This window comes from Carettochelys insculpta, chromosome 2 (assembly GCF_033958435.1).
Source record: "Carettochelys insculpta isolate YL-2023 chromosome 2, ASM3395843v1, whole genome shotgun sequence".
Classification (NCBI taxonomy): domain Eukaryota; kingdom Metazoa; phylum Chordata; order Testudines; family Carettochelyidae; genus Carettochelys; species Carettochelys insculpta.
The window spans coordinates 62,388,204-62,964,919 of record NC_134138.1 but is presented as its reverse complement, the minus strand read 5'-3'; the positions used below and the strand labels follow the sequence as shown (position 1 = coordinate 62,964,919).

The window sequence follows — 576,716 nt, the reverse complement described above, 5'->3', positions numbered from 1 at the left end:
ACATCATCTTCCCACATTGCATTTTCCTCATTCTCCTCCCATGCTAAGCAAAGATCCGAAAGGAGGGAATCCACACAGATGACAAAAATGTTTAAAGAACTGTCTTTCTTCTGTAGCTGAATTCTCAACTGGCCATCCACTGACTGTCCCTGCTCCTGTTGTTGCATCTGATCCCTGAAAATAATACAGGGGCCCTGACTGTATTTTCAAAGTTAGAAGAAAGAGGATAGAAAAGTCTAGGAAAAAAGATTTTTGATTTTACTGAAAATAATACAGGGCCTGGGTTTGTCTGTTTATTTGGTGTTTGGAGTGCTGAGCTGCCTGTTTGTTTGTTTGAAAGGCCATGTGCTCAGGCTGGCCATGTGCTCAGGCTGCGTGCCGATTGGCTGAGTGGTAGTCAGAGGGAGGGGCTCTCTCAGGTAGCCAGAGCTCTAAAGCCCTGCTGGCAAGCGACCATGGAGCATGCGAACAGGGTGGTTGCTAACATCTGGGAGTTTTGAGAGGGAGCTTAGAGGGAGCTAGTTACTTCTTCAGGTGTAAGAGGCAGCATCATCCCTAACTGCTGGCTGGAGCTGAGGGACCCGCTGCAGCATGAGGAGCAAGGGGGGTGAGATCGAGGGATGTCAGTGGTGGGCAAGTGGTTTGGGGGCGTCTGGTACAGCTGCGAGGATAGCAGCACCCACGGAGGCTGCTTGCGCCGTGCTGGATCAGATTGCATGGCTTCCAGGCCCAGTCCTGCGCTCCCTGCATGCACGCACCGCACCAGATCTGTGGGGCTCCAGGGACAGCCATAGCCAGATGAAGAGTTGGTAGCTTTGGCTGGGACCCAGGGTGCGGCTGGGCTGTGAGATCAGCGCCTTCCTGGAGGATGTGGGGCTGCAGAAGCGTGTGGCCGGGTGCGGAGAGGGCAAGGGAAGGGGGACCTGGGGGCAACGAGAACTGATAGGGGGCAGTGTGGTGCAGTCGGGAGACATGGGAGTGGATGGGGGAAAAGGGGACAGGGAGGGGGAATCTGGGGGGTGATGGCAGCTGATGAGAAGAGGAGGGTCCTGGGGAGGCGAGGTGGTCATCACGGGGAGCTCTGGGGACACGTGGCGCCAGGGAGGTGCAAGAGGTAGTGGGACCGTACCCACATTCTCCATGCCCCACTGCCTTGTGGGTTATCCTGGAAAGGAGCAAGGCTAAGGGAGTAAACCCTGACAGAAAATCCGGAGGGGAGTCCTAAGGCGGTTCTGTGCCAACTTCTGGCATTGACCTGTCAACTCCTGCAGCTGAGCTGGTACCAGACGTAGAGGTTATCCTCTCCTTTGGACTATATCAGTAAAGCTGAGAGGGGGACACTGGCATCTGAGCAGCCCAGGGTCCCAATAATCGCCCAAGCTTGTGCCTGGAGAGGCACTCCAGCATCACTAACAGCGTTGAACCAACACGGGAGGTAACAGATACCGGATATAAGCTCTTGCTCGATTGGCGTAGAGAACGAGCACCAGGGGTTGCCTCCGACGGTGGGAGAGATTGTCGCATCTCACTGGACAGTCACCGCCCGCCTCTAGCTGGGCAGCCCCCAGCCAATAAGGTACTGTCCCACCACAGTTCACCTGCCTCACTGGGTGCATGAGGTTTAAGGTTTCCAAACCTGACAAGTGACCTGAAAGCTGAGCACCAGGCAAACCAATAAGAAGAAAATCAACAAGAAAAGGAAACCATCAAAGTTTTAAGCTTGCTCGCTGGAATGTGCGGACCATGCTGACTGGTTTGACTGAAGATCTTCAGGACATCAGCGACACCCGAAAGACCTCTGTCATCAATGAGGAACTGAAGAGGCTCCAAGTTGACATTGCTGCTCTGCAAGAGACACGTCTCGCAGATTCGGGATCTCTAAAGGAAAAGGACTACACCTTTTTCTGGCAGGGAAAAGCCCAAGAAGAAGCCAGGGAGCATGGTGTTGTCTTCGCCATAAGAAACACCCTTCTACAAATGGTGGAATTAGTCATGGGTGGATCAGAAAGACTCCTTCAGGTCATACTTCAAACTCGCGCCGGTCCTGTCCACCTGATCAGCGCTTACGCCCCAACCCTGTACGCTGCACCGGAAGTAAAAGACAAGTTTTCTGACGTGCTTAGTGCTGCCATAGCGAAAATACCTGCTCGCGAACACCTGTACATTCTGGGTGACTTCAATGCGAGAGTTGGAGCCGATGGTGACTCGTGGCCTTCCTGCTTAGGCCACTTTGGTGTGGGAAAAATGAATGAAAATGGTCAGCGTCTTCTCGAACTTTGCACGTACCGCAGTCTGTGCATCACAAACACATTTTTCCAAACCAAGCCACAGCACAGAGTGTCATGGAGACACCCACGCTCAAAACTCTGGCATCAACTAGACGTGGTCATCACTAGACATGATAACCTCAAAAACGTCCTTCTGACACGCAGCTATCATAGTGCTGACTGCGATACAGATCACTCGTTAGTTTGCTCCTAACTCAAGGTGATTCCCAAGAAGCTGCACCGCTCTAAACCAACTGGAAGGCCCTGCATCGATGCCAGAAAGACAGCTAACTCAGAGAGAGGTGAAAAGTTCAGAGCAACCCTCGAGGAGAATCTGCGCAGCAACCCTGGGGGTGCCGATGTGACATCCAGATGGCAGCATCTGAGGGATACAATGTACAACACTGTCTTGTCGGTGTTTGGAAGAAGAGCTAGAAACACAAATGACCGGTTTGAAGCTAACTCCGATGAGATGATGCCAGCCATCAAAAAAAAGCACGCTGTGCTCCTGGAGTACAAACGTTCGCCAAGCCAGAATGCCCTGCAAGTGCTCAGAGCAGCCAGAAAAACAGTACAGCAGATGGCCAGGCACTGTGCCAACAACTACTGGCTCGAGCTATGCAGCAGCATCCAGACCAGTGCTGACTTTGGTAACCTCAGGGGAATGTATGAGAGCATCAAGAAGGCATTAGGACCCACCCAGAACAAGATGGCACCTCTGAAATCCAAATCTGGTGAAGTCATCACTGCCAAGCCAAACAGATGGAGCGCTGGGTCAAGTACTACTCCGAGCTGTACTCATGCGAGAACATTGTGGTCGACTCAGCCCTCGATGCCGTCAAACTTCTACCAGTAATGGACAAACTGGACCAGGAACCAACTGTGGATGAACTGAAGAAAGCCATCGACAACATTGCAGTACAAAAGGCCCCGGGCCAGGATGGTATACCACCAGAGGTAATCAAATGTGCCACAGACACTCTCCTGCAACCCCTACATGAGCTACTGTGCCTGTGCTGGAGAGAGGGAGAGGTTCCACAGGATATGCGCGACCCTAACATCATAACCTTGAATAAGAACAAAGGAGACAGAAGTGACTGCAACAATTACCATGGAATCTCCCTCCTAAGCATCACTGGTAAACTGTTCACTCGCGTCATCCTCGGGAAACTCCAGAAGATTGCTGAGAGGTTGTATCCTGAATCACAGTGCGGATTCCATGCAGAGAGATCTACCATTGACATGGTCTTCTCTCTGAGACAAATGCAGAAGAAATGCAGGGAGCAGAGGAAGCCTTCATCGACCTGACCAAGGCCTTCGACTTAGTCAGCAGGAATGGACTGTTCAAACTGTTCCACAAGATAGGATGTCCACCATGGTTACTCAAGATGATTCAGTCTTTCCACGAAGACATGAGAGGAACCGTCCAATACGATGGCACACTATCGGATGCTTTCAGCATCAGGAGCGGCGTCAAACAAGGATGCGTGCTTGCTCCGACATTGTTCGGGATCTTCTTCACACTCCTCCTTAAACACGCCTTTGGATCTTCAACAAAGGGCATCTTTTTGCACACAAGATCTGATGGGAAACTGTTTAATCTTGCAAGACTGAAAGCTAAATCTAAGGTGCGGGAAGTCCTCAGAGATATGCTGTTTGCAGATGACGCTGCTGTCGTGTCACATGCAGAAGACCAGCTTCAGAAGCTTCTGAGTCGGTTCTCCAAAGCATGCAAGGACTTTGGGCTCTCCATCAGTCTAAAGAAGACAAACTACTTGCTCAGGATGTTGCTGTTTCTCCATCAATCAGCATTGATAACTATACGTTAGAGGTCGTCCACGAGTTCGTTTACCTCGGGTCCAGCATCACTGACACCCTGTCCTTGGAGACTGAGCTAAATAGGAGGATCAGTAAAGCAGCCACAACTCTGTCCAGACTCAGTGAGAGAGTGTGGAATAACAACAAGCTGTACACTCACACCAAAATGGAAGTCTACAGAGCCTGCATCCTCAGCACCCTCCTTTACGGCAGCGCGACTTGGACCCTGTACGCCCGCCAGGAAAAGAGGCTGAACGTCTTCCACTTGCGCTGCCTCAGGCGCATCTTTGGAATATCGTGGAAGGACAGTGTCCAACACTACTGTCCTTGAGCAAGCTGGAATCCCAACTATGCACACCCTCCTCAGGCAGCGGTGGCTCTGCTGGCTTGGCCACGTCCACAGGATGAATGATGGAAGGATCCCAAAAGACATCCTGTATGGCGAGCTAGCCTCTGGCAAAAGACCTCCCGGACTCCCCCAGCTGCGCTACAAAGATGTTTGTAAGAGAGACCTCAGGGAAGTAGACATCCAGGCAGACAGCTGGGAGGAGCTGGCAGATGATCGCAGCAGATGGAGGCAGGAACTATACAAGGGCCTTCAGAAGGGTGAGTTGAGGATCAGACAGCTAGCAAAGGAGAAGCGAGCCCACAGAAAACACAGCAAGGACCTGCCAGACACCCATTACATATGCAACAGATGCAGCAAGGACTGTCACTCTCGTGTGGGTCTTCACAGTCACAGCCGACGCTGCAAATGAGGATGCCAAACGGAACTACAAATGGCGTGTTCCATAGTCTACGTAGACTGAAGGATGCTACTAATACAGGGACCTCAAAAAGCTGGAAGAAAGAAAGATAGGAAAGTTTTCCAGAAAAGAATTGCTGAAGGGAGAGTCTTTGGCTTTCAGGTGCACTATAAGGCTTCTGTGCATAGGCTGTGTTCTCAACTGGCCATCCACTGAGCGTCCCAGCTCCCATCATTGCATGTGATCCCTGAAAATAATACAGGGGCCTGGACTGTATTCTAAAGTTAGAAGAAAGAGGATAGAAAAGTCTAGGCAAAAAGATTTTTTGACTTTTGCCTTCACTACACAGACGTTGCCAACACAGGGGATGGCAGTGAAATATCATACACTGAACTTATAATGCAAACAGGAATCTCACCTAACCCTCCCCTCCTCGTGTTTCTGAAGGGATCAAAGCATGAAAGCAGATAGGTATTAGCAAAAAGATTTTAGAACCAAAATATCAAACCAGCAGGTATCTGCAATGGACAACAAGCTCCCAAAAATATTTTTAGTGGGGTGTGGGGGGTGCTGTGGTGTGCGGCTGCAGGGCCGCTTGGAATGCTGAAGAAGCTGAAGTAGTTCCCTCAACTATCTTAGCCACTGGGGAAAGACTTCCCCACAGCAGCTGCAAGTCCCAGTGGTCCCATGCTATGGGAGTGGGAGTATTCAGTGGGGAGCCAGTTGAGGTGGTGTTCCCTGAATTTCTTATCCGCTGGGGGGAGACTTTCCCCCAGTGGCTGTAAGTCTCCCGAATATCTTTCCCACCCTTGGAGCCCTACATGCGCCCAATCTATGGCATGATGTTGCCTGGCAGCCTGGTCATCACCGAAGGGCAGGCATGTCCTTTTATTGGGTGGGGGAGCTACCCACTTGATGTGGCTGAGCACTGGAAAGACCCAGACTGCATGGTGCCCTGTGGGGGAGGGAAGTGGGTTTGCACACAAATGTGAGACAAAGTTTCTCAGTATCTTATGCAAGCATGACCCCCACAACAGCCTTGTTGCCACGTGGTGCGGCAGGGCAGCAGCTGGCACCGGGCGCAGGAAAAAAAAAAACAAATATAGAGACAGAACCATGAACTCCCTGCAGTGGTTACCTGTAACGGGCAGATGCGCTCACAGCGCTAATAGGAAAGAAAGACATTTCTCAGGCTCTCATACAAACATGAGCCCACAGCCACAGGCTTGCTGGTCCCGCTTTGAAATTCACAGTTTTCCTGGTACCTAATTAACTGGAGAGCTGCGGCCCGAGCGTAGCAATGAGAGGGGTGTTGTGAGTTACGTATGGGACACCTCTTCAGGCTAATAAATTTGATTTTAAGACATGGCTCTTCCACACTGGCCTTTAATCAATCGTCTGAATTCAAGCTTGATGCTATACCCAGCAGGTAACTGCAATATTGTAATCTCGATATTAGTGCTCCCTAAATTGAGCTAATGGTATTTACAGTTAAGACACTCACGTGGTAATATTGAGCCAACTCCCTTAAATTCTCATAGCGTAGATGCAGCCATAGACACTTACAGAGTTAAGTCTGCATAAGATGCTTTATGTCAACCTAACTCTGGAATGCAGACCAGCCCTATGGCAAAGTTCTGCTTGCCTTCAAATGGAGGGAGACTGAACATGGTTTGTTGGTGTGTCTTTGCTGGCATAACCCAGCACAACTCCTCATGCCGGGTCCTAGAAACAGCAAGGCAGCAGGGAGAAGAGATTACAGTGGTGCAAAGGATGAAAGCATTGAGACTGTATCAGACGTGTTATCCCTGTGTTTTCCTGTGCTCTCACTTTCTCAGAAGCTGCTAATAGAAGGGAAAGAGCCCAAAATACTTAAATCAGCTAGAGCTCATCACTTCCAGCGATTTTGCAGCTGAGCGCTCCAGCAGCTCTGAAAGCTCTACCAGAAAATTCAGTGGTGTTTCTAACCAATAGCTCTGTGTCAAAACCTGAGGTAAGAGATGTGAGCCTTATTCCAGAGATAGGCAATGGCTCCCGGAGTGCAGGAGGCAGAAGTGCCTCATAACTGTTGCTAGCTGGAGGGGGACGTAAAAGGGGGGGGGGGGTCATCCCATGCATCACATCTGGATCTAGAACAGAGGTTTTCAAACTGTGTGGAGTGCCCCTCTAGCGGGGCTTGAAAGACTGTTCAGAAAAGCAAGCAGCAAAACCAGGTAGTGTGGGGTGGTAATGCCAGCTGTTTGGTGTGGCCCTGCTTGGGGACAGACTACCACCTCCACCTCCCGACTCACCTTGGAAACCGTTGTTAATTGGAGGCAGGGTGAACCCTGCTGCCACACTAGGTGGACGGTTTCCTCTGGGCAGAGCCCTGCTACAGGCGGGGGAGAGTGGCCTGTGCCCTGGGAACAGGCATGGGATGTTCGCTCCAGGGCAGTCTGCAAAGCAGGCAGCCTAAGGTTTTTGACCCTCCTGATTTCTCCAGGCGTCTCCCAGAATCAAGCTTGATCTCCCTGGAGCCACTGCAGCCAATGTGGGAGATTTTAGCTCGCTAAGAGTTAGCTGCCAAACTCCCTCCTACAACCCTGCATTCCCTCCTGCCCCAGTCCAGAGCCCCAAACCCACACCCAAACTCCCTCCAAGAGCCACACGCTCTCCTGCACCCCATGCTCCTGCCTCAAGCCCCGACCCTGCACCAAATTCCATCCCGGAACCTGAACCCTGCACCCCTCCTGTGCCCCAACCCCCTGCCAGAACGTGCAGTCCTTTCCCCTTCCAACACCTCAACTCCCTGCTCCAGCCCAGGGCCTGCACTCACTGTCCCCCTCATCCCTTCCTGCACCCGAAGCCTTTGCCTTAGCCCAGAACTTGCACCCCTGAACCTGAACTCTGCATTCCTTCCAGTATCCAAACCTCCAGCCAGAGACTGCGCCTCTCATCTCCTCCTGCAGCCAACTCCCCACTACAGCCCACACCTATCACCCCTTCCTGTACCCTACCCCTGTCCAGCCCAGAACGCACACACAAGATCCCTCCAAGAGCCTGAATCCCCCACGCTCTCCTGCACCTCAACCCTCTGCCTTGCTGTGGAGAAAGTGAATGAGGGAGGGAGGGACGCAAGGAAGGGGATGTAATGAGTCCTGTTCTCTGAATATACATCTCAACTGCTTCTGTTCTGATGGAGCTATAAAGAATCCTACATTAAGTTCACAAAACACAGTCAAAGACTCCTTCCTGCTATCTGCTTTGTATTCAGATTAGGGCGACCATATCTCCCTGTCCCAAATAGGGGAAAGGAAGATATGGGGGGATGGGTTGCTCCTCCCAGCTCCACCAAGCCCCAGGAGCCCAGGAAGGAGGCAGCAGCCACCAGCATCCTCTGGGAGCCCCAGTGGCAGCCCCCAGTGCTCCCCATGGAAGCTGCTGGCGCTCCCTGGGCCCTGGGGACGTGGCAGCCACCCACACTCCCCTGGCTTCCCCGAGGCTTGGGGAAGTGACCTAGTGCTCTCCAGCCAGCAGCTGCTAGTGGAAAAGGTCAGCAGGGCAGGGCCCAAATCATCATCATCATCATCATCATCAGTAACCGTGGGCTCAGCGCCCATCGGTGTCTGATGCCTCTCTCACTATTTCCTTCCATCTTTCCCTATCCAGTGCAGAGAGGCTTAGTTTCTGTAGACTAGCTCCACACCAATCTACTACATCATCTACCCATTCTCTGTGGGGTCTGCCTCTCCTATTCGAACCATCCATTATGCCGAGAGATGAGTTTCACTCAGAATGACCTTGTTGATGAAAACAATAAGGAAAGGGTCAGTTATTCCAAGCTGGTACCATATGCCATTTGTGCATTTCCCTCCCAACCCCCCTTTCATTTGGGTTACATTTAATAGTGTGTTACCTCATTTTAGCATATTTTATATCATTGTTTAGTGCCAAGAATGACATCAGCTGCCATTAAAAGTGTTTCACGTTCTCATTGTAGACATTAATATTGCCGAGTTCCAGACATAAACTCAATGACTTCCAAAGACATTTTCAGTTCATATGCTTTCTCCTAAACTTCCCACCCGACCCCTATAGTAAAGAATATTTAATTAATCTCCAGGGAGAGCAGTAGATTGCAGTCAAGATCAGTAATGAGTTTCTGATTTCCATCAGAATGCACTTTGTCCCCATTTGGGCAGTTCTATTAAAGCATGAACTACTCTGCTCAGGGACCACTTTGAGGTGGTGTGACAGGGCAGCTGGTATTGCATAGTTATCAGTCTGCCTGTCACGTGGCATGGCCCCTTCAGTGCCTGATAAACAGAGACCCAAGTGGGATAGATCTAGAGGGGAAGTAGCTCTGGGAATGAATAGTGATTGGAGTAGGCTTGCTATCACTGCTCTTTTAAAGCCCCAGAACCATGCAGAGATGAGTGGGGTGTGGGGGGGGCAAGGTTCCCCTCTTACCCAACCGATAAAGAATGAACTGCGAAAAGGGGCCATTAGAAACGCTCCCTGTTCCCTCACAGTAGAGCGGATACCCATAGACACTGGGAGTAAGGAGGTTTCTGTTGGGCCTTTAGTTAACCAAAGGAAGTCCACAATAGGGAAAGGCCAGTCTGCTGAACCCTCCCAGGCTGAGGCTAAGACTGACTGAGAGGGAAAGGCCAGCTAGGGAAAAAACTGTCTCAGGTTGTACAGCTGGCCTAGGCTTCTGTATTAAGGAGAGAGATGGAGGGATTGATTGAAGTACAGCCTTGCTCTAGCAGCACGGATGGGGCCTCCTGAAGAGTGGAAGAAACTGAGTAGGACTTTTGCATGGTCCCAGAGGGGATGAACAAGAGCATTACATTGTTAGAAGTTGTGGCTAAACCCCACACGGTAGAGGGGCATATGGTGGTACTGTGCATTAACTAGACTCTACAAAAAGGGTTTGCATTTGTCAGATCTGGGTAGTTCCTGTTTGAACAGACCCAGAGCCATGAGTGCAACACATCTGCAGAAGGCTGCAAGAGTGCAAGCTGGAGAAGCAGGCCCTTATGACAGGTAGTTTTACATATAGGAGACAGACACCGAATAGAGCAGGATTCACATGGGGCTGTGCCTGTTCACAAACTTGAGTTGATATAAACTTATAACTGGTTTATTCAGCAAATCTGACCACTTTTCCTGTTCGTGGGATTTCCACACACAGATTGTGATTTTTCTCGAATGTATTCATTATTTGAAATTGGTCGCTGATGAGTTTATATCAGCAATTTGCTATTTGAGTTCTGTTGCTTGGTTGCTATTAGCCAGTCAAATCACATGATATTGCTACAGTTCCCTGACTGGATGAACCTAGTTCTTAAAGCTGTTTCTGTTGCAAAATCTTCTGGAAGATTAATTTAAAACATGGAAGCTTTAAAATTGGCTTCTGTAATCATTTGTGCTAGCAAAAGTCTGTTATAAGACTATCTGTGCAAACCAAGAGAGGTTCAAATACAGTTGGAAGTGAAATTGTTTAAAAAAAATTCAGAAAATATACTTGTTCTACTGTATTATTTGCTCAGCTCCATCTAGGTCCTAGTAGAAATCTCTGAGAGCATGTTCACAGGTTCATTGTAATCAGATAACAGAATGGTTATCTGTGTGCATGACAAAGCATGTAACACTCTTTGCTTTGAATAGTAACAGAGAGAGAGCCCTGCTAGTCTATGTACTACCAAACCAAAAAAGCAGTCAAGTAGCACTTTAAAGACTAACAAAATAATTTATTAGGTGATGAGTTTTCATGAGACAGACCCACTTCTTCAGACAATAGCCATACCAGAACAGACTCAGTATTTAAGGCACAGAGAACCAAAAATAGTAATCAAGTTTGACAAATCAGAAAAATATTATCAGCAAATCAGAGAGTAGAGGGACAGAAGGGCTGGGGGGAGCAAGAATTAGATAAAGCCAAGTATGCAAACGAACCCCTATAATGACCTAGAAAATTCCCATCCCGGTTCAAACCACGTGTTAACTCTCTTTTATATTCAAATTCGACACATTAACACGTGGTTTGAACCGGGATGGCAATTTTCTAGGTCATTATAGGGGCTCATATGTGTACTTGGCTTTATCTAATTCTTGACCTCCTCCCTCCCGCCCCATTTGCCCCTCTACTCTGATTTGCTCACCTTGATGATATATTTCTGTTTTGTTTTACTTGATTACTATTTTTGGTTTTCTGTGCCTTAAATATTGAGTCTGTTCTGGTATGGCTATGGTCTGAAAAAGTGGGTCTGTCCCACGAAAGCTCATCACCTACTAAATTATTTTGTTAGTCTTTGCTTTGAGGCTGCTAAATCTCTGACCTGTTTACAGGTATAATGGATCCCAGTGCTGCTATCTTGAGTGTCAGCAGGGAGTACTGCTGGCTGTTAGCCAAACAGATTTTTTTTCAAGTACCACAGCCAGAACCAGCACTCCTCGAAAGATGTCATTCAGAGTAACTATGGGATCAGAGAAAGGCCAGATAGTTCAGTAACGAAATAATCCAGAGACTTCTGCATGTCCTATTGTCCACCACAGGGGTGTGCAAAGTGGGGGCCGGGCCTCCTCAGGGGGATGTGAAATTTCATAAGAGGGTGGGGAGCAGCACAATCAGCTTCTGGGTCTCAGGCTCATCCATCTCCTTGAACTGTTAAAATATGCTAATGGTTTTATGTACATTTATATACTGATTAATATTTTACATTCTGCATACTTATTTTCTTACACATGCCCAAAGGGGTTTGCTTTTCATATGAACATATCTGAAATGTCTGTTGATTTGGGTTAGATTAGACGAGTTGGGGGGGTCCTGCTAACAGCAGGCATGAGAAGCGGGGCCCAGCCTAAAAACTTTGCTCACCTTTGTTCCAGCACTATGCAATTTTTCCAAACTAGACAGTCTCATTTGAGGCAGAATAAGCCAGAGAACGAGTGGTATGGGGGTCAAGGGTAAAGAAAAGGAAAAAAGTGGTTTCTGCCCTTAACTGTCTATGAGTTGGGGCTGTGTATTGTCTGTTGCTCACCATATACAACATTGCACACAAACATACACTAATTTTAGTTCCGTAGTTTTCTTGCATAACGTAGCTATCCACATATGGTCAAACTGCCCTCATTTGAAGGACACCCCACTGAAACCTAAAGGTTTACAGAGAACAGAATTTGCTCCTAATTGCTAACTCCTTGTCACATCAACTCACATTAATCTTCTGGGGTAAAAGACTCTACAGAAAGATCAAATACAAGTTGAACCTCTCTAGACCAGCACTCTCTCATCCAGCAACATCCATAATCCATCATGATTTTAATTAGCCACATGACCACTTATCATGGGTGTGGGCAAATGTCCAGTGATCCCATAAAGAGGAAGCCGTGCTAGTCTATACGCTATCAAAACAAAAAGCAGTCAAGTAGCACTTTAAAGACTAGCAAAATGGTTTATTAGGTGAGTTGTTTCCAGCCACCAATCCTGGCTCTCAGTGTTCTGTGCAGTTATTTGTCATTTACCCCTAAATATCTTCTAAGTGCCCATTAAACAGTGGAAGTGATGGCAATGCTGCTAGACAATATTGACCTGCTGTGGTCTGGCAAATTCTTTAGTTCAGCAACAGTCAGGTCCTCAGGGTGCTGGTCTAGAGAGGTTCAACCTGTATTATTGTAACCCTTCTGTTAACGCCAGATGCCTGCCAGAAGGGCCGGGTTCAACTCTTGTGGGGTTTTCCTATCAAGGATACAACCAACCGGCTCTAGCCCCCACCCAGTGGCCTGGGACAATTTCACCCCCGTGCTGGGTGCCTGTAAGGCGGTTCTCCCCCGCCTCGCAAGCACAGAGTCTGAGATAGAAATGGCCTGTTTAATGACCGTAACCTACCCCAAGGTTACAGCGACAGATGCAGTATATCTCAGCACAGAAGAGACAAAACCCCTTTTACCCAGATACCATCCCCATATGCAGTAGAACCCAGTCTCTTGCTGGGGTTCTTGGCCCTTTTCCACACACACACAGTTACAGGGTGTACCTTCTGCAGTGCAGTCCCAAACTCAAAGCCCACAGATACATCACCAGGGTAATACTAGCTGTCCACTTGTCTGTAGCCTCTCCTTGCTGTCACCAGCCGTCTGCCAGTCGCCGTCGTGCGCGGCCGCTCCTACCGGCCGCCCGCCGGCCGGTCGCTGTTGTCTGCCACCGCTCCTACCAGTCGCCATCGTCTACCGCCACCGCCGCTCCTACCAGCCACCCGCTGCCGTCTACCGCCGCTCCTACCGGCCACCCACTGGTCCTGCTGTTGTCCACCAGTCCTAACCCCACTGCTTGGGACTGCCCTAAGACAGAACCCACTGATTTTAGCTCTGTGTGGCCTCAGCTGCCACGCTGTAATTTCAGCTCTTGGTATCTCTAGTGTGGGGTTTCACAAACACTCTAGTATCCAGCTCTATCTTTTAACAGGTGGGGAGGGTTAGTCAAGCCAGGCTTATAGCTATATGGCCAAGGCACAGGCAGGGCCAAGGCACTCAGCAAGCTGGCTCAACCAGTACCGCTCCCCTGTCTCTCACAATGCTTTAAACCAGGGAGCCCTGTGTAACCAATGTTTTACACAGCTAAGGCAACTGCCCTGTCCCCCACAACAACCCAGAGTATTGGTGAGATCTCACAACTCCCACATTAAGTGTCAGTTTAACAGGTGGGGAGGGTTAGTCAAGCCAGGTTTATAGCTATACCGCCAAGGCATAGGCAGGGCCAAGACACTCAACAAGCTGGCTCAACCAATACCCCTCCCCTGTCTCTCACAATGCTTTAAACCAGGGAGCCCTGTATAATCAATGTCTTACACAGCTAAGGCGACTGCCCTGTCCCCCACAACAACCCAGAGCATTGGTGAGATCTCACAACTCCCACATTAAGTGTCAGCTTAAATTGTGATTTTACAACTACATGTTTACAATAGACCAAATCTCATGGCTTACTTGCTACCCATTAGGCTTTGCCTGAAAAGGTATCACACATGCACACCTTTTGCATTCTTATGCAGATGACCTCTGGGAGACTCATTCCTCCCAGCCTTCAGCAGCACTGCATTCCTTCTGCCACATTCCCTACATCCTCCCCCCAGCTGAGAATTTGACGTCCCGGCAAAACACTGTTTTGATGATAACATCCACATGAATTCCCCTCTAATGGCCTGAGAAAGCTCACTATGGCTTCTACAAGTCTGTGTGCCAGATGTATTACATCCTCCCCAACTACTCCAGGTGCCTCATAAGTTAGTCTGTTTATGGGCTTTATGGCTCTATCTTGCCTATTGAGGATGGGGATAACAGGGGCAGGGTCCTCCTCTGGCAGCAGGGGCAAGGGGTATCCACCCGAGGACTCCTCCTCCACCCACGTTGGTCCTTGTGTCTCTTGCTCACAGACTGGGATATCCTGGACAAAAATGTCTCCGTCAGCTAATGGGGGTGTATTTGCACATGCCTGGTTCTCCCCCAAACTGTTGGCAGTTGGGGCAAGTTCATCATCCCAGACTAGTCTTGTTGTGGAAGGAGGGTCCCCAGGCCGGGGCCTAAACACTTCTGCTCTGGGATTCAGTGCTAAAGGTGTTGCCCTTTCCCCAGGTTCCTGCAATAGACTCTGGGATCTGGTTCCAACTCCACGGTGTTCCATGGGAATCTCATTCTCTTTAGAATCACTCTCGAAGGTGCTGTATCAGGGAAGATCATCTCCACTGCACCCACTGCTTGTGTTGGGTAATGGATGTGATCTTGCACCTGGTCGTATGTCATAGTCCATCTCTGCAGATGCACCAACCAACTCTCCCACAGGCAGTAGGAGACTCCTATGTATGGTCTTCATTGGCCCTGATCCGCTCTCAGGTTTAATCTTGTAAACAGGTAGGTCCTTAAGTCTTTCCACCACCAGGTAGGGTGTTGCCTTCCATCTATTGGCAATCTTGTGTTTACCAGCAACCCCTAGATTCCGCAGGAGAACTTGGTCCCCAGGTTGGAGCTCCTGAGGGCGCACTCTTGCATCATACCCGTGTTTGTTACGATCTGTGTTCCTGCGGGCAGCTGCCGTAGCCAAACGGTAGGCATCCCGCAGCTTTTCCTTTAGTTGGGAAACATACTGCAAACGTGTCTCGTAGCCTTCCCCATCCCCTGACACCCCGAAACACAAGTCTATTGGTAGTCTGGGCTCTTGTCCAAACATTAGCAAATACGGGGTGGTTCCCGAAGCATCATTCTTTGTGGCATTGTAGGCATGCACCAAAAAAGCAACATGTTGACTCCAGGCCGCTTTCTGCTCCGGGCGCAATGTTCCCAGCATATCCAATAAGGTTCGGTTAAACTGTTCTGGCTGAGGGTCCCCTTGCGGGTGGTAAGGGGTTGTCCTGGACTTCTTTATTTTTGCCACTCTTAGCACCTCCTTTAAGAGTTGACTTTCAAAGTCTCGCCCTTGGTTAGAGTGTATCCGAGTTGGGAGTCCAAACACTGAGAAGTACTTTTCCCACAATACCCGTGCCACAGTGGTGGCTCTCTGGTCCCGTGTGGGGTAGGCCTGAGCGTATCGGGTAAAGTGATCAGTTACCACTAAGATGTTTTCAATATTCTTCCTATCCAGCTCCAGAGACAAGAAGTCAATGCATACCAGTTCCAAGGGTTTGCTGGTCGTGATGCTCTGCAGGTAGGCTGCTCTAGTAGGCAGAGTTTTGCGTTGAACACATCGAGCACACGTCTTACATTTTCTGCGTACATCCTCAGCCATCCGGGGCCAATAGAACCTATTACGGAGAAGCTCAAGTGTTCTTTCCATACCCAAATGTCCGAAATCATCATGCAGAGCCCTCATGGCCAGAACTCTGTACTCGGTCGGTAGTACCAGTTGTATTAGTCGATTTTGCAATGGATCTGTGGTGACCCGGTGCAGCACGCCTTGTATCAGTCTCAGTTTGTTCCACTCCCTTAGTAGTATTTTACTTCCCGGAGTGGAGGGAACAATGGTTCGAGGGTCTTGCCCCTCTCTTTTTGCGAGTAGGGTGTCACGGATGTCAGCGTCTTGCAACTGGGCTTTTTGCCAGTCCGCTGCATTGAGCCTAGGCAATGGTGATTGATCCAACGCAATATAGTTCACAGAGGCCGATGGCACACTCTCGGGTGGTAAACCTAGAGTTTCAGCAATGCAACTCTCAGGGGCCTGGGGCTTGTGATAACTTCCATTGCAAATGGCTCTTACTCCATCTAGAGGAATTTCATCAATCTTTGATGGCTGTGGGCGTCGTGACAATGCATCGGCGTCAATGTTGCTTTTGCCCGATCGGTACTGTAGGCTGAACTCGTAGCTGGCCAAGGCAGCCACCCATCTCTGCCCAGTGGCATCCAGCTTAGCACTTGTCAATACATATGTCAATGGATTGTTGTCTGTCCATACTTGGAACTTAGCACCATATAGGTAGTCACGAAACTTCTCAGTGATGGCCCACTTCAAGGCCAAGAACTCCAGCTTGTGGATCGGATAACGGGTCTCACTGTTAGACAATCCTCGGGTAGCGAAGGCCACAGGCCTATGTTTGCCGTCCACGTCTTGGTATAACACCGCCCCTAACCCTTCCAAACTGGCATCCGTATGCAAGATAAAGGGTTTGTTTGGGTCAGCAAACACGAGGACTGGAGCATGAGTTAGGCAGTTAATGATCTCTCGGAAAGCTTTCTCACACCTCTCATCCCATTGTGATCCAAAAGGCTCTAGAGGGCCACGGCACTTTTGCCCTGGCAGTCTTGAGGGCCCCCCCTTACCCTTGGTCTTAGCCTTGCTCTTGTTGAGCGGGTATCCACGAGTGAGATTATTCAAAGGCTTGATAATGGACGCATAATGTTCCACAAATTTACGGTAATGTCCACTAAATCCAAGAAAGGTTTTAAGCTCTCGGTAATTGTTGGGACGTGGCCATGTGACCAGTGCCTCTATTTTGTCTGGATCAGTACTCACACCTTCCTGGGACACAATGTGACCCACATACTTCACCGATGTTCTACAAAACTGGCATTTATCAATAGAAAGTTTCAACCCATAGGCCTCCAACCGGTCGAGGACCTTAAGAAGTCTTTCTTCATGCTCCTCCAATGTTCTTCCGAATACGATCAGGTCATCCAAGTAAACCAAGACTTGCAGTAGGTTCATGTCTCCTACAACTTTCTCCATAAGACGCTGGAATGTGGCTGGTGCCCCGGAAATCCCTTGCGGCATGCGTTCGAACTGGTAGAACCCTAATGGGCAGATGAAGGCTGTCTTCTCTTTATCTTCTTCCCCCAAAGGAATCTGATAGTATCCACTTCGAAGGTCTAAAACTGAGAACCACTGGCTTCCTAGCAGGCAGTCTAAGGCATCTTGGATCCGAGGCATAGTGTACTGGTCAGTCACCGTACGCCTGTTTAGGGTGCGGTAATCAATACACATCCGGATTTTTCCATTCTTTTTACGGACCACAACAATGGGTGAAGCATATGGGCTGCGGGACTCTGTAATGATGCCATTCTCTGCCAGCTCTTGAAGATGCTGTTGCACATCTTCCATCTCAGAAAGGGCGATCTTCCTAGATCTCTCCCGGAAGGGTTGAGAATCATGCAGCATGATGTTATGTTTAACCCCTTTTGCACATCCCACATCCCACTCATGCAGTGAGAATACCTTTGTTCTCTTGCAAAGCTTTTCCCTTAACCGCGTCTTCCATTTCTCAGACAGTGGTGAATCTTCAAAGTCGAATTTTTCTGGATCTATCGTTGGGGCCGGAGTACCACACTGGGGCTTTACCACTGCATCGTGCTCAAAAAGGTCTGCTATTTTTTGCCCTTGCTTTACAACAATATCACGACTCGTCTCATTAGCGATTAGTATAGTCACCTCTTCCTGGGCTTCAGCGGGTAAGGCTATAACTCCACTGGGAACCAGCACTCCTTCAGGAAGGCCTCCATCAGCTGGTTGCTCTATCATAGCTAGAGTCCCTCCGCTGCTCTTTAGCCAGGTACTCCTAGTGAGCACCTCTTGCTCTGTCCTTGCAGGCACTACTATGGGAGTTGTGCCCGCATACCTCAGGGTACCCATTGGTAGTTCAGGCAACTCCTGTTTAGAATCCTCAAATTTTTGTAGGCTTCAGCACAAAGTGCATGAATCATCAGGGTGCTCAGGTATTGGTCCCCGGCCCGTCGTCTGCAATATTCTACCAGTACTTTAAAGAGACTGGAGTTGGTCCCTATGAGCACCGACACGTCAGAGATCCCCTTGGGGTCAGGGCATATTAAGGCAACTGTGTCCACCTCCTCTCTTACCCCCGCCACATCTTCTGGGAACTCTAGGTGCACGATGATATACCCCGCATAGGGGTATTCATTCAGGCTGAGTCCACACAGGCCGAGACCTGTCAATGGCTGGATAGGCAGGTGCCCAAGCCTTTGTTGATAGAATGACTGGAATATGATCGTCACTTGAGACCCTGTATCAATGACGGCTGTACATTCCACCCCTTTTATTTTCACATTGACTTCTGCTCTAGGTCCTATTAGTCCTCGTGGGAAAGCCGTGGGTCTGTCTCTTCTAGGGGAGCCCTCGCTTCCCGAGGGTGTGGGCAGCTCCTTTCCCAGACCCTGTAGCCGTTTCCCGACTTTTCCCAGGTGGCCCTCAGCTTTTGGTACACCAGTGTTGGATTTTCCTTATTTTGACATCTTGCTGCAGTGTGTCCTTCCTGACCACATTTGTAGCAGAAGAAGAATCCTATACTTGGCCGGCCTGCAGAAGTAGCTGTCCTGAGCCCAGTCTTATGGACTGCTGCTGCTAGCTCTTCACCACTCCCTGGTGCCCAGGCTGAACCTACAGCACCCCTCAGTTCATCCACCTGCACCATCAGGTCTTGCACTCTTTGGGCAAGCTCCTCTCCACCGTTCACCATCAATGTTTTGGGGAGTTGCGAGGGGGCCGTGCTGCCATGTTTGGATGGTTGAGTGTCCCCGCTCTCACTGGTGGCCTGCCTTTCTTTCTCTTCTCGGATCTCTTTAATCAATCGCGAATAGCTGGGTGGGGCCGCCAGTCGTTCCCTTAACCGAAGGTGGAATAGGATTGGGTGCTGGTATTGCGCTCCCCTCACAATTTGGGACACTCGAGTTCGATCCATTTGCTCCGCTGTGATGGCTCCATGCAAGACAACTCTCTGCAGTAGTTTTTCCAACCTCTGAACATAGGTTGATAACTTTTCGCCTCTCTGTTGTGTGGTGCTTAAGAATTTGCAATAAACTTTCTCCGAATCTTCAGTCCTCCCAAAGGCATGATTGAGAGCTTCTAAGCAGTCATTTGCACTAGCCTCCGGATTACCCAGCTTCAACGTGCGAATGACATCCAGCGCGGGACCCCGGAGACTCTCTATGAGTCGCCTTCTCTTCTCAGCTTCAGGTACTGCCCACTCTCGGAGCATTTCAGTGGTATGTTCTAACCAGGGTTCAAACGCTTCTTCCCCGGGTATTGGGACCGCATCACCCGAAAATAAGCGTAACTTACGGTATGAACTAGATTCATGATGAGGTTGCAGGACCTTCTCCAATGCTTGTCCCAAAGCTTTGGCCCATACATCCATAGAAGGGCCAGGGGCCGATGGTTCAGCACTTAGTAGACTTGACACGTCAGCCATAGTCTTTCCTTCCTGTGCCAAAAAGGCTGTCATCTTCTCCTCAAATACAGCATGTGAAGCGGGGCCTGTTGCAAAGGCCTTGGCGATCACAACTTTCAAAGTGCCAGTGGGAATCTTTATCTCACTTGGGATCTGCAAAGAGTCCACAGCTACTGGCAATTCACATAGCACCACAAATGCTTTGTCGTCTACTTGAGGTCTACGCCCCCGTATGCGACACCTCTTTAGAGAATCAATGGCTTTTGTTAGAAGGGCCTCAATCGGGCCATCTTCCATACCCTCAGGTATCCCTAAAACTAATAGACAATTTCTAGGGTCAATACCCAACTCCTCCCACCACTCTTCTAGCATACGGCCAGCCATGGTATAAACTCTAACTTATCCCGCAACAACAACTGCTTCTTACAATGTTATATATATAATGTGTGCTTGCGAGGGGTACTACCCAGCAAAAGAGATCCCGGACGAGCCCCCACTTATGTAACCCTTCTGTTAACGCCAGATGCCTGCCAGAAGGGCCGGGTTCAACTCTTGTGGGGTTTTCCTATCAAGGATACAACCAACCGGCTCGAGCCCCCACCCAGTGGCCTGGGACAATTTCACCCCTGTGCTGGGTGCCTGTAAGGCGGTTCTCCCCCCGCCTCGCAAGCACAGAGTCTGAGATAGAAATGGCCTGTTTAATGACTGTAACCTACCCCAAGGTTACAGCGACAGATGCAGTATATCTCAGCACAGAAGAGACAAAACCCCTTTTACCCAGATACCATCCCCATATGCAGTAGAACCCAGTCTCTTGCTGGGGCTCTTGGCCCTTTTCCACACACACACAGTTACAGGGTGTACCTTCTGCAGTGCAGTCCCAAACTCAAAGCCCACAGATACATCACCAGGGTAATACTAGCTGTCCACTTGTCTGTAGCCTCCCCTTGCTGTCACCAGCCATCTGCCAGTCACCGTCATGCGCCACCGCTCCTACCAGCCACCCACTGGTCCTGCTTTTGTCTACCAGTCCTAACCCCACTGCTTGGGACTGCCCTAAGGCAGAACCCACTGATTTTAGCTCTGTGTGGCCTCAGCTGCCACACTGTAATTTCAGCTCTTGGCATCTCTAGTGTGGGGTTTCACAAACACTCTAGTATCCAGCTCTATCTTTTAACAGGTGGGGAGGGTTAGTCAAGCCAGACTTATAGCTATACAGCCAAGGCACTCAGCAAGGTAGCTCAACCAGTACCTCTCCCCTGTCTCTCAGGATGCTTTAAACCAGGGAGCCCTGTGTAATCAATGTCTTACACAGCTAAGGTGACTGCCCTGTCCCCCACAACCCAGAGCATTGGTGAGATCTCACAACTCCTACATTAAGTGTCAGCTTAAATTGTGATTTTACAACTACATGTTTACAATAGACCAAATCTCATGGCTTACTTGCTACCCATTAGGCTTTGCCTGAAAAGGTATCACACATGCACACCTTTTGCATTCTTATGCAGATGACCTCTGGGAGACTCATTCCTCCCAGCCTTCAGCAGCACTGCATTCCTTCTGCCACATTCCCTACATCATTACTACTGCAGTCATTCTAATGGTGTCTGATAGTACCAAACTACAGCATCATGTTACACCAACTCCAAAGAGCAGAATACAGTACCACAGAAATATAGTATCTCACCTAGGGGCAACTGTACCTGTATTCCCCCTCCAGGGTCCCTTGAGGCTACTCACTCAGGAGTCCAGGCTTCTTAACAAAGACCCACACTTCTCCCCCTCCTATTTCCTGCTTAAGCTGTAATATCCCAAGCAAGCCAGATTTTCTAGACAGACTAGCATTAGTGCTTCACTTTCTCTTTTAAGGCTGTGAACAGCTGTAATTGAGAGCAATTATAAGTTAATACACATCCTTTCCTGAACAAGCACATTTATGCTTAAGGTGAAAGCGTTACAGAGAAAACGTATTAAAAACAAGAAACAAATCTCCACACACGCTAATGAGTTTATAGCCTCTTCCCACCAATTCCAGCCGCAACTCTGATAGGAGTTAGTCCTTTAAATGCCACACAGAGTTTTCTGTGTTACAAGTTCATAAAAGCCTCAAGTCAGAACAAGCACACTCATGAATGGGTTCATTTTGACTTTATGCGCTTGGGCCTTCAATCTTTAAATTCCAAGAACAGATAATCAGCAGATCGCAGTCCTTTCTTCAGGCCATATCTCCAAGGATGAGTTTTTGCATGACAAGATAGGGAAGAATTTGTGTTCGCTTCTACCTACTTGCCAGGAAATCCACTTCACTTTTATTGTCCTACAAAGCTAACCTTGTCTACCATGTTATTCATATCACTGAGGTCCAGATTTACACGTATTGTGCCTTTATGGACACCAGAGATACTTAGATTTTATTCACAAATAACAAGCAGTCCTATAGCACTTAGGAAGACCAACACATTTATTAGATCACAAGCTTCCGTGGGGAAGACCCATTTCTTCAGATGACTCCGTAAGGTTTTCTAAGGATGTTGCAGGAAATTGCTGTATATCACATACAGCAGGGGTGCACAAAGTGGGGGACAGGCCCATTGGGATGGATGAAATTTCATAAGGGGGGCACAGCACAATCTGCTGCTGGTCTCAGGCTCATCCATCTCATTAAAATACTGAAATATGTCATTGTTTTTATGTATGCACATTTATATACCAATTAATAATGTTTTTATATTCTACATACTTATTTTCTTACATGTGCCAAAAGGTTGGGTTTTTTTCATATGAACGTAACCGAAATGTCTGTCAGTTGGGATTACATTAGACAGGTTGGGGGGCCCCTGCTAATTGGTGGGATGAAAAGTGGGGCCTAATGTAAGAAGCTTGCTCACCCCTGACATACAGTATGGTGTTTAACTTCTTCAGAAGGTTTTCTTTTTACTTGCCTGAAATGTGCCATGCCCCAGAGTGGGATGTATAAATAATACCAATAGTTAAAGCATTTTTAAATTAGAGTCATAAGCCTGCTGAACATTTTTAAAAATGAAAAACAGATCACTAATAGATTCCAGGCACCTCTCTCTTTAAGACAATATGCTTTCATAGTACTGTACTTTCAAAACAGATACACAGGAAAAGCTCTCTAGAGCTGAAGTGTATAATGAACTACAGCCCCAGCTGTGGCAAAAGTAAACAAAAAATGTTTACTAGATGCACAGGCAAATAACAAAATGCATGAGATCCATTCCTGACAGACAGGAACTATAAATGATGTCATCGCTTACTGAGGACAATGCCAAGATAGATCCACTAGATTAAAGGTTATAGCAGGAGGCCACATGTTCAGGTGCATTATATATGTTCTAGATATCAGTTCAAATAATGCCTAAAATTCATCACCCCCTTTTCCAAATTTAGATTAGGGGAGGTTGGATCCAAATTTGATCCAAATTTGACACTGGATCAGATCCAAACTAGAGAGCTTGAGTTTTCTAGATCAGGTTCAGATACAAGAAACATAATTTCTTCATCCTCTACATCTGAGATGTGCCAAAGATGTGGAGAACAATCAAATTTCACATTCAGATTTGGGTTTGAGTTCAGTGTCCAACTCCTGTGCCCTGTACCCATAAAATGTTAGACTAAGATACTGAAGTCCAGCAAAATCTGCCTCTAAGCTGGAAAAAGTTTGACAATCATTCTTCCAGTTCCAGTTGCACGAAGTTTGCACCTGCTGAACTATATAACCTAGAAAACGTCCCAAAGTCAAATCAAAACTCAGCCAAATCTACCAAATTCTTCTTGAACTCATGTAAAATCACTGTTACAGATGGTTTATGCCATCCTGAGTTCACTTGTACGTAGGATGAAGTTCACTAAGCAAATGGGACTTTTTAAAAACCTGAACCAGGGGTCAATCATCTATTCTGCACAAAATTTTCAAAGAGCTCTTTGTGTCTCCTTGCACCACCTGGTGGGTGTGAGCTGTATGTGCAGCACTAGTACAAAAAGAACTAACTAGGCATGCTTGCTGTCTTGTGACGATTGTACTTCTATTGGCTTGCAGCATCCATATGACCTTGTGATAATGCAGAAGATAACACCTGTCACCGGGGTAGTTAATAATTTAGAATGACACAAATCCCTGTGGTATGACAGAAATCCTGTCTTTTGGTTCAGGTTGCTAGTCCATCACCCTGATCACAGACCTCTTCACAGAAGCATGTGAAGAGTGAAAAATCAAATCAGACGTTACTGTATTTGTAAAAGGAAAAAGAATTCAGTGAAGGCTTAACATGTGCTTTAATCAAGATAGCCTAGAAAGCCTGCCAGAGAGACATGCCAACTAAGAGCAACTTTTGACCCTGATTTCTTTGGCTTTGTTGCAATCTTGGCACTTGAACAAAATGCAGGCTCAGCACTCTAATGGAGGCAACTGATTGGAGCAGATTTTAAGAGTTTTTGGAGGAGGCCAACCGCTCTTGTTAGATTATTAAAAACTCTCATCCTCAGAAGCTGTATAACTAACTCATATCAAATTATTCACCTTTGAAATGCTGGTCAAGGAATAGTCTGAGCAATAAAAAGGAAAAAATTGTGCATTTAAAAGTAAATCTAAGCCAACATTTTCTCCATGGGACAGTGTGGTATCATGGAATTTGTCTTTATTCTCAGGTCAGGCTCCATGGGCTCAGTGATCACAATGATGGATATTTAGTTTTAACACTTAAATGGTAGGAAGTAGCAGCTTTGTCAGGATTCTAAAAAAAAAGTTCTGCAAACTCTGGGCCAAACTCTGAACCTGCCCCATGTAAGCCCAGATTAACCTTATCAGAGTTGATGGAAAAATTCAGAGTTTACCCCATTGTGAGTCTGGTTTGGCTTAGTGTAATCAAACGCTAGGACACTATGGCCGCGTCTACACGTGCACACTACTTTGAAGTAGCGGCGCCAACTTCAAAATAGCCCCCGTCATGGCTACACGTGTTGGGCGCTATTTCGAAGTTGAAATAGACGTTAGGCGGCGAGACGTCGAAGTCGCTAACCCCATGAGGGGATGGGAATGGCGCCCTACTTCGAAGTTGAACGTCGAAGTAGGGCACGTGTAGACGATCCGCGTCCCGCAACATCGAAATAGCGGGGTCTGCCATGGCAGCCATCAGCTGAGGGGTTGAGAGACGCTCTCGCTCCAGCCCCTGCGGGGCTCTATAGTCACCGTGTGCAGCAGCCCTTAGCCCAGGGCTTCTGGCTGCTGCTGCGGCAGCTGGGGATCCATGCTGCAGGCACAGGGTCTGCAACCAGTTGTCGGCTCTGTGTATCTTGTGTTGTTTAGTGCAACTGTGTCTGGGAGGGGCCCTTTAAGGGAGCGGCTTGCTGTTGAGTCCACCCTGTGACCCTGTCTGCAGCTGTGCCTGGCACCCTTATTTCGATGTGTGCTACTTTGGCGTGTAGCTGTTCCCTCGCAGCGCCTATTTCGATGTGGTGCTGCCCAACGTCGAAGTTGAATGTCGATGTTGCCAGCCCTGGAGGACGTGTAGACGTTATTCATCAAAATAGACTATTTTGATGTAGTGTGCACGTGTAGACGTAGCCTATATGTCAAAAACTTTGAAAACTGTGTTATTACAAAAAGCTCTTCTCCATTTTAGGACTCTAGGGCCAGTACTGCATCCCATGCTGGTCTCTTTATGCTACCCTGGCAGTGTAATGGGACCATAAACCCAGTGGACCCAAACTAGCTCTCATGGAACACTTCCAGTTTAAGGTTCAGAGGCAGCTCTACAGCAGCCCTTTGAATAATGAACCTGCCAAGGGGAGGAGACCATTGAGGCCAGGGTTATGCAGAGCAGCCATTGGACTGCTCTGCATTATGCCATGAGCCACGCAGATCCCATTGACAGCTCCATGAGACAGAGATTCCAAAGTGTCTTAAAGCTCATCCTCCCAGCTCCTACATACATTACTGTCCCCAAGTGAGGTTTTGGCAGAATAAAAAATGAAGCATTTTCCCCTCTGATCAGTCGAATTTTTGATAGAAGACAAATAGTTTTGAATTTTGAACACAATCCTTCTCTCTCTCAGTTTTTACTGAATATCATTCCTCAGCCCCACTTGACAATCCGTGAAAGGGAAAGCAGCTCACACAATGAAAATCCCTTCCTAGTAAATAAGATTTTCCTGTGAGAAATGTCCTGTCATGAACTGTATAAGAGGACTTTTTCCAGAGCCTGAAAAAAATATTTCTCCTTTTCCTGCTTCTTTGGAATTCTAATGTCCTTGGCATGCCAGCCAGATCCCCATCTTATAGAAAATGGCACACAGATGTGCCTCAATATTCTGCCTTGTCAAAGAAGCCTTTGAGCATCTTTAAAAACAAAACCAAAATCAACAACAACAACAGTATATATATATATTGGAGAACAAAGCACAAAGCTGCAGCCTTGATCATATTGTGTGTTTCTAGCTGGGCCAAATCCTGCAGCTCTCACTCATGGAAAATGTGTGTTGAACGCAGCTCTGAGAAAGGCAGGGTTATGTACAAAAGGGGTACTTTCAGGCCTGTTGATAGGGAGGGCAAAGAGGGCAGTTGCCCCAGGGCCTGGCATTTCAAAGTGGCCCAGAGCTCCAGCCACCACGGCAGCTAGTACAGCAGGTCCCTTTGAAGCACTTCAGCCGTAGTGTTCCAATCAGAGGGGGGCAGCCGCGCAGCCTGAGAGGTGTTAAGGGCTCATGCCTTAGGCCACGCCTCTTTTGCCCTTGGCTTGACCCCTTCCAGGGTGCAGAACTGGACTCCCCTCCCACCTGGCCCCATGGCCCACTGTGGCTTTCAGCCCAACTGGATACAATCCTAAAATATCAATGTACATTTAACTTTTTATTACATAGTCATTAAATTCTGTACCTTTTATGGGCTCTAGCCATTCCATAAAAGTACATTTGGTGTGTTACACCACCACAGGGCATTATATGGATTAAAGTCTAAGACTTACAGTTAGTCCAAAAATCCAAAGGCTGCATCCAGGTTTCAAACATATGTATTCTGACCTGGGAGTGCATTCGGCTCATTATAGCATCATGCATGGACTTGGGAGCCACTTCCTTTGATCAGTGATCAATTGTCTGTGTCTGGATAGTCACAGAATAGGTCATGGCTCAGTAGCCATCAAAACTTTTATTTGAATTCTTTGATTTATCCATTGTCAATTGCAGGTGCTACATTTAAAACATTTAAAACACACACTTGGCTCCAAAATTGTAAATCACCATTTCAATTCTCCAGGTATCATATTGCCAGGATAGAGACCACCAGACCATGAGACTTGACAAGGTTATCCTGAGATCACACCACCTAAAAATCTGCATCTTGCCTAAATTCTAATTGCAACCAGTTATATACCTTCCAGTTTACTATACCTTTACCCTGTTTACTCACAGGTGAATAGATTACCTAGTTCTAGTAGTGCTTTGATGGAATCTCAATACCCTTACCTAATTTTCACAACAATGCACAAAAGGAGAAACCTCTCTTCATAAACTAAGCTGTTTCTGTAGCCTGAGTAGCACATTTCTCTCCGTTGTAAGTGAAATCTGTATGAAACAGCCATCTCTGTGGCCAATTTGTTATAATCCTACATCTTAAAATGATGACATGGAAGAGAATGATTAGATATGCACATTCCAACTATCCTGCATTTGCCAGCTCCATTGTGGCAGGCAAAAGCAAAGAGACCAGAATCAACCCCTCCCTCCATTTTATATGTATAGTTTATTTTAAAACCATTTTGAAGCCAAGAATGTGAAGATCAACCAAATGCAAACATGCTAGTAACATTTTGTTTTACATAGTTCTATAAATATACTTATCACTGTTTAAACTATCACTGAATATATTGTGCAGTCATAAGAAATACATATGTTCTTGAGGACAGATAGAAATAATTATGTGAAACAAAGACTGGAAACACTTTCTTCTCTGGGTAGAGTTAAGTTTCATAGGCGTACAGGAATGCCAGAGATATAGATCAGACCATACTTCATCTAATCCATTATCCTGGTCTTTGACATTAGATGATTCAGAGGAAGATACAGGAAAATCCATAATGGGCTATGTTTTAGTCATGGGTATTTTTAATGCAAGTAATAGACGGGGTAGTAAATTGACATTCACAGCCTGTGACTGGTCCATGACTTGTACTACATACCCCGAGTAAGTGTTGGTGCTGATGGGAGCAGCTCACGGCCTGGGGGGCACTAAAAATGCTGAGGGGGGGGCAGTGGCGTATGGCCTGGAACACCTACAGGTGCACCAGGGTCAGGCAGCAGCAGCCCAGAAATGCCACTGCTGCTGGGGGTCAGCCCGAGGGGCAAAGTGGATGGAGACCCTGCTGCTGTTGCTGCCGCTGTTGCCTCTGCTGATGCTGGAAGAGAAGGGGGCACAGTGACCCAAGACTGCTTCAGTAACGGCCAATGTGACAGGTCCATGGCCAGTGTGGCAGTGGAGCCAGCTGTACTGGCCGCAACTGAAGTCCCAGAAAAGCACAGATTCCATGATTTCTGTGGCCAGCTCTCAACCTTAGTCATTATGTAAAAAACTGACCATGAGGGAAATTTCTTTCTGATCCCAATAAGATAGTTGAATTCAAGTCCACTGTACTGCTGGAGGTGCCATCCTTTAGCTCACAAATAAAACATGAATCTCCGACTCTAGCCAGGTGTGCCCACAAGTTAGGTTTGTAACAGCTCCTATTTTAACTACTCACATTTTGGGGCCCTGTGGGCTGTTTCATGTTGGAGGAGAAATTGGTGACAGTCTAGTGCTTCATTGCTCTTTCAGCCAGCTTTTGTGTGGTTTCCTTTCTGTTTCTCTCTGTAGTCTCAAGTGTGCAGTGTTTTCTCTCTCCCTTTGCACTCTTCTGCCCCATATACTCTCTCTTACTTCAAGATAATTCCCTGTAAAGCCCTCTGCCCTCAAAGTGCAAAATACTGGGCAGGCTTGCATACCTTCTTTGTTTTAGTTAGGGCCGCTTACCTGTCTCTAACAGCTAACTTAAATGTGAGGTGGAGGTTGCAACAGTTTGACTTACTTGTACTCCGACTGGAGCATAGGTCATCTACAAGTCTCCTCTACTTCACTGTGTCTGGGGACAAAACTTCTAGCTGACTCCAGAAGTACCCCAGTTACCCTTCAGTCTCAGTAGATCTTCTCCACGCTGTCTCAGGTCTTCCTCTTTTGCGTTTCCCTTGTAAATTCCATTTGAGAGCTTGACGGACTATGCTGGATGATGGTTTTCTGAGAGTGTGGCCTGGCCATCCCCACTTTCTTCTCTTGATTTGAACAAGTGGTTCTTGTCCTGCGCTGTTCCAAAGCTCTTCCTTTGCGAACAAAGTCTTGCCATTTGATGTGAAGGATGTACCTCGGGCATCTGTTTATGAATGTCGGTAGCTTGTGATTTCAAGACTTTAGTATGCCAGGTCTCGCGTGCATACAAGAGCGCACACTTCAGATTTGTGTTGAACATCTGCAGTTTCATCTTCGCAGATATTATTTGTGATCTTCACATGGGACAAAGAGTCTTCAATAAAGTTGTTTCTTTCCCTATCCTGGCACCGATATCATTGTCTGTTCCTCTGTCTCTACCCATAATGCTCCCCTGCTAGGTGAACTGGCCCACATGTTCCAGGTGATCTCCTCCCAGTCTGATGGCATTGTTGTTGGACTGGTTGATCCTCGTTGTCTAGGTCTTTCACCTGTTGATGCTCTGTCTGGTCATTGCAGTAGCTTAAAGGAGCATTGATCCAACCAGCAACTGTAATGAGAAAATGCGATTCTCGTATCATTGACCTAGGAGTCAAGCTCAGCCAGATGCTGCTTACACCATGCATGTTCTGGATGGTGATACGATTGCCTTGTGCACTTTTGGTATTGCTCTCCTGCGCTGCTCTTTTGGAATCTTGCGTGCATGAATCATACCAACACATGGAATAAAAGCTGGGACCTCTGAAGCTTAGTGTATGAGCCTCTAGAGCATGAGCTAAAAGCCAGAGGGCTAACAGCTAAGGTCATAGAGCAGACTCCTTATTCTTGGTGTATGTGATCTCTGTGCCACTAGATGCTGCATGCTCTCAATCTAATTCTTGACCTTTCCCCCCACCCCTCCACTCTCTGATTTGCTCACCTTGATTATCTTTTTCTGATTTGTCCTCCTTGCTTACTGTTTTTGGTTCTCTGTGCCTTAAATATTGAGTCTGTTCTGGTCTGGCTATGGTCTGAAGAAGTGGGTCTGTCCCACGAAAGCTCACCTAATAAACTATTTTGCTAGTCTTTAAAGCGCTACTTGACTGCTTTTTGTTCCAACAGACAAGTGTGTGCATGGAGAGGACAGTCAGCAGGTGGTAAAGATGGCTCAGACATGCTTGATGGGAAAATTATTCAACTGCAGATATAGACATGAAGGAACTTAACAGAACATTTCCAGTTTGGAGACAGTGTAAATGATGTATTAAGGGGTACATTAAATGAAGCCACCCAAAGTCTGTCATTGACTGAGACTGACTTGACCCTAAACTGTGCAATAGAAAGGTGAGGTGAGGGAGTGCAAGAAATAAACTGGGGCTCAGCTAGAAAGCACAACATGAACAACAAAGAATGTGTGCATTCATGGGAAACAGTCTCTGAATGCTTGTTGGTTCCAAAGCCAACCCTGTGGAAATTGCAGCATTTTGGCTACGTCTACACGTGCACGCTACATCGAAAGAGCTTATTTCGATATAGCGACATCGAAATAGTCTATTTCGATGAATAACATCTACACGTCCTCCAGGGCTGGCAACATCGACGTTCAACTTCGACGTTGGGCAGCACCACATCGAAATAGGCACTGCGAGGGAACGTCTACACGCCAAAGTAGCACACATCGAAATAAGGGTGGCAGGAACAGCTGCAGACACAGTCACAGGGCAGACTCAACAGCAAGCCGCTCCCTTAAAGGGCCCCTCCCAGACACAGTTGCACTAAACAACACAAGATCCACAGAGCTGACAACTGGTTGCAGACCCTGTGCCTGCAGCATGGATCCCCAGCTGCCGCAGCAGCAGCCAGAAGCCCTGGGCTAAGGGCTGCTGCACACGATGACCATAGAGCCCCGCAGGGGCTGGAGAGAGAGCGTCTCTCAACCCCTCAGCTGATTGCCGCCATGGCGGACCCCGCTATTTCGATGGTGCGGGACGCAGATCGTCTACACGTGCCCTACTTCGACGTTCAACTTCGAAGTAGGGCGCTATTCCCATCCCCTCATGGGGTTAGCGACTTCGATGTCTTGCCACCTAACGTCGATTTCAACTTCGAAATAGCGCCCAACATGTGTAGCCATGACGGGCGCTATTTCGAAGTTGGTGCCGCTACTTCGAAGTAGCGTGCACGTGTAGACGCGGCCTTTGAGTCACACCAAGAAAATGTGCAGATCAGTGTAAAAAGCATAGCCACTACCTCATAAGGCAATCCCAGAGGATGTCACATTCGTCATCTTGCAGATGACCACATGGTGTCCACTGACCATCTTTGCAACTACTTCCAGAAAAACAAAACACTCAATATTTGGTACTTTGACCATCTTTGCAAAATTGTACCTCAAAAAGATTGTTTGTATGTAGGAAGTACAATATCATTAATTTTGTTGTAATCAACCATCATGGTAAAGGGTGGGCACATAGATTTTGTGACTAGGCTAGTAATTTGGAATGAAAATTGTGTAGGGCGGATTTGAGATACCTTAAAACAAATTAAGGACCATATTTTATAGGCCTAAAATAGGATTACTGGTGTGAAAAAAAAGACAGACAGGATTTGGCCCAAGAGCTGTAATATTTCTTTATATATTAGTTAGGTGTTGCTTAGTAACTTCAAAGGCACTCTGTGTACCTTAGAGGTGCAGGCCCAGCAGGTATGCTAGTAAATCAACACCATGCTATTCTCAGCTGCATTCCAGAGTGACACAGCTTTAGTTTCATTTGAGATTGTTTCACCTTTGAAAGATATATTATGCTTTACAGCCTGCTGTGTGATTGACAAGCACTTCGAAACTGGTGAGACAACTATTGACACATTAGGCTTTTTAGAGCATGACTGCTGCCCTGGTTTGATTCTCAGTAAAAAGTGTGTAGTTAATTACACGGCAAACTTCCAAGGAAATGTTCAAATGCATCAGGATTTATGCCAGAAATGGGGAACTTACACACCACGAACCAGATCTGGTCCACAGCTTGCCTTGATCTGGCCCTCAAGGCTTAGGGCTTCCCCCACCAGACAGTGGAGCAAGTCAGTGCCAGTGCTTCAGCCATGTTCGGGGATGCTGGGGGTATGACTTTCCCATGCAGCTGGAGCACCAGCTCCCATCTGCTGCTCAGGGGAGCCCTAAGACTCATGGGCCAGATCAAGGCCAACTCCCATCTGCATCCAACCTGCAGATTTTGCCTGGCGGGAGGGAGGAAGCAGCTCTGCACGCTGCCATTCCCTCCCCTCCAACTCCCACTGGAAGAATGGCAGCACAGGGAAGCTCCATGTCTGTGCTGCTTACAGGCTCTGCCCCCATCACTCTCATTGACCAAGAATCACAGGCAATAGGAGAAGTGGGGGGTCTGTACATACAAGGGTAGGGCAGCGCAGAGCCACCTATGCCTTCTGGGAGCTATGCCAGATAGATGCTCCAATCCCCTGCACCTCACTCTGAGCCCCCTCTCGTACCTGATCCCACACTCCTGCCTCCAGCTCCCTTCCTCTTCTGCCTAAATCCTGCTCCCTCACCCCACTCCTGCACCCTGCCTCCCACCCAAACCCCTCATTGTCACCCCACTCCTGCTTCCTACCACCTACCCAGACCCTGTCCTCTCCTACACACTGAGCAGAAGATTTGACTAGATGACCTCCTAAGGTCTCTTCCTATCTTAATCCTCTATGATTCTATAATTCCTGAAGGCCAATAATATCTATGGCCGTTTTACACATCCCACTTTTTCCAAAAGTGGCATGCTAATAAACAGCCCGAAAAATGCTAATGAGGATTTCTTAGACTTAGGTCCGCCTGTGCATCTGGGCACATTGGGCAACAAGTGCTCACCACCGATTTCAGTTGGCTGCAGATAATTCTGCCTCCTCCCATGATAGACCAATGTTTAATAAGTCTTCATTAAATGTGGTGCGCCAGGTCTTGAGTGGCCTGCCTCTCTTCCTTCTTCCCTCTGCCAGTATCCATCTCATTGCAGTCTTGGGTGCAGTTGATCTGGCAGACGCAGAATGTGTCCAGCAAATCGCACTCTGTGCTCTGTCACGATATCCTGCAGTGCCCATGACCCACATCTTTGTAGTATCTCTTCATTGGTAACACGATCACGGTAGGTGACACCCAGGATCTTTCGTAAGCAACGCTGGTGGAATACATTGAGCTTGCGTGCTACTCTTGACGTTATTTTCCGTGTTTCACTAGCGTAAATGGCAACTGGCATGACGACGGTGTTATACAGTTGAACTTTTGTTGCAGTGTCGATTTTTGGTGCAGACCAAATTGGGCGCAGTCTTTGGACCACTGCTGATGCCTTACCAATTCTGCAGTTAACATCTGCCTTGACACCTCCATCGTTAGACAGAGTGCTGCCAAGATAGGTGAATCACTGTAGTTCTTCTATGGGTTGGTGTCCGACCACTAGTGGTGTGTTTCTCTGAGTGTTCCCAACCTGCATCAACTTTGTTTTATCACTATTTATCCTCAGCCTAATGTTGCCGGCTTCTGCTTCCAAATTTGTCGTCATGCCTTGCAAGCATTCGCTCGTTTCTGCTAGCAGTTCAGTATCATCTGCAAAGTCCAGATCCGTGAGTCGATGCTGATTTTTCCATGAGATACCTAGATGTGCGTTGCTTATTGCCTTTCTCATGATGAAGTCCACCGCGAGAAGGAACAAGAATGGAAACAGGACACACCCTTGACACACTCCAGAGTCGATGCTGAAAAAATCTGTCATCCCATTATTGGTCCTCACGCAGCAACTAGAATTTAGATAAAGATTTCAGAAGATGTTGATGTAGTGTTGTGGGATGCCATATGTTCGCACTATGTTCCATAATGATTCTCTATGAACGCTGTCAAATGCCTTTTTAAAGTCGATGTAGTTAATTAACAGCGGCCATTGGAACTCGATACTCTGTTTGATGATGTTGCGCAATGTGAAGATCTGTTCACTACATGATCGTCTGCACCGAAATCTGGCTTGCTCTTCACGCAGTGTTTTATCCACCACGCTCTGCAACCTCCTGAGTAGGACGATGCAGAAGACCTTACCTGGGACTGAAAGGAGAGTGATACCTCTCCAATTGTTACAATCAGTGACATTCCCCTTCTTTGGTAACTTGACAATCATTCCCTTCCTACACTCACCTGGGATGCACTCTGTTCTCCAACATTCATTCAACAGCCCTGTCAGTTCCTGCACCATGGAATTTCCACCATACTTCAATAGTTCAGCTGCAATTTGGTCTAGGCCAGCAGCCTTGTTCTCTAGCACCTTTATCGCTCTATGTGTTTCCTCAATCGTGATCATGTCTAGGTCTACTTCCAGCTCGTCGGGGAGACTGAAGTTACTGAAGTCGTAGGTTGCGGTTGGGTTCGGTTGATTCAGTGTTCCTTTGAAACGTTCTACCCAGTGCACATCTTGCTCTTTTTTACTGAGTAAGATCTTCCCATTCTTGTCTTTGATGGGAGCGTTGCTATTGCTTCTTGCTCCTGTTAACTCCCAGACAATATGATATAGTGTCTTGGTGTCGCATTTCTTCGCTGCCTCTTGTGCTTCAGCACCTTTACATTCTAACCATTCTTTCTTGTCAGCGCGACACCTTTTCTTGCCTCTATGATCCAGCAACTGGTACTTCGCCACAGCTTCTGCTTTCTCACCTGGGGACTTTGCCTGATCTCTTTGCAACCTTACGTTCATCAATCAACTGCCAGGTCCTGTCCTGTATCCAGTGTTCTTTTTGTGTGCCTCTCCTTCAACCAATCATCTCTTCTGCGATCTCAGTCACTGCTCTTTTGGACTGCAAAAAAAATTCACATCCATGCCTCATTAGCAACTCTGCCATTGCCAGTCCTAAGCCCAGAAGAAAAAGGAGGAAGGCTGGGCATCGGGCTAGCAACTCGATCCCATAAAACCTACCAATTGCTACAGAAACAAGTACAACCACACAAAATAAACAAAAATTAACTCGGCACGAAGGTATTGACTCTTTTTTTATGATGGTGCTGGATGAAAGCCGAAAGGAAGTTCAGTACCCAATGCAGAGCTCAATTTTAAGTGCCAAAACCACAACAAAAATTGGAACATGGAATGTAAGGACCTTATACCAATGTGGAAAGCTAGCACAATTACTCCGTGAATTTGACAGTTATCGAATGGACATCTTAGGCACTAGTGAGATGAGATGGACAGGAAGTGATAGGCTAGTTAGTGATGGGAAAACCATTCTTTATTCAGGGAACGATAGTCAGCATATACACGGCGTAGCCCTGATATTAAGTAAGGAAGCGTCACGGACATTGGTTGGATGGAAGCCAGTGAACGAACGTATTATCACAGCGAGATTCAAATCAAGGCATGCGAAAACTACAATCATCCAAGTGTACGCACCAACTGAGGATGCTGACGAAGCTGAAAAAGACGCGTTTTACGATCTGTTACAAGACACCATCAGCGATGTTCCCAATCATAACATCAAGTTACTCATAGGTGATATGAACGCGCGAATAGGTAACAGAAGACAGGGATGGGAACATGTGATTGGCCCATACAGATCGTCAACGCAAACGAGTGACAATGGAGAGTGCTTAGTACTATTCTGTAGTGTGAACAACTTGTGCATTGGAAACACCTATTTTGCACACAAGAATATCCACAAGAAAACATGGCGGTCACCTGATGGTATCACTAACAATGAAATAGACTATTTCTGCAGCAGCAAACGATGGCGACCAGCTTTACTAGATGTGAGAGTATACCGTGCAGCTGATGTTGGATCAGACCACCATCTTTTGATGGCATCGCTCCATCTTCACCTTAAAAGAAAACAAGAACGGCAAACAGCTCGGCCCTATGCAGTTGAAAAGTTAAGAGACCAAGCCATAGCTGAACAGTACAAACTTAAACTTAGAAACCGATTTCAACAAATGCAACGTGAAACTTGTGAGGCATGGATGTAAATTTCCAGCACCTCATTAGCATACGGTCACATGATTCAGAGTCCAGAAGAAGTTCTTCTGGACTCCAAAACAGCGTGTAGAGGCATGGCCCCCAGGGGATCTCTCAGAAGTAAATCATCCTTCTGGCAGCCACTTCTTCTTGAAAATTTTCAGGAAGAAGGGGATTCCAGAAGGAGGATTTCCTTCTGGGAGATCCCCCAGGGGCTGTGCCTCTACACGCCGTTTTGGAGTCTGGAGGAGCTTCTTCTGGACTCTGAATCATGTGACCATATGCTAATGAGGCACTGGAAATTTACATCTGCGCCTTATTAGCATTTTTCAGGCCGTTTATTAGCATGCCACTTTCGGAAAAAGTAACATGTATAGAAATGGCCTATCGCTTCCTAGGGGTCTCTTAAGGCTTCATAAATCTGATTGAATTGAGCCTCAGGAACATCCATGTTACATACAGCTAGTCGTGTATAATTAGAAGAATGAAAACTGCAAAGTACTATCTGCAGGTTTGTTTATAAATACTAACTGGAGGAGGCTAGATTGTGAAGCTCTTACTCACAGCAGTGGGAAGTTACCTGCATGATGAACCCTAATAAAGACAAAACCTGAGTCACTACTGACCAGTGAGAGCAGTCCACAACTTAGCCTTATGGACAAGTGTGTTCACACTTCTATGAGCCAATTCCTGTTCTCATTTGCTTAGTGGAACTCCGCTGATTTCTGAAGTGACATTCTATAACGGAGAGCACAGTTTGGTGAATAGTTTCCATAACCTTTATTTCTGAAATCATTGTAAGTGGATCACTTCTCCAAAAAATCCATCTGTTTGAACTTGGCATCAACAGAAAATGGTTAAAATGTTAAGAGGCCTAATTCTGCTCTCCCTGGCACTGATGTCAACTTGGAATAACTCCATTAAAGCCAATGGAACAACAATGCACATTCAGTCCCTGAACAAAACTGGACCAAATCCTTAGTTGTTATCAGTGAACAAAACTACACAAAGCCCATTTGCACCTGTTAAGGTATTTGGCCCCCTTTATTTGACATCTTCACTTGAACAATGAATGTAATAGAACACATAGGCTGCGTCTACACGTGCACGCTACTTCGAAGTAGCGGCAGTAACTTCGAAATAGCGCCCGTCACGTCTACACGTGTTGGGCGCTATTTCGAAGTTGAAATCGACGTTAGGCGGCGAGACATCGAAGTCGCTAACCCCATGAGCGGATGGGAATAGCGCCCTACTTCGACGTTCAACATCGAAGTAGGGACGTGTAGACGATCCGCGTCCCGCAACATCGAAATAGCGGGGTCCTCCATAGCAGCCATCAGCTGGGGGGTTGAGAGATACTCTCTCTCCAGCCCTTGCGGGGCTCTGTGGTCACCGTGGGCAGCAGCCCTTAGCCCAGGGCTTCTGGCTGCTGCTGCTGCAGCTGGGGGTCCGTGCTGCATATACAGGGTCTGCAACTAGTTGTTGGCTCTGTGTATCTTGCACTGTTTAATGAAAGTGTGTCTGGGAGGGGCCCTTTAAGGGAGCGGCTTGCTGTTGAGTCCGCCCCGTGACCCTGTCTGCAGCTGTGCCTGGCTCCCTTATTTCGATGTGTGCTACTTTGCCGTGTAGACGTTCCCTCGTTGTGCCTATTTCGATGTTGGGCTGAGCAACGTCGAAGTTGAACATCGACGTTGCCAGCCCTGGAGGACGTGTAGACGTTATTCATCGAAATAGCCTATTTCGATGTTGCTACATCGAAATAAGCTATTTCGAAGTTGGGTGCACGTGTAGACGTAGCCATACTGAAGGGATCATATAGGATGTGTCTGCACTGCAATTAAACAACCACAGCTAGGCCAGGTGAGGTGACTCAGGTTCCCACAGCTCAGGCTGTGAAGCTGTAAAACTGTAGTGTAGATGCTTGGGATGGAGACCAAGTCTGGAGGAGTGTCCCAGATCTCTGCCTCCAGCCTACGCCCAAATTTCTACGCTGCAGTTTTACAGGCCTGCAGCTATGAGCCTAAGTTAGCTGACTCAGGCCAGCTGCGGGCATTTAACTGCTGTGTAGGCATACCCATGTAGTCTTCTCCCACTACAGTGAGCAACAGACTCACCATTGGTTTGCCTCTCTCTACAGTCATTGTAGCTGGGCTGTAATATGTTTTAAATGGACCTACTGAGATGGCCCTATTGTGCCAAGTCCTTTTCCTCCTATACCTCATTTGTAGACAGGTAGCTGTTTGTGCAAGGAGTAAAGTTGTGTATGGCAAGATGAAGAAACGTTGTGTACAGTTCTCTGAAGGTGTCTTCCCTGCTGGTGATTCTTTCTCTTTGAGAGCCTGCATTGCATTTGCACATTGCACTGACTGCTAGTCCTAGTTCTTCATTTTCCATACTCCCCTTGGCTCCCAGCTCCCACTGGAGTGAATAACAACCTTGTTGGGCCCATGGGCAAAATATGGGAGGATGGGCTGGCTCTGTGTGGTCAGAAGGGGTGGGGGTGGTGACTAGCCTCTCCCAACCTGGCCTCCAGCACCTCCTGGAGCATGCTGGTGTTTTAAAGGGCTCAGGGCTCCAGCCACTGCCATTGCTGCTACAGCAGCAGGCAGCATCCCTGGGTCCTCTTAAATTTCCAGGCCTGGGACACCTGCTCCCTTTGCCCCTGTTCTACCTTGCTGTAGGTGGGCCTGTGTCCCTTGACTACATCCCTTCTTTCAGGATGCTATCAGAGGCCTGGCCAAGAATGTTTCCTGATGTGGTCCTGGATTATTATGATAAATCCATGATTTTAAGAGGAGGTCCTTATCCTGAGTACCTTCCTGTTCTTTAACACTTCTGCATATTAGCATGATTTAGATGAAAGAAAGTTTGCCCACATATATCTGATCATCATGTCTCTTTGTTTGCATGGTTCCTCTCTGTCCACAGCTTCTCCCTACAAACAGAACTTCCTGTAAGCTTCTTCCTTAGTCCTGGGGACCCAGGATAGTCTAAGGAAATTGGAATTTGGCAGCAAAGGAGCGCAGCACTGGCTGAGTCCCATTGTTTTGTATGACAACTGTCATCAGAATATCCTGGGACCTAAGTATACAGGACAAACCAGAATAATAAAGGCATCTGAGTGCCCAGAGAGGAAACCCAATTTTTGACACTCTTCTGCTTCGAAAATTTCAGTGAGTTCAATGGCAACACCCAATGAGCATTCAGAGTCCCTGCTACACGCCCCCAAATCATCACTGGGGTGAGGAGATGATAGAACCCTGATGTGTGGTGTTTCATGTTGTAACATGGTGGCCAGCCCCTTTCATGGCCAGACATCTATGTTCACTTAGTCCTGCCCCATGACCCCTATGCAACACTGGATTTGAAAGGAAGGGAGCCTAGAAAGTAAAGGCTGGCTGGAAAGTAGAGCATATAGACTGTCCTCTGGTTAGCAAGGAGCCTAGCTAGAGACAGGAACTGATCATGGCTACAGCTACAGCCTGTCTGAAAATCCTGCATGGGAGGAGATTGTGCCAGTTCCTGTGAGACTGAAGCCCAGGAACAAGGGTTGATGTTGGGATAGTTTACTGCTAGTGGGGCTAGACTGTAAAGAACTAGGCTCACACCTGAGTCCAGCTGGGCTGAAGACTTGGGGGGTTTTGCTACTTTCTGTTGGATTTTAAGGAAAGACTCTGAAAGAGGTTGGAGTCTCTTAGGGGGCATGGCCAGTTCATTACTATGGCTAGAGAAGACAGTGGGAAACTGAGGCAGATCTGTAGAAATACACTTCCAGTCAGGAGATGGAATGGCACTTCTGTGACGCACATAAAATAGATTAAATGTATGTTGTGATGTTATTTACCTAGATTACTATAACAAGAAAATAATCCAAGAATTATATTTTAACTGGTGAATTATGAAATTACAATATTAAACAGCGATTAACAGACTTCTAAGCCCCGAGGGTCTATAATCTCTAGAAATCTGCCTCAACCTGCCGGGTAGTGAATATACATGTCAATTGTGAGGAGTTATTTAAAGAATTTGCAAAAGGTAAACAGAAACATACTATCTCCTTCTTTAAATTCTGAGGAAAACAAGAAAGGTGATTAATTGTCACTTTCATTTTGGTTCAGTGATGCTTCAGATCTGGCTATCCTGCAGGTCCAAGCAATAAAGATATCCTTCTTCGCTCATAAAGCTTTTCATCTACCCAGTCTTGCCACTCCTTGTGGCTATGTGCTGCTAGACCTGATTTTTCACTGAGTTCATTGGAATAGTGGGTGTTCAGTGTATGAGGCCCTTAATATCTTTTCAGCACCCCTGCATCATTACTTCCCATATGCTCCAGACCACACTGACTCTCACACTATTACCATAAATTTTCTAGTTCACAGAGACAATCATTTAGGCTGAAGGAATCCTGTGTTTCCAGCCTTTCCAGTCCTTATGAGAAGGGCTCCAGTCTGGGTCTCTTAAGAGCACTGTGTAGGACACCAAGCTGGCCTTGTTATGTTTTTGAAATTCTGGAGCTACTGTTTTAAAAAAAAAACATACATTGAAATACAGCAGCTTGTACAACTGCAGTCTTCTAATCTCAGCTGGGAACTCTGAGCACTGCAGTGATATGAATAGTAATATTCAAACGGGAGTAGATACCTGGGTAGAGTTATGTTTTGATATTTTAATGGTAGACTTTTAAAGGGCTAGACTTTTTGACTCCTGACATCTGTACAACAGTGTTGTGCTGGAAGATGGTGGTGATTGCCAGTGAGCTTACCTCTGAGCTGCATATATTTGGAAGATAAAATGGTAGAGGAAGAGGACTGGATGGGGCGGTGAGCTGGAGAGATGCTGAGAGGAAGGGAACATGAATGCTCATGTGAGGGTAGCCCTAAGCCATCTTTAATTAGTACTGGCCTTCTTCTGAGTAACAGATCTATATGACATGGTTTTTCTCTTTTTAATGCAACAATTGGATAGGTTGGAACTCACTCTCCTTCTCCTCCGTAAGCATCATTCTAGGCAGTCAGGCTTTCCTTTCTGGTGTCCAAGAGATCTGTATGAGAGGTTCTTACTTTTGAGTCCTATGTAGGAAATGTGTGTGTGTAAAACTTGAGTGAATGCATTAGAAACTGAAAACTGGCATCACACAAGCCTCTCGATCACATTCAGACTTTTTTCCTTGAAGTGAGCTCTCTCAGAAGCTCTTACATTTTCCGAAGTATTGCTTGTCATCATGGCACCTTTAGCTTGTATTTTCTTCCATTCCTTAAAAAGACTTCATTGATAAAATGTGGAGGATCCATCTTGTTTTGACTAAATAGCGTTGTTAAGACTGTGTATATAATAAAGTACAGGTTGGACCTCTCTGGTCCAGAAACCTCACGACCTGACCAGTCCCGAACCAGGGAGTTTGTTGGAGCAAGGGAGCTCAATGCAAGCCCTTTTCCTGCCAATCTCTAGGCCAGGGATCAGCAACTCCTGGCAGGGGTGCCATGAGTGGCATGAGAGCCGATGTTCATTGGCATGTAAGGCAGGAGCTCAGCCCTGCCCTTCCTCCCACATGCAGCTGGTAGTTTGCTCAAAGGCATGCTGCCTGTGGTTTCACAAAAGACCAACTAATGCTACCAATAACGGCCTAAATGGTAAAGCCCTGCAGCTTAATTTATTTATTAAAGAAGCTGTTGTAAGTAGGCCTATTAATGACTTCAAAAAATACCATCAGCACTAGGACCATACATAGAGGTCAAAAGATCAAATTTCAGCACTCAGCCTCAGAGAGGTTGCTGACCCCTGCTCTAGGCTCTCCCCAGGCCACTGAGCTTCTCTGATGGCTCTGTCCCATGCTCCTCTTCCAGCTGTAGGATCTGCTCCTAGCTGCTGGCTCTGGCCACTGGGCTCTGCTCCCAGGCCGAGCTAGGCTCCTGGATGCTGGCTTTCTTGCTACCAACCTGGCTGCAATTCCAGCCCCGGCAGGGCTGTCAGCCACAAGACCCTCTGCCTCTGGCCCAGCTGCACTTCTAGCCCTAGCAGAGCTCCCAGTTCTGACAAGTTTCCTGGCCCCAGCAGAGCTTTTGGCCACTGGCCCGGCTCTTCTATTGGCCCTGGCAGGGTTCTCAGCTGCCAGCCCCGCTACCACTGGCCCGGTTGCACTCCCAGCCATGCTCCCAGCCTGGCCATAGCCCTGGCCAACAGGCACTCTGCTATCAGACTCCCAGCTGGCCCTCACTCCAGTCACTGGGGTCTCTGCTCCGGAAACATTTGCGGTCCTACCAGACCATGGATGTTACCAGACCAGAGAGCATAGGATTAAAGAGGTTGAACCTGTAGTATTTCTATGAAGAAATTGCAGTCAGCAACAGGTATCGTATGATGACCATTAAATGTACAAGTGACTCATTTACTGAGCAATTCCTGAATATCTTCAATAAGCCATCTTCCCTTTTCACTTTAAAAAATAGAAATTTATTTTCAACTGTCTATACAGCAGCAATTTCTGTTTTTCACTGACCCAGGTTTTTTGTGCTCTAGTGTTCTGAGTAACTGTCCCATTTCCAATGCATAAGTCTCTCAAAGATGGGTTTGCGCAGGGTGCAGCAGAGTGGCTGGGCAGCACTGCCAAACAATTTTGCCTCCCTCTTTTATGAGCAAGACTCCAGCTTTATTAAAACTTTTTCTATTTTTGTTTAATATTCTTGGTTTGTGTATGTTTTGATGTACAGTGCGATATGTTTGGTTTTATTCCCTCCTGTGAAAGATAAAATTTAATCAGCTAGTCTTTTCTTTTAGTTGCTATGGCAATAAGACTCTCAAAAAGCTTTGATCAAAAAAATTAATTATAAAAATAGAGGGGCATTTCAGTTTTATTTTTGGCAACTTTGTCTATGTAAGTGTTTATGTACCCAGAGCTCTGAAAGATTCCAAGTTGTGAGTTCTACAGCATTCTGAGCCAACCTTATAAAGTTTAATAAGTTCAGACAAGCATTTTAAGATCATGTACCAAATTCAAAGTTACTAAGGAGCCCTGGAACTTGGGGAGTACTGCTTTGTGGATACGTCCTCCCACCGCACCATAACCTCTTACTTGCTATGATCACAGCCAACCTCGAAAGATGAAGTTGGGGCCCACTGTGTTCCCTACCTGACTGGTGGTTAAACCAGGAGTGGGAAATACCTTGCCGATGGTCCAGATCTAGCTCCCCAAGACACTTTAATCCAGCTCACAGTGGGAGGGTCACACAATCTAGCCCACAGAGGTTGGGGTGAGGGAGTGGGGAGTCGCCAATCCCACCCCACTCACCTGCAGTGCTGCCAGGCACTTTCAGCTCTTCATCCTGCAAGTAGGTGAGGATGCACATGCAGGTAAAGAGGCCAGAGGGCACAGTAAGCACTGGACCACTTCTGCACTCCCCACTGGGTGGTCAAGCAATAGCAGGGAAGGCAAGAGTCCTTCCTGCATCAGTGCTTCCTTCCAGGCAGCCAGGTGGCAGTGAGCACTGCCCAATAGGTGGCAGGAGGAAAGGCAGGAGATCTTCCTTGCTTGAACACTCATGGCTCAGAGTTGCCCCAGGCTGCAGGGGGAAAACAGGAGCCTTTCCCCACCTGGAGCCACTGCAGCAGGGAGCCCAGCAGCGCCCAGCTCCAAAAGAATGCTGCCAGAAACTCCCCCTCCTGAATATAATAACATACTGTAGAGTTATATTCATGTTCTTTTTATTTTGTGCTATCCTAGATGTCCAGATGATCACATGAAATTATTTTTACATGGACAAGATTCTGCAGAAGAGAATTTTAGAGTCAAGGACCAAGGAAACAAGCAGCAACTGGAAGCTCCTCCTGGGTCTGGGAACTGCTGATTTGTGGGAAAACAAATGCTATTTTCAAAACAAAAATAATCATTGGTGTCACAGGGATAACACAGATATAACACAATGTTTCAACAGTCAAAATAAAGAATTCTGAAGCATTTTGCTTAAATGTAGCCTCAATTAAAATACAGTTACATTCCATAAGAAAAGCTTTTTTCCTGTTACTTCTCTCAAGCTTGTCTTCTGTGTCCTGAGTGTAACCTATGATAGTGCTGTGATATGGAACATGGTAGGATACATGATACAAAAGGCCAGCACTCCTATGTCCTAGAACAATAGTGACTCACTAATGCCTCTATATTGCACTGAATAAAACTCAGTCTGGTCTACATTTCTTACATGGCACAGCCTAGATTCAAGCAAACAGCTGATGTAACCTCAAGAGTAAAGAACATCATGCCTTCTGGGTTTTACTGTCCACATTCAGCCGCCCAGTAATTGCACAGTCTTGTCTTAAATGCATAGAATATGAATAATTTCTCTCCTCAGTGACAAACATCACACAGCCCTAGTTTGCAGAAGTAATAAAAGTCTGGAGAGAAAGCCTAATACAATTTCTAAACACAAAGCGCAAGTCAAAGTTCATATTAAAGTATTTTAGCACCCCTACTTTTTTCCATTAAAACTATATTAGTAGTTAGTTGTCATACAGAGCTTGTTTTGTCGATGTTTCTGTGTGTTTTTCAGAGGGGCTGAGCTGTGGCAACACTCACTGACTTTGGTTGAACTGACAGATACTCAGTCCCATACTGTACGTTGCTGCTCACACTGTTTCTTTCTACTGTACTTGCTCAAGGATTATGCAGCATCTCCAGTTTTGGAACCAAGAGTCAAATATTCTGTGACTTGCTATTCAGAGGTTGTCACCAGCAAGCCTGTTGTGTTTAGAGTGTGGATCATATTTGCCTTCCCTTTCCTTGGATTTCTTTACAACATACAGGGCTTGTCTACACTTGCCCCCCAACTTTGGAGAGGGCATGTTAATCAGGGCAATGGGAGATTACTAATTAAGTGCTGCAGTGAATATTCAGCACTTCATTAGGGTAATTCTCCCCCACAGCACTTTGAAGTGTCAGACTTCAAAGTGCTCGCATGCATGTAGCCATGGACATTTCAAAGTGCCTGCACGACTTCAAAGTTCCTTTACTCCCCAAAATTTTGAGGAGCAAAGGCACGTGTAAGTAGCGCAAGCACTACAAAGTGCCCGTGACTGCACGCATGCCAGCACTTCAAAGTTTGGCACTTCAAAGTTGCCACAGGGGAGAATTAGCCTAATGAAGTGCTGCGTATCGCAGCACTTCATTAGTAATCTCCCATGGCCCTCATTAACGTGCCTCCTTCAAAGATGGGGGCAAGTGTATACCCACCCATATTGTGGCACAAGCTCAGCTTACAAGCTAGCACTATTTTTATTGAAGATTGTGAACAGTCTAGCTCAAGAACATGTTTTATTTCATTGATATTTTGGTTCATCATTAAATTTATAAAGCACATGTCAGGTATATTGCTAATCCATGTATTTTAATTCAGAGTTTTGAGGGCTGGCAAACTACACATAGACACTAATTAAAATGTGAAAAAGTAATAAGGAATCAAACTTCTCTTTAAGTTTCTGTGTAACATGCTGTGGACTTAGTCACTTCAGTCATTATTCAATTTTTACCAAATGGGCAGGCCAAGGCCAAGAGAAACCTGGAGCAATCCAGCTTAAATGATGTGCAGTGAAGGGGTGTGGAGAAAGCCATTTGTGCTAGAGCTGCATCTCCTGAAGCTCGCAGTATAGAACACACAGGCACAGCCTGGGCTAAAACCTCCCTGGCACAGTGAGAGCTGCTGCTTAGATTGACTTGCTGATCCCACACGCCCCAGAGTGGGCACTCACATCTCAGCTCTCCGTATGGACAACTGCTATGAAGCTTTAGTTTTGTTCCCCAACCTCAAGGTGGATCAAACCCTGCCATTCATGTGCCTCAGCCTCCCCCACCCACTGAATTCTGCCTGCCTCAGCCACCTTCTTCCCCTCTCCCCAGCCCCCCCTCTGCCTCTCCCCCCATCCGCCCCAACCAACCACCTTCCTTCCCTCCCCAACTCCTTTCAGCCACCCCAACCCATCTTCTTCCCCTCCCCCAATCCCCCCTCAGCCACCTCTGGGAGTGCCCAGCAATTTTTATAGTGGGTAGGGAGACCATATCTCCCTGTCCCAAATACGGGTGAGGGAGATATGGGCAGGAGGGGCGGCTCCTCCCGGCTGCACCAAGCCCTGGGGAGATGGGAAGGACATGACAGCCGCCGCCGGCCTTCCCGGAAGCCCCAGGGAAGCAGCAGCCACCGGTGCTCCCAGGAATTCCAGGGAAACGAGGAGCAAATATGCTGTGCTCCAAATCCTAACTACGGGTGGAGGTGAGAGGTGGGTGAAGTGTTGAACTGGGGAAAAGGGAGGGCTGCTTCTTAGTGATGGCCCGCTCCACTGAGAGTGATTGTGCTATTTTTTACGAAACTGACGTAGTTATAGCTGTGGCTTACACCACACTACTAATAGGAGGAACAGGATTATACCCAAAAGGAAAAGAAACACCCCCTGGGTTTTTTTTAACTTCTAGTAGTTCTCTAAAATAGCCCACGGGTTGGTGGAATTCATTGGCTGTTATCTATCCGGATTTCTAAGAGCTGTTATCTATTCCCAAGAAGCGTGAGTTTTGAGTTTTAGGGGATAGGACTTAAGGATTAATAGGAGAACATGATGTACCGACACAAAGGGTCTCTGGACCCTCCCTCCACCCCACATACCTCACTGCATTGTTCAAGTGCCCACGCAATTCACCCTAACATGCCCGAGCATGGCCATTCACTTAAGGGTCACCAGGTAATTTTGCACAGGAAGCAGAAGTCGCAGGTGCTCCAAGTGACTCCCGCCAGCAGCTGTGCTTGTGCAGCTGCTGGTGGAAAAGGTGAGAAGGGGAGGCTCAAACACAGGACAAGTGGTCCCTTTCAAAAAATAAATCCAGACACCTTTTTAGCATCCCAAATATGGGACCATCCAGCCCAATATGGGACAGATGGTCACCGTGCTGGGGGTGTGTGCAGAGAGCCATTGAACTCAAACTATAAACCCTGTCTATAATGGAAACCACTTCAACCTCCAGCACCCCTAATTCCAGCACCTATGGCCACCCCCCAACCACCTTCTGCCCCTCCCCCCACCCACCCCCAACCACCTTCTGCCCCTCCCCGCTCACCTCACCTCATTATCACCTTCTGCCCCTCCCCCCAGTCGCACCTCAGACTCTCCCGACCACGTTTTGCCACACCCACTACCCACACCCACTCACCAATTTCACCCCCTTGACTCTCCTCACCTCAGGACCCGCTCCTCCCCAGAGCCACGCCCCCTCCTCCCCCCCCCGCAGCGCCCGCGCGCACCCGGGCCCCGCCCTGTCCGCGTGGCTCCCCCTGTTGCCGGGTAACCGGCGGGGCCGCCGGGTCTGGCGCCCTGGGTTCCGCCAGCGGGACTGGTAGGGGGGAGGGGATGCCGCTGCCTGGGGCCGCAGCCCGCTGCCGCCGGGGCGCGTTTTCCTCCTCCCGCACCAGCCGCGGGCCCCCCTGCGGCCCCCTAGCGCTGCAGCCGCCGGGCAGCTGAGCCGCGAGGAGAGCGGCCTCATGAGCGGGACCCAGCCCCGCTCGGGGCCCCGGGGTACGTGAGGTGCGGGACAGGCTGGGGCTGGGGCGGGGTCGGCCTGGGCCTCGGGGTAGGACGTTGAGGGGGGGGGCGAGTGGGCCTGCGCGCCCCTGACATTTAACGAGCGGAGGCGCTCAGTGGTGTGGCGGAGCGCTCCCACGCGTGCCAGCGCTGCGACACCGCCGCCTGGAAAAGCACGCGCGTCGGACAAGCCCGCCCCAGGCCTGACTCCTTGGCCCGTTTGCTCCCTTCTCACGCACCCTCTGGTCACGGGCTGCAGTCCCCGTTTTCCGCTCTGCTCCTTTAGAACGACCCTCTTCCCCCTGCCTGGTCGTTGGCACTGATGTTACTGTACAGTGCTATGGACTTCAGGCTACTGCTGTGGACGCAGCTCAGGACCGAAGAGTGCTGGACACCGTTTTATGGAAGACACCAACAATAAAATGCAGCACTGAACTACAGTGCTTTATAGGCACTGGCCTGGCAGTGTAAGAGGCACTGTTTGAGTGAGTTTTGTTTCAGATTAGAAGCACCTTGCTCATGAGAATGAGGGAAAGTCAAGAGAGATGGGAAACAAAAAGCGGAGAAAATCGGAGAACTGGTTTCCTACTCCGGCTCTTTTAAAATCTCTGAATTTCAAAGGCATAAATATTTGCCTGCAAATAACATTGGATCATACAGTTTGTGAGGCTCTTAAAATAACACATGGAACCTGAGGAGGCTGGCTACCCAAATAGGGTTTAGCTGCATCAGGGAAATGCTGTTTTTGTTTCCAGAGTGCTTGCTGAACCTTTAATAGGTTGTTTCCTGTTAGCAAATTCAAGTATCAATGCTAGGCACTTGCCATAGAGTCACAGTTTGACGCAGGAGTTTGGTTCTAAAGGAAAAAAAATGTTTGTTCCCTTTTCAGCAACTAATACTGCAGTTATATTAGGGGGAAAAAAGCAGGGGGAACAAAGGGAAGAGGGCTGGTTGGCTGGGAATACTGAGAAGAGAGGCAAAATGTCATGCTTAGCATGTAAATCTAGATATAAATCTGTGAACAGCTAGTTTGGTTAATTCCTTTCAGTATTTCCTCTGATAGATCCAGATTTAGAATTTTTTCTTCAATTTCTGATTGAAATAGGACAAGCATTACAGAACCCTCCCTGTCTCCTGTAATAAATGCTTGGGAATAAATAACAGCAATTAATCTTTCAGAGAGGTAGCTGTGTTAGTCAGTTTCACCAAAAACAATAAGGAGTACTAAGGCAGCTTAAAGACTAACAGGTCTTTAAGGTGTTACAGGGCTCCTCATTGTTTTAGCAAGTAATCTATTATTAGAACGTGATTTGTATATCATTGTATTGTTCCCAAGACCTTATTCTTTTTCCATTGAAATCAAACATTCCACTGACTTTGATATGAGCATGACCAGAGTCACATTGCTTTGTATATTGGACGGACTTCAAACTCTCTTAGACAAAGAGGTAATGGGCACAAAACAGACATAAAAACACTCCTGATCCACAAACCGGTCAGCCAACATTTTAATGGAGTGGGCCATTCTGTTAATGACTTAAAAGTCTGAGTTTTACTGAAGAGGAATTTTCACAACAGTCTTGAAAGAGAGGCTGCTGAACCCTCTTTTATATTCAAATTCAACACACTAACACGTGTTTTGAACTGGCATGTGAATTTCCTGGGTCGTTATAGGGGCTCATTTGCATACTTGTCTTAATCTAATTCTTAGCTTCCCCCCACCCCTTCTGACCCTCTACTCTCTGATTTGCTCACCTTGATAATTTTTTTTCTGATTTCTCAACCTTGATTACTGTTTTTGGTTCTCTGTGCCTTAAATATTGAGTCTGTTCTGGTCTGGCTATGGTCTGAAGAAGTGTGTCTGTCCCACGAAAGCTCACCTAATAAATTATTTTGTTAGTCTTTAAAGTGCTACTGGACTGCTTTTTTGTTTTGATAGTATATAGACTATCACGACTTTCTCTCTGTTACTATTCCAGAGCAGTGAGTAGGATGGCTGAATTTATATATGTACCAGAACATTAAGCAGAAGAAAATGGGGTTGTGAAAAAGACACTTAAGCACAGGCATTTGATAACTACCAAAAATGGTTATGCGGTTATGAGTTATTGATATCTGAAAACAAATCTGTTTTATAAATCTTATAATTTATTTTTTAAAATATACCAAGACTCAAAAGGACTTTAAAAAAGGTGAACTTTCAGTAAAATCAGGCTATGTCCTGCTATTGACTTTTAAGTGGCATTCCTACTGACAATGAGGAATTCTACTTTTAAAAAGTGAAAATTAATTATAAGCTGTCTTATACACTTGTAATTAATATGTTTGTATAGAACCTTTTATTATGAAGGATCCAAAATTCTTTTATAAACTGCACATAAGAATCACATCAATCACAGCTAAAATGCAAATAGCTCAGTGGTTAAATATGACACCTGTTCAACAGCACATAGCACTTTCTACAAGTTAGAAAAAGAAGTAAAGAGTACCCAATCCAGTTGACAATTCAGAGAATTTGAATAGGAAGTTGGAATTTGGTCAGGACATAGGGGTTAATACTAACTCTAAGGAAAACAAATCCTGTCAAATTGTTTATATTAAAGTCTGTGGTGGAACAAAACTGTGGCAAGATAATAAAACAATTTGTTTGAGATTTTTGCTATAAACATTAATTAGTGTTGTTTACAATTTTCTTTTTGTATTATCCACCTGAACTTGGTTTGCTTGATTTTGAAGGTAGACTTATCCCTTTTTGAGTTGCAGAATCATATGTGAAAGGAATTAAATACTCAGAATCATCCATCCTCCCTGAATGGTAAGTCTGTTAATATGATATGTGACATACATGAGTATAGTATTCTCTCACAAAATAAGTACCTTTTAAAAACTAGGAATAATTTTCTTTGTAATTAGATTACAATAACCCACTCTAACTATGTTTTGATACCAGAGTAGGTCAAGGAGAATACAGAGAGATTTGTTCATGAGAGGTAGAAATTGCCTTTTTCTGAATGTATCAAACTACTGGCTGTATTACAGAACATTTATAAGTTCAACATGGGAGACTGCTTTTTATTTTGAAGAAGAGAGACTGTATGAATCCTGTTTTCATATATGGGTCTCCTTTCATGGGTCGAAAGGAGAATTGTGTGTATTATTTATGCCATATTTGGACTTCAGCTATACTGCCAGGTTCTCATTCTTTTCATGAATGTGGGGTATGTTACATGTCTTCTGCAATTTGCTGTACAAAAATGTAGTTATGAAATCATAAACCTTGAGGATTCTTCTATAGAATGGCTGGTACCTCTTTGCTGGCTTTCCAACCCAAAGACTTTGTTGGTTTTTTTGCTTCCAAATTGCAAAACAAACGTTTATTCAACTAACTATTGTTCCCAGGTGTAAAAATTCACCAGAATACTTAGGCCACAAATAGGATGAAGGTTTATATTTGACATTTTAATGTGCTAATGAATTATTTTCATCTGAGTATAGCCTTGAGGAGAATATCATCCCTATCACCTATTCTGGTGGGGACTAAACAGAGTCAAAACTCTTTTGGGAAAGAATCATCTCATTAGAGTTGCTCATATTTTCTGAAAAATTCTGAAGTTCAAAATAAAAGTGTGAAATTATTTTCTTTAAAAAATGTGGATTTCTTGTTTTTTTTATTTTTGGTGCATTCTCTCTCTCTCTCTCTCTCTCTCACACACACACACACACACACACACAAAACCATTGTTACTGACAACAAAATTTAGTTTGAATGATGCTGTTTTGTCTTATGGAAATAGAATTTATAAAATAAACTCCTGCTGAAAAAATACATAGTTGGAAGAGCACAATATTTATTACAATATACAAGAAAATATTCATATATCTAGATGTCTTACCCTCCATACACTTTTTTGGAGATCCAGGAAGGTGGTAAAAAATCAGTACTTCTGACACCTTTGACTTAAAATGACAACCACAACTAAAAGGTGGCATGTCACAGTTCATTCCAGAACTTGCTCACTTCAAGGCTGGTGAGATTGCTTTCAGAAACTGAACTGCTTTAATAATATGTGTTTGCATTCCAGTGGGCAATTCTGTTCCACATCACTTAGAACTTAAAGAATTTTTGACATTATGGGTTTTTAATAGCTTTTCTTTTCATTAACCTAAACAATGTTCCATTAACATACCAGCGTTACATCTGTTTGTTTAATGTCTGAAAGGATGATGTAAAACCACTATAGTGGTTCGTATGCTACCATGCCCCTATCCCAGGCAATCCCTCCCAACACAGGGGCGTGCTGTTGAGGCAGCCCTACACCGTTGCTGGCATCAGAACAGCCCGCTGGAGTAACAGTTGCACGACCATCTGTCCCGTTTGGGGTAGGATGGCCCCGTATTTCAGGTGCCAGGAAGGCATCCCGATTTATTTTAACAAAGGAGTTAATTGCCCCGTATTCAGGCCCTTACTGGCTCACCTTTTCCCCCAACCAGCGCAGGCGCAGCTGGTGGCTGGAGAGCTTGTGGAGAGCAGGTACTCATGTGCTTTCAGGCCACACTGAGAGGCAGCCAGCAGGGGGCCCTGCAGAGCTAAGGTTATGTTGGGGCGTGGCGGGGGGGCGGGAATGCTCCCTGGCTCCCCACACCTTGGGGTAGTTGGGAGGAGCACATGGCGCAGCTGCTGTCTGCTTCCTGGCTCCCTGCAGCATGGGGAAGCAGGAAGCCCATCCGCATGGCTGCCACCTGGTTCCCAGCTCCCTGCACCTTGGGGAAGCCAGGAGGTGCACTGGATTGGCTGCTGCCCCCTTCCCAGCTCCCCAAGGTGCGGGGAAGCCAGGAACCCAGCTGCATGGCTGTTTCCTGGTTCCCGACTCCCTGAGGTGCTGGGAGCCCACCCGCACAGCTGCTGCCTTCTTCCTGGCTCCCAGAGGCTTGTGGAATCCAGGAAGTGCACCGGAGTAGCTGTCACCTCCTGCCAGGTTCCCCGACGCATGGGGAATCCAGGAGCCCGCCTGTGCAGCTGTCTCCTGGTTCCTGGCTCCCCACGCTCAGAGGATCCATGAGCAACACTGGCATGGCTGCTGCCTCCTTTCTGGCTCCCTAAGGCTCGCGGAAAACTGTCACTTAAATCAGCTTCTGTATCAGATGACTGGAATATAGCTAGTGTAACACAGCTTTTAAAAAAGGCTGCAGAAGAAATCCTGATAATTACAGGCCAGTAAATCTAACATCTATACCAGGCAAATTGGTTGAAACTAGAGTAAAGGACAGAATTATCAGACACACAGATGAACAAATATGTTAGAGAAGCATCAGTACAGCTTTTGTAAAGGGAAATCATGCCTTACCAATTGATTAGAATTATCTGAAGGAGTCAGCAAATGTGGACAAAATGATCCAGTGTACTTGGATTTTCAGAAAGCTTTTTGGCAAGGTTGCAAACCGATGACTCTTAAGCAAAGTAAGCAGTCACGGAACAAGAGGGAGGGAGCTCTATGGTTAAAAAGTTAAGAAACAATGGATAGGAATAAATGGTGAGTTTTCATAGTCAGGAGAGGTAAATGGTGGGATTTCACAAGGATCTCTCCTAGGATCAGTGCTGTTCAACATCTTCTTAATTGATGTGGAAAAGGAGGATAAAATGAGGTTGCAGATAATACTGAATTACTGGTGCTTACATCTAAAGCTGACTGTGAAGAATTACAATGGGATTTAAAAAACTGAGTGCTGAGCAATAAAATGGCAGATGAAATTCAGAGCTGACAGTGCTTTTTTCTGGAAAAACGGTGCCAGAACTCCCTGTAGCCCCACACTGCCCCCTCGTTTAACCCCCTACAGCCCCAAATCACCCTGCCCACTACCAGGCTTAATCTCCTGCAGTCCCAAACCATCACCAGGCTTAACCCCCTGCTGCCCCAAACCACCCCCACTCCCGCCTTCAGGTGGGTTAACCCTTCCCCCAGCCCCAAACAACATCCCCTCCCACCTCCAGGCAGCTTAACCCTCCTGCAGCTCCAAACTACCCTCTCCTGCCCCCAGGTAACTTAAACTATTCCACGCAGTCTCACATGGCCTCCTCCCATCCCCAGGCAGCTTAACCCCCGCCCACAGCCCCAAACCAACTCTCACTCCAAGACTCAACATCTCGCTGCCTCAAACCGCTCCACAGCGTAAACTCCCCACAGCCCCAAACCGCCCCCAGCAAACCAGGATTCAGTGAATTACTTACCTTACCTAGGTGTGAAGCTCTGTGTGCTGCTGCCCCCCACCTCCTGCTTCTTTGCCAGGCCGCCTACTCTTCACTGCAGCTGCACAGATTCCCCCAGCCCTCTGGCTCTCCCCATGTAGAGCACAGCAGAGGCAACTCCCAGCACCCTCCCATGCTGAAAGGACTTAATTTAATAGGTTTAATGGCCGTTAAATCAATTAAGTTGAGTTCTCTTTTCAGCCTGGCAGGCACGGACCCAACAGAGAGCAGCAGCGGCAGCGATAGGAGTGGCAGATGACTCCTTAAAGGGCCACATGCAGCTTGGAGCTGCCTAGCCACCTTCCAAAATGGTGGTGCCAGAAAAAACAGTACTGGAACACTGTTTCTTGGTTTTCTGGCAGAAAAAAAGCCCTGAGTGAAATGCAAAGTAATGCACATTGGAAAACGCAATCCATTTACAATATGATTGGATTTAAAATAGTGGTTGTCACTCAAGAAAGAGAACTTGAAGTTATCCTGGACAGTTCTCTGAAAACATCTGCTCAATGTACAACGGCAGTCAAGAAGGGCTAGCAATGTTAGTAACCATTAAGAAAGGGATAGATAATAAAAGATAGAAAATACCATAATGGTACTATATGCCCACACCCAAAATACAGAGTGCAGTTCTGGTTTCTCCATCTAAAAATAAAGATGTGTTAGAAATGGAAAAAAGTACAAAGAAGGGCAATAAACATGACTGGGGCATGGAACAGTTTCCTTATAAAGAACAGTCCTAATCTTTTTCATTTCTTATCTTAGAAAAGAGATAACTATGAGGGGATATGATAGATGACTATAAAATCATGACAGATGTGGAGAAAGTAAGAAAGTATTATTTGCTCCTTCCCATTTAACAAAAACCAGAGATCACCTCCGGAAATTCTTAGGCAGCAGGTTTAAAACAAGCATTAGGATGTGCTTTATTACATGACATACATTCAATCTGTGGAGCTTGTTGCCAAAAGTGCAGGCGAACAGTATAGGCAGTTTTATTTATTTATTTATTTATTTATTTATTTATTTAAAGAATTGGATATATTTGTGGAAGATGGTTTCATCAACACCTATTAGCCAGGATGGTCAGAGACATAATTTCCAACTGGCAGAACTGGGACTGGATAGCTGGATGGATCAATCAATCAATTTCTCTGCTGTAGTAATTCTTTCTAAAGCATCTAGCACTGGCCACTGTCAGAAGATGTGGCTAAACGGGTAATTTTCTATGGCCATGGCCACACTAGTTCCTCCTTTTGGAAGGGCTATGGTAATGTGGCACTTTGGAATATGCTAATGATGTGCTTCTATGAATATGCAACACCTAATTAGCATAATAGTGGCCATGTGGGCTTCGAAACTGCCAGTTTTCAAATGCAACTGCCTGTGTAGCTGGCGGCCTTTCGAAATGACCCCCTGACTTTGAAAGCCCTTTCTCCCATCTGGTTTTGGGAATGAGGGACTTTCGAAATCAGGAGTCCGTTTCGAAAGGACCCCAGCTACACAGGCAGCATGTGTTTCGAAACCGGCAGTTTTGAGGCACATGCAGCTGCCGTTATGCTAATGAGGTGCTGCATATTCATGGCAGCATCTCATTAGCCTATTCCAAAGTGCCGCATTACCATAGCCCTTCCAAAAGGAGGGGCTAGTGTGGCCACAGCCTATGTGTTGAGAAGTTTGTGTATATTGGAACACAATTTGTAACTTTTGAAAAACTCCTGTTACCTGACTCTTTAAACACGTATTTGCACTCACTATATCTTTTGCATTTCATATCTGAAACAGCAGATCACTTCCATCTCAGACGTCAAAAGAAAAAAAAATACCAAGTCTGACATCTGACCACAAATATCTGTATAATAAAGCCTCAGGAAAATCATTGGGATGTTGTCCCTTTGAAAGTAGCTGGAGAAGTGCATTGTTGAAGACACAAAGGATAAAAAAAGGTAGATGGTTAAGCATGTCATTTTATAGTCTATACTGTTGTTGACGTCACTTGAGAAGCTGCCCTTTCCAGTACTGCAAATCTGGGGGATAGAACTTCTAGTGCTGCATTTCTTCAAGCTTAATTTTTGGTATTCATAACTTCATAGAGCCCCTTAATTAACACTTCTACATGATTAGTATGTTCTGTGTGCCTTTTCCTTATAAGAGCCTGATACTTCTCCTTTTGAAAGTTAACAGAAATTAGTTAATTAGTTAATTAACTTCAGGAAGAGCAAGTTTTGCCCTTTAATCACTGGTGTGCCTTGCATTTCCTGGTATTACTAATAGTTTCATATGACCATGCATTGAAACAGTGCTTTTTTTGTACTGGTACGTGCTGGTACTGAGTACTGGCACCTCAGCAGCCTGAGCCACTTGATTGGTTGGGAGGAGGGTGGTGGGGAGCCATCTGAGTACTGGCTCCTCTTTTTTTTTTTTTTAATACAAAAGAAAGCACTGCATTGAAGTATGTGATTTTTGGGAAATGGCCTCACAGTTTTAAAACAAATAACCCAATGATATATCTCTACAGATTTCATATTTAGTAAAAGGAATTTAACAAACTCCTGATTTGTATTCCTTAATATATGATCACATGCTAATATTTTATCCCCACTTCTGTGACTATCTACTTTAAGCAGAATACTCTTCAACCTTTGGCCTGAAAGACTGTAAGGAGAGTCCTGCAGTACCAAACCTTATTCAGGGAATCCAGAGCTATCAAGAAAACCTATCTACTAGTCTACAGATGAATAAAGGGTTTGCATGTGCTGCTGCTAAGTCATTTCCAGCTGGGTAAATGTCCATGATCAATGTTTTCATATAAACGGTTTTTCTTGAACATTTTAATTTTTTATAATCAAAGTGCACCCTGGGCATATTGCACCTGATATGAGTTGCCAGTGAGCCCAGGTATTTGATGACTTTGTTAAATGAGATATGCTATCGAGACTGAGAATCAAATCTTGTAGTTTGTTTTCATACCAGCCTTGAGTGATGCAGAAGCATAATATTAAAAGTATAAACAATTCTAAGGATATACTTCTGTTGAACCAATGCTGTGATAAAGCAAAGATTGTCTTATTTCCAAATCCAGAGTAGATTCCAAGTTATATCCCATGTAGATTATTAATTTACTGACACTAAAAGTCAATTCTGTGGCATGTCCCACTGTCAGACTTGAATGCCATTCCTAGAGAGCAATCAGCAGTTTTTTTCACTTTACCAGAATCACAGGAAATAAGCTGTCCTCCTACAAGTGTAGGTCTCCTTTCTAGTCCAGCACACTCTGGTCAGGCAATATCCATGGTCCAGCACGATGTTAGTTAGCCGGATGTTCACTTACCATGGGTGTAGCCAAGTTTCCCCACGGTCTCATTAAGTTTTTTTACAACCACCAAAGCTGGCTCTTTGTGTTCTGTGCTGTTATTTAGCTTTAATTTAGCAATGTCTTCTAAGAGCCCGGTGAGACGTGGAAGTGTTGCTAATGCTGCTAGACAATATTGACCTCGCATAGTTCAGCAAATTCTCTAGTTTGGCACTAGCCAGCTCCTGAGGGTGATGAACTAGAGAGGTTCGGCCCGTAGTAAATTCCAAGTGTAGCTGTGAAGATCAGTACTGCTGCTGCATTCTGCAAAGTAGAAGATTTCTTCAGTAGAAAAGAAATTCATACTTTTGACTGAAAAAGAGAACCCACATCTGAAAATATAGCAGATACCTTTCTAGATACGTTTTTGAAATAATCCGATCCTTATATTGTGGATCTAGCTCCCTGGAACTAATTTGTGTTACTCAAGATAGTATATTAGCCCATATCTCTTCAAGCATCAGGAATGTTTTTGAAACAGAGAACATCTGTTTTCGCAATGACCACATATTCAGTAGTTGTGTTCTAAAGATTATAAGGGTTATTACCACGGAGTTGATTTTTCAGTATTTCAGGCTTCCTCATCATCATTTTGCTTTGTTTCACAGTGTTCCCACTAAAAAGCTATTGTCTGTGCTTATCTTTGTGACTAATAATTGATACCTGTTTGCTTCAGTTGGATCTCAATGTTTCCTACACAGATGTCCACAGAACTTATGAATATAATTAAGCAGGGGAGTAACTTTTGTCAACAAACGTTTCTCTTCACTCACTCCACTATCTCCCATCCCTTGATCCTTCCCCATCTAAAAGCAGTGAGGGGGACAAGTCCCCACCTTGTAATTACACCAGTTCTATCCAAAAAGCAGCTTTGTCTGGGACTCTTTCTTATGGATTTCAGTATGGTTTACTAACTGCTGCCATGTGTGAACACGCTGTCTATTCAAAGTCACTTCTGGACATAAAGCTGATGGTAAAATAGTGTGTGGCACTAAGTTTTCACCCCCACTAAGTCCCTAAAAATGCTGGTTACAGCCAAGTTTAGTATAGTATATGTAATAGTCGCTTTCATTACACATACTGTACTTTCATATTTTTGTTACCACTTACTCATGCCAGTGAATCTTTTCTGAATCATTATTGTGATAAAGTAAACAAAAACTATTTACAAAATAATATAATCTATATTCATTAAACAAAGTACGCTTTCATACATGAATTTTTACTACAATTTGAACCTCTCTGGTCTGGCATGATTATAATTAGCTAGAAGTCCACTTGTCAGGGTGTGGCCCAGTTTCCCATGGTTCCATAAAGTTTATTTATGGCCACCTATCCAGGCTCTCAGTGTTCTATGCTGTTATTTAGCTGTAATTTACCCCTAAGTATTTTCTAAGAACCCAGTAAGCAGTGGAAGTGAGTAATGCTGCTAGACAATATTGACCTCCCATGGTTCTGCAAATTCTCTGGTTCAGCACTGGTCAGGTCCTGAGGATGCCAGACTGGAGAGGGTCAACCTGTACTTTAAAACAGTTTGTCAGAAATTTACCCATTATTTCAGTTTTTGTTGGACTGTTTCCTCTAACATGCTAGAGCTAGAATATAATCATAGTTATTGCATGATTTTGTAATCAAAATCAGCATTTAAATGATTCTTATTTCAGACACAGTGTTAATGATCTTTGTTCTGAGGTGGTATTCAGAGAAGCATATTATACAGTGGATTATCATTTTAGTACAGACCTGTGATCTGTTTAAATCTTGCTCTAATTGTTTTTAGCTCTTGTAATAAAGATGAGCAGAATTGTATGTCAGCTTCATACACAATTCCACAGACCTCATCACAGTACTTAGGATATGAGTTTTGCAAAAAGAGGTAAATCTCCATTTTAATTGATTATGTATCATCATTCCCTTAAGAAGTTAAGGAAAGATTTTAAGTTACTGAATATGCAAAGAGATCTTAGTTACATGGGTCTTAAAATATGGCTCTCTTTGTCTGCATTTTTCCAATATGTATGTAGCGTGGGAGTTGTATCCATCTTAGTCCAGAACATTAGCAATACAAGGTGGGAGAGAGAATATTGCTTATTGGACCAACTTCTGTTAGTAAGCGAGACAGGCTTTACAGTTTACACAGACCTGAAGAAGAGTTCTGTGTAAGCTTGAAAGCTTCTCTCAGTAACAGAAGTTGGTCCAATGAAAGATATCCCGGCCACCTTATCTTCCATCTTCCAGTATGAAATTTTGCCACCTTTTATTTCTGTGATTGAGAGCCTGGATTAGTGGTTTATTGTGGACTTGATAGAGGCTGACTGGTCTAGCTTTGGAGCACAAATTAATTAATGCATGCTAAAAAGTGAAACTGTCCCATTTTCCATAACACCAAACAAAATAAATTTGCTCTAGCAATGAAGTCTGTTTGCCCTAGACAGTACTCCAAAAATTAAATTCTTAGACTTTCAATTTATAGTGCAAGATTGCTAGTGAGGGACAAACGTTTTAAATTCGGAAGAGGGCCATATGGTTCTCAGATAACACAGCTAATATACCTTACTCCTCATTATTCTGGGCCCATGTTTCAATTTGAAAGAAACGGGTCTGTACTTTTTATGCATTTTACTAAAAAAACAAATAAGCAAGCACATCTTTAGATTAAACCGATACACCAGTAGGGCTAAAATTACTGTAACTTTAGTAAACTAAGAATGAAACAAAAATCAATTATGATCATGGTTGAGATTAAATCAGTTGATCAGTGAGCTAACAGTGACATTAACTTAGATATATAGCATAGTTACAGCTTCAGTCTCAAATTACTGGAGAAAAAAGGCGGGTGAAGTAATAAATTTTATTGGATCAACTTCTGTTGGAGAGAGAGGCAGGCTCTCTCACCAACAGAAGTTGGTCCAATGAACTGACTTCACCCACCTTGTTTCTCTAATTAATTTATCATTTATCAAATCATCAGATTAATAAGCAGGTAATCAAATTACATTGAGGCTGAATCAAAGAAAAATTGCTTTTATTTAATCAGGAGACTGAAGGATATAGTTGTTGTCTTTTAATCTGACAACCCCAACTGAGGGGTTTTGTCTTTACTGTGAGGTCAATTCACAAATGTAGAATGTGACTGTTGGCTTTACGTTTAGATATTGACTGAGGGAAATTACTTGGAGAGGTAAATTGCACTTAGCTAGTCTAAAGGCGGTACAGATACCAAATTTCTTTGACCACAACCTCAGTGCTACTCTGCTTCCTCCTTAAATGTTACTGTTGCTCTCTTATTCGTTTCCAACTTCACACAGATAGCACACAACAGAGATGATTACTGAATCTGGCTCAAATAGCAGCCCTGAATAACAGGACTTTTCCTCAGAGACATCAGCAGTTTAGGTGGCAGACTTGTGGTTTGCTTTAAAGGTTTCAGGCCTGACACATTCACACCTTAATAGTATAAGGGGGAGTCCCTCCCTTGAGAGAAGACCTTAAGAAAGAATTTGAACTTTGCTTTGTGGTCTTGGAATTTCAGTTGCTGCAGTTACTGGAACCAGGCAGTGTAATACAGTTTGAGCTCTTGGTGGCACTGAGAGGGTCTTGGATAGTAATAAAGTGGTCAGATTGGCGTAGTCAAAAACTGGAGTCTTCTCCTCCTGTTGCTTTGGGAGATCTGCCCCAGGGGAGTGGAAGAGGCACTCAGATTCAGATTGTTAGTGGATCAAGTGAGCACATTGTCTTCTGCTGTCTTGACCTTGATGAGACAGTTCCCATGTACTCTTCCTCAAGGACCACCTTCACGTCTTTGGGACAAATAAGATGTTCTTTGAATATATCCATCATGGCTCAAGCCTCTCATGGGGCAGGTTTCAAATCTGAGATCACTATGGATAGTCCCATTCAGCGATAACTATTATCTGGAAAGAGCTGCTTTTACATCTAGAAAAGTAAATTCCATTTTAGAGCAGATAACTGAAGTGTTTCCAGGTCTAACTTGTATATGAGCTCTGCCCCTGCTGTTGTTTTCCCCCATCTTACTTTTATATACACAAATCATTTCTATACAGTTTTCATCAGATAATCTTAAAGTGCTTTAAAGTTTTAAGAAAGCAAGCCCGTGTGAAGTAAATGAATAATATCCACCTTCCTGTAGGTGAGGAAATTAAGGAAGAGAAGTGAAAAGATTTTCCTGAGAACACGCAAGTCCATGGTAAAGTTGACTCTTGATTTGCAGTCCTGTACTCTTACTAGACTTCATTCCCTTCATTGTCTCTTGTGCTTTAACATACTCTTGTACATAAAAGGATCTTCATTCCTATTGCCTATGGAGAACCTACTACAGATAATATTTTGTTTTTTATCTCTTTTTTGTATCCCAGTTCTTCCCACCCTTGACAGGAGTATTACTTCTTAGGAAAGTTTTGTTAGGCACATATTCTATCCTTGATTAAATATGTTCTTCAGATCCTATATACTTCATAATAGGGGCAAAATAAGTTCTCAGATATTTACCACTGTTGATGCTGACTTGATATCTCTAAGGATATGTCTGCATTGAAGCTGAGAGGTGTAATTCTCTGCATGGGTAGACATATGCACAGTAGCTCTGAATGAGGACTGTAGCCTGAAAATAGCAGTGTGGCTTCCCAGCTTTTGCTAGCCACCAGACTACAATCCTATCCAAGTTTCTAGGCATGTTCTCTGGTGAGTAGGCCGAAACACCCTCCTTGCCTCCCAGCTATGTTATCATGGCCACAATGCTATTTTTAGCATACTATCTTGATCCATGCTAGCATGTGTACCTTAATCCGTGTTAGTAATTACAACTTTCAGCTGCATTGTAAACATACCCTTGGATACTGCCAGTTTCTTCTTTCCTAATTCTACCCTCACACCTCTCAACAAAAAAAAATTACTAATTTTTCCTACATGTTGGACACTCCTCAAAACCAAATTTGTCGGCTTGTGTGGGCAGGGACTTTTCAGGAAAATTGGTATGAATTACCTAAACCAATGAGAAGTTCTGTGGCACTTTATAGACTAACAGATAAGCTTATGCTCCAATATATGTTAGTCTATACGGTGCCACAAAACTTCTTGTTGTGTATGCGGGTACAGACTAGCACAGCTACCCCACTGACACATGAATTCGCTAGTGTATGAATTTAAAGTACAGTGTCCTCCTCCCTGTGTGGATACACTTATTCTATTCTAAGAGTGTCTCTTTGCACTTTAGCTTAATCCATTTTCAAGGTCACTTCCACGCTATCTATTCCAAGTCTTTTCCTTTGTAAACAAGTCTCAAGTTATTTACCACATACTTACTCCTGTCCCTTTCCTATATTTTTAAAGAATGTACTATAGTTCTTCCAGGACCATTGAGTCTTTGGGGTACTTATGGTTAGTGCAGTGTTTCCCAATCCTTCAGAACTTGAGCCTCTCTTCAGGTAAATAAAACGAGCTGTTCAGCCTTTTAGCTCTATTGGATTATGTTAGATGCCTTCCAATAACCTAGGTCTTTATAATATACTTTCTTGCCTCTCTTAACGTGCTTATATCGCTGGGCTCTAAGTTAGCACCCATTGAAATAAATGGAACAGTTCACATCTCAAAGCTGTCTGGTTTGTTTAAGTGAAAATTCTGGAAAATAATTGAATGGGTTGGTTAGTCCTTCACCTGCCTCTAATCCCCCATCCAAAGTGATGCATCCCTGATTTCGGAAACACTGTTTAAAGTGCAGGATCACAGAAGGGCTGAGAGTGATTGCAAAATAACTGTTGAGAATGAGTATTATCTGCAGAGACATCCTTGCAGTATGCATTGAAATAGAAATTCTGCTCTTCTCAGTTACTTTTTGGCAGCAAAGTACTTTCTTCTGCAGGGGAGACGTATCTGTGGTGAATCTGCAGAGGAGAGGACTAGATTCTTGGAACCCAGGTCCTCTGAAGATGCCAGCCATTCATGATGGAGGTGGAGAGATAGGAGCTTTAAGGTATGGATTTTTTAGTGAAGTTGGGGGAAAGGTAACCCCAGTTCCCTTAGGAAGAGAAGCACATGATATGGCATGTTTACAGGAAAATAGGACTCATGGAGAAGAAAAACAGAAGGACAGTGGTTACTATCAAAAGAACTTTTTTGCTTGTATGAGCTTTATCTCCAGTTGGAGAGTTGCTGGTATAGTTCTACTGGGTGCTGATTTCAGAAAACCCTTTATATGTAGACAAGGCCTGAAATGGTAGAGCACTTGAGAGAGACATGTATGGAAAGGTATTGACATGTATGGAAAGGTAAGTACCAAAGATAGATGGAGAAGGAATGTTGGTGGAAAAGATCAGATTGTTCTGTGCACGTCGGGCAAAAAGGTTAGTATAGATGCACTTGTGTTATTTTCTCGTGACTTGCTTGTCAAACATTGGGCAGAAAACTGGATGCTCTATGATCTTTGTGTTCAACCTTTTATTTATTGTAATTAGTCCCACAGAGGTTGTTATAGTCTAATGAAATAAAATGCCAGACTGTGGAAAAAGCTCAAAAGACTACAAAAGTGATAAAATTAAATGGAATGTATACAATTAGTATCGGATTGGGATGATTTCATGTTTATTAGGCCTACCATTTATAAAGTGGGTGGGTTGTATTCAAATATATTCATTCCAAGACTTTTAATTGTGAAATCTATAGATCAAAGAAGAATAACCCTGCTTCCAGTGCATATTCACTTCTGCTGGGAACAAGCTACAAGTTGGGTAAGAAGTGTACAATATATGTATGCTTTTAGGGTTCAGCCCTTGGTGGATGCTGTTAGAACTGAGGTGTTGTAGAAGGGGCAAATCTAAGGGCCTGTCTATGTGGACAGCATGTGGCAACTGGGGTGTGAATCTATGCCAGGACTCAGCAACCTTTATCACCTCAGGCACACGTCAGCACTCATTATAATTTCACAGCACACCCAATATATATAAAACCCAATCCCCTCTCCTCACCCAGAGCCAAGCACCCACAACCCCCCCTCTAACCCAATCCCCACCGCTTCCCCAGAGCCACGCCCCTCCAGCCTTCCCTGCTCTTACTCAATGCTGGTGACTCAGCAGAGCCACTGCTGCTACCACACACTTCTCCCAGAAAGCAGAGGGGTGCGTGTTCAGAGCGGCGGGCAGCACTCCCAGCACATGGCTCTGAGGCACACCAAGCGCCACTTCACTGCACATTAATGTGCCACAGCACACCAGTTGCAGAGCACTGTTCAAACCCGTGCTAGCCTACTGCATACTAACTGCCTTTGTGATCTCCACTGACATGCATTAACAGTTTGCTCTTGAGCTTTGACCTAGCTCTCCGTGAAAGAGGAGTACAGCCCAGTTGCCACAAACTTCTTGTCTCTGTGGATAAGTCCTAACTTGTTATTGCTTTACATTGTAGATTTCTTGTACTTCCACAGTTTTTTCTATGATAAAACTTCTTGTCATTCTAGTGAGTACGTTTATAAATTGAAGGGCTACTGTTTGCAGGGAAGCTTATGGAGAAGTAGCACCTTGTGCAGATGGCTAAAAACCAGAAAAGCTGGGTTTGATAATTGTAAAAGTCATTTATTTTGAGTATATGGTCAACTGTTAGGAATTATTCCTGATCTCAAATGACAGAAGAATCACATGAATAGATATTCCTTGGGTTTTTTATGTATTTGGATTTTTTTGTTTGATTGATTGATTGATGTTTGCTTAGAATTTCCATTTTTGAATTCACTTGGGCTGTGTCTGCACTACAAAAATAACTTCGAAGTCGCTTACTTTGAAGTACAACTTCGAACTAAGCAACTTTGAGGTAGAGCATCTACACACACCCTACTTTAAAGTTAAACTTCAATGTAGGGCACTACTCAATTCCCGGGAAGGGAGAAAGGACTTCGAAGTTGGGCTCCCTACTTCGAAGTTAACTTTGAAGTAAGGGAAAATATGTGTAGACTCTCTGCAGTCTACTTTGATGTAGCGCTTAACTTCGAAGTTAACTTCAAAGTTAGTTCCTAGTGTAGACGCACCCTTACATGAATAGTTGTCTGCGTTGAAATGTGACACAACACATAAACTCTTGTTGTTTGTGAGACAATGACATTTTATCCTTTCATGGGTGTGATTGGAATAAATTTAAGCAGTACACAAAATTATAACTATATTAGAGAATACTGGGCACTCAGGGGCCTTTTTGAAGTATTTTGTAGCTATAGGTTTCACAGAATCTTCCCAGTAGCCACAGCTGGCACATGGGGGAACTGAGACAGAGGCTACAACTGACTGAAGGTCAAAGAGAACATCCCTGTCAGAGCTGGGATTAGAACCAAAGTTACTGGTTGCTAATTTTGCACTCCACTGACTAGAATACTGGTTTCTAAATGATATAATGAGATCAGAGAAAATATTACTTGAATGAACCCACCAACTGGCAGTGTCACTACATCTGAGGAGGAAAATAACTACCAACGAGTATGAAAAACATTATTAGAAGAGTCTCCTTGCCTGGGAAGGTGTTACTTCTAATCTCACTTGACCATATTAGCTACTTAAACTTTGTTATGGTGAAATATCAATCTAGCAAGTACTGTTTTTAGGTTACTTTGGTTCCAACCCACAATTGTATTTATACTGCTGGAAAGTTAGTAAGTAGCAAATTAATCTGTCAGCAGTGTCCTGTGTAATAGTTTATTATTGTAATGATACTGAAATAAAATATCACCAGATGAAATGCATATCTTTCTTATTTAAAGCCTGTTATGTAAAAATATTCCTGCATTTGGTTGTAGATAAGCTAAAAAGCAATGTGAAAATTAGGAGAAAATGAACAGTAGTGGGACTTTAAAACAGAGATATCAGATTTTTTTCATATCAGATTATCTTCATATCAGATCAGATATCAGATTATTTTGCCAAAAATAGTTAAAAATTAAAAGTAGTAGTTAAAAGTAGTTAAAAAAGTCATTATCATACATGTTTTTGGCAACTGTGCCTGCCCACTTCCCTTTTTGATGAAGATTTAAGTCATGAGGTGCTTATAAGTTTAAATACATATACTGTTAAGGCTTATTTTCTGGAACCTTACTCCCCATGTTGAAATTTCAAGTTGAAAATGGAATATCAAATTTTAGGATTTAGACTAGGGACTCATCAAACAGAAACTGAGCTTTCAAGGAACTCCACCAAAAACTTATTTTGCATTAAAGATACTTAAGACCTACCTGCTTTAGTATGGTAGGATCAGTGGATTTTTTCCCCCCTTTAGGTCATCAACATTTCACAGATCCCTTTGCTGGAGCTCCACCAGAATACATACAGAGACTTTCTGAAATGAAATCATTTGAGTGTGAAACTATACGTCAAGAGAAAATAAAAACATTAAAAAGGGGCAAGAAACAGGAGACACGGACAAGCTGACAAGCAGCAAACAAGCTCCTATGTATACAATTTTTTGTGCTAAGATTATTTTGCCCACTGGGGAAAAAAAAACTTTGCTTTTAAATACAGTATGATGCTAAATAATGTTTTACCTGAAAAACTTGTTTAATGTAAATTGTAAATACAAAATTTTGTGATATATTTAATAAATGTTTTATATGTTTATACAGAGCACTGTGCAGTGTTTTCATTACAAAGTCATAACTTGATTCTTAAATTCATACAGTTGCAGAATGTAGATTTGAAATATTAATCTTTAAGTGATAAGCAGACCTTTGATTATATTAACTGCCACAAAAAGCAGCTATGTGTATACATGAAAACAGACTTCTGTGGCAGAAACTATCTTTTGACGGTACATGTAATCTTTAATATGTTTATTTCTACATTAGACAAAGGGTAATTTTATATAATCTGTAATGAATTTATTTTACTGTTTAATACATGCAATTACTGTTCAATTAATAATAAACAGATTTGTTATCAGTTACTTAATTAAAGATGCAATATATGTATGTAGATTTGTTTACAGGTCTGTCTTTCATGGAGCCTTGTTTCAGATTTGTAGGAGATCAAAGAAACCTGTTACCATAACACATTAAAATTAAATAGGAAGAAAATTTCCACTGGGTGGCATAGTTACTGCCATATAAAATCTGCTGTTTGCATATCATCAATGATCTTTGGGACCAGAACTTCCGGACTTTCATAAAACACCTCCACTGATATGGCACTGAGGAGCAACAGGGCCAACAGCTGCCGCAGGTCTGGGGCAAGGTGAGAGGATGGCCTGGCTCCAGTTACACATTGTAATGTAGGGAAAAATCAGGTATTTTGCTTTCTTTGAATCACTGGGTGTTGGCCCCTGCCCAAGGTAAAAGAGTACAGTTAATAAAGTAGTAATCTCATCCAGCACAGCAGGTATCCTTCATTTTCTACAGTTATTTGTGCCTTTGCCATCACCAGTGCTAGCGTACCCCAGGGTGCTTTACCTGGCACCTCTACTTGAAATCAGCAAGGAGCAGGAGTTGGTGCAGTGAATATTTGATGCTGGGATACGATGAGGAATGCCCTGTTGTTCCCCTTTTATGACCTGATTAGTTAGCCAAAACTTAGGGTCTTGTAAGTTTTTTCCGTGACAGTCAATTATTTCTTTGGTGCAGTCCTGTTTGTTTGCAATGAATGTACAAAGTCCTATTTCTCTGAACCCAGGAGGATTCAAACAGACTTTTTTTTTCTCAGTTACACGTCTCTTTTAGTGAGCACTTTACCCCAAAAGCTCTCTCCAGCTTTCCTCAAGTTCACCTTTGTTTTTGCTGTATCCTTCACTTTCTGTCTTTTCTTTGTTGTTTCCCTGCCATTTTTCCTGATACTCACTCTTACAAACCTCTACTAAAACAGTATCCAGCACAGTTCCCCACCTGCAGAGTTCACATTCTTGAGCTGCTTCATACAGTAAAGTCTTGTTTAACCATTATTTGATCAGCCGGCACACTCAAATAACGCACATAACCTACAGCCAAGCAGCTCTGAGGAGCAGACACCAGGCAGGAGCACTGAGAGAGCAGAGGAGCCTGCAGGCTCCATTCAGACACAGAAAGGCGGGAGGCAGGGCTGATGTTCTAAGGACACTGCCCATTAAGAGATAATTAATGACAATTACAATGTAACAAAATAAACTAGCAGTCATGTAGTACTTTAAAGACTAACAAAAGGATTTATTAGCTGATGAGCTTTCGTGGGACAGACCCACTTCTTGAGATCTGTCTCATGAAAGCTCATCACTTAAATAATTTTGTTAGTCTTTAAAGTGCTACATGACTGCTGTTTTGTTTTGTTAGTCTATATTCTAACACAGCTACCTCTCTTTTTATATATTGAGTCTGTTCTGGTAAGGCTGTGATCTGAAGAAGTGGATCTGTCCCATGCAAGCTCATCACCTAATAAATTATTTTGTTAGTCTTTAAAGTGCTACTTGACTGCTTTTTTGTTTTGCTAGAATACAGACTAACATGACTATCTCTGTGTCACTATTCAACACGCAAGGCACTACATTCAGCTGTTTGGAATGGAGATCCATCAACTACGTGAAAAAACTCACCCAGATCCAGACAGACATCATCTTTCTCTCCAAATGCAAGAAAATGAACATCATACCCAAGGGACTGACAGTGAAAAACCCATTACAATCAACGTACTACACCAACTACAGTGAGAATCTATGCCACACACTCTCTAAGAAACTGAGGAACCACTTGATCAAAATCTTTTACAATAAACAAAAGAAGATTAAGAATGAACTCTCTGAATTTAAACTCTCACCAATAATCACGTATTCACGCAAGATCCCACAGAACGAGACTTTACCTGTACTAGATTAGAAATCTATAAAACTAATCTAAATTACTTCATACCTCAGGATACTACAACTACAACAACCACAGCTCAACCGATAATATTGTTAACCTTTTCTGCTACAAACTCAGCCCATCAGAAGAGTCTCTCTTATCCTGGGGTCTTTCTTTCTGCCCCAGTTTCCCCACAAACTTAATATAATTCTGTGGTGACCTTGAAGCCTTCTTTTGCCATCTCCATCTAAAGGAATTCTTCCAGTACTCCTATGAACATCAATCTGACTCTATCGATGCCCCCCTTCTAACACCAAAAGAAGAAGAGCTCAGTGTGGATTCCCCCGACAGCCGTAGAGAAAGTCCGGTTTTCTACATTCAGTGTTTCCACAACCATGCACAGTCTGACATTATATGCAAGCAACAACAAGTGAGACATAATCTCAACTGTGCTGAATGCTCTGCTGTCCCGAGTCTCAAAAATAACGCAGACATTATGATCAAATCATCTGACAAAGGGAGTGCTGTTGTTATCATGAATAAGTCAGACTATGAACAGGAGGCAGCCAGACAAATCTCCACTACCATATTTAAAGATCTCCCTCCTCTGATCCAACTTTGGAATTCCAAAATAAACTACGCCATCTACTTAATGAACTCCCTGCTGCTACTCGGGACCTTATTCACTCAGACACACCATCTGAGCCTCGACCTGGCTTATTCTGTGTATTTTCCAAAATCCACAAACCTGGAAACACCAGACACCCTATTATTATGGGTATTGGCACCCTCACTACCAGACTATCCAGCTATGTAGACTCCGTCTTCAAACCCCACGCCACCAACACTCCCAGCTATCTCTGAGATACCACTGACTTCCTGAGGAAATTAGAAAACATGGGAAAACTTCCTGATAACACCATCCTTGCTACCGTGGATGTACACTAATATTCCACATGAAGATGGACTACAAGCGATCAGGAATACCATTCCTGACGTTACCACAGTTAATCTGGTGTCTGGCCTCTGTAACTTTGTTCTCACCCCCACATTTCCAATTTGGGGACAACTTATACCTCCAGATTAGTGGCACTGCTATGGCCACCCGCATGGCCCCACAATATAGTAATATATTTATGGCTGGCTTGGAACAACGACTCCTCAGCTCTCGTCTCCTATTACCCCTCCTTTATTTACGATACATCAATGACATCTTTATCATTCGGACCCATGGTGAAGAGACTCTGGAAGAATTCCACAGAGACTTTAACAATCTGCACCCCACCATCATCTTATGCCTTGACCACTCCACACGAGAGATACATTTCCTGGGCACTACAGTACAAATCACTGATGGCTTGATCAATACCACTCTCTACTGGAAACCCACTGACCATTACACTTCCTTCTAGCTTCCATCCTGCACACACGACATGATCCATCGTTTACAGCAAGTCCTGAGATACAATCACATCTGCTCTGATCCTACTAACAGAGACCAAAAACTACAAGAACACTACCAAACATTCATAAACCTGAATTACCCACTAGAAGAAGTAAAAAAGCAAATCAAGAGGGCCAAATGAATGCCCAGAAACCACCTACTCTAAGATAAGCCAAAAAAAGCCAATAACAGAACATCACCGGTTATTACCTACAGCCCCCAACTCAAACCACTGCAACGCATCATTAAAGACCTACATCCTATCCTAAACCATGATGCCACACTCCAGAAGGCCCTAGGTGACAGGCCTGTTTTCTCCTATAGACAACCACCTAACCTTATGAGGATTCTCACTAGCAACTACAGGCTGTACCACAATAATACCAATCCTGGAACTTTTCCTTGCAACAAACCCTATGGCCACCTTTGTCCACATATCTATTCTGGAGATACCATCACTGGATCTAACTATGTTAATTACAGGATCACAGGCACATCTACTGTTCCTCAACTAACATGGTATATGCCATCATGTGCCAATCATGCCCACACAACATGTATATAGAACAGATTGCAAACACTCTACAACAAAGAATGAATGGACATAGAACAGACATAAAAAATCTCCAAATACACAAACCTGTCATCCCAGCACTTTAATGGAGTGGGCCATTCTGTTAAGGACCTGAGAGCTTGCGTTCTACTGAAAAGGGACTTTAACAGCAGTCTAGAGAGGGAATGCTCAGAACTAACATTCATATTCAAATTTCAAAACAAAAAGCAGTCAAGTAGTACTTTAAAGACTAGCAAAATAGTTTATTGGGTGAGCTTTCGTGGGACAGACCCACTTCTTCAGACCACAGCCAGACCAGAACAGACTCAATATTTAAGGCACAGAGAACCAAAAACAGTAAGCAAGGAGGACAAATCAGAAAAAGATAATCAAGGTGAGCAAATCAGAGAGTGGAGGAGTGGGGTGGGGAGGTCAAGAATTAGATTAAGCCAAGTATGCAGACGAGCCCCTATAGTGACTCAGAAAGTTCCCGTCCTGGTTTAAACCATGTGTTAATGTGCCAAATTTGAATATAAAAGCCAGCTCGGCTGCTTCCCTTTGAAGAACGGTGCGAAAATTCTTTTTCAGTAACACACATACCTTTAGTAACAGAGAGTAAGCCGTGCTAGTCTATCCACTATCAAAACAAAAAGCAGTCAAGTAGCACTTTAAAGACTAGCAAAATAGTTTATTAGGTGAGCTTTCGTGGGACAGACCCACTTCTTCAGACCATAGCCAGATCAGAACAGACTCAATATTTAAGACACAGAGAACCAAAAACAGAAAGCAAAGAGGACAAATCAGAAAAAGATAATCAAGGTGAGCAAATCAGAGCGTGGAGGGGTGGGCGGGGGGAGATCAAGAATTAGATTGAGCCAAGTATGCAGACGAGCCCCTATAGTGACTCAGAAAGTTCCCATCACGATTTAAACCATGTTTATGTGCCAAATTTGAATATAAAAGTCATCTCGTCCACTTCTCTCTCTAAAACGGTGCAATAATTTCTCTTCAGTAACACACATACCTTGAGGTCATTGACAGAATGCCCCATTCCATTAAAATGTTGACTAACTGGTTTGTGGGTCTGGAGCGTTTTGATGTCTGTTTTGTGCCCATTAACCCTTTGTCTAAGGGAGTTAGAAGTCTGTCCAATATACAAAGCATCTGGGCATTGTTGGCACATGATGGCATATATGATGTTAGTAGAGGAGCATGAGAAAGTGCCCGTGATTCTGTGAGTAACCTGGTTAGGTCCAGTGATGGTATTTCCAGAGAAAATATGTGGACAAAGCTGGCAGTGGGCTTTGTTGCAAGGAAAGGTTCCAGGACTGGTATTCCTGGGGTATAGACTGTGGCTGTTAGTGAGGATCCTCATAAGGTTGGGAGGTTGAACAGGGACAGCAATTACCTGATCCATTATAAGGACTCATTTGCATACTTTGATATTTTATCTAACTCTTAACTTCCTCCTTCCCCGCCATCTATCCCCCCACCTCGTTCCCTCTGCTCTTCTGAGTTGCCAACCTTGATAACAATTTTTGGACTTCTGTGCTTCACATATTGAGTCTGTTCTGTTAAGGCTATGACCTGAAGAAGTGGGTCTGTCCCACGAAAGCTCATCACCTAATAAATTGTTTTGTTGGTCTTTATAGTGCTACATGGCTGCTTTTTTGTTTTGATAGACTATAGACTAACATGGCTATCTCTCTGTTACTATTCAATTACAATGTAGATATTTCTTCAAAAAGATCTAGACCAGGCGTGTCCAACCCACGGGCCGCATGTGGCCCTGGACAGCTGGTAATGCGGCCCCACAAGATCGTAAACTTTTAACATTATTATGTGATTTATATACATTAACTATATTATATATTTTATATGCGGCCCAAGAGAATTCCTCTTCACTCAGTGTGGCCCAGGCAAGCCAAAAGGTTGGACACCCATGATCTAGACAGAGGATCTGCCAAGTAGCCATCAGGCAGTCACTTTTAACAACCACCATTAAAACTCTTCTAAACTATCCAGTCTCCCCCTTTGGGACACAGATAGTCTGAATGCAGCCGACAGACTCCTCTGCTCTCCCACCAAGTGTGAGTTACTCACGCTGCCCAGAGCTGCTGAGCTGAGGTCATATGCTCCTGGCAGGGGTAACAGTCTTCTAATGTAAGTGAATGCTTGTGGAAAAAGATGGGAAAATATTCTGCATACATTTTTTGTTTGTTTCTTATTATCTAATTTTGTTTTTCTTTAGTGTTATGCATTGTAAGGTGCACCTCTCTAGTATCCAGAATATTTGATTATCCAGCAACCTCTGAGAGCCATAAATGCCAGATATCAAAGAGTTTACTGTACAGTAGTCCCTTGAGTTACACAAGGGTTCTGTCCCCACGCACCCTCATGTAACTCAAATTTCATGTAAGTCGGGGGGGTGGCTTTTTTCCCTGGCAGAACGCACATTCTGCAGCCAGGGAAGCAGCAGGAGCACCTGGAGCTCCTTTGGAAGGTAAGTCCTGGGGTTTGCAGGGCAGTTGGGGAGGGTTAAGCCTGGCAGTGGGTTGGGGCCAGGAGGGTTCAGCCTGGGGTGAGTTAGGGCTGCAGGGGGATGGGGGGTGAAGTTGAGCCAGAGCCATGTGAGCAGGGTGGTTGAACCAGGGCAGGTGGTTGAGCTAGAGCCACATGTGGAGGTGGTGAGCTGGGCTGTGGGGAGGGGGTTTGAACCAGGGCCACGCATGGGGGGGGTTGAACCAAGGCCAGGTGGGGGTTGGTGAGCGATGTGTGGTAAGCCAGAGCCATTGCTGGGTATAGGTGGTGAACAGGGCTGGGTGTAGGTTTGAAGCGGGCCCAGGGTGTTGAGCCAGGGCTGGGGGGAGCAGGGTTTTGAGTTCCGCTTAACTCATGTTAATGCAAGTTAAGCACGACTCAAAATCACACATTTTGAGGCTTTACTGTATATACCTTTATTTTAGGTAGTGACATGTCCATGTGTTTGGGCTATGGTCGTGTGCTATTGTTTCAGCTGCATGGTTCTAGAAAGTGGCATCTTACTCCTAACATGAAGGCATCCAGTAGTTTCAATTAGGTTTATCTCAAGCCATAGCAACATAATGCACAGAGAATCCACTGCTGGCAATGTGAATGAAGCATCCTCTCATTTTTATGAAAACAAGTTCATTTTCCACTCTCTGAAAATGAGGCAGATGTATATATTCTTTTAAAGCAGTGATCTTCCCTGTCTATGCTTCTCTTTGCCACCCCTCCCTCCCTCTTTTCAGCTACAACAAAATAAATGTATGGATGACATTAACAATCAGAGGCTTAGAAATGTTATGCCAGTAAAGGGAACTGACTGGGTAAACACACTAGGTTTTATAACTTGAAAAGTGTGCTTTATATTTCTTTTAAGAATCACCTAATACATAGCAGAATAAATGCACTTTCAGATGGTTTGTTTCAAACAATAGTGAGTGTTGCAAGTGGATACAGTTAGTCTTACATGATGAAATTTGCTCTGTTTTTTTTTTCTTTGTGGTAAAATAAAAAAAGGAGTGAATACTCAGCTGGATCCCCACATCCACACCCTGCAGCCAGTCCCACAGCTAGCTCTGTTGAGGTGCTGATACTTAGTCCCAGCAAGTCCCAGCACTGGTTTTGCTCAGGTCACTCTTTGGCTGCATCTACACTACAAAATAATTTTGAAGTTGTACTTGGAAGTAAGCAATTTCAAAGTAGAGTGTCTACACACAAATGCTCCTTCCCCTACTTCGAAGTAGAACATCTACAACACTTAGCTCCTACTTCGAAGTAAGGGGCCAGGAAATGATGCAGGCATGGGGACGCATGGCTGACAAGCCCTACTGGGCTCGCAGCCAGCTGCCTACTTAAAGGGCCCCTCCCAACACCCACACCCTGCACGTGCTCCAGGCTGCCAGACTGCACACAGCAGCAGAGCACGTGCTGGGGAGAAGAGCTGTCCAACATTCCTGCACCTACCCTCCCCAAGGATGATGTCCTCTGCATGCTGACTAGCATCCTGGCCATGCTGGTCACCCTGCTTTTCTAGTGGCACAGCTGGGATGCCAGTATGGGACCCAGCCTGCTGGCCCTGACTATGGCCCTGCTTCTCCTCCCCTTACCCCCCACCCCCAATCTGACAGCAGCGAGTTGTGGGACTGGCTGGTGCTGGAGGACTGGGATGATGAGCAGTGGCTGAGGAACTTGCACATGACCCAGCAGACATTTGAAGACATCTGCCACTGGCTCACCCCAGTCTTCCAACACCAAGACATATGGATGAGGCCAGCACTCCCAGTGCAGAAGAGGGTGGCCATTGCCCTGTGGAAGCTGACCACCCCTGACAGTCTCTGGTCCATTGGCCACCAATTTGGAGTCAGTAAGGCCACCATCGGAGTGGTCATGATCGAGGTAAGTCTAGTCCCCACCACAGACCCACCCTGGGAGTGTGGCAGCAGGAAGGGGGGACTCCCAGTGAGGCGTTCATGGATGTGTCTTCCTTCCCCCCTGCAGGTTGTCCAAGCCATCAACAGGATGCTTCTGCGATGCATCATGACAGCGGGGGACCTGGATGCCACCCTCGCCAGGTTCACTTACCCAATTAGTTCAAAGCCCTGGATGAGACGCACATGGTGATTCAGTCTCCGGACCATAGCGGGGGCGCCTACATTAATAGGAAGGGGTACCACTTGGTGGGACTCCAGGCCCTGGGGGACATGAGGGGCCATTTCCTGGACGGGTGCGTGGGGTGGCCGGGCAGGGCCCACAACGCCTGGGTGTTCCGGAATTCATGGCTGGGAGGCTGGATGCAGAAGGGCACGTATGTCCCCTCACTGGAGTTCCCACTCAGAGACATCATGAGGCCCCCCTGCATTGTGGCCAACACCACGTACCCGCTGCATCCATGGCTCATGGTTGCCCAGGTCACCTTCAATGGTCACCTCAACCATGCCGGGGTGCAATAGAGTGGGCATTTGGGAGACTGAAGGGGTGGTTTCGCAGCCTCCTCACCAAGCTGGATGCCAGCCTCCCAAACATCCCCTCAGTCATGACTGCCTGGTGTGCTCTTCACAACCTTGTGGAGGGCCGGAGGGAGCCCTTTATCCAGGGCTGGGCTGCAGCCCTGGGGGCCGGCTATGGACGGCATCCCGCTGCCCCATGCCACGAGGCCCAAAGGGATGGGGTCAGGGTCTGGGAGGCTTTGTACCAGGCCTTTGCAAAGGGCCCCCCCCACTCCCCTCCTCACACTCCCCACCTCTCCTACCAAGCACCAGGGACATGGGGTTAGGGTGGGAACAATAAACTTTACTGTGGGCAATAAATGTAATTATAGAACCAAACAGAACAACGTGGTAAACTATTTACATTGCATGGGGGGGAATGGTCTATAGTGGGGAGGCAGGAGGCTAGGTAGGGAGGACTGAACTAGGAGGGGATGGGAGAAGGGTCAGTCATGCAGGGATGTGGGGAGTTGGGAGCCATGTCGGCTCAGCTGCCTCTACTGCCCAGGTCCAGGGCCCCCTCCCAGGCTGTGAAAGGGCCGGGACCACCTGGTGGTAGGGCTGGGGTGGGGGTGCCATGGGCTCAACCTCTGCAGGGTGTGTGCTGGGGGCACTGGGGCTGGGCCAGGTGCACCTGCTTCAGCCTTAAGTCTGCTCGAAGCGGGAGGCCAGTGACAGGTCTGCCACTTGCTGGACAGCTGTTGGAGAGGTGACTGTGGCCGGGGGCAGGATGGCTGCTGGAGGGGTGGCTGCTGGGGACCGGCTGTGGGCTGGGCTAGCAAGGGGGTGGGTGGTTGGGTGAGGCAGGCAGCCAAGGCCTGGGCCACAACATCCAGGCTGTCAGCCAGCTGCACTCACATGTCCTGCTCTGTTGCCAGCCAGTCCTGGATTACCCCAGTCATCTCCCACATGAGCACCTGGTTGGCAGCCATCCCCTCCAGAGCCATCTGTGGGAGGCCCTGCTGCGGCCATGGGGGGCGGAATGCAGGCTGAGGCAATGGGGCAGCCTCCCAGGCCCTGGGGCTGTGGCCCACTCTGGTGGGCTGTGGCAGCTTCCCGACATGGACCTGGGAAGACAGAAGGGGTCAGGGGGACAGCCTGTTAGTGCTGGGTCCCAACCCTGGGGGGCCCCGACCCCACTCCCCTGCCGCCTGAAGGCCCATGAACCCCATGTGATCCTGGGTGCCCAGAGGTTCCCTCCTGGCAAGGGTCGGCCAATATTCCCTCCCCAGCCCCAGGCATGTGGGCGGAGGTGCTGTTCTGAAGGGGGCCCCATCCCTTGCAACATCCCACTCGCCCCGTAGGTACTGGTTGTGATGTCCTGGGGCTTGGGCGAGGCTCGGCTGGAGGCGGCTCTGCTGGGTGTCCTGGAGGGGAGGGTGATGACGAGGGTCCCGTCACTGGAGCCCTCGTCATTGCCCTCAGTCTCAGGGAGCCACATGGGAGGCTCATGGTGCCAGAGGGGCCCGCCTCATCCTCACTGTCTGCAGGGGGAGGACCAGCCGTGTCAACCAGATGCTGCAGGGTGGCCGTCTCCCTCAACCCCTGGAGCTTGTGCATCTCCCTATAGTGGGGGCAGTCCACGGGCCATGTCCCCGACTGGCATGCGTCATCATGGGCTTTGATGTATGTTTGCCTCAGCTCCTTGACCTTTATCCTGACGCTGCCGCCAGGGGGCAGGGGGTCCTAGCATGCTGCTATGGTGGCCAGGGGGTGCAGCGGCTGGGTGGTGCTTCGAGCAGAGGCAGTCCGAGTGGGAGCTCCTGCTGCTCCTGCTTGTGGCACAGTCTCAGCTTCCTGCCTGGGGTTGCTGGGGAGCTGTTTCCTTTCAGGCAGCCGGCAGGGGCCATAGATCCCTGCCTGAGCTGGCCAGATTGTCTCCATCCTCCAGCAGGGGCCACCTCCTTGACAGACTCTTTACTTCGAAAAAAGAAGTGCAGCGCATCTACACACACTTTACTTCAAAGTTAAACTTCGAAGTAAACCACTACTCCATTCCCAGGAATGGAGTAGTGACTTCAAAGTTAGCCTCCCTTACTTGGAAGTTAACTTTGAAATAAGTTTGTAGAGTAGATGCGGCCTTTGAGTATTCATGAGCAGTGAGTGGAATTACAGGATTGTTTTGCTCTCACCTGGACTTCAAGATTCAGTGTAATCACACTATCCAGAAGAGACTTTTGCAACTTCTTAAATCATTCTGCCACTCAGTTCTTCCTGCATCTAGTGAATTTAAAATGTGAGAAGTCAGAGAAAACAGTTTTTCTTGTGGCAATCCAATGCAACTCAACCTTCTAAAAGTGCAAAGCTGCTGAATCCTCATTTGTAGGAGACCCAATTAATGAAAGTGACAGTTTCCATGAAGTCATAGCTTGACAGCTGTAAAGAGGAAGGGTCAGTGGACCAAGAGCTCTCAGACGAGCAACACTCAACTAATGCTCAAAGGGCCTTAAAGTTTGAAGAGATAGGCTTCTCTCTCTCATTCCTCCCTAATGGTGAAGCCCCCAATAATTAAATTATATGTTGACATCCAAGACCCTGCCAGCTGAACTAAAAATCAGCATCAGAGGGGTAGTCTTGTTAGTCTGTAGCACTAGCCCTTCTGTAGCCATCTCACTTGACTTAATTTACTCTTTTCAGAGGCCCTATTAATGATGTGACTTCCCCCAGCCTTTTTGTTGTTTGCATCTTACTTTTATGTGTCCCCAGCTGATTTTTCTGTCAGTAGCCCCTGGCCCCACAAAGGTCCCCCACCCCTGCTCTAGATGTTGAGCATTGCTTGCTGGGGTGTTGGGGAGAGCCCTTGTTTAAAGCCTGCCCTGCCACACAGCACAGAGAGCACATGGCCCCAGCAGCTGGTTCCTCTGAGCAGCCTGGGGCTAAGGCAGGCATGAAGCCTGCCTAAGGGTCCTGCTAGGCTGCTGGCAGGGACCTATCTAGGTAAATGCCTCCTGGCCAGAGCTTGCATTTAGCACCCCACTCCATATCCAACTCCCTGCCCCAAATGACCACCTGCCTGCCCCAGGTCACAACTCCTTCCCAGACACTGCACCCACTCCTACACCCCTCCGCCAGGTCAGAATCCAGCTCTGACGCCCATCCCTGCTTCCAAACCACACACCGCCTGCTACACCCCAGTTTCCTGCCACAGGTCACATCCCAAACCTTCTGCGCTGCCTCCTGCACCATTTCCCAAGGGCAGTATCCTCTCCTGCATGCATGCCCTCTCTCAAGCCATGCACCCTAATCCTCTGCCCAGTTCACAACCTGCTCTTTAACCCAAACACCGTCAGACTCTACCCCAAGCTCTCTTCTGCACCCAACCTCCATCCCACAACCCACACTCCCTCCCTAGAAAAGTGCATCCCTTGACTACATACCAAAAGTTGTCCCCCATCAAAAGTTATTGCCCACCTTGCTGTAAACTGTCCTTAAAAGCCCTGGACAGCCTGAGACCTGGTCAGCTGGGCATCCCTTTCTTGTCCTGTCTCCCTCCCTTGGTGGGAAGCAACTGCTCTCTGTTGCTGAAGGCTAAAGGTTCCAAGCCCAGCAACAGGGATTTCCTGGCTAGAGGCCCCAGGAATTCCCTCTTTGGAAATCTTCTGGAGTGTAGGAAACTTCCACAACATGATGTAAGATATCTTGTTTAGCTTGGCTTTGGTCGGGACTCAGGTTTATTTCCTTTGAATTTAACTGTTACGAAAGGGTAGCATTTTTAATGCCACTGAGTTGGGTGGTTTTGTGAACATTTAAATTGTTTGTATTGTGACTGTAAATAATTGCTCTGCTGCTACAGGAACAGGTGCTGTAAAATAATTTAACGCATTTCCTCATTTGATTTTCTTGCTTGCATTCAGAAAGATGTGGAGTGAAATTATGAACAGCTGGCACCCATGTGACAAATTTTTGGTTGGTTGGTGAGTGGCTGTTTAACAATACAGAAATAAATGGTTTATGTCAGAGGAAATGAGCCATCTGCTGCCTTATTTGGTAACCAGTCTTGAGTCTGAAAGCCAGAGTTAGGGTCTGCCTTAAAATAAATATTTAAGGTTCCAACAGCGGACTTCGTTATTTTAATGTAACCATGTTGCAGAATGCTCAGAACTCTTTCGCTCTTTCATTTGTTTAAAGAAAAAAGCATTGGTTCTCAGTACTTCCTAAGTGAGGTGGCGCAGAACTTCGGTGTTAGCTAAATATAGTCAATATAGCGCTAAATGTGGACAATATATTAATTTAAATTCAGAGGTAAAAATATTGTTTTCCCTGGTGTTGACATTGATCAGTGCGAAAGCCCAGGCAGACAGACATTGCTTTGTAAAACTGGTTTTAAATATTTGGTACTGAGATATATACAAATTGAATAAGTGAAGAACTGCAATTGGCTCTCCTGAATCTGTGCCAACCGCTGGGGCTGAATCATCTTCTTCTTGGATCACTGCTGAGTAAGTAACAGGAATCTTGGCATTTAGGTTGAAAAGAAAGGAGTAAAAGTATGAAAAGTGGATAATCACCAGCAGGTCCATCCATAAAACCCTAGAGTAGGAACTAGGATTTCATCCAAGTAAATGACAAAGCAAGTGTGTACAAAGAGAAAGAAAAAACACCAAGAAAACAAATATGAAGCTTTTCACTCCCAATCTACAATGCGAGAGAGGGAGTGTCTTAGCTGTTATCCTTAGAAGAATGTATTAACGAGTGATGCCATGGCAAATCTTCCCTAATGTCTTTGCCTTCTTCCCTAGAAGCCTTCTAATCTTGGGAACACCATTTTCTTTAACTTTCAGTGTTAAGTCTGATAAGTTGGGCCTGCGTTATTTTTTCTACCACTCCCTGATATGTGATCAGCTCTGTTTTAAGTAGTGTTCTCTCTCAGTGACTAAAGTAGGTTGATTTGTTTGTTGAATGGATGATTTCTTTTATTAAAAATTGCCCATTTTTCCTTAAAAATACTAATATTTTTGCAAATACTTCCAGACTTCAATTTTTTTCACATTTTAATTACCGTTTCCAAGTCTCATTACTGAAATGTTTATGTAATTGCTAACTTGCACAAACATTGAATTAAATTTCAGTGAAAAATTATCTGTTTTGAACCCTGCAAAACAGAAACAACTTTAAAATTTTAAATTTATTTGAATTGTTCATCCAGCTGTCTCAGTGAGTGCCTCGCTGCTCACAGTGGCTATGTCTACACGTGAAGCCTATATCGAAGTAGCTTATTTCGATGTAGCAACATCGAAATAGGCTATTTCGATGAGTAACGTCTACACGTCCTCCAGGGCTGGCAACGTCGATGTTCAACTTCGACGTTGCGCGGCACCACATCGAAATAGGCGCTGCGAGGGAACGTCTACGCGCCAAAGTAGCACACATCGAAATAAGGGTGCCAGGCACAGCTGCAGACAGGGTCACAGGGCGGACTCAACAGCAAGCCGCTCCCTTAAAGGGCCCCTCCCAGACACAGTTGCACTAAACAACACAAGATCCACAGAGCCGACAACTGGTTGCAGACCCTGTGCCTGCAGCATGGATCCCCAGGTGCTGCAGCAGCAGCCAGAAGCCCTGGGCTAAGGGCTGCTGCCCACGGTGACCATAGAGCCCCGCAGGGGCTGGAGAGAGAGCATCTCTCAACCCCTCAGCTGATGGCCGCCATGGCGGACCCTGCTATTTCGAAGATGCGGGACGCGCAACGACTACACGGTCCCTACTTTGACGTTGAACGTCGAAGTAGGGCGCTATTCCTATCCCCTCATGGGGTTAGCGACTTCGACTTCTCGCCGCCTAACGTCGAAGTTAACTTCGAAATAGCGCCCGGCGCGTGTAGCCGTGACGGGCGCTATTTCGAAGTTAGTGCCGCTACTTTGAAGTAGCGTGCACGTGTAGACACGGCTAGTAAGATGCTTCTTTCTTTTGTCTCTCCCCATACTTACTTCCTTTTCCTTTTCTCCATCCCCCTTTTCCCTTTCCCATTGTCTAACTGCTTCCCCTCTGCCCCACACTTTCCCTGCTACTTGCATTCTGACCATCTGCTGTTTGCCTTCATCTGTTGCTGCCATAAATACAGCTAATTGGCTCATCTGTTTACTTTCCATATACTGAGCAAGATCACTATCACTGCAATGTACCCTGTATAGAGTAAATCTAACCAACATAAATCCATGTCATATTCCCTCCAGGTGAGTTAATAATCCAATGTTTGGTTCATTCTCCCTGCGATTGCCTGAAAGAGCCACAATGGGATATCACAATGAACCTTTGGTCACTTATCAGCCATCAACTTGGTTATACCAATGGTAACTCCTAGCATCATTTATGAAGGCTAGTTCTTATAGTATGTAATTAGCAAGATCAAGGGAATTGTTGCCCTTCTGCTACATGGGCAGTTTCTTTCCTCTCTCAGTTTACCACAAACCACCTGCATTACAGTTTCACACGTATACTGCACCTGAGTCCAATTCTCCTTCTGACACTTATCCCAGAATGATCAGTGAGAGTGACTCTGGTATAGGGCGACCACATCTCCCTGTCCCAAATACAGGACAGGGAGTTATGGGGGAGGGGCAGCTCCTCCTGGCTCCATCAAGCTCCAGGGAGCCAGGAAGGAGGCGGCAGCTGCCGGCCCGCCCAGGAGCCCTGGAAAAGCTGCAGCTGCCGGTGTGCCCCAAGCCCTGGGGAAATGGCAGGGACAGGGCAGCCACCCATGCGCCCCCCACTTTCCCAAGGTTTGGGGAAATGACTCCCGCCAGCAGCTGTGACATGACTCCTGCCTGGGCAGCTGCTGGCAGAAAAGGTCAGCGGGGGAGGGCTCAAATACAGGACAATTGGTCCCCTTTAAAAAATAAGTTGAGACTCCTTTTTGGCGTCCCAAATACAGGACCATCCTGCCCAGTATGGGACAGATGGTCACCTTCATCTGGTACCATCTCATGTCAAAGCCACAGACTTCTCTGAATGCTTACAGATGAATAACCAGACCAGTTCACTTTAGTATTAGTATAGAATGATCAAAGTGATTGTTAAATGTATAATAGCATATTTGCTGTTTAAAGTCTCAGAGAACTGAAATTTAATTGGAATTATTGTTATCATCATGTTACACATTACAAGGACAATTTCCCCACCTTTGACGTATGCAGTGACCGCAGCCATCCCACATAACTTAATAGACATTTGCATTTTTATTCTTCCCTTTCCTCCCCCTTCCTTCCACTCTATTTAGCTGATTCGTCATTTCTCTCTCTTTTTTTTCTATTTTCTTTTAATTCTCTTCCTCACAGTTATCAGTATTCTCCAGATCTGAAGAAGTGCGTTTTTCCCACGAAATCTCATCCCCTAATATTGTTAGTCTTTAAGGTGGTACAGGACTGTTTTTTTTTTTTGTTTTGTTGTTTAAACTTCATGAAAACTAGCAGGATGCTACATGCATTATTTTCACTTATCTATATCCAGTTATAATGTAGGAACAAACATTTACATTGTGCATATCCCTGTAGACAAATAACCCATCAAACAACCCATTGAATGAGAAAGAAACCTTGTGGAATGCAAATGAAGAACTTTAGTAGACAAGTGCTAATTTCATAGCAAGTGGTCAAACTGCAGGTCAAAGATGCCAACTGCATTCCTCCTGCTGTCATCAGATAAAAAGCCCATGTGGGTAATGGCACTGTCTGCTTGGTTCCCCACAAGAAGAAGCTATTAAGTACAAGGCCATTTCTGGACTGTGTGGATTCTTACAGGGAAGTGTACCAAATACAAAGTGGAGATCCCCAGAGACAGTCTGGAAAGACTTTCGGCAAACTGGCAGTTTACTACATTACCATTAGGTATATTATACCTAGTTTAAGATAACTCATTTGCTTTTCTTATCTAATAGGTCTATAGTTAGTTTACTATAGAATTGGCTGTCAGCATTGTCTTTGGTGTAAGATGGGCTAGAGTCTAGCCTAGTACCAAAGGATCTGGGATAAGTGACTGGTCTCTGGAGACAGGGAGCAATCTAATATGATACAATTGTTGGTTTAAGTGCCCTAGTACCACAAAGTCTGGGTGGTGAGATAGACTGGAGAGTCTAAGGGGACTGTCTGTAACTCTATGGTAAGATGGGTATAATGAACCAGGAATTCGTATTAGTTACTGAGTTGGAAAGACAGAGTGACCAACGCCGCCATCCTCGAGCAAGCTGGAATCCCAACCATGAACACCCTCCTCAGGCAGCATCAGCTCCGCTGGCTTGGCCACGTCCACAGGATGAATGATGGAAGGATTCCAAAAGACATCCTGTATGGTGAGCTAGCCTCTGGCAAAAGACCTCCCAGACGCCCCCAGTTGCGCTACAAAGATATCTGCAAGAGAGACCTCAGAGAGGTAAACATTGAGCTGGACAACTGGGAAGAACTAGCAGACGACTGCAGCAGACGGAGGCAGGGGTTACACAAGGGCCTTCAGAAGGGCGAGATGAAGATCAGACAGCTAGCAGAGGAGAAACGAGCGCACAGAAAGCACACTAAGGACTTGACAGACACCTACCACATCTGCAAGAGCTGCAGCAAGGACTGTCACTCTCGTGTGGGTCTTCATAGTCACAGTAGACACTGTAAATGAAGTCCTCAATTGAAACTATAAAGGGCACGATCCATAGTCTATGAAGACTGAAGGATGCCTACTACTACTACTGAAATCTACTTACAGAGTACACCACCTGTGTAAGGTGTCTGCCCTGTTTTTTGAGAGTTTGCCCTGTGTTACCTACCAGCTCTGTGTTTTTGGGGAACCAGAGCATGACCACCTGTCAGCCCTGTGCTGTTGGGGAGTCAGGGAGTGACACTCATGGAAAACAAATCCCTTCCCCCAGGCCTCTGCTTGAATCAAAGACAAATCACTGAAACTGGCAGGGGTGGACACACCTAAAACCCACCAACAAGGATGATTGGATTGGGGTAACACCCCAAGCCTCATCTGCATTGAAGATAGAACAGAAAGATATCTCCATTAGCATAATGAATGGAGAACAGCTCTTCCAAAGCAGGAACCGCATTGAATTATGGGATACTGAAAGCAGAGTAGCTCTGTCTGATGGAAAATCTCTGCTCCAGATGCTAACGAACCTAGGCCTGCTCACACCCAAATTAGGCGTTATCAGACCAATTCTAGTAATGGATCCTATTGATACCCAAAATACTGAAACTGCCTAGATGCATTGTGAGCTCCTTCAGGGAACATCACCCATAGCCAGGCATGATCTATCTCTATTTTCTCGCCTGTTTACCCGTAACCAAACCCAGTGTTCTTCTTGAACCATTGTCCTGTCTCTACAAAAACACCTACTCTTGCTCAAGAAACTGTTCTGATGTCTGGACATAAACTCTACATCAGTTCCACTGAGACCTCATCATCTCCTGCCTGATCATGCTGGGGGCTCTGCTTGTCTCTTGCACTCTGGATCACTGTCTACTATCACCATCTGGGACCCCTAGTCAATGCAAGCTCCACAGAGTGGTGAGATCTCTCTCTCTCTCTGTCTCTCTAGGCATAGCCTCCCAACCTTGCCTTCTGTAATTAGTTCTATGGTTTGCTGGCCTAACATTTGTAATCAGTTTATTTACTGTTGTAACTGTTATATATTCACTACTCAGAAATAAATAACTTTCATTGTCAAACTGGTTGCTTCTCTCTCTTGTTCTTCCTCTCTGGCTCACTCTCCTCAGGGGTGTTGTTTTGGCTTCCTCATCCACTCTGCAACAACACTTCTTGTACCTAAGCTAAAGGATCCCTGTGGGGCCCAGAACTCCTGTGGGGTTTGCCCATCCAGTGCAAACCTAGTTACTAGTAGAACGTTTGTGCTGTGAAAATGGGGATGGGGAGGGAGGTGCTGAATCGGGGTGGCATATGAGGGCGGCAGCTGAGATTGCTGTTTAACCCAGCCACTGAGTACAAGGGCACATAAGGGCCAGAGCTTAGCGCTGCTGTACAACCCAGCCCACTGCACAAAGGGACATATAAGGTGTCAGCTTTAAGTGCTGGTTAAGCGGGCCTCTGATATGCACTCTGGCTCTGTGTGTGTGTGTATGTGTATGTGTATGTGTGTTTACCTGCGCCCAGGGTGGGAAGAATTGAATCCTGTGGACCCTGGGTCAGGCAGAATAGCTCCATTGAGAGGGAATTAGCAGAAGGGAGAAGTAAAGCTCCTTGGGAACACTAGTGTCGCAAACAGCACATTGATAGAATTACTCATCTCTCGCTGTGCAACACCAAATAAATGAGCATACCCCAGAGTAACGGGCAAATCTGGTAACACCTGAGATAGGTACTTACAGTTGTGAGTCACTCCAGACAGTGTGACAAATGACCTATAAAAGTTGCAGAGACGTGCATGGACGGGGGAGAACTAGAAAAAAGAAGCACTGGACCTTTCTGGAAGAAATGTGGAATCACAACAGACCATTACAAAACGGACTGGTACCACAGCCTAATATTAAGGGTCTCAAGGGACCTGTTTTCAGTTGCTTAGAACAGTGTTTCTCACCTTTTTTTTTTTTTATGAAGTGCCTTTTTTTAAAAGAAAAAAACATAAGTTCCCCCACCACCTACAATTTCAGACATGCAAATTTTTTTCTACCAGTGCACCACATTTGTTTTACTGTATTGGAGCAAGCTGTACCGCAGTGTAGTGTTACAGGTTGTATCCCCTAAAACCGGCATTCCCTGGGCCAGCAACATCCTTGTCCAGCAGGATGTTCCTGGACCAGAGAGTGGGGCAGGAGGGCAAGCTGCAGCCCATGTCCTCAGGCAGCCCTGGGAGGCTGGAGTCTTTGGCAGTTCCATGTCCCCCAGCAATTGTGAGGAGAGGTACAGGCAAACACGCGGGGCCTGGGCCAGTGTCCCCGGGGGGCGGGTCCTGGGGTTGGGACAACCACACATGGCTGAAGCTGTATCTTGGGCAGCTCCCTGGGGCTGGGTGCTGGGCCAGGAACCAATGCTGGGTTCTCCTGGCAACCCCGCAGGATGGGGGCAGCTGCGAAGGGCTGGAGCTGCATACCCTTAGCCCCACAGAGCCTGAGCAGCATCCCAGACATCCCCACGCAGCTGCGGCTGGAGCTGGCTTCCCCTGGCAGTTCCACAGGGCCAGAACGGAGCTGGGAGCAGCTGTGCCAGGCCAGGCCAGAGCCGACTTCTCTTGGAAGCCCCATGTGGCTGGGGCTGCATCCCCGGCAGCCTTGCTGGGCTGGAGTTGGAGCCGGTGTTCCCCAGCAGTCCTAGGAGCATGAGTGGGAGCCCCAGAAGCAACCTGGGACAGGGCGCCCACACAGCATCAGAGGCACATGTGTGGCACGGAGAGAAAGGGTTAGTGGGTTGGGGGCCAGTGATTGGAAATATCCCCTGGTCCAGCAAATTCTCTTGTTCAGACCAGTCAGGTCCTGACCATGCCAGCCCAGGGAGGTGCAAACTGTACTAGTATGTTTAGTGTTCTAGAACTTCTGAAAACATTTTCTGAATAATTGTCGGACTATTACAGAGCCATGGTTCTCGACCTTTCCAGATAAGTGTAGCCTTTCAGGAGCCTGATGGGAGCACACAAGATCAAAGTTTCACCTCACTTTTAAAAACTACCTGCTTCCAAAATCAGACCTTAAAATACAAAAGTGTTGCAACACACTGAAAATTACTTACCTTCTCATGTTTACCATAAAATTATAAAATAAATGAATTAGAATATGAATATTGTATTTAAATCTGGGTGCATAAAACACAGAGCTATACAAACAAGTCATATGAAATTTGTTTGATCGACTTAGAGAATTCTTTTAACCTAGCCTGTTGTAAAACTAGACAAATAGCTAGATAAGTTGATGCACCCCCCAGAAAGACCTCTGAGTACCCCAAGGGTACAAGTGCTCATGGTGGAGAACCACTGGCTTAGACCAACTTTGCGGAATATGAGCACTACTCTTCCATGCCATGTATTTAGCTCAGACTGATTGTTTGAGTTCATTTTTAATTTAAGCCAAAACAGGTCACCCATTTCTAAGACCAAGGGTAGAGAACATTTTTGCACATGTTAAAAAAAAAATCTGGCAACTCTCTTTGATAAATTCTTCCACACCCAAGTTTAGGAACAGAGGCTTGCAATTTGACTTTAAGGGTGGCTTTTGTGCCATCCCTGTAATCATAGGTAATGCACAGAGATGCACGGGGGACGGGGGTCACAGGGACCCCCAGCGTAGCTTTTTCCCCTAGCCCCCGGCACTCACTGTCAGCACTACGCCACTTCTGATGACTGTGGGGACAGTCCCTCCCCTCCATGCAGAGCGGCCTGAGAGTTATATATTGACCAAATTGGTCAATGAGTCATCTACCTGGGGCATAGGGTATGCATCAAATTTAGATACCTCATTTAACTTCCTAAAGTCATTGCAGAAGCAGAGGTTGCTGTGTGGCTTTGGAACCAGGACAATTGGGCTAGACCATTGGCTGTGGTTTCCTCTATAACACCTAGCTCCAGCATCTTCCTTACTTCTCTTCATTCCTCCTCCCACTTTGCTTCTGGTATTGGGAATGGCATCACATTTATTCTCACTCCAGGCTCTCTGACAATGTGGTGTACTACCATGGTGGTCCTGCCGGGTTTGGGTGAGAACACCTCTGAGTGTCACACAATCATCTGGAGCACTTCTGCCCTCTGGCCTGGGGTCACCTCTGGGGAGATCCCCACCAATTTCTGGGGTCCTCCTCAGGCATTGGCTCTCCCAGTGCAACCACCTGTGCTTCTCGGTCCCACCAGGGTTTCAGAAAGTTGACGTGGTAGACTTGTGGTGATCTGGTTGCTGCACCTTATAGTCTACATCCCCCATGACCTCAAACACTTCATAAGGTCCCTGCCATCTGGCCAGGAGCTTGCTTTCTGCCATCGGGACCAGTACCATTACTCGCTCTCCTACCTGGAACTTCTGTACAGTTGCCCGGCAATTGTAGTACATCTGTTGGGCCTTTTCTAGGTGTTCCCTGACAAATGGGGGTGACCTGGGCTATCCTGTCTGTCATCTGGAGGACATATTCTACGACATTTTGCCTACGGGTCAGTTGCTCCACCCAGGCCTCTTTAGCAAGGCCTAGAAAGCCTCAGGGATTATGCCCGTATAATAATTCAAGTTTGGAAAACCCTGTGGACGCCTGAGGAACCTCCTGAACTGTGAACATAAGGTATGGTAGCAGGGTGCCCCAGTCCTTCCTGTCTCGGCTCACCACCTTCTGCAATGTGCTCTTTAGGGTCCAGTTGAACTGCTCGACAAGATCACCAGTTTGAGGGTGGTATGCTGAAGTCCTCAGGGCCTGTATGTGGACTAAAGCACACAGGTCTTTCATGAGCTTTGAGACAAAGGGAGTCCCTTGGTCCGTCAGAATCTCCTTGGGTATTCCTACCCTTGAAAAGATTTGAACTAACTCTCTGGCTATGGTCTTGGAGTTAGTATTCCTTAGAGGTACTGCTTCTGGGTATCTGGTGGCATAATCGAGGAGTACCAATATGTGCTGATGTCCCCAAGACAACTTTTCCAGGGGGCCCACCAAGTCCATGGAAATCCACTCAAAAGGTACCTCGATAATAGGAAGGGGCACCAGTGGGGCTCTTAGGTGTGGCCAGGGCTCAAGGAGCTGACATTCAGGGCAGGAGGTGCAATAGCGCCAGACCTCCATGTACACACTTGTTCAGTATAACCTCTGTAGCACTCAGTCCAGGGTTTTGTCAACCCCCAAGTATCCCCCAAATAGATAGCTGTGGGCTAGGTCTAGGACCACTTGACCGTGTCTCTGGGGTACCAGGAGTTGCTCCACCACTGGCATCTGTCCCTGACTGGGTACCACCAGATATAACAGCTCCCCTTTAAGTACATAGGATGGCCCAGAGCCTTTATTCTCCCCTTCTACAGGGACCCCATTTACCCCAACTACTTCCTGGCATATGTGGTGATACATTGGATCATTGGTCTGGTCCTGCCCAAAGTTCTCAAACAAGGGTCCCATCTGTTCCAGTCTGGAGGGCCACAATCCCCTCATAAGAAGAGGGGACATTCTGGCTGACCCAGCCTTGCAGGTCGGGTGGTAGCCCCCTCATATAATGGTCCAAAACAAGGGTCTCTATGATCTCCTCAGGACTGTGGGCCTCACATATCAGCCACTTCTTGGCCAAATGAATGAGGTCAAATAGCTGGGACCATGGGACCTTGCCTTCCTGGAACCTCCAGGCATGGAACCATTGGGCTTGGACTGCAGTTGTCACCCCAGACCTCACAAGTATCTTGGCCTTTAACTGAGCATAGTCTGTGGCTGCTTCCTTAGCCAGGTCAAGATACGCCTTCTGGGCTTTCTCACACAAAAAGGGGGCCAGGATGTTGGGCCACTGGGCCCGTGGCCAATCTTCCCGTTGGGCTGTTCTCTCATATATCAGGAGGTACGCCTCCACATCATCCTCCCTTGTCATCTTGTGCAAATACTTGCCTGCTTGCTGGAGACATGTCCCCTGATGGCTGCACTCCTCAGCTCAGCAATCACCTCCTCCAGGGTAGCTCAGCCCTGGATTACTTGGCTTGCCAGGAGCTGATTGGTTTCTTGATGCAATTGAACAGATTCTGGCTGGGCAGCTATCTGGACCCATGTAGCCTCCTGCTGGGCTGCTGTAAGCTGCAGAAGCACCTTGACAACATCCTCCATTTTGTCTACATCCTTTCATGGGCAGAGTAGCCCACCTGGTACGGGTCTGCTGCAGGTCTCACAGCAGCACATGATCCCGCTCCTGACACCATATGTGGCAAGGTGCCACCTCTGCCTTGGCTCAGGCTCCTTGCCTCTTCCCCCCACAGATCTGTTGGCCTGGCTTGGGGAGGAAAGCCCACCGCTCCTCCCTCCCCAGCCCTGCTGCCAGCATTCTCCTCCTCCTGATCTGCTCTTGCTACTTTTGTTTCCCTCACAGGGTCTCTCACACTCCTCTGCCTCCCCTTCTGCTCTGTTTGCCTCCCCTGCTTTTAAGCATCCCAGCAGGTAGCCCAGGTGGATCTTGCTAACTGATTACCTGTACCATGCCCTATTGCTGCCACCTGGGAGCTTAATTAACTCCTGTCCTTTTCCTAGCCTAGGCTGGGTTCTGGGCTGCCTTCCACCTTTCCACCCTGGGTCTGCTGCCCTGACCCTGTTACAACACACACACACACTGCTAATGAGACAAGTTAAAGACAATAAGCTACATTCACTTCTGATATAACCATTCAGAGCAAAGTTCTCTTTGCCCTAGGTTGGAGATCAGATCCTCCCCTCAGTCAATCATCTTTCTCTGTGCCATACATCATATTTTGCTCTCATCAGAAGATTCAGATCTTGCTCTGCTCAGCATTTCACTCTCTCTCCCAATGGCCCTCTCGGGCCTCCATTGCAATATCTCAGTACCTCTCATTTATCTTTACTGCTATCATCCCTTAGGTATACTTCCTAATTTACAGACTAGGAACTGAAACCCACGAACACAGGAGATCTGCATCAGAGCCAGAAACAAACCCAGGTTTCCCGAGATCTAGTCTAGTGCGTTAATCAGATGACCCAATGGTTTCTGTTGACTAGAATGCCAAATCTACCCACATTCGTCTACCATACCCTAACTGAATCTACTTCATTCATTACGAGAACACACATTATTAATAATGACCAACAATGTCTGAGAAATACATCACTGAAACATTATAAGGGTTCATTACCATGGCATCTATACCATAAAAGTTGGTTCAAATGTTTCCCTCACATCACTAGATGCATTGAAGGTAGCTGCTTTGGTTTTCCCAAACTAGAGAAGAGTTGTGTGGTCACATGAGTCTGTCTCTGTCTGTATTCATGTGCTAAATCACATCTGAAGAGAACTAAAAACATAGAAATACTTTTTTAATATTGCTGTACTACCAAAAGCTATGGTTGCAGCAAGTGTGTTTTTTGAAGTATATAAAGGAAAGTGATTCATCAGTCAATTTCTCTATTACACTGTGATCCAAATTTTGAAAATATATATTTGAAATTTTGATAAGAAATGAAAGTTTTTGAAATAGTTTAGGTTATTTTACTCATAAATCATATTTTGGATTGTGCTCTTACTTTAATGAAAAAGAAACAAATGTTCTTCAGCTGCAGCTCTGTAGCTGTATACGTCTCTTTAAGAACTTCTTTGTGGTTTCTGACGCTATAATTGCAAAGTAAAAAATATTCCTCCTGATTATTTTCACTAAACGGTGGATATCTACAAGTCCAACAATGAACAACTCATATCTAAACAATAAATTATATGTGATCTTGAAGCATTGGTTAACTCTCCCTTTAATATGTGCACTGCATTGTGGGATATGATACCGTAACTGTGTTTTGATCGTGTTGCTAACAAAGTCTTGGTTTTGAAAAGGAAAAGGAAGCTTGTGGCATTCCTGCTGTGAAGGGCAACACACATTTTAAGAAAGAAAATTGAAATTAAATGTGAAGTAAAACTGGTGTAATGAAAGTGGGGTTATAATGGCTTCAAAAAAGAAGAAGATGAAAACAGAGATATTCAAACTGAATGGACCTGATCATTCGCATTCATCTTGAATTCATCTGGGCTCCCTTTCTGTCTCATTCGCAATGAGAAATTCACCACCAACTGAAAATGCAACCTTGAGAGGGATTTTCTCAAAAAACACACTGCTTTTGCTGAATAGTATCCAGCTGAAGATGCAAGAAAAAAAGCCATGGAGGAGCCGCTATGCAAAGCAGAGCAAAGTAAGGCCATGTTCACTAAGTGGGCGAAATCACCAAGTAGCATAACTGTGACTAGTTTTGTGGCAACTCAAGAGATTGTGAAACAAGGTGAGCCATTAGTGGGTGGGGAATATATAAAAGAATGCTTTGTCAAAGTATCAGAGCAGCTGTGCAGTGATTTCAGAAACAAAAATTGTTTGTAATCTATTGTCCTCCAGAAAGAGAGAATGTTCGGGAGTAAACATCAGGAAGACAGTGGTACAAACACACATCTAAAGTGTGAGGAAATAGAATACGTAAAAAGTTTGTGATCATTCTGCAGTAAACGTATAACATTACAAATCATTGTGTGTGCGCTGTTCTTAAAGTAGGGGTTAAAACGTTTGGTTTGACTTTATTTATTAAGGACTGTCTCGTATTCACATGCATTGCGGCTCTTGAATTATTGATTTTTTTTTACTGAATTCAGAAAAAATGGTGCTTCTTGCTATTTTGGTTGCTGATCCCTGTTCTGGGTTTCATTCTAGATCTGTTTAAAAGTTTGAATAACTTAACTTTTGGCAGCAAGAACTATCATTCAGTTTTCATAAATACATTCTGAATATTTGGAACATAAAATAGGTGAGAAACCATTTTTTCCCTAGGACAACAGGCAAGCTAAGTAGCTGTCAAATCAGACATATTAGAGGCAAAGAAACACCAGAGCAGAAAAGGATGTATGTGAGCCACAGTAATCAGTTCCAGCACTTCTAGGAGATGTTGGGTAGATCTACATAGCAAAGCTATTTTGAAATAAGAGCCATTATTTCAAAGTAACTATTCTTGTGTCTACACAATGCAACCACTATTTGAAATAATTTGAAACAGCAGTTGTCTTATTTAGAAATTGGTAAACCCCATTGCATGCAGAATAGCGCCTACTTTGAAATAGCTATTTTGAAATAGGGGCTGTTTAGACAGGGAATAGTAACTATTTCAAAATAAGCCATAGTGCGTCCAACGGGTCGATTTCAAAATAGGCTCTAGTCTATGGGCTTGTCTACACTAGTCCCCTTCTTTGAAGGGGGCATAGTAATCAGGCCAAGTGGGGAATAGCAATGAGATGCTATGATGCATATGCAGCACGGCATTAGGCTAATTCTCACCGCAGGAACTTCAAAGTTAGCAACTTCAAATAGCCAGCAAGCCGTGTAGCCACGGGCAGTTTGAAGTACCTGTGTAACTTCAAACTGCCCTTACTCCCATTGCATGGGTACTTCAAAGTGCTGGCAGCTGCATGGGTTGCTGGTGCTTCAAAGTTGCTAACTTTGAAGTTCCCATGGCGAGAATTAGCTTAATGAGGTGCTGTATATGCATTGCAGCACCTCATTGCTATTCCCTGCTTGGGCTGATTACTATGTCCCCTTCAGGACAAGCCCTATGTGTGTAGGTGCTGTATTTCAAAATAGCTAAGTGCTGTTTCAAAATGCATTTTGTGTGTAGCAGTGTTATTCCAAAATAAGCTCTTCCAGAATAGCTTTATTTTGAAATAAGGCTGCTGTGTAGACATACCCTTTGGCTACATCTACACTACAGAGTTCTTTCAAAAGGCCATCTGCCGGAAAGTATGATACATAAAGGGAGCCCAGCCGAACTCACTATAAATGTGAAGGACTGGGTCCATTCAGTTTGAAAATCTCTGTTTTCATCTTCAGTTTTCCTCTTCTTTGAAGCCACTTTAATTATGACAATTTTACCTCCCATTTCATTTTACTTTTCTTTCTTAAAATCTGTGCGAAGATCACCTTTCAAAAGAACGCTGTAGTGTAGAGGTGGTGATGAAAGGGTATGTCTACACAGCAGCATTATTTCCGAATAAGTTACTCTGGAAGAACTATCCTAGAATAGCTTATTTTGAAATAATGCTGCTTCTGCACACAAAAAGCAGATTGAGCTCTCGAGCCATTCTTTTGAAAGATAGTGTCCACTCAGCCTAGAGCGGTCTTTTGAAAAACTGGAGCTGGAAATGCCACAGATTGGGTGGCATGGCCGGCAAGCCCTTCCGAAAGCTTGCCAAGAGCCATGCGCCAATAGGAGCCCCAGACCTGCATGCTGGCCACCATTGTTGCGACTGCCCTCCACCCCCTCTGGAGGCTGAGACCTGGCACCAGAGACCCCACCCACCCCGACCCTGGCTGTGGCATACATCCCCGGGCCATCCGGCACCTCTGGAGCTACCTGAGCAGCTCCAACAGATGGCACCAGCTGGTCCAGGGTGAGTGCGATGACATGGGGTGGCTGCAGAATGATGGCCTCATGCAGAAGGAAACAGTCCTGGAGCTCTGCAGCTGGCTCGTCCCTGTTCTCCATTGCCAGGACACCCACCTGTGGCTAACCCTGATCCTGGAGAGGCGCCTGGCCATCACCATTAGGAAGCTGACCACCCTGGACAGCTACCTCTGCATGGGGAAACACATTAGGGCCATCGTCCTCAAGGTGAGGCATGCTCGGCTTGCAGGCCCAGCATGGGGAGGTGGGAGGGGGCTGCCAAGCAAGGGGGACCCTGGGGGCCAGGAGTGGGTGTGTGAGGCGGCAGGGTGGGGAGGCATAGCCCTGGGAGACCGTGATGCCCACCCTGACACAGGTTTGCTCCCTGAGGGGCCACCCACCGGGGGTGGGCAGGGAACCAATATTCTATAGTGGGAACTCGTACTCAGGGACACCACCATGCCACTGTGCATGGTGGGAGATGTGGCCTACCCCCAGCAGCCGTGGCCCAGGCAGTCATACACAGGCCAGCAAGAACCCACTGAGGAGCTGTTCAACAGCTGTCTCGCCCAGACGCACTACCCATTGAGTGTGCTGTCAGCCACCCAAAAGTGTGGTTCAGGAGCCTCCCCACGTGCCTAGATGTCGAGGTGGACAATGTCCACTAGATGGCGGGGGGTGTGCTGTGCCCTCCATAAACCCATGGAGGCCAGGATAGGGACAGTCTTCACTGGGAGGATGGACAAGGCCATCCTGGGTATGGCCAGCCCCGCACAGCCCCTGACTGTCAGGCCACTGCAACAAGCCCCAGACCCAGGAGGCCCTCTGGGAAGGTTGGCAAAGAGAAAAATAACATCTAATTTATATATGGGGTGGGAACCATATCTATTGCAGGGTCTGGGACAGGGGTGGGGGCACCTGAACTTGGAGAGGGAGGCATGGGATGGGGATGGTGGTCCTCACCCCTCTGCAGAAGTGGGGGGGCTGCGAGCCACAGCACCCACACCCACTTCTCCCTCCCCAGTTCCAGGGTCCCCACTGGGGCTGAGAGAGGGCTGGGACCATGTGGAGGTAGGGGCATGAGACGGGGACAGTAGAGTCAGCGAGGAGGGGGCAGGGGATGCTGGGGGGAACGGGCTCAGCCAGTTGCCAGGAGCCAGTGGGCAAGGCCCCATAAGGTGGCAGTGGGGAAGCTGAGCAGCAGCAGGGTAGCAAGGTCAGTAGGGGAGGCAGCAGGGGAGGGAGAAGGTAGAGCAGCTGGGAGATTGACTGGTGGGGTCAGAAGTCTGGGCTGTCAGCCCCGTGAGGGCCCTGAGGATGGTCCCCAGCAGCTGTGTCCAGACCTCCCACCGCCAGGTCTGGTCGGTCTCCTCCAGACACTGCTGCTTCTCTGTGAGCTGGTTCTGAAGGCAGAGGGCAGCGGTGCTGGCAGTGGCCTTGTTGTCCTGTGAGCAGTACTGTGACCACTGGCCATGGGCCTAGCTGGCCACTGGTGGTGAGCGTGCCTCAGCTCTCTCCATGGCCGCTGCTCCTGGCCTTGGAGAAGGGTGCGGATGGAATGGGAGAGAAAAACAGTCCATCAGTCCTGCAGCCTGGGAGTGGTGGCATGTGTGTCCTGCTGCACATGGGCCCTGCAATGGCTTGGGGATGGGGCTCCCTGTTGCAGGCCCCCCGAATCCCCCTAGGAAAAGGGGTAATGAGCAAGGAGGGAGTCCGGACACACAGGGGTCCCCACATGGGTGGCTGCCAAGCTGGTGCTAGCTGGCCGTAGGCAGTGGTGTTTTGCTTCCTCCCCTCTGTCGCCTGCAGGATGTCCTCATGTGCCCAAAGAGCCAGGAGGTCCTGCAGCTCAGCTTTGCTCCATGCGGGTGCCCCCCTGAGGGTTCTGTGGGGGATCTCTGGGAGTCACATGGTGGCTGGCCTTCAGCCATGGCATGTGTGGTCTCTTAGGGGGAAGATGTGAGGGCGTGGAGTGCTGGTCTCCTGTGCTCCCTGCTAGCACACTCTCAGCTTCCTGCCTAGGGGGTTTCTGGGGCTCCCTGCAGCTTTAAGGCGGGAGCATATAGTTCCGGGGGTGCTGGCCAGGGGGCCTCTGATCTCCAGGTGTCCGGTGCCTTGGAGGACTGCTCTTTCAAAGAGCATCTGCGAAGCATCTACATACATTTTCTTTGGAAAGTGTCTTTTGAAAGAAGGTGCTCTTGCTAAAATGGTGGGGGCGGGGGAGGGAGCACTTTTGAAAGCAACACCGCGTGCTTTCAAAATTACTTTTGAAAGAACACGTTGTGTGTGTAGACGCTCCGCAGGCTGTTTCGAAAGTGCCCCATCTTTCAAAAACTTTCAACAGGACTTGCTAGTGTAGACACGGCATTTATATCTGGTTTTGAAATGATACAGGCTGTTATACAGTTGGGTTAGACCAGATGGTTACAATAGTTCTCCAGGCTATAAAATCTGTAAATCAGTTAAGAAATCAGCTAGATCTTTATATGCAGTTTAAAACTTCAGTGGAAATGGGTTTGTCAGTTGTAAGCTTTCAGTGAAAGCAGACATAAGGGTACTGTAGGCCGGAGTAATCAAAATGGAGGTGAGTCCCCTCAGGGGGATTAAATTTTGTAAGGGAGGCACAGCGTGATCAGCTGCTGGGCCTCAGCCTCATCCATTTCATTAGAAATGTTGCTCTAAATTACTGTTTTATTCACATTTATATACCGATTAATAAAGTTTTTACATTCTACATACTTATTTTCTTACGCGTGCCAAAAAAGGGTTTTTTTTCATGTGAACATAACCAGAATTTCTCTCAGTTTGGATTACATTATGGTTCAGGAGGCCCCAGCTAAGTGCAGGGACAAAAGTGGGGCCCAACCTAAAAAGTTTGCTCACCCCTGCTATGGGCCATTTCTTTCTCTGTAGAGCTCACATGGTAGATTGATGCTGTATAGCTCCCTCTAGAGATTAGCCTAGACATTAGCTACAATCTTTCCCTACATCCCCATAGATTCTGTCTCTAAAAAATGACCCAAATTATGTCAAGAAGGTATTTCCACCATTGATTAGCAAATGTTACATCTTGGCATTTAGGCTTATTTACACCAGCTACTATCCGGCAGAGGAAGAAATGAATTCATTCTGGAAACTTTGCTGCGTTCATAATCTTTCACTTAATGAAGATTCCTACAAGTGAACTGTGTTCTGTGCAGCAGTGTGTACTTTTTAAACTGATTTGATTCTTTCATTTCTTCCATTATGGATGCAGCCCCCCGTTATAATTTGATAAAAAATATTTTTCTGGTATTATTCATTTTTTGTTTGTGCACAAAATTGTTGCCAAGTTATTCCATTTGGAGAAACAGTTACTAAATATTAAGAGCAACTGATACTTTCTGTAAAATGTTCCTTGTTTATATCTTATTATAAAGATTCATTAGGATAATATTGCTTTAGGCCTATATTTTATTACAGCAGTAGCCTTATTCTTAAATTTTCCATAGTAAATCTTAACATTTCTACTGATGATGCTAACGTTTCTTAAACATTCAGAAGCTATGTATAATGCTACTTAGAATCCAAGGGGATGGTTTAATGGTCTTATTCACAGGTTTGACTCCTGGCAGATTTAGTTTGAGACTTCAGATTTCTAAAGATAAATGGCTTTCCATTCAGTTTACAGTACTAGGAGTCTGTTAAATACCTGAGAAGTGGTGTCCTAGAACAAAGAGAATTCAAAAACAGATTACATTGAGAAATTTGTGAACTGGAATTCATATTCAAATTTGACACATTAACACGTGGTATGAACAGAGACACTGATTAGCTCACACATTACAAGGACTGCTTCCCTTCCTTTGATGCTCATAATTATCTCTGGCAGGACACTTAACATCCCCCATTTCTCAGCCACCTACTTTAGTCTATGTACTTAATATGTCGGTTTTTATTGCAATTTTTTGAGCCCTCTGTACTTATAAATGTCAGTCTGTATTGGAAATGAGACTGATCTGAAGAAGTGGGTCTTTCCCATGAAAGCGCATCACTGAATAAATCATTTTGTTAGTCTTTGAAGTGCTACATTTCTGCCGTTTTGTTTTGTTGAAGTATGGACTAACACAGCTACCTCTCTGTCACTACTTCCCAGCTTTGGAATCAATGATGTCACTGTCAGGCTCTCTTTAATTTTATAGGTTCATAGACTTCAATACCAGAAAGATTAATTCAGTCTGACTGCCCAACACAGGCCACAGGACTTTCCCAAAGCAATTCCTAAACGTATCTTACAGAAGAATGTCCAGTCTTGATTCAGAAATTGCCAGAGATGGAGAATGCACCACAACAGTTGATAAATTATTCCAGTCGTTTAAAATTTACACCTTACTTCCAGTCTGAATTTGTCTAGGTTCAGTTTTCAGTCACTGGATCATGATATTACTTTGTCTGCTGGTCTGAAGTCCACTGTCAAGTATTTGTTCTCTGTGAAGTCATTTATAAATCAAGTCAGCCCTTAATCTTCTCTTTGTTAATATGACTAGATTAAGCCCCTTGAGTCTATTAATAAAAGGGATTTTTTCCAATAATTTCTGTGGTTATTCTCTGAATTCTCTCCAATTTCCTTCTTGAATTGCACACACCAGAAGCACAGTATTTCAGCTGTGGTTTACACCAGTGCCAAAAACATTCCTTCTTGAGATTCCCTTGTTGATGCATCTAAAATTCAAGTTAGCCCTTTTGGCTACGCCAGTACACTGGGATTGTAAAGTGTACCTCTTTCCCATCATTCCCTTTCCTTTTCCAATCATTTTGGTATGGCGTCCTCAACAATGGGGCTTCTGCATACTAATGCAATATAAATTAATGATCTAGATGCATTAATTTATGAGGGAATTGATGAGTATGATCAACAAGTAGGTCAAAGAAAGGGGAAGAAATCAAGATAACAAAAGAAAAAACAGGTATGTTATACTAAGTAGTCCCCTGTTCCCATTCCCTCTTTCTGCATATTCACAGCCTAACTTAAAAATATTATCAAAATCTACCTCTTTATCAAAGGAAAGGGACGATAAGAGGCTATTAAGAAAGGGCCTAGATAAAATGAATATATGGGAATGAAGAGGAAAATGAGTTGGTTCTCAAAACATAAAAACTGCAGAATAGCAATTTGAAAAATACACTGAAGTGAGGCTCTTGTTACTTGGAAAAGTGATTCTAGTTTCTAAGGGTAAAGGTAGACATTTAAAACTAGTTAGTTAGATATAAATACCAGAACAAATAGTTAAGGAATTTGTCTGAAAGCACTTGAGAACTATTTAAACACTAGATAACCTGGGAACAGAAATACTCCCTGTCAGAGAAACTCAATTAGCACGTATGAGTCAGTTGAAGGTTCCTGAACCAAATGGGAGATCTTCATCCCCCAAGATTATTTAACTGTAGGTATCTGCTTTATCTCTCAAGTGTGAATGTGAAACTGCCACAGCCTGAGGGAAATCTCATGAATAAAAGGATCCATGACTTTTAATGATCAAAAGTAATCATGCCCCCAAACATAAGTCTTCGGCAAAAAGGTGTGCTCGTGAGAGAACTCACATTTGCCAATTAACACCAGGGCAAATGCCGAATGCCAAAATTGCCAAAGCCACAAAGAGGGAAATAAAGGTATAGCTTTATAAATATAAACTGTGCTCGTTAGACTGCCTAAACTCATCTTCTGGGTTGGGAGTCCACCCATTCACTATCTTCTGACCAATTAGTTTCTCTAAACATGTGGCCAACATTTTCAGATGTGGCCTCTGGCCATTAGGATTAAAGAAATATCTAGTGTTCATGTTCCCCATCTCTCCATTGGTTTGACTATGCACTTCTCCGCAAGAGGAGGCTTTTGTCAGGGACTGATCCCGTATAGAGGGACCAAAAAAAAAAAAAAAGAAAAGAAAAGAAAATCAAGCACCATGGCAACTTAGTGTATTTCTTACTACATTGACAAAACTATTCTGCAATATTGCATTCAAGAAAACACTACAGGTAAAGATCTAAATACATGGAAACAGAAATTGTAAAACTGAAATCAGCATAAAAGCCCTCTCGCTCGGGCTGATTGCTGGTTTGCAATTTACATAAGCCAAACAAGAGTAACTGGAGTAGGGTGTTAGCATGGGCAGTGAAATTCAACATGGGGTCTGAATGGGTTCCATTTTGTATACAGCAAGTGAGTGGACTCTTAGTTTCCTGCCAAAGGGGTGGGGGGGGAATCTGCTGTGCGCACGACACAGGCTTGCGCTCGGCACGTAAGGTGTCTGGTAGTGGTAAACAACCTGGTGGCATGGCACTCAGGGGGATTTTTCCCGCTTTGAATAAAAACTCTGCCCCGAAGGGAGGGGTTCATCGCGTCACGATCTGGAGTTCCACCTCAGTGTCCCAAGAACAGTGGTCTTGTGCTTCCTACTGTCAGCAGCCAAGCTGAACCAGAGGCGTGGTGAAGGCCCCCTGCTGGACAGTGCGAGGCTGGCACTATCGGGCAGCAGTGAGAGTCAGCAGGATGGAACACTGGGGAACTGCCGCTGCCGAAGGACAGTGGATCAGAAGTTCTCTAAGATACGGTCACTGCTGGCGATTGAAACTGTCTTAAGCACTTTGGGGACTGCTTCGCAGGACCGCCTCACAGTTTCTCCCCAGAGGTCCTGTGTGACCAAAGGGTTTGAGATCATAAGCACCTGTCGCCTAATCTTAAGTATTATTATTTCTTCTTGTAAAAAGGCTGTTCTATCTCCTTTTCTTCTGGGTTTGGGTGTATTGTATTCATCTTATAATATTCTCTGTGTGTGTTGTTAAAATTCTGTTTTCACAATATATGGTTCAGCCCCAAGCTTGTGTCAGTCTGTTGTTTGGAAAATCCCCCGGTGATAGATACAGGACAATCAGGCGTACCTTGCTTCATGATTAGGGAAGAGATAGCCAAAGCGAGCCCTATTGCAATTAAATATGAGATTACACCGCTTCCCTGCATAACAAGGGATAGTAAGACAAAAGGAAGAGCACAGGTGTGGGTCTTGCAAGACCTTGCTTTCTGTAATCAGATTATGCCATCTGAGAATGCACTATTATGAACGCTTTACTCTTGAGTCTCTCTCTTGTTCAAGCACTAAACTTGAAATATTTGTTTTGAATCCTTCTGTTCTAAACCCTTCCTGTATTGTATCACTGCTTTTATATCTTTACAGTTTTTAATCTTAGGGGCCCTCTATTGTAGTTTCAATATGGTATCATTAGAGTATCTGTCCCATATGTTGTTTTACTTTTTCTCTTCAAAAGATGGGTCTTTCTTGGAAGATACACACAATGGGTGCATCTACACTAGCAAGCTCTTTCAAAGTATTTTTTCAAAAGAAGGGGGCTTTTTTGAAATATCCACAGGACCATCCACACACAAAAAAGTGTTGCTTTAAAATTAAATCAAAAGAACGTAGCGCCCTTTTCAAAAGTGCTCTTCCACTCCCATTTCGGGAAGAACACCTTCTTTCGACAGAAAACGTGCACCTGCTCCACAGGCCCATTTTTTTCAAAAGAGCAGTCCTCATGGCATCAAGAAACTTGTGAATTGGAATTCATATTCAAATTCGACATACAGCATTAACATATGGTACAAACAAAGACACTAATTACCTCACGCATTACAAGGGCTGCTTCCCTTCCTTTGATGTTCGTAATTATCTCAGGCAGGACACTTCCCTCTGCCACCTACTTCAGTCCTATGTACTTGATTTATCAGTTTTTATTGCAATTTTTTCATCTTCTGTACTTATCAATGTTAGTCTGTACTGGGAATGATTTTTCGATCCCTGGCCCCTTCTTTCAAAAGAGCAGGGGCTGTGTGGACGCTCTCTATCAAAAGAGCAGATCACTCTTTTGAGCTGCTTTTTTGTGTGTGGACATACTCTTTTGAAAGAGGTTCTCACCCCAGCAATATGGAGGGGATAGCTCAGTGAGTTGAGCATTGGCTTGCTAAACCCAGGGTTGTGAGCTCAACCCTCATGAGGGGCAAGTGGGGATGGTGCTTGGTCCTACCAAGAGGGCAGGGGACTGGGCTTGATTGCCTCTTGAGGTCCCTTCCAACTCTAAGAGATGTGTATTGCCATAGATATGAAAGATTACTAAGGAGTAGGCATAGCCAATTAGATTCCCCTCTCCCACAGCCCTTTTATGCTACATAAAACAGCTGGGATGATGCACAGGAGGTCTAAAAACCTCATCTACCTCAGCTGAGAGAGAATTCCCCTGGGATAGGGCCCGTGGTAAACCAGTTTAAGGCTACACAAATAACAAGTAGTCCTGTAGGCCCTCAAAGGCTGTGTCCATATTAGCAAGTTCTTTTATAAAAAATGGGCCTTTTCTGAAATAGCCTGCAGAGCATCTAGGCATAAAATGCACTCTTTCAATCTGAAATTGAAAAAACATAGCACTTTTTCTAGCAGCTCTCTTCCTCTCCCAAATGAGGAAGAACAACTTTATCCAAAAGATTCATAAAAAAAAGGTGTATAGATGCCCCAGGGCCCTTCTTTTGAAAGAACAGTCCTCATGGCACTAGATTTTTTGATCCCTGGCCCACTCTTTTGAAAGAGTAGTGTGTGTGTGGATGCTCTCTATTGAAAGACTTTTCAATCCACTTTTCTGTGTCAACCCACTGTTTCAAAAGTTTTTTCAGAAGTTCTTCCAGAAGAACTTCTTTCAAAGGATCGCTGTAGTGTAGATGCAGCCAAACACATATATTAGGTCATGAGCTTTCATGAGCAAGACCTAGTTCTTCAGATGGTTGGAGCAGACACTCAGAATACAGGGTTTATACAGCAGGGAGAGGAGAGCAAATGAAAGTCCGGGGATGGGGAAAGAGGTTACCTGTCACCTAATACATTTGTTAGTCTTTAAGGTGCTACAGGACTGCTTTGTATTTGCAAAGCTACAGACTAACACAGCTACCCGCCTGAAACTTTAAGGCTACGTCCTACAGACCCCTTGCTGGGGGATGATTCCAGGGGAAGGCCTAAGGCCCAGCAGAGCTGCTGCACAAAGTTGCGGTGAAGATTCTGCCCAGTAAGGCCGCTGTAAATAAGATATACTCTCTAATTTCAGGTAAATTACACCAAAGGTCTCATCTCTGTCAGCCCAGGATGGGGAGGGTGAAAATGTGGCTCAGTCACCTGGGGCTGCAAGTTCTGTGCTGCTTAAGAGATGCAATAGCATTTCCTGTGAAATTTCCTTGTGGATGAACACATCATACTGCTCACTAAACTGTTGCAATGGGTGACATGAAAATATTCAGACACTTTAAAATTAAGGGCATTTGTCAGTAAAGGCTGGTGCACAAAAATACTCAAACACAAACCAATGATGGCCCTTTCAACAGGCTACCATATTCTAATGTTCTCAGTAGGCCTGAGACCATACATACCCTTAGGTTTCACTGATTACAAGGCCAGAAGACTCATCTAGTGCAACTTCTTGTATAGCACAGATCATAGCATTTCCCTAAACTCCTGTTTGAACTAGAGCAGTGGTTCTTAACCAATGGTCCCCGACTCAGGAATCAAGAGCTGTTTTAGAGCGTCTGCCAAACAGGGCCACAACCAAACCAGCCCTGATCCCAAATCCACCCCACAGCCCTAATTAGCAGAAGCCCACCCCTGAATTGAAGCCTAGAGAACTTGCTAATATAGACCCAGCCTTTGAGGTGCTATGGGACTACTTGTTATCTGTGTAGCCTTAAAGTGGTTTACCACGGGAACTGTGTCAGGGGAATTCTCTCAGCTGGGGTAAATGAGGGTTTTAGAGCCCCTGAGTTTCTATGTCATCTTGGGTGGCCTCCAAAAAGCTGCTGACCCCTCAACAAGAGCATAGCCTTTAGAGCCATCCAGTCTTGATTTTGAATTTTCCAAAGAATCCACCCCTGTCCTTTGTAAGTTGTGCCAGTTGTTAATCATCCTATTTAAAATGTATGCCTTGTTTCTAATTTTAATTTGGCTAGCTTCCGCATCCAACCATTGGATGCTGTTATACATTTCTGATTGAAGAGCTCTCATCAAAACTCTGCCTCCTGTGTAATAACACACTGATTCAAGTCATCCCTTAACTTTAATATAAATGGATGGTGCTTGACTCTAAGGCAGATTGTCTAATCCTTTAATCCTAGCTCTTCTTTACGCTTTCGGATTTCTCAGCTTCCTTCTTGAGTTGCAGCCACCAGCACAGGATACAATAGGTTATATCTGTAATTGCACTGTATCCTATCTACTTGTACTTCAGAGTTCCATTTATATAGACAGACAAGGATCACACTAGCCCTTTTGGACACGGCATCGTACTGGGAGCTTTGCTGGTTACCCTCTATGAACTCCTAAGTCTTTTTCTCAGTCACTGCTTACCCTGTTGTGCAAGTATGACCTATATGTTCTATTCTCAGATGCATACTTTACAATTGGCCATACTGAAATATACAGTTCTATCACTCCCAGCTTATCACATAATTTGGATTGCTCTGAACCAGCAACCTGCCCCCTTAATTTACCACCTCCCCCAGTCTTTGTGATATGTGCAAACTTCAGTTAGGCTGATCTATTTTACTACAGCCACCACTCATTGTAGCCACGAGCCTGTGGAATAGGAGAAATGGACACCACAGTGATGAGCAATTGTGACTTCAGTACCATTATGAATACAGAAAGCAGTGCTTTCAGAAATTGGGCTGTGCTCCTTGGAGACACTGTAGAGCATTATTTACAAAATATTGAGTCTGTTCCGGTATGGCCATGATCTGAAGAAGTCGGTCTGCCCCACCAAAGCTCATCACCTAATACATTATTTTGTTAGTCTTAAAAGTGCTACTGGACTCTTTGTTTTGACTATTACATAGTACCTGTTTGTTTTGAAGGGAAAAATTACCATGCATGTGATAAAGCGGGTCTTTGCCCACGAAAGCTTATGCTCCAAAACAGCCGTTAGTCTATAAGGTGCCACAGGACTTCTTGTTCATGAATCCTACCACAAGTTGTTCAAATTCAGTGCATGTGCAAGAGTTCAGTGAGCTTTAACCATAGTGCATGTTTGAATAATGTGAAGTATTCAGTATAATAAGCACTGGGGAGTAAGCAAAGGTTTGATAATAGGTGCAACTTAAAGGAGCCATTTTAATACCAAAAAATCTATTGAGATAAGCTGTCTTCTGATTTTATGTATAGCAGAGGCACTATAATTTTTGGGAGAATAAGCTGCACGCTTCATACAGAACATGGTTGAATTTGTGCAGTAAGTGCAAAACAAAGTAAGACCCTAATGTGGAATGAAGAGGAGCTTCCATATGACATTGTATTTGAAGGCAGCTATTGAAATGGTGGAAATCCCATCTGTGGAGCAGGTCACATCTGTGGTCATCAAAGAAAAGTTATTTTCTTATACAAATTCTATTGTTACATGAATGTAAACATACACATTTCCATACATTTGTAATATTCATCAACTGAGACTGTTTCAAAACTATACTTAACACATTTCGCAGGTGAGTAAAATGCCTCCATGGTTTCTTGTCAAGGTCACAGATCAGCAGCAAAGATAAAATATAAATCTGGTCTTACTGCTGAAACTAATTTACATCAGAGGAATCATGAAAATAAATTATATAAAGAGCCATTTACACACAAGGAATGAATCCTACAATACTGCATGCCCTGGAAGAATATGTCCTTCATTTTGGTTGTTGGTAACACTGCCTCCCCATCTTTCGGCCACAGCAAATGTGTGATAACTGACCCATTTGCACCCTTTTGTTTCAACACTAGTGTAACTGACACTGTTAGTAGCAGAGCTAGTTGAATAACATGTTTTAACAGAAAATTAGCCTCTCAACTCACTGAAAACTTTCAACATGGTTTATTCTGAACTTGCTTATGGGTGGCGAAGTGTTTAGTGTTTTTTTTGCTTTTTTGTTTTTTTTTCAAACTCAAAGAACCAGGAGTTTTCTGTGCCCCTTAGCAAGTCTACAGGTTGCAGAATCCTGCCTAACTCATAGGAATGTAATAGATTAACTGGTTAAGCAACAGAGGCTGCTCTCACTCGCTTTCTCTGTGCATGCATAGACTCCAGCATGGCTGGAGTGTCCCTGCCCGCTACATGCCAGGGGCTGCCACAGATGAGGGCTGTTCCAGCCTGGCTAGAGCATCCCCCATACCCACAGTGTGCGAGGCAGGAGGCTTCAGTTAGGCCAGAGCACCATGGTCGGATGCACTCCAGCCCATCTGGAGCAGCCCCAGTCCCTGGTGCAGAAGGAGCAGTGTCCCCATTAACCAGCATTTTACATGGCTACTGACCAGGGGAGTGAGAAAGGCATTTGGAAAAAACGTGATTGAAAATTACTCGTTTGACAGATGTATGTTGCAGCAAGCTAAGGCTGGATTCTGCAGCCCACCTACTGCCTTAATTGGCAAAAACAAGACTTTCAGGCTTGGTCTACACTAGGAAGGTAAGCCGATTGCAGTTACACAATTCTAGCTACTGAAATCAACTTACCTGGCTGTTCTCACTGAGGAAGATCAAGAGGAAAATGATAGCAAGGATTATGGGGGTCAACTGCCAACCCCAAGAGGTCGATTTTCAGCATCGCTACCAGGCAGGTGAAATTGAACCCCGGAAGAGCAACACTTCCCTATTTCTGAATTTTTCCAGTTGTACAGGGTGGGAGGGGCTTAAATAGGAAGTAAGGGTTGAACCTCTCTAATCCAGCAACACCTGTAATCTTGCATGATTTCAGTTAGCTGGACTGCGCTTTATCATGGGTGCGACCAAGTTTCCCGTGGTCCCATAGTCTGTTTACAGCCACCAGTTCTGGCTCACAGTGTTCTGGGAGGTTGTATAGTTGTAATATACCCCTGTACATCTTCTAAGAGCCCAGTAAGCAGTGGAAGTGTTGGTAATGTGTTAGACAATATGACCTCCCATTGTTTAGCAAACCCTCTCATCTGGCACTGATCAGGTCCCAAGGGTGCCAGTCAAGAGAGGCTCAACCTTCATATTTGAAGGTTCCTATGTAGGGAGAGGAAGGATAAGTATGAAGTAAAAAAAGGAGTAAGAATTTTATATTTCTCTGCTACTGAATCTTAATTATGAAGCTTATGAGATCCTATTAAAGCCCACTTCTTGGCAATGTTACTAGACAGAAAAATCCCCAGACAATATGATTTTGAGACTTGCGCACAATTTCTTCTTTTTATTAACAGACCAGAGTAAGAAATCCACTGCTGGTTGCCTGAAAGAGAAGACAAATTAAGATTAACAATGTAGTTTGACATTCATAGTGCTATATGATGAACAGAATTTCTATATTATTATTATTGCTGTGTGATTTTATATTCAAGCAGAGAAAAAAGAATCCTTAGGCACTATTTAATTTGACTTTCACTAGAATCCAAAACAAGTCAAATAGATATTGAGATTGGAGCTAAGGGTCTTCACTGACAATCATCTACCAGCTAACAATTGTAGTTTTAGAACATGTTATGTCTTCTAATATAAGAACAAAAAGGAATGTGACAAAAAGGAAGAAGCAGTTCTATCCTGAATTAAGAGGAATGTTAGTATTTAAGGCACAAATCAAGGAATGCAATCACATCATAGCCCCAACAATGTTGATGCTAAACTTATATAAAAATGCTCTACCGTAATTATATTAATATAAGTTCAGAAGGCCACTAACACCAATCCAATTCCATCTATGCTATTGAGAACCTTGTGTGCACATGGAGGTTTTAGCCAAAAAGACAAGACGCTACGTTTAGCTGCATGAATGGCATAATATTTTGCTGAAACTCAATGGGCAACTACCTCACTGAGGTGTTCACTGACATATTAAGTACTCAGCCGCATTTGGCTTCCCAACACAAACAATGGTCAACTGAGTCAAAGCTGGCAACAGTGTGAAATATTTAGAAAATTTCCTTAACATAGATAAAAGAGCACAGGAGAAATACCCCCATAGGTTCATAAAATTAAAATCAATTTTAAATCTTCAGGCATACAGCCCTCTAGAAATTTGCTTACATGGGCATTAGCATAGAGGAATAATATTTCTTACTAAGGTAGGGAGCTAGTTTTTATCACATTGCAAGCATACAATTCTTTGCCCCCTCAAACTTTTATAATAAATGAGAAAATGGAACGGTCTTTCTAAAGAGTTACACGTTTATATGTATAAACTACTTCAGCAGACAGCAGTAATGTAACAAGGATTTTCTCAAGAAAGGAAAAAAAGCAAGAGAAGGAAAGAAAGTGGAAAGAGTATTCACAAGAAGTGTAGGTCAATATAAATGGCCCATAGGACTTTTGAAAAAAATGCTTCACTGACACCAGCAGCTCAAATATAACATGGAAAGGGCATAAGAATAAGGAAGTGTGATTAAAAGGAAATGAAAGTCACACTGCAGTTTGTATTGACCCATAGAACTAATATCGAATGGACTGAAACTGATCCCACCTAATGACAAGGAATGCTACTGAATTAGAATACCAATCAAAATCAAGACAAGCACCAATTCACTGGACTTGAACCATCTTTTTATGTGAGCAGATGCAGCTTAAACACATCTGGGAAAGAAAGGAAAACATATGGCTTAACTGTCCTCCTCACACAAAGTTCCTGAAAGCACAGACTACAGTGATGGTCCATCATGTTGGCTAAACTTAAAAAGCAAAGACCACTGATGGAAGGAGTGCAGACTGCATACTGACAGAATACAGAGCAACATGTGGTTTTAAGAAAGCTGCTGGGATACAACTGACAAAAAACAGCAATTTATTTGTATTGCCATCTAATTTGCTGATATCAAAGACAGTTTTGCTCAGTTCTGGATGACTGAAGATTTATTTACTGAAATTTTAGAAGTGTGTTTATCACATTTGTTAAATTTCCATGAAAAGAGTTAAAACCACTGTGCTTTTAACTACCCAATCAGAACCAAATAAATTCTACAACAAATGTAGTGTAATCACTAGTCTAGCATAACCAGTAAAAAGATTTTATGCCAAACTCCAAGTCTTACATAGCAGAGCACCCAAAAATTTCAAAGAACTGTCTACTTCCCTCTCCCATTCACCTATTCCTGGGATTTTTAATTGTTTGCTTGGGAAACATCTAACATTTTAAACTGCCTAATTGCCATTCAGCAGGTGAAGTAAGAAGCCAGGTACAGAACATGATCTTATAGCACTTTTGAATCACAGAACTTAAAGCACAAAGCACTTGCTGGTTGTCTAAGTAGGCTAATCTCAGAGCTCATCACAAACTGCCTATACTTCTTTAAGCAAGTAGCTTCAGAGAAAGCAGACCATTCACTCACAGAGAGGAAAACTCTCTCCAGCCCACTCCAAGTGACAAATGGAAAGAGCAAACAAGATTGGAAGTCTGGATCAATAGAAAATGACTGATTATTTGAACTGGTGACACTGAGAAGGTATCTTCACAGACATAAAAAAGCTCAACTTTTAAAAAGCAATGCTTTCTCTCCTGTAAGAACACAGGACAGCCTTTAGGTATTGACAATCTCTAATGAACCAGTAATCTGAACGCTTGCAGTTTTCTAGTGTAGGACAGACAACTCAGTGATGTCGAGCACTTGTTTAATCTCATTTAGGTGCATGTTTTTAAAAAGGGCAACTGCTGCTAATACATCAGCAGCAGATTGTGCTGGCCCCAGTTCCCCTCCCCAAAAAATGTATCCAGGGATATGTACACTGTGGCTATATCTACACTACAGCAAGCTGTTGACAGAAGTTACTGTCAGAAGAGATCTTCCCAGCAAAAATTCTATTGACAGATCACATACACACAAAAAAGTGATCCGCTCCGTTGACAGAGAGCAGCCAGACTGCCTGGTTGCTCTCTTGACAGAACCACCAACCAGTGAACTGGAAGCCCTGCTGATGATAGAGGGCCATCGTCCCCCCCCGCCCCACAGAGCAGCTACAAGGCTTCAACAGAAACTGTTGACAAAGGCATTATTCCTCATCGCGGGGTGGCGGAACACTATCATCAGAAGTGCAGAGTTTTATAAAGTGAATTGTGCAGGTAGACACTCCCCGGGTTTTGTTGACAAAACTCTCTAGCATAGATATAGCCTATAAGTCATGGACAGGTCAAAGCCTGTGAATTTTTTTTTTATTGCCCATGACCTGTCCACGTATCAGTGCATTTTTTAGCTACCATCTTAGATGCCACGGGGGAAAAAAACTTGCACCATCAAGTACTATTCAGAAACCCGGGGGCAACAGCTAACTGATGAAATCCAAGTCAGTTTCAGCCTCCTGATGCTTGTGAAAGCTACAAACAGCAACAGAAGGAACTGGAACTGAAGAATGTACTAGAAGACAAAGAAAAAAGTGAGAGTGTATGTTTAGGAATGTTGAAATAAAGGAACACTTATTTGCACTCCCTATTGTGACATCTTTTCTGAATATTGTGTGTCAAAATAGTAATATAATCATGCCAGGTATTTCAAAGTACTTGTAAGCAGGTCTGTCTAACAACATAGGCAAAAAAGATTCATGAAACATTTTTTGATAAAGATCAAACTGAATCAAAGGAATTAAATCCTGACCTTTGCATCAAAATTCATTTAAATTACAATACAAGAACATACTTCCAGCATGCCTCAAAACCAGTGCAAAGACTTTGGGGTGGGGGAGGAAGGCAGGAGTAACGGAAGAGCAGGGGAATGTACTCTTGGCTGGGAAGGTGCCTGGGAGTGTACCTAGTAAGCTGTTGGATGTGGATGGAAGTATGGAACAGGGACTTTTTTGGGAGGGGGAGGCTAAGGGATTTAGGGGAGGTGGGGAGCCTTCTCCGCAGCGTCCCTGCCTGATACCTAGCCTCTCCCATCCAGTCAGGCACATATGCCCCTCTCTGCAGTCAGCCATCCAACCCCGTGCCTCATGCAGTCCTGGCTCAGTTATCATCTCACTAACTCCTGAGCCCATGCTTCAGTCTGTGCCTTTCACTAGCCTTTCTGAATCCCAGGGTGTGATCCTCCAGACCCTCACTTGCCCCACTGTCCATCCCATACCTGCTTACCTATCACTGCTGTGAGGTACACAAACTTTTGCCTCTTCACCTCAGCTGGCTAGCTGCCCTCACTTCTGGTGTTATAGCAATCCTTAATGGTAATTTGCAAAGGAAAAAAACTGTGGGGAACATAAATTCTGTGGGTGTGCACTTTTAAATGCAGAGTGGTGGTGGGTGGGGGGGGGAATATCCCCATGTTAGGGACAGAAGCTGGGATCAGTTAACCGAGTAACCAACAGAAATTTTGGTGGTTACCCAGTTACCAGATTACTTGCTCTTTAACATCCCTAGTTACAAGAGAGAACCCTTATGGCCACATGAAATTCACTGATGGATAGAAGCAAGAGCAAAGAGCTTTCTGGGAATAACTACTACTTTTGATCCCTTAATGCCAATCAGGGCAGTCAAGATTTCTATTACAAATCCAAGAATGGTTAAATATGTAAATTATTTGTTCAGCAAATTAGCAGTAACTTGTTGGTGAAAATACATAGGAGCTAGCTCCAAGCAATTTCTACACAATGGTGTTTTTGAGGAGCTTTGAGAAGATTTTAACATTAAAAACAAGTTAATGATCATATATCGGACTACCTAGTTTAATAAGACTTCACACTACAACCGTCTGATCTAAACAAATAATTTATATCAAATACATACCCCCAATATCAGGCAACTTTGTTTTCCAAATCCACAACCATGTCCTTTACTGCACAGTTAATGTAAAATTAAGGAGGTGCTAATTTTAAGGTACATTTTACTTGTGACATTTGTAAGTGTCTTACCATTAGTTCATTCTCCTTATGAGTCTGTTAATCTGATCTTCCCTGTTACCAGCATCACCACCTTCCACAAAGTGGATAGTTTTCTTCTTCATTCCACCCCGAGGAGAAGACAACTTGAAAGGCCATAGAAAGTTGTTCACCACTTTGAAGTTCTTGCCAACGGTGTAGATCTCATGGACTATATCCTCCATGCAGATGATGCCATATTTCTCTAAGGACCAAGAAAAAAATAATTATACAGCACTATCAGACTAAAGCCCACAGCATTTCTTACAAAATGGTATCCATAATTAATAATCTGTCTCATGTTCAGTAGTGACCATGCCTGCCATCTCAAGGAGTTTGCCTGAGATCAAGTCAAAGTCCACAAATCAGCATGCTCTCTTAAAATTTCAGAACATTAAAGCAGAGCACACTGAGGGGGAGGTTTAAAAGTGCTTTGGATGACAGGATTATAATTCATAATGATCTGGAGAAATTGGAAATACAGGACGAAATTCTGTACGGACAAATCAGCAGCACACATAAAAAATGAGAAATGACTGACTAAGAAGGGGTGCTGAAGAAAGGAATCTGGGGGTCATAGTGAACCACAAGGTAAATAGAAAGCAATAGTGTGACACTTGGGGGGGGGGAGGGGAGCAGCAAACATCATTCTGGGATGTATTAACAGGAATGTTGTAAGCAAGGCACCAGAAATAATTCTGCTCTACTCTGCAGTGTAAAGGCCTCAACTACTGTGTCCAGTTCTAGGCACCACAGTTCGGAAAAAAAGAGTGGACAAACTGGAGAAGGCGCAGAGAAGAGCAGCAAAAAAATGATTAAAGATCTAGAAAACATTATCTATGAGGGAGTTAAAAGAAAAGACAGAAAAGCAGTAATGATAGAGAAAAGAAAACCATGATAATCTAACAGAACTTTAATAAATATTATTTCAAAGTGGCCTTTTCAGAAAAACGTTATTAAGGTAAACTAAAACTAATTACCCTCAATGGAAATTCACCTTTTATTAAATCTCACGCTAAGTGGGTTGCAAGGATTTAATGACCAATGCATCAAAACAGCATTTCTATAACACATCTAGATTAAAGATTTTCCAAGAGCATATGGTAACACAATGCAGCAACTGAGTATTTCAGATTGTGAAAACCCACTTCTTAGAGATGTAAAGAATGGACTTCCAGATCTCAAATAATTCATTTTGCATTATTTCTAGAAGTATGTTATGCAACAGCAACAGTAAATTATAAAAACAAAATGTGTACTGCTGTTTTTAGTGACCCAAGTGAATAATGGAAAATCAAACAAAACAATTTGAATTGTGGATGGACAAACTATTTTGCCTTTAATTCAAGATGAATGGGGAGGGTAAAGTTTCACCGATATTCAGCAACATGGAATATGGAAATGTTAAATGAATATCCCAAAATCTTAAAAATATGAAAAAATAATTACTGTGTATTTATTTAGAAAATGAATTTCAAAACAACTGCTGTTGTTTCAGTATTTCCACTGTTAATAGTAATATTTATTCACTGATATTTTCACTCTTTAAAGGTGCCTGCTAGACCTATCAGTTTTCCATTACAAAGCAAGGCAAATCAGAGATACAATCTTCATAGTTTAAAAACTGTAATCAAGTTATCAAAGCTCAACTTTAATGTGCCACATTCTTTAAAATTTTATTTCTAAAAGGAAAAGCTAGTAAGTTCAATCCTGCCTTGTATCAAGTTGCTAACATTGAAATTTATCACATGAAACCCCATTTTTAATGACAAAGGTACTGTTCAGAATTTAAACTCATTTTTATTTAAATCAGACACACACCAAAGTCACTGCTAAAAAATTAAATTGTGTTTACCAAGACACCGCTGAATCAGAGAATTGTCAGTCAGAGCGACGCGCTGTTTGTTGATCTTGCCATAACCCCGCTTGTAGATCAGTTCATGCACAGATTTCAGATTGGGGTAACTGAAATATGAAAGTGAGGTAGAAGTGGAATTCTCATTCAACAATGCCAAAAAAGGAAGTTTTATATTGAATATTCATCCCTAGTATGACGACACCATGCACACCAAGTGCAAAAAAGCAGTGGCAACACAATGCAAGCACTTTATGTTCCGCCAAAGGGAATTTATGATAAATCAGACCAGGTCTCTTGTTCACTTTTGCTTCTACTTATTTGAGTGGTGGCCAATATATCCTTTACAGTAAACCACCGAGATACACGTATGTCTTGGGTTAATGCGATGGCTGCCCCTGACAGGAGCAGAGAAACTGCTGTTAGGGGCGGCACCTTACTCTTGGTTGCCGCCCCTGAAAGGAGCAGTCTCCCACTCCCTGGGAGTGGCGGGGAGCTGGGAACCAGGCAGCAACCTGGCTCCCCTCCGCTGGCAGGACCCAGGAAACTGGCCAGTACATCGCTGGTTTGTTTCCTAGTTCCCACCAGCAGAGGGGCGCCAGGAACACGCAAGGGTAACCCCCACAAGTTACCTGAAAATTCAACTTACATGGTGTTGCCAAGAACACAACCTCCCTATAAGTTGGTGGTCTACTGTATTTTACTTTTCAAATTCACCTGATGCTCAACTTTACTAAAAGTTTAATTGAAATTTTCACTTACCCCCATGCAATATAGGGTTCAACGATCCGCAGCATGTTAATTGAAGCCTTGTTGAGTTTTACAAATGCGCCATTGAAAATCTGGCGTAGGCGAAGAAGTTGCAATACCTTACGGACCTTCGGGCTAACACCATTGATACTGCAAAATGCAGAAAAGATATGGCTGTTTGCCTCTGATTCAGTAACACAGCTGTGAATTTACCAAAGATTCACAGCAACAACTGTAGCAAATACTTTATCATCTCTATTGTTATTTTACCATCTGCATTAGAGATTTTCATTTGAAGCAGATCCACGTTTAATCTGGAGTCTCTCTTCAACAAGCTAACAAGGGCGCAGTATGAGCTACTCTTAAGCAAAAGCGAAGCAGAAAGGTGATATTCTTTATTTAGAATCCAGTGCACCAACCAGAAGAAAAATAGGGATGTATAGTTCTCCATCCAATGAGAACCAGGCACACCTTTCTCTACACAGCCTCTCCCTCCCACTAGCATGTCTTTAAACAAGCTGTTCTAAAACAGGAGGGAAGAAAGATTTCTATGGCACTTCATTAACAATGATGTAGACAGTGCTTGGCCCTGCCATGAGAGCAGAGAACTGTTGAGGTCCCTTCCACTTCTAGGATTCTATGATCTACACAGACTGATTCACATTATCCAGTTTATGTGACAAAAAGTAACAAATACTAATTTTGCAGTGTTACAGGTGTATAAGAAAAGAGCAAGCATGAGAATAATGTGAACTGATGGAGAAAAACAATATTTTATCATCACTGCACTGCAAAATTAAATGTAAATGAAAGTAATTCACCCTCCGAGCATAGCTGCTACTATGCCTCTTTACTGACAATGCCAAGACATGGGGCTTCATTCCAATACATGGGTAGGTCTGTGGGTAGGAACTAGACCAACTGTATGAGACCTCTGCTAGTATTATAAATCCACAGCTACCCTGACTTAGTGGAAGGCTTTTATTACAAAATTACGTGAACTTTTAAATACTCTACAGTGCTGCTCTACCATATACTGGAAGGCAAAACTTCCCACACACAATGAGCTTTAACCGTAGTCCAAAATGTTAAATATCTTACCCTCTGATCCTGATCACAAAGGCCAATTTTGGTTCAGCAGGTACATAGTAATTGCCAGCTTTGCGTGCCATTCGAGCCATACGAATCTCACGTCTATACATTTGCCTGTACTCCTTATGATAGGCCTGAGCTCTTGCATAGATGAGTTTCCTTTGTGCTTTGCGAAGCTGAAATTAAAGATAACATGCCACTGAAAAGTATACTATGTTTCTAATCAAGTTAGCCTAAAAATAACTCCATTTATTTTGTTAATCTTTAAGGTGCTACACGACCCCTTGACTGTTTTGTTAGAATACAGACTAACACAGCTACCTGTTACTTATCGTTATCAGCAATCAATAAGCTTTAAAAACGTACATAATAGTTACTAACACCATCCTAACATATGAAAGCTGAAAGGAAAGCTGAAGATGATTTCAAGTACTGTAGCATCTCCTAACATTCAACAAGATTTATTGCAAAACAGGCATAATGGAAATGAGCAAACTAGTTTATCCCACCCATTACTTACAGTAATACCAATGACATTTTGGACTAAGTTTCTAAAGGCCTTTAATAAATATGACACAGTGCAGTAATGTGTTCTTTCTTAGTTAACAGGTTATCTTCCTGCTATACAAAAATTAACATTAAACTCTGAACTTCAAATTATAATACTGCCACTAAAAATTCTCTTCCAAAATTACTGTTCTTTCAGAAGGGTATTGTGTTTTTAATCACTTACAGTACTCTGACTATTTGGTCTCTGTTTTGATCAATATCCCATTAATGAATTGGTAAAATACCCTGCAAAATTGCAGCGATTAACAAAACTGCCATCTACATATCAGATATAAACTCTACAAATTCTTTCTCCACCATGATACACTAGAATTGCCTTTTAATTAAACTATTCAAAATATATTAAAATATTTACCTTCTTTTGAATCAGTAGCCTCTTCAGTCGCTTGGCCTTTATATCTGCAAAAGCCTTTCGCTTTTTTAAAAGGCTTTCTGGAACTGATGGCACCTTCTTTCCTCTGAATTATAAAAAGAACCAGAGATCTGAGGAACTTTTCATAGACTTGATGTACATAATTAAATAGCTACATCTCACCACAAGGTAAATGCCTTTTTATTACTGCTTCTAAGCATTGATAAGACAATTGGTTACCTGACTACTCACAAATTAAAATCATCGAGCAATCTGAGAGACTATCATCCAAGACTTTACTTCTAGATGTCATTTGGGAATCTTACCATTTTTGCTCCTTTCAGTCCATTTAAAATGAATCACTCTGGCTTAAAATTTAGGCACATTCTTCCAAAAATAGATCTTAAACCCAACGCTGAATACAAATCAATCAAGGGACACTCCAAGAACTACTGACAAATGGCTTTAATGGTGACTATAGTGATACCTGCTATAGCCTAAGTACCAATTAAATCTGATACTTTATTATGAGGGAAGTTCAAGGTTGTTATCACTAAGGCTTGTAACTCTATTTTGTTGAGCTTTGTGGGAGTTTATCTGAAAATAAATAACAAATAACTTAGAATATTATTAATAGTATGAGAACAGCAACATAGAAGCTTGCAATGCATCCTTTAGAGCTAAACTGAGCCCCTGGATACATGGACACAACTCCCACTTGGGTCCAGGCAGCTAAAAGCTGCATCAAACCCTAAATAATTCTTCGTACACCGCATTAACAGTATAAGAAACCAGATGACCGACAACAGTGTTCAGGAGATCCCGCCTATGAGAGGAGGCCTGGGGAGACTGTACACGCTGTTGTCCCCATTCACGATAGTTCCTGTACCAGGGCATCTCCCTCCGATAGCCCCCGTCCCGCTCCCAGACCCTTCCTCTTCAAGCAAAGCGGCCTAAGCATTCAGGCCGCCACAACCCTCGGACCCCGCCGCGCCCAGAAACCTCTCCATCAAGTTCTGCCTGCACCAGGCGACAGGACCCAAGCCGCTTGCTGGCCCAGGCCGCCCCGGCCACACACAGCTCTGGGCCGCCGGGAGTGCCTGAGTTGGGTCAATGCGGGCGGCAGCGGGGGAGCAGAGTCCCGGTGGTCGGGCTCGGACAGCCGGCCGGGGAATACAAACAGCCACATTACGGATGGGAGTGGATTTCTCCGGAAAAACAGCGGCACTTACTCTACGCTCGCCATGATCCCCACCGGAAAAGAAAGAGCGCGCGCATGCGCATCCCCTACATAAAAACTCGGGTCCGGGAAAGAGCCAAGGCCCAAAGCCCTTGGATTTAGCTGTCTAGCACGGTGCCGGACTACAATGTAGGAGTAGAGAGGTGACTGTGCGAGTGCCTGGACCATAGGTAGCCTAGTCAGGTGACCAGGTTGAAGGGAATTTGATGAAGCGGGTCTTTGCCCAGGGAAGCTTATGCGCCAAAATATCTGTTAGTCTACAAGGCGTCACAGAACGTCTTGTTTTTGAAGCTACAGACTAAGTCGGCTGCCTCTCTGATACAGGTGGAAGGGAGCGAGAGCTGCAGGGGAGTGTAGGAGCAGAAAGCAAAGGGCTCACAAACCTCACGCGCTAAGCGTTGTCAGACCCGAAGGAAAGAGCCTGTAAACGTGTCCTTCCCTGACAAACTCAGCAAAGCCCTTCCACCTGTCAGTGAGGCTTGGCTATGGCTTCTGTGTGCTGAACCAGGCACACTCTGCAGCGCTCATGGGGTTTCCGCCCAGAGGCGTAATTAAAAGTGTAATCGCCAGTGTTGTGGTCTCAAATAGTTCATTTCTGTCATGTGCGTGATTTGCTTCAGCTCCAAGATATCCCGTGGGGTTGAAGTCTGAGCCTGAGTGGTAATGCTGGCTTCAGTGGGACCAGAGGTGTTATTTGTGAAGGTCTGATACTATGTTCCGTACATGACACAAATATCAACATTCTGTAAGCTGTGGGAGAGGTTAAAATCTCAAAAAGTTGATGCAGAAAGAAACTTGCTTATTAATGTCATAATCTAATAGTATTTCATTTATTTGTGGCCATAACTAGTTTTAATCTTGCATGGTATTCATTGGATAATCCTATTCATTTTGTTTTGCTCTCCTACCTAATGGTGAGAAAAAAGGACTGAAAATTGGGCAAAACTCTAGTCTTGCCAACATTTATGCATAAATTTAATTTCATTATGTGAATTTCATGGACTCAAATGTAACTTTAGCTCTTCGTCACATTGGGTACCCAGTTTCTTTAGGTTCAGTTTCTACCTCTGCAGCCAGCTTGAGTCATTCTACAATATGAAAAATCATTTAAGGTGCTGCTTCAATGGCATTGCAGCCACTTGACTAAAATAACTGTGTTTTTTACAGACAGCCACTCACTGTGTTTTAGGGCATCAGTCCAGATATGCTTGCATATGGATCAAACTTTATTCCAGTTTTCTCACTGACTTTAGTGGAACTGCTTATGGAGTAGAGTTACACATATGCAGAGCAGTCCTATTGAAAACAGTGGAACTATACATGTGCTGAGGTTCAGGGCCAGATTAACTCATCTGGCTAAAAATGGGAGGTTAAGTGTGCAGGATGGGGCTGCAGATTGAGGCAGAAGGTTGGGTGCAGGAGGGGATGAGGGCTCTGACTGGGGATGCAGGACATGGCTGTAGACAGGGGTCAAGAGTTTGGAGAGCTGGAACAGGCTCAGGACAAGCAGTTGGGTTGAGTGCAGAGTCTGGGAGGGAGTTAGGGTTCAGGAGGGGCCTCAGGGTTCGGGTGCAGGGATCTAGAAGGGAGCTAGGGATATAGGGTCCAGGAGGGGGCTCCGGGCAGGAGCAGGGCATTGAAGTGCAGAATGAGGGAGGGAGTTAGGGTATAGGAAAGGATTCAGGATTGGGGCAAGTGGTTGGGATGCAGGGTGCTTATCTGGAGCAGCTCCCATGAAGTTGTGGTGGTGGGGGGCAGGACTAGTAGGTCCGTACTTTTTTACACTCACCTGCAGGCACCACTGTGCTCCTCAGCCATGAGCTTCCATCGGCCATGATTCTTAGCCAGTGGGAATTCCAGGGGGGTTGCCACCAGCCCAGGGCAGCCCAGGAACAGAATTTCCAAGCACTTGTGGTAATGCAACTTTAGTCAGCAGTATGGACAAAAGAACAGAAGTGCACTGAGCTGCCCTCTGATGCCTGCCAGCCTGGAAAGGCTGGCCAGGAACACAGGGGCTTTAGTGGCTGCAGCCTAGCAGGGCCATAAGGCTAAGAGGGCCACACTAAGCTTGGGGCCCTGGGCTGCAGCCCCGGAAACCCCTTTCTTATTCCAGCCCTTGTGTATGGTTTAAGCAGTTTGTCCCAGAAAAATTAATAGTGTTACTAACATTTAAAAACAACAAGAAGTCCTGTGGCATCTGATAGACTAACAGATATTTTGGAGCATGAGCTTTCATGGGCAAACACCTGCTTCATCAGAGGCATGAGATGAAGCGGGTCTTTGCTCACAAAAGCTTATGCTTCAAAATCTGTTAGTCTATAAAGTGCCACGGGACTTTTTGCTGTTTTTGAAGATACAGACTAACTCTGTTACCCCTCTGATACATGAATTAGCTAGTGTGTGACCCCCACTCTAAACCCATCCCCTCCCTTTGCCCCAGAGCCAGGCACCCCCAATTGTACATTCCGGCGACTCACCAGTGGAGTCACTGGTGGAGCTGGGGATGAAGACGTCGGAGGCTGCGCTGGGCCACAGCCACCTGGGAAGCATCGGTCTGAAGAAGTCATGTGGCTCCCAGCTAGAGCTGCAGGAGCTGTGCCGGGGAAACCTCAGTGACAGGGGCCACCTCCTCTGCTGCAGCCACGTCATTGCTCCACAAGTGGTGGGTTGCATGCCCTACGAGTGGCTCTCCTCAGCCACTCTTCTGTGCAACTGCGCCTGGGGCGGGGGCTGGTGCACAGCTGGGCAGCGCGTGGGTGCCCAGCACAGGCTTCTAGCAAGTGAAGGGCTGAGGCTGCGCTGTGTCCACTGCCTGCCCCAGCCCCTCTCCCCTCACCCCACCAGGACAAACTATGTGGTCCCATGACCCCCAAGCAGCCTCACCAGTGGGGTCCTGGAGGAAGCAGCGGTAGGGGGCATGGACTTGGGCGGCAGGAACTGGGCCCCCTCAGCCCTGAGCCCGAGGTGAGTGCCTCACTTGCCTCATTCTTGTTACAGCCCTGCAGGTCCAGACAAAGAATGATCCTAAAAGTCCCCAATGGCAAAACAGGCAAAGGATAGCAAAGGTAATGCCACAGTGGCTGTGAAGGTGGATGAAGGCTGCAGCAGACAGGAGATGTCCAATTGTCATGGATCCCATGCCATTGATCCTGGACCTTCTATCCATCAAGGATTGTGTGGTGGCTGCAGTGCAACAGTACCCCCACGTTAAAGGTGTTTTCCTTTGCATACTACTTTCCTAAACTTAAGCCCTACAGTGACTGGTGAATGGCGACAGGAGCAGGGTTGTGTCATCTGGAAGCTTTTTGGTCATGCAGGGGGCAGTTGTATGTATCAATCATTCTGTTTTGAGGACTGAGGTGGTAGAATGGTCCGTCTGCTGCATCCACGACTGAATCTGCTGTGCTCACACACCCCCAGGGGAGGGGACTAGAGAAGGTGCCCTAAACATAGTCCACCTCAACCCCGCTGACTGGACAACCACAGTCAGTGGGTTCACCTCTATGCGATCGAAACTGAAAGGTCAACTTTGGAACATGGAACACTCGAATTCTAATGGACAACCCAGACAATGGGTGCCCTGAAAGACGCATGGCAATTGTCACCTGTGAGCTGTGCTGATTTGATATCAGTGTAGCTGTCCTGGCTGAAACGCATAGACCAGAAGAATGACAGCTAAGAGAAGACGGCAGAAGGTACACCTTTTTCAGGAAAAGAACCCCAAAGGAAGCAAAACAAATGCATGGAGTAGGATTTGCCATCAAGAATGAACTGACAAAGACCCTACCTGAAGTCCCTCTTGGCATCAGTGAGCGTCTCATGACTCTCCACTTGAAGCTTGCCAAAAACCAATAGGCAACTGTCATCAATGCTTATGTTAGCATTCCAGTGGTAAAACAAATGGCAATACAGTAGTCCCCCGAGGTATGTGAGAGTCACGTTCCACGCAGCCCTCACGTACCTTGAATTTTGTGTAAGTAGGGGATACCTTGGGGGGAATGGGAGGGGGCAGGGGGTTAAGCCTGGGGTGGGTTAGGGCTGCATGGGGGTGGGAGGGGGCAGTTGAGCCAGGGCGTGCAGGGGGTTGGACCCGGGCAGCAGGGGGTTGTGGGGGTTTAGCCCAGCCAGGGGGTTGCAGCTGGGGTCACAGGGGCGGTGGGTAGGGAGGTTGGAGCTGGAGCCCAGCATGTGTGCATGCCGGGGGTTGGGAGCCCCAGGCGCAGGTTGAAGCTGGAGCCCTGCATGCTGGGGGGCTGTGAGCTGGAGTCGAGAGAGTTGAGTGGGGGTTGAATGGGGTGAACTGGGGTGGGGGGTTTAACAGGGGATGGGGGGGTCAGCCAGGCGGAGGGGGAAGTGAAGGGGGGTGAACGGGGGCGGGTGTGGGTTGAGTTGGCTGGGGGTTAGAACCCCTGTGTACGCCGGCAGCAGCTGGCAGTTGGGCCACGGAGCACAGAGTTGAGCCAGGCAGGGGAAGGGTTGAACAGGGGGTGCACCGCGGCAGGGTGCTTGAGCGGGCGGGGGGGTTGGAGCCCCATGCATGCTGAGCTGGGGCTGCATGGGTGTTGGGGGGGGTTGGGTCTGGGTTCACAGGAGTTGGAGGGGAGCCCCAAGTGTGCGGCTGTAGTTCCCTACAAGGGGAGGTGAGCTGGGGCACGTGTGTGTGTGTGCGGGGGTGAGCTAAAGCCACAGGGAGGAGCTGGGAGTGTTGAGCCGGCAGGGGTTTAACGCAGGTGGACTGGCGTGGCTGTCAAGTGGCACTGCTCTGGGAAGGCAGGGCCAAGGGGCTCTTAGCCTGCCTAGCTGCCCGCTGCTGTGGGCAGCTAGGCAGGCAGAGAGCCCAGCAGCTTCCCGTCGTGGGAAACTCGTGTTCAAGCTGGGGATTATGGTACAGATGTGTACTAGTGCAGCACCTCACCCACGGGAATCCTATAAAAACTACAGTTTTAATAAGAGGAGAATTAAAACACATTCACAAGGAAATGTTTCATTACACTGTTATATTAGAATAACTACTGTCCTGCAGAGCGATTTCCACAGATACTGAACGTTCCTCTCTGGTGCACGCGGATTCGTACGACAGCTTCCACATCAGTGATCATCACCCTCAAACACCGGGCTAGCCCGAGGAGCAACTTAGCCGCCGCTGACTACAAGTCCCAGCATCCCAAGTCCCACCGGGGCCGCGGCTCCCGGACGTAATGGAAGGCTCTAGGCCGCAGTGCATGCTGGGACATGCAGTTCCTGAAAGCCGACGGCCTCCGGGTAGCGCAATGCACTCTGGGAACTGTAGGCTGAGGGGATTCGCTTTGCAGGCTGGGACGTGTAGTCCCGTCCGCTGCCCCGAGCTGGGGAGGGCCCTGAAGACTCTTGTTTGTAACCCAGCGGCGAGGTCCGCCTCGGGGCGAGAGGCGCCCGGTGTCTCCTGACGGCAGGCGGGCCCGAAAGTGCCGCTGGGCAGCAGGGAGCGCGGGCCGGGGCTGTGCGAGGACTGGCAGTGGGTGGCTGGGGCTTGGGCACCTGTCGCTGTGCTCGGAGCCGGCTGTGCGTGGCGGGCCGCGGCGGAGGGCGGTCATGGGGCGGGACTGGGGCCGCGGGCGGTGTGAGTGAGGTTGGGAAGGCCGGGCTGGGGGCTGGCGATGAGGAAGGGGTGGGGCGGGGGAGGCGGAAATGGGCTGGGGGAAGATGTGGGAATGCGAAGTGGGCTGGGCTGGGGGCGGGCCTGGGAATGGGGTGGGGGAGGGGACCCGTTGCCGCGCCGTGGGTGGGTGGCTATATAGCGCGCGGAGCGTGGCGATGCTCCCTTCCAGTGGCGGGGTGCGGAGCGCCGAAGGCGGGAGCTGGGTAGGGGCGAGAGCGGTGCTCCTTTCCTTGGCTGAGCGGCCGAGGTGCGCCTCCGTCCCGCCGTGCTAGCCGCCAAGGGAGAGCTGGCCCCGGCTGCCCGCGGGCGCACGCAGGGCGGCTCGGCTGGGCTCGGCGGCGCAGCCCGGGGAAGGACAGCGGCCAGTGCAGAGGGAGCTAGTTCCTCTTTAAAGTCTCCCTGCCCGCAGCCGGCGAGTCGCTCCCGAGCAGCCAGAGGAGGCAGCCGGCAGCCGGCTCCGCGGTTCCCAGGCAGTCCCCCACCACCACCCCAGGCGCTGCAGGCGGCGTGGAGCCCGGGCAGCGCCTAGCGTTAGCCGAGTGCTACCTGCGCTGCCTCCTCTGGCTGCTGCGTGCCCGGCGCTGCAGGCTGAGCGCTCTGTCCCGCTGCTGCCGGTGCCCCCGGAGTCCCTTGGGCTCCGCGCAGCTTTTCCTTGACCTGTGGCTAAGGGGTGCGGGGGCACGGAGCAGGCAGGCTCCCCTCTCCCAGCGCACCGGGTGGGCCGCCGGTAGGAGCCGGAGCGGAGCCCGGGGCGGGGCGCGGCGCTGCAAGCATGAACATCCTGCTGGAGTTCTTCGTGGTCACTTTCAAAGTGCTCTGGGCGTTCGTGCTGGCCGCGGCTAAGTGGCTGGTGAGGCCCAAGGAGAAGAGTGTGGCGGGGCAGGTGTGCCTCATCACCGGGGCGGGCAGCGGCCTGGGCCGCCTCTTCGCCCTGGAGTTCGCCCGCCGCCGAGCGCTGCTGGTGCTGTGGGACATCAACACGCAGAGCAATGAGGAGACGGCAGGCATGGTGCGCCACATCTACCGGGAGCTGGCGGAGGCGGCTGCAGTTGCCCAGCCAGGTAAGTGCGCTGCCCGGCTCGGGCAAGGACTAGCGTGTCCTACTGTGCGCTAGGTCTAGGTGCTGATGGGTTTTATGGGCGTAATGTATCCCACGCACCCCATCTCCCCTTCCTTTCTTCTTTCTTCCCCTAATAAATGTGACGACTACAATAACAGCTCGCTGCCTGAGCTCCAGGGACAGTGTGGCTCTGGATTAGTGCACTCCTACTGGGGAGGTAGCCCTACCTTGCCTGCCTGCCTGCCTTTTGGTGGGGCAGAGGGATGGCACTAGATCTCATGGTGTTCAGCTGGGGAGGGGGTTTTAGGAAGGTGGTGAGGAGCACTGGTGCTGGAACTAGAGTGTTAGGTGTTCTGCCCCGCTTGCTGGCTTGAACTGATTTCCATTGACTAGGGGGGTTTACAGTTTGGTTCAGCAGTTTTCTGTGCCCATGCTATTTAAATTGTTTCAGCGCCCCTGGTGAAGAGGAAGTCACAATTTATCATGTGTGGAGAGTATTTTGTAAGAGGGGTTTGTTCTTGCTTTCAGGAAAACCACCTGCTTTACCACTGGGGTGATACTGCCGGGAAAGGACAACTTGCTGTTAGAGGCTAGCTGAACATCCAGAGGGGGGGTATTACTGGGATTCTTTAGCACCTGTGACTGTCTTCTGGCCATTCTTGCTTCTTGTCACTGGGGACTGGTTTGTGACTTAAACTAGCTGTATCTGGCATTGGTCCACAAACCCAGCTGCAAACAAGGATTTTGTTCCCCACTCCCAATCACTTATATCTGACCACCCATGAAGGAGTGGGGTTTTGTGCTTGTATCCCTTGCTAGGAAGAGAGATTCATGAGTGGGAGAGCACAGATCATACTTCATCAGTGTAACCTTTGATTCAGACAGCTGCAAGTAAACCTGGAGCCTCAGATTTATCTTTTTCCAAGCAGGAACAGTAAATATAGGGTTTGTGTACTGTGATGCTGCCAAAGTAAATAGAACTCTTAAGGTGTAATGGATGAATGTTTACTCTTTCTTCTTTGTGCCTTTTTACCTGAATGTTGAGATTAATTGAGAATGTAACCTTTATGTTCTGGATTCTTTAGCAGCTGGAGATGGTGAAGAAGAGGTGCTGCCCCACTGCAGTTTGCAGGTTTATACATATACCTGTGATGTGAGCAAGAGGGAGGATGTCTACTTGACAGCTGAGAGGGTCCGTAAAGAGGTTGGAGAGGTCTCAGTCCTGGTTAACAATGCTGGTGTGGTCTCTGGACACCATCTCCTAGAGTGTCCTGATGAGCTTATTGAAAGGACCATGATGGTTAACTGCCATGCACATTTCTGGGTAACTATATATCTGTGTATTCTTCACATTCATTTATCTTGAAAAAGGTATTTTGTCACTTGGTTTTGAGTATGATTCTGCATTTACACCTGTAATCTCCCACTCTTTTGGGTTATTACCCAGTTGGGTTAAGAGTGCCAAGGGAAGAATAACAGTTTTTGTAGTAACTAACTATAAAATCAGTGTTCTACATGACTTTCAGCATAATGTTTTCTGTCGGAACAACTTCTGAATTAATTAAACTATATGCTCTACATGAATGGTTTTGTAGCCATATTCTGGTATCTTAGCAGAAGCCCTGTCTGAGTTGTAGCTAAAGTTGGCTGTAAGGCAAACTGTAACTTTTGAAGACTTGGCAGGGGGGTGAGGAGAAGCTCAAAAGAAATCCAAGCTAGAAAGTCTTTATCAGGAATCTTGCATATTTGTAATTACAATTCATTTTCCAGGGTAAACCCTTAGTAGTAAAGTTGAACTACATGGGTTCTTGTGTGATGATGTTTTAGTAACTGCAGAGTGCTAAATGGAAAAAACTTAAACTAGATGTTTGTATTCTCATTAAATTTTGTTCTCCTTTTTGTGCTTATTTCAATATATTTATATGAACTAGAATGTTAAAGCGGGGAATGAGAGACCCTGGACCTGCAGTAACTGTCAGACTATGTCCCCAGCATTAGAACTGTTCTTTGGTGTCTCAAATAAGGTCATAAAATATACTTCCAGAACAATGAAAGAATGAAGCAATCCATAATGTACTTCACCATATGCCTGGTAGATTGTAATATTGCACATACAGGAATAATTTTGGGAAATGCATGGTGTACAGAAATATCACTTGCTTCTTTTATTGTAACTTTTTAACAGAGGTGTTAAATACTGTTCCGTAACCCTAAAGGAGCCCCTTACTATCAGCACTGTGAAACATTTAATTGCAGAGCAATCTGTCTTTTACCCAAGTATTTTTAGAACTTTTCTAGAAAGAGTATTTAAACATCAGTGCACATCAGATACTGTGTTTAGAGACTTAATTCTGAAAATGTGCACTTAAAGGAGACTTGAAGTATTTAGAAACATTTTGTGAACTTTGACGAGAGGCAAGAAGTTTAGGGTTCTGATAAAATGCAGAAGGTCCAACTTGCCCTGACAGAAGTAGGGCAGTAAGCTAGCTTTTAAAGAAAGTTCTTGTTGTCCTTTAAAATACAGTTTCAAAACACAGGGTTTAGACTTCTTGGAAACCCAGTTATGACATCACTTAACATATAATATGGGAGGATCCTGCATTCTCCAGCTGTTCTTCCCTCAGGCATACAAATCAGGACACTTACTTACAGCATTGTTGCAGAGAACTTGTTTTACGGCACCCGTTTTATATTTGCCAAGTTCTCAACAGCTGTGGAAAAACCAAGTTAAGTAAGCAGTTTTTGTATATATTTTTTCCCCCATTTAGAAGGAATCTGTCAAACTTTGTATTGGAATGTTTGTTTGAAATTGTATTAGCCTGAAGGCTAATGCTACTGCAAAATCAATGCTGGGAATCTCAGAACTTGGATTCACGTAAGTGTTTAAGGAACTGTCAACACCCTCTTCATTTAACTGAGGAGTTGCTTGTATATACCTTCTGCAGACCAAGAGATGGGCCTGTATCCTGCATTTCTGGATTTTTTTTTTTTGATGTGTAAGGCATTTGGCAGTTATTGGTGCTGGCAGAGCTGTTCTCCCTCTCTAGGTCATGCAAATGGCTGACTTGACCAAAAGTGGGTAGACTCGGTTCAAAGCAATCAAACTCATCAGGTACTATCCAAAACAGCCAGATGATGGAGCCAGGTTTTTTAAATGTAAATGCTGCCCTTAATTAGGACAGCATGTCTAGATTTGTGAAGACAGACTTTACCATGTCCTCTAAATTGCTGGTACAGCTTCAAAACCTAGTACTCCAAAGCATTGTGTAGACTTTTGACTTGGAGGGTGTTTAATACAAAAAAACCTGTAAGTGGATTACAGCAATCTTATCCATTCTCATGTGACTTCAAAATATTGCTCCAATATTTTAAAGGAAAATTCTTCCCACTTCATCAAGCAATTCTCTGAAGTTTTAATGCACATGTGTATGAATAACTGAAGAAAGCATTCACTCTCTGATAAGCATGAAATCATGAAATTAGGTCCCCTCTTGGTGTGTTTTGTTTTGGCTGCAAACTGCCAGTAAATTTAAAAATAATTTTAGCTGCTAATATAAGATGAGAAGGCTACTTAATTTTTGCATCATGTGAAAGGTGGAGTGCGGGGAGCAAAAGGTATGTCCTGTATTGTCTGCTGTGAGCCAGCTAGGCTGTAGTGTGTCACAGACTGGCAGTGCCCAAAGCTTTGGTGACATGCCACAGCAAAAAGATACCACTAATTTCACTGATGTGCATGATTTGCATAATACTTTCCATGGGAGTTTTATGTAGTGTGTGTTACCACTTCATCTAAGTACTGCAACCCCATATTATATAAGTACATATGATTGAGTGCTTCGATAAGAATGCTTCTGATATTGAAAACCCTTAAGGGGGAATCAGTATGCTGTGATATGAACAAAGTTTGCACCTGTTGTAGCTCACAGGCTGTGTAAAACTGAATCATGTTAGTCTAATGTCTCTCTCTTCTACCCTCTTATAGTTATGAATTACTTGATCATCCTTGGTGTTCAGTTCCATGAATTTATGCTTTAAAATCTGGTGGGGATTTTTTCTCTTCCAGTGATAATGGGCTTGAATTTGGGTTTGATAAATTTCATGTTACAAACCAAGACTTATCTGTTTAGTGAGCCCTTTTTAAGTGATGGCTGGATTGTTCTTATCATGTGGTTACTAGTTTTATAATATAGACCAATACCTGATAAGGCCCCCCAGATGTCTTAAGCAATAAGGTGCTGTATATAAATAATAAAAGAAATCGTAATAAATAGGAATCTTTCTTCTTATATCTTTGTTAAATATTGTTCCATATTATCTCTGATTCCTTTGAGACCATTTTTCCAGTATCTATATGATAAAGCTTATGCTATTTCCACACCAGTAGATTTTGGTATCTACTACAGGTTGAACCTCTCTAATCCATCACTCTCTCATCTTGCAATATCCATGATCCAGCATAATTTTAACGGGACAACCACTAATTATGGGTATGGCCATGTTCCTCATGGTTCCATCAAATTTGTTTATAGCCATCAGTTCTGGCTCTGTGTTTCGTGATCTTAGCTAGCGGTACTTTACTCCTAAATGTCTTCTAAAAGTCCAGTAAGCAGTGTAAGTGTTGGTGATGCTGGTAGACAATATTGAGCGCTTGTGATTTGGCAAATTCTCTCCTTCAGCACTGGTCAGGTCCTGAGGGTGCTGCACTAGAGGTTCAACCTGTAGGAGCTTTTTTTGGCCTTGTAGCTAGAATGAAAACTCTTGAACAAATGCTCCAATATCGCAAAATACTAGAATCTGAAGATTAAATGTGACCAAATCTGAGGGAAATGAGTCTTGTAGTAATTCTGCTGTGTAGGCTTTTGGGTTTTTTTTTGTGTGGGGAAGGCACAGGTATTGTTGTTTTTTTTCTAAAATGTTCAGTTTTAAACTTTTTTTTTTTTTTAGAAGAGGTATCTTGCCCATCTCAGGAAGATCAGCTTTCCCTTTGAATAACCAAAAGGGGGAAGCAAAAGCTTTTAACTCCAGTTCTGGAGTAATCTCAAAAGGATTTCTGTGCAGGATCCTACTTTAAGAATGCTTTCCCACATGCTTAACTATATGCCATAAGTTTTCTGTGTGAAGTTAAGCATGTATATGAGTGTCAAAGGTTTAGACTCCAATTCCACAATCAATCTATCTTCTATTCATATAGTAAGCAGGTGAGATGCCATAGTGTCTCAAAAGTTCACTAGTTACCTCCTTCCTGAGCAGGGAATTCTTTATGAAATGCCTAAAGCCCACAACGTTAAATGGTTTGTTCAGGAAATTAAAAGCCAGACAGTACAAACTGCATAATGAGTGAATAAATCTAAATCTAATGCATAATCATGAAGTTGCTCAATGTATAATACTTTACAGAGACTTGTGATGCAGATGTGGGCAGTAGTTACTGAAACGGCTATTTTTGTTGAGCCTTCAGAAACTTTTAATACTGTTCAGGAAACCCCATATTTTAGCTAGAGAACAAGCTTTTTTCATGTAATTTTTCAGGTAGAAATCTAAGCTAAATTTTTCTCATTGAGCTAGTCATGTAGGCTACATCTATGCTACAGTCCCCTTTCAAAAGGGGAGTGCAAATGAGTCAAATCAGAAATGAAAATGAAGTGCTGATTTACATATTTCATACTTCGTTTGCATAATCACATTTTTTGAAAGTCTTTCCAAAGAAAAATAGCTGTGTAAATTAGGTTCTTTTGAAATAAAACCACGTTTTTCAAAGCATCCTGCTTCCTGAAAAAAAATAGGAAGAAGGGTGGGTGGTTTCAAAAATTGGGTTTTATTTCAAAAGAACCCCATGTACATGGCTGTTTTTCTTTCAGAAGACTTTCTTTTGAAAATGATTGTGCAAATGAAGTGTGATATGTAAATTGCTGCTTTATTTACATTTCCAATTTGCCTCATTTGCATTCCCCTTTCAAAAGGGGACTGTAGTGTAGACGTAGCCGTATAAATGTGCCACATTTCAGATGACATTTTATATAAATTTATTTGCTCTGTATAAATAGTGTGCATATATATTTAAATATACATGCCTGCAAAATTCTAGTCTTAATGTTTGGAGGACTGTGTACATACTGACTTAATTGCAGTAACTTTTTTTTCAAAGATTTTTCTTCGTAATATTTTACTAACTTTAAATGAATAATGTAGCATCTTGACTGACTAGGAAGCTGTTGTGCTTGTGTTCAGAATGATAGATAAAGCATCCATGACTTCTAACATCTTTGTCCTTAGAAGTATATCACCTCAGAAAAGATGTTTACTTAAGTATTTGCAGTTTTGGCCTGCTTTTAATAGTTAACCACGTCAACTTCTGTCCCAAATGTGTGAGCAAAGAAGCATGATCTGATCTGGCTTCCATCAAAATTGACTTTTCCAACCTTTTAGAGACATTTGACTGGAGTTGTGACAGGGTCTTTCACACTGATGTCATGTCCTAACTTGTTAGACTGCTTCTGTGATGTTGGTTGGACGCCAGTACTAAGTGAACAGTTGTCTTGGTTCTTGACTTTGCCAAATATATTAGTGCTTCTCTAATATAAAATGTTTCTCTGAGATACAGTAGCGATATTAAAGTTTGGAATGCAGCTGTTACAACAGGAAAGATATTCTCCCCCACCCCATAGCCTATAGAAACATTTTTGTCATGGAAAAAACCCACTATAATTTGAGTAGGCCCAATGGATATGAACAGGTTTATAGAAACTCTCTGCTTCTCATTGAAATGCCATTTCAATAGTTATGATGTTTTTCATCTTTCCAGTGGACAAATTCTTGACTAACTTTGATGTTAGTTGGGGAGAGCTGTGCGGTATGGACACACAGGTGAATTCTACATGTTCCGTGGTTCAGGTGTGTCTGACCTTGGTAATAAGCATATAAATGCTTTGCCAACAGTACTGTTTAGTAACTAAATATAGGTTGTCTTTGCCCTTAGTTGTTACTAGCTTAAGCTTTTCTATAGTGTCTGTTACTGTAGTATCTGAGTGATGATCAGGTAAAATGGGTTACTACTACCTCTGGGTAGTTGTGCTGGCTGAGTGGTTAGGTACTACAGGCTAAAACTCTCAAGGTGATAGATTTGAGTCTTCCTCCGTCTTACTTCTAAAGGCTCCTACCAGTTGACCATGCTGCCAGATGAGTAGTTGATCCGTTGGCTTGGGGCAGTTGAATATGATGCGGCCAGCATTGCTTCCTTGTGGACCAGTAGCTATGAAACTGACATCCCTTAATTACTTTAGCCTAGTGAGCCATTGGCTTGGAGGAACTCTTAGACTAACTGGTGCTCTTTGAACTCTGTCTTGTCACTGACCCACTCTCTCGAAAGAAAATCTGGATTCCAACAAATGTAGTTGAAAGGATTATGTAATTGCAAGTTTTTCTATGTTCTTTGTAGTTCTCTTGTTTGAATATAGTCTTGGAATACTGCAAGCTATAATCATGTAAGACATACCTTCCCTTTGGCTGGTTGCTGATGTCAGGAAAAAGGTCTGGGTTCAGTTTCCAGAGGTTTTCTTAATTGTCATCAGCTTGAATCTCTGCCGGAAACCTGAGCAACTATATACACCATCCTTGGAAGCCCTCCCTGGTAGGCAATTCTTCCCCACTCAAAAGCACTGAGTCCAGGGACTACATATTTGGGGAGGTGCAGGGAGGAGAATCTACCAAAATGAATTTGTCTTTGCAGTAGTCCCAGCCTCAGTCCTTCTTTGGCTGTTGTAAATTGCTAGTGTGTTCTGACCACTTCCCTCCTCCCCACTTAGGGTTAACTGTCCTGGTTTAGAGAAGTCCAAGGATTCTCAAGTCAGTGCTGCCTTGGCTACTCTGCAGGCTTTATTACCTAGCCCAGCTGAAATGATTTCAGCTTTAAGTATTGGGTAGGGAGGCCTGTGCCAGTGTCCTGTGAGTAGGTTGTGGCTTTGGCCCAAGTTATCTAGCTCTGTGCTGTCCATCCCTTTTCAGCTGTGTGTTGCCTTGGAGAAGCTGCTGTTGCCTTTGCCAGTCTGCACTGCTGGTCATCTTAGAGCTGTTGTCACTAATGCTTTGCATTGTCTGATGTTACCAGTCTGCTGCTACTCTCTCAAAGCTACCATCGTTTTGCACTATTCAGTAGTTTCAGTTTAGCTGCTAGCAATTGTGGGCTCTTGACTGACTCCTCACCACCTCAGGGGCCATCTTAGTAAGAAGTCTTTTTCCACCTTCCCTCTATAGCCTAGTCCAGGTTTTCTAACCCAACTTTGTCTGACAGCAATCTTGCTTTAGGGTGATTCCAAGCACACTTGTCCTTGTATTTCCCAGCAAAGTCAATTGCTTTTAATTGTCCCCAAATGCAAAATGTAACATTTACTAAAATGCCCCAAACTGTCTCCTAACACAGATGCAAAGGAGGCTCTGCTCATTTGGTCATCTCTCCTTGCTCTCCAACAAATGCTGGTGGAAAGATTCTTTACCAGTGGACCTCATATCCATTTGTAGCTCTTAAGCAGTTGTTGGCCATTCTTCTCTCACTCATCAACAGGTGACAACACTGAACCCCTTCTCTCTCACTCTTCAGCCCACAGGGCTTAGATTGGGGTGGGTAAAATACAGCCTGTGGGCCAGGTGCTGCTCACCAAACTGCCAGATCTGACCCCTCGCTGTCCCACAGCCTACCAGGAGCTTGCTGTGCTCCTGCATGTCTCTTGCGCCTGGGGCAGGAGGGAGGTACTTCACGTGCTTCTCCCCATCCCAGCACAATCTCACAGCTTCCATTGGCTGGAAGCCATCCAATGAGATCTTCATGGGATGTGCTTGCAGTGCCGGAATTATGTGGCATGTGGAGCACAGAACACATGGCCCCCACAACTGGCCACTCTGGGAGACAGGCAGGGAGAAATACATCCACCACTCTCTCACTTTTTTAGTGTAGATGTGGCTTTAGCTGTAACAATAAGAGGATTAGAGATTTTGTAAGTGCCATGAGTTAGGTATTTGGATCTTTTTTTTTTTTTTCCTCCAGCTTCATGTGTGGCTGTCTAGAAAACACTTTCAAATAAAGAAATTAAGCTTCTATCTTTCTATCTTCAGGAAATGTAGGTTGGAAAACACCCTTCAAAGATGGAAAATAGATCCTATTGAAAACCACTTTTTCTTTAGATTTGCTGGACTTCTGTTTTGGGGCTTGAATAGCAGAGCTGTCTTGGAGTAAAACCTTTTTTCTTTCAGCTGTGTGTTACTTTGCAGTCTGTATGAATTTTACATAGTCTTATGTTGAGGATAATCAAATTGTTACCATATAAATTTGCCAGCATTAACTGGCAAACATTCATTAGAAACAGTATACCAGGATGTCTTTTATCTTGCGTTCATCCTTTTTGAATGATTCTAGCATTGTTACCACAGTCTTGCAGCAATCGTTTGTCTTCATGAAATTGAAGGTCCTTCTGTGTGGTTCTTCTAAAATAAACAAATTCAAAACTGTCCCCAAGTGCCTATTTATATGCTTGTGCAAGGTTATAGACATGGTCAAGACACAGATGATTTTTTCAGTCCAGATCTCATTTCAGTTGAGAGCAGTCAACAAGCATAGTTAACCCTTTTAAATTTTGCCTGATACACAGCCTATTCAAACTAAAGCATAAATAATTGAATTCCAGAACTGTTCTCCACTACTTTAGTTGTTGTGCAGATGTTGCAGAACACTGTTCCCTGAAGTCAGTTAAAGCTGTCTGTGCAGTTGTTTTTTTTCTTGTCTAGTATCTATAATAAACCTTTAATTGTATCCTGAGGTGCATAAACAAAATGATCGACAGTCGTTTGCTTCTGTCTTCTTTAGTTAGCAATGTTTTTATGAAATTAGTTAATAAGTGTTTTGAAAACCGCCTTTGAACATGTTACCACTCCGCTAAGCCTCTGGTCACAAGCTTTCTAATATGCACCAGGGCCTTTGAACTGATCCTGCTTTGCAGTAATTAGTCTCTTTTAAATGCAGACTCACTGTTGCTCTTACATCACAGGCTGAAAATCACATTGGTCTGGAACTTGATATGCTTAGTCCTGCACTGGGGTAAAACAGTACTGGTAATTGGAGGGCCAGTGTAAAAGTTAAGGTAAAATGATCTGTGAATTAGCAGGACTAGCAATGTTCTAGTATTCTTTGTGGTATAGAGCATTTGATTGTACCATAGTGAGTTACGGCAGAACTAAAACTGCCATTCAGACTAATACAATTTTTCCCCACTTGAATTATGACATGATTTCAGCAATTGCTGTCTCAAACCACAATTGCTAGAAACAATCACTGCCTGCATATTGTAAGAAGTTTGAAGTCTGCCCTATTCACGTGGTAGACAGCAACGTTTTTCAGATTGGCCCGGGCACTACTGGTGGCCTCTAACTACTGCGTTGTGGTCTATGGCCAGCTGGTTGATGATTTAGTTTACCCTTGTTTCTAGCTGTTAGATTATACAATGATGGCAAAAATGCATTGAGAATGCACTTCAAAAAAAAAAAACAAAAACTACAGAATATAAGAAAAGTCTCAGACTAATTAACAAGTGTATAGGTTAGGTATTCCTGAAGTCTCCAACCTGCTGTTCTGCGAACCTTAGGAATACACTATTAATCTAAATTTAAGTGTCTGGTGGCTCTGCTGAAGTAAAGCTAGAACTGGAACTGGAGCCTGTCAGCAGGAAGTAAGGCAGTAGGAGTCAGACTTTCAGGTCTCCCATGACCTGTCAGAGCCACAAGCATGTCACATGTCCTGAAAACATTCCTACGATTTGCTTAATCTCTTCCTAAGTACTGGTCCTGGACAAATGATCAAGGGAATGTAAATCCTTGTCTGCTACAGAATTAGTCAACAAAGTAAACTGTATCTGAACAAAGGCATCAAAGAAATTATAGGATGAGCTGTTGAAAATATGGGGGGGAGCAGGAGAACCTCAGGTATAATTCTGTGGGTTTTCTCAATGAGGGGCGTCCTCGCTAACAATAAATGACAAAATTTTTCACTGCTTTCAGGAAACACTTGGTTACAGAGGTAGAATATGGGCCTTTCAGGTGTCTGGAGAATACATTGTGGCCTGATGAAAGTTTTTGGAACATAAGACTTTAATCCACAAGGGCAGAGGATTAGAAAAAAAATTGGAGTATCTGTGGCAGTGGAGACAGCTCATCAAGCAGCTAACTAGCTGATTCTCATGAAACTGTTTACACATTCGTGGACTTGCTGATAACCACTAACTACTTTCCACTTTAAAATTGTCCCCTAACTTTAAAAAAGATCCTACTTAAGAAGTTAGTATCTGCTTCATTCAGAGAGAAAATGTCATCTCCCATTGCCAAAGGATGTTGGCAATGAAGTACAGGTTGAACCTCTCTAATCTGGAGCTCTCAAACTTACTAGTGCCAGATGAGAGAATTTGCGGTACCAGGGAGGTCCATGTTTTCTAGCGCATTACCAGCGCTTTCACTGCTAACTTGGCTCTTAGAAGATGCTTAGGAGTAAATTACAGATAAATAACAGCACAGAGCACTGAGAGCCAAGACTGGTGGCTGGAAACAAACTTTATGGGACCATGGGAAACTTGGCCACATTTATAAGTGGTCATGGGGCTAAATAAAATCATGCCCAATTATGGATGTTGCTGGATGAGAGAATTCTATATTAAGAGAGATTCAGCCTGTACACAGATTTCCCTTCATTAACATTTCTCTTTTTCCTCTTAGAATTAGCAATTCTTAAATTGGCCTGGCAGAGGATGGCAGTGTTCTCCTCTGAACGCTGCTGTGGGCCCAGCGTGGTGGTGCTGATGGAGGTGCCTGGGCTCTCCAGGATCACGGAGGGCATGGGACTCTGCCAGCCCTCGAAGGGTGGGGGGTGCAGCTGAAGGGCGAGAAGGCTGGTGTTATAGTCCCTGATCAGGAGCGTTGGGGCTGTGCCCCTGGGGATGACATCTCCCCCTGGCGGCGAGATGGGCATAGAATCCATGCAGTATCAGGGACACATAGGAGATCTCTGCCCAAGTGGGACTGTCCCCAGGTATGGTCCAGCCCCACCCATGTGTCATTGCACATGTGGCGCATGGAGCTGTCCATGGGGCCGAGTGCTGGCTATCACCAGTAGGCATCATGGTGTGCTGGGGGTCACAGCTGGCCAAGATGTGTCTAGGCCTAGACCGTTAGGCCTGTGCGTGGTGTGCTGGCAGCTGTCGCCCCCACCTCGTTAGCCAGGGTGTGCACCCCACCGTGGATTTAGCAGAGGGTCCCTCGACAAACACCAATGACACCCGGATTCTGGTCACCTGTCTGGACAGCCAGGAAGGCACATCAATCATGAGGTCCCCCCTCCTTGCTCGATCACTCCAGGGTGGTGTCTGGCCCTTGGCTCTGGCTCTCTGGTCTCAGTTCTTCCTGGGCTTTGTCCTCTGTCTGGTCTGCAGCCATTTCCAGGATGACAGGTGTTAGGGAGCTGTCCCGGGGCCCCAGGATGGAACGCAGCTCCTGATAGTGCGGGCAGGTGGAGGGACCTGCCCCAGAGTGCCCGGCCTTCAGCCTGGGCCCAGGCCTAGTCCTGCCAGAGCTCCTTGACTTTGCACCGTACTTGGTCTGGAGTGTGCTCGGGGCATCCCAGGGTACTGAGGCAAGGTGGGCGAAGGTGGTGGCATTCTGGCACTTCATCCCAATCTCCCTCAACATCTCCTCCTTCCACAGTCACAGGAGGCCTCTTAAGTTGGGCTCTACTCGGGAGGGACCCCTTTTTTCTTTTTTCTCTGTTGCTCCTGGAGCCCTGTGAGGGTTCTGAGGCAGGGCCCTGGGGCCCCTTCAGTGGAGGGGTGCTGGCCATGCCTGTTCTTTGATTTTCATGGGTGCCTATGAATACATGCGGAGAGCAGCTCATGCTTTTGCTGCTTGCACGTTCTCAGCTTCCTGCCAGGGGGTTTCTGGGTCCACGCAGCTTTAAGAGCGGCCGGACACAGGGATCATAGAGCCCTGCTGCTGTGGGCTGGGGCATCTCCACCCTCCAGCTGGCCGGCACCGTGGTGGCCTACTCTTTCAAAAGAGCAGGCCATGGGGCATCTACACATACCTTCTTTTGAAAGAACTTTGAAAAGGGGGCACTTTTCCTAATACAGGATTGGGGTCTGGATTTAGAAGTTTGAGCTGTGTTCCTTCGATTACCTTGAGGAAGAACGTGTATGTGTTGATGCTCCTGGTGCTCTTTCAAAAGAGGGCCTGTATTTTTGAAATTAAGTGCATGGGTAGACACAGTTTAAGTATAGGACAAAACATGTCAGCTGTGTGTTTGGGCTTGTATACTTTCATACTGTGCAACATCACTGACGTGAAATATCTGTGAGCAAAATCTAACTGGCTTTGGCTGAATGGATAAATGCTGTTTCAATGTCTTGATTCTTTGTTACTTAGAAAATGTGTATGTTAATGCATTCCCATAAGACATCTGGTTTTATTTTACAAATATTTGCGATGCTAGATTATTGCTTGATTATCACCAAATGATCACACGTGCCTCTCTGAAACAAGACTAGCCTATTCTTGTGATTGTGGGTAAAATTAGGTCAGTTATGATGTGAGCAGGATTATGCCCCTCATGATACCAAAAACTATCATCCATGTCAATATTTGCTTTCCTAATAGTGAGCATTAGCCACGCCGTGTAGGTTAATTCTCATTCTTTTATAATGCAGTCTCTCTAGCCCCTCTAGCTATTTCTGTTAAATAAATTCAAGGGATATGGGAACTGTGTTCACCTGCCCCATTACTTGAATTTTTAGCCCTGCAAATTTTGACAATCCCATTAGTCTTTAGGGCATTGTTGCTATCCATGTTTTGCTATTTCCTTCAATATTGCATTAAGAGCAACATTCTTCCCTTGACTTGCATTTTTCAAGTTAATCACTTTGGGGTCACTTGCATAATTCTTGTCTTTCTACGTCTCTTTGCATGGGAATTGGTGAAATGTGCCTCTATCTTTCCTCCTCCTCCTCCTTGTTTCTGTCCAAGTTCTAAAATTGATATAGATTGCAGATTTAGTTAATATGCTGCTGACTTCTTAAAGATAACTTTTAAAGACTGTCTTCCTAAGTAGACATTCTTCTGTAATGCGTTCTTTAGCTGATAATATGGCTACCATGTGAAAAATGGCAAATATTCTGCCTTTTGAGAAGTAATTTGGCTAATTCTGCATTTTCATCCTCCAGAATATTTGAGATTCTAATAAAAAGCTCAGTGTTCAAATTTAAGCAGCCATTGTGGCTGTCCTTTGCCTATAATCCCAGACATAACCTTTGGTGTTGTATATCTTGTCTTTGCGATTTAGGGATATCAAGATTTTTGTGTGTATGGTATGGGGAGAAATGTCAGAGCAGTTTAATTAAATGTCTGTTGACTAGTCGGCTTACCCATTCCTTAAAAAAATGGAGAGACTGGGCACAATGCATCAAATTCTACAATTTGTTGTATAACCTAACATGCTATGTGTGTAACGGAGATCTAAACTTTGCCCCCAAGTTGGTGCAAAACATGTTCATTTGTATGATTCATATTTTATACTCCTTCTCCTACAGCAGCCTGTCCAGATAACCAATCTCCTCTCCTCTCTCCCGCTTCTAAAGCAGGCTTGCTGCTTAATTGCAGAGCCAAGCATTTGAGGATCAACCAAATTCTCATGGAAGTCTTTCCACTGACATAAACAGAAGCTAGTTGGCTCTTGATAACTGTAAGCTTTTCCTCTGAGATACAGAATAAAATACTGAACAAGGTCTTTTAAGAGGTATTTACATATGTGTTGATTCTACATATTTATAAATCTTCTTAGATTTTTGAAGCCTGTCTGAAACTGCGGAAAATGCTAACATTGAAGAAACAATTAAATGTTCTATAAAATAAGCGTAAGGGTTCTTAAACTCAGAGGTTTGCAACAAACTCAGTTGAATATTTTGGTCTTGTAAGTACACATTTTCAGTGAGATGAGAGAATGGGAACAGTAGTAGTAGTTTAGTGTCATTGGGATTGAAACTTCACATCAGTGAATTATCACAAAAGGAAGGCATTAATCAGTTGAGGGAATTTCCAAGAATACAAGAACAATTGTGTAGGGGAAGGGTGACCATTTAATGCAATACTTTGAAAATTCAAGTTTGTTTGGCTGTTAAGTCCTACACCAAAATTGGCTTATGAATGAACATTTGGGTTTTTTGCTCAGTGTACTGTTTTTTTAAATATCCTGCCTGTGTTTCTGACTTGGCAAAGCATGTGGTTTCCCATGGTTAAGTGTTCTGTTTAATGGGGAGACTTCATTGAATAAGGTCCAAATACTCTAAAGCAGAAGTGGGCAATAATTTTTGATGATGGGGTGGGGGGGGGGAGCAACTCCAGGAATTCAGTAAGTGAGCTGTCTTCCATTATATTCATGGAGGAGGTGTGGGTACTTGGATGGAGCAGGGAGCTCAAGGTAGAGAAATTGAGTGCAGGAAGGACTGTGGGGCCTGGGAGGGGTTATGGATGCAGGAGAGGATTCTGAAATGGAGGAGTGCAGGAGGGGGTGCAAGATCTGGGTGGGGGTTGTGATGTGGGGCAGGGATTGGGGTGCAGGGTCTGGGAGTGGAGGTGCAGAGAATTAAGAGCAGGGTGCCAGGTGCAGGCTCTGGCTGGGAGGCAGTTACCTTAAATGGCTCCTGGGCAACAGCCCAGCAAGCATATCAGGCAGGCTCCCTGCATGCCACAGAAAGTTGCTGTTGTGGGGACCATGTACATCTTTGTCTGCTGCATGACCCTTTGGAGGGAAGAGGAGGAATTTCGCCTGCCTGCACTGCAAGCACAGGCCAGGCATTTCCCATTGACCGGTTTCTGCAAGATTGTGCTGGGCATGAGTGCAGCCTGTCCAAGGTTCCTGCTGGGGGCTGTATTTTGCCCACCCTTGCTCTAGAGTTGAATAGTCCTAAACCTTTCCTGGCCATTGCAATCTGCCACCAACTCCCAATAATCTAAACTTAAAGAAAAAAAAAACACTAAAGATGTTGAAAGAATAATGTAAAATCATAGACAACAAGTAGACTGATTCCCAGACCTTCCAAATGTGCTGAGTACCAGAGCTGTCACTGAAGCTAACATAAGAAGAGTTCTACCAAGATAGATTTCCACTTCACAAACTTAAGCCAAGAGATGTTAAATTCTCAGGTTTTCTTAGAGCCCTTGTTGTTCAAGGGCATATAATTGTGTGGCTGTGGCTCTCCTGCTCTCTCCCTTCCCTCCCCTCCCCCCACTCCCAAAATTAAGAAATATATGAAAATTGTTTGCTGCTGCTGAGAATCAAAGACCAAATAGCAGTTGTATTATAGAATGTAGGGTATGAGGATACCCTAACTTGTCCTCACACAGCCTAAAGAAAGAGCATCAATTTTCCCTTTTGTTAAGTCATTAACAAAAAACCTTTCAGAACCATTGATTGGCACACGGTTCCCTGGTCAGTAGAATGTTGAACACCTATAAAACAGTTGTCTGCTTGAAATGGCCCAAACAGTGAATTTAACATCTCTTGGCTTAATAGTAGCAAAGAGGAAGCCATGCTAGTCTATACACTATCAAAACAAAAAGCAGTCAAGTTGCACTGAAATCATAGACAACAAGTAGATTGTTGGTCTGAAGAAGTGGGTCTGTCCCACGAAAGCTCACCTAATAAACCATTTTGCTAGTCTTTAAAGTGCTACTTGACTGCTTTTTCTCTTGGCTTAAGTTTGTGAAGTGGAAATCTGTCTTGGTAGAACTCTTCTTCTTGGTACAGGAACTTAGCTAACCTCTGAAAATGCATTCTCCATTTTTTTTCTAAAATCTACAGTAAACTTTCTGTATAAAAAAGTCAGCTGTAATTCAGTGGGGATTACTTTAGAGTTGGAGCTACTAGCAGTCTTGTTATTTCATAGTCAAACACATTAGTGTTGTCAAACTTCTGTTGAATTGCAAAACCTCTTGTATTTCCTATCTTATTATGGACTGGATGCTTACAGACAAAAATAAACATTCTCCTTTCAATAGGCATATCCCTCCTGATTAATGTTGATTGTTGTAAAATTACTCTTTTTATAGTAAGACATTTAACACATCACTCTGTATTGCCAAATACACTGGGAGAGAGAGCAGACTGAGAAATTCCTATTTTGCATACAAATACCATGGTAAACAGTAATCATAGTAAAGAAATGGCTTCAAGGTACCTGTAAAACTTGGATAACCTGAGGGGTTATCTGAAGATAGATTATCTGTTTCTTAAAAAGGCACTGTTACATAACACATAGTCCAAAGGTGTAATTCACCTTAGTACTAATAAATAACTTTCCAAAAAAAACTGTAGGAAACATTAACATTTTTAATAAAGAACAAAGCTGTCAGAAGATCATGTAGATTACAGTAAGCGTGGAAGTCATGCCAAAGGTTCGACAAGATAACTAAGCTTTATGGCAAGTTCTGTCCAGGTAAAAAAAAATGTGCATTTAAAAGTTGGTCTGCATTCTTACTTAATGAACAGAGCATTCTGAACTCACTCTTATCTAACAAAAGAAAACACCCACGTAAAATTCCTTTTGGAATAGTTACAATGAAAGGTCATAATAACTGGAAAATACTTAATTTTTGTCAGGACTTTCCAATATTTGGTGATTAAATTAAATAAAAATATTTTTTTTACCCCTGATTGGTTTGTATATTTGCTACAAACTTGTTAATGAAGGTAAGTGACTAATTGCTTTCTCACTCAGGTCAGTGCAGCTTTACAGTACTTCAGTTAATTGAAACCCTTGTCTCCATGAATGATACATTGCATCTGGTGAAGCAGGTCTTTGCCAACAAAAGTGTATGCTGCAGAATATCTGTCTATAAAGTGCCACAGGATTTCTCATTGTTTCTGTGAACAGTAGTCACTTGAGTTCAGCCAGGACTTGAACCTAATTATTATGAAAGGGAGGGAGAGTACCTGTTAAATCAGGATGTCACTTAATGTGAGGAAACCCTTCAAGAACTGAGTTTGAGTCAAGTGTCAGTGTATGTTCCATCTTCCTCACCAGCAAATGTATCTAGGTGACACAGCAACACGGTGATGGTGGTAATAATTTGAAGATTTATACATATCTCAGAGCTGGAATGGACCTCAGGAGGTCATCAAATCCAGTCCCCTGCCTTCTTGGCAGGACCAAGCACCATCTTTTCGCTTTAAATCTATTTCGCCCCAGATCCCTAAATGGCCCCCTCAAGGATTGAACTCACAACCCTGGGTTTAGCAGGCCAGTGCTTGAACCGCTGAGATCTTCATGTACTTGTGTTACAACTGTGGTAAAACTGTCATCCAGGCAGTTGGTCCCTTTTGCTCATTTAAGAACTGTGAGATGAGTGGAATAGGGTTGTAAAGGTACATCTACACTGTACCTGGGAGCACACATCCTGGCTTGAGTACATGTCTGTTCTCTGCTAGAACTAGCATGCTAAAAGTAGGTTGCGTTGCTGGGTGTAGCACAAGTGGCAGGTTCTGTAACCAGGAGGTCTGGGTGGGTTTGTATTTGGCTTCAAGTCTGAGCCACATGCTGCTATTTCTAGCTCCCTAGCTTGAGGAGAATTAGTACACATCTATTTGAGCTGTGAAATATACAGATGTACAAACCCACCCAAGAGTCCTGGGTACATAGTTGGGTGGCTGGACTCAGGTGCTGCTTATGCTATACCTCCCTGGCTATTTTGCTGTCTTTAGCATGCTAGCTTCACCACAGTTAGGCCAGGGATCTGCAACCTGTGGCTCTTTAAGGATTCCTTTGTGGCTTCTGATGCTATAATTGCAAAGGTTTTTTTTTTTTGTTTTTGTTTTTGTTTTTAACAACCTTCTGATTACTTTCATAAACAGTGAATGTCTAAAACACCAAAACTGAACAACTCATATATCTAAATAGCAAATGATATGTGATCATACAACATTAGATAACTCCCCTAGTGTCCTCTGGAGAGAGAAGATTTGGGAGTGGAAGTCAGGAAGACAGTGCTACAAACACACACTTAAAGTGTGAGGAAATAGAATATGTAAAAAGTTTGAACATCATACAGTAAACATGTATAACATTACAAATCGTGTGTGTGTGCACACTGTTCTTAAAGAAGGGGTTATAAAAAGCATGGTTTGATGTTATTTATGAAGGACCCATCTCATTCGCATGTGTTGTCTTGAATTTTTTTTTAAACTCAGTTGGAAAATGTCTCTTCTTGCTATTTTGGTTGCTGACCCCTGAGTTAGTCTGTCTATACTACAGTGATCTGTTGACAGAAGTCATGTGACAATTTCGACAGAGTGCCTCCACACATACACACAAGCAGATCAAAAAAGCGATCTGTTGTTGACTGAGTGGCTGGACTGCCTAGCCCTGTCTTGACAGAATGGCCAACTGGAAGCACAAGAGACAGGGCTGCCTGATGACTCAGAAGCCCTCTCTGTTGATAGGGTGCGCCCACACCCCCCAGAGCATCCACATAGCTTTTTTGTTGACAATGTATTTTTAGCGTGGGTGCTCCATGGGAAGGTGTTTTGTCAAAAAAAAAAAAAAACAACCCTCTAGTGTGGATGTAGCCACAGTGTCTGTATAAACTGGAAAGTGTCCTACCTGTTGCAGTATGTAAATACAGCTGAATCTAATACTAGTACTCTAGCTAGATAATGCATTGAAACATACAAGTGATAAACTACTCGTTCACTAGGGCTGCAGCTGATTAGGTGTGTTTGAAATCCTGTAGGGTGTCCAAACAGAACTAGTAAATGTAATCAACTTATATAATGAGTTAGTTTAAATCCATGATTCTCCACTCAGCTTTTAAATCCAATCATAGCAAGAAATTGTATTGGCTAATACACATGCTGGTCGAGCTGATGTGGTAGACCCAAAGGTTTCCCTTTGCTGAAAAAATAATTTGTAGTTTTTTAAAAAGACACAGTTCTGACAATTGGTGCAGTGACTAGAATATGCCTACCAAACTGCAGACTGTTTAATGGACAATACAATAGTAAATGTAATCTTGTTGATTGCTCTTTTGTTTATGTTGTAATTCTAAAACTGCAGTCTTCTGGTGAGTGCGGGCTCCTGGGAGCCACTGTAGACCAATGATATGTGTATCCTGCAGAGTTAGCTTAGGCTTTTATAAAAACAAAAAAAGCAGTCAAGTAGCACTTATAAGACTAATAAAATAATTCATTAGGTGAACTTTTGTGAGACAGATCCACTTCTTCAGACCATGAAAGCTCACCTAATGAATTATTTTGTTAGTCTTAAAAGTGCTACTTGACTGCTTTTTTGTTTTGATAGTATATAGACTAGCACGGCTTCCTCTCTGTTACTTAGGCTTTTATGTGGATGTCGGCCTTATTCCCTCTCCCATGTACACACAACAACCTTCAACCCAGGTTTGGTATTTTAACCCTGTACTGCCATGGCTGAAGTTATACGTCTGAGGCCAGATGCAGCTTTAGCCTGTTGTGGTAATACATCTACCATACTTCCCCCTGCCTGTTGTTTTTTTTTTTTTTTTTTTTTTTTTTCCCCCCAGTATGGATATGAGCTAATTGCTGCTGATATTAATAGTCCTCCGGAGTCTTCTCAGTTCTCTGCCTTCTGTTTCTTCCCTTCTATGTACTTGCTGCTTCTGTACCACAAGTAATCCTATCTAAAATATGTACCCCAGTTTGGTGTTCAGTGTCAACATAGCACATGGCCTGCTACATTATTATTGGTTTGGTTTCACAGCACATGAACAAAGATGCCAAGAAATTATTCTCCCAATAAACTACCAGTTGGATGCTGACAACAGAAGGGTAGTGGGCCTTTGTAATGTCAGTGAGACCAAGAATGTTGTAGGGATATGTGCTATTTAAGAAGCTGGCAGTAGGTGGTATTCGGGGAAGACAGTTAACATGCTGGTTTAAAAAAATCAAAGTCCAAAGTTGGTTTGTGGGTGCTGTGGTCAAAGGTGGAAGATTAGGAGCTAGAAAGGCATGCTTTGATGGTCCTGTGTCTCTGTATCTAAGCTCAGCAGCCTTTTGGAGCAGCTCCAAATGATCTGTTGTTTTTGGACAGAGCTAACTTCCCATGCTCTATTTGTAGCTTATTAATTTCTCCAGGGCATTAAATCTTCACCTCAGTCACTTGGTAACAAAGCTCTCCAGGGCACAGATGTATGGGTGTCTGCCTAGAACAGGTGCTTCATTCTCAGTGAGTTGTCATCTTAATGTCACCACTCCTAGGAATGTTGAGGCCATCACTAGTAAAAGATCTCTAACCCGTCTGTCCACCCCATCGAACCTAGAAAAAGCCCATTTGATTTTTAAACAAATGTAAAGCACTTGCCATTCTCTTGTCAGGAGAAACAAGAATTTACCAGCTTTATAAGCATGTAAACACAGGGGAATTGTATTCTAGAGAAGAAGAAGAAGAAAACTGTATACAGGAAGAGTAGAAAAGTGTGATCGAAGGCAAATCGGACTCTGAATACATTAACCCAACACAAGCCTGACATGATACTTTCCCATCTGTAAAGAATCTCATGTAGGAAAAAAACTCAGTCAGTTGTAGTCTCCACTCAAAGTAGAAAAAATTTAAACATGTTGTAATAGAATATGGCCTAACATTTTATTCAAGTTAACGTTAGATTCAGTCTGAGTATTTACCTGCACTTGAAGTAGGAAAATCTGCTTTGCACTGTATTGTATACATGCCTTGAATTAGGGAAGTATCACAGGAAACTGAGCTCTTCAGCTAGTGTAAGGGTACCTCCAGAACTATGTTAATGAGCCCACAATAACAAGTGCAGCCTTACATTTTTCTGTCTTATTTTTCCATATGTTCCTCTGAAACAACTGTACCTCAAGTAAATCTTGTATTACGGTTTACAAGAAACTTAATTTAGCTAGACTTCGTGTGTAGCTGTCCTAAACATGACATAATTACACCTGTTTAAAGTAGACTAGCTGATTTACCCTGCATTGCTCTGGTTCTTAACTCAATTAAGGCTGCTTTTTTATTTTAAAAAAGAAAGGAAAATGTATGTACTTAATCTAAATGATTGTATTTTTCAAAAATAGTTTTTTTCATTTTGCATTTCTTAAATGGGATTGTTAAAATTTGTCATTTGAATTCTTTTTAAATGAATACCAAAAAGTGTACTGTTTTTTCTTCATCCCTATCTCTTACCATATGCTATGCTTTAACAAAAGGGGATAGTCAAGTTGGTTTCCAAAAACATTTTGCTTCTTGTTTTCAAACCTTAAGCATTGATTTAGCAGTAGCAAAACAGAGCACTATTCCAAACTTCTTTGTTTTATCCCTCTTCTCTAAGATTTATTGAGATGCAATCCCATTTTTCTGGCTCATCTGGGTTCAGTCTCTTTCAACATTTACTCAGTTATGTCAGTTTGGAAGACTGTACTTGATTTAGTGATTCCGTCTCTTTCCTGCTTGGTTTTATTAGAAGCAATCCCATTCCAGGCCCATCCTGTTTTCCTGGCAATACCAAACCCTTATGTTGCTGTAAGTTATGATAAGAGGCAGTTATACAGCAAATTTGGTAGTCCTAGCTCTTGCCATTTTTTGGAGATGTTATTGATCAAACACCCTGGCTACATCTACACTAGCCCAAAACTTCAAAATGGCCATGCAAATAGCCATTTCAAAGTTTACTAATGGCGCACTGAAATACATATTCAGTGCCTCATTAGAATGCCAGCAGCCGTGGCACTTCAAAATTGACACGGTTTGCCACAGCGCGGCTCGTCCAGACGGGGCTCCTTTTTGAAAAGACCCTGGTAACTTCGAAATGCCCTTATTCCTATCTGCTGTTAGGAATAAGGGCATTTCGAAGTTGCTGGAGTCCTTTCAAAAAGGAGCCCCATCTGGACAAGCCACGTGGTGGCGAACTCCGTCAACTTCAAAGTGCTGCTGCTGCCAGCATTCTAATGAGGTGCTGAATATGTATTTCAGTGCTTCATTAGTAATCTTCAAAATGGCCATTTCAAAGTTTTGGGCTAGTGTAGACACAGCCCCTATGTCTAAACTGCTGTCTTCTGTTGGAAGTTCAGAGGTTTCTGGGCAGAAGTCAGCTGTGTTGGGAGTGTTCTGCCAACATCCCTTCTTCGTTGTAGAACAAGAAAGACAGACGGATGTTCTGGCAGAGGTGGTTTTCCTGACAGTTGGCTGAGTCCGGCCAGGCCAAATGTTGTGAAAACCTCTCCTGACAGAACTGTTGGCAGGAGATATGCAAATGCATTGTGTAATTTGCATATCTTTTTAGCCGACAGTCCTCAGCAATCTAGACATAGCCACAGACAAACGCTCTAAAATATATCGTAGATAAAGAATGAAGAATTGACTAATGCTTGTAGATAACTGATAGTATTAGTTTGCTATGGTCTTAGGACTACTTATTTCTGTCTCCCCTAAGTAAGAGCTTTCTGGGCCTAAGTTTGATCAAGAAAACAACCACTTAATTCAGTTTGTTTGCTTCTGATATACTGCACAGTACTGAATGCAAGAAAAGCATTGCAGCAGTATAAATGGTCATAAATAGCAATTGTACTCCTAGAGCTCGGTCGAGGAATTTATGTAATTGATCATTACACAATCACATTTGCTAGTGTTAGCATTTGAATGATGGTGTTTAGATTTTTTTTTTAAATAAATATAGTAGATGGTATGCTGCAGTGGGTGTTCTAATAGTTTAAATCAGAAATCTGTTCCATATGGATTTAATCTTGATGACACAACTTTGACACTTGTATCTCAGTTCAGTAGTGTCAGTTGCATTTTGGAGCAAATGCTGTAAGAAATAGTGATGTATCTGTTTTGGGTCAGTAGGAAGGAAGAATGTTCATCCAGTGTATGTGGAATAATGGTTAACTTCTTAGAACAGTAAATGTTAGAACAAGAGATTCACATAACTTCAAAATAATTTCATGCTGAGTTGGAGGAGAATATTCATATATTTTTGTCTTAAATGTAAATGAAAGCCTAGTCCTCGGCCCATAGTTTCTTTGCTACCGTGACTACTTTTGTTTTCCATCTACCAGCCTTTCCTTTCTTACCTCTAACTTGTGTGCCTGGACAAACTTTCTATTTTCAACTCATCAGCAAGCAGGGCATGCTTAATATTGGGTTTGTTTGTGTGTAGGTTTGCTTTCTTGTTGCATCATCATTATAGATTTATTTAAAGTCCATCTTGCTCTTTCATGAGCTTCTGGTTGCAAGGCAACTGTAATGATATTACTGTGCATGTTAAGTATTAACTACTGTTGCAGTTTAATATTAAATGAATCCCCATGGTTTCTAAACAGTGGGTTTTTATGTGAAGGGCAAATGATGCGTTAGTGAGAAATTGAAGGTTGTGCTGCCTGCTATGAGCAAAACTAACTAAGGGACTTCTTTCAAAATAAAATATTGGAAGGGTAATGTTTTTTCTCTTGAACAGAAGGCCTGTTTCAGACACAAAATTAAGGCAATTTCTAGAATGACTTCCTTTCATACTTTAAGATAGATGCCTATTTTCAATGAAGGTCTGGTTTGAGGAAAAATCAAATGCATCTTTTGCTGCATCCAGAGCCCTGACAGCAGAAACAATTATATGGAAGAGTATAAGTTAACCATTTCAGATCAACAAAATTATCCATTCCAAATGGTGGTACAGACTTAAGTTTTTTTAGGCTTAGTATCTAAGGTGACCAACACAATAGAATAAACAGAGAGAACCTATTTTATTTCCCCAACCCTTTGAAATGGCCACATAAGTCTGTGGTGAATTCTGCCTGATGAGCAGTTCCAGGCAGGTGTTGGCACTTCTTGTAAGCTGAGTCTTGGGTGCAGCTACTGATCCGACGTCCACAGATCAGCATTGCCAGAAGTTGAAAATTGTTTTTGCCAAATGAAAGCATCAATTGAAAGCAGTCTAATACAGGAAGGAACTTCAGGAATCAGTTGCTGTACCTGCCTTCTTGTCCACACTTGATTATCAATCCTGACATAAGTTCAATGGGTACCTCTGTAGCTGGTCTAGGGTTGCAACAACTTTGCACCAGCTTGGCGTCCTAATGCTGTGACTGTGGGGAGCGGGAAATGTTGCAGACAATCATGGTGGAAAAGCTGGTGTGTGTCTAAAGATTTGCATGTGTGGAGGGGGAAAAAAAACTCTCAAACTGTTTTAACACTATGTACCATGTTTGTTTTCACATGACTATGCAGTTTGGCTGGCTTTCTGTTCTTCTTTCCTAGCTCCACTTTCAGCTGGTGGTGCTGCCACCCTATGTCTCCTCAAATCTTGCTGAGTTGCACAATCTCTAACTCACAGTCTTGTTACTTATTGCTCACTTACTTTCAGCCTAATTGCCACTCTGACCCTAAAATGTGAACCTCACTGTAAATGTCTTGCTACTAGTTACTATATTTTGCATATCCAGAAAGATGTGATGATCAGTTATTTGAAAGTTACTATCTGTTCATAGCTCTCAATGCATTAAACTTGTTTGGTCAGTTTTTGGATTGGAAATGGTTAGGTTAAAAACATTTTTTAAATAAAGCCTTGACTTCTAATAATGCTTTTCAGTCAAGCTGAAAATAATATAAGCTAAGATATAACTTGCTTGCTGTGAATAAATATATGTAGAACTCTTGCATAGTTAGTTGAGTACACACAAGAAGATATTTTGGGGATAGTCCTGAAATTGTAGTTAAATAAAAGATTTTAGTAATTTTAATCTAATTTCAATCTTTTGAAAAAATCATGTTGGAAAAAAATGTTCGTTTCCACTGACAAGCCCACTGATTCTTAACCTTTGTACAAATGAACATGTAATACAGATCTGGTTCATGAGAAACTGCTTCTGTAGTCCATATGCTGCCTCAATGGGGACTACAGCTGCTAGGTGAAAGATACCTTGTTTCTTAACCACTCTCCATAGGCTGCGGTGGGGGGAGTTTGGGCATGTAGCAGTTCTGTTCAATAGCTATGCATAGGAAGTATGCCTAGACATGAGTGTTTGTAAAGGGAGTTAGGTGATTGCCTGTGGAAGCTAGAACCTGTTATGTGCTCCATGACTCAGGGGTCTTGTCTTGCTCGGTCTATGAGAAGCTGCTTTTACTCTATGGCATGTGAACATAAGTCAGTAATATATTATCCAGTCGTTATTGAGGTGGGATTCCTTATGGCTCCAGGCTTGATGGAGCTTTCTAAATAAGACCTGGTTTATGGGACTACTTCCAATTCACAGATCTCAGAGCTGTGCTTAAGACAGGACTTGGAGTCAAAGGAAGGGGCACCAGCTAATGATGGAGCCCACTTAGTTGCTACTTAAAATATACTCTGCTGTCCAATGGGCAGTTCTGGCAGCTGGGAATAGCTGGGGCACACCCACCAGGGTAAATTTACTGGTGTTACTGTACTGATATAACTAGAGCAATAGTTGTTGCTATTATATAGCAATAATAATGCTGATAAACTTCCCTGCATAGACCCTATAGTAAAAAGCTTAATGATCAGGCTCCTTTCCTCTGACCATCCCTTTATATGAGGGGGTTGTAAGGAGGGTAGCTGTATGGACCTATTGTGTCATTCAGATTCCCCAGCAGAGGGGGAATTCCTGCATAGCTGTAAAGCCAGTTTAACCAGCTCCTTTGTGTTGCCAGAATGGTGGGAAAGGGTTGTTGGGAACTTGAATGAAGAGTCAAAAGTTACGAAAACTTCCACTGTATTGTAAAGCCCCCTTCCTAAATTTAGTTTTGCTGAGCTGGCACAGGCTTTCTGGATTCTTTTTGATGAAATCAAGATAACTTGATTGTGTGGCATTGACCTCTTCCTACTTTCATGAACCCTTTCCACTTAGCATCCACTATTCCTGAACTTGCATCCTGTTAACACTTAGTAATTCTTGTGAAATTACTACTTAAAAATATTAATTCAAAACATAATAAAAAATCATACTTGCACAAATGTGGTATTTTTTTCATATTCTGCTTTGTTGTACTTTAGACTAATTTGATTTGACACTGCAGCTGCATTGCTGTTCTGAGTTGCACAGTCTTTTGAGTTTTGTTTCATTAAGAGCACCAAGAATGGAACTAAAGAATTTGGGAAGGGGAGGGAAGAAGTGTTAGAAGTTAATTTGCCGTAAAGCAAAAGATTGAGAACAGATTGCTAAAGGTACACAATGACATATAAATGCCTGTTCAGTTTTACACATTTGTCTAATAGGTCATTAAAGCTGTGTGCACAGGAAACAAGCATTTTTTGGCTTGTAGGGATATGTATTCAGAAGCTAAGATAGAACTACTTGGAGAGCAAGGAAGTGATTTAAATAATCCATAAAAATCAGATTTGGGAAAAGTGCTTTTTAGTCAATCTCTACTGGATTGTTCATCGTCCATTGCATTTCAAGTGGACCTTTTCTGAACTATTCTACAATCTAGAAACTTGTCTTAGATCTTTTGAATTCTGTGTGTTTAAACAAGGCTCACTTAGAATACATTAGACTGAGAAATTGTAATTTAAGTTACTGTATTTCATAATCACTATTACAGCGTGTCTGTTTTTACCCACCGTAACATACTTAACTTAATTCCACCCACTGTTCTGTGATCATCAATGGGTGACTTACAGTTTGGCAAGTGTCATATTGCTGTGGGTTTTACTAAGAGCACCAGTTCTCAGCATCACATGAGTATAAGAGAATGGTATTTATTTTTAAGCTCTACATTTCTATACACCATGCCTGCAAAGGGAAAAAGTAGGGCATGGGGGAAGCTCAGAATGCTAGTAAGCCTGAGATCTGTTTGTTAAAATCTTATGACTTGTGCCAATCCCATGAGTTTTCTGTGGAGCCTGACTTGTGACTTGAATGCTTTAAGTTGGCAATACTGAACAGGCTTCCTGTAGTCTAATACTTTGGACAGCTTGCATGTACTGCTTTTGAATGGTGGGGGCTATGCTGCCTGTCTAAGTCTCCCAACTTCAGGCATCATGGCCACCCATGAGCACTTATCACTTAGTCCCATATGCTACTTATTTGATGGGACTAGGCAGGAAAAGACTAAGGATCTGTGAAGTTTAAGCAACTGGAAACCAGGCTTAGCTGGGTTAGATGTCCCCGGTTTCCTGTGTTGGTTCAGTGTGTGGAGGAGGCTGTGCTGATCACAGATGTAGGTTAGGCTAGAAGCTTAGTAAGAAGGTCCTTTTTGGGGCAGCTATTCATGGGAATAACTTAATTTTGGGATTTTTAATGAGAGGCTGGACAGACCACAGGGTAGGCCTGTAAGAACCTATCTTGTGACAGACTGATTCTAGTAACAGAGAGAGAGCTGTGTTTGTCTATGTTCTATCAGAACAAAAAAGCAGTCCAGTGGTACTTTAAAAACTAACAAAACTTAGCAGGTGGTGAGCTTTCATGGGACAGACCCACTTCTTCAGACTATAGCCATCTGTTCTGGTATGTCTATGGTCTGAAGAAGTGGGTCTATCCCATGAAAGCTCACCACCTAAAAAATTATTTTGTTGGTCTTTTAAAGTGCTCCAGGACTGCTTTTTTTTTTATTTAGACTGAGTCTAGAAATTCATGTTTGTTTGATTAAACCGTGTCCACAACTTGTGAGGCATATGCTTAGACAGATACCTAACTGCTGTGGGTGATCAGGATGTGGCAGTGTTTTGAGATGGCTTCTTCTTTCATGTATGCCTGATAACTTATTTCAAATGCCAACTTTGCACTTGACATCTGTGCTTCCATTTTGATTACATTATTGTCGTGTACTATCCTTCAAATACATTCATAATGGAATCTGAGGCACAGTACAAGTGCCTTCTTGTTGAACAGACTGTTTTAGTATGAGCATATGTCTTTAGCATTTGTAGGATTTGCATGTGTTGCCCAAGTATTTTCACACTGGTGTTACTTTCTATTGATCAGGCCCTAAATGGTGTGGGGCCTGTTCTTTGAGACCACCTCTCCCTGGCTGCATCTATGCTACATTCCCTTTCAAAAGGGAAGTGCAAATAAGCAAGATTGGAAATGCGAATGAGGTATATGTATATACCTTGCTTTATTTGCATATTCTCACACGATCTCAGTTCCAGAAGCAAAAACAGCTGTGTATATGGGGTTCCTTTGAAAATAAACCCCGTTTTTCAAAAGAACCCTTCTTCCTAATTTGTTTCAGAGATCTCTTGAAAGAAGCTGTTCAGGAAGATCTCTTCCAAAAGAACTTCTTTTGAAAGTGTGTGTCAACACACAAAAAAGCAGAATAATAGTGTGATCTGCTCTTTCAGTTGAATAAGGATCGATTTGTTAACATGATGTTCTCTTGGCCTAAGATAGGCCACATGTGACCTGGAGGCCATTCTGCAAAAACCTCTAATCTCAGATTTTGAAGGAGTGTAATATGATGGTAATGGACTCCTTTTTTGAGACAGAAGGAACTGTTTTTGTTTGGTTTGTTTGTTTGTTTGTTTGTTTTAACTCTTCCTTGACTATGTACTGATGAAGTAACTGAATATTTTGTACTGAGACATGTCTTTGATGTAGTGAAGTTGCTTAGATTTTTTTCCCCCCTCCATATAGCTATAACATAAAATAAATTTCAAAATCTAACATGACTTATGGATGCATCCTAATTGTTGCACTGCTTTATTTAAATGCTCTTGGGGGGGAAAAATCACAAGCAACATGTCCTCCATTGAAGGAGCCACATCACTGAGTCTGAAGTGGAGTAGAAGATTTGCCTGTCATCTGATAGGTCAGATGCACATTTTCACTGCATTGCACTGGTCTACAAAACAGAAAAGCTCCCAAAAGTCAGTAGCATGCTGGTTCCAAAGTAATTGCCCTATTCTTCCTCAGCCCTTCTGCCACATAGCAAGAGTTCTACTCTCACAACATAACTGCAGAGCCTCATATGCAGAGTATCATGAGATGGGCACAGTCATTCTGAAATTCTAGACTTCTGAAAGGAAACTTGGTGGAACCTGCACAAGGCTGTTATTGCTGAGGGATCTGGGGCAGATCCCTCTGGGGACCATACAGGAGAATGACTGACTGTCATGAGGAAGGGAGTGGAAACTAGATTTTGTGGAAGTACTGGGCCTCAGTGAAGAGCTCAAAAGGCATCTGCAGGTTTTTAAAGGGATAAACCCAGCTTGCAGCAAGGGTAGATTTTTGCCCTCAAACCACTTAAGAAGGTTGAACTGAAATGAGAAGTCTACAGGGGTTGCTTTTAACCCAGTGGTAGCTATTACCACACAAGCTATTGAATTTCTATTTTAAAAGGGGGAGGGCAGTACACCAGTTAAAATGTACACCAGGGATGTGACTGCATATGACAAGTCAAAACATTAAAACTAAAGTCAACTGTTTAGGTGACTTTTGAATTCTATTAGCTCATGTATTGCAGTTGTAGCACAAGCTGATCCCACTTATTACCTCGTCAATCTTGTGTCTCGTAATATTGGGCCCTCCTTGATCTGAAAACTTTGAGCTGAGGATCGAGATATACAAGTAGGGCTTTGTGGAGGAAGCAGTATTACTTTTAGTCCATTGTAATGGGCCTTTGGCCAGTTGATACGATACACACTGTTTCAGATCTCTGGTGTGTTCCTCTTAGTTCCCATCCACTTCAACATTAAAAGATAATGATTTGTAGAACACCTCTTCTGACAACTTAGTGTCATAGGCTGGAATGCACTCTAAAACAACTGTGCCCTCAGGATAAAGCCTATTGCACATCAGACCAGGCTGCCTTTTGAACAAGTGGTTCTGTTGCCATGCAGCATGGGAAGAGAAGTTGGAACTTTCTGTGCCTGGCACAGATTACTCTGGCAAGAGAACTAAACTCTTGTTTCAATCTCTATAAGAGGTTTACCATAGCCTGCCATGAAGGGAGGAATAAACAAGTGGGAACTCACTTCAGACTTTCTGGGGGAAAAATTAATTTGTCTGAAACAGAATCTAAAAAAAAATATAGGCGTCAGTAGAAGTGGCAAGGAGTCAGGGCTGTTTAATCTTCTGTCACTTGCCAGCTGTGGAGTAAAAACTTCTTTTGTGTGGAATTGGGTTTGGATTAGTCATTTAACACCTGCAGGCAAAAAATGTAGCACAAGAACACGTGAAAATTGTTGAAGCAAAACTGTCCTGACATCTGATTAGAAAAAGCAGACAGCCTAAGAATGGAATTAGATGGTTTCAGCTATAGTTTTATATTTTGGTAAAGTATGCAGCTGACACCAATTAAGTAGCACATACTTACTGTGGCTTTGTGATAGAATTCAGTGTAAATCAGAACTGTAACTGCATTTTCATTAAAATATTGTACCAGTAGTCCCTCTTTTTTTGTAGCTGCATCGGACATCTTGCTGTTTAATCCCAAACAATTAAGTTGCTTTCAGTGAGACTTGAAATTTAGATTCTTCTGAGATTAGATTTGTGTGACTACTTACAACACTAGTAATTGAATAGCTAAGTATTTTAGCATATACAGTTCACATTCACTTCTGGGCATAACTGAGAATTCAGACCAGAGTCTGAATCTCTAATTTACCAGATTAAATCCGATCTCTTAATGCTAAAAGATTGAATAGCATAGGTGTAGTTACCTGTGGTAAAATTGAAGAGAGCAAAATCAAACCTGCAAAGCTTCTATTTTAAGTGAAGCTTTATTGCTGAACCTTGACTATTTTTTTATTGATATTTGTTTTTTGTACCAGTGCTTATTGGTGCCAACTAACCATGAGATGAGTAGTTGATATAGTTTAGTTTATACATGGAAGGTAATATAACCCAAATACTGCAGGCAAGGTTTTCCACTCTTATAAAATGTTCAGAAAGAAATGAGTAAATGATATAAAATCACAAGAACTTCCCAATTTATAAAATATCTGGCCAGGAAGCAACTCTGTCTCTTGACTCTTAGCACAGACATGGTGTAATTAAACAGTTTCCTTTTTATAAAATTGATTTCCATTGTACGTCAAACTAATCTTTTTTTTTTCCCCCCTCTTTTTCCTGATAATTAGTCTTGTGTAGAAAATTAAATATGAGTTGAACTGATCCTTTAACTTTAACATTTCCCAGACAATAATCCTTTCTGCCCCATAGTCTGACATGAAGGACATAATATGGTTTTTCTGTTGGCATTAACTTTGGGAAAACTCAGATGTTCAGAATCATGTGTAATCACATTGAATAGAAGTCTAGAATGACTAATGCTTTATTCTTGCAGTAATGGACTTGCGTGCTCTCTCTCTTTCTCTTTCACGTTATAGACCACTAAAGCATTCCTTCCCAAGATGCTGGAGATGAATCATGGACACATTGTGACAGTTGCAAGTTCCCTGGGTTTGTTCAGTACTGCTGGAGTGGAGGTTTGTTTCACTGTGTAGTAAAGATTACATTTTGCTTTATCACAAATGAGAAATGCCTTTTTCTGTTGTCAACAATATAGCATAAGTAGGTTTGGAAGGATTCAGATTTTGTCAGTAAATATTCACTCTATACATACAAAATTATGAAAAGTTATCTCCATCAATTTGCCAATAGATGAAGAGAACTCTGTGAAATTATGAAATAATTTTAAGGATATTTACTTATGATGTTGACAATTGTGTTTAAATAGTTATAAGACTTTAAACTTTTTGAATCTCAACATTTAATGTTATTAAGTAGTGGCAGTCAAAGAACTTAATTTTCTGCAACTGTGAAAATAGAAATAATTGAAACTCAAAATAAATACTTTAAAACAAACCTCAGTATTATCCACAGAATAATCAAAACAGTTAACATTGAATTCTGCCAAACCTAACTTTTCATGGTTGGTGGAGGAAAAAAAAATTACACTGACATTGATTTTTGCCAACTTCAGTTTTACATTATTTTAATGTCTTAGGTGGTGGGGGGAAACCCACCCTTTTCTTAACTAGCAAATTGAAAGAACTCACTGAAGTTTTGTTCAGTGTGAGCCTAAATGCGAGTTTCACATGTCTCTGGAGTACCTTCCTTAAAGTGACTGTATGCAGCAGCCACTGTTAATACAGTTTATAATCTATAACTGCAAAGTTTAAGTCTTTACAGGGCCACTGGTTTGTGTGTTATCAAAACAAGTGTGCTTAGGGAGTACAACCCTTTATGGCAAATCTGGATGAAAGTTAAGCATAAGTGTCTGCACACTACACTTGGGCTGGGTCTAAGCTTGCCCCCCACTTTGAAGGGGCCATGGTGATCGGGGCAGGGGGAGATTACTAATGAAGTGCTGTGGTGAATACACAGCACTTCATTAAGCTAATTCTCCCCCACGGCAACTTCGAAGCGTCAGACTTTTGGGGAGTAAAGGCACTTCGAAGTTTGAAGCTTCGAAGTTGCTGTGGGGGAGAATTAGCCTGATGAAGTGCTGCGTGTTCACTGCAGCACTTCATTACTAATCTGCTGTCACCCTGATTACCATTCCCCCTTTGAAGTTGGGGGCAAGTATAAACAAGCCCTTGGAGATTTTAGGCCAAGACTTTCAGAAGTGATCAGTGATTTTTTTTTTCTGGGTGCCTACCATGAGGTATCTTAAAGGAGTCTAGTATTTCAGAAAGTAATGAGCACCAACATAGAGTTGGACCCCTTTAAGGTATGTAAGATTGAGCCCCCAAAAACACTAGCTCTGAATTCTTGCATAACTTAACAGTGGTGCATCAGAACAGGCAGTAGAACTTCAGTGCACTGCAGTAGTGATTGGAGCCAGAGGACTGGATAGCAATAGATATTAGTTTAAACCCATAGCAAATAATTATGTTGTGGACAAAACAGCAACACACTCTCTAGTGTTTGTTCAGGCTTTCGAGGGGCAGGTTCATTAATACCTGTGAATTACAGGCATCCCTGAGCAAGAAGTAAAATGTAAATTAGGCATAGCTCACAAGACTTTGTGTGGCTTCTAGTACCCCATCTTAATATGACCAGTGGACCCATGTATGACCTAAACAATATGCTTGCTTGAACTTGTCTGCACACAGGTATCTCTGCTAGATTATGCTAATGGAAACTTTAGTATTGCAGCCATGTAGTATGTAACTTTTGGACACTATCTCTGAGACAGGAAAACTATTTTTTTTGTTGTACAGTTAAGAAACTGAGGCAAAACTTAAAGTAACTTGCTCAATCTCTGTTACGACTGTCATGAGGAAGGGAGTGGAAATTACTCTGTGGAAGTACTGGGCCCAAAATGCAATGGTTACTGTGTGTCTACTTTCCATGTCTTAAGCCTTATTTTAAACAATGTGGCCTATTGGTATAGGGTTAAATATACTTCAAAGGACATCTCCTTGATATTTAACTCAAGTTTGTCTGCTTTCACTGAGTTAGTGTGTGAACTGCCCTAAAGGTAACATGACACATGGGCTGATGTGGCTGTGTATTCAAAGCATGTCTTTTTGTTGTGTTGCTGCTTTGAAAATAGACTTAAGAGCCACACCAAATATGGCTTTTCTTTTAAATATGATTTACTCTTTGTTCTATCACCTGCAACTTTGCTTGAAGGAATGAAAGATTAAGCCCTTTCAATTTATTATACTCTTCATTGTGATGTATTCGTAATTTGTTGCCTATACAGGATTATTGTGCCAGCAAATTTGGAGCTGTGGGTTTCCATGAATCTTTGAGCCACGAATTGAAGGCTGCTGATAAAGAAGGCATTAAAACAACCCTGGTCTGCCCTTACCTTGTAGACACAGGAATGTTCAGAGGATGTAGAATCAGGTGAGCAGACCAGCTGTATAGTCTTTCTTGCTTCTTCCTGTCCCCTGTCCTAAGAACCCTATTCTTAATCCTTTAGTTCTGAGCATGTTTTATCTAAACAAAACGCTGAGGGTTTGGATTTCAAATTTATGGGTAAAGAAAAACAGGTAAAATGACACCTGTTACTTTTTCTTTATGTAACTACTGCCACAAACTGAGAGGAAAGATGGGCGTGAGGTGGTGACTCGGGGTAGGTACTGGTATAGCATATGTACAATTACTGACTACTGACAGGGAATATCTTGCTAGTCATGTGTAGAGAAATGTTTCTACGATGTACTGTACTCTTGTTCCTTTTTCTCCTGTCTGTAGGAAATTATGCCTAAAATAAGACCTGTTACTCAAAATACACTTATCCCAGTACCAATAAACTTTTAGCAATTAAAAAGGCATTATGGGCAATGGCTTGATATGGCAAGAACTGATTTGCTGTCTCATCCTGAGCAAGTTGAATTGTGTCCCTTGAGGTTTAGCTTCTGTTTTTGAAGAATAATAGCACTTGTCTAGCTTTTTTTTTAAGCACTCTCTCATCCTGGGTTGTAGTGCTATAAAAATGCATTAGTTTAGCCACTTTACATGCATTTTCTATCAGTAGTAGGCAGGGATCTATGCCAGCAAAATACCGAGATTGTATTTACCTGAAGCAATTGTTCATACATTTAATGAGGCTCTTAATATTGAATTAAAATGGCACTTAATAGAAGAACATGTGATCAAATTATATGTACTGTATATAGCTTAAGTCTGTAAGATATTCTTTATAACAAAATGTTAATAGAAAATCATGGAAATGTTGCTGCTACTTGAGTATTAGAGAACTAGCTTTTAAATACTCCAAACAAGTAAGGTTAAAAACTCTAAAGCTAGACAGATTCCACTTTGAGTTTTTAATAATGTCAACAGATTTTACCATAGCTCAATCGATGTAATTTTGTCAACCTGTTCTAAAAATGAAATCTTTCAGAAAAGAAATTGAGCCTTTCCTCCCACCTCTGAAACCAGACTACTGTGTAAAGCAGGCTATGAGAGCTATCCTTACAGATCAGCCTATGATTTGCACACCTCGCTTGATGTACATGGTAACCTTCATGAAAAGGTAACTTCTGAAATACTAGCTATTAAGCGCTTTAGACAAATATATGGCTTTAAATCCAAACAGCTTAGTCAGAGGCCTTTTTCCCTTGAGTTCTGTGCACAAATCTATAATATATATGGAGACACACATCTTATAGAACTGTAAGGGACCTCAGGAGGTCATAGAGCCCAGTCCCCTGCCCTCTTGGCAGGACCAAGTACCATCCCTGACAGATTTTTAAATCTATTTGCCCCAGACCCCTAAATGGCCTCCCTTCATTTACAAGATCACTTTCTACAACATGAGCTGTCTAGACCTGGGGACCTGCATGACGAGGGACATGGCCAACGGATGTTTGTTTGTTTTCCCTTTTCAACAAAAACCTGAGGCTTCACTAAATTCTCTGCAACAATCTTTCACGCTATTGAACCTCCTTTATGGGTGGATCTTGATGTAACTGCTAACAGAAGAATATATGTAATAATCGAGCCCCAGAGTTGATTTAGAAGCTCTGACCTCTTGCAGATTCCCTGGGGTCTACACAGATGTGTGGAAGAAGGGGAGAATCAGTAGGTTTTGTCTACAACTCATTTTCAAAATGCAGGGAACCAGAGAGCCTCCCTTCTACCTGACCAACTGAATGACTTTATTTTAAATGGCAAAGCTCTGTTTTCTGTAGTCGAGATGGCCATTCCAACCTTATGTACTATGAGAGGCAGAACCAGACCACCTGTTTATCAAGAGTTGACTGGAGTCCATTCATACTGCTTTTTGGTGCTCCACAGATGATCTGTTCTCAGATTTTTGTTCTTCAGTATCCGTCACATTGGAATAGCACTTAAAACAGGCTTTGACAAGTTTTTTAGCCCTTTCCTCTTGATTTCTTGTGAGGAGTTTGGACCTAAGTTTTAGGAGTCTGCTCCATTCATGACACAACTGCTCTATTTTTTTCCTGAGGCCTATCATGGTGAACAAACACACCAACAGTCCAGGCCTCAAAATCATGTCAGCCCTTCTTGGGAGGGAGCCTGGGCCTCTTCTGGCAACGAGTAGGAAGCTTTATCTGCAACTCATTTAGAACTGGCTGCAGCGTGCTTAGTGGCTTCTGAGACTGCCTCCATGCTCTTTGCCCAGCTAGTGCTCCATGCAACATCAGCAGCCAGTTCAAAGACCCTTCCTGCTATAGCCTGTTCAGCACTCCAGCTTTCCAATGGTGAGATCAAAGGTCTCCTCAGCAGCTTCTGCGCAATTCACACACCAGGCAGCAACAGTTTTTAAATCAAGGGCTTCCCTGTGTTAGCACACAAACAGTGTTACAAGCAGCAAAACAACCTGCATAAGCAACATCTACCTCCCAGTACTCCAAAAATGAAGGAGTTGAATTCTGACAACTCAGATCCTGCTGCATGCCTGATTTGGTACCAGTCCGGTAGCCATTCAGATCCCAACAACTTACTTGGCACGGTGGGGCCCTGGTCTATGACTAGGGTTTCTGGTTGCTATGGTAATACAAGTATGTATGGGTAGAAGGAGGGGTGTAGAAAGCCTGCTTTCCCCCACTAGTGAAATTTCTTCGGAGAAGACTGCAGGGAGCCTCACTCCTTCTAGGATTCTTTCTATGGAAAGGGTAATTGGGCCCAAAACCAGGGATATGAATTGCTAGAGACAACTGAAGTTACTCCATATCTTTATCTTTACAGTTGTCTGGGAGTTTTGTGTATCTTACGTGTATAATGGCTTATTTTTCTAACACTGGTTTGAGGAGGGGGGCTTCCATTTTAAGAGATCTTTCATTACTAAACAAGGAAGTAACAGACAGCATCAGCTAGGTCATGCATGAGAAGGGTGTGGAGGTTCTGTGATAAGGCTTGGCATGAGTAGGAGATGAAAGAAAGAGGATATGTGTAGCTTGAGCTGACACTTTTTTCCATAAATATCCTAAAGAAATGAGAAACATAAATGCTTTGTCCCACCAGTAAGTGCAGAAATGCTAAATTATATCTCCATAAAAATGATCATGGTACACGAAGTTTCGTTCCACTGTCAAAGATGTATAACCTTCTGCCCCTTTCTTTTTTCCCCGCAGCATCTTGCCCTTTGAAGCAGTTGTGTGCATGTACCGATTCTTGGGAGCAGACAAGTGTATGTACCCGTTCATTGCTCAAAGAAAACAGGCTACAAACAACAATGAAGCAAAAAATGGAATCTAGCACTGTTATATATGGACTGGCATTTATAGCTGACTATGATAAAAATGTTACATGACTGAATTCTGAAGTGCACTTGCATCTAGCTGATGCAAATGTCAACATTTTACTGTGGCATTCTCTTCAATCCTAAACCTGTGTATTGAAATTAAAAAAAATCAATGTTTTTTTTAAACATACTGTAAATAAAGTGACTAGAATACTTGGAAAATGTGATAGGTAAAGTGAATTTAAAATGTAGCTGCCACCATTGTCCTTTAGACTATTACTGTATGTACAGTAAAGCTAGTTATACTACTTTTTGTAGAGATGCACTGTGGAATCTTTCTCAGACTGCCAATGTTTAAAAGCTGTCTACAGCTAGAAGATGCAGTGTTTCAGAAATTGCTTTTTCCTCCTCTATGCATTAAAACAACCTCATGCAATTTAAACTACTCCTACACGTGACCTTTTTAACAAATTCAAGGACTGACTATGAATGCATCCTTCCACATGTTAACGCAAGTTACAAAAGATCCATGGCTAACCTGCCATGTAATTCTCTTATGCAGTGACTATATGCCTTCTGGGTTTAAAAAGGAATTTGTAAATCTCCAATTCAAAGGCAAATAGATGTCTTTGGAATATTGTCAGAGCAAAACTGCATAGAGCATCCAGAGAAGTGCAGTCTGTGGTTTAAGCCATCAGCTCTTTCAAGTCAGGTCACTTGAAATGTGCTCTGTGTTCTGTCAGTCACTCTGATGGCAGACTGCTACTCTAGGAGGCTGTTTATTTCTACCTTGTTAATCTTCCTTCTATCAGCCCCACTGCATCCACACGCTGCTAGCCTCCACACCAATCCCAGAAGGAAGTTGTTGTATTAAATTTCTGTTGCTGGGCTCTCACCTAAAATACAAAGCAACGCCAGTGGAGATATAGATTGTTTATGTAAGTCCTGGTTTTATGCCCACTTTTAGCAAAAGAAAAGGAAAATAATGTTTGATGTAACTACTGTGTGTGGAATATGGAAGGGTGCAAAGACTTTAAAAAAAAAAAAAAGTTGTTGCATAGTAGAATAGCAAATGGCATTTTTACAGTACTTTTTGTAAAGCAAACAATTTTGTGCCTTGAATTTGGTAATCTGTGTATTAGTGAAACATTGTAAAAGTGAACTTCTACCTCTGTATCTTAATGTATACCATCCACTTGTAAATTACTATCAAATTATGTGATTACTTTTTTTAGAATGTCTTGTTAAATAGTGACTGATGTTTGTTTGTTTATTAAAGTGAGCCACCTTTTACTTAAACCATGATTGGTCTGTTTGCTTAAAAGACTTATTGATCTCAGGGTTTAATTTACTGATATTGCTTACATACTGTTGGTATCAACATCTTTCCAATAATGAACAGGTACTCATTTCCTGCACTGACTTCTGCCTGTTGCAGAGCCTGATGGTCCAATTCTTAATGAAGACAAAGTCCTGCTTTTCTAAAAACTGCAAGATTAGGCCCCTGGTTACAGTGTTTCAAAGTGATCAATGACACTTTCACTACCTAGTTACAGAAGCCACTCTGTGCTATGGGTTTGTCTAAACAATCTCTGTTTCTGGCTGTGTTCTAACTCTGCTGATAATCAATGCACTGCAACCCTCTCATGTACATACAGTCATCATAATGTAAAGGATGCTTGTGTCTATAGCTTATTTCAGTAGTAATTGTATGGCATGCTACAGGAAGTGGATCAATACCAAACCAACAATGCAAATTCACTACTTGTAACCCTTCTGATGGAGTAATTTTTAAAAATAATTTGAAAAGTATTTTAATAAAGGATCCTTATTATAGTCTAAGGAGGGCTTATTAGCCACACAGCTGTTGATGAGATTGAGGTATTATCAAGGGATAAAGTCACTTAGAGGCAGTCATTTTGAACTGGTTGGCTTGCATCACTGCCTAAACGAAGGTGAACAAGGGTTCAGAAATGCCATGCCCAAAGTGACTTCTCATGGCTTTAGATGAAGTGAGTAATTATACTATATCAAGGAGGCAGGGGTTCCATTAAGCAGTTTTGTGTCTTTTTCCTGAATTTTTGGTATTGTAAATATGTACAGTCCCATTTGAAGGAGTGTCTCATGCAGCAATAAGGATACCTGGAGTAGCTAATGAGAACAGTTGGGTCAGCCAAACCATCCCTTTTTACTGAAGGAACAGAAACCACAGGCAAATCCATAACCCATATGCTTGAGACCTACCTGTTTTCCAAAAACAGCTTGTTTTTAAACTTTCCCTTGTTTTCTGACACAGGAACAGTCAGATATGGAGATGCTTTCAGGGTTCCTGGGCACCAACTTGGGAAGCTGAGCCTTTTCTTACTAAACATTTGGAATTAGACTTAGAATCATTGTCACATAGGACCCATAACACAGTCTGCTGCCTTGAAAATTCTTCAGCTAAGTAGCCTGTGGGACTGAGAGGGCTGGGAAGCCTTGAAACTAATACAGCTCTCTGGGCCAGAGGGAATGAGACAGAGCAAAAGCTAAAGCCGCACTGGGAAAATCATTGACCTCAGATTGTACAGCTGCTGTAACTTCCTGTTCCGTCATTGGCTGGAGTTCTTCCTCCAGTTGCACTCCCTGAAGATGATTCCAGCCTCATAGACTCATAGAAAGGCCAGGCTCGAAGGCACCTTAAGAGATCAGTCCAGCCCCTGCACTGTGGCAGGACCAAGTGAACTTAGACCATCCTTGACAAGAGTTTGTGTTTTGAAAAATCTGAAGTTTCTTATCTACCAAAGATGCAGCAGGGTCAGATACTGTATTTCTCATTGGGGATGGGTGCTTGGGTTTGGGTATGAAAGAATGGAAACTATTAGAAGGATGAAAATAACTGGTGGGTTGTTGTGTTTTGTTTTGTTTTTTTGGCCTCTGCTTCTCCCAGCCCAAGCCAGGACATTCAGAAGTCTAGCCCAATTTCAGTTGTTGTAGAGCAGTGATGGTTGAATTGTTTGTCCTTGGAGCTATGTAATGACTTAAAACTAAAGTGTCCCTGACATTAGAAAAAGGCATTATCAGTGAAGTGTGTGCTCTGTAAATATTGTTAGCTTGATTTAATCTGCCCTCATATCAATAACAAAATATTGACGCTAACAGATGGGTATAGCATCAATTTTGAATTTAAAATATCAAACACTAGTGTGGAAGCACCACGCCCTGAATTGGAATGTATTAGTCTCCACATGTGTCCCGCAGGTATGCCACAAAACTACGTGCTGCACCTGGCTCCCAGCTCCTCACTACTAGCAGGAGTTGGGAAATTGACCAGGGCTGCTGTACTGTCAGTTTCCCAGGTTCTCCCAAGCTGCAGGGACCTGGGAAATGGACAGCGCTGCTGCACCTGGCTCCCACCTCAGAATGCCGGGTGGAGAGAACTGTGGGATAGGTTCACACACCGCACTGCTGCAACAGTGGATGTTTGGTGACTTCAGGGTGGAAGCAATGTGTCAAATTTGTTGGGAGCCTGTGGGAAGTGAGAGTGCTAAAAAAAATTTTTTTAAAGCTGCAATTATAAAATCAGTTTTAATAAATTTGAATTTATCTTGTAGATGTAGCCCAAAATAAGTGACTGCCTTGCTTTGGTGTAAATGTGTTTGAACTATTTTTTTTTTTTTTTTTTGTTTGGACATGGTAAGCATTCTTAGGGTCTCATCCTGAAAAGTGCTCCCTGCAGGGAGGTCCATGCAGTCATCCACTGATCTTGTTGTTTGGGAAGTCATTAGCCAGAAATGGATGCAATTTTTGTTCAGTGCATAAATACTAGACAATTGGTGCATGGTCTGGCAGTTTCAACTGGATCCCAAACTGTCAATTCTTCATCAAAGGCTGGTCCTATTTATATGCCACTATATTTATGCAAATGTGAACCATGCTCTGGGTGTTGGGGAATGAATGTAAACCATGTTTGTTGAGCCATATGTGTCCTTGTCTGCTCTTGTCCTTTCAATAGACTGTGTAAAGAGCAGAGTGCACTAATCAATTCACCAGTTCTTTCTCACCTGCAGGCATGGCCTGGGTCAGAGCCTCGCTGTTCAAATTTCTTTCGATTTCTTTGCTCTGCACTTATTTGAAGTTTGCCTTCATGTCTTATTGCGTAAAGGTCTTTTCATTAGTAGCTTTTAATAGTTTTATAGTTAAGTTTCTTTATTGGGGGATGTCCATCTCTCATATCTCATGACATATCTTCAACAATGCCCAGTGCTGTTTGTACTGCTGAGCTTTCCCTACCCATACCTGTAAAATGATAGAACTCCAGGTCAGAAACCACCTCAAGGAGAAGGCCATGATGCCTTAATCAGACCCAGGCTGCAGGTCTTGCCCCCCAGCCTCTGTACACTGTACAGAATCAACTGTCATGATGGCTGATGCTGTTGAAGGGAACATTATTATCAACAGAGTTCTTCTCAGGGTGTGAGCTGGAAGGCAGAGAAAACTTGTACAAGCATAAAAGCAGGTCTCCCTCTCAGTCTGCTTTGAAAACCTCTGACATAACTCTGCCTAAATCAAGCAATTCTACTCATTCAATCCACAAAGACTTAGTACATCTTAAGATCTAGGGGCATGAGTTTAAAGATCATAAACCCAAGCATATACAGGTACCAGATTCCGTACCAGCAATAGCCACTCCATTAATATTGTTCAAGTCACAACATCACAATCTGTTAATTCTGGCATGACCAGAGCTGCTACTGCTCCTATCTCATGGGCTGACCATATGAAGCCTCCCTCCTCTGATCCCTTGAGCACAAATGTATGAGACCCCTGACACTCCAGGGAGGCAGAAAATACAAATGTCTCAATTCCCTGAACCTCCCACATATATTGTGCCATATCAATCCTATTTCTCAGCAAATAAATATTTTGATGGGAGTTTGAGGGCACCAAAACATTTATGATGCCACCACTATCCAATCCTCTCACTTTCTTCAGGGACCACTTAAAAGGCTCTTTCTACAGCTGGAGTATCATAACAATGCACAGGTGGAGACCTGTCCCTGTCATGGCTTGTGTGCTTGGGACTGGTCCAGAAGACTTTCAAGGTCCCTTTCTGTTCTACAATTAGATATAATCCATTCTGGCTATTTGGTTGAGTTTATTTCTTTACTTCCTCCAGTTCCTGTCCTCTTCAGGAACTATTCTGATGATGGGATTTTTCAGACTGGACATGAAAGCCCTCTTACAGTGAAGAGAAAAACAGCGCATGCCTCTTCAATACCCAATGAAGGATTTTTACTCTGTGTACTTCCCAGTGCCCAAGAAGATAGGAAGTGGGAGACCCTATCCTTGATCTTGTTGATCTCAACCACTTTATTTGCAAGATGGTCACTCTGGCATCAATCATCCCATCCCTGAATATAAAGAGAGATGGTTTACAGCTCTGGGTATCAGCAATGCTTACTTTTACATGTAAATTCACCATCTCCACAGTCATTGTCTCAGATTCATGGTGGGCCCCAGCGACTTTGAATACAGGGCACTCCCATTTGGCATCACCACTGCCTCCAGGGTTCCTACCAAGTTTTCCCTCATGGTAGCAGTTCATATGACATGGAGCATCTTCACATTTTCCTGTCATAGAATCATAGGGCTGGAAGGGACCTCAGGAGGTCATCAAGTCCAGCCCCCTGCTTCCAGCAGGATCAACCCCAACTAAGTCACCCCAGCCAGGACTTTGTCAAGCTGGGCCTTAAAAACCTCTTGGGATGGAGATTCCACCACCTCTCGGCAATGCATTCCAGTCCTTCACCACTCTCCTGGTGAAGTAGTTTTTCCTAATATCCAACCTACACCTCTCCCTCTGCAACTTCAGACCATTGCTCCTTGTTTGCCATCTGACACCACTGAGAACAGTTTATCTCCATTCTTTTTAGAGCTCCTCTTCAGGAAGTTGAAGGTTGCTATTAAATCACCCCTCAGTCTTCTCTTCTGCAAACTAAACAAGCCCATATCCCTCAGCCTCTCCTCATAGATCATGTGCTCCAGCCCCTTATGATGTGTGGCTTCTTATTGCCAAGACATGTCAGGAAGTTTAAGAGTTGACCTCATCAATACTTCCACTGCTTCCTTCTTTAGCTATCATTTTTGAACTTGAAAAAGCCTGTCCTCATTCCAGTGCAGACTATAGATGTCATATGTGACATCCTACTTTTAGTCAGTTTATCCACCAAGGGACAGGTTTCATAATGAGTGACCCGTTTGATCAGGTTATACGCTACCCTCAAGCGCCAGTCAGAACTTGGCCTCTCAGTCTTGGGGCATGTGGCCTAAGGCACATGACTTATGTTACCCCATTTGCCAGATTCCGTCTATGTTGCTTTCAGGCATGGTTTCAGACAGTGTATTTAACCACCCAAACACAACAGGATTACCAAGTGATAGCAATACTTTCCAGAATAACATCTTCCTTGATGTGTGGGAAGGATCCTGTCAGGTGTGTGTTGGCATTCCCTTCCTATCATCCTCCCCAGAAAAGATTATCATTATATCTCTCTCTCAGGCTGGGGAACCCACATGGACAGCCATATGACACTGTTTACTGAGGCCAGGATGCACCTCAGCCTTCTGGAACTTCAAGCAGTCTTGGAAGTTTGCAAGGGTTTCTTATGATTCATCCAGTCCCACTATATCCTCATAATGTGAGACAAGAGGACAACCATCTTTTACATCTACAGGGAGGGGTGAGGTTAATCCCCCCATGCGTAGAAATGGTCATCCACTTGAACTGGTGTATATGTGTCTCACAGAGCTGGAAGTGACCTCAAGATGTCGAGTCCAGTCCCCTGCCCTTTTGGCAGGACCATGCACTATCCCTGTCAGATTGTTTTTAATCTGTTTGCCCCAGACCCTTAAATGGCCTCCTTAAGGATTGGCCTCACAACCCCGGGTTTACAAGGCTAATGCTCTAACCACTGAGCTACCCCTCCTATAAAGAGTTGCAAGTGTAACCACCCAGAGGCAGATTCAAACCTGGGACCTCAGCTCATGTGCCTCCATAGTTTGAGCTAAAAGCTCATGAGGACTCAGCCTACTCTGTCTTACTCTCCAAGAACTCAGAAGGGGTTGCTGGATTCCCTCAGTAGGCACTTTGGCACAGATCACAAGTAGGTATTGCATGATGAAGTAGTAAACAGCACTTTCACTCAATAGGGAATGTCCAGCCGGGACCTGCTTGCATCCCATAGCAACAAGAAATGCAACAAATGTTGTTCCGCACTTCAGTCTCAGGGTGATACTCTCCTTCTCCCCTGGTCAGACCCTCTGAGCTATTCCTTTCCTCTTCACCCTTCCTACCTGGGGTCTTTTGGAAAATTCGTTAGATGAAGGCACATATTATCCTCATTGCCCCCATTGGCCTGGACAGTTTTGGTTCCTAGATCACCTGCAACTGCCATCTCATCCTCCTGATCTCTTGACCAAGAAAAGGGCAAGATCAAGTATTCAGTCCTAAGGCTCTTCATCTCAGAGCCTGGTTTTTGAATAGATGTAGCCATTAGGACGTTCCTAATCTATAGCCATACAAACCTTATCAATAAAAGAGGGAAGGACTAAGAAATGCTACTCGGCTAAATGCAAGTGTTTTTTACATCTGAGCCTAACAGGAACATGTATCTCTTGAGTCAGCAGATATTTCCTGTGTTTGGTCTATATTCTTGCTCACAAAACAGATGGGCTTCCTCACAGTTCTGTGTAAGTCCATCTAGCAGCATTTAGAATGTGCTAGCAGCCATCAAAGGATTATTGAGTTTTCATTCACCAGTTGACTAGGGCATAAACACAACTTTTCCACCAGCAGGGAAACCTACTTCTGATTGGGACTTAAACCTTGCACTTTTGGTGCTCTCTAAGCCTTCCTTCATACCATTAGGCACATGTTCCATGTCTCACTTAGCAATAAAAGTTGCATTCCTTGCAGCCATCACCTCTGCTGGAAAAGCGGGTGGGTGAGCTGGAACCCTTAATGGCGGATCCTCAATACATTATATTCTACGAGGACAACGTCTCTTTACAAATACCTCCAAAAATCCATGCTCAAAGTAGCATCAGAGTTTCATATAAACCAGTCAATCCATTTACCTGTGTTTTTTCCCTAAACAGCATGCATCTGAGGTAGTGAGGAGGCTTCCCTCCCTTGGCATTTGAATGCTTTCACCTTCTAGAAAAGATTGTTTAATCACTATAGCAGAATGAGTCTAATGTCAAACTATGTTGTTCCAGAGGATTTATAAGCAGGTCATTGTACAAAAGCACAAGGAACTTTATTGACATTGCTTCAAGAAATATCCATATTTGAAATTTGCCGAGAAGCTACGTAAAGTTCCATTGATATGTCTGCAAGATATCAACCTCTAGTGCAGAACCCTTCTGTTGACATAGCCTTTGGGACAGCAGTTCTCCAAATAGCTCTGCCATCTGTATTTTTGTACCTTCCGCCTACTTGTGTCCTGCTCGTCACTCGCCCATGGAAGAATACCCTTCTACAGGGACTGCCACTTGCCCTTTGAGAAGAAGAGGAAGTTACCTGTTGTAACTGGAGGTTCTGTGAGTTGTGTGGTCTATATCCGTATTCCACCACCTAGCCTCTTTCCCCTGTTTCAGAACGTTACTGGATTTGCCGTAGAGAAGGAACTGGAGAGGTGGTTGCTTCACTCTTCCCTTTTATGCCTTTGGCTGAAAGCACAAGGAAAGCAAGAGCGCATGAGTGGACCACTGCTTTCACAGGTTCTCTGACTCACTTTTCATGGAACGCATGCACATGTCCATGATGGACTACAGCTAGGGCCTACACAGTGTAGAACCCCTCCAGCACGATAAGGTAAATAACTAAACCTTTCCAACTGAGTATCATGTAAAAGAAAAACTACCGCGTATTATTTTACAGCCGTGCAGTTCCTGTACTTAATAGTTAAGTTAAATTGATAGATGATAATACAAAGTGGTAGTTTATAAATTTTCTAGCAAATGTACCTGGTGGTGCTCAGGACATAATGTTTTGAAAATAAATGAAAAATGTTCATGCTTTTTTCAATTGTAGTATTTTTCCAAAAGTGAAGAAAAGCGAAGGCTAGAGTGAGGCTTCAGGGGTGAGCAGAGGCAGGAGGTGGGTGACAGGGCAAATGGGGCCTCAAGGCAGGGGGTGTGGCTGCAGAAGTCAAGGTAGGTGGGAGGTACAGAAGTTAGGGCAGGGGTCCCGGGACAGGGGCCTGGGGTTTGGTGGGGGGTTATCAGGGCCACAGATGGCAGGGAGGGTGATGCTGCTATGGCAGCAACTCCTCCCATGACACCAGGGCAGCACTCCCTGGCCAGCAGCTGCTTCTGAGGGGGCCAGGGCTGTGCTCCCCAGCCAGCGACTTCTCCTGGGAGGGAGGGATCTGGGGCCACATGCTTGTCCCATGAGGGCTAGTGCTGTGCAGGCTGGCCCTGGCCTCCTGCTAACCCCTTCTGGCCTGCAGGGAGCAGCAGTACTCTAGGGGCAGCCCCCAACCTGCATCTCTCCCCCAGGCCTGCAAGTTCTCCTGGGGGTCTTCGCTTGGGATAATAACTGAGGCAGGAGCAGAGCTCTGTGGGTTGACCCCAGCCTCTAGCTGCTCCCCCTGGCCCTGCACTGGTTTGGGGAGGGTGGTGCTTGGGGGCCTAGCCTCACCCTCCAGCAGCCCACTCCATCCTGCAGCTTGTTTGGTGGGGTGCTCCAGGGGCTAGCCAGTCTCTGGGGGATGCTCCCCCCACCTCCAGTGCCCCCTGTGGCCTACAGGTTGTCTTGGGGGACCAGGCTCTGGGGGCTGCAGCTCCCTCCTGGAGACCACCCCCATGGCCTGTAGGCTGTTGAAGTGAGGGCAAGGTTCTGTGAGCTACCCCCAGCCTCCAGCAGGCTCCCCCTCCCCCACGGCCTGCAGGCTGCCTGGTGGGGGCAGGCTCTGGGGGGGGACAGCCCCCCTCCAACTGCTCCCCAGTGGCCTAGGCTGTCTGGGAGGTGAGGTAGGCTCTGGTGGTGGTCCTGCCCTCCAACAGCCTCTCCCCAGCCTGCAGGTTGTCTGGGAGGCAGGCTCGGGGGGCAATCTCCCCTCCAACATCCCCCCGCTCCAGCAAGTCCCCCTCTGTGGTCTGTGGGTTTGCCATGGGAATGTGGGGGAGCAGGCTCTAGTATCGGGGCAGGAGATCTAATTAGCCAGTCTCTGTGGCAGGCACGATAGCGGCACAGCAGCCCTGCTGGCCTCTCTCTTGTTTCTGCAGCTGCCTGAAGTGGCCACTCTCAGTATCATGTCCTCCCATCTGATCTCCTCCCTTTCTCCTCCCTCCTCTTTCTGCCCCCTCCCTTTCCACGTGCTGGGATTTCTGGCATTTTCTACTTTCCAGGCACAACCAAACCCTGGTCTTGGCTTAAGTTAAGGTAAGAGGAAGCTGCATATCAAATTTTGTGGTGGCAGCTCTTATGGTTTGAGAGGCGTTCCTGAACAAACCTATCACAGACAGACAGACAGACAGACAGACTTTAAAGGTTAGATAGATACTCACCTCACATAGTCTTCTGGTTTAGGTCAAAAGTGAGGGAGAAGGCTAAATGGAAGCATGAGGGTATAAAGGTTGGCAAATGACTTTGCATAAACAGCTTTAAGTGTCATGTTAGGAAGTAGTTTAATATATTAATGCAAACTGTTTATCTGCCCTAGCATTCCTGAGCATCTGTGCAGCAGGCTCCTGCTAACAAACTACTACTTATAACGGCTCACAAAGCATTTAATGAGAACTATTTGTGTATCCCTTAATGTGGTAGTGTTTACTTTCCTTAAGGATATGTCAACACTAGCCTCCCACCCCCTTTTGAAAAGGGGGATGTTAATGAGACACTTTGGGATATGCTAATGAGGCACTGCAGTGAATACACAGCACCTCATCAGCATAATGGCAGCTGCAGCACTTCAAAAGGGCTGCTTCTGGTCACGTGTGGCTTGTCTACATGGGGTCCTTTTCGGAAGGACCCCGCACACTTCGTAATACCCTTATTCCTATAACCTAATAGGGATCAAATTCAAGTGAAAACATCTGGTTCCAAGCCAGTTTTAAAAAGTAGAAGAAAGAAGACAGACCATTTTGAAACAGAGGTCCCGTTTGCTAAAAAAGCCTACGCAATGCCACTCACTTCTCAAGCTTTGGGCCACATTTTCAAAATTTAGCCTCTCTTTAGAGGTGCATTTTTTGTCCCTCACTATTATTGATACTAATTGTATCTGCAATCTGAAGATCTCATATTTTGCTTTGTGATTTGGATCAGCACTTAATGTCCAGGTGACCTAACTGGTGTACTTAAAAAGGGGAAGTTCATATTCTTTGAATGGAATTGTGGGCTATGTCTACACTAGTCCCACCCTTTTGAAAGCAGGATGCTAATGAGACAGGAATGAGGGGATTTTTGAACTGTGCAGGGTCCGTTCGAAAAGGACCCCATATAGACGAACCACGTGCAATCAGAAGTGTCACTTTCGAAGTTCTGTGGTCGCTATTATGCTAATGGGACGCAGCATATTTATTGCAGCACCTCATTAGCATATCCCAAAGTGTCTCATTAGCATCCCCCTTTTGAAAGCGGGGGCTAGTGTAGACATAGCCTACAATTCCATTCAAAGAATATGAACTTCCCCTTTTTAAGTACACCAGTTAGTTCACCTGGACACTAAGTGCTGATCCAAATCACAAAGCAAAATATAAGATCTTCAGATTGCAGATACGATTAGTATCAATAATAGTGAGCGACGAAAATGCACCTCTAAAGAACGGGCAAATTTTGAAAAAGTGGCCCAGAGCTTGAGAAGTGGCATTGCCTAGGCTCTTCTCGAAAACAGGACCTCTATTTCAAAATAGGCTGTCTTCTTTCTTCTGCTTTTTAAAACTGGCTTGGAACCAGATGTTTTCACTTGAATTTGATCCCTGGCATTCCTGGTGATGTCAGACTCAGATCCAAAAGGTAATCATGAAGTCAAGAGTTGAAAAATTATCAAGGCCTAATCTTGCAATTTAGTTCCTTATAAATCATTGGAGTTAGTTACTACAGGGCAGTTCTTACCAAACTACTTCTCTTCAGAATTCACATTAACATAGCCACCTGCTTTACTGTCAAAGAGATACATTTCTTTGAAGGGAATCTTCCACTCTTGATTTTATTTACAGCTGAGGGGGGTGGATGGATTGACTGGGAAACTTTTAGAATGTGAGTCTTGGGGCTTGTCATTTCAATGAATCGTGTAATTTGTTTAGTTTGTTTGATACTTCACACAAGATCATAAAATTAAACATACAGGATCAAGTGTCAAAAAGCTCATTTGCTGGTATGGCCAGTACACTGATGCTTTGTGGATCTCTATTTTTAAATGTACCATCATTTCAGTGCTATTCTGCAGCTTAAAACTACACAGAAATTGCCATTGCTTGTGACTGCTCAGTGTCTTGATTGACAGTATAGGAATAGTATAGAAACATGACATCTATGATTTTGAAAATGTCTCCACGAGGAGATAAAAGGAAATCAAGGGTAAGAAAAATAGCTCAGTGGGACAGATCCTTCAGCTGGATCCACACAGGTGCAGGTGAGATCTTGTAGGATCTGCACATATGTATGGGAATGGACAATTTTTCCTCTTAAATCAAAGCAGATAAAATTAAAATGTTTGCGTACATTTATAAACCATAATTTACTACAGCTTAAGATCTATGAGATCCCCACAAGGATTTTTTGTTGATCTCCTCAGAAATCCATTGTCCCCCCAAAACTGGAGGCAATACACAAGCCCAGGAAACTTTAAAAGATAAATTTGGAAAAGACAGACATATGAAAGAAGACCCTAAAGTAAATTGAGTAAAGCAATGAAATTTTGGGTGAAAGTGCATTCCCCATCTTTAAGTTGCACCCATACAAGACACAGAGAGGGAGAGAGAGAGAGAGAGAATGTAAAATAGGCCAAATTGAAGCTGAATCAGGCTAAACTCTGCATTTCATGACGCTGGATGGTCTATGTCAACTTTAAAACAATACTGAAATATAAATAACCACATGTCTTTAAGGTAGTTGGGACCCATTTTTGCATTACTTGTGCATTGGACTCAATAGGTGTTTGATGAGCACAAAGAATGCGGGGTTAGGTATTGAATGTTTTATCTAGTTAAACTGTGCAATCTTGTTTACAAGCAAAGATCCAAAGCAGCCATTGATATTCCAACCATACAAAGTTAAGATGATTTACTGGCAAATCCACTCACACATTCAGATTTACAGGAAATCTCTAGAAACAGCCAATCCACTCTCCAGGATTATAGTAAAAAGAATGTGATAATCTTCACTATTAAGTTTGCTGCCAGTGATCCAGAAGACTGAGGGAAAGAGAAAGAGAGAGAGAGAGCACATCTGGCAGCGCATTTAGTGTGAGAGGATCTTAAATGCTGAATAAACAGTGACAGTATATTGCTAGGAGGAGAGTGGGTGTTCATATAGGGGAGTGAGACAGAGCGAGAATGAAAACACCTCATTGGGGGGGTTTCCTTTGACATTACGGTAAATGATGTTAAGCTATTCATGAGTCTGTTGCAATGAAAGGAAAAGGACTAATGCTGGGATTTTTTTTTCTATGAGGCAAACAAATATTTTGTGGGGCATCGTTCTTGGTCATTGTTATCTCTGTGTAGCTGACTAATATGACTCCTCCGCATTATTACGTAGTCTAGATTCATTGCTCTTCTTTCCTGTGAGATCCCCTTCCTGCCTGCTTGGACAGAGGCGTTTAGAAAGATAGCATTCTAAAAATAAAACTTTCTAATGAATAAGGGTTCATTCAGTGGAAGCTGATTACGTCTGACAGCCGGAAATGCAAGACTGACGTAAAGCTGCGTAAAGAAGAAAATATCTTGCACTGTAACTGATTCAATGAACCTTTTCTGCCAAATCCTCAAAAAGGATCCCTCATTCAGAGTTGACCCAGAGAAGCAGTTGAAGAAAAGTTCCAGTGTATTGTGAAGGGAAAAAGCATTTATTTCTCTTGTATGCAAGTTCGTGGGGGCGGGGGGGGGGGCAACGGTGAGGCACTTTGTGAGTTTAAAAGAGAGGGTCAAAGGGCTATTTAACCCAGGTGTAATTCCAGGCTCAGGGCTCCTTGTGATGGAAGATATGCTTGGGAGAGTCAGGCTCAAATTGGTCACAACATCTCCTAGAAGGATGGGCAATTACTAAGTGCAGCTCCAAAGAGACGCTGAGCAATGTGTTGATTCAGTCCATTCCCACAACTTTAACCTATGAAGCTTCTGCAGAATCCCAGTTGAAATTAAAGCCTAACCCCGAGTGACTGTGATTACCACATCAATACCAAGCCCAAGAGGCAAGTGGTGCCTCTAGGGAAAGTGGGGTACAGGGAGGGCCACCCAGAGGGGCAGGAAAGCAGCATATGGGGACATCTCTTTTAGCATTGAAATTTTGGTGGAGATGCGGGGGGCGGTGGGAATGGGACGGTGCACCTCCCAAATGCTACCATGAGTCACCTATGGCAGGCCCTCCCTTGAGTGAGTCTCTTATTGGGTCACACCTATCACCTCACCACAGAGTGAATCTGGCCCAGTGAGCTGAGAACAACAGCAATATCATTGTCTCTGTGTCTCATAATCATTGCTCATTCTTTTCCCCTGGCAGTGATGAGGAATCAGGAACCACGATAAGACAGGACAGGCAGTTCCAACAAACCACGCTAGCTTTGGTAATCTTTGTGGAAAAATGGAGTTAGAACAGTTTTAGAGCAGACGGTTTATCCACAATGAGAAACGAGAACCTGCTAACCAGTGGAGCTATGATAAAGGACCAGCTCCAGTGCCCACTGGTATGTCTGTAACTATGTCTGGACTGGGACAATCGGGATAGGTCTACACAGCAAAGTTATCTTGAAATAACAGCCATTATTTCAAAATAACTATCCTAATGTCTACACAACGCAAAGACTATTTTCAAATAATTTTAATTTAGTGATTGGCTTATTTCAAAATTGGTAAACCTCATTTTATGAGGAATAGGTGCCTATTTCAAAATAGGTGCCATTAAGACAGGGAATAGACCCTATTTTGAAATAACCCATAGTGCATCCAATGGCTTTATTTCAAAATAGACTCTATGTGTGTATTTGCTGCTATGTGTATGTAGTACCCAGAAGCACTGAGACCTCATACTAGGGTGAGCGAAGTCTCTGCTCTACAGCCTTGGTGCCAGGGATTGAACCCACAATCATAGGGGCTAAAGCCCTGTGCTCTACCACATGAGCTAAAGGGCAACTGGTTCTCAGCTAAGGCTGTAAATCAGGGACTTCACTCACCCTAGTATGAGGTCTCAGTGCCTCTGGGTACTATGTGTAGATCAGGAGTATCCAATACATTTGCTGCTTGCCACATGTGGCAAATAGGACACTGCATTGTGGTGAATATAGCTCTCGAGCTGCATGCGACTCTTGGAGCCTTTAAACACGGCTCCTCCTAAGAATCACAAAAAGTGAATGCTGTCTGCCCGCTCAACACATGTGCCACACCGCTTGGTGGGAAAAGCGCATAACAGCAGCCCCAGCGGAGGCCCCGGCAGCTCTGGTGAGTTGCCGGCATTGAATTAGAATGGGGGTGTTGGGGGTGCCCCCCACTGGGGGAGGGGGGGCATTGAGTTAGAGCTGTGGGGGGGCGGGGGGCATTGACTATGAAAAGAAAACAACCACAATCTTTGAGTTGGTGATCTTTGAATTCCTATTGGACACCACTGGTGTAGATGCTGAACTAAGACTGCTTTGTAGACATAGCCTAGTTGCATTTTAAAATGTGTCAGCTCAGAGTAATATGATTTTGAATAGGACTTAGCCCTCTGCGTACCTTTGGCAAGTTGTGCTTAAAAACATGGTACTTGGGGCTCATGGTCAACTCTAGACTAAACCTTGCCGATAAGACTCTTTCCATTGACTTCAATGGGAAGGCTCTTAAAAAGTATCCAAGTGTTTGCTGATGGACTATAATTAAATAATGTTCCTGAAAGCATCACTACCGCCCATAAAACTGCTTCTCATGTTTCACTCCAAAGTAAGCTTACCTTTTCCAGTTGAGAATTACGTTCTACATCTCATGGCAGGCTTTTAAATAACGCAATGCTGCTCTATTTGCCAATGTGTTTAGTTCTAGTAAATTTGGTATTTACCCTGTCATTGGCTCAAAAGCATTGGACGCCTGTTGTATGACTTCTGGGATTTTCTGGGTTACCTATAAAATTGAGGCCAGCTGCAACAGTGATGGCTGTTCAGTTTAATAAGATAATAAATACATTTAATGACCCTCATTATGTCTTACAGTGATACTTGGTACTAAATTGCCAGTGTTAGTCCCAGCAGACTATAAAATAGAAGATCTCCTGCAGAAATTATGCAGATTTTTGTGGAAAAATCCCCACAGAATCATGCTACAGTATTTATTTATTTTCATTAATTATTGAGCAACTTAGAGCTGATCTTGCAGTCTTGTATGGGGAGAAAGAACTCGTGTTTACAATGTGAGCAAGTACGCTAATACAGCAGATGTGAAATGACCCACCAAACGAGAGGCTGAGTGAGTTGACTCTAGTTATTATATTTTCTTTATCCAGTGAGACACTGTGGATATGAAACTAATAGATTCTGGAAAGAGTTAGTCCTTTGTAGAGGAAGACATAAAAATGTCAGTGAATCTGGACAGAAAGTACAGTGCCGGATTAACACACATAGCTTCCAGGCCAGGGCCTGGTAGGGAATTAAAAAAAAAAAGAGTTTGCTTTCCTGTGTAAAAGAGCTAACTGAACCTATTAATACCACAGCACATTAATACTGAAATAACTTCAGGAACTGTGAGGGACCCAGCACTCTGGACTAATTCCATTGCTGAGAGTTTCAGTGGCTCTGTGAGGATCCATGATGACTCTATACAGAAGCCAGAATTTGCCTCATAACACATTCGTGGGACATCTCCAGAATGACTATCACGGCTCCCAGGAGTATGGTGTGAAACACCTTGGAATCCTGAGGAGGGGTAGGCAATGCTAAGGGACTGCTGTTATTACAGGTTAATGGATCAAGGCTGAAAATACAAAAACTAGATTTGAGTGATATTACTGAGTGTGCCATCAAACAATCCATAAAGCCTGAGCTGAGGCAAGTGACAGCAGCTAAGTATCTCTAATTAAGCTATGTCATTGTTAGGGGCGAGGGACAGAGTCAAACTGCAGAGCAGGCCAAGCCTGCAGAAGGGCTTAACCGATGCCTAACTAGACTCATTCAGCTGGATGGCCAGCACGAAAGGGAGATGCTTCATGCTTGCTTCCCACACAGCAAACTGTTAATTCATCCAAAACTTCCTCACTTGCGCCCAGCCGTGAAACAAAATACCCCTGTCCTTTCTTTTTCCTTCTAGTTACCTTTCCCTTCAGCCACATGCAGTGAGAAATCCCTACTGTTCATAGGAAGATATTTACATGCTCTGTGTGTGTATGTGTGTAAAAGCTTATAGCTAAACATATGGGTTACCTGGTAACTGTGAATTATGGTGCTGTAATTCTACATAAAACACAAGTGAGGAGCTTGCGGGTGCTGTTGCCAGACAACTGAAGCAATCCTAGAATTCCAGATATGCCTGATCTTTATTTTTAGTATATACATTAATCCACTTAAAGAAATCTCCCACTTGTGCACTGCCCCTGTTTCTCTCCTGCTTTATGGGACATTTTGATTTGAAAATAATTCTCTTTGCCTTTGGCCATTATAGCATTACCTCAGAAACTTTTCTATATCCCTTGGGCAACATACTACCACAGTGGCCTGCTAAACCAGGTCACGTTTTGAATGCCTGTAATGTGTGAGTGAGAGAGTGAGTGTGTGAATACGGCTCTCTCGATCTCTCCCCGGACCCATTTTTAGTTCCTGTTCCATTTATACAGTTCGTTTACTGCTCTCCGTGGATTTCAGAACTGCTGCTGTCAGCTGTATGACCCACTCTTTGCTTTTCATTCCTCCATCTTGTAAGCAGCCACAGACTGACCAAAATGATCCCATCCCTTTTCTACAGAGGACTGGCCACCAAACAGTACACAACTTAATTACGTTGCCATGCATTGCTTGCATGCGTGTGTGTGTGCTAACTTAAGGTGTGTTGACTTAGGGTGTTGTGATGAGAGCCGGTGACGCTCTAGTGCTGCAAGTTGTATTTCTGTCTGGTTAAATGGCCTCACCACGGCAAACAGAGCAGTAATGACAGATACAGAAGCATTTTGAGGCAGTTGAGGACTTACCCTGCACTCTTTGCACACACAGACCTCTGATTGGCCCTAGGAGCTCTGGAGACACAAAGAATGCAGGATAGGGACAAGAGGAGTTGAAGTTGTGCCATCTTGTAGCTGGGTGTGACCCTCCTTGCTAAAGTAGGCAGACTAAAGTATAACTGTGTGGCAGTTACAGCTTCAACAGAGGCTCAGGCTAGTCACCAGAGCTCAGACCCAGGAAGGCAAGTGGGCCTGACAGCCTGAGCTGCTGTTCCGGCCATAACATCCACACCAGCTTGAGCCTACCAGGGCTGGGATATTCACCCCCAGGAGATGCAGCTGAGGGAGGCAGTTTTAGCAAGCAGCCTGGATAATCTCTAACTGCCGGGAAAGACCCTTCCTGGTGTCCCTTATGCACCAAGACCATATTTTAAAAAGTGAAGAAAGACCAATCTTTGTGCTGAAAACTTAACAGCAGATTCTGCACATGTCCTCTCGTAGTTATGGTGACAGGATTGAAAGGCAGGCACTACAGTCAGGGATCCTTGTCATGTGACCGGGGTAGGCAATTAATACCATTTCCCAGTGCTGGGCTGTATGGCTCCTTTACTGCCCAGCATGAAGGGGTGTTGCTAATGGCTGTGACTTTATGTAGTGATATTTGAGTTTCCTCTCCCCAGCCACTCCAGTTCCTGGACTATGTGACAACCTCACCTTTGACTCAAAAAATAAAGTCAGGGCATGTCCATCCTGCAAAGCAAAACCCATAGAGCAGAGTCTCAGCACCTGGGTCAATGGACTCAAGCTTGAGGCGCTCAAGCTGTGCGGCTGAAAAAGCAGCGTGGTAATTTCTGGTTAGGTGAGGCCCGAGCTCCAAGAACTGCACCCAGCTTTCGGAGCTGGGAATATCTACGTTTCTATGGTTAGCTCTTCAACATGAACTCAGCTGACCTGGGCTCTGAGCAGTCAGTGCTGTGGGCTTTGCTTTGCAATACAGCCATACCCTGTGTTTCAAGGCCTTGTGGTAGCCAAACAGAACTTGAAAACATGAACTTTCAAAAGGCCAAAAACCAGAAGGCAAAGGTGAGAGGACCTGATTTATTATTGTAAACCAGTCATATGACTTTGAGGGGGTCTGACTCACAAATAGCTCCTCAAATGTAAAATTTACAAGGCAGTTTAGTTTTGTGAGGTAAGCCAGGTTCAAGGTGATGGTGTTTCTACAGACAAACAAAATTGCAGTAGGATACTGCATTGAAACATCAAGGGGCTTGAAGCAAAGAAGGTTAATTGCTGGGTTTAACTCACTGGGGTTTTGAAAAACAATTTTAAAAACAAGTATTATAGGAATTTGAAGGTGCAATCAGGTGATACACAGAGAACTAACAGGAAACATCTCCTCTTTCCAAGTTTATTGTAGAGAGTGGCCAGATGTCATTTGCTTGTGACTAGAGAATGGTATGTTAGATCCTGGAACATGACATTTACAGGCTTCCAGTGGGGAGGAGGGGGAAGTGTTGGTGAGCACTGAAAGCAAATCTTCGCAATGTAATTTGCATTTTAAACAAATTCTCTTCTGCCATGTGTTTGTTTACTTCTGCGAAAGTTCATGCAATTGAGTGTTACTAGCACAACTGTTCATAGAAAGCAAACTGTGAGGAATTTTAAACTTGCTTTCCATTAGCATTACCTCCATAAAGCCAATAAATTATTCTCAGCCAATCAGGAAGCAGCAATAACAAAACTATCTGCCCATGTGTCATACTTTGAATTTCTAAGCACAGACTTCAAGCTTGACTAACAATAAAAAAATAGCCATTTGAATTAATTATGATCTCTTCCCAGACATTCTGCGAGGAAAAAAAAATCAGATAAATGATTTTGTTCTGTTCTGCTTTCATATCAGATGGGATTCAAACCATTCGCTTGGAGGTAAAAATCTTTATACATAATTATCAGTGTCTGAATCATAATTAGATTGTTTTTTACTTTGTAAGGAAAATAACTCTAGCAGCTACTTGCCTTATTATTAGTATTAATGACTGTGATTATGTGGGAAATGCCAACATTGTATTTGCCAGTGTTTAAGACACAAATGAAGACATAAGGGTGCTAGGAATATACAAGATTGTAGATGTCTGCTGTTAATAAAAACTGGGAGTGCTGATGACAGTCTATTGCCATGAGTTAGCAGTGAAGTCTTACTGAAGACGTGGATTTTTAGGAATGCTCAGTAAGAGACAATGGAAATTCAACATGCTGGGTTAAGGAGGTAACTTCAGACATGGAACTAAGCACATCAGTGAATGTGGCTTTAAAAACAGCCTAAGAGATGCTGGAAATTACAGCTATGGGTCAACAGTTCAATTTCTGTTTTGAGCTTGTCTCAGATTCCACAAAGGTTTTCAGCAATAGAGACACATTTATGCAATTCCTTCATTTCTTCACTCTGGGAAAACGATAAATGACTTACAGCAATTTATCAGATTCAATGTGCAAAATCACTCAAAGCCGTCACATTCCAAAGCAATTAGCCTGTTGGCAGCGATGAGTGAGAGCACAGGAGAAGCATGTCTTTATCGTGACTTGTCAGTTATCTAGCTCACAGTGAGCACAGGTGAATCAGAGCAGTGAGGTATGCAGAAATGCTTTAACCAGCTGGGATGGGTACATTTACACACACACACACACGCAATGGATCTTTATCATTGGCACAAGGAGAAACTGCTCTGACTCGACTGTTGTGTTGTCATGCTGAAAACTTGATTTGAGTAAACTTTCAAAGATTCTGACCATTCGTTGAATGATCTAAACATTTTGACATCCTCTCTCTAATGAGCTCCTGGCAAGTCCCTGATCCCTGGCATCGGCCTCGGCCCACCGGCTTTAGCTGCACTTTGAGGGTACCTACCTTCTCCTTGAACAGTGGCTCTTTTTGTAGAGGAATAGCTAAGACTGAGGGCTGTGCATGCTGGTCCCTTCTCTCACCTACACAGCTGGTGTATATGTTCCCCATTCCAGACTGAGTGACCATCTCTTGCGTTTAGAAAATTACGAACGTGCTCTATGGTCGTGCTGCACAACACCGTGACTGTGTCGCTGCAGTGCTCGGGGTGCTCAGACCTGCTCCAGCTCCTACCGAAGTCAGCGGGAAGGCTCACTAGATCAGGCCCTCGGGCAGGAACAGGCTTTATAAGGGAGCCTCACAACTTTGGCTGCTGGGTGAGGATTGTGCCATGTTGACATTCTCTGGGTCACTCACACCAGGGCAAGGAGGTCCTGCGTGACTTTAACTGCCCTTGGAAGGATTAAGCAGAGTTAATTACACCCCTTCTTCCCCTTCCAACACCTCTCAAACCTATCCTCACCTCTGAACTTGAACAGCCGAAAGCTTAGTGCCCACATTGATCAGCGTGGGGGCTGTGCTAGCTTGTACCAGCTGAGTGGGATGCAGGGCCCTCAGGCACCAGTCACCTCTCCTGCCAGCCCTCACTGACACTGGCTTGCCTTCTGGTGGCCATGGGGAAGGATAAGTAGCAGGTGGCAATACCCATCTGTCTGTATCCATCTGTTTTCTCCTTGGGGCAGCGATAAACTCTTTTGTCTGTGTTTATTTAGTGCTTAGCACAATGGGGTGGTGACCTGTGGCTGGGGCTCCTAGGTGCTGTGATAATACACATGATCCTGACAGACCAGTGCCTGGTCTGCTGGGGGCTTCCCATGCCCCAGGTTGAGCTTGCTAGGCTTTGGGGCTAGTTTCCACTCTTCTGTGCTACCTAAATAGCGCGCGGATGGCAGTGCAGGACCACGAACTGGCTCTAGAATTATATGGCAGAAGACATTCCATGCACTGTGAAAAGATGTGTGTGCTGCACACTTCCCTCACCCACATACCCAAAATATTTACGTGGCCCTCGTTACTTTGCAGCTGACTCATACTTAACACAGAGGGGCTGCCTTTTGATTACACAGGTTCGACCACGCACTATTCCATTTTGATACTAACTGCCTGGCTGGGGCCTCTCATCTCTGAAGGCTGCACCTCCATAATCTCAGCAAAGATGGCTGTTGGTGATAGGCTATATTGTAGAACTCCAGGGACCTTCCTTTGGATGCCCTCTGTACCAAGCAAGGCATGGCCAGCTCAGCTACATTGCTGTTTGCTCACTGCTCACCAGAGGTTATAGTGAAGTGACCTGCAAGACATTCCGAGGTGGCAATTGTGCTGAGGAAGGCTTTATTCTACAGTCATTCGACTTGCTCTGTGGCAGGGTTTTGCTGCAAGAGGTTCTAAACAACTATTCAGATAGATAAGCTGGGAAAGCTTCAGCCCTGAAAGTAATTACCACCACTGGACCTAACCATCTCAGTTACAAGATCAAAGGCACATTCTCGGGCACTTCCAGCAACATTATATACGCTATTATGTGCCAACAATGCCCTGCCACTATGTACATTGGACAGACTGGACAAAACCTTTGTTAAAGAATAAATGAACACAGAGCAGACATCAAGAAGCTCAATACACATAAGCCGGGCAGTGAACACTTCAGTGGAGTGGACCATTCTGTTAAAGACCTGAGAATTTGTGTCCTGGAGCACAGTGAATTTAACAACAGATTGGAGCAAGAGATTTGTGAGTTAGAGTACATATTCAAATTCGACACACGGTATGAACAGAGACATCAACTCCCTGACACATTACAAGGACTGCTTGCCTTCCTTTGATACTTGTAATTATCTCAGACAGGACAATTAACACCCCCCCTACCTCTTACCCCCTCCCTTCACGCCTATTTGATTTGTCAGTTTTCAGTGCAATCTTTTTTCTTTCCTTCTTTTTTTTTTGGTCCTCTGTACTTATAAATGTCAGTCTGTATTGGAAATGAGGTGGATCTGAAGAAGTGGGTCTGTCCATGAAAGCTCATCACCGAATAAATCATTTTGTTACTGCTTAAAGTGCTACATTTCTGCTGTTTTGTTTTGTTGGAGTACAGACTAACACAGCTACCTCTCTGTTACATTTAGTTCCAGAGAGTTATTAAGTGTGCAGGTTATAACGGAAACTGTGTTGCACCCCTAAGTATGACAGGCAGGTGGGATTTTTCGAAAGCGCTTCAGGTAGCTTAACTTCTTCATTGGCTAATCCACCCACCTCTCCTATGGTTGCTATAATGTAGAGTACATATCTATCATAAACACCATTGGACACGAATTCTCCACTCACCTGCTGAGGAGATCTGAACATGCTGCTGCTGCCCAGCTCAGGGAAGTGAGGCACTGCCCTGGTAGATTCTAGCACTGTCAAACACCACATGGCATTTTCTTCAGCAGGCATGCGCCTTTGTGATTACATCTTTAACACATCAATAACTTAGCCTCTGGTTAGCCAGGCTTGCTGGAGCATGACTAATCATCAGATGAAAATGTCTTTGTGGGGATTAGCTTTAATGAAAAGAAAAAGGATAGTTACTTTGGTAGTTTGAAATCTTTCATAAATCAAAGCGGATACTGGAAAGCAGGTTCATACGGTAAGAATGAAGCCATTGTGGATAAAATTAAGGGACCAGTCACTTTTATATAAATCACAGGCCAGGACAGCATATGTAGGAGAGTCCATGGGAACGAGACCGTTCAACATCTTCAGGTGTAAACAAGCGATATTTGGACAAAGTAGAAACATTCCTAACCAAAAACAGATGGAATTGGGGGAGGGGAGGGAGAATGTGTTAGTTTAAAAAAAAAAAGAGCTTTAAGAACAACTGCATTTCTCTGGGGCAGCATGGCTACCTTGTGTCACACTGGCAGCATTAGCTGGTTTCAAGTCAGCATATCCAGGTACAGGAATAGTTCTCCAGTGCAGAATGATCTTTTCAGAGGCAGGAGGGAGGGGGTGTGTGTGTGTGTGTGTGTGTGTGTGTGTGTGTGTGTGTGTGTGTGTGTGTGTGTGTGTGTGTGTGTGTGTGTGTGTGTGTTGTGGCTAGAGGATCTGTCTGTAGGGCTAGTCCCAGCTTGTGATTTCAGTCCCTTTTTTTTTTGTTTTTTTTTCCAGCTGGCATAACATGGAGCAGTCCTCAGGCAGCTCTGACGTGGAGAGGGGATCTCTCAGCCTAGGATTGGGGAAAAGGTATGTGCCAACTGGCCATTACTAAGGCACTGACTTCTTGCCTTTTGTTATTCATTTGTCTAATCCTCGGTGATGTGTGTAAAACCTAAACTCACAGACATTCTCTGCCTTCTCCTTTGCTCTTCCTGGATTATCCACTGGGCCAATGGGATCTGTGCTCAGGGACCCTGGCCAATTGGGAGGCCCTGGAAAAATGGGCACCCCTGTATTCTATCCCACTCTGTACACCCCATGCACATGCCAGGACATGGAAGAAGCCCCTGAGCCCTGACCCAGGGTAGGCAGAAGTGGACAAGTCCATACACCCCGGCCCCCTCCAGAGCAGCAGCATCGGGTATGTGGGGGTGGGGGGCATAGGGGAAACCACTTGCTATGGCCCAGGGCTGCACAAACCCCTAATCTACCTCTGCCCATGGAACATTCTCCAACATGGCCCTAGGTGCTCAGAACCCCGGGTCAGATCCAAACCCCTGTGCCTCCGACGTCACTGTCTCCAAATCCTTCCTTATGATGCACCTTTCCAACCAGCCCCTGAACACCAGCTCCCCCCGCTGCAGACAGTATTAACAAATGAATGACTGCAAATCTTACATACGGCCTTGGCACATTTTGAAATGTGAGCATAGTAAAATCTATGTACCTATCATTGAACTAAGGAGTTATGGGCTACGTCTCAACATTCATTACCACCACATCTCACGGCTTCCCTCCCCTGGCCTTTTTATTTGTACACTGGTTTTTCAGAGCAGATTCTACCATCCTTATGATGTAGAGGACCTTACTCTCTAAGTACAGTAGAACTGCAGAGTTATGAACTGGTCAGTCATGTACCTCATTTGGAACCGGAAAAGGAAAAGTTTAAAGAAAATATTGACAAGTTAAAGAAACACTTTCTGTGCTTGTTTCATGTAAATTAAGCTGGTTAAAAGCAACATTTTTCTTCAGCATAGTAAAGTTTCAAAGCTGTATTCAGTAAATGTTCACTTGCAAACTTTTGAAAGAGCAACCACAGTGTTTTGTTCAGCATTCTGAACAGCGCCCATTCCCACGGTGTCTAATTCTGGGGCTCTTCCCACTTAGCGTTTAATCCCCATCAAAACCACAGGGATTACTTGTGGAGTAAGACCCCAGTCAATGTGTGTAAGGATACTGGGCACATAGCTTTCAAGTTGTAAGGGCTCAGGACAGGGCCTTGACTTCAAACCTGTTTCAGAGGCACCCAGCACATAGCTATACAATAGCTGTGATGGGTTGAATCACAGACGTTCCCTTGGCGTTGTCCCACTGGTGAGCTCGGCCACTGATGCCTGCCTTCCTGCTTTCTGTGGCTCCCCACCACCCTGTCCAGCTAGGCCAGAAGCCCTGGTCTTTCATAGGCAAGACACAGAGCTGGGGTTACTGCCCCACTGCAGAGCAACACAGACACTGAAGCAGTTCCAGGAAGGCTCAGCTACAAGGGCTCAGGACCCAGGAAACCAAACCCCAAAAGGAACCAAACCTCCAAATAAATCTGTCTTACTCTGCGTGAAAGTTTTACAGAGGGAAAGCTTATAAATTCAGCCTCATTATCAATAAAGGAGATATGCACAGTCGTTGCTCTCCACCGCCCCCCCCCCCGCCCGTAACAATTATTTACACTGAGCTTGACAATAAACAAAAGAACAAAAGTGTTTTTATTAAGAACAAAAAGTAGGATTTAAGTGGTTGCAATTGAAAACAATCAGATCAAAATATTGCTAAGTAAAACTAAACAAAAGACTGCCAACTAATTCTGATCCACTAAGAAACGCGTCTCATGCAAATTCTTTCCCTACACAGTTGTTCTTAACATCTTTTTCACAAGCCAGGCAGCCTCCTAGCTTGGGCCCAAGCCTTCCCTCGTTTAGTCTGAAATGTTTCCAGCAAGTATTTAGGTGGTAATGGAAGTGGTGGTGTCTTGAAACTGCCCCCATCCCCCCCCCGCACTTTATATCTCTTTTGCCCAAGGTGGTAATTCTGTATGCTCAGTTTAAACTTCTCTGACCCTGACTGGAAAAATACTAGATCCAAAATAGATTTGAGCTTCAAGTGGACTGGCCACATATCTTTCTAAGACCAACCACAATTTCATTTTTACTGAGAATCCAGATTATTCAAAGCTTTGAATTTGATCACCGACCCATTCAGTTTTCAGAGCATCAGTAATAGCTCTCACTAGCCCATTTAGAATTAAAAACCAGATTCACACTTCATATTTCTAGTGTCACATGTAAGAATGATACATGCACAAAAAGAGGATATTCACATTCAGCAGATTATAACATTAAAATTGTTATGTTACACAAGGTATTTTGTTCAAAGCATTTTCAAGTTACATATATTCATAAACCAAGTTTAATAAAGCATGGGAGGGGGTTCTGACGATAGCTACATTCTCTATTATTAAAATATGAGGATACAAATGTCTTCAATATCACATCCAACTTCTGCCTACCCATGCAATCCCCATTTAAAGCCCATGGGAATTCTTCAGACTAGTATTTGAAAGACTCATTTGGCCTGTGTCAACTGTTTCTTTGAGAAACCGAAGTCTTCAATCCTATGAAAAAGGGGGATTTTTTTGTGTGTGCAGGTATTTCTGTTGTTATCATGTCAGGATGCACCACCGTGCCCTAAATTAGCTGCGTGTCCCTTGCATCATTTTTAGAATGATGGCATGACATTCTGTAGCCACAGTTATTCTGGTGGCAATGTTAAGAGAAGCTGGCACAGACTTGGTTCTGTGGTAACCGTTATGACATTCTTAGGACTGCAGTGCCAGACCATATTGGAATATTCTTGGGCCAGGCATAAGAGGGTGAGGAGACCATACTGCCCCTGCAACTGCAACCAAAGGCAATCCACAATGGGAGTCAATAAAAAGAGGAAGAATGGGGTGGGTTGTAGTTTGATGATTTCAGTGAGAAAAACGAGAGCCAGTAATACATTAATCCCCGGCACTAAATTAGGCAATCCATCAGCAAAGCAGTGCTGTGGGGGATGACGGCTCCCCTGCCCAAAGCGTGCAGGGAAAGAGCCCCGGTACTGTCGCAGGCCTGAACTGTGTACCTAGGCTGGTTCAAAGTACCATACTGAACTCAGCTATTGTCCCTCCTGCAGAAACAAGATGTTGATTGCTGATGGAACAGCTTGGCACTTGGTTCCTGTGGCCATATGAGCATCTGTTGGGTTTGGGACCCCCAGCTCCTTTCCTCGGAAACCTACTGAACCATTTTTAATCCAGTCAGATTGAGCCAGATGTTTATCACCTGTACCTCCAGAGCCACCGCTGAGTGCCGCGCTGTTTATTGCCTAGACTGTGGCACTAGCAGCGTGTATTGATCCACATACCACTGTGCACGGTCGTAGAACCCCATTCTGTGTGCGCTGTGACTTTACCTTCTCCCCCCCCCCGATTCTCCTCAACCCCCTCCTCAGTCATCTTGGGGAGCTTTTTCAAAGGTACAAATGGGGTCTATGTACCCACCTCCTCTTATCTGTCAAAGGGAACGAGGATCTTAACGACAATTTCTGGTTCCTTGACTATAACACCTTGAAAATCTGCTCCCCCTGCCACTGGCTAGCACCAGGCGAAAGAGAGAGAGAGAGAGAGAGAGAGAGAGCTTTTTTGTTGGCACTTTTGATTTTAGTTTACATACGTTACAACTCAAGAATGCATGATATCATTCATGAGATCAGATGCAGGTTCTACAACCCCGTTGTCTTAGAAGGGAGACACATCATACTTATCAAGGAGGACCATGGCCTGGCTTGCTGGCTGGTGCAAATGATGTTCAGGAGACTCTTGTATTAACAGAAACTGAAGCTCATCTGTCAGATGCAGGGGGTCAAAGTAGACTGGGTTACTACTGCCCCAGTTCTGCATATGCTAAGGGAACCAAGTTCAAAACTGACCAATAAGTTTGTTAATTTTAAAATTGTCCTATGTAAATGATTTATTGGAGAGGAAGCTTTGACTAGTTACAGGAGCAGTTCTTTTTCATGTGGAATTCAAATTATATTCTTAATAAGGCACACAGAATTTTGGGTTAAATGTGAACTTGTAAGAAAAAGAAACAAAAGCAAAAATGGTCTCTGGAGGGCTTAATAATTTAATTGTCTGTGTGCTTTTTGGTGTTTATGTAACACAGAAACTTTATTCTGTTTGTGTGCCTGTATTTTAGCCTGTGTATGAGATGATAGTAAAATTGCTTGAAATATTTTTTTCACTGTTCGATGAGAAGAAAATAGTAAATGGTTTATGGATTAGGAAACGGGAATTCTGATGAGTCTTGAGTGGGTGATAGGTTCCTAGGTAAATCCTGATTCTACTCTTTAGGTGCAACAGATAGGAATTTATAAGCCTGTTTTCCTAGCTACCAGACCTGGGACTGCTGACTTCTTGTGGGAATAAGGAGTAAATAATGCCACTAATTTGTGCCTCAGTTAACTCATCTGTAAGATGGGTTCCCTTCCTCAGAGCGGTGTGGTTTAAAGTTTAGAATCTCAAAATGCCTTGAGATACTGGCACAAAAGAATGGAGTTTTACATTGTTCTAGCAAGTAGGCTGCCTTTCAAAAAGCACATGCCATGGCTTTGACTGTCCGTGTTACTGGGCAGAGCGCCTGGTGTCTGTCATGCTTGATATCTTTCCTACTACTGGGCTCAGCTGATCATTTTCTTGGTATTCTCTGCTTTCAGCTGACATCAGAGGTGGGAGGAGGAGGCTCTGTGTTGCAAGGGTGGAACTGGCATTGTACACATTGGTTTGTTGTAGACATTATTGCACAAGAGTCCACTGGCACCCTTCCCTTCCCTTCCCTTCGGTGCCTATCAGGTAAACATCTCACATGTATTTGCTTGGGGCCTGCCGCAAACAGGGAAGTGTGCAGGTTGAAAGCTGTCAGCAAAACCCTGAAGGACCCAGTGCTTCTGTCCCTCAGCAGGGGATAGAGATGCCCACAACTAGCCAGCCCCACACTGTACATCCTTTCCCTGTCCCCTTCCCAACAGAATCAGCCCAGCCTTGTTCTTTCCTTCAAGTTTCATCTTTAACAACACTTCCTCCCTGGGGCCCGTAAAGTTTTGCTTTGCTCTCGTAGGAACGCTCCCATAAATAACGCAACCTGCTAAAAACACACAAACTCCTCTCAACACCGTCCCTATAACCCAAGCAGCTGCCCAGCACGTATTGCTCTAACCCTTGCCCTCCCTTGCCTGCCATCAAATGTTTCTTTTCCTGATCACATCATGCTTTCAATCACGGGCCTGTCCTGAAACAATCCCTGCCCTGCAGAGTATGCTGAGCGTCAATCACCTTGAGTAGGACTATGGCGAGTAGCATGGGTACGACACATTTGTAGGACTGGGGGCCATTCAGTTTCAAGCCCTCGGGGGGGTATCGTCTTTGGGCTATAAAACTTCATGTACGCCTATGGTGCTGTATAACTAATGAATACCAGTGCTCACATCCAATAACCACCCACAGGAATCCACGGGCTCAACTCACTTGGCTGCTAAAAGGGATATCACAGGAGTATGGAAATCAGAGAAATTCTCCTAAACTCAACATCTAGTTTAAGAGCCCTGGGGAGCAACCCTGACCCTGTTCTTGAAAAGGCTTTTTATTGCACCAAAGGAAAGCCTGAGGAACCATCACCTCGGAAAAAATGCACAGAAAGCACATTTTAAGTTACATTCAATTAATCAGAATTTGGGTTAACGGTGTCACGAAAGCTCTAGTCACCCATGTTACCTTTAACTGCACAGCGTGGGAGATGCAGGTGGCACCATGCTATTGACTGTTCTTGGTGTTAGCATCTGATTGGTTTTTCAGTTATGACTCACTATGCACCTTGCATCTTATTCCTTGGTGTGGGCCACCAGGGAATGAATTAATGAGGCTAATTATATTTCTAAAGCACGCCCCTGCTTCTGATGAAGAACTGTCAGATCTGTATAAGAAAATGGAAACATAAATCTCAACTGCAAGAAACTCTTGGCATAAACTCACCCTCCCATCAGCCAAATCAACTCCACTAATCCAAGGTGTCCTGTCAAAATAAATGCCAAAATGGGGCAAAGTGGCAGGGTGGCTCAGTGAGGCTGGGTCAAATGAAGAGTCCACAGTGTAACTTTTGCTTGGGAAAAAGCCTTTGTAGTGGGATATATGGCTTGTCTTAATATGTGGGACTGATGAACTGAGTTAGCTGTTAGGTGGGGACATAGACTCACAGAGCTGGAAGAGCCCTCAGGAGGCCTAATGTGTGAGAATGAGCCCTGAAAAGCATGGTGGCTGAGCCTGATGATCTGTCGGAATGAGGAGCAAAAAGGGTCGTGTCTACACTGTCACAAAAGTTCGAAATGGCCATGCAAATGGCCATTCTGAAGATTAGTAATGAGGCGCTGAAATGCATATTCAGCGTCTCATTTGCATGCCGCCAGCTGCGGCTCTTTGAAAGTGCTGCGTTTTGCTCCAGTGTGGCTCGTCCAGACAGGGGTCCATTTCGAAAGGATCCTGCCAGCTTCGAAATCCCCTTATTCCTGTCAGCTGACATCAGAGAGGGGAAAAGAGGGAGAAACTGGATGATAGGAATAAGGGGATTTCGAAGCTGGCGGGGTCCTTTCAAAAAGGATCTCCAGCTGGACGAGCCACGCAGCAGTGAAAAGCGGCAATTTTGAAATGCTGTGGCTGGTGGCATGCTAATGAGGCACTGAATATGCATTTCAGCACCTCATTAGTAGTCTTCTAAATGGCCATTAGCATGGCTATTTCTAGGTTTTGTGCCATTGTAGATGTAGCCAAGGTGATTATCAAATACAGCCTGGCCCTACTCTGGCCAACTTAAGCAGTCACTTCCTAGGCAGCCAATGCAGAGAACACAGGGTGTGTAATATCATCATAGATGTTATAGTCAGGTAGCTGAATCCTTAGACTATCTGGAACACGTGGGAATTGGAGTTGTGCAGGAGCAGCTTAGGTAGGCAGGAAGTACAAAGGGAGTGGTGAGATAGGAGCCTTAGGCTGAGCAAAGGGAGCTCAATGCATCTGTCTTATGCATCTAATGCATCTGTCCACCTCTAATAGTTATGGATGTCACTTTGCCATCGCCAATCTGTTTACCCAACTTCATAATTGCCATCAGTTCTAGTACAGCTCTAATACAAGTTGTTTCAAATCATCTGTAACTCCTAAGCCACTTAGGCGTCTGTGGGCATCTCCACACAAACAAGCCCAATGGGCAGAAGTGGATTGCATTACTCATTGCTAAAATGTGATTGCAATAATTGAACATGAGGGCTGCTAGCTACACGGCAGCAAGGCTTCTGCTTGCCTGGAGTGGTGGATGATGTCTCTATAACTCAGACCCAGCTGGTTGCACTTTCCAAGCATTTTTACAAAGGTGGATCCCATACTTCCAGGTTCATGGGGCACAAAGGAGAGACAGCTGTGACCTATCAGCAGACTGGTCATATTCGTCAAGTGTGTGTAGAAAGAATTTTGCCAAGAAAGCTCTTGTAAATGTTGAAGACTATGGTATGTTTTTCAAAAGATGCTGCATGTGAAATCCATCAGTGATGATAAATGGCTGTCCATCAGCAATTCTACACAGCAGCCTTATTCTGAAACAAGCTATTTCTGAAGAGCTGTTCCAAAATAGCTTATTTCAAAATAACGCTGCTGCACACAAAAATGCATTTCAAAATAACACTTAGCTATTCGGAAATACATCATCTTAACACACAGAGCCTACTTCGAAATAGAGGCATTGGATGCATTATGGCTTGTTTTAAAATAGGTGCTATTCCCTTTCTTTACAGCACCTATTGGCCACGTTAACACTACCCCTCCCTTTCGGAAGGGGGATTTAAATAACACAAATTGGAACTGGTTTATAGACAATGATATGAATATTTAGAGCCTCATTAGCATAATAGCAGCCTATCATGCTTTGAAAGTGCTGCTTTCGAAATGCAAACTGGCCGTGTGGACGCGGGATCTTCAAAATAAATCCTAGACTCTGGAATTCCCTTATTCCCAAAATGAATTGGAATATACCCAAGGGTATGCCTGTGCCAGGAATTTGGCCAGCTGCAGCACCCACATCCTACCCCTTTTACAAAGAACTGTGGAGCCTCCTTGAGCCCACGGACACCATCTCCCTGCCCACCATCCTGGACACCACCACTGAGAAGGCTCATGGCAGGGATGCTGAGGAGCTGAGACCCGCAACCAGCCCCACCACACCAGACCCATAGCCAGAGCCAGTTCCGGAGTGGTCAAGTGAGTGGTCATCGATCTCCCCTCCTGCTCCTCCAGCGGTGTCTCTGCCAGCTGGGCATGCCCTGACATGAGCAGTGACCCCTCTGGTACGTACCTGACAGGGTGCACACCCCGGATCATAGGGAGGGGGCTCCGTACCTGGCACAAGCCCCACCCCCGCACTCTCTGTGGCTCCTGGCCAGCCACAGCCCGCTGGACATGGCCCTTGGAATGGCATAAGAGCTGCCAGCGGCACTCAGCTCCCAATCCCATGGATAATGCTGTGGCCTGCTCCTGGGGGAGGAGATGGGTGGGGCTGGAGCTCACTAGGCGATCACCCCCCCCGGGCTCAGGACCCCTTCTGCCTCCTTGATCCTCCAGGGCCGCCCTGCTATCGGATGGAGGATGGGAACCTGCTGCCCCCAGGGAGATGAGGGGGTGTGGTCCACAGGGTAGGGGTTTGGAACTCATGGCCTGTCCCTCTCTTCTTTTCCATTCCTGCAGCTGTGCCATCAGATGGCCAGGAGAGCCTCGCACCCCCTGTGATCCCAGGCAGCCCCCACCAGGAGGCGAGAGATGGAGACTGGCCAGCCTCACCACCAGCACCAGGGCATCTCCACTCTGAGGTGCGCCAGAGGTGGAACGTAGATGACGTCCACCTCACTACCTCCATCTGGTGCCAGGTCGAGGTCACGGAGTGGCGCCTCTGCCTGGAGGAGGCCCAGGCGACCTGGTGGCGGGCCACCTGGGAGGAGTTGATGGGGACCCTGAGGGACGTGGCAGGCACCTTCAGGGAGCTCCTGCCCTGGCTGCCCCCCCCACAGGCTCCCCTAAAGAGGCCCCTGTTGAGGCTGAGCCCCCTGCCAAAGTGGACCCCTGGGCCTACCTCCACATCTTGCCTGCTCCAGGCCAGCTCCACTGGAGACCCTGAATCGGGGGGGGCCGGTGCAGGTGCAGCTGTAACTTAAAGCCATGACTTTCTGTTTCTCTTGGCCTACAACAATGAGCACAGCAGATACGGGATGGACCAGTGCATTTCTAACCATTAATAGCCCCTCCTCTTCTCATGGCAGGCACAGATAATGTATAGCATTGATGGCACCGCAACAACACCACGTACTGTAATAAAATAGGCTCTGCAGGTACCCTTAGCCCAAATAAGAGCAATCCAGAGAAGACAGAAATGATGATGCTAGTCTGGGGGAAGAAGCAGTGTGTGGGAATGAAAAAATAGTGCCACCTGCTGCTGCTGTGAAAGAGGTTTTGTCCAAGAGGTTTGCATGTCAGGACTGCTTTTGGATTTCCATCTAGCCCGAGAGATCAAAAGCACCGTTTTCTCACCTGTGTTTTGGAAGGTCATTACGTCCACTTCTCCAGGCTGTGATTCTATCCAAGCCTCAATCCAGGCCCCCCTCGGATGGAGCCTAGGAAAATCTCTGCTGCATGAGGAGCACGTTCTTTGAAAATGGAGCCGGATGTGGGGCTTTGAAAGGACAACAAGTAGCTGAAGCCAGCCAGAGTTCTGACCACTCAGCTGTAGCTGGAAGGAGACTGATTCCTGGGCGGGGGGGAGGGGGGGGCAGGAGGGGGAGGAGTGTTAATCATAGCAAGTGATTACTTTCAAGTGAGGCCAACCTGCAGCCTGTTTCCTCAGCAATAGACAGTGTAGACTACAACCTTCCTAAAAGTTTTCTGACCTCCTCTGACATTTTAGCTGTGGTACCTGATCAAGAGATGTCAGCTGCCTATTCCCCTCTTTTGAAGCAGGTCCTACACAGCTTAGGTGCCTGTGAGATACTAAACTTCAACTATTAAAACGAATCCAATTGTAAACAACGGTTTGAACACGTTTCTTATTTTGTGTCCTGTTACTTAGCAATTAGAAGCTGGGCTCTCCTTCACAGGAAGGGGCAGGGCTCTGCACCACGCTGGTAGCTAAGGGTAACTTGTGCAGTAGATTAAAGGTCCCGTCTTGCTTCCAGAGTGGTGAAAAGATGCTTTGGGGTAAATGAGAATCAGGTTCTGCAGCCTTGGATTAAATTGTCTATTTTCCCACTTCACAGTTGTTCCCCTGAAGAGGTTAAACCTTTTTCTCATCTCACAATGGTACCTCTTTGTGACCTGTAGGAAGGGATGGCTCACCTGTACTACTCAGGCAGTCAGATACACTCTGGGCTAGAGCCACAAAGGGCGTGAGGAGCCTCAGTGCCATGATCGATACCTAACTTCAAAACTCAGATATCGAACACCTCTAGTTCTTTTGCCACCTAACCCTGTAGGCACCTAAGTTTCTGTTGCTGTGCAGGGCACAAAATCTGCCACACTTCTGAGGCTGCTGAGCTGCTGAGCGCATATGCCCCAATCAAGTCACTCTTAGCCACCTCTCCCACCTCCAGTAGGCATTCTCAGGGCAAGCCTAGCCCCAGAACACAAGGTGGTGCCTGAAATGCTTCATAGTTGGGCTGGAGTGTGTGTGGGACAGACTCCGTAGCCCAGTGGTTAGGACACTCACCTAGGCGATACAGGGCACTAGTCCTTGTGCCAATTCTTATTTCAGCATTTTCCAGAAAGCGGGTCTGTGTCCAGAGACAAGCCTGAAAGTCCAGCTTTGGAATAGCCTGTAGCTAGGGCAGGCTTTTGGGATGTGGGACACTTGTGTGCTGGCCCTGCTCCCACAGAGTAAGGTGCCTCCATAGCTTTTAAAACCCGGGACTTAGGCTCCTCAGTCATTTCAGTGCTTTTGAACATTTTACTTCAGGCTAAAGGAGGGTAGTGATGTCAAGAAAAAAATCGAAGGTGGTTCAACAACAGAGTTCAAAAGGGGCTGGTTTTCTGGTTTTTTGTTTGTTTTTTGCAAATGTTTGTGGGGGTTTTTTTTTAACTGAAGTCATTTTTGAAATTTGTGTGTGTGTGTGTGTGTGTGTGAGAGAGAGAGAGAGAGAGAAAACAGGGTTCTTAGTCATCCCCAAAATTTGAAAACTAGCATCAGAAAAAGAAGCATGGAAAATATGAAGTTGACATATTTCATAACAACACATGACCCTTGCTAATCAGCAATGCAGCCTTTGGTCTGTAATCTCTGCCTATAATGAGCTACTTAATTCTTCTCTGGGCTTGCTTTGTACGTACTTTAGGAAAAAAATCAGACATTTTGGTTAATGAGTCTGTGTATCAGCTCCGTAGAGCAATAGATTTGGCTTTTTAACCAGTTTGTTGTGCTGAGTCCTGGGGCTGGTAAATTTTCTTTTATGATGAGGGTGTTGCATCAGACAAATGCCCTTCCCTGACAAATGACCAGAAAACGATGGGCCAAATAGCTTTCCATGCTGCTGTCTGAGCCACCTTTCTAGCCTGGTGTGCAACAGCCTCTTTGGGTGAAAGCCTGGTGCCAGAGAAGTCATTGGGAAAATGTCTATGGAGTTCCATAGAGTCAGGATTTCACCCATTTGGGTTTGAAAACTTTCAGTAGATGTTAGGCCTGGGCAACAGGCAAGTTCTGTGTTGCTTATGGAGGCAGCGGTTTGTGCTCATTTGGTCCTTCGTCAGGTTTTTTTGGGCTTTCTGCGTAGCTCTCGCCAGAGCAGGTGTGGCCAAATACCAATCTGCCGGATGGATCCAGTTCCCCAGCCTGAGGCCCTGGTGGGCCACTGTTGCCACTGTATTTACCTGCACCTGCATAGGTATGGGCGATAACAGCTCCCTTTGGCAATAAACTGCTATTCCCAGGCAACGAGAGCTGGAGGCAATCCACGCCACCTCCTGAATCTCTCATTGGCTGCAAATGCTAAGCCACAGCCAATGGGAGCTGCAGTTGCCCATACCTGAGGAGGAGCAGGCTAATATAGCTGTAGTGGCCCACCAGGGGCTACACCTGGCAAGCCGCTGCTGTTTTAGTGCCCACCCCCACTCTAAAGCCATGTTTTTCAAATACTACTACACAAATGGTGCTTGACTACAGTGCGGTTTGCCCAGTGCAGCTATGGTGCACCGTTGTGCTCATGGTCTAATGATGACAAGCGCTTTTGTCCAAGTGGTTGAAATGGTTGAGTCTGATCTTCAGTTACGTCACTGCTGTGTGGTGCAGTGAGGGGCTCAGGATACCTGGGAATCAGACACAGCTTTGTTTTAATGTTAAAGTTTGTTATAATTGTTGAGTTTGTGCAGTGCCTTGTTTGTAAATAAAAAGAGGTGCTGGTACTCAGCCAGTTCCTCCCCTCCTTCTCCCAACCAATCCCATGGCTGGAGCTGCTGAGATGCCGGTACTCAGTGCTGGCAAGTACAGGCACAAAAAAAGCACTGCATTTGTGCAATTTCAGCAGGTAAAAATATTACTCGCCAGCATGCACCTAACCAACAGGCACAAAGTAAGCAGGCAGGCTTAGGAGATCAGTGGCAGTGCCCAAATCTATCTTCAGTGCCTTGGAGAGAAAGTCATGAATTGCATTCTGCAGGTTAACGCTTCTCTAATATATTCCAGTTGAGCCCCATTGAACTCAAGGGGACACACTTGGCCCCAGAGTTAATGGCTGTAACTCTACTTACTCCATTGGAATTGGGCCAGGTTTAAGTATCACCGGGGAGAAAAGTTGGTTCTTAAACATGCTTCAGGTTGAAAAAAATCACTCTTGGTAACTGTTTTTCTACAAATCAATTACTGAGAGCTAGCTAATCAAGAACATGTTATTAACCTGCTTTCATTGTGATGCCGCTATTTCCTTTGTTCTGCAGTTACCAATTTAAAGCATCAGGTACCAAAGTGCGCAGCCACCCGTGACTAACAGAGGTGCGCTCCAACATTAAACCAGCTCAGAGCAGTTGTTCTCATAGAAATCGTCCCACAGAACCATCTTACATGTCAGCTCCACCAGAGCAGGCACCTTTCAGGCTCAGATCACTGGGAAGAAGTGAGCCTATGGAGGGGAAGGAACCTGTGCAAGTAAGGACAATGACCAGATGATACGTGGGGAAGACATATACGGAGGGTATCATTTCCCTCATCCAGCAGACACCTTCCTTACATTAGTTCAAGGTTCTTTGTCTGGGGCGGAGGCAGAGTAGGAAGTTAGCTGTTGAACATAACATCTTTTTCTTCTTCCACATCCCGTGGAGATGTCCTGTGCAAGCCTTGCCTGCTATACGCTAACGCTGGGGGTGCAGGGCCATGGAGAGAGCAGATGTGTTTTAAGAAGAGACCCCGTGAGGGACAAAACCCTTTCCCATTCGTCAGGAAATTGAAGTGACGCATCTTTTCCTCTTCCTCGCAAGAGACATTTTTGTTTGACTGGAGAAGGAAACATGAGAATTGAAAAGCTGCTTACAAAATGCAAACCAGAGCAGAAAGAGACAGGGACCCTCCAAGTTTGTGGAGAACGGGGCGTAAATATCTCCAACAATACACATAGCACACAACACCTTGGGGAGAGAAGTGATGGTGACTCTGTCAGGGTCCCGTTTTGGCCAGGACAGTCCTGTATTTCCAGCGCCAGGAAGGTGTCCTGACTTATTTTAATAACGGATCTAATTGTCCTGTATTTACGCAACCGGCTGAGCTGCCCTTCCCCCAGGTCAGCACAGACACAGTTGCTGGCTGGGGAATATGTGGAGCGTGTACTCACTCAATGGCCACCTTCACAGGCAGCATCAGGGGAGGGAGCCAGCAGGGGCTGTGCCATAGGTTAGTAAGTGTCCCCAAGTCATTTTAAAGATTTTAACAGGACCTGGTGCCCTCAGCTGCCCCTCCAGTCAGGGACACCCCCTACCCCCTGCACTGGCAGGACTGCAGCCTCGTTCCATCTCCCCGCAGCTTGAGGCAAAGCCAGGAGCCTCACTGGTGGGTTTGCAGCCCCGTTCCCAGCTCCTCACAGCATGGGGAAAAGCCAGGAGCCTCACCTGCAGGGCTACAGCCCCTTTCCCAGCGTCCAGCGGCTTGGGTCATCTGTGAAACCTCCTCTCACCTTCCACAGGGCAACTGCCCCTGCAACTGGGGAGCTCCTCCAGGAGGCAGCAACCCTGTTCCGGCACCCTGTGGCATGCAGCAGCCAGGGAGCTGCACTTGCTTGGCAGCCATAGCTGGGGACCTGCTTTTCCCACCCCACCGTGTGTTCCCTAGGGCAATGTGGTCACTCTGGTCCTTACACACCAACAATATAGCTTGAGGACTTGATCCAATGTTTGTTGCAGTGACTGGAAAGCTTTCTATTGGGTTCAGGGGGTGTTGGAGCAGGATAAATAAACCTCAGCATCACCCATCACCAAAACTGATTCATTCAAGGGTGGTCAGAGACATCAAGGGCATTTACATTTACTTTTAGAGGGCCTAATTTTACAGTCACTCTCAGGTCACACGGGAGAGGATTCCGTACTCCTGGAAGCACAGAGACACAAATTTGAGCATTTCCCTTTCTGACTCATGGGCTCAGCCCCATTTTGCTGTGCTTCAGAAAAGTGGCCTGGTCTGGAGCAGTAGCCCCCAAACTTTTCAGCGACTTGACACACCCGTTTTTCTCAGCTCAATCGATTGCCGATGAATGTCATGTAAGTGAGGTTTGCAAAGTACATTGACAGTCAGCACAGGCACACTTTCAAAATCAGCTCAACGCCACACTAGAGACGTTGAGTAAACGAATAACCACTGAAAGCAGCTCCCCTTATCGCCAGCCCATTGGAGCCGGGACACAGCACTTAAACTGAGTCCCAGCACCAACAGGTTCCTGCCCTCCCTCCCAATCTCTTGCCACAGCGTGGGGGGCGGGGGGGAGGGCGTGTAGGGGGTGGGCGGTAGACTCCCTGCCAGCTCATTCAGGCTGGGAAGCAGCATTTTAGTTGCCTCCCAGTGCAAATGGGATCCTGCATGGTCAGCATGTCTCCTTAGGGTGGCTCTTCAGTTTACCCTCTCTTGATATTAACACTTCGCCATGCGCTGCTGGAAGCAATCCACATCCACCCTGATTGAATTGGGTCACGTCACCTTTGGTTCTATACCTGATAAGTATCCCCTTTCTTTTGACATACCCTCTCTCTCTCTGGCCTGAGTATTGCCATTCAAATGCAACTGATAAAATGGGGTTTTACCTGTGAAAGCTTACGTCCATATAAATCTGTCTTTAAGATGTTGCAGGAATCCTTGTTGTTTTTGCAGATACAGACTAACAGTTTCCCCGTGAGTGGATTTATAAAGATGGTGCACAAAGCAGTGCTATATATGCCCATGCCAATGGGTACCATGGGCTTCCAGGTGAAAGCCTTAGTGTTGTGAGCAGGTGGCATCCCAGTCTCCCCACTGCTCCCACACCAGATTCTGTGAATGCCAAGGCAAATCCTTCCTCTAGCCTGGACTCACCATACAAGCCTCATCAAAGGGGCTCAGTCTGCAGGCTGGGAGGGATTAACTTGTAACTGACTGCCCTGCATACCACCTGAAGATGTGAATGTCAGCTTGTGTTCTTTTTGGTTGGGGCATAACCCGTAATGAACAATTCAGCAGTTGTAAAATAGTGAGAAATGCTGTTCCCAGTACCTGGTCCAACTCACTCGCCCATAGCGGCACTGGCTCTGCAGAACTGACCAGCGTTAAGAATACTAGAAATCTGTTTTTGGAGGTACTTGTCGCAAATAAAGCCAGGCTGCTGACTAGACACTGTGAGCAGCCGTAGGAAGGTGCCATATTTGCTTGGGCAGGTTGCTTTAATGTTTAAAGTTGAGCCTAAAGAAACATTAGTCCCGACTCTCCTACTGTCTTCCACTTTGTATGGCCACTTACACCTGAGCAAAGTAAACACAAGACACCACCCACTGAGCTGGGTGTACTTTACGCTCCTTTTGTCCAGGCTTAAGTGACCATACAAGGTATGCAGCTAGGTAGAAGCAGGCTTAGTGTAAATACAGATTGCTAGTACAGTACAATTTCCACGGATGCAGTGCCCAGAAAATGGCACTTACACTGAAAGTCTCAGGAGAATCAACTAGATAATTCTAGCAGGACTTATCCAGGCTTTTGAGATGTGGAAGGCATTTTCTGGAGTCTGCCAGAAAAGAAATGAGATTATTATGTCCTTCTGGGTGACGCAAAGGCTGGAAACACTTCGTAAAGAATTTTGGGGAGACATCTGGAGTTAACATAGAGAAGAGGGCAACATAATCTTGGAGGACACATATGCTTCAGATATGGACTGTGTAGATGTGTTTGTTTCTGATCGTACTCCAGGAGTAGGAGTTTGGTTTGCTACTGAGTTTTAGTGGTGGGGCTATTTTTATAATGCAAGTGCATAATAAAGCTGTTAAAGTGAAACACAGTGGATTATAGCCGAGCAATCTTCTTGATTACACCCAGGCAATGCCATAAGTCAATGGCATTATTTGCATATGAATACTTTACCATTGAATCTACTGCTGTAATTTACATTTCACACTGAGAGTTTCAAAAGTTAGTAGAGGTAGAGGAGCAAAGCCATTCTGGCATTGTCCCTTCATCCACTTGAGCCTCCCAGCACAAGCTACACTGAAAAACCTTTTGGGGACTATATTGGCCTAGAGATGGCAGAGCTGGGAAGTGACTGACGAAGGCAATACTGTCACCTGGGCCAGACCTCCTCTTCTGGCACACTTCCCATCAGATGACATTGAGCAATGTCAGCTTCTTCTCCTCGGGGAGCCAACCCATGGAAGAGAGTGAGCATGGCTGTGAAGGTGGAGGGTTAGACTCAGTGGCCGCATCTACATTAGCAAGTACATTAGAAATTAGAATCGGAAGACCGAGCTCTTTCAAAAGAATCCACGGAGCGTCCACACCCCCGCCCCCCCCAAGCCCTTTCCAAAATAACTTGGAAAGAACTCCCGCGCTCTTTCGAAGTCGGTCCTCTGTTCCTGGGATGGGAAGAGCGCCCTCCTTCGAAAGATAATTTTGAAAGAGAGCAAGTATAGATGCTCCGTGGCCCGCTCATTCAAAAGAGGGAGTCCTCCATGATGGCGCTCAGCTGGCAGGCGGTGGCGCCGCTCACAGCACAGACCAGAGCTCTATGGTTCTAGCGTCTGACCGTGCTTAAGAGGACGCAGGCTCCCAGAAACCCTCAGGCAGAAAGCTAAGAGCGTGCAGCCAGCAGTGAGGCCACTCTGCTCTCCAGCTCTCCAGCCACCACAATGGCCAGCCAGACCCCCACACCACCCGGATCCATGGCCAGCCACCCAGACCCCTGCCCACCTCAGGGGCCCTCCAAAGACAGCGGGGAGTTGTCCCAGGAGGCGGGCCAGGCCCTGAAGCGTCGAGCCCCCTCCTGGACAGAGGCTGAGATCCAGGACCTCCTCTCCCTCTGGGAGGATGAGGAGGTCCTCCAACAAACGGGGGTCCGTCGCTGCAATGCGGTCGCCCTCCAGCAGCTGGTACAGGGACTGCTCGGCTGCAGCCACCCCGCCCGCACACCAGACCAGGTCCGGTCAAAGGTAAAAGAACTGTGGCAGGAGTATTGCAGGGCCCAGGATGCAGCCGGGAGGTCGGGGCAGCCCCCACAAGCTGTCCCTATTACAAAGAACTCCACCGCCTCTTGGGGCCGAAGGAGGCCGGACCCCCCCCCACCATCTTCCTTGACACGTCCATCGGTGACACTGAGCCAGAGACAGCGCCTGAGGGCGAGAAGCACCTGGGCTCATTAGCCAGCACCAGGCGACCATGGACAGCACCACAACTCAACCCCACCAGCGATGATGAGGGCTCAAGCAAGGGGACCCTTGTCATCGACCTGCCATCCGGGCCGTCCAGCCGGGGCCTGTCTGACTGTGTCTTGCCTGCCTTCCTGGAGGGACCCCTAGGTAGGTGGTGTGCCCACCAGCCTCCCTAGTGCCCAGGGAGGGAGTGTCAGGTCCCACCCGGGGTGGCCACAGGCATCCCACATGGCCACCAGCCCAGGTGCATGTGGACCCTGGACAGCTATGTTCCCTGGGCTCTCAGGGGGTTGATGTGCGGCACTCAGCACCACATAGATGGGACAGCATCAGGGGCTGCCCAGACTTGGAGGGAGTGGGGAACAGCGGGGGGGTGGGTGCTTCCCCCTGCCCCTGTGGGGCACCCAGGGACATGTACCCTGGGGTGGGGGGCAGGACACGGGGCCCTGCACCTGGGACTAATGGCCCATTCCTCCCCTCCCCTTCTGTCTCCACAGCTCCTGCAGCCAGTGGCTGGACCAGCCCCGCCACGGAGGCCGAGGGGGAGCGGCCCGCATCCTGAGCAGGGACCGTGTGGGGGTCGCCGCCGGGCCATCCGCCAGTGCCACCAGGGCAGCGACAAGGAGGCGGGGGGGTGGGGGGGAACACTGGCCATACCACAGCTTTGTGGGACCTCATTGGCGTGCTGTGGGAGTGGCTTGCCATGGAGCGGCAGGCCTGGGACCGGGTCACAGCGAACATGGATGCCCTGACCCTGGCCGTGGTGGGCCACCTAGACCCAGCTGCCGCCCCATCACAAGCCACTCCCACGCCTGCCCTCACCCCACCATCCCTCATCCTCTGTCACCCAGCTGCCCCCACACCTCCCCAGTCCCCCAGACAGACTCCCCACCCCTGACCTCAACCACCTCCCCAGTCCCCTGATGAGCCTCCCCACCCCCGACATCTCCTGCCCCCCCCCCGCCCCACCCAGTGAACCCCTCCCCACGAGCCCGACCTCTCTGCCCTTGTCCCAACCCACCCGCCCCGTCTGCCCTGATGCAGCTGGCCCATATGTTGATGGCCAGGGCTGGCCAAGGTGGGGCTATTCCCTCCGTCCCCCCACACCTCCCATGCCGACCCCAGGGAGCCCGCAGGGGCCCCTCCTCAGCAGCGCCCCTACCTCCCCGTGCCACATGCCCCAGCCCAGCCATGACAGACCACCCAGACCCGGGGGGGGGAAGGGGCGGATGTGGGTGACGGGGATCCCGTCCCTCAACTCCCATAAATGAATAGGGCCTTCTGCCCTTACCCTCGGCCCTCCCAGGGCCAAGAGGGTGACCACCTGGGGGCCACAATGCCCCTGTATATAGTTCCCCCCAGCCCCCCTTTCTGTGATACCCTCTGTATATAGTTCCCCCCAGCCCCCCTTTCTGTGACACCCCTCCCTGTACATAGGTGGCAAAGAAGTAGTATTGGTTAAGTAAAGTGTTTATTTTGTGGTTCCATCTGGGTCCCCTGTGCATGTGTGGGGGTGGTGGGATGTGCATGGTGGTGGGGTGTGCGTACATAGGGGGTGGGGTGGTTACTGTGGTTCCCACTCAAAGGCCTGAAGCAAGGCCTCCTGTACCCGCACCCCGTCCTGCTGGGCCTGGCGGCATGGGGCAGCAGGGGGCTGCTCATACCCGCACCCTGCCTCAACAGCCCACCCGTGCATGAATGTCTCATGCTTTGCCTCCATGAGGTTGTGCAGGGCACAGCAGGCCCCACCTGCTGCCAGAACACTGGGGAGGCCAACCTCCAACCTGGTGAGGAGGCATCTGAAGCGCCCTTTCAAGCGGCCAAATGCCCGCTCCACTGTGTTGCGGCCTGGTTCAGCCGCTCATTAAAAACGTCCTGGCTGGGCTGTGTGTGTCCCGTGTATGGCCTCATGAGCCAGGCCTGCAGGGGTAGGCCGCCTCCGCCACGATGCAGGGTGGCATTGTGGTGTCCCCAATGGGGAGCTCCTGCTGGGGGTTGAAGGTCCCCTTGGCCATGTGGTGGCCCAGCCCTGAGTTCCAGAACACCCTGGCATCATGGGCGCAGCCAGCCCAGCCCACACAGATGTCCTGGAACCAACCATTGGCATTGACGAGTGCCTGCAGGACCACGGAGCAGTAGCCCTTATGGTTTATGAAAGCTCTGCCACTGTGCTCTGGGGCCCGGATGGCGACGTGCGTGCTGTCTAGAGCCCCGAAGCAGTTTGGGAAGCCCAACTCCTCGAAGCCCTGGATGGCATCGTCCAGGTCCCTGACACGCACCAGCTGCTGCAGGAGGACCCTGTTGATAGCCCGGTTTCCAGAGGGCGATGGCCACCCTTTTCTGGGGCAGAAGCACTGGCCTCATGTGGGTGTCCTGGTGCTGGCGGGCTGGGGTGAGCCAGTGGCACAGCTCTAGGAACGTCCCCTTGGTCATCTGGAAGTTCTGTAGCCACCGGTCGTCGCCCCAGTCCTCCAGCACCAGCTGATCCCACCAGTCGTGCTTGTGGGGAAGCTCCACAGGTGGCAGATGCCCCAGGGGACCAGCTGGGGATGTCGCGCCCTCTGGATGACTTCCAGGAGGGTGGCTAGTAGGCTGGCTGCCCATAGCCGCTGCCACGTGGCGGCCAGGACCACAGTCAGTGCGCTGGCCACAGCCTTGATGGGGATGCGGGGGCTGCTCGGGTTCCAGGAGGGCCTGGGGTGCCTCCTCTGATCTCCTCGGTGTGCAAGCCTGGAGACAGGTGGCCAGCCCTCGACGTGTGCAGGCTGGCGTATGGGATGAGGGGGGCCTTTAAGGAGATGGCAGGCCGTGGTACCGGAAGGGCTCATCCGCCATGCGACCCTGCCCGCGGGACTTCCTGTGCCTGTACTTTCGAAAGAGCGCCCTGCTAGTGTGGATGCTCATTTTCGAAATTGCAGTCGAGGACTTTTGAAAGAGCGGATCGCACCTTCAGTCTCTGTTTTTCTGTGTGGACGCTCCCTTTCGATAGAACGGCTTTCGATGTTCTGTTTCGAAAGCCGTCCTCTCAAAACGGGCTGTAGTGTAGACGCGGCCAGTGTGCTGGTGCTCGTTCTGCTCTTGGATGTGCCCAGATCTGTTGCTTTTCTTGGAGACACCTGAGCAGCTGCACACTTCAATGGCTGTGCCACTTCACCCCTCTAAACAGCTGCAAGCCTCTCCCCAGGCTCAGCAGGAGGAATATGGCCCTAAAAACCCTGCAGCTCACCATGCGTTTGAAACAGGTTTCTCTATGATCGGGTTAAAGGGGGTCCTTAATACATGCAGCATATTTGGAAATACTGTCCTCTGTGGTCAGTCTTTCCAGGCTGCTCTATCTCTTTCAGGAGTCTGATTTGTCTTGCATACCCTCAGGTTTCTCCTTAATTAAAAACTACTTGCTTACAAAATCACATAAAAACACGAGTGTCACAGAGATTACGGAAAAGGTACTGATATTCTCATTTTCCCCATACAAGTATAAATGAAATAAGTTGGAATATAAATATTATACAGGTTGTACCTCCCTGGTCTGGCACTCTCCGTACCTCAGTGGTCCTGAACAAGAGATTTTGCCAGACCAGGGGAGGTTAACGCCCCATCCTTGGCCACCTCCCACTTGCTCTCTGGCTGCGGCTCCCTGGATCTCTGGTTGCTGATCACCACCACAGCCAGCCCCACAGGGGGGCTGCCAAGGGATGCTGCCACAGCCAGGCAGGGCTGCCAGCTCGTTGCCCTCAGGCTCCGGCTCTCTGGTCCAGGAACATCCATCATCCTGCCAGATGAGGGTTGTTGCCGGGCGAAAAAATGCTGGTTTGTGGAGGTGGAACCTGTACTTACATTTCATCACTTAGAATATAAATCAAGATAAGTCATTTTATCAAATTTTAGTTGACTTTGCTCGTGCTTTTAATGTAGCATGTTATAAAACTAGGTAAATAGCCAGATGAGTTGGTGTATCCACTGGAAGACCTCTATGTGCGTTCTTGGACACATGTACCCCATTTGAGAACCACTGGTCTAGGCTTGTCCTAGGCTAGGAGGCTACTAGGCTGAAGGGTAGAGAAGACCCATCCACTTTAATAGCCAAAGGAGACACTGTGCCTCTTGAGCAAGACGCTAGTCACAGTTCAATATTTCTCTATGGAGTCACCATTTCAGAAGCCAGTTCCTGCAAAATGCCTCCTGCAATTTACCCACTTTCACAGGAGCTGAGGAGCTCAGCATTAGAAGTGGCTGAAAAAAAGGGAATCCATTTCTGAGAAAACATTGCTCTGGGGGGAATTTTTCTCCACCCTAAGCAGGATTAAATGTCCAATGTGAAACTTTTGGTTTATTGACTGACCCCAGAGAAGGTTCTGTCTGAAAATGACAAAATAATGACCACAATGGCACAGATCCCGGGCACTTAGCCTCTCCACCCGCCCCCCAACTCTGGCAGCTACGCAGGCAGAGCCTGTACCTAAAACCATGTAGGGAGGTGGGGAGGCAAAGCCACCCAGAAGTTGAGAACTCTGAACACGAAGGTCCATAGTACCTTCATGAGAACAGAGCGTTGAGTTCTGCCTAGGATCAGATGAAAAGCCACTACCGTGCAGATATTTTTCAGCTGCAGTTAGTTTCATGTATGTTATCTTACTACCCTGTGGAGGAATCTTGATAGAGCATCAAAGGACTTTCACAGATGGAGCACAGTTACATATGCAGCTTGGACTGCTTTTATATATAGCTGTTTGTGTGTTTTCTGGTCAGGTGAGTCATCCAGGTTGTAATTTGTGGATTAAGTGCTTGTGAAATCCTATGTAATTGCAAGTCTATTGTGCACCTGCCAGCTGTCATGTTTTTGTTATATAAGGTTTAAAAAATGAAAAGCTCTAAAAATTATATCTGTGTCTAAAAGAGCTTGTTATGTGGAACTAAAACCATTGTTTCAAAGGAGGCAAGTACATGGTGGAAGATATGATCAAGTCCAGTTCTTGGCACAAGAACTAACTGTTCATTGTAAGTTCTTCAAGTAGTTCAGCTAAGTGAACATTTTTATAAAACAAAGAAGAGATGACACCACCACCGTACACATGAACTGATGTGGTTTTACTGCATTTGGCCACATATCTGAACATGCTGGTATGGAGTGCAGCTGCCAGTTTCATCTCTAATATCATTCCTTCCACAAGGAGAACTTTTATGTCTGTTTCCACCATTTTCTTCCCTTTTCTAGATAACATTTCAATCCTATCTGCTGTTGCTGGTCAGAAATGCAGTTATTAAAAACACTCAGTTGATGCAAATGTGGGTTGATACAACACACAGAATGGGGTGTAGATGTGCGTCACACAACAGGGAGCAGAATTAAGGGAGAAATGATCCTTGAAGGCAAGACGCCTCTTCAATTGATAGTGGGGAGGGAAATCAAATGCTGTAACTACTTTTCCTGGCGTATACAGCAACTGATCATCACTGGCATCAATTCATGTTTAAGCCAAGACTTTTCATGATTTAAACTTCTGTTTGCATACAACTCTGAGTAGTGCATCTTAAAGTCATACATATTCATAGAGAATGAAGAATGCATAATGTCTGCATAAAAAGATAAGCGTTTTGACTATATATGAAGACAACAACTACAATTCTCACAGCACTGTCATTGGTTAATTTGAAAATATTCAAGCATTTATTTTAAAAAGGAGTAAAGCTGAACTTAAACTACACTACGCAAAAGTTGTGTAACTGAATCAACGCTGACTCTTTATCCATTTTAAACATTACCTTTTCTTCCCTCAACGCTTTGTTAATTAATTGTTATTTTAAGTTCCAGTACCATGATCAGATTTCTGCTGCCTCAGGCAATTGATCTCAAGTTCTGAGGGAAATGCTCCATTTTATTTTTCCCCAGTTGAATAAACAGTACCATGTCTACTATCTCTTGTGTTAGAATAGTGTTGTCTTCACATAAGACTCAAATAATGGTATTAGTCATTCATTTCCTTGTACACATACACCCTATTGCGTGTTGACAGGTTTATAAGGATGCAGTGGCGGCCGTGGGTGCTGGGAAGCTCCTAGACGACAGCCTTTGAATCCTTGCAGTCCTGAGCAATGGTGCCTGAGTTAGTCTGTTTATTGTCTGTGTTCTCTCCCAGATGCTTGACTTGTCTGGAAGATTAATACATTAACAAGAGAGGTAAGGTTCAGGGTTGCACATCTTTAAGACATGTTTATTAGCAAATGGCACATGAGATTCAAAGGTCACCATGAGAGGTGACATTTTAAAGTGAAACAACAATATTTATGTTCAGATACTATGCTGATGAGATCATGTGGAAAATGTTTCTGATTAAATCAGTTTTATAAATAGGCACAGTATATGTACTGAAAATTCCAAATGCCACTTATATTTATAGTCTAGTTTTTTCCTTACATTACTATTTGGTAATTTAAGACTACTTTGTTCTTTAAGGCACATTACGAGTTGGAAAAATGTACTTTACTGATTTTTCACAAACTGTTTTATTTCAAAATAAGTAATTTAAGAAAATACACTATGAAATGTACGTCTATTATCTATTCTTCAGAGCAAACATTCCAGATGAGTGTTCTTAGCCACTGGTAGAAAGTTTGCTTTACTTTCACATTCTTTGGGATAAAATTGACATTACACACATAAACAATGATTGACAGAAAGCAACTTACACACCACATCATGCACTGCAACCTGCTTGACTAAAAGCAAGATGAATGGCCAAAATAAAATTTCCAGTTAGTCAAGTTACACTAACTACGTAAACGCCATACAATTAAAAAGAAAAACTTTGCATGAATAGGCTGGCTGCATCATTACTCTTTAGTAAACATTACAACTAAGACTAAAAAGTGAAATGCTTTATGATGTGAGCAGATTGTCAACCACGGTTTTTGCTGAGTTCTAAAGGGTAACTAAGCTTTTAATTTTTATTTGGGACAGCACAACGGCATTAAAATACAAAAGATTAAATGACACTTACTTTTCAAATGCTCCATTTTCAACCTTAATAGCTCCTTCCACTGGATCCAGTCCTTGTTCTGAAAACTGTTTCAAGGCACTTAAAGCTGCCTGAATAAAAAAATAATTTGTCAAATATTAGTATTGTAATGGTATAATTGAAACAAGTCACTAATGGCCATTCTTTTTAAATGCCTCTCTTTTATTCTGAGGCAAATTAAGTTAGGATGGGAGTAAAGAGTCTGTAGGACAATGTCATGATAAAGAGCTCATGTGTGAGCAAACACAACGATGTATTCGCTTCTCTGTGCATATGGGTGACTCCCACTATGGTTAATGAAAGTTGTATTTGTAGCATTAAGGGGAGACTATGCTCATGAGAATTCACTTTTCTAGCCCACGAAGTCTTTGCAGCTTCCCTTTGGCTGAGTCTACACTACAAAATAACTTTGAAGTTGCTTACTTCGAAGTTATACTTGGAAGTAAGCAGCTTCGAAGTGGAGTGTCCACACACAAAATGCTCCCTCCCATACTTCGAAGTAGAACATCTACACGCACTTAGCCCCTATTTCGAAGTAAGGGGCCAGGAAATGACGCAGGCATGGGGTCGCATGGCCGACAGGGCTTGTTGCCAGCTGCCCCCTTACAGGGCCCCTCCCAACACCCACACCCTGCATGTGCTCAAGGCTGCCAGGCTGTACACAGCATCAGAGCACCTGCTGGGGAGAAGAGCTGGAGAACATGCCCCCTCCCACCCTCCCTGAGGATGATGTCCTCTCCACCCTGGCCAGCCTGCTGGCCATGTCGGTCACCCTGCTTCTCCTGCAGCATGGCCAGGTCGCCCACATGGGATCCAGCCTGGAGGCCCTGGCCACAGCACTGCTGCTCCTCCCCCAGGACCTCCCTATCAGGCACCAGGGGGCCTTCACCACCAGCACCAATTGGTGAGACTGGCTGGTGCTGGAGGACTGGGATGACAAGCAGTGGCTGAGGAAATTTCGGATGACCCGCCAGACATTCAAGGACCTCTGCCACTGGCTCGCCCCAGTCCTCCAGCACTGGGACACCTGGTTGCAGCCAGCACTCCCGGTGTGGAAGAGGGTGGCCATTGCACTATTGAGGCTGTACACTCCGACAGTCATCGGTCCCTTGGCCACCAATTCGGCATCACCAGGGCCACCATCAGAGCAGCGCTGATCAAGGTACGTCTGGCCCCTACCATGGACCCACCCTGGGAAGGAGGCTACTGGGCAGGGGGCTGGGGGCCCCTGGTGGGGAGAGGGCAGGGAGCAGGGGGAAGGAGGTCCTGGTCAGGTGGTCACGGACATGCCTTCCTTCCCCCATCACAGGTTGTCTGAGCCATCAACACGGTGCTCCTGCAACGTGTCATGACCCTGGGGGACCTGGACACTGTCCTCACTGGGTACACGAACCTGGGCTTCCCCAGTTTTTTCAGAGCCCTGGATGGGATGCACGTGGCGATCTGGGCTCCAGACCACAGCGGGGCGCATCCATTAACGGGAAGGTGTACCACTCGGTGGCACTACAGGCCCTGGTGGACTTGAGGGGCTGTTTTCTGGATGTGTGCCTGGGGTGTCTGGGCAGGGACCATGACATCCAGGTGTTCCAGAATTTGTGGCTGGGATGCTGGATGCAGGAGGGCACGTATGTCCCCCTGTGGAAGCTCCTACTCGGAGACATCACAATGCCCCCCTGCTTCGTGGCCAATGCTGCGTACCCGCTGCACCTGTGGTTCATGCGGCCCTATAGTGGATGCACCATGCTGGCCCAGGACACCTTTAATGGTCACCTCTACCACACGGGGGCACAGTAGAGCAGGCGTTTGGAACGCTGAAGGGGAGGTTTCACAGCCTCCTCACCAGGCTGGATGTCAGCCTCCTAAACATGCCCCCGGTCATCGCTGGCTGCTGTGCCCTCCACAACCTTGTGGAGGACTGGTGGGAGAGCTTTATCCAGGTCTGGGCCGAAACCCTGGGGGCTGGCTTTGAACAGCTGCTCACTGCCCCATGCCATGAGGCCAAGAGGGACGGGGTCAGGTGTCAGGATGCACCCCCTTCTGTCCCCCCCCGCACACTCCCACCAAGCACCAGGGACACGGTTAGGGTGGGAACAATAAACTTTATTTTGGGGAATAAATGTGTTTGAGAAAACAAAACAGAACAACATGTGAAACTATTTACATTGCATGGGGGGAATGGTCCACAGAGGGAGGCAGAGGCTTAGGTGGGGGGACTGAACTGAGATGGGGGCTGGGATGGGAGAAGAGTCAATCGTGCAGGAGCATGGGGGGCCAGGAGCTCCTGTAGTTGTAGGTGCCGAGGAGAGGGAGAGCTCGTGCTGCCCCTGCTTGTGCCACAGTGTCGTCAGCTTCCTGCCTGAGGTTGCCGGGGAGCTGCTTCCTTTAAGGCGGCCGGCAGGGACCATAGAGCCCTGTCTGTACTGGCCAGAGTGTCTCCATCCTCCGGGCATGGGGAGCGCCTCGTTGGCAGACTCCTTACTTCTAAGTAAGGAGTGCAGAGCATCTACACACACACACACTCCCAGGAATGGAGTAGTGACTTTGAAGTTAGCCTCGCTTACTTTGACGTTAACTTCAAAATAAGGGGAAGAGTGTGCAGACACTCTGCAGGCTACTTCAAAGTAGCCCCTTACTTTGAAGTTAACTTTGAAGTAAGTTTGTAGTGTAGACAAAGCCTTTGTGAGTTTATGCTGCTCATGCTTCTCTTTGGTCCTAGGGAGGGAACCTCAGGTCAGTGATTCTCGCAAGACTCAGACTTCAAACTCAGAAGGGATCATCATGATCATCTAGATCTATGCTCCAGTCTGACCAATTGCACCTGGCTGGCCACAGACTCTCACCCACCCACTCTGACAATAGATCCTTTACCTCTGACTGAGTAACTGAAGGCCTCAAAAACCATGATTTAAAAACTTTAATTTACCATGAAGCCAAGACCCATGGGTCACATAATGCAATAAAAAGGAGGAACACACATGGGTGTTGGTGGAACATGTCTACATCCCAATGGCTAGATCTAGAACAGAATTGTGATGCTGGTATATCTTATACATGGGTCAATGAAAGACATCAAGAATGTACATGAGCCTGTGCTGGGTGATAGGGAGGCAACAATGATGGAACAATAATACAATTAATATTGATAAAAGTCTCAAGTGACTGCTCCTCCATCTTTGTTCTCCTTGACATCTCAGAGGTTTTTGATCCCACTGACCCCTCTCTCTACTTCTTAAAATCATGTTTTCTATTGGCTTTTGTGACTCTGTTCTCTAATGGAACAATAATACAATTTACAGGACTTGAATTTATTTGTTGAAGTGCATTTTACCTTCCTTCTGTCTCCTCTCCTACACCCGCTTCTCTTTTGTTAAGTACATCACTCTTCTCTCTGCTGACTGTCCTGGCAACTGAGACAAATGCTTTCCCATTTAGTGAGCAAGCACTGATTGTGAACCTTTCATATACTACGTATCTCACCTTCAGAACACATCCATTATAATAAACAAGTTACCAGTTGTTTTGTCTTAAGGTTAAAATGCACAGCTAAACTGAAAATCAAATTTCATTATTAAAACCTGAAGAAGTGGGTCTTGCCCGCCAAAGCTCATTACCTTATAAATAAATTTGTTAGTCTTTAAGGTGCTACAGGTCTGCTTGGTTTTTGTGAAGCTGCAGCCTAACACAGCTACCGCTTTGAATCTAATAATTAGGCTGCATCAGACACAGAGCATACAAAAATTCTGTTCAAAAACTCTTTTTTTTTCTCTGAGACTTTCTGAGAACTTCCTGGTTCACTGAAGGTATCTTAGAATGTGACATCATAATATCAGAATTTTCACTATAATTTTTACAGGCTGTCACCTTCTGGGAAGCCTTCACTGACCCAAAAAGCACCAAAAAGATTTCAGAAAAGAAGAAAACAAAATTAACACACATTCCTGTGCCAAAAGCTCCCTGTGTTAGTGGGACGTTCAACAAAATGTCAGTTCAATGTCAGTTTGAAATTCAATAAAACATTCACCTAGGCTAAATTTACTTTTTTGGTCTGTAGTTCACTTCTATTTTGAGATTAGTACCTTTCCATTCCTCAAGAGTCAAACCCAGAATAAACATTCACAAATTGGCAAGTCCAGTGGAGACTCTTTATTCCTATTTGTCAGCATAAACAGGTTCTCTGTATGCTTTCATTTGAATTTTCAGCCCCTGTTGGACCAACAACACAGCCATCGCCCCAAGAATCACATTGTACTGAAATGCTGGATCTGCTTTCACAATGGAAGTGACAGGTATGTGTTTTCAATTCACTCAGTGTTGCCTTCCCTTAAATAGGTTAACACTATTAAATGTTGCTAGACAGCATGTGTCTGGGCCACATGAACAGCAGCATGAGGCTGGCTATGCTGCATTATACTAGTGGGCCAGCCACTCCAATATCCTGTTTCTGATCAAGAACAATACCTAAAGCTTTCAGAGGACAGCACAAGAAGCTCCATACTGGGCAAGCATGGAATAACCTGACCCCACAGAGAAGTTTCTTCCTAATTCTGGACAGTTAGTAGGTGACATATCAAGCAGCATGAGGGTTTCAATAGTTTTTATATTAGCAAATGCAATTATTTATTCTTATTATCCATACAAATACCCACATTTTAAAAACTATCCTGCTAAACTTGAGTTTATCAGCATTACACAGATGCTCCCCTGGCCTTCCCACCAAGGCCTTCATGATTTCCAGTGTCTCAGCATCGATTGCTTTTTGCCTGCTCTCGGCCCCTTCCTCCATTTTATAAGCTTCACCACTCTCAAAGCTTTTGTTACTCTCTCTTTGGCTGCCTAGCCAAAGCCCAGCACTGGATAAACCCAGCATCTGCTTGCTCTGTTCCACCTCTAGCAACGTTAGGGAAGCCATATGATCATGAAAGCTGCCTCTACAATAGATCTCTTCTCTTCCTCCTTTAGTTCTGCTATTTTCCTAGCCCAGCAGCTTTGTTTTTTCAGCTTAACTGACATGCCCTATTCTCTCCTTTCTCTCTGCCACTGATGACAAGATTTCTCATCCATTTTCCACCATCCCCTCCTTCTGCTCTAATTAGTGTGCTTCCCTAACCCATTCTGGTTTGTTTTTCTTGTCCCCACTTTCCCTTAGCCTTCTCCACAGGCTCCTTCCATTCACAACAGGAGCACACATTAGTCTCCTCCATCATAAAACATTAAATCAAAAGCCTCCCCTTGACTCTCACCTGCCTCCCCACGTACCATCCCTTTACCAGCAAGATCATTGAACACACCATGTTCCGCTGCTGCCTGGAGTTCTGAACTCTTTACCTTCACTCTTTACCTTCTTTAACGCCCGCCCAACCTTGAAACAGCTCTCACAAGAGTCTCAAGTGACCGCGCCTCCATCTTTGTTCTCCTTGACATTTCAGAGGTTTTTGACACCACTGACCCCCCTCTCTACTTCTTAAAATCATGTTTTCTATTGTCTTTCGTGACTCTGTTCTCTAATATTGCTCTTTTTGCAGAATGTTGAGTAGACCCTTTTCTCCTTTCTAGTGTGTATTCCTCAAGGTCAAGACTTGGCATCTTACTTCCCTCTCAATACCTTTTCTCGTGGAGTTCTTAACCCCAAGCACGTCTTTAGATACCATCTCTACATTGACAATTCACAAGTTTAGCTCTCTATTACAGGTTTGCTTCTTTCCATCCAATCTAAGATCTTCATCTATTTTACTCATATGTCCATAAGGATGTCCAGCTAGCAACAGAGACAAAACTGAGGTTTTGAACTGCAATCTGAACTCCTTCCTATTTTTCTTTCACTTTGAAGAATTCCAGCATTCAGTCACTCACATCAAAGTCCAAATCCAAGTCACACTGTGTCTACCCACGTAGTATTTCTAAGATTTGTCCTGTTCCATCTGTCCAGACTGCTTCTTTTTCTCACACCTCAGTCTATGTAATTTCCTCTCTAGTGCTGCAGCCAGCCACATGGCCTCCTTGAGGCCAATTCCAAATGCCAATGCTAGGATAATCTTCTTGACTCTGGCATTCTGACCACAACAACGCCCTTTGTCTTTTCCTTCCACTGGCTCTCTCTCTTCTACTGCATGAAACACAATCTCCTGGTCTTTACCTCAAGATCCATTATCCTCTAACCCTACCTTAACCAGATCTACAAACTCTCAACTATTACCTGTGCTCTATCAATAATGCCAGTCATGACTTTGGGTTTAGCTGCTTCTCACTCAATCACCTCTACATTTTCTCCTAGGCATGGGCAAAGATTTGCTGTTATAATTGGTAAAGCCATCACCTTACCCTTATTAAAACATCTGCTGTGATGCCTACAAAATCAATACTGTCTGGCATTGGTTAGGGCAGCAGCAACCTGAGACTTCTGCTTTTCTGTTACCTCATCCCCATTTGTCTGTTTTATCCATCTGTTGCTTCCTGTCAGATGCCAAGATTGTAAATTCTCTGGGGCTGGAACTGTTGTCTTGTTTTACCCTGTCTGTATAGTGCAGGATAGATTGATTTAAATCAACAAACAGGAACCCCTGATTTAAAGTCAATTTTAAACTTGTTTTCAATTGATACTTGGTTATTTTTTCCAAAGAAAAAATTCTCTCACTGGTTTGTAATCATTTTAAAATGTTAATCTGTAACTATAGTCCTTATACCAAATTTGTTACTCTTACTTTGTTAGCCAGGCATATTTAAGAAATTATATAGCTTAGCATACATTGACTCAGGTTGTTTATTTTTATATTTTTATTATGTTAGGAAATGATGCATTTCTTATTTACTGGGTGATTAACTTTTTTTAGTTATGATTTGCATCAAGCTCTATTTGGCTGGAAATTGGAATTCAATTAAAATGCACAAACAGCGCTTTAAAATTGTTTCCTATATAAAACAACCTCAAAATGTTCTGGTTACTTTTTATGTAAGTTTATCAAAACATGTTTTGCATTTAAAACCAGTTGGTGTACTGAACAAAGAAAGCATTATCAGTCATTCCTAAACTGAACAGATTGTTTCTGGTCACCATGTTCTTCAAGACTCAGACTTCATCCTCACAACTAGTTGTTACTTGTAGATCAGAAGAGGAAAACAAGCTTTCCAGCTATTTCAACTCCCAATCAGTTTTGTAAATTTCAACGAACTAGCCACTGAACTATGTTAGCTGAATAAACTGAAGCAGAGAAAGTGTTCTTTTTACCTGTATAAAGCTGCCAAATGCTGATTTAGCGTTTCAAAAACTGGTTCCAGGTGCTTAGTCAGTGACTTCCACCAGTTCAGTGGTTTGATTTTCTTTAAAGCTTTGGCAACTTTGGGTACAGCTTAATGTTTTCTAAGTTTAATTTATTCTATATTTAATGTATTTACAATTTTAGTTCATAGTAAGTTTACGTTTTTTAAAATAAGTTATTAGAATTTCAAATTAAACATTAAATAGGTTTATTTCTGTTCAGCAAAATATACTAATTTAAATAGAAAAATGATTTAAATAAAATTAGTAATTTAATTTATAGTCCTTTTTTCCCCTTTCTATCCATCCTACTGTAGTGCCGAGCACAATGGAGCTCTAATCCTTGATTGGGGCTTGTAAGTGACATTGTATAAATTAGTAAGTGTCTGACCATCACTGTGTAGAAGTCAATTCATGGGTGAATTATGTGCTGTTACCTTTGTAAAAACTCATGGAGGATGTGTGAGGTCTTGAGAAGTGGAGAAGGGAAAACTCAGGGGAACAAATCCAGGGAATTATAGACAGTCTCCCTAATTTAGGTACCTGGCATGATACCGAAACAAATTACAGCTTGAACCCCTCTAATCTGGAACTCTTGTCTAGCAACATCCGTAATCTGGTATGATTTTAGTTAGCTGAACGACCACTTATCATGGGTGTGGCCAAGTTTCCTATGATCCCATAAAGTTTGTTTACAGCCACCAGTCCTGGCTCCCAGTGTTCTGTGCTGTCATTTAGCTGTAATTTACCCCTAACTATCTTCAGAGTCCAGTAAGCAGTGAAAGTGTTGGTATTACTGCTAGCCAATATTGACCTCCCATTGTCTGGCAAATTCTCTCATTCGGCAGCAGTCAGGTGCCAAACTGGAGAAGTTCAACCTGTATTAACAAATCAATTTGTAAGTATATGGAGGATAACAGGCTTACAAGGAATAGCTAGTATGGATTTATCAAGAATAAATCATGCCAAATCACTCGTATTTCCTTACTTGATAGACCTAAAGGCCTAGTAGACATAGAAGAAAGCAGTAGACATGCTACACGTGGATTTCAATAAGGCTTTTGGCAAAGTCCTACTAGACATTCTTGAAAGCAAATTAGATAAATGTGGTCCAGGTGAAATTGCTATAAGATGGTGCTTGGCAAAAAGACCATACTCAGAGTAGTGTCAGGCAGGTAGCTGTGTCTGCAGCTTCACAAAAAACAAGCAGTCCTTTAGTACCTTAAAGACTAACACATTTATTTATTAGGTAATGAGCTTTTGTGGGTAAGACCCGCTTCTTCAGAGTGGTTATCTATGATTTGCTCCAAATGGGAAGGTATGGGTAGTGAGGTCTCACAGAGGCCAGTCCTGAGTCTGGTACTTTTCAATATTTTCATGAATCATTTCAGTAATGCAGTAGAGAAAGTGATTGTAAAACTGGTAGATGACACCAAGCTGGGAGGATCGGTGTCACCTGCACTTGAGCATTTCGAGTGCAGGATTAGACTTCAAAATGACCTTGACACCTCAGAGAATGGGTCTGACATCAACAAGATGAAATTTAGTCAAAAAGGTGCAAAGTACTTCACTTAAGCAGGAATAATTTTGTGGAGTGCCCTGTGTAAGACGTGGGTGGTAACTATTCTACACTACTTGGAACTGGTGAAGTGTTAGCTGAGATACAGTGTCTAATTTTGGGTGCCACACTCAAAGAAAGATAGAGACAAGTGAGAGAGAGTCCAGAGGAGAGCAACAAAAATGATCCAAGCTTTTGAAAACCTGACTTATGAGGAAGGGTTCATAAAAACTGGGCACATTCAGTCTTGAAACCAGAGGAGGTATGGGGCAGGGCTGATAACAGTCTTCAAATATGCAGAGGGCTGTTATAAAGAAGACTACTAATTGTTCTTCATGTCCACTGACGGTAGGACAAGTAGAAATGAATTTAATCTGTAGGAAGGGAAATGTAAGTTAGCTCTTAGGAAAAAACTTTCTAACTATAAAGCTTGTTAAGTTCTCGGTTCCCAAGGAAAGTCATGGAATACCCATCACTCGAGACTTTTAAAAAGAAATTGGACAAACAGCTGTCATGGATGTTCTAGGTATACTTGGTTTTACTTTAGTGCGTTGATGACCTCTCTGTGTTCCTTTGAGCCCTACATTTTTATGATTCAACAAAATACAAGCCACTAAAAACAACATTTATCAAGCACCAAAAGGGGTCTGGACAGATTTTTTTTTTCAATTAGCTGTTAAAATTATCTGGATCAGTGTAATTTTCTCTGTAATCTATTTACTATTGTCTGCACACATGGGGGAAAAACTTGCTGTTATAATTGGTCAGGCCATCACCTTATCCTCCTTAAAACTTCTGCTTGCACACATCTTACTACATCTACTCCCTCATCAGCTGGGGAGACAGGGACTATTGATATCAAATCTAACTGCCTTCTGTGGAAATATGCTTCCACTTAACACTGTGGAACTAAGACAAGAGCCACACTACAGAAGATGATCGACCTGCTGAGGGTCAGTCTCCCAGGGATTCTTTTTGCATATGCATGAAATGACGCTCCCAGGGTTCGACATCAACCCTGTACTCCTTGCAGTCTTCCTCTGTGTGGACAGATATGGAAGTTGATCATGGATAAATCGATTTTAGCTAAACAATTGGCATAGCTAAAATCATACATCACCAGTCAACTTCTATGTCTAGAATAGACATAGCCTAATCTCATAGTAATAGCCCACAAGAAAGTTTGTGTCACAAATCCTATTTAATTTAATTTTCTTCTTCTGTCAGTCCTATTAGTGACTGGTAACACCTTTTTTTCCTCCTTCCTTCCCCTTCTCCCCACTATATAACCCTCAATTCTAATTGTCTCCTCCAAATCTGAGAAAGTGAGCCTTACCCATGAAAGCTCATGACCGAATAAATTGTTTAGTTTTCAAGGTGCTACAGAACTGCTTATTTGGGAAGTTTCAGACTAACATGGCTACCCCTTTCTGAGGGTAAAGTTAAGCTTCCAGGTGGTCAACAATGGCCTGTGTTTCTCCTGCCCTTTTATTCTGGAAAAGTGTGGAAAACATTAACTTAACTTGGCATTTTCCAGTTTTCCTGTATTGTGTAATGTCTTGCAAAGCTACTCTTCCTAAGATATAAGTAAGGAGAGCTTAACTCTACTGTTCATGTTTGAGTTTTGGGAACTAAACTCTTTCTTTCTGGAAGGATACAAGAGGAACAGAGGATCACTGAACAGCTGAACCTTAAATCCACAGTAACTAATGAATGTTTTTGAGGGTGAGCGGAAAGCGGAAGACTCTTGTAGGAGACATGATCAAGGGGCACAACATGGAGAATGGGGTTGTGCAGGAATTTCCTGGGTGTGCCTCACAGCCCTTTAGTTATGATTCTTCTTCATTCTGGCTTTTCTATACTTCTGTTAGGATTGTAGAGGCCTGGATGGGGCCGACGGTGCCCATGATACACTTGGAAAGGCTGGGGGCAGGAAGCAGGCTAATAGCTGAGTGGCTGTGTAGAGTAGTTAGCTGAGCAGAAGGGAATTTTAGGTTTTGTGCTATGAAGACAAGTTGCAAACAATAACAATGGACTAATTTTTACCCACAATTCAATTCAATTCAATTCAATTCAATTCAGTGGCCTCACTGGATCTACATCCTCGATGAATTTGACTTCATAGAAATAACTTCAGTGACAAGTAAAAGAAAAAATGGAATATTTGACAATGAATCTGGTGAACAACTGAACAATTTCTGTTTTTAAAGGCTTGATACTTCCCTTCCATTGAGAGTTTTCTGAGAAGAGCATCTGCTACAATTTTATATATATATATAGTGAGAGGGAAATATTTTTCTCCCCCAGAAGATTTTACAACTGTTTTGTGAATAAGGACCAATAGGTTACACAACAGATGTTTTTGGCACTGCTGTAGCTATACAGAAAACAAGCGACACATGAAATGTGTAAAAGATATGATGCCAACAGGATGCACTACATTGCTCTTTGTTTGTCTTGGCTGCCATTTTCATTATAAAAATGTGTGTATATCAGAATGGAGATGGAGGTTTCCAGTTGTTTTGGCTCTGCAGCTTTCCTTAAGTCAATTCACAATTAGTGAATGGTAATGAAATTTGTGAATATTCTTCCTGCTTCCCTCTATAGGGATTAAATGTTTTGTAATGACAATCTAGTAACATTATGTCATTCTTTCACTGAGACCAGCAGGCAGAGCCTGCACTAGAGAATGTATATTTCAGCTCACGTCCACATGATAAAGATTTCCTGGGGTCTTTTTAGCATAGCTTACAGCTGGGTCTCTCTCTTCAGTTCTGTTGCATTTCAGAATCATTTTTATGAAACACAAATAGCCAAATTTTGTTGTCTTCTGTGGGTGTTTCCAGTTGACTATTGCTTGTACCTCAGAGAAGATTATGGCCCTAGTCATTCCTATCCGGTATTCTGTGACCACAATCTGCATCAAAGGAATGCCACAGGTCTGGTAAATATGCCATTCAATAACGCTAGCTCATGGTGACTTGCCATATTTCTCCAGTTGTTATGGGTGACAGCTAGCTCAAAACACTGCAGTGTGCAACTGTTCAAAAATGCTGCAACTGACATTCACACATAGACAATTTGCACCCTGCAGACATATGCCAGGCAGAGTCAGACCCAGTCTGGCCAGTCCAGCCACTCTCTGCAGCCCATCTCATCCATCCCCTGTATCCACAGCTGCCAGATCTCATCCCCAGCTCAGCCCAGCCCCCAGAGCCCAGTCAGGAGGATTGACAACCTTAGGGGAGAGAAGAGGGTCACAGAGACGTCCAGGCTGGCACTGCATCCTGTGCATATGCCAGCAGTCCTGCAACTGTGTCAAGGAGTGCAACATTGCCCCATCTCAAGCATGAGACTGCAGGTGCCCCCCGCATCATACGTCCTAAATGTCACCTCCCCATACACTCATTCTCCTTCCAGCACTCCCCATACCCTCTCCCAATACACATACCTCCCTCCACTCCCTGCCCCCAGTACTGGGGGTTTGATGTTGACTTTGCTATCTCTTACCCTTTTGCTAAGGTAGACAAACTCCTGCTGGGGCTTGTAGCTTTTTTTTCTTTTCACACCAAAGGCTTTTATGTAAATTAGGTGGTCATGGGATAGGAGGAAAGATCCTTTCATGGATCGGGAATTGGTTAAAAGACAGAAAACAAAGGGTTGGAATAAATGGTAAATTTTCACAATGGAGGGGGGTAACTAGTGGTGTTCCCCAGGGGTCAGTCCTGGGACCGATCCTGTTCAACTTGTTCATCAATGATCTAGAAAATGAGGTAAGCAGTGAGGTAGCAAAGTTTGCAGATGACACCAAGTTGTTCAGGACAGTCAAAACCAAAAGGGATTGTGAAGAACTACAAAAAGATCTCAGCAAACTGAGTGATTGGGCAGCAAAATGGCAAATGAAATTTAATGTGGGTAAGTGTAAGGTAATGCACATTGGAAAATATAACCCAAATTACACGTACAATATGATGGGGTCAAATTTAGCTACGACAGATCAGGACAGGGATCTTGGAGTTATAGTGGATATTTCTCTGAAGACATCCACGCAGTGTGCAGCGGCAGTTAGTAAAGCAAATAGGATGTTAGGAATTATTAAAAAAGGGATAGATAATAAGACAAAAGATATCATACTTCCCCTATATAAAACTATGGTAAGCCCACATCTTGAGTACTGTGTGCAGATGTGGTCTCCTCACCTCAAAAAAGATATATTGGCATTAGAAAAGGTTCAGAAAAGGGCGACCAAGATGATTAGGGGTTTGGAACGGGTCCCATACGGGGAGAGGCTAGAGAGACTGGGACTTTTCAGTCTGGAAAAGAGGCGATTGAGGGGCGATATGATAGAGGTATATAAAATCATGAATGGTGTGGAGAAAGTGAATATAGAAAAATTATTTACCTTTTCCCATAATACAAGAACTAGGGGACACCAAATGAAATTGATGGGTAGTAGGTTCAAAATTAATAAAAGGAAATTTTTCTTCACACAGCGCACAGTCAACCTGTGGAACTCCTTGCCGGAGGAGGCTGTGAAGGCCAGGACTCTCTTAGGGTTTAGAAAAGAGCTCGATAAATTTTTGCAGGTTAGGATCCATAAATGGCTATTAGCCAGGGGTAAAGTATGGTGCCCTAGCCTTCAGTAAAAGGGCAGGAGATGGATGGCAGGAGATAAATCACTTGATCATTGTCTTCTGTTCTCCTTCTCTGGGGCACCCGGCATTGGCCACTGTCGGCAGATGGGATACTGGGCTGGATGGACCTTTGGTCTGACCCAGTATGGCCATTCTTATGTTCTTATGTATGTAAATCTGTACTAGGTCTCTAACAAAAGCTTTCATTTGCTATTTGATGCACAAACCAATATGTTAATAAAAAACCCTTTGTTTTGGTATATTAGGCTACTTTGGGTGTAGTTTTTAAGAGACTTGGGGCTATTAATGCAGTAGCAATCTGACAGCCCTGCAGGCGGCAACCCCTCTCAGAGTTCAGAGCCTAACTCTGCCTGGGATTCTCTTTCCGCTCCTCCTTTGGCGTTAGGTGCCTAAGGTGTTTGCTGCAAGAAACTGCAGGAGGAAGGGGAGAAGGAGGACATCCCTCATGGTTGGGTACTTAGCCAAGGAGGTGGGAGACCTCTGGTTCAAGTCCCCTCTTTGCACGATGGAAGAGAAGTGGCTGAAACAGGGATCTGCCACCTCTGAGGTGAGTACACAACCACTGGAATGTTCTGATGTAGGACTCCCTTGGTCTTTTATGCACAGGTGCTGGAAATACAGGTGCAGGGTGTGTGGGGGGGATGTGCTGCATCACCCCATATCTTGAAGTGCTTTCCATTGTATACAGGGGTTCCGACTGGTTTCCACAGCTCTCAGCACTCTCCCTATAAAAACTGTTCCAACCCCACCCGCCTCCACTTCTGTGTTAAAGTTGTTCCACTCAGCAAATCAGAGAGAGTGTGGGCAAGCATGGGACTGAGACGAGCCCACGAGCTTAGAGCACACATCCAGGATGTGGGTGCTCCAAGATCCAGTCCCTCGCCTCTCCTTACCTCCAATCACTCTCCACTTGCCTATCTGCAGTGGAACATCTTGAGCAAGAAAGACTGAAGAAGCCCCACACTGCAACAGCGTACAGCCCAGTGGTTCGGGCACACATCTTACTACACCTGAATAGTAATATATATTGGACAGACTTCAAACTCTCTCAGACAAAGAGTTAATGGGCACAAAACAGACATCAAAACATTCCTGATCCACGAACCAGTTAGTCAACATTTTAATGGAGTGGGCCATTCTGTTAATGGCTTAAGAGTTTGCATCTTATTGAAGAAGAATTTTCAGTCTGCTTTGGAAAGAGAAACTGCTGAACTCTCTTTCAGATTCAAATTCGACACATTAACACATAATTTGAACCAGGATGCAAATTTTCTGGGACATTATAGGGGCTCTTTTGCATACTTGGCTTAATTAAATTCTTGACTCCCCCGCCTCGCTCTCTGATTTGCTCACCTTGATTATTTTTTTCTGATTTGTCAACCTTGATTACTGTTTTTGGTTCTCTATGCCTTGAATATTGAGTCTGTTCTGGTATGGCTATGGTCTGAAGAAGTGGGTCTGTCCCACGAAAGCTCACCTAATAAATTATTTTATTTCTCTTTAAAGTGCTACTTTGACTGCTTTTTTTGTTTTCTTACTACACCTGCTACACTTCAAAACAAAAAGCAGTCAAGTAGCACTTTAAAGACTAGCAAAATGGTTTATTAGGTGAGCTTTCGTGGGACAGACCCACTTCTGCAGACCATAGCCAGTCTGAAGAAGTGGGTCTGTCCCACGAAAGCTCACCTAATAAACCATTTTGCTAGTCTTTAAAGTGCTACTTGACTGCTTTTTGTTTTGATAATGTATAGACTAGCATGGCTTCCTCTTTGTTACTGCTACACTTCGTTCTCCTCATCAGCTGGGGAGATTGGGGCTTGAAGCAGTTGTCTCCCCCACACCAGATAAGTACTTTAAGCATTAGGCTAAAAGCTAGGAAGGGGGGTCGTTCTCCTAACCCCAACCAAGTCAAGGCACCCGACTTGCCCGTTCATGAATTGCACTGGACTCCTAGAGTGAGGCGGCAGGGCTTATGCTGAAGCCAGAAACTTAGGTGATGTGTGTATTTAGATGTACACAGGAGTTTGGGAGAAGCTGAAAGGGTGTTTCATGAAGATATAGAGGGCAAAAGTTTGGGATTTAAGTTCCTCAAGCAGCAGGAACATAAGTCCCCTTATGAATCTAACCCTAAGCACCTGATTGCATCTATGACTCAGAGACCTCTAAATTGCATCAGCTATTATTAAAGGAATAAAGTTGGACCTGCAGTCGTTTGTCAACAAAAATGAAAATCAGCAAATGACAGTTGACCCTAAATTTCTCCTAGTTTAGAAAACAACAAAAAGTACGGAGGTCTTGTCTCCAGTGTTGGCTAATTACTGACATATAATCAGTGCATTCTATTGAAATCAAAGGTGTTTATATCAGCAATGAGTGTGCCTTTATACCTTCTAAAGATGTAGATTTAATTTCAAATTTAAGGCTGTTGTGAAATCAGTACCAGGCCTGTTGTAAGTTTGAGGGCTGGATGTTCCAAGAATTTCAAACCACCTTAGCAATAGTTTTGAACACACATACTCTCCCTCAAGGAGAGGCTTAACGCTTTCTTATTCTTTCTGGGAGCAAAGTTGCAATGAGGCTTCTAGCTGGCTCTGACCTTTTCTACACTAAACTGCAGATGGACTCAAATACAACTGCATGCATTTGCTTGCACAAAATTATATGTGGATAGGTAGCTGAAAATTTACTCCTGAAATTGCCTATTTAATCTGCCTTGAATTATCAAGATGGCAATATCTGCACAGAAGCTAAACAAAAATCAAGTTTGGGATATGGAGAATAAATCCCTCATCCCTACAGTTGCTGTTGTAACTGAATTTCCTGTATCACAAGCAATACATTTTGCTCAAAGTCTTTACCTCCTTCCTCAGAATACCCCATTTTCTCCAGTTGATTAACCAATGTTAACATCCATTTAAAAGTTAAATTTTAGAAAGGGTTTTCATGCTACACAATGTAAGCCTTAATGAAATAACTTCAAACCCTTTTTTTGCAAATAGCTTATACCAGTGTATTTCATGCATAGCATAGTCTCATTAACTCACATAATTTACATGGAAATAGTATTTTCCAAAACAAATTAATCTCTGCACAAAGGAACATTCACCTGGTATGCACGAGGGCTAAGGGTAAAGCTTGCACCTGCCAAAGAGGGAAGGGGAAAGAAGAAGGACTTCTCTGTTCAAACAAAGAATGATGTTTCTTTAATGGAGAACGTAGAACTCTTCTGAAAAATTGGTTGTGCTAATTAAAGCTGCCCCAACTAACCTCAATGGGTGCAGCCAGCAGTTACATGGCAGACAATCCATGGACGTTGTGATCTTGCCACATTTATGAGGGTAGTCATTAAGTAAGGATTAATTGTCCTTGAACACCTTTTCTAATGTATCAGGCATGCATGTCTTCTTTTGCGTCCTGTCTTTCTATTGTACAAGCATATTTGTTTTTTAAATTTTCTTATGGCCATTTCTCAGTATCCCAGGGACTGGAGGGAAAACAAAATTGTGATCCACAGGGTTGTTTTCAGGAGGTGGGGGGGAGGAGGAGGTTCCCTTCATCAGCCCACAGCAGTAATACAATTGGTTGTGTTTACTGCCTTTCCACACCAGCAATTCAGTCTTTTGTCACTTTGATTATTCCCTTATTGTAGCACATGAACATGTGAAGTATGGCCCCAATCTCATTCCCATGGTTGTGCAGTAGCTCCAGCAGCAGAGTATTCTGACACATTATCTTTTAAGGCTTAAGACACAATTGTATGATGAGTCTGTGATGAGGTAGTTCTATCGCAATATAGCAGTTTTTGCACACATTGGGCTGGAGGTGCTGGGACAATTTTTTGGGTGAGGGTTTTGAGACCTGTTGAACCCAACTGGAAAACCTGTATATAATGGAAACCACTTCAAGCCAGGGTGTGTTCCACCCCTTCCCCCACCCCTTAGTTCCAGCCCCTATGCACTGGGCTTAAACAAACTACATTGAGTCATGGTTTATTGGTAACATATTAGGTATGTAGAGTTTTAAATGTTTGCTTTTGGGTGAAGAGTGTTTGAAAGTTTAACATGTATACTTGTACAGCTATGTTCACGAATAACATATGGGAGTACAACGCTACTGTGGGGCTTGATCCTGTCTGGGGCACATGCATAGTGCTGAGAACAGAAAAAGTTCAAGCTCTTACTAATAATAAAGACAAAAGAGAGCTAAGACTGAGCCTAGAGCAGGGGTCTGCAACTTGTGGCTCCGAAGCCACATGCAGCTCTTTAAGCACTTCTTTGTGGCTCCTGCTGCTCTAATTGCCAAGTAAAAAACCTTTCTGTTTATTTTTGATAAACGATGAAGGTCTAAAAACCCAAAAATGAATAACTCATATCTAAATAGCAAATGATACATGATCTCGAAACACTGGGTAACTCCTCCTAGTGTGCTCCTGAGAGAAGGCTCTGGAGTGAACATCAGGAAGAGAGTGGTACATAGACACATGTAACGTGTGAGGAAATAAAATATGTAAAAAGTTTGTGAACATCCTGCAGCAAACAGGTATCATGTTACAAATCATTGTGTGCGCCCTGTTCTTAAAGTAGGGCTTACAAAAAGTATGGTTTGACATTATTTATTTTTCTAGTCACATGCATTGTGGCTCTTGAATTGTTCAGTTTTTTTTAACCAAACTGGAAAAAATGGCTCTTCTTGCGATTTTGGTTGCCGATCCCTGTCCTACAGGAACTCAGACGGGCTCTGAGTCAAGTGTCACCAAGTTTAGGCCTCATTCTTGCTTACAGGTGGTAGTAAGAGGGGAATGCACCATTAAGAACCTCATTTCCACAGCAAGAATTGTGCTTATGTTCATGTTTCCTCACACATTCTGTGTACTCATATTCTTGAGATTAATTCAGAAGGCATGCACGGAACATGTGCAAAATATTTAAAAAGGCCCATGTGGTGACTTTTCAAAGAGTTTTAGAGTATGTCTGCACTTCAAGTTGAGAAGACATGTGTGATATTGAGTTAGAGGAAACACACCCAAGCTAATGTGCTAAAAATGTAACACTCAGCTATGGCGACGTCAATAGCAGAAGGAGCTAGCTGCTGCCAGTCTCAGACCAGAGGCATGGACCTGGTGCTGCTAGCTGCATGCACAGTCCCAGCTATGCTCTATTTTTAGCATGCTAGCTCAATCAGAGCTAGCAAGGGTATGTCTCCTTAAGCTTGGAATCATACCCTCAGCTCAAAGTGTAGATTCATCCAGAGTCTCGTAAGTCACTGAAGTGCTTTTGAAAAGGTTATCACATGAGATGAAGAACTCACTTTGAAGAACTACTCTTACACGTAGCCGTGGCTACCATCTACTTACATTTGTGCTGGAGTACATTGGTACCTGTCTTAAATTTGAGTAACTATGGCAACAAAATCAACAAGTTTATGCCCCCTGGTCTGCACTAAGCAAAGGCTTCCAACATCAAGGCACAGGCAATGGAGTTGCAGCTGCTTGTCCCAATGGTCAATTTACCCCTTGGGGTTTAGCTTCTGTAGTCAAAATTAAAAAGGACTTAATCAGAATTTCCTTTTCTGAAATGTTTGTTCTTTAAGATGTACGTTGTAGGTGTAGTTTTCCTGGTAATTTTGATAGTCTTGTGAAAATATTTTTTTCTCTGAATCCAAGATTAAATAATATTTTTCATTCAGTTATTATAATTCAAAGAGGGAGATGAGGAGTATTAATAGTACATCATTCTGCAAACATAAAGTAAAAATATTAGTTCTGAACTCAAATTTATATCTGGTTCTGTTGTTGTTATGGTAGAACTTCATTGGACTATGACCCCATGGAAACCCTCTGCAAAAAATAAATAGATCATAACCTATTTGGAGAGCAATTTTATATTCTAATTTGCTTTTGTTAGCCTTATTGGGCTGATCATGCTGATACAATGACTATTCAACCCAAAGAAGCAAACCCATCTTTGAAGATGCAGTGCCAAATTTTTAAATCAAACTCATCTCTAACACTGTGCCTTTGATCAAGTATACATATAATTAATTAAAGCACAAAATACAATTAATTAAAAGCCCAAACTAAAAGTATTTAGATGCCTAAATATTGGATTTGTTACTGCAAACAGGTAATTAGACATCTAAATGGTATACTGATTGGACCAGAACTTGAGAGTGAATGCAAAATTGCAGGTCTAAAAATTAAAGCTGATTTTGAGAAACCAGGCCCCAAAAACTAGATTGCACAATGCTAGAAAATATACTCTAGCAGAATCCTGCACTGGCATGTGGATGGGCTCAATGACCTAGTATGTCTTTTCCACTGCTGTCTTCTGTAATAATTAGAAATGATCTTCTCAGCTGTGTACTCAAAACACTGGATCTAATTAATTAAATGATTTATTTATAGACATGTCTACACCAAATCCTTCTCTGTTATATGGTTGCACTTCCACTGAAACAACCCCATTAATAATACCACTGAGACCTGGTTTCACTGAGGAAAATTTGGTCTCCAGACTACAACTGAGCAAACCTTTTTACCCATCTTTTTTGGTTCAAAAAAAAAAAAAAGTCCAGTTACCTTTCTCTGAATGTTTGCTCAAAGAAAACCCAAAATAAACCCTGAAGATATTTTCTTGTGACATTTACAATATGAAACATTTTGATATTTTGATTAAAAAGGATGATTTTGAAATTTCCTTAAATTTGCAAATGAAAAACAGTTTAAATAATCGAATGAAATGACATCTTTTTTACTTCTCAATTTGCTGAAAATTTCAGAAAAATTAATTTTTGGTTCTAGCCAAACTGCTCTGTTCTGATTTTTTGGAATGGCCAGGAAACCAAAGCATCAGTTACTCGCATAGCTCTCCTCTTTATTTAGAATATGTTCTGATCCTCAGCTGGTGAAAGCCTTTGAAGTCACCCTCTGAAGATGCGGTGCACATTAAATACGATCTCTTCATCAACAATGCTGTCTGCAATGGCTCAGTTAGGCTCCTGATTTAATGCTCTTACATCACTAACATAGCTTTCACTACATGGCTGGCTGGTAGTAGATACACACCCCAAAAGTTTCACCAACAAGAAAGAACTTTTGCTCAATCCAGCTCTCGTTGGGTGAAAGAAACACAAGGAGGATTGGGCTCTTTACATGAACAGTAATATTGTTCTAAGCCATATGGGACTCAGAGAACAGCAGTTGACAGCCTATAATATTTAGAAGGAAACGGAGGAGGAGGAGTGGAAAATTTTGTTGTTTTACTGTGGTCAGATCTAAACCCAAAAATTGACTCTTTAAAACTGTAGACTCTAGTACATGTTTTAATTAAATAATTACCTCAAAATGATTTTTAACAAAACAGGAGATTTTAATTGACTTTATTTAAACTTTTCTGCCTCATCAATTGCCAGCAAGCAGAAAGTATGGCCAAAAACTTACATTAAGGATAAAGTCAAAGTGTAACCTCATCAACATTTTAGGATGCAGTGAAGGATAAAACACCAAATGATCTCAATATGTGCCCCACAAAAATAACAATAACAATGGTATATTGGACAAGATGGAGGTGGTCACATAAGTATTTTACACTTACATAATGCACGTATATTTTCTCTTCCACTGAGATCCAGGTGCTGAGATCAGTGTACAGAATAACATTATTATCCTTATTTTTAAAGACAGGGTTACCGAGATGAAGAGAAACAGAGTAAATGACTGGCTCATGGCCAAACAGGCACTAGCAGAACAGGGAGATATCTAAAATAAAATAAATGTAACTTAGTGGGAAACATAAACTTTAATTGTTTGAGAAATAAGAGAGATTTTTGAAATGTAGTGAACATAGGCTAGTTGAAAATGTATCCTAAATTTTTAATTCAAATGTGTGTCTAGCGTCTGACAATACCACCCAAACCCAAGTCTTCTCATGAATTTTAAACCTGTAAACAGTTTTTCAGAAGCAGGGGGAAAAAAACTATTTCCATTTTTAAGAGGGGAAAAAATCAACTTGTTTTGCTGAAACTTTCCACATAGTAGTTTAAAGTGGAAAATATAGATGTGGTTTGGTTTTTTTTTTAAAGATTGGCAGGATATTACTTCAAAGGACTTTTCTCTTTGTTCCCTGCACTAGAGCATCTGAAACAAATATCAGATCCCTTGTTTTTAATAATTTTTAAAGAAAGAATATATACTCATCTTCTCATGCCAAGCAACTACTCTTGGATTTGAATGTCCTTTTATGTGCACCAGCTTGTAAACAGCAGCACATGATGGAATTAGCAGCAACTGGCTACCCAGTGCCTGCCAGACTGAGATGATATTGTTCTAACAGCACACTATGATTTGAACCATAAAGGTAGTTTGTTACTGTAGAGTCTTGCCTTGGTTTAGTCTCCAACAAAATACACATCTACACGCGTTCTTCCTTCAAACCAAGCTCACACCAGGGGATCTGACACACCTGCTGGGCCCCTGGGCAAGGTGTGCGGGGGGGTAGGGGGGCAGGGAGGGGCTGGCTCCATGCTCCCTGAAGGGGTGAGGCCTTGGGAGGAAGGGATGGGGCCGGGACTGCACCACATCCTCCCACAGCCCTCCTTGCTGCTCGGAGTGCACTGCCTGGGTCTCTGGCAGCCATTTAAGGGGCCTGGGGCTCTGGCCACTGCCTCTACCACAGTAGCAGTGACACCAGGTGAGAGCCCCAGATTCTTTCAAATCACCGGTCCCAAGGGCAGTTGCCCCACTTGCCTCCCCCATCGGTGGGCCTGCTCACAACCTAGTTATACTAACAAGTCACAAAATAATATGCAGTATGAGAAATACGCTTCCAGCCTTGGTGTGCTGTGAGGGATGAGGCTGAGCACATCTATCACCAATCACCCTCTTACTGTCAATATCATGTACAGTATCACTGGGAGGATATGAACCAGCAATGGGCAAAGTAGGCAACTGAGGGGGTTACACGACTGGCCCCTCTTCATCTCAGTGGGCTGCAAGATTGTCGTAACCAAGACGGTCTCCCAGGACAGGGTAGTTTTGCTAACCATGCCCGTGTACCTAGAATCAGCACACGTCTCACTCCACGTATATCACTTTAGTAATATCAACAGGCAAAAAAACCCTTATGGACTGAAATCAGTGGACTCTGTCAACCATGTGCATGGGCACTGGTAAACAAAATGTCTCATGGGCCACACATGGAACCCTGATGGGCCCTGGGTTGCCCACAGCTGGTATAAATAGACAAAAGTATTAAACATACCGATCAGAGAAAATTCTACATATACATTACTTATTCCACATAAGCCAAAGATTTTACAGTTCTATATTCAAGTCAAAAGAACTTGATTATGATAGTTTTCATGCCATTTTTACATGGATATAACTGTACTGACTTGAGTAGTATTTTACTCTTGACTGAACTTAGTGTAAGTGAGATTAGACTCAGTCCCCAACACTGCTCACTTGAAGCAGTCAGTAATGTAATTTTGTCCTTGCTAATTGTTGATGACTTGTCCTCATCTTGTTTTAACCTATAACCACTAGCTCCTTTAATGGACGTGTCTATAAGGATCTTCCCTAAAATACGCTTTTCCAGCACACTTAATGTCTTTTAATGTCTTTCCAATTAAAGCCAGATGTGAAAAGCTTAAAGAACAGTTCTCAGGACTGAAAGAGATGACATAAATCTTGCAGCTGACAGAGATCCCACTGAGCTCAGTTGGGGAAACTCACAGAGGACTTGTTGTGGGCCAGAAAAACTGCTGGGTATAAAGACAGATGTGTACACTCCTATTTAAAAAAAATGAAATAAAGCGATGCTTCCTGCAGTCCTATTCCTACCAGAGATATTAACAGCTCAATCCTGCAATGGGCTGAGCATATCCTGTAACGTGCTGAGCATCTCAAAGGGAAGACCCCTTTTGCCCTTCCAGCACTTGATGGAGGCCCTCATCAGAGCCGTGGTCAGAAACTTCCCCGCCCCACCCTGCATACATCAGGCAGACTGAACTGGTTTTGTTACAAAGGATACAAACAATGTGCAATGCTAATTAGAAATTCTCATTAATGTGATGAGGAGCTGGCCACTGCTGCTGCTGGACAAGTGCTCTTTGTCCATCCAGCAACTTCTGCTTTTAGTTTGTTTTCATTCTTATGGCTGTCTGTTTTTTAAATGTTCATTTTTAGGGTGGCTCATGTGCTCATCCCCAGATACTAGGAAGTGCAGGTTCAGCCTGAGCCGGGTTTATTGCAAAGGAACAGAAAAAACTACAGGGTGTTTTAAAGGAAATTGCTGGAAGGTGTCCCAGTTAGTAAAGACTTTAATTCTCTCTTGCCCTCCCATTTTTTCCTTTAAACTGGTAAAAGAGGTACACAGACTCATGGCTCCCAGAAAGGTGCATCTCCAACACAGAGCAGAGAGAAAACAGACAATAAAGACGATTGGAGAGCTTGACTGTCAAATCATACTGTTTGACAAGTACAGTAGCTTCAGGAGGAAACAAACTGCAAATTTGTTCATTTTGCTAATGTTGTTGGCATATACTTAGCATAGCAGTTAGATTAAATGAGACCAAAGAAATACATGGAACAGGGTTTTCCTAACAAGCAAAGTATCCGTAATATATGCAAAAACAATGAGAAGTCCTGTGGCACCTTACAGACTAACAGATTTTTTTGGAGCACAAGCTTTTGTGGGCAAAGTCTTGCTTCGTCAGATGCCTATGAACGCTTATGCTCCAAAAAATCTGTCAGTCTATGAGGTGCCACAGGACTTCTTGTTGTTTTTGCAGATACAGCCTAACGCAGCCACCTCTGTGATACTGTTGTCATCATACTATTTGATCATGCTACATGCTGAAATGTCACCGCAAATATTGTATTCAGGGATATTTGAGAGACAAGGTGGGTGAGATAATATCTTTTATTGGACCATCTGCTGGTGAGAGATACACACTTTAAGGTTACACAGAGCCCTTCCTTGGGTCATAGTGGGATTTGGACAAGCTATTAGGAGCCCAGAGACCCAGGATACACACATATGGAGGTATTTTAGAGTTAAAAATCTTCTGGATCTCATTCTCTGCTTTACTTTACTCTTAATGCCACCACTGTTAAAGACACCCTGCACACGGCTCCCACCAAAGCCTGTCAGCACCCTTATAAATATAACCCCAGAGGCACTGAGACTACTGACAAGGGAGAGTGAAGTGTCTGCTCTACAGCCTTGGCTGAGAGTCGCTTTGGCAGTGGTCTGAGCGCCTCTGGGGTTACATAAGCATTAGACAACACTGGGCGCGCTCTTTCATTGGAATGAGCATGCTCCCAGCCCTAGTCAGGTCAGGGAGCATGGCAGCGAAGTCAGATTTCTTGGACAGGGACAAGCATGGTGGCTCATATTATGTTTTCTTTACCGTTCTGTGATACAAGAAACTTCACTCACAACAGCATTACATTGGTTACCTGCCTTCACTTGGGTATGCACAACTCCATATTCCTCCTTCTAGTTTTTCTATGCCGAGATACAAGGCCTCCATATTCTACCAACACATGATTGCTTGTTACTGAGGCTCATGGAAAAGGGCCCTGAAGACCTTAGCTTTGACATTGGCCTGCTGTATAACTTTGGACAAGTCTTGTAACCTGAGTTTTCTCCCTCTGTAATCAAACAAGGAAATGAATGCTTACCTCTTTTGTATCACCATCTGACAGCAACATATGAAAACCGCTAACAAAGTATTTAATATTTTTATTCTTTACCATGCTTTTAAATAGGTCACGTTTCGGAGGTAAATTTTATTTCTTAACTTCAATAGTTGTGCATCGTTCTTCCAAGTGAATTCCATGTATTTCTGAAACCCCTTTCACAATTAACTAACTGTTAAGCCACATTCAAATGTTTTAAAAGAAAACTACTTTTCTATGCTACTTCATAGTGCTGTCCCATGTAAAGGGACTGTGACTGAGAAGAAACACTCTGGTTAGAGCTTTACACTGAATGAAAAGATTTAAATCCAATAAAATCTATCTAGGATTTCAGCTGTGAAAATGAAATGAAAAGTACATTTGTTCCTGGTCACTGAATTTTAACCTGGCTCCGTTGTTCCTGCTGTTAAACTCTAATACATTCTCTACCATAATGTAGCATCCAACAATCACAGCTCTCAGTGTTTGGGAGAGAGGTGAATTGCAAAATGACCCATTTTATTTAAGGACATTTTATTACTGTCCTTTACTACGTCACTGCAATGTAAAAAGACAGAGGCAGAGTTTGTTATTTTAAGAGTGAGTTTTCCCCTGTTTTAAACATTATTAGACACCTCAAGTCCCAACCACTTTATTTTTCCTGGAGGACTCTGGAACTCTTTGGAGGACCTGGAACACAACCATAAAGCTGAAGGTTAAAACCTGAAATTCCATTGTCTTAGAGCCCATGAAGTGGAGAGACGTTGAGCCTGAGACTGGGGGAACAGTAGCACAGGTTTCAAACTTCAGTATGATGACACACTCCAGATTTTCCAAAGAGAGCCCATGTCCTTCAAGAAAAAAAATGACTCAAGGACTCATTTTTCCAATGTCAACAGCAAGCCCCCAGTTTCTCCTCTGCTTTTTGGAAAACTATATTCATGCTGATTAACTGAGATTGATTGAAAATAAGCAAATATAATTAAAAACATAGCCTGTCTTTATTCATCAGAAAGAAGCAGTAAAAGGACAAGCCCACAGGGTTCTCCTTTGGTTTGAAGTTCACCTTTAAGGAATGTTGGAATACCCTGCAAGGGCAGAGTTAAAAAGAAAATTAAATAGCAAGCTGCTTGTTCCTCACTTAAATGACTAAACTTAGCTATTACAATTTCATATTTTAGTGATGAAATGTGCAGGAAAGCTTCAGAAACATGTATGTGTTTTAGCCTTTTCTAACATTGTTATTTTGTCACCATTTTAACCATTTCTGAAATACCTCAGAAAATAAGGCTATGTCTCAGGGAAATCAACACCAACTCTTTCCTTACTCATTTAATTAAGGAGCAAAGAGATGTGTTCATTTGTACTCTTCATCTGTGAAAATGGCAGTTTCCTGGTGGAAGAATATCCTTTGAAGACCAACTGTACCCTTAGATGCAACTCTTATTTCCTTCAATATGTTTATTTAAAGGGGAACTGACTGCATGCAACTGAATTTATTCTGAAAATATTAACTTCTATTTCTGGCTGCTGCTGCAGTATAAATTAAAAGTGATAAGAGTAATAATGAGGAGGACAGGGTAAGGCAAACACATTAGTTTCAATGGAGGCATACGCTTCTGAAGCTGAATACTCATACTGGGTTACATGGTTTGAAAGGTGCTTATTCAGACACACTAACAGGCAGGTACCAGATCGCCTTGGGGATGTTGATCCTTTAAATGCAGGAACCTCTCCAACTGGAAGCTTAGCAATACACATTAAAACACTGCTTGACTCTGACTAGCTAACTCTATAACTTTAGACCTGGTTTTCTTCCACTTACATTTAAAAATGTAGATATACGTCCAACAGCTACCCTGAACAGCTGCCTTTCAGGCAGCAAGATCTGTTGATTGCTATTTTATCATTGCTACTTTACACCTATTAATAAAGCTCACTAATCAGAGCTGTCAGAAAACAATCTTCTTTCAAAATGTTGCTCGTTAGAGAACAGTCTGTCAGTCATTTATGCTGTAAGCAGGATATCTGCTGCTTTGTTCATTTTGCTAATGCAAAAATTCTTACCTTAAAAAGCCTCTAAAATAACAGCTGGATTGAAAATTTTATAAAAAATACAGAGGACAAGGCTTTAATCATGTAAGCAGTCTTCACGCACAGGATTCCAATGGGGCTACTCATGTGTGTAAGGATATGAGAAAGTTTCCAAGACTGGGCAGCAAAAGTCTTTATCCAGCCACAATAAGATAAAATTACTCAGAACCAATACAGTTATACATGCAACAGCACATATTGCTGTGAGTTACATGGCAGAAGATGGTAAAACATGACCTATGAGGAGAGGCTGAGGGATCTGGGCCTATTTAGTTTACAGAAGAGAAGACTGAGGGGTGATTTAATAGCAGCCTTCCACTTCCTTGAAGGGGAGCTCTAAAGAGGATGGAGAGAAACTGTTCTCCGTGGTGTCAAATAGTAGAACAAGGAGCAATGGTCTGAAGTTACAGAAGGAGAGGAGTAGGTTGGATATTAGGCAAAACTACTTCACCAGGCGGGTGGTGAAGCACTGGAATGCGTTGCATAGAGAGGTGGTGGATTCGCCATCCCTAGAGTATTTTAAGTCTCGGCTTGACAAGGTCCTGGCTGGGATGACTTTGTGGGGGTCAATTGTGCTCGAAGCAGGGGGCTGGACTAGATGACCTCCGGAAGCCCCTTCCTGCCTTACGATTCTATGAAAACATCATGACTACTTTGATTGCGCTTCAGGAATCTAACTCATATGGTGTATGTCATGTTGTGTTATGTCAGCCACACACATACACACAAATAAAGTACCCACTCACTTTGTAAACTCTCCCTCTCTCACCAAATGGGGAAAGAAAAGTAAATACTTTTATAATCATACCTATTTTAAAGTCAAGCAGAATTCATGTTTTTCAGGCATAAATAAAATCTAATATCAAGCCATACTTGGGACAAATGCTGAAGTGGAAAAAAGGGAACCCATATTTTTCCACTATGGAATTTTCCTCATCCATACACAGTAAAACAAATTTCTGAATCTAAAAAGCCTGTAAAAGCTCTCCAACCCACCAAACAGACTCTACACACAACACTGATTATACAGCTAGAAAATACCATCTCATACATGCAAACTGTAATACAAAATAATGTCAATATGAACGTTATGGTATTCCTTTTAATGCCAAATAAAGTGAGTCCCTGGGAAGAACATCAATAAGAATCTTTTCATATTTGTCAAACCATATTTTCTATAAAAAAGACACCCTCACATTAAAATTTGAAGAATGCTATTTAATTCCCACGCTGAACACAATTGTGTGCATATATCTAATCAGAAAATGAGACTCTGGCACCTAGAATAAGAGAGAAGGTTTCCTATTGCTATCCCATGTCAGCCTGCTCCAGTTTTAGCCCATTTTTGTTCTCAGATCTGTATGTTATGTGAGTGTGCGCCTCCTCATTATTTTAAAGATACATTCTCATAAGCATATACAGGAGGGGTGAAATTTCAGTGACTGGCATTGCAACTTGTAAACGGGCTCTCAATGGCTCCAAATACCCCTCTAGCCAGACAAATCCACAGTTTTTGGGTTGCAAGTCTACTTAGTTATTTTGGTGCAGGGCATAAGCCATTGATATACCTAGGGCTTGCCTGCATTTCCCCACATGAAATACCATCTGTATGGACAGTGTATCAGTAGCAGTTTAGACCAATGCTCCATGCAGTTTTCATACTCTCAGGCAACAGCATTCTATGAACACTCCCTAAAAGCTTCTTGGCACTCACAGTAGTTCAACTGCTTGGTGTGGTTTTACCACATTTGGGGATCATATACAGTAGAAAATGTGAGCTCAAATGTTGTGACAAACAAAAAAGACCTACTTGGTTCCAGCCCCCCCAGTCAAAGAATGATAACTTAAAATATTTTATATCTGTTACTTTACAGAAACAAAAAACCCAAAACCCTGAAAATTTTTAAAAATATTTCCTTAATATTAACTCCATTCCTGCCTTTCAGTTGCAACTGAAAGGATTCTGGTTGGGTGTCAACAATAGCTATTCATCATTAAAAACAGGAAACAAAAAAGAAGCAGTAATGAACTGACAAAGCTTGTTAGTCATCTCCAGAGAAGTCTCAACAATCAGCAACACAGCAAGTGCATATCAATCATTCAAATGCACTAAGAGATCTTTTTTCTATTAAAAGGAGGAAAGAGCAGTAGCTAATAAAGACTGGGCTATCTTAAGAAAGAAAAATCTAAAAATCCACAGAACTCCTAATAATCCATGAGTTCAAACACATTAACTGGTAAAAACCCATTGTTTTGTTTTTTGTTTTGTTTTTTAATTAGAAAATCCTCATCCAAAGGAAAACATCTCTTGTACACAGAACATTTGTAGCAAGGTTGTCTGTCATTCACTCTCACTGCCATGTATGCTGCTGTTATAAACATATACAGGAAGACCTACTCTGTTTTAACAGTTGATAATGATTTCCAGGTCTCCGCTAGAGCAGCATGTCTGGCTATTTGTTGTGCAACTCTCATCATTGTGAACAGAAATTGTGTCTAGTTCGCTAAATGCATTTCTTTGAAGATCAATGTCTCAGCAAATAAAAGGGTTAGAAAACGGCAGAAAATGATGTTTTGCTGCTGCTGTCAATTAGGAGTTCCCTTATGTGTTTTATTTGTGGCCATCCTTTCATTAAATCTCATATATATGGACTTAAAGTTCTTATTTCCCTAACATTTGGATATGTTTGTGAACTACCACCCTCACCAAGAATATGGGTGAAAAAATTCGTTTTGAATTGCAATTAAATTAAACTGACTGCTTAATGAGAAGACACAGCATTATAGAATAATTGCACATGTGAAGTTAATTATATGGGTATTGAGTACAAATTATTTATATATCAGATTGCACTACTGAATGGAATTGTGAATGTATTTTAGTATTTGTGAGTTACCATACATTATGTGCTCTAATAAAATAATTAGCAAAACACACACGCAATCTTAAAGGAACAATCTCTACCCATGGCAGTTACAGAGCAGCAGAGGTGCAACAGAAGCAGTAAATTTCTGCTGTGTGGGGGAGGGGGAGGCCTCCCGTTTGTGCCAGGAATTACTGAGTCTCTGCAGAAGCTCTCTCTTATGATGGCGAAGGTAGGAGTTATCTGTGGGGGAGCTAGTGGATAAAATGCTAAGCAGATTTATTATCCAGTATAGCTTGAGGAGCAGGAGTGGCAGAAATTACAGTAGCATCATTTAGGGTGTGAAGACGACACAGGAGCTCCAGTCTCACTCCTCAGCCTTGCTGTGCATCTCCATGGCACTATTAGTCATTCTTGCTTACCACACACACATGCACAAGCAGGGTTTCCATTCCTGAGATACAAAAAACCTGGACAACTGTGATGATCCTGAGCCCATAAAACTTGACAGCTGGCAGCGTGTACTGACCACCCTTACAGATTTCCCAGGACTACTACGATCCTGGGAATATAAAACAGAAGGGTTGCCATTCTTTCCCGGGAGTCTTCCGGAATCAGCATCAATAGCCTAGTGACTGTTGAAAGTAATCCTGGAGATTTTAATAGGATAGTTTAAGAAAATGACATTTTGTCATGCTGAGGAAAAAAATCTCCTGGAATAGCTTCAGTCAGAATTGGCCACCCTACCTTGTAAGGCTAAGCACTCGGCCTGGTCTGAGTGGAAATAAGTTTGTGAGTCTACTGGAAGCTGCCAAGCAAAGAGTAAATAAAGGGGAGAGTGGAGAGTAGACCTGACTATGGAAACTCATTATGCAAATAATGATTTTAGCCATACTGCTGCTAACAGGCAAGAGCAGCTTGGCAGCTGCACTCTCACTAAAGTGAGATTCCCATACGCTCCCTAGCCTGTTCATCAGTTTTTACCTTGCACTTGTATGTCTCAAAAACACCCAGCACCTGCATGGCATAGGATGAGACCCTGGTAAATCTACCAACAAAGGAGCCAGTTCAATTGGCAATTTTTTTTACACGGAATTGGACTAAAACAACAAATTCTTTACAGGCTTGCCATTGAATGTTCATCCCATGGGAACAATTGTAGGCTTTGATCAACCTGGGCAGGATACAAAATAATGGTGCTGAGTAAAATCAATTTGGTGAGTAATTTTAGTTGTAAAAATAAAAAATTTTGAAACAGAGAAACAGCTTATCAGCTTTTAATACATTTCTTGCTCTCTATTAACAACCTTTCTTTTTTTTTATTTCCAAGTCAGGTTAACTCACTTAGGGTTGGTCATTCAGGAGTGGACACAGGCTCAGTATTTCCTATTAGAATAAATAAGAAGTAGCTTCACTCGCAGAAGTTTTGGAAAAGAAATGGTGTTTTTAAAGTAAACTTTGGAGCCATCTGCAGGGCTGCAAGAGGTGGGTTCATGGCACAGCAGAAAGACAACATCACTTGTCATTAATTATATCTTTTGGAATGCTGCACATTCCCACTCCCTCCCCCAAGGTAGCAGTCTCACCATCCAAGCACAAGCTCTCCCACGTCCTGCTCGACCCCAGGAAGGGCATGTGCCAAAAAACTCTCATGTTCCAGAATCCAAGAATGAGCCAATCCACATGGAGGTTAAGCAGTTTAAACTTGTGCCTTCATTTGGGACAAATTTTTCCAGTTTAATCACACCCTCATATCTGTCTAAGCTATCACTGCAATCTATAAAATATCTACCAGAGTGGCTCAGAAGTGCACAGCATGCCGGGACGTCACCACCCAGCCAAGCGACTAAGTTAAAAAAGAAAACAAAAACAGTTGCTGGTATTTTATAATAGTTATTCTTCTGAATGTATTGCTCATGTCCACTCTATGTTAGGTATAAGCGTGTTGCACACATGGTTGCTGGCACTTTAGAGTGCGTTACCTTACACTGATCCACATTAAATTTCACTTGCCATTTTGTTGCCCAGTCACTCAGTTTGATGAGATCTTTTTGAAGTTCTTCACGGTCTGCCTTTGTCTTGACTGTCCTGAACAATTTAATGTCATCTGCAAACTTTGCCACCTCACTGCCCACCCCCTTCTCCGGATCATTTATGAATAAATTGAACAGGATTGGTCCTAGGACTGACCCTTGGGGGACACCACTAGTTTCCCCTCTCCTTTCGGGAAATTTACCATTTATGCCTACCCTCTGTTTCCTGTCTTTTAACCAGTTCTCAGTCCATGAAAGGACCTTCCCTCTTATCCCAAGACAACTTAATTTACATAAGAGCCTTTGATGAGGTACCTTGTCAAAGGCTTTCTGGAAATCTGAGTATACTATATCCACTGGATCTTCCCTGTCTGCATGTTTGTTAACCCCTTTGAAGAACTCTAACAGATTAGTAAGACATGATTTTCCTGTGCAGAAACCATGTTGACTTTTGCCCATTAAATTACGTTCTTCTACACGCCTGACAATTTTATTCCTTACTATTGTTTCAACTAGTTTGCCCGGAACTGACATTAAACTTACCGGTCCATAATTGCCAGGGTCACCTCTAGACCCCTTTTTAAATATTGGTGTCACATTAGCTATCTTCCAGTCATTAGGTATGGAAGCTGATCCAAAGGACAGGTTACAAACTAGAGTTCATAGCTCTGCAGTTTCCCATTTGAGTTCTTTCAGAACCCTTGGATGAATGTCATCTGGTCCCGGTGATTTCTTAACATTAAGTTTATCTATTTGTTCCAAAACCTCCTCTAATGACACTTCAATCCGGGACAGTTCCTCAGTTTCATTTCCCACAAAAAATGGTGCAGGTTTTGGAATCTCCCCAACATGCTCAGCCATGAAGACTGAGGCAAAGAAATCATTTAGTCTCTCTGCATCTTCTCATCCACACACTGAGACTGAATTTCTGCTTGCCTACCTGGCCCTGTGCATGGAACAGGAAGCATTTCTGAGAATGCCACCTTAGAGGTCGCGGATTTCAGTCTCTTTCCTAGCAAGCTAAATTTGGCCTCCAGGACGTTTCTCCTACCCTTTCCTATGTTGTCGGTACCAACATATACCACGACCACCAGCTCCTCCCCAGCACTACACATTTGTCCATCTAGATGGCTTGAGAGATCTGCAACCTTCACACCAGGCAGGCAAGTCACCATACGGTTCTCCCGGCCATCACAAACCCAGCTATCTATGTTTCTAACAGTTGAATCACCCACTACTAACACCTGCCTTTTCCTAACAACTGGCATTCCCTCCCCCAGAGAGGTATCCTCGGTGAGAGAGGATACCGTAACATCCTTTGGAAGGAGGGTCCCAACTATGGGATGGTTTCCCTGAGCTTCCAATGGCTGCTCTCTTCCCCTGAGACTTTCATCCTCCTTAAGAGCACTGGGGCTCTCAGACTGGAGATGGGACAGTACTACAGTGTCCCCGAAAGCCTCATCCATATACCTCTCTGTCTCCCTGAGCTTGTCCAGTTCAGCCACCCTGGCCTCCAAACCCTGAACTCGGTCTCTGAGGGTCAGGAGCTCCTTGCAACGAGCACACACATACGCCACCCGCCCACAGGGCAGGTAGTCGTACATGTTACAAAATGGGTCCAGAATGGGCTGGAGCTCCCCTTTTGGGAGGAAATATTGGGAGTAAAATCCCTTCCCTCCTCAGTTCTTGAGGAACTTATTCTGCAGGCCCATAAAGAAGAGGGATTGCAATCACTGGATAAGGACGTGCTCATGAGAAGAGTCCCTGAAGACAGACAGGAATGAGGGGTGGCAGAGAGGTCTGGATAAAAACCAAACAATATATCCAACTCTCACTGTACACAGGATCTATCAGTCCAAAGTTATGAATGCCCAAACCAAGCCGAAGATTGCTCAGAAATGAAGGAGCAGGGGATCCGAAACAGTGACTCATACAGTGCCTCAGGTGTACCTTCAAATGGCCTTCCTCAGCCCACCAGAATATCTCTGAGACCCTCACTGGAAGGCTGAGGTTATTAACACTATGAATAAAGAAGGAGTCTGTAACCACTGGAAGAAACCTTGCCAGAGCAAGGAAGGGTTATTCCCACAATTGTCACAGGGATAAGAAGGAACTGAGATGGTCCAGGGCCAGTGGTTCCCGAGTGTACAAAAGCCAGCCACTAAGGGAAGAGGTTCTAGCAACAGTGAATGGGACACACACACACACACACACACACACTGAGCATGGAACAGGCATGCGTAAGCACTCAAAGAAGAACTAAACCTCTTGATACGGCAAAGCTGCTTAGAACCAGGCACTAAGAACAATAACTTTACCTTTACTTCTCAGCTCCTATACAGAACCAATGTGTGAGATCCTACTACTGGCTGCCTCATCTCTGTGTCTGGCTGGTTGCCAGAGACATTTTCTATAATTATATCAAAATGCCAACAAGGACAGTAGGTTTTATTCTGCATGACTTCACATGCCTTCTTGTTGCAAAATTCAGAATACCCATACTTGAAGTATTTACTTTTATATGCAGTAGCATCTTTTATGTTAAAAGATAGTGCAACACACTTTCAAAGGATGAAGAAATTATATATTGGTAGCTTAGTTGCTATGTAAATAAAGATGCTGTCTACTAGCTTGCCTACGTTTTGGAGAGTAGAATCTTTTATTTGACAAACTCCGTCCCATCTTCTGCAGCTACCTTGTGCCCTAGCCAAAGCAGAACAGGATTTGAGGGGCCCATGTCAGAAAGGAAGTACTGGTGATATGAAAAAGGTTTTGCAGGGGGTTTCTGGCTCATTCCTGCACAGCTCGGGGTGGTAACAGACTGGGTGAGGCAAATCTGAATAGGAATATGGGCATGGCCAGTGAATAGACAAACTGGCTGATCACTGAGCCCTCTCACCAGGAGGTGCAGAAACAAGGTTACTATGCCAGGTTGCCTGCACTAGTGACCATTGTGCAGCACTGCTATAGCTCCAGGCCCCAGAGTGAGCAATTCCCCTCTCTCCCCCATGCTTATTCTGAAATAAAGCGCTTCTCTCTTTGGAAAAAACACCCAAGGAGATTTTCCACTTGCAACCAAGAACTGCCATACTCAGATAGAAGGTGCCTTGATTTAGCAACTCACTTGAGTGATGGCCTATGTAACAGGGAAGCAAACTCCTCCATAGTGGTGGAGTTTAAGTTCCAAAGTAACATCTGAACCCACAACTTAATTTCCCAAAAGTAAAATAAATTTATTTATGTGGGATTTTTGTGTTTCTGCTTGGAGTTTCCTAATGATGAGACATCCATCAAAATTGAATGAGAACGTGCACATTTTTCAAACTGAAAAATACTGCAGAAGAACACACATAGTGGTAAGACATAGTATGTAAAGGAAACTACTGATCATACATGAACAAAGAAGGACAACAAAACAAAAAAAAAAAAACCCAAAACAAACCTCCAAGCCATTCTATGTTGAAATAAGCAGTAAAGCTGGATATACGCTATAGACTTTTGTTAACAGAAGAGGCCTTTCATTGACAAAACTGGGGAGCATCCACACTACAAATTCATTCTGTAGAGAATCTGTTGACAGAACGCAGCAGTTTTCCCAGTAGACTTCTGTCATGACCATACAAGACATAGGGCCTCTGTTGACATATTCTGTCGACAGAAAAATTGTGTAGACACTCCGGTGGCCCTCTGTTGACACAGAGGACTTCTGGTTCACCAGGCTGCCCTGTTTGCAGAACTTCTGTTTGGTTCTTCTGTCGACAGAGGGCTGGGCAGTCTGACCACTCACTGTCAACAGAGAGTGTTGACTGGGGGGAGCCCCATTAAGTGTGGACGTGTCCTGTAGACAGAGGTTCTGTCAGGAAATATCTGTCGATAGAACTCTGTAGTGTAGACACTGCTTTAAAGAACCCAACTAACCTTTAAGAGGGGAAAAAAAATTGAAGTAACTCAAACCGTGTACAATTCAGATGTCAATTTTCCAGTGACACAGTCAAACATGAGAATTAAGAACAGTAAATAAAGTATACATAGGAAGAACAAAGGGTCTGCAAGACTGAGCCCTACTGTACAGCCTAAAGTCACATGACAGAGATGTACTCCTGATCTCTTGAGTAACACTGTACTTCCCATGTCAATGGCTCGGTACCAGTTTCCCCAGATGTGCATCCCAGCCCAAGAGTCAGTCATAGCAATAACCTGCTTCAGTAGAGGGTAGGATGTGGCAGGCCTTGACGCCAACCCAAGAAGTGACTTAGCTACTCAAGGCCCCTAGGTCAGAATGAAGGAGAGATCTAGACACCTCAATTTCTGAACAGGTTCTTGAAAATTCTATCTGGTAGAAACCACAGGAAGTCCTGTGGCACCTTATAGACTATCAGACTATAGACTAACTAATGAAGTGGGTCTTTGCCCATGAAAGCTTATGCTCCAAACCATCTGTTAGTTTATAAGGTGCCACAGGACTTCTTGTTGTTTTTGAAGATACAGACTAACTTGGCTACCTCTCTGATACTTACCTGGTAGAAATCACTGAACAGGTCTCATAAGGGATCTCATTAACAGAACAAGAAAATTAACACATTCTATGGGCCAAAATACAATTTATTTGCTTTAATTTAGCTTCCTCAGAGACTTTGTAGTGATTTCACTGTTTTGTTCTCTTTGGTCCATTCTGAATGTCTTGAGTTAGCAAAGGTGGCCAAAATTACAGACCCCCTGAGCTTCATACAACAATCTTCATAAATTCAAGAGCCGAGGCATGCCTGCTTGGGCTCAGGGCTTCAGCTTTGTGAGGAAGAAGGTCTTGGGGTGTCAGCCCCAGGGAGGTGTTTGCCAGGGGTAGGGGCCTAACCCTGCTCCTGCTGAAGCTACGAGCCTTGGCTAGCACACTCCATAGAGCAGAAGCCCCAAGATTTCCCTCCCCACTGTGCAGCAGCAACACAGGGATGGGAGGCCCAGGAGCTCATATTTTTTCCAGGGTCTGTTGGCCCCCACCTCAGTCACATGGAGCTGCCAGGCCCCACTCCTTGCATGGCAACTGCTTGAGCCAGCAAGTTGAGAGCTGCAGCTGTGAGGAGAGCTAGCAGCAAACAGCTGGGAGAGCTGCTGCTTTTGCTGCCGCCTCTCCTTGTAGTGCTAAGGCAGTGACCGCTCCCCCTCCCCACATCCCCGCAGTTCCCAGCTGTTTGTCACTGCCGCTTCACATAGAGCTAACACCTGGGAACAGTCGGAAGGGGCTGCTGAGGATGACGGAGGCATGACTCAAGCTGTTGTGGGCCAGACATCTGAATTGTGCCTTGTGCTCTCAGCAAGCACCAGTAATCTCTGGCAGAAGACCGTAGATCCACACCCTGCCACAGATCAGAAGCCTTCAGCTCTCCCCTCCCCAGTCTGGTAGCTGGAAAATGTGATCACTCCATAAGCATCACTTCAGTTGCAAAAGAGCCTCATGCAGTGTGCAAGCTGCAGTCTGGTCACCCTTGCCTCATAGGCATAAATGACACTCTTTTATAGGTTTATAAAACTTTAGGTTAGAAAGGATAATTAAAAATGATCTAATCTGACCTCTTGCATATTACAAGCCATTACTTGTCACTCAGATAACCCTATATTGAGCCCAAAATCTTGGGTCTGACTAAATCATTATTTCCAGAAAGGCATCCAGTGTTCATCTGAAGACACTGAGAAATGAAGCATATGACAGTTCCCTTGGTAGTTCATTCCAATTGTAAAATTTTTCTTGTCAAAATTGTTGCCTAATTTCGAATTTAAATTTGCTTTTTTCAGCTTGCAGCCATTGGTTCTTGTTATGCTTTTCCTCTGCTAAATTAAAGATCACTTTAGTACCCAGTATTTTCTCCTCCTGAAAACACACGTTATTATTAACAACCTCCTCCTTCCTTATGACAAAGTAAACAGATCTAATAGCAAGCAGTCCTGTGGCACTTGAAAGGCTAACAAATTTATTAGGTAATGAGCTTTTGTGGGTAAGACCGTCTTACCTACAAAAGCTCATTACTTAATAAATTTGCTCGTCTTTAAGATGCTACAGAACTGTTTGCTATTTGTGAAGCTACAGACTAACATGGCTACCAGTCTGAGATTATGAAACCAATCTAGTTCTTCAAGTCTCTGGCAGCGTGTCATTTTGTCCAGCCTTCTGATAAATGGGGTGTCTGTTTCCTGCACCTTCTCCAACTTTTTAGTATCTTTTTTAAAATGTGGAAATTAGAATTGCATAATGTTTCAGTATCAGTCTCCCTAAAATAACATATGCAGAGGTAAAATCACTCCCTAACCCTACTCGCTAATTCCCTGTTTGTATAGCCCTTTTTGCCACAGCTTGCATTGGGAGCTCATGTTGAGTTGTGTGACCGCTATGGCCTCTAGATCCTTTTGAGAGTCACTGTTTTCCAGGAGACAGACACCCTTCTCTTGGTATGGTTACATTCCGTGTCCCTAGATGTATAAACTTATCATTTGGCTGTGTCAAAATGCCTTTGGTTTAAGCAGCCCAACTTATCAAGAGATCCAGGTCACAGTGCGTGGCTGCCCTGTTCCCATCATTATTTACCACTCCAGTATTCTTTGTGCCATCTACACGTTATATCAGCACTGATTGCATATTTCCACATCACTGGTGAATATGGAGAATAGTGCTGAAGACTGAAAATTCAAACTGACCCCTGATGTGCTTGTTCCACTGTAAATGCTGGGGAACTCTTTTAGTGCCAAACTCTTTGATTTGTATGCACACAATGTGCATGCCTGTCCCCTTGTGGGGTGGAATGAAACCTGTACTCAGAATCAGAGGGCAGCCTACAATTGGAAAATAAAAGTCTAACGTCGCATTATGCTTACATTTTAAGGTTTTCAATATTTTGTATTTCCTTTCTGCCAGCCTCAAGAACTCTAAAAAAAAGAAAAATGCTGGATAACCAAATTTAATGCTATTGTGGAGACTGAGTGGTGGTGACGGAACTGAAAGACAGCTACCATCAGTGATCCAAATTAAACCCACAGGACATTGCTATTCGAAGGGTATCAAACCCAAACCTTTTCATTAAGCCAAAAATCTCATTCTAGTCCTTTGAAGGCTTTTTAAGTGTCCAAACAGATCATAAGTAATGAACTGATTGACAAGAATTCACAGATAATGTGGAAAGTACTCAGTGTATTAAAGCAAGCAATCAGATGAATAACAAATCTGTTCTGGACCTGATGTATCATTTGGAGCTATATATTTTTGGCCCCACACCCTGTATACAAAAGGGCTAAACTATAGTTCAGTAGACTCTACAGAACTAGGAAATTTCTTCCTTTAAATAATTTTGTGTTATAAAGTAACATATTGTTGCCTAATAAATGAAGGGGAACACTTTCCACAGAAGGCAAATAATTTCTTGCTTAAAGTGTGAGATGTGTCTCACTGGACTACAATTGCTTTTTAAAAACTAGAGTTGCTATATCGAACATGATTTGTTCACCTGAAGCCTCATACTTCCATTGCTTCAATGACAAAGTAATTTGGGCAAAATATTAATATTATGAAAAGTAGCGCTATACCAATTGTTCACAGATTTCCAAATATCTATTATGTATATTTATGATGTGTTCTTTTAGATGTAAATTGAGTGATGGTGCTTCCTAACTCTTGCTGCTTCTTCTTACTCTAACAATTCAGTTTTTCTCTTAAAATTCATATAAATTGCACTAAAACTTCACAAAAGCAGCCTCAATCATGAATCAGTGAGGAGGATGTTAAAGACACTGTATCCTGTTTCCATTTAGCGCGGAACAGGATCCAGTTTATTATGTTCAATATGTGGAATTAAGTTAACAGAAAAAGTCAGTCTGAGTATTGAGAAATGTCATGGTATGACAAAAGGCTTAGCTACAAAGGAAAGGAGAAAAAGAAATAAAAGGGAATTGTCATCATTAAATTCAAATAGAGCATTATAAACACAGTGCAAAGTCAGTTCTGAAAATTCAAGTTTCAGCATCATCCTCACTTAGCTATAATGTTATTACTGGCTTAAGCCACATCTTGGTTTTGTTCCCATAGTTTCCCTCAAAGTTTGTTTGTTGATATATGATCACAGAAAATCATCTCTGAGTTGGGCTAGGAAAACAACTTAGACATCCACCCCTTCCTCTGTATACATTTTCAAAAGAACCATTGCTGTCAGTCAGACATTTGTGGCTAGGCTCAAAATTTGGGCAGACTAAAACCTCAGTTCTTTCAAAATTATTCAGTATGAGAACTATAGGGAATGGGTATTACATGAAATTACTCCATTTGGAGGTCCTGCTGCAAAGAGAAAAGAGCAGAATGTACATATTTTTGGGTCTGCTATGTTTTCTATTATGTATTCTAGCGCCTGATTGGTTACTAGGAATTAACTTCCTACGTAGTTCAGTCCATAGCATAAAGTGGTTCTAAAAGTTTACACTTTAACCCATGGGCTTTATCTTGAGTGGTACGTTTCTCTACATGAAGTCATATTGAAATCAGTGCAATTACTTGAAGAGTAAAGATGAGATGGTCAGGATTCAGACTGTAAACCAGTTATTGAATGATGGTGCTTCTTACCTCTTGCTTCTTCTTCTAACAGTTCAGCTTCTCATATTGGTGAGCAGTTACTGGCAGTATTACACCTGAATAACCACTCACCCGCTGTGTGTGTGTGTGTGTGTGTGTGTGTGTGCAAGTAAAAGAATGCTAGGTGTTTGTCCAATATTGCGCTATTGAACTCAAATATTTCCCAAAGCCCACTTGTCCCATTTAGAAGCAAAGAGGTGAGTGTCAAAATAAGGCTACAAAAGGGTTGCTTCTTTGGCAGGCCCACTCAACTTGAAAATGCCAATATTTTCACTTGCAAATTTGGTTCTTCTCTTGCCCAGCCAGAAACAGGGCGCCACCATCACATGAAGGGTCAGCAGTGACTGTGACACAGAGCCAGGAAAAGAAGCACCATTTCATGGCAAGTTCCAGCCCTTTATCCTATTTGTCATCAGTAGCACTCATTGTGCACTGGTAAGATGTGCCGTAGGAGCTGTTCTCAGAGGCTGGTAGCTGATCTCCATTTCTGAGAACATTGAACTCAGTTTTTCAAACTTTTTTTGAAAAAAGCCCAAGTGGTGCTTCTTCATTTTCCTCTTGAAATCATTTAAAAAACACCCCCTAAAAACAGGCCAGCCAATGGACGAACGAGAGAGGGAGGGCAGAGGAGGCAGTTGCCCCCAAGCCTGGCATTTCAAAGGGGCTCGGAGCTCTGGCTTCTGCCACTGCTGTAGTAGCAATGGTGATGGCTGGAGCTCCGGGCCCCTTTGAAATGCCATGGAGCACTATGCCACTGCTCTGTGCATGGCTCTGAGGGAGCATGATCTAACTGCCCTAAGCCCCACCCGTTCTGCCCTTGGCCCCGCCCATTCCAGAGACAGGGAACCGGGCCCACTCTCCCTTTGCTCCCAGGCCTGCAATGGCTGTGAATGCCGCAGCATAAAAATTATCATCAGTCACTTAACTGAAGTGGGAGGTGGAGAAGGCGGCCCTTGATGCTCATTCACAGTCTCCCATCACACACTATAGAAGTTGCTGCCAAAAAGGGATCAAGAAAAGCAACCAAAGCTAAAGCTGAAGAGCTGGGACCAAACCCGTAACAACTTAAGCTGTCTGCTGTACAGTTATTTATACAACAAGCCTGCAAACAAAAATCACCAACACCACATGCTGTCTATATATCTTATAGTCTCTGATCATTTGAGATCTCAAACAGTTAATTTGCTTGGAAGAGGATATCATGTTTGGTGTAATAAAAATGAAGAACCAGAAAAAGTAGTTTTTCCTGCTGTCTACAACTTTCAGAATAACGGTGGTCATTACAAACTCCGAGGCTGCACTGACATATGCTGGGGGATCAGGGAGCCAACAGGTTTCACACAACCTTCTTTGCCCCACCACATACCTTTTTGGCTCTGGGTAAATTTCAACAGCTTAGGCACACCTAGGCTACGTCTACACGTGCCCCAAACTTCGAAATGGCCATGCAAATGGCCATTTCGAAGTTTACTAATGAAGCGCTGAAATGCATATTCAGCGCTTCATTAGCATGCGGGCAGCAGGCGCGCTTCGAAATTGACGCTCCTTGCCGCCGCGCGGCGCGTCCAGACGGGGCTCCTTTTCGAAAGGACGCCGCCTACTTCGAAGTCCCCTTATTCCAATGAGCTCATGGGAATAAGGGGACTTCGAAGTAGGTGGCATCCTTTCGAAAAGGAGCCCCGTCTGGACGCACCGCGTGGCGGCAAGAAGCGTCAATTTCGAAGCGCGCCTGCCGCCCGCATGCTAATGAAGCGCTGAATATGCATTTCAGCGCTTCATTAGTAAACTTCGAAATGGCCATTTGCATGGCCATTTCGAAGTTTGGGGCACGTGTAGACACGGCCCTAAGGACCTGGCCATCCCACATCAGACATATCATACAAGCGAAGCTCTATATAAGTCCCTCTGTAGATCCTATTCACTGGGATAACTTTCATTGTTGGCATCCAAACTACTTCAAAAATACATTTAACATTTAGAGTTCACAATTCAATTTAATTTAAACCAAGAGTTAATTGCTATCCATCTCATGCCACAAGAATAGAAGGAAAACAAATTCTTCAGAATAAGTGACTGTAAATTTCTTTCTCCTTGACATTTAATGGATTTATTTTAATTAAACACAAAATTCAGTGACTAATACATTTAATGTACTGCCACAGGTAATACTTGAACCAAAATATGCAGTAGTACACTGCAGATTAATTTAATATAAACCTTAACATTGTTGCTTTAAAGCATACTATTTTAAAGCATATAATTTCTGACAACCTAAAGTAAATCCTTCATAAACCAAAACAATGGGAGTCAGGCCTTAGTCAGAAATCTGATTTTATTTTTGGAGTATTTACTCAAATTTATATATCAGTTTCTACACTTGCCCTGAGCTGCCTTGGAGAAAGGAACACAAACTGACAAAGCTTCTTTATTTCCAGTTATTCTAATTATTTATCCCAGTGTTTGGATCCTGATTGCTTCTATTTACACTTGGAGCCTGTACATTGTACTACTTCTGCATGACTGATGGTCAAGCAGACGCGTCAGACAACCAGAAACAGCTCCTTTTCCTAATTAGAAATTCAGAATGTTTCAGTGGAAACAAGAGTAACTTTTTTTTTTTTAATAAGAAGCACCTCAGATGGAAATTGGTGCTATATGCTCCCATTCACAGTAGAAGTGATTGAAAAGTAAAGGAAATCCCTAAAACAAAGACTGGGACCCATTAATATACTATATAGGCTTTTAACAATAAAGCATATTTACAAATGTTAAATGCTCCAATTTTTAACACATTTAAGGAAGTGCAGCTATACTTTAGTAGATTAAATCTAAATTTATTCCAAATGGATCCAATTAAAAGTATAAAAAGAAGGAACCATTATCCTGTAAAACAGACTAAGAAAAAGCATAGTGAAATACTACACAGTTAATTGTGGCTGTTTGTTTTGAAGGTTTGTAGGAAACAGACTGAAAGTGAAATACCAGGTTTCATGAAAAAAATAAAGCAACGTGTTATGTCTCGTTAAAATGATTTTATGCACAATACATTTAACAAGACAAAATGTGCACATCATTGCATGTTAGGAAACGATGCAATTAAGTAGAAGTGACAGTCAAGTTTTTACCCGACACTAAGGACGCTTAATGGGGAGTACTGACACAAACTCTTTTTAGTCACCGCATAAGGCACTAACGTGATGGTGATATTCCCTACAGTCCTGATTTACAAACCTCTGAATGACAAATTTGCTTCTTTGTACATTGTAGAGGTAAGTTACGATGATGAATTACTCAAAGCAAGTTTGATTACCCTAATAAATACAGACAAAAAGAAGGGCACAAAGGATTTCTTGATTTCTGAGGAAGCTAACGAAATTCTGGATGCTCATTAAGTGAGGTGTTGAGAGCCTTCAGATGGAATAGATCTCATTTGGTGCTGAGCATCTCACAGGTCATGTCCCATACAGAACAACTATTATGTACATGTTGCAGACTTCTGTGATTCATCCTGGAAATTGACAAGTAACCCACAGCCACACGAAAGGTAGCCTATCAAAATTGTTAATGGTTTCTAAAGAACTTTTAAGTAGCTTTGCTTAAATAACTTGAGAATATTGCATGACCAATTGCTTCAAAGCTGTGTGTAAAACATACCTAAGGCTACGTTTACACTACGAGATAAATTTGACTTCTAATAAATTCGATTTCTTAACCTCAATATTATGAATTTTAATTTAAGTCTTCACAAACCTTCTAGAAATTCAACCCCCCATTTCTCTGTGTTGAGTTTCCATGTCCCTATATCCAAGTTCAACTGCATGAGCAATGCACTGTGAGTATCCATCCTGTGGTGCCTTAGCTCCAGTTGCTTGTGGGCATTTGTGGGTATTTGATGTCACTATCCCAGAATGCAAAGTACTGTCTCAGAATTCAGAGCACCCAGTAACTGCACAAAAATGAATAGGAGACAGTGCTAGCGCAATCATGGATCTTCAAATGCTTCAAGCCATTGCACACACCTTTATGGCAACTTCATGCAATTTTTCTGTCGATTACAAAGTGAGATGATGGTTGAGTATGGTGATGATGACGTCTAAGATTTTGAAGAGGAAATCTTTCTACTGCAGTCCAAGAACTCACAACTGCTGGCTGCCCTGGATGCATTGCTGACAGTGGAGCAGCGGTTTTGGACTAGTGAGACCAGCACACGCTAGTGTGACCACATCGCTTTGGAGTCCTGGGACGAGGAGCAGTGCCTGCAGAACTTTTGCATATGCAAGTCCACCTTTTACAGAACTTTGTGATGTGCCGGCGCCTGCCCTGAAGCGCAGCAACACAAGAATGAGGCCGAGTTTAACAGTTCGGAAGTGAGTGGCAACCGCTTTGTTTGCAATGACTGACAGTTTGCAACGACTGACAGTTACTGGTCAGTGGCAAATCAATTTGGGGTGAGCAGATCTACAGTGGGGGCTGGGGTGACCAGGAGTTTTCTTCCTGTCGGATCACTGTGGAACAGCGTTCCGGCACCTTCTTCTCTGGGTCCACCATCTTTGAATGAGCCTGTCTCCTCACCCGCCCCCACCCCCCGGTCTCTGCATGCGTGGCTCCAGCTGGGAGCTGCGTGGCTCCTTCAGTCTGGGCATGGCACTTTCAACTACTTGCTGGGAGCTGCGCAGTTCCTGCTTCTCCAGAGCCTGCAGTCTGGCACGGTGCAGGAACAGCCCTGGCGGCCCAGCCTGGTGCTTGTGTGGCCCCAATGTGGCTGTAGTTTGCAGCAGCAGGAAGGTAAGTTGCTGGCATTCACTTTTGGGGAGTGGGGAGGTACCTGGCTCTGGGAAACAGGGAGTGCATTTGAGCTGGGGCTGGAGGTACCTGCTGTGAAGAATGGGGAGGGCACTCGGGGTGTGGGGCTGGAGGCTCTGGCTTTGGGGAACAGAGAGGGCCCTGCCAGGGGGTGGTTAAGCCATGGGGGGTGGCTCGTGCCCTGCTGGGGGGCAGTTAAGCCACCTGGAGGGGTAGTTCATGCCCTGCCAGGGTGAGGTTAAACTGCCAGGGGGTGGTTAAGCTGGGGGGAGGGGGTGAGGTTAAGCTGCCAGAGGGGCAAGCTTAGGCTTTGCCGGGGGGTGAGGGGCAGTTGAGTCACCAGGGGGTGGTTAAACCACTGGGGGGGTGGCTCGGGCCCTGCTGGGGGCAGTTAAACCACTTGGGCCCTGCCGGAGGCAGTCAAATCACTGGGGGAGCGGCTTGAGCCCCATGGGGGGGCAGTTAAGCCACCATAGGGGCGGCTCAGGCCCCAGGCAGGGGGGTTAGGTTCCCAGAGTGGGGATGGGCCTCAAGGTTGGGGGGCAATTTGGGGCTTGAGTTCTGCCACCTTTTTTTCTAGGAGAAAAAGCACTGGTGGTGATGTAGGTAGCCAGTGCAATCTGTTGGCATCTCTTCCGGAAGACTGTGACCCTGGGAGATGTACAGGCTGCAGAGGAGGGCTTTTCTAACTGTGGTGAGGCAATAGATGATACGCACATCCCAATCATGGTTCTGGCCTACCTGGCCTTTGAGTATATAACCCCAAAGGGGTACTTCTCTGTGATTTTGCAGGCTTTGGTAGATGACAAAGGTCGTTTCACTGACATCAACGTGGGATGGTCGGGGAAGGTTCACGACACGCACATCTTCAGAAATTCTGGGCTGTACAGAAAGCTCCTTGATGGGACTTTTTTCCCAGACTGGGAAAATCAAGATTGATGACTTGGAGATGCCTATTGTAATGTTGGGCAACCCTCAGTCTTCTCTTCTGCAAACTAAATAAGCCCAAGTCCCCCAGCCTCTCCTCATTGGTCATGTGCTCCAGCCCCTTAATTATTTTTATTGCCCTCTGCTGGACCCACTCCAATGTATCCACATCTTTTCTATACTGGGGGGGCCCAGAACTGGACACAATACTCCAGATGAGGCCTCCCCAGTGCCGAATAGAGAGGAATAATAACTTTCTCTAGATCTCCTGGAAATGCTTCTCCTAATGCACCCCAATATGCCATTACTCTTCTTGGCTACAAAGGCACGCTGTTGACTCCTGTCCAATCTCTCATCCACCACAATCCCCATGTCCTTTTCTGCTGCACTGCTACTTAGCCAGTCGGCACCCAGCCTGTAACAATGCTTGGGATTCTTCTGTCCCAAGTGAAGGACTCTGCACTTCTCCTTGCCGAACCTCATCACATTTCTTTTGGCCCAATCCCCCAATTTGTCTAGGTCACTCTGAACCCTATCCATACCCTCCAATGTATCTACCTGTCCCCCTAGCTTACTGTCATCCACAAATATGATGAGGGTGCAATCCATCCCCTCATCCACGCAACTGATAAAGGTGTTGAACAATACTGGCCCTAGAACCAATCCTTGGAGCACCCCACTTGAAACTGACCACCAACTAGACATTGACACTGATCAGTACCCACTGAGCCCAACCATCTAGCCAGCTTTCTATCCATCTTACGTCCATGTAGCCAATCCATACTTCCCTAAATTATGGGCAAGAATGTTGTGGGACTGTATCAGAAGCTTTGCTAAAGTCAAAGTATATCACATCCATACAGTCAGTTACCTTGTCATAGAAGCTAGTCAGATTGGTCAGCACACTATGGACCTTAGTGTGCTGGCGGGCAGCTGTGCTATCAGCCTACCACACCTCCACACCCTGTTCTCTGCAATGATTTGTGCACCCTACCACTCAAGCATGCCAAAAAAAATCACACTGAGCTCAAAAGAATAAGTTTATTTTGGGTTGAAGAGAGGTTTAAGCAGCAAGGAAAGGAGCCTGGTTAAGGTGGGTGGAATAGCCTTTTGCAATGGCCCGTGAGGCTGTAGCAGCAGCCCACCCTTGTCCTCCTGCCCCATGTTCGGGGACCGCAACAATGGGGGGTAGGTGATCTGTCTTCAGAGGACTGCCAACTGCTGCACTGGGAGGCCCTCCGCCACTCCAGCGTGGAGCACAGGACCTCTGTTTGGTCACTTACTGCCATTATGAGTTTGTCCATGTCCTCCTCCTGGTTTGCCACGTGCTGTCTCTAAAAGTCAAGCATATTCTGCCACCACTGTGTTGCGTCCCTTTTCATGTCACTGGTTTCTGCTTTAGACCTCTCCACATGCTGCAGGATCAGATCCTGCTTGGACCTTTTGCACTTCCTTGGCCTGTCTCCCATGCTGGGTATGACAGCTGTAAAGTGAAGGTCACAACTGAGAAAAAAATTCACATTAAGCCCTTACCCATGGAATGAATGGGTCTCTGTCTCTACTATCAGGGAAAGTTCCTTTTTGCAAGGCTGCTTAAGGCTTATTAAGGATAGCATTCGAAGCGTGTGTAGTACCCAGAGGCACTGAGACCTCACACTAGAGTGAGTGAAGTCTCTGCCCAGCGGAGGGTGACCAAAATAATTAGGGGGCTGGAGCATATGACTTATGAAGAAAGGTTGAGGGAATTGGGACTGTTTAGTCTGCAGAAGAGAAGACTGAGGGGGGACTTGATAACAGCCTTCAACTTACTGAAGGGAGGTTGCAAAGAGGCTGGAGAGAGGCTGTTCACAGTGGTCACAGATGGCAGAACACAGAACAATGGTCTCAAGTTGTGGCTGGAAAGGTCCAGGTTGCACATTAGGAAAAACTTTTTCACTAGGAGGGTGGTTAAGCATTGGAATGCTCTACCCAGGGAAGTAGTTGAGTCTCCATCCCTGGAGGTGTTTAAGTATCGCCTCGACAAAGCCCTCGCTGGGCTGATCTGATGGGTTTGGTCCTGCTTAGGGCAGGGGGCTGGACTCGATGGCTTTTTTAGGTCTCTTCCAGCTCTATTGTTCTATGATTCTCTACAGCTTTAGCTGAGAGCCAGCTGGCCTTCAGCTCATGTGGGAGAGTACAGCGCTTTAGCCCCTATGATTGCAGGTTAAATCCCTGGTGCTGGCAACCTGGGTCTGTCAGTGTTATGTGTGCATTGCACAAGCTGTTGTTTACCCAGAATATTTATTGTGGACATGGTAAGTTATGCCCCACTGCGGGGTGGGGTGGGGGTGAGGGGCTGCAAAGAAGGGTAAGTTGTCCTTTGTCCTGGCACAATCCTCCACAAGCACCAAGGCCCACAGAGATTGTCAGCCAAGTGGCAAGGGGGAAGGTAGGGAAAGGGTTTGATTCCAGCTGCTTGGATGGCTGTGTGTGGACAGAACCCTGTAAATTGAAAAAAAAATGTGTGGCAAGAAGAAGGGAAATGGGAGAAGGCAGCCCAGAGAGCCTGTCACCCTTGTAGAGTGGAGGAGACAGAGTGCGCACCAGCCACATAGTGCAGCAATGTGCTCCAGGGAAATGTAAAAGGGCAGGAAGCATTGAAAAAATTCCTGTGCTTCTTTAGGTTTCCAAAGAAGATATCACCCTCTTAAAACTAACAGATACTGATGAAGAAAAGCTGCTCATCCTGTGTGACCACAAGCCTGGAAAATTTGCCAAAATGCTGTGTGCTGCCATGACACCATATCGCTATCTGGTTGCCTGGCGTGGCAAGGTGTCCCTCCATTGAAGCCACAATGTGTCAGGCCTGCCCCAAAACCTGGCACAAATGATACAAGAGTGCCTGGATGAGGCCTTTGCAGAGATCTCCAAAAAGGATAAGTGCTCCATCCCCAGATATATTAACACACTGTTCTGAGGGCACAGATCCATAGAAAACCTATACCTGTTGCCATACCTATGCCTATCTGCAACCCGCTTCTAGCAGTCAGAAAAAAATGCTCAAACAGAAAAACTTGGTCCCAGGAACTGGGGGACCAGCGTAGAGGGGACTGGTTCCAGCTCTCGGGCAAAGAGCTCCGGGCTGTCGGGAAGAACTTCCTTGGGACCCTGCTGGTTGCCCCCATCCTCCTCACCATTAGCCCTTTCTTCTGACTCTCAAGCTCCTCTCAGCTCACCCCAGACACAATACCAGGGCCTCTACAACTGTTGTAACAAAGAGTGGGCAACGTGGTGGAAGCACATGCAGCTGTTCATAATAGCGACAGGTCTGTGGAGATGACCTGGAATACCAGTTGGCTTCCCAGAGTTTGCGGTAGGCCTGACAGAGTTCTTTCACCTTCACCCGGCATTGCATAGAGTCCCGGGAGTAACCTTTGGTGGTAATCAACTGCGAGATTTTATCATACATGTTCACATTTTTCTTGGACACCCAAAGTCTGCTTGCCGCTGATTCATCTCCCCAAACTGCAAGAAGATCCAGAATCTCCTTATGGCTCCATGCTGGAGCTCTCTTGCAAGACTGAGAACTAGTAGGCAGATCATGACCTTGAGAGCTCATGACTGAAGGAGATGGCTACTAATCCAGTGCGATGGCTAGCCATGCGGTGCGATGCGATGCGATGGGTAAAAGAATTTTTTCATTATGGGTGCCTTTTATATTTCAAGGACCAGGTGCTGATGAATTCAAATTTGCAGGTTTCCTATGACCTCCTTCCTGCACACCTGAAGAGCAGGGGCCATACTTGGTGAGTAACCGCACAGTTTTGTGGGACACATACGGGACACTTCTGGAGACTAATAAATTTGATTTTAAAACAAGGTGCTTCCATACTGGCCTTTATTCGAAATTTTAAATTGAAATTTGACGCTATACCCAGCCAGTTCCGACGATATTATGATATGGATATTAGTGCTCCCTAATTTGAACTAATGGTGTTCACAGTGAAAACAGTGACATTTTAATATCAAGCTAACTGCTTTCAATTCGAATTTATTTCATAGTGTAGATGTAGCCTAACATGCTTTGAACTGATACTTCTGTCCTTACCCATACAGCCTTAATTAACTCCAACAGACAGTAAGAGGGTTTTTGCTGGAATAACCACCACAGGATTGTGCCCACAGTTCTTACAATGATGGCATTTAGAATTAGAAAACACAAAATCATTGTTACTGTGTCCCATAGCAAGTGAAACTTCTTCAGATTCTGACAGGAAGGAAACTATTTATTTCTGTAACTAGCCAGACATACCCAGACTGACTGAGGGATGTAGGTGTGGTGACACTGAACACTGCAACACCTAATTTTTAGGTGATAGAAAATCACAGGAACAACAATATGATCCACAGAACTTGAGCTAAGTGCTGAGGTTCCTTATACAATGTATGGGAAGAGAATGCTACCTAAGAACATGAGCCACAAAGCCAACATACCAGGTGCAAAGCCTCCTAAGGTAGCCATTGGGAAATGTTCACAACAGGGTTGTGTTAAGGTCCACCCTGTCTTACAGAATTAGGTACCTAAGTAAAGGCTGCAAGAAGAAACCTATCTCTGCCCACCATTCACAACTGGGAGCCCCTCTTCTGAAGACTGGAGTCGGGATGAGGTGGTGATGTTGTCTCTGTTGCCCACCTTGTAACTTTTAGCCTGATGGTTGGAATACTCCTGTGGGATGTGGGGAACCTAGGCTAAATTTCCTCCTCAGGCAGAAGGAAATGATTTGAAAAGAGGTGAGCCACCTATAAAGAACACGCTCTTACCACTGAACTCTGGGGGCTTCCGATGTGGGTTCCCTTCAAAATCTCCTATTGGCACTATTCAACTTTGGATAAACATGTAAAGTGTCACTGGGCCAAAGCAAGAGAATGCCTGAATAGTGTGGGGGGTTGGAACATCCCCACCCTGGCCAAAGTCCAGTCCCTCTTCTCCAATGACTCTTCAGTTGTTACACACAGGTGTATGTTCTAACCACTGGGTTAAAAATTATAAAGGGGGCAGCATCACCACCACCACCACCACTTCCCCTCCTCCTCCTCTACCCATATTCTGAATGAGACTTGATTTGGTAGGCAGCCGAGGAGCATGCCTGCTGGATCAGGTCCTACAAGTGAAATACGCAGTCTTCTGGCCTATCTTTGTCCAGTTCATGGATCATACTTAAATGAGAGATTGGCATCTGGACGTCTACTCTCAGGAGCAGTACACCTGTCTTGAGGAAGAAATATAGGCACCAAGGCATCTTTTATAGAAAAAAATTAAGTGCTTACAAGGTTAAGAGATAGGCAAGCAAGAATTCTGTGGATCATACTGGCACCTAAAAGTAGGATTTAGGCAGCGGGGCCTGGGGGCAAGGTGGAAAGAGGGCCCAGCTCCCCACACCCAGAAGGGGAGGGCCAAGGTGGGAGGAGCAGAGCTCAGGGCAGTCACCGGGGGTCTGCCATGCTCCCTCAGAACTACAGGCTGAGCAGCAGCCCAGCGCTGCCATGGCATTTCAGAGGCGCAACTGTCGTCTTTGCCCTTTCTGTCGGAGGGCCTGGATTTAGGTGCCTAAGTATCTTTGTGGGTCCCTATCCCCATCTCCCCGCCACACAGAGAAAGTCTGCCTAGGGATCCAGAATCTCCATGATTTTCAATCTGCAGAATTTCCATCTTCGTATCCTGTTGAAGAACGTGAGCTATGACCATCTTTTCTGACATGGTACTTCCTCCTACAATCACCCAATACCAGTTTTGACTTCAGGAAGCTATTTAACCTTGTGTTGTTCCTAGACAAGGAATCAGAGCTAACACTCAGCCTGAACAACATACTCTTAATAAATTCATTCCCACGTAAGTCTTTATAGAGGTCATCATGATGCACAACATGGCCACAGTGACAGTGGGTTAAGCACCCTGAATTATTGTAGAATGGCTCAGTTACAGTACTCTCTGAGTAGACCAATGAAATACAAGTTACAAGTATTTCCCATCTGCAAAATAATCCCTTTGTGGGCATAAAAGGCTAGCAAAGTTCCCTCCTCTAACCCACACTATTGATGAGTATTGGAATCAAATAGAAGAGTTAATGGATTCCTGCTGACTTTTCAGTGGATGTAACAGAGTTGCAGGTATGACTTGTGAACTCCAAACTTTCCCTGATTGGAGGGAAGGTAGAACTGACTCTTTGGGCAGGTAAGGGAAAAAAGGTTTGTGCAACATGAGGAGAAAGTTTACACGAAAAGTTTATGACTTTTCTGTTATTTTAGTGACTAGTAAAGGCAAACTCCAGGAAAAGGATACATTGTGGGCCTGTTATTCATGAAGAGGTCTTCTGGGCTCTATTAGCCTAGTAGCTTATCGTCTTGTATCTTGTGCAGTCTTACGCAGCTGGGTGAGAGACACTTGACAGCCAGTTTCCACTTGCTTTGCAAAGGTGTAAATTATCATACACAAGGTGCAAGACTGGGGAGAACCAAGCCCCCGAGTATGTGAAGACACTGTAGATGTAGACAGCGAGATGGGCATTCTGTCTGCTGCTATAATGGCCATAATCCATGTATCAGACCGCTGTCAATATACACACATAGCTACCTGCTACTTGGCTATATTGCTCAGGAATGCAGAAAGAGATTAAATGGTTCCACAAAAGGCTGTACTTTTTTCTCCATGTAGGCCTGTGCCCAGGTGGCCTATTTATCCTGGAGAAGGTCAGCCCGCTGCACAGTCAGCATACTCGGCCTTTTTAGTCCTGTTTTGATTGGAAATCTTTGAGTATTGTCTTTTAAACAGAGCTCTCAGTGCTGGTAAAGTAACACAATGAAGTTTGCTGCTTTTTCCTTTCTAAATTCTTACAGTCAAAAGTTGCTAGACCAAATTAATTGCTGGTACAACTCCACAGAAGTTTGTAGTATTATCCTGAGGGTGCATCCGCCCCTCAAAATTTAGGTGGTAATTCCAGGTTTACTCTTTCATACAGCATTGCTTATTCACCCATTATCAGCCCACAAAGTTTCCATTCACAAGAGACATTCTTGCTGGATTCCCACCTCTCAACGATCAGAAATTAAATCGTTTACTTGCAACCATGCGTGAAGACATTAGAGCCAGCTGCTGTATATCTGCATCAAGCCTCAGGTTAAGATTAAAGAAATGTACTGAGCCAAGTAAATTGACCTAACCAGCAGTTTTCTCTGGAAAGAACACTGAATAGGACTGTAATACCTCTCCTGATTTCCATGCATCAGCACCAAAGATAGCATTTGATATTTGCTAGGAAAAAGAAAATAACATTTCCCCTGTGTGCAAGTTATCTTCATGATAAAATAGTATGAGAAAGGACAGAGGTAGCTGGAAATTTACAGCAAAGAGGCAGGAAGAATGAAAGGATTTTATTCCTTATTTCTACCATTATTTTTCTCTAGAGTTGCATAAAAGAGAAATGCCCAGGAACAAAGAGAATACTATGTGAGGAGCAGCAGAGATGGGCTGCAAAGACACTGTTATCTCGCCAGCCCCTTTCTTTTTCTATATTTTTTCCTTTAGTGAATTTATAAAGAGTTTTGAATTCACAGAGCTGGGAACCGGGGCCCCTTGGTTTTCACAGAATTACAACACCGGCAGTAGTATTATAAGCTCCCCTGGGTGACGTGTCAGTGTCTCACCCCATGAAGTATGCAATGTAGAAATGGATGCTTGAAAGGTGGCCTGTAACAAATCATGCTAGTTTCTAGCCATAATATAATAAGTCTTCAAGAAATACAAATGTGATATAACTCTGCATGCAGCCTTAACTTGGTCCTACTTCCAGGCATGCCTTATGATATATTGTACTCTTTAGTTACCTGATCATCAGATATTTTTTCTACAAGAATTTTGCTTTATTCAGTACACAGGATGGACGTAAATGAACACATTTTTATTATATGCACACATCAGAGATAAAGGAAAAACCTTCCAATCATACTGGAGGTCCCTAACACAAGGACTAAGATTGAGAACTACAAAGAGCTCTCCTGTGTGGCTAGGAAAAAGAGCTGGAAATCTTCCCTTCATATCTTTAGTTCAAAATGGGATTAAACACTCTGAGTCCTTCAATAACGTTGAAATTATTGATTATCTAATGGAAGTGGTTAGCCTTAAGAGTTAAAGTTACTCTTTTGAACATAAGAACGTTCATACTGGTTCAGACCAAAGGTCCATCCAGCTCAGTATTTTGTCACTGCCAGTGGCCAATGCCAGATGTCTCAGAGGGAACCGACTGAACAGGAAATTATCTCTCTCCTGCAATTCACCTCCAGCCTCTGGCATACAGAGGCTAGGGACACCATTCCTTACCCATCCTGGCTAATAGCCGTTAAGGCACCTAATCTCCATGAATTTATCTAGCTCTTTTTTAAACCCTGTTATAGCCCTAGCCTTCACAGCCTCCTCTGGCAAGGAGTTCCACAGGTTGACTGTGCACTGTGTGAAGAAGAACTTCCTTTTATTTGTTTTAAACCTGCTGACCATTAATTTCATTTGGTGTCCTCTAGTTCTGATATTATGGGAACAAGTAAATATTCTTTCCTTGTTCACTTTCTCCACACTACTCAATTTCACATACCTCTATTGTATCCCCCTTAGTCTCCTCTTTTCTAAGATAAAAAGTCCTAGTCTCTTTAATCTCTCTTCAGATGGGATCCATTCCAAACCCCTAATCATTTTAGCTGCCCTTTTCTGAACCTTTTCTAATGCCAATATATCTTTTCTGAGATGAGGAGATCGGATCTGTATGCAGTATTCAAGATGTGGGAGTACTGGGTTCTTATATAAGGGCAATAAGATGCTCTCTGTCTTATTCTCTATCCCTTTTTGGTTCCACTATTGCAAGGAGGAATATAAACATATACTTCTGGAATTATTATTTATGTTTGGTGGTAGCACATTTCCAAGAAGCTTCATAAGATGCCATCACAGAGGGTCTAGATACCCTAGATATGTGACTTGTGTGGACAGTGGAGGCTTGGTTGGGTTGGCGCTCAGATCTGCCTCCCTGAGAGCCCATAATATTGCAGCCACAACCTTCATAGGTTTGGCTTGGCTCTAACAGTATATTATCATATTGTCAAAATATACCAACATATGATATTGTTGTGTATACCTGATGCAGCTGTAACACACTGTAAATCAGCTGCAGGAAAGTGGCAGGAAGTCTGAAGGATGTGGTTTTAAACTGGTGTCACCTTCATAACCTGGAAAGCATGCTTTTTCCTTTAGATTCACATGGTGAGGGGACTTGCAAATGTCTCTTCATCAACTCAAAGTTGGATAGACACTTAGGCTATGTCTACACCACAGAGTTTTGTTGACAAAAACCTGTGGAGCAGTTACATTCCCAAGGTGTTCTGTCAACAATAAATCAACAGAATGCAGCAGTTTTGTTGACAGCATCCTGCTACTCCTCCATGAGGCAGAACACCTCTGTCAACAAAGATCTATGGACAGAAAGCCAGTCTGGATGTTCTGAGGGGCCCTTCTGTCAACAGACAGGGCTTCCAAAACAAGGGGCAGCCCTGTCTGCTGTGCTTCCGGTTGGCTGTTTTGTTGACAGAGCGGCTAGGTAGTCTGGCTGCTCTCTGTTGACAAAGCAGATTGCTCTTTTGATCTGCTTTGCAGTCTGGCTGCAATTTGTTGACACACATTTTGTTGGAAGACATCTTCCAACAAACTTCTGTCGGCAGATCGCTCTAGTGTAGACGTAGCCTTAGTGACCACTGGATTTTCCTGCAGTTCATCGACCTTAGGCATGCGGTATGTGTCCAATTTTGAAATGGATTTCATCTTCCAGAAGTCAGTATAGAAACTCATTGACCTATTCAGCTCAGGAACGTGCACAGTGGGGCTCCTACACTTGCTGTGTCACTCTTTGACAACTCCCAGATTGATCATGGGGTCTGGAGTTCTGGTGAACTGTCTCCCACACCTTCCTCAGGATTGGCCACAGACTCTCACACACCTTTCAGCTTGGTTCAGACTTTATGTTATAAAATGCAATGGATTACATGCATTCTCCCCAGGTATTACAGAAAAACAACTTAAGGAATGATTCAACCAGCTATATGATAATTGCTTTTGTGTGGACTGCAAAGCCGTATGGTATTGAGGGCAGAAGTCTGAACTCTGTATTGGGAGAAACAGGGTGACAAGGAGATCATCGTTTCTTTTTCAGATTTTCAACAGATTGATGTGATATACTTGTGATATATGAGATGTTTCCTTTTTCTGGGATGCTGGATCTTGCCATTCATAGACTCATGGGGATGGAAGGGACCTCAGGAGGTCATCTAGTCCAGTCCCCTGCTTCAAACACAATCAACCCCCACTAAGTCATCCCAGCCAGGACCTTGTCAAGCCGGGACTTAAAAACCTCGAGAGATAGACAATCCACCACCTCTCTAGGCAGTGCATTCCAATGCTTCACCACCCTCCTGGTGAAGTAGTTTTTCCTAATATCCAACCTACACCTCTCCCTCTTTAACTTCACACCATTACTCATTGTTCTGCCATCTGACACCACTGAGAACAGTTTCTCACCCTCCTCTTTAGAGCTCCCCTTCAGGAAGTTAAAGGCTGCTATTAAATCACCCCAAGTCTTCTCTTCTGTAAACTAAACAAGCCCAAATCCCTCAGCCTATCTTCACAGGTCTTGTGCTCCAGCCCCTTAATCATTTTTGTTGCCCTCCACCAAACCTGCTCTAGCGCATCCATATCCTTTTTATATCGGAGGTCCCAAAACTGGACACAGTATACCAGATGTGGCCTCACCAGTGCCAAATAGAGGGGAACAACCACTTCTCCAGATCTGCTCGAAATGCTTCTCCTAATGCCCCCTACCATGCTGTTAGTCTTCTTGGCTACAAGGGGACACTGTTTACTCATATCCAGCCTTTCATCCACCATAACCCCTAGGTCCCTTTCTGCTGTACTGCTGCTGAGCCAGTCGGTCCCCAGCCTATGACAATGCTTGGGATTCTTCTGCCCCAGGCGCAGGACTCTACACTTCTCCTTGTTGAACTGAATCAGATTTCTTTTGGCCCAATCCTCCAATTTATGCAGGTCACTCTGGATTCTACCTCTACCCTCCAACATATCTATCTCTCCCCCTAGCTTTGTGTCATCCGCAAACTTGCTGAGGGTGCAATCCAGTCCTTCATCCAGGTCATTAATAAATATGTTGAACAACACCGGCCCCAGAACCAAGCCTTGTGGCACTCCGCTTGAAACTGACCGCCATCCAGATACTGAGCCATTCATCTCCCCTAACAACCTCACCACCACCTTAAAAGTTATTGCCAGTGAGCCAACAAATTGAATTCTGAGGATGGCAGCAGCTGTAACACATTGTCATGGTACTGCAACATGCATAGTTGGGTTCCTTTATTGCAGGGGTTTCCTGGGTGTTTTGTGCCTTTCTATAGGTTTTCTCTTGTGAACTCCCCCATGTTATTCAATTTCTCCTACAGCTGTATAACATAAGTCACTACATTGCTGTCCTCCTGCTTTGCTGTTCCCAAAGGAAGTTCAGAATACCCATGGCTTGCTTCTCATGTAATTTAAATGGGTGGAGACCCCTGTGATTACCTGGGGAATCTCATGAGTAGTGAAAAAAGAGAAGGGAGATCAGGTTGTCCCCCAGTGTCAGGGTTCAGTGGTCACAAACTTTTCCAACATGTTCTTCTATGATTTGTTAAACTGTTTGACTAGACCATCAGTCTGAGGGTGACACACCAACACCCTGAAGGACTTGGCCTTGGGTAAGATGCATAGGTAAAGTTTGTTCTTTGGTCTATCAATATTTTTTAGGAATCTCCACTCATGCAAATATTATCATGAGCTCACTAGCTACGACAGCTACCGTTGCTGATTGGATGGGAATGACCTCAAGGTATCTGGTGGCTGAGTTCAAGATTACCAATATGATTTGTACTCTTCTGTGGACTTCTCTAATAGACCCACCATGTCTATACCCATTTGCTTGAAGGACATTCTCACAAAGGGTTTCATTACTAAAAGGGGCTTTCAGGATGTTCTTCTGGCCCATAAGCTGGCATTCCAGGCATGAGGCACAATAGTCTTGCACATCCATGCACACATCTGTCCAGTACAACCTCCATGTCATCTCTGCCAAGCATCTTCTCTCTCTGTAAGAGACACCCACGTGGAGGTGTATGGACCAAATGCTTTCTTTGAAACTTCCTCAGTACTCGGAGTTGCATTCTTACCTCTCCCGCCCTAGAACCCTCCCTTGCCTGGGGCACCCTCTCCACTAGTAGGTCAAAATGGGGCCTCTGTTTCAACTGCTGGAGATCCAGGTCTTTTCCATCTGCACAGGTGAGCTGCTTCTAAACCTTGTAGTAGGTGGGGTCATTTATTTGTTTTTCCATGAAGTCCCCCTTATCTGAAAGCAGATCTAAGTGACAAGCATTGGTGATCCTCTATGCCTCAGCTGGCTTCAGACAGCAAGTTCTTTTGCCATGAGCATAGTCTCCTGCGTCTTCATCTTCCTTTGAGTCCCCTTGTCCCCGAGGCTTCCTCTCAGCCACTATGGCTACTTCCATCTTCCTAGGTCTTCTGACTCTGCTTTCTCCATGGAAGAATTCTGTTACCTTTTGATCTCTTTCCCATATTCCTTCCAGTCATTCCAAGTATGACTGAGTAGGCCAGGTCTTTTGCCTCTCCATGGTCAGTAATACTTCTCTCATCGGATAGGGCCACATACCCCCAAGGATACACTAGAGATGAAATTAAGGACATAATCTATCTCTGGTCCCTGCTAGTCTCTTCCAGTCTAAGGTCTGACTATATCATGTCTATTAACCCTTGTACAGCTATTCCATATATTTATATTGGGACCAACACCTTCCTGAGGTCCCTCTTTTGAGCCCTGTTATTGACTTGTCCAGGCCTGACCATAATTACAGCATGAATGGGCAGTCTTTCTGAAATGTCCTTGCTGGCCATGGACAGCATAGCTCCTGATGGGAGGAGCTGATCCCCCAAGGTAGAGACTCTGTTTGGATAAAATCACTCATCCAGACTCCACTCCTGGTTAGTGGGGGATGGGCTTCAGGTTCCTCTCTTTGGCTTTGTTCCACCTTCCATTAGGGTTGCACATGCATGTTCCTCCCATTACCTTTGTTGGTGTTTAGGTATTGGTGCTCTGTGGGGACCAGGAATAAATTTTGGTGCATCAGCCTGCAGCTTGAGCCGCATCAGGCAGTTCGCTGCCAGTGACACTACCTCTGCCAATGCTTCTGGTTGACATCTTCTCAACACTAGTGTCCTCCTGCTGGAAGGATTTGGGTGAATTGTACTATGATGATCTTTTCCACCACTTGAACCCTGGTATGACCCCTAGCAGTTTTCCTTCAGGCTTTGAATGACTACCTGTGACCAGACACCCAGGGGAATTTTACAAGGCAAAACTGTTATCAGTAGATTTCTGCTCAGATGTTGAAGGCATCTAAGATGAGTGCTTTGAGAGGTGGGTAAATTCAATGACTGCCCTAGTCAAGACCTCATTACATGGTCAAGAAAGGGGCCAACAGGACTGCCCAGCTCTCTTTAGGCCATCAGCCTGAAACAGCCATGTGCTCCAAAGAGTGACAAGGATCATCCTGAGGTCATCCACAAACCCTGTTCGGTTATCTTGAGTGGGAAGAATGCAGTTGGAATTTCACTCCCCCTACAATGGACAGGCTCTATGTCAGTGGCTCTCTACCTTTCTACAAGACTGACTTGTCTTGTGCACACCACGTTTCACCTAAGTTTAAAACTACTTTTTTCACAAAATCAGACATAAAAATACCAAAGTTTCACAGGCACTGTTACAGAAAAGAATTGCTTATTTTCTTATTTTACCATATAAATAATTTGGAATATAAATACTGTACTTACATTTCAACGTATAGTACATAGAACAATACAAACAAGTCATTATCTGAATCAAAGTTTACTTTGCACTGACTTTGCAAGTCCATTTTTGTAGTCTGTTGTAAAACTAGGCAAATATCTAGATAAGTTGATGTATCCCCTAGAAGACCTCAGAATATCCGTGGAGATAGGCATACCCTGGTTCAGAATCACAGCCTGAGGTTCTCCCCCGATGTTTGTAGGAGTGTTGACATCTGCTGGATGAGCTGCTATTGCTCTCCTGCTGTTGTGTCGCCATCTATTGTGCCATCTGCTGCTCTTGCCAGCTGGTGTTTTACTGCTCTTGCTATAGTTACTGTATATCCTGCTGCTGCTGTTTGGGCGGCAAGGGGCTGGAGCAGTTGGATCTGCTGTTGCTGTTGGTTTTTGACATCTCATTTTAGCTGTTTCTCATGTCCATTTCTGCTTATGTGTGTGTTGCGGGGGGGGGGTGTATGCTTTATATTTTGTCCTACTATCAGGTCTGGGACACTACTGCTCCCATGTTATCCAACAAATGAAAATGAGTCCTTAGGCTAGGTGGTCTCATGGTTAGTACCCACCACCTAGCAGGGAAGTACAGATAGCTCAGGCCCAGACACTCCATCAAGCTCCAACTCAGGACCCTGGGAGGGTCACAGCAACATTTGGCCTCTAAGGTAGCCTTGAGTTACACTTCCTGGGTCACTTCTTACTAATACTTTCCTCCCTCAGCTTCTGATACCAGATATGGTAAGAAAATTCATATATACAAGAGTATACAAAAAAGAAAACTACTATCTGCCCCACCCGGGCTCAGCATACAGCCCTATTCCTTCAAGGAGATGTCTCTTGCACCTTTGACAGGAGTTTGTGTTCCTTACCTTGCCGTTCCCCTTCTGAGCTGCACTACCTCCTTTTCAATTTTGCCTCCAGCTGCAGCATGCTCTGCAAGGCTGGAGGGACAGGTCTACCTGGGCCCAACATGGTTCTTTAACTCCTTCTGACCCATTTTGGAGTTTGTGTACTCAATTGCATACTGATATCCCCATTCTAGAGAAAGGCTAACTTGTCCAATGTTGCATAAAAGATTTGAGGGTCTGTTGTAGCAATGTTTGTCTAAAAAATTAGACACAAGGTATGTGAAGTAATGTCCTTTTTGAACCAACTTCTGTTGGTGAACGAGATACACCTTTAAGCTACACAGAAAATACTATGTCCCTATAAGAAATTTTTGTCAAATCAATATCTTGAAGCCAGGTCTTCCATGACCTATGCTAATCCCCTAGCCACTGGACAATATTTCCTCTGAATTAGAGTTTTGTTATTGTCTACACAGAAGAAAAATCTTGAAGAAAGCTGTAAAAACATCAGAGAAATGTACTTCTGTTATTTTCCTAACAGATGTAAATTTTCCAATTACATATACTTTTCTTAGATCACAAATCAAACAACAGTATCAGCTCTTAAGCCAGTAAATTCAAACAGATTTCTATCGACTATGCTACAGTTACAAGCTCCATCTGTACAACAAATATTAATGCTGAAAAAAGTGCATGTAAAATCTATATCCAGATCACCACATTAATCTTGAAAAGACATTTAGCTAATACAGAATTCAGAATTATCATCTTTGCTGGTTCAGGGAAATAGGGATCTAATAAATTTTTCTGAAGCAAAATTATAATGATTGAATGAGGCTATGCAATTAAACCATAACTTTTTATATCATCCTTGAAGTTAAATTTATAAGAATTATGAGAAAAGGGGCAATTAAATGCCAGACTTTTCAATCTAAGTTCCCCCATCAAAGACTCAGTTACCTAAATTGTTTTTCACTATTTTAGTGGAGAGCTGGGTGCAACAATATTTCATCCCTCAACAGAGGAAGCAAGGAATGCTCTTTCAAACAAAAGCTGTACCTTACTAGCTAAATCTTTACTAAGAAAAATAAACTAATCAAGATTGATCTTTGAGGCGTCTTTAAAGCTCACAAATTCCAAATGTTCATGAAAGTTTTAAAGGGAAAAGAGTAGTAGTATATGGTCAGTATTTTCTTCATATCACAACCTGAAAAGGTGGGTCTTGTTAAAGCATGAGATAAACAAGCAGGACCAGTGAACATCTATACACAGCAGAGACATGGACAACTCTCACAATTGCTATTTACTTTGTTTAAAAAAGTCTTTAGTATTAAATTCTAAGGCCAAGTCTACATTAGACATTAAAGTTGATTGCAGATATGCAATTATGTAGCTAGAATCAACTCTACAATCGACTTACCTGGCCATCCTCAGGGGAACTCGACGGGAAAAATTCTCCCGTTGAGCTCCCTTACTAACTGTGAGGGAGGAGTATAGGGTTCTACTGTTGATCTAAGATAGTTCAATTTTGCACACCCCTACTAGGCACGTGAAATCGAACCCTGGGAGATTGAACCTGACCAGGTCAATCTTCCATGTAGTGAAGACATATCCTAAGATTTATTTTCTGAAGAGAAGTGCAAATGCAGTTACTTAGGACCTAAATCTGCAAACACGCACATGTTTAAGTGTAAGTTGTTCTAGTGAAGGCAGTAGGACTATTCATGTATTTGCAGGATCACTGGGCCATAATAATTTTCTTAGGGGATTACACGAGAAAGTTGTTAATATTTAAAAATGTCATTTATTGATTGAAATATTAAATGGAAGTCACACCACTAAATATTCCAATTTAGTTTTTTCTTAAAAAAATAAACAAACAAACATGTGGCTGCAAATGAAGCATTGGGTAGAAATCCCAGTCTATTTATTTGACAAACGGAATTGAAAAAAAAAATTGTTTTACATCATTTAAGCCAATTACCTCCTCTTGTCCATACTTTCTTCTTCCTCTTCCAAATCATACCAATGTAGTAAGTCAAAAATTCTATATAAATCAATAGCAGTAATATTTTACAAAGCTATCCATGGACAAAGAATTGAACATCAGAATCAGGCAGGCAGCTACAATTTTTGGCAGATTTACAAAACAATCATGGAACAATCCTAAACTGACACTGAAAACAAAGATGCTAATCTACCAGGCCATGTGTATTGAGTATCCTGATATATATGGTTCTGAGGCATGGATCACTTACTAGAACTAGGAGAAAAAATTGAACAGTTTCCATCTTTGCTGTCTCTACAGAATTACAAATATCAACTGGCAAGATTAAGTTTCAAATGTAGATGTCCTGTCAACATCTGGCATACCCAGCCTCATAGCGATCCTCAACAGCAGAAGACTACAATGGCTTGGTTGTGTGAGAAGAATGGGTGACGAACGTCTTCCCAAAGAAAACCTTTTCGCTGAACTGTCATGTGGGTTGAGAACAAGAGGAAGACCAAAGCTAAAATTCAAGGATACATGCAAAGATGCCATGAAAAAGTTTAACATTGATACAAAATCCTGGGAATCTACATTATCAATTGAAATACCTGGCAATGATTGCTACAACAGGGCACATCATCCTTCAATAGTACATGTGCAAACCACACAAGAGAACTTGATGTTAGAAGGAAAAACTCTCAGACTCTAGAATTCGGAAATAGACTGACATGCAGGTATTGCAATCGACTGTGCAAATCCAATATTGGATGGATACGAACCGAGAGAAGCTGCAGACTCGAACGCTTCCCATAGATCCTCACTGCCACTGCTAACCACAGTCTCTCGAGATGAAAAGGGGCCATAGTACAGTAATATTTTGTGTATTCCCACAGTGTTTTCCACTTTTGGTCCCTAAAGAGCTTTAATAAACATCAGCCAAGTAAGATCGATCTCACTGTAGGGTAGATATTATCCAAATCTTAGAGGTGGTCAAATGAAGGCAGAAGGAGATTAAGAATCATACTCACCATACAAAATGCCTGTGGTAAAACCTGGAACAGAACATAGTCCTCCTAATAACCTATACTGTGCTTTAACCTTTAGGTCACAACACAGAAACAGAAAGCAATAAGCAATCTCCTGCCATCTGGGGGGTGGTGGTGGGAAGTAAGAGAGAAAAAACAAAACAACCATATTTGATAGGCCTTAGTCATGTCATCTAATGCCAGTTTTGGAAGGCACTTAAATGGCTTGTGTACACATGAATTGGAACCAAAATTATTAAATCCCTTTTAATTCATAGTTCTAATTATTTTTGTGCAAGTCTGCTTATGACAGTCCCCCCTTTTTCTGTTTCAGAATGTGCTATTCCATCTTCAAATCATTTGTTATAGATTAAGATTCAATCAGAATAGGTCATTCTTTATTTAAAAAAAAGAAAAAAGTCCATACACAGACAGTCTTGTACCAAAATATTGAAAGATGACAACTATTTAGTTATTTTGGTTCTAGCTTGTGTATGCCTAAGCCCACAAACCATGATAATGGGTGAAGGACAAGAATCTTAATAAAACAGAATTAAAAAAGACCACACTTCCTCTCTTCTTCAAAATATGCATCCTGATACTTTCCTCGTTCACATGGATGGAAGATAGAAAAGAATCAGGCCCATGATCTTAAAAAAATTAATTGCACTCCATCTAAACTTAATGCACTTTCTGGCTTAGCAATATTGAGATAGACACACAATTTTCATAATGTAGGAGATAGCGAGCAAATCTCTTGAATGTTCAGGAGCATAAAACAAACCCACAATACAAAAGCAGAAAATCTACATACCAACTTTTAGCTTTGCATTTACTGATGATCCGATTCAAGTTTACACAGAAAATAAATATAATAAGAGGTGAACTAAATAATATTACTAAATATCAGTTACTTTAATATTACACTAACATTGAACTACAACAGCTGGAAGGATAGGAGAATTGTATAGCAGAAACAGATGCATTTCTTACATGCTGTGTGGGAGAACTTCTCTACATACATCTGCAATTTTTTAAAATTCCTCCTACTTCTTACAACAACCTTTTGCTAATTTTCTACAATTTTCTGCTCCAGTAACTTAAAAGTCATTTCCTTAAGAAAACACATGATAGACAACTTGAGTGACTGATTATACTGTGCCATCACTTTGTTTTTCTCTGAGGCCTTTCTTTAAGAGGATGGATGTTAGTGTAAATGACAGAAAGGGGAGCTTCGCATAGGATTTCACTTCTGTTCAAAGACAAGCTAATGCAATCTCACTGAGGTGCAATCAACTTGACAAATGGATGCTGTGCAACCCCGTGCCTCCCACTGAAACCTGAGAGCCTGATTTACACAATATTCTCCCTGTAAACTGAAGTAGGAACTAATTCCAGACAGACTTAATGGTGCTTTGCTGTATAATGGGTTGATTTGATAAACTTCCCACATAATGAAATCTGATAACACTGGGAAAATACATTAGAATGAATGGAATACATTAATGACTTGTAAAAATACACTTAAATCCCTACAGGTTCAGTACACAAAAAGGATATTTAGCTCAAATCAGGAGTGTTTTTATATGTAGCTCATAGGTCTCACATATAAGAATGCAGCTAGTGAAAGATGTTGGGTTTCTATTTACATACAGCATACATCAAACCTTTCTTAAGATGATCCAGAAAAGAAAACACTTAAATATCAAAGTAAGCTTCGGGACGTGTTTGTTTGTGTCACGTTTCCTTGTTTCCCTTCAAAAATAGAAAGTTGGATTTAAAAAAAACTATCTATTGAAAACAACAAAGACAATTTAGTTTAAAAATCACTTTCTCATCAGCATAACTATATCCATAAAAATTATTTGAATGTTTCCATAAAGAAAAAATTAATACAGAATGACTGATTTTTAAAAAAAGAATTAAAACTTCTTTCTAGCACACGACTGTAAACCACCCAGATTGGCACTGTTTCCTACAAATAAACATTGTGCCTGCAGACCACAAATGCAATCAGGAACTTTTCACACATGTAAAAGTGGAATACTGCAGAAATGTTAGGGTTCTATTTACTTTGCTGTTGTCACAAATAAAAGGGGGGAAAAAAAACCTTATACAAACATTTCATGCTGAAGTGAATGGATTTCAACAGCTGCTGATTTGGTGACATCGGGAATCCCAATGGAGATGTCCTGCTGAATTAACGTCTTGGAAATGTTAAAAAGAAACTTCAAACAGACCTTGTCTAGCAGGCGGTTGAAGATCTCTCTGTGGGGATCATATGAAGACTAGCAGAGCAGTCACTCAGTCATGAATCATACTTGTCAATAGTTGCCTGTTTTCTCAACAGGTGTCTCAATCATGAACACAATCCTTCCCCCACCGCATAATCCTCTTATTTAACAGAAATCACTTACCATCTGCATAGCACAATGGTTTTGCTAATAAAAATCTTGTCTTATTGGTTGTCTAATAACTCACCTATATCTAGTGAGATTACTGAACCTTCTGTTTGCTCTTAAATATGTTCTACTCAGCCTACTTACAGAAGCACAGAAAATAGGAGAACTGTAATGCAGGTATTATAAAGCTCTTATCCTGTGTTATTGATGCAAATGAACACAGCAAATACTATGCTATCATTCCCTGTTTTGTGACATATTTACACAGTGCTATTAGGGTCTCATTATTAGTCACTGCTCAATAATAATCCTATATTAGAACAGAAATTGCATATTTTTGTGGCAATAATCTGCCTAACCTTAATATAATGAAGAAGGTAGGAAAAATATTCTAACTGAAGGAATGCATTTTCATCCAACCAGTTAAACATAGCACTGTAAGAACTCTCTCCAAAAGCCATTTTCAAGGGAAGAAGTATCTTCCCATTGAATATCTTCCAACTAATCTTGATTCACCAAATTCAAAAGTATTTTCACAACTGAAATCAGGTAATTTTATATAGCCTAAACACAAATCATAAATAAGTTTTTTATGATCACAGGCTATCAGAAAGCCAGATGAAGCAAAACTCAATAGGAAAATGAAAATTACTTGCAATTTGTCACTTTAAGAAGGTGTCTATATATATATATATGATGTCAGTGTCAAAAAATATACATAAAAAGAGACCGGGAGCCTTTTTCTCTTTCACTACATGAAGTCTGGGTCACAAGAGAGTGACGACCCAGTATAATTTCTAATGCACTTAATGAGTTTGGAAAATGAATTTGAGCTAATTCACTTATTCAAACTTTTGCACTTTTACATTCTCAACACCTTCCTGTTTAATTATTTTCAATTCCTAACAGGAAATAAAATTTTAAATTTCTGACCTCATCCTTTGTTTTTTAAAAAAATCAATCTCCTACAGAACATCTGTTTTGCAAAATAATTAAAACGTGTGATCAGCAATATGCATGATAGCTGCAGTTTCATTCCTACAGCAATAACACAACCATTCCTACATGACTCACAAATCAAACTTAAAAAGAAACTCACAAAAAAGTCTCAGCTTTGCTGCAGTGTTTTCAAATCATAAGCCCCTTCCTATAAAACCTTAACAAACAAACTCCCCAAGGAAGTGAAATTCTTCAAGCATACCATTCAATTTAATAATTTCCAAATGCCTCCAAATCTCATGTCAAATGCAGCTGGAAAGTAAAACTTTTTCAGTTTGATCACTCGAGTTGTATGTCAAAATTATTCCACCTAGTTGGATAACATGAAAGTGCAGCAGTAGTTCCTGTCACCCTCAATTTTAAAACTTATGATGTACTACCATGGAGTAAAGACTTGTTTAAATTCTATCTGTAACATCAATAAACTATGTGTACCACCTGTGCTGTAACTTGAATTACCAACATGAAAGACTACACAAAAAGATCAGCTCAGATTTCAGTAAAAAGACCAATTGTATTAATAGAAGTTCCCATCAAAATCAAGTATCTTCACTTCATTCCAATTTTAAAATGTTATTTGATTATATGCCTCACATACGCAGACACTATTCATTTATACAGGGTATAATATAGTGACAGGCCTATTAAAGTGCCTGGGTAAACAGAGGGATACACATACCATAGCCCAGAACTTGGAAACACTAGATAAGTGAGTAACATTACACACAAGCATCCTATTGGAATCAAGTTAACTACATGAACAAGCGTTTATCTAATTCACATTAAAGCATAGGTAGTATATGAAAGTGAGACAATCATTAAATTCTATTTGAAATATCAGTAACCAAACAAGTCTTTGCTTTGAGATAATGTGTCAGAAGTTTTTAAACTGAGGGATAACAGGAATTACAGCTTCATTTTCAGGCTATCCAACAGCTTGAAAGAATTTTGGCATGCAGCTGGAATAATCTATTGCTTTTTTACCACTGGGATCAGTCAAATAGAACATTGCTCCCAGGTGTAGGTGTTCTGGATTGGGATGCAGAATTTTTCAAAAATGTTTATAGTCTCTGAAGTCAGCTCTGACGGTTTATATACAAGACATCAAATGGCAAAATACATAAGTAGACACAGTCAGGGAAAATAAATAATTACTGTAAAATCCTGCACAAAACATCCCTTTAAAATATATTAAACTATATTTTCTAGAGCACAAAATCTGACCTCAATTAGGGCATGAACCTGCTGGGTGCCAAGTAACAACTAAGAAGTGCAGAGCGGGTGCTCAGTCATGTTCAGGTAGTATTCATTATCTGCAGTTCATAAGATTGGGATGTGATCCAGCAGATTAAAATTTTATAGTACATTACCAACAACTAAATTAAAACAGATCATGACACAGAGAGATAGTTTTTGAGTAAGTTGATCTCTGTACCTTAAATACAAAGATTTTATAATGCCAGCGTACGCTGTAAACTCTCATTGCGCTCAGTTCTTAGTTTCTCACCCACAAAGACCATGGGCTTATCTATAGTACCACGGAAGATCGACCCACTCAGGCTTGACCTTCCGGGATTCGATTTCTCACCTCTAATCTGGATGCACAAAATTGAGCTTTCCTCAGGAGACATGGAGTAAGGGAGGTCCAAGGGAGAAACCCTCCCATCGACCTTCTCCTGCATAGACAGACAAGTTAGCCAAGCAAAGATGTGTCAATTTTAGCTACACAGTTGGCGCAGCTAGAATTGCGTATCTGGGGTTGACTTTTTTGGTCTAGTATAGAGATAGCCTAAGAATCTATGCTTATGTAGCTATGCTAGTGCCATGGTGCAACCTGGAGCTTTCACTGGGGGGAACTACTCTGGTGAGAGTTCTATCTTAAACAGGTGTAGCACCTCAATACCAGAGCTTGCAAGAATCATCAGCTGCATGTGTTTACAGAGTGATGTTGTAGCTAAGAGAGCAAACGAGATCGTTGGAAATTTAAGTAGGGGCCTATCAAGTAGAAGTGGGTAGGTGTTTTCATCGCTGTATGAGGCATGCTGATCCTAAAAGGCTCTTTAACCCAGCCGACAGAAGCACAAAAAGATCAAATACATCGAACCTGAAACTACAGAAATTCAGACTAGAAATAAGGTGCAAGTTGGGACAGTGAGGATAATTAATAGTTGGAACAGCTCACCTAGCTATGTGATGTCTTTAAATCAAGACTAGAAATCTTTCTAAAAGATTCTCTAATCCACCGGAAGTCGAAGACTTGATGCTGGAATCAGCATGTGAAATTCTATAGCGTGCAGAACTATATGATCATAAACAAGATCAGACGACATTTCTGTTCTAGAAGTGTCTGAATCAGTGGGGTACTACACTGAGGTACCACACTAACGCCAAAAACCCACAATAGAAGAGGTCAGCGTGCACATCTCCAGTTCTCATTGTATTCTTTGTTGGCTATAGAAAAACAGGATTTGACACTATAGTCCCTAAAGCCGGTGCATCCACCAAGAGCTGCTAAGGCTGGGCTCATGCATACAATGTGTCATCTCACGGGCTTCCAACCTCTTGGGTAGCTCACTATTCAACTGCAAAATGAAGGTTAGTCTAGATGAAGCTCTTAGTACACCGCCCCAGGGGAGCATAAGGAGATATTGTGCCTCTCAGGGGCACAATTTAGCATATAAAACTGTTCTCAAGTGTGATGTACAGTAACCTCCCTTTGACTTCAGTCAATATATCTCTTTTTTCTCAGGAAATCAGCCAATGGGAGCTGCTAGGACTGTGTTGGGGGCGGGGCAGCACATGTAGTCTTCCCCCAACCCCCCACCCCTCAGGCAAACAGCAAAGAGAGGCACATGGTCCCAGCGGTCAGCCACTTTGAGTGGCCTGGAGCTGCGGTAGGCAGGGAACCTGACTGAGGTTCCTGCTGGGCTACAGGCTGGAAGCCACCTAGGGTAAGTATTTCCTGGCCAGAGCCGGCATCTGGCCCCCCACCCCTTCCTGCATGCCAACTCCTGCCCCAGGGCACCACCCAAGCCCTCTGCACACACACTCCCTTCCAGACCTGGCACCCACTCCTGCACTCCTCCCCCAGGCCACAATCCTCTCCTGCATCCATATTCCCTCCCCAACCCTTCACTCCCTGCTGTAATCCAATCCGCTGCCTCAAGTCAGAACCCAAACTCTCTGCACCCTCCTGCACCTCTCCCCCAGGTCAGAATACTCTCCTGCACCCATAGCTTCTGGACCCTGCACATCAATCCCCTGAGCCAGGTCCCAACCTCTTCCTTCACCAAACTCACACTCAAGACTCCACAACCTCTCCTGCACCCCAGTCTCCTACCTGAGCTCCCTTCTGCATCCAATCTCCATCCCAGACCCCAGACTCTTTCCATAGGAAAGTAGAGCCCAAAATCTTGGAGTGGCCCTTCAGCAAAAATTATTGCTCACCCCGCACTACAGCACTGGTGGTTTGCTACAGGTTATTCACCAGTTCAGACCTTCACTCCAGATGTTCCTTACATTTTTACACTTTTCTGGGGTTCCATACTTACTGTTTTTCCACTACTTTCAATACTGTTCATTTCACTGTGTGGCTTACTTTGTTAGTTTTTCCCCATCGTACTTTAACACACTGCATGATGTAGTTCCGTATTTCCACAGCCCACAAAAGTACACAAATCTACTTGTTTATTCTTCTGACGGACATGCCTTTGTGAACAGGGGATATTCTGCTTTTGAGATCAAAGATTAGCTTCTCTTCTTGCATTTGCTGACACCCTTTGACATAAAGCATAGCCTTGGCAATCTGAGTTGAATCCTGGCTTAAGGCAAGTCATTTTTTGATGTAGAAGTAAATAGGAGTGGGACTTTCATTATCATCATGGTGAGAATAGGCAAGAAGATTTTGTGCTTGGTAAGAGAACTCAAAGACCAATTTTGCCCTGAAGTATGTGTAAAGACAACATTTTGTCTTATTCAACCACTGAAACACACTGTATAGAAGAGTCTAGTGAGGGCTCAATCACACCACCAGATATTGGCCTGCTCCGGGGCTGGCGGAGAGGCACACTGACCCAGAAGGATTTCCACAAGGCAGCGTAGTTCCCTTACTGCTGCAGCCCTTAAAACAAGTGTGATGTGTACTTCTCTCCATGACAAGGCAGTTCTACAGGCTGCTGCGGAAGGCTTGTGTGGAATTATGGTGCTATCCATCCCCCACCAATTCAGTGGGGTGTCTCCTTATTCCCCTCCTCTCCATGAACCAATGCAGAATCCTAACCACAGTCCAGTCGTTTATTGTAACGCACTTTGTTTTCTCCCTGTGCTGTGTATTTTTGTATTGAATCCAAGTCAGGTGTGCCAACTACAGTTTGGATAAATTTTCAACTGAAATGCTCATTACAGGATGTTGATCCTTTAGCACCTGATACTTAGCATGTGAAACTGGAATGGGCAAAGGAGCATGACACTCCACAAGAACACACATACTCAGCTCACTCTCTGTAAGTGTCTGGGGGCAACTGTAGCTCCTGCTTAAAGTCAGAGATCCACTAATGCAAAGCATCTTGTGAGGAACTGAACAAATTAAAATCAGGTCCTTTACCTCCTTTATTCAGCTATTACTTTCTCTCAGTGTAAAATACTGAATTTAAAACTCAGAAAGGTAGTCATGTTAGTCTGTGTCTGCAAAAATAACAAAGGGTCCTGCGGCAACTTAAAGGCTAACAGATTTATTTGTGCATAAGCTTTCATGGGTAAAAAACACTTCATATGATACATCTGCTGAAGTGGCTATTACCCATGAAGGCTTATGGCCAAATAAATCAGTTAGTCCTTAAGGTGCCACAGGATACCTCATGATCTAAAACTATTACTTTCTATTTTAAGTGAAGAGATGTATTCTTTCAAACACATTTTTCTCACACTCTACTAACCATGGAAAGGGAGGCTAGAAGCTATGCCTCTTTAGGTTCTCCACTGATGCATCAACTAAACAAAAAAGACAATTTTACTGGCTTCTGGAGGCTTTATTAGAACAGGAATCTTTGAAGAAAAACACAAAAGAGTCTACTATGTTTAGATTTTATAATGTAAACAACTAATTTAATGCATCACTAATGATATACAATAGACACCAACTTGCAACACAAATGCAAGCAAGACACTGATGTAATCCATGAAAGATTTCAAAGCAATTAATTTGGGACTAGGAAAAGAACCTCTATTGTGTAAATTCTCCCTGTTTTTTTTTTAAAGTAACAGAAACTGCAGCTGTTTACATTTATTCAGTAAAGTTACCAAGCCATAACTGGAAGTGGCTTTAAAACTTTAAAGTGAATTTGGCATTTGTGGAAACTTCACTTTTTAGTGAAAATTATTGGTTGGAAGCTTTTTAAAGTGTTAGTCACAAATCACAGGACCTCTGTTCTTTAATTTACGGTTATAAAATTATAATTTTTTGGCAAAAGTTCTCAAAATACTTCAGCATATCTCCGTTGTGCAATCCTCCCTGGCATGTCATCAGACCCTTCAGATGCTCATGCTTTTTGTTCTGCAATGGCACACGAGGCCCAAGGGGAGTGTTCTCACCACTTTCCTTCACAGTTCTGCCAATGCACCTAGGCCTTGAACTGCAATATCCCTTAATATTGTAGCAACTGGGTCATAGACAACAGCTTCTAATCCTGCCACATGATGTCCTCTGTGCAGTGGCGATGTGATGTGGACTATGCTTGATGAGGCATCAGGATGAATCCACTAAACATTCCTCACTTCTCCTACACATCTTTTAAAATCAAGGTGTGAAAGATTATTATAATCATCATTTGTGAAACTAATTCCCCAAACTATCTTTAAAGCCACCACTGCCTAGACAATGGCCCTTTCTGTCCTGCCTAGTTCCCTTTTAAGCCAACAACACCTTATACAATGATTATAGAGGTTAGAAAACAACGTTCAGTGATCTTCCCTGTTTTTTCTGTTCTACTAACTTACTGATTGTCACTCTCAAATGTGACCACATGCATGACAGACATATTCTTGCACACAATTTGCTTATTTATTCTGAAGTGTAATCCTGTTAACTGACGCAGACTGGAAACTAAGGTCCCAATCATGTACTGTTCTTTGCACTGATGCACCTATGCAGATTCCCTCTGTGATCAGCAGGGCTTCGTATGGGCACAGTAGTCTGCCCACATAATTGACAATGTGGTATGGGCAATGTTATTGCAGCCATGCCGGTCCCAAGTATTAGGGAGACAAGGTGAGGCAACATCTTTTACTGGGACAACTTCTGTTCGTGAGAGAGACAAGCTATTGAAATAACATTTGTGTAAATTCCACAGACATCATCTGTCCCACAAGGCCCCCTCAAAGCAGGGGAGGTCAGCCAGGAGATACAGCAACCCAGGAACAAGATCTCACTCACTTGTATGAAGGCTTTGAAGGGACAAGAGAGCTTTCTCATCAGCCCACGCCCTCCGATCCATAACTGAGACCTCTGGACTCAGCACCAGGAAGCTGCACACCAGTGCCTACAGGGGAGGTACAGCAAGTACACAACCTACTCAAATTAGTCCCTGAGGTATTTTTGGTGGAAACTGGGACATAGTGTACATAGGGCTAAATATTACAAAGTAGTGATCATTTCAAAGCAGAAACTCATACAAATATATTGTGTTGGGAATAATTTACTGCACGGATTGTTTAAAGAGTGTTAAATATTTAGCAACTATACTAAGATCAGAGTGATTTATTTAACAGCCCTACACTGAAGAGATGACAACCCACAATTGAATGTTTATGCTCCCAGTCATCAATTCAAGTTACTGGAATTGTAGGCCTTTTCAAACAACAGGTATCCTGCTTATTTAAATTAATGTGAAAAGGGCATATTAATTGCTTGGGTAACTAAATTATTTTGCATTGAATCTGTTATGCAGCACTTGACTCATTTGACTGGATGTGCCTTTATCAGGTTGCAGACAATCTACTATATTAGATTTACAAATGTTTAACAATATGCACAGGTGAAAGGCTGAAAAGTCAATAGAGCTTCAGCTGCTGTTGTACAAGGTTGAAATATATTCACTAAGTGTAAAAATAGGACTTGCTGTGGAACAGTTAAAGGACAGTCTGCCTTATATTTGTATGTATAACACAAAACTTTACATAAATAATTATGAAATACTGCACAGTTTATGTAATTTTTACTTGGCCTAAGCAGTTTGGGAGACAGAATATTCTCTGTTACCCACACTGAGACTGGTCAGCTCTCCTGCCTTCCAGAGCTTAACCATGCACCATGATTTTAAACTACAAAAGTAAATGAAGAGTAAAGGGACTTCAAAGTTCCCCTGGCACTTTGAAGTACCAGTGGGTGAGCCGCAGCAAGACACGTGCCGGTACTTCAAAGTTTAAATCTTTGAAGTTTAAAACTTGGAAGTTGCCGCAGGGAGGAATTTGCTTAATGAAGTGCTGACTATGCACGGCAGCACTTCATTAATAAACTCCCAACACCCTAATTACCATCCTTCCTTCGAAGGAAGGTGGTAGTGTAGACAAGCCCTTTGTGATTCTGGAGCAATATTTGAACCCTGATCCAATTTTAATTGTTTTGAAGCAAAATTCATACTGGTGGTGGGGCAGTCATTCAACCTGGGAATCTATTTCAAGGCTTTATGATCCGTCTTTGAGTCAAACTTGGAGAGACTAAAAAAGCCCCAGAGTACTCCACCCGTGATCTAATGGGTTCAGGTAACAGCTGAACAGATCCAATGTTATGATACTATATAAAAAGACAAAACAACATTTGCTCATCTGTCATCAGGTTCCTTGGATGGTAGCATTTTAAGTCAATGGGCTGTGTTTTCAGCAGGCCAGCCTTTATTTTCCTTAAAAGAAGGAAACATTGACCACTATGAAAAGTGAAAGCCCAGGAACTCTTCCTAAAGAGAGCCCAAAGAGCCCAAACCAGGCTACCTCTGAAGAGATGAAAGTGAAAACAAAGAAAATTTTAAAATGAAATATTTCTGTGTATTTTACATATACTTATTTTCCCAAGCTGCTTTGCTCTACCCTTCATGGAAAGCATTTTACCAGTGCTTGGGGATCACTGTGGCTTTAATTCTAGGACACTGACACAATTGTTTTGGATCTGATAAAATGATATCAATTACTCCAGTCTTAAAGTAGAACAAAATAATCTGGAATAACTCTTCTGTTTAGCAAATGTGAGGGAGCTGACTGATACAGACACCCGAATATGTGAACGTAACCAGTGGTGATCTGAGCTGGCCAGTAAAGGATTATGAAATGGGGAAAGTACTAATACATTTGTAAGGACTCTGCAAGGCAGAAAAGAACCTTCTGATTTTGGTAATTTGGAGTTTCCAAGAAAAAAAGAGGGTGGTGGCTTCCTCTTCTTTGAGTAAAATAAAGGAATTTTGAGTCATGAATCAGTTATTAAAGAAATCCTCACATAACTGGTGAGATGGTGCAATTGGCATTTGACTGGGAGATGGAATCAGAACTTAAGTTACAAGCTGCCTAAGGCAGAATGCAAACACTCCCTGTTTCTCTGACAATCTTATGGCCCTTTTGATCTTTACCTTGCACCCTGAGCAGACGGTGCTAGAAGTAAAAGTGAACAGCGTTTGAACAAACTATTCTTTTTTTTGTAATGGAAGCTATACAAAGCTGGGCCGTTCCCATATGATTACTAATAAATCCTTAAATATTTGTCATCGCACCTTGTGAAGAAATTTACAGTTAAATCCTGGTTGCTTTAAAGACAAAGACAGATCTTTCTTTGACTTCAGTGGGTTCAGTTTGTACCTGGTCTGCCTGGATCCAGCTGGCATATGGTAGAATGATTATATAATGATTAATAAACTCTCTCACCTTGTTTGTTACTAGGCAAGCTCATGAGATTGGTCAAGTGACTTCGCTAAGTAACAAGAGAAAACTAGATGACAAAGACTACCTGGCAGACACACAATTCTTCAGTACATGGCACCTATGCAAATTGTTAGTTTAACATACAAAATACTTATGTAAATGTTTATGTAATATGTAATATGTAATACAAATACTTATGTAAATGTATACTTTAGGTGGTGGGTGTGATGTGTTTAAGTGTCAATTACATAATCATTTTGCCTGTTGAGCAACTTCACTGGATGACAAGTGATTAAACAGGTTGTCAATCAACTGGTACTGAATTTCTTCAGTTAACATTTGGAATGTGGTAAAAATAGCTTTTGCAGGTACTGCATGTAGCTTGGGTGGACAGTAAACTGCATATTAAAGTGTGGGTGTCAGTTTGCTAGGGACACTACTATCTGCCTAAGATGAATGAATCCATATTCCAAAACACTTAAAAATTAACTAGTTTTTAATTGTTAATTAATTTTGATTTACCAGATGCCTAGCCACTGGTTAGTAGATCTTGCCTTCCAGATGTGTCTATTAAGATGAGGTCACCACCAACAGAAAGGTTGAAAGGAAACTCCTCAACAAGAAGCCAAGTCCCTAGTCAGTCCCAGCTCTGGGAAAGAGGGGCGGGGTGTGCGTGTGAGAATGGGGGAATCCCTAGATTCTACTTCGGGCTTCATCTTTGTTCTCAACCTTTGTCAAGCAGATGTTTGATAAATATGAAGTTTACCCATGTTTAACTGCAGAGCTTCCTGTCTCATACTCCCTCAGCAGCTTGCTGCTGCTGAAAGAAGGTCTCCACAAAGCTATCTATCCCACCAAGCTTCCTTGATGCTGTGAGTGGAGTGAGTTTCCTTTTCTAGTTGGGAGGAAGAAAACAGACCTTTGTTTTCCAGACCATCTGAGTCATTTCCAAGCCTACTGACCTTCTCCAGAGCTGTCCCATCAGCAGCTTCTTGCCATTCTAAGCGGCAGCATGAAATAGAACTCTTGAGTTTCAATGCTGTCCAGATGGATTTGAACAGTAACAGCGAAACTTACAAGTCTTGAAACTGATTAGCGTTGTGGTTAAAAGCAATGGACAGCAGACCACCCGCTAGTAGAGAGCTGGTAAATTACAAATTGCTGGGGCTTCCTCCTTGCTTCTACCTGCTCTACAGCAGTGAAATGCAGCTAAACGTGTATGGTAAACCCTCGATTTAATGGACCCTGATATAATGGACTTCGGAAATAACGCTGTTTGCCAGCCCCACCATTGCCCTCCCCCTCCAAAATAAATGCTCGAGACTCACCAGGGCCACTGGCAGGGCTGGAGGAGCTGCCAGAGTGGCTGGGACGGCTGTGGCAGGGTGCAGGAGCTCTCCTCACCCAGCCTCATGTGCATGGAGCATGTTGGCGCCTGGCTGCTGCTGCCTGCAATGGCGCTGGGCAGCAGCCATGCTGTCGGAGGCTGCTGCCCACTGGCAGGATGGGGGCAGCCATGTTCTACCTTCGGCTGGGTGACTCGGAGTTGAGGGCTGGAGGAGACGCAGTGCTGAGAGCTGCAGGAGGTGGATGCAGCCAGGCCGGCATTCAGCTCCTCTCCTGGTAATTGGCGGAGGGAGGTGGATTCGTGAGGAGAAGAATGGGGCAGGAGGGGGAATGGGGGCGGGGCAGAGAAGAGGAGCGCGTGATGGGCTGGGAAGTTCAGTGCATCATCATACAATGTAACCCTTCGGATGCAACGGACTTCCGGCATTAATGGGCAACCCTTTCCCCATTAGTCCATTAAATTGAGCTTTTACCGTATTCAGTACACTCCAATATCACTGTGCTGTGTAAGCAATTATTTAATTGCCACAGGGCTATTACTGAGTATTGGAAGAGGTGGAATCAGAGAGGCACCGGGCCCGATTCTCAGTTGCCCTGCACCATGCCATTCACTGGGGGGACTCTAATATAGGGTAATGTTATTTTGCAACCACTCTGCATTAGTGTGAATGAATGCATGCATGCAGAGCAAGGGGGCATCTGGAACTTTAGCTCTGTTAGGATGTGGGGGTCACATTACAAAAGTATTTGGAAGCCCCCAAGTGGGATCACTGGAATTCTCTGGCACACTCCGAGATAACACTGCTTTGGCATACGTTCAGCGCTCACTTGAAAGGTAATCAGTAACTTATTATTTATTAAATGAAAGATTAAGTTCTGCACAAATAGACGTGCTTGATTTCATGCTCTCCAGGGAAAGCTTCAGTTGCTGCTGGGGAAAGCAAATGCTCTGTCATATCATCCGACTTAAAAAATAAGACAGAAATTGAGTTAACGCAAAACAGAATACAAAAAATACAGAGAGAATTAATGCGCTAGAGCTCCTATGCACAAACGCAAGGAGCAGAAAGTACCAAACAGACTGTGATCTAATAGGCATAACTAAAACCTGATGGATAACTCTCACAGCTGGAATGTCAGTATGAGTGGGTATAGCTTATAGGAAACATAAAAAGAAGAGCAGGTTTGATGCTCAGATGCCAAAAATATTTTACACCTCAGTCACAGGGTACGCGTCCTCTCTCTAAGTGCATTGGGGATTTGGCTTTACTTGTGCCTGGCACAGCCAGTAGACCCAGCAGCAGAGAATGACTAGAGAAATACCAGCCAGGTGAAGGCTTGGTCAAACACTGTAAGCAGGAGTAGAGGCATTGGCTGGGAAAGGCTTCTCACCCCAGAGAATAGGGCTGGAAGATTTGTGTTGAGCTCAGTTGAATTGTTCTGATAACCAAACCTCATCCCAAGAAGGGGATGTACATACATTATGCATATTCTTGATGGTTGCAGCTTCAGGGAACACGGGGCTGGAGCTGGGGCTGGAGCCCTGGGTTCATGGTAGACTGGAGCTCCGCTGCAGCCCTGGGGCGCCTGGGAGTGGATCTAAAGCCCTGCGAACAGGGCAGATTAGAGCCACACTGCAGCAATGCGGGGGCTGGGATTGGAGCCCTGTGGGAGTTCTGCAGGGGCTGAGGCTGGACCTCTGTGGGGACCAGGGCCAGAGCCCCATGCCAGCTCAGGGACAACACAGGCTGACACAGCAGGGAGCTGGGGCCCCAGGACACAACAGGTGTGAAAGGTGTGTCGGGGGGGGAGACAAAGCAGGTGCCTGGGGGCTGCTGGGAGGAGTCATCCCCTGGGCTGGCAAATTCTGTCATACAGGAGTCAGACCAAGGGGCTGGAAGGTGGTGGGGGGCTCAGGGCAGGGACTACGGAGACCCCAGGTAAGAGAGGTTGGGGATGTGGGAAGTGCAGGGATGTTTGGGGGAGGAGAAGGAGCTCAGGGCAGAGGGCTGGGGGTGTGCAGAGAGGCTCAAGGCAGGAGGTGGGGGGCTTAGGGAAGGAGGTGGGGGTGCAGGAGGTGTGGGGGAGCTCAAGACAGAGTATGGTGGCTCAGGGTAGAAATGTGGGAGGTGCAGAACTCAGGGCAGGAGGTTGGATGTATGCGGGGCCCAGGCAAGAGATTGAGAAGAGGGGTGGGAGGGCTGGATTCCCAAGTCTGGACAGAGCCATGGGGCTGAGCTACCTGTGCGCCAGACTCCCAGAGCGAGCCCGAAGGCAGCGGTTCCGCAGGAGTGGCCAGGGATTGTGCTGCCTGAATGGTGGCTCCCGAGAGGAGGTGGATCCCCTGACTGGGGCAGAGACCATGCAGCCCGGTTGCCTGAGCTTCACAACTGGAGCCTGGTTGTACTGTGGCCTCCCAGGGGCTGTGGGTGCTGGTTGAGGCTCACCCAGGCTGCTCCCAGGGGGTACGGGTGCAGAGGAAGCTTTGGTCAGTAGACGTGCATGAGCGACTCCTGGCCAGCAGCCCAGCAGGTTTCTTAGGCACGCTCCCTGCCACACCAGTCATGTCAGGGGCCATGTGACTTTGTGAATAGCTACCAGCCTGAGGGGAGCGGGAAGGGGTGCTTCTCTTCTGCTTGTGCTTCAAAAGAGGCAACTCCCATTGGCCAGAAACCACCCAATGGGATAGTGCAGGGGTGGGGGCAGCAGGTAAAGCCCTTCCCCCACCTCCCAGGCTTGCAACTGCTCAAAGACAAACAAGGCCCTGCACTGCTTTTCTGAGTGGCATGCAGGGGTGGGGCAGGCAGGGAACCTGCCTGAGGCTTCCTGCTGCACCTGGCCTGAGGGCTGTATTTTTTCCCAGTCCTGATTTAGGAGGTCTTCAACAGACTCAGACAGACAGACAGAAAGACACACACTCTCAAATATATAGCAGATAGTGCTATACAAAAACAGGACTCTTACAGAAATTCCCATGAAGTGTCGTAACAAGATAATAGTAAGATTGCAATATTATCTTCTAAGCATAGTAACTAGTAGATCAGCTCTAATGTAACACAAGCATTAAAGTCAGGATTAAATGAGTTGCAGAGCCCAGGGCACAGACTAGGGTGCAGAAGGATCATTTCCTCCACACTAGAAATACAGTAATAAACAGACTCGTGTATAACACTGACAGTTCTGAGAATAAGTTAAATCTCCACAGATCATGGCATTAGTTGAAAATAATGAGATTTTAAAGACACAATACATTGCAATGTTCTTTGGTCTACCACCTGAGCCAGTAATGCGGAAGGCGACCACCCACAAGATATACAAAATTATTTTATGTTCAAAATTCAGACTTTCACGTACAGTATTACCAACCCAAGTGTTCAAATGTCAGGAGCAAGGCCTTAAAATGAGCTTAAAGGCCATGAAATTTCACTAAAATAATTTTATTAGTTCTTTGTTTTCCGGTATCTGAGCCATCATGGTGCGCTCAGTTCATGCTTCCCAATTGTCCTCCATAACCAGAATACCTTTCTGATGAACAAGAGCTGAGATTTTCTTATAATCAGTAGATTCTTAGAGCATTAAGAAAAATGCCAAATATCACAGGTCACATTAAAATCATGAGAGTTCACAACAGTGCTGGTGCTAATACACAAAAATATGGACGTGGACTCAAAGGGGTGAGGAAGCTTTTGCCCTCATGAATGCAGAAAGTTTAATGCCAGAAGGGATCACAAGATCATCTAGTCTGATCTCTTACATATCATAGGTCACATAATTTCACTCAATTACCCATGTACTTATCCCAGTAAGATGGGTTGTCTAATGCGTAACTTGATTCTTGCTGAAGCATATGTCCCAGAAAGGCATCCAGGGTTGATTTGAAGACTTCAAGACTTTTCTTTTTAGTTTGTTGCAATACTTAATCACCCTCACTATTAAAAAAATGAAGCATTTCTCTGCTAGATTGAAGAGTTCTTTTGCCCGAGAACACAATGTAATTCGCCACCTCTCATTCTTTTTTGATATGCTAAACAGACTGAACTCTTTAATTCCCTCATTTCAAAGCTTTCAAATCATTGTCTCTTTTCTGCAACTCCCTTAATTTTTCACTTTTTCTTTCCCTGTTCATCCATCTTCCTTATTTTCTTGCATTTTCACACACTGTGCTCCACTTAGACTTGCCCAGTCTTCTGTGCTGTACCTCCTGGTCATATTTTCCATCACATTCTCCTGCGCCTCAAATTCTCCCTCTTTTGTCACATATTGCCCTGTACCTCCAATTTTCCTTCTGCCTCCAGCATTTCTCTGCGATCACTCTCAGTGCCCTCTAACAATCCACATCCCTCTCTTTCCCCTTACTTTCCTTTCCATTTTCAAACTATAGAGCACAGAGTCTATTGTCAGCCCTGAGCACAGGCCAGCATCAGTGTCACAAGAAACTATCAGCCTGTGACACAAGTACCATTGGAAGTAATAGGAAAGAGCGAGTAAAGACAAAAGTTTGCAAGACTGCTGCTGAGTGCTGGAAGATTATGGGAAGCTATTAAAACAACCCAAAATATAACTTAGGAAACTCCTGATATCAGAGCTGGCAATGCTGAATACAGGAAAAATGCCAGGACCAAGGGAGCTGGGTCAGAGGCTAGGTTGCCTGGGTATTAGAGAAACAATCCTCCTTTTACTATTTGTGAACACAGAATAACATTAACTCTTGGGAACAAACTCTAATTTTTCCCTTTGAAAAACAAAAGGAAAATGATTTCTACAAAGCTGAATTTTGACCAAATGAGGTAGGCCTTGGCAGCTATCTAATGCCAGTCATGTGCTCAATCCCAAATGTATTCATGTACATTTTTTTTACTTCTTCAGAAATGTTTATTTGCATCTGAAATTGCTCAAGTGAATACAATATAAAACAAATAGTATATTAACAATGGCTTAGCCTTAGGCCAATGAGCAAAAAAACTAATATGTGTTCTAATAAAAAAACCAAAAACTGGAATTACATAGTAGCATATAAAATGGAAAAGAAAGGAAACATTAAACCATATAGATCATTATTATATATGACTTTCCCTTATTTTAATGGCTGGCTGTTCAAACAGGGCATCTGCTAAAATCACAGATATATTACCAGTTCTGAACAAATTTTCTAGTTTTAAGAGGTCATTGCAAAGGCCTTTGAGACAAAAAACCAAAAAGTAATTTTGACCTGAAATGTCAATACCGATTACAATATATTAAATAACTGGGTACTGTCTTCCCCCTGCCCTGAGCCTCACAGACAGAGCCCATTACATTGCTTGATGCCAAAATATTGGCCTTCTCAGTACTCTGCATGAACTAAAAACAAGAAAGCTGTGATGGACCTTCTTAGTGAGTTATTGCTCATGACATCTACATTTCTGGCAGGCCTGTAAGTTTTTTTCATAAGGGGAAACCAAGGTGACATAGTTGTAATAGAAACAAAAAACCACCATCTGCACACAGTAAAACAGAGTGATCCATGATTTTACAGGGACAGAATTGATCCTCTTTTAATATTAAAACAACATCATAGAAAAAAATTAAAACACAAAGGGTTAAAAGACAGGCTGGACAAACCTCCTTTGTAATTCTGATGACTGTATGTTTATGAACAGCTCTCAAAAGAAAAAGTAATGAGGGATCTATTCCAGCAATCACTAATTTATCCTCAGACAGTTCCTGTCAACAGAATCAAAAGCCAATTTCAGATCAACAGAAGCTGCATACCATTTTGCTTATTTTAGGTGGCATATATAAGAGAGAAAAAAATTATCCATGGTAGAGTGGCTCTGTTTCTCAGCAAATCATATACTTTTTTTCCTGCCCACTCCTCTAATCTCCCTCAAAACTATGTATGGTAAATTTTTCAAACAACATGCAATACACTAACTGGGCAATAATTCCCTGGATCTTTCCAATTCCCTTTTTTATGAAGTGGAAAAATAACACCAGTAACTCAACCTGATGGCATATTAATGCTGGAGGAAAGTTTAGCCAAAACAGATGTCCACCGATCAACGTTCTTCTTAAATAATTACACAGGGATAGAATCCATCCTTCTTGCTTTATTATAATGTTTGCAATTAAAAATTAAAACATCTATAGGAAGCTAGAAACCATTCTGGCAGGGAAAAGGGAATGCAGGTTACCTGAGCTGACTGTATTATTATAATGTCTGAAAACATATTTCCCTCCTACAGTGTTCCGTCTTATTTTTTTCCATCCATGCCTGGAATAAATTTTGTTATATGCACCAAGGCATGTAAATCACCAATAGACACACATGGTGACCACAGTGGGAGTCTGTGGGCACTCTGCTAAGCAGCTGGATAGCACCTGGGAGGTTGCTGAAGTGCTCAGCTCATGCGGAATACTACTCTCCACTTAGGGCGACCAGTTAGTAAGTGTTAAAAAATCAAAACAGGAGCAGGGGGTAATAAGCGCCTATATAAGACAAAGCCCCGACTATCAGGATGTTGGGACATCTGGTCACTCTATCCCACATATGGTTGAGAATTCTTGGAACCCATTGCTACCAATCTCCAAAAATGTACAGAATTTTTCATTTTGATGGAAGATTGGGAATCCTTCCATAGTGCCATATGATATTTCATCTTTTTTCCCCCTTTGGTTTATTAAGCTCTCTAGAGTTAACTTGCTTTGTGATGAGATCTTATAAGGTGTTTCCTAACCTCTTTGGATGTAATCTGTCACTGTTTTTTTCTGACAACAGCAAGTCATGCAACACAAAAAAAAAAAGGTTGAACTCCAAGATGGTTACAAGAAACAAAAAACCTAGAAAAAATTAGTACAGGCATCTTCTACTCATCACTAGGAATGGAACTGAAGAGACTGATTGACTGGGAAACTACTGATCAACTAACAGATATTTTGGAGCATAAGCTCTTGTGGGCAAGGACCCGCTTCATCAGATGCATGAGTTGGTGGGGGGGGCATTCCAGAGGGGCATTTAAAGAATGGGGTCCCAGAAAAAGAGAGGGCCAGAACTGAGAAGGTCTATTCAGCAAGGTGGAAATGGCCCATTATCAATAGTAGGTATCAAAAGAGGAAAAAACAAGTCAGATCAGACAGGGGGATATGAGCCATTGTCAGAGTCTAATGGGGAGATCTGAACACCCAGGGCAGAGAAACTGCCTTTGTAAACTGTGAGTCACTCCCAGTCTCTGTTTAATCCTTGGTTAATGGAGTCAAATTTGCAAATAAATCGCAGCTCAGAGATTTCTCTCTCCATTTGATTTCTGAAATTTCCTTGTTTGTTGTTAAATACCCCTCCGAAACCAACCCCCCACCACTCATGCATCTGATGAAGCGGGTCTTTGCCCACAAAAGCTTATGCTCTAAAATATCTGTTAGTCTATAAGGTGCCACAAGACTTCTTGTTGTTCTCGAAGCTACAGACTAACACGGCTACCTCTCTGATACCAATCAACACTTAACATACTTAAAAAAATCACTGATGGTAGATTATATCTATACCGCTGGGTAATCAACCTGATTTCAGAAATGCGTAATGGAAGATATTCTTAAATTACACAAGACAAACTCAGAAAGTAGACTCCAGCACAGGAAAATGACATTCTGGACTTCTGGATAGGAAGAAGTGACCAGTATAAGATCCATGATCTTACTCAATTTCACCAGACTAAGGAAGTGGCTCCTAACAGCAATACAAGATGAAGATATGGAAAGATGGATTAGGTCAAGTAATCCAACATTCTGCCACAGTAAGGTTATTATTAGAGGCAGTTGCCAATATAATGTAATTTTATATATACTGCATTATGGATTCCATCACCTCTCCAGAGGAACTACTTCAGCCTCTCAGATTTCTGCAATATGAAACCTGAATTTATAGGATTTAGTTTTATAAATGAAAATTCCTCAAAACAATCACAGCAGCCCCTCCCCACCTCACACTTCTGGAGCACCACATAGAGGAGAACTTCCCTCAATGCAGGGAAGAGAGGGCACCAGGCTCTCCTAACAATTTTGTGCATGTAGTGGGCCACTCCATCTCCGGCACAGCAGACTTTTCCTTTTGCGAAACAGTGCAGGTAGTACTGTAGTTCAAGTGGTAGAGCTCTGTACTGTAGATTCAGGCCTTGCTGATATTGCATGATAACTGCTGTACATAATCATTCGGTTTTAAAAACACTTAGGAAATGTCATGGGAAAAAACCCTATAGTCTAAGAACATTATTTAAGTTTCAAAGTCAAGGAAGAATTCCAGATTTATGGTTGCCCTTGCAACCTTAATTCTACTCCTTGTGCATATGTATTATGATATAATCTTTAACTGTATGATGACATTACTGTTTTTCACAAGACCTCTGTCTAATTCAGAGTGCAGAATGGACACACAAGTGGAGCAAGTTGAGGCTGAGCAAACAACATTAAATCGAGCAATTCCTAACTTTTGAGAGCTTGTCTTTTGAACCTAAGTAACATTGTTTGTCTTAGCTTTTTTAAAAAAAATATTTATTTAAAAAGACCTGAGGGGATTTCTTTTTAGAAGGTGATAGATATTCTATTTACAAGCTTTGCCCTTGCCAAAGTAAGAGCCAAGCTAAGGCCCAGATGTCTGGTAGCCCAGAATGCAGCTGTTACCAGATTGACAGGGACCACCTCAAATCTTTACACACGGTACTGATACATCTAACTATTGTATCTGAGACACAAATAGATTAACAGGTGTTTGTCATTGAAAGATAAGCTGGGAAAGTTTGGAACAGTATAAACAATTCACTGGATGAAATACGAAGTTGAGGGGAATATATTCAATCACTAAGATATTTACCATTAGAGCAAAGTACCAAGTAGATGTGAATCACCATGAACAAGAAGACTCCTCAAGTTATGATACAAATATCTGATGATGAGAGATCATTGTAACAGCTGTACATAATAAAGGGATTTGTTTATATTAACATTTAGCTCCCTATAAATTTCCATTTAATTTTTTTAACCTAAAACATTGCTAAAAGCATACGACTCTTTTCCCCAACCATATCTAATCCTGATCGTTGCTAAGAAATCACCTTCTTCTCCCTGAAAGAATCTTACATGTAGGCTGACAAAATGTGTTACATACTCAGTACAATTTAAAGATAACCTGCAAAGGCAAATAAAAATCGCTTGAGCCCTTTTTTGTTTTCTTGTTATATAACCAGGTCAGAAAAGTGCAGATTTGATTCATGGTTTTATTCAGCTTATTTTTTGTCAGAAATACCTGAAGTATCAAAGTCTTGTTGTCTTACAGGTTTTTATAGAGGACTTTTTTGGAGGACTATATAACTACAACGGTAGTCTCCTCAGAGCTCATCTGAAGTGGCAAGAGAGAAGGAATGATTAACAAGGAAACGCTCTGTCCCAAGCACTTCCCAGAATCTTGAGTTAAATAAAAACAAAAAAGCTGAGTTTCTCTCAACTGCAAAGCTGCCAGTTTCTTGTCACATATGATACAATCATCCCTCTATTTCCCCAGTCATCCGTACAATTAAGGTAGAGAATAGCTGATATTCCTAACATTAAAAACAACAACAACAACAACAAACTAGTAGACCCTTTGCACACTAGTTTAAACCCAGACTGTTAGAGTTTTCCTTATACATCTTGAAAAAGCAAAAAAGGGCACACATGCAATTTTCCTCTCCTTTGTGGGTAACCTTTTGGGTCACATTAGGATTTTATTGTGACAATACAGGCAAACAGTGGTGGCAAGAACATGCCATAAATAAAGCAGTATTTGTGCAAATGGAAGACTTAGTATTACTAACATCTTAGTTGGCTTATTAAATAGATATTAACACAGTTATAGGTGTGTTGGGTGAGAGTATTATACCTGGTCATGGCTGGCTTCAATGGAGCTTCCGATACCATGGAAAGTCATCTGAACAGGAGACAGTGTCAAACAGGTCATACATTCTTTGCCATTTTGTCTATCACTGTAGTGTACCTATAACAGAACAACATACGTAATCTGCTAAACACCAGATTGCATAAGGGAGTCATGCTAAATAATCTGTCCCTTTCCAAAAATCTGTAAAGGAATTAAAAACATTTACACTGCTTCCAGGAATTTTAATATAAAATAAGGAGTATGTAAAATATTCTGTGAAACCACATCCTGAACTGGGGACAAATTTCACCAGTTAATCAGTTTGTTGGGTCTTTAAGTATCCCAGACTCTCATCTCATGCAGAATGAGGGGGAAGTAGTCTTATTTGATAGCAGGCAACATACACCATGCCACAACATTGTCATTGGGCTATACTATACTATACTATACTGTCACATTAATGCAACATGAGTTGGTACATACTGATAGATACCCTCCCTCTCAGTGGCCTAGGAACCTTGAGGATCATATAAGGTGTTGTTACAGACTTAAAAAAATAGGTCTAAGTTTCAGTTTTGAAACTATATGTTATTTCTGATAATCTTTTATAAATTAGTTTAAAAATTTATGCAAAATTCAGTAGTCTCCACGGACTTGCACTGATTGGAGCTGGTTAGGAATTCTTCATTTTTTTAAATCTAAAATTAATTAATGGAAATAAATTAATGGAAAAAGAAGCTTTTTGGCAACAAACAGATTAGTTTCAACAAATTTTTGACAGAATGCTGAATACAAAGCCTTTTGAATTTTGTGAAATATTTCATTTTCACATTTTTAAATAAGAATTTTGGTTTGCCAGTTCAGAAAAAGACAATCCAGTTAGAATAAAACATTTTAAATGGTCAAAAATGAAACATTTTAGAATTATTAAAAACAAATGTAACCTAAAGTGAATTTTTCAAAACAATTGACCAGAAGTTAATTCCATCCCACCCATTTCTAACGTAAAAAGTCTAAAGATTTCAATGTTTCATTCTCACTAGGGATGGAAAAATTTGTTTTGAAATCTCAAAAATGTTTATAGGATGGGAAAACATTTTCCATCTAGCTCTGGTATTCTTACTTTTAGGTTTCTTTTTATTTACCGCAATGTGATCTCTGTTGAAATGCACTGGCTGCATTTCAAATGCACTAATTTTTTGATATTGCAACATGGGTATCATAGATGTTTTCCTTTGTAACAAAATCAAAATGACTTTTAATCTCGGGAAGGAATTCACACTATTTTTAGAGCTAAGTACAACTCAACTTCTAGCAGTATCTAAAAGCACATGCTAATCAGTTTTTTGTATGAAATATACAGGAAGATGCTGGTCCTGCTGGATTTTCTCCTTTGTCTTCAAGTCATCTCAAAACAGCTCTTAAACCCTGTTCGGAAAGAGAACCTTCTTCTATCTTGAGGCAAAATGAAGTCAAGCATCTCCAAAGTTTTATTAGCATGTACAGGGTTGCCACTCATGCTGAACTGATGAAATATTACAATCTGCTTTGTAGCTCCTGGTTCCTTGACAAGCAGATAAAGAACTTTGTTCTACAAGAAGGGTGGAATTTAGTTTATGATGGTAATTTACATTGGTTACCTGACCCCTGTCAGAAATGGAAAGGGAGATTAGTTCTACCGGAGACAGACATTTTAGGCTAGTACCTATTTACAGCTGTACAACTACTGGGGAAAGGTTGCATTTTAAAGCCTTACCTTTACATTTAGACTAGAAATATTAGTATTATTTCTGTGGACAACTAGGAGCCATATTAAATGATCCCGACTGGTCTGTGGAATTGATTGAGAGATATAACACTAGATTGTGCAAAAGGTAACTATGGACCTTGTTTCTGAGTCTTCTCTCTTACTGGACAAACTGCAATAGTTGAATTGAAGCATTACAACAGCGCAAACCTGGTTTAAGTAAGGCCACCAGCGTGCTGCATCATTAACCTTACTGATCGTGCCGACTGTTGCATATGGATGGCCAAAGGGGCTCCATGAGATCTGTAATGTGGATTATTCCTTGTGCTACGCATGAAAGTCCTGATTTCACTCAACCTCTTTTTAGAGCTTTCTGGAACATCCCCCTCTAACCCTCTCCACCCCTCCAACCTGTGCCTACTAAGTTGCTGAAGGCTGTCTGCTAGAAAAGCCATAATATTTAGTGAGAAACCAGAAGAGGCCCCATCACACATACAATGGCTCAGCGCTGATTGATTGAAAGAGTTACGAAGGTATGAAATTAGGATTGCAAATATAAACGGAAGCTCTGTAAATATCATGGCTGCTGTTATTACAAGAACGTATGAGGTACACATAACCATGGTATCTAGCTGCAAATCCAAATACTTCTGCTGAATATATGCAGTAAGGAGAGTGGGCCAGGGAAGCGTCACAGCATGATTCTGCACCTCCAGCATGCCACAGAGCAGGCACCAAGATCTGGCCCCAGATAAGTCAAGACTGACATTAACAGCATGAGCTATCACAATCACGCACACACAGCGGAGCAGTTGCATATTCTATGGAGCACAGCAAGGAAATTACTGCAGCAGAGCACAGTGTTTTGATTTTATAAATGAGAGGGTAAGAATAAATTCATTGATCATCATAACAGTCTTAGAAATAACTTTGCAAAGGCAACTAGGTACTAGAACAAGAAATGTGGTAAGTTCAGAGAGTTTTAATTATCTCTGTTTCTGAGCTAAGCACTGCTAAAGAGCTTCATGATGCACTCTGGCCTAGTCCCAGTGGATCAGGCTCACTATTTAGAAGTTTCTCAGCCTTTTGCTGTCCTGAAAACGTCTCTTACCAACATAACGCAACCTTAGTTTAACCAGATTCAAAGTTTCCTTCATCTATCTTCCATTTCCCTGACATAGGAACTGATGGGTGGTGGGGAATGGGAAGGAAATGGTTCTTTAGCCAGATTTCTATGACCTGACATACAGTCTGCAAAACACATTCTTTCTGACAGAGATCTACGTACCGGTTGGAAAACAATTGTGTTATTGGCTTTGTTGTTCTCCTGGATTGAAGTGGCTCACTTGTGCAGCATCTGAGAACACTAGCACTTCACTGAGAACATGCAGATGGGAGGCATGCAAGGTGGAGGAAAGCTGCAGATGACTGCAGGAGTGCCAGGGAAGAAAGGAGAACTGGCTGTTCTGTGGAGAGGAGACAGGCTGCTAACCACCCCGAGCAGCAGACACTGCTCCGTTCAGGCTTGTCTGAGACTAGAACTGGCACACAACAATGGCAGCTGGAAGACAGTATCAGATCTCAATGGCCAATGAGGGGAAAAGCAACCGTCTCCAAGCCTGGAAAGCTTTTGACCACCCCCCAAAAAGGGAGAGACACAGGTGGTAAGTGGGAAGACTCCTTTTTGAGGGCGATGGAAGCATCCACTTCATTCTGATCCAGCATCCCAGGAAGTGGGTTGCACAGCCCACAAGTGAGACATTATGAAAAGGTTGCTGAGGATCATCTGTCTGCTAAAGCTTGGGGACACAAATGATACTGCCAGTATGACCTGGGAAAATCAGCAGTGACTACAGAGCCCTGGGTGCAAGGAAAAAGGTGTTTGGGACACAAGTGGTTGAAAATAAGGGCCCAGACAGGGTCATGAACATCCTGGAGAGGAATGCATAGCTGGCACTGGAGGAGGGCTCAAACTTTCTTGTCCATGGGATACTGCTCTGGAATGGAAGAATGGTTTGTGAAGATGCCAATGGAACGATTAGGGCTTTAAACTAGGGTCAAAGGGGAAAGGTGACAAATGCCCACACGTAAATTTAAAAAAGTGACCTTGACAAAGGGCTGGAAGTTTGACAGCGTGTGCAAGAGTTGGAGGGATGGAATGGACAATTACAATAGGTTCATAGAAGCCACAAGAGGGAATACAGCAGGGTAATCTGCGCAACATTTTAGCCTGCAATTTAAATTAATTGGCACCACAGAGATTCTGTGGGATAAATCTCATGACTGGAATACTGGTGTCAAGGGGAATAACTTATTCAGGAAGGACAGGCAGGGAAAAAGAGAGGAGATATTGGACTGTACATCTAGAATGTATATAGTTTTTTCTGCAGTGCGGAAGGATGCCAGAAGCAGACTAGTTGACAGTCTCTGGGTGATGATAAATATGGAAAAAAAGGTGTACTGTTGTGGTTGGGGCCTGCTATGTGCCACCAAATCAGGGGGATGAGGTGGATCAGACATTTCTAGAAAGAAGTAACAAACTCAGATCACAGGACTTGGTGACAATGAGGGACAACAGCTTCACGCTGACCAGGTATTCTTAGTGTTAGCCTCAAAATCTGAGCTTGGGGAGTGGCAACCAGAAGCTGGCAAAGTGCTCTGAGAATGCTTACATTGCAATTACTAAGATTAATAACTACAATAATATTTTGCACTTGAAGTTAGTAAGTGCCTATAACCTTAGAGTCCCATATTGCTTTACTAACACTCATCTTTACCATACCTGTCAGGCAGGCAACTACTATTTGTGAGAGAGGTTAAGTGACTGGCCCTAACTCATTCAAGGAGTGAATGGCAGGGCATGAAATTCAACCCAGGCTTCAGTCTCCTTTCCTAATCCACTGACCAGGTTTCATTCTCCTATATCTAGGAAATAAAAATAAAAAAAATTGTGAAGAGCAAATACTGTCCAGGCCCACTCCTTAGTTTTCAAGCCTTAGTGTTTGAAATAAAGAGAGGCTCATAAGTGAGCTCAGGCCACTTGTAGGAGTAAAAATTCAATTTTGTAAAATTTTAAGTATTTTGTTTGCTAAATAGCAGCTTCTGAATGAAACATCATAAGTCTGAAAAAGAACACCTCTGGATAACATAACGCTGCTCATAGCTGTGAAAAGTTCCTGAGCAAAAATTCCAGAATCCTGAGTAGTTTTGGGCTAATGCATGTGTGTGTGGTTCTCTGCAATAAACCTGCTGCTGAATGTGCTTGTAAACATCCCAGACTCCAGACTCAAATCATGGGCTATATTCTGGTTGCTCGCTTCTCACAAGCACACATCAAGGGTGTAGTCACATATTTGTGCTAGTATGTTCTTTCTTGTGATAGTGGCAACAATGCACCACCTTGCACAGACTGTTCCAAGGAAGAGCACATATAATCTATAGGGCTTGAGCGTGTGTGGTGTGTTCAGGACCACGCTGGGCAGAATACAGATACATGTTAATATTGCTTATGTAGCATTTGTGTGTGTCAACTATGACGCCATTTAATAACTGAGCAAAAATTTGGCCCTTGATTTTACTACTCTCTGTTAACAGAAAAGATAAATATGTTGAAACACATAACATCCCATAAAAGTAGAATATACAATTAGGCTGTGTCTACACTTGCACTCCTCTGTCAAAAGAGGCATGCAAATGAGGTAAATTGAAAATGCAAATTAGGTACAAATTTGCATATCTTACACCTCATTTGCATATTCTTATTTCAAAATAGTTTCTTTTGAAAGAAGAAAATTAGTGTAGACACTGCTCTTTCGAAAGTAAACCCCACCTTTGAAAGAATCCTTTTTCCCTTTTTTATGGGAAGAAGGATTCTTTCGAAGACGGGGTTTACTTTCGAAAGAGCAGTGTCTGCACTGGTTTTCTTCTTTTAAAAGAAGCTATTTTGAAGTAAGAACATGCAAATGAGGTGTCATATATGCAAATTTGTTCCTCATTTGCATGCCTCTTTCGAAAGAGGAATGTAAGTGTAGACAGAGCCCCAATGTTTACCATGTTGCAACTGAAGGCAAGATGACATAGCCAATATTCTACACTTTGCAGACTGTCTAAAATACACCAGAATTTATAGAGTTATAGAATTACTACTAACATACCACTACTACAAAATTTACCCTTCTGTTTCTTTGACTATTGGTATAAAAACAGACACTCCTTGATTCTTCCACCTGTTTTACTGGTATGCCAGCTACACATGCAATAGTGACAGTAAGTGTCAAAAGACACAGCAGGATTTAACTCACATTCTTCAATAACTTAGCTGCCAACAGTAACAGAGGGCTAGCCGTGTTAGTCTGTACTTTAACACAACAAACCAGCAGAAATGTAGCACTTTAAAGACTAACAAAATGATTTATTCGGTGATGAGCTTTCATGGCACAGAACAAAAGTGGGCCTGTCTCATGAAAGCTCATCACCGAATAAATCATTTTGTTAGTCTTTAAAGTGCTACATTTCTGCTGGCTTGTTTAGCTTGAAACAAAGGCCAAAATGCCATTACAGAGATATTACATGTCCTAATCCTGACTCTGCACAATGTGTGCGTGATTAATTTCAAGCACATGATTAAGTCCCATTGACTTCACTGTACTACCCTCAGGCTTAAAGTTATGCATGGTTGTTTGCAAGAAAAAGGCCTGTGCTGCTATTAGTTCACAGTTATACTTAGAAGATACCTGTTATGCCAGCTGAAATGGCTCTGAGTATAATACACTAAATTACTGTTTGAAAATAAGGTGGTTTTATGATAACCAGACTCTGAACGGAGGAAAAAAGAAGTCAGCTCTTTAAAGACATTTTCACACACTACTGCTTAGCTGTTCACAGTTTGAAGCACAAAGTCTGTGTGGCCAAGTACTTTCGATCTTGACCATTTATTAACTTAAAAAATAAAATAAAATAAAGTCATGTGTGACACTGAAGTTCATGTTTCCAAACCAAAAAAATACTCTGATTCAAAGTATCAGCAGGAGTCCCAGAATGCTAGACAGAAATAAACTGGGTAATAAAATGCCATTACGTTCAGCAATGCACAATTCTTTAGGATTGACTGCCCATCAGGACCATTCTATTAGAACAAAAGATAGTGTTTCTTTAAAATCTGCCTCTTAAATTGAGAGTGCCAAATTCTGTACTCAGATACTTCAAATTTATATCATGTAACTCTGATGATTTCAGACAGGTTACTCAAGATTTCTGTTGGTGAACAGAACAGACTGTGACCCAAAGAGAACATTAAAGAATTTTCATTCATCTGGTAGTCTTACAACATGTTTTCCTTCCATTTAATTTTTTGCTGAATCATTTATTTTTCCCCACATTTCTCCTATTTTACTTTGTACACTATTTAACTTTGTACACTTGGTAATTGGATTTGCTATTTTAAAGAGTAAGAGGGTTTTTTTTGTTTTTTTTTTAACGTGCTCATACTTTGCTCTACTTCTGTTTCAATGACAAATAGCAACAGGAAGCTACAACAACAACAACAACTCTGGTTTGTGTGTGTATATATACTGACAAATTCAAATCATTTGTGACCCAAGATCAGACACAGGAGTTTCTACTATATATTAGTCTAGCAAATAAGTGTGAATCTTTTAATCATCCTTACATTGCCACCCGCATCCCTCCACATATACGCTTTTTGTCCCAGTGTTAGAATTAGCCACATCTAATAGCGCACATGAAATAAGTTAAAACACAGCTTACAGTCTTCGTATCTACCTTACAAATTGGCAAAGAGCAGAATGGAGGACTACAGTGCAAACAAAATAAGGAGGGTAAAAAGATCCAAAATATGAAAAACAAGCACAAAATGATGGAGTATAAGTAAAAGTTGCAAGTTCCAGATGAAAAATAAGACACAAAATTTTTTTAAAAATCATAAAAAAGCGTTGAATCAAACTGTTTCCTGCAACGCTGGAGTTCCTTGATGTAGTGGGATTACTAAATATAGTATTTTACTAATCTCAGCAGGGAGCTGGCTAACTGCATGCCTGTCAGATGTTTCTAATGGTCACCCCCTGTGGAACAAATCTAAGGAGAGCATGAAAAACACCCACACTTAAGAAAGACCCCTTGCTAGATCATTAAGGAAAGATAAAGGCCTGTGCATTCATTTGTGATATATAACACAATCATTGTGTCAAGAAAAGATATGTTTGATTAGTATACCTCAGATTCATTAATCGCTGTGTCTACTTCACAGCGGTGGACAAAGTTTCTATTGTAGCTACTGCATGGAAAAGTAAAGATACTTGGTAGCTAAAAGACTGACAATTTAGCACTAAATCTTGGGATTTTTATAACATGCTCCTGACTTATAAAGGCAGCATACCAGCTATATTATAGGCTTAAATATTTAATAAAACACACTATACTAGGTTTCTGGTTAGGAAATTAACACTTGAAGCATCATAAATAGATAGCTTAACAGACTCAGAAAAGTGTCACAGGTTACAACAGGTTTTTATATTGCTGACTATAGTGGACACGTAAGTTGCTGTATATGAAAGCTTTCGTACATGTAAACTGCAACAAAGATGGAAAAACCTTCTTAGCTCGGGACATAGTATCCCCACAGAGGCCATATCAAATATTTATTAAATTAATTTTGCACTTGATCTCCATCAAAAAGGCTTGTGCCTCATTTATTTACAGACCCTCCAAACATAAGTCTCTTGTTCTCAGTGATGACTGTGATTTTTAAAGGCTCATGAATACATCTACTGTGCTCAGTCAAGGGAGAAAGGCCTAGCCATTGACCTTCCCGGTCTTGTCATTGTAGTCACTATGATGCTCAGTTTCATCTGAGAGGAAAGTTAAGCTACAGCCACTATAGTTGTATGGATCACAATTCAGCAAGATGTGTACAGTAACATTTTATCACCCCTCTATTACCAGATAATATGTACTATATTGGGAATTAAGAATGAGTTAAATAAATAAATAAATAGAGTTACACATCCCATAGAATTGGAAGGGAACTTGGCAGGTCATTGAGTCCAGTCCCTGCCCTCTTGGCAGGACCAAGCACCATCCCCCCGAGCTTTTTTTTTATTTTTAAATCTATTTGCCTCAGATCTCAAAATGGCCCCTCAAGGATTGAGCTCACAACCGTGGGTTTAGCAGGCCAATGCACAAACCACCAATTGAGCTATCCCTCCCTCTAGTGCAGAGTGGCAAACATAGAAAACGTTTTCCATAGGTGCCATTTGTGAATGCAAAGATTACTCTGTGTCTGAACAAAAGAGTCAATGTCCATTTCCTACAAATCTAGTTCCTGAGAGCTAAAGTTATCTGTAAACACTGAGAAAATATCAAAGGGTTACTGGTGTTAGTCTGTAGCTGCAAAAAACAACAAGAAGCCCTGTGGCACCTTATAGACTAACAGATTTATTGGAGCATAAGCTTTTGTGGGCAAAGACCACTCTGAAAAAACAAACACATGATTTACTTCGACATTGTAAAACACTAAACATTGTAAAACACTAGAGAGTAACGTAAGTCATATCTGACACAGTTCTAATAGAACTGTCTTAGCCATCTCTGATCCCAACACATAATTATTCAGATAATTAATATATTCTTGAAGAGAAAACCTAATATCAATGTATATTTTAAGCAAAGTGCATTTGAAAACGCTGACTAATTTGCATATAAAAATTCTTGTGATCTTCTGTTTTCTTCATGTTCTCTGGAAAAAATGAAGGTTTTGTGCCTTGCTAACGAAGAATACACGGAAGGGTATGCTTTAGAAAGCTTGTGGAGAAACAAGCGAGAGAGGTAACTGTTTCTAATAACTGAGGAAATTAAGGCAGGTTTGGAGAAGGAAAATTATTCATATTTTAAATAACATTTTGGTTTCAACATCAATGAAAATATGTATTCACCTGCTTCTAATTTTCTTCTTGGCTACAAAGACTTTTAAAGAGAAGATGGAAACAGAACACTTACAAGCTGTTTATGTAGTACAAGTGAAAGCATAAATTGGAGGTCACTATATTGATGAGCAAGGGGAGTCGATCAGTGTAAAATTGCAAGCAGAAATCCAGCTCCCTGAATTTGCTGAAAATCTGGTGATATGCTATCCATTCCACGGTGGAGTAATTTTTGTACGCAACATTGTACTTACAACACACCCCATTATTTTCATTCCCAGAAAGCACATACATTTCATTTCTAAAAATACTTTCCTCAGCAAGGGCTTTGATTTGAAAGTCTAAGTTACAAAATTATGGTTAAAACTAAGCCCTACTCTACTAAGGATTCAGCATCACACTTACATTTCTACTAGCTGAGACTTCAAGTCTTTCAAAGTTTTGGCTTTACTTCAGTGCAAGGTCTGTATCTAGCTTATCAAGTCACATTAGGATTTACTCTGAAGAACTTGGCACGGAGAAGAGCTTGGCTTGCTTAGTACTGGCTGCAGTACTCAGAGAGATCCTGTTAACTTTACAACTTTTTTTTTCTTCAAATAAATGAGTTGGCTATGAGAACTTCATGTACAAAGTTACATGCAGGCATTTGGGGTTATCCTTTTCAAGATACTAATGAACAAAGCAAAAACACTGCATTCAGTCCATTATTCCTGATTCCATTTGCACTGTTCCTCTCTCTCTCTCTCTCTCCTCTTTCTTTACTGATCCTGAAACAAAAAGACTCAATTTGAAGTTTACTGAAGACAGAAATCCCAAGACATTAATTGCCTTTAAACACTGGGCTTTCTTCTTTCTGAGGAAGTGGGTCTGTCCATGAAAGCTCATCACCTACTAAATAATTTTGTTAGTCTTTAAGGTGCTACATGACTGCTGTTTTGTTTTGTTAGAATATAGACTAACGGCTACCCCTCTGTTACTTTCTGAGAGTGTGAGGTAGTGATGAGCAGAGTGGGAGACAGGCACTGCAGACATTTGAACCAGCCAGATGTTTGGATGTTGGGAACATACTTTGGCTTGGTACCAAGTAAAACTGCAGGGTTTATCTTAGTGGACCTACATGGGATTAGATCAGTGACATTAAGGATGAGTGACAAAAACTATCAGGAAGAGAAGACGGTTGGTAGGTGCTAGGAAGCCTGGGATAAGGAAGACTGTCAAGTGAGTTCATTGGATTTATATTCTCTGTGAGGAGGTCGGGACTTTTCACGAGATAATGAAAGCATGTGGCTAAGACTCTAGAGGTTAGTTGTTGGATTAAGGTCTACTGTCATTATTAATATTGTTATTATTGAGTTAGCCTTTAGAAGCATGCACTGTTTAAAAATACAGGAAGATGCATTTCCTGGACAGAAAATAACTCCCTTACTCATGATGACCCATCTATTCCTTATTCCATAAATAGTTTCACTGAGACCAATGGGACTATTAAAGTAATGTGCTAGCAGAGATCAGCATGCCAAGAATATCAGAAACTGATTCAAAGATCTTACCATCTAAGGCACTGATACCACAAAGTGGGTATTTGTACCTGGCCACAAACCACAAGGTCCAGAACCAGGGCCAAATTCAAACAAGATGCATCAGAAAATGTAGCACAATAGGAGGGAGGCACAGAAGGAGCATTTGTGATCTGGAAACCATAATAAGAATGAAGGTGTCTAATAGTTTCTTCCAAGCCAAAGCTCAGCACCAGTACTCCAGCCTCACCTTCCTTGACATGTCAGCTACATGCGTCTACCATGCTCTTGTTAAAATCTTGCTCTGTCCTGGTTCTCCTCTTCATTGCTCCTTCAACATATCCATCAGGAGAGCCTCCTCATTCAACTTTCTGTGGGGGTTCCATTGGCCTCTATCCTTGGTTCACTCTTGCTCTCCTGCTACATCTTATCTCTAAGCAATCTCAATAAAAACACAAGTTCAATTACCCTCTCTATGCTACCTCACAGATTTACCGCCAGTCGTCTCCTGTTCCAACTAAAATCTCCACCTCCTCCCTCACACACCCCAGTGCTTATCTAGGTTCAGCTCAAGCTTAACACAACTATAACAGAACTCCTGATCTTCCTTCATCAGATTTATCTGCTGCTTTAGCCATGTCACTCCTCTTTGAATCCCTACTTTTAAGACCACCTTCGCTATTGTTTCAAACCTAAACCATTTGTCTTCACTTTCAAGACCATTCACAACCTATCTGCTCTCTACCTATGAATGTCTCATTCATTTTTAAGATGTCCACTTTCATTTCTGTCCGCCCTGTAATGCCTGCCTCCATTTCCCACTTGTTAAATTTTCTAACAAGCGCTTTCATGCTTTCTCTCAACCCTTATACTTGGGAGACACTCACCATAAATATCTGCAAAGTTCCCTCATTAGCCACCTTCAAAATCCTCCTCAACAGTGCTATCTTACTATTTCCTCGTACTCCCTGGTCAGCCTATCTGCGTCCAGCTGTTGTTCTCCTGCTTTATACTTAGATAGTAAGCTCCTTGATGTTCCTGCTCCTTGACTGCTGCTTATAGGCACTACAGTAATACGCAAAAAAAAAAAAGGCAATATATGGTGACACTGGCTCATAGTCCTCACTGTGATAAACTGTTGGTCTCTGTTAGGTCCTAATTCCACAACTGATAGCAGTTAGGTGCCTTCTGTTTTTGTTCAGGTCTCCAGTGGCTCCTTGCAGGCACAACAGTTTACCCACATGATGTTGCAGGACTGAAGCCTAAAGTATTTTTTTCCCCCAGCATGGATGAAATACAATTTGCGTTAACAGTCTTCTTTTCAAAACAGTTATCTGGATAGTCTTTAAAATGTTTTCAGAAATCATTTTTCCTAATTATGGCCTGACTACTCTCATGGCAAAATCTTTTCCAAAATAGATTTTTGAAAGTTGTTTGCTAATGCAGCCTTACAATTCATTTCGTATTAATGATGCCAGAAAGCCTGGGGTTATAATTTCCACAACCTCCTTTTTTTAATGTATTGTTTATACTTTTCCACTCAGATTGGCTTAGAGACTTTTGTATTGTTCCAGTATTGGAATGTGTGCTGGGGGTGTAGTTTCCAGGCCAGTAATAGCTACAAGTGTTTTGACAGTGGAAGGGTTGGGGTGGAGAACCGAATTATTTGGTTTTATGGTCTAGATTTGGTCATTTGGTTCTTTTCCCCATGATCAGCATCAGTGTCTTTTCAGGCTGAAAGTTTGCAAGTTTGCATTAGTGGAAAATTCTGAGGAAAATCTACCGATAATTTTTGACCATTCTCTGGAAAAATATTTTTTCACCTTACCCTCTTCAACCAAGTAACCATTTGATCACTACAACTGAAAACTGGTTATAATTCAAATTTCTTCAAACTTGGTATTTGTCTAGATCTCCTTGAGGAAATATCTCTCACCCATCATTTCATTCTGGCTGCTGAAACAGCATTGGAAAAGCATGTTATGGTGAGGTAAGGACTGAAAACAGTTGTGGGAAGAGAAAAAGCAAGTGCCTTTCTTCTTTCCATTAGGTCGGAGGGAAAATTAGATATTGCCTCTTACACAGCTGTGAGAAATAAAACAGACTTGTCCCATCGGATGGCTGCAAGTAGGAACGAGTGAAGCCTTCTTGCTTTCATAAGTCAGAAGACAGGAACAGAAATGTTGGCGAGAGAGTGATGAAGCTCCCATGCCCTCTCTTCTGAAGCTGCAGGTGGAAGGGATGGGAGTTCTCAATTTGTAAGCCAAGGTGATCTATAAAGGCGGGGCATGCACTCTGTATGCTACCCAGAACAAACATTCCCACAGGAAATGCTCTATGATCTCCTGCCTTGAAGCCAGAGGACCTTCTTCTTTGTGTGCTGCCCCTGAATCCTATTTGATTGGCTCCCTCACCTTCTGCCCCAGCTGACATTACTGGTCTGTCTATGCTTCCTTCGTAGCAAGAACATCCTAGTCAGAATGAGACGGCGTACTGAATTTCTTCAGCATGCTGCCACACTTAACGTCAGCAGCATAAATATCATCCAGCTAATTTCTGCTCTTACAGCTGTTTGGATTTAGGGTCATTGGAAGATGTTCAGTAATCGTCTTGCTTGTTTTTCTCTCTAATCTAACAAGGCCAGTAAGCACATTCTCATCTGAAAGCTAACCGAGAGACCGTGGTTCTTCAGAGTTCAAATGCCTGGCAAACATCTCACTGAAGTCTACTTCCTATTTATCACTGTTACATTTTTGTGATATTACAAGTTTAAGAATAACATCAAAATGCAGTAATAGGGGCCAGATGATAAATTGGTGTAACTTTATTGACTTCAACAGAGATAACATGACTTACACCAGCTGAAGATGTGGTCCTAAATTTTCAGCTAGAAGCTGATGTGAATGAGAGGGTGTCAAAGAGCAAACATCTTGAAATTGTGGCATGCCCTGCAAAGACTGGTGAATTCTCAAAGAAGCAATTGCCCTCAGATGGAGATGAAAGCTATGCCTGGTTAGTGCACCTTTCCTTAACAACTCATAGATTACCACTGACTCTAACCTCAAAGAAGAGCTTATGTCCCATCTACCAAAGAGGATAGAGGTGCAGCGTAGAGAGTCAGTGAGGTAAAGGCAAGACCAGCTGTAAGTTAGGAGGAAGGAAACAGTGGATGCTAAGATTCGCAGGGAACTCTGCCAAACCAAAAAAGCAAATTATACCGACTCATGTAAGTAAAAAGAAATACTGAAAGAAAGCTGCAGCCATCCAGGTGAGTGCTTTTAAATTGAACAAATAAGACAAAACTATTGACTCAATCATATTTGTAGAGAATTTTTGACTAAAAATGAGTATTCCTGACCCCTCCGCTGGGGGTCAGATCTTTCTGAAAATGCAGTTAATGGTCAGACAAGTAGTAAGCACACCAAGTGTCAGACACACAAAGAAATCAGTCAGTTACAGTTTTAACATTCAAGTGCTTTTATTAGGGCTCAGTACTGAAGCCTGACTCGGTCCACATGCAATCAACTCCCATTGAAGCTAAATTATCTGCCTATATAAGAACCTCGGGCCCGAGCTCCTTCATCCATTAAATAGTATAACAGTAGCGAAAGTAGTCACCCATGTCTGACACTCAGTACAGTAAACCCTTGCTGTAACACACTAATAGGGGGAAGGGTTGTCCATTAAAACGGAAGTCCATTATATCTGAGGGTTTCTCACTGACCTTCACAGCTCCTCCTAGCTCCAGCACATCGCAGTGGCTCCTCTGACTCTGAGCCTCCTGTGCCCTGCCCTGAGCGTGGTAGCTCCTCTGGCTCCCAGCCACCCCTGCAGCTGCAGGCGGATGGGGGATCCATGTGGTGGCTCTCCCAGCAGCGGCCAAGGAGACCGTAGCTGCAGCAGTCCCAGCTGCGGGATGTGGGTGGGGGGGTATGGTGGTGTCTCTGGTGAGTCGCCATTTACAGTACTGTACAGTATTGTACTCTATACTTTCTTTGGGGGGCAGGATAGCACACGTCTGTTGTTATCAATGTCTGGTAAAATGGGGTCTGCTACGCAGTGTGTTTACTGTAGTGAGTTCAGTGTTAACACAATTTTTAACTAAAGTGATTTAGATGCTTAAGTCCCATTTTCAAAAGTGAATAGGACCAAATTTTCAAAAGATGCATATAGCTATCTAGTGCTAGTTTAAAGAGCACCACAGAAGGCTATGTGTCTAACTCCCAGGGAGATTAAAAGGAGTTTGCAACTTAACCTACTTAGGTGATTTAGAAAATCCAACTAGGTGTCTATCTGCACGTTTAGGTGCCTAAATTCCTTTTGAAAATGGCACTTAGGTGCTCCTGAACATTTACTCAGGGTCCCCATTGCAAGGAAGAAACAATTAGAGACCAGTCTGAACAAACTCCTATATCTGAATTTATAACCTAAATAATATAATTCAATAATAGACAGATTCAGTTGCTAGGTTCAGACAAGACTGCATGGATAACCATATCCAATCCAAATGTCCAAATTTCCACAAAGTTTGAGCTATTAGGATATATTTTTTGATTTCACTCCACTTCAGGAAAAAGTCAAAGCTACCAAGCCAAGTATGAACCACGCTGAATATATAGTTCTGGTTGGGCCTCTCTCTGTTTACAACCCAAGGCCATGATCCTCACATCAGTGCTACCTTGAGCACAAAGAATAGTGCAATTGACATCAGTGAGTCGAATGGGACCTCTCGAGGGCGTGAAGTTATTCATACACGAAAGTTCGTTGTAGGATATGTATTTCAATCAGACATGGAGAGACACTTGAGACACACAAAATGCTAAATTTGGGTGAGATGAGGATCACCTGAAGAATGCCCTCCAATGTCATTTTTAAGTAAATCAATGTTAAAATGGAATCGTTAACAAATAAATGGAACTGGGAAAATAGGTGTACTGTGCAACCACTGAAATCACTGGACAAATTCAAACAGAAGCTCCAGGATAGTGAACAGATCAATGTACCTAAGGCCCTGATTCTAAGATTACTGCCTGCAGATGTACTACTGAAGCCAGTGGAGCCCCACACAGTTGCCTCTTTGTATCCACACTTAGCAACTACAGAAAAGGGACAAAAATTATGGTACCTTGAACCCTACCCTCATTATTTCAGAAAACCTCCCATTAAATTAATGGATGGAATCCAACTAACTCCAGTGAGAGTTTTGCCTTAGTAAGATCTACAGGGTTAGACCATTAACATGCAAACTTTTTCTCTAGAGATTTCAATTTTAAATAAACTCTTTGAAATAATTTACTACACTTAAAACTGTCAGCAAATATGTTTTACCTTCTCTATTCCACTTAAAAAGCAGTGAATAAAAAGACTGTTAAAAATAATTTTAATCAAAGCTTAATTTTCCTATAAGCAACCCGTTAGCAATCATCAGTAAAATAATTAACTTGTAGATTATCCACATGTATGCTTTATAAAGTAAGTTATAAGAATGCTTTATTCAAAATCTGTAAAGGCTTATTTGTGAAGTATTTGGCTTCATTAAGAATGGTAATTTGAACTCTGCCATTCTTGGAAAGTATCCAGGGACAGCTTCTGAATTGTGTTGAGAGAGCACTGCTACCTACCATTTACTAATTTCTTTGGAATAATAAGGCAAGAAAATTTGATACATTTTAAGCACTGTTCCATTGGTTCTGATAGTTCTTTGCTATTAATGATTTGTAACGCAACATGACTCAGGTTATATACAATTGGTTCAGAAGAATTTAAATGAAAAAAGCACCTAACAACAGGTGCCCTCTTCAGCCAAAGTTCAGAGAAATACCATAATAATTCAATAAGCAAATATTTTTTCATTTACAACAAAAAAACTTCAGACAAATATTTATTTTTAAAAAAATACATTATAACAGAACAGAATGTATGCATTCATTAAGAAAGACAAAACTACGTTATCCGGACCTAAACGCAAATACATGCTAACAGTTCAAAAATCATTTCAGGGCATTCAGGAAACATGAAAGAAGCTACCTGTTTGTGAATGTACTATTTTTCTACTTGGTAAATATGCCTGAGAAAGTTAACCTGTAAAGAAATAGGCTTTTAAACTCTTAAACACAAAGAGCTTTCTCCAGTGAAATAGTGAAGAGACCTGTGATATGCACCTGACAGACCACTAAGCCATTTCCCACAGAGATTCTGTTCACTGCTCCACCTCAGTTCAGTGATCCTGCAGTGGCACAGAGTTTCACATCAATACCAAACTCGTTCAACCAAGGCATTAAAAAAGCATGCAGAGATGATGTAAAGTCACCAGTTTATATACAGATGGTATGTGGAAATCAGATTCTCTGCCCAAATTAGTGTGCTGTTGTGCAGTATTATGGACAAGTAAAATGTAATGATAAAGCAGAGATTATATATCTGGCTCAAGTTAAGACCCTTTAAAAACTACAATTTCAACACAATCATCTAGAATCAAACAAGGAAAGGTCACGACAAACAGAAATAGTCATTTTGCAGTAACTCCTTACCACAGTTAAGTAGGAATCAATATGTAGCTTGGGAAAATAGTACCATAGATTGTGCTTTGGGCATATGAAAATAAAATATTACTAGTAGGCACAAACAGTCAGACATAATGTGAAAGGAATAGGTGAAAACTTTGGGGATTTAATTTCTTTTCATCTGGATTTGTCTGAACCTACTGTATGCAAATGACAAATGGAACACAAAGAAATACAAGATATTTAACCCTTATTAGTAATTTAACTCTAGTGTAATGAATTTTAGATTTTTCCCTTTTCTTGTGTTAAAAGAAATTACTAATTAATCAAAAGCTATATATATTGAGGACTGTTCAGAATCTGAGTGCATATTTTATTCATTAGGACCAATGGGCTGGTTCCAGTCAGTGAAAATTGATGTAGCTCTGTTAAAGTCAATGAATGTGTGTCAATTTACAGAACACCATATCTGATACTATTCCTCCAGTTGTAATGGTCCTGTTGAAATCATCACAAGCAACTGCATACTTTGTAAATTACAAGGGTAAAAAAACAATCATGGGCATACAAAAATTCTAATAGAAACCTTTAATTTTCATAATTTAGTTAAGCAGATAATACATGATCATACTACATGAGCTAGATCATAAGAAACAAAGTTAGCAAACAAAACAAATTCTTAAGTCTGAGGAGAAAACCCCCCCACAACAGTAAAACGTTTGAATCTTCGCAAACAGGCAGTCCTACCCTCCAAGGTTGAAATACATTAAAAGATACTATTGCACATATGTATGTATTTTTCTGAGTGTGATCAGGAAGCAGCTTCCTTCCCCTTTACTTATAGCACTGCACAAATGGCAAGGTGCATTATGGAGGCTTTTTACTGGCCTATGAAATATAAAGTATTGGCCACTGCTGGAGACAGGTGATCAGACTTGACAAACTAGTTAATTGATACAGTGTGGTAAATCCCATGTTATTCTTTCACCGAAAGTGAGCACGGCACCAAGAGCACTCTACACTGCTGTGACGCCAGACACGCAGTTAAATTACACTTTCCAATCAGTACTTCATTCTTCAGTCTACTTGTAGCATGTGCAGAGAGGAAAGCAGAACATCAGTTAAAACGAGTATTATAAGGGCACCCTGATGCAGCAAAGCCTTTAAACACATGCTTAGCTTTGTGTGTGTGTGTGAATAGATCCACTGATATCAATGGCACTATTCCCAACCTTAACTTTAAGCACATGCTTAAGTTCGTTGCTGGACCAGGTCCTAAATGAGGAGGAGCCAGTAGCAGAACAGAAGGAGCCCACTGAGAGGAAGAAATGCACAAAACAGTGCAAGGGAAGTAGAAAGCGTCTTTTAATTTTATAATTGTTTCATGAAGACAAATGGGGAGAAAGATGGGCTAAGATTTATCTATACTGCAAACAAGGGGTGTGACTGAAGCTCAAGCAGACATTCCTAAATTAGCCAGTTTGCGTCCTGGAAAGTGAAGACCTGGAAGTGTACACTTCAGTGCAGATTGGGTAATTACTCGCATGGCTGGTCTGCACTGAAACACATGCAGCCACAGCTTCACTACTCTGGCATACGAGCTTGCGTGGTCTCTCTGAACTGCAATCATACTCCATACTTGTAATACAGACATTCCTAGAGGAGGAGAGCGTATACTGGGTAAGGGGTATCTCCTGGATCCAGAAACTTTCTTAGTGTCCCTGCAAGGTAAAGGTAAATGGCATGCGTGGTCATACTCTAGAGGGCAAGAGGGAAATTTAAGATGGTAATGCTATGATTCTGGCTGAAGAGCTTCATTTTCCTCCTCCCATACCTGAAAGCCTTGAATCCTTGCCAAATATTCCAGCTGTTTTGAAGGCTGCACTGCAGAACAAGGGGAAGCAGGAGATATTCCTTTTAAACCTATGGCTTCAGCAGTTGGGGATGTTCCATTCATGAGGAGTTCCCTGGCAATTGTAGCTGTACTATTGGTAGCAGCGGATATGCTGAAGAAAGAGCTAGGAGTCTGGCTCATTTCTTTGGATGACAAATAGCTTACAGTGGTGCCAGGGGCTGCTTTGTTGCGGCTTGCTTCCATCTCTTGATAAACATCAGGTGAGAGATGGAGAATTCCCTTTGGTGCTGAAAATGAAAACAAAGACCATTCTCATTACACTTGCAGTGAGTTAAAGATGGGTAACTATATCGTTGTTGGTTTAGATGCTTCCCACCTGAAAACAAAGTGTATAATTATAGGCAATGGGTCCTTTGTAGTGCGTAAGAATACACAATTACCTGATTATAACCAAAACTGGTTTTAAATGGACATTTAAGGGAGGGATACATTTTTAAAAGAAGTCCTATATGTGATCTCTAAAACTGTGCTTGAAATTTGGAATTCACAGACCACATGGCATGCTCCAGTGAGGCACTCTGATGTCAGAATTGCCAAAACTAAGTCACACGTCAAAAATGGTAATATTTATGTTTCTGTTATCTTCTTCTGTCCCACATGCTGATACCACTGCCTGTTGTCATCACCTTCTGTGCTAAAGTGCCTTATTTAGGCCACTTAACCTTCAGTAATGGAACATGTCTTTTTTTTTTAAAGAATTATGCACACCTGTGGTCCAGTATATATTGTAAATATTATCTTCTTGACAAACTTGAGAGGGTGTATTCTTTGCTCTGTGTGAACATGTTTCACCCATTTACACTCAAAGAATTTATTAGTGTGCAATTTTGAAAAAGCCTTCAATATTTCTAATGACACACAGTGAAGGATAATTGCTCTTAACTACATTTCAGAATTTTAAATAATCTTTTTAGATAATGAAGTCCCAATTCTGCAGTCACTTGTGCACCCGAATAACTTCACACACCTGAGGTAACCCAGGAAGATCCTTATGTGTGCAAGAATGTGCAGCATCAGGGCTCAAGTAAGGTAATCTTAACATACAGTAAAGCTAGGGTTTGAAAAAAATATATATATACCCATTTTGCAGACAGCTTTAAAGGTAGTAAGGAACATGAAAATGTTTTGTTAAATTACAGCACACATACCAGAGCCTTCCCCTGGTAGCATCTGTATTGCCTAAAAAGTGACATTTGAGACAGCTGGTGGCACGGGAGTACATTTTACAAAGGCAAATCACTTTGGCAAGTAGTTTACTAATGAGAAGAAAAATGCCATAGTTCACTGTTTACAGATTATTTTCATTTGTCATGCACATTATCATCATTTTAAGATTATAGAACAGTCAAGGAAGAATGGAAACTGCTCTGCTAGTATTTTATAATCTCAATTTATTTTTTAGTGGTTCCTGAGATGTGTATTTTTTAAGATGTCTACTGCCAGAAGTAGATTCCGAAATATCAGCTATAATTAAAATCCTTAACTTCAAACAGAAAATGAACATGCTTCTTTGTTGTACTTTCACATTTCTCTCTGAGCAAATAGGTATAGGTGTGTCTTAATTGTTTTATTCATAGTTTGGTTTTTAACTCATTATAAACCTCATATAGTTAGACCACAACCCAATACTGTTGGTTATCAGTATAGATAAGTTTTATGAATTATTTGGTTGTATTGTTAAAATGTGAATAATTTAGTGATTGCGGGGATTATTTTCACAACAGGAAATGTGATAGTCAACTGTCTGACCTTGCAAACTGTATTCACACAAGTATACAGACTCATGCAAGGCCTACTAGCAGAACTACTCACATGAGTAAAATAAGAGGGCTTGGACCCCAAATTCTGGCTTCCACTACAGAGAGACATTACGGCTATGTCTACACTAAAAGCATCTGTCAACAGACGTTACTGTCGACGGGGTAATCTCAACAGAACCTCTGTCAACAGATTGCGTCTACACACAACTTGCTCTCTCGACAGAAGTGGCTACATTGTGCTTTGTCGACAGTATTCTGTCCAGAGAGTGTTATACCTAAAATTTTTGCGGGATAATACTGTCAAGGGAAATGCAGATTTCTGTCGAGACTTTGTTGACAGAATGCGTTATGTGCGGATGCTCCCTGACTTATGCCGACAGAAGGCCGTTCTGTTGACAAAATTCTCTAATGTAGACCCAGCCTACAAGAGCAGAGGCAGAGCTGCAGCAGCCAGCCTGGTGGCAGGGAACCCCAGAGTGGTCTACAGAGTTGCTTCACATCATAGCAGTTCAGATTCCCACAGGTGTGCAATGGAAGCGGGTACATGAATGGAAACATCAAGACATACTGCTTACCAGGCTGCGTGCTATGTCCTGTCTCCTTGCCTAAAACTGAAGAGAACCTTATGGTTCTAGTCCTCCAACTGACTTTGCATGGACACATCTCCAGTGAAGTCAGTGGGGTTTTGCACAGGCACAAGGATTCACCCATGTGAACTTCTTGCAGGACCAGGGACCTCAGATCAATATCTGGTGTAGCTTCTGAATGGCTATGATATGGAAATATTGGGGCAGGACAAGAAAAGGCTCCCTGAGCAGTCTCCTTTTACTGGCAAATCTGTGTGTTATAAAACACCATATGCATGTGCATAAAGCAGTATTATATACAGTAATGATTATATACCCTTCATCTGAGACTCCTGCATCTTTAGATAAATCTCGTCTCACCTCACACTTTTTAAATTGCTGTGTAAAATGGGTACTGGATTTAAATGATTTAAACAGGCATTTAAACTGGGCTACATAACCAAGAAACTCTTATTACAGAATAGAGTGGTAGGTAGACAGCATGTCCTAAAATATGACCACCGTAAATCTGATTTTACCAAATGCAGTTGAGAAATAAAGGTGATTAATTCAGTAATATAAGTGAAAGAAGAATTGGTACAGAAATATTATGAAAAAGAATCTTATTTTGGAAAAAATAGCACAATGTGAATTTTTTTACAAAATGTTTTAATCCAAATCAAGTACTGCAGATGTCTATTCTATTGATGTAATATTACTTAAAACAAACATTTCACATGCTTTCTCAGCCTTTTCAATGTTTTTACATGATCCACCCAAATATCTAACTGCTGTCTGGAACAACAGTTTGGAATATTTCCAGACTACCAAACTTTCTAAATGTTAAAAAAACTAATATACAACATATGATGAATAAAATTATATTCAGCATGACACGTCAATGTTCTTACAAACTACCTACGTGGTTATCATGGAGAGAGTAAATTAATAATAGAATTTGCGTTTATGGAATACCTTCCAGCTGAACCTCTTAAAGTGTTTGTAAAGTAACAATTAAGTCATGAGTCACCTAAGAGGTTGATATTATTGCCATCATTTACCATTTTTAAAAACCAAATAATAGTATTTTTGCTATTATTTTAACACATTTGAACACTTTAGAATTAAATTTGATGAGACTAATTAAAACAGCTGCTGTTGAAACACAGAAAACTTAAAAATTATTTTAGAACATTTGTGCTAAAAATATATTTTCTTAGTTTCATTGCCTATTTTTAAAATAACACTCAGGAGCCTTTGTAAAATTCCTCTGTGCCTGCTCCTTATTCCTAATCTGAACGCATAACGTTCAATTTGAAGGTCACAGTTCAGTTGCTGTGGAAATCATGGCATCACAGGATGATGATTATGGTATCAGACGAGGAATGAACTGAGAGGTGCATAAGAACTCTTCAGAAACAAATATTAGAAACTGCTTCTGTACATATATTTTGTTAATAAAATCTAGGAGACTAAAAATACAAACAAATGAGATGTCTATTGAACTATCTCTAGATAGGAGTTATCTCCAAGTGAGCATAGTTCTTATAAGCTTATTATTCTGCAAAATTTGGAATTTTATGTGACTACTAAAAAAAATTACCATATGCTAAATTCAATACAAATCTCATATTACAGAATCATATGCAGGCATAAATCATAAAGGTTATAGCAAAGATACTGAGTGATATGTGACAATTACAATGAGTGTAAGGAATTATATTTCACTGTATACATCAATAGTAGGGCCTTCTTCTGGATGTAACCTGGAAGCGCATTCATGAAAGATTGTAAATAATTTCCATGCACAAGCATATTATTTACACCTGTAAGCAATCATGTTAGGAAAATATGCAGACTAGCTATGCAGTATAATCACTAACATTTGATAAACAACTCTTATCTATTCTTTAATGGTAATTGTTAGCAGTCTCTTAAAATTGTATTTCCAGCCCTACAATCAAATACAGGTGTGTGTGATCTTTTGTCTATACCTGCCAATCAGATACTAGAGAACTACAAAGTTGAATGGAGGCACACTATATAAGTGTCTGGATTAGGACAATATAGAGGCTGGGTAACATCTCTACATGAACTGTCTCTGTAGTTTTACCTCTGTGTTATGCTCTCATCCATGCCTGGAGCAGCAGTGGCAGGGCTACCAGCTCAAGAGGCATCTTTGCTCTTACTCACCATTCCTCTTTGGACAGGCTGGAGCCTCTTTCCTCCCTGGAGCTTTCCTTCATACTGTGCAGGCATCTCTGCCACAGGAGAATGTAGCCCGTACCCATCAGAGCAAAGGATTCTGTGTAAAAGGGCCCTTGCCAACGTCTCTCCCAGCACAGCCCTAGTGAGCGCAAACCTCCCATCCCCCTGACATAGTCCCTCTGCAAGGATATTGACGGGGACCCCAGGGCAGCAGGTTCCTGAGTTAACAATGCACCAAAATGAATGGGGCACTTAATCGTCTTAGAGCCATCATGGAACCGATGCAGGAAACGTTTCTTCAGTTACACTAGGTCACGCTTTCACGTTTTTCTTCACAACCGTGAGATATAGGAGCATATTATTTCTAAACATGAAAGCTGGCATCCTGATAGCATGCTGTGACTTTCACGAGCTAGTTCTCTAGACATGCCAGTGTCTCAACTGAGCTCTGAAAATACCAGACCTAATTCTTTCTCACCTCTTGCCTGTTACTGACAGAATATCCCTTCTCTACCTCACTCAACCCACCAAGTTTTCAGCCTTTTCTTGTTTCAGTGACACAGAGACAGAACTTTTCCTTGTGCAAGGGGGATGAACATTGTTGTGCTGCCCCTGGAGCACACGAGAAAGCAGACGGACTCAAAGACTCACAAATTGCCTCCTTATCTCCCCCTTTAAGCCTAGGAGAAAGCTACACTGGTTGGCGTGTTGGGAGGGGCCAAAACTGTACCCACTCCCTCCCTCACCCCCAGAACACTTAAGTGGAACATGCCCTGCTCCCTTCACTGCAATCCGTATTGCCAGTGGAAGTGTGTGACTTACTTCTGCAGATTGCCATGCTTGGAGGGACACGCGCTAGTCCTACACGTGATACGCTTATCTTATGAAATAGACTGATCATTTCAACATTTGAAATAACCTATCTTTGGCTGAAAGAAGATTGTGAGGTATAACCAGTACTTGGGAACATAATAAAATCAGCCAGCAACAACTGCTAAATAGTTTTATTATTGAAGATCCAGCAACTGCCACACTTACTCACTCTGAGTAATACCTTACTCCTCGATTAGCCCCGCTAAAATGAACAGGAGTAACTGCGCAGTAAGGTAGTTTGTAACGTGAATGAAAGCATCAGAATCTGACATTAAATTACCTCACTACAAAGCAATTCACAATAGACCAGATATTGTAAGGTGCTGAGCATCTGCAGATCTACAGGGATTTCCACACAATCGGCAGCTGCTCAACATTTCTTAGCATCTGGCCTATCATGAATCCAATTTCATCAAAAAGCCTCCCAGAAATTCTAAAAATAAGATTGGCTATTTTAGTAACAAGAATGACTAATTTAAGTAGTACCATAAAAATAAATGGTAAAAGCCAGACCATTTCTATATCAGAAACAGCTTTTAAGTATCACTATTTTGGAAAACCTTAGTAAAACAATGTAACAGGTAAACACCAGGGCCATTACGTACTCAGCAACTGTCCATATGTCATCTTGAACTTCAGAAGCAGAAATACTGACCAATACACCAGCATTAATTATTTAATGCATCTGTCAGATGTAGTTGCAGGCAACGAATCACTGTAACATACAGGCACCACAAACAGTACTTTGTTCTTAGATCATATAATCAATTAGGTACTTGAGATAAAACAAAGTGATGTTCTGTAGGATTCCTGTTAAGAAATAAGCTTATTTAGCCTCACAACAACCATGTTAAAAGGTAAGTATATTATTTGCTTCCTTACAGCTGAATAAGAAGGGAAAAATTTACTTTTTCATTAGTAACATAAGGGGTCTGGAGTTCCCTAATTTTGCTGGAACATTCTATTCACAACTGGAACAAGAAGAATTATGATACCACAAGAGAGAAATCTGAAACCTGAGAAGAGAGGGAGTAGTTTTTAGTCAGATGTTTTAAAATTCTGTTTGCATTATATTCGTTTTTATTATTTCACTCAAACTCTTGATCCACACTTAAGAGAAAAGTTCTCTGTGAAAGTTTCAACACCTACCCGCCCTACATTTGGGAAATGAGAACTCATGAAAAACAAGTCTTGATATTTTTAATACAAAGAATAAGCAAAAAATAAGGACTTTTCCCTAGAATATCTGATCAAACACTCTGGGGGACATGGATTCATTTTTGACACAACGACTTGTGCATTTGAGGGTCTGCATAGTACTTCGGTGTACCAACAGAATTTAAGAATGAACAAGGCTATCATGTGAGTTTTGAAAGGAGATAGTGTAAGTACAGGATAGGAAAGAGTTATCAGCAAAAGTAGATGGCTCAACAAATTAGGGAACTGATGTAAATCAGGATGGAAAGCTGACAGTTCAGGTGCTTGGAAGAACAATGAGATAGTGGTTTTTGAGGGTGAAGCAAGGAGGAGAGGGCTTCAGCATAACCACAGTGTCTTGCCTAGGCAAGATAATTCATTAATAGAGTAGAAAGGAGAAGAGTTGTGGTGATGAAATGAAGAGTATGACCCATAAGGGGGAGAGAAGAAAGAATGAGTAGGTTTAGAAAATGAGGATGGAGAGATAGTTGGAGTTGAGCAGGTCAAGGGAAGCATACACATGCTCAATGAAATTATGAGTGATGATGAAATCAAAGGAGAAGATAGTGGGGGAAAGGCGTTTGTAGGTGGTGAGATGTTTGACGTTAGGAAAAAAGTTGGACAAGAGAACGTAATAAAGCCTTGGCTAGGATAGCAATGTTGCCTCAGCTCCAGGGATCCAATTTCTCTAGAAGAGGATTACCCTGGGCTGATGGCGAGACTTCTTCTCCAGAGTAAAGAGGATAACTAGGCCAGGTTTTAGTCCAGATACGTTTAGAGCAAACAATTACGAGATCACTTGTGGCCACTCTTACACAAAATGCATGCACAGCTCTCAGTTGGAAATCCTTTCTAATATCTGATCTAATACTTAACATACACCAGTTGTGCACGATACACCTTTCACGGCAAATTCTCATTCTGCAAGAACTGTCCTCCAAATAGTGAGGAAAACATGGTAAGGTCCTCCTATCCTGCTTTTCTATAACTCTCTTGGGTGTGACCTGATGAATAATATCAGTTCTTCTTAAGTGTTCTTCCATCTCGTGTTTGAAATTGGTAGCACTTAAATGTTCAGGCTTAATAACTATCTTACCCAGACTGCTAAATGCAATTAGATCTCCAACAACCCAAACCTTATAAGGGAGGGGTGTGAGAGCAGGGACAGTTATACTCACACATGTCCACCGGGGGGACAGCAAGCACAGGGGGACAGTTACATTCATGAATGCCCACAGGGGGCCAGCAAGCACCCCAGGGATCAGCCACTGGCCGCCTGCATGGCTCCTGCCCCCAGGCTGACCCTGAGGAGCAGTGGCAGGCAACCTATGCGTCCTCCCTGACCCCCAGAGAGGGGCCATCAGGTGGGGTACATAGCCCACCCCCACACCAGACAAGTGCCAGAGAGAAGCTGGAGAGTGAGGTGCGCAGCCCCCGTCTTTGCCCCTCATACCTGGGCAACATTGGGTAAGTCTTCTAGTGTATGATTAAAAGTTATGAAATTATCACTCCATCATCTGACGGAGCAAATTGACATTAAATTTATACTTTACTTCACCAAAGGCCAAGAAAAAGCAACACTTAATTAATAAAATATATAATCCAGTACAAGTTATGCACTTGAGGCCCACAGAAAACAATAACCAATACTGGAAATAAAAAAAATACAATGCTACCAAAGCTGAATTTAACAAAACTGAATATAATATAGACATTTTATCTAATATATTATGAGTAGACTTTGGCTATCATCATATTTGGAAATGCACAGGGTGTTTAATTACCATATGATGACTCTATTAACATTCCCTGGGCACAGAAAAACAACCCTTCCCCCACTCCACACCCAATACAGGAAATTACAAGAAAGATTTCAGAAACATAGTATATGTGTTTCTTCTTTGAGGCCAAGAGTCACAAGCATGCAACATTTCATGAATATCAGTCGTAAGTCAAGATGAAGGACAAGAACGAATACTTCCCTATAATTTGACTGTACATTTTTCTATCAACAAGGCATCTAGTGAAGGGACTATTTCTGTGTGATATTATTGGTTAGGTGCTACAAAACCCACAAAAGATACTTAATAATGTGAAGGCAATTGACAAAGTTCCCAATACTATTCTGTACAATATAGCTAGAAATAGTAATGTTGTTCTTTTAAATCCAAGGTTAAAGATGCTACCCTGACACTCTCTCTATTTTCTGTCTTTCTCTTGGCTTATTTTTTACTCAGAAGAATTGCATTAGATCAAATATCTTTGTTCCTTTGGAGTTCATCTGCTCCTGCTGCTTGCTCACCACCTGAAATCATAATCATCTGTTTGTGACATACTAATCATCTTCTTAGTAACTAATTGTGATGTCACAAACAGATGATTATGATTTCAGATGGTGAATAAACAGCAGGAACAGATGTACTTCTAAAGAACAAAAATCCTGTTTTCATGCAAGAGTCCTTAGCAATAAAAGATTAAGGAAGAAAAACAACAGTAAATATTTTACACATAGGTGGAACTTTTTATAAACATAATATTATTTACGAGGTAGCTGCAATTTTTCAATTTTTGCTTGGACAATACCCATTAACTAGAGAAAAGATTTTTCTGTTTAACCTCTGAAAAAGTAAAACACCTTTCCTAGTGAAAATGGTTGCACTCTTTTTCTTCTTCTTTTTGATGTATAAGGAATGCCAGATATAGTGCTATCAGTTAGGAGGAATAGCATCAAGAAGTTGGCCACAAGAAGTATTTAACAGCTGGGAAGAGCAGGGAGTAGTAATTGGTTAGCTTCTGGGCACTATTTCCATGGGATATAGAAGGCTCAATATGGGAGTGGGGGCATGAAGGTATGTTATAGGAAACAGAGCAGAGGGCTTTTTCCAGTGATATCCCACACAAGTGCAGTCGGAAAGCAACAGAATATAATGCTCACTTGTAAACCATTCACTATTGTTCCTTTAACAGACAACTTCACCTTGCTATCCTAGTTTTAGTTTATATGGTTTCAGGAGAAATCATTCGACATCGAGCAGACAAAGAAAGAGAAGGAACACCTGTGTGCAAATAGCATCCACCAAAGGGCTCTTGCCAATCAGGTTCCCAACTTAGCTGGAAAAGTAGCTGCTTACCCATTTGAAAATTGCTATGAAGCTGAATGAGGGCAGCAAGGAGGTACATATAAGCTTCTCAGGGCCCACTTTAGATTCTTTCGGACCACAGATAATTAGATTTTAGGGGCCCCACCATATGCAATCCACATCACAATGATGTCGAGTTACATTTTCGTGCAATGTTCTCATGCTGTGGGATGCTGTAACTACATTACCTGAACAAAATTGATGGGGCCACCCTGCCCTACATACTGTTCTTTAAAATTTGCCTCTGAAATGTTTCAGTCTGTGGTCAGTAATGGGTCCTTTCTGGCTTGTCTCCATATATGCTACAAATAACCCATCAGAGTTTCAAAAATGGGTTCATCTTTTCCAGGTAAAAACAGAGTTCTTTGCATCTAGTGTGTAAAGGCCACTTAAAAAAAACTCTGCCTTTTTACGTATTTCTAACGTGCTCATCTCTTCAGTATCCTAGCAGAATGCATGGTCCCTTGGAACTCTGTGCTGGTACCCAGCAGCAGCTGTAACCAGCTTGTGCTCCACTTCCCATGACCCACTGTGGACAAAGACCATGGGTTTAAATTATGCCAGTGGGAGAGCTTTCTCCCACCAGCATAGAGCAGCTATGCAGGAGATTTACTGTGGCACAGCTGCAACATTACAGCTATGGTCATGCCTGACCCATAATACAGACATAGCCTAATGTGGGTAAAATCCTAGTGAAGACAAGGCAGTCTGTAGTTTTCACGTTATACCACCAAGGTGCTAACAAGGGGGTTGCCCTTTTAATAGTTTGGATCCTGGGGGCAACCCTCCATACAGCACTGAGAGGGGCAAGGTGAAAAGCCTCTGGGTCTTGTGGCTGTTTATGGGCTAAGGAAGGGCTTTCTGAAGTTTTGCCTAAGTTTTGTGTAGCACAATAAAAATGAGACTTGAGCATGAAAGTGTGTCTTTCCTGGCCTGGGCAAAGAGGCCAGCAGGCTAGACAAGCAAACCCTGGGGGCAACCTACCTCAATCTGCTACCATGACAATTACTTTGTCTTCGCTAGGATTGTACCTCATGTTAATTACTATATATGAACTAACTTGAGTTCAGAAAACCCCTTCTCCTCTTCTCTAATGAAGATAATGCCAAAACTGGCTCAATGTGTTTCAAAACAAGCATGAAAATCCACCCCCTTGGTTTTTGAACAAAGAACATGTAATTTCACACTTGCATCACACACTACCATGTCTGTACTGGTAAGGCAGAAACACCACTGAAAGTTTTCAGACAATTTACAATAAAAAAGACTATCTACAATGTCCACAATGACTAGAAAAAGTGGAGTGCCTAAAAGTGAAATATGAATGAATATAAGAAGTAATACTCACTGTTACTCGTTGGCTCAGCAAACCCAACATTTTGGCCATTCCAGCCTTTGTTTTCTCCCAGCTGGCAGATGGAAAAAAAAAAGGGGGGGGGGGAAGAGAAAGTAAGAAATCAGTCCAACACAAATATATTTTTACAGAAAGTACTAAAGAGTTTTGTGAAGAAACATTTCCATTTTAAAACAGCAGAACTTTTAATTGTCCAAAACTAAACAAGTACAAGGAAAGGCCCTCTACAAATCTGCCCACAGGGCTCTGTTTGAGCACCTTCATTTTCACCTAAAACAGGTTCTTCCAGTACTAGGTCTCTCCTTGAATAAACATCATTGGCTACAGGCCAAAAGATCAACAATAAAGATGCCAGCACTATTGTATCAGGGACTAGGCTCAGATTAGAAAACACGTTTAACTTCTGATTACAGTAAAAGCCGGTTTATCCTGCACTTGGACAACCATGCACATTCTGTTAACTGGTATTTGGGGTGGCTGCTCCAGGCCTAGCTGCCTCCGGCTGGCCCCCTCCACCACCCCAGTCAGGGACTGCTGCTGCAGGGTCAGCTTCCCAGCTGGGGCCAGCTAAGCAAGGCCAACTGCGCTGCTGGGGTTGCAGCAGAAGGGCAGCACCCCCAGCCCTCAGGAGTGGGAACGTTCCTTCCCTCCACACTCGACTAACTGGAAAATTTGATTATTCAGCAATCCCTGTTCCCCAGGGATACTGGATAATCACAATTCTACTGTTCAGAGTTGTTGTAGTGAGGGTCCCAAGACATTAAAAAAATGCATGGGATCATTCAAGACGAAGTGGCCCATTAACACTCCTGTAGTCATAGGGAAAGGGAGGGATAGTAAGTTACAGAGACTGTTGGAATAAGCCATAAAGTATTCTTTATTATGACCATAATTTCTAGTGTGTATAGAAAAGTTATGAATTTAAGCTCCAAAGCTCATCTCTTCCAAGAGTTGTGCAGGTTTCCTTTGAGAATGAGGTCTGATACGTCTGATTTACACCGATCACTGTGTGAAAAGTGTTTATCCCTAGGGTGAGATACGGTGTTGATTGTTTATCACCTTCCTTAGTGAGTTCATCCAAGAATGTACTGATTGTCTGGTTTCATCCATGTGACTCTTATTGGGGCATTTAGTGCACTGGATGAGGTATAACACCTGCTGTAGTGGGTATGATGTGCAGGATATGTGGATCTTATGAAGTGTGCGGTGGCGGGTGTCGTTGATCACTATAGCAGTGGAGATGCAGGCTTTGCATAAGACAGTTACCTGTTCTGTAACCGGCGTTCTTCAAGACGTGTTGCTCATGTCCATTCCAATTTGGGTATGCGCCGGCACATGCCCCATTGCTGGAAGATTTTTGCCCTAGCCTGTAGCCCAAGGGTCGGTGCGGTGCCCCTTGGAGTGGTGCCCATATGGCTGCCCATATATGCGCTGCCTGACCTGCTCCCCACTCAGTTCCTTCTTGTCGGCTACTCTAACAGAGGGGAAGGCAGGATGGTTTGGGAATGGACATGAGCAACACATCTCGAAGAACACCAGTTACAGAACAGGTAACTGTCTTTTCTTCTTCAAGTGATTGCTCACGTGCATTCCAATGTGGGCGAACGCCAGCCAATGCCTAGGAGGTGGGGTCGGAGCCCCGAAAGGAGTGCAGGACAGCTCTGCCCACTGCAGCATCTTCCCGTGCGTGCTGCGTAACTGCGTAATGCGCTGCGAACATGTGAATGGAGGACCAAGTGGCCACCCTGCAGATGTCCTGGATAGGGACCTTGGCCAAGAACACCGCAGGGGACGCCTGTGCCCCAGTGGAGTGAGCCTTGATCGGGGGAGGGGGAACCCCCGCCAGTTTGTAGCACTCTCTGATACAGGTCACTGTCCAGGAGGAGATCCGCTGAGAGGAGACCGGGTGCCCCTTCATCCTGTCTGCCACTGCAACAAACAGCTGCTGTGACTTCCGGATGGGTTTGGTCCTGTCCATATAGAAGGTCAGTACCCTCTGGACATCCAAGGTGTGTAGCCTCTGCTCCCTAGGGCAGACATGGGGCTTTGGATAAAACACCGGTAAGGTAAGGTAACACTTGGTTAATGTGGAAAGGGGAGACCACCTTAGGCAGAAATGCCAGGTGGGGTCTCAGCCTGATCTTGTCTTTGTGGAACACCATATAAAGTGGGTCCACCGTCAGGGCCCTGAGCTCTGACACCCTTCTGGCTGAGGTAATGGCCACCAGAAATGCTGCCTTTTAACTAAGGAATAACATCGAACAGGTGGCAAGGGGTTCAAATGGGGAAGCCATAAGCTTAGACAATACCAAATTAAGGTCCCATGTTGGCAAGGGGACCTGAACCTGTGGTTTGACTCGCTCCATTTCCTTCACGAAACTTTTTACCACCGGATCAGAGAAGACTGAGGACCTCCCAGCCCCTGGGTGAAACGCCAAAATGGCTGCCAAGTGCACTTTTAGGGAGGACAGTGACAGCCCCGTCTGGCTTAGGGCCAGCAAGTAGTCAAGGATACATGGTACTGGGGCCTCTCCCGGGCACATCCCCTTTTCAGTGGCCCATATGGTAAACCTTTTCCATTTGGCTACATATGCTACCCTCGTACAGGGTTTCCTGCAGTTCAGCAATACTTCCCTGACAGGTTCGGAGCAGGCCAGCTCAACTGGTCTCAGCCCCAGAGCCTCCATGCTGTGAGCTGCAGAGCCTGGAGACTGAGATGCCGCAGTCTCCCCTCCTCCTCCTCTGGGCGCAGTGGAAGCACCTCTGGGACACGAGTGGACATCTCCAAGAGGGTCGAGTACCAGTGTTGTCAAGCCCAGGCTGGGGCCACCAGGATAGCTGACGCTCGGTCCTACCGAATTTTCAACAGTGTTCGGTGGATGAGCGGTATCGGTGGGAAGGTGTACAGCAATGGACTCGACCTACAAATGCTGAAGGCGTCTGCCCAAGAGCCTGGACTTTGGTTCTGGTAAGAGCAGAACGTCCTGCACTTCGCATTGAGATGAGTGGCAAAGACGTCTACCTGGGGACGTCCCCACCTCTGGAAAATTGAATTCAGTACTTCCGTGTGTAGTGACCACTCGTGGTTCATGAAGGACCTACTGAGGTCGTCCACTAGGGAGTTGTGAGCCCCAGGCAGGTAGAACACCCTCAGGAGGATCTGGTGCTGGATGCAGAAGTCCCAAAGCACGAGGGCCTCGAGACACAGGGGCAATGAGTGTGCACCCCCTTGTTTGTTTATATAGTACATTGCCATTGTACTGTCTGTGCTGACTGCAACACACTGCCCCCTCAGTTCGTTCTGAAACACTTCACATGCCAGCCGAACTGCTCTGAGCTCCCGCACATTTATGTGGAGCTGAGCATCGGTCTCGCCCCACAGAGCCTGTGTCTGGCAGTCCCCACAGCCCAGGTCCGAGGCATCTGTGAGCAGGGAGAGGCGGGGTTGCAGGGGATTGAAGGGCACTTCCATGCAGACCGACCTGGCTTCCAGCCACCAGTGTAATGCCCTTAACACTCTTGGGGGGATTGTGACTAACTTGTCTATGTTGTCCCTGACAGGTCTGTATACTGAGGTGAGCCACAGCTGAAAGGGGCGCATTCGTAACCTGGCATGCTGGACTATGAATGTGCATGCCGCCATGTGGCGCAACAGTCTGAGGCATCCCCTGGCCGTTGTGGTTGGGAACCTTATTAGGTCTTGGATGCAAGACACCATAGCTTGGACCCTGCCCTGTGGCAGAAAGGCCCTGGCTTGTTCTGCATCTAGTCGGGTGCCCACAAACTCCATGACTTGAGCTGGGGCTAGCACAGACTTCGCCTCATTTACTAGGAGGCCTAATATGTCAAATGTTCTTATCAGCTGTACATCTCGACACCTGTTTCTGTGACCGACCTCTGATCAGCCAGTCGTCTAGGTAGGGGAAGAGGTGCACTCCCTGCCTGCGTAAGAAGGCTGCCACTACTGACATACATTTGGTAAAGACTCTCAGGGCTGAGGAGAGTCCAAATGGAAGGACTGTGAACCGATAATGGTCCTTCTCCAGCACAAACCACAGGAACCTCCTGCGAGGTGGATAAATTGCTATATGGAAATATGCTTCCTGTAAGTTGAGAGTGGCAAACCAGTCCCCTCGTTCCAGCATTGGGATGATTATGCCCAGGGATATCATACGAAACTTTATCTTTTTCACAAATTTGTTCAGATTTCACAGGTCCAAGATTGGCCGTAGCCCCACTTTCACTTTCAGGATTAGGAAATAGCAAGAATAAAATACCTGTCCCTGGAATTCCTGGGGAACTTCATCTATGTCCCCTTTTTGAAGGAGGGGTTCTACCTCCTGTCTGAGAACCATCCTGTGAGAGGGGTCCTTGAAGAGGGACAGGGGATTGTGAAGGGGGGTAAGAAGGGGATTGTGAAGTGGGGTAAGAAGAAAATTGGATAGCATATCCCTCTTCTACCATGAGGAGGACCCACTGGTCCGAAGTTATGCTGCACCACGCATGGTAGAATGGGGAAAAGCGGAATGAAAATAAACACTGAGCTGGAACTGTGGGGGTGGCTGGTGTGTCGCTCCTGATCCCTCCACCAAAATTGGTGTTTAGACCCTGGTTGGGGTTTAGGGTGGCTCTGGTCCTGTGTCTGGTGACTCTGACGCCTCCTGTTAGGATGGTACCTTTTCCCGTTCCCATCCCGTTGTTGTGGGAACTGTCTAAGCTGGGGCCTTGGGGTAAAATGTCTTCTCTGGGTCACCGGTGTGTATAGACCCAGTGAGCGTAGAGCGGTCCATGAGTCCTGCATACTATGAAGTCTCCGGTCAGTTTTTTCCGAGAATAGGGAGGTGCCCTCAGAAGGGAGGTCCCTGAATGGACTGCTGCACCTCCTGTGAGAGTCAAGAGACCTGAAGCCGTGCCCCCCTTCTCATGGCTACACCTGAGGCCATGAACCTGGTGGCCACATCGGCTGCATCGAGGGCGGCCTGCAGAGCTGCTCTAAATATGAGTCTCTGCTCCACTACCAGAGCCGTAAACTCCAACTTGGTGTCTGGCGGGAGCAGTTCGGCGAAATGGTCCATAGAGCTGGCCATATTGTACATATACCTGCTAAACATGGCCTGCTGGTTAGCGATTCTCAACTGTAGGCCACCTGTAGAGTAAATTTTCCTACCATACAGGTCTAGTCTTTTGGCGTCTTTGTTTTTAGGGGAGGGCCCCTAAATCCCCTGCCTCTCCCTATTGTTCACAGCATCCACGACAAGGGAGTCAGGGGGAGGAAGGGTGAACAGATGTTCATTTTCCTGGGCTGGGACAAAATACCGGCGTTCATTTTTCCTAGTCGTGGGCAAGGCTGAGGCCGGGGTTTGCCGCACTGTCTTAGCTGTGTTGGCAATTGTCTCTATAATGGGCAGTGCCACCCTGGACGGTCCAGACGTTGAGAGGATATTTGTAACAGGGTCTATCTCGTCCCTGACCTCTTCCGTCTGCACCCCCAGACTCTGGGCCACCCTCCTCAACAGCTGCTGGTACACTCCTCCATCCTCCAGTACCGGGGATGCAGACGATCCAGCTAACGCCTCACCTGGGGAGGACGAAGATGAGGGCATCACGCCCTCCAAGCCCACCAGCGTGGGGAGTTCTGGCACTTCCATTTGAGTCCCCAGCACCGTAGTCTGCGGTGCTGTGCTCAGTGACTGCGGTGAAGGGGCCCCTCGTGGTCCCTGGTATGACACCATGAAGACAGGGCCACTCTGCACCTGGGATGGCACCGGTTCTGTCAGTGCCGGTGCCCACTGCACCACAGTTCCTGGTGCCTGCAGGAGTGGTGCCCACGCTTGGGTCACCTCCAACTGCACCGGTGCCGATGTTGGTGCCAGTGCTGACGACTCCGCTTGCTCTCTCGGCGCCGATCTCGGCACCTGAGGGGTGCCAGGCGCCCTGAACAGGAGTCCTGCATCCCGCCCCTGTGCCTCGTGGATCGCCCACAGGGTTCAGAAGGGCCATTGTGGTGCCCCTTGGGGGGGGCCTTTGCCATTCCCCTTCTGAGGAGCGTCGGGAGTGGTGTCGGTGCCCTGTGTGTCAGGGTGACCTTGTATTCCCACTCCAAGCTGAGCTGGAATAAAATGAGTCCAAGTCCAACACGGACCCTGATGCCTACAACCATGGTGCTGCTGAGGGTCCTGTAGCTCTCGCTGGTTCCTGGGCACTCTGCACTGTCTGCACGGCACTGAGAGAGGCGACCGTTTGCTGGGGTCTCACCGGCGTCAGGAACCGTGCCAGGGTCCCTAGAGCCTGACCAGGCACCTGGAACAGGGGCGATGAAGGCTCCCGGTGCAGCGTCTGTGGCGGCACTGTAACCTGCAGGAGAGCTTGCACAGCGCTGAAGGCCTCTGGCACCAAGGGCAGCCTGGGAGAGCGCGGGCTCCCGCCTCACGCTGGAGTCGACGCCCACACTTCATGACCCTGGTCATGGTGCGATCTGGTGGACTCTCCCGAAGCTTGTCTTCGCCCTCTTCTCTCCTGGGATTGACCCCAGTCCCTTCTTCTCTTTTTACGTGGCACCGGACACTGGCTCTTATGGAGCCGAGTCCTGCTCTTGGTGTCGGGAACCTTCTGATGGCACCGATGGTGCCGGAGAGCTCTGCACCGATGATGCGGCACTCTGAGTTCCCACCAGGGAAATGTCCGGCCGCGAGGCTGATTCCATTAGAAGAACATTCAGCCGTTGAGCTCTATCTTTTAAAGTCCTGGGCTTGAAGGCCCTGCAAATAGAGCAGCACTCCCGGAGGTGAGTCTCACTGAAACAACTCAAACACACCCTATGTGGGTTGCTTTTGGGCATACATTTGCCACATTTTGAACTGTTTTTAAACCCCGGGGAGGCAGGCAACCCCTGGCACTGAGGCGCCAAGGGGGTTAAAGACCCACCTCGGCTCACTAGGTGCTAAGAGGAACTATTTACCTTTGAAGATAACTATCTAAACTATTTACAACTAATTAAAATAATAAAGGCTACCAGCGAACTCTCAACAATGAGGGAGCTCCAGCAACCAACAGCACGTTGAGAAGGAACTGAGTGGGGGGTGGATTGGGTGGTGTGTATATGGGTGGCCATGTGGGCACCACTCCAGGGAGTGACACACCGACCCTAGGGCTACCGGCTAGGGCAAAAAGCTTCCGGCAACGGGGCATGCTCTCGGCGCACACCCAAATTGGAATGCACACGAGCAATCACTCGAAGAACTGTTGTTCTGGTGGAGTCAAGTGTCACTCTGAAGCTGTGTCTACACATGCACGCTACTTCGAAGTAGCGGCACTAACTTCAAAATAGCGCCCGTCGCGGCTACACGCGTCGGGCGCTATTTCGAAGTTAACTTCGACGTTAGGCGGCGAGACGTCGAAGTCGCTAACCTCATGAGGGGATCGGAATAGCGCCCTACTTCGACGTTGAACGTCGAAGTAGGGACCGTGTAGACGATCCGCGTCCCGCAACGTCGAAATTGCCGGGTCCTCCATGGCGGCCATCAGCTGGGGGGTTGAGAGATGCTCTCTCTCCAGCCCCTGCGGGGCTCTATGGTCACCGTGGGCAGCAGCCCTTAGCCCAGGGCTTCTGGCTGCTGCTGCGGCACCTGGGGATCCATGCTGCAGGCACAAGGTCTGCAACCAGTTGTCGGCTCTGTGGATCTTGTGTTGTTTAGTGCAACTGTGTCTGGGAGGGGCCCTTTAAGGGAGCGGCTTGCTGTTGAGTCCGCCCTGTGACCCTGTCTGCAGCTGTGCCTGGCACCCTTATTTCGATGTGTGCTACTTTGGCGTGTAGACGTTCCTTCGCAGCGCCTATTTCGATGTGGTGCCGCGCAACGTCGAAGTTGAACATAGACATTGCCAGCCCTGGAGGACGTGTAGACGTTATGTTGCTACATCGAAATAAGCTATTTCGATGTTGGCTTCACGTGTAGACGTAGCCTGAGTGGGTGTGTCACAGTTTGTGAGGAGCTTGCTTCTGAGAGGAGTTTGGAGAAATTGGTAAGTTGTTTGAAGGTCAGACAAGGGAGTGCAGGAAAGATCTCATTCAGAAGGGGGTCACCATCAAGTTTGGATTGTCATTGTTTGATTATATCCCATAGGTTTCCTTAAAATATGTGCTAACTATTTATGATAAACTATTTGATCTTGTACTTAGCTGTGACACTCTTAGTACTATTCCTATACCTGAAGAGCTTTGTGTAGCTTGAAAACTTGTTTCTGTCACCAATAGAAACTGGTCCAATAAAAGGTATCACACCTACTTCCTCTAAGATTTGATCAGCCAGATTTAAAATAAAATGCCACAAGACACAATCCTTCCACAAGCTCTCTAGGGCCAGTGCAGTGTCTAAATGGTAACATCTAGCCTCCAACTTAAGAACTCACATGCTGGAACAGGCCAATCTAACCTAACGTTCGGGCCAGTTGTCAAAATCAGATTTTGTGGAGAAAAGAGTGCAAGTGCCATAAGACAAGTACTGTAATTTTATAACTTTACCCCAAACAGGAATTAATTTATTCCTGGAAGTAAGAGCAGTGATGAACCACTACAGTATCCACTGTAAGTCACCAGTGTTAGTAAATCCTTATTTTGAGGAGGCTAGTGGGACTAACATTAGGTATTAACAACTCACTCCTGTCTTGAAATATGAAAGGACATGCAACTTTTAAAATAAAGCATTCTTAAGGCTCTCACAGTTATAACCTTCCAGATTTTTCTTTGAATGTTGAGACACATGTCCCAGCTTACTAATGGACTGTGTTCCATCTCACAATTACCTCCAAGACAGATAATCTGGCTTCCCTCACTGTGGACCAAATGAACTTCTCACACTTCCACATGGCTTTACGCAGGCACAGTGGCTCCCCACAGCAATGCAACATTTGGGCCATGCCTAGGCCATGCAGCTTGTCTCCAGGAAGCAGGGATGGCAGTAGCATGGAATGGCCGAAAGGCAGGGCTGCACATTTTTCTAAAAGGCTGAGTTTGATGACAATAGAAGAGTCCTATCCTGAGGACTAGCTTCTCTAGTTTTTAATCACAGTGCTAACATAGGGCCTGACAGTGCTTTATAAGCAGAGTGGGGTGCTAGGGGTAAAGTGGAGCTGCACTGACAAAAGGATCACTGGGAGACATTCTCAACATCACACAGAGTGACTACACATGTAACATGACTGCTGCCAAACCCCTTGCTATGCAGCATCTCTACCGCCCCCATCTCCTTAACATGGATCTGCTGCCTCCTTTGGTGCCCTCAAGGGACTAAAGTGGGAACCAGCCATGTTCCTCTAAAGGCAGGGACTAAAATCTATTACTGAACATAGATCTGAAGATCATACTTCAGTCCAGACATCTAGCATAGAAGTCACTACACTGAGCCCACAAGAGGAAACAATATCAAGCTATTTTTATATGCTGTTTAGAACCAGAACTCAGAAGACTGAAAATCAAGTTGAGAGGGTTTCACAACCATAACATTCTCCGAACGTAACTGTTTTCTGTCAGAGCCAGAGGAACCTCACCCTTGCCACCCACACACATATTTTTACCTTCCTTCCAGCCAAAGAGGAAGTGAGAGGGACAAGAAATGCTGCTCTTAAATAGCTACAAAGGTGGTTGACTAAGAGGCAACTTCAAAGTGCCACAGGCTGATCACACTGCCCCTCCAGCAATAACGTACCTGCCTAGGAAAAGACAGATTTAGGAAATGAATCCATTTCTCCCACATACCAGTGCAGAGCACTCCCATTAGCTCTCACAAGCAGATATTTTCTTTTCCCCCTCCCCATTCTGTGTGGGAGACATTGGGTAATGCATTCTATTATCTTCAATACTCCCATGTTATAAAATCTGTTATGTAAAAAGAATGTGGTTTATATCTTCAGCTTGTATGTACAGTCTCATATTTCCCTATTATGTCCAGAACAATAGTAGAATATTGTATTTCTTCTTCTTCCTGATAATCAAGAAATCTACTTCTGCAGAGTACATAGTAAATCTATTTTCAAACAGAATGCATTAACTTGCAAGCAAAGAACTAATAATTATAGTATAGCAAAGTAGCAGTGTCCTTTTCACTTTAAGACTACATAATGGTTTCCACTCTATCCAACCGTTTTTCATTTTAGCAAGACTGTCAAAACTATCATCCTTCAGTCTTGCCTGGTGGATGAATTCTTCTATGAAAGTTTGAGCAAAAATAGGCCAGACAATTTACTAGATGATAAAATATATATATTCCCATTATTGAAAACACAGTTGACCTTTTATTTATTTATTTAAACAGTACTTCAGCCAAAATGGCGAGGACTTAAAAGCTGTAATTGGCAGAGAAATACCCTTGGTTGTGTAGAAGTTCGAGTGTTCTGGTGAAAACTGGTTTTGATTTGAGCAAACTATGATCTTTGAAACGGCAAGCTGGGCATGCACAGTGTATTCTCCTTGGGGAGTTTTGCTCAACTCACAGTTCTCAGCTAAGAAAGGTTGCACTGCAAACGTGCATTTCTTGTTTAGTTATGTAGTGAAAATGACTATTAGTCTCATGCTTCAGTTTACCTTCTATAAACACCACTGATCATCAGAAATCAAATAATTTTTCTGTGCATCCCAAGATTTAAGTAAATTCTTCCACTAGCTGTGCTCAGGCAGTTGAACTATCCAGCACATTGGCAAGAAAGCACAAGGTAATTTTGTGTGCGCCCAACTCAAAGTGCTGTACAGGACTCAACAACTCTTCACTGGTCTGTACAGGAACACCTGAGAGCTCTTCCACATTGCAGACTTCCGCACTAGCATAGCTACCGTGATGCAAGTCAGAATGACGTAAGCTACTTTTGCAATAGTATAACAAGTGTACTTCGGGAGTTTGCATGGTTGTGGATACTTCAGAATAAAATATGTCCAACGTACACAAGGCATGGCAAGAGGCAGAGCTTCAGAAGCAGTTTTGGGTCTCATATGCATCCACAGATCACAAAGCTAAGCAGCACGTCACTGAGACAGGAACTTACAACACATGGTCAACACAATATCCTTTTAAGAAATACCCCTTTCTGGATCCAAACAAAATCAGCACAACCGTATTTTCTTGTACTACTAGGTTGCCCTCAGTCAGGGGTAGGGCCAAGTTTCCTGTGGTCCCAGAAAGTTTGTTTCCAGCCACCAGTCCTGGCTCTCAGTGTTCTGTGCTGTTATTTAGAAGTAATTTTCCCCTAAATGTCTTCTAAGGCTACCTCTACACTAGAGAGTTTTGTTGCCAAACCCGGGGAGCATCCACATTCCCAAGGCTTTCTGTTAACAGTAAATCAACACTTTTGTCAACAGCATTCTGCCACTCCCCCATGAGACAGAACACCTCTGTCAACAGAAAGCCAGTCTGGTCATTCTGGGGTTTCTGCTGTTAACAGCAAGGCTTCTGGGACACAGGGCAGCCCCGTCTGCTGTGCTTCTCATTGGCCAGTTTGCCAACAGAGCTGCCAGACAGTCTGGCCGCGCTCTGTAGACTGAGTGGATTGCTCTTTCAATCCGCTTGGCAGCCTGGCTGCAATATGTCGACAGCAGATTTTTTGGAAGATGTCTCCCAACAATAACTTCTGTCAACAGATTGCTCTAGTGTAGACATAGTCCAATTGCTCAGTAAGCAGAAGTACTGGTAATGTGCTAGACAATATTGACCTCCTGTGGCCTGGCAAATTCTCTCATCTGGCACCTGTCAGGTCCTGAGGATGCCAGAACAAAGAGGTTCAACCCATGTCTACTTAGACAACAAGGACGGGCCATACCATTACAACTCCTGTATCTGATTCAACCTAGCTGCTCGTCTTAGCTATTAGATGATTCTGTAATGTAGCTTCTATTTAGACAAATTGAGCCAAAAAAAATCAAAACTATTTCATATGTTAATGATCTATACAAGCCATGGAGCCTCAAAGACAAAGAAAGAGAAGTTACTCACCGTAGTAACGGTGGTTCTTCGAGATGTGTCCCCGTGGGTGCTCCACAATAGGTGTCGGGCTTGCCCGGCGCCGCAGATCGGATCTTCCAAGCAGTTTCTGCCGGACCGCGCATGCGCCGGCGCGCGCCGCTCCCTTGCGCGCTCCTGGCCATGTGCGCGATCCGGTCCCCGCCAGTTCCTCGACCAACCGCCTCGGGTGCCCCTGCAAAACACTAACAGAGATCCGAAGCGGGGAGGATGGGCGGGAAGTGGAGCACCCACGGGGACACATCTCGAAGAACCACTGTTACTATGGTGAGTAACTTCTCTTTCTTCTTCGAGTGTCCCCGTGGGTGCTCCACAATAGGTGACTACCCAGCAGTAACCCAAGATAGGAGATGGGTAATCGGATTATGTGCAGCTTGTCCCCGAGAGGACCGCTGCGGAGAGACGGGTATCCTCTTGGAATACCCTGTGAAGGGCGTAATGTTTGGCGAAGGTGTCGTAGGATGACCAGGTCGCCGCTCTGCAAATGTCTTTTAACGCAACGCCCTTGAAAAAGGCTGTTGATGCTGCCACCGCCCTGGTGGAATGAGCCCTGGGAGTGGCCGATAAAGGAGTCTTTTTGAGCTCGTAGCACATTTTTATGCAGGATACAATGTGCTTTGAGATTCTCTGCGATGAGAGACCTTCTCCTTTCGATTTGGGAGCGAGGGAGACTAGGAGTCTATCCGTTTTCCAGAAGGACTTGGTCCTGTCTACGTAGAAGGCTAGCGCCCTCCTCACGTCTAGGAGGTGTAGGCGCGCCTCTTCGTTGGAGTTATGAGGCTTTGGATAAAACGAGGGTAGAACAATAGGTTCGTTGATGTGAAACTCGGAGGAAACTTTGGGAACAAAGGCTGGATGCAGCCGTATGGTTACCGCCTCCTTGGAAAAAACAGTGCAGGGTGGCGTTGCCATGACTGTCGCGAGCTCGCTCACCCTACGAGCTGACGTAATTGCAAGAAGAAAGGTCGTCTTTATTGTAAGGAGGCGGAGGGGAACCGTGGCCAAGGGCTCGAACGGTGGTCCCATGAGTGTGGTAAGCACCAGGTCCAAGTTCCACGAAGGTGGAATCGGTTTCCGAGGGGGGTAGAGGTTTACCAACCCTTTGAGGAACCTGGTAACCATAGGGTGGGCGAACACCGTGTGCCCTTCCTCCTCATGTCTGAACGCCGAGATGGCGGCGAGGTGGACCTTTAACGAGGATAGCGAGAGTCCTCCTCTCTTGAGGTCCAGTAAATACTGTAGAATTGTAGGTATAGGCACCGAAAGGGGGGCCAGTTGTTTGGTAGAACACCAGGCCGTAAAGCGAGTCCATTTTTGTTTGTAGATCTTCCTAGTGGAAGTCCTCCTGCTACTTTCTAGGACTTGCTGTACTTCCACTGTGCATGTGCGCTCTAGGGAGCTGAGCCATGGATTAGCCATGCTTGCAGTCGCAGGCTTTGGGGGTGCGGATGCACTATGGACCCCTGGGCTTGCGTGAGCAGATCCGGCGCCACCGGAAGAGGCATCGGTGGACGGTCCGACATGCACAGGAGTAGGAGGAACCATTGTTGGCGATCCCACGTTGGGACTATCAGGATCATCCGGGCCCTTTCCCTCCTGGCTTTTTGCAAAACTTTGTGGATCAGCACTGTGGGAGGAAACGCGTAAAGCAGGGGGCCCCCCCACTGGATCGCGAACGCGTCCCCCAGGGACCCCAAGCCCAGTCCTGCTCTGGAGCAGAACCGTGGGCACTGCTTGTTGTGCTGAGTGGCAAACAGATCTATTTGGGGAAACCCCCATGCGTGGAAAATCGGCCGTAGCAGATCGGGACGAATCTGCCACTCGTGTGTGAGCGCAAAACGCCTGCTCAGCTGGTCTGCCTTCACGTTGTGCGCACCCGGCAAGTATGAGGCTTTCAAGATTATATCATGGGCGATGCACCAGTTCCATAAGCGGATAGCTTCCGCGCATAAGGCACGGGATCGAGCTCCTCCTTGCCTGTTTATATAAAACATGGTGGAGGTATTGTCTGTACTGATCCTGACGACTTTGCCTTGTATGTGGTCTCGAAAGTGTTTGCAGGCGTTGAACACTGCTCTGAGCTCCAGTACATTGATGTGTAGTGACTGTTCTGTGGGTGACCACAGTCCTTGAGTCACCTCTTCGCCCATGTGCGCTCCCCACCCTATGAGGGAGGCATCTGTGGTGAGGAAAACCGAGATTTGCGGCTGATGGAAGGGTACCCCTGTTAGCAGGTTTCTGGGGTTTACCCACCATTGCAGGGATTTGCGCACCCCGGGTGTGGGCGACACCACTCTGTGAACGGTGTGTACTGCCAGTTTGTATACACTGGCCAGCCAGTGCTGCATGCTGCGCATGTGCAACCTGGCGTTTTGTACCACAAACGTCGCCGCTGCCATGTGGCCCAGCAGCTGCAAGCACGTCAAGACCGGCACCGTAGGGCTGAAGGTGATGACTTGCACGAGGGAACCGATGGCTCGAAAGCGAGCCTCTGGTAGGTATACTCTCGCCGTGATCGAGTTTATGCGAGCCCCTATGAACTCTATGTCCTGTGTGGGGTCTATTTTTGATTTTGCCAGATTGATAACCAGGCCAAGTGAGGAGAACGTGTTTGCTGTGACGCGTATCATGCGGAGAACCTCCCCCTTCGAGGCCCCTTTGAGCAGGCAGTCGTCCAGATACGGGAAAATAAATACCCCCTGTCTGTGCAGGTAGGCTGACACCACCGCCAAGGTCTTGGTGAAGACTCTGGGGGCCGAGGAGAGGTCAAACGGTAGGACTTTGTATTGGAAGTGTTCGTTGCCTACCATGAAACGGAGAAATCGCCGGTGAGCCGGATGGATGGTTATGTGGAAGTACGCGTCTTGTAAATCGAGGGCTGCGAACCAATCTCCATCGTCCAGTGCTGTAAGGATGGAGGCAATCGTGATCATCCGAAAACGTTGTTTGCGCAGATACCTGTTGAGGCCGCGAAGGTCTAAGATGGGCCTCCAGCCTCCTGTCTTTTTCTCCGTTAGGAAATACCGGGAGTAAAACCCTTTTCCTTGCAGTTGCTCCGGCACCCTTTCCACCGCCCCTATGAGCACGAGATGGGCCACCTCCTGCCTGAGCCTGGCTACATGGGAGGCCTCCTGGAGGTGGGGCTTGGGCGGAGGTCGCGATGGTGGGAGCGACTGGAAGGGGATGGCGTACCCCGTGGCTATGATCTCCAGCACCCATTTGTCTGTGGTGATCCTTTGCCACTGGTCGTAGAATGGTCGGAGGCGATGGTGAAATAGCCGCTTCGGATGACCTTGTGCGATGGTAGTGATGGCGCAGCCCTGGATCTGTATGTCAAACTTGTGGCCTTTGGCCCCACCCCGAGGACGCACGGCCCTGTTGTGAGCGTCGCCTGGGAGTTCTGTACTGCTGGTGCTGCTGATGCCGCCCTTGCTCGTAACCCCTGTGATACGGGGGGCGCTGTTGCTGGTACTGGTACCGCCTTTGCTGAGGGTAGTACCTTTTCTTTGTGTATGGAGGGGTGTAAATCCCCAGGGTCCTGAGTGTGGCTCTTGAATCTTTACTGGAATGAAGGACCGAGTCAGTTGATTCAGCAAACAGCTTCTGCGAGTCGAAGGGAAGGTCAGCTATCTTTGCCTGCAGATCTCTCGGTATACCCGAGGTCTGGAGCCAGGACTCCCGTCGCATCACCACTGCAGTTGCTGTGGAACGTGCTGCTGTGTCCGCAACGTCCAAAGCAATCTGAACTCCCATCCTCGCAGCCGCGTAGCCTTCTTGCACTATGGCCTTGAGGACCGGCTTTTTGTCCTCTGGAAGCGAGTCCATGAGGGAGGTTAACCTAGAATAGTTGTCAAAATTATGGTTCGCCAAGTGCGCTGCGTAATTTGCCATTCGCAACGTTAAAGTAGAGGAGGAGTAGACCTTTCTGCCGAACAGCTCTAGCTTCTTGGCATCTTTGTCCGTTCCCCCTGTTTTAAATTGAGATGTTTTTGATCTTTGTTGCGAGGACTCCACCACCAAGGAATTTGGCTGTGGGTGGCTAAACAGGAACTCCATGCCTTTCGCCGGCACGAAGTATTTCTTATCCGCTCTCTTTTGGACCGGCGGAATAGTTGCAGGGGTCTGCCATATGGTAGTGGCGGACTCTAAGATCGCTTCATCAAGCGGTATTGCTACTCTGGAGGAGGCCGGAGGTCTCAAATTTTTGAGGAGCTTATGGTGTTTCTCTTGCACCTCTGCTGTCTGGATGCCTTGCGTGAAGGCCACCCTCTTAAACAGCTCCTGAAACTGTTTGAGATCGTCCGTAGGATGGACGTTCCCCAGGGCCGTGGCCTCGTCCGGGGAGGAGACCGAGGAACCGCTGGGGTACGTCTCTCTGGACCCTTCCGGTTCCTGCTGGTGATGGTACACCCTCTCGCTGGAGGTTTGCGAGGGAAAATCTTGGGGTTCCATGACCAGTCCCCCCTGAGATGCTTAAGTCTCTGTCCCCGATCGCGATTGCCCTCGGGGGTACGAGGTAGTGTGTGGGGATCTTTCCCTAGTAGATTGCCGATGGTGTCCATGCCCCGCGTGGTAGGGACGACCATGGCAGTATAGGCACTGTTCCTGGGAAGGTGACCTCGACCATTCCCTTGGTGCGTACCCTCTGCGTCTGGGGGAGGGAGATCGTCGAGACACTGGAGAGAGCGATTTAGCATAATAGTCCAGCGGTTCAAATCCCAGGAAGGGTGAAGGTGGTGCCAGCCATGGTGAGGCTGGTTGTAAAAATGGAGAAGGCGGCTCCGGGTAGGCTAGGGGGGACCCCTGCCTTCTGGTTGGAGTCTGCAACATAAGCGGAGGGCTCTGAGAAAGCAGCTCCACAGCCCTGTCCGGAGAGGGGCTGCAGTGCCTCCTCTTGTGAGCAGCCTTCCCCCTCCCTGGAGGAGGTAACTCCGCCCCCTGACGGGCGGGGGATCCTGGCCCCGTCGGCACCGTGCTAGGCACGCTCGAAGGCGGTGCCGCACGTGCGGTGTCCTTCTGCGCCTGCAGGCTACGTGCCTGCGCGCCCTGCACCGCCGGTTCCCTGGGGGTCGGTGCCGCTGTCTGCGGTGCCGCCGGTACCGGCGTTTGCTTAGCCGCCGCCCTGCCTGCGGTGCGGGGCGGCTGGCTGATTATCAGAGGCTGAGCCGTTTCCACGTGGCTCTCCGTGCCGCCGCCGATCAGCTGTTGCTGCGGCTGGGGGCTGCTTGCTCCTCCCGTCCCGCTCACTGTTGCTGCCGGCAGGGATCGGGCCGGAGAAACTTTCCTCCGTTTTTGCGCTGATGGAGTGAGGGAGGCAGCTTTCCTTTTAAGGGCCCCGGAGGGTCCCTCCTGCTGCAGCCGCTCCGGCACGTCTGGCTGGAGGGCCTTGTCAAGAAGCAGCATTTTGATCCGCATCTCCCTGTCCCTCCATGCTCTGGTTGTTAATTTAGCACAGAAGGCGCATTTCTGTGTCACATGGGACTCCCCCAGGCACCTTATGCATAGACTGTGCCCATCGGACACTGGCATCGCCTCTCGGCAGGACTCACATTTTTTAAAGCCTGAAGAGGACATTGTTGGTGAGTCTTTGAGTTTTTAAGTGGGTACTTAGCACCTTCTTTGTGTTGTTTTCCCTGTCCGATGGCCTGCCTCAGCAGGAGGGCTGATGGCCCTAGCTCCTGGCCTCCGGCGCTTGTTACTGGGACTGGGCTGAGCTGTCCCTCTCGTAGCTTGTTTGTTGTTGTTTTTTTGTTTTTGTTTTTTTTACAAAATAACAACCGGCTAACTTATAGTAGCCTAAGTAACTGAAAAACTTCAAAGAAAAAACAGATAAAGTCGTTGAATACGCTATTTGGCCTTAGCCTAGTCGGATTCAGTCTGCAGCCGACGGCGGTTAAGAGGAACTGGCGGGGACCGGATCGCGCACATGGCCAGGAGCGCGCAAGGGAGCGGCGCGCGCCGGCGCATGCGCGGTCCGGCAGAAACTGCTTGGAAGATCCGATCTGCGGCGCCGGGCAAGCCCGACACCTATTGTGAAGCACCCACGGGGACACTCGAAGAAGAAATATCCTAACAGGAACATATAAAGAGAATAAAGAAAAGGTGAACAATTTGGCAATATGAAGTTCATGCACATATGCCATGCTTCTGGTGACATATTCTGTCCCCAATTATACTTGCAGAGAAAGGGACTGCAGTTACTATCCAATCAAGTTACATAGTTGCAGCTAAAGAAAGAATCTGACCACTTAGCAGCCATACAACTAAACTGGCTTCAGTGAGGCTGTACTAGTTCCTGCAAAGTGATGAAGTTGCAAGGCCTCAGAATCTTATGGAACTGGATTTTGGGCCACATAATTATGAGTTCTCACCTTTTCTGGCTGATCTTGCAGAGGGGTGGAGGCTTTGTAACCAAGCTGTAGCAACATCGCTTCTGCTGCATTTCTTTTAGCTATTTTCTTGTTGGGGCCTGTGCCAGTAGTAATTTCACTGCCAATTTTGACCTTTTGAAAAGAAACAAAAAATACTGATCACAATCACTAATAAATTCAGCAACACACTGCAGCAGCCTTCTTGATTTACAATCAATTGCCTCAGCCCCTTGGACACAGATGCAACCAATAAAAAAGCAGGAGAGCAAATGGGCTAAATTTTCTTTTCTAAATTCTGGGGGATGGGGACAAGCAGCTCATTGCATGGACAAACTTGTTTCCATTCATTCTGAAAGCCTCTATTCCCAGAAATATCATGCCCATCACTCATACCATACAACTGGGAGTTTCTGTACATGACCGTGCTTGTGAATGTTATGTATGGGACCCTCCCAGCTCTTTGCCCCTTTGTGTGTGCCCCTCTGTGTCCTCCCTTGTGCTGTGTCCCCCTGGCCCTTTTCTCTGCATCCCTTGATGTCTCCCTCTGACCACCAAGTTCTTACTTTCTCCTGCCTCCCTCCAGGAAAAGGAAGTGATATAGCTTCCAAGTTTACCTCTTCCCCTCTAGCTGCAGAAGATAATCAGAATCATTAGGAGAACAAGCAAAGAAGAAACTCTGGACATCCCATAAGAATGGCCCTTCTGTGTCAGACTTGAGGCTTACGAGTTAACCAGGCCTTGCCAGATAACTCCAGCGGCGCTGCCCCATGCTGAAGCAGCGCCGGGTGCCTTTGCTAGATAACTCTGGCAGACCTGGCAGTGGGGACTAGGTTAAAACAATTAACTGTTTTAACACCCCTAGTGATAGTGCTCAGTGTAACATACTCCACAGGGAATGACTGGAACAGGCAATCACTGAGTGATCCATACCACCATCCACTCCTATCTCCTGCAGTCAGAAGCTAGGGACTGCCAGAGCATGGGGCTGCATCCCTGACTATCTTGGCAATTAGCTATTGATGAACTTATCCTCCATGAACTTATGTGTTGCATACCAGTGCAGACACTCCTTACACTGATGCGAGGGTTCTCCAATCAACACAGGTAATCCACCTTCCCTGCCCTGACAGGCAGCAGCTAGGTCCATAGAAAAATGTAACCTTTGTCCAAGCAGTGTGCATGTCAGTGATTGGTTTGACATAACCATGTCTCTTAAGAGCTTGTATTTTTCTCACTCCTGAGAGACAAAGCTGTGCCAGTGCGAATACCTCATGCAGACCATCACTGAGAATAGCGTGGGCCAAGGAAAATTAAATGGAGATTAAAAGAGCATTGCATGTTTGGGGGGAAGAGGAAGAACAGTTCATTTTTATCCTCCCCAGCTACAGGGCACACAATCCTGAACTGGACATCCTGAGATCAGGGTGAGGGGGTACAGAATTTGGGCAGGATGTACCCCTCTCCTTCCCCTTCAACAATTACATCTTTGCACTGGAATGATCTTCCATCAACACATTTTCTGGAAGCTGAGTTCTCATCAAAAGGGTAGTCTGTACAATATAAAGAATTTTCTGCTAGCCAAGAAGCCCTACATAGGAAAGGCAGTTAAAATGTCAAAATAAAAATTACATATTATACACAACAGACAGCCACAAGGAGACTGCAATGCTGCAATTTAGTCTTTGGGTTCTGCTGTCATTTATAGGCTTACAAACTGCATTCTCCTAGTTTATGACTATTGCCCGCAAGTGTCCTCAACTCACTCTCAGGTCATTCATAATTCTTCAATACCTGTATTTTATCTGGTACAGTCAGTCATTTTATTTGCCAGATTCTGTTTCTAAAATAGTGCATGGTTTCAAAAGTAAAAAGTAAAAATCATCTATTTTATAAAACAATCCAAACAAAAATTTCACAGGTCATGTGCCTCAAATCTTACTTTTTTAAATTCTGAAATATTAGCTTTTGAAAAAGAAATTCTTGTTAAATAAAGTAAGCATGTTTTCTGCATTTACCATATAAACCTTTGTTTTCTACAATGTTTAAAACCTCCAGTTTCAGTTTTAAATATCTACTCTACATGCAGAAAGAAGCAAATACTTTAAATAGCCTCTGCTAACTAAAGAAGATAGGATTAACTAAAACAGTCTAAAATTACAGAAAACAAAAGATCTGAATTACGCTTGAAGTAACAGTTTGCTTTGTAGCCATGATTAAAAAATAACCGAATTGCAGAGAATTTGTGTGTAATAAAATTGAAGAACCTTAATGAAGCAAGACAAAATGATAATTTATCGCATAGTGCACAATAAATCAAAGTGTTGCTATTTCTCAGACCTGTAAAACTGGTTTAGGTATTATTATAACCTCTATCAAGGATTAAAGGTCTGACTACAAAGAGAGAGCTTTCCGAAATTAACTTTGGGAACAGAACACCAACTAATGTCATCAGAGGTTTTCTTCTGTTTATGTAACGGTCAAGACAAGTAATTGGATCCATTTCATCACATCTAAACTTGCTCTTTGTGTGACAGATAAAAATGAACATATTATCTCTGGATATTTTACTTCCACATTCAATTAAATCAAATGAAAACATTTTAAAGTAGTTTATACAAAAGACTTTTTACTTAGATAAGTTTTTTGCATGCACTAATGAATCCACTGGGACTTCTGGAGGGAGAGGAAAAGCAGTATCATTTTAGTGTGAAAGCATTAAAAAGCAAGGCCAAAAGTCCTTGTTTAGGCTACCTTGTTTATGAACACTCATAAGAAGGCAGCTAGATTACAGAATTACTTTAACTCCCCCTTTCAGAAGAATCTTCTTAGTCAATGGAATCACACAGTCTAAGTTTTTTCCCACCTCTCCAAAGCCAAAATTTCTCTATTGAAGTACTTAGGTTGATTACAAAGGACATCTGAATTCAAGGCAAAATGATTCTCAAACACTGATCCATAGTCAAACACCCTTTCTGACAGAGCACAGGACCAGCTCAGACTGGGAATGGCCAGGGAAAGATGAAGGATGGGAGGTTAGATAGTCTGTTACAAGATCTCTTCCCTTCAATTCCTTACACAAAATGAAAAAAAATGAGAAACCACAATTCTTAGGACACAATGGAAACTCAAATAAGGAGCCTAGAGGGATACAGTAACGTTTTAGTTTAAAGAGATTAAACAAATTGCCAAATAAAGGCTACTGAATTTTGAGGGTAATGATGCAGTTCTACTAAAGAAAAAGAGAGTGGGGCAAGATGGGCAGGCTTTGAAATTCTGGGAAAATGTTAAGTTTAACGTGAAAAATCCTGTATTTCCTGCTCCTAATTTTTCTCAATTTGCTACAGCCACCAAAATGGCATGGGTACACCAAATCTTTGTTAAACATCTCAGTGAAATGGTTATTAACAGCTGCTGTATTTTGCTGCTAGAGCTTTACAGTGGATAAAATGAACTATTTTAAGAGGCTGTTGTACAACTGCAGACAGATGTGACCAAAGTCAGGCAGTAAGTGAACATTTGATGAGAATCTGTTTTTGCAGATTTTCCAGTGTGCTACATGATAAAAAAAGTGTGTATTGTTGCCTACACTTTGGGGTATTTATTTGTATTGCAGTCTCTAATATTTCCAAATTCATCCACAGGTCATTACAAAGGAGAGTGTAGAAAAGGAAAAACAACACAAAACTTAAATCGTGAATAAATATTTAAGACAATAAAATAAAACAAATAGGTGTGATAAAAACAAAAACACTAAAAAAGCAAAAAACACCACAAGGAAAATAGCTATCACATTAGAAAAGAATTAGACATCTAACCGGATTTCTTTCACCTACAGAAAGGAAAGGGGAACTAAACTTTCTAAAAAGAAAAGGCCAGCAGCAAATCTGTACTCCTGCTGCGTAGATGTATGACAGGTAGAGCTAAAACAATGTTAGAAATAATCAGCTGTACATTCTGCCATAAGCTCTCCTTGGTCCTAGTCATAACCTGTGCTAATAAAACATCCAACAATACCTGCATAACAAATTCTCGGCGACGAGGCATCCCTCTCTCTGAAAGAAGAATATACTCTGGCTCCTTCTCCTTTTTGGCCTGTTGGATCTGAGCCAAGCGGCTAATAGGATTCATTCCCTGACCATATTCTGGTCCAGTCTAAAATAAAATTGAAAAAAAAAAAAAAAAGGTATTTCAACACATTCCAGTATGATAATTACACTGCCTGTTCTTTTAGTAAGATTGTTTTCTGTGTTGTTCTCTAAGAATGATATATCAAACAAGAGAGAATGCCCAAATAAACAAATCTGCACCATCACTTGATCATGGGACCCAGGATCACCATCCTTCAGCTAACCTTGTAGCAAGCAGTGCACATTGGCTAGCTGTCCACAAATGCAGAGAATGAGTTTGTCTAGTGATCACCGACTGGTTGATTGCTGGTTGATCCTGGGGGACTTTCCTAGTTGATCATGATGTCTGGTGGTAGAGCAGAGCTGCCCTTAAGGCTGGTTTGCTCCCTGCCTGCCACAGCCCCAGGCTACTCCCAGAAGTGAGCAGCCCTGAAGGCAAGGAGTCTCAGCATGCTGCCCCTCTTTTCAAGCACCATTCCCACAATTCCCATTGGTCAAGAATGGGGAAATGTGGCCAACAAGAACTGGGGGTGGTGCTGTCAGAGAGGGGCAGTGTGCAGATCCACATGCCCCCTTACCCCCACCCACAGCAGACTGGTTCTTTCAAGAAGTGATGCAGAACCAGAGTATGCAGGGATCCTTAGCCGTGCCGCACCATCAGCTGAGAAATGATAGCAGTAAGCGCCGTCAGGTGGGAGGCCACACCCCAAGCCCTCTCCTGAAGCCAGCACCGCATTCCACCACCTGACCCCCAGACATGATCCCTCTCCCAGGGCCAGCATCCCACAGCCCCTCCTCCAACCCAACACTGTGACCCAACCCACAGTCCCCCTCCCACACTGTGAACCCTTTGGCCCAGTCCAAGTCAACACCCCTCCTGAACCCCAACTGCCTGCCTCAGCCTGGTGAAAGTGAGGGGAGAGTGAGTGAGAAGGGGTGAGGCAGGGATGAAATGAGTGGGATGGGGCTGCAGGGAAGGGGTGGGGTAGATCCCGGATTGCACTTAAATTCAAGAAGTGATCTTGGGCATAAAAGAGACCCTGCTTCTATGCCTTCTCTCCCAGCTCACACAGCAATCCACTATGAAGCTTTGCTTGTGGGGCACTGGAGTCTGAAGCGTGCCCTTGCACAGCTCCTTTGCATTCCTCACGCAGGAACTACAGCAGGTAAGCAGTAGTACAGAGGTGAGCAAAGTGTCGGGGGGCGGGGCACCACAATCAGCTGCTGGGTCTCAGGCTCATCCATATCGTTAAAATGTTGAAATATGTCACTGTTTTTATGTATGTATTTGTATACCAATTAATAAAGTTTTTACATTCTGCACACTTATTTTCTTACACATGCCGAAAGGGTGTTTTTTTTTCATGTGAACATAACTGAAATGTCCATCAGTTTAGATTACATTAGACAGGTGTGGGAGAAGGGAGTGCCTGCTAGCTGCAGAGACAAAAAGTGGGGCCCAGTGTAAAAAGTTTGCTCACTCCTGTAGCAGTATTAGCCTTCCCCCATCTCCTAGGAGTTCACCCAAGCAATACTGTAATTGAATTATGCTAAAAATGACAAAGAAAGGAAGCTTTGAAGGTTAAAACAATGCTTTGCTTTTAGAAAAATCCATCTAATCGCATTAATCCTCAGAACAGCCAATGTTGTGGTGTTGGTGGTGTTAATGTACTTTTCATTCCATGGAGTAAATGAAGGAACAGAGAGGTTTACTTGTTCCAGGTTCCATAACAAGCTGAGATTCAAAGACTGGAGCCCAGAATGCTCTTCTCTAGCTTCTGAACCCACTTAATAAGTAATTACGTGTGACAAATTACATGTAAAGCAGACAGCTATCAAAAAAAAGTGTGTATGTTTGAGAGAGAGAGACAGACAGACAGAAACGTGAGAGGCAAATATTAAGATTAAAAAGTTTGTCCAATGCCATGTGTAGTAGGTGCATGTGCCAGAACAGAGAAGAATTTATAACTGGATTATATCTATACACTATTGTGCTATCATTTGAACTTCTCAAGTAAGAATAAACAAACGGTAAGGTATATAAACGGAGGGCCAGCAAGTGAAAGGAATAGAGATAGTATCAGGAGAGCTGTGCTGTGAATCTTATATGGTAGATCTACTGGAGTTGCTTGGAACTCTATAGGTGAAAGAATTAGGGCAATGTCATGCACAAGGGCAGTTTCCGTGACAGCTGTGTGGGCAATGAGCCAAGCAGAGGCAAAATGGGTAGTGTTAAATAAAGCACAAGTGCAATTGTAAAAAATAGATTCCCAATATTGGTGCTAAAATTAGCAATCAGCTTGTCAAATATCAAGAGGGCAAGAATGTGATTTTGACACCTTTCTTGCCTATATAAGTTTAAAATTTAAATAAAAGAAACAGAGTAATTAAATATTAAATGTAATCATAAGCGTAGGCTGGTACTTCTCCGGCTGGGGATAGGAAGACAGCTACACCCAGCTTAGGTTTCTGTTCCTTTATTCAGGGCTCTGTTTGTCTTCCCAAACAGAGCAATTCAAAGACCAAGAAAGGAGTGCTAGCATTAGTCTAGCTACAGGTTTGAACTGAATGCTTCTGGTAACTACCAGGCAGGACCCTTTCCAGTGCTGAGGGACAGTGTCCTGGCTTTCCCCTCACCACCTTCAGGGGGGAGCTCTCCTCTACGTTTCAACTGAGACTGTAGGTCAATCGTAAGGTAGAGAGTAACTGTATCAGCTCATCCTAATACCTACCTGCTAGGGTCCTGGGATCAGTTGCTCATTGTTGCCCACCTGCCTATTGGTTGCCCCATGCCTATTAAAAAGGCAGATTCCCCAGTTACAGTGAGGGTGTAAATTCAGGCACTCAAATCAGGAAAACCTCGTTATTAAGGTTATTTTGACCACACTGAAAACTGTGATCATGTCTGCATCTACACTGGCTAGCATCAGGCTCATAGTTTACCAACTGTGTTCACTAATAAGCTCCATAGCAATGCTGGAAGCAAAAGCAGAGAAGAGGCTTATCTAATCACATCATATAACGCTAGTCAGTCTGCCTGGGCACTACCTGCCAAAATGGGACCGCCAGCCCCACAGCCACCGTAATTCTTGGCACATCCTGGTTTGCAGAAGCTTTGTTTGCAGCTCTAATGTTGATAATTGCTAGTTTTCCACATTTAATTTTTTGGGTGTGATCTTCCAAGGAGCCTAAGGAGATTAGTCAACTAGCTCCCACTGAATTTCAACAGGAATTGTTGTCTGGGTATGTCTACATTATGAATACTACAGTAGCACTGCAACGGTGGTCTAGCCTGCAGAGTAATTACAGCCATCAACAATAAAGAGTTTTTCTGTGAGTGATACCAGCTTCCCAAACGTCAGTGGCTATGTTGATGGAAACACACTTCCACTGAGTAAGCTGTTTCTACACTGGGGATTATGTTGGCTTAACCACATCAATCAGGAGTATTTTTTACACCCCTAACTGATTTAGTTCTAGCAGCATAACTTTCTTGTGTAGACCAAGCCCAGACTCAGGAATCATCTACATTTAAAACATTAGAATGGCATAGGTGCTGTAGCACTTCACTGTAGACACAACCTGTGCTGATGGGAAGGATTGCTCCCATCACCATAGGGAATCCACCTCCCTCAGAAGCTCCAACTAGGTTGGCAGAAGAATTCTCCCATCAAACTAGTGCTGTCTACCTGTGTACTTAGGTCAGCTTTACTACACCACTCATGGGACTGAAACAGTTAAATGGATCAAATCTTCTAGTGCAGAGCAGACCTGACGTGCCTTTGAAAATCCCAGCTTTCAATTGAGAAAAATTAAAAGAGGAAAAATATTTAAAAGCAGTTGTAGGAGGTGGTTTGCACAGCTTCCAGCTTCAGCTGGCTTTGATCTCTCTAAAGCTATTTGCTTATTCAGCTTGCATACCTTACAAAGCTCTGGTGTGGTGGCTGTTCCCTTAGCTCCTGCAGCTATAGAGTTGTGAGAATTTTACTTATGTCCAAAGCAGATTTCAAATTTCACACATTTTTTGCTGTAGCTCTATCAAAATCAAGTCAAAGAATTACGGACAGAATTCTTTAAAATTGGAAAAATGCATTTTTTCATCATCCTCAATACACTCAGAAATATCAGTTACAGAGATTTTTTTCCAGTTACCCAGAGGCAAGCATGCACCTTGAATCTCCCACCCACCTAAAAACCAATATTCTAAAAAGAAATTATTGGCACATACAGTAATAGTTCTCTAAAAACAGCACTTGTGATGCTGTACCTCTTCAGTCTTCAGGGATCCTATTTCCACATGTAATGGCAGGGGAGTACTCTAGATAGAAAGGTTTTCTTCTCCTTTGCCCTGCACCCTGGCTATTAATTTATGCAGTCCAAAATAGATACAAAATGCTACAAATAAAAATATAATTTTGCATTCACTTTCAGTAGTGTAAATGATGGCTCAGTGGAGAATCAGGTCCAAGGAGCTTAGCTGCTTCACCATAAAATGTTATCCTAAAAATAAAATGGAATTTAGGCCACTGACAAAGCCACTTTCTGGACTGAAGTGCCAACAGGTTACGCGGAGTATTTGTATGCTGCTAAACCTAATCTGTAATGTTTCATAAATGTATGCTGAGAACTCCATGCGGTTGCCTTTGTTAGATCAGATGCAAGGCTGGTCACTTCAGGTGGCCCCATATTGCGAAGGAAATGAGTGCACAAAACAGGACCAGTCACTTGGACTGAAGCTCATGAAGCCTAGAAAGAGTAATAAATCTACTGCCACCAGGAATAAACACTCCATTTAGGAAACCTGAGCTCACAAGAATCTAGAGGCTCAAAAGGAAGCTTCTTCAGTGTAGTAAGAAGCCTATTAATATCCTATGACACAGGGAAAATTGTAATGGAGGGACAGTTCAAATTCTACAAGCTCTTCAGGGGTTTGACCACTAAAGGTTGAGAAGGAATTGGTCTTTTCTGTGGTTTTGAGACCTGAAGAGTTTTATCAAATAATTTCTAACCTAGATACAAAAACCTGCAGAAGAATTTAAGATTTTTTTCTGTGGAGCTTGTAAAGGTGATATGATGATGTGAACAGAGCTTTAGACCCTTTCTAAGGCACTATCATTGATTAACCAATCAAACATAATGAAGCTGCACTCAGGGGATATGGGTTGAGTCTCCTTCAAGCTGAGGGCATTGACAACAGAGTCTAACTTCCAAGGGCACAAAGTAAACATTGACCTTACAGTAAGCAATTTTCGGGATAGATGAATCTATAAAAATACTCGTAGGTGGCTAAAATCAACTGGTATCAGGCTTCTAAGTGCAGCAGTTTGTCAATGACTATCTCAGGAGCAATGCCGTGGCTTTCCGTCTCATGATTTTTTCCCTCATCCAAATCATGTTATTCATGGTTTTTCTGTAAACATTATGAATGCATTACGAGCTAAGCTTGAAGCAGCCGGACTGCTTTGTCTCACCACTTGGCACCGTAACAAAACAAAAACAAACAAAAACTTAAAAATAAAACTAAAATAATGAACAGAGGACACTGATGTAGCAATAACAATCAATGAAAAGATGTGCTGTGAGAAGTGCTGTCCAAATACATACACAGTTTGGCTGCATATGTGTTTTCTTGGGTATTAGTGGTAACTGGGATAGGGGCTACCATGGAACCCTCATTTTACTGATGGGAGTTATGGCACTATATTATTGGCGCAGAGAAATCAATATGACTATATTATATTATACTTACAGGAACACACACCTGTTCCAGTGCTAGATAAATCTATTACTAATCTGAAACTTAAGTCAAAATGGGTAAGTGTAATTAAAATGCAAACCAATGTCTTGAATCTAACTTTAAAAAGAAAAAAATCATTCCAAGGCCTGCGATTTGTTCTTTCTTTACAAGGAGACAAGACTATTATGACAACGCATGGGTTCCTCATGCACAATTATCTGGGTATTTCAATATTTGGAAAGTAAAGCTATAGATTGTTACAGACGAAAGGCATTTCACACATACCAAAACAAAAGCTATCATCTTGACACTCACTTCAGCATCAACCAGTGAGCAAATGACCTACAAAAATACTGTAATTCCCCATACTGAATATCTAAATAAAGCTTAAAAATAAATATGAAAAAATAAGAAATCTCTTTTTATACCAAATAAAAATATATTAAACAGGAGACTAGAGACACTACTCTACTTAATAAGAACCAATCCTTGAAATGCTGTCTTAATACAGAGAATTTTTTACTTCATTGAGACTTTACTATGAGAGCTGAGAGTGAAGTAGATAATCATTCTTCTAACTGTTGTTAGGAAAAACCCCTAATATACAGCAATAAGGATTCTGAGAGAGGAAATCTGCTCTAATAAGGAAGTCAGAGTAAATGATCACAGTGGTCCCTTCTGGCCTTTGAATTTATGAATCTTGCCTCTCAGAGTCAATGGACGAATTTCCGTTGACTACAGTGTTTCTTCTTTGGACTAAATAGACAACGTCTTTTGGGCAAATACATTTGATGCATTTATGGAAAAGTCTTCTTTCTCGTCACACACATATGATAAATGAGAATTAGAGCCATGACTACTGGGACTTAGAAAACCCCAACATACAGAGGAAATTTAAAATTCAAGTTATACAAATAAATATAAAATCTTGAACTGAAAAAGGAAGTGGCAGCAAAATGGACTATTCAACCTCATAGGTCTTTCCTATATTTAATATTGATAATTCTATGATTTCCTAAGAGAAAACTGCTTGTTGTGACATATACACACACTTACCTTTAATATTGTTTTGGGGCGTTTTTTAAAGTAAAGTTTAGGTTTTTCAATCACAGGAAGAGGTGGAAGTTTTTTGAGTTCTTGTAAGACAGCCATTGCGGCGCGTTTCTTTGAAAGTTTTTTACTGTTTCCTTCCCCTTCTGCAGAGAACTCGCCTACTGAAACTCGAGTAATAAAGCTCTTCATGTGTGGAGGGCCACTTTCCTTTATCACCTATTGAATAAAAATGATTTCAAGTCAAATCATCTGAGAACACATACTAATCTTTAACCTCATAATGCATCATCATAATGTAAAGACATGACCATGAGGTGTTTATCACAAGTACGGCACTTTTTTCCATGGTTTGATGAAGGTTATCAATAGGGGGTGGGAGTGAATGGGAGGTGGGAGTTCTGTGGTTAGGAGGGAGTTCAGTTCGGTTGTTTATTAGAGAAGAAAGCAGCTATTTAAATTAATTTTGTTTTCATCATGTGTATTGGGGGTACTCAGAGCTTTGGATATGCACCTTTTTCTATTATATTCAAAATCAAAATAAATATTTTTCAGTGGTATGCAGCATTGCTCAGTAGCATAGAACCAATTGGTGAAGAATGGCTATGCCAGAGTACAAGGGGCGTGAGATAAAAGTGCTAAGCCAGTCTTAGATCAGTAACTGAGTCTTTAATAGATTTAAATCCACAACATTAAAAATATTTTCACTTGTTTTGTGTTGATGTTCTTTTTCTCAAGGTGATGTCCCTGCATTATTTAGTTTTGCCATTAACCTTAGGTATGTATTAGCCTCCTTATGCATGTACTTCATTTTCAAACTCTGCTTTGTGGTAATTTCACATGTAAATACTACAGTCAGTACATAGATGGATCAAAAGATACAAAAATGAAGGTGAAAAGGCAACTATGTTTAACTTTTCCCAGAAAAAAAGAAGTCTGGGAGTTTTGTTAGTTTTAGCTCAGGCTGCCCTGAAACTTTGTCTTGAGGTAAAAAATTTCCTCCCCATCCTGAACCTTTTAGACAGTGCTCTTCTGGCACTTGTAAAAAGAGGAACTTGCATGTTATCCTAGCCCCACTGAACCCAATGGATATTTTACCACAGACTTCAATGAAATCAGGATTTTACCCTTGTGTTGAACATCATGCAATGACTGCAACTAGGCCATAGGGATTTCTTATACCCTCTCTCCCAACACAGGGGTTGATCTGTCTGGTTGCGAATCTCTAGCACGGTCAGAAGAGGGAGATCTAGTGTTTCCATTCCATTCTCCTGATGTGGCGCAGATGGTACCTAGCAAGCCAAAAATTCTAACACAGTGACTCTTTCCTCCTGGAACACCCGAAACCTCCAGCAGAGCAAAGAATCATAGGGCTGGAAGGGACCTCAGGAGGTCATCTAGTCCAGTCCCCTGCTTCAAACACAAATCAACCCCCACTAAGTCATCCGAGCCAGGACCTTGTCAAGCTGGGACTTAAAAACCTCTAGGGATGGAGAATCCACCACCTCTCTAGGCAACACATTCCAATGCTTCACCAGCCTCCTGGTGAAGTAGTTTTTCCAAATATCTAACCTACACTTCTCCCTCTTCAACTTCAGACCATTACTCCTTGTTCTGCCATCTGACACCACTGAGAACAGTTTCTCACCCTCCTCTTTAGAACTCCCCTTCAGGGAGTTGAAAGCTGCTATTAAATCGCCCCTAAGTCTTCTCTTCTGTAAACTAAACAAGCCCACATCCCTCAGTCTATCCTCATAGGTCTTGTGCTCCAGCCCTTTAATCATTTTTGTTGCCCTCCGCTGAACCTGCTCCAGCGCATCCACATCAGCAGAGATTGTATGGTGCAAAGCTGGTAAACTCCATAAGTGCCCAGCTTGCAAAGTAACAAGAGGTATATCTAATTCTTAAAGTATCAGAGGGGTAGCCGTGTTAGTCTGGATCTGTAACAGCAACGAAGGGTCCTGTGGCACCTTACAGACTAACAGAAGAGTTCTGAGCATGAGCTTTCATGAGCACAGACTCACTTCATCAGATGCTGGTCTTGGAAATCTGCAGGGCCAGGTATAAATAAGCCAGAGCAAGGGTGGGGATAACAAGGTTAGCTCAGTCAGCAAGGGTGAGGGGCTTACTACCAGCAGTTGATCTGGAGGTGTGAACACCAAGGGAGGGGAAGCTGCTTCTGTATTTAGCCAGCCATTCGCAGTCTTTGTTTAAGCCTGAGCTGAGGGCATTGAAGTTACAGATGAATGGTAGCTCAGAAATTTCTCTTTGGAGTCTGGTCCTGAAATTTCTTTGCTGTAGGATAGCTACTTTTAAGTCTGCTACTGTGTGGCCTGGGAGATTGAAGTGCTCTCCTACGGGTTTTTGTATATTGCCATTTCTGATATCTGATTCGTGTGCGTTTATTCTTTTACGTAGAGACTGTCCAGTTTGTCCGATGTATATAGCAGAGGGGCATTGCTGGCACATGATGGCATAAATTATATTGGTAGATGTGCAGCTGAATGAACCCATGACGGTGTGGCTGATCTGGTTAGGTCCTGTAATGGTGTTGCTGGTGTAGATATGTGGGCAGAGCTGGCAACGAGGTTTCTTGCATGGATGGGTCGTCCCTGAGTTAGAGTGACTGTGCTGCGCTGTATAGTTGCTGGTTAGGATTTGCTTCAGGTTGGCAGGTTGTCTGTGGGCAAGGACTGGTCTGCCTCCCAAGGCCTGTGAAAGTGGGGGATCATTGTCCAGGATGGGTTGTAAATCCCTGATGATGCGCTGTAGAGGTTTTAGCTGAGGACTGTAGGTGATGGCTAGTGATGTTCTGTTGGTTTCTCTCTTGGGCTTGTCCTGTAGTAAGAGGCTTTGTGGCACACGTCTGGCTCTGTTGATCTGTTTTTTCACTTCCTCAGGTGGGTACTGCAGTTTCAAGAATGCTTGGTAGAGATCCTGTAGGTGTTTGTCTCTGTCGGAGGGGTTGGAGCAAATGCGGTTATATCTTAGTGCTTGGCTGTAGACAATGGATCGTGTGGTGTGTCTGGGATGGAAGTTGGAGGCATGAAGGTAGGCGTAGCGGTCAGTAGGTTTACGGTACAGGGTGGTATTGATGTGGCTATCGTGTATTAGCACCGTGGTGTACAGGAAGTGGATCTCCTGTGTTGACTGTTCCAGGGTGAGGTTGATGTTGGGGTGAAAGTTGTTGAAGTCCCGATGGAATTCCTCCAGAGTCTCCTTCCCATGGGTCCAGATGATGAAGATGTCATCAATGTAGTGTAAGTAGAGACGGGGTGTTAGTGGACGAGAGCTAAGGAAAGAGAAGTTACTCACCGTAGTAACGGTGGTTCTTCGAGATGTGTCCCCGTGGGTGCTCCACAATAGGTGTCGGGCTCACCCGGCGCCGCAGATTGGAAATCTTCCAGCAGTTTCTCCTGGATCGCGCATGAGCCGGCGCGCGCCGCCCCCCTGCGCACCCCCAGCCACGTGTGCAATCCGGTCCCCGCCAGTTCCTTGACCAACCACCTCGGATGCTCCTGAAAAACACTAGACAGAGATCCGAAGCGGGGAGGATGGGCGGGTGGTGGAGCACCTACGGGGACACATCTCAAAGAACCACCGTTACTATGGTGAATGACTTCTCTTTCTTCTTCGAGTGTCCCCGTGGGTGCTCCACAATAGGTGACTACCCAGCAGTACCCAAGTTAGGAGGTGGGTAATCGGTTTATGTGCATCTTGCCCCTGAGAGGACTGCTGTCGACAGACGGGTATCTTCTTCGAATACCCGAGGCAGGGCATAATGCTCGGTGAAGGTGTTGTAAGATGACCAGGTCGCCGCTCTACAGATGTCTTTTAACATGATGCCCTTGAAGAAGGCTGTTGACGCCGCCACCGCCCTGGTGGAGTAAGCCCTGGGCAGGGCCAGCAAAGGAGCATTTTGAAGCTTGTAACACATTTTTGTACAGGACACAATGTGCTTAGAGATTCTCTGTGAAGAGAGACCTTCTCCTTTTGACCTGGGAGAGAGAGAGACTAGGAGCCTGTCCGTTTTCCGGAAGGACTTAGTTCTGTCTATGTAGAAGGCCAACACCCTCCTCACATCCAGGAGATGCAGGCGTGCCTCCTTGCCGGAGCTGTGAGGCTTCGGGTAAAACGAGGGTAAAACTATTGGCTCGTTAAGATTGGACTCCAAAGAGACTTTTGGAACAAAGGCTGGGTGCAGCCTTAAGGTTACCGCCTCCTTTGAGAATACTGTGCAGTGCGGTGTTGCCATCACTGCCGCGAGCTCACTCACCCTGCGGGCTGACGTAGTTGCAAGGAGGAAGGTTGTTTTTAGTTTTTTGTTTTTTTTATCGTAGGGAGACGTATGGGAACTGTGGCTAATGGTTCAAAGGTGGACCTGATAGCGTGCTGAGCACCAAGTCCAAATTCTACGATGGTGGAAGCGGTTTCCGAGGGGGGTACAGGTTTACCAGCCCCTTCAAGAACCTGGTAATGATAGGATGGGCGAATACCGTGGGCCCTTCCTCTGTATGCCAAAAGGCTGATATAGCAGCGAGGTGGACCTTTAGCGAGGATAGAGAAAGCCCGCCTCTCTTGAGGTCCAATAAGTATTCTAGTATTACAGGTATAGGAACGTCAAGGGGAGCTAACTGCTTGGCGGAACACTAGGCTGTGAATCGAGTCCATTTCTGCTTGTAAGTCCTCCTGGTGGAGGTCCTTCAGCTACATTCCAGGACTTGTTGTACTCCCTCCGTACACGTGCTCTTTAAAGAGCTGAGCCATGGATTAGCCATGCTTGTAGGTGCAGACCCTGAGGGTGCAGGTGCACTAAGGACCCCTGAGCCTGCGTGAGTAAGTCCAGCGCCACTGGTAGAGGGAGCAGTGGGCGGTCCAACATGCACAAAAGCAAGGGAAGCCATTGCTGCCGATCCCAAGCGGGGCTATGGGTATCATGTGAGCTCTCTCCCTTCTGGCTTTGTGTAAGACCTTGTGGCAAACAGATCGATCTGGGGAAACCCCCATGTACGAAAAATGCGCCGTAGCAGATCGGAGTGGATCTGCCATTCGTGCGTGATTGCGAAGCGCCTGCTCAGCTGATCTGCTTTCACGTTGTGAGTGCCCGGCAAGTACGAGGCATTCAACGTTATGTTGTTGGCGATGCACCAATTCTACAATTGGACTGCTTCTGCACACAGGACACAGGATCGTGCTCCTCCTTGTTGATTGATGTAAAACATAGTGGAGGTATTGTCGGTATTGAATCCCGACTACTTTGCCATGTAGGTAATCTCGAAAACGTTTGCAGGCGTTGAACACTGCTCTGAGCTCCAGCATGGTTATGTGCAGTGTCTGTTCCGCAGGGGACCATAGCCCTTGCCTTACCTTGTTGCCGATGTGCGCTCCCCATCCTATGTGGGAGGCATCGGTAGTAAGAAAAAATAGAAATTTGTGGTTGGTGAAAAAGGCACCCCCACTAGCAGATTCTCGGGGTTTTCCCACCACGCCAGGGATCTGAGCACCTCTGTTGTGGGCGACACCACCCTGTGGACAGTGTGGGATGCTGGTTTGTAAACGCTCGCCAGCCAGTGCTGCAGGCTTCACATGTGCAACCTGGCATTCTGTACCACAAACGTCACTGCCGCCATGTGGCCCAGCAGCTGTAAGCACGTTAAGACCGGCACCGTGGGGCTGTATGTGATGACTTGCACCAGCAAACTGATGGCGCGGAAGCAGGTGTCGGGTAGGTACAGCCTTGCTGTGATAGATTTTATGTGTGCCCCTATGAACTCTATATGTTGTGTGGGTTCGGACTTTGACTTTGCGAGGTTGATGTCCAGGCCCAGTGAAGAAAAACGTGTCCGCTGTGACGTGTATCATGCGTGAGACCTCTGCCTTCGAGGCCCCTTTTAGCAGGCAGTCGCCCAAATATGGGAAAAATAAACACCCCCTGTTTGTGCAGGCAGGCTGACACCACTGCCAGGGTTTTCGTAAAGACTCTGGAGGCCGAGGAGAGGCCGAACGGAAGAACCCTGTGCTGGAAGCGCTCCTGGCCGACCGTGAAGCGGAGGAAGCGCCTGTGTGCCGGGTGGATTGTTATATGAAGGTAAGCATCTTGTAAGTCGAGTGCTGCAACCCAGTCTCCATCGTCCAGTGCCATGAGTATCAAGGCAACTGTGATCATCCGAAAACGTTGCTTGCGCAAGTAACGGTTGAGGCCCCAAAGATCTAAGATGGGCCTCCAGTCTCCTGTTTTCTTCTCTGGTAGGGAGTAGCGTGAATAAAAACATTCCCCTGGAATTATTCCGGCACTCTTTCCACCTCCCCTATGAACATCAGGTGATTCACCTTCTGCTTGAGCCTCGCCTCGTGGCAGCATCCCTGAGGTGAGGCCTGGTGGGGGGCTTCGTCAGTGGAAGTGACTGGAAGGGGATCGCGTAACCTGTGGCTATGATCTCCAGCACCCATTTGTCTGTGGCGATCTTTTGCCATTGGGAGTGGAACGGTCTGAGGCGATGATGGAACATGAGATGAGACTGGCATTGAGCGAGGGTATTAATAGTGCAGCCCCCGACATACCCGTCAAACTTGTTGCCTTTGGGCCTGACCCGAGGGCGTATGGCTTTGTTGAGAATGTCGTCTAGGAGTTCTGTACTGTTGCTGCTGTTGACAGCGCCCTTGGCCATAGCCCCGTTGATATTGAGCACGCTGTGGTTGTAAGCGTAGCATCTTTGCTGAGGATAAAATTTTTCCCTCCTGTATGGGGGAGTATAAATGCCCAAGGTTCTAAGTGTAGCACTCGAGTCCTTACTGGAGTGAGGGACCGAGTCGGTTGAGTCTGCAAACAGCTTTTATGTATCAAAGGGAAGGTCCATGATCTTCGCCTGTAGGTCCCTCGGGATACCCGATGTCTGGGGCCAGGATTCTCTACGCATGACCACTGCTGTAGCCGTTGAACATGCCGCCGTGTCCGCCATGTCCAGGGCAATCTGGACTCCCATCCACAATGCTGCGTAGCCCTCTTGAATAATCGCCTTTAACACTGGCTTTTTGTTTTCCGGAAGTGAATCCATGAGGGCAGTAAGCCTGGAGTAATTATCAAAATTATGGTTTGCTAGGTGTGCCCATAATTTGCCATTCTCAATAGAGGGTAGAAGAGGAGTATACCTTCCTGCCAAACAGCTCTAGCTTCTTAGCATCTTTGTCCGATCCCCCCGATTTGTACTGAGAAGCCTTTGACCTCTGCTGGGACGACTCGACCACCAAAGAATTTGGTTGTGGGTGACTGAAGAGGAACTCCATGCCCTTTGCCGGGATGAAGTACTTCTTATCTTCTCTCTTGTTCGTAGGCGGAACAGAGGCCGGAGTCTGCCATATAGTAATGGCTGACTCCAGAATGGCTTCGTCCAGTGGAATAGCAATTTTGGATGAAGCCGGGGTCTCAAATTTTCCAGGAGTTTGTGATGTTTCTCCTGCACCTCTGCCGTTTGAATGTCTTGTGTGAAAGCCACACTTTTAAACAGCTCCTGAAACTGTTTAAGGTCATCTGGGGGAGAGACATCCCCGGGGGCCATGGCCTCATCTGGGGAGGATGAGGAGGAACCACTAGGGTAAACCTCCCTCGAACCCTCGGGCTCCTGCGGTCGATAATACACTTGCTCGCTGGAGGATTGTGAAGGAAAGTCTCGGGGTTCTAAAATTAACTCCCCTTGAGACAACTGTGTTTCTGTCCCAGATCAGGAGTGCCCACGGGAGTACTGAGCAGCCGGGCGGGACCTGCCCCTGGGTGTAGGCCTGTGGTGTCTGTGTCCAGCATGATAAGGACGACCATGGCAGCATGGGGAAGGGTCTGGGGATGGAGACCTAGACCACTCACGGGGTGTGTACCCCCGATGTCTGGGAGAGCGAGACCTCCGCGACGACACAGATAGAGGTGAAACTGGCTTGTGATAGTACTCCAGGGGATCCAATCCCAGAAATGGTGAAGGTGGCCCAAGCCATGGTGACATTGGTTGGAGGAACGGAGAAGGAGGTTCCGGATGGGCCGGTGGAGACACAGGCCTTCGGTGCGGCGTGTGTATCACAGGGGGAGGTGCTAACAGCAGCGCAGCCCTGTCCGGAGATGGACTGCAGTGCCGGGCTTTTGATTTTGCCTTGCCCCTCCCCTGCGGGGCCGGCACCGCCCCCTTCCGTGCCAGGGATCTTGGCCCCGCTGTCAGCGCAGCGCTCAGCACCATCAGTTGCGGTGCCACGCGGGTATCCTCCTCCGGTGCCTGCAGGCTCCGTGCCTGGTGCCCCTGCACCGTTGGTGCCGTGGCGGCCGGTGCCGCCTGTGGCGGTGCCGCCGGGTCCGGCGCTTGCCTCGCTGACGCTCTAGGTGCCGCGCGTGCCAGCTGTTGTATAACCGGAGGCTCAGCCTCTGCCATGTGCGCTGCCGTGCTGCCGCTTGCCTGAGTATGCGGCTGGGGGCTGTGTGCTCCGCTCGTCCTGCTCGCTGCAAACGCCGGCAAGGATCGAGCCAGGGAGAGAGTTTCCTCCGTTTCTGCACCGAGGGAGTCAGAGAAAACTGCCCTCCTCTTATGCAACCCAGAGGGCCCTTCTGGGTGAGGCTTCTCCGGCAAGTCCGGCTGGAGAGCCTTATCAACAAGAGCATTTTACGCCTCATCGCTCTGTCCTTCCTGGCCCTGGCTGTGGGCTTAGCACAGTGAGAACACTTCTGGGTAGCCTGTGATTCCCCCAGGCATCGGATGCATTAGCTATGCCCCACAGAGGCCGGCATAGCTTCGCGGCATGACTCATGCTTTTTAAAACCTGAAGAAGCCATTGTGGTGAGTCCTTTACTGTTAATAGGGTACTTAGCACTTAATCCGTGCCTTTCCACCCCAAATAGTGATCACCGGCCTGCGGGGCAGCAGGCGGCCTAAATGGCCTTCACGTCCGCTCTTCTCTTCTGCGCGCCTTTCTTTTTCTTTTTTTTTTTTTTTAATAACCAAAAACAACGAATGACACGTAGAAAAAACCACTATTTAATCTGACTCTGGCCTTAGCCTGAGTAGATTCCGTCTGCAGCCGATGGCAGTTGAGAAGGAACTGGCAGGGACCGGATCGTGCACGCAGCCGGGGGCGCGCAGGGGGCGGCGCGCGCTGGCGCATGCGCAATCCAGGAGAAACTGCTGGAAGATTTCTGATCTGCAGCGCCGGGCGAGCCCGACACCTATTGTGGAGCACCCACGGGGACACTTGAAGAAGAAGTGCTGTTCCAGGTCAGCCATGAAAATATTGGCATATTGAGGGGCCATGCGGGTACCCATAGCTGTGCCGCTGATTTGAAGGTATATATCGTCGCCAAATCTGAAATAGTTGCGTGTGAGGATAAAGTTACAGAGCTCAGCCATCAGATGTGCTGTAGCATCATCAGGGATACTGTTTCGGACAGCATTTATTCCATCTTTGTGTGGGATGTTGGTATAGAGAGCCTCTACATCCATGGTGGCTAGGATAGTGTTTTCTGGTAGGTCATCAATGTCTTGCAGTTTTCTCAGGAAGTCAGTGGTGTCTCGGAGATAGCTGGGAGTGCTGGTGGCATAGGGTCTGAGGACAGAGTCCACATAACCAAACAGTCCTTCAGTGACAGTGCCAATCCCCGAGATGATGGGGCATCCAGGATTTCCAGGTTTGTGGATCTTGGGTAATAGGTAGAATAGCCCCAGACGGGGCTCTAGAGGTGTGTTGGTATAAATCTGTTCTTGTGCTTGTGAAGGGAGTGTCCTGAGCAGATGGTGTAGTTTCTTAGTGTATTCCTCGGTGGGATCTGAGGAAAGTGGCCTGTAAAATTTGGTATTGGAGAGTTGTCTGGAAGCCTCCTTCTGGTAGTCAGACCTGTTCATGATGACAGTAGCTCCTCCTTTATCTGCCTCTTTGATTATAATGTCAGGGTTGTTTCTGAGGCTGTGGATGGCATTGCGTTCCTCATGACTGAGGTTGTGAGGCAAATGATGCTCTCTCTCCACAATTTCTGCCTGTGCGCGTCAGCGAAAGCATTCTATATATAGGTCCAGACTGTTATTTGTACCCTCAGGAGGAGTCCACGTGGAGTTATTCTTCTTGTGCTGCTGGGAGGGTGTCTGTGTAACGATGTGCTGGTCAGTGTTGTGTTGAAAGTATTCTTTGAGTCTGAGATGGCGAAAGTAGGCTTCCAGATCACCGCAGAACTGTATTATGTTTGTGCGGGTGATGGGGCAAAAAGAGAGTCCCCAAGAAAGATCAGACTCTTCTGCTGAGCTGAGTGTGTAGCTGGACAGATTGACGATATTGCTGGCTGAGTTAGTGGTACCACTGCTGTGGCTCTGTGTGGCAGGCAGGCAGTTTAGACAGCTTGCAGTCCTTTTTCCACTGTAGAGTAGTGAAGTGTCTAATGTAAACCTCCTGTCTTATTTTAGTAAAGTTCAGCGGTGTGGAAGTTTGTGTTGAAGGTTGCTTTTTAAGAAAGACTCCAGATTTGAGAGCTCTTTTTTGATGTTCTCCTGTTTGTTGTACAGGATGCTGATTAGGTGGTTCCTCAGTTTCTTCGAGAGTATATGGCATAATCTCTCACTGTAGTCTGTGCAGTACGTACATTGCAAAGGATTTTTCACCTTTAGTCCATTTGGTATGATGTCCATTCATTTGCATTTGGAGAGAAAAACGATGTCTGTCTGAGTTTGTGCAAGCTTCCTTGTGAGGTTGATAGATTTCCATTCCATACAGCTAAATGCAGTGCCTTGCATGGTGTCAAGTATCGGAGGGGTAGCCATGTTAGTCTGGATCTGTAACAGCAACGAAGGGTCCTGTGGCACCTTATAGACTAACAGAAGAGTTTTGAGCATGAGCTTTCATGAGCACAGACTCACTTCATCAGATGCAGTATTAAAGCTGAGTTTTTCTGCAACAACCAGCTTCACATAAAACCTTTCTGGTGGGTCCTAGAAATTCAGACGAACACTTTTAAAAGGTATTCTATTTAAAACATTTGTGCTATATATTCACGAACACCAAGGTTTGTAACTGAGTTCAATTTTCGCTAAACAAAAATACTAACCACTTTACATACTAGTATACTACAATGCTCAAGACGTGGGATATTCATCCTGGAGCTGAGAATCTGAATAGCATAGACAACTGCAATTTCCTCTGTAATTCTAACTCCATGATCATTACATAAAATGGGCCAAATTAATGCCTGGTGTAGGGCCACTAAAGTCAAGTTATAACAGGTATAACTTAAGCTCAATGTAATTAATCATGATGACAAATGAAAAAAGCAGGAGTACAGTAGCAGTGAAATAAAAAGAGCATAGAAGGAGATGGCTTCACATCTCCATAGTCCAAACTATGGGACATTGTATGCATTTAAAAGTCCAAAGTCAATTATAACCATCACTGTTTAAGGTTTTAGAAAATACCAAATAAATCCACGCCTAATGCAAATGAAAACACAGGTAGAAATGTGGTATTTTGCCCTTATAAAAAAATTCCCATCTTTATTAACTATACAGAAACTCCAATCTAAACTGTTTGAGCAAGAAGTCCCCACAAATCAGATACAGGAAGACTGGCAGGCATCCTTCCTCTCTAACTAGAAGGGAACTAACTACCAAACAGGTCTTTGCAGACTGGCAGGCATGCAACTGTGACTCCTAGCAAAGGGAAACACTTAACTAATACTATAGCTGTCACACATGGTATTTTCCAATCAAACAATGCATGGTTCTCCTCCCCATAATTTGCCAACTGCAACACACGCTGCTGCAAAATTAATTATAGTCCTGCCTTTAAAGAATGGAAAAAGACTGAACTAACACACACAGAACATAAAATGCATAAACCAAAACCAGTTTATAACTCTCAACATCAATAAAGACCAAAGGGTGAGACAGATGTCTCTTTACTGAACAACAGGAAAAACTATGCAAGAAGCTTGCTCAACAGCAACAGATCATAGGGTGACTGACAACCGTACTCATCTTTAAAACCTGCTCAGTAACAGACCCACACAAGTCCTAAAATAGCTGCAAGTTGCTTCAATAGGGGATTCTATTATCCCTCTGGCCTCTGAACCACTCTAGAAAGCACATACCAGCGACAGAGCTGGAGTGGAATTCTTCTACTATAGAATTTTAATATTTTAAGGTATTTTTTAAAAAAGTCAATTCTTTATACACCAAAGCTGCTTTACAAAGCTTCTGGAAGTTCTTGGAGAACAAACAACTAGCTCTGCTTTATCAGGCAGGGCACTTGAGGTTATGCAATTGTTTAACTCCCCATTAGCCAAACTGCTAGACCCAAAGTCTGTTCTGTTCTACCCATAGAACCCCACTGACATCACAGGCTAGAACCTGGTTACATGACGAACTCTCCCCATTCTCCAGATATTATGCAATTCTGAAAAACTGTTCGGATGAAACAAAAAATACCTTTAATAATTTGTTCATCAATGAAACAGAGCACAACATTTACTAAAGCTTTCTCAGCTGCACAAAATGCTGACCATTCTATAGGTATCATTTGATAAACACAATGAAGTCTTTAAGGCATGGAATAATACAAAATGGTTCTTAAGTACCATCTCATGAGAAATGTCAAATCCTGCAGGTTATCACAAATATGTTATTTATTTCACTAAAATATAAGCCATCTTTTTGAAACAGTACATGGGTTACAGCTCTCTTTTACCAAAGAATGTCACCAATATTTACATTTAATGACACAAAACAACATAAACAGATGTTTTGAGAGGGTGATTTTGAGACGGTGTTTTGAGAGGGTGATTTCCTGTGATTTTGGAAATCTCCCCTATATATATTTAAATTACACGTTGTCCCTTGGTAGGTGAGTAAGAAACTATCTTTTTATAATTAATAGTAATCATATTTCAGAATATTCTTTTGAAAATGGCACAGTAGAATATCCCTTCCTTACGCATTATCATCTTCATGTCTTCTTATGCGACACCACATATGGCTCAGACAACCTCTCAATTAACGCATCGAAAGCACCATCACTCTTCACCTTCAAAAAAAAACTCTTCCAACCCCCCAACATCTGCCTGTATTTTAGCATATTGATTTGTATGGCCCTATGTCACAGGGTAGATGGCCCCTATATTTGAAGTTGGTGCCAGCATTCCTGTGTCAGGGCAGGTGCACCCATTTGGCCTCATAAGAGGGAGGTGCAGCACGTAAGCAATATAAAGGATTATGGAAAGAGACAGTGAGAAGGACTCCCAAAGAGTCAGAGCAGACTAATTCACTCAGGAGATCAGACTGGAGCAGTCCCAGAAGGAAGCTGAAGGTAGTTTCTGGAACACATAAGCAATTTGTTGGTTGGCATTTGTGATTGGGGACGGCTCGGGACATCTGAAGAAAGGATGAGCAGCAAGACTGCTCATCATCAGTGGAACATTTGAGGTGGCTGTCCCGAGACAAGGACTAGAGAGGACCAAAAAAGTCTGGACATAGCTGAATGTACCAGTATGAAGGACACTGAGAGATATGTCTTGTATTTTAATGACTTCCGGTATTGGGGTTAGATTTGGACTGCATATTTGGGTCTCTTGTTGTAGATTATGATGCTGAAATAAACTCATCCCAATGAGGCATAATACTAAGATAAGAAAGCCAGAAGTGAAGTTATTGAGCCACATGAGAGCGTGAAAACTGAAGGAGGTATGCCTGTAATGCAGTGCCCTGTCACAGGAGGGTGCTCCAGACAGGCTGTCCTATGAAACCTTACAATACAGTAGCATGAGGCTGTGGAGTATAAAACGCACAGTAGTAAGTAATCAGTTATTTGTCTGGCAACATTATTGTAGAGCAGCTTGTACCCTTATAGCAGATCAGGGATTGGCAACCAAAACTGCAAGAAGAGCCATTTTTTCCAATTCAGTAAAAAGCTCAATAATTCAAGAGCCACAAAGCATTTGAATATGAGACAGTCCTTTATATAATGCCCAACCATGCTTTTTTAACCCCTATTTTAAGAACAGCACACATGTAATGATTTGTAATGTCATACATGCTTACTAAAGGACTTTCACAAAGTTTTTACATATTCTATTTCCTCACACTTTACGTGTGTTTGTACTACTGTCTTCCTGACCTTCACTCCCAAACCTTCTCTCTCTCTCTCTGAAGGATGCTAGGGAGAGTTATCCAACATTTCAAGATCTCATATAGTTTGCTATTTAGATATGAGTTGTTCATTTTGCTTTTAGACACTCACCATTTATCAAAAATAGTTGGGTGGGGTGTGTATTTTTACCTTGCACTTACAGTCTCGGGAGCCACAAAGAAATCCTTAAAGAGTCACCTGTGGCTCCAGAGCTGCAGATTTAAGACTCCTGCACGAGATAAATCATACAACCATTTACTATATAAGCAATTGTAGTTTAAGTGACCAGTTATGTATATGCTTAAGTACTGACAGGATCAGGGCCTAAATAAGAAACATTAAGAATGTGGCTATCAATTCCAATTTACACCCCAGGATGGCAAAGGATAAACAAAGAGTCACTCTATCATCCATTAAAGACTGGAGAGCAATTGATCTATGTCCACAATTATTTGACAGAGCAGCCAATTTAATAATAAAAATGAAACAGATTCAGATTAATTTTAAATTTCTTTTCATGTTTAGAATTTGCATGAACTTATTTGTAAAAGTAGGAAGTTTATAGTGTATGCTTTGTTGCTTTTTACATTTTTATAAAAATTCGAAAGAGAACAGACAGCTTAATATTTTTCTGGTCTACTTGCATATATAACACATACCTCAAAACTAACAGGCATGTTGCGCTTCAAGGCAATTTCAAACACTATGCTGATCTCAGATTTGTTGGCATCTTTTTCTTCTGTTTCCTTTCCTGTCTCTCCATTCTGCAAAACGAGGTAAGCACATTAAAATACTTACTTTTAAGCAAGAGAAATACAATTTTCTCTTTATTCCTCAATATCTTGAATATATTTCCACCAAAGCAATACTATTATCAATGCAGTATTTCATAATGGCCATGTCTACACTAGCCCAAAACTTCGAAATGGCCATGCAAATGGCCATTTCGAAATTTACTAATGAAGCACTGAAATACATCTTCAGCGCCTCATTAGAATGCTGGCAGCCATGGCACTTCGAAATTGACACGGCTCACCGCTGCGCAGCTCGTCCAGATGGGGCTCCTTTTCAGAAAGGACCCTGGCAGCTTCAACATCCCCTTACTCCTAACAGCAGATAGGAATAATGGGATTTCGAAGTTGCTGGGATCCTTTCGAAAAGGAGTCCTGTCTGGACGAGCCGCATCAATTTTGAAGTGCCATGGTTGCCGGCATGCTAATGAGGCGCTGAAGATGTATTTCAGCGCTTCATCAGTAAGCTTCAAAATGGCCATTTGCATGGCCATTTCGAAGTTTTAAGCTAGTGTAGACGTAGCCAATTCGTTTAACCTTAAATAAATTTAATAGTTATTTCCAATTATTTCATAGTATAAATTGCAGACTTATTTAGTAGCTGGTAAAATGTCAAACTTTTTAAATAACTTTGGCTCCCATGTTCCTTCCAGAGTGAAACTTCCTCTTATGTTCGTCTATTAATTACAGTCACCTGTCTGAATAACCTTTAAATTTTTGGTCTCTGCCAAGTGTTCCTAATTTCCTATGAATCACACCATATTATTTTATGTTAGAAACACAATACACTACTTACCTGTAAAATTTACACAAAAAGTAGCCATGCTTCATATTAAAGGAAAATTTACACATTGGATTATAAAGGATGAGAACACATAAATAACTATTTTTTACAGATTTTAAGATGATTCTAAACATAGTTTATAACAGGACATGACGTACTCTATTCATATCCACAAGACACTTCCAGTTCAAGCTCTCTCTCTCTCTCCCTTCCTGTGCACATCCCTTCCAAGTATCACGCCTGCATCCATATTTCTCTCAAGATGGAAACCTAATTTATTCCCCATTCTCTGGCAGGTTAATATACCTATCTACCAACTGTATACCCAGCAGGTCTTTCTGAATTTTAGCCCCGGCTTAGATTTTCACTCAGGAGCCTACATGAAAATGCTGTAACTGAGACCAATATCTTCCAAACAAAGTATTATGTACTTATCCTTAGGATCATAAGAACAACAAAATAAAACAAAAGACCTATAAAACATTATCCTACCTATACTTCAGGCTTTCCTTGCAGGTTCAGAAGACTCCATTTTTCCTATGCATTCCCCTAAATTGGGTTTGGTGAAGCACACTGCAACTATGCAGCTTCTGCCTCTCAGCTCTCTCCCCAGTCAGTGTTCTCCTGTCTCCTCAGAGGCTCAGCTTTTAAGTGCTTTCAAGCTCTTTGAGATTTCCCACCTAAAAATCTTCAGAGATTTCATCCAAGGATCTGTCCACATTTTGTGGATTCTCTTTCTACATCACTGGAGAAATACTTTCAAATGCCTACATTGTCTGTTTGGGCCCCAGCAATTAGGGTTGTCTATAGCCACTGAGTGTGACTTCTCCAGACTAAAGCAAAATAAAGGCTTGCTTAAAAATCGGTTTAATGCATAACAAAAAGTTGTAAATTTTGGTCTACAATAGCATGTCATGTACTACCTGGCCCATGTGGACTCTGCTTGTGCACAGACATATCTAGTAGTTATAAAATTAATAGATACCCACATTCTTTACAGTCATACTGTACAGTATATTAGGAATTTATTAACCCTTTATAAATTTAAGCATATACATGAGAATAAAGTACTCAAATATATCCTTAAATGGCCATAGAAGTCTACAAACAGGGTCCAAGCACTCAACTGTCTTTCCAGTTTAAGCTTGAACCATGCAAATACTCTTCAATATGCTTAGTAATGGTTGGGAAGGAAAAAAAAATCATTGCTGTCAAAGTTTAGGGGTGATATTTAGAGAAATGGTAAATCATGTCCAGGACAGGTCAGTTCTACAGAGAGATGTGGATCATGTGGTAAGGGAACTCACTTGAGCTACATCTACACGGGGATGCTACATCGAAATAGCTTATTTCGATGTAGCGAAATCGAAATAAGCTATTTCGATGAATAGCATCTACATGTCCTCCAGGGCTGGTAACGTCGACGTTCAACGTCGATGTTCGGCAGCAATACATCGAAGTAGGTGCTGCAGGGGAGCGTCTACACATCAAAGCGGCCCACATCGAAATAAGGGTGCCAGGAACAGCTGCAGACAGGGTCACAGGGCGGACTAGCACTTCCAGGGCAACAGCAAGCCGCTCCCTTAAAGGGCCCCTCCCAGACACAGTTGCACTAAACAGCACAAGATCCACGGAGCCGACAACTGGTTTTAGACCCTGTGCATGCAGCATGGATCCCCACCTGCAGCAGCAGCAGCCAGAAGCCCTGGGCTAAGGGCTGCTGCACACGGTGACCACAGAGCCCCGCAGGGGCTGGAGAGAGCGTGTCTCTCAACCCCTCAGCTGATGGCCGCCATGGCGGACCCCGCTATTTCGATGTTGCGGGACGCGGATCGTCTACACGTGCCCTACTTCGACGTTCAATGTCGAAGTAGGGCGCTATTCCCATCTCCTGTTGGAGACAGCGACTTCGACGTCTCGCCGCCTTATGTCGATTTCAACTTCGAAATAGTGCTCGCCACGTATAGACGTGGCGGGCGCTATTTCGAAATTGGCACGGCTACTTCGAAGTAGTCGGCTCGTGTAGACGCGGCTTTGAACACTTAGTACAACCAAATGCACGGACATGCACTTGGACCCCAGAATATTGGCTGAATGTATGGGATAGCAGAATGTATTTTGAAAAGCAGTAACTCTGAAAGGGTATGTCTACACAGTACAGGCATTTTGAAATAACCATTCTAGAAGCTACATGGAGCAACACCTCTTTCTAAACAAATTTGAAACAGCAATTATTTTGAAATTGCTAACCCTCATTCTACAAGGAATACAGTCTTCCCCCGCCTTACGAGGGTAATTCGTTCCTGAAAAAACCCTCTTAGGGCGAATTCTTGTAAGTCGAAAATGTAATTACCATTAATTTCAATGGGAAAAAATGTTATGCATTCCTGAGCCCCAAAATGTACACCCATTTATGCTAAAACAGCACCAAATCCCATTAAATCCAGTGCAAGGGGGCGGGAAGGGCAGAGCAGGGCACGGGGAGGCAGTCTGGCCTGAGCACAGCTTAGGTTAAGCGGGGAGGGGGTGCTGCCAGGGGCTGGCTGTGCGGGTAGCGAGGAAGGCACAGGGGAACCCCAACTGGTGAGGGGCGATGCCTCGCTCATGTAGGGCTGCACAGTGGAGACTCCCCACCAGCGGCAGCCGAGGCGGCAGCAGTGGGCGAGCCAGGAGCTAAATGGGAAGCAGCGCCACAGACAGCGAGTGGCGCCCGAGGCTCAGCTGTGCTGGGCCGGTGGCAGCAGCCCCCTAGCCACCCAGGGTGTGAGCAGCAGCAGCGAGGCCAGGATGCGCTGCACACCCAGCATCCACATCTCACAGAGTGGAATGATCTATTGCCGTAACTTGGAAGAGTCTACCTCCCCGCACCAGACTGCCGCCCTCTCACAGGGAGCCATCACCCCCTGCACAGCCACTCTGTCAAGACCAATGTGGCTGACTCCATCCCCTCAGTGCTTACCTACCAGAGCCGCCAGCCTCCAAATCGGTCCTTGTAAGTGCGAAGAAATGCCTCGTAAGCTGAAGTAGAGGAATTAAATGAAACTCCTTGTAAAGTCAACTTCTCATAACTTGAATGGGCATATCTTGGGGTACAACTCTAGTGCTGATTTCAAAATAGCTATTTTGAAATAGGTGCTATTTGAGAATAGGCACTATGTGCTTAGAATATGTATTTCAAAATAGCAAAGTGCTATTTCAAAATACATTTCTGTGTGTAGCAGCCCTATTTCAAATGAGCCTGGTAAATTTGTTGTAACTAAGAGCAAGTTTTAAGGTGACCTGATCAGTTTTGAACCACCTATGTAGAGAACATTTTTGACAGTAGAGGGCTTAGTAGAGAACTCTTCAATTCTAGCAATTAAAAGCACAATGAGATGTAATGAATAGAAGCTAAAGCTGAACAAATTCAGACCAGAAGTAGAATATGCCTTCCTTTTTACTCTGAGGTTAATTAACCATTAAAAAAAATTATATTTGGTGTGGTAAAATCTTTTAAATCATGGTTGGATGTATTTCTAAAAGATCTGTTCTAGCTCAAACAGAAGTCCTGGGACTGATGAAGGAATTTCTAGACAAAATTCTATGGCCCGTGCTATGTAGATCTCTGAGTTTATGATTATTCTTCCATGAGGCACAGGCTTGGCAGAGGCACAAGTAAGGTTATGCATTAGGCACAGTTCTCTTTTGACCGGTGACCATATTTGCGATATATATTCAGTAAGGCTAAAGCCTGGCCTCCCTGTTTTATTCCATCTGCAAAAGTAAAACGCAGGGTCAAATCTATGTAGCTGAACCTCCAACTACCTGATTTGTGCTCACATGTCTATTGTGGGTTCAAACTGCCTTCCCAAAGGAAAGATGCCCTTCTGAAAATGCACTTCTTCCTGTCTAACTAAATGACTGCTTTGTGGCAGAGGGCGAAGACGATGAGGTTACTCTAAATAAGTCAGATATGGATAGACACAGAATAATGTGGAAAACCTAACAGAAGTCCCACTTCAGAATCTCAAGATTTGTACAACCACAGCTCCTCCTTTGGAAGCCTGGACATCATAAGGGATGTGGTAAAACGGTAATGTTATATTCTCACGACTGGGACATAGAGTTTAATTTGAGATCCTGTTGCTTTTGTTGGATAAATAATTAACTTTTCAAGTTTTGCATATACAGACCATGAAGAAATGAGCATCTAAACAGAACTACCAATATAATTTACTTCCCACAGCTACTTATTATTATATATACTTGGATGATAGCAGTTTATTCTGTGGGACATGAGAAACTAAATTATGCTAACAAACATGATCACTGGCATGTGAAGTATAAGCAACATTTTCCTGTCCTCATTAATGGACATCTTGAATTCAAGGAACTTCCTGAAAAAATGTAATACTGAAAACAAAAACAAAGTACACATCTAAAAAGTACATCTCACTAGACAAACTTCACATTGCTTTGTTTTAAAGACAGTATTCAGTGCTTCAGAAAACGTAATGGAAGAAAAGCAGGAAAAGGAGTTTTCCTATTATCTTTTCGGGCTTGTCTACACTACCTCCCTACTTCAAAGGGAGGATGGTAAGTAGGGTGTTGGGAGTTTATCAGTGAAGTGCTGTGCCGCATATGCAGCATTTCATTAAGCAAATTCCACCCCTGCGGCAACTTCCAAGTTTTAAACTTCGAAGTGCTGGCTCGTGTCTAGACCCAGCTCACCCGCCGGTACTTTGAAATTTTGAGGAGTAAAGGGGCTTCCAAGTACCCCTGGCACTTTGAAGTACTGGCAGGAGAGCCGTGGCTAGTTTCAGCAGGACATACAAAAGTTGCATGATTTTTCTTTTTCATAAACAGAATGGCTACGTCTACGCTACAGAATCTTTCAAAAGAAGTTCTTCTGGAAGATCTCTTCTGAAAAAACTTCTTTCAAAACAGCACGTCCACACGCAAAAAAGCGAATCAAAAAACTGATCCACTCTTTCAAGAGAGAGCATCCACGCAGCCACCGCGGATTGAAAACTCTGGCACCATGAGGACTGCTCTTTGGAAAAAAGGGTCCCACAGGGAGTCTACACGCTGTTTTCCCAAAAGAATCTTTTGGAAACAGGCACGCTTCCTGACATGGGAGAGGAAGGGGGCCAACAGAAAAAATGCTGCATTTTTTTATTTCAGATCGAAAGAGTGCGCTTTGTGTTCTTTCAGAAAAGGTCCATTTTTTTGGAAACTACTTGCTAGTGTAGACGCAGCCAATTATTTCACTGTAGAATTTTGTTAGTTTAAAGCTACAATTTTAGGTATTTTCAGATTATTGCTCTGCACAAAATCTCAAAAGGATTTGTCAGAAAGGGAGTGCACTGAGGGAATTTTGTGTCTTCCAAGTATGTATGTTCTGGCACAAATCACTTGGTAACTTTGTTGTTATAAACCTTTTCATTTGCAAAGTTACTTGCGAGACAGTTCTATTAATTTATTTATTTAACTTAAATGGGCTTTAAAAATATGTTGGAAAAATTTCATTGCTAAAGCAAAGTAAATATTGATCCTTACAGATGCAAAACTGAAGAAAACTAATGATGCACCAAGGGACTAACAAGCTGAAAGTGTAAAACCACCTGACAGGTGTTCAACAGCCTATTTAAAGTGAGTTGTGATCTCAGCTAGGCTTCTGATACACAAACATTCACTTCAAAAATACACATCACCATTTGGTAACCTGGCTTTTATTTTGAAAAATATCAGAACGTATTATTAACTTCTTGGGACAGGGGCCAGCCTTCTTCGTAGTCTGTATAACGCATTCATGGAATTATATACATTTATTGATAATAATTAATTTTCAGCAAGGCCAAGGATTAAATAGGTATCTGATGCAATTTTGGAATGACTACAAATTGCTTTCTATTTTGCTTCATAGCAACTCGTATTAGTCTTTCCATTTGGCCTCAGAAGAATACCCATTGTCATAGCTTAAGTCTATTCACTGGGCTTGTGGAGCTATATAAACTGATTTTTAACAACAATATCTAAACGCTAGTCATCTGCTTTCTATGTTGATCACCTGTTACTATTCCTATGTTTATACGGAAAAAACAACCCGTTTGTGAATTCCATCCCACTGCATGGTAAGAAATGTAAATATGGTAGGCAACCAGCTTGGCTTAACAGGGAAATCCTTGGTCAGCTTAAGCTGAAAAAGGATGTGTACAAGAAATGGAAACGGGGACAGCTGATTAAGGAGGAGTATAAACATATGGCTGGAGAATGCCAGAGAGTAATCAGGAAAGCGAAAGCACAATTGGAACTGCAGCTGGCAAGGGCTGCAAAAGGTAATAAGCAGGCTTTCTACAGGCATGTTAACAATAAGCGGGCTATCAGAGAAGGTGTGGGGCTGTTACTCGATGAGAGAGGTAACCTAGTGACAGATAATGTAAGAAAAGCTGAAGTACTCTATGCTTTTTTTGCCTCCATCTTCACGGACAAAGACAGCTCCCACACTACGGGGCTAGACAGTGCAGTATAGGAAGGTGGAAGGCAGCCATCTGTCAGGAAGAAATGAGTTATGAGCTATCTAGAAAAACTAGATGTACACAAATCCATGGATCTGGATTTAATGCACCCATGAGTACTCAGGGAATTGGCAAATGTCATTGTCGAGCCTTTAGCCATTATCTTTGAAGACTCTTGGAGATCGGGAAAGATCCCAGATGACTGGAAAAAGGCTAATGTAGTGCCCATCTTTAAAAAAGGAAAGAAGGACAATCCAGGGAATTAGACTGGTCAGCCTTACCTCAATCCCTAGAAAAATAATGAAGGGGATCCTCAAGGAATCCATTTTGGAGCACTTGAAAGAGTAGAAAATGATCAAAAGAGGCCAGCATGGATTCACCAAGGGCAAGTCATGCCTGACCATCCTGATTAGCTTCTGTGACGAGGTAACAGGCTCTGCGGACATGGAGAAGTCAGTGGATGTGATATACCTTGACTTCAGCAAAGCTTTTGATACACTCTCCCACAACATTCTTGTCTATAAGTTAAGGAAGTATGGATTGGATCCATGAAGTATAAGATGGATAGAAAGCTGGCTTGACAGTCAGGCCCAACAGGTAGTGGTCAATGGCTCAACATCTGGATGGCACCTGGTTTCAAGCAGAGTGCCCCAAGGCTCGATACTTGGGCCGGTGTTGTTCAACATCTTTATTAATGTCCTGGATGAGGGACTGGATTGCACCCTCAGCAAGTTTGTGGATATCACTAGGCTGGGGGAGAGGTAGATATGTGGGAGTGTAGAGATAGGATCCAGAGTGACCTGGATAAATTGGAGGACTGGGCCAAAAGAAATCTGATGTGGTTCAAAAGAAGAAGTGTAGAGTCCTGCACTTGGGACGGAAGAATTCCAGGCATTGTTATAGGCTGGGGACCAACTGGCTAAGCAGCAGTACAGCAGAAAGGAACCTAGGGGTTATGGGGGATGAAATGCTGGATATGAGTAAACAGTGCGCTCTTGTAGCCAAGAAGGCTAATGGCATATTAGGGTGCATTAGGAGGAACATTTCGAGCAGATCTAATTCCCCTCTATTCAGCACTGGTGAAGCCACAGCTGGAATATTGTGTCCAGTTTTGGGCTCCCCAGCTATAAAAAGGATGTGGATGTGCTGGGGCAGGTTCAGTGGAGGGCAACAAAAATGATTAAGGGTCTGGAGCACATGAGCTATGAGGAGAGGCTGAGGGATTTGGGCTTATTTAGTTTACAGAAGAGAAGACTGAGGGGTGTTTTAATAGCAGCCTTCAACTTCCTGAAGGGGAGCTCTAAAGAGGATCAGGAGAAACTGTTCTCAGTGGTGTCAGACAGGAGAACAAGCAGCAATGGTCTGAAGTTACAGAAGGAGAGGAGTAGGTTGAAGATTAGGAAAAACTACTTCATGAGGAGGGTGATGAAGCACCGGAATGAGTTGCTTAGAGAGGTGGTGGATTCTCCATCCCTAGAGGTTTTTAAGTCCCAGCTTGATAAGGTCCTGGCTGGGATGACTTAGTGGGGGTTGATCCTGCTTGAAGCAGTGGGCTGTAGTAGATGACCTCCTGAGGTCCCTTCCAGCCCTATGATTCTATGATTCTGTGAATTCAACACTATAAAAATTGAAAACTAAAAAATAAGTTGTGACACTTACTTTAACAGAATCATATCTACAGAGCCCTGTCCATTTCCCAGAAGTTTGTGGATTATAGGAAACAAAGTTCTCCTTGAATCCAGCCACTAGCCCAGGGGTCAGCAATTCCCCACAGGTGTGCCAATTTCCTTCGTCACGCAAGGCAGGCTCAGCCCGGCCCCTCCTCCCCCATGCAGCTGAGATCTTGCTGAAAGTCATCCTGCCTCTAGATTAACAAAAGACCATCTAATGCTACCAACCACCACCTAAATGGTAAAGCTCTGCATCTTTATTTATTAATGAAACTGTTGTAAGTGGGACTACTAGTGATTTTAAAAAGTATTACCAGCACTTGGACCATACACAGAGGTCAAAAGATCAATTTCCAGCACTTCCCTTGGAAAGGTTGATGACCCCTGCACTAGCCTATCCCTCTCAACAATCATCAAAGAGTATCTTTATTCCCATCTCCTCTCAGCTTCTAGAGCAGAGATGGGGAGGGTTTTTTTTGTTTTGTTTTTTTTGGTCCTTCAAAGGTCACACACCAGTGGGGAGCAAAAAACAAAAAACCCCAAAACCCTCACTGGCCTGGCCCCAGAAAAACAAAACAAAACAAAACCAAAACCAAACAAAAATCCCCAAAACCCCTCACTGGCCTGTTCCCAAGATAAAAAGACATACAGACACACTTGGGACCCAGGGCCCCCTCACATTCCACCCTGTTGGGACAGTTCCGGCCCCCAGCTTCCCCTGATATGGAGGCTTGGGGCTTCCTTGTCCCCCACAGCAGGGAAAGTGGGCACTAGCACTTCAGCCCCACTGAAATAGGAGGTACCAACTCAGGGAGACTTGCAGCAGAAGTGGAATACTAATGCTGGCTTACCCCACTGCAGCAGGCCAGATCAAGGAAAGCTGGGAGCCAGATCCAGCCCACAGGTTCCTCTCTGTTGTTCTAGACTGTGAAACATCATAAGCGTTTCATTATATGTCTAATAAGAACCTTCCTATTCTCATCACTTGCTTTTTAACTGGTTCTTTTAGAAGTTTTCATTCACCAGATTAAATTTCATCCTGTTTCTAGTATTTAAAAAAAAGCGTAAAGTACGTTCTATGCCTGTAAACAATTCTAAGAGTCGGCTGCTGGAAAGAGAGAGCGAGCGAGAGAGAGAGTTCTGAAAAAAAAATCTACTGAGCTGTTCCCCCCTTCAACTCCCCCTCCACTGATGATATGAGCATCCAAATTTGTGATGTGAGTACTGAAGTTTGACAACAAGGTTCAGTAACTTTATGAATCACAAACCTGAGGTAATTTTTCTGGGATAGGTTCATTCTGAAGAGCTTGAAGGGCCTTCATTGCAGCATTATGTCTAGCAGCTTGACGAGTCTTTCCTTCACCAAAAAACTCACTGTTGCCAACAGTTAACTGGACATAGAAAATCTTAGGCACCGGGCAATGATACCTACAAAATAACAAAAAAAGTTAATTTCTTGTTATGGGTTAAAATATGCAATAGTATTTATGAAAATTACATGTGAACTTCATTTAAGGTACAGCAGTAACTAAACTGGAAAATATGCCTTTATGGTCACAGTAAACGATATAAGAACCAAATATATTAGGCATTTCTTTTCAGTCTACCAAAAGTCTCATTTGCAGCTCAAATAGATGTTAACTATAACGTTAACTAAATACTTAAATGGACCCGCCATAAGATGCACTGTTCCTTTAAGGCTGATCACCAAGCCCACCGATCAGCAGCCTGAGCTCCGAACCCCTCTGAAATGCCACAGCAGCGCTGCTCCACTACTAACTACACATGGCTCTGAAACAGGGGGAGCGAGTGCCCCATTATGGGCAGCACTAGGGGCTGAGTGTCCTGGACCACACCCTTTCCTTCTCTGGCCCCACTCTTTCTGGGGTGCGGAGCCAGTCCCCCCGCCCAGCACACCCCCACCAACCTTGCCCCAGGCATTGCAAAGGCTGCCAGCCCCATGCTGATCACATGACCTATACTGCCCTTTTTCTGGTTTCAGCCCACAGGAATGTGACAAGCTGTAGCTTCTGGGGCTATGGCAGTTGGGAGGCTCCACTACAAGGTGTTGTGGGGTACACAGAAGTAGCTCCCTCCCCTCCCAAGGTTAAAGAGAAATAGAAACAGCAAGACCATTGCGTCTATCTGATAAGGATGCCGGTAGGTGTCTGGGTAAGCTGCAGTTACTGGAGAAGTTATAGTGGTAATGGAAATGAAAACTTGAGTCTGTCTATTACAGAGCTCACAGAGAAGGTGAAGAAATCTGAGAAGGGAAGGATGAGATCTTGGGAAAGGAGGCATGAAGAGGTTGGGATTTGGATGAGGTACTTGCATCCTTCTTTTTGTAACTCAATATCAGAGCTTCTTGCACAGGGCAAAAAGAAGCTCTGCTCCATTACTTTAGTATCTAACTGCTTCCCAAGTATTAAATTTAGAAATAATAACCACCATCATTTCTTTTATTGTCAGCCTATAGGAGAATTACCTTACTTAGTTCACAGGGTTTATTTGTGGGTGTATATGGATGTGTTTGAGAAAATAGTATGGCAAAAGAAAGATGAAGAAATTAAAAGTTCTATTGTATCATAGCCCAAACTTTTCCACTATTGTACCTTTATTTCACACTTCTACATTTAGAGCAAAGAATGAAAGAGAAATTGATTTTGGTGTTCTCAGTGCTGGGAGGTGCTCAGAGAGTACAGAGATAGGTGCCAATATACGAAAACAGATAGCTAAATGGATGAACAGTTATGCAGGCTCCACAGGAACGAAACTTAAGTTGGTGAAAAATATTGTTGCTTCCCATACATTAGATGAAGAGGATTAAACAGCTTTTAGTTGTAATCTCTTCTAGGAAAATGAATTAAAAACTAGTGAGATGGATTCTTTGTATATACAACTATGAATGGCCTAATGCTAGTGGTTTGGTGGTTCTCCCTCAGACAATGGGTCTACTTCTAAAACTCTGGAAATTCCTTTCATGAAAAAATAATAAAACAAAATTGAGTCAATCGCTGAGCACATGACAGCTTTAAGTAGCTAACTCAGAAGGTGAAATAGGTACACAAAATCCAACATTTTGGCCACAAACCAGGCACGTTACAACAAAGGCAGTATAATTCAAACCCAGGATGAACTACTTTGTTTTTTCCCCCTTCTCTTATTTCTCTTAAAAGACACAATAACCTAATAGCCACGTGAAAATGGCAGCCAACCTTTATTAAGATATGTTCTCCCTTTATTTTTATTGCTGTCTATAATGATTTATCGAGACATTGATTGTATCTGTGTCAACTGTTTTGGATTTCTCTTTAATGATTAACAAAAGATTGGTTGAATTCTCTCTGAGGCAGTGGGGTGCAAGTACACGTAGATCTGAATCAACACACAAATCTCAATCTTCCTGAGCTTTGGGGCTAGTCCTAATACTTCTATAATGTGAAGAACCAAAACGCTAGATTCCAAATAGTCCCATTGTTTTGCTTCTCAGACCCATCTCCAATTGTTGTACACTTTGGGTACGCTAATTTATTTTCATCCCTTTCAGAAGGTACCTGTTTTCTCTTATGAGTGATTTATACTTTCATGTAGGTGGTGGAACCTATTGGCAGTGGCCACACTAACCCACTCCTTTTGGAGGGGGCATGGTAATGAGGCACTTTGAGACATGGTAATGAGGCACCGCCATGAATGTGCAGCACCTCATTAGCATAATGGTGGCCATGCACAATTTGAAAGTGCCGCTTTCGAAACGCGCACCCTCGGTGTAGCCAGGGGCCTTTCAGAATGACCCCCTGACTTCAAAAGCCCCTTCTTCCCAAAACCAAAAATGGGAAGAAGGGCCTTTCGAAGTCAGGGGATCATTTCGAAAGGCCCCCGGCTACACGGGTAGCATGCATTTCGACGCACATGCAGCCACCATTATTCTAATGAGGTGCTGCATATTCATGGAAGTGCCTCATTAGCATCTGCCAAAGTGCCTCATTACCATGACCCCTCCAAAAGGAGGGAGCCAGTGAGGCCACAGCCATTAGGTTTTGGTACTGATATTTCTTTTTCTCACAGATTGTAACTTCCTCACACACCAGTACAACTAAACTTTTTTTCAACCAATGGTATTTGTAATCAGTTACTATTAAAATAATCATTTTGTGTTTTTAAGAAAAGAACTAAGACTTCCCAGGTAAAAGCTTAGCCACAAAATATACTGCAGCTACCTGTTAATATTACAAGAAGAATTTTCTGTTGTTCAATTTCTTTTACTCAGCAGATAATACTGTTCTTAGGAAACATTTAAAATAATAATTTAACCTAACAGAATGTCTTGGTCTTAGGAGCCATGAAGCGGCTCTCTGATACAAAACATAGTGCATCTTATCTATTAAAAGTGTGCAGCTATGAGAATTGCCAATGATCAGTGGCAAAAATAAGGCCGTACCCCACAAACTTCCATCACAGCTGGCATAGTGTTGTTTGCCAGTGGATCTGGCCATGTGGTTCCTTTAATGGTGTTTGCATGATGTGCAGTTCAGCGTAAGGCAGGATAAATGACAGGAGAAACTCTATCATTTGCAAAGGGGAACATGCAATGCAGACCAGTATTTTTATCACCCCACTGCTAGGCAACGCTCCTGGTCTCCCATACTTCCCTTCAAGCAAGGAATTAGTCTGTCAGGAAAACATACCATGCAGCTGCCTTTCTGCAGGCTCACCAATTGGTGGTTAGGGTGGAAGAGGTCAGGAGTTGGAGCCCAGGCCCTTTAAATTGCTGCAGTGTGCACTCTGGGTGGCTCTCGGGAAACCTGGAGTGTGGGGAGCCAGCATGGCAACCCCTTCTGCCTGAGGCAGCATCCCTTCCGTGAGCACAGAGCCACCCCACCCTTGCTCAAGGGCCTGGGATGTGTGTTGGCTCCCCTGCCATACAGGCCACAGTCTCCAATGACCCCTTTTATGCTTAATTAAAATGCTTTCACTCCCCGCTATGTCACGCAATAGTGGGAAGCGTATGACCCTTTAGCTCACTTCGCAGACTCAGGTCCCACAAAATGCCATTTAAAATAAACCTGTTGTATATTTACTAGATAACGGAGAAAAGTGATATTTAGCTTATGACTTTAGAGCCCAGTGCACCTCTCTGGCATTGGCAAAATGAGTAACTTCTACATGGTTTTAATTAAGATATTCTTACTCTGCTTGGTCTCAAGCAAAATGAGCAGTGCACTGATAAAATGAACTCTGCCAGGAACATGTCAAGCTGCACGTGAAGCCCTAAGGAATTGGACTAAAGCTGCCAGCCTCTGCACAGCCTAGAAAAGCGTGAGTAGAGACAGAGGAGAAACTCTCCAACTTTCCAACAAGCAGGGGTTCGGGGTTGGGGGGGAAGAAGACACAGAAAAAGGACAAATTGCCTCTGAGTCACCAAAAGTCTTAAAATAATCCTGACACAACAGCCTGAAGGTGCTCTGTGATATTTACATTGGCTTTAACATGTGATGCTGCTCTATTACAGAGTCACAAAGCCAACGGCACAATGTAACATTACTAAGTGGTGCAAAATTATGTTGCGGCTCTCCACTCTCTTCAGAAAGAAGTAAGATTCTCCAGCACTTCAAGTTTTAATAATCTTGTTATGAAGGACAGAAAAAACATCAACTGCCAGTAAACGATTCTGGATTTTTTTTGCATCACCACAGTAATAACTAACAGGTGTATGTACATTTTCTGTTCCCAAGCTATGCTTCGTAGAGTATTCCCAGGCACTCCAAAGATCTGCTTCTGTGATCAAGAAGAAGTTAGTCTTCAGATGGTAACACTGCCTATCATGCTTCAGGAGACAAGGTGGGTGAGGTAGTATCTTCTGTTGGTGAGAGTGGGTGATCACTTTTTACAACACATATGCTCCACTTCTGACCTCACAGTTGTCATCCTCAAAGTAAACTTGCACAACACTTTCAAAAGGGGACCTGGGAACCATAGGCAGCATGTAACATAGGCGGGGGCAGGCTGTGCCTCCCTAAACAGCCTAGCATGGGCGTGCCCTAGGTCCCATCCTGCCAGTTGCCAGTTCTCTTCCCACTCCCCTGTGGCCAAGAGGTTGGGGGAGGATATGAGGGCAGCTTTTTTGTTTTCCCCCTCATAACTAGAGAGGTGTTACACTGAACAGTCTGTTCCACATTGTATTAGCTGACACATTCTGGGCATATGTATGCAACAATTAAACACGTATGGCCGGCCCACATCAGCTGACTCAGGCTGCAGGACAGCAGGATAGATGTCTGGACTATGACTGAAGCCTGAGCTCTAAGATCCCATAAGAGGGTCACAGAAGCCCAATTCCCTGTAGTCTGAATGATGAGATATGAGCCAGCTGCCAGTATTTAATTTGTGTGTGCAGACCTTCTGAGTACATTTCCCAGACCTGAAGAAGAGCTCTGTATAAGCTTCAAAGCTTGTTTTTCTCACCAATAGAAGTTGGTCCAATAAAAGATATTACTTCACCCGCCTCGTCCCTCTAAAATCATCAGACCAAAACTACACATCTCTACAGCAACACTGCATATCAGACTTCACATCTATATTTGTGGAGTTTCTTGAGGCTTTTTCAACTAATTAAATTTAAAAGAATAAGCACCACTGTGCATTCTGCATGGCTGCTCATTTCCCTTTTTTAAGTTTTTTCTTCAGTGAAAATTCAGCCCTAATCAGATTTCTACACAACACAAAATGGATGAGACAGAATCAAATTACAAAGTGACCTTCACAGAGAAGTGGGGACTTCTAAAACGACTAGGAGATTCACTATTGAAAATTAGTAGTTCTATATGTACTGTGAAGACATAATATGATAGTAATGAATGAAAGGACTTCACAAAGCCACCACATATTAAATCTAGTTATTTTCATGTTTACCTGTTTGATGCTGCCATAACTTTACCTTTATGAATAATTATGATCCAAAAGGAATGCACTTTTGGTATAAGGAAATGAAAGGTTTGGCAGCCATGAGAGAATCTCTAACCTAAGCGGAATGCAAACTAAATACATGAACATAAGAACGGCCATACTGAGTCAGACCAAAGGTCCATCTAGCCCAGTATCCTGTCTGCTGACAGTAGCCAGTGCCAGATGCCCCAGAGGAGGTGAACTGAAGACAATGGTCAAGCGATTTGTCTCCTGCCATCCATCTCCCGCTTTCGACAAAAGGCTAGTCACCATACCTTACCCCTTGCTAATAGCCATCTATGGACCTAACCTCCAAATATTTATCGAGCTCTTTTTTAAACTCTGTTAGAGTGCTGGCCTTCACAGCGTCCTCTGGTAAGGAGTTCCACAGGTTGACTGTGCGCTGTGTGAAGAAAAACTTTCTTTTATTAGTTTTGAACCTGCTACCCATTAATTTCATTTGGTGTCCTCTAGTTCTTATATTATGGGAACAAGTAAATAACTTTCCTGTATTCACTTTCTCCACACCATTCATGATTTTATATATTTCTATCATATCGCCCCTCAGTCTCCTCTTTTCTAGACTGAAAAGTCCCAGTCTCTCTAGCCTCTCCTCATATGGGTCCCGTTCCAAACCCTTAATCATTTTAGTTGCCCTTTTCTGAACCTTTTCTAATGCCCATATATCTTTTCTGAGGTGAGGACACCACATCTGCACGCAGTACTCAAGATATGGGTGTACCATAGTTTTATATAGGGGAAGTAAAATATTCTTCATCTTATTTCCTATCCCTTTTTTAATTATTCCTAACATCCTATTTGCTTTACTGACTGCCGCTGCACACTGCGTGGATGTTTTCAGAGAACTATCCACTATAATTCCAAGATCCCTTTCCTGATCTGTTGCAGTTAAATTTGCCCCTATCATATTGTATGTATAACTGGGGTTATTTTTCCCAATGTGCATTACCTTACACTTACCCACATTCAATTTCATTTGCCATTCTGCTGCCCAATCACTCAGTTTGCTGAGATCTTTCTGAAGTTCTTCACAGTCTGCTTTGGTTTTGACTATCCTGAACAGGTTGGTGTCATCTGCAAACTTTGCCACCTCACTGCTTACCCCTTTCTCTAGACCATTGATGAATAAGTTGAACAAGATCGGTCCCAGGACTGACCCTTGGGGAACGCCACTAGTTACCTCCTTCCATTGTGAAAATGTACCATTTATTCCTACACTTTGTTTCCTGTCTTTTAACCAGTTCCCAATCCATGAAAGGATCTTTCCTCCTATCCCATGACCACCTAATTTACATAAAAGCCTTTGGTGAGGGACCGTGTCAAAGGCTTTCTGGAAATCTAAGTATACTATGTCTACTGGATCCCCCCTGTCCGCATGCTTGTTAACCCCTTCAAAGAACTCTACTAGATTAGTAAGACACGACTTCACTTTGCAGAAACCATGTTGACTTTTGCTCAACAAATCATGTTTCTCTATGTGTCTGACAATTTTATTCTTTACCATTATTTCTACTAATTTGCCTGGTACTGATGTTAGACTTACTGGTCTGTAATTGCTAGGGTATCCTTTAGAGCCCTTTTTAAATATTGGTGTTATATTAGCTGTCTTCCAATCATTGGGTACCGAAGTTGATTTAAAGGATAAGTTACAAACCACCGTTAATAGTTCCGCAATTCCACATTTGAGTTCTTTCAGAACCCTTGGGTGAATACCATCCAGTCCCGGAGACTTGTGACTGTTCAGCTTATCAATTAGTTCCAAAACCTCCTCTAATGACACTTCAATCTGGGACAGTTCCTCAGATTTGTCACCTATAAAGGACGGCTCAGATTTGGGAATCTCTCTATCATCCTCAGCCGTGAAGACTGAAGCAAAGAAATCATTTAGTTTTTCCGCAATGGCATTATCTTCCTTGATTGCTCCTTTTATGTCTCTATCGTCCAGGGGCCCCACTGCTTTTTTAGCAGGCTTCCTGCTTCTAATGTACTTAAAAAACATTTTACTATTGTTTTTTGAATTTATGGCTAACTGTTCCTCAAAATCTTTTTTGGCTTTTCTTATTGCATTTTTACATTTAATTTGGCGGTGTTTACGTTCCTTTCTATTTTGATCACTAGGATTTGACTTCCACTTTTTAAAAGATGCCTTTTTATCTCTCACTGCCTCTTTTACATGGTTGTTAAGCCATGGTGGCTCTTTTTTAGGTCTCTTACTGTGTTTTTTAATTTGGGGTATACATTTAAGTTGGGCCTCTAATATGGTATCTTTGAAAAGTTTCTATGCAGCTTGCAGGGATTTTACTCTAGTTACTCTACCTTTTAATTTCTGCTTAACTAACCTCCTCATCTTTGTGTAATTCCCCTTTTTGAACATGATGGCAGTTCTAATAGATTTGGTAAACCTATCAGCCCATCATGGTAGTAAACTGCAAATAACAATGTATTGAAAGCAGATTTTCTTTATTCCCTGTAAGTTTAATAAAATCAGAAGAGAAGTCAACTTTATAGCTGACTCCACTCGTACCACTTACGAATGGACAACCTGAAATTGGAAATTTGCTCCTTGACTGTGACCTTGTATGCCAAGTTTCAGCAATGAACAAATGTTTACAGCTAGTTATAAACCCAGAAAATAGGGAGCCATAATAGAAATGCTGACAGACTCTTAACTAAGTTGGTGTGAGTGGGCGCCACTATAATTAAATAAATCACCAAGGTCTGTTGACAATTACAAAACTCATTTTGGTTTGCCACAGAGACAAACAAAATTTCTGTTCATTATAATTTTACTGGAATATGATGTCATAACATATAAGCATACTGAAACAATCTGGTGCTCTTCTGGCCAAAATATTAATTGCATACTAAAGAGCCCTTGGGGCCTCTTCCTTTTTTGGCCATCAAATCCATATATACAAAAACAAATAAAGTATTAGTATATGCTGATATTACAGAATAATGCATATTGTATTTCCTGTATTACTGTAGATTTTCAATGGTTTAAATTGGTTGGAAATGGTAAATTTCTTTACATTATCCCTGGGAAAAAATAAGTGCAATCTCATACTCAGCGAAACTGGAAAATCTGTTTAGATTTATTCCCCATTTGACTTAATAAGTGATCTCTTCAATATTGTTTCTTCCAAACATTTTACCAACTCCTTTTTAAAACTATTTATACTATGTTTTCTTATTTCTTGCCTTAATCATTCATCTTACTATAATTGTGTAAACAACTTCTGCCAACACGTTCCAGCTCTTTGTTAGGCTCCTTGTCCTTATATTTCACTTCTTGTTTTAACATCTGTCCTCTCTAAACCAATCAAAATATAACTAGCTTAGTAAGATTCTCTCAATCTTAATGGCTAGTCCATTCTCCTCCTGTGTAAAATAAACTTTATTACATCTCAGCTCCAGCAGAGGAGAGTTAAGTGGCATACCAATTCCATATGCCTAGATATAGGAATAAAAGGACAGTGGCCAGCAGATAGGACCAGAAACAGGCAGAGATCTAGAAATCTATAAGCTATGTGTACACCAGAGAGTTTTGTCGACAAAACCCATGGAGCGTCCACACTAAAAATACATTCTGTCAACATAACACGACAGAATTTGGCACTTTTGTCAACAGAATTTTGGCATGTTTCTCCCCCATTAGGCAGAACACCTACTCAACAAAAAAGCCATGTGGATGCTCCAGGGGGCCTTCTGCTGACAGACAGGGCGTCCGGGTCACCAAGCAGCCCTGTCTGCTGTGCTTCCAGTTGGCTGTTCTGTCAAGAGAGCTGCCAAGCTGTCCAGCTGCTCTCTGTTGACAAAGTGGATTGACAGTACAATCTGCTTTCATGTGTGGCTGCAATCTGTTGACAGAAGTTTCGTTGGAAGATATCTTCCCACAGAATCTTCTGTTGACAGATTGCTGTAGTATAGACATAGCCACAGAAAATCAATTCTGCAGATTTGAGTCTCCCCTTTCAAAGGCCTTTCCCTGTAGACTTCTCTCTAGCTTCTCCTTCCTTAAGTCCACATAGCCAAGCTGGTACCATGTTGACATTTGCTACCAAGACTACTGTTACATTTGGTAACTCTTAAAATTTGTGAGAATAGAGTGTCGTACAGCAGCATTAACTATACAGAACTTTTTCCTTGAACATCTGAAGTTCCTGTTGGGGACCAAGTTACTTAGTGCTGCTATTCTTGCAGCCATGCCCTATTTTTCTAAACAAACCATTAGCCACATGCATCTCTTGCAGATGTGAGTGGAGAAAGATAATACCCAATACAGTCACACTCCTCTCTTCATAGACCCCTTATGGTTCTTTCTAAAGCTTTATTCCCACACTTGAGAGCTAGGGGGCCCTCTTTTCCAGATATAGAACTGTTCCATTTAACTTTATTAGAGAACTGAAATCCATTAACTTTGTCATCAGTCTGCATCTCTTCTTTTGGATTATCTATTTCTACAATATCATTTGTACAGTAAAAGGAGGAACAGCAACGAAGGGTCCTGTGGCACCTTATAGACTAACAGAAAAGTTTTGAGCATGAGCTTTCGCGAGCACAGACTCACTTCTTCAGATGCTGGTCTTGGAAATATGCAGGGCCAGGTATAAATAAGCCAGAGCAAGGGTGGGGATAACAAGGTTAGCTCAGTCAGCAAGGGTAAGGCTTACTACCAGCAGTTGATCTGGAGGTGGAACACCAAGGGAGGGGAAGCTGCTTCTTTATTTAACCAGCCATTTGCAGTCTTTGTTTAAGCCAGAGCTGAGGGCGTCGAATTTGCACATGAATTGTAGCTCAGAAATTTCTCTTTGGAGCCTGGTCCTGAAATTTCTTTGCTGTAGGATAGCTACTTTTAAGTCTGCTACTGTGTGGCCTGGGAGATTGAAGTGCTCTCCTACGGGTTTTTGTATATTGCCATTTCTGATATCTGATTTGTGTGCGTTTATTCTTTTACATAGAGACTGTCCAGTTTGTCCGATGTATATAGCAGAGGGGCATTGCTGGCACATGATGGCATAAATTATATTGGTAGATGTGCAGCTGAATGAACCCACGATGGTGTGGCTGATCTGGTTAGGTCCTGTGATGGTGTTGCTGGTGTAGATATGTGGGCAGAGCCGGCAACGAGGTTTGTTGCGTGGATGGGTCCCTGCGTTAGAGTGACTGTGGTCTGATGTATAGTTGCTGGTTAGGATTTGCTTCAGGTTGGCAGGTTGTCTGTGGGCAAGGACTGGTCTGCCTCCCAAGGCCTGTGAAAGTGGGGGATCATTGTCCAGGATGGGTTGTAAATCCCTGATGATGCGCTGTAGAGGTTTTAGCTGAGGACTGTAGGTGATGGCTAGTGGTGTTTTGTTGGTTTCTCTCTTGGGCTTGTCCTGTAGTAAGAGGCTTCGTGGCACACATCTGGCTCCGTTGATCTGTTTTTTCACTTCCTCAGGTGGTTATTGCAGTTTCAAGAATGCTCAGTAGAGATCCTGTAGGTGTTTGTCTCTGTCGGAGGGGTTGGAGCAAATGCGGTTATATCTTAGTGCTTGGCTGTAGACAATGGATCGTGTGGTGTGTCTGGGATGGAAGTTGGAGGCATGAAGGTAGGCGTAGCAGTCAGTAGGTTTACGGTACAGGGTGGTATTGATGTGGCTATCGTGCATTAGCACCGTGGTGCCCAGGAAGTGGATCTCCTGTGTGGACTGTTCCAGGCTGAGGTTGATGTTGGGGTGAAAGTTGTTGAAGTCCCGGTGGAATTCCTCCAAAGTCTCCTTCCCATGGGTCCAGATGATGAAGATGTCATCAATGTAGCGTAAGTAGACACGGCGTGTTAGTGGACAAGAGAGACACTGCACAGAACTTTTGGCTCTTTTCCCGATGTTGATTTCCCCTACATCACATACACAGAATTACAGAACTACATGAATAATCTCTACTCATCCCAGATTGTGCTCTCCTTTCATGGCCAGAATGAACATTAAAACTTTAAGAATTTATAATTATCAGTGTGTTATTTCTGTTTTTCCCTAAGGCTGAAACTCTCTAATCCGGCGCTCTCTTGTCCAACATCATCCATAATCTGGCATGATTTTAGTTAGATGAATGACCACTTATCATGGGTGTGGCCAAGTTTCCTGTGGTGCCATACAATCTCTTCACAGACACCAGCCCTGGCTCTCAGTGTTATATGCTGTTATTTAGCTGTAATTCACCCTTAAATGTCTTCTAAGGGCCCAGTAAGACGTGGAAGTGTTGGTAATGAACTAGACAATATTGAGGCTTCCATGGTCCTGCAAATTTTCTCATCTGGCACCAGTCATGTCCCGAATGAGAGAGGTTTAACCTATAGTTCTTTCAATATATCACAATTAGCCTGTGAAATCTGTATTGATCTGCTCTTGGAAAACCCACAACAGTCTATCTATGCCAAAAGTTAAAAACAATAATTATGATGGCAAAATATGTGAACATACAAAGATTTAAAGTTACCTTCATTGAGGAAGCTTTCAAAATACGCAGAAAAAATCATGTAAGACCCTTCAAGTTTTCAGAAGCATGGAAAAAAAATCTCATCACCTGAGTATGCAGAAATTATTAAGGAAACACTAAGCATTTTTATCAAAGTCTGAACAATTAATAGGTGTCACATATCAGTTAATTTGATATTGAACTACTAACACTTATCTACTATCAACTGTGTGCAAACAACTGTCGGCAGAGGCCAGAACCTTATCTGATGTATATTGGGGTACTACTACTTAATACAGTAGTAGAGCTAAACTGATTTATAAACAGCTGAGGAGCCAGCTTTTTCTTTTTTTTTTGTAGGCACAACCTGCACTTGCTAAAGGAAAAAGGCTAAAAAGTCTATGTCCCTTAACTATGAATTGTATTAAAGCAAGCCATACAATTTTCTGAAAATCAAATATCTGTACATAAAAACTGGTGAATTATTATTTAATTTATATCACACTTTTCCTATGAGAAGAATCTAAGGAATAAACAAATGAAGCATTTTTAACTGTGTTGAATCTTTCAAGTGATGTTGGCAACACAGACAATATTATCATTCAAATACAACAAATTGTATGGCACAGACATTGGACAGAAATGAAATTTTAGTTCTGTATATTGCCATTCATCATTTTGCTGATAGCACAGATAAAACATTAATAGAAACAAATGAGCAAAGGCCAACTGGCTCCTCACAGCCATCACCAGGATCCACAGAAAATCATAGACAGAGAGTCAAATACTTTAAAAATCACAGATTACATTAATGGGTAATATGGTGTTCATGTTGTGCCAGTTTCCTTGCACTGGCTATTCAGAGCGGTTGAAATGCATATTACCCTTGTCCTCCATCTCCCTCCAGAAGCTGATTCAGCACATTCAAAAAACAAATGCATGACTAGCTTAGAAACTGTACTTTTCAAAGTGGCTGTAATGGCTATATGCCAGCCTAGCTATTACTTAAAAAGCACAGACAGAACAAGCAGGCGGGGATGGAAGAGACAAAAGTTGAATAAGATGAAGTAAAAGAAAAAAAAGAACAAGAGAAAATAAAGAATTATGAAAGAGAGCTTCTGATGCACTGATGGAAGAGTGGCACATAAACAGAACACTTCAAACAAAACATAGATATACTCCTTGTCCTCCCAGAAAGCACACCCCCACATTCTCCTTGTCTAACCTTGGTTTTATCCTAATAGTTGACTTGGAAACCTTCCTGTTTTCTGTCTCAATACCTATCTGTCACTTCTGAATTTCCTTCAAACTTATTACATATTTTTCTTCTTACCTTCTTTTTTATGCTTGTCTACCTGCAAGTTTCAGTTACTTTTTTTTCTGAGAAGGCCCCATCTGTACTAAAATGATAACTGAGGTGGTAAGTATGTCCCCAAAACAAGGTTAATACCTTGAATACTCCCAGGCAGGAATCCTGCTATGCAAAAAACTAGTAGCTCTGTTTCTCAAGCCATATGGAAAAAATACAAGATAAGTAGGGCAGGAGGAACTCTAACGACATGTTGACAACATTCAAGACAATTTAGGAACTGCTATCTTGATTGGCAAGGATGCTTGGGCTGCGAGAAGAGGGGAGAGAGTCCAGATGTGTTCAGAGGAAGATAGAAGAGTGGCTGAAGTAATTTTGTGATGTGGTGAGGATGGTGATGCACTGGATGATGGAGAGTTGGGGGCAGGAGTACTTTGATTAGGAAGGGGAAGTTAGAAGATTAAGGGCTTGTCTACACTAGACCCCTGCTTCGAAGGGGGCACGTAAATGAGCCCGATGGGGGAAGAGCAATGAGGTGCTGCATTTTGGGAGTAAGGGCACTTGGAAGTTGCACACGTAATTCAAAATGCCTGCAGCTACATGGCTTGCCAGCACTTCGAAGTTAGCAACTTTGAAGTTTGCACTGCAGGAATAAGGCTAATGAGGTGCTGTATATGCAGCGCAACACCTTATTGCTATTCCCCCATATGGCTCGTTTACATGTCCCCTTTGAAGGAGGGGGCTAGTGTAGACAAGCCCTGAGGGTCAAAATATCAAGTGCCTTGACGTTCACTTGACCTAGCTAAGGTGGGAAGCAAACTGGCTCTTCCATCGCCCTGACTCCTGGGGACAGTGAGGGACTAAATTAGCCACGTCTCAAAATTTGAGCAGCAACAGACCTGGTCTAATTTACATCATCTGGAAAAGGCCCTTAGGGACTATTCTGAAGATTCACATGCTATGCATGGATCCTCTTGTTTCTCACATGGCTTCTCCCTGCTCCCTATGCCAGGAAGAATAATTTTTTGCTACCTGTTTAATGCAGAAGGAAGGGGAACCTGGCTTTAAAATTGCTACCTTATCACTCACCATGAGTTACAGTCAATGAGTGGGGGAGTGCTGGAAGAAAATGGTAAGCTGTATGGTGAGGTTTGAGAACAAGGATGGGGCCATACTAGAGAGGACAAAACTGCAGTAGTAAAAGGAAGAGACGATCAGAGCAGAGGCTAAGGTTTTAGGAAATAAAACAAAGAGACATTAGAAATGGCAAAACAAGTGAAAAAGAGAAAGAAGAACATACGAAGTTCGCTCATCTGATTCTTGCTCTGGTGTTTGAGCATATTGCCTTACTTTACATTCATTAAGATGGCTATAAACCAGAAGCACCTAGAAATTAAAAATTATTTTAAAATAAGCTTTACACAGAATTTTAAAATGCAGGACACCTCCTCCATTGAAAGAAATACATAAAGGCACTGAAGCTACACAAGTCTGCTTCTAAAACCATTTTTATTAACAGTAAATGTGTGATTCTATGAATCTGAAAGGGAAGAATGAGAGTGAGCAAGAGAGAACTCAAAGAATAAGTATTTCTGCAGGGGTCCAGAATTCTTTTATCCCTTTTGACAAAATGGAAACAAATCTGAGAAGAAAATGATTTGTATCATACAAAAGCATCCCATTCAGTGGAAGTGATGCAGATTCCTGTATACTGAGATATGGAATGCAGATGCAACCAATAACGCAATCTTTTAAATGAGTATTTCATACACTCATTTCTTTCACATCCCTAAAAAAGGCATAAAAATCTTGCATAGCTACCAGTAAGTCATTTAAAAAAAATACCTACAAAGCACTACAGCACAGAAAACAAATAGTGCAGACCATCATCATGTACAAAGGACAGAATTCTAGTTTTCATTAAATCATAATAAGCTACTTATTTATATTTTATCATGTGTCTAAAATGGTCAGTAGATTTAAGATTATGTTCCATTTCCACATCAACTGCAAAGGCAGAATGGTTCTTTTAAAACACACTTTGAAAGCTATTTTGCAACTCTCAGATCTATTCATAGGTCCAACTCAATTAACTGTGTGAAATATTTTATTAATAAACAGCAAATGGCTATTTTCTAAATTGATGCCAAAATCCCTGAGACATTCTCCTATGAGTTCCACAGGTACAAACTGGCAAACCTTACACATTAAACCGAAGAAAATTAAATCAAAAAAGTGATTGCTAACATGGTAATTGTGATAAACAAGAAAAGACAGGAAATCAGATACCCTTCCTGGAAATAAAACAAGAGAGAAGCAGAAAGGGGATTTTTGCCTCTTTAATGGGACTAGAAACAGGAGCCAACATTAAAAACAAATAAAACAGACAGAAAATTATGTATTAATGCCTTGTAACTGGATCAGATCATCAATAATTTTCTAAGGCAAGTCTCTCATTTGCTTCAATGGGAACCACGCCAGTGTAAGAATGTAAGGACTTCAGAAATGGTCCCATACTGTATTAAAAAGTAACAAGCAGTTCTGTAGCACTGTAAAGGCTAACAAATTTATTTGGTCATTCCATGGGTGAAGAGAATTTACCCACCTGGGTGATAACAATGGTTCTTTAAGATGTGTCCCTGTGGGTGCTCCATATCAGGTGTTGGGCCAGCCCTGACACCACAGATCGGAGATTTGCAAAGCAGTTGCCACTTGGATCGCGCATGCACAGAAGAGTGCCAGGCCAGTCACGTGCTTCTAGTCACATGTGCAACCTGGTCTGAGCCATCTCCTCGAAGCCACCTTGGAAGTACGCATCTGAAAGACATAACGAGACACTCCGAAGCGAGGAGGATGGGCAGGTAGCGGAGCACCCACAGGAACACATCTGGAAGAATGACTGTTACCACCCAGGTGGGTAACTTCCCTTTCTTCTTCGAGTGGGCCCCGTGGGTGCTCCGTATCAGGTGACTATGTAGCAGTGACACCCCGCCCCCCAAAAAAAACATGGAAGCGGATACCAGACTTAGATGTCAGTAGCCACCAAGAGCATGGCTGTTGAGAGGCTCATGTCTCCAGCCATCTGGCGATGTATGGCATAATGCTTGGCAAAAGTGTTGGAAGACAACCACACCGCTGCTCGGCAAATGTCCTTCAAAGGGACACCTTTGAAAAAGGCTGTGGATGCTGCCATCGCCCTAGTAGAACAACCTTTAGGAGGGACAGGTAATACTGTCTTCCACAAAGAATAACACACAGTTATGCACGATGTGAAAATGTTCGAGATTCTCTGTGACGAAAGCACCTCACCCTTAGATCTCTGTGCAGGACACAGCAATAGTCTGTCTGTTTTTTGCCAGGGCTTTGTTCTTTCCAGGTAGAATGCCAAAGCGCTTCTCACATCCGAGAATGCAGTCTCGTCTTCCTACTGGAAGCATGCGGTCTCAGGCAAAAAGACGGACGTATGATCGGCTCATTCAAGTGGCATTCAGACGTGACTTTTGGGATGAAGGCAGGGTGAAACTGAAGCATCACTGCCTCCTTGGTAAATACAGTATATGGTGGAGAGGCCATGAGGGCAGCCAGTTCGCTAACTCAATAAGCGGATGCGATAGCCAGAAGGAACACTGTTTTTACAGTAAGGAGACATAATGGAATAGTCGCTAATGGTTCAAAATGGAAGTCTGGATATTGTATCCAGAACTAGGTCTAGATTCCAAGGCAGTGACGTAGATTTAAGAGGAGGGTACAAGCTGACGAGACCTTTCAGGAAACGCGCCGTAATCGGGTGCGCAAATACCGAAGTCCTACCCATCGTAGGTCTAAAAGCCAAGATGGCTGCTAGATGCACCTTTAACAATGGCAGAGCAAGTCCCTCTTGCCTAAGATAAAGTAAGTAGTCCAGAATGGGCTGTATGGGGGCTTCTTCCAGGTGCACACCCCGTGCGGAGCACCACGCTGGAAAACATTTCCACTTGTATATGTAAGTCTTTCGTGTGGAAGTTTTCTAATTGTGCATCAAAACGTGTCTGACCTGTACAGAGCACGAGGCCTCTGAGGGATCGAAACAATTATCAACCAAGCCATGAGGCGAAGCGTGTGCGGCTGTGGGTGCATCAATAACCCGTTCCTCTTGAGTGAGTAGGTTCAGAACAATAGGGATTGACCAGGGAGGGCGTGCTGACGTGCTGCAGGATCAGGAACCAATGTTGTCAAGCCCATGCAGGAGCTATTAGGATCAGATCAGCTCTCTCCAATCTGGCTTTCTCCAACACTTTGTGGATGAGGACCACTGGGGGAGAAGGTATGTTACGAGAGGACCTTTCCAAGGGATAAGAAAGGTGTCGCTGAGAGACCCTCACCCTATGCCTGCTCTGGAGCAATAAAGGCGGCATTTTTTGTTGCTGTAGGTTGCAAACAAGTCTAAGGACAGCGTGCCCCAAGACTGAAAACAGGTTGAAGAACGTTGGCCCGTATCTCCCATTCATGGTCTGGTGCAAACTGTCTGCTCAGCAGATTTGCTGTGACATTATTCACCCCAGGTAGGTGTAAGGCCACCAGTGTTATGCCATTCTGTATGCACCAGTTCCATAACGTGAGGGTTTCCACACAGAGAGAGCAGGATCTCACTCCGCCTTGCTGATTTATATAATACATTGTGTTAATGTTGTCAGTGAATATTCTTATCCGGGCCCCTCGAATGCAGGGCAGAAAGTGTTTGCAGGCATTGAACATTGCTCTTAGTTCCAGAAGGTTTATATGAAGGGCCATTTCCCATTAAGACCATCAGCCCTGGACAGATATGTTGCCCATATGTGCACCCCAGTCCACGCTGGATGCATCGGTGGTTATAGATACAGCAGGCTGGGGTTGCTGAAAGGGGACCCCACATAACAGATTGCTGGGTCTCATCCACCACCGCAGGGACTGCAATAGCTATGCAGTCATTGATACTCGTGTGTGATCTGTGTGCCTCATGGACGTAGAGACAGTCATCAGACAGTGTTGTAGGTACCAGAAGGGCATCCTGGCATTCTGAACTACATATGTAGTGGCAGCCATGTGACCCATCAATTGTAAACAGGTTATTACCTGCACTGTAGGGCTCCAAATGAGTACCTCGATTAAGGATTGGATCGCTGGGAAGCTCTGGACAGGTAAGTATGCTCTTGCTAATAGCGAGCTGAAACAAGCCCCTATGAACTCTATGTTCTGTGTGGGCATGATTGTTGACTTCTGTAAACTGACAATGAGGCCCAGGGATTGGAATGTCTCCGTAGTGACAGATATCATCCAGAGGACATCTAACGGAGAGCACCCTCTGAGAAGGCAATTGTCCAGGTGCAGGAATATTAGAACATCTAGACGACAGAGGTATCCTGACACCACCGCAAGTGTCTTTGAGAAAACTCTAGTTGCTGTCAAAAGGCTGTAGGGCAGTAGCCTGTATTGCAAGTGTTCTGTTCCCACTATAAACTGGAGGAAGCATCTGTGAGCCGGGTGGATCATTATATGAAAATATGCATCCTGCAATTCAAGGGCTGCAAACCAATCTCCAACATCCAAAGCAGCGCTTATAGATGCAATAGAAATCACTTTGAAGCACTGTTTGAGTAGGTAACAGTTTAACACACGTAGGTCCAAGATAGGCCTCCATCCCCCTGTCTTTTTCTCCATAAGGAAGTAACGGGAGTAGAAACCTTTCTTTCCCTCTGAATTTGTGACACACTCACTCCACTCCTCCTATTATAAGGAGGTGGTTAACCTCTTGTTTTAACAGGGACTTGTGAGAGGGGTCCCTGAAGAGGGACAGGGTGGGTAGAGTACTGGGTGGAATTGTGTGGAACGGGATGGCACAGCCCACTGAAACTATTTCCAGCACACACCCGTCTGTAGCGATCTTGGACCACTGATGGTAAAAGGGGAGTAGCCAATAATGAAAGAGATGTTCAGCTGGTGGTTTGCGTGGGGCCATGGAGATGGTAGCGCAGGCCTCAACGGAAGAGTCAAAGTTGCTGCCTTGGGTTTTGCGGCGGTGAATTGCATTGCTGTTGGTTACATCTCCTAGATGGTATATGGGGTTGTCTGGATTGATCATAGCCCCTCTGCTGATAGGACTGCTGCTGGTACGGGTAATTGTATCATCTCTGATATGGGTAATATCTCTTCCTTTTGTATGGTGGAGTATGCATCCCTTAAGTTCTCAGTGTTGTTCGAGAATCTTTAGTGGAATGTAATAAAGCATCTGTAGCTTCAGCAAATAATTTGCTTTTGTCATAAAGCAGGTCTTCAACCTTGGTCTGTAATTCTTTAGGTACCCCGGAGGTCTGGAGCCAAGATACTTACCTCATAACCACAACTGTTGCAGCAGTGGAACGTGAAGCAGTACCAGTGACATCTAAGGCCATCTGTACACCTGTACGAGATGCTGCATAACCCTCCTGGACAACTGCCTTAAGAATAGGTTTCTCTGAATCTGGTAAGTAATCCATGAGGGTCATTAGTTTCGTATAAAAACAAAAAAGCAGTCAAGTAGCACTTTGAAGACTAACAAAATAATTTATTAGGTGAGCTTTCGTGGGACAGACCCACTTCTTCAGACCATAGCCATACCAGAACACACTCAATATTTAAGGCATAGACAACTAAAAACAGTAATCAAAGTTGACAAATCAGAAAAAAATTATCAAGGTGAGCAAATCAGAGAGCGGGGAGGGGGTAGTCAAGAATTAGATTAAGCCAAGTATGCCAAAGAGCCCCTATAATGTCTCAGAAAATTTGCATCCTGGTTCAAACCACATGTTAATGTGTCCAATTTGAATATGAAAGCAGCTTTTCTTTCTAAAGCAGACTGAAAATTTTTCTTCAAAAAGACACAAACTCTTAAGTCATTAGCAGAATGGCCCACTCCATTAAAATGTAGACTAACTGGTTTGTGGATCAGGAATGTTTTGATGTCTGTTTTGTGCCCATTAACTCTTTGTCTGAGAGAGTTTGAAGTCTGTCCAATATACAAAGCATCTGGGCATTGTTGGCACATGATGGCATATATGATGTTAGTTGAGGAACATGAGAATGTGCCCATGATTCTGTGAATAACCTGATTAGGTCCAGTGATAGTATCACCAGAATAGATATGGGGACAAAGCTGGCAGTGGGCTTTGTTGCAAAGCAAAGTCCCAGGACTGGTATTCCTGAAGTATAGACTGTGGCTGTCGGTGAGGATCCTCATAAGGTTGGGAGGTTGTCTGTAGGAGAGAACAGGCATGTTACCTAAGGCCTTCTGGACTGTGGCATCCTGATTAAGGATAGGTTGTAGGTCTTTAATAATTCGTTGCAGTGGTTTGAGTTGGGGGCTGTAGGTGATGACCCATAATGTTCTGTTCTTGGCTTTTTTGGGCCTATCTTGGAGTAGCTGGTCTCTGGATATTTGTCTGGCCCTGTCGATTTGTTTTTTTAATTTCTCCTGGTGGGTAATTCAAGTTTATGAATATTTGTTATAAATCTTGTAGTTTTTGGTCTCTGTCAGTAGGATCAGAGCAAATGCAATTGTACCTAAGGGCCTGACTGTAAACAATGGATCTAGTTATATGTGTAGGATGGAAGCTAGAAGTGTGTAACGATCAGTGGGTTTCTGGTACAGTGTGGTACTGATCAGGCCATCCTTGATTTGTACTGTAGTGTCCAGGAAATGTCTCTCTTGTGTGGAGTAATCGAGGCATAAGTTGATGGTGGGGTGCAGATTGTTAAAGTCTCTGTGGAATTCTTCTAGAGTCTCTATACCATGGATTGAAGTTACGATTAGACAAATGCACAGCGTAGTTCGCCATGCACAATAAGAGGGTAAAGGAGACACAGACATTTCTCCCAAACAGGTCCAGACTTTTGGCATCTTTGTCGGAAACTGCAGATTTATATTGGGGTGCCTTAGACCTCTGTGGTGATGACTCCTCCACCAGGGAGTTAGGCTGAGGATGGTTGAATAAAAATTCCATCCCCTTGGAAGGCAAAAAATACTTTTTGTTAGACCTCTTGTTAGTGGCTGGGATGGAGGCAGGGGTTTGCCAGATGTTATTCGCTGCCTCCATTTTATCATCATCTAACAGGATGGCACTCTTGGATGGTGCTGGAGGTCTCAAGTTCTTTAAAAGTTTGTGTTGTTTTTCAGGGACTTCAGCTATTTGAATGTCCTGACTCTGAGCTAATCTTTTAAACAGTTCTTGAAATTCTCTTAAATCATCGGGGGGAAAGAATCACCTGGAATAACCACCGCATCCTGTGACAAGGTGGATATGTTTGGCTGGTAAGTTTCCATGCTTTCCTCTAAGTCCCCTAGTTGGCCCTGCACTGGTTCCAATAGGGTGGGAACTATAGGTTGGGCCCGTGGAGATGGAAGTGATGGTGGTGGTGGAGGGGTAGTTGAATGTCTGTATCCTTGCCTGTATTGGGCAAACTATCACGAGATCTGCTGTGATAGTGGTATTGCTGCTGGTGACCCCTGTAGGTGTGAGGGTAGCAGCATACTTGAGTATCTGGGGATGAGAAGCAAGAGATGGACAGTCTCCTGCATTCATGATTGTGAAAAGAGTAAGGCAGGCATGAAACCCTTGAAGATGGTGGAGGTGAAGGGGACCTGCAACAACTACAGTTGTAGGTGTCGGGGGGCCACTCTAAGAAAGGTGGTGGTCTCAGGAGTGGTGACGGAGGAGATATTGGATGTTGAAATGATGGTACCATGGGAGAGCACGGAGACACGGGTTGAGGAGAAAATGTCAGAATTGGTGAATGAGGTGATGGCTATCGTGCAAAGTCTTGGCCTGTGCCTTTTTCTGCTTCCTCTAGGAGTTGGTGCCTATCAGCACTGTATGCAGTGCCAGATAAGCCGGTGAGAGTAACTCTGGTGCTGTACTTGGTGCTGAGGCTGTCGGTGCTGCTGGCACCGGGAGCACAGTGTGCGGTGCCAGTGGTAATTCCCGTGTTGATTAATCTTTGTGTGTCAGCACCAGTGAGATTCATGAACTTGTCAGTTCCGGGCGGGATTCTTGCATCGGCACTGGTGGGGCCAGTTTCTTAGGCTTAGGCCCCTTGTTCTCCTTAGTTAGCCAGGAAGCTCTGCTCTCAGTATGACTTGTCTTGTCACCAGATGAAATGGGCAAAGATCGAGTTGGAGATAATTTCTTTTTCTTATGGACTTCCGGGGAGACCAATGAAGCTGCCCGGCACTTTTGACCCGCTGCCATGCCTTCAAGTGTTGGGAGGTCCATGGTATCAGGCTGGAAACCTTTTTCAAAGAGAATCATTCCCAGTCTCATCTTTCAGCCTTTCTAGCTTTCGCTGCAAGTTTAGAGCAGTGTGGGCACTTGTGAGGCACACGGGAGTCTCCTAATCAGCGTATACATTGAGATTGTCTGTCTGAGTCCCGCATTGCCTCCCAGCAAGAGTCACACTTTTTAAAAGCTGATGCAGGCATTTCAACAGAACAATATAGCTATAACAGCTTAGTCCTTGCAATTGCAAACAAGGCGATAACACAACTGTTAAAAGTACTAGCTACTAGAGAACAGGTTATACAACTTTAACTTAACTGTTTTTTATACTATAGCTATTAAATATAAAACTACTACTATTAGAAACTTGTTAAGAACTATGAACAATAAAGAAAGATCAAAAATTGCTTTTCAGACACTCTGCTGAGGAGCGCAGGAGAAGTCCATCTGCAGCCGGGGGCAGCTGAGAGGAACTGACTCAGACTGGATCATGCATGTGACTAGAAGTGCGCAAAGGGCCCAGCGTGCTTCTGCGCATGTACAATCCAAGAGGCAATTGCTTTGCAAATCTCCCATTTGCAGCGCTGCGGCTGGCCCAACACCTGATATGGAGCACCCAGGGGGACCACTCAAAAGAGACCCACTTCTTCAGATTACAATATATAATAATGTATAATCTAAAGAAGTGGGTCCTTCCCATGAAAGCTCATGACCTAGTAAATGTGTTAGTCTTTAAGGTGCTACAAGTCTGCTTGTTATTCGTGAAGCTACAGACTAACACAACCACCCCACTGAAACTGTATTAAAAGTGTTCAGAATCAATTCAAGCAGAGTAGTGTAAAGTTTATTTCCACCTACAGTTGTTACCTAAGTACAGAAAAAGGTTTCTTGTTGCTTACAAACTGCATTCTCCAAAAGGCTTCCACTTGCTGGAATAAAGCATTGCTCCTCCACAGCAGCTGATTCAGGCAGTTCACTCAATCAGGAACCAGTCTCAGCAGCAGCACCTGCCCTTCTCCACCAATGACTGTATTTTCATAACATTACAATTTCTGAACTATGATCAAATGTACCAAAATATATTACAGAGGGCACCTCTCTGGTTAGGATTCCTTCACAGATGATAGGGTTTGACGTTTGTTAACACAGCACCTGTCTTGCCACAACCACCTGTGGAAGTAGCAGGCTCTTATTTCCATAAATAACTAAAGAAACCACAGGGTACCACCATTAATAAACCAGCACCTAAGGTCTGAAGATCATACAACCAGAGAGGTACAAGTGACTGCAATGTTCAAGTCTAATCCCCAGCTTAGATGCAGGATTCGTTGTGTCTAAACCATCCAAGACAGATGGCTATCCAGGCTCTTTTTGAAAACCACCACAGAAGGGTCTTTCATGACCTCCCTTGGTGATCTGGTTCATTGTCCTGCTGTTCTTACAGTTAGAAAGTTGTTTTCTGGCATTAGAAAATGCCAGATCTACAGTGGTGAAGAGGAAGCACAGAGCGCCTCCATGCAGGATTCTAAGAAGGGGAAGGAACACTTCTGACAAGGCAGTCAGTCAGACCCCTTCTTCTAAACACATTGTTCATCCCCAAGTAATTTGACTTTTTAAAGCTGGTTTATACACACAAGCAATAGTTACATAGGTGTAGCTGGTAGTTGTCTCTATATTTAGGCTGCCTAACAATCCCCATTAAAAAAATCTTTGAAATATTTTATAATGAAAGGGAAATGCTCCCCTTATGACACAAGAACAGAATAAACAGAAAAATTATAATGAAGCCATGATGTACATTGTATATTTAAAAGCCAAAGCAGACATTTAGAAGACAAACATCTCCAACTCTTATCTACTCCAGTTCATACAATTTCCCATGAACTGTATTACTCATTAATCTTTACAAACATGAAGACTGGGTTACAGAGAATGCTTTTCAAAACACTCATTATGGTAAAAACCAAAACAAAAAAAAACCCCCATAAACAATATTGCATATTTCACTGCAATATCATTTTCTTACTACATAAGAAAGTCACATTGAAAATCATGGTACTTGCCAAAATAATGACTAAGTAAATTAAGGGATGAAGTGCGTCATTTATTTAAGTCCATAAGACGTTTACACTGTTAATATTACATGTAGAAATCGGAGCAATCATATGACTTACCAGAAAATTATTTACATTACAACTGAAGTAGAAAAAGTAAAAATATTAAAAGGTTAAGAATTTTTTTTCCTGCTCATGGGCCCAATGTAAGTTTACAATATTAAAATATACTGGGGTAAATTCTGTTCCACTTACAGCAATGCAACCCAACTGATTACAAGCGGAGAGAAGAGTCTGGCAGCTCATTTTCAACTTAGCAGTGTAACTTGCATGGCAATGTACCTCCACAACCAACACAATTCAACATCAACTCTTGTCTTGAATTTCTTACTAATTATGCCATTAAAAGAGCTCATAACGCTGAGATAGAGCCAGCCCTGCCCATGGCAAGCAGAGAGTATCTTATGCTGCCCAGCACTGATTTCACCAATCCGTCAAAAAGCAGTACTGACGGGCTCCAAAGGAAGGCTTCACTCCTATTTAAAAGAAATTAGCTGCCACTGTTGCGGACTTGAGAAGACACAAGAGGAAGAAAGTTGAAAGGATAACAGTGGAGTCTCTCAGCGGTCTGACTCTTTTCTGTACAGAAATTTAGAAAAGGTATAAGTCCTAAGGCTTTTCATGTACGGTAGATAAAAATAAAACTCTTAATTTCTCCTTAAATCCTTTCACTTTTCAAATTCTGGCAGACAGTTCTGGAAGAAAATAAACTGTTGAGAACATGTGCAGATAACACACATTACTAGAGTGGCAAATGATGACAAGAATAGGTAACTTAGAGCAGTCTGGATCATTGATAAACTTGGAACAATTCAACAACGAGTCTTAAAACAGCCATATGCAAAGTCATTCATTTGGGAACAAAGGATGCATGGCATAAGTCCAGGATAACTAGGGACATAAAAGCATAGTAGAAGATAACAACAAAGCTTAACAGCAGCTACTAGGCTTATGGTGTGGTTTTGGGCTACCATAGTCCTCACTTGAAAAAATGGGACCACTGAGTAAGAGCAGAACATTATCTTTGATAAGACTGTTATCTTGAATTAATGCTGACCTACTATAGTCCACCATATTCAGCAGCTCCACATTCTTTTTCACCTGCATTGTAGTCGGGCTAGGTCCATGCTCTTCCGCATTACTTTAAAAAAAAAAAAAACAAAACCCACCACGGGTGATTTGTCGTGACAAAAAGACATACCCAAGATTGAGAGAGGCCACTGTCCAGAGTTTAACTTGGTTTTTAACCACAACGGCAAGGAAGTTCACAAGATGAAGGGTTGTATCTGGAGTCTGTTAAACTCTTTAATTCAAATGAATCTCTGTGCCATAGTTCAGAGCCATGTGTATTCAGCCAGTCTTTGCTCTGGCAACAGTCACCTCCAGCTGTCATATGGGGGACTGGAAGTGTAGCTGGGAGCATCCTTGGGGAGGAAATACTTTTTCTCAATTTCCTCCAAGAGGTGAGCAGTGGTCTGAGGTACCTTCCCTACCAGCTTAACAAATGGCACAAAATAAGGCAGAAAGAAACCACAGCCTACTGAACGGGATTTCCTGGCCTCTTCATTTTGAATGTTGAAGATAACAGAACAGGCACTAATGCAAAGTAAGGCACCTTAGCCTGATTCTTAAGAAATAGAGGGAAAATCAAATCCTTGCATACCCAGTTGTCCTCCTCTTCAATACAGATGTATCTGGCACGACCAGAAGAGTCCTATGGTTCCTCTGAGTCCAAGCGGCAATTTTTTTCCCTCCCTGATCATCACCTTGCTCCCCTACAGGTAAATTACCCTAATGCAGGCTTAGCCTAGAATCCCAGCCACTCCTCTGACTGGATCCGCACTCCACAGAGAGATGTGTGCAGGATTCTGAGCAGGCGAAGGAACACTGCTGATAAGCCACTCAGTCAGTCAGACCCCTTCTTCCAAACACATTGTTCAACCTCAAGTAATCTGACTTTTTTAAAGCTGGCTTGTGCGCACAAGCAATAGTCAGTCAGATAGGTGTGGGTGGTTGTGATCTCTATATTTAGGCTGCTGACCAGTCCCCATTAAAAATCTTTGAAACCTTTCTGTTGGAAGCTCTAACACTTCCAGGCTTTGCACAAGGTCTCTGAAACGCCCTTGAGTTAAGAGACATGCCTTGCGTTTTTGCTGAACTACAAACTGTTAAATGTTGTTGTTTCCTTTCCTTACCTACTTCCCTCTGAAAAATTCTGGCAGCACGTCAACATGAGAACTCAACTTTATCATTCTAAAGCTGGGCCCGTCCACCCACCAAAGTGGCTGAAGCTCCAGCAGCAACACCACAGCACTAGGAATGCCTAGAAACTGCTAGAACAGCTTTAGCAATAAGGTACTAATGCAACAAAAGGTTCCCCCCAAAACACCCAACAGGCATAAGGATTCAGCACTTCATTCCCCCATGTGTTCTGGGGACATCACATGGCACAGAACCTCCTGTGTTCCCCATTCGTAGGTGACAAAGAGAGTTTGACAACCTTCAAGATATAGTACATAGCTCCAGCTGCCCATCCTAACCGCTGGGTAGCAGCCTTCTCATGCTGTCAGCTAACATAGAGAGTCCTGCAAAAGAAGTCTGTGCTACAGTGCTGAAGGTTCAGGGTTCAAACCCCGATGATGAGGCCTGCTGGAGGGACTGTACAGAGCAGAAGTGGGTTTTCATCCTTTTCCTTGAAAAACCAGCAAATTGTAGACATTAAAAATGTTATTTAGGTTGCAAACAGAAAGTCCATGGAACCTTAATTTGGCACCCTTTGCACATGGATTATAAAACAAAGAAAAAATGTTTAAAGTACTTAAGTGGTGTAAGAGCTAAGTCCCACTGAAGTGGCTGAGGGTATGTCTACACAGAGTAAAAAGCCACTCTGCAGCAACAAAAGTCAAAGCCCATGGGGCTTCTGCTGCTGAGCTAAGAATAGTAGCGTAGATATGCCCAATCAGGCTGGGACCCAGGTTCTGGGACCTTCCCCTCTGCTAAGTTTCATAGGTCATGCTCCAGAACAAACAGGAGAGTCTACAGGCTCAGATTCATCGCAGTGGATTATTTTTCCTGCAGATATCTGCAGCAATCACTCAAAATTTGTGATTCCCACTTGCGTTACACTTACTTTAATGCAAGTTAAGTGAGACTCAAAATCCCTCTCCCCCCGGCCCTGGTTCACCCCCGCCACCAGTCCCGAGTAGCTCTGGTTCAACCCCTCCCGCCCCCCATGCAGTGCCAGCTCTCTCTCTCTCTCTCTCACACACACACACACACACCGCTCACAGGTCCAGCTCACCCCTGCCCTGCGCAGCCCTGGTTCAAACACCTCCCGCCTCGGTTCAAACCCCACTGACCCCCGTTCACTCTCACCCCATGCGACTTGGCTCTGGCTCCAGCTCAGTCCACCCCACCCCACCCCACCCGGACTTGGTTCACCCCCCTCCCAGCAGCTCTGGCACACCACCACCACCACCACTACTCCCCCGCAGCCCAAACCCACCACCAGCCTTAACTCTCCCCAGTTGCATCCCCCAGCCCCAGGACTTAAAAAGGAGCTCCAGGTGCTCCTGCTGCTTCCTTGACTACAGAACGTGCGTTCCGCTGGGGAAAAAGGCACCCTCGACTTATGCGAAATGCGAGGTGCGTGGGAACACAACCCTCACATAACTCGAGGGACTACTGTACATGTATTTGGTCCTTCCCTGAGGGCAGGGAACTGCACTTAATGACCTCTTGAGGTCCCTTCCAGTTCTAGTATTCTATGGTTTTATGATTTAGGCACCCTGGTTGCTAAGTACCTATGCGACTTTTCAAAATACCACCGACACACTTTTGAAAATTTCATCCACAGTCATTAACTACATGATCACATACTACTCTTCTATTCAACCACTGCCTCATTCATCAAAGGGCTGTCGTTTCTTAACGTTCAGGTATTGAACTTTTAAACTTCAATAATATTCCTTTAACTTTTTAAATGTAATACAAATGTACTGAACACCTCATATAGTCTTGATGCTTGTAGGTTAAATGCATAACAGAGATACTACAGAAAATGCCACTTACGTGTGTAAGGTAGAAAACAACACTGATTATCACAATGATTTCATTCATACTCTATCAAGTTAAGCAATACACACCAAAGCAACACAGCCTAACATTGTTTTCTGACCACTGTGATACTTTGTTATAAGGGAGTGAGCTGAGTGTAGAAAGATGGCTTTTACAATGAATGTTTATGGCTTTAATTGGTTTAAGCCTTTCACAGTGGGAGCTGGGTTTTAAAGACTCTAAATACTTTTCAGCATTTTTAGGCTATAATAAACTACAGAAATTAACTGGGTGGCCTGTCAAAAATTGTAGTACAGAAACATACAACTCAGGCAAATGTTTTCTACAGCTGCCTGTTCTAAGCACCATTGTCTAAAGTGATAACTAATGGAAACAGCAAAGCTCATCACCTGCAATTCTCCCTTGTCACTGTACTCTACGGACAACAATCTTAAAACAAACAGATGTTTCTGCTGTTTTAAATAACAGGAAATGGACTGATTTTCTGCGTTTTCCTTTCCTAGAAACAAATACTAGAAAAACACTGGCACAGCTGCACTCAACACTTTCCTTATAACAGTGTCTGCGTGTGGGAGCACATGATGACTGCAAATAAGGAAATAACCAGCCCAGAGAAATACAATGTAGTATGCAGAAGAACACAATCGCACCATAATTCACTAAAAAAATTATAATGTGAGTGAATTGTATATTAAGATGTTGTTGCATTAAAGATAGACAAGTTTACTGAGAGGAACAGTCATGGAACATACAAAAGCCTTCACTTCTAGATAACGGGTAAGAATCCCGTCTTGTTTGGTAATGTCCAAATGCTTACATGAAACATGCTGGGGAACACTATCCAATTTCAAGTGAATAAGCATCACCAAAAATCTCTACCACAACTGGCACTGATGTCAGGGATTTGACAGGAGCATAATGACTAGATTGGAATGGACATGGGGACTAAATTACAGCCTTATTTTTTTAAGGAGGTCTCTCCAGGTCAGGATTGAGGCATCTAAAGTGAAACCTCACAGTGCTGCTAACTGTGCTGTAACTTTTTTGAAAATAAACAAGACTTCACTTTTGTTTGCTGTCAAGCTGGCACCTTCCACAACGTCAGGTTCACATTAGAGAGCAGGGGGAAATGTTATTGAAATTACTGCGAGACAGTCTCATTTGTTAATGGGGAAAAAATTCAAGAAACCTTCACAAAATAACACGTTGTAGCAAACCCATTTTAACTGCCGTATGTTATGAAATTCTACTGTAAGTAATAAAAACTTAGGTTGTAGCAAAAAACCCTCTGAGACAGTGCTTCTGCAGGGAAATCCATCCACCAACAGATACAGTCATACTGCCCTCTGGTGGTAAAGAAGTAATACTTCTAGATGCCTTACTGAATTGATAATCTGAACCATCTATCACTCAATGGTTAAGGTCACTATGTCCTCCCTTAGCTTTTAGCGCTCTCAAATCCACCTCTCCTCTTGTACAGGATGAAACCAATACCACTTTGTGGTCTGGCTTGCATCATTATGAGATGACCAGTTTAATTCTCCTCTCTCCAGAGAGGCCCAGGGCATCACTTTTACAAGCATATACACTTCCTCCTGGCCCATCCGAAAGGTACACTGCATGTGCCCAAATTACAGAATAGCTATTGCTTGTGTGTCTTGAGCTGTGTCTACACGTGCACGGTACTTCGAAGTAGCGGCACTAACTTCGAAATAGCGCCCGTCGCGGCTACACGCGTCGGGCGCTATTTCGAAGTTAACTTCGACGTTAGGCGGCGAGACGTCGAAGTCCCTAACCTCATGAGGGGATCGGAATAGCGCCCTACTTCGACGTTCAACGTCGAAGTAGGGACCGTGTAGACGATCCGCGTTCCGCAACGTCGAAATTGCTGGGGCCATCAGCATGGCGGCCATCAGCTGGGGGGTTGAGAGATGCTCTCTCTCCAGCCCCTGCGGGGCTCTATGGTCACCGTGGGCAGCAGCCCTTAGCCCAGGGCTTCTGGCTGCTGCTGCTGCACCTGGGGATCCATGCTGCAGGCACAGGGTCTGCAACCAGTTGTCAGCTCTGTGTATCTTGTGTTGTTTAGTGCAACTGTGTCTGGGAGGGGCCCTTTAAGGGAGCGGCTTGCTGTTGAGTCCGCCCTGTGACCCTGTCTGCAGCTGTGCCTGGCACCCTTATTTCGATGTGTGCTACTTTGGCGTGTAGACGTTCCCTCGCAGCGCCTATTTCGATGTGGTGCCGCGCAACGTCGAAGTTGAACATCGACGTTGCCAGCCCTGGAGGACGTGTAGACGTTATTCATCGAAATAGCCTATTTCGATGTTGCTACATCGAAATAAGCTATTTCGATGTAGGCTTCACGTGTAGACGTAGCCTTGGTCTCATGCTTAGCATGAAGAAGACCCAAGTGCTCCATCAGCCCTCTTCAAATAAGGTGCCACATGCTCCAGCTATGAAAATTAATGGAGAGGTACTGGAGAACTTCAAACATCTCCTCTACCTTGGAAGTCATCTCTCCTCCACGGCAGATTCGGATTCAGAAATACAACGCCAGCTGAGCTGTACCAGTGCACCCTTTGCTACGGTGCGGGGTTTTGATCTTTTGAGGGTCTGAAGATGACGACATTCCAACAGACACCAAGCTTCTTGTTTATCAAGCTGTTATTCTCCTGTCATTGTTGGTCTGAAACCTGGACAACCTGCAGACATCATTTGAAAGTCCTTGAGCAGCACCACCCACACAGCTTCTGCAAGATCTTGAAGATCAAATGGGAAGACAGACACACCAACATTAGCATTCTGGAAGAAGCAAAGACCACCAGTGTCGAGGCAACGATCTTCCATCAGCAACTCTGCTGGACTGGTCATGTTGTCTGGATGCCAGACCATCGCCTCGCAAAACAGGTCCTGTTCTCTCAGCTGAAACAAGGGCAACATAATGCAGGAAGACAACAGAAACATTTTAAGATCCTGCTGAAGGATAGTTTAAGGAAGTCTAATATTAACATTGACACTCGGCAAACACTTGCCCAGGATCGCTTAAAATGGAGAGAAGTTCTATGGTATGGTCCGCTGCATTCTGAACTTGCCTACCAACAAGCTGAAGAGGACAAGAGACACAAGAGGCCAGAGAAATTGTCTTCCAGACATGGTCAACAGTCTCCTGCTATACCTGAAAAATTCTGTCCTCGCTGTAATGGAACTTCTGGATCAAGGATACTACTTATCAGCCACCTGAGGATCCATAACTCCCATTAAAAAATGATCATACTCCCCGCAGTTACAAGTGATCATTTATCATCACCATCAGAATAGCAATTCCATAATTAAAGGTACATGAACTGTTACAATCGAATTCATAATTTTTATTCCCATATAGTTTTCTCAATTACTATTAAAAGGTAATTGCCTAAATGTGCAGATAAGGAGGTTAAAGTGTCCAGAATGCTTTTTTCAACTTGTTAATACTAAGCAAACAAAAAGGCCTACAAAATTACTCACTAATATTAATGGCATCTTTAGCATTACCTGACTTCTCTTCCATAGAATTCGTGACATTAATGGAAAAACATGTACATAATCAATGAACATGTATGTCCACAAACAATTGCATGCACTTATACATATGTACTCGGAGTGAAACTCATCCTTGTGTGCATAATATCCCAAATAACTGAAATTCAGTAGTGGAACTAAGCTAGGGTTAATTAACATGATGCCTGCCCCGTGCACTGGCTGTGCAGGTGATTCTCTGAGAGCTGTTCCTGGTATAGGTTGGAATAGTTACAACTTTCCTCTTGCACTTGCACTGGAATGGACTATTTGTAGATCCAGTGACCCTCATTTTTGTTCCAGTATACCCCAGCCTATCATCATGATTATGGGGCTAGCTGTCCCTATATATCATTCTGTTAACTTTCTAAGTGCATCTTCTCAGATCTTTGGCCTTGTGCCTTTATTTCTCCTGCAGCAAGTTCACCCACTCAGACTGGGTACTTACTACAGCACCCATCTATGTTTAAAGTGCAGGTCTGACTCTGTTCAAGCATCTGCAGGTCTGACCGTGTTCAAGAACCTGCAGCTCTTCCATTACAGAGTTTGTAACGGTATATATAGTGATCAGACAGCCTTCTTAAAACAAACCATTTGTTTAGCATTAGGAACAAAGTATTAAATATATATATTTCATCTTACCTACTGCCTTAAAATACTATAGTGTGATTTAGGCAAGCCTAGGTTTGTTCAGACATTCCAAGAGAGCGCCCATGTCTTAGTCTAATTCCTCCAAAGAAGTCCTCTCCTCCTCTTGAGAGAGGATCCCTTATTAATTCTTACAGAGTAACTCGGCTTAGTGTTCATAGGCTTCTTCCTGTCCTGGTCCAAGCCAGTTTGTAGATTAGCTGGACAGGAGGCAAAATCATGCAGATAGTCCTGCCATTATCCCTCAATAACTCAAGTGTTTGCTGACAGGCGACTTGTTTTCCTTCCTGTTTTTCCAGATACGCTACTGGTGAGTTAAATCAGTATTGTCATGCACAAATCAACGACTAGGACAACACACAGCATTCATGAATTATTACAGAGTTGCTCCTAACCCATTATTCCTATTCAGGATTCAAATGGAGTCCCTTTCACCATATGCAGAAGCCTCTCCCAGCAGCCACACTAACTCTCCTGAAGGGTTACAGAGGTGCTCATGCAACTCTGAAAGCCTAAAGAAGGTCCCCTTAAGAGAGTTGATTTCATCCTGTGTGTGCTTACGAGATAACAGTGTGACACTGCATAATCCTCTGTGAACTATCTGTGGATACAATGGGTCTGCGTAGATTCATACGGTTTCCTGAAATTCAACCTCATCTGAAAACATGGCTTGTTGCATTTCATTACTCTACCCTTCTGATTTTCCTGTCCCTATTTTACTTACATTTATATAAATTTCCACAAAATAAATGAAGCTGATAGAACATCAAGGTTGCACAGCTTAGCATTCACAAGGCTGGTAATGCCAGAAGTAAGAAAGCATACTTGGCTTTAGTTTTCTCCCCTTGGAAGTACACGAAATAATACAATCTTTGACTGCAGAATCATGTAAGATACATCCCTGCAATACATTTTCCATTCATATACTGTAAAGTTATAATGCTCCAGCAGATATCATTTATTTTACACAATACAGGTTGCACTTCCCTGGTCTGGCATGGTTGAAGACCCTTCCAGTCCTGACAAGAGAATCTGCCAAACCAGGAGAACTCCACTACAAGGAATCAACTGCTCCCCTCATCTACTGTACCTATACCAAGGCAGCAATAACATGCCCCTGAGGGTATGTCTATACTAGCCCAGAAGATCAAACAGCTCAGGGGTCTGACAGGAACACACAAAAATCGACCTCTCGGGGTCACAGTCGACTCCTCCCAAATGCAAGTAGTAAGGGAGGTCGGTGAGAGAAACTCTTTCGTCGACCTTCTTCAGTAAGGATGGCCAAGCAAGCCGAGTGCAGGTATGTCGATTCTAGCTACACAATTCCTGCAGCTAGAATTGTGCGTCTGCCTTGACTTACTTTGCCTAGAGTTGACACAGACTCAGCAAGTGCTGTAAATACAGAAGGAAGTACTCCCAAGGCAAGCGGACGAAAATACAAAACGTAGGTAAAGCTGAGAAAACAGTGTGTCAAATGAAATTTATCACAGGGATATTACCACCTTGTGTGACATATACTCACAAGGCAGTTGCATCACATGAAATTCTTCATAACCAAACTAGTGCTCCTGTGATTATATTCATTTATACCTATTTGTTATTTTCCTTTTTCTTTGTTTCTATGCTTCACAAGTGTTCTTCATTTCCAAAGGATTTTTTTTAAGGTTTTCATGCTCCCTGCTTTGTGGTGAGACATTTTTAAGGAATTTTGTATTTTAAGCAAAACATTTAGGGTCTCTTCCAAAGGAAGGAGGGGATGTACACTGTGATCCCTTTGACAAGGGATTGTAGTATTACAACATCAAAAGCAGGTGTTCAGTTTCCAGTGGCTTTTATTTCTTGTCTAAAAGCCTGTGGTTTGGCTGCATTTGTAAGATATCATATCTCTTTTGCCGTTTTACAGACTCCTTGTCATTGAAAATACTGGAACACAAACTTCGAGGATTCTTTTCAAACCTAACTGAAGACAATACATTATGATATTAAAAGATAACCAAATGGAGACATGCACATGCAGAGAGTGAGACAGACATATGTAGTTAGAACTCAGTCAGACCTTGTTCCAGTTTTCATTTTTTTTAATTCTGTAAATGAACCGAGTACTCCCAAAAGTGAGGAATTAATAGCACTGGCAAGAGACACATTGCATGACTAGGTGTGTTTAAGTTTCGTCTCACAGCTCTGCTGCCAATGTTCCTCAATCTTGGCCTGTTATTCCAGTCCTTGTGGGTTCTTTTCTGAATAGTTTGCCAGTTCTATTTAATTGTACCAAATAACACAGAAGCGGAATAGGCCTTAAACCTCCAAATTTATTTACACTTGTACCTCATATAAAACACTCAAAAAGCATACTTCATTGAGGTGCTCCTAAAAATTCCCACACATATAGCCACATTCTCCTAATATACATTATTAATATTTTTTGCCAGACATGAAAAGAGGTATGCTAATCTTTTGGACATGAACCACCTTTGTTGATGTAGCTCACAAAAGAAACGAGAAAAAAAGGGACCCTCAAATATCATTAGTGTACAAAAGGGATATCAGTATTAGAGCAGATTTCATGTCTGCTAACAATGTGAGTGAAAAAGAATAATTTTAATTCTTTTGCCCAAAGAACATTTTCTTATATATGAGCTATAAACTTCATGAGGCGAAATCCCCAAGAATTCGTGAGTTAATTTGGTTATGAGGAAGAAAATTAATCTGGGCAACAAGCAGCTTATTCATGAAAGCAGGAGAGCTAATTCCCTTTCCGTTAAAGTTTATAAAGGTGTCTGGGATCTTTTTGGACAAAAGGAGCTATATAAATGCAAGATCATCATTGTTTATTTTGCATATAACATATATCATCTGGAGTATAAAGTCCACTTGCTGCAAAACTCTTCAAAAGCTCAAAATCGGATCTCAGTGGGATGCAATCAGATCCAAGGGAAATGAGGGCGGGCAGTAGGTAGGGCTGTGCCTGCAGGAAGTGCTTCCAGGTAAGCACACACAGCTGCTTCCCCACACCAGGCAGAGCCCATCAGCCATATCCAGCCACAGCTTGCCTGGAGCGGGCCTGTGAGGCTTGGGGCTCCCACACCACAGAGGTATGAGCTGGCTAGCTCTGGTGCTCCCGTCATGGTGGCCCCTGAATGGCTGGAGCACTAGCATTAGCTTACATCCATGTGGTGGGGGAAGGAGGTGAGCCACAAGCCTCATGGGCTGGCACCAGGCAAGCCGTTGCTGGATCCTGCCCACAGACCATAGGTTCCCCACTCCTGCCATAGATTATAAAGCCAGAAAAGGATCACTGTGATCTTCCAGTCTCACCTCTTGTATTACACAGACCACTGGACTCCCCAAATTAATTCCTCTTTGTACCAGAGGAAATCTGTAAGAAAACATCCAATTTTGATTTAAAAAAAAATGTTTCTAGTGATGGAGAATCCACTGCATCCTGTGATAAATTGTTCCAATGGGTCATCATCTTCACTGTTAAAAATGTACACCACCTTTGTTTTGCTTCAACTTTCAGCCATTTGATCTTATTGTACTTTTGTTTGCAAGCCTTTTATCATCACATTTTTGTTCAGCACAAAGGTACTTACAGACTGGGAGCAATTCAGTCCCTAACCTTCTCTTTGTTAAACAGATGCAGCTCCTGGAGTCTATCACCATGAGGCATGCTTTCTAATCCATGAATCATTTGCGTTCCTCTTCGCTAAACCCCCTGCAAATTATCAACTTCCTTCTTGAATCGTGAACACCAGAAGTGGACAAAGTATTCCAGCAGCAACTGAACAACTATAAAATACCGTAGTAATTATAATATTTCAATTTCTACTACAAATATTTAAATGACTTGTCAGTTTCTCAAATTTAAATATTACATCTTATAATATTCATATTTATTTTTGATCTTCACTAGTATTTATATTCTGTGATCCTAATGCTAACAAACCTGCAAATAGCAAACACAACAAGTTACACTACAGTAGTTCTTATGCCGGAAACAGCATAATATATCTCATCCTGTAGTAATACATTATAATTATGTTATTGCATCATGTATATCATAATTTCCCATGGGACCTCTCTGCTTGTTATCAAAGGGCTAGACTGTAATTCTCAGCCCTGTTCTGGAAAGGCAGACCTGTGTAAGTAGTTCCTATTCAGAAGCAGCCTCTGCAGGCATTGTAACTGAGTCACAGCTACCTCCTCCTGGCTTCCTCCTTGTTCCAGCGCACGCATGTAGGAATTTGCAGCTGACCCACAGCAAACTACTAACCATCTCTCCCTTTTGCTGGTACAGTTAATATGTCCAGTAGGCAGAGGGTGAGGAGGAGCAAAAGCTCCACCTAATCCCTATCAGTCTCTGCCCACCTGCTCTCGGGAAGTAAGCAACCAGTTAGCTCTACTTATTCCTACACACCTGGAGCATCCCAGGCTCAGGCAGCCCAGGTACAGAGAGTTCTGACACCATGCAGGCACACAGTCCCAATCCAGCTAGCCGACAAAACCGCTGCTGTTTATCTGTGTGATCTCTGTCTGGTTTTTAATTCTGTCTGCTGTACAATTAATTTTGCTAGGTTTAAATCATTTAAGATGGGGTAGTCTGATTGGTCAGGTAATTCTGTTAGCATGCGTTAGGATTGCTTAGTAAAATGTTAGTAAAATAACTGGTTATGGTATAACTTGGCAGGATGCAAGTTTAACTATATAAAGTGGAGCCCAAAAAGAAGTTCTTTGAGAACCAATGCCAGGACACAGCTCCAAGATCAGCACTGCCAGACCGCAACCTTGTGCCAATGACATCATCCGAAACCGGTCCATCCCCAGGTGGACCTGAACCAAGTTCATCTGTTTCACCAGGAGAGGTGAACATTGCATGCTTAGCATTTGTGTTGTTTGTTTTCACAATTGTTATTAAATAAGAGGTTAAGCAGCATATCATTTTTCATGGCTCTTTCACTGGTAAAGACCCTGCAAACCTGAAAAATTGAATGATTACGTCAAGCTCACAGAGGATGAGGGTGGATGTCAATATTGAAAAGGTTATGCCTGAGCCCTAAGAAAGGGTGAGGGTCAGTGTTCCTTCTAATTTTGTCCATCCATGGGCATAATAAATTTTGTTAGGTGCACCAAGGCATGTGTAGATGTGGGCCATCATATGCAGCCAGCTGTGGGTACTCTGCTAATCAGCTGGGAGGCAACTGAATTTCTCCTGGGCAGCCACCAAAGTTCTCATCTTACAGGGAACAGTGGTGTGGTCAGTGCTTCTACTGAAAAGTTAAGCCTGAACCCCAGGAATGAATAAGAGCGGATGCCCCTACAATGTGTGAATGAGAGAGAATTTTGTGCAAACAACACATGAAACAAGGAGAGAAGTCCTAAGTGAAACACAAATATCTAGGTAGTAATGTTAAATAGTTTGTGCAAAGCTCTTCTTCTGAAAAGGAAGAAATGTCATGGGGTCAATCACAGATTTATTTAAAAAAAAATCAGAATTAGGAGAAATGCTACCTGACTGAAGTCTGTGATATTTCTATGAGTTTCCTAAGTTGAGAAATAAAACTACTTTATGCAGCACTTTTTATAAAATATTAACAGTAATAATTGTTGTTCGTTGTGCTTTCATGAGTGGTTTTTGCTATACTACATCAGAAGAAAATACTCTACAATTCCACATCCTAGATTTTTTTTGTCATCAAACAATTTCTATTACTATTTCCAGTAACTAGAAAAGTACTAAAATACTGAGCTAAAGTATTTGTACGAAAGTTTATTTCAGCCCAACACAGACATTCAGCAAAGGCATTACATGCCACAGCAGAGTGTAACCAGAGAGTGATTAATAGCATGACAGGCAACACATTCAACCAAGGAAGTGCTCTGTATCACTGTAGAGAGAATTCCTTTGTGTATATCAGGAATGTTAACCAAACTTTCAATGCTTTTCATCCATAAAGAGAGTAGGAATGATGCAATTCCTTTGAAGCGAGAAGATAAAAAAGAGTAACAGGGACTCTGCATCTCAGGTCCAGCCCAGCCCCTAACTCTAATGAGCTTTAAGTCTCTCAGGTGACTACTTTATATCCAAGCTACACTTAAATCAGGAAAAATTAGCATGCTCTGCCAACCTTATACATGCTCTGCAACAGATCAGAACATGAGGACACTTAGAAAAGTTTTAACACTTCCCCTGAAAAACATAAGGCTTTGTCAGACAAAGAATTGTTAAGATGCTCACTTGACAAAGCTCCCACACATTTAACTCTTCTACAAGTCTCTTAAAAGTAGACAGAATAGCTCAAAAAGAAAAACCGTAACTCTGGAATAATGACTGCTTAGTGATCCTTTCTATCATTAGCAGCATTTACTCCATGTAAGGAGGGATTAGATTGGAAGTTTTAAAACGTGGAATAAAGTTCTTATTAATAAATCAAAAGTTATCATTTGTGAATTAAAGACCTGTATTTGTTTTACAGTTTTCTTCAGGCACAAGTAACATCTACTGGAGATGGGAAGACAGCCCCACAGCAAGTTAACTTTCCAAAGGGAGCCCTCCCAAACTTACCTGCCTCCAAAAGAAAGGGGCCTTGGTAATACTCAAAGCAATCCTGCAACAGCTAAGATATCAGCAATGAAAAGCAACACCTTTATGAGAGTTAACAATCTGACTCATGGCTCTCCAATACAAACCGAGTTCTAGTTCCAATCCATATTTAACAAAAATTACAACAAATTTTACCCGTCTCCATCCCCAGACACTTTGATATCCTTGGACACTTGCCATTTTAAACATATATTGCTGACCAACATACAAGTGTTTCTAAACTGTACATCCACTCCATGGTAAGAATTTTATTTTACACTGCAGTAATCTATAAAATTTAAAGAAACTTCATAATAGTTTAAGCAATAGAGAAGGAATAGCAAGTAACAGAAAACATACAAACCTCTGATTGTACATGCCCCGGAAATTATAATTTGCTCTGTAGTTTGGGATTGGCTTTGGATCTAACGGCCTGTAGATGGCAGGCTCTCCCCTTTTCATTGCCAATCCATTCAGCTCCACTGTTGGAGTTATACTGCCTATAAAAATAAGACTGCATGTGAGACTCTTCAACAGTAAAGCATGTTAATGTTGAGAGAAAAAAAGCTGTAAAGTGTAGATTTCCCTACTAAACAACCAATGACTAAAAAGCGGCATCAAATTTCAGTATAAAATGGGGATACAGATCCAACTTTAATAACTGGATGTAAATCAGCACTTAAATAGACATTTTCATGTATTCTCTTGGAATTTGGGCAGACAACTATGCCCAAACAAGATTACTATGATCAAACTGGCTAGTCAGCTTTGAATAATCTCAAGAATACCCGCAAAATACTATGAACCTTTTTCAAATTAGTACCACTAAAAATATCACATATCTTTTTTTCTCTTTCTTTTCTTTCCTGAGAAAACTGCTAAACATTGGTGATCTTCCAGAAAACACCATCCTAGCCACCATGGACGTAGATGCTCTCTACAGCAACATCCCATACACAGATGGAATAAACGCTGTCCGGAACAGTATCCCCGATGATGCCACAGCACAACTGGTGGCTGAGCTCTGTAACTTTATCCTCGTACACAACTATTTCACATTTGGTGACAATATCTACTTCCAAATCAGTGGCACAGCTATGGGCACCCACATGGCCCCTCAGGATGCCAACATTTTTATGGCTGACCTGGAACAGCGTTTCCTCAACTCTCGTCCACTTACACCCCATCTCTACCTACACTACATTGATGACATCTTCATCATCTGGACCCATGGGAAGGACAGTCTGCAGGAATTCCACCGGGACTTCAACAACTTCCACCCCACCATCAACCTCAGTCTGGACCAGTCTACACAGGAGATCCACTTCCTGGACACCACGGTGCAAATATGCAACAGCCGCATAAAAACCACCCTATAACGTAAACCCACTGATCGCTACGCCTACCTTCATGCCTCCAGCTTCCATCCCAGACACACCACACGATCTATTGTCTACAGCCAAGCACTAAGACACAACCGCATTTGTTCCAACCCCTCTGACAGAGACAAACACCTACAGGATTTTTACCAAGCATTCTTGAAACTACAATACCCACCCGAGGAAGTAAGGAAACACATCAACAGAGCCAGACACGCACCTATAAGACTCCTATTACAGGACAAGCCCAAGAAAGAAACCAACAGAACATCACTGGCCATCACCCACAGTCCTCAGCTAAAACCCCTCCAGTGCATCATCAGTGATTTACAACCCATCCTAGACAATGATCCTCAACTCTCACAGGCCTTGGGAGGCAGGCCAGTCCTTGCCCATAGACAACCTGCCAACCTGAAGTAAATTCTCACCAGCAACCATACATCACACCACAGCAACTCTAACTCAGGAACCTACCCATGCAACAAACCTCATTGTCAGCTCTGCCCACATATCTACACGAGCAACACCATCACAGGACCCAGTCAGGTCAGTCACACCATCACAGGTTTATTCAGCTGCACATCTACCAATGTAATATATGCCATCATGTGCCAGCAGCATCCCTCTGCTATATACATGGGACAAACTGGACAGCCCCTATGGAAAAGAATAAATGCACACAAGTCGAATATCAGAAATGGCAATGTACAAAAGCCTGTAGGAGAGCACTTCAGTCTCCCAGGACACACAGTAACAGATTTAAAAGCAGCTATCCTACAGCAAAAAAATTTTAAAACCAGACTCCAAAGATAAACTGCTGAACTGCATTTCATCTGCAAATTTGACACCCTCAGCTCAGGATTAAACAAAGACTGTGAATGGCTAGCTAAATACAAAAGCAGTTTCTCCTCTCTTGGTATTCACACCTCCAGATCAACTGCTGGTAGTAGGCCTCACCCTCCCTGACTGAGTTAACCTCATTATCTCCAGCCTTGCTCTGGCCTGCCTATTTATACCTGCCTCTGCAAATTTCCACTACCTGAATCTGACGAAGTGGGTCTTTGCTCAGGAAAGCTCCTGCTCATACGTTTAGTCTATAAGGTGCCACAGGACCCCTCCTTGCTTTGGCAGATCCAGACTAACAAGGCTACCCCTCTGATATTTTCTTTCTCAGTGTCATTAAACAAAATGAAGAAAACAAAAAATCTCTTACACAAGTTTACAGCTACTGAAACAAGATACCAGTGGCACAGGTTACTGTAGTCATTTAATAACAATGTGATAGAAACCAGGACTAAATTATTTAGTTTCAAGAGATGAGAGATTAAATTTATGATTAAAATTAAAAACTTCAAATTTTAATAATGTATGAACTGAAAACTAATTTCATCAAAATTTACTGCTACTCCAGCCATCTCCTGACCAAAAAGTGAAAAACAAAAACAGACAACCACCTTGGTGTGTGTAATTATTCATTCTCCAAAATGTTAACAGTGAGGGTGCACCCTGCCATAAAACACCTTATTTAAAAAGCAAATCCATTAGAAGAGTCAAATCTTTTAACATAACTGTCTTGTTATTTACTTGAAGGTGGGGGGTTGATCTGGCAAATTATAAACCAAGGTATGTCCCAATTCTACTCCAAAAAGAAAAATCTAAACTAAGTTTCAATATGTGTATGACATTATCTAAAATTATAATCAGATAATGTATGCATTAATCCAGCCCCAGAAGAGGGATAATTATTATAAGTTAGTTATTTAAGTTTTATGTGCCATTGCTGTATGTCTTATGCTGTACTCAGGCAAAACTATCCCTAATCACAATTTTTAGTTTTTCCTAAAATGAAGGACTACATGGACTGTATAATCTAAGTAATTATTAATTCAAATATACAATAAAAATACTGATAGTCATTAGGTCAGAAGATACCTTTCTTTTTAAAGAAAAATGATAGGGCCATAAGAACACCTGCATACTCAATGGATTTTTCAGTTTTAAGGGAAATTATTATTCTTCTGTTAAGCACTTTTCAATTAAAAAAACTTTTAAAAAGAAGGTTAGTCCAGAACACCCATCCCCTACGTAATATGCTGCCACACCCAGAGCCAAATAAAAGGCCCTTCTTCCCTGAATCTTGCACCTGCCTCCACTGAAACAGATAGCAGAAGTCCGATCAACTTCAGTAGAAACAGAATCAAGTCCCAAGCCAGCAGGGTCTGGAAAAGTTATACAAGTAATAGTCTCAGGCCTAAGGGAATGGGAGAGAAGAAAGAAAATCTTACACCATTCAGAAACAATCCCTTCTACCAAGACTCAGGCCACTGTTGATGGGATCTAAAGAAAGGTTTTTCCAGCCCTCCTCAGTGAGACAGGGTTATGTAAAGTAAATCTTTTGGAAGTGGTTGTGAGAAAGTAATGAGAAAAAAAGTAAAAGAAATAAAGGGATCTTCTCCCATTACACTAATCACTATTTTGTCAAACAAGAATAAGTCACTGATCATGTGACTGAGAATCACAAGCACTGAGGGATGAATTTCCTGCATCTGTATTTTATTTTCTCCCATACAGCAGCATATAATGTATACCGTGTGCAACATGAATCAACATCTCTAGATAAAGTTCAGATGACTCCACAAATGTCCTTCTAATTAATCGCATAAGCTATGTAGAATTAGCTGGAAGAAATAATTTAGGTTGCTACAAAAGAAAATCTATTAGGCAGAGAATTATATACTGAAACTTTTGTGCCAAATTCTCTTGATTTCTACTTTTACCTTCACACTTGGAGAAACTTGGGTAGAATTTGGCCCTTGCATTGAGAAAAAGTTAAAATATAAATTTGCCAGCTTCAGTACAGGTTGGGCCAACCTGATCTGGCACCACTGGGACCTGACTTATCCTAAATTAGAGAATTTGCTGCACAACTAGAGGTCCCCCGCCACCAGCCCCCAAGCACCTGCTGAAGGCACCCTGCTTCAGCTCCTCTCCCTCTCCCTCCCCTACCTGGCTGGGCCCTTGCACAGCTGCTGCTGCATCCTCAGTAGCCCAGCCTCTGACCCCAGCCTCACTCTGCTATGGGGCTTCACAGTGCCCCCAGCTCCGTGCTGTGGTGGGGTGCCACAGGTCTCCAGTCCTCCCGCTGCTCCCAGCCAGGCTCCCCACATTATTGTGGCTGGTTCTCCTGCCCTTAGGCTCCTGGGCTTTCTGGTCCAGGAGTACCTGTGGTCTTTGTGGACCACAAAGGTTTCCAGACCAGAAAGTGCCAGTTTTCATAAGTGCAACCTGTAATGTAAAAATGGTTCATTCAATCTTATCACTTTTTTGTGCTTGAATACTGTTGAACACACAAACTAGCTTGTACCTTTATTTTCAGAGCCGAGTCCTGAAGAAGTAAATGTCATGCACACTCACTGTGAGGTTCTTAATTATATTACCACACCCTCAAGCTGTACTTATGTCTACTACAAAATTCTCTATAAACCATCTAATTTCTTCTGACAAACAAGAAGATTCATTTTGTGTAGGGAAACTAATAGGGAACATACCTGGGTTGTTATTAACGTTGTTTTTGGGTGGTCTGGGAGTTGGTTTGGGAAGGGTTGTTTTGTCCAAAGCTTTGCTAGCAGCCGCATGTTGAGCCTTTTTAATACTGCTGCCTTCTGCTTCCCATGTCTGCTCTCCAAGATTCAGCTGTACTGTGAACATCTTCAAAAACGTAAAGAAATGGTAAATAATGGCAAAATTGTGAGCCAAGGTGAGTTAGAACACGCAAACAAAGTGGAAAGGAACTGCACGCCTTTATTTGTTGTGATACTTTGGCCAATTTTTGCTCTGGGATGCATATATAGTGATTCCCACTGAAGTTACTAAGCAACATTTGGCCTTTAAAATGTTTAAAAAAAAAAAATCAATCGCAAAGCATCACACCAACAACCACAAAAAGTGTTATAAAAGTCAAATAGTAGTAACTGAAGTATCAGCCTGCTTTTCTTGGAAGGATATTAAAATTAATTTTATAAGCCTGATTTTTCAAACTTGCATCTGTGTGGCCACTTACATGAGTGTGACGTGAGCATAAATGATTATTAAATGGTAGCATTTCATACTTATCACGCGTGGGTGTAAATGACTATAAAAGTTCAGGACAATGGAGAATCAGGCTTCAAGATTTTTACTTAATGAGAGTCATACAATATTTTTACTAATTCAGTTTTGTCCACATAAAGGCAAAAGCCCTCGCAACAAAGGGATCTGTTCAAAAGTATGAAGAAAACAGTAGTCTTCCTAAATTAATTTTGTTTCTTTAAGAGAGCTCTATAACGCAGATTAGGAACTGAAATAACTCAAATTTAAGAAAGTTGGCTGTTGACTCACCTTTAAAACTTAAGAATCAATAATGAAGAACAAACTCCAGCAAACAGTTCATCAGAGAGTAACAGCCAAGCACTAAAAAGTGAGAAGATGAAATCCTAGAACTATTTAAAATATTTGGCAGTACTTTCTCTACCATAAACTTATATTAATTTGCCCTGTTTGTATTTATGGAGTACCAATTTAGCATGCAGCTCTTCTAACTGCCCACAAAGGAGGGTAGAAAAGGATATGAATTAATTTTCTACCAAACATCAAAGTATCATACACAAAGAACCAGATTCTAATTGCACATGCACATGAAACATTGCTGCTTGTCTTGACAAACATACCACCTTACCTTCTGGAAACACACAGGAATACATACACATGAAACTAAAAGGTGAAGTAAAAGCTTTGGGTTTTTTTGTGGTTTGTCTAGGCATTTAAAAAAAATAATAAAGGTGCTACGTCAAGAGCCCCATATTTAGAGCTGGTGAAATACAGTGGGCTCAAAATGCGCGCACACACAATTCCTTCAAAATAGTTACATTCACAAATCAACATTTGAACACGTAAACTGGTAAACTACCCGCCTAAAAACTATATTACATGTAAGTGTAAAAATTAATTTTGAGTTTGTGAATACCTCCATTTTTCTTAAGCCCAGCTTTGAAAATTTGGTCACGTTGCTGAGAATTTTAACCCTTGTTGCAGTATTATAGTTCACATTGCCAATTACTACCTGATTTGTATCTCATGCACTGTATAAGCACAATTACTGGCAAAAGAAAGGGACCAACATCCTTTATTAATTTGAATTCTACCAAATATAGATAACATCAGAGTACTAACCTAAGAATGAAGCCTTGATATGTTTAAGATAATTATTCAACTCATGAACAAATTTGTTGTATAAATATCTGGATTGAAAGTGAAAAGATTTGCATTACGTAAGAATGTATCAACGTAATGTTTCTGTGGAAAAAGCAGATTTTCATTTATCTACCAAACTATGACCAAAAAACATCTATCTAATCTAGATATCCATCTAATCTCTATCTCTTCCTAACACACAGTTGCATTAAACTACAAGAATTTAAGATAATAATCAAAATCATAAGGGTAAGCACAGTTGCTAAAAAACTGTCTTTCTCACTTAGAATGCTTTTGCCCATCTGACAGAAGCCTCCTGCAAAGAACTAAAAAGAAGTGGAAATTTAATTAAAATTGTCCAAACCCATAAGTAGTCCAAAACCCATCAAATAATCAACCAAATGATATGGGTACACGATGAGATAAATTCGAGTTTATTACAATCAATTTTGGAACACTGAGTTTTATAAATTCAAATTGGAGTATCCTCACCTCCCAACAGGCTCCCCACAAAGTCAACTTACTGCTGCCATACTCAGTCACCAAACATTAACCGTTGCAGCAGTGCACCATGGGAACCTATCCCACAGTTCCCTAATCCCCATAACATTCTGGGTATTTTTGCTAGTGCAGCATGGGAAAAAATGCCTGCAAGTGGTTGTGGACATGCAATGTCATCTTTCCACACTGTATTGCCCTCCTTCCCCTCCTGTGGAAAGCAAACGGCCATTCTCCAGGAGGAAGGAAGGAAAAGAAGGGCAGCAACAAGATCCCCAAATTAAATGAAATATCTTGCTTCTATAACTGAATTGCTTTTTATAAAAGCTGTAACTGAATTATCAAAGATCTTACAAAAAGCACGTGTTTGAGTCTTCTCAACTGGCCCTCCAGCCACTGTCCCCCCTCTCTTGATTAAATATGATCCCTGAAAATAATACAGGAACAATGCAAACCTTGAAGAAACGGTAGGATAGTAAAGGTTTGGAAAAAAGAGATTTTGTAAAGCAGGGGTTTTGGCTTTCCAGTCCATTACACAGCTTCTGTGCCCTGGGATCACCCAGCAGTCTATCTTCTCAACTAGCCCTCCACCCACTCTTCCCTGGGTTAAGGGGGCAAAGCTTGAAGAAAGAGGATAGAAAAGGTTAGGGAAAAGATTCTGGGCTTCCCCCTGCACTACACACAGTTGTTCAATATGGTGGATGGCTCTCACCAAATTTCAACAAGCGGTGGTGCTCAGGTGGAGGGGGGGTAGCCCCCACTGACTGTTCGGGTGCCGGACCCCTTTGTCCCATATGAGGTAGGTTGGGTGGCTCAGAGGATGAAGGGCCAGTTGATGTAGTCACCATAAATATTTTTGGGTGGGGCTGGGGGGGGGCATAAGGTCCATAGCTCGAGAGCCAGCTGAAATTGCTCCCCCAGTGGCAGCAAGCCCCCAAAATATTTTTTTAGGGTGGGGAGACAGTTGAAGTGGTCCCCCCAGGCGGCAGCATGCCCCTGCAGGTCTTAGCTGCCAGTGGAGACTTCCCCCCAGGAAGCAGCAAGCCCTCCAAAATTTTTCCCGCCCTCGGAGCCCTCACCACACGCAAGCCAGGACATGGTGCTACCTGGCAGCATGGTCCACACTGAACAGCAGGCATGTCCTTTTATTGGGTCGGGGACTATCCAGATGATGTACTTGGGTGTGGGAAAGACCCCAACCGCATGGTGTCTGTGGAGGAAGGAGGGAAGGCCCCTGCACAAATGTAAACCAAAGAAAAGAAGCTTCTCAACCTCTCATATGAGCACAACCCCGCCAACAGCCTATCTGTCATGTGGTGCAGGGGCTTGTACCAGCACGGGGGGGGGGAAAAAAAAAAAAAAAGGGACAAGTGTTCAGCTAGTAGAAGTAGAGAGCCATGGTAGTCTGTAGTCTATCAAAACAGGAAGCAGTCATGCTCATCACCTAATAAATTATTTTGTAAGTCTTTAAAATGCTACATGACTGCTTGTTTGTTTTGATACACCTGACAAAACTACAGAAATCGAACAGAGGACCATAAGCAAAGTTTCCACAATGATGATAAAACGCACATATCTGAATTAAAACCAAAGTAAATTATTCTGCATCCTGCTTTGTTTCTAGACTCCAACATGGAGAAATGAGATTATAACAAAAATCCTATGATTATTAATGAATTTTCTGGGAAGATAAAGGCAAAATGATCCTTCCTGCATGCACCTAACATTCTGCAGGTTTCTACAGAACAATGATAGCATAACACATAAACAAGAGAACTAATGGAAGAGTTAAAGAAAACATCAAGTAGATGTTACATGAGGAAAAAAATAACAGAGCCAAAGCCCAATCCGCCAAGTTGCTGTGCCCCATGGATTGCTTTCATCTTCCACTGGTGTTGACCGACACTGTAGCTAGAATCAAATTATTGACAATTGACTTACCTGGCCAACCTTACAGAGGGAGGTCAGCAAGAGAAACTCTCCTATCATCCTCCCTTACTCCTCATAATACCGAGGAATACAGGGGGGTGACTACGGACCCCAAATAGTTCGATTTCGCAAGTCCCTACTAAGGGTATGAAATCAAACCAGCAGCTTGACCCTGACCAGGTCACGTAGTGAGGACATACCCTGAGAGTGTGATGATTCTGTTGCCATGAACCTTGGGCTATCACTTGCAACAGTGCAAAGTCGGTGCAAAGCACTGTCAAACCAAAATGGTAGCATGTTACACCACTTTGAACTGGTTACAATGCAAGAGGCAGCATTAGGAGGGCACGTAGAGAACTTCTTGGGAGAGGCTAAGCAACTTGCAGGGTGATGCTGCATGTTACTAAAAATAAACTTTGCTCAGCTGCTCTGCTCCGAAAATGCAGAGTAGAGCTAAAAAGATTATTGAATAGAAAATCTCATTTTTGTTCTTAAGATGAACTTTTAAGTAATCTGTCTTGAGAGTCTGCCCTTCAGGAGGGAAGAAATCTGAAAACTCTCATATTCCTCTAGGACCCCTGCCATCTGAGACCACCATGACATGTTCTCACAGATCACAGTTAACTATCAAAACAGGAGGGAGACTTGACAAGGACACCAAGTTCTTTAAGACTATGATTATATCAGGAGACCCATTGACACTGTGGGCCTGAAAGAAGGCTATATGGTGTTAAAAGGAAAATATTGTGATAAATATACTATGCTTTTTAAAGACACACATAAAAAATCAGATTTGCTATCAATATAACCAACTTCATGTAAACTAAGTAAAACTGATTCACACAAAACAAAAAGGGAAAAGATTAGCCCAGCAGTCTGCTAGCAATGAGTGTGCCCATGAAAGGGATCTATCTGCAAGTCTGAAAAGCCGACTACTAGGGATTTGGAGTGGTAGCAGTGTTCTGTGAAGTTCAGCAGCAAACCTCAAGAAAGATTAAGGGAGGGTGCTGATAGATTCTGAAGAAATCCTTAAGAGAAAAAGATGAAAGCTAAGAAGTATGATCTCAAGGGTCAAGGCTAAGTAAGGCAGAAGACAATGATGTAAAAATTGTCAAGGCTCCAACAGTAACACAAACAAAGCAAAACTAACCCCCCTACACTATAAACCTGATTGTGTTCCACAAGTGCACTTGTTGAAACCATGACATTATCTGTTCACAATTTAAGGTATGCCTCAGAACCTGGAACTGTAACCTTACCTTGGCATGTGCAGGTCCTCTTTCATTCAGAAGCTTATACAGGGGTTGAATTCTATTGAAACGGGCTAACTCATTTACCAGACACATTGGAGTTTTCTCTTTGGGGTTTGCCATGTTATCTTGGAGAGGAGCTGTAAATAAAGAGTCTGTAAAGTTTTTGTGGAGAAATGTATTCTTCACAACTTTGCAAAAGTAGTAGTATATGTTTAAAAAAGTAAAAATACTTTGGCTAAAAACCCAAATATGCTAAACATATGAGATTGTGTTAATGTCAACAAAACTGAACTCTGATAATGTAATGTTTCAATACTATTTATATATTTATAATTTGAGCATACATCTTTTACTGTCACCATTTCAATTACATGCAGTACAAAAATATAGTTAAAAATCTCTAATAATGAGGACATAATTTAACTTGTATGTAATACCATGTCCCAGAAAATCACATTCTTCTCTGTACTTATTGTTGGAGTTAATTGCTCCTTCAGTGCGACTTTTAAACGCTTAGGTATAGCAGCGGATAACAAGAGGGTTGCAGAATACAAGGAACTTGTGGTCTCACATTTGTTTTTCCCCATTCTTTCAGACCGCTCTGCTCTTACTAGGCTGTGGCCACACTTGGCCAAAACTTCAAATAGCCATGCAAATGGCCATTTCGAAGATTACTAATGAGACATGAACTGAATATTCAGCGTCTCATTAGCATTAGGACACTTCTGGACGCAGCACTTCGAAAGCAACACTTTCGAATGCTTGCAGCTTGGTGCAGTTAATGGGGGGTCCTTTTCGAAAGGACCCCACACCTTTCGAAATCCCCTTATTCCTCTCAGCTGAGGGAAATAAGGGGATTTTGAAAGGTGCGGGGCCCTTTCGAAAAAGACCCCTGTGTAGCCACACTGAGCCGCATGCATTCAAAAGCAGCACTTTTGAAGCGCTGCATCCAGAAGTGTCCTAATGCTAACGAGGAGCTGAATATTCAATTCAGCGCCTCTTTAGTAATCTTCACAATGGCCACTTGCATGTCCATTTCGAAGTTTTGGCCAAGTGTGGCTACAGCCCCAGGGTTTTAAGGGGTATTTCCCCAACTTTATTTCTTTCAACAATTTTGGGGATTCTGTTCTGGTTTCATAAACCCACATTGTTATATACATCTCACAGAACTGGAAGGGACCTTGAAAGGTCATCAAGTCCAGTCCCCTGCACTCACAGCAGGATTTAACCTGTCACAGAGCCTTGGAAGGCCCCCCCCAAGAATTAAACTCGCAACCCTGGGTTTACAAGGCCAATGCTCTAGCCACTGAGCTATCCCTTTATGAACCATATGCTTCTTCAAGGTCTTTACCTTCCTGCTATCTCTTTCTCTCATCTTTGTATCTATCCACAACAGAAACTGGCACTGCTAACTTACTTTTGGGTAAGAACATAAGAACATAAGAATGGCCATACTGGGTCAGACCAAAGGTCCATCGAGCCCAGCATCCCATCTGCCGACGGTGGCCAATGCCAGGTGCCCCAGAGAAGGAGAACAGAAGACAATGATCAAGTGATTTATCTCCTGCCATCCATCTCCTGCCCTTGTTCTGAAGGCTAGGGCACCATACTTTACCCCTGGCTAATAGCCATTTATGGACCTAACCTGCAAAAATTTATCAAGCTCTTTTTAAACCCTAATAGAGTCCTGGCCTTCACAGCCTCCTCGGGCAAGGAGTTCCACAGGTTGACTGTGCGCTGTGTGAAGAAAAATTTCCTTTTATTAGTTTTGAACCTACTACCCATCAATTTCATTTGGTGTCCCCTAGTTCTTGTATTGTGGGAAAAGGTAAATAATTTTTCTATATTCACTTTCTCCACACCATTCATGATTTTATATACCTCTATCATATCGCCCCTCAATCGCCTTTTTTCCAAACTGAAAAGTCCCAGTCTCTCTAGCCTCTCCCCATATGGGACCCTTTCCAAGCCCCTAATCATCTTAGTCGCCCTTTTCTGAACCTTTTCTAAGGCCAATATATCTTTTTTGAGGTGAGGAGACCACATCTGCACGCAGTACTCGAGATGTGGGCGTACCATAGTTTTATATAGGGGAAGTATGATATCTTTTGTCTTATTATCGATCCCTTTTTTAATAATTCCTAACATCCTATTTGCCTTACTAACTGCCGCTGCACACTGCGTGGATGTCTTCAGAGAACTATCCACTATAACTCCAAGATCCCTTTCCTGATCTGTCGTAGCTAAATTTGACCCCATCATGTAGTACGTGTAATTTGGGTTATTTTTTCCAACGTGCATTACCTTACACTTACCCACATTAAATTTCATTTGCCATTTTGCTGCCCAATCACTCAGTTTGCTGAGATCTTTTTGTAGTTCTTCACAATCCCTTTTGGTTTTGACTGTCCTGAACAACTTGGTGTCATCTGCAAACTTTGCCACCTCACTGCTTACCTCATTTTCTAGATCATTGATGAACAAGTTGAACAGGATCGGTCCCAGGACTGACCCCTGGGGAACACCACTAGTTACCCTCCTCCATTGTGAAAATTTACCATTTATTCCCACCCTTTGTTTTCTGTCTTTTAACCAATTCCCGATCCATGAAAGGACCTTTCCTCCTAACCCATGACCACCTAATTTACATAAAAGCCTTTGGTGTGGGACCGTGTCAAAGGCTTTCTGGAAATCTAGGTATATTATGTCCACTGGGTGCCCCTTGTCCGCATGTTTATTAACCCCTTCAAAGAATTCTAATAGATTAGACAGACACGACTTCCCTCTGCAGAAACCATGCTGACTTTTGCCCAACAATTCGTGCTCTTCTATGTGCCTTGCAATTTTACTCTTTACTAGTGTTTCTACTAATTTGCCTGGTACTGATGTTAAACTTATCGGTCTACAACATTTTAATGAGTTTTATACCTAATTGAGAACAAGAACTGTAGAAGTTATTAGGCTATAAAGGAAATGTCATCTTCTGCCAAATAGACTGAAGACAGTTTGTTCTACAGAAGGCAAATGCGCTCAGATGCCTTCATACTGTATTAAAACTTCACTATCAAAGAATCATGTGAGATGTTGCAAAATCATGGATTTTTTTTTCCGGGTTCCATATCTCTTAATGTTCTATCATAAATCACAATTCAGCTGAAGAAAGTACATTCTGTAAAGAGCATTTAAAACCAAAATATTTTTGTACAGTTTTGTTTCTTTAGTTTTATTCTCTTTCAGACGTCATCCATTTTTATTAAAAACACCTCAAGTGGACTCCTTTGCAAAACAACAGTAAGTATTCTACGCAAAACATTTCCTTACCTGGTGAGTTGCGAGAAGGTGCAGAATCCACAAGACCAGCTGTTGGACTGTTACAGCTGGCAGCTGATTCTGAAATGGATCCATTCATTGAGGCCTGCAGACCCAGTGAGCTTGCATTTGTTACTGATGGGGGTAGCACCATTTGGGGAAGGGTAGGTCCAGAGAGATTTGCTGTGGTCTGCATTTTAACTTGTGCCATTGTATATCACTGCAATAAATAAAGATTTATAAGCAGAGTGCCTTTAGATTTTTGAAAGCCAAAATGAAAACAAGTATTTATGTCAATGCTGCTTTATATTACTATAGCATTTTTCACATAAGGCTGTTTGCAAAAGTTAATGACTGATTCCTCACAACACCCCGTGAAGAAAGGAAGAATTACTATTCCCATTTTACAGACAATGAAATTTAGACATATAGGCTACGTCTACACTTAGTAAAAACGTTGAAATGGGCATGCTAATGGCCAAATCGAAGAATACTAATGAACCACTGAAATGCATGCTAATGAGGTGATGAATATGCATTTCAGTGCCTCATTAGTATTCTTCGATTTGGCCATTAGCATGGCCATTTCAATGTTTTTACTAACTGCACACACAGCCATAGGCTAAGTGACTTACACAAAGCCATGCAGCAAGATTATGCCAGAGCTAACAATATAATCCAAGTTGCCTAACTCCAACTTCCATTCACTAGCTTTTCTAAGAAACAACATAACTATGAAAAATGCTAGAATAAAATTCCATTTACAGCTTTGCTGGGGAGATTATCAGTGTCAGAGCTTTTTGGAACCCAGCCCATAGCTACAACATTTGTTTCTTCCAATGCTCATTACTAGACAACTTAACCACTTTCTAGACAAAATGCAATACCCATCTTTTTGCCAGAGCCTTTCAATTAAGGAATGAATGCACACATACATGAACCAAAAAACAAAACAGAAATAAACCCAGCACAAAGTAACTTTTCACTCCTGTTCTCAGACTGGAAGACAGAAAAATAAGAGTTCAAGGGCAGAAGGAAAAGGTAAAGTATTACATGATTACCCTGCTTTCAGATGAAGAAAACAAAATCCAGGTGTTTGTGCAGACCAGTAATACACAGTTATTTCTGTAGCTTTGTAAATTCTCCAATATTAGGGTGATGAGCAAGATTAGTTTTAGGGATAACATGTTTGGCTTACATAGAGCAACAGTGCTAACTACTGCCTTGAGTTTACAATATGACACATGGAAAACGCTTATGCCCACATGGAGTCCTTTTGAATTTAAAGGGGCTCTGGAGTACAGGGAGTCCACTCACGGGTATCAGTTTACTAGACGGGAGCCCAAATCAATAGGCAAAGCAGGTAACGCAATTACTGCAATTCAGTGAAGCACAAACTACTAAAATGTTTGAGTCAATGTGTCAAATGAGAAGTTCAGGTGGCAAGACCATTCTGTTGCTCAGGTAACAGAAGATTTAAATCTTTGAAAATAACGAAGGTGAGATTTCATTGTTTGCTACTTTATATTTCTGAAGCAAATGAAATCCTACAAAGTTAAGCCCCAATCATGCAAAGAATATGCACAGGCACAGAGGTTCACAAAGGGAGGCCGAACTGCAGCATTTAGTTCTTAAACGTGTATGAAATTGATACATATTTTGAATAGGATTCCAGAAATGTTGATAATTTATACCAATAAATAGCAAGTCGATATGCTGACATGGTATACAAGAAAGAATTTTTCAGCATGACTTTGGGATTTCCAAATTATCACTTGTAATTCCTAAACCACCAGTCTTTAATATGAAAAAATACGAAACAGGGCACAGGTTCTACCTCTTTTAACCAGAATTCTCTTATCTGGCAACATCCCTCATCCAGCATCCTGTGGGCCTCAGCAGCCTGTGCTCTTGTCAGACACTGGCCCACGCATCCTGCAGCCTGCACGTCCTAGAAGCCTGTGCCTGCTGTCAGCTGCCAGGACCCTAGTGACAGATGATGTAAGAAAAGCTGAAGTACTCAATGCTTTTTTTGCCTCAGTCTTCACAGACAAGCACAGGTCCTACACAACGGTGCTAGACAATGCAGTATGGGAAGGTGGAGGGCAGACATCGGTGGGGAAGGAGCACATTAAGAGCTACCTAGAAAAACTAGATGTACACATATCCATGGGTCTGGATTTAATGCACCCAAGGGTGCTGAGAGAATTGGCAGATGTCATTGCTGAGCCTTTGGCCATCATCTTTGAAGACTCTTGGAGATCGGGAATGATCCCAGATGACTAGAAAAAGGCTAATGTAGTGCCCATCCTTACCTGCATCTGACAAAGTGGGTCTTTGCCCACGAAAGCTTATGCTCATACATTTCTGTTAGCCCATTTCTGTGGCTTTTGCACATCCTTAAAAAAGGAAAAAAGGACAATCCAGGGCACTATAGACGGTCAGCCTTACCTCAATCCTTAGGAAAACAATGGAAAGGATCCTCAAGGAATCCATTTTGGAGCACATGGAAGAGGGGAAAGTGATCAAGAGTACCCAACATGGATTCACCAAGGGCAAGTCATGCCTGACCAATCTGATTAACTTCTATGATGAGGTAACAGGCTCTGTGGACATGGGGAAGTCAGTGGATGTGATATACCTAGACTTCAGCAAAGCTTTTGGTACAATCTCCCGGAACATTCTTGCCCATAAGTTGAGGAAGTATGGATTGGATCCATGGACTATAAGATGGACAGAAAGCTGGCTTGACAACTGGGCCCGATGGGTAGTGGTCAATGGTTCAATATCTGGATGGCGGTCTGTTTCAAGCAGAGTGCCCCAAAGCTCACATCTGAGGCCAGTGTTATTCAACATCTTTATTAATGACCTGGATGAGGGACTGGATTGCACCCTCAGCAAGTTTGCGGACGACACTAAGATAGGGGGAGAAGCAGATACTTTGGAGGGTAGAGGTAGGATCCAGAGTGACCCAGATTAATTGAAGACTTGGGCCAAAAGAAACAGGTTCAACAAGGAGAAGTGTAGAGCCCTGCACTTGGGATGGAAGAATTCCAAGCACTGTTATAGGCTGGGGACCCACTGGCTAAGCAGCAGTACAGCAGAAAGTGACCTAGGAGTTATAGTGGATGAAAGGCTGGATAAGAGTAAATAGTGTGTCCTTGGAGCCAAGAAGGCTAATGGCAAATTAGGGTGTATTAGGATGCATTGCGAGCAGATCTAGAGAAGTGGTCAATCCCCCCATTCAGCACTGGTGAGGCCACATCTGCAGTACTGTGTCCAGTTTTGAGCCTCCCAGTATAAAAAGTATGTGGATTTGCTGGAGCAGGTTCAGCAGAGGGCAACAAAAATGATTAAGGGGATGGAGCACATGACCTATGAGATGAGGCTGAGGGATTTGGGTTTATTTAGTTTACAGAAGAGAAGACTAGGGGTGGTTTAACAGCAGCCTTCAACTTCTTGAAAGGGGGCTCTAAATGGGATGGAGAGAGACTGTTCTCATTAGTAACAGATGGCAGAACAAGGAGCAATAGTCTGAAATTACAAAGGGGGAGGTGTAGGTTGGATATGAGGAAAAACTACTTCTCCAGGCGGGTGGTGAAGCACTGGAATGAGTCACCAAGAGAGGTGTTGGAACCTCCATCCTTAGAGGTTTTTCAGTCCTGGGTTGACAAGGTCCTGGCTGGGACAACTTAGATGGGACTGATCCTGCTTGAAGCAGGGGGCTGGACTAGATGACCTCCTGAGGTCCCCTCCAGCCCTATGATTCTATGAGCCAGGGGTGGTGGGGAACCACATGAAGCCAGGACTGAAAGGGAGCAGGGAGCTCCGACTGGTGGAGAGCTGGGGTCGACGGCTGTGAACAGCTGCAGGCTGCTGGGATCTGTGGGTGGCTGGGAGCCATGGCAGATGGTGGCTGACAGGACCCAGGGTCAGCCAGAAACTGGGACTTGGCTGCCAGGACCTGAGGCCAGTGAGGATTCAGATGAAGGAAGATGACTCTCCCTCATTTGGAAAACTCTCATATCTGGCTCGGATCAGGTACAGAGAGTGCCAGATAAGAGATGTTCAACCTGCACTATTTAATAAAAATAAATTTAAAATCTAACTTAGTGTTTCTGTGAACTGTGTGGCATACACACAATAAACTATATTTATTTTATTACAGTTTTACTAATATTGATTTGTGATTGCTTATACTCAGTGCCTATACATCACTCACTCTGCAAATAAGACAGTTACCTGCTTCCATAACTGGGGTTCTTTGAGATATGTTTCTCATGTCCATTCAGCTTAGGTGCGTGTGCTTGCCACATGCATTAGTGCTGGAAGTGTAATATCCAGAGGGGACCACCTCTCACACAATCATCTCCCCACCACCACCCTCAGGTCCTTCTTGCTGGAAACCAACAGTAAGGAAAGAGGGCAGGATATTGAAAGTACATGATCAATATGACCTGAAGAATACCAGTTAAGGAAACAGATAACTCACTATCTTTTCCTCTTTGAGTGCTTGCTCCCCTTCGTTCACCTTAGGCAACGCCAAGCAGTAACCCCAGAGGCAGGTAGGACTTTTCAGGTATGCAGAACACAACACAGCTCTGCCAAACTCAGTGTCTTCCCTGGCCTGCTAAGTGACAACTAGTGGGCTGTGAACATGTGTACTGATGACCATGTAAAGGCCTTACAGATTTCCTGGATCAGAATGTGAGCCACGAAGGCTGCCAAAAGAGACATATGCCTGGTTGAGTGGAACCTCACAATCAGTGGCAATGGACCCTGGCAGTCCACATGTAAGTGGTTATCCTGCTTGAAATCCTCTGGACACTGGGAAACCCTTCGTCTTGTCAGTAGATGAGATAAAGACAAGATGAGACAATTTGTGGAAAGGCTTCGTCTGTTCAAAATAGAATGTCAGGGGCCTCCTCACATTCAGTGTGCGTATGCATCTCCTTACTGGTTTTCACAAACAACAAGCAGTCCCGTAACACCTTAGAGACTAAAAAATTTACAACCATGAGCTTTTGTGGGTAAGACCCACTTCTTCAGATGGAAAAGAAAAAAAAAAAACTTTTGTTTTCATTTGAAGTGGGTCTTACTGACAAAAGCTCATGACATAATAAATGTGTTAGTCTCTGAGATGCTACAGGACTGCTTGTTTTAGTGAAGCTACAGACTAGCACAGATACCTCTCTTAAATAGTTTGCTGGTCTTATGAGGTTTAGGACAGAAGACTGGTAGAAGATATGCTGGCTCGTGTGGAAGGTAGAGAATGCCTTAGGCAAAAAGGCCTCGTAGGGTCAAAGCTATACTTTATGGAAGATGGTATAAGGTGATTCCAACATTAAAGTACACAACACAGAGACCAAACATGTTAAAGTCACCACCACAATGAAAGCTACCTTCCACAACAGATGCAACTAAGAACATGAGGCCGAAGGCTGGCTCTGTGAGCCCAGACTGGACCAGTTTGAGGTCCCACTGCAGAACTGGGGACTGGACTCAAAGAAAAAGCCTTTTGATTCCCTCAGGAAAGGAGGAGTCATGTTCTGAGAGACTATGGACCAGCCCTGGATCATTTGATGGAAGGCTGAAATGGCCATCCATATAGTTACAGTGGGCAAACTCCAAAATACTGATGTTAAGAAGTGATGTAAAGGGATTATACTACGCTGGTGCAGACTAGGCCAGCTATGTCACTCAGGGATGTGAAAAATCCATACTCCTTGACAGCATAGTCATTCCAACCTAACTCCCTGCATAGACAGGGAAGGTCAACAGAAGACTCGCTTCCCTCAACCTACCTACTGTTACTTGGGGAGGTAGACAACCTACATGATTAGGAGAACTCCTCTTGTTGTGGTAGACAGTCTTCACATTGAAGTGCTACGACAGTGCAACTACAGCGCTGTGTTTGTGCTGTTATCATGTTTTAAGTGTAGACAAACCTTGATTACGGTAACCTAACAGAGTAACTATGCCAATGCTGTCACAGTGGTGTAAATTTCAGAAATGTTCCTAATGGGGAGGGGGGAGACCTAAAAAGGTAATTTTTACTTTAGCTAGTTGGGAATTCATTTTAAACATGTATACCTTATTTTCTGTCCGAATTTACCTAACTTCAACTTCCAGCCACTGGATCATGTTATACCTTACTCTACCAGACTGAAGAGCCCATTATTAAATATTTATTCCACATACACTTATCTACAGATTATAACCAAGTCACCCCTTAGACTTCTCTCTGTTAAGATAAAGTACCTTAGATCATTACTGAGCAATGTTTTCCAATCCTTTAATCATTTTTGTGGCTCTTCTTTGAACCCATTCCAATTTATCAACACCCTCTTGAATTTCAGAGACCAGAACTGGGAAGAGTATACCAACAGCAATCACACCACTGCCAAATACACAGGTTATACATAGGTTTTGGTTTGTTTGTTTTTTATTTAAAAAAAAAAAGGCATTCTACTCTCTTACTTGAGACTCTTTGTTTATGCACCCAAGTATTGCATTAGCCATAACATCACACTGGGAGTTCCAGTTCAGCCATCACATACATCAAACCTTTTTCAGATGCACTACTTCCCAGGATACAGTCACCCATTCTCTAAGTATGACCTATATTCTTCGCGCTTTTAATTTACATATTTATGTTTAGCAATAATAAAATACACAGAGTTTGCTTGTGCCCACTTAACAAGTGATCTAGTGGTTTGTCCTCTTTATTATTTACCACTCCCTCAATTTTTATGCAAACTTTTTCAATTATAATTTTATGTTTTGTTCCAGGCATTAATAGAATATTAAATACCACAGAGCTAAGACCCAATCTCTTCAAGACTCTCTTAAACACACACCAATCAATGATGATTCCCTCTTTACGATTAAACTTTGAGACCTATCAATTAGCCAGCTTTTAATTCATCTAGTATGTGCCATGTTAATTTTCTTATTTTTAATCAAAATGTTATGCATTAATAATTCAAATGCCCTCAGATGTCTATGTATGTTACATGAGCACTATTGCCTTAATCAACCACGTACGCTTATGACAGGATACCAAATTATCATAGAACACAAGGAGGGACTTTGGGAGATCATTGAGTTCAGCACCCTGCACTCACAGCAGAACCAAACATGTTAGTCTGACTGTGTCTATTTTCCATAAATCCATGTTGATTGGCATTAATTTCATTATGCCCTTTTAAATCCCATATCAGCAGCTCCATTATCTTGCATACATCTCTAATTACCCAGAACATCTCATTCACCCATTTTAGAGACTGTCATGTTATCTTTTTTTCAGTCTTTTGGAATTTCTCCAGCATTCTAAGACTCTTTGGAAAGAAGAAAAAAAACAAACAAAACATTAAGCGTCGGCAGTGCTGATAGTTGCCGCTGGCCTGAGCGCAAGGTGGGAAGGAGGCCCAGCTCCCTGTCCCCAGAAGGGGTGGGGCCAAGGGAAGAACCGCAGAGACTTCGGGCAGTCTGCCCTGAGCCCTCCATGCATGCTCAGAGCTGCACACGGAGCGGCAGCACAGCACTCCACGGCGTTTCAAAGGAGCCCAGGGTTCCAGCCACCGCAGCTTAATGCTGAGCCCGAGGCAACTGCCCCTCTTTGTCCACCCTCTCGCCCTCTCCCCTCCCGTGTCAGCAGGCCTATTAACAATGCAGTAAGATCCTAGCATATTTTACATAGATTATCATTTTCTCTGACTTTTTGCCCCCTTGATCCCTCTTTAATAGGTTATAAGCATTGATTTTAACAAGCACTGGATGGTGGATAATGCATGGCAAAATAGGCTAGTGCTACTTTGGATTTTCAATGGATGCCACGCTTTGATTAATAATGTATTAACAGGATTTTTATAAATAGTCCTAGTTTACACTTCAAATTTAGACTGACTTAGAGGTATTGCTTGCAGTGTAAGAAATTCACACCCCTCAGCACTGCAGCTAAATTGACTTAACTCATGGGTACAGCTGTTTAGATCAACGCAAGAATTCTTTCAGCACTTCATCTAATGCCACTCAGATTAACTATAACAACAAAGAAACCCCTTCTGTTGCTGTTGGAAGCATGTACAGTCGGGCACTCCAGCACACGGCTGCAGCACCCATAGTGTAGATGAGGCCACAGATGCTCTATGATATCATTCAGAGAACATTTTAAGCACTTCACAAAAAAAAAAAAACTATTGCTTTTTAATTTTTAGTTTTAGAGTCAATTAGGCCCATCAGTGAAGCACTTTATTTTTGTTCAGCAGCTTTATCACAGCCTGCAAAAATGCACACAGTATTCCTGGAGATGTAATTTTTCTAGGGTTTCCCACACTTCTACGCTGTACATAAGTATACATTGTTTTTACCATCTTCATGTTGAACATAATGGCTTATTTTGGGATAATGGGACACGCAGTTGCATATTTAAATTTTGAGTCGCTTCAATTCAACCCTTAGTATTCAATAAATATCACAATATAAACAAAAAATAACAGCTTAAAAATGCTTGACTTCAAGCAACAGCAAACTAGCAGGTAACTAGGATTACCTGATGTAGATTGTTTATATTTGTTTAAATTATTAAGCATGAGGCCAGCACGCGTAAGTTTATTCTTACCAATTACCTCTTCCACTTCCTCCATTTGTTTGGTTCATTAACTTGCGGCTTCCTGACTTAATTAAGGCTCTGATTCTACAATGTCTAGCTCCCGAAAGTGCCCTGAGAGTTACTCTCCCTACGGCACCTCCTCCTCTCTTTTTCCTCTCCCAGCTTCTAGTCCAAGATAAGGTGAAAAGAGAAAGGAAAGGCAACCAAACTGTGAGCTCAGCATATGGGCTCATTACCTCAGGGAGGCTCCCAAGAACCCTTGTCATTACCCTTCAGGGTACATCTGTTCTCTTCCCCATGTCTTCCTCTTTCTGAGCTGGGCTACTCAAACCCTTTTCCAGTTACATCAGTGGTCCTTTCAATCTATTTACCTCTGTGGCTCACATAGGCAGCTCTTTCTGTGCTATGTGGGTTACATCTACACAATATATATGCAGCCCATGAGCCACATATGGCCCATTGAGGTTCTACATGTGGCCCATGAGACATTTTGCTTACCACTGCCCACGTGCAAGATTGCCAAATTTTGCTGGTTTCCAGCTGCATATTTTCTCCTACCCGTTTCACTAAGTGACACACATAAAAGTAAAGGCAAGTGGAGTGATGCGAATGCTGATTGCACACAACATTGTCTGTGAGAGTCATGTGCTCCCTTCTGCATACAGCAAGACACTGCCACCAGCACACCCAACCAATTCTTGACACTCAAGTGCAGTTTGCAAAGTTACCCTGTCCTGGGGAGACTGTCAAATTTAGAAACAAAAAATAACATTTTACTTGTTTTATGGGTAGTAAGTTACAGAGGGGTTAAGTGATTTAAAAGTTTTTTTTAAAAGTGAAAGGCATAGAATTCAACAATTCTAACACTGAGGCCCTCCTACACCCATTATGTCCCAAAGCCTCTCTAGCATCACAGAACACCGCATGCATTTGAGATACTCTACCTAAAGTCTTCTGGATCCTTAAACAGTTCACAATGCTAGATTAATATATTAATATCTGTCACTAATGTCCTTCTGCAATAATGTTAATTTTATGTAAAGGAAAGCTAGCCAGTTTTTCTTACAATGACAGTGAGAAACTTCAAAAGAAAATCAAATCTCTATGTAGAGAAAAACAGAAGTAGAGGAGAGTAGTTACTGCATAAGCATCTAAAAATCCAAGATGAGAAAAATGGGGAGAGAAGGGTTTATTTGTTCAGATTGTTTCATAACACTACGTGAAAGCACATGCAAGCGAACAAAAGCAGTTTGACGTGAGATAAATTTCCAGAATTTAGCACTATTTTGCAGCTATTTGACACACAGGCAAGCATTTTGGTTCGGATAGGACAGAGGCTCCTGTGCCTATAGCAAGGATGGGGAACCTATCTGTATCTGACCTGTGAAGCTCAGGGCTTGCCTGCCCATAGCAGGGGCACAAGCCCGTGCTGGCACTCCAATCATGGTGGGGAACCATGGCTGCAGCTCCAGCACTGGCTGATTCATGCCACCGCAGGGGAGGGGCCGAAGGAGGCAAGCTGTGGCCAGATCAGGCCCACAGACTCTGCCTGACGGGGGAAGTGGCTGTGTGCTACAGGGAAGCACTCCATGCAGAGACTACTGTGCCCTCCCCGCCCCCATCCCTCGGTCGCTCCCATTGCCAAATGACAACCAATGTGAGAGGCGAGGAGCAATGCCAGCGGATGGGCACTGCTGCAGCATGCAGAGCGATGTGTTCCCCTCTCTCCCCAGAGCTATGCCAGGTAGCTTCTTGTGCCCCATCCCCCATCCCCTCCATTCCAGATGCTGCAACCCAACCCTCATCCTGTTCCTGCACCGGGACTCCCCTCCAGACCCTATACCCCAGCCCTCTCCTGCATCCTGCTTCCTGACCAGACCCCACATCCCCACTCCACCCTGCTCCCCAGCACCCCCTCAAATGCACTGAACCCCTCATTCTGACCCCACCCCAGAGCCCAGTGAGGAGCCACAAAATCTGCTAGCCCCAGTCTCCCTAGGCATTCTGAGACCTACTAGCCACTTTTCATTCAGCTGAATGGAAAAAGCAGTTAAGATCATGGAGTAACACAGCAGATGACAGCAGAAGCCACCCCCAAGGCAGGACACATGCAAGACTGGTTAGCAGCTAATCAGTGTAGGCAGAAGGGTTTCCCTGAGGACAGAGTGAAATGGTGAGGCGTTGATTGGTTGCAACAGTGTGTGTTGGAGGCAGAAAGGCAGGCAGACAGCCAGCAAGAAAGAGTTAGCAGAAAGGGTGAGCAGTCATCATGAGTCCAGACCTGAAAGGGACCCCCAGTGGGAAGGTTTTTTGGGAGGCTGGACTGCTGCAAAGGGAAGGCTTGATCAATGCAATCCAAAAAATCTTATTTGTTCCTACTATGTTCAGGAAAAAAACTATGTTTGTACATTGATTGTAAATAAAACATGACTGCACAAAATACCTATGTCATCAATCAGCACCTGAGTGAAAGCAATCCAAATACCTTCTAATCACTCAGGCCAAAGGGGTAACTAGATATTCCATAGAATTCTCTCTCTGCTTTCCACACCTTTAAACGCCTCCTACAGCTACTGAATGCACTCGGCTCCCCTTAGCTTTGCAAAAGGCACTCACCAACTCATAGAATAAGGTCCTGTAAATCTCACGGCTATATGACATACTTCAATTTTGAGCTAACTAAGAAAAAACACAACCCAAACCAGACAACATCGCCATTCTATGGGGCCCTTTCCAACTCATTCTAAAATGTGACAGTTCTCAGTAGATATAACACAACTAGCATTCCTCCAATCAACAGCACCAGGCAGACTCATGACTACCATTCAGAACTATGCACCATTGAAATTGTCACAAATGGTGTCACTTCACTGTGTAGCAGCCTGGTAAAAATCCTACCGCAGGTTGCCATTTTCCAGCATGGAAGGATAGCTTGGCAACGGCTTCTCAGTAGTGCCTTGTCCCTGCCTTCCTTTTCATACCTGCCTCCACCAGGTAAAGTGTTTGATAAGTTTATTCGAGCTGTGATTCTATACAGCACAAAGATTTTTTCCCCCCACTGTTAAAATATAACAGAGAAAATCATTTAATAGGTTACAAGTATATGGCAACACTGGGGCTGCTAAATAAAAGGATTTTGTTCTAGATGCCCCGACTGAACCCAAGGAAAAGATGCAGTTGGATATGCTGAAATATCGGGCTAAAAAAGCAGTCACAATCTGGAAGCATTTTAATTACAAGAAGATTAATACATGAACAGATCCCTAATTTACTCTTGGGGTAAAGTATGCACCAGCCACGCGTCTCTCTTACAGCCATGCACAGCTGGCACAAACTCTTCTGTTTTCATTATATTATGACCTGAATATTACATGGCCATAAGCAGCCTTCTCATATGGGTCCATATTTGTAATAAGTGAGGTTATAGCTCCTCAAAAATCTGAGGAGTAAAGGGACTTGGAAGTTGCCCCGGAATTTCGAAATACTGGTGGGTGAGTCGCAGCTAGACGTGAGCTGGTACTTCGAAGTTGCCACAGGGGTGAATTTGCTTAATGAAGGGCTGCATATGCAGCACAGCACTTCATTAGTAATCTCCCGACACCCTACTTACCATCCTCCCTTCGAAGGAGGGCGGCAGTGTAGACACAGCCCTAGCGCACATGCAGTTATACACATGTAACACTAAGATTAAAATACAGAAAGATACACAATTTAACATGATACACATTAAATTGATTACAAACTAGATAATTAACAGACCTCAAAATCTAACTGTAACCGGGGAAACCCTGGCCTTAGGCCTGACACCACTTACCATTTTTATCAACAATCTGGGAGAAAATAATAAAATCCAGGCCAGAGCCACATGTGGAGCTGCCGTTGCTGCCACACGCTTGTCCACCAAGTGGTGGGGTGCATGTGCAGAATGGGTGGAGGGCGCTCTATGTGTGCAGCTCTCATGAGCTGCATTTTGCCACACCGCGGTGTCCAATTCGCCGCATGTCGAACAGAAGGTGTATTGGACACTGCAGATCTATAAGTATCTATGTGGGGAACAAATACTTAAAAACAGGTTCTTCAATACAGCAGAGAAATGTACAACAATGCAATAGCTGGAAGTTGAAAGTTAGCTGAATTCAAATTGAAAATACGGTGCGGTCTTCCCCCTGCCTTACGAGGGTAATTCGCTCCTGAAAAACTCCTCTTAGGGCGAATTATTGTAAGTTGAAAATGTAATTACCATTAATTTCAATGAGAAAAAATTTTATGCATTCCTGAGCCCCAAAATGTACACCCACTTATGCTTACCTAGCAGAGGGCACAGCTGCGCAAAGAAGGTGGCGGAGGCCCCCTAGCCGCCTGGGGAGCAAGCGGGCAGGGGTGGGGCCAGGATGGGCTGCGTGCCCAGCAGCCATGTCTACCAGGAGTGCCTGGGAGCCCACAGCTGCCAGCTGGGCCAGGGTGCGCCGCTGCTGCAGGACCAAGGTGGAGACCAGACCAGCCCCAGGTAAAGGTTGGGCTGGGGGTGCTAAGAAACTGCCACCAGGTGGCGATCAGAGCCCAAGGCACAGCTGTGCAGGGCGGGTGGAGGCAGCCCCATAGCCGTCCAAGGAGTGAGCTGCATGGGTGGGGCCAGGATGGGCTGACTTTCTCCAGCTGCAGGGTGTCCGCATCCTGCAGAGGCACTCCTAAACTCGAGAAAATGCTTCATAAGGCAAAGTAGTGGTCCTTAATCAAGCTGCTCGTAAACTTGAATTCTCGTAGCCCGAATGGGCATATCTCAGGGTATGACTGTATAAATTTTTACACTGAGTATGTACTAAACCATCGGAACTCACAGATTTGGTAGATTCTCCATCACTGGCAATTTTCAGATCAAGAGCGGATAGTTTTCCAAAAGATAAACTCCAAGAATTATTTCAGGGAAGTTTTTCTGACCTGTATTATACAAGTCAGACTGTATTATCACAATGGCCCCTTCTGTCCACGGAATCTTTGGTAACAGATTGGTTTATAGGAATACTAGCATAAAGCACCTTTATACTAATATAATTCCATCTACTCTAAGGGGATATACTGCTTTAACTATAATGGTACAGGTAAAGTGGTGAAACATTCCAATTTAGGCAAGTTCAGAATATTCAAACGACTGCCATCCGTGTGATCAATGCCCAAATGATTCTGGAATTCTACTTTGCAAAGCCATCAACTACTTGATTTGCAAGCATAATAGTTACCCACCCTCCTCCCTACCCAACACCTCTCCCCCCAAAAAGCACAATTAGGTAGTCTGAACATGGGATTGAAAATCTGTAACTCCAGTATTCTGATTTCAGATCTGCCAACAACATCTCACTCTGTGATTTTAACCAAGACATTAAAGTTCATTGCCTCAATTTCCCCATGTGCAAAGTTGGGGCAATCTGAACCTCCCTCAGAGAAGAATTCTCAGTTAAAAAAAGTTTATAAAGTAATTAAACTAATTTGAAGATTAAAAATGCGAAGAACTGTTACTGGCCAAGCCAAGTGACGCCTAATATTGAACTTTCTGTCATTTTGTCCATTATTTATATGAAACAGATAAAACAATGGAGAGAGAAGGAACAGATTAGACTAACAATAAAATGTAGGTTTAGTGGCAGCATCCTGTGAAGTTGCTACAGGTTATGAGACATCATTCTTGTTCTTCTCTCTGCCACCTATCAGCTCAGCCTACACAAACAACGAAGTATATGACCTTGAATAGGTAACACAACTATTTAAGAGGGAATATGACAAATGCTACACAGTTAGATCAGCAGTCGTAGAATCCAAACATCTGGCTCAGCCACTAATTCACTTTGTGAACTTGGGAAGTGCACTTACTATTCCACTTTATAAATAAAAATCAGAGTACCTGATTCATGTCTGATATTTATATCTGTATAAATCAGGAGTAAGCCAACTGAAGTCACCAGAGCCACAGATAAAACTGGGAACAGAGGAAAATCAAGCCTATGGTTTCTGCCCCGAAGAATGGTCCAAGTCCCTGCTTCTCAAACTGCGGTTCACAGGCCACCAGTGGTCCACAACCACGCTGCAAGTAGGCCAGGGGCTCAGGGCTTCTCTCCCCACGCCCGGCCTTCCCCCTGCCGCAGGGAGCCCATGCTAGCACTCCAGCCTCATGCCCCTGCTAAGCATGGTTGGAAAGCCAGCGCTGGATTCCTGCTTAGGAAGATTGGGGAGAAAGCCCAAAGCCTCACCAGATTCAGGTCATGGGAGGAGCAAGTGGATCTGCATGCTGCCACTCACCTGCCAGGGGGACCACCAGGTCATGGACATGCTGCCTGGAGGCTTTCCCTGCAGCTCCCACTGACCGCAATTCTAGTGGTTGGCTGGTGCTCCCCAGAAAGGTTTGCACTGAGTGCAGAGGGACGCGGGCCAAAAAATTTGAAAACCACTGGTCTAAGTGAGCTGTGTCATTGATTTAGTGTGCTAGCTAGGGAACATCTCTTAACTTTTTTGTCTTCCAGCTTTTTCAAGTGTAAAAGTGGGGTAGTAATGGGAGGGACAACTCAGTGGTTTGAGCATTGGCCTGATAAACACAGTATTGTGAGCTCAATCCTTGAGGGGGCCATTTAAGGGTCTGGGGCAAATAGATTAACAAAAAATATCCATCAGGGATGGTGCTTGGTCCTGCCAAGAGGGCCGGGGACTGGACTCAATGACCTCCCAAGGTCCCTTCCAGTTCTATGACATGTGTATCTCAATATATTATCTTTGTAAACTACTTTCAAATTTCAGGATGAAAGATTACTCAAGTACATACTATTACTATGATTGTTCAAACAAATGTTGGGAGACTTAGTTACTCAGATTGGTAAAGAGCTATATCAAGCCTTTCATAGGCTGATCATCTGAATCTGGCACAAACTGTTTACCACCATTGGCTGTGTAGTTAAATGAAGCGTGGGTATCTATTCAGTTCCTAGCAGCAATATCCACATCACTGTTGGACATCTCCACAGAGGGCTCTGAATAAGCATGAGGACTCAGGTCTGCTTTAGTGGGTCCCCTCAAAGCACAGTTACGAGTCATCATCTGGGCAGCACTTGAAATCTTGCACTGCTGCCAGCTATCACTAGATGCAGGACTCATCAGAATGTCAGCCTGGCACCTTTCATAAGCCCTACAGTCACACAAAAACCCCCATCAGCAAAAAAAAGTCTTTGTCAACAGTAAGAAAACTTTTACTGGTATGTTAATGCAGCCGCACAGAGGCGAACCTCCTAATGCACTGCACCAGCACAGGGTAGGGTTTACATTGTGGCTGACTAATCTGGTAACACAAGAGAGCTCAATCAGCGTAAATCCACTTTGCATCAATTCACCCAGGTCAGTTTAATGTCTGATGTGTCTTTAATCTGCATTCTCGTGTAAATATGTACTTACACCTGCGAAAACTGCCTTCATCGAAGCAGAGCTTTGCAATGGCATGGTTAACTCTGTACATCCACCATGGATGATTCTGAACATTACACAGCCCTGTATTTTTAACCCTAATAATTGCAAAGAAAACCCACCATATGTGACCCAAGAAAGATTTTGATGGGAGGAAGAGTGTCACTGATTTCCCCATGTATTTCTGTTTCCCAGCTAGCTGCATTGCAGGGCAATTCACCCTCACAGGACAGTAGGCTATGTCTTCATGTTTGGATCTTCGTAGAAGCCCTACCAGCAGAGGGTGCCTATGAAATAGTGCCACCAGCTGTTCTAGACTCATCTCCTCCCAAGCCAGGGAGGGAACTGTCCACACTGCACCAAGGAGCCCAGTCCCCAGAAAAGCCAAGTTTGTAAGGACTTTGCCCTGCTGTCATCACGGTTGACTTTCTTCCACAGCAGACCCCAAAGCCTGGATTACACTGGCAAAAGTCTGAGTGACTTGGGGTGTATACAGCCCAACAGCACTTTTAAAAAAATGGGAATTCCCTTCTGTCCTCTGGTAGTATTAACTCCAAACCTAATCATGCAACACAAATGTTATGGTTAACTATTTCACTACTGAATATTGTACAGGAGGAAAGACACCCTGGGAGCAGGGGAAAGTTTAGGCTCAAGAAACTTTCCCATTGTAGGCGAAGTCTGAGTTCAGTGCCACATTACTTTTAATTGATTGCACAATCGACAGAGCGAGCAGATAATAGATTTAAGGCTTTGTGTATTGTTCTAAAACACCAGTTGCAGACGGACAGTTTACAATCTCGTTAAGTAGCTAATCACCTCTCACAGATGACCTGAGACGCGCTGCATGGCAATGGGGCAGTGCGAAAGCGCAGGAAGCCACGCTGGGAAAGGGACATGCTTTGGCTACACAAAGCTACGGCGCAGATGTAACACAGGCCTGATGCCATGTGCAGCCAATGCGCATTCTGAGTGGCACTTCCACGGTGAATGATCCGTCTCCGATCCTACCGCCCCCCCAGCGGCTGTATTATTCCGCTCACGGCGGCGAAAACCCGAGTCAGCGCGGGCCGAGCCGGGAGAGCGACTGGGGAAGGAACACCCCGGCCGGGGCATCTCCCGGCGCGCGGAGGTTGCAGCATCGCAGCGGCTGCAGAGGCGAGGGGCGCGACCCCCGAGCGCGGCGGCGGGGACCCGGACCGCCCCGTGCCCGGCGGGAAAGGAGCGGCGCCTCCCGGATCAGCGCCGCCGCGGTGTGACCCGAGGCGGGGCCGGCAAAGCCCCCTGCTCCTTCCCCGCCCCCCGGTTCGGGGCTCCGGCCTCCCGGCTCCGGCAGCCCCCTCCGCGCGGGCGGCCCCTGTCCCGCCTCTCGCCGGGCGGGGGGGCCCGGCCGCCCCCGCGGGCCCGGTTACCTGCCTCCCGGGGACACTTTGGAGACGCCTCCAACATCGGCAAACACTAAAGAGAACTGACCCCGCCGCGGCCGCCGCCGGCCCCAACCACTCCGCCCCCCCCGCGCCCGCCGCCGGCCCCGCCGCCTCCCGCCGCGCCCGCCGCCGGCCCCCGCCCGTCGCCTGTCACCCCAAGGCCGCCGCCGCTCCGCCGCGGCCCCCGGAGCCCGGCGGCGGAGCTCCCGGCGCAGCGCCCGGGCCGCCGCTCCCCCCCGCTATCGCAGCGCGAATGGCCCCGTCCGCAGCCCTTCCCCTGCGCCGCGCGGCGCCGGGCCGCAGCGCGCCCCCTGGCGGCAGCTCCGCGCAGCGCGCGCCCCCGCACGGCCTGCAGCCGCCTGAGCGCCCTTCCCAGCTCACCCCGGGGCCCGAAGCGCGTCCCTGGGCCCTGCTCGTGCCCAGCGGCGGGGCGGGCGCGACGTGGGCGCCTGGAGGTTCGCAGCCACCATTCGGCGCCGCTGTTTAAATCAGGGGGCCCCAGTGGAGCCAGGTCCGGAGCTGGGTGCGCGTCTCCCCGCGTGCTCAGGCACGCGGCCGCCGGGCTCCGTCTGCGCTGCGCGGTGCCCGGCCTGTGGCGGCCTCCAGGGCGCTCCTGCCTGCCCGCCGCCAGCCCGGCGCCCGGAGCGGCCCTGGGATAGGGGAAAGTGTTTGGAAATGGCACAGCGGGGGAGCGGCTGCAAAACAAAGCAGGTGGCCGGCTGAGGTGCTGGCACCCGAGTCACTTGGGCAGCCCTGGGGCGGAGAGAAGAAAGGGACCAGCTGCACTTCATGTTCCCGAGTGAAATAAGCCCAGCCTGGTTTGTCGCATCCCTTCACAGAGCGAGGACCAGCTCCCTGGGCCAGTCTGCCTTCGCCTCAGCCGGGCACTGCCAGCTCCCACTACACCCGGGAGTCCTGGGCCTTGCTGATAAGTGACACAAAACTCAGCAGAAAACAAATCTGAAATGTGAACGTCCATAATTAACCCTTTTAAATTAAACAATAGGAGCACTTAACATGGCGACCAGGTTCGGTCAGATTTTGACTTTCCATTGTTTGGGAGATTGAATCATATATATGGAGTGACCATCTGTTCCATTTTCCCCAGGACAGTCGCTTATTTGAGTTGTCTCACAGGCATCCCAACTTTTTTAAGAAAATGGGCAAATTGTCCTGTATTTTGCCAGGCTCCCATTCCCCACCCATTGTCTTGCAGCAGGAGTGTCTGCTGCAAGCGGCTGCCCGATTCCCTGGTGCGCCATACCTTGATGCTGCAGGGGAGCTTTTCCGTGGGGCACCTGCCCCATTCCACGTCACACCACAGTGACAGCACCCTCTGCTGGCGAGCTCGACCATTTGGTGGCTACTTCATTCCCCAGCATTCTGTGCCTTGGAGAGGCAACTCCTGCAGTGGGGAAGCTCCTCTGTGGGGCAGCTACACACCATCTGAGCCGCAGCCTGGATTATTCTATTTACTTCCCAAAATCCACAAACCTGGAAACCCTGGACGCCCTATCATTTCAGGTATTGGCACCCTTACCACCGGACTATCCAGTTACGTGGACTCCCTCCTCAAACCCTATGCCACCAACGCTCCCAGCTATATCCGAGATACCACCGACTTCCTGAGGAAATTACAAAACATCGGAAAAGTTCCTGATAACGCCATCCTTGCCACAATGGATGTAGAGGCTCTGTACACTAATATTCCACATAAAGACGGATTACAAGCAATCAGGAGCACCATCCCTGATGCCACCACAGCCAATCTGGTGTTTGACCTCTGTAACTTTGTTCTCACACACAATCATTTCCGTTTTGGGGACAATTTATACCTCCAGATTAGCGGAACTGCTATGGGCACCTGCATGGCCCCACAATATGCTAATATATTTATGGCTGACCTGGAACAACGATTCCTCAGCTCTCGTCCCCTATTACCACTCCTCTACTTAAGATACATTGATGACATCTTTATGATTTGGACCCATGGTACAGAGGCTCTAGAAGAATTCCACAGAGACTTTAACAATCTACACCCCACCATCAACTTATGCCTTGATTACAACATGCAAGAGATACATTTCCTGGACACTACAGTACTAATCAAGGATGGCCTGATCAGTACCACACTGTACCGAAAACCTACTGATCGCTATACTTATCTACACCCTTCTAGTTTCCATCCTGCACACGTGACTAGATCCATTGTTTACAGTCAGGCTCTTAGGTACAATCGCATTTGCTCTGATCCAACTGACAGAGACCAAAAACTACAAGAACTTTACCAAATATTCATAAACCTGAATGTTGGCTTCACGTGTAGACCTAATTTTCTACAAATCAAGCTGGATTACACTAGTACTACCGGTCTGTGGCTGCACAGGCACTACCTGCTACTGAAAATTTCAAGGATAACCCCTGTCCCCACAAGCTATTGTGGATATAAACAAAATACAATAAACTCTGTCTTATAAAAATATAGAATGGCCATTACTGGGACAGACCAAAGGTCCATCTAGCCCAGCATCCTGTCTGCTGACAGTGGCCAGTGCCAGGTGCCCCAGAGGGAGTAGACTGAAGACATGATCAAGCAACTTGTCTCCTGCCATCCATCTCCAACCTTTGACAAACAGAGGCCAGGGACACCACTCCTCCCCCCGCCTAATAGACTTTTATGGACCTAACCTCCAAGAATGTATCTAGCTCTTCTTTTAACTCTCTGATAGTCCTGGCCTTCACAGCCTCCTCTGGCAAGGAGTTCCACAGGTTGACTCTGCACTGTGTGAAGAAAAACTTTCTTTCATTAGTTTTAAACCTGCTGCCCGTTAATTTCATTTGTGTCCTCTAGTTCTTATATTATGGGAACAATACATTATTTTTCTTTATTCACCCTCTCTACACCACTCATGATTTTATAGACCTCTATCATACCCCCACACAGTCTCTTCTTTTCTAAACTGTAAAGTCCCTGTCTCTTTAACCTCTCCTCATAGGGGACCTGTTTCAAACCTCTAATCATTTTAGTTGCCCTTTTCTGAACCTTTTCTAATGCCAAAATATCTTTTTTAAGGTGAGGAGACCATTCTATCTGGAATTCTCAATTCTCAAATAACCAGCATTTTAACCATACATGAATTTTACTTACATTTTCCATGAATACAGTATAGAGAAAGTAAATATAAATAAATGCAACAAAAACAGTATACGTTTACAGTGTAAAATACTACTGTTACTGGTAAAGTACTATGTATACATTTGTTTCTTTCTTAATATCTAATCTTGTTTTTCTTTAGTGTTATGCACAGCTAGGTATACCTCTCTCTTATCCAGAACATTCGAATATCCAGTAACCTCCCGCTTCTGGGGCTGACAGATATGAAAGGCTATGTCTACACCACAGAGGTCCTTAGAAAGAAGTTCTTTTGGAAAATCTCTTCCGAAAAAACTTCTTTTGAAAGAGCATGTCCACACACAAAAAAGCAAATAAAAAAAATCAATCCACTCTTTCAATACAGAGCCTTCACACAGCCCCTGTTCTTTTATACGAATGGACTAGGGATGGAAAAATCCGGCACCATGAAAACTGCTCTTTTGGAAAAAGGGCTCGCAGAGTGTCTACACATGCTTTTTTTTTTTTTTTTTTTGAAAGAAGATTTCGAAAGGAGGTGCTCTTCCTGATCTGGGACCAGAAGAGGGCTTCCAGAAGAAGAGCCACAATCTTTCAGTTTTGGATTAAAAGAGCACATTGTGTGTGTAGACATTCTGGCTATGTCTACACTAGCCAAAAACTTCGAAATGGCCATGCAAATGGCCATTTTGAAGTTTACTAATGAAGTGCTGAAATACATATGAGCAGATAGGAATAAGGGGACTTCGAAGTAGCCGGGGTCCTTTCAAAAAGGAGCCCCAACTGGATGAGCCGTGCGGCGGCAAGCCGTGTCAATTTCGAAGTGCCGCAGCCGCCCGCATGCTAATGAGGCACTGAGTATATATTTCAGCACTTCATTAGTAAACTTCGAAATGGCCATTTGCATGTAGCAACATCGAAATAGGCTATTTCAATGAGTAACGTCTACACGTCCACCAGGGCTGGCAACATCGATGTTCAACTTCGACATTGCGCAGCACCACATCGAAATAGGCGCTGCGAGGGAAAGTCTACACGCCAAAGTAGCACACATCGAAATAAGGGTGCCACGCACAGCTGCAGACAGGGTCACAGGGCGGACTCAACAGCAAGCCGCTCCCTTAAAGGGCCCCTCCCAGACACACTTGCACTAAACAACACAAGATACACAGAGCCTACAACTGGTTGCAGACCCTGTGCGTGGAGCATGGATCTCCAGCTGCCGCAGCAGCAGCCAGAAGCCCTGGGCTAAGGGCTGCTGCCCACGGTGACCATAGAGCCCCGCAGGGGCTGGAGAGAGAGCATCTCTCAACCCCTCAGCTGATGGCCGCCATGGCGGACCCCGCTATTTCGAAGTTGCAGGACACGCAACGACTACACGGTCCCTACTTCGACGTTGAACGTCGAAGTAGGGCGCTATTCCTATCCCCTCATGGGGTTAGCGACTTCGGCGTCTCGCCGCCTAACGTCGAAGTTAACTTCGAAATACCGCCCGGCGCATGTAGCCGTGACTGGTGCTATTTCGAAGTTAGTGCCGCTACTTCGAAGTAGCGTGCACGTGTAGACACGGCTGATAAAAGATAAAAAGTGACAAGAGAACCACATATGTAATTTGGCATTGTCTCTAACCTCTGTCGGGTTGCTTAACGAGACTATTCCGCTCCTAGGATACATGAAGTCCGTGCTTTTCTGAACTGGGTGACTTCAGATCTCAGTTGCAAGGGAGAAAAAAATTATTGTGGGAACTGAGTGCTTGGAACTGGGAAATGACTAGATGAGGGTGACGGTTAAGCCATTTCTGGAGTGGCTTGGAAAAACCTCTGAATAGTCTCAAAGGGGTAGCTGTGTTAATCTGTACCTTCACAAAACAAAGAATGCAGTCCTGTAAGCACCTTAAAAACTAACCATATTATTTATTAAGTGATAAGCTTTCATGGGAAAGACCCACTTCTAATTCTCCAGATCTTTGTTTTTTGGAGAAACTTGTTTGCATAGGTTTACCAAAAAAATCCCAAATAAAACTTAAAGCACAAAAGGATGCCAGTGGGTTTTCCTTGGGCAAAGCAAAAAGGGCTGAGAGACTCAAGGCAAATTTCTGAAGAAACATCAAAGGTTGTAATAATCTTACTTTAGATGAGGAGTAGAACTAAGGAAAAATTAAATGAGTGAACAATTCCTGAACAACTCCAGTAGTAGAAGATAAGAATATATGTATTATATCCAAATCTCTTTGAATTAAAGAATTAACTTTGTATAGCAATATAACAGAACAAGTCATTTCACTTGTTAAGAATGCTAAATCACATTACATTTTGAAAAATCCCAAAATATATTAACCATTAATCCAGACTTGCAAATATCTATTCTCCCATTTGTTTGGATTAAGTAATAATGAGAGAGAGAAATAATTAAGGATATTTTACATATCAGTGATCATGACAATGTATAGATACATTATGTGTCTGAGCCAGTAAATTTTCATGACAGTTTTGCAAGGCTACAATAGCTCATCTGCTTGATATTTATAAAATAAGATAAAAACTGAAAAATAAAACTTCATGTAGAACCACTTGCTACTTAATCTTTTTTATCAGAAAATTTTTAATTGCCTACATCCATTATTTGACTTAACACATTAGATTTTGAGGGCTATGGTTTAAAAGCCATCAGAATAGTGTTTACCAGAGACCAAAATGAATCCAGGAACTCCATAATTCTTTGTTTGTGAACAGGTGGGTTAGAAATAGGTGTTTTACAACTTCGTGAGACTTTTCAAAATCATAACTTGAAAACAACTAATAGACTGTTATAACTGCCAGCAGCACCTAAATAGAAAATCCCATTTCTATCAGGCTTCCCAAATACTGAGAAGGTAACTGTATAGCACTTTGATAGCACCTGGGGAAGGTATATTCAAAAGTTTCCTAGGTATCCACTATGGGGAATAATTTAACATATGCTACACAATTTTACATCACGGAAAATTATACAGGCATCTCAGTGAGTGAAAAGCTTTGTCCATATTGCAAAGTAGAAAGATGAAATTTGTAACAGGTTTACACACACTTTGGCTGCATAGCATCTCATACAATACATACCCACCAACCATTAAATCTTAGTGACTATGTCATCATCTACTCCTCATACGCCTCAGATACTCTATGCCTTCACACTTGTCATTCTCCCTCACAACTTAGTTTGGAAAAATTTCTCACAAAAGTACATAATACAATTTTCAATGCACTTTTTTGCTGTCACTTGAAATTAGCCTGTCTGATAATGCAAACACTCATTTTATAAGCTTATTACAAGCATTCATGAATTATAAATAGGGTTCATTCAGTTGCTGAATCACCACCCATTCATTAATAGTGGATTTATAGTTATGCGATTGTTGCAAAAACATGCGCTACCAATTTCCTGAATTATGAGAATGTCAGACTGCAAGGAAATAACATTCTACAAAATTCCAGTGTCACCAACATTTCCAGCCTCTGCAAACAAAACAATACAAATATTAAATAGTGCGCTTAATAGTATAGATTTTATAACTATTTGTACATCTTTCAGACTGGTAACATGTAAAACACAAAATGTGTTCTTGCACTGGTTATAGACCTGTTCTGCAGTAACCGAAAGAACGTTTCCATGTGATAATTTGCTGTATAAAGCCACATTTTAGTAGTTTTAACTTTTCTTCACTAAATATTAAGGAAAGCTAGAATTTTGTACTAATATATCAACAAAAAAGACAGAAAAGTGGAATTCATTTTTTAAAAAGTTGCTTCAAATATGCTACCCAGCTACAGATTTGCATGGGCTAGGACCTGTCTAAAAGTACATGTTTATATAACACAGCAGTGACATGCTGAGCTTCATTACGGCTGACTAAAATAAATGTTAAGAGCTTTATTAATTTTAAAAGCCCTTGGCACACTGTTTGGAGTGGTTCGTGACTGTGAATGCCCACCCTGTGGCAGACTGTTAAAAACAGATCAGATACCCCAAATTCGTAGTGTGTTCTGTAGTTAGATTTTATCAAGCCAGTAACAAATGTGAACTCGTGGATCTTGTAACAATCTTACCATGCAGCCACAGTCCTCTTAAGAGTCTCAGGTCTACTTTGTCACCCAGACAAACTGGACTTTGTGATAAATGATCACTTACACCCAGACTCATACCACATTCATGCCTAAGAGTGACAGAAATGTAATGATCTGTCTTTCGGGGTGAACCTAGGAGACAGCCACTAGGGATTTCTGGCTTCAGTTTAAAGTCAGCTGAGGGACAGTACTGACCGTCCATGATTCAGCAAATTCGCTCATCCAGTACCAGTCAGGTTCTGAGGGTGCTGGATTGGAGAGGTTCAACCTGCATTACATTTTAATATACACATGGCACAGTTATACCGTATGTTGTATACAACAGAAAGGGGAGTAAAACAAAAGACGCTATGTGCGTGAAAGGTTGCATTTTACTCAACAATTTGCTGATTCAAAAATATTAATACACCTGAGTGCTCTTGAACTGCAGCTATCACAGAAACAATATGCAACACACGTATCAAATGTTTAGTAGCTATTATGTTAAATAATGCTCATTTACTTTGATGGGTATTTTCTGTACCATTAGTGCTTTCATATGCAAACAATTGACATTACTGCACAATCTTTAGTTACATCATGCTTCTATTAACTGTTTTAGTCTTTTGGGCTGGAGATACAGGATTCAACATATAGTAGTTTCAGTAAGACACAGAACACACTTCCAAGATATCAGGTTTTCTAGAAAGCACACTTTTGGTATACAGTACATTAAACTGAAATTGTAGCTAGAATCTTCTTTAAAGAACCTGCAGGGCTCCCATGTGACCACTGGGGGCGGGATACACAACTATTTTTAAGGTTGTAGGGAGTTGGTTTCAATAATTATACAAGCTACGTCTACACTAGCGTTGAAAATCAAAATAATTGGCACTCTTTCAAAAGAGCACATGGATCAGCTGCACACCATGTGCTCCTTTGAAATCAAACTGGAGGAACATGGGCCAGATTTCAATTTTGCTCATCCATTCCTCTATTAGGAAGGAGGCCCCTTCTGAAGTCCTCTTTCGACAGAGAACATGTGGATGTTCCACATTCTGCTCTTTCGAAAGAGGAGTCCTCCATGGCTGCACAGACACCCTGCCCTGCTGCTGAGGGGCTCTATGGTGTGTGCGTCTGGCTGTGCTTCAAGTACCATGCTCACAGAAGGCCCTTTGCAGGAAGATGAGAGTGTGCTTGCAGCTGCTAAAGCGTGCGTTCCAGCCACATGCCCAATGTGCAAGCCAAAATAAGAAAGCAATGGCCAGCAGCCAGCCTCCTGAGAAGCCAAAGGGGCCCCCCGCCCCAACCCGTCTTAAGGATCCCAGGACTGCAGCTAGCCTCCAAGGAAAAGGGTGCCCTCATGGATACAGCCTGAGCTACCGGACCTGCTCAGGCTGTGGAAGGAGGAGGAGGTATTAAAGGAAATGGTGGGCAAGCATCGAAATGCAGCTGCGTTTGCCTGCCTGTCAAAACAGCTGGCCACCAGAGGCCACCCTGCTCTCACATCTGACCAGGTGTGAAGCAAAGTAAAAGAGCTACAGCAGGGGTATGCCAAGGCCAGGGAAGCCACCAGGAGATCAGGTGCAGGTCCCATGACCTGTCTCTATTTTAAGGAGCTGCACTGCCTCCTGGGACCCAGGGAAAGCTCCCCTCTAGCAGCCCTCCCGGATACAGCATCCAACAAGCTGTGCCTCACTGAAGAGGAGGAGTCTGGAGCACATGGCTGCCCAACGGAGCCTGGGACAGAACTGGCCACCAAGGTCTCCATTGATGAAGGGGACCTTGTTATAGACATCCTGTTATGCTCCTCCAGCTGGGCAATGGACAGCTGTGCATAAGCAGACTCTGCAGAGGGTCCCTCCAGTAAGCACCCAATGGGGCACACACCCGAGTGCATTGGGCCGTGGCACCCCAGCTCCCAGCACACCACCCCAATGAACGATGCACCCATGCTGGACATAGAACAGGTCTCCCTGGTACAGCACCGCAAGCCACACATGCAGGTAGTTAGGTGTGGTGCTAGACCAAGCAGGAATGGATGGGAACCTCTTCGGAACATTTCATACACCAACGATGTCTGTTGTTGGGAGGTGTGGCTGGTGTCTGTGGGAGGATCCACTGGCCACCAACTGTGGACTGAGCATCTTCCTATCCATCCTTGCAGACATGCCGGAGGAGGGCCAGGAGACCCCCTGACACTGTGTTGCTCCATGGTCAGGAAGAGGAAGAGGCACAGTCACCACCCCCCACTCCCAGAAGAGGAGCTCGTGGCTGGAGGGTAAGATGATGGGCCGATGCCACAGAGGCACCCCACCGGCTCGTGGATGTTTCTCAGCAGCATCTCCATCTGGAGTGTGGCCAGCACACTTGGCAGAGGGAGACATGAGCAGCACTGGTGGGGCACCCCAGGGATGTCACTGCGGTCCTGTGTGAGCACACTGGGCTCCTCAGACAAATCCTGCCCCCACACCCCTGCTGCACCTACCTCCAACCAGGGACCCCATACTGCTCAACCTCCCACGCAGGCCCTCTCTTCTCCCCCCAGGTCAACTTCGCTGCATAGCCCAATGCCACCAGACCCCCTCCCAGATCCTACCTCCCTGTGCATCCCGCCCCTTCAGAGCCCCACCATGGAACCCATACCAGAGTTGGGAGGGTTACATGGGGCTGACGTGGCTCACGGCCATCCACTCCCACTGCAGAGTAGCACACCTCTCTCCCCATCCTGGTTAAGGTCCCTGTTACCCACACATCATATTCCCCCAATCCCTTCTTCCAGTTAAGTTGTCCCCACCCCACACACAATGTTCCCTCTTCCCACCTCCTGGTTAAGGTCCCAAATTCCCCCTGTCCCAGCTGATGTTTCCCCCTCAGTGCTACCACAGATGTTGCCCCCCACTCCAAGTTTCAGTTCCTCACTCTCCTGTATGGCTTGGTTTCCCCCTCCCTCTTTTCCTCCAATCCCACCTACTCAGATCAATCTTGTATATAGTTATCCCTCTGTTTTATAAAATACATTTGTACAATTGTAAATCAAATAGCTTTTATTGAGACATAAATCATTATTTTTCAAACAACGCATTGTCCCTTAATGTTGCTGGAGGGACAGCTGGGGGCTGGATGTGGGTTTGTGGTGTGGTCATTGTGGGGAGATGGAGAGTGTTGCATGCATGGGGAAGCCTTTATGAGTTGACTGTAGGTGAGGTGACTGAGGCTCACATGCAAAGATCTCCTGACAAGCAGCCTGAACGCGGACCCTGTCCCATTGAGCCTGTTGGCTTGAGACGGGGACCATCTGTTCAAGGCTAGGACCATATTCTGCTGCCCACCATGGGGGGGAAACACCTCACCCTTGCCCTTCACAATGTTGTGAAGAACACAACAGGCACCCACCACCTGGGGGACATTCCATAGCCCCACCTCCAGGCACATTAAGAGGTATTGACATTGGCCTTTCAAGAACCCGAAGGCCTGCTCCACCACATTTTGGGCCTGGTTGAAGCAAGTGTTAAATGCCTCCTGGGAGGGGTCGGGGTGGCCGGTATAGGGCTGCATCAGCCAAAGCACCCACATAAATGTCCATGAAGTGGCCCTTCCTGTCCACCAATGCCTGTAGCACTGCCGAGTGGTAGCCTGTTTCTATTGCAGTACGTTCCTGTGCTGTGTTGTGGGGCGCGGATGGGGATGTGCATCTGGTCCAAGGTACCAAAGCAGTTTGGAAATCCAAGCACTGCGAATCCTGCAACAGCTGCATCCACATCCCCCATGCAGATGATTCTGTGCACCAGCATCTCATTGATGGCACGCATGACCTGCATGGGAGGAAGGGCAAGCGGTGTGATGAGGGCTTCAGGGGGCATTCACTATACCCCTACCCACTTTTCTGGGTCACAACTCTACACTCCCAGTGGTAACTGTGTGAGCTGAGCATGACTACCGTCATGACGACAGCCCCAGCGGTGACCTTGGCTGCTCCAAATTGATGACTCATGGACCAGTAGCTGTCCAGGGTGGCCAGCTTCCAGATGGCAATTGCTACCCATTTTCAAGGGAGAGAGTGGGCCTGATGCAGGTGTCCTGATTTTGGATTTTGGATGTTCTATACAGCTAATTAAAATATTACCCTGAACAAGATGCAGGAAGAGCTTGTCTACACTAGCCCACTCCTTTGAAGGGGGGCATATAAATAAGCTAGACTGGTGAATACCAATGAGATGCTGCATTGCATATGCAGCACCTCAATAGCAAAGTTCTCGCTGCGCAAACTTCCAAGTTGCTAACTTCGATGTGCCAGCATGCAGTCCCACCACAGGCACTTTGAAATACCCATGCAACTTTGAAGTTTGCACAGTGAAAATTATGCTATTCACCAGTCCGGCTCATTTACATGCCCCCTTTGAAGGAGGGGGCTAGTGTAGACGAGCCCAAAGAGAGTTACTTTGACATACTATACATATCATAAATTGCGTAATCTCTACTGCAAAATCTCTTCCAGATAACTGAAAGAATTTATTTCTTATATTCCTGTAAAAGAGTTGTGAACAGTAAACTTGTATTCTCAATGTCGAATTGTTTTGCATGGTTCATAACCAAAAACATGTAGACTTCCTAACCCAGGTAAACCATAGTGTTTTCAGGAACCTATCCAGGGAAATGAAACCAAATGCAAAACTGATATCTGTATCCACATCTGCAAAGACAATCTACATATATCTGCACCTAGATCTAGGATGCCGATACAGTAGTGCCTTGATTTATGTGGGGGTTGTGTTCCCACGCACCCTCACAGAATTGGGATTTTAAATAAGTTGGGGGTGGGAGTTTATCTCCAACAGAACACTGGTTCTGCAGCCAGGGAAGCAGCAGGAGCACCTGGAGCTCCTTTTGAAAGCAAGTCCTGGGGTTGGGGAGGCGGCTGGGGAGGGTTCTGCCTTTCCACAGACTGCACAGCAGACCTCATGCAGGAACCAAGCCCCATGGATTCTCAGTAGCTCCCTGACAAGGATGCCCTCAACACCACAGTCAATCTGCTGGCCCTGGTGGTCATTGCTGTCCTTCACCTCCTCCAGCAAGTAACCCCCCACACAGTCACACAAGTCTTCTCCCTGGGCCCCTGTCCATGCCCCCTCCTCCCGGGTGCTCCGTCATCTATAGAGCCTCCTACCGGCTCAGAGTGGTGGAATGACACCCAATGGCTCCAGAATGTCCACAAGCGGATGTTCCTGGAGCTGTGCCACTGGCTTGCCCCCACCCTCCAACACCAGGACACCTGCATGTGACCTGCTCTCTCCCTGGTGAAATGGGCCACCATCGCATGTGGAAGCTGACCACCCCAGACAGCCACCAGTCCATGGGACTTCAGTTCAGGGTTGGGAAGAAGTAAAGCATGCTCGGGTCAGGCACCCACCACTGAGAGGAGAGAGGGGGCTCCCAGGCAAGGGGAACCCTCAGGGACTGGAGATTGGGGCCAAGGCAGCCTAGAGGAAGCAGGCCTGGAGCACCCTGTCACACACTCATGAGAGCATGCACTCTCCATCCCATGCAGGTCATCAAGGTGATCAGCACCATGCTCCTCCAGAGAGTCATCTGTGTTGGGGACCTGGACAGGACTCATATTGCCATCCACGTTTGGACCATTTATGAATTGGAAGGACTACTACTTGGTGATGTCTCAGGCCCCGGTGGACACAAAATGACACTTCATGGACGTGTGTGGGCTGGCTGGCCTAGGCCCATGACGCACCAGTGTTCTGGAACTTGGAGCTCAGCCAGAGGATGGAGAAGGGGGACTTACATCCCATCATGGGAGCTCCCAGTCAAGGACATCACTCAGTACATGGTGACCAATACCATCTACTCCCTGCAGTCCTGGCTCATGTGGCCCTACACTGGCCATGTAGACCTGACAGGATCTTTTTTAACACCCATCTGAACCAGGCCCACTACCCAGTGGAGTGCACATTCAGGACCCTGAAGGGCCATTTAGGTGCCTCCTGATGCACCTGGAGGTTGACCTGCACAATGTGCTCACCATCATGGGGGCATGCTGTACTTTCCACAATGTGGTGAAGAGTAAGGATGAAGTCTTTGTCCAGGGTGGGCTGTACTACGAGCAGGGCATGGATCAGGGAGGCCCTCTATGAGGCCTTTGCTCGTGGGCCCCACAGACCTGTCCCCAGGCACCCCCCACCAGAGCACCCCCACCCACTTTATCACTCACCGCTCCCCAGCCCTTCATAAAGGACACAGGGGTGGTGAAAAATAAAGTCTTTACTGTAAAATTTACATCTTGTGTGCAGTGAGAACCATGCATCTAACTATGTATATGGTTGAACAGGGGTGACTATATTTATTAGAATAAGGTTCTGATGAAACCACGTTAGCATGTGATCAGTTTCATTCTTATTGGAACTCATCAGATGTGCATAACTACGTACATTGTCAAGGGCATGGGAAAGGGGGTAGGGACAGCTAAACTTAGTCTGGGAGGGGCATGGGATGGGGGCGGGAGAGGAAGGTTACAACTTGCAGCAGCCATGGGATCCCCTACTGCCCTGAGTCCCCGTTCAAGCTAGGATAGGGCCAGGATCACAGGAAGGCAGAGGTGTGGGAGGGGTGCCATGGGCTTGAGCTTGGCAGTGGCAGATGGTGGGGGTGGGAGAGGCTAGCTCAGCAGGGCCCGCTCTGGCCCCAAGCGAGTGGCTAAGTTCTTGCAAGGCAGCAAGGAGAACACTAGGAAGGAGCAGGGTAGCGAGGGCAGGGGCAACAGTGTGTGTGTGTGGGGGGCATAGTGAGAGGGGGTGGAAGCTGTGAAAGCCAGTTGGCAATAGCCCAGGTGAGGGTGCTCAGTACTGCCCCCACCTTTACCCATTCCTCTCACTGCCGGGCCATGTTGGCCTGCTCCAGCACCAGCCATTCCCTCAGGATGGCATTTTGCAGAGGTGGAAGAGTGGCTGCACAGGTGGCATCCCTGTCATCCTGCCTCTGGTGACGTAGCCTCCAGTCGCAGCGGAGGTCCAGCTGCTAGAGGACTCCCCAGCTCTCAGATGGCACAGCTGTAAGGATGGAAGCGGAGAGGGAGATGGCATATCTGTCCCACAAACCCAGCCCCAAGGGCCATGCCCCCCACCCCTGTGGGCAGCCCCCCCCACCTGATAGCCTGGCAGCCATGGGGGACTCCTGCATAGGTGGGGTATGCACTGGGTGTGATCCAGCCCACTTCACCAGGCTCTGGCTCAGGTGTCAAGCACCTTGTGAGTGAGTGGGTAATGGCCTTGGCTCCAAGGAGGCTGTCAAGCTCCCGGAAGTAGGGGCAGCTGGTGGATCCTACCCGAGCGGCCAGCCCATCTCCATCTTTGACCTCACCTGGTCTGAGCTGGGGGAGAGGGGTGCCTCTGGGTAGCCAAGGCAGGTGCCAGCCAGGCAAAGGTGGAGTTGTCCAGCTTATGGCCCTTGGTCCATTGCAGGACCTCTTCGTCTTACCAGAGACTGAACAGGTCCTGCAGCTCGAGCTCCATCGAGAATGGGTCCCTCTCTTTGGTGGCCTGGGAAGGGTTCTGAGGGTCCTTGACCAGCTCGCTGGTGGGTGCCTGGTGGTGGTGTCATAGGGCTGCTTGCCATCAGGTGCACGAATCGGGCTGTCAGCTCCATACTTGCAGCCAGAGGCTCATGCCTTTGCTGCTGGCACATGCTCAGCTTCCTAAGGCCAGATGCAGGCCAGGCATAGGGTGTATACAGCTCCACTGGCACTGGCCAGAACACCTCCATGTGCAAGGTGGCCAGTGTCATGGGGGAATCCTCTTTCAAAAGAGTGGCCTGCAAAGCATCTACACCCATTCTTTCAAAAGAAGGCACTCTTCCTGATCCAGGACTAGAAGAGCATTTCCAAAAGCCTCACGTTCTTTCGATTTACTTTAGAAAGAACAAATTTTGTGCATAGATGCTCTGCAGGGTCTTTTCAAAGAACCCTGGTTTTCAAAAATACTTTCAAACTTGCTAGTGTAGACCCAGCCTCAGAGAAAGATCCACCTCTCTGGACTTAGTAGGGAAACAAGATCTGCACCAAGACAGGCAACGCTTGGATAAATCTGACTTTTGCTTTTGAGTGTTTTTGCTCCTCACAACACTAATTCCAGCCTTTGGTTGGACTAGGAAGAGTTTGCCTAGAGTCACTGCATCTTGTGCACTGGGCAATAGTTGCATATATGTATTTTGTAGTCCTTTCACATTGCGACTGATTTGACAGTGTAATAAATGACAGCCAGTCTTGGACATTAAGATAAACTGACAAGGTTTGAAGGTGCTGGACAGACTCTCCTTACCCATTTTATTTAGATACACTTGTGCAAGTGGCAAAGTACTGCATCAAAGCAAGCAGCAGATCAGACTACATAAGTAGCAAGGCCAATTCAGTGTGGAACTGTAAGGCATCAAGTTACCTACCTTTGGCATTAGACACGTAAATGCAAGACATCAAAGCACAGAAAATGTTGGCAGCAAAGCCAAGATGCTGGCCAATCCTTCTCCCAACGTCACACGCAAACAAAACAAAATAAAAAAAAAGACAAAAAAGTGATGGGGACAAAGATGGGGAATGTAACAGGTGGCAAAATAGTGGAGGCAGAAATACCAAGTTCAATAACCATCCCAGATCTCAATGGAAGGTAAATTCATCACAGAAAAAGAAAAAAAAAATCCCTGATGGATAGGCCAGATTAAGGCAAGAACATTTTAAGCCTTGGGTCATAAAAAGTCATGCACTACCATCAGAATCTAAGTTTTGATTTTTAAAAAAAATTGAAGCACTTGTGGAGGAAAGCTTGGAATTGTGAATTAGATCTAACTTATTTAGGCTGCGTCTACACTATGGGATAAAACTGAATTTATTAATATTGATTTTGTAACTGGAATTTATAAATTCAATGGGCTATCCTCACCTCCCCACATGCTCCTCACAAAGTCAATTTATTGCTGCCGCGCTCAATTGGCAAACATCAACTGTTGCTGTAGTGCATTGTGGGAACCTATCCCACAGTTCCCTCATCCCTGTAGCATTCCGGGTATGCTCGCTAGTCTTTGGTATCTTCCAATATTTAATTTTCCTCATTCGCCTCCCATGCTAAGCAAACATCCATTTTCCCCATCAGAATGAAGGAAAAGTAGAGCATCCACAGAGACAGCAAAAATGCTAGACAACTTTCTTCTGTAACTGAATTCTCAAACTGGCCATCCACTGACTGTCTCTGCTCCTGGGCTGCATCCAATCCCTGAAAATAATACAGGGATCCTGAAAAGCTTGGAAAAAGATATATGATTGAACAGTTTTTGAAAACAGAGTTGCTGAGGGGAGGATCTTTGGTTTTTTGGTACACTATAAAGCTTCCACGCACAGGCTGAGTTCTCAACTGGCCAACCACTGACTGTCCCCCGGCTCCCATGATTGCATCAATCCCTGAAAATAACACAGGGACAGGCTGTATTCTCAAAGTTAAAAGAAAGATGACAGAAAAATCTAGGAAAAAGAATATTTGTCTTCCCTCTTCACTATACAGACGTTGCCAACATGGGGTATGGCAGTAAAATCTCATACACTGAACTTATAAAACAGAAATAGCAATCTCAATGGGCCCTCCGCCCTGTGTTTTTGGGGGGGAATCAAAGTATGACGCCAGATGGGAAATGTTAGGAAAAAGATTTTATAACAGAAATATCAAAGCAACAGGTGTCTGCTATGGGCAGCATGCCCCTGAAAATAGTTTTGGTGGGTGGGAGGGGACTGTGGTCTGTGGCTGCAGAGCCGGTTGAAATGTTGAAGTAGCCCCCTCCAACTATCTTAGCTGCTGGGGGAGACTTCCCACTGGCAGCAAGCCTCCAAATATCTTAGTCACCAGGAGAGACTTCCCCCTCTCCCACAGCGGCAGCAAGGCCCCAGAATTCTTTCCCGTCCTTGGAGCCCTAACCACTTGCAAGCTAGGACATGGTGCTGCCTGGCAGCGTGGTCAGGACTGAATGGCAGACATGTCTTTTTATTGGGTTGGGGGCTACTCACATGACATGGCTAAACATGTGAAAGACCCCAATTGCGTGGATCCTGTTAGGGAGGGATGGGGGTCTATGCCTTGTTGCAATGTAGTGTGGCGGGGCAGGGACTGGCACCAGGCAGTGCAAAAAAAATATAAATAATAAATGTACAGACAGAACCCCAAACTCTGTGTTGGAGCTATTTGTAATGGGTAGATACACTCACAGAGTTAATAGCAAAGAAAGAAAGGTCTCATCAGCCTCTCATACAAATATGACCCCAGAGCCACAGGCTTCCTCGTCCTGATCTGAAATTCACAGTCTTTTACCTAGTTCCTGTGCACCCTGACAGCAGTGGCCAGAATGGAGCACTGAGGGGCATTGTGGGTTACATACAGGACACCTCTGAAGGCAAATAAATTTGATTTTAAGACATGGTGCTTCCACATTGGCCTTTAATCGAACTTTTGAATTCGAGCTTGAGGCTATACCCATCAGGTACCGACGATATTGTAATATCGGTATTAGTGCTCCCCATATCAAGCTAATGGTATTTACAGCAAAGACAGTCGTGGTAATGTCAAGCTAATTGCCTTAAAATCAAATTTGTCTCATAGTGTAGACGCAGCCTTAGTCACATCCACAGACAGTCCAAGACTATACCACTTAAGGGTGTGAACTGCCCCATTCTCCTCAAGGGTGTCTTATACCCAGCCCACTGTTCTGAGGAATGGTACCAGCACACCTAAGTAGAAAAATGTCAGATCAAAAAAGGACAGCAGGCTCAGCCCATCCACTCAACAGATGCTCTTGGCTACAAGTGTTAAGTACTGGAGGATCCGCTTGTTATCATCCTTGTGTCTGGCAGAGAATGGGCACAACAGCCAATCTGCAAGGAAGGGAAGGGCAGTCCATGCAGCTCCCCTCTACTCTCTGTAAGAGAATATGGGGCCATGTTAACGCCACTGTATGTGAGGAGTAGGAGAGGGGACATGGGACCAATGTCATGGTTCACCTTATACCTTCCCAGCACATGGGGTGGGGGATGATACTGGGACCCAGGTAGGAGCTAGAGTCAGGCCAGTCTTAGAGACTGAGATCAAGAAGGAATCAACTGTCTTTTGTAGCACAACAGATATGTAAGATGTATGGCTCCATTGTAAGTTGTTTTCACGGTGGCAGTATCCTTTCTCCTTGTCCTGAGGAAGGTAATTGTAGGTAATTGTTTGTCGTCCTCCTCTTCCTTCGAATGGAATCCAATTTCAGATACGTTTGTCCTACCATGAGGTAGCCAGATGACATGACCAAAACCACTCCATCATCTGCATCCAATTACTGAGTCCATAATCTCTAAATGAATTCTCAATATTCTTTTAAAAGTACATTCAGCTTCCTTTTGTGTGCTTTCATCATCTCTCACATTTCTGAGGTATATAATAATGCTAGAAGCGTAAAAGGGTTGTAAAATCTCATTTTAGTATGTACCTACATACTCTTTCAGCTGTCCAACATATAAATCCACCGAGTTTACCAATTCTTGCCTTCACTAATGAGTATATTGTTTTCCAAGGAAGCAATTTTACAATGTTTAATTTCAAATGATAATCTTCTATAATACTCTTGGCCCTATAATTTTACTTTTTTAAAAAGGAATACAACATAAAAAAGCTTCAAAGTTGCCTAATCCACTATAGAAAAGTAAATTAGGAAAACTCCAAAATCTGATGACTATTAGTTAGAATATAGAACAGTGGACCATAACTGGTAGAAAAATAAAATGACAAAAAATATGAAAGAGCACAGAAAACAGTGTATTAAAATCTCAATATTAAATTAAAATATATCAGCAATAGCCAAATATTTTGGAATTAATTTACATTTAACCATTTATTCTGAGAGTTGAAAGAACACAAAACTTTTAATCTCTTCCAATTTTATAAAGATATGCAAAATTCCACTGATTTACAATTCCTATTGTAGGTGGTGTGGAAACATTGGGCTGCCACCTTATCACATATCAACAACTATGTAGATTTACCTATCAACCAAAATCAATCTCTTGTTTCCCAGTGCTCAATTTAATTCAAAAATGAGTTTCAGGAAAAGGGACTTGAGCTGCCATTTTTTTCTATTTTAACACTTACACTAAAGATAACTTTTATGTGTACTCAACTCCAATTTGAACTATGCTGTTCTACATTTTAAGAAAAGAAAGTTGATAAACACCAAAAAAGGATCAATCACAAATATTTAAGACTTAGTGTTTTTATACCAATGGTTCTCCCTTTCCCTCTGAAGTGGAAAAGGCATTCTCATGCCTTTCTGGAGCAGGAACGACACAAAATTATGAACAAATTTATTGATGTGCTGATATATACATTTTCTTTCCAGAACAGTTCAAAAATGTACCCTGAAATAATGTAATCTCTCCTCTCACAAACAAGAGAGTCTACACAAATGTTCCTTCCTTCCTTTCTGTATTTAAAGTGCTTCTCAAAAGGATATCAAAACAGTGACAGGCATATAAATAGCTCCACAAACTGAAAAAAGTAGTCCCAAAGCAGTATAATTTAGTGAACCGTATCTCTTCCATTTTATAGATTCTTATTTAAAGAAACCACTTTCTTAGGCCTCTACAATATATGATTGAGGAGGAAAAAGTTGAGCACGTTAGTGTTACATAAACTCCTCTCTTGATTTCCATTGCATCATTCTTCACTCACTGACAGCTCTGTATCAGACAGCTAAACAAAGTATGAGAAATATTTCTACCCTTCACCATGCAGAGATCACTTATTTCCATTCAGGGGCACTGATCTATTTTAAAAACAAGTATTTATTGTGTTATGGTATAAACACATTCAACACAAAGCAAAAGGTGTAACAATTTGAATACTGATATAAAAGTAAGGTAGTTTGAAGGAGGTTCTGTTGCCACTTCAGGTGAAGAGCACCCACTGACAGAATTCAGTGCACAGAGCGAAATTCTCCCATGAAGTGGGCCAACACCACTTACATCCAATGTAAATCCAATTTTGAGACATTACAACAATAACAAGTAATTACACTATTCTGAAGACTTACAGGGTGTGCAGGCTTTGCGCTGGTCTTCTCTACAAGATGAATTTTGTCTACCAAAGAGCAACAGAATTCAGAATCCAGGACAGTTATCCTGAGATGCTTCTTGTTCTAACCTACCTTGCTTTTTTGTAAGAATATTCTTCTTACTTCAACATAGTTTTCATATTTTCTTTCTTTAAAAAAATAGCAGCATAAATGAGGCCAGCTATTCAATAATTTCCTTATTCATCTCCATTTTAATCCATAAAATGGTGTTGATAGGTGAATCAAAGTATAATGCTAAATACTACAGCATGTATCTTTGATAAGATACAGTACATTATGAAGCTCCTTTGAATCATTATATTGTATTGTCACAACCCACAGTATGAAAACAATTACATTCATCTTTGACATGATGCATTGTAAAAATTCTTTCAGAGGCATTAAGTTGTGTCATAGCACTGTTTCTTTACTACGGATAGCAAGTGATTATTTGACATGATCCATTATGTGAACTAGGTGTCTGAAAAGAAACACACAGAAATATGCTAACTACATCAGTCAAGTCATTCAGCAATACAGAGTTGGTATATCAGTAAGAAATAAATAGATTAAATATTCATAATAAATTATTGCTTATGCATAAGAAGAGTTTGCAGATATTAGTAAATGGACAGTTACGATTGATTTACATTTGCAAATTCATGCTAACTACCAGTTATAGTTAGGAGCATTTAGTTTTCAACTAACTTTTTGGCTCTTAACAAAAAAGTTTACATACACATCAAATTTATATTCACAACTATTTTTTACTGTTGAATTTTGAAGGCCAAAAGGGTTTGTAATACAATAATAAATGTAGTATCGTAGCCCTTTTATACTGATATCTATCATTCAATAGCTGTACAAAGCAGATCCATTGGAGTTTACCCACCCTGAGTTCAACTTTTACGCTTTTTAAATTTAAATTTTAAACATTACATAAGACACGTATGTACAAGGCTATAAAATATGTCCTTTATACAGCAGTAAAAATATTTTAAATATTTTCAGCCAATTTTTTGTTCTATTTTGCTTTTTTAAGTTTAGCTTTTCCTGGTTCTTATTTTAAAAATAAAGTGAATAGTTACTTGATTTAGACATTCGTTTATTGACTACTGCTTTTTTCTCAATGAGTCAACAGTAAGGCAACAGTAAAAACAGCATTGTTATAGAAATGTTGCATATGTGTTAAGGTAGTAAGTTTAAAAAAAGGTATCAGTGCTTCCTACAAAGACAGCCTAGTTGTAGTATCATAAAATTACACAGTGGTGAGAATAATTACCTATTTTTTCCAAGAATTATTTCTCTATAGAAAAAGTTAATCTATCTGTAATTAATTTTTTGTGAAGAAAAAGCCCGGAAATAAACTGTTATGCCTGTGGGACAAGCATGTTAAGAAAATATACTTTTGTCTAAACTTAAATAAAAATGTCCACACTTTTGTGTCAAAACATTAAGCCTCTGTCAAAAATGTATTTCTTTCTTTATAGTACAGGATTAAAAGACAAGATGATGCGTACAAGGAAAAGAAATAATTTACAAGAAAATATCCTCTGACAAAGCTTTTCAATCAAAATATTGTTTTGTAACATTCAAACGTGACATACAACACAACAAAAGAAACAGAAAACAAAAACATTATATGGATTGTTTTCAAACACATAAATAAATGAAATATTGTGTAGGCAATAGGGCTCATGCTGATGGCTAGCAGGAAGTAACAGTGTGCAATCTACATGGAAAAAGTTCTAAGGTACAAATTACAGCCCAATTATGGGCTGCAGCAATATAATTTATATCACTGCCATCTTCTGATATCTTCAAAAATAAATCTTGATTAAGCCACTCTACCTAATTACAGTATTACTCATATTTTTGCTTCAGAGATGTAAATATATACAAAAAGGTATTTTTATTTCACCATAGGGATAACATTGTACCTCTCGCAACACCATTTAAAAACCTTCCACGTCAAAACAATTTAACAGAGAAACAACTTAATAAATATGTAATGATCTTATTACAGTTCTTTAGCTAAGCATGGTTACTCATGCTGCTAGTTGTGTGATCACAGTGCACAAAATTCAAATAGAAAAGAACAGAGTGGTTTCAAAGAAATGTTGGATCCGTTGCTTTAATCCCAATATAGCAAACTTTCCACAAGGCCTACCATGCAATCAATTTATTTTGCAGCAGGATCAAAACTTTTCTTGGTATAACATCCATTGCCGGCAATGGATGTGACAAAACTGCCAAGGAGTTGAACTGTTATTGCACGATACATGAAGACCTGGAATTCTGCCAAAAGCATAAAAAATAAATGGAATTTTTCTGACGTTTCCAGACACCCGCATTAATACTGTATGATTAATAAAAGCACGTCAGTTGCATGGACTGAACCAGCGATCAACATGCGCCCAGAGTGCACACTAGTAAAAATGCAGTCAAAGGAAGTAGTCTTCTTTGTCTATAGGTCACTTCCAGTCAAAGGTTAAAGTTCAAAGACTGAACGATCAAAGTGCTCGTTTTCTCAGTAGAACGATCTTCTGCTAGGAGGACCGCAAAATAGTGGCATCAACAGGTGTCATCTTTAAAATAAAAAAAAAATTTGGAAAACAAATACACACAATTCCAATTTTGTGTAAGATACAGATGCAGAAGCAACTCCTGGCATATACCTAGTACTGTAGACTACCATCTACCACTGCTGTTGTGATCAAGAGCACTGAATATAGACAAGGAAGATAAAAAACTAGAAATTTTTCCCAGTGCTACATACAATGACTAAGAAATGTGTTTAACAAACTTACGATTTAACAATCTGGGTATATATTACCAATAAAAGACAGTTTTTAGAATAAATATTTTGTATTGAACAATCTGCTCCATTGTAAACCTGAAATAAAAATCTGTTTCTTTTTTTCATTTTGCCCTTCATTATACACACACTATGCATCTTCATTTTAAACACTTTTATGTTCTTAGGATACACCTACACTGGAGTGTTATGTCGACAAAACCTGCAGAGTGTCCACACTAAGAATGTGTTCTGTCGACATACTGTTAACAGAACTCGACGCTTTTGTCGATAGCCTTCTGCCTCTCTCGCACGAGGCATAACGCCTTTCTTGACAGACTATGTCAACAAAAAAGCCATGTGGATGCTCCAACGGGTCCCTCTGTTTACAAACAGGGCTCTGGGTCACTGGGTAACCCTGTCTGCTGTGCTTCTGGTTAGCCGTTCTGTCAAGAGAGCAGCCGGGCAGTCTGTCCGCTCTCTGTTGACAGAGTTGATCGACAGAGCAATCGTCTTTCATGTGTGCCTGTGATCTGCGGATAGAAGTTTTGTTGGAAGATCTCTTCCAACAGCAACTTCTGTTGACATATCATTACATGCAGAGATAGCTTTAGAGAAACGAAATGCATGGACTTGGAAGACAGAAAAAAAAATACTAGGAAGGCCACATTTTGAGCAAACCACACTGTTGCCTGTAACTGAGTTCAAACAACAACAGATTTTAGTCCGGGTATCTGGGGAAAAAAAAAAGTTTGTTTGACAAGCTAGACTTCTCAAAAAGAGGATTCCTGACTAATGTTTTGGCAAGATACATTAAAATATTGCAGGTACTTGTGTGAGAAGGTGTAAGCACAAACTTCAATAGTTGGGAAGACTGACAAATTCTGCAACAGATGAGTGTGTCTCAGGAACAATCACAGAAAATAAAGTTTGATGCAATAAAGGCAAAATGTAGTAAGTGGTCATTGTAAATATAAGGTCTTTCATCAACTCAATATATAGTTGTTTCCACACAGTTCTCTACTGAAACAGTATTAATGGCAACACTAACTTACAGATGTACTACTCCTTTCATAAAATTCCAAAAGTCAATAGAAGACTTATACTAATGCCCAAAAAATGATAGAAGTTATATATCCAGCTGAATAGATTAGACTTAAAGATGGATCTAACTAGGGCTCACAGGCTTAGCTTGCTGGCTCTGGGATTCCATAAGATCGGAGGACTTTTACAGTTCTGCAAGCCCAAGTGAACTGACATGGGCTAGCCACAAGTGCTTCATTCCAGTGTAGACATACCCTAAAAGCACGCAGTAAAGAAAAAAAAAGTCCACACACATTCAAATTCCACAGGAATTGAGAGTTTTGTCAGGTTTCCATATCTCCATATTCCCCAGTGCTACTGCAGATACTTTTTTGCCTGAGGTTTAGAAACATCTTCCTAATCCAAGCTTATAGTAAAATTATTTGCATTGTTAGAGAATTGTGCAATAACTTGTTATTGAAATATACATGTCAAATAATTCTAGATAAATGAATATAGCAGCAGTATTACACAAATAAAAATACATAAAGAAATTTTGGATTTTTGAATGCATCTCTACTGATGCAACATTTCAAATGTCAGCTGAAACTGCTTCAAGGTTGTGTAAACCAGGAAACACAGTTTGTGATATTTGCAAAACCTTTGTTCTATATACATAGTAAGATGAATCAGAGCAACACAAAGACTCCAGGTATGACTCCTGCAACAAGTAAAAACTCAAGGCCACAAAAGGAGAACAGTAAGGAGGATACCTGTTATTGTACGGTAAGAACTGGGTAGTGGCAGCAGGGTTGACAGGAGAGATTATACACAAATAGGAAGATAATACATTTTTGCTTATTTTGCTAAAAATTTTAAGAGTAAGTTATTTATTCTGATGTATGCACAAGTATTTAAATACAGGTACACAGATAAGGTTGGTAAAGTGTCTGCACAAAGGTATCAAATGAGGGATACTGGATAAGTGATTTAACAACAAGAGAATGGAAAAGGTATGGGGAAACCATACTAGGTATCTGAAAAGCATCTCTGGTTGGCCTCAGACGAGCTAATTTAGTCATTTAATTTTCTTGCCTTACCTGTTTTTTCAGGTATATTAATTTAGAAGTGAGAATATTATTGTTCTAAAAGGTACATAACAAAGGATACAAGAAACTTTTTAAGCCTAAATAAAAAAAAGTCTTGATCTTGTCAATACTTCTGCACTGTCTACGCTTGACTTCATGGCAACAGCAGGAAAGCGAAGAACTAAACTTAACTTTGACAAGACTAGTTGGACAGGGTGCACTAAAGCTAATGGGCAAGTACCTAAACCATCTACAGTCCAGGAAAGGCAAGTGCAATCAGGAACACTGGTTTGGGACAAACAGTATCCTCTTTCCACAGGAATCTCTCTCCAGTCTAGGCAGGGGAGACTCAGGAATACAAAAACACCATAAGTGACAGTGTCTTTGGAGGTCCAAGACAAAGTTCCCAAACAGTCATATAATTAGATGGGGGTGAGGGCAACTCTTAAGAGTCATGTGCCTGTGCCACTCTCTTCAAAGGCCCCATTTCAGCATTACTTCCCCATTCACAAGGCTATGATCCAACTGCCAACCGATTCTTGGAGAAGGGGAAAACATCTGATCCCCTACAACTGTGAAATGGGAAAAATGGGTCTGAGTGTTTCCTCACTCTTCAAAAAGGGTAGATTGTAACATTCTAAGAGAAGGCTGAGGACAGCTCTTCCAAAGAAGCAGGAAGATCAGCTCAAGATAAATTTCTCAATGTCCCACAATCCAGAACATCTTCAAATAAAGTAATTAGATTTTTAACAATTCCTTTCTATTTTCCACTGCTGGTGCTATTGTCATATAGCAGCAGCAGAGTAATTACACTTATAGTATATGCAATTAAGGTGAGAAAATAGTAAGGGCAATGTAGCATACTTCTGATGGAATTCTGTACCAAATTAAAAAAAAAAATCGGCACACAATATTCCAAAATTCTGCAAAACACCATATATATTATCAATCAATCAATAAATGTGTAAATCCAGCATGGTGGTGGGAAACACAGACCACGGACTGCACAAAGAAGGGAGACCACCCTACAAAACCCTCCTCGCCCCCACGGTAGACACAGACTCAGTGGTGAAGCTACACTGAACTTGGACATAACGCAAGGGCTATGCCTGCAACCCAGGCATGCCTCTCCATGCCACGTACACCAAGATAGTAAATGAGAGGGACAGCATCTCACACTGTCTCAGGTGTGGGGCAAGCAGGGTCAGCTCAGGCGAATCCAAGTGTGGAGGACCTTACTGTGCGGGGGATCTACTCATGGAGTGAGAGGGTTTTGTGTATGACAATCTGGGTGTCGGAAACTCTGAGGGATCTGGGGGAAATGTGGATGCACAGTGAGTTCTAGGAGCAAGGGGAATAGGAGACTTTGGGAGGGTGGTCCAAGTAAAGGTGGTTGTGAGAGATGTCTGAATGCAGGGGAATAAGTGGATGCTTAGGTGTAGCTGGTGGGGGCTCAGTGGGATTCAGATGCAGGGGGCTAATAAGGGTGGCGGGACTTGTCAGGGTGAGAGCTGGTCTCATCTTTTTCCTTTAGACGTGAACTGTTCCTTAACAGTCATCAGAACTACACTTTACATGACGAGATCATCCAAATTTGCACTCCTTTTGTTTGTTTGTTTATGAGTGGTACATTGAGCATGTCCCTTAAACACATTGGTCACATGATCTTCTTGGTTAAACCACTTATCCATTCCAACCTTTACATTTTATTGAATGGATAATGTACTCATGTTTCTTTTTTCCCCAACGCTCAGGGCCATCTATTAAAACAAAGTATTACTGAGTTTCCCTTTCAATCTTTCTGTTTTCATCCTGCGACATATTATGCCATTTCTCTCTCTCAGTCAGAGCCAGGCATTCATTACCTTAGCTCTATTTTCTTCTCCATTTTCATAGATTCCAGAATCTTGAAACTTTGCAATTTTGATTGTTTGCTCATCTAGTTTCAGCAATAATTCTTTAGTATTCGCATGCTTTAAAAATTCTAAATTTTTCCAGGATCAACCAGAGAAAACACTGACTAGAGTGAGATAAATGAAGGCCAGAAAAACATGTTATAAGAGAAGAAATGGGAAGTGATTATTGAAATGCTCTTGAAATATTACCTTAGCCTTGTGAATGACAGAATTTAATATATTTTAAACTCTGGATTCAATTTTGAAACTCAGAATAAGTTAATGTATATGCCAATGACAAACAGTTTAAAGTTAGCTAAATACATATCAGGCGCCCCAACGACCTCGGTCAAGGGACTGACGATGATGAAATACATATCAGTGAAGTTGATACTGTTAAGTTCTCATTGGGGCCAGTATAACACATTACAGTAAATTCTACTAGAAAAGAGTATTTAACCTGAAGGATCTCAGAATTTTAGGAACTATTTACTTAAGAGCTGTTTGGAGCCCATTAATTCCGAAAATAAGGAGCAAACAGCTCTTGGAAGCATTTTTTTTTGGGAGTTGCCGCAAATCTTCCAATGCCAAGTAATGACAATCATGCAAGATGTTTATCCTTCAATTAAAATATCCAATATTTAAATATTTCAGAGAACACAGTGTTAGATGCACTTTACCAGCATAAAATCTATTGTATTTAATAGGTCAGGATTATCATATTAAAATAGTTACAGCATTCTGGTTTTGCTAACCTATATTTTGAATACTCATCTAGAATAGCTAGAGAGAAGATCCTTACTCAAACTGCTTCCAAACAGCATGAGAAGAACTAATAAACATCTCCTTTCTTTTCAGCTTTTTAATTTCAACCAGCAATTTCCCAAGTCTGCTGCTCATAAAATATTCATGGTGTAAGATCTTAAAAATCAACCAATTGTTCCGACTGATTTTTTTCACTCTGAAACTTCTGTTTTATGTCTGGGTGGATTGCAGAGATCAATGTAAGTTTGCAGATTTTACATCCTAATCAGTTTTCCTATTAAAATATAATTTATTTCCTTACAAAAAATATTTTATTGGTGTCCTGACAAATGTTTATATTCCAAATTCACTAAGTCTTTTAAAGCATTTAAAGTGACTTAAAATCCTTTCAGAATTGCTACGCAAAGGTGCCTACTGTCACCTTTCCTGTTCTTGATCACAATGGACAGGATTATGAGAAGGACAATGGATGGCCATCAACAGGGCATTCAGTGCACACTTTTCAAACAACTAGAGGACATTGATTTTGCAGATGTCGTCACCCTCCTTTCACACCAACATGAAAGCATGGAAGAAAAGGTCACAGTACTATACAAAACTGCCTCAAGGATTGGACTGAGTGTTAGCAAGGGAAAGACCAAGACGCATCCTAGTGGGCCTCTGAAATTCCTATTCCAAATTAAATACTCACCATGATACCACCACTTTGTTTTCTTTGGATTTTTGTTACATGTTCTTACATAAAATGAATTATCTGGAGGTCGCCTCTGTAATAGAAAAAAACTAAAAATAATCAAATGATCAATATCACTTATAGCATGGTTTCCCAAACTGGGGAGTGTGAAGAAATTCTAGGGTGGGGGGGGGGGCATAAGGTGACCTAGCACCCCGCCATCATTCTCTCCACCCAAAAAAAGAGACGGCCTTTGCTACTTGCTCTCAGCGCCCTGCCATTTTACATGGATGACCCACAAAAGAAGCTATAAGAACCAGGCAGCTAGCAAAGACTCACGTGGAGCTAGCTGCCTCCTGCAAAGGTGATGGACTGTGGGTGGAGCAGGAGAAGGAAGATGGGGTAGGAGCAGGGGCTAGTGTTGCCTGGCTTTGTGGGAGTGGAGGGGCTCAAGAGGGTTGTTTGCAGGGCTTGGGCAGCTCAGGCTGGCAGGGGGGCGGCTGGCCCTGGCAGTACGGGGCAGCTTGGGCTGGTGGGCAGACAGCTGACCCCAGAAGCATGGGGCTTGGGTAGCTGGCACATGGCAGGGGTGGGTGGCTGGTGGGCAGGCAGCTGGTTCCAGCAGTGTGGGGCTCGGGTGAGGGGCTCCAGTAGTTCAGATGTCAGGTGGGTGGGTGGCTTGCTCAGGCAGCTCTGGAGGCTGGCACGGGACTCAGTCAGCTGGCCTGCTGGGGCTGCACCAAGCACCCGCAAGGGACCAAGAAAAACTATTTGTGCTTATTTTTAATGTTAAGTAACATCTTTATATCTAGTTTTTTGTGTTTATTTTAAATTATGAATTGAATTTTTTGTTAAAAAACGGGGGTGGATGATGGTAAAAAAGAGATGGGAAGCCCTCAGTGTCTCAAAAAATCAAAAGGGGGGTGTGATGCTGAAAAGTTTGGGAACCACTGACAGAGTGATTTTATCTAAACAAGCTTTTATGGTCAAAGAATAAATGCTCTCTGTTTTGTAAATGTTTTAAATGCAGGGTCTTTCTAGTCACTTTACCCTTTTTCCATCATGAATTTTAAGCGGAGATACCCAGATAGAGAAAAAAAATTTGCAAAAATTTTAGAATGTTTAGGCATAGAAAATTAACCTCTCTTATTTGCAAAGGCAAATGGAACTCAAAACACTGCCAAACTAAAATATTTCTGAAGTTTGACTTCAAAGTACCGCAATCATAGTTTCAAGTTCCTGTCTATACGAAGTCTCTCATAACTTGGTGAGACTGACCAGATAAAACTTGTGTTAGTCCTTCACTCATGAACATCGGCAGCCTATCAATTGCCTAACCTGTCAAACAGTTTTCTAAACAGTATTTAAGGAAAAATGACAGGATAGTTACAGTGAAAAGAGGAAGTGTCACACAAATAAATAGTTAAAAGCATTGTTTTGTGCCCCAGTATTTTCCTGCAAATAAGTGGAACTCAGATTGTGATGTGGTGAGAGCAGACATCTGGCAAAAAGGATCATGCAAGAGCTGACTGCTGTAAAACAAATCTAACTTCAAGCGTCATCTTACTCTGAAAAACATGTATGTAAAATAACCAAGACTTTTTATTCCATGGATCTGCTCCAAAAGCCGTATCAAATTAAAGTGACAAAAATATACTGTTCACTATGTGACTCTTCTGTGCTAAGAGAACAAACTGGAAAAGTGAAGGGTAAGAAAAAAAAGAACCTGTTAATGTCTCTTACCGAGATTAATTTGGTTCTTTACAAATTAAAAATATTTCCTCCTACAAAATCTGTAATAGAGCAAGTTGACATCTGTACTATTCAACAGTGTACATTTTAATACACTCACTTGTGCTTCCTTTAGAGTCAACATAAGCTGTCCTAAAAATGCATTTCAGCTAGTAACTGGTACATTTTAAATGGCCTACTCTATTAAAGTCTATTTTCTTCCAGTACTCATCTATAAGCGGCCTACTGGCAGAGCACAACTACCACGGAATTACTGTTCTGTTATCTCTTCAGTTCTCGTATAATATTGTCTTAGCTGGCACTGCCAAAACACTTCTTTTTTTTAATTTATGGTATATTTACATATTAGAAAAAAAGATAATATTCAAGTGAGAAATAAAACTTGCAGGTGTCATTTACTTTACTCAGAGTGCATTTTACAAACAAAACTTACCTTTTCTTTGCAGCTGGAAAGCATGCTAATAATGCTAAGACAAACTGATTGCACTGAAAGAGCAGGGGACCAGTCTTCTGTTAGAATGGATAAACAGATATGACCATTGCTATAAACATGAGGGTGAACAGGAATATTGTCACCTGTAAACATGACCTAAAAAGAATAAAATACAGTTAGTACTTGTTAACATTTAAATTGAGAGACAGACATGCCTATGTCTTCTGGAAACAATGCCTTATAGTTAAAAGCCAAATTGCACCACCTTTTCTTACTTTGAGCAGTATCTTTTAATGTAAGGATGGCAGAATCTGGTCCAAAATAAGTAGTATGGATGGCAGAAACAACTAGTATGAAGAGCTGAAAGTTTAAATGTAATCACTACTTATAAAGCAGCAGCGTAACACAGAAATGTGCAAAGACAGCTTCTCTATATTTTAATAATATAAAGACATCACAAACATTTTTCAGTCTTAGAGCCTTGTCTTATTCTGTAGAGAAAAGAATGTGCACTGTGTTTCAATAGTTCCATAACCAACATTATTCAACTGGAAATATAAGATTCACAAAGGAACAAATCACCTACAATCACAAATACAATAGAATCTGTGTTTGGGAAAACTGATGCAGCAGAAAAATGCTTGGTAATTAATGCTATATACCAAAAAAGTTGCAATTCATTAAACCACAGCATGCTGCCACATATGAAATACGTAATTTTAGACTGTCTCCCAGTTCTGCAATGAACAAAATAACTCTCCAAAAAGTGTTTAGAAATAGGCAGGAATCGAACTATAGTCAAAACAAGGAAAGAAGAATGATCCTGGCAATTACTGCCCATAAGTCAAACCTCTATCAGTAATCAAATATAAATTGGGTCCAGAATTCAAAAGAAGAAACAAGAGAAGTGAGGGAAAGAAACACCCTCAGCAGCCACTCAACTCATCACCCAACCATCAGCAATTTCCCACAGTATGCATCCATCACTAGATGATAGGACAATTCCTTTGAGATATATATTATGGCCTAAAAGCTGAGAGCCTCTCAAATATTTTATGAATACATTATCATGACGTATCATGAAGTAAGGAAGCATCTTCATGACCAATTTATATACGGGGAACTGCAGCAGAAAAAGCAAACAACTTGCATAATGTCACATTAGACATCTCTTGTGGTAGAGACGGGAACTGAACTCCAGACCAATGCCTTAACTACCACATCAAACCATCACTTTGAACTTGTATACCGCAACTACTGGTATTCCTTAAATAGTGGAAGTCATTTTTTCAGATGTCCAGCAATACAACTCTTTTTCAAACTAATGTGTCTCCTTCAAAAAAAGAAAACTATGTAACAGCTCAGTAAGCGAATGCATGCACACTATGAGAAAACACACTTGAGACAGAAAACAACTGAGTACTTAAATGACAGAAGTTTACACTGTTATTTTATGCTATATATGTACTTTTGTTAGAAGCAAGGTGTTCAATTATACAAGATACACTTATATGGCAGAATTTTTACTAACAGAGGTTCTAACTATCTAACAGTTAAGCATCCATTACTTAAATACTTAATTGTTTTCTGTACTAACCAGTGTACATGTATTGGTCTGTTTTACAGTAGCACACAGCCACACACACACTTGGCAATGAGTACAAAGATTACCTACTTGGAACCAAATGAAAGTGGCTACCCTCTTGTAGATCACCTATCAGTACATCTGCACCAGCAGGTTTGCAGTGAAGTACAGGTGCCAGTTTGTTCATTAAAACCTATGACTGAAAAGTCAGCATTCTAGTTTTTACCATAGCACCCAAACGTAATTTTGTGGTTAAACTTTTCTGATGGCTTTCTGAACACCTTGCAACAAAAACGTCTCCACAAAAATCACCACAATTAGTACTACAGTAAACCCTCGATTTAACGGACTAATGGGGGGGAGGGGTGTCCACTATTCCCGAAATTCCGTTAAACGTGAGGATTTACTACCCACCCATCCCCACCAGACTCCCCAAGGCCCAGGACTCACCTGCCAAAAAACAAACAAAAAAAATCCCAAACAAACAAAAAAAAATAAAAACCAAACAAACCTGGCACTCACCAGAGCCACCACCACTGGATGAGCTCCTGGACCCTGTCCTGTAGCTGGAGCCACCTCACCCTGCACGGCTGGAGGGACCACCACCAGAGCTGCCATGTGCTCCTCCCACCAGGGATGGGGCACATTTGCAAGTACAAATCAGCTCATGTAGGTGCCCCGCTCCTGGTGGAAGGAGCAGGTGGTGGTGCCGGCTCAAATAAGTCTCAACTTGTTTTTTTTAAGGGGGGGGAGACGAGGGGATTTTACGGACCCCAGTGGACTTCGGGAACAAAGGGGCACACACCTATTGTTCCCGAAGTCTGCTAAATTGGGGTCTGTAAAAATCGAGGGTTTACTGTAATTCACAAACTCAAAAACTTTCAGCTAAGAGGTCAAAACAGACAGGAAGACTAAAGTATTCTCACTCTGTGTTTCCTCTTCCTTTTTCCAGTGGGTAGAGAGAGGGTCTTCTGCATGCCAACCGTCCCCTTGAAAGCCCCACTTTGTAACATTCCCTCCAGTTGTGGAGGATAAATGTAGTGCAATACTGAAATTGCTCCTTTAGTTGGTTTGATACTGTCACTAAACATCAACAAAGCAACTTTTCCAATAGGACAGTGCACTTCCTCTGAAGCACCTGCTGTTGAGTCAGGTTAAAAATGAACTAAGTTTGCTCCTTAACTCGTGTGGAATCAAGTCTCTCCTGTCATGCCACAACACCTATATTTTTACTCCCCTGCCACAGCTGAGACTCTACCTGTACCTCAGCAGTACAAACAGGAGCAGCAGAGAAACTTCCAGGAGAGTGAAGCTGAAAAGCAGCAGTAAATTTTGGAGCCAAGAACAGAAATAAAAAGAACATATTTTATTTCTACTCCGCAAAAGCAGAGAATCACCACTCTTGTATTGCTCTCTCATTTGTTATAAAAAGTCCCCAACAGGATTCAAGGCAAATTCAGAAATGTCAGATTTACTCTGCTCTTCCTAAGAGAAGAAGTGGATGTATTTCTAGTTTGCAGGAATATTTTTAAAAGAGGTGGCAACTGCACCATTGAGTATACAACTGAAACCATGAAACTAAGAATCTTAAAATTACAAGATGTGGCAACAATGTTAATATTCAGCATATGCAATGCAGCTATAAAAAAAGGCAGGTAAGCAGGGGAGACAGTAACTAATTACCTGTGGAGAATCAAAAGGATATCGACTACTGAACTTAAATAAAAGCTGAAATTTCTCCCCTTCATATAATGTGCCTGGAGCACCTTCCATATCAACAATCCACCTAAAAAACCAGAAACAAATTGGTAACATATTACAGTAATTTAAAATAAAATACAAAAGAGTAACAATGAATAACCTACTAGCTGCACTGTGATTCGGTATCAGAATGACCACAAAAGTAAAAGTAAATACAGGTTGAACCTATAAAATCTGGGACACTCTGGTCCAGAGAGCCCCATTGGCCAGGCGTTGGGGTCAGCTGTGAGTCTGGTGGCTGGGAGCTCTGGCTAGACCGAGGCAGCTGCAGCCAGGCTACTGAGGGCCAGGAAGCTGGAAGCGCTGTAGCTCAGCTAGTGGCAGGGACCAGGGGAGCCACAGCCTGCTCCAGGAAGCTCTTGGAGGCTGGAACCAGGGAGTTGTAGCTAAGTTTGGGAAGGCAATGGCCAGGAGGCGAGCCAGTAGCAGAGGCCAGAGAAGGAGCTACAGACAGAGTCAGGAAGGTGTCATTTGGGGCTGGCAAACTAGTAGTGTGGGGCAGAGGTCAGGGAGGGAGCCCCGATGAATCAAAAGTGGACCACATTGATGCCAATAAAACCTTTCCAGTGTTCACATTTTTTTTCAGATATATACATGTAACTTCAAATAAAAGCATGTACTAGCTTATCCTTTAAGTTTAAAAACAATCCACATTACCTGTAATTCAATATTTTATTTTTCTCTTTTCCTTTTAACATATTGCCACAAGCTACAAGGGTTACACAGAACACGGACCTTTCTCTGGCTGTGTCTACACTACAAAAATAAATTCGAAGTTGCTTATTTTGAAGTGCAACTTCAAAGTAAGCATCTTCGAAGTTGAACGCCTACACACTCCCTACCTCCAAGTAGGGCACTACTCCATTCCCGGGAATGGAGTAAGGACTTCGAAGTTGGGCTCCCTACTTCAAAATTAACTTCGAAGTAAGGGAAAATGTGTGTAGACTCTCTGCTGGCTACTTTGAGGTAGTGCCTAACTCTGAAGTGAGGTTCTAGTGTACACACACCCTCTGTGTCACAGAATGAACAGGAGACATTTCACTAAATCACACTATTTTCTTCTCCTTCATTTTCCCCAACATTATGATTTAAAGTCAAGTCTACCTTAATGGCAACAACTAATGTATTTAGGAGCACACGATTAGTTTGCACACACTCTTTTCCTCATTCCTGTTCATGGCAAAGCCTGGTGTGAGATCATTTCACTTCTGCAATTTTAGATGGAAATGCACACTTATCACCCTTTGGATTTTGCATTCCCAAGTTCAGAACTTTTGGCACACCAAACAAAAACTCCAAATCAGACGATCATTGACAAAATGGGATACCATCTTGATTTAAGAAAAAAATGTAGATAAACTAAAGTAGTTTAGTTTAATTGCTTTGATCTAGAATGGTTTGTGAGAATTTAATTCTGCCATGCCAGATATGTATGGGTACACTTGCGCTGATTTTTAAAAAAAATCCACACAAAAGTGCAAACATCACCTACCTAGACTTTGTAGAGGGCAACAAAATGTATTATACCGCACATTACCCAGTTTATGTTACTAATCAACATACTATGTAGTGTGCTCGTGAATCATGTCACCTTTTTACATCCAGGGATCAACAAGAGCAAATATACTAGAGAAAAATATTTTGCTTGGCTATAATTTGAGCCAATGTAGAAACATGAAAAATATTTACACACTCACTGCGTAATTGAATTCTGAACACTCTTTTCATTTAACGTCATTCCTGGAGGTGGGTCATTCTGCAAAGCCAACAGTTCTTTCTGTAGTCTCTTCTAAAAAGAACATAAACAGTACTTGAAATATTGCATAAACTATATATTACAGGAAAGTTCATTAAACTGCATTTTCCTATTAAAGCAAAATAAAAATTACCAAAATCTACTCAAACAACTTGAAATACAAGCTCATGCCATAAAAATTAAACAATTATAGTTGGTTAGATTAAAAAAAGTCATAAGCCTCAAACTCAGTCATGTTCTCTTTTATAAAATTCCAAATATATTTACAATATGTTATTGGCAATTGTCAATCCAAACAAGATCATGGTATACACGTAAGAGTTCTAGTCAGGTGACAGATAACTCATTTATAGCTGATAAGACTAACCTGAAAGTGGCACAGCTTGTTACAAACCTATTTACAATCTATCTCACCCGTTCTTAAGATAAAGCAAATGAAGCAGGTAATATAATGGTACCTAGCAAAGACTTTGACAACAACACAGAGAATTCAGGGCTCTCTAGTTAATATTTTGTACTTAAACCAGGGATTCATCCTCTACTGTAGAAAAAAATGCACCATATCCTCCCAAGTTTAAAGCTCGACTGCCAAATGAATTCTGCAAATTTAGAAAGCTGTTAGTTTGAGTAAAGTAAAAAATGGATTCCTTAAGAAATTTGACATTTGTATCAGCTTTTTCTTTGCCCTAATGAGCCTAACAGATTAACATTCTTCAAACATTCCACAGAATTGAAATAAATTACAATCTTGTGCACAGATCAAATATAAAACAATTAGGATGTAATTAAGATAAAGTATTAACCATTGTATCTAATTATGATTTCATACCAAGAGCCACTGTAACAAAGGTAACTGCTCAAACCTACGGGATATTCTGATGTGAGTGTCTCAATCCCTCATGAAAGCCATTCCACTAGTTATGAACAGTCATTGGAATAGGGAACTGAATTTGGGTCACCTACAGTACAGAACAGTGCATTAACACCTGAGTTATTGGGTAGCCTTAGGTGCTTTTTTCTCCTACCTAATCAATCTATTCCACTTTGTATAAATAGCTGTTGGGCAAGAAAGAGACCAAATAGCATCCTGGTGGTTTAGGCACTCACTTGGAAAGTGAGAGACTGAAGTTCATGTCCTTGCTCCAATGACTGACTATTTTTGGTTCTCTGTGCCTTAAATATTGAGTCTGTTCTGGAATGGCTATGGTCTGAAGAAGTGGGTCTGTCCCACGAAAGCTCATCACCTAATAAATTATTTTGTTAGTCTTTAAAGTGCTACTGGACTGCTTTTTATTTCTACTCAGTGGAACAGCTTTGCACAGGAGAGAGAGAGAGAGAGAGCGCGAGCGAGAGAGATTTCACTACATCCTCTAGCCTTCTATTTAGGGCATTCTACTGCAACATGAGCGCATTTCAACTTGCATCTTCCTCCACGCCAGTCAGAATGGGGAACTGCACCTAGCTCTCCTGCATCCCAGCTGAGTTCATTACCCTTTGGGGTTAGGTTTATAGAGTACTGCCCACCACTTCCATGTTTTTTGGATGAAATTTGCAAGCTTGTGTCCAATGCAAAAATTGTTGCAGCAGTGATGAAACATGCATTTTCAGTGGGCTACTTAACAAGACTGTTTGTTCTCTAATGGTACACATCAGTATTTTAAAAGGTTTTGCGTTAAATAAATGTATCAAGAATTATCCCAAAAATTAAGCATTACAAACAAAGGAAGTCAGATGTAAGGTTACACTTACAAGAAATAAAAGATATGTTAAGATATGGAAACACACAGAAGAGAAATGAATGAAGACTGCACATGCAGCGTAATTTATGACTGTTGGATTCTGCGGCCTTAAAACCACTGTAATGTATAGTTATTTAATAGAAAGGCACACATCTTGCATATTCTTTGGACAGTAATACAAGCACTTAAATATTTTTATATTTGCATAGTTGATTACTGTAAATAAGAATATACTTATTTTGTTACGCGTCAGAAACTGTATCTTTGTACTGTAACTGAAGTTTAATGCTTTATTGCTCAACACATCTTGCAACAGGTTAAATGACCTGCTTCTTATTTTGCCAGCATTAACTAAAATCCTGCATAAATACTTCCAAGTTCTAGTGATATGTTGCTTTTGTTAGATCCAATCTATTTTACCTATAGAATTAAACCCGTACAGGAGATAAGTGGAGCCAATATACTTCAGATTATAAATACCGGTTTTTGCTTGAATCAAGCACTCAAGTTGTTTCAAAGCATCTGAGATCTGGCCCACAAGCATTACATTTTTGTTTTAAATATTTTAAACAATTGAGGCCTTTTGGGGGGGAGGGGGGAGAACTCCCACCACAAGTTTGGTAGCTCCAGAACCACCATTTTAAAAATTCTATTATTAATCACTGTTATTATCATTTCAGTTTTCAGACTGCAGAGGTGCAACTAGTGATGTACTGTATGGGTCTGTACTGGGACCTGTCCTACTCACAATATTCATAAACGATCTGGAGAAAGGGATAAATAGTGAGATGACAAGATTTGTAGATGATACTAAACTCTTCAAGATAGTTACATCCAAAGCAGACTGTGAAGAGCTTCAAAAGGATGTCACAAAACAAGGTGACCTGGCAACTAAATGGCAAATTAATTTTAATGTTGATAAACGCAAAGCAATGCGTATTGGAAAACAATGCCAAATATACGTACAAAATGATGAGGACTAAATTAGCTATTACCACTCAAGACTGATCTCTGAAAACAAATAGAGAGTTAGGAATCATTTAAAAAAGGACAGAGAATATAGAATCATAGAACTGGAAGTGACCTGAAGAGGTCTTGGAGTCGAGTTCCTTGCTCTCTTGGCAGGACCAAACAACTTCCACACGAGGGTTCCCCAACATTTATATAGTTGGAACCTGTTTTTTTCCAGTACCTTTTTGCAGCCCAAAAATATAAAGGCATATTAAAAAAAAGGAAAAATGAACACATTTTCCGTTTATTTATTCACAATAATAGTGCATAATATAAATATTGTTATAAAATACTTAAGTGCCTAACTTACTGTTATTGTCTTAACTACGTGGGAAAATATGAAATGTACCAAATTAATACGATTGTGTGCGATAATTTGTCTATTTTCTAAGGATTGGTATTTTTCTTCCAAGGACCGGTACAGGGCTGCAGACCACACTTTGGGAAACACTGATCTAGACCATCCCCGTGAGGTGTCTATCAACTGCTCTTAAGTATCTCCGGCAATGGAGATTCCACAACCTCCCTAGGTAATTTACTCCATTGTTTAACCACCCTGACAGTTAGGAACTTTTTCCTAATGTCTAATCTAAACTTCCCTGGCTGCAGTTTAAACTCACTGCTCCTAGTACTATCCTCAGAGGCCAAGGAGAACAGTTTTTCTCCATCCTCCTTGTAATGCTCTTTGAGGTACTTGAAAACTACTATCCTGTCCCCTCTAAGTCTTCTCTTTTCTAAATTAAAGAAGCTCAGTTCTTTCAGTATTCCCTCTTAGTTCATGTTCTCTAGAACTTTAATCATTCTTGTTGCTCTTCTCTGGACCTTCTCCAATTTCTCCACATCTCTCTTGAAACGTGGTGCCCAGAACTGGACACACTACTCCATCTGAGGCCTAATGAGCACCGAGTAGAGCAGAAGAATGACTGTCTTATTGCCTGTATATAAATCCATGGAACACCCACGTGTCAAATAAGGTGTTGAAATGTGGTTGTCTCATCTAAAAAGAAATCTTGTCCCTGGAAAAAGTTCAGAAATGGGCAACAAAAATTATCAGGGGTTCGGAACGGCTGCCATATGAGGAGAGAATAAAATGACAAACTTTTCATCTTAGAAAAGAGGAGACTAAGGGGGGGATATGATGGAGGTCTAGAAAATCATAACTGGCATGGAGAAAGTAAATAAGGATAAGTTACTTACATGTTCTCATAACACAAGAACTAAGGATCACCAAAAGAAATTAATAGATAGCAGGTTTAAAACAAAAAGAGAAGTTACTCACCTGTGTAGTAACGATGGTTCTTCAAGATGTGTCCCTGTGGGTGCTCCGCTGTAGGTGTCGGGCTCACCCCAGCACCGCAGCTCGGAAAATTTCCAGCAGTCTCCGTCAGGTCGCGCATGCGCTGATGCGCGTCGGTCCTTTGTGCACTTACGGTCACGTGCGCGATCCGGTCCCCGCCAGTTCCTGATCAACCGCTCCGGATGTCCCGGAAAAATACGAAACAGAGCTCCGAAGTGGGGAGGAACGGGTGGGTAGTGGAGCACCCACAGGGACACATCTCGAAGAACCATCGTTACTACACAGGTGAGTAACTTCTCTTTCTTCTTCGAGTGGTCCCCATGGGTGCTCCACCATAGGTGACTACCAAGCAGTAACCCCCCCCCCCCCAAAAAGGAGGTGGGTACCCGATTTATGCGCCGCTTGCCCTTGAAAGGACTGCTGTCGACAGGCTTGTATCCTCATCAAACATCCGGTGCATGGCGTAGTGCTTGGCAAAAGTGTCATAGGATGACCAAGTCGCCGCTCTGCAGATGTCTCAGCGCGATTCCCTTGAAGAAGGCCGTCGACGCCACCATTGCTCTAGTGGAGTGAGCCCTGGGCGGAACTGGTAGAGGAGTCTTGCAAAGCTCATAGCACAGTCTTATGCATGACACAATGTGGCTTGAAATCCTTTGTGAACATAGGCCTTCCCCTTTCGACCTGGATGCGAGGGACACCAGGAGTCTGTTTTCTGGAAAGGCTTAGTTCTATCTATGTAAAAGGCCAACACCCTTCTCACATCTAATAAGTGCAGCCATGCCTCTTTGCTTGAGTTGTGAGGCTTAGGATAAAACGAGGGTAGTATTATCGGTTTGTTAATGTGCAAGTCCGAAGAGACCTTTGGAACGAAGGCTAGGTGTAATCGCAAGACCACCACTTCCTTTGAGAACACTGTGCAGGGCAGTGTGGCCATTATTGCTGCAAGCTCACTCACCCAGCGAGCTGACGTAATTGCAAGAAGGAAGGTTGTCTTCGTGGTAAGTAACTGAAGGGGAACCGTAGCCAATAGCTCAAAGGGCGGTCCCGACAGCATGTGGAGGACCAAGTCCAAATTCCATGACTGCGGTATCGGTTTCCGAGGGGGATACAGATTTGCCAACCCCTTAAGAAGCGCATGAGAACAGGATGGGCGAATATAGTTGCTCCCTCCTCTTCGTGTCGAAAGGCTGAAATAGCCGCAAGATGAACCTTTATCGAGGATAGAGAGAGCCCCTTTTGTTTGAGTTCTAGTAGGTAGTCCAGAATTGTGGTTTAGGGGCATCCAGAGGTGTCAACGGCTTGGAAGAGCACCAGGAGGTAAACCACGTCCACTTGTGCTCGTAAGTCCTTCTGGTGGAAGTCCTCCGACTACACGCCAGGACTTGCTTCACTCCCTCTGAACATGTACTCTCTAGGGCGCTGAGCCATGGATTAGCCATGCCTGTAGGCGGAGTCCCGGCGGATGCGGATGCAGTATTGACCCTCAAGCCTGTGTGAGAAGGTCTGGTACTGCCGGTAGGGGAAACGGTCAGCGACATGCCATGCGTAGAAGCAGTGGGAACCATTGTTGTCGATCCCAGGTTGGAACTATGAGTATCATGCGTGCTCTCCCCCTTTTGGCTTTCTCCAAAACCTTGTGTATGAGTGTTGTGGGAGGGAACGCATAGAGTAGAGGGCCCTTCCATGTGATCATGAAGGTGTCCCCCAAGGATCCCTGTCCCATGCCCGCTCTGGAGCAGTACTGAGGACATTTCTTGTTGTTGTGAGTGGCGAACAAATCGATTTGGGGAAACCCCCATTTGTGAAACACTCGGTGGAGCAGGTCGGAACAGATCTGCCACTCGTGCGTGGGTGCAAAGTGTCTGCTGAGTTGGTCCGCCTTTACGTTGTGGACACCCGGCAAGTATGAAGCTCTTAGGGTTATGTAGCTGGCAACGCACCAGTTCCACAACCGGACAGCCGCCGCACAGAGTGCATGAGATCTGGCCCCTCCTTGTCAGTTTATATAAAACACGGTGGAGGTGTTGTCGGTATTTACCCCAACTACTTTCCCGTGCAGGTAATTCCGAAAATGTCTGCACGCATTGAACACTGCTCTGAGCTCTAGTATGTTTATATGCAGTGTCTTCTCCACGGGGGACCATAAACCTTGAGTGGCTTTGTTGTCCATGTGCGCTCCCCATCCCATATGGGATGCATCTGTTGTGAGAAAAATGGTAATTTGCGGTTGGCGGAAAGGCACCCCTACTAGTAGGTTCTTGGGGTTTGCCCACCACGCCAGTGACCTTCGCACCTCCGTTGTGGGTGATACCATCCTGTGAACGGTATGGGCTGATGGTTTGTACACGGTCGCCAACCAATGCTGCAAGCCTCGCATGTGCAGTCTGGCGTTTTGTACCACAAACATGGTGGTAGCCATGTGCCCCAGCAACTGTAGACATGTTAGGATTGGAACAGTGGGGCTGTACGTTATTACTTGTACCAGAGATTCGATGGCGCGAAAACGGGCATCGGGCAAGTATACCCTTGATGTAACAGAGTCTATTCGGGCTCCTATAAATTCTATATTTTGTGTGGGCTCGGTTTTTGACTTTGAGAGGTTGAGATGAGGGCCCAGTGAGGCAAATGTGCTTGTGGTGATGCGTGTCATCTGTAAGACCTCCGTTTTGGAAGTTCCTTTCAGTAGGCAGTCGTCCAAGTACGGAAAAACGAAGACGCCCTGTCTGTGTAGACCGCTAGGGTTTTGGTAAAGACTGCGGGTGCCGAAGAGAGACCGAATGGAAGGACTCTGTACTGGAAATGCTCTTTGCCTACTGTGAACCGGAGAAAATGCCTCTGTGCCGGATGAATTGTGATATGGAAATATGCATCCTGTAAGTCGAGGGCTGCAAACCAGTCTCCATCGTCTAGTGCCATGATTATGGAAGCCATTGTAGTCATTTTGAAGCGTTGTTTGCACAGATACCGGTTGAGAGCCCGTAAATCCAGGATGGGCCTCCAACCTTCTGTCGTCTTCTCTGTCAATAAGTACTGGGAGTAGTAACCTTTGCCTTGGAATTGTTCCGGTACTCTCTCCATCGCCCCTATGAACAAGAGGTGGTCCACCTCCTGTTTTAATTTTATGTGGTGAGAGGGGTCCCTGAGAAGGGGCCTGGTGGGAGGATTCGGTGGCGGCAACGATTGAAAAGGGACTGTGTACCCCATGGCTATAATCTCCAGTACCCATTTGTCTGTGGTGATGCTTTGCCATTGAGAGTAGAATGGCTTGAGTAGATCGTGAAATGTGTTGAGATTGGCACTGAGAGACGGTCTTGGTTTTGCAGTCCCCGACATACCCATCAAACCTGCTGTCTTATGTTTTGTCCGGAGGGGGCGCGGCCCTGCTGTGGTTGACGTCTAGGGGCCTTGTCCTGTTGTGGCTGTTGTTGGCGCCCCTGATCATACCCCCGTTGAAAATGAGTGCGCTGTGGTTGATAACTATAATGCCGTTGCTGAGGGTAGAACTTCTTTCTCCTGTATGGCGGGGTATCTATACCCAGGGTCCTAAGTGTAGCTCTCGAGTCCTTACTAGAGTGTAGAACTGAGTCAGTTGATTCTGCAAATAATTTCTGCCTGTCAAAAGGAAGATCTGCGATTTTTACTTCCAGATCCTTGGGAATGCCTGACGTCTGGAGCCACGATTCCCTGCGCATTACCACCGCGGTGGCTGTGGAACGAGCCACTGTGTCCGCTACATCCAAGGCAATCTGGACTCCTGCTCGGGAAGCTGCATATCCTTCTTGGACGATTGCTTTGAGGACTGGCTTTTTATCCTCCGGGAGGAAGTCCATGAGGGAGGTAAGTTTAGAATAGTTGTCGAAATTGTGGTTCAACAAATGAGCAGCGTAGTTCGCCATCCGTAGCAGTAAGGTAGATGATGAATAAACCTTTCTGCCGAGGAGGTCTAATTTCTTTATATCCTTGTCTGCTCCCCCCGGATTTATACTGGGACATTTTGGCTCTGTGTTGCGAGGATTCAACCACTAGTGAATTAGGCTGTGGGTGACTGAACAGAAATTCCATGCCCTTGGCAGGGACAAAAGTACTTCTTATCCGCCCTCTTGTTAGTAGGAGGGATGGAGGCTGGAGTCTGCCATATGTTAGTGGCTGACTCCATAATTGCATCATCCAGTGGTATGGCTATCTTAGATGAAGCCGGAGGTCTGAGGTTTTCGAGGAGCTTATGGCGTTTCTCCTGTACCTCCACCACTTGAATGTCTTGTGATTGAGCCACCCTTTTGAACAGTTATTGAAATTGCTTCAGGTCATCTGGGGGAGAGATATCTCCAGGAACAACAGCTTCATATGGGGACGACAAGGAGGCATCGCTGTGATACATCTCCTCGGGCCCCTGACTATGTTCATATGGTTGCACTTTTGGAGGTTTCCAGATGGGGTTCCAGATCCTTTGAACCAGTCTCTGACTGGGAAACTTGTGGTGTTCCCCCAGGTTGAGGCTGTGTGCTGTGATGTTGATGAGGTGTTGACGGGGATCTACGCCGAGACCCAGAACTCCTGTGTCGATGTCCCGTATAGTAATGACGACCATAGCAACAAGGGCAAGGTCCCGGTGATGGGGACCTGGACCACGACCTGAAAGCGTAGGGATGATGTGAAGAATGACGTGACCGTGGAGATGACACTGACATAGGCGGAGATCCCCTGCGATAGTACTCACAGGGATCCCTGCTTGAAGTTGGTGAAAAATGGCCAGGTCCAGGAGATGGCGGTTGAAGAAATGGGGATGGAAGCCTGCAACAGGCTGATGGAGTTGCTGCCCACTGAATCTCTGGGGGAGAGCGAGGTGATAATGGCAGCGCAATGACCTCAGAGGAGGGGCTGCAGTGCTGGGTCTTTGCTTTGGCTTTCCCCCGCTCAGGCGCCACAGGTGTTCTGATTGGTGCCGGGGGGCTCGGCACCGTGGTCGGTGCCGTGATGGGTTCCATTGCCCCCGGTGCCACGCTCAGTGCCACTCGGGAAGTCTCATCCGGCACCGTTGGGCTCCGTGCCGGGTGTTCTTGCTCCGGTGCCGTCGGAGCCATAAGGCTCAGTGCCGCAGCAGCCGGTGACGACCTTTCTGGTGCCTGCACAGTCCTCGGTGCCGCCTCCTTAAGAGCCGGAGGCCCCTGCACGGACACATGCGCCACGGCCTTCCCAGCAGAAGAGGCCAGCGGGCCCGCTCATAGAGGTAACTGGCAGGGATCGAGTTGGTGAAGTCTTTTTCTTCTTGTGCACAGAGGAGGTCAGAGAGGCCGCCTTCCTCTTGTGCAAACCTGAAGAGCCCTCCTTATGGGGCTTTTCTGACGTCGCAGGCCGAAGAGGCTTATCAAAAAGGAACATCTTGAGTGTCATCTCTCTGTCCTTTCAAGCTCTAGTTGTTAACTTAGAGCAATGAGAGCACTTCTGGGGGACACGGGCTTCCCCGAGGCACCGAATGCATTTACTGTGCCCGTCTGAGGCAGGCATGGCCTCCGAGCACGATTCACACTTTTTAAAACCCGGTGAGGACATTGTTTAGCTTTAAGTCTTTAGAGTTCTTAAGTGCTAACAGGGCACTTAGCAGTCAATTAAAGCGGCAATCGGTAACCGCTAACAGTTAAATAAACAACTTTGAAGGCTTTCAAATAGCGGGCCCGCCTGAAGACGGCCGCCTCAGTCCTTTTCCTCGCTCTCTTTTCTTTAAAAAAAAACTATGTACACGGTAAAACTAACTTACTATAACAACTAAATAACAATTAACTATAACTATTATCAACAAGTAAAACAGAGTTTATCTGTCTCAGGCGTTGGAGCCGGAGAGGATTCCGTCTGCAGCCGTTGGCGGTTGAGAAGGAACTGGCGGGGACCGGATCGTGCACATGACGGTAAGCGCGTGAAGGACCAACGCACATCGGCGCATGCGCGACCAGACGGAGACTGCTGGAAATTTTCCGAGCTGCGGTGCCAGAGTGAGCCCAACACCTACGGTGGAGCACCCACAGGGACCACTCGAAGAAGAAGGAGGTATTTCCTTCATGCAATACACAGTCAACCTGTGGCACTCCTTGACAGAAGATTTTGTGGAGATCAGGCCTTTCACAGGGTTCAAAAAAGAGCTAGATAAATGCATGAAGGATATGGTCATCAATGGCTATTGATGGGTAGGAAAGGCGTCCATGGCCTCTGTTAGAAGCTAGGAATGTGTATCAGGGGAAGGATTACTTTATTACCTATTCTATTCATTCCTCTGGATCACCTGGCATCAGTCACTGTTGGAAGACAAGATACTGGGCTAGATGGACCTATGGTCTGACTCAATATGTCTATTCTTATGTTACAGCAACAAAGGGTCCTGTGGCACCTTATAGACTAACAGAAAAGTTTTGAGCATGAGCTTTCGTGAGCACAGACTCACTTCATCAGATGCTGGTCTTGGAAATCTGCAGGGCCAGGTATAAATAAGCCAGAGCAAGGGTGGGGATAACAAGGTTAGCTCAGTCAGCAAGGGTGAGGCTTACTACCAGCAGTTGATCTGGAGGTGTGAACACCATGGGGAAGCTGCTTGTGTATTTAGCCAGCCATTCGCAGTCTTTGTTTAAGCCAGAGCTGAGGGCGTCGAATTTGCAGATGAATTGTAGCTCAGAAATTTCTCTTTGGAGTCTGGTCCTGAAATTTCTTTGCTGTAGGATAGCTACTTTTAAGTCTGCTACTGTGTGGCCTGGGAGATTGAAGTGCTCTCCTACGGGTTTTTGTATATTGCCATTTCTGATATCTGATTTGTGTGCGTTTATTCTTTTACATAGAGACTGTCCAGTTTGTCCGATGTATATAGCAGAGGGACATTGCTGGCACATGATGGCATAAATTATATTGGTAGATGTGCAGCTGAATGAACCCACGATGGTGTGGCTGATCTGGTTAGGTCCTGTAATGGTGTTGCTGGTGTAGATATGTGGGCAGAGCTGGCAATGAGGTTTCTTGCATGGATGGGTCCCTGAGTTAGAGTGACTGTGGTCCAGTGTATAGTTGCTGGTTAGGATTTGCTTCAGGTTGGCAGGTTGTCTGTGGGCAAGGACTGGTCTGCCTCCCAAGGCCTGCGAAAGTGGGGAATCATTGTCCAGGATGGGTTGTAAATCCCCGATGATGAGCTGTAGAGGTTTTAGCTGAGGACTGTAGGTGATGTCTAGTGGTGTTCTGTTGGTTTCTCTCTTGGGCTTGTCCTGTAGTAAGAGGCTTCGTGGCACACGTCTGGCTCTGTTGATCTGTTTTTTCACTTCCTCAGGTGGGTATTGCAGTTTCAAGAATGCTTGGTAGAGATCCTGTAGGTGTTAGTCTCTGTCGGAGGGGATGGAGCAAATGTGGTTATATCTTAGTGCTTGGATGTAGACAATGGATCGTGTGGTGTGTCTGGGATGGAAGCTGGAAGCATGAAGGTAGGTATAACGATCAGTGGGTTTACGGTACAGGGTGGTATTGATGTGGCCATTGTGTATTGGCACCGTGGTGTCCAGGAAGTGGATCTCCTATGTGGACTGTTCCAGGCTGAGGCTGATGTTGGGGTGAAAGTTGTTGAAGTCCCAGTGGAATTCCTCCAGAGTCTCCTTCCCATGGGTCCAGATGAGGAAGATGTCATCAATGTAGTGTAAGTAGAGACAGGGTGTTGGTGGACGAGAGCTAAGGAAGTGCTGTTCCAGGTCAGCCATGAAAATATTGGCATATTGAAGGGCCATGCGGGTACCCATAGCTGTGCCGCTGATTTTAAGGTATATATCGTTGCCAAATCTGAAATAGTTGTGTGTGAGGATAAAGTTACAGAGCTCAGCCACCAGATGTGCTGTAGCATCATCAGGGATACTGTTCCGGACAGCATTTATTTCATCTTTGTGTGGGATGTTGGTATAGAGAGCCTCTACATCCATGGTGGCTAGGATAGTGTTTTCTGGTAGGTCATCAATATATTGCAGTTTTCTCAGGAAGTCAGTGGTGTCTCGGAGATAGCTGGGAGTGCTGGTGGCATAGGGTCTGAGGAGAGAGTCTACAAAACCAGACAGTCCTTCAGTGAGCGTGCCAATGCCCAAGATGATGGGGCGTCCAGGATTTCCAGGTTTGTGGATCTTGGGTAGTAGGTAGAATAGCCCTGGACAGGGCTCTAGAGGCATGTTAGTATAAATCTGTTCTTGTGCTTGTGTAGGGAGTGTCCTGAGCAGATGGTGTAGCTTCTTAGTGTATTCCTCGGTGGGATCTGAGGAAAGTAGTCTGTAAAATTTGGTATTGGAGAGTTGTCTGGAAGCCTCTTTCTGGTAGTCAGACCTGTTGTTATTTACAGCAGAACATTCACAGCATTTTTTGTCTTAATAGAAATCACATCTAAGTTAATAGGCATAAAATCTAACAGCTTTCAGATCACCCTCTCTCTATATGAAGCTCATTTAGTATGTTTTGTCAATCCCCCCAAAATATAATATGGTCCATTTACATTTATTGCATGTTACTTTTTAAATGTCATTGTCTCTAGCCTTCCCTCTACTACTTTATCCTGGTACTCTGATTGGAGCATAGGTCATCTAGAAGTCTCCTACACTTCACTCTGTTTTGGTACAAAACTTCTAGCTGGTTCCAGGAGCACCCCCGCTTCAGTCTCAGTTGATCTTCTCCATGTGGTCCAAGGTCATCCTCTTTTGCATTTTCCTTGTGGGGTCCATTTGAGAGATTGATAGATTATGCTGATGATGGTTTTCTAACAGTGTGGCCTAATCATCTCCCCTTTCTTCTCTCGATTTGAAGATCACGTGGTTCTGGTCCTGCTCTGTCCCAAAGCTCCTCATTTGTGACAAAGTCTTGCCACTTGATGTGAAGGACGTACCTAATGTATCTGTTTATGAATGTCTGTAGCTTGTGAGCTGAAGACATCTTAGTATGCCAGGTCTTGCATCCATAGAAGAGCATACTTCACATTTGTGCTGAAGATCCACAGTTTTGTCTTTGCACATATTATTTGTGAACTCCACATAGGATGGAGAGTCCTGAATGCAGCTGTTGCTTTGCCTATCCTGGCACTGATATCCTTATCTGTTCCTCTGTTTCTGCCCATAATACTCCCTATCTTCCAGGTCATCCCTTCCAGTGTGATGGTGTTGCTGTTGGACTGACTGATCCTCCCTGTCTTGGTCTTTCCCTTGTTAATGTTCAGTCCAGGCAGTTTTGTCTAGTGTCATGACCTTTTCTTCCATGCTTTCTTGTCAGTGTGAAACAAAGGTAACATTATCTGCAAAATCAATGTCCTTTGGCTGTTTGAGAATTGTCCACTGAGTGCCTGGTTAATGCCCATCTGTTGTCCTGCTCATAATCCAGTGCATTTTGATCAAGAACAGAAAAGGTGACATTCTGCATCCTGGTCATACTCCTGAGAGTATGCTGAAGGCTTCTGTCAAAACATTGTGAACAACTTGGCACGTTGAGGGTTTGTACATTGAACAGACCAGGTTAATTTTGGATGGGAATGACACGGAGTTGTAGCAGTTTCCACAAGTGTCTCTATGGCTGTTGAAGGCTTTTTCAACATCTATGAAGGTTTTGTATAGGGGGTAGTTCCACTCAAGCGACTGTCACACTCCAACTCCTTAATGCTTTCAGTCTATAAACTCCACCCACTCCCTTTGGTTAAACGTACTGTTTCAAAGACTTCATTTCTGACCTAAAGTACATTAGTTCTCAAGGTGAGTAAAATCACAGATATTTTTAATATTTTCACTTTTTTGTTTTAATTTACTCCCTAATTTACACATGAGTTTTTATTTTCTTCATACTTCATAGTCGTAGCCTGGTCTATATCTAATACTTGACTGATTTTTGCATCATAGGCATTGCTCTTGGGTTGCTCTAAGCCTCACTGCAAACATAGTTAAGTTGATGGAAGAATTCTTTGTTGACCTCATTACTGCCTCTAAGAGAGGTGGATTACCTACACAGATGGAAAAATCCCTTCTGTCAATATGTGAAGCATCTAACCTGCTGCAGCACCACAGCTGAGCCATTGTAGACCCTTATACTACTACTAAGTTGGATGTTCCACACTCGTTTATTTAGTTGAACTGTTAGTACAGCTTCAGATTTTATACAGATGATCCTAAAAATGGTCACTACTAATGATCATCCATGCTGCAAAAGGCAAGTCCAGAGCTAACTGATATGCTTACTGGAAGAATACCACAAACTGAGACATAAATGTGGTAAGGGAAAAATCTCTTATTTGCAAACGCTTTCTGTTTCATTGAACTTCCACAAGTTGAGAAAGTTAAAATACTTCTCTCTCTCTCTCTGTGTTTGCAGTTTAAAGTCAATAAAACTTGTGCTCTCAAGTAACTTAGGTATATAAGTATAAACTTAAGGTACCAATTTTTGAAAAATTTGGCCTATTACACCATAAGACATCACAACAACTTTGTTAGTGTATTGAAATCCAAAACAAACTTTTCATTAACACTGTTTGTTTTGAAGCAACAGAGTGTCACTAACACAAAAATATTGATAAAAATATAATTTTAGCCACAGATGCTGCATTTAGGTAAAGGCTTACATTTAAATATTTGTAATTCCATTCAAGTCAACATGACTGTTCATGGAAGTAAACTTATATACTTGCCCAAGTGTTGTACAGTAATCCCTAAAAATGCCCCACTTTGTGTCGTGCTTAACTTGCATTAAATCCCACTTCCCTGGCCCTGGCTCAACCCCCTGCAGGGTCATGTGTCCCCCACTCCACTCCCCCAGACCCCCCACAGCCCTAACCCACTCCAGGCTTAACCCTTCCCAACCCCAGGACTTACCTTTTAAAAAGAGCTCTAAGTGCTCGTGCTGCTTCTCCAGCTGCAGAACATACATACCATCAGGGGAAAAAAAACGTTCCCGACTCACACAATTCGAGTCATGTGAGGGTGCATGGGAACATAACCCTCGCATAACTCAAGAAACTAATGTGTGGTCAAGTCCTGTTGCCCACATTTTTCAGAACCCATAGCCGTGGTAATTTAACTGTTTCACCCTATTCAGTGTCAGCAATAACAGCACGCCAGCTAACGAAAAAGTAATACAAGAAAGAATGCTGTTACCTAAACCTACAACTTATTAGGTTTAAGGTCACACAGACATAAGAAATAGGCTTAGAATGTTCCAAATATTTTCCTAAAATCTGGGACAGTATTAAATAAACTTCAGCAGTCCAGCAATGGTCAGTTACTTTCCCACCAGGGAGTAAAGTGTCACAAAAAATGTCTCAGTATAGATTCAGAGGACTGCTCTGAAGTACACTGTCTAGATTTTTATAACTAATTTTTACAAAACATAAAAATCGTAATGACCCTGGACTGGGTCATCGGTTCTCCTAACATCAGTAAACTGCATTATCAAGAAACATTCTTAACAAATCAGTCATAATAAGCTTTTATATGAAAAGGCACCCAAAGCTGAAGTTTCCCATCTACTCAGTCTCAAATTGTTGATTCTTTTTCTCCCCTCCTTATATTCTGATAAGAGGAGACTGAAAGCAAGCAATGGATTTGACCTTGCCTCCAGAAGCTCTGATTATTCAAATTAACCCTTAACTAGGCGGTATTCTGTTTTATTAATTCATTGTGACTGAATGTACATAATATAGTTGCAATTAGGTTTATCAAAAGCTGGGTCATCATTCCCTTCAAATCTTAGCCAATGGGCCTAAATTTTCAATATTTTGATTTTTGCTTATAACCATATTGTAGAATTAAAGAAATATGCTCTGAGTAGCAGTATTAAAACACAAAGAGAAAAAGCATTTGTAATTTAATCAATCGCTTTAAAGATGCAGAACACTTTTTCAAATAACTTTTACAATATCTCAGCCTACTTTAAATCATAACAAATTACATTCAATATATAATAGCATTCTATCCTGCAAACTCTCACTGAAAATATGTCCATATGTAAATGTTATACCTCACCTGGTTTTGTCTCATCATGCTACCTCAAAAGTAATACATAAATAGAGAAGGTCCAAGTTAGAGACAGACAACTAAAGTGATCAAAGCAATGGAAAATCCTGGAAAGAGACTGAAGAGTGGAAATCTTCAGTTGACACAAATTATGACTCAGGTTTTGTCTATACTTAACAGTTGAAAGCACAACCATGGCAGCTCTTTAATCAGAAAGTGTGGCCATGGCAGAAGTGTTAGGAGAGAGCTATAATCTTCTGTCTCATGGGGAGAAAACCACACATGCATCCCTTAGCACAGCAAATTACAGCAGTACAGCCTGGTTCACATGGGTGCTTTGAAGAGCTGTAACTTGCTGTGCTTTTGCAGGGGCAGAGGAGAGAATGTTTTTTCACACCCCTGTGCCAGAAGGTTACAGTGCAGCAAAGTGCCAGCATAGACTTAGCCTAAGTGGGGACAAAAAATACATCAAAGAGTAACAAAAAGAATGCAGATTAAGTGCCAACCTATTTACATTGTAATAAAGGGCACATTCAATTACATTTAAAAGACAGCTAATAAAAAATGTGTGCACAACACATGATTAACTTCATTGCCAAAAACCTCATTAAAAACTAAACAATTTAACCTGTTTATTCACTTATGGATAAACACAACAGCCACCCTAAACATGGACCAAAAAAAAAACAAAAACCTCACCCCAATTTTAAACAAAAGTTTCATATAGATACTGAAATTCCAGTATTTAAAAGTTCAGGCTATGTCTACACTACAGAGATCTTTCAAAAGAAGCCCTTCCAGAAGATCTCTTCCAAAAGAGCTTCTTTTGAAAGAGTACATCCACACACAAAAGTGGATCAAAAGAGTGATCTGCTCTTTCGAAAGAGTGTGTCTACACAGCCCTCCCACTCTTTCAGACAAACAGGCCAGGGACTGGGAAAGGAAGAAAAAAAAAAAAAAAAAAAAATCAGGCCTCATGAGGACTGCTCGTTCGGAAAAAAGGACCTGCGGAACAGCTACACACGTTCTTTTGAAAGCAGCCTTTTGAAAGGGGGTGCTCTTCCTGAAATGACAAAGGAAGAGCCTTTTTGAAAGGAGTGCCACATTCTTTCAATTTACTTTTGAAAGAACAGTTTTTGTGTGTAGACGCTCCGTGGGACCTTTCAGAAGAGCCCCCTTCTTTTAAAAAATATTTTGAAAGAACTTGATAGTGTAGACGCAGCCTCACTGTCCTTTAAATTGTTGCTGTGAGTTGAAGGTGCTCTGCCTGGAAACCAAACTACAATTAAAACATGCAGTTTGAAATTCAGAATGGTGCTCTTCTCCAGCAAAATGACAGCCACTTGCAATCATATCCCTTTTCAATTTGTGGCTCTCATGGACCACATAATATTTCAGATTGCGACACACCTTTGCAGGACTCTCACTTAATTTGACCCTACAAAATTGCTCCATTTTGGTCAATTTCACAGGCAGATTTTTTTTTTTTTTTTTTTAAAAATCATGTATTTCAGGATTTCGGCAATATAAAACTAAAATTTCACAGTGGGGTAACTTTAGGGAAGGGGAAGAGGGAAAGTGTCACAAGGAGCAGGGTTGTGATACTGCTACCCTGCTTATGCTTTGCTGCTGGCAGCATTGATGCCTTCACAGCTGGGGAGCAGCAGCTGAAGGCAAAGCTACTGCCAGCAGCACAGCAGAAGTAAGGATATAATGGCGTATGGTGTTGTCACCCTTACTTCTGCACTGCTGCTGGTGGGGCACCACTTTCAGAGCTGGATGCCTCGCCTCCAATCACTGCTCTCTGGCCACCAATCACCATGCTCCAGCCACTTAGCTCTGAAGGAAGTATAGAGGGGAACTTTCAATGTTGCGGGGCTGATTAGATTTAAAAAGAAAAATAAATGTCAGGGAGGGTGACATGTCTGACTGAGAGTGCAGGGAACTGGACTCTATGACCTCTTGCGGTCCCTTCCAGTTCTCTGATATGTTCATCTTTAGAAATAAGTGGGGATTTTTCATTTGGCAATTAGTAGGAGTTGGGCGTCTAAATTAGTGATTGTACATGACTTACTGATATTCGTTTGGACAAGCACTTTTTTTTTTTTTTTTTTTTTTTTTAATAAGAAGTACCTTTTGCCTTTGAAAGCCCACAGTACTGTTTTTTCCAGTGATGTCAACTAAGGATGTGTGTACACTACATTTTGCAATCCAGGACTAGTGAGTCTCAGAGCTTAAGCTAAGTATCAGGTCCAGCTCTTATATGAAAGCCTGTCTTAAGACCCTGATAGTTACGTGGTGACCCTACAGCAAGGCGACCCAGGGCCTGACATTTCACAACCCAATACCAAGTCACAACCCATAGTTTGAAAACCACTGCACTAAACTCCTAGCAGCACTGATGTTTCAATTTGTAATAAACACACCATAGTACAGAAACACTTCATATACAGTGTATGGATCACACAAAAAATAAAAGATATTTTCTTTTTCAAAACATAACTTTAGGGGAAAGGAAAATGGAAAGGTCAGAACAGTCCGTTATATTCCTAAGGCAAAATAAAGAATATTGCCACTGCAGCAACATGATGCTTTGCTTACGAAGCATTCAGCAACGCTTAGTTCCAAAAGATCAGGACATAGGTGTAAATTAACAAGTTGAAAACATAAAACACATCATAACAAACTTACCTAGAACTTGCAATCTAATATATATGGACAGCTGCTTCTACCCCCTCCCACAACACAGACCTGCTAACATTAAATAAGATCTGATTGTAGAACCAGAAACCTGACTTTTAAGTTTCTCCTTATGTGCAAATAGAACCAAAAAGTTATTTTACTTTTAGTTTGCCTACCAATATAGCCAGGTGATTTATATTTTCTTTCTGAAAACATTTAGAAGAACTGGTATTTTCAGATTGGACTTTCCCTGCTTCCCCCGCCCCCAAACTGAAACAACCAGTAACGTTTTTCTCTCTCTAGTACAATACTGTATTGTCAGTTTTTGTTTAGCTCAGTAAAATGCTCGAGTAAGTAAATTTAAACTGTTTACCTACTTCAAGACAATATTTCTATGGACTTCTAGGGATGGGCACTTTTTACCCATTGTAATCATGCAACCAATGTTGAAGAGCAACAGTTCAAAATTCACATCTGTTTACCACTGGATCACTATTCATAAACAGATGAATGTACCAGTTACCAAAAAACTTTGTCTTGGAAGAACTCAAAGTAAAAAAAAAAAAAAAAAGAGTCAGCATATTCCAGACTCTTGGAAATGTATGCTCAAAATTATGGGTATTCTTACAACTGGGCATTTGACTACTATTTTTCTCCAACATATTTTCAAATACAATGACTGAATGCACTTATTCAATATGTAAACATATGAATATTTTAGATGTACAATTCTGAAACTCCAGATGTGCTCTATTTTTGATTACATACACAAATATTAAAAACACTATGGTTGTAAGGTTAAGCACTCAAAGGTAAGTATGTATCAAAATTAAGGCTGCTTGCGCAGTCTCAATTCAGTCTGCTTCTGCAAATACGTTACAATTATCATGACTACCTCTAGGGTTACCAACTCTCCATGACTGACTTGGAGTCTCCTGGAATCAGCGCCAATCTCCCGGTGACTATTGAAAGAAATCCTAGATATTTTCAAAGGATGTTTTACGAAAATGGGATTACGTCATGTTGGTGGAAAAAAAATTTCCCTGAATATCTTCAGTCAGAGTTGGCAACTCTAGCTACATCATATAGAAGCTGTACCATAGCCAGAAATCAAACAGCTTTCAAACAGTCCATTAAAGAACATTCTTCTGTGTTTTAATTATCTCATTCATTATTTGTCCCGTGGCACTCAGTGAGGCAATATCTGTAGAATAAATAACATGGCATCATGTAGTTAAAAGATTATTTTAATGAGCAAGAGGGCAGTATTAAGTATTGGTAATATTAATACTGCCACTTCCTTAGCTAATTTTTTTGTGTGTGCATCTTTTTTGCATGCAATTTTGGAGGTGCTAATGAAAGCAAACTGAAAAAAAAGCCACCCCAAAACAGAAATTCCATCATATAGAACCAAGTGAACTATCATTGTGGCAATTAAGAGGACTGAAAAGTGAGGTCACAGCATACACCACTATCACTTCAGTTGAAGGAGAAAGCTGTAAGTAGACTGCTGTTATCTTCCAGAAGAACCAGATATTACAACTCATTTTGTGGTATGAAAATAAATGTGTAAGCAGTGACAAATGAACCTTGGAAATCAGGATTGTTGAATTATATTTCTTGCTCTAGACAGAAGTGTAATTTAATGGTTAAACAGATCTAACACATCTGTTCCAAAAGTGCGTGCAGCTGAGTAGATGTGACATGGATTTCCCATATTAGACATTTGGATTCTATTCCTAGCAAAAGTCATTTCTGACAGACTGCTCATAGTTACCCTGTCTATGAAAAGAGGAAAATGACCCCTGCCTTGCCTAATAAGGGCATGAGGCCCCTCTCAAACAATAAAGGCTAGGAAACAAAATTAACAGAAGTCAGTGAAAGTACTGAGATTTGAATTCCTGTTAGCTCTGCACAGGGTGTTAAGATCTGGCTCGCTGATTTTAAATGCAAGTCTACAAGACCCTCTAATGAGCAGATGCAAATACCTTAATTTTAAGTGCTTGTAAGAATGACCATACTAGGTTAGATCAAAGGTCCATCTGCCCAGTATCCTGTCTTCTGACAGTGGCCAATGCCAGACGTCCCCCGGGGGAGTGAAAAGAACAGGTAGTCAGTGAGAGATCCCTCTCCTGTCATCCATTTCTAGCCTCAGACAGACAGAGGCTAGGGACACCATTCCTATTCATCCCAGCTAATAGACACTGATGAACTCAATCTCCATGAATTTATCTAGCTCTGTCTTCACATCATCTTTTAGTAAGGAGTTCCAAAGGCCTACCATGTACTGCATGAAGAACAACTTCCTTTTGTTACTTTTAAACCTGCTAATCAATAATTTCATTTGATGACCACTAGTCCTTATGTTATGGGAACAAATAAATAACTTTTCCTTGTTCACCTTTTCCATACCTGCCCTGATTTTACAGACCTCTATCAAATCTCCCCCAGTCTCCTCTTTTATAAGCTGCAAAGTCCCAGTCTTTTTCATCTGTCTTCATATGGTACCCGTTCCAAAAGCCCTAATCTTTTTTTTTTTTTCTTCTTTTTGAAACCCTTTCCAATGCTAACGCATCCTTTTTGGGATGAGGCGACCACATCTATATGCAGTGTTCAAGATGTGGATGTACCATGGATTATACAGAGGCATCATATATGCCATCATGTGCCAACAATACCCAGATGCTTTGTATATTGGACAGATTTCTAACTCCCTTAGACAAAGGGTCAACAGGCACAAAACAGACATCAAAACACTCCAGATCCACAAACCAGTTAGTCAACATTTTAATGGAATGGGGCATTCTGTCAGTGACCTAAAGGTGTGTGTGTCACTGAAAAGGAATTATCGCACCGTTCTGGAAAGGGAAACAGCCGAGTTGGCTTTTATATTTAAATTCGGCACATTAACACGTGGTTTAAATCACGATGGGAACTTTGAGTCGCTATAGGGGCTCGTCTGCATACTTGGCTCAGTCTAATTCTTGACCTTCCCCCCCACCCCGATTTGCTCACCTTGATTATCTTTTTCTGATTTGTCCTCCTTGCTTACTGTTTTTGGTTCTCTGTGCCTTAAATATTGAGTCTGTTCTGGTCTGGCTATGGTCTGAAGAAGTGGGTCTGTCCCACGAAAGCTCACCTAATAAACCATTTTGCTAGTCTTTAAAGTGCTACTTGACTGCTTTTTGTTTTGATAGTGTATAGACTAGCATGGCTTCCTCTCTGTTACTATGGAAAAAAATTGAAACTATTTGGTGAGTTTGACAAGAGATTTGCAGACTTTGACAAACTGAAGCCCACTCTCCACTTGTTTAACCGTCCAATGGAAGCTACAGTACAGACAGTCACCAGATCTTCAGCTTCAGCTATGTGACCTGCAATCTGATCCCCCGATGTTAACAAAAAAGGATCAGGATAGTTTCTGGGAGTTGGTCTGCAAGGAGTATTTCCCCAAGCTAATAGACTTTGCACTCAAGATATATTCAATGTTTGGTAGCACTCACATATATCCAAGTACATTTTTGTGACAACACAAGTGAAAGCCAAGACTCAAAACTAAATGGGAAACTAAGTGCTGGAGGCATGTCTTCAACTCACTACCACCCAACATTGATACTGATATGGATACTGTGGTAAAAGGAAAACCACACCCCCAGACCTTCCATTACTAGGAAAGAATAAAACTAGAACTAGTTCCAAAGAAATTTAACATCTCCTTTACATCTTTAACTTTTTCTATTTGTAGGGTGACCACATTGTCCTATGGCAAATACAGGACATCAGCCTCTGGGAATGGGGGGCTGCTGTCCCATGTCAGGGCTCCTTGGCAATGGGGGCTACTGTCCCCATGGTCAGACACCGGAGATGGGGACTCTGTAGCCTTCCAATGAGAGGGAGTGGATGATGGGGCTCCATAAGCTCCTGTGGGGAGAGGGGTGCCAAAATTAGGGGTTCTGCAGTTTCCTGGCAGGGGTGGGGAAGGGAATGAGGCAGCTGCTCTGAGGCAGGGATGCCAGGCAGCAGGGGCTGCCCCAAGGAAGAGCTTCCCCGCAGCAGAACCTGCCTCCACAAGGCATGGCATGCTGGGGAATGAGGCAGCCACCACGTGGTAGAGCTCACCAGCGGAAGGGGCTGTAGCTGTGGTGTGACGTGCAATGGGACGGCTCCCCCCACAGAGGAGTTCTCCTGTAGCAGGAGCTTCTGCCCCAATGCATGGGGCATCAGGGAAGTGGGCAGCTGCCTGCAGCAGAGGCTGCTGTCTTGAAACACTGGGTGCCAGGGAACAGGAGGTCAGAAAAAATACAGGACAATTTGCCCATTTTCTTTAAGTTGGGACACCTGTAAGACAGATTATATAAAGGACTGTCCTGGTAAAAATGGGACAGATGGTCACTCCCTATGTAGCTGCTCTATTTAGTTATTAGATTTTTTTCCATGGATTTTTCACGGAGCTTTGGAGAAAATACATTTATATATTCCCTCACCCTCATCCCTTACCCTGCCAAAAATAGCATTACTAAAATTCTTAATGTGTAAGAAAGCTGCTCTGCTACAGCCCTGTTACATCAATAAAGGGCATTAGTACCAAAGCTTCTAGGCATCATAACATAAGACTCAACATACCATTACCCTCATCTAGTCTTATAAAATTATCAAGTGTGGCCTTTTGAACATTATATCTTGCATCCATGTGGCCCACGATGCTGAAAATGTCAGATCACCCTGGGACAGAGAATGTCATAACATGAATCTATGGTGTGCCCACACTTTGAACATTGAGTATGGTTCTAGTCACCCCATCTAAAAAAAGATAGAATAGGTATAAGTATAAAAATTTGAAACAAAAATGATTAGGGGTATTGAACAGGTTTCACAGGTGGAGAGATCAAATGCACTGGAACTGTTCATCTAAGAAAGAGATAATGGGGATGAGGAAGGAATTATAATAAAAGTCTACAAAATCATTAATGGCATTGAAAGTGAAGAAGGAAGTGTAATGAAATACAAAAAGCAGGGGTCCTCAAATGGAAACAATGGGCAGTAGATGTAAAATAATCATAAGGATGTACTACTACTCAGCACACAGTTAAACTGTGAAATGCATTGCAAGGGAATGTTATGAAGGCCAGAAGTATAACTGGATTCAAAGAAAAATTATATAAGTTTATAGAGGACAGGTCCATCAATGGCTATTAGCCAAGATGGTCACGGACACAACCCCATATGACAGGTGTCCCCAAACCTCTGACTGCTAGAAGCTGGGCCTGGACAACAGGTGATGTATCACTTGATAAACTGCTCGGTTGTATTTTCTCCCTCTGAAGCAACTGGCACCAGCCATTCTCAGAAGGTAGAGGGACACAGGGCTAGATAAACCATTGTTCTGACCCATCATGGCCATCCTTATGTTCTTACCCATGAGTTTACTCTCTTAAGTAGTGGAAGCAGCAACAGTAGCCAAATAAACTTGAGATTTTTGTAAGCAAATCCATACTATCCACGGGGGTTGGCAACCTGCAGCTCTTTAAGGAGCAACTTGCGGCTGTTCCACATTGACTCCATATAAGGCTTGGGAGGCAGCCGCTGCTTAAATGGAATTTATTGATTTAAACAAAAATTCTGTTTAAGCGGCAGCAGCAGCTTCAGAGCTGCTGAGCAGTCAGGTCCAGCACAGCTGAGAGCCTCAGAGTGAAACCGCCCAGCAGGGGCCACCCCAGGTGAGTGGAAGTCAGCTGACTGGAAAGGAGGGGCAGTTGAGCCTGTCCATGTGGGAGCAGTGTAGCCTGCCAAGAAAATGGTGGGGAGCAGCATCAGAGCTGTGCACCTTGAAGCAAGTTAATCCTGGGGGCAGGGGAAGGAGGTTGGGGCTCTGAGGGGTTAATCCTGGGAGCTGGGGGGGCATTGGGGTTTGGGGGTTCTGTCTAGGGGCAGGAGGGGAGGTTGGGGCTCAGAGGTGATAAGCCTATGGGTGGGTGGCTGGGTTTGTGGGATGGGGGGGTAAAGCCTGGGGATAGGGGGCAGATTTGGGGGCTGAGGTGGGTAAAGCCTGGCGATGGGGGTAATGTAACGTTTTAACTTGTACAAATTGTGCGTGCACTGTTCTTAAAATAGGGGTGATAAAAAGCATAGTTTGACGTTATTTATTAAAGGACTGTCTCATATTCATGTGCATTGCAGCTCCTGAAGGATTGATTTTGTAACTGAATTTGAAAAAATGGCTCTTCTTGCGATTTTGGCTGTAGACCCCTGCACTAAGACATTCATAACTTTCAAATAACTTTACTTTTTCAAGAAGAACATTTCCAAAGGTGGTCTCTTTCTGAAAGTAATAGATTAAAAAAAAAGGTGATTCTGCCATTTCTGCACACACAAACAGTTCGGTGAAAAATCACCCAAAATCCAGCAACACTAGATTATATTGCTGGAAGGTGGTCATGGTGAACTACCCCAGAAAAGTTTATTTGAAACAGGACTCTTAAGACAAAGTTTCAAATAAGTTTTTCTTTACATAATTAAGATGATCAAATAGACGTTAGTGGGACTCTGCAAAGATACACCCACACAACAAACATGATCAGGGCCACAAATAACATGATCAGAAAAAATACAAAATCAGAAATCCTGAAAAACACAGTACAGGCTGAAACTGTCTTCTCTGGCACCTTTGGGACCTGATCAGTGCCAGACAAGAGAATTTTCCAGACCATGGGAAGTCAATATTTTCTATATAATACCAACATTTCCACGGCTTACTGGGCTCTGAGAAGATGCTTGGGGTAAATTACAGATAAAAACCAGCACAGAACATGGAGAGCCAGGACTGATGGCTGTAAACAAACATTATGGGACCACAGGAAACTTGGCCACAACTATGATAAGTAGTCGTTCGGCTAACTAAAATCATGTCTGATTACGGATATTGCCAGATGAGAGAGTTCTGTATTAGAGAAGTTTAACCTGTACTGTGTAGTATACTGGTGCCCAATCTTTTTCTACACCACTCCTTACCAGTTATGGAATATGTCTGCACCCTTACTCCACTACTGCACAGTTGGCTCAGCAGAGGAGCCTGAACTCAAGGTGGAGCTGGGGGCATAAATGGGGATGGAGAAGCAGCTGTGGTTAGAGAGAGAGAAAGAATAAGGACAAATCTGGGCTGAGAGCGGAGCCAGAGGCAGAGGAAATCTTTGGATGGCATCAGATCTGGGCTGGAAGTGGAGATGCTTCCAGAGCCGGGTGGCACTCCTCCTTCCTCCACCCCATGGGGCTGGCCCAAGCCCCACACTTCCCCAGGTTCTTCCATGTTCCCCTAAGAGGGCACACACTGAAGTCCGAGAATCAATGACGTAAGGCAATTAGATGTATGATCATTTCTATAAATAAGAAATTTCTATTACATTGCTATATTACGTACAATAGCCACTACATCAACATATCTTACTATAACCAAATAAAGCCTCAATAAGCTTTGAACTAGAATTAATAATTAACGTGGTTTTCAGAATCAGACACTGGAGAACAAAAATGTCACATAACCTATTCTCATATACTTGTTCCAGTATAGGTTTAAAGAGGACCTAAAAACGGATTTTTTTTTTTAAAACTTACTAGAGCATCTTCATTACCATAAAAGTGACCTGAGAGGTTTGTGGAAGGATTCTGGGTTTTGTTTAAAGATTTTCCTCCTTTTATACTTTGAAAGGAATGAGGAGTAATAGTTCTGAGCTTCCCTAGTTTGCTGCAGGCAAGGGTCTCAAAATGTAGGCTGCCAGTTTTCATACCTTACTTGGAATATCTGGGTTGTTCAATATTTAATGAACATTTCCTCTGGACAATATTAGTCACCAAAGTCAAACAGATATCAATAAAACGTGAAGTATTTTAGCCTTTTTAAAGATCCCATCTATTTCTTCATTGATTAACAGTCACTCTAAAATCAAAAGCTTATCTTCCATTTTGCAGATTTCTCATTAAATAAGTTAGTGGAGTCCCTAAACTTCAGGGAAATGTTATGAAAACATGTTATATAAATGTTTTTAAAGGGCTGCATATTTACTAAGATAGAAACAAAAACAATGCCACATAAACTCTCTGGATTCCCTGATCAAAAGACCTAGGGAAATACAGGGTCCCTTAGACACTCGCAGAGAGTTTAACAGACACACTTGAGATTAGTATTTGTAACGTATAAAGGCAGGCACTGGATTGGACCTTCCTACTGCCGTATTTTCCAACAAACAGACACTAGCTAAAACATTATTATGAATACCAGATAGCTCTTAGACTGCACTTTTCATACGCAGATCTCTAAGTTACAAAGGTCACTATCATCTCTCTTTACAGATAGGCAGACTGAGAAACAAATGTGAATAAGCTGTACAAGAGCTCAAAACAGACCAGTGGCAAGCACAGGAACAAAACAGTGGTCTCCCAACTTGTATGTTATTAAAGCAGCATAGCAGTCTCTTCCGCACAGTATTTACACAGCTACAAAAGTCTGTTTTTGGTTTTTTTTTAAATAGAAACTTTGGGGGAATATAATATTTTATAATTAGTCAAAACTAGGCTTAATAAGAAATTCTGAATGTTAAACAGAAAGCAAACAGCAGCAATAATCTAGCATGCAGATTCTTACAGAACACAGAGACAAAAAATCTCTCAGCCCATCATCCTGCAAAAATCAGCATTGTCTGGTACTGTTTGTTCTTAAGTGCTTTATCCATGCTTGTTTTAAAAGACACATAAAACTAGACTTCCATTACTTTTGTGAGGGACAGATGTTAGAATCTAATACAATTAAACTCATGTACTTACTCACGTTACCTAGTTATAAACCTTGAAGATACGTTATCAGCACAGCCACATGTTTTGTTCCAGTTTGTACAGCAGACCCTTGACTTACATGATTTCAACTTAAGGGTTTCTTGCAATAATGCAAGTTGAAATCATGAGTGGTGGGGAGACAGGAACCAGACAGCAGCCTAGCTTCCAGCTCCCCTCTGCTTGCAGGAGCTGGGGAAAGCAACCAGCTCTTCTGAGCTGGTCAGTTTCCTGGCTCCAGAGAATGGCCCCAAACCAGGAACCAGGCTGCCACCTGGTTCCTGGCTCCCGGCCACTCCTTGGAGAAAGAAAACTGACCAGCAATGCTTCGCCTGGCTCTGGGTTCCCCGCTGCTCCAGGAAGTAGGGAGCCAGGTGCAGCCAGGACCGGGGGACCCAAAAGTGATAGAGCCCCTCTCCCACCCGGTCCCAACTAACACAAAGTTTGACTTGTGTGTGGTTGCCCAGGAACACAACCTATGCATAAGTCACGGGTCTACTATACATGTTCTCTGTTGCCTGTATGAGAAGTGGCGTAGAAGCACCATTATATAAGTTACCTAATAGCAACCAGGCAGAAGCATGGTTACCTCTGTTTGTCTAGCTTGCCTTTAACTAGTTTTGTCAGCGGAAGGTGACAAGCCCGGAGGTAAGTGGGGAAGGAGGAGGGAACAATCAAGTGGGTCTCCTGGGTAAGAGGAGAAAGTGGGCCAATCGGCCCCTTCTCTAAGATGCTTGTACACTAATGCCAGAAGCCTGGGGAACAAACAGGAAGAATTAGAGGCCCTGGCACAGTCACACAAGTATGAGGTGGTTGGAATAACGGAGACTTGGTGGGATGATTTGCATAACTGGAGCACGGTTATGGATGGTTATAAATTGTTTAGGAAGGACAGACGGGAGAAAAGGAGGAGGAGTTGCGCTCTATGTGAGGGAGCGGTATGATTGCCCAGAGCTCCAGTACGAGGAAGGAGAAAATCCAGTTGAGTGTCTTTGGGTTAAGCTTAGAGGTGGAAGTAACAGAGGTGGTGATGTAGTTGGTGTCTGTTATAGGCCGCCAGACCAGTGAGAAGAGACAGATGAGGCTTTCTTTAGGCAGCTTAGCGAAGCTTCCAAATCACAGGCCCTGGTTCTCATGGGAGACTTCAATCATCCAGACATTTGTTGGGAGACCAATACAGCAGCACACAGACAATCCAGGAAGTTTTTGGAAACTACTGGGGATAACTTCTTGGTACAAGTGCTGAAGGAACCAACCAACTTGACCTGTTGCTCACAAACAGGGAAGAACTAGTAGAAGAAATAGAAGTGGGGGAGAACCTGAGCTGCAGTGACCATGAGATCACAGATTTCAGGATCCGGACGAAAGGAAGAAGGGTGAGCAGTAACATACAGACCCTTGATTTCAGAAGGGCAGACTCTGACTCCCTAAGAAACCGGATGAGCACGATCCCTTGGGAAATGAAGATGAAGGGGAAAAGAGTTGAAGAGAACTGGAAGTATTTTAAAGAAATCTTACTGAAGGCACAGGAACAAACAATCCCGCTGCGTGGTAAGAAATGCAAACATGGTAGGCAACAAGCTTGGCTTAAAAGGGAAATCCTTAGTCAGCTTAAATTCAAAAATGATGCATACAAGAAATGGAAACGAGGACAGTTGACTAAGGAGGAGTATAAACATACGGCTGGAGAATGCTGGGCAGTAATCAGGAAAGCGAAAGCGCAATTGGAACTGCAGCTGGCAAGGGATGTGAAGAGTAACAAGAAGGGTTTCTACAGGCATGTGAACAATAAACGGGTCATCAGAGAAGGTGTGGGGCCATTACTGGATGAGGGAGATAACCTAGTGACAGATGATGCAGGAAAAGCTGAAGTACTCAATGCTTTTTTTGCCTCAGTCTTCACAAAGTCAACTTCCCAATGATGGTCCTAGATGATGCAGTACGGGAAGGTGGAGGGCAGCCATCTGTGGGAAAGGAACAAGTTCTGAGCTATCTAGAAAAACTAGATGTGCACAAGTCCGTGGGTCTGGATTTAATGCACCCAGGGTACTGAGGGAATTGGCAGAGGTCATTGCTGAACCTTTGGCCATTATCCTTGAAGACTCTTGGAAATTGGGGAAGATACCGGATGACTGGAAGAAGGCAAACATAGTGCCCATCTTTAAAAAAGGAAAGAAGGACAATCCAGGGAACTATAGACCCGTCAGCCTTACCTCAATCCCTGGGAAAATAACGGAGGGAATCCTCAAGAAATCCATTTTGAAGCACTTGAAAGAGGGAAAAGCGATCAAAAGTAGCCAACATGGATTCACCGGGGACATGTCCTGCCTCACCAATGTGATCAGCTTCTATGACGATGTAACAAGCTCTGTGGACATGAGAAGTCAGTGGATGTGATATACCTTGACTTCAGCAAGGCTTTTGATATGGTCTCCCACAACATTCTTGTCCATAAGTTAAGGAAATATGGACTGGATCCTTGGACTATAAGATGGATAGAAAGCTGGCTTGATGGTCGGGCCCAACGGGTAGTGGTCAATGGCTCAATATCTGGATGGCGGTCTGTTTCAAGAGGAGTGCCGCAAGGCTCGGTTCTGGGGCCGGTGTTATTCAACATCTTTATTAATGACCTGGATGACGGACTGGGTTGCACCCTCAGCAAATTTGCAGATGACACAAAACTAGAGGGAGAGGTAGATACGTTGGAGGGTAGAGAGAGAATCCAGAGGGACCTGGATAAATTGGAGGACTGGGCCAAAAGAAATCTGATGCGGTTCAATAAGGAGAAGTGTAGAGTCCTGCACCTCGGGAGAAAGAATCCCAAACATTGTTACAGGCTGGGGACCAACTGGCTCAGCAGCAGTATGATGGAAAGGGACCTAGGCGTTATGGTGGATGAAAGGCTGGATATGAGTAAACAGTGTGCCCTTGTAGCCAAGAAAGCTAACGGCATACTGGGGTACATTAGGAGGAGCATTTCGAGCAGATCTAGGGAAGTAGTTATTCCTCTTTATTCGGCACTGGTGACTCCACATCTGGAATATTGTGTCCAGTTTTGGGCCCCCCCCACTATAAAAAGGATGTGGATTTGCTAGAGCAGGTTCAGCAAAGGGCAACAAAAATGATTAAGGGTCTGGAGCACAAGACCTATGAGGATAGGCTGAGGGATTTTGGCTTGTTTAGTTTACAGAAGAGAAGACTTAGAGGTGATTTAATAGCAGCCTTCAACTTCCTGAAGGGCAGCTCTAAAGGGGAGGGTGAGAAATTGTTCTCAGTGGTGTCAGATGGCAGAACAACAAGTAATGGCCAGAAATTGAAGAGGGAAAGGTGTAGGTTAGATATCAGGAAAAACTTCTTCACCAGGCAGGTGGTGAAGCATTGGAATGCGTTGCCTAGAGAAGTGGTGGATTCTCCATGCCTTGGAGGTTTTTAAGTCCCGGCTGGAGAAGGTCCTGGCTGGGATGACGTAGTAGGGGTTGATCCTGCTTGAAGCAGGGGGCTGGACTAGATGACCTCCTGAGGTCCCTTCCAGCCCTATGGTTCTGTGATCTCTTTAAAAAGCCAGTGTTTCTAGAATCTCCAAAAAACAGATCTCTCTGAAATGTCTCTCTCTGGAGCGTGAAGGGTTAGTGACCCACATCTGGAATCACGTGAGCCAGAAATATCAGTCTCCCACGAAAATAGCCAGTTAAATTCTATGCGAGAGTGTTTTGCACAGTACTGAAGAGTAAACTATTACAAAGCTATGGGTCAAAATGCACTCAATCTGTCAAATTTTGCCCAAGGTAGTGCATGGAAGGCATTAAATGTTGGGAAGACCGATTTTGAGAACAGTATTTAAGAAAATGTACATTTTTATACTGTGCAGGTACCAATACAGTAAAACAGCTAGATGATTTCCACTCCTGCCATTTTATATGCTATAAAACTCTAATTCTAAGTTCACTACATTCCAAATGGTTCAAGAGAAATGCTTTGTAATTTGGTGTGTCTTGTGGGGTAAAGAGGAGCCTTACTGATCCAATCGTGGAGTAATTTGACCAAGGGGTTCCTAAGTGACAGCTCCACCCTCATTCCCTCCCCCCAAAAAACTGTAAAACCTGTTTCCTTCTGCTACTTTATGCTCTTAAATTGAAAGGCACAAATAACTGGTTGAATCACAGACCTTCTGATTGCTGTGAGCTGACCCTTCAATTAATATAACTAAGAATAAATCAATCATTATCTCCAACCTCAGATAAAAGGTCTTGTGGACTAAGTTGGAGGAGGCTGCTACTATAGATTGGGGGCAGGGGCAGACTGAATGTAATCAGAGTTTTTTGGGGAAAACATTAGACATGTGAATGCTTTAGGGAAGGAAGGGGGTAAAAAAGAGTTTGGGGCTGCAGTGAAAGGAAGGGGACTATGACAAGAGCAGCAAGAGAGTTGGGGGTTCATGGCACTCTGTCACTTCCACAATAACAGAAACTGGATGACTTGGGTTACAGGAGAAGTAGTGACAGAAATGTTTGTGAGGCAGGGAGCACTACTATCAGAGAGATGCACTCCCTGTTTGCAGTGGTGAGGTGTAGGTGTGGTGGTGAGGAGGGTGCCAGGTTGCACTGGCAGCCTCCACTACATTTCCTGGTTTTCAGATGTCTGCCTTTGACATACCACCAAGCAACCTTAACTCTAGGGCAACAGGTGGCTTTTTTGGGGTTTTTTTGTGTGTTTTTTGGTGGTGGGGGGTAATGAATAAATTTGTTTCACTTTGATGTTCAGAAGCTCAGGGAGTCAGAGTAAAAAAGAAAAAAAAAAGGAAAAGGTGAGAAATGGGGCAAAGGACATTTTTCTCAAAAGAAAGATTAATTTTTCAAAACTAAAGCTGATGTGAAAATTTGTTAAAAAAGGTAACACTTTGTTGAGTGGGATAACAACAAACAGTCATAGAAATGAATTATTTTGCTTCACAGAACCCTTCATAGCCCTGTTGTAACCGTAAACGTGGACACTTCTGCTTTCAAACATGTTACGTTGCACAGAGAAAGGAATCTAACCCGTCACAGCAGGATGGGCTGCCTCCATCTAGAACTCCTCCACAGAAGGTAGAAGTAAAAAAAAAACCATCCTGTAAAAACCTATCACAACAGCAGGACATTTCACCTCAATTCATTTTCTACAGCCCAGTTCATCTTTCTCTCACTGCGAAGAGACCCCTCTGCACCCACTTACTCTCCCCCCACCGGCTGCCGGTGTCACTGCTGCTTTTTGGGAGCCCCACTCCCAACCGCAGCCAGCCATGCCCTCTACCACCTGCATGACCTCTCTGAGGAAGACACCGGGAATCGGTCCGTCCTACCCCGTAGGATTCTTACACGCCCGCAAGAGGTAGGGGTGTTGTCTCGCCCTCGCTTCCTCACACACTCAAGGGAACGGGTAGGGAGGTGCCCCTATCAGCACACACCGCTCAAGGGAGCTGGCAAGGGCAGATCTCCACCCTACCGCCGCCTCACACACCGGGGAGGCGCCCGGGAGGGGGGGTGTCTGACACAGGCCGCGCACGCACACACCGGCCGGGGGTTTCATCGTGCCCCCCGCGCTCCCGGGGGAGGTGCCGTCCCACGGCCCCCGCCTGGGCGGCTCCCCAGCCGGACCACAGCCACCCCCAGCCGCCTCACCAACTACCGCGGCTCCCGCCAGCGGCTCCTCCCGTCACCCGGAAACGCCGCTCTCCTCACTCCGGCCCGGCGACCCTCCCCGCCCCGGCTCAGTCACAAGCGCCTCACCTGCATAGACGCCATGATGGATCCACGCCCCCCGCCCCTCCCTCGCTCCCTCCCTTCTGCGCCGCCGGCCGAGACCCGGACAGTGAGAGCGAGAGACACGCAGCGGCGGCCCGCCCCGCCAGGTCAGGTGGGCCTCCAGCCGACGGGAGAATGCGCATGCGCCACGCGCTCCGCGGTCGAGCTTGCGCTAGCCCTCCTACCCGCCCCCGGCAGGTTGTCGCGGCGGAAGCTGCGGGAGGAGTCTTGTCCAGCTGGGCGTTCCCACGCGCCCGCCTCCTGGGTCTGACAGCGCGCGGCGGGAGTCGCTGCGCCGCCGGGTGACCCTGGGCGGGGTTTCTTTTATTGTTTCTTTAGTTTTTGGACACTCCATGTGGATGGTGGAGGGTTGGCGACTCTAGTGGGGTTCCCGCCACCCGCTCAGCTGCTTTTAGGAAAGCCGCATTGGGGTCACATGAGACTTTAGTTCCTGTCCACTACTGAAGCTGTAGCTGGTCCCTACGGAGCATGTGCAAATTGTGGTATTTCACGTGTTAAGTTACGTTTGCTAAAGGTGTGTGGATTTCCCAACAGCACAGCCTTGAGATGAATGAAGGCTGTGTCACCACTAACTTTCATACCCCTGATCCAAAACACGGGGTTGCTGGAGCTTCTCAAAGAACAGGGCGTTTGCATTTTTATTAAAAATAATGCAGTGTTCTTTAATGTTCTCAAAAAGAACTGAAATATTTCAAGAGACTTCCGCCAGAGGGAAAATGGCTGAAAACTTCAGCCCAAAGGGTTAAATTTTGCTAAAATTACATGCAACTGAAAATAGGGTGAAATGAAGTGTGGGATAATCTTTGTGGTGGGAAGTGCTCCTAGTCTTTGCTTCTGATACTCCTTATTCTCCACTGCTCCCTCTGTGGGTGCTCTGGGAGTGGAGGAGCCATGGGCTGTGTCTACACGTGCACGCTACTTCGAAGTAGCGGCACTAACTTCGAAATAGCACCCGTCGCGGCTACACGCGTTGGGCGCTATTTCGAAGTTAACTTCGACGTTAGGCGGCGAGACGTCGAAGTCGCTAACCTCATGAGGGGATCGGAATAGCGCCCTACTTCGACGTTCAACGTCGAAGTAGGGACCGTGTAGACAATCCGCGTCCCGCAACGTCGAAATTGTGGGGTCCTCCATGGCAGCCATCAGCTGGGGGGTTGAGAGATGCTGTCTCTCCAGCCCGTGCAGGGCTCTATGGTCACCATGGGCAGCAGCCTTTAGCCCAGGGCTTCTGGCTGCTGCTGCTGCAGCGGGGGATTCATGCTGCATGCACAGGGTCTGCAACTCGTCGGCTCTGTGTATCTTGTGCTGTTTAGTGCAAGTGTGTCTGGGAGGGGCCCTTTAAGGGAGCGGCTGGCTGTTGAGTCCGCCCTGTGACCCTGTCTGCAGCTGTGCCTGGCACCCTTATTTCGATGTGTGCTACTGTGGCGTGTACACGTTCCCTCGCTGCGCCTATTTCGATGTGGTGCTGCGCAACGTCAATGTTGAACATCGATGTTGCCAGCCCTGGAGGACGTGTAGACGTTATTCATCGAAATAGCCTATTTCGATGTCACCACATCGAAATAGGCTACTTCGATGTAGGCTTCACGTGTAGACGTAGCCATGGAGAAAAATTAGCAGGTGCTCATGTATCCACTGGCAGCCATGATCCCCCACCCACCAGTGGCCTGGATCATCAGATCCTCTCCCTCTCTTTCATTGCCTCTCACCTGCTGCAGAAAGCCTTTCCCAGAATGCAGGAGGTTCTGAGAGGAGTAGGGAGAAGTAAAGACTGGATGTGCTTGGGTGAGGGGTGTAATGGGCACAGGGCCTGGGGTGAGGAGGGAAGCATCCCATGGTCTCCTCCCAGGCTGCAAGTGAAGGCTTCTGTGTGTGTGTGTGTGTGTGTGTGTGTTAGAGAGGGAGGGAGAGAGAGAGAGAGAGAGAATGAATGTGTCTGGCAGACCATCTCAGAGATCCCATGACTTCCAGAGGGTTGTGTCACCACAAAACCTGGAGAGTTTCTAGTATGATGCTGGGCAGCTCATCCCATTAGCTGCTCTAGAAAATCTGCTGTGTCATAGTGTGGTGGTCTGTGGACCATTAGGTTCTGGTCAGCACATCTCAACAGATACATGAGAACTGAGAAAAGTGAAAAAGGGCAATGAGAATAATTAGGGGCACAGAACAGCTTCCATAGAAGGAGAGATTAAAAAAGATTGAAGCTGTTCATGTTAAAAGAGACAACTAAGAGTAGGATATGATAGAGTCCATACAATCACAATAGTATCAGGAAAATATTATTTACCCCTTTATGTACAAAAGAACTAGAGGTGACACAATGAAAATAGGTCTAATTTAAAACAAACTTAAGGAAGTACTTCACACTATGCATAATCAACCTGTGGAACTTGTTGCTATAGGTTGTTGGGAAGGATAAAGGTATAAACTAAGCTTGAAAAAAGAACTAAGTTTATGGAAGACATGTCTATCAATAGCTATTAGTCAAAATGATCAGGTATTAAACCTTATGCTCTGTGTGTTCCTAAACTTCCAAATGCCAAAAGATGGGACTGGCTGATGGGACGAATCACTCAGTAATCACCTGTTCTGTTCACTCCCTCTGAATGTGGCCGCAGGCAGAAACAGGTTACTAGGCTGTTCTTATAAACAAACTAGACATGACTTGCCTTTTACTTTAGAAAGCAGTGGATTTCAGGAAGTTTCAATGTATGATTATTTGTTGTATTTTTTTGGTGGGGGCAGTTTTTAGATTGGAATACCAGGTCATTCTGACTCCTATGTATATGAAAGTAGGCTGTAGTGAAATATAAGTGAACATGATTGAGTGCACTCTGTGTGTGCAGAAAAGAGAAAGAACCCAGTTGTAGGCTGCATGAAGCAATGCAGCATGTGGATCCCTTGGCTGTGCCCCACATGCCTCTCACACACCAGAGCCGCACACTTTCTCACACACATCCCAACCTCTCTCAGCCCTTTCAGAGCCATGAATCTGGTGCTCCTCCTGCTCCCTTCTGCTGCACAAACCGGTGGTTTCTCCCCGCCCAGTTGCCGAAATATGGTGCAGGTGAGCCAGGCGCCGGGACCCACAGTTCCCGGGGGCAGACCCAACCGCCCCCCCCCGAGCAGGAGAAAGTGCACTTGTCTACGGGAGTAATGCAAAATGCATGTAAAGGTTTTTCCCCCTCCCCCTGACAGGCAGCAGCTGGAGCAGGTAGTGAGGCTCAGGCACAGAGTAAAAGGTGCAATTAAAAAGTGATTTATTAACAAAGGTAACTACAAGTGAAACAACAACAACAATAAAACTCTTTAACTATTGATCTAACTACAATTGACTTATAATTAATAACACACGTTCCATCCTGTATGATTTTGTTTATTTTACCGGAAGGCAAAAAGGTTTGATTAGTAAATTGAGGTGGGGAAAAAGGAAAAAAAGGAGTAAAAGGAATCTGGGCCAGGGCGCTACTCCCGGCCCAGGTGGCTGGTGGTAGGGGCTGCTGGGGATATTACCTGGGTCAGCCCCCTTCAAAACCCCAGGCTTTTCCTGGGGATCTTTTGACCCACACCAAGTTAAATACAAAAGGAGGGAATAAAAGGTTGAAGGGGATGAGGTGGCTTTGTTTTTACCATTTGAGATCTTATACTTAACTAATGATACCAATACTAAAACTAATACCTATAATGAATTAATAATTAACTTTTTAATCAAGTGTGCGCTAATTGGCTATAAATGTATGGGCTTTCAGGCCCAGCTCAAAGGAGTCGGGCCCCCAGGCTCTGCCCTCCCCCTGCCGGAAGACGGCACGGCAAAGGGTGCAACCCCTCGCCCCCCTTTTAGGGGTCCCGGTACCCAAGTGTTGCTCTAAGTAAAGTGTCTGGTAAGTAAGTGAAATGTCTGGTTTAGTAATTGCCCAGGCTGTGCCACGGGTCAATAAATGGTTTACGTGTCCATTGAGTGAAGTCCTGTCCAGGTAAGTTTGTCACATCCGGTAGGTTGTCTCTGTTAAGGAGCGGCGCAGGCGGTGGTATGGCCGGAGCTGTGATGATGGTACATGGTGGCAGACCCCAGGTTGCACCGCCGGGTACGCAATACCCCCCACCAAAGTGGGGGGCCAGTTCGCCACCCGCCGGCCTGGCCGAAGGGTCTGCTTGTTGCTCCTAGACGCAAACACGCCGCTTGTGAGCGCTGAGGCGCTGACGCTGGAGAGTGCCGCTTCTGGGCCACAGGGCCACACAGGTAAGTTAGATGCTACAGTGATTTCAGTCAGTGAATTTCAAGCTCAGTGATTAGTGATTCAGCTATTTGCTCCTAAGAGCCTGACCTCAGGGTTCAGCAGATGCAGCCAGAGCTGCCACGCTCCCCTGTACTGGGTCACAGAATCCTTGTTTGTGTCCCCAAGGGCCGCTGAATGAGCTGCAGCTCCTAGATTTGTGGAGCAGACTCATGAATATTAATAACATGATTACCATATTGAAAATTCCATGCAGGTGCTTTCAAACAGGTCCTCTGCTTGGCCAAAGGTGCCAGAAATCTTTCACCTGGGCCAATCAGAGGACTCCCATTTCAAACCTGCAACCATGAATAATTCATGAGTTTAGGTTACCGGGGAAACCAACTGACTCAGAGTGACCGTGGGGGGTGGGGGGGCGCTGCTAATGGCAGCCTATGTAACTTTAGATTTTTCCATGTACCTGCATTGATTTTTACACAGCCAGAGGCTTGCTTCCCCTGACACACCGGGACGATAATGCCCTAGGGATAAAAATCCCTGACACCTTGCAGAGCTGGAACCCCATGAATCAGCTGTTTGCAGTGTTCCAACTCTGGGAGGGAGAGCAAAGAGAGGAGAAGGAGCCCTGGTGTCGGAGAGGGAAGCGGACAAGGGGGCCACAGATGGAGCCCCAGGGGCCACGGGCTGCTGTGGCCCACTGGGGTGAAGGAGGGCCACTCATGTAGCCCACTCACCAACTGTGGTTACCACTCTCTGCTATAACCTGTCTTTTTTTCCCCTCCACAGATTATCTCAGTTTGGTTCTCTCTGAACATTCATGCAAAACAGCATGTAACTCTGACAGCGAAAGTGAAAAAATTGTACAGAAGAGAGAAATGCACAGTCCAACTCTGCAAAAAGTGTGATTGAAGTTTGAGAAAATGGCAGTCGTTTAAAAAAAAAAAAACACACACACCTCATTTCTGGAGTCCCCACACCAAAAAATGTGTGTTACATAAGAACGTCCATACTGGCTCAGACCAAAAGTCCATCCAGCCCAGTAATCTGTCTGCTGACAATGGCCAACAGAGGTGCCCCAGAGAAAGTGGACCAAACAGGTAATGATCAAGCATTTCTCTCCTGTCATTTATTTCCAACTTCTGACAAAGAGAGGCTAGAGCCACCCTTCCTTACACAACCTGGCTAATAGCTATGAACGGACCTAACCTCCATGAATTTATCTTGCTCTTTTTTAAACCCTTTAAGGACTAACAAAATAATTTATTAGGTGATGAGCTGAAGAAGTAGGTCTGTCCCACAAGATCATCTGTCCCACAAAAGCTCATCACCTAATAAATTATTTTGTTAGTCTTTAAAGTGGTACATGACTGCTTTTTTGTTTTGATAGAATACAGACTAACACAGCTATCTCTCTGTCATTTTTTAAATCCTGTTACAGTCCTGGCCTTCACAGGCTCCTCTGGGAAGGAGCTCCACAGGTTGACTGTGCGCTGTGTGAAGAAGACCTTCCTTTTATCTGCTTTAAACCTGCTGCCCATTAATTTCATTTGGTGTCCTCTAGTTCTGATATTATGGGAACAAGTAAATAATTTTTCCTTGTTCACTTTCTCCACACCACTCATAATTTTATATACATCTATCATATCCCCCCTTGTCTTCCCTTTTCCAAGATGAAAAGTCCTAGTCTCTTTAATCTCTTTTCATAGGGGGCCCATTCCAAACATTTAATCATTTTAGTTGCCCTTTTCTGATGCCCCTCTTTTTTTTTTTTTGAGATGAGGTGATCACAACTATATGCAGTATTCAAGATGTGGGCATACCATGGTTTTATACAAGGGCAGTAAGATATTCTCCTTATTTTCTATCCCTTTTTTAGAGATTGCTAACATTGTGGTTGCTTTTTTGGCTGCTGTTGCACAATGCATGGATGTTCCCCCTTGACTACTTGCTGTATCTATCAAAAATGAGTACCTATTTAGATCTATAACCTGTAGCCTCCTTCACCTTTCCGCTCTATGTTAGGTTAATGTAAACAGGCACTGCTCTATTGAATTCAAGGGAGCTACACTGATTTGCACCAGCTGAAGATCTTGGCACATAGGTTTTGTTCACCTGCTGACCAGTTCAACCCCGTATATCATAAAATATGACAAGACCACATTTTCAAATCACAGTGACTTGAGGGGGCATAAACAATTCATGATGGGACTGATGTAGTGTTAACTTTACCACTGCCCTTTTGTCACAGTTAAAATATTAAATGGAACACCAAAGATGTTGTTTTATACCAACCTACTGCATTTACCTTAAAATACAATTTAATGCCATGTTAGACACATAGCAAGCACATCAAGTTTAGGCAATGGGTATCCTTTCAGGTGTAAAAGTGTATATTGATTAGTCACAGTGAAATAAAACTGATTTGAAGGTATTGTAATGAACTTCTTAATCCTGTTCCAGAGAACCAAAATCAAGGTCAACAGGTATGGGTGTGTATGGCTGCCAGCACATGCCTTACAGAGCCAACTAGATAATACTTACTAAGACCAACTTTATAGGACTTTGAGTTAGCTGTTGTAAATAGTAATATAACCCCCCATTCTGTAATAAAACATGACTAATTTCTCTTTTATGTCTTTTGCCACTCCAGCTCAGCTGCAAAAAGACAGAGCCCTAACATGTCCTTGAATTTATGAGAAGCCTTTCATGTATAGTAATCCCTCAAAATGTGCGATTTTGAGTTGCACTAATACAAGCTCCGCCCTAGCCCCAGTTCAACCCAACCCTCCCCCCCATGGCCCTGCTTTACCCCCATTCCACATGGGTCCAACTCACCACCACCCCACCCCACCCCTGCACCCAGCTCACCACCCCACGGGGCTCTGGCTCAACCTCCCAAAGGGCCATGTGGTCCTGGCTCCCCACCCCATCCTGCAGCCCTAACACACCTCAGGCTTAACCACCCATCCCCAGGCTTAATGCTCCACAACTGCCACCCCAGCCCTATAATTTACCTTGCAAAAGGAGCTCCAAGTACTCCTGCTGCTTCCCTGGCTGCAGAACGTGCATTCTAGCAGGAAAAAAGTTGCCCCCCAACTTAAGTGAAATTCAAGTTATGCGAAGGTGCATGGGAACGGAACCCTCGCATAACTTGAGGAACTACTGTAGTTCGTTACACTTTTGAAGATGTGTAATCCAGTCCAACAGTTTTGTTACTTTCCAAGCAGTATCAGTGCTAATTCAGATCTGTCTTCACTTCCACACAGCCCCATAAATATCAAAAGTGAGTGAAAGAATTTGGCCCTTTGAATATAAAATAAGGCGTAAAAGAATTATACTTGAACTTCTTTTATCTGGCAACCCTGGGAAATGGTATGCTGGACTAAGGAATTATCTGGACCACGGAGGGCGTGAGGGTGGGGCACCTCCCTAGCACCCAACTCCCAAGGGCACATGTGGTTCCTTGGGTCCTGCTGCTCCTTGGCACTGCCTCTTGCTGCTGTGGGAGCATCAGAGAAAAACCTCAGGACTAGTCAGTTGCTGCACTGCCCCTCCCTCAGCTAGGGGGAGTGGCAGCATGTACCGCTGGTTCTTTCTCCCCCTGCCAAGGTCTGTACCATGGGTGTGCCTGGATTAGGGACACGTGGACTAGACAGGTTCAAGTGTATCTTGTTTAGGAAAATCTGATTCTGGTTCTCCTGAAGTCAATGGCAAAGCTCTCACAAACTTCAGCTGCTTTATGACCACCAAAGTTATTGTTTATGCATATTAGATCTACTTTTTCAGCAGGATACTGTTAATCCTGCTCTAGTATTTATGTTAAGAAAGCTGTAACACCTTTTGTTGTCATTGAATACTAATAGGCTATGGGCAATTTGAGTATTATGCATGTTTTACTGATGCTGTATTTATTTCACTCATCTGTGTGTGATACTGTAAACTAGATTGAAGACATTTTCAGCATAGTGGCTTTTTTTAAGATTTGTTTTTTAAAATGGCTTCTACAGTGGGGCCCCATTCACAGACTAAAGGACAACTGTAAAAACAAACAAACAATAGAACATCTTGGAAAGAACTCTGTTGGTCACCATAGAACTGAATACATACAACAGTGAATAGTTTATACAACAAATAATTTCAGTTCTCACTTTATTCGTGGACAGGTTCTAGAACTCTGTTCAAAAGTACTTGTTTATTTAGACAGTGAAAAATTCTCTTGGCATATGGCACAAATGTTTACACATTCTCAGTTTGTATTTGACTCCAGTGCTGACAACTGTTACAAAGCCCTACTTTTGGGCTGTGCAAGGGAAAAAGGGCTGTCTGCATGCCATGAAGATGGACTTGACATCAGTCCTGCAGAAGATTACAGTAGGGCAAGGGATGGTGTATGTATCTGGTATGCTGCTCCAGGGAGCACACCTGGCTCCCAGACACCATCTCTCAATGTTAAGGGAGTATCGTGGAAAAGCCTCCAGCTGAGCATGTCCCTGTCCTGCCATTTCATCAACTAGGGAAGGGCCATAGATATTAATTTATGCCTATAAAATGAAGCTAGTACTTTGTGTAAACAGTGCAGAAGCACAGCTGGAAGACAGCACGTTATCAGTGATCTGCAACCGATCCTGAACAATGATCCTTCACACTCACAGACCTTGGGAGGCAGGCCTGTTCTTGCCTACAGACAGCCTGCCACCCTTAAACGAATCCTCACCAGCCACTACAAATCACAAACCAGTGACTCTAGGCCTGGAACCAGCCCCTGAAACAGTCCTCGCTGCCAACTCTGCTCACATATGTACACCAGCGACATCATCACAGGACCTAACATCAACTATACCATCAGGGGCTCCTTTACCAGCACATCTACTAATACAATATATGCCATCATGTGCCAGCAATGCCCCACTGCAATTTACATTGGCCAAACTGGACAGTCTCTCCGTAAAAGAATAAATGGACATAAATCAGACATCAGGAACGGTAACGTACAGAAGCCTGTGGGAGAACATTTCCATCTCCCTGGACAGTCAGGCCGTGTCTACATTAGCCCCAAACTTCGAAATGGCCATGCAAATGGCAAATGGTGTTAGTCTATAAGGTGCCACAGGACCCTTCGTTGCTGTTACAGACCCAGACTAACACGGCTACCCCTCCGATACTAGAAATCAAATGGAGAGAGGAATCTCTGAGCTGCAATTTATTTGCAAATTTGACTCCATTAACCATGGATTAAACAGAGACTGGGAGTGGCTCGCAGCTAACAAAGACAGTTTCTCTGCTTTGGGTGTTGATAGCTCCCCATTAGACGCTGACAATGGCTCACCTCCACCCGTCTGATCTGACTTGTTTTTTCTTCCTTTGATAAGTACTGTTGATACTGGGCCATTTCCACCTGCTGAATAGACCTTGTGAGCTCTGGCCCTCCCCCTTTACCGGGGCCCCACTCTTTAAATACCCCTTTGAAACCGCCCACCCCACTCATGCACTGATGAAGCAGGTCTTTGCCCATGAAAGCTTATGCTCCAAAATATCTGTTAGTCTATAAGGTGCCACAAGACTTTGTGTTGTTCTCGAAGCTACAGACTAACATGGCTACCTCTCTGACACTTGTCACAGAAGCGTTTGGGTTGATTTGCTGCCTCTGCTCACCATTATGGGTACACTGTGAACCTGGAGATGAGACGTTATGTTTCAGCCTGTTCAAAAAGAATCCAGCACTCTTAGTGATCACTGCTGCTGCTACTGTCCTTAAAGCTACCAGTATAAATGTTGATGACAATGTAACAGCTTGACTAGCCCCAGCCAGCACTGCCTTCAGAAGATTCTTTCAGACCCTGGTGTTAAACTTTGTTAAAAAGGTAGCAGTTTATCAAGCAGTTATCCTACCTTGTATCTGGAGTCATGGAACTGTATCTCACCGCCATGTTTCATAACTTGATCAATTCTATATGCACGACCTCATGAAAATTGACTAAGTGAATTGGTGATGTAAGATTCCAAACATGGAGATCCTTAAGCTGTGTGGTATCAAGGACACTGAAGCAATGCTTAGAAATATTTTCTCTGGATTGGTAATGTTATGCGAATGGGTGACACATGGATCCCAAATATGGGCTTCTACAAGCAGTTTGTTTGTGGAAAACACTTTATGGGTGGTCAGTAGAAGCGTTAAAGATTATTTTAAAATTTCACATAATTTCACCTCACAGTCATCTGAAAATAGCAACTCAGGACAGATTGTTGGCAAACTATTGCACAGGCTCCTTAAATGCCTCTAAAGTCAAAATAACCAAGTAAAACGTGGAATTCAAACAGAATGGTGGATGGCAGGTTTTCATATGATATCTCCATTTGAATTTGCTAATCAAGTATTGATTTAGCCACTCACCAGTGGCACTAAAGAAGAAGAAATTCATCCATCTATAGCTCTGTCCACACACATGGGCTACATATACACTACTACAGCAATCTGTCAACGGAAGTCAACGTTGGAAGAGATCTGCTGACAAAACGTCTGTCGACAGTGCTTCCATGTACAATAGTAGATCAAAAAAGCGATCCACTCTGTTGACAGAGTGGCTGGTCTGCCGTCCCTCTCTCAACAAAATGGTCAACTGGAAGCACAGCAGACAGGGCTGTCGAGTGACCCAGAAACCCTGTCTGTCAACAGAGGGCTCCCTGGAGCATCCACATGGCTTTTTTGACAAGATTCTGTCAAGAAAGGTATTCTGCTTTGTGGGAAAGAAAACAAATGCTGTCAACAAAACACATTTTTAGTGTGCAAGCTCCACAGGTTTTGTTGACAAGACTCTCTTGTGTAAATGTAAGCCACACAGAATTAAGATAAAAAATGATGGAGAAAAGATTACTCAAGTTGCTGTATAATGGACTAAAAATTTATGAAACTTCAAAAACTGCTGGAAAAAACTTACATAAATGCCAGACAAGATCAAAACTGACTTTGGAAAGTGGAGATGCTTTGTATTATCAGGAGTGGCAGAAAATTGTGCAATATTAGCCAACAAGTTTAACACCCTGAACAGAAGTACACTAATTAAATAATTGCAAAGACAACAGAACAGCGTATGGAAAAGAGATCCAAGAACGGAACATTCTGAGCAAGGGGTTATTAGCAGCGTAGAATACTGACACTCCAGAAGCAGAAGCAGGATGCCCCAAGATATCTGCAGGTAGAGATAACGGAATTTGGGTTTTGAGTTCTAACCCCCGGATAAATGTGGAGTTGCAAATATGAAGTCACAAATCAGATGCTTCTAACTACGAAAAGGAAATACATATAGCATAACTAGTATTGCAACCAGACTAATTTATATGAAGTAAGATTTGGATTCTGGATTAAATTCCTCAGCTTTTCAAAAGTGAAGCAGTCAGACAGCTCATATGAATAAAGCAATCCTGATGCTTTCAGCAAAATGTCTTATTAGACGCTAACCATCATCTGGACAAGAAACCAAAAAAATATTCTTTTCTACAGGAGAGCTGTACTTGTTTAAAGTTAATTTTAAAATTTCTATTTTTTTTAATTCAGCATGTGCAAGCAAATCAACATAATCTGCACCACTAAATTATAGGATTAACCTAAACTGAGTTAAGAAAAAAAAGTTACGTTGGTATTAGGGCATCTACATTAGCATCCAAAATGTGTTTTGCTACATCTATTTAAAATAGCTCTAGTTAAACTGATACAATTTTTCTACCAGGGACTAGGCCATATCCAATACCTGGCCACTGGTGAATTACTAGTAAAAGCTCAGATTCACTGCAGATAAGCATCTTGCTAACTTTTAATTGATTCCCTTAGGAAGGACCACAGAAATGCTAAAATATGACTGCAGTAATAACATTACCATGAACTATTGACATCTATTGAAATATTTTTTGTGAAATATCAAATCTACAGTGTATCTTCTCTACACACCCATTGCACTTGGTAAGAAACTTTCAGGCACATTCTTTTACCTTAATCATAATCTGTTTATTCTAAATTAAATGCTTCTTAAAGGGTGGATACACAGATTATGAAGAACTTGAATATGATAATGAAACACTCACCCACAATCTTTAGGTTCCACACAGTTCTCCAAAAATAATTCTGACGCAAATAATGGGAGTTCAATGGACTGGAAAAATCCATTAGGTCAGTAAAATATCAGTTGTACAGGAAATAGTGTTTAACATGCAGTGAGAAGATAGCTGAAAAAATGCATGCTAAAAGTAGAGAGATCTTAGCATTTTCTTAGATAAAATGCTTGTGATATCACACTGATCAGAGCTTTTCAGACCTCAGACAAAAGAGATTTTAATTAATTAACAAGTTTTAGCTAAAAAATTCTCCTGTGTTTTAACATTTGTTTAGTAAGAGTAAGAGAAGAGTTTATGGCAAACTAAGATCAGAGTTACATATTACCTCTGATTACCCATCATGGTGCTTTTCAAGAGAAGATAGTTGTGTTAAACTGTTAAATTAATATGAGAAGTTGCTGATCTTTCTAGTGTGAAAGGAAAAGGCTTGGCTATAGATTAACATTTGAAAATGCAATTGAATTTGAATTGACATTTCAGTAATTAAGAAATCATTTATATTTTTTAACATGAGAGTAACTGCTGGTTGGACTGCCACTAACAGTTTCAGAATTTTTAAGTTGGTATAATGTCTAACCGGCAAATAAATAAAAACCCGAAGCAAGCATCTGCAGTTCCACGTTGTCTCAAAATATTAATTACAAGAATAGTATTCAATTAGAATAACTACCTCTGTCTAGAGATTTTTGCTACTTAACAGGATATTAAAGTCATTACTTTGAACTCAATACATACTATCAATATTACCAAAAAACATAATATAGTCTATTAGTATTAAATGTACACACTTCTAAGAATTTTCAAATTTTTACTTGACTGAATTGCATAGTTAAATTAATTAAATGGTAAAGTACATTTAATTTCACTACTCTCCTCTCACATACTGTTATTCCCCTGCATCTCTTATTTTATAGCTCTCTGAATTGCCATTTCCAAGTTCAATAATATAAAAACGGTTGGGCTGCGTCTCCGCTTGCGCCCTCCTTTTGGAAGGGGCATGTTAATGAGGCAGTTCAGAATATGCTAATGAGGTGCTGACATGAGTATGCAGCTCCTCATTAGCGTAATGGTGGCCACGCGTGATTCAAAAGTGCCACTTTTGGAACGCACGCCGCCCATGTAGACAGGGGTCCTTTCGAAAGGACCCCCAACTTTGAAAGCCCCTTCTTCCTATTTGGTTTTAGGAAGAAGGGGCTTTCAAAGTCCAGGGGTCCTTTCAAAAGGCCGTCTATATGGGCAGCATGCATTCCGAAACCGGCATTGTCGAATCATGTGTGATCACCATTATGCTAAGGAGGAGCTGCGTATTCATGTCGATGCCTCATTAGCATCTGACAAACTGCCTCATTAACATGCCCCTTCTGAAAGGAGGGGGCAAGTGTAGACGCAGCTTTGAAATATTGTCCCTTACCAGAAAAGGATTGTGACTTTACAGTCTTTAGCTCTTTCAGTGTCTAGACGTATTCTCTTCACATATAGAATTAACCTCAGCAGCAATAAGACGACAGTAACTGAACTCTTTCATATCCGGCATTCTGTCATCCAGAATTCTCAAATAACCAGCATTTGAACCATAAGTAAATTTTAGTTATGTTTTCCAAAAGTATAATATAGTGAAAGTAAATACAAATAAATACAGCAAATACAATATTAGTTTACAGTGTATGCTAGTGTTGTTGGTAAATAAAGTACTCTCCATATATTTTTGTTTCTGAATTATCTTATCTTGTTTTTGTTTAGGGTTATGCATTGGTAAGTATACCTCTCCATTATCCAGAATATTTGAATATTCAGCAACCTCCCTGTCGCAGGGCTGCCAGATATGTAGGAGTTTACTGTATAATGAACTAATGCCTCTGTGCCCCACTTGACATTTCTGAATGGGAAGTACTTAAAACTTTAATCAATTTAACCATGTGCCATGAACTTAAACTTGTATGATTTAAAAGGATTTTATTGATTCGGTAGAAAGTAACCTTTGTATTGTGTTTTCTGTTGGGCTGATCTTTTAGGTCATTCACACAAGCATTCCTCAAGAGTGAATTATCAGAAAAGCTACTACTTTTTAATCTTCTTGCATCTACACCTTTAAACCAAGGTGCAACATATTGAATCCCTAGGTATTCTCTGCAAAATATTTTCTCACCATATTGCCACCATATTAACTGTTTTTAAAAATAAACCGAATTCTAACCAAGTTGATAATGTTATTTGTCACAAAGTATTCTTTAAAACAAACTACTTTTTCCATGGGGTTAGGTGAGAGGATACATAACCGAATGACATTTGCCTGTTTGGTAACTATGAAGCTTTGATTCCTCTATCTTAAAAGAGCATAGGTTGAGTAATTTAAACCCAAACCTGATTCATTTTAAATAATGAAGGGGGGGGAAAACTCAGAAAACTAGCATTTCTCCCATTCAGTTGTCAAGATTAAGTTATATCCTCCCACTACCTTCCGCATAGAAGGAATTATTTTGTAAGACCCATATAAAAACATTGGACTGTTGCTAACTGCAGTAGCAATTGAACTGTTCTAAGAGTTGTTGACATAAAATATTGGGAAACAAAAACAAATGTATATATGCTGGGACATAAAATACCAAGTGAAAATTAGAAGGAAGTTTGCCTGTGTTAGAGGAAAGGTGGGTAGAACATGTACCATGCAAACAGAAGGATCTATTTAGGTTTTGGGAAAGAAACTATTTTTCCCAAGCTTAATGGATATGACAAACAACGAAGAAAAAAGAGCAGGCAGTATGCCTTGACTAAGTAAGAAGAAACTGCTATACTATACAAACATCAGCTGAAAAAATTGAAGTGTTAATTTTCCACATATTTGAGACCATTTGGCAATAAAACCACATTGAACTTTGTATGTGTATAAACATTAATGCAGCTCAAAATAGTGGCCTCGTTAAACCTCATTTTGTGCATGTGTCCCCCCATCCACCCGTCCTAGAACTTGAAGACTTTTTTAAAAAAATTTTCAGTCAACAGTGACTGGAATTCTGATGTGTGTGAGTGCAAAGCTCCTTTTGCAGCAGGCCATTCTATGTTGAAGATGATCAGTCATGAACAAATTACATCATCCTAACTTACCTAGAATTTGATGGTGTCCTAAAAATCAAACAAAATATACAGAGCTAAAGATTCATTCCCCAGACACATCTAGCTGATGACTAGACTTGGTTAATGATCATATACTTCCAGTTATCACAAAAGACATTAACAAACCTTAAATAAGTTTATTTTGGCACTTAACAGTCTCAATTCTTGTTTAGTATATGTGGGGAGAGGGAAGTGAGCAGAATTTAAGAATAGGCTCATTAATTTTTCCCCCAATACTTTCCACTTCCAGTTAAATTAGAAGTGATGGAAGTTTAGCAGTAGTTGACGGCTTCTGTTAGAACAAGCAAGGCTTAAACATGAGGGAAGGAAGAGCTGAACAGCCTAAAAATCTATAAATGATTGTTGAAATATTTTAGGTGGGTTATTTTATCCAAACTGGTCTGCCCATCTGTGATCAAAATATAAATTTTAAATACATACAATTTATTCACTGCATAACATGGCGAAAACCATGTGATTCCACATGTTAATCATTAAGCAGATTTTTTAGTCACAAATCAACAAAAATTAAGTTTTAAAAATTTTCCATTTTGAAATTTATTTAGAACTCAGGGAGTTAGTGTTGCAGGTTTCCATTTGTCTATTGGACCCATGCCATTATCAAATAAATTGCAGTGCCTGCCCCTCTCCTTTCATCCCCTTTTGTTTTATTTGTTGATTAATTTTCTTAACAGCAAGAACATTCTGCACAGTGCATTCTCCAATACTACTGCATTTCCTGGCTGCTCAAAGCCATTTTAGCTTCATCTTAATGTCTCATACCAACAACCAAAGCCCAAAATAATTACACAAAAATACAATAGCTTACTGCTTAAGTTAGAAGAGGATGATAAATCTAAGGATTATTTTGGTAATAGAATTCTCCAGCCTGCCTCTTACATAAAGAGACTTATTGTCACGCTGCTCATCATGATTATTTATGGAATCTTGTTTTGTGACATGAGAAAAATGAGTATGACAGGCAGTCAGTCACCAACATGTTCTGCTCAAAAATGAGTTAATATCAGTAGCTTGCCAATCCTTAAAATCTTTGTGAAGTTTCTGAAATATGTTTACTAACCCTTTGCTTCAATAAAGAACAAAATGGCTTACAATATTCAGATTTTCTTGTGTAAATGACAGGGAGGAGGGAAAAGAACTACTTCTTTGGTAGCCATATTTAGTAAATTTAAAAGGCTATATTTACTCTTAGGTCAAAGTTTACATAACTGATGACAAACAGTGGAAAAGAGCCATTATAGGCTATTATAAATCTTGTCTATTAGGTCAAGTGACAGTACATTATGGATAAACTTACATTTTATATGGCACAAAAGAGCATACACATAAAAGTACTAGTTAGCATTAGTTATGAATATGGCTATTTAATTCTTTCTATAAGCTACTATCAGAAGGGCTGCATTTTTCTTAGACAAGTGACTTGAATATTTTAAATTGATGAAAGGGGTGAATTAAGTTATAAGACAGAAAAATACATTAGATATGCTTTCACATGTCTAAAAACAACTGACTTGATTTAAAAAAAGCCTGCAGAATTATCCTACAGGTTGAACCTCTCTAATCTGGAACTCTCTCATCCCACATGATTTTAGTTATCAGGATGGCTGCTTTTCATGGGTGTGGCCATGTTTCCCATGGTCCCATTAAGTTTGTTTCCAGCCACCAGTCCTGGCTCTCAGTGTTCTGTGCTGTTACTTAGCTGTAATTAACCCCCAAAAAGTCTTCTAAGAGTCCAGGAAGCAGTGGTAGTGCTGGTAATGTGCTAAACAATATGACCTCTCACGGACTGGAAAACTCCTCCAGCACTGGTCAGGTCCCCAGAGTGCCGGACGAGAGAGGTTCAACCTGTAGATACTGTTTTCAGCCTGAAGTGAATTTTTAAGCCAGTTTACAAACCCTTAAAAGGTGGATGTATAATGCAAGTGCTGATGTAACTCCACTAGGAAGACAATTACCCTGTAAGCTGATCAAGTTCAAAGGTTTAGAAATAGCAACAATAAGAAAATGTTAGAAATGCTAAATACCTACACATTTAGCTAATACTAGTTTTAAATAACTAGATGCCTGGACACCCGTATTTTAAATGACCACATTAAAAGATAAAATACTGCCACACCTAAAGGATAAGGCATAGCCATCTACTAATTGGCATATTTGTTTATTTGTCTATTTGTGAAAAGGTCCTTATTTGCATAAACAGCAAAAACAAATTTAAACTTGAATGACTGCTATGCAACAGATCTGATGAGAACTGCCTCCGCAGTGAACTTTACAGTTCTCAATCACACACACGCAACATGCTACATGAAAAAAGTTACTAACTGAACTACAGGTATTAAATACTGAAAAAAGTTTTACATTTTTATTATAATTTATTTTATTTAACAATCTAAGAAGTTTGCAGCCATCAGCAATTCCAGTGCAATTTCAGGTGCAATTGGGAATTCAGGAATCTCTGTGGAGCTGTTAGTGTAGCGAACCTTGTAGGTGAAATACATGCATACTTTGGATAGGACATGGGATGGAATCTCTCTAAAATTCACCTCGTTTGTTTCATTTTCAGCAAACTGACCTGTTTAAAAACAGGGAAAAAAAATCAGCATCAAAATTCCCTTGATAATGAACATATTTGTATTTTGTGTGTGTGTGTGTGTGTAACTCATCTACAGTACTTTATGTTAGTGTAGTTCCTTATTAGGAATCAGATGTTTTCTGATGTAATGTAAAGTAATGTAGCACTTTAAAGACTACAAAATAATTTATTAAGTGATGAGCTTTCATGGGGCAGACCCACTTCTTCAGCTCAGGAAATATCAGTGTATAAGCTATACAACAAAGCATATTTGGACATGTCACAAACCACTGGTGCCAAGGACATAAATTCCATCACCCTTTGTTTAAAAATATTCATATCATTTTGGTTAACCTGACACCCTCCCAGCACTACATAGAACAATCATGCAGCAAAAAAAAGGTTTGATCCTGATCTCAGTCTGTGTTAGGAATGCTCTCTGAAGCATATACATCCTCGTAACACTCAATGATATAACACCTACAAGAAATAAGATTTGGAGATTGTGGTGAATGGGAGGGCGGGGGGGGGGGCAGGAGGCTGAGAGAAGCAGAAGAGAAGGGGCACCATTTTCTGGATGTGACAGCCAAGTAGATCAAGTCTCTTCTTCTCATAATCTTTAGATCTATCCGTAATTGCTTTACTTAGAAGGATTAAAAGCCATAGTTAGTGAGTCCTAGAACATCTCCAGGAACGCTTTGGCAAGTAGGAAGTGAGGTAGTGGGATACCAGGAGAGCAAATGAAAACCAAAGTACAGGTCTTCAAACTGGGAGCAGGAGCCCTTCCTGTTCCTGTTGAATTTGCCTGCAGGTCAGCTAGAAGCTTTCCACACGTGAACAGTTTTACCTTGATTTTTACACACAAAGGGCTCACACATGGAACCTGATTATACCATTTTTATAGAGCACAACTCAGGCAGCTTGGACTCTTCATTCTTCATGGTGCTGTAGCCCTTTTTGTTTTTTAATTGGCAAGTCCCACTTGGAGTCACAGTCATGTACTACTATTTACACACCTGGGACAGGCAGGTATAGACCCACTTAAAACTAAAGAACCAGGCTAAGAGGGAGTAACCACGAAGCTCAGGCTATAAATGGATGCATGGGACCACAGGAAAAAGGAGGAGATATGTGGGTGGGGGACAATAGATATAGGAGTGCGCAGTAGGGTGGACTGGCCACCCAATAACCCATGGGATTGGGGAAGAAGAGCCTCTCCCAGAACCCTGGTGGGTGGAACCCCACCTCCCCCTATTACCCATCTAGAAGCCAGGAGACAGGGCAGGATGTATAAAAAGGTAAGCACGGTTGTCCCCAGACACTGGAGGAGCCAGACCTCGGTCCTGGGATGGGAGGCCACAGCAGACCCAACAGAAGCAGAAGACTGGCTCGGTCTCCTGGGCCCACAGACAGACCTTGATGCCAAGGAGCTGCAGGCCCCCACAGAGGTCCCAATCGCATATTGCCCAGAGGACAACAATGGCTTTTATGGTGAAGTACATCTGAGGGAGGGGAGTTTGGAAGTAGCCCAGGAATAGACGGCCCAATTTTAGCAGAACCAGTGCTAGTGGGGTGTCAGCATGTTGCAGCCACGATCCCCACTGACCCCGGGCAGATGGAGCTGCCCCTGTTAGGGCCCTGGGCTAGGATGCAATTGAGCTGGTGGGCCTGCATCTCCTCTCCCCCACACAGGAGAAATCACAGTTTCCCTCCCCTGCTTCTCCAGACAAATGCCAGGGTTCATCAGCTCTCTGCCAGAGCTGAGACACATGACTGTATGTTGCACCATCCCAAACTAAGCCTTTGGATATATTGATCATTTGATACAGTTTGCTGCCCTGTCCTGAGTGAGAGCCTGGGTGTATTTGATAGTACTGAGCCTGACCACAGGCCTGGGTCCAGGACCTCATGCCACAGCCAATTCCTTGTTTGCAACTGAACTGGTATGTAGTGGGATGGAGTGGCCACTCACTGACCCGGAGAGGGAAGAACCTTTCCCAGAACATGGTGGGTGGAGCCCCACCATCAACCGGCTCACAGAGTGAGATCAAAGGTTGAAAATCAGGGAACTAAAAGGGAAAACCAAGCAGAAAACCCCAGACACCCATCAAAGTCATCGAAGGAGTCAGACAGACAATCTCCAGAGGAATTCTGACTAAACATATGATTGAATCCTCAATAGAGCCCACAGTCAGTTATGTCCCTCTCTCCTCCCCCCACCATCCAGCTTCTTCCTTCTGTAGCGACGGGTTTACTTAGATCAGGAAGTGTGGGGAAAAGTGCAGTCAAAACCTCAGTAAGTGTGTAGCAAGAAGAATCTCAGTAAACTAATTCTTCCAACTCTGAAAGCTGAGCATAAGTGTGTGCAAGGGTCACCCTCTCATTGCAAAAGAGGCAGGTATCAGGTGAAGTTCATGACCCATGCTAACTACAGGTTCATGCTCAGAACTCCCCAAAGGCACCACCAACTAATATCTCCCGAGTGTCATGGAAGTAGAGGGGAGCGCAGACTGGCTAGTCAGAGTTCCTTGCCCTTGTCAGTCGGTGACAGGTTGCACAACATGGTACTGAGGCAGGGCACAAGAGCAAGAGAGTGGATGGCATGAAGCACTAGTGTTCACAGATGTTCTCCAGGCATGGCTTTGGAAGTGGACCAGTTGAATGTGGTGCAGGGGCCCCACAGATGAGCTCTGGAGGGCCGTAAGAGAGGAGAGGCAGGGAGCACACTCCCATGGTGCCAGCTTGAGGAAAGGGAGAGAAGCAGGAGGCAAGATTGCACTGAGCTCTCCTGTTACATCCCAGGACAAATCATAATGAAGACTGTGCAACTACACCAATATTGCCAAAAATTAAAAAGTAAAAGTTGCTCACGCTAAGTTTACTGGGTAAGGTGATTGCCTCCCTCTTTCCAATAGCTCTCACCACATCATTTGCCCACCCCCTGCTAGCAATTAGTTCTGCTACCAATTTCTAAATAAATCCTATTGCCAGCGCCCTCATCACTTCTGCTCAATGCCACATCATCCCAGCCTCACTTCTGCTCTCCTCCTGGGGGTCTTCACACTCCTTTCCCAGGGCTAGAGGCTGCAGCACTGTCCCATCTCCACCTTACTAGGTTTGAGGGGGGCAACTCCAAGGGCTCTTCACCACCCCACACCCCAGCCCAGGTGGGGTGCTGCAAGGGAGAGGGAGGTAGAGGAAAGCAGAAGTGCTATCCTGTCCCCATTACTCAGATGAGAAGAAAGGGAAGGAGGGAGCAGCCTGAGTTACTGGGGCTCTGTAATGCTCATGTCCCATCCCATGACACTTGCTTTCAGTTACAGAGTGACAAAGGAGGGAAAGAGAGTTCTGCCTGTGGCAGCTCTGCCTGATTCCCCAGTTCTGCATTTCCTGAAGCTCAGACAACCAGACCCATCAGCCAGAGGCTTAGAGCTTCAGCATCCTCATAACATTAGCTCCAGCCCTGCCCATCATTTGCAAAAGCCTCATAAGAGCTGGCAACAATGCAGAGCTCAGTGGCACAGCAGAAACAGAGCACAATCACCACATCTGCTGCACACACCGAGTTTCGGACTGTACCCACTACTACAATGATAGCCAAGAGAATTTCAAGATGTGGATTGTAGTAAATAATTTGGCTGTCAGCAGCCAGAAGATTTCAAAATTGACCCTCCTCCTAATCTTAATGAACCCTCTCCCCATATTCATATCATTTGAAGGAATGGGAGGTGGAATCACTTCCACAGGGAACGAAATAGTAGCAATTGCTTGTCTTATGGTGGCACACAAAGACTTCACATACAGTTAGCATAAACACACACGACTGATTATACAAGACTTGATAAAGCTGAATTATCCAAGTCGAAACAAAGTAATTTGGACTGGGAGAAATTACTATTGCTAACAGAAATTCAACTTTTATGAAAGAGACTATACAAATCCAAAACTACTGCACAAAATAAGAGTGAAATAATTGAGTTACAAGATGCTACTAAACTCTTAGCACCTACCTGGACCACTCAACATAGCTTTTATTGTTCCTGATGTTAATGCATGCTCTCTTTTTACAATGAACTCATGGCCATCCGAAGATATCAACTTCACATACATAGCATCAGGGCCCTCACACCCACCATATGTTTTCTCCTCTCCATCTAGAATAGAAAACAGATTAACTGATACTTTCAGAATATTTGGTCGGTACTTCTGTAGTATGAAGAAAGCCCATACAGCTTATGCCTCTATGAAGGCTCAGTGTGCTTACCTTCGGAAGATGGAATAAAAAAAGAAATGCAAAGTAGCAAAAAGGAGGGTGGAGGAAAAGATGAGGAAGGAGCTTTTTTCTTTCAAAGTTTAAGTTTTGTTGTCTGCTGAACTTTTCAGCTTTCTGCTTGAAGCTTATTTTTAATATACTCTAACTAATCTGACCCCTTATTTCTTTGTTCATGGCCACTGAGTCAAAACATTTCAAACATTACTAAAAAGAGAAAAGCCTATTCAAGGCTTTTTCCTCCCCTTTAGACAGTAGAATAAACCTTCCAACTCAAATCAGATTATACTTTCTGCTTGTCCTTACAGAGGCTGTTAATACAACTTCATGAGGAATGTTTAAATCAGGGAAAGTCATGTTTTTCATGTTAATATATTAGAACACAGTAATTAAGAATTTGTCAAATGAAGAAGAAACATCTCTTCCTACAGGCACTGCCTGTCTTCATGCTTCTAAAAGGCTAAATCACAGAATAAAAGTCTTTGTCTGGCACTAGTACATTGATTTGAAAAGGAAGCCTAGAAACTTTAAAAAGTCATTTTCAGGATAGTTTACTTCATATTGCAGGTAACGTAAGTTGATTGCAACAATGAGTCTTTTCATAGTCAACTCCATTATCATGCTAACAGACTTCCCAAGATGTTTCGCATTTTACAAATGTAAAAAGATATTTTTGTTAAAAAATGAACTTACCCATTCTCTCCTTATTAAATGTTTATTAATTGCGACTGCAGCTTTTGCAATAAGATGGTCTGAAAACAAAAAAGTATCGATACAAGTGTCAAAATTACTTTTAATAGTACATTTTCATAAATCAGAGTTTACAATCTACTATTAGGATTGATGTTCCAGCCATAAAGAAAACTTTACTGAATATTTCTCAGCAATCTTGGACGTAATTAACTGATTGAAGTTTCTGGATGTGTTCCCTATCCATCAGAATCCCAGAGTTTATTTTACATATTGTAAAGTTTTAAACCTTTCATGGTCAAGGGCCTTAGAAAAGCTAGTTATAGCTTCTAGGGCTATAGAGCAGAAATCTGCATACAAAGAATATGATACTATAAACAGCAAAATTTCCATAAGAAGAAAGCAGAAGAAAAGATATGCACTTTATCACAGAGCAGTTAGTTCTTGTAAAAGGTTCAAGGCTAACAAGTATAGAAAATGAAGCTTTTATCAGTCCATCCTCCATTATGTCTGATGCTACACAAGGTTGTCCACCCCCCCACCCAAAAAAAAAAAAACAAAAAAAAAACGATCCCTCAGCAAAGCAAATGTTTGTATGTAAAGACCAGATGATCACCACTCTGCAAATGTTCAGCCAGCAGACTACCTTGTACACAGATGGGTGAACGTGGCTTAAACGAAGATCAGCCTGACAACATGTTTAGCAGCAGTGCTGTAAACTGAGTTGACACTGAAAATAGCTTTTTCATTACTCATTGTCAATCCCACATGCCAAGGCTAACATCCCTAGGATTAGTCAAGATTTGTCTTTTATGTAAACAATGCATCCCTGTATGAAAGTATAATTTAAAAAGTTACTTTCAGCATTGTGTCTCAGCTATATAGCTAACATCACTCTTCTAGGTTTGTCATATTTGTTTACATCTTGTTTACGGAAGAATGGCCTTCTGAAAGAAATGGGTTGAGTTGTTTAGCAGATGACATTATCAAAATTTCCACCAACCAGAAGACCTGAAGCTGGGGGAACAGACTCCCATCTGCCACATTGCAAAGAGTGACATTATAGAAATCATGGGTCTGTACATTTTTAGGAATCAATTGACACCTCTCTCTTCTTTCTACCACTAACCATGGAATAAAATGTTACCACATTATGCTCCCAGACCATTACAACTCCTGTTGGAGCATGAGGAAAGCGTTCTATGCAAGAGCCAAGTAGAATTTTCCACAGCCAGAAGTGGGAGGAGTAATATTTATTTTACTTCTTCCAACTCTCTAATATAGTATCTTTGTGCTTCTTCCCCCACCCACAAATCCCCTCCCTCCACATCAAAATGATGGGCAGCAAAACTGAGATGATATCAATTCCACTTTACTGCTAGAAAAGTACTACCTGCAGCAACTGTTGAGCAAGTCTAATTCTGCCAGGAAAAACATCAGGTTGGAGGTAGGAAATGGCAGTGCAAAGATGGGGTGAGATGGAGAGGAATGGGAGGAAAACAATTGGTAAACCGGGCGAGCTGAACCCAGGTGGGACAGGAAAAAGGTAACCTAAAGACAGTCTATTAAAATCCCTACCCCGCCCCCCCCGTCAGAAAAGGTTGGGAGTGCTCCATAGGCAGCACATACTGCACTTATGGAGAACGAGAAGTGCATTGTGTTTTCCCCCCACCCCCAGCAACTACTTTAAGGTTAACTGGAGCAAATTCAACATGACCCAGAGCAAACTGAGACCAGTCCTCCTCAGTCAGTGGTAAGACTGTTGTGATAGGTGCTACAGGCACAATGGGGCTTTCAAAATGGAAATAGATGAAAAATAGGATGAAAAGAGCCAGTGTACTTGATGTTGAAACCTATATACTTTGTTACTAATATGCTAATAACAGAGAAATTGAGAAAAACTTGAAAGCAATTAAAAGGGTCCAAGGGGGAAGAATTTCACAAGTTTAATTCAGATTTTACTATCTTCAAGGACCTTTTCCCCCATACAGATTCTGAACAAAAAGCTCACACACAAGACTACCCACAATTCAGTGGATCACTTTGAAGCTGTCAGCTATATCCAGTCCTTCCCAATTGAAATTAGAGTGGCCAAAGGTATTAATTATTTAATGTGAAATAAGTTAGACATGGGCAACTTAAGTAATTTAGTGCATCCCCCTATAAGAGCATATTTTTGTATTTTCTAGTTGCAATTTACACTTATAAACTAGAAACCAAAATGCACAGAGGATGCAAAGAATGCTACAGGGATCCCCGGGTCACATATGTGCATAATAGTTCACAAAATCATACTAGAAGGGTGTCTCTACCTGGGCACAAATCTTCGAAATAGCCATTTTGAAGAGTACTAATGAGGCAAATTGAATATTCTCTCACTGATCGGAATAAGGGGATTTCGAAAGGTGTGATGTCCTTTCGAAAAGGACCCCCGTGTAGCCGTGTGCTTTCAAAAGCGGCACTTTCGAAGCACCATGGCCAGAAGTATCCTAATGCTAATGAGGCACTGAATATTCAATTCAGCACCTCATTAGTAATCTTCAAAATATGACTGTTTCGAAGATTTGTGCCCATGTAGACACAGCCAAAGTGTGGTATAAGAGCTCTCAGAGCCAGCAGCCTACTGGCAATCATAATCACTTCAAAATGTATATACAGATCATATTTAAAAGAGTTACGAATCTGTACCAGAAGTTATAGTCTCAAAACCTTGGAGTTAAAAGAACGTATCATGTAGGTTCCAACCAGGGGGTAATGTATACTTATCTCCATATCTGGGCATTGTGAATTGTCTAATTCACAATAAAGGCCAATTTGCATAGGCAACCAAAATGCTTATCAAGAGAAAATTTACAGGAAGAAATAAAACAGCAGGAGCAGATCCTGTCCAAGTAAAGAAAATGGATTGTTGACGAGTATCCGAGGGACATGGGACTTTTATCTCCGAGGAGGCAAGCAGACAGTGACTTATCTTGCAGACGATCACAGCCAAGCCTGGCTGTAATAAGCTGGAAGGATCTGGGGTGAGCTTTGCCCTATGAGACAACAGTAACTGGGTAAATAATTCTAGCTTCTAGAATATGAGTTACAATATTTCTATTTGCTATCATTTTATAGTGGGGGAAAAAAAGGTTTATTTAAGTGCTTCCTGTTAAGCAGAGATGCAATCTAAGGCGCAACTGAAAAGCAGGACAGAATTCCTATGTTAACTGCTCCCAAAGGATATTCTACAATCAAGGGCTTTTGAATGTTCAAATGGAGGTGTTCACAGCCAACGCTCCCTCTAATCTTTTCCATCCATGTGTAGAATAAAATTGTGCACACTGAGGCGCGTGCAATACGCATAGCTGGCAGAGAATTTGTACAGTTACAATATGACTAGGGCCCTGAAATTCATGGTCCCAGTTTGTTCAATTTGACAGGCATTGGATATTAAAAATCCTGAGTTTCATGATTTCAATATATTTAAATCTGAAATTTCATTGTGTTTTAATTATATAAGTCCTGACCAAACAAGAGTGGTGGCAGGGATGCAAGTTATTTTAGGAAGGGCTGCAGAACTTCTACCCTTACATCTGTCCTGCTGCTGGCAGTAGTTACTGCCTTCAGAACTGGACAGCAAGAAAGCAGTAGCTGCTAGTCAGGAGCCGAGCTCTGAAGGCAGGGCTACTGCTAGTAGCAACACAAAAGTAAAGATGGCACGGTATGGTATTGCCACCCTTACTTCTTGCACTACTGCTGGTGGCATGCTCCCTTCAGACCTGACTGCCTGGCCAACAACTGCTGCCTTCTGGCCACGCAGCTCTGAATTCAGCACAGAAGTAAGCGTGACAGTACTGGGACATCCCTAATATAACCCACACAATGTCCTTTTGGGACAGCATACCTCCCCTCCCTCTCGCTGTCACTGAGAAACTCTGGTGTCATGCATAAATGCAGGGACAGGGTTAAAATTAGCAGAGGGCTCTTAGCCGGGGCTGGTCAGGTAAACCAATGGGAGGAAGAGAAACTTTTTTGAACTGAGAACAATTGCAGTCTGGGGGATCTTTGCGTGGCTGCAGTGGGGACAGAGAGAAATGGTTACTCCTAAGCAGCTGAAATGAATCCAGTAAATACATTGGCCACTTCATAATCAGCCATAGATATATAAATAGGGAAATGTGTAAACAGACACCATCAGGTTATGATTATTTTGAATTTGGTGTGGATCCTTTTTTCCACTTGCTCTGGTTAATGATTTCTTTCCCCTGTACTCTGTAACTTCCAAGCTGAATCACAGGCAAGTACTTCTTTGTGCTGCAACAAGTATGATCGAGTTTAATCACTCTTGTTTTGTGAATAAATCACTTTTTTTTTTATTAAGCAAGTGATCCGATTCCTGTGTCCTGAGACGGGTCTGTGTATATTCATGCTGTAAACCGAAAGGTCAGCTATCAGTTTACAGCTCTTTATTCCCAAACCCTCTCCTAAGGAAAGGATGAGGCCTGAGGGAATTATCCTACAGGGAGACATCCCCAAGTGGGTCTTCCTGAGTTTAGGGTTTTTTTTTTTTTTTTTTTTTAAAACCTGGGTGGTGGAAAGTTATTGCCCCACCCCCCAGAGTCAGGGAATCTGTGACCTCAGGAAGGGTTTTGTTTTTTTTTTGGTTTGTTTGTTTTGTTTTGTTTTTTTTTAAAAGGCAGAGCCTTTAACAGCAAGGCATTTTTAAGGTTCACAGGGCCTGACTTTCTGCATGTGGAGTGTCAGAGTGGGGAAGCAGCCCTGACAGTGGTCTCCCCTGTAAAGTCTGTATAATATTGAGTAAAAGCACACAGAGGTCTAGATTTCACTGAGGGACCAGATTTTGGCTGTGAATTTAATAGGGGCCAAAATATGACTGACACACTCCTATGTAAAAGCACCTCCCACACACAATTACAGTTCTACGCAAACTACACTGACCTTGGGTCCAGACATGTAAAAGTAGGAGCACAGCACACACTCCAAGCCTGTCAAGATGTTGGGTAGAGAGCGGAGGATTATGGATAACACTCTCGCACTACGATGCAATCCACCAGCCAGCTTTGCCAAGGAGGAGGCGGCAGTGGCAGGGAGCAGCAGGGGGAGGCAGTAGCCACACCACAACTGTGCACCAAGGTGGGTTAAGCCTGTCGGGGGAGCGCTCAGAGGGGTTAATCCTGCGGGCGAGGTGGGGAGGCAGGGGGAGGTTCAGAGGAGTGAAACCTAGGACTTGCGGGGGCAGGGTTTGCAGCTCAGAGGGATTAATCCTGGGGATGGGGGGAGGGTTTGCTGGATGGAGTAGAGTTAAGCCTGTGGATGGGGAGGATTCAGGGGCTGAGGTGGGTAAAGCCTGGAGATGGGGTAACAACTTCTTAACTGGCACAAATCATGGTTTGTGCACTGTTAAAATATAGGTGATAAAAAATATGGTTTGACGTTATTTATTAAGGACTGTCTTGTATTCACATGCACTGTGGCTCCTGAAGGATTGATTTTGTAACTGAATTTGAAAAAAGTGGCTCTTCTTGCGATTTTGGTTGCAGGCCTCTGTCCTAGTGCATTAATACACAATGTTTTTTTTATTCAGTTAGTATAATGCATGTACGAATGAAGGCTGTTAGGCCATCAGGTAAGTATTAGAATGCAAGCAGTGGGCCACTTAGTTCAATAAACTAGTTTTTCCCCAACCGGAGGTACATGTATCCCTGGGAGCAGGCAGAGGTTTCCAGGGAGCACAGCAATTCATTTAGATATATGCCTAATTTTACAATGGGCTACATCATGGGTGTCCAACCTTTTGGCTTGCCTGGGCCGCATTGAGTGAAGAGGAATTGTCTTGCGCCGCATATAAAATATATAATATAGTTAATGTATATAAATCATACAATAACGTTAAAAGTTTACGATCTTGTGGGGCCGCATTACTAGCTGTCCAGGGCCGCATGCGGCCTGCGGGCTGGACACGCCTGGGCTACATAAAACACACTAGCACAATCAGTGCAAACTAAAATTTCATACAATGGCTTGTTTATGCTGTTCTATATACTGAATACAAGGGCCACAGCAGGTGGGGGGTTGTGGAGCCCTGAACCCTACAGGTCAGATCCAGGCAAGCTGGAGCAGAATCCAGTAGACAGGATCTGCCTGGCAAGGAAAGGAAGCAGCAGCACCACCTCCACTCCTCCTTCCTCTCCCCTGGCTGGGGGAACAGCAGCCCAGTGCTGCCTGGACAGATGCTTCCCCTATTGCCCTTCTTCCAGCTAGGGGAGGAGACGGCAGGAACAGCACATGGAAGTCAGGTTCCCCCCGCCCTACCCCATCATCCAGCCTGCTCTTGCCCAGACCACCCCCCAGCCCAGACCCCTCCACTCCTTTCTTCTGCAACCCCTCCTGCCCAGACCTCCAATCTCAGATTGCTCTTGCACCCTCCTTCCCGCCCAGACCCCTCACTGCCAGCCTGCTCCTGAAACCCCCACCCACTGCTGCACCCAGACCACTTATGCACCTTACCTCACGCAGCTCCCCCAATCCCCCAGCCTACTCCTTCACCCTCCCTCCCACCCAGACCCTACAGTCCTCCTCAGCAGCCCCCTCCCACACACTGAACCCATGAGGGGGGTGAGGGGCCACATCAGTGAGGATTTTTTTTTGCTTCTCACTTTTACATGGTCTCTGATTTTCCTGTGGGTCATTGGCCCCTAACCCAATAAAATACTGCAGTTAGCAGGCAGTGGGAGGACTCACTAAAGGCATAAATACAAAATGAGAAATCATTGTCTACACTGGTGTGAAAGGAACGTGGGGATAGCACTGTGCTACGAGCAGGGTGTTAGACTCCAGCCTCAGCAAAGAATGCAACAAAACAGCTCCACGGCTCAACTCATTTTTTCTCTGCTGTGTGGACATATCCCACAAGCCTAGTTTCCCTGTGGCATCCTTGCCACTGAAGATTTTTAGAACAAGTTAGACGAACACCTGTTACAGATGGTCTAGATGACATTAAGGTCCCTTCTAGCTCTGTTTCTGCAAAATATTAATCAATAAACAAATGGACTAGGTATAGTGGGCTAATGCTTTAGCTTTTCACCTCCAAAATCTAGGTGTAAGTTCTGTTTACATTCCAGGTGGTTAAGCTGCAATCTTATTTTAGGTCCCACTGTCATTTCCGTCACACAGTTACCACAGAATTTCTTGTAAATGCATTTACTACTCAGGAGAAATTGAGAGCTGAAAGATAAATTAAGCCCAGATTCAAAGGTAGTTAGGTTCCCAACTTCCCACAATTTCATGGGATCTGGGCTTAGTACAGATCAGGAGTGAAGTATATGAATAGAGCAGTGTGAAAGAAAACTTGCATATCTATTTGCAATTGAGCTGGCTCAAGCAGCTTACTATCATAAACACCACATTCCTACTTCCAAAAGCGGCCTGAAATTTATCAGGCAAGGAGATCAAAAACGGAGAGTTATGTTCAGGTACCACATCAGATAATGAGGAGAACAGTATGCCAACACAATCAGAGCGCTGATGCTATTTTTAAAATTTTCCTTTCTACCTATAAGGAATCTTTGTTTTCAGCTCCCATTTAGATGTAGTTTGTCTCCCATCACCACTTTTGAGTGCTTCCCAATAAAACAATCCCCTTTTCTACTTCCTTCTTAGCCTGTGATAAAGAAGTTGATTAGGGTTGATTACAGCTATTGCCAGTAGAAGAGTAATTCTTCAGTCATGGCTGAAGTTCTAAGATCTTTGCGGGACCCTTTTAATTAGAAATCTTCATTAAAATCACCATTATATTGTTTAATACCTTACATCAAAAGGGAAGGAAGTTCTGATCCAGAAATACTTTGTAAAGGGATCAATCTCCCATATTTAGCAGATTTCATAACTAAACTACAGAAAAATTCCTTTAAATGTTTATTTGGAAAAAAAAAAGTACAGGTTGAACCTCTCTCCTTTGGCATCCTCGGGACTTGATCAGTGCCAGCCAAGAGAATTATCTGAACAGGAGGTCACTATTTTCTAGCACATGACCAAAACTTTCACTGCTTACTGGGCTCTCAGAAGACGTTTGGGGTAAACTATAGCTAACTAACAGCACAGAACACTGAGAGCCAAAATTGCTGTCTGTAAAACTTTGTGTCACCATAGGAAACTTGGCCCAACCCATGATAAGTGGTCATCCAGTCAACTAAAATCATGCCAAATTACAGAATTTGCTGGCTAAGAGTTCCAGATTACACAGGTTTAACCTGTAGTATGAAATATACAGCAAGAGCTTACAGAAGTGTCTTGTAGTATACTCATACAATTGGCCATATATACACTGTTTGTTAGGCTTCAGTTACGGTTTCAACTTATTTTACTTCTGAGATAATTCTGTTCTCCTCCCACTCCACCCCATCCCCCCTCAAAAAAAAAAAAAAACAAACTGCAAATTTGATTTGTCAAAGAATGTGGAGGTTCCAGCATGGCAGTGGGGAACACAAGCAACTGGCTGCATGGAAGAGGGAAAACACCCTGTAACCCTGCCCGGGACATAGATTTGGGCAACGAGGCTACAACTGACCATGAAACAGCACAATAGCCAGGCTTGCCCCAGGAACATTGTAGGGCCCCGTTCCTCTGCTCGACACAGCAGTTGTAAGCAGGCAGGCTCCAAATGTGGAAGGATCCGGATGTGGGGCAAGAGGGTTCTGTGGGGGTAATCTGGCTGCAGGCAGCTTAATGGAGGAGTCAGGCGGATCTGGATGCACAAGGGCTCAATCAGTGGGTTTCTGGTGTAAGGGCAATGAGACTCCACAGAGGGACGCAGGTGAAGGTGGTACGGGGATCTGGGTGCTGGTGCTTACTGGGCAGGGGCTGGATGTAGCTGATGAGCACTCAGTGGAGTGGGGGTCTCAGTGCAGAGGGCTTGTCAGGGTAGTTCAGGTGCATAGCAGCAGAGCTTTTCTGTGGTGGGGGTTCCTGTGCATCAGGCTGAGATATTGATGGTCTGAGTACAGGGCTGGGGGCTTGACTGGAGGGGAGAGGGTGGGCAGCAGGGAGATTTTGATGGGTGGGTCTGACCCAGACCCAGCCACTCATGCAGGTACACTGCAACTCCCCAGCCCAGCCAGGACCAGCCACTGAGCCCAGTGCAGGAAAGGAGCCACTGGCTGGAGCATTCCAAGAACTGGCTAGGGCTGGGTAGGTAACTAGGTACTTGGGATGCTCAACTAAAGGTTGAAGGAGGTGCCTGGAGCTGGGGGTGGCAAGGAGAGGCATTCTGTGCCTCAGGAGCAAGGCTTGTTAGGGGGATGAGCTGGCACTGAGTGGAGCATCTCCAAATCCCGAGACTCTGTGCAGCAATTTGCCTCTCTAACAGCTGCCTGAAAATGCACATCCATGTTGCAGAGGAGGGGTACAGGAATGCTCTTCAGCTTCCCTTTACTTCCCTGTCAGTCACTTTTCTGCAGGGAAGCAAAGTAAATGTGCAGAATTTCCCAGGAGCATTATATGTAGTATTCCAATTACAAACTTCACACGAGTCCAAACTGCCTTCATACACCATGAGAAACAAAGAATGATAGATATTGTATCACAAAAGTTTTCAGATCCAGTTATTGTTTATATGGAAAGTTATACATACATAGGTGATTTTGGGACATGGGGAAAAATGTGAAGGGAACGGTTAAAGAAAATTACTGTGCATAAGGAGAAAACTTGTAGCACACTGTTCTATAAAATATACCAAGATTGACAGCTTGACTAAGCTATGTTCTGCAGCCACACTGACCAGAAAATTCTCTCTTGTTTTAAAGAGGCACCCTTCTATTCACTGTCCCAATGCCAAACCCAAGTCTTCCATGCTCTTAGCCTTAAGGCACAGTCTGTGGAGGGAATTTAAACCTTTTCCCACCTGTGCCATTCCCAACTGAAACTGAGGCAGGCCTAATTTAGAGAAAATTCAGATGATTTCCAGCACGTTTACCACTGTATCAGCTAAAGACTTTTGTCATTACCAAAAACGCTTAAGTCCACCTGAGCCTGGTCTATGGTAGGGCTCCCACTGATTCTAACCCTGGCTCAAAAGAACTTAGTTTTGTTTTGTTTTTGTTGCAGAGGTAAACCAAACTGAATGACTGACACCTAACAGATGGCTGGCTTCAATATAAAAAGCACTGCATAAGGAAAAAAGTTACTTAGTGCAAAGGCTAGAACATATATAGAGCATTGCTCAATGAACATTATGATGTTTGTATGCAAAGGCAAGAAGGGCACTTAGGATTCTTCCCTTTCCCTAAACATAATTCTGTAACCTAAAGGCTTTTAATAATATGTAAGTGATCAGAAGTGAGTAACATAAGTAGAAAGCAAAGGTGTGTGTGGCTGTTTGTAGTTTCCCTTTAGTGCCAATCATAGAATCACAGAACAGGAAGACTCGAAGGGACCTCGAGAGGCCATCGAGTCCAGCCCCCTGCCCCCATGGCAGGACCAAGTACTGTCTTAATCATCCCTGACAGCCATCTCTCTTACCTGTTCTTAAATATCTCCAGCGATGGAGATTCCACAACCTCCCTTGGCAATTTATTCCACAGTGTGACCACCCTGACAGTTAGGAACCTTTTCCTAATGTCCAACCTAAACCTCCCTTGCTGCAGTTTAAGTCCATTGCCTCTTGTTCTATCCTCAGAGGCCAAGAAGAACAAGTTTTCTCCCTTCTCCTTATGACACCCTTTTAGATACCTGAAAGCCACTATCATGTCTCCCCTCAATCTTCTCTTTTCCAAACTAAACCAGCCCACTTCTTTCAGCCTTTTTTCATAGGTCACATTCTCTAGACCTTTAATAGTTCTTGTTGCTCTTCTCTAGACCCTCTCTAATTTCTCCACACCTTTCTTGAACTGTGGTGCCCAGAACCGGGCATAATACTCCAGCTGAGGCCTAACCAGCGCAGAGTAGAGCGGAAGAATGACTTCTCGTGTCTTGTTCACAACAAACCTGTTAATGCAAGTCACAAGCTGTAACACTAACGTTGGATATTAGTACACATGAAATAAGACCAGCAGCATTGAGAAACTTTAGTTTCTTTTGTCTTCACACAAACACATTACTGTATTTGCTATGGATATTTAGAAGCATTTAAACTAGAAGATTGAGGTTTACGAGAAAGGCAACAACATCATATACCCCAAAGCAGTTCTCATTTTGGTATCCAAATACTGTAATCTACATTAAAAAGGCTCCTAAAATCCCCCATCCTTGGGATTTTTGTAACTGAATTATTTCCTAGCTTTTAGGGAGGGGCCGGGAGAGGCTTCCCCTTTGGTAGGGGAGAGCGATAGTCAGAGTAGGGCTTTAGAGAGGATTTTTGCTGTTGGTGAATAGGTTTCAATGAGACTGTTATAAGGAAGAGGAGAAAAATCACCCCAGCCTCTGACCCACCCCGAGTTCCATTCACACACCCCTAGCCCAAGCTTCCCCCCACCCACAGCAGACTGATCAGACTTCCGCCCAGGGGGCGGCCGCTTCCCGGAGCGGAGCCCGGGCTCTGGCCCGCCTAGCGGAGGGCGAGGCCCGCTCCTCGCTTCAGAGGAAAGACCTTGATGGCGGCGACTCCCCACCCCCGGAGACGACCCGAGACAGGAACCGTCCCTCCGCTCGCGCCAGCCTGGCGGAGACTCACTTGTGTCGGCTTATACTGCCTCCGCTCCCTGCTCGCAGGGCCCCTCTGTTCCGGGCCAGCTGCCTCGCGATCACTTCCGATAGGTCAAAGGTCAGCACCGCCTCCCGCCGCCATAGCGACAGACAGCGTTCCAGCCTCCTGCCCTTGGATGGTTTACCCGCCCACGGCCCAGCATGCCATGGGCCACAGCGGGAAGTAGTGCATGCTGGGAGATGTATTTCGCACTAGGCATGCTACCCCCTGGAGCCGGTTAGCAAGGGCTTCACCACGTTGGAAACAAATAACGGGATCACGTAACCGAGGGCAGCGTTGTGTCCCCTCCCCAGTTGATGGATGTAGCCACAGTAATGCCAGCGGCAACTTGTAAAAGCTCAGGTGTCTAGTGTTTAGTACAAAAATAATCACCAAATTAAAAAAAAAATTAAAGAATAATTCGAGTTCTTTTTATTTGCTGTTTGGTTTATCAGTTTTTAGTGCTCACATTCTCATCTCTCTCCTGCAACGATACAGGCCTAGAAAGCTGAGATTTAATTCAGTCAATTTAGATCAACCTCAATAGATCAAAGGAGTTAAATAGATCAAAGGAGTTAAATTAAGGAGTCTTGTGACAGGAGGCAATGTCCTGCCAGGGTTCAGTAACTGGTCAAAAGATAGGAAACAAAAGGTAGGTCAGTTTTCAGAATGGATTTGGGATGTGTATTGTTGACATATTTATAAATAGTCTGGAAGTGGATGGGGGAAACAATGAGGGGGCAAAGTTTGCAAGAGATACAAAATCGCACAAAACAGTTAAGTTCAGGGCTGACTGCAAAGACTTACACAGAGATCTCATTAGACTGATTGCTAAAATGACAGACAAAATCCAGCATTGACAAATGCAAAGTAAAGCTTATTGGAGGAAAAAAAACAGTCCTGTAGCACCTTAAAGACTAAAAAATTTATTTATTAGCTTTCATGGGTAAGACCAACTTCATCAGATTCTAGAGCAAAACATGAAAAAACAGGGTATATCTATAGAAGGAAGAGTGGATGAAAGAAGATGGAAAAGAAAGACAGAAGAACAAAGGGTGGGGGGAAGTTATTAATTAATAGGACCTGTGGAAGAAGTAAATTAAGGGGGATGGGTGCCACTCCTGTGAACGTCAAAGGTGGCGAAATTGTCCTTGTAATGAGTAAGATAACTGAGATGGCTTCCATGTGAGGAAAGATCAAAAAGGCTGGGACACTTCAGTTTAGAAAAGAGACAACTGAGGTGGATATGAAAGAGATCTATATGTAACCCTTCTGCCGGAAGGAGTTGGCAGCAACCAGGGCTGGGTTCAACATCTAGGGGTTCCTTTTCATCCATCTCACACAGAGCCAGGTCAAGCCCTCACCCAGTAGCCTGGGAAATTCACACACCCCGGGTGCCTTGGAGAGGCAATGCTTCCCCACTTGCAAGCACAAAGTCTGAGTGTAGAAAAGAACATTTAATAAAAGAGGCAGAAAGGTCGATTAGCATAAGCTTGGGAAAACACCACATGCAGAGTTTATAACCAGTCCTAAAGTAACTGCCCCAGCTCAAATGCATTGAGCAGTGTCCTTGGCCTCTCAGGCTCACCAGTCCACTACTGTAAACAGCCAATCCACACACCCAACTTTCTCCATACCCCCAATTCAAATGCCCCACTTACAACTTGGTCCAGTTCGTGCAGGCTCTGACACCTCACGCTGATGCATTCCTTCATGGGACCTGAGACAATGCCACCTTTTGCGCTGGTCTGGCGTTCTACTTCCTCCTTGCCAGCTGCCACATCAGCTGTCCGCTGGTTGCACTGTCCGCCCGCCACTGTTACTATTGGTTGTTCACCGGTCGCGCCGTCTGTCTTACCAGCCGTCCTCCTGTCACGCAGTCTATCCGTCCGCTGCTCCTACCGTCCACCTGCTGGTCGCACCATCCGTCCGCCACTCCTCCTACCATCTGTCCACCAGTCATGCCATCCGTCCATCTGCCACTGCGCCTACCATTCATCCATCCATCGCTCCTACCATCTGTCCACTGGTCACACCATGTATCCATCTGCCTCTGCATCTACCGGCCATCCGCCAGTCACGCTGGCCACTGTGGGTTTGGTCTGAGGCAAAACCCTGTGATTTCAGCTCTTAGGGTGTGTCTACATGGGCACAAATCTTCAAAACAGCCATGCTAATGGCTATTTCGAAGATTACTAATGAGGTGCTGAATTGAATATTCAGCGCCTCATTAGCATTAGGATGCTTCCAGCTGCGGTGCTTTGAAAGTGCTGCTTTTGAAAGCGTGCAGCTCGGCGCAGCTACACGGGGGTCCTTTTCAAAAGGATTCTGCACCTTTCGAAATCCCCTTATCCCGCTCACTGACCAGAATAAGAGGATTTCAAAAGGTGTGGGTCCTTTCGAAAAGGACCCCCATGTAGCTGTGCCGAGCCATGCACTTTTGAAGCACCGTGGCCGGAAGCATCCTAATGCTAATGAGGCACTGAATATTCAATTCAACGCCTCATTAGTAATCTTCAAAATATGGCTATTTTGAAGATTTGTGCCCATGTAGACACAGCCTTAGGGGCCTTCCTGCCATTCTGTGATTTCAGCTCGCAGCATTTACCAAAGTAGAGTCTCATACAAGATACAAACACTAGTATCCAACTCTATCTTTTAACAGGTGGAGAGGGCTAGTCAAACCAGGTTTATAACTATATGGCCAAGACACTCAACTAGCTGGTTCAACCCGTAACCCTTCTCTTCTGCCTTACAATGCTTTAAATCAGGACAGCTCTGTGTAATCTGTGTCTTATGCAGTTATAATGACCGCCCTGACCCCACAACAATTTGGAGCATTGGTAAGATTTCACAATTCTTATACTGAGTGTTAGCATAAATTGTGATTTTACAACAATGTGTTTACAAAAGACAAAATTTCATTGCTTCCTTGATACCCATCAGTCTTTGTTTGCAAGGTATCACATATGCACACCTTTGGATTCTCATGCACATGATCTCTGGGAGACACATTCCTCCCAGCCTTCAGCAGCATTGAGTTCCTGCTGGCACATTCCTTACATATAAATCATGAATGGCGTGAAAAATTAAATATTTACCCATTCATATAACATAAGAACCTAGGATCACACAATGATATCAATAGGTAACAGGTTTAAAATAAACCTAAGAAAGTACTTCACACAACACAAAATCAACTTATGGAACTTGTTACCAGGAGGTGATGTGAAGGCCAAAAGTATAACAGGTTCAAAATAGAATTAGATAAGTACTAGAAGCCATAATGTAGGCTGTGTTTTGAGTGGTTGGAGCCACAAATAGCATAGAGATCACAGTCATGTCAAGGATTAAACTAGAGTCAGAAGCAGAAGTCACAGCAAAGGGTCATGGTCATAATCAACAACAAGGATCAGGACAAGGAAGCAGGAGCCAGGAACTGGAATAGGAGCGGTAATAGGAAGAAGGAGCAGGAACCAGCCAAGGAAGAAAGAACTAATTCTTCAGAGGTCTGAGCAGCAATAGACCTAGTAAACAGGAAGTTTCATGTATAGTGGTGACCAGTTAGTAGCCAGCTGCTAATTATCTGAGGCTGCTGAGTCAGTAGGGCTGTGTCTACACTACAAAAATAACTTTGAAGTTGCTTACTTTGAAGTACAACTTTGAAGTAAGCAACTTCGAAGTTGAGCGTCTACAGTTAAACTTCAAAGTAAGCAACTTTGAAGTTATTTTTGTAGTGTAGTGTAGTTAAACTTAGAAGTAGGGCACTACTCCATTCCTGGGAATGGAGTAAGGACTTTGCAGTTGGGCTCCCTACTTCAAAGTTAACTTCAAAGTAAGGGAAAACATGTGTAGACTCTCTGCTGGCTACTTTGAAGTAGTGCCTAACTGTGAAGTTAACCATGAACTTAGTCCCTAGTGTAGATGCACCCTAGATGTAGTTTCTTTCAGCACTGGATCGTGGTATATCAGCAGCAGTTCCTTTATGAGCTGTGGCAGGTTGGTGGTGTGGAGGTTAAGGTTCCTAACTGGTAGCCTTGTAGGTCTATGCTTGAAGTCTGTGGCAGCTGACACCTCCACCCCCGGCAATCCCAGATGTTATGGGGTCAAGCTACTCAGGATGATTTCTGTGGAATGGCCATATGTGGCAGGGACTGCTGCATGAATATGATGAACAGGCTCCCAGAGTTTTATCTGGATCCTGTAAGCGTCTCAGGTGATCAGATAATACAGACTCCCTCTGCTTATTTTGGCTACGTCTACACGTGCAGCCAACATCGAAATAGCTTATTTCGAAGTTGCGACATCGAAATAGTCTATTTCGATGAATAACGTCTACACGTCCTCCAGGGCCAGCAACGTCGATGTTCAACTTCGACGTTGCTCAGCCCAACATCGAAATAGGCGCAGCGAGGGAACGTCTACACGTCAAAGTACCACACATCGAAATAGGGATGCCAGGCACAGCTGCAGACAGGGTCACAGGGCAGACTCAACAGCAAGCCGCTTCCTTAAAGGGCCCCTCCCAGACACAGTTGCACTAAACAACACAAGATACACAGAGCTGAGAACTGGTTGCAGACCCTGTGCCTGCAGCATAGATCCCCAGCTGCCGCAGAAGCAGCCAGAAGCCCTGGGCTAAGGGCTGCTGCCCACGGTGACCATAGAGCCCCGCAGGGGCTGGAGAGAGAGCATCTCTCAACCCCCCAGCTGATGGCCGCCATGGAGGACCCAGCAATTTCGACGTTGCGGGACGCGGATCGTCTACACGGTCCCTACTTCGACGTTGAACGTCGAAGTAGGGCGCTATTCCTATCTCCTCATGAGGTTAGCGACTTCGACGTCTCGCTGCCTAACGTCGAAGTTGGTGCCACTACTTCGAAGTAGCGTGCATGTGTAGACGCAGCTTTGGAGTCCAAGATGTCATGGATGTGATAGTCTTCATGGTCTTGAAGTTGAACTGGGGGTAGAGGTGGTAAATGAAATGTGGGGAATGGTAACAGAGAGGTAGCTGTGTTAGTCTCTATTCTGACAAAACAAACCAGCAGTCATGTAGCACTTTGAAGACTAATAAAATAATTTATTAGGTGATGAGCTTTCGTGGGACAGACCCACTTCTTCAGGGAAAGGCTTCAAGGTGGAGATCTAGATTGATCTTGCAAGATTGTGGAAGTTGTAATTCAAATGCCATTGGATCGATCTGCTAAGTAAAAGTGAAAGAGCCTGCAAGCTGTTGATCTAATTCGTGTGCAGTTCTGCTTTCTATAGGTTTTTTGTGGATAGTCACACTATCTGGCCTATTTTTAGAGACAAACTTCATGATGCTGTTTTTATCTCTGGGTCTGTAGGCAGTCTTGGCCACTTGCTGGTGCTCTGTTAAGGTATTCATTTTATGTATAGTCTGTACCAGATTAGAGGCAATAGGAATCATTGTTGACAACAGGATGGAAAGGTGGAAACATGAATGAAACCTGTAGTTGGAGAAGGGGCTGGATCAGGTAGAGCAGTTCTCAACCATGTTGTTTCTGAGCACCTCTCTCTCTCCCCACATATTATAAAAATTTTTGTGGTTTAGCTGTGACACAACTACTGTTTTTCCGTGTATAAAAGCCAAGCCTGGCATTAGAGTGTAGCAGGTCGGGCAATTGCTCAGAGACCCAAGAAACAGGCTCATTGCTCAGGCTTTGGTTTCTGCCCAGCAATGGCAGGACTCAGAGCCTAGGGCTTCGTTTTCTGTCCCTGGCTCTGGTGAGTCTAATGTCAAACCTGTTTGGTGGACCTCCTGAAACTTGATTGTGGATCCCTTGGGGACTGCAGGCCCCTTCCATGCAGATACCTGGTTGAGAACTGCAGAGGTAGAGGATGTTCTGTGTTGCTATAAGTGAATTCAGTAATCGGGGTAATACAACCCTGTTATTTTGACAGTGGTTCAGGAATCAGTGTGGGTATTAGTTGAGCACCTGATTGATTGCTTCCAATTGGTCATCCATATGTGGTAAATGTCTGTGACTGGACATCTTGAAGGTGAAACACCTCCGTTCAGAACTGAACTGGCAGCACAAGGCTGTGATAAAATGATATGGAGGCCCTGGAGGTAGAAAATGTGTAACTCTAAATAATAGTTTCAGCAGAAACATTATATAAGCGACAGTACCACCCAACCCATCTCTGGCCCTGCCCCCCGGCCAGGCACAGCCCTGGCCCCTGGCTCCACTCACACTTCCAGCTCCGTTCCCAGCCCCACCCCCCAGACCCTTACCTGTCTGTGCTCTGCCCCTCAGCTCTAGCTCTACTCTCAGGGGGTGGGACATAAGCAGGAGTAAGAGGGACATTGTTTTAGGGTCTCATGTTCATGTACAAGAATATAATGCTCCTGACTGGAGTTTGATGGAAGGAAGTGAAAGGTTGGGCCCATAGACTGTGGGGATCAGTAGAGCCCCGCAAATCCATGCTTATTCACATATCTATGGGGATCCGCATCCATGGACAGGGATGCAGATATTCATGGCTCATTTTTGTGGATAGGCATGCAAATACAATTTTTGTATTTAGAACCCAGCAAATTTGTGAATATCCACCTTATATCTGCAGTCATCCACATCCATAAATGGGATTATCCGTGGATCATTTTTGCAGATGTGGATACATATTTTGTATCTGCACAGGGCTCTGGAGATCATGAAGAGTGAGCCAGGGTGCCCCTAATATCAGTGTGAAAGGCAAGGAGCACCTAGTTATGGACCAGCACACCATTACGCTAAACCTGATACAAACACAGGGAAAAAAAGACGGTCCTCGCCTTCAGGAGTTTACAGTCTAAGTGTAAGATAGATAAGAGGTGTATATAGACAGGCAGGACAATACAAGGGAACAATGATCAGCATGATAGTCTGTAACATCAGCACACCAACACCCTAACCATTGTCAAGTTCTTTGTAGACATCATAGCACAGGAGTTTTAAAGAGGGATTTGCAGGAGGATAAAGGGAGAGGTTTGCAGCTATGTATACAATACTGCTTTCAAGTGTGAGGTCAACATGGGAGACAACACGAAGGCAGCTGCTTATAAATGTACAAGTGGGTGAACAAGTGGGAGCCACTTAGATTCAAGAGCTGACCTCTCAATACTGAATAATGTCAAACATTTTCTGAGCAAACAACAAGGCAACAACACAGAAAAGCTATGTTAACAGAACCTTGAAGACCAAGGTTCTTGTTCAGAACAGAACAAGATTGCAAAGTCAAACACAAAACAGTTAGGAAATGTCATAATCTTAATTTGCCCTCCTCGCACATATGCATTATGCAACCCTTTAGTTACATGATCACATACTATTTTTAACTGCGCAGGCATTCTAGTTTTTCCTAACATTTGAATGAGATATTGCAAACTTAATAATGTTCTTTTAATGCAGGTTTTTATATGTAATAAAGAAAATAGCATATAGCAAAACAATACCTGTAACCTAGGTGCGAGCTGATGCTTGAATTAGCTAACTCAGGTTAAAATATACTTTTGTCATTTAGACAGACCCAAAGAGAGAACTTCAAACTAGCACCATGTCTCCCAGAATAATTTTCTTCAACCTGAGTCAACAGTGTGACACAGTTTAAAAAAATAAAAACATTCTGGGATGTATTAGCAGGAGTGTTGTAAGCAAGACATGAGAAGTAATTCTTCTGCTCTACTCTGCACTGATTAGGCCTTAGTTGGAGTACTGTGTCCAGTTCTGGGTCCCATATATCAGGAAAGATGTGGACAAACTATAGTGGGTCCACAGAAGAGCAACCAAATGATTAACATTCTAGACAACAGCAACGAAGGGTCCTGTGGCACCTTATAGACTAACAGAAAAGTTTTGAGCATGAGCTTTCGTGAACACAGACTCACTTCATCAGATGCTGGTCTTGGAAATAGCATCTGATGAAGTGAGTCTGTGCTCACGAAAGCTCATGATCAAAACTTTTCTGTTAGTCTATAAGGTGCCACAGGACCCTTTGTTGCTGTTACAGATCCAGACTAACAAGGCTACCCCTCCAATACTATTCTACACAACGTGACCTATGATGTAAGATAGAAAAAATTGAGTTTGTTTGGTTTAGAAAAGAGAAGACTGAGAGGGGACATGATAGATAACAGCTTTAAAGTATCTAAAAGGCTGTTACAAGGAAGAGGGACAAAAATTGTTCTGCTTAACCTCTGAGAATGGGACAAGAAGCAATGGCCTAACATTGCAGCAATGGAGGTTTAGGTTGGACATTAGGAAAAGCATCCTCTGTCAGTGTGGTTAACCACAAGAATAAATTGCATAGGGAGGCTGTGAAATCTCCATCACTGGAGATTTTTAAGAGCAGGTTAGGCAAACACCTGTCAGGGATGGTCTAGATCCGGGGTCTCAAAATCACAGCCCGCATGACATCTGCAGCCAGAGCATTTTCAGAATTCAGCCCATAAGTAGGGCATGTCTGTTCCCATCCCTCAGGCCCTGCCCCTTTCCACCAGTACACTTGCACCTCATCCCCAAGGGATGTGGCCTTGGGGATTAGGGGCCCTGGCACAGAGCAGCAGTGGTGATTGGGATCCCCTGTACCCCCTGCAGTGGAGGAAGAAACAAGAAAGTGGAACAAATTAGGACTCCTGGGCTGGATTGTGAAAATGCTCTAGCAGCAGATGGTCCACAGACCACGAGTTTGAGACCTCTTGTTTAGAATGTACTTGCCCTGCCAGGAGTGCAGAGGACTAGACTTGATCTTGTGAAGTTTGTTCCAATTATGTGACTCTACTGGGAAGTGCTTTTTGCTGGTCCTTTTGGTGGTTGCTTTGGCTGTAAATTTCACTGAAGTTAATTTCACTGATACAAAGCAGTTTAATGACCCAGTCCAGCTTTTGATCAAATAATATTACCATCATAAAAGGAAACAACTGCCATTAAGTGGTGCTTTTTCTACAACAGCAGGAACTAGGATTGAATAAGCAGAGGTGTGAAGTGTGGCTGTTGGGGCATGCAGTGAGGGGAACCATAAAATCCTGTGTAATACCCATTCTGTGGATAGAGGACTTAATCCAGTACCTCTCAAAAGAATAAATCCATCTCCTTTCAAAATCACTAAATCCAAATAAAATGATCAGAAATATAAGTTTCTTTTTTCCATTTGTTGGATAGCTGAACTATCAATCAAATGTTAATGATCCTGGCCACGCTACAATTAAAGAAACCATAGTGTGTGTGTAGGAGGGGGGAGTGTCTAAGTAGTGTTCCACATGGGTTTTAGTTTTCTTGCATAGAGGGAACATACTACCATCCCGAAAAGTTTGGGAAACACAAATGAAGATTTATATATATGGGGCAACTAGGCCAACTCTTTAGTCATGGTTAGCTAACCCTGATCTAATCAGGCCTTTTCCCCTCACACAGACTTAGGGTCACACATTTTCCCTTGCATCAGTTGGCCAAGGTCAGCTCTAGACACTCTATTAACCTCTTCTCTAATTTATATAGAAATGCTGAGTTGTAATCGGGTCTCCCTAACATGGCTGTAATTGAAATATAGCTAGCATATTATTAAAGTTCTCCACTAATAATAACAAGAAGTCCTGTGGCACCTTATAGACTGACATATTTTGGAGCATAAGCTTATTCTCCAAAATATGTCAGTCTATAAGGTGCCCACAGGACTTCTTGTTATTATTAGTGGAGAACTTTAATAAGTTCATACTTTAATAACTTTAATGAACTTTAATAAGTTCATAAGCATAAGCTTATGCTCCAAAATATGTCAGTCTATAAGGTGCCACAGGACTTCTTGTTGTTTCTGAACGTACAGACTAACTTGGTTTCCCCTCCAATACTAGTAAGAACATTCATAGCACCTCACTTTCAGAATGATGGCAATTAGTTAATGCAAAAATGCACAAGGTCACGGGTTGGATACAAGAGGGAAAACTATGAGCCTGATCTTCCCCACGTGCTGTACAAAAATGAAATCAGTGAGAGGTGAACCAGATATGAATGTAAGCCAGTGTGCTGCTCTGGCAAGGAGCTGGTGGGCTGGGGCACTCCATGGAAGGAGGAAGCTTGATGAGTTCCAAGTTAGTCTCCCAGAGCTCTCCTACAGGCTTCCATAATAAGCAGCACTGGGCTGGTTGGGGACCCTCCCCCACACTGGTCTGGGATTGCCACAGACCCAAGCCTTCTCCAGAGCACTGTTTAGGAAGGGGGTATGGTGATGCCCCCCCCCGCCCCAGATTACTACCAGGAGTTTGCTTGCTCTTCCCCTTTCTGTCAGGGAGCAAGATAAAAGTGCATAATTTGCCTGCATTCCTTTGCACGGCTGGGGAGGGCAGGAAGGCACAGGACTGAGTGACCTACGCTGTACTCTTTCCTCCCACTTCCTGGCAGTGTCAGGAAGTGGAAGATGAGTTGTGTCCTGGTAGGAATCTTAAGTGGGCGGGGGGCATCTTCAGTCCCTCTGCCCTCCCCCACATCCCCAGCCTCCTGCCCTGACACCTGCACCCCCACACACTCCAGTCTCCTGCCTTGAGCCCCCCGCCCCCACACTTGCACCACGATCCTCTGTCCGGAGCCCCTCCTCAAACCCCAACTGCCTTCGGTATCTCCCCATGTCCCTTCCCCTAAACTCTCCCCCATGCCTAGCCCTAACTCCTGCACCCTTCCACATACATTTCATTTTTCTGCCCTGAGCTCCTCCTCACACCCCACTCCCATCCCCTATCCTGAGCCCCACAACCCTACATTCATAGGAGGAGGTCACTGAGTGCAATGCCCTGCTCAAAGCAGGACCAATCTCAACTAAATCATCCCACCCAGGGCTTTGTCAAGCTGGGACTTAACCTCTAGGGATGGAGATTCCACCACCACTCACGGGCCATGTCTACATTATCCCAAAACTTCAAAATGGCCATGCAAATGGCCATTTCAAAGTTTACTAATGAAGCACTGAAATACATATTCAGCACCTCATTGGAATGCCAGCGACTACGGCACTTCAAAATTGCTGCAGCTTGCTGCTGCATGGCTCATCCAGATGGGGGTCCTTTTCAAAAGGACCCCACCAACTTCGAAATGCCCTTATTCCTATCAGCAGACGTAGCCTAGGGGACCTATTCCAGTTCTTCACAGCCCTCCTAGTTGTGCCACTCGCTGGTTGATTTCAACTTGCGTTATTCCAAGAAACACAAAAATCAAAATCGTGTTAGTCGGTGTCTACTGTAAACCTAAATCCCTCCGCATCCCCTCAGAAGCCATGTGCTCCAGCCCCCTAATCATTTCTGTCTCTCTGCTGGCCTCTCACCAAGCCAGTCACACCCTTTCTGTAATGAGAGCCAGGCTTGGACACACTATCCAGCTGTGGCCTCCCCAGTGTCAGATAAATAGGAAAATCACCACTCAACCCCCTGCCCTGAGCCCCCCGCCCCCACGCCGCCCATTTAAATTTCTCATAGGCCCTGTCCCGTGGCACCGCCTCCCGGCCCCCCGGCCTGAGGCCAGCGCCCGGAAAAGCCAAGAGGGCAGAGGCCTGGAGTCGATGGCCTCCCGAGGTCCCTTCCAGTTCTATGAGATGTGTGACTAAGTCCCACGGCGCGGGCAGTTAGCCGAGCGCCCTCCCCCCCACCCCCAGCCTGCCGAGGCTGGGGCTGAGCCAGGGCGCGGCGGGTGACGAGGAACCCAAGGCGCGCGGCTGCGGGAGCCCGGGGCGCGCGGCCTGGGAGCACTCAGCGCCCGGGAAACGTCACTCCTGGCAGGGGTAGAAGGCTGCTGGCCCAATCCCCGGCGGCCGCCGAGCGCTGGCTCCTCCTCCTCTTCCTGCGCGCGGCGGGATCCGGCGGAGCTGCACGGCCGGTCGAAAGTGATGCGGTTGCTGGCGGCGGGCGGGCCGCGAGCCCGGGTGCTGGGCTTGTGGCTGTGGAGGGCGAGCCGGCGCGCAGCTGCCGCGCTCCCTGCGCCCTGCAGCCCCCGAGGGGCGCCTCGGAGCAACGGTCCCGTCGCGCCGGGCTGCGGGGGCTGGGCGCTGCCGCGGGCCCTAGCAGCGGGCTCGCTCCGCTGGGCTGAAGGGAGCCGAGAGCAGGTGCAGGAGCGCGGGGCGCTGCCCTGGTAGCTGGGCGGCGGGCCGGTCGGACGCGTCAATGGCAGAGAGAGGGGCAGGGAGAAGCGGAGCTCTTGGCGGAGGCCGACCCGTTTGAAAGCTGCGCTGTTAAATGAAGGGTTTGCAGCTGGGTCAGGTTAAAGGGGTGGAGTAGAGAATGCAAAAAGCGGCCCAAGTAAGATGAGGCCGGGTACTGCTCTCTGCCTACCCGGGTGCCTGCCCGCAGACAACAGACAGCCACAAAGGTTTGGTACTCAGGAATCAGCCGCCTCTCCCCTCCATCCTGCAGAATTAGTCTAAAATAACATGGGGGGTCTTTTTATTTCCCTTCTGAGTTCGCATTCCCACGTTCTGCTTTGCAGCTATCTGGGATAGGGATTTTGTCATAAATAGAAGCTGAGGGTCTGGTGGAATGGCAGGACTCTGGGGTTTAAGGAAACAATGAGTTTTTCTCCAACCTCAGTATTTGAAGTGCTGGCAAAGATGAGGATTGACAGGTGGCTAGAGATTTGAAATTAACCTGGGCTGTGTGGCCTGTTGCCTTTCTGCAGAGCACCACGGAAGTCAGTGGCTTCCATGTGGGCATTGGAGTCCATACCACAGAGACCGTTACAGAATCAGGTTCTTGGACAGGGTTTTAACTAGTGTTTTGGGACTCATGATTTTGTGGCTGCATATCCAATATCTAGTCCCCTGAATTATTAAATCAATTGTTTTCTATCATTTATAAATAAACTGAATTTACCAGTATCCATTGCACTACTTAGTGAATTTAGTTGTAATATAATTTCAGTTTTACTTTCTACCATGAGTATAAATTCAACATCTCCTTTAGGCTAAATTTGAAATGTATGTTAAGGATGCCAGTGTTTTATTTGTCATCTGATGCTTTTTTCTTGTAGATCACATTTTCTCAGGCAGCCTCTCTTCGCTACTTCAGCACTTCATCTTGTCCTAGGCAATCAGAAGATGGAAGACTGGTTTACACTGGGAATATGGCTAAGGCAGTTTTGGGTATGTAGTTGGAATTGCAGTGTATTGATTTGATTTATCGCATACTTACAGATTTCTTTAAAATATAGTGTGCTGCTGGGCATGGAGCTCTCCTATTTCTATTTGGATGTGCAATAAGGACCAGCATTGAGTTGTATAACCAACCCCAAAGGTCAGATAAAATGAGCCTTATTTAAAAAAAAACCAGATTGACCCCCCAAAAATCACAAGATCTTTTTGGGGAAAAGATGGACATAATATCTTTAGATTTTTCTAGCCCTGTGCCCAGTGGGTATATTTGACAATTAGTGCTTTATTGACAACCCTCTGCCCAAGGCCTCTGCTCCATCCCGCACACAGAGCCCCTTGACTTCACCCCGCTGACCCCAAGTGAATTTGGTTATGTGCACCGATATAAAGGTGATGTGTTGTAGATCACCTCCATGTTGGTGCACGTGACAAAACTCATTTCACTTAGGAGTGGGAAAAATTAGGGGGAAACACACTGTCATTTTATCATGATTTTTAACGTGGCGCCAGAAGCAGATTAAGATTTATTGGGCCCTAGGAACAAAGGTCATTTGGGTCTCGCACACCCTGGAGGCCCAGCGGTGCTATAATTGGAAGTAGCAGGGGAGGCATGGACCTCCCACTTTTTAACATGGGCCCAATTTACCTTGGGTAGGCATGAAGTGGCAGCAGCAAGGCTGTGCGTAATGGCAGGGCAGTTGATAAGGTGATCAGTCTCCCTTCCACAAAATGCAACTCCAGCCTCTTTCTTGTGGGCCTAAGCCAGCCCTCACCATGGGGCCATACTCCGTACTGCTCCTTTTCCCCCTAAGGCTATAAAAGATGGCTGGGGAACTCTAGCCCCTCCATCTGCTGAGGACACCAAATTCCAGGGGGTAGGGACATAGACACTCGTACCGTGGGCCCCTGCTCTTGGATACCGTGGGTTCTCCTCCAGGGTAGATGGAAGGTCTGGGGCTCCCCACAGTGGCCCAGGCTCACTGGTGGCTCTTTATTTAGCCAACTTCAGGCTTGGCCAGGAGGTGGGGGTCCTGGTGAGGAAGAGCAGGAGCATGGATAGATAAGCGACAGAAAATATCACATTGCCCCTACGTAAATCCACAGTATGCCCACATTTTGAATACTGCATGCAGTTGTGGTTGCCCCATCTGAAAAAAGATATATTGGGGGTATGGAATGGCTTCAATATGAGAGGAGATTGACAAGACTAGGACTTTTGAGCTTTGAAAAGGCACAGCTTAGCTAGCTTATGGCTGATGTCTGTAAAATCATGAGGGTTAAGGTTAGGGTAAATAAGAGAGTGCTAATTGCTCCTTTTCATCACCAAATGAAATTAATAGGCAGCAGGTTTCAAACAAAACAAAAGAAAAAGGTATTTCTTCACACAACACAGTCAACATGTGGAACTCCTTGCCACAGGATGTAGTGAAGGCCACACCTATAACAGGGTTCAGAAAAGAACTAGATACATTCATGGAGAGTAGATGTTAGCTGTGTCCCTAGCCTCTGTCAGAAGCTGGGAATGAGTGAAAGTGAATGAATCTTTGATGATTAGCTGTTCTGTTCATTCCATGTAGGGCACCTGGCTTTGGTCCTTCTGGTAAGACAGGATACTGGGCTAGATGGATTTTTGGTCTGACCTATTTGGCTCTTCTTTATGTTCTCATCTAACATATAATCATTAACCATAGGGGAGGAGAAGGGCTGAGGTCTCTGATCTCCACATGATGTCTTCAAAAGTTTCAAAATAATAAAGGATTAACTGTATTATCATTGAGTGTAGCAATTAAAGTGAAATAGTGGATATGTAAGAACAATAGATATAAAGGACTGTAGGGATAACATTGACCATAAATATTTATCTATGGTTTTCCTCTCTTACGCAGGTGTGAAGTTTTTCTCTTATTCTACGAGCGTATTTAGCTTCTGCATGATGCCTTACATCATCTTCAAAACTGGCATTGGAGTTGAAAGTCTGCTTTTACAAACTGCCTTTTATGGCATTGTAGGATTCTTTACATTTATAACACCGGTTACCCTGCATCTGCTGACAAAGGGCTATGTGGTGCGACTGTATCATAATGCTGAAACGGACACATACACTGCCATTACATATAATGCAATTTTGGCAGAAAAAAGAACTGTGTTCCATCAGAGGGATGTCAAGGTTCCAAATATCTGCAGGATGTTTACAACGTTTTATGCCAAAACGAAATCAATGCTTGTTAATCCGATGCTTTTCACATATCAACAGGACTATGACCATCTCATGGGTTATGACAAACCTTTTTATTTTGACTTGGAGGAAAAAAATGAATCCAGTGAAAGCAAATGGAATTAGACAGTATTAAAGGTTTTTTTTGTATTTGTCCAGTGCACCATTTCATAAACCTCATAAATTCTGTACAGCATTCATGAGTGTTAGATAATTTAGAGTTTCTTTAACATATTTTAGAATCAAATTAAAAAAGCTTTGGGTTCCTACACAAACAAATCTGAAGTATATTAAAATTAAAATAGATGCTTATGTGGTCTGTTTGGTCATTACAGTCATGAACAGAAAAAAAAAAGGATTTGATTTTAGTTTTGTGCTGCAAGCTCCACAATACAGTATTTTAAATGGACTATTCCTTAAATCCCAGCAGCATTCACTGATCAAGTATAGGAATAAGAATGTTAAAGTCCCAAAAAGAATCTGCATCTAAAAAGCAAAAGGTCTAGATTTTTTGGTGGCTCTATTCCTGTGATACCATAACTGCCCAGGTGGGAATATTCCCAGCATGGAGGAGCCCCCAGGAAATAGCTGTGGTTCCTGGAGCCTGCATTTCTTTCCTGCAGCCCTCTCTGGAGGGATTAGGAGAAGTATCTGGAACACAAAGCACTATGTCACTAACTACTCAGTGGTCCCTTGGAGGATGAATGCCAGATTGTGCAAGATAGACGGGGCAACTCCCAAGTTACTGTAACCTGCAACAAGACTGGGATGTAGAAACTGTGAGCCCATGCCAGTGCCTGGATGGCCTCTGCAGTGCTCAAAAGAGCAGCTCAGCAGAGAATGGGACCTACTGAGATAGTGCAGCATGCACGTTTGATAACAGACTTGACTGCAGGATGTAGTCAGATGGGGTCCCACTCTATGCTAATGAAAGCTCTGAAGCAAACAAATCTGTTGAATACTGCTTGTTCTTTGGACACTCTTTGCTTGGGAATTCATAGCACTGCCAAGATTACAGTTTGATTAAGAGGGGGATTAGATATCTGAATTGATGCCAAAATAGTTTGCTCTGATCAGTGGTACTCTTTGGCTGTGGCCACACTTGGCCAAAACTTCGAAATGGCTATGGTAGTGGTGAAATC

General features: G+C 43.8%; 7 protein-coding genes across 13 annotated transcripts; 3 read left to right on the top strand and 4 right to left on the bottom strand.

Annotated features, from left to right (window-relative positions):
* Nucleotides 1-47,086: 47,086 nt before the first annotated feature.
* On the top strand, nucleotides 47,087-66,349 carry C2H8orf89 (chromosome 2 C8orf89 homolog). Its single transcript, XM_074985734.1, has 7 exons — nucleotides 47,087-47,241; nucleotides 50,011-50,062; nucleotides 55,274-55,434; nucleotides 56,113-56,269; nucleotides 62,719-62,829; nucleotides 63,519-63,583; nucleotides 66,108-66,349. Exons 1-7 carry the CDS (start codon nucleotides 47,208-47,210, stop codon nucleotides 66,257-66,259), a joined length of 732 nt encoding a protein of 243 aa, XP_074841835.1. The 5' UTR covers nucleotides 47,087-47,207; the 3' UTR covers nucleotides 66,260-66,349.
* A 41,518-nt stretch (nucleotides 66,350-107,867) lies between these two features.
* RPL7 (ribosomal protein L7) lies at nucleotides 107,868-118,419 on the bottom strand. Its single transcript, XM_074987077.1, has 7 exons — nucleotides 118,368-118,419; nucleotides 117,139-117,241; nucleotides 116,223-116,389; nucleotides 115,134-115,271; nucleotides 114,372-114,481; nucleotides 112,511-112,721; nucleotides 107,868-107,921 (listed from the first exon to the last, which is right to left on the bottom strand). The coding sequence occupies exons 1-6, from the start codon at nucleotides 118,379-118,381 to the stop codon at nucleotides 112,513-112,515; spliced, it is 741 nt and encodes a 246-aa protein (XP_074843178.1). The 5' UTR covers nucleotides 118,382-118,419; the 3' UTR covers nucleotides 107,868-107,921; nucleotides 112,511-112,512.
* Nucleotides 118,420-124,145: 5,726 nt separating this feature from the next.
* On the top strand, nucleotides 124,146-164,501 carry RDH10 (retinol dehydrogenase 10). 2 transcript variants are annotated; one of them, XM_074987076.1, is made up of 6 exons: nucleotides 124,146-125,074; nucleotides 126,162-126,397; nucleotides 157,420-157,518; nucleotides 159,747-159,892; nucleotides 160,896-161,027; nucleotides 163,093-164,501. In XM_074987076.1, exons 1-6 carry the CDS (start codon nucleotides 124,786-124,788, stop codon nucleotides 163,214-163,216), a joined length of 1,026 nt encoding a protein of 341 aa, XP_074843177.1. In that variant the 5' UTR covers nucleotides 124,146-124,785; the 3' UTR covers nucleotides 163,217-164,501. The 2 variants fall into 2 exon arrangements, with proteins under 2 accessions (XP_074843177.1, XP_074843176.1); XM_074987075.1 differs by having other exon boundaries at nucleotides 126,159-126,397.
* Nucleotides 164,502-209,347: 44,846 nt separating this feature from the next.
* On the bottom strand, nucleotides 209,348-456,395 carry STAU2 (staufen double-stranded RNA binding protein 2). Of its 5 annotated transcripts, none has more exons than XM_074987073.1 (15): nucleotides 456,330-456,395; nucleotides 438,876-439,083; nucleotides 435,561-435,691; nucleotides 430,194-430,353; nucleotides 425,631-425,766; nucleotides 385,570-385,729; nucleotides 375,219-375,323; nucleotides 360,436-360,648; nucleotides 353,530-353,667; nucleotides 349,516-349,647; nucleotides 331,137-331,197; nucleotides 320,189-320,271; nucleotides 300,429-300,542; nucleotides 212,582-212,670; nucleotides 209,348-211,733 (listed from the first exon to the last, which is right to left on the bottom strand). In XM_074987073.1, the coding sequence occupies exons 2-15, from the start codon at nucleotides 439,072-439,074 to the stop codon at nucleotides 211,640-211,642; spliced, it is 1,815 nt and encodes a 604-aa protein (XP_074843174.1). In that variant the 5' UTR covers nucleotides 439,075-439,083; nucleotides 456,330-456,395; the 3' UTR covers nucleotides 209,348-211,639. The 5 variants fall into 5 exon arrangements, with proteins under 5 accessions (XP_074843174.1, XP_074843173.1, XP_074843170.1 ...); XM_074987069.1 differs by having other exon boundaries at nucleotides 209,351-211,733; nucleotides 319,964-320,271; XM_074987071.1 differs by having other exon boundaries at nucleotides 209,351-211,733; nucleotides 319,964-320,271; nucleotides 456,334-456,362.
* A 15,465-nt stretch (nucleotides 456,396-471,860) lies between these two features.
* UBE2W (ubiquitin conjugating enzyme E2 W) lies at nucleotides 471,861-525,594 on the bottom strand. Of its 2 annotated transcripts, none has more exons than XM_074987067.1 (6): nucleotides 525,511-525,594; nucleotides 492,154-492,245; nucleotides 490,379-490,481; nucleotides 487,111-487,266; nucleotides 484,944-485,019; nucleotides 471,861-479,272 (listed from the first exon to the last, which is right to left on the bottom strand). In XM_074987067.1, the coding sequence occupies exons 1-6, from the start codon at nucleotides 525,523-525,525 to the stop codon at nucleotides 479,259-479,261; spliced, it is 456 nt and encodes a 151-aa protein (XP_074843168.1). In that variant the 5' UTR covers nucleotides 525,526-525,594; the 3' UTR covers nucleotides 471,861-479,258. The 2 variants fall into 2 exon arrangements, with proteins under 2 accessions (XP_074843168.1, XP_074843169.1); XM_074987068.1 differs by lacking the exon at nucleotides 525,511-525,594 and adding an exon at nucleotides 495,036-495,052.
* Nucleotides 525,595-543,371: 17,777 nt separating this feature from the next.
* On the bottom strand, nucleotides 543,372-560,311 carry ELOC (elongin C). The gene is made up of 4 exons (XM_074985733.1): nucleotides 560,220-560,311; nucleotides 548,555-548,613; nucleotides 547,602-547,745; nucleotides 543,372-543,591 (listed from the first exon to the last, which is right to left on the bottom strand). The coding sequence occupies exons 2-4, from the start codon at nucleotides 548,556-548,558 to the stop codon at nucleotides 543,401-543,403; spliced, it is 339 nt and encodes a 112-aa protein (XP_074841834.1). The 5' UTR covers nucleotides 548,559-548,613; nucleotides 560,220-560,311; the 3' UTR covers nucleotides 543,372-543,400.
* An 11,687-nt stretch (nucleotides 560,312-571,998) lies between these two features.
* On the top strand, nucleotides 571,999-575,880 carry TMEM70 (transmembrane protein 70). The gene is made up of 3 exons (XM_074985732.1): nucleotides 571,999-572,318; nucleotides 573,239-573,350; nucleotides 575,246-575,880. The coding sequence occupies exons 1-3, from the start codon at nucleotides 572,103-572,105 to the stop codon at nucleotides 575,698-575,700; spliced, it is 783 nt and encodes a 260-aa protein (XP_074841833.1). The 5' UTR covers nucleotides 571,999-572,102; the 3' UTR covers nucleotides 575,701-575,880.
* Nucleotides 575,881-576,716: the final 836 nt, after the last annotated feature.

Bases quoted from the DNA above. Each gene is read 5' to 3' on its own strand.
- TMEM70 (XM_074985732.1), top strand. From the start codon at position 572,103: ATGCGGTTGCTGGCGGCGGGCGGGCCGCGAGCCCGGGTGCTGGGCTTG. The intron at 572,319-573,238 runs GTGCAGGAGCGC...TTTTTCTTGTAG, and splicing joins CTGAAGGGAGCCGAGAGCAG to ATCACATTTTCTCAGGCAGC. The intron at 573,351-575,245 runs GTATGTAGTTGG...TCTCTTACGCAG, and splicing joins TATGGCTAAGGCAGTTTTGG to GTGTGAAGTTTTTCTCTTAT.
- RDH10 (XM_074987075.1), top strand. From the start codon at position 124,786: ATGAACATCCTGCTGGAGTTCTTCGTGGTCACTTTCAAAGTGCTCTGG. The intron at 157,519-159,746 runs GTTTGTTTCACT...TTGCCTATACAG, and splicing joins TCAGTACTGCTGGAGTGGAG to GATTATTGTGCCAGCAAATT. The intron at 159,893-160,895 runs GTGAGCAGACCA...GAAATCTTTCAG, and splicing joins TTCAGAGGATGTAGAATCAG to AAAAGAAATTGAGCCTTTCC.
- C2H8orf89 (XM_074985734.1), top strand. From the start codon at position 47,208: ATGAGCGGGACCCAGCCCCGCTCGGGGCCCCGGG. The intron at 50,063-55,273 runs GTAAGTCTGTTA...TATCTGAAACAG, and splicing joins TCATCCATCCTCCCTGAATG to CAGATCACTTCCATCTCAGA. The intron at 62,830-63,518 runs GTATGGATTTTT...TGAAATCTATAG, and splicing joins GGAGAGATAGGAGCTTTAAG to ATCAAAGAAGAATAACCCTG.
- ELOC (XM_074985733.1), bottom strand. The intron at 543,592-547,601 runs GTAGGTGCTAAG...GTTTTTAAACAG, and splicing joins AGCTATGTTGAGTGGTCCAG to GTCAGTTTGCTGAAAATGAA.
- UBE2W (XM_074987067.1), bottom strand. The intron at 487,267-490,378 runs GTAATTAGTTAC...TATTCTTTTTAG, and splicing joins ATCCTTTTGATTCTCCACAG to GTCATGTTTACAGGTGACAA. The intron at 485,020-487,110 runs GTAAGTTTTGTT...TTTCTATTACAG, and splicing joins TTTCCAGCTGCAAAGAAAAG to AGGCGACCTCCAGATAATTC.
- RPL7 (XM_074987077.1), bottom strand. The intron at 116,390-117,138 runs GTAAATATTTTA...CTTTAATTTCAG, and splicing joins GGCTACTGATTCAAAAGAAG to CTTCGCAAAGCACAAAGGAA. The intron at 112,722-114,371 runs GTAAACACAATT...CTTGGTCCTTAG, and splicing joins TCTGATTCAGCGGTGTCTTG to AGAAATATGGCATCATCTGC.
- STAU2 (XM_074987069.1), bottom strand. From the start codon at position 439,074: ATGGCACAAGTTAAAATGCAGACCACAGCAAATCTCTCTGGACCTACC. The intron at 385,730-425,630 runs GTTTGTATGTTT...GTTATTTTGTAG, and splicing joins CGGGGCATGTACAATCAGAG to GTATCATTGCCCGGTGCCTA. The intron at 300,543-319,963 runs GTATGGGAGGAG...GTTCTGTTATAG, and splicing joins CAAGGATTCAAGGCTTTCAG to GTACACTACAGTGATAGACA.